Raw genomic sequence first — 576,716 nt, 5'->3', positions numbered from 1 at the left:
TTATTTAACACACAGGTAGTAAAAAATTCAAGTCAGGATTTGAGCCTCAGATTCCAAATCCAGGATGCTTTCCAATATACCAAGATGTACACATCTGACCAATGTAATCACTGATTGAGTCTTCGGAGGACTGATGGAGAAGCATGCCTTCCTCTCCCCAGAAGAGAGATGTTCAACTCTAGTTGTGGAATGAGACATACTGTGTTGACTTGGTTTAATGAACTATTTCTCTGTTACAAGGAAAGGGTGCATTGAGGATTGAGTTTTCAAACTAATGCAAAGTTAGAGGAATGTAAAAAAAATAATGGATTTTATTTTGAATAGACCTAAGGTACAAAGATTACTTCTACCAAAAACTTTCCTCCCCCACTGCCATATAAACTCTCTAAGTCTTTGCACAGATGTATCCCTCTCTCTATTCATAAAAGCCATGAACTATCACAGATGATTATCTGTTAAAATTAGACCATAGCTAATCCTAGTGTGAATGCAATGAGTAGGAGGAAAGAATATAGAATTTATATTCTGTTGATAACACATTTTTCCTTTGTGTCCAAAACTCTGTGACCCTATTTAAGGTTTTCTTGGCAAAGCTACTGGATACACAGATACTTGTCATTTCCTTCTCCAGTTCATTTTACAGATAAAGAACTGAAACAAACAGATTCAGGTGATATACCTAGGGTCACACAGCTAGTAAGTGTCTGAAGTCAGAGTTGGACTCATGAGGATGAGTCTTCCTGATTCCAAGCCCAGGACTCTTATCACTTTGTCACCTAGCTGCCTGAATATCTAATTATGACTTGTTCCTAAAAGTTTATACCTTTACTTGAAAATTAGAATGGGATTATAAATCACTTATATTAAACTATTAGCTAGCAATATGATACCATGAACAAAAATTAGTCTTGGAGTCAAAAAGACCTGCCTCTGATACATACTAGCTGTGTGATTACAGACAAGAAACTTTTCTTCTCAGTTCCCAATTCTCTAAGACTATAAATCATTTCAATAGAAGGAGTTTCTAAATGCTTGCAACTAATGAAGTCACAGATCTGGACTACAGATACATAATTTCATACATACATGATGTTCATTTTTTCATTCACAGGGAAAACCATGACATCAAAAAAGGTAATATCATGAAAAGCACATGAATTGAATTTGAGTGAGGAAATGCTGTCCTAAGTCACCAGCCTCGTTTTCTCCTCCAGAGTCATCTGGGTACAGTGACCAGATATGAATCAAGACAAATGGAGATGACCCTGGATGTGAGGCAGTCAGAGTTAAATGACTTACCCAAGGTCACAAAGCTAGTAAGCATAAGAGGCAGGTCTGGCAGATTGAACTCAGGTCCTTGGGACTCCAGGATTGATACTTTACTCACTGGACTACCTAGCTATCGGGGTAACATATATACATATATACATACATACATATTTACATACCACATAGACAAATCACTGGTTGACTTTAGAGATATCTATGCAATCAGGGGCTGGGGGAAGCTATTCCAGTACATAAAGCAGGCTCAGATTTGCCATTCCTGCTACAGCAATATTTCCTGCCTGTTTCCAATCTTCTATGCATAAACTTAGTGAACCTACTTTTGGCCATTATTGCCTGGAATTCTATTCCTTGCTATATGATGACTGAAATATCTTCTGGTTGGTTGTAAAGTCAACAAAGTGAGATGACCCTGCTTTGATCTTTTTTGTATTTTTTTCTTCCTAGTCTCAAGCAAGGCAAGAATAGCCATGAGGGTTCCATGAGGGGAGTTTTTCTAACTCCTATCTCAGAATTGTCATGTGACCATAAAGATGTGGTACTTTTCCTTCCCTCATGCTTTTTCTCTCCTGAGTTTAGGTAGATGAGTATGTGGAACTGTAATTAATCAGGCTACAACCTTGTGAATTTTTATTGAATGTTATTTTATTTTTTCAGTTACATGCAAAAATAGCTTTCAACATTTATCTTTTTGCTATATTTTTAGTTCCACAATTTTATCCCTTCCCTCCCCCCCCCAACAATGAATAACGTGATAAAGACAATCTTTGAAATTTTAAACAACAATAGATAGCTGGAGTTTGTTGCAAAATCAACTGGAGGAGCAACAACGTCTATCTTCTGAGGAAATGTCTGCAGACAAAGGTGGAAAGACCTGTAGATGTAGGCACTTGGAAGAATCTGGCATAGAAAGTTATGGTTTCTAGAAAGGCACCAATCCTTGAAGACATCTAAAGTCTCATTAAGAACATCCAAGAACTCATTAAGGTCTCCACAAATGGTCAAAAAGTATTTCCTGGGCTAGGGATTTAGAGGTCTCCCTTAATTTCATGTATTAGCATTATGTTAGTCTGATTCTTTTCTATTTTAAGTGGAAGCCCTTTTTCTTTTGCATCCTTGTGAGTATACTGGGAGAGAGGGAATGCCTTCCCTAGTTTGTAGTTTAGGGGAATAGACTTGTAGCTGCCCTTCTTACTATATATTCCCAGTAAAGAGTCTTTTGTAAAGCTAATTGAGGTCAACTGGTTGAATGGTAATGTAGAGCAGACCATGAAGTAGAGCAATGGTTTCTCAACCTTCCCAATGCATGCAACCAGTACAAAATGTAATTGGGAAGTGTTTAAGTACAAATAAAAATGCAACATAGATAATGCTATTTTTTGTTTTTGAAGTCATTATCTATTTGAATTTAATAGAGTGATGTGGATCACATCAGATGGATGCTTATGATGGTGCTAAAAAGTCCAGTCCCTCAGAATTTCTGCTAGAACCCTCGAAATAAAATTATCCCTTGATGTAGTTGGTTGTCTCCAAGGAAGCTAATCTCCCTAGGAGAGAATCTCTGGCTCTATAGATTAAAGTGATAAAATCAGAAAATTATTTTGATGGAAGTATATCAAGTATTGAATTTTGGTTGAAGCAACCAAGATTCTTATTGGTAAGGCACTTGGGGGTTTACAGTGACTGTTTTGAGGTCACTAGAATGGTATTTCACACCCTATGGCACTTTGTGCTGTGAGCACTGCCTTTATGACCTGAGAGACCTGATTTTCTTCTTAAATCCAATGGGCAATCATTGTCTAGATGTCCTGGTGGGATCTGGCCCAGAACTATTTCTGTATTTTCACCTCTTTTTAAATCTTAAATTTAGAGAAAGTCATAAATAGATTCACCATTTTCCTTGATTTTTTCTCTTGGAGATTTTTTTATTTTTAAATAATTAAAACTGACTTTAAAATTACCCTTCTAAAGAATCTTTCAAAAGAATACTAGACTCATAGGATTTCTGAAAAAATACCCAATAAGCATTAGATATAGACAGGGAATTTTGGAGGGATAGAAATTACCACTACTCACTCTCCATGGACCATAATTAAGAATGCTCATCTGTAAAATGATGCTATTAAGGCAATAATCAGAAACTAAAACTCATTTGTCTTTCCTTCCCTGACTATCCTTTAATTTTCCTGCCTCTTGACATTATTCTTATTGTTATTTATTCATTCATTCCTTTACTATACTATTCTTTATTATTTAATATATTAGAATATTCAGGAAAATGTATATTGGTAGAAATGAGTGAGAAAATGGGAATGGGAACATTTCATAAATATACCAAGGGGATATATACCAATACTTAGTTTTCACAAGAATTCAGAATATGTAAATATAAAACATCTTGGTTCTATTAAAGAATCGGGGCATATTAAGTCAATTGAGCAACAAGCACTTATTAAGCACCTACTATATATCAGTCCCTGGGGGTTCAAATATAAAAATCAAATAGTTTCCATCCTCAAAGAATTTATATTCTATGAGGGGAAACAACATGTATACAGATAAGCATAACATATAACAAGTTAATACAAAATAAGTCTGAGAGATTGGGAGGTCCAAAGTAGGAAGGAGTATTTGAACTAAGTTTTGAAGGAAATTTAGGATTCGAAGAGGTAAGGGTTCCAAGCATGAAGACATTAGTGGGAAGACATACATAAAAGAAATAGCAAATATTCTGATGTGTAATAAGTGTGGAAAGGTTGGCCAGAGTTCAAAAAACCAGGGATAATACTACTCAGTCAGAAAAGTACATAAAGATTAAAATCCTGCCAGCAGTTACTGCCAGACCCATTAGTTTTCTGAGCCTTAGGCAAAGGTTTACCTACTAAAGTTATAGATCTCAGTGTATTGGCTATTCAAGGACCACTTTGTGTACCAATTGGAGATATTTCACCATTTCTGGATGACAGTGTCATTTAATAACAAATGTTTCCCTTTCAAGGTAGATGAAACAATGACTCCTGAGAAGACAAGTGAGTCTTGGGTGAAGGACAGCTTTCATTTGTAGAGATCTATTTGGAACTGGTAATACATGGATAATGTCAGTCCTCTGACAGGTGAAAAGGAGGAATCTTGAAGCACATCTTTCACTATGGAAATGCTATCTCTCAAATGGCAGAGAGAATAATTAAAAAATGCCCAGAAAAGGCTGATCAGCTCCCCCTTGTCCCTTTTAATTCTCCAAATGTTTGAACTGACATTAAGATTCACTCTGTTTAGTCAACCCTTCTCCCTTCCCCAATTGTTCAGAGTTTAATTAGTAAACCTCCTGTAATGGATAGGCTAACTCACAAGTTCTAGAAAGCAAAAGAGGAATGACTTTTAACATAAATAGTCAGATGTGATCCGGAAAGCACTCTACAGTTACATATGAGTTTTAGGTCATGTGGCATCTTAACAGCAAGTCAGATCTTGGAATTTTGTATCTTTTGCCCCCAAACTCAGAATCTAGTAGGTAGAAACAGAGACCATTAGATTTTGGGGAAAAAAACAAGGAGATCATCTCTTTAAACCACCTTAGTCTATAAACAAGGATATTTAAACTTAATGAGGTAAAGTGACTTTCAAAGGTCATACATCAAGTTAATGTCAGAGCAAGGACTTCTATCTTCTGATTCTTGTCCAATACTTTTTATTTTTTATTCATATTAAAGCCCACTATTCTGTTTTTAGCTGGAACTATTCAAATAAGGAGGGGGACATCTTAAAGGAGATTAAAAAAACAGATAAGTTAATTAGAAACAAATCCTCAGTGAATTTAAAGACAATTAAGATAATAATAGAAGCTATTTTGATTCAATGCTTTATAAATTAATTTTATTTTTAGATCCCATGCCTATTAATTTAATGAGTTTCAAAAAAATTTACTCTTATTATTTTGAAGTCAAAAAAGTATTTCAAGATTTTTTAAAGGAGATTTGATTATGTTAAGTTTGGTGGTTTGTTGTTTTTTCTGCTGTTAAATAGACCCTTTCAGTCATAGATGAATCAGTCCATCTATAAATGCACAAATTTCCATATGTGTAACATCTGGAGCTCTCTAAAGCAATCACAGGGGAAAAGGACAGAATGTCAGATATCTTAATTGCCACATTATCATAGATGGACCTCTTCCTCTTGGGTAACAACCAAGTCTGTTCACAACACACGATTCCTTAGTGGACAGTGAGGTGTATAGTCAAGCTCACTTGCCTTAACAGCAGAGCAATCAAAACACTCCAAAAGTCCCTTCTGGGTTTAAATTTATCACCCTGTCATTCCACATATTCCTAGACCTGTCCTTCCCTGGGACCAGAAGATTCGTATTTTGGTCAATCCCTCTCCATTACTAAACCAATTCTCCACAAAGACTATAAAGTTGTCTCCAATCTAACATCTACCAAAATAATAACTATCCTTCCTTCTTCTTAAATCCCCAGCTAAATATCTCCTATGTTATTATAATGTCAATGCAATTATTCATAGTTCCAAACATTCATGTTCCATTGGGCTCCTCTAGATATCACGCTAACAATGTGGATTCTTAAGAAAAAAATGGTACACATACACACATATATAATTTAAAATTTTCCTTGTTTGTTTTGCTATAATCAAAACATGTTATTGCTGCTTTAGTTGAAATAAGAGATGATCTCTTTGAGGACTTAGCATTTTATTTGACTTTCCATAGAAAATATTCTGTCTGTCACTATCTTTCTAAAAATGTAGTCATCTAAATTAGACACTAATTACCAATATGGTCTTACTCTTATTTTTTTTTCAGTCATGTTAGGCTCTTCCATGTTAGACACTGGACTAGTTTGCCATTTTTCTTCTCCTGATGAGGTAACTGAGGCAAACAGGGTTAAGTGACTTGCCCAGGATCACACACCTTGTAAGTGTCAGAAGTAGGATTCAAACTGAGGTCATTCTAATTCCAGGTCTACTTCTCTATCCATTGTACCACTTTTCTGCCTATTCTGCCGGATATAACTATAGATATAGTCATAGATGATAGATATGCATATATATGTAAGATTATTAACTCCCTTGGTCTGATCATTGCTAAGATGAGATTCATTTCTATTAATAGAAGTAGAAAGAAATGTCTTTTTGATGGGGGCAATAAATGCAAACTGGTTAATTCCTTGCTTATCATATTTTTCAATTATCAATGCTGAAAGACATTTCATCCTTGCTTAACTGGATCCATAACCAAATATGGTGCCGCTACCATCTGGTGGCAACTTTGCAAATTGTAGGCACAAAGTCCAGGGGTAGAGAGAAAGTTAGGGGAGAAAATGAACCCCTGGAAAAAGGAGCTAGTCAATTCAATAGTAATTTAGTCACAAAAACCATTAAAGATGTAGGCCAACAAGGACTCTCCTAAAATTTTTATTTTCTCAAGTTTGGTAGAGTTTTGTTTTGTTTTTGCTTTTTTTTTAAGGCAGATATTTTGAGCAATTTATTTTAATCATTGTTTTCACCTTATATACTCTCAAAGAAGATGGTTTCCAAAGGAAAAGCTCTTTCCCTGGGCCACTCTATAGAACCTTATCTCACATGGAGATGGATATTTTTAATAGCTATTTCATTCATTATTACCTACTCTTCTTCACCATAGGGATTTTATCAATTATTTAATGTTACAGAAATCTGAAAAGTAAAAGTAAAAAGTTAAAAAGGATCATTTCTGAAATACCATTCCATAAAACTATCTACATATTTGTTTGACCATTTCTCTTAAAAATTGTACCAAGGAGTGATTTCTCTTTTTTAAAAAGGCAATTTTGTGCTTTTTAGTAAGAAATGGAAAAATGCCAAGACTTTAAAAAGCATTAAAAATATATGGAACTGTTCAATTAACATCAATTTATAACAATAACAAAATAAAATGCTGATAAAATAAAAACTAAAAGGATTAATCTGAGAAAAACAGGAGTGTAGTTTATGTTGAACAGTGCACAAATATTAAATTTCTTGGGCAATAAAGATTTTTGGGTTTCCAAAATCTCTAAAAAGTAGATGTATATATCTACATCCATATTTATAACCATATCTATATCAATATCCATATCCATGTCTTTTTAAAATTGCCAGTCAGATAAAGACCAAATTCTTTTATTTAGTAATATTCAAAGACTATCATGATTTATTGCCCAAGTCATTTTTCTAATCAATTTGGTGTCACCAGCATCTCTTTTAAGAAGCAAAGGTAGACACAGCTCTCTCAGGAGGATACCATGAATATATTTCATATACAGGAACTGAGGGCTAGTTTCGCTGCTTTCAGAACTCTGATTTCTTACATTGCCCTTGTTTTTTGCTTCTTTTCTTATCAACCTATTATACTGGCCTGGCTAATGACCTGGTTTTTCCTCTTGTTCATTCCCTTGGCTCTGATATCTTTGGATGCCTACTCAATAGCCTTTCCCACCACTGAATTCTAGCATCTATTATTTTTCTAGGTCACATGGGCATTGAAAATGACTTTTTCTCTCATCACTCCCATTCATTCAACCAATGCTCAATGGGACTACTCATTCCCAAGTGGACCCTTAATTTTACCTTCCCTGTGTTTTGGCTTGTATATCTTCTGAGTTGTCCTTTTTCCTTTCTCCTACTGTTAAAATTCAATTTGATTGAACAAAAAATTATTAAATCTTTATTATAAATTAAGGGATGAAAAGAGAAAGAGAATACAGAGTTGATCTAAAGAAGCTTATTGCTAAATGTGGAAGGAGAAGAAATAAAAATGCAAGTAATCATAATACCTGGAAGAATGTGATAATTATTATTAAATAACTGCTAGGTGTCAGACATTGTGTCCATAATGTAAAGAAGAAGAAAAAACATTTCCTGTCTTTATATTCCATGATCTCAACCTTGACAATTTCTAAGGTCTTTTTGGCCTTTGATTCTATAAACGTGTGTGCATAGAAAAGTAAATTAAAAAATCAATGGAAAAGTGAGAGTGTGTGATAACTGGGCATATCTGGGAAACAGGTATCACCTGAGCTCATCCTTAAACAAAGACAAGGATGCAAGCAGATGAAACTTAGAATAGTGGTCATTCTAGACTTGGAAGTAAAAGATGGATATACAACTTAGGGGATGGCTTATGAGGAAAGAGTAGCCTTTTTAGGAAGATTATTTTGGCAGCTCTGTGGAGAATAAATTGGAATGGAAAGAAACTTTAAAAACTTACGAGGATATTGTAATAGTTCAAGCAAGAGCTGAGGAAGGTCTAAATTAGGTTTGTGGCTATACAAATGAAGAGAAAGAGAAATATATCAAAGATATGAAGAAATAAGGAACAAGACTTGGCAACTGATTGGGAAGAAGAGGGAGATGAAAAAGAATAAAGGATAGCACTGCTTTTATAAATATAAGTGACTGGGACAAGAGTAGTTTCCTCAAGGAAAATAAAATTATTCAGTGAAATTTTAGAGGAGGAAGATCATTTCCATTTTGGACAAGTTGAGTTTAAAGTTACTTTATATAGACCTAAACTCTTTCCTGAGCTTCAATCATAAATTGCCTACTATTTGTCCTATATCACACTTAAATGAATTTTTTATTGTATTTTTCCTTTTATTTTTATTATTTGGAGGGGGTGTCAGGGCCATCTCCAACTTGGAAATTATGGAACTGGCTGAAATCTATTCTATGGGGTAACATTCCTCAGCTAAGAAGACCAGAGGAGTCAGTGCTTCTGAAATTTGTCCTGTTTTATTGGGGGGGGGAACTATTATCCTATCCCCTCTCAGTAGTCCATTGCAAATCTTATAATTGTAACTTAATCTGTAACCTGACTTAGTTCACCTTTAACATTAGCTAGCTCTATTTCCTTAGGGGATATGTAAGATTATACTGGTTTAAATAAATCTCTTCAACTCTTGTGACTTAAGTGGATGTACTGTATGTTAAAAATTGTTTTTCTATCTGCTTTGTCTCTAAAAAGCCTTATTAAAAATCCTAACATTCAAGGTTATGTTTCTACTTCCTCCACTTGTGCTTAAGCAGAATAAAACTAAGTTTTTATCTCAATAAGTTCTGTATTGTGGTAGATTCATTCAATACCAGTGACCAATCACATGTTTGCAGGAGATATTTCTTCCATAACAGTACCCTCAGAATCTCAAAGTTAATATGTCCATATAGAAATCAGAAGTTGGATGAAGGGAAATAAGAAACTGGTGAGGAGATGGAAAGTCCAGAAAGTGTGGATTAAACTGGGCAGGAAGTGAGCAGTATGGCTAGAGGTCCTCAAGAAATAGTGATCTTTGTCAGAAACTCATGGTCAGTGAGCAGATCTCTAGGAAAAAGTCATTCCTAGGTGGAAGAGAGAAAGAGCAATGGGAAAAATGAATTGACCTGGGAATTTTTTATTTTTCAATAGATTGCCTCTAGGGCAGGGATCATTTGATTTTTGCCTTTTTATTCCCAGTACCTTGAACAGAATAAATTGCAAATAAATATTTCCTGAATTGAATTGATTTGTTGAAGTAGCAAATTATAAGATTAGGGGTAAGGATGCCTGACCTGGAAATCCATATAAAGAACAACATCTACTATCTGAGTTCAAATCTGACCTTGGACACTCATTAGCTGGGCAAGTTACTTAAACACATTTATCTCAGTTTCCTCATCTTTAAAATGAACTGGGAAGGAAATGGCAAAACCACTCTTTCCTCTTCACCAAGAAACCCTCAAATGGGTTGCAAAGAGTAGATTGAACAAGAACAATGCCAACCTCTATAAGCACTAAGGTGTGTTTCTTATCTGGTTATGACACTGAATGAATTGTCCTTTGCTTTTCCTTTCCAAGTTGCCCTATAAATTGGCAGCATTGTGTAGATCATAAAGAACATGTCCAGGTCACTTGTTAATTGTGTCATTGTGGGGAGCAGCCTTTGGGATGGATTAGGGGTCAAGTGGGGATAAAAGGAGAGACCATGGTTGTTTCTAGTTGAGGCTTCCAAAAAGGGCAAGGTCTCAAGAATGAAACAGCCATGGGGAGGGGTCCTCTTTCAGATATATTCACAAAGACACATTTTTGCACTGTTTTTACCCTGCCTCTCTTCCTGACTTATTGTGAAGATCTTTCTGTCCCACTGAGGTTGTAAACTTGCCAAACCTCATCTCTCTGATTTCTTTTTTCCTACTGGACCCAGCAGGCCATTGACATTCGATAAATGTTAAATGATAACAACAGTTTACTGTCAGTTGTTTCTTTATAGTTGTCACTACCAGGGGAGCTAGTGGGTGGAGGAGACAGCCTTATTCAGTGTGGTCAGATTATTTGGACATCAAGGTTATTGGTCAAACCAGAGTTCAGTGTAAAACACAGTATGCTCAAAATGAGGTGAGATAGGGTCAGTGGACAGCTCCTGCTGGAAGTTGGCTATGGTCAAGACAGCCTTCCTAGTCTCCCTGCAGTAACCTAGGCTGCACCAATATCCCCGCTAGGCAAGGCTAGCCAAGGCAAGATGCCAAGGCATCCATTCTCTGCATCCCTCTGATCCCAGACCTAGCCCTCACTCTGGATCCTTACTGAGTCAGGTCTTTCTTCAACTTCTCTGGTTCTAGTTTCCTCACTCCTGAGCCAATCCTCTTCCCCACATCACCACTTTTTTTTCTCTTCAAAACAGTTCCAGATCTGAGACCAACTGTTCAGGGTCTTTTCTTTTCTTTTTTAAGGGAGAATAGGACCAAAAGAATTCTCTGGATGCTGATACAAAGGCAAGATGAAGATCCATCACCTTAGGGGAAATTGCTTTTTCTAGTGACATATCAAACAACCTTCAGTTGGCAGTAGTTAAGAACCTGTTCACATCTAACCTCTCTGGTGTATTTCTTGAATTTTTGCATGCAGGAGCATAGCTTATGTTTTGTTTTAATAATGCTTCTCTGCTCCAACTGGGAATTTCCTTAATATACCAGGATGTTAATTGACTAAGACAGCATTCGAAGGACTGTATGACCTACAATTGTTTTCTTTCTTTTTTTTTCTTAAGGGGTGTGGGAAGTGGTGCCAGCAAAGAAAGAGCATTTGGGTCCTGTCTTCTCAGGAAGGTACTAGCTGAAGCCATAAACTCTGTCAGCAAGAGGCCATCCAGATAGTTTAGAATTTAGAATTGCTAACAAGGCTTCACTGTCAGAGGTGGCATCCCAAGACAACCTAATGAGAAAATAAAAGCAAGAAAAATGTAACTCTCCAGTCCTTGCAAATGGCTAATTTAGTGAGTTACAAACTTCAGTAGATAAAATGAGGAAAAGCAAAACATGTTTCTGGCTCATTGTTTAGGCTAAGCTCTATTTGGTCTCCACTAACATGTTTGACAAGACTCAGAGCTCCCTCTTTTCCACTTTCTTCCATATTCTGAAGTAATTCAAGCCTAGAAATGAACTGTGCCTATGAGAGGAAGCCAAAAATCAAATTTTAAGAACCCAAATAAAATATTCCAAAAGTCTTAGTGCAGTTTAAAATAACACACTAATCCTAGTGTTACTGGGGAATGGGAGAGTCTCTTACAAAGCAAGCAACTAGGTGGTTCAATAGATGGAGAACTGGACTTGGAATCAGGCTCAGATATTTACTAGTTGCGTGACCATGAACAAGTCATTTAACCCTGTTTGCCTCAGTTCCTTATCTGAAGAATGACCTAGAGAAGGAAATGTTTCTCTTTGCCAAGGAAACCCTAAATCAGATCACAAAGAGTTGGATATGACTGAACAACTATTATAGAGATCAAATGAGTTGATGTTTGTAAAGTGCTTTGCAAAGCCTAACATGCTATAGAAACATCCAATCTTCTTAGACTTGGGATGGGGGAGAGGACAAGGGGAAATACAGTGTAGGTGTCATTTTGCTCTCAAACAGAAAAGATCCAGAGAAGAAATAAGGGATTTTATCTGGTGAGTTTACTTCAAAAATGAGAATAAACCAGGTATGGTAATACAAACTTGTTATCAGTGATACCATGGAGGCTAGAGCTGGTGGATCTTGAGCTCAGGAATCCTAAGCTGCCCTGAGCAAAGTCATCCCAGTGTCCATACTGTTTGGCATTAATAAGGTTGAGCTCCTGGGACCAAGGGGACAGAGAGATGCACTGGGTGGTTTAAGGAGGACAAGCAAAGCAGTCCAGGTTAAAACACTAGAGGTCAAAACCCCCATGCTGAATATCAAGACTGAGTGTCCAGTGTGGGCAACATATAGGATCAGGGCAGCATTGCAGCTATAAGTGGCCCCTGAAATTTCCAGTCAGCCTGGAGAGAGAGATATGGGGAGGGTGAGAAAAAGAGAGAGAGAGAAACAGAGACACAGAGACACAGAGATACAGAGACAGGGAGAGACAGAGATAGACAGTGAGAGAGATTTTTATCATTTTAATCATAAGCTCTTAATTTTCTTTCTTGTCAAAAGGTTGTTTCCTAAGAGATTTTGATTTTTTAAATGAGTATAAATTAAATAGGTAATTATAATCAATAAAGGTTTCAAGTTCATGTACCCATCAGCATAAGTGGATGGCTTTGTGGTCCCACCATCTCACTGTCCTCCTCCATCTGCAATTCTCAGGCTTGGTTCCCTTATAAGTCTGGCTGTATCACGGCCATCACCTCTTCTCTTCCCCTGACTTCAAATATAAATACTGACTTTTCCTGTTACAAAAGTAACATAAATGGCATCTTCCTATTTCATAAAGTTAGACTTGGAAGGAAGCTTGGATGCCATCAAATTCAAATACTCATTTTGCAGATAAGGAAACTGAGACCGAGAAAGGTTAAATTACTTTCTCCAGGTCACTTGGATTGACAAAGCAGGAATTTAAACCTATTCCTTCTGATCCCAAATGCATTTCTCCCTTTCCTACATTGCTACTACTACTAGTAGTAATAATATAATTATGATCATTATCAATAATTAAAATATATTTACATATTCTATGCCTATATTACTGTACATGTAAATATATTATGTACATATGTACATTATAATATAATACATATAAAAGTACATGTTATATTATACCTATAATATACACAATTATATATAATATGCATATACATAAATATATATAATTTACTCATAACATAATGATTACAATTTAATACAGCTATTGTTATCAAATTTCCACCCAAGTACTCTACTAATTTCAAATTCACAGGTTGCAGGTTGAGTTCCCAAAGGGATATAACTACCTACCCAGATCAAAGTGAGGTCCACACTGTTAAAAGAATAGAATTCAAGTCCTCACTTGTGCTCTTTCCTTTAATAATCATTGGCAGACACAATTCAGTCAAAGCAAAGGCATTTATTAAGATAGCAAAACAGAATAGTATTTACTAAAATTCTGCTACCAGTACTGTCACAAACCTAGGACAAACCTTCACAAACTTGAATGATCAGTGAGTTTTATTTCTGTCTGCTCTCTCTCCACAACCTATAGATGAAATCAGTTGCCACATCCTATCATTTCTACCTTCCCAACCTCTCTAGCGTTCAACTGCTTCTTGCCACTTATAAAACTACCACCCTCAGGTCCTCAACACTCCTCAATAGATGATTTTAAAAGCCTCCTTATTGTTCTCCCTTGCCTCAGCTCTCTCACCACTACATTCCATCCATGGTCAAAATAATATTTCTTAAATGTAGATCTGACCATGTGACTCCCTTACTCAATCAACTCCAGTGATTCCTTTTTTCTTGTTTTTTGAAATAAAGAGAAACTTCTCTGTTTAATTTTTAAACCAGCTGCTTCTCCCCTTCACCATGTAACCCTAGCTCATGTTTACAATGCACTGTCCTTACAACAGTCCTGGAAAGAAGGCTGTAATAATGGAAAAAGTCTCAGATTTGAAGTTAAATAAAAACAGGTTCAAATCTTAGTTTTGACCCTTAATCCCTGCCCCTGTAAATTTGAACAAGTTAATGCTTCTCAAGGCCTAAATTTCCTCATCTTTCACATAAAGGAGTGTGGCTATACATAGTCCTGTTAGTTCTAAGTCTGACTTACCAATACTTGAAGTATTTGTATCGCCATTTTGCACATGAAAAAACCCAAACTCTTGAGAGGTTTGGTTTCAAGATCATACAATGGTTAAATGACAGATCTTGGATTAAAAACCCCAGGGTCTCCTGACTCCAAATCCAATGCTTGCTCTACTTTTCTACATTGGACTAGGAAGCTTAGGCCACCAGACTACCACAACTTGACCTGGCCTCCCTTTGCTGCTTTCAGCAAGGATTCCACAAGACAGAGCTTTTTTTTTTCGTAATAGTTCAAAATTTTTAAATCTGCTGAAATAACCATCAAATTTCTTATCCCTACCCCCACCCCAGATTTTCCCATTAGCTCCTTAAGGTCAGGACTGTCTTTTATATTTTTTCTATATTAACACATATTAATAGAAGATGAGCTAATTGACAAAACTGATATGATTAATATACTATGATGAAAATAAATATGCAGAGAATATTGACTTAAATATTATGTCCAAATTAATTTAAATGCAAATAACTACTAAGCAGGTTCTATTGGTTATTTTGGTATCCAATGTCAACAAAAAATTTTTTAAATATATTAATTTATAAATGTTTTATAAGTGTGGAATTTGCTTTATTGAGTATAGTGGTCTTTTAAGAGGGTAGGGATACCCCTGGCCTGGCCTTCCTTGCCTCCTATATAGCCAGCCTAATGTGGAGTTGATGCTAAGGTTCAAATTTTGCATGTTAGTGAATGTAGAAGCAGAGAAACATAGTGTTCTTTTTTAAATTTAATCTTAGGAATTGTATCAGTTTTATTTTTTTCTTAATTGTGAAACCATTTTTATTTCATTTAAGGATTCATGAGTATTTCATTGTATTCTAACCCTGTCTAAACTTGACTGAACTATATCTAACTCATAATAATATGCATTCACACATATACATATATATTGGCACAGACATGTAATTTATGCTTCTATCGGATCCATCTGCCTTTTTCAATCCATATCTCTGAGTTCTCAGAATATATACTCAACCCTGAAGTTCTCTCCCAGCATTCAGGTTCATAGTACATAAACATAATACTTTTGTAACATAATAATTAATAATAGGCATTTCTCCTAACAAATAAGGTCAGAGCCATGGCACCGGAATAGTCAGTTTTGGTTGAAAGTGGTATTATTATTATCCAATAATGCTATCCAATTCATATTGACATCAATATTCATAAGGTAAGTGGAAATGGATAAAAACCTCAACATCTTCTATATTATCCGTGCCAAGGCAAAAGTAACTTATTGTGGATCAGGAGTCAACAAACTATATTTGGCCCATAGCCTATGGTTATGCCCAAGCTAAGAATGTATTTTTTTACATTTTAAGTAAAGTTTTATTATATTTTTTTTGAGATTTTAATATGTTTATTTGAAAACCACATTTTGTTTGTGTAAGAGTATACTAAACAGCCAGCCATCTTTTTTTGCTTCAACCGAAGACTCAGAGACTGGCTTCCTGAGGTCAGCGCAGAGGCAACCATGCATGCATTGAATGTCAGGTCTTGGCAGGAACTTCCTCATGGATGTTATTTCCGATATCAGACTCGGCAATCTTCTGGAAATGGGTGAATGAGAATCTCCAGCATCCAGCCCTCAGTCATCGATGTACTCAAAGGGCTCTGGTGGCTCTGGCTCCTGTTCCTCCTCCTCGATTTTGGGGCCATAGCAGCCACTGGCTCCACCAATTCTTCTAAATCCTCACTGCTGTCCTTCATGATAATGATGCCTCTGATGGAGAGAGGTTTAAAAGGCTGGTATCAACAGGTCTCAGTCATGGAGAGGACCTTAAATTGGGCGGGCATAACCTGGGCTGGATTAACTAATAGCTGGAAGCTTGGCTCAGGTTCCTTTTTCTTTTCTTTTTCATCCTTCTCTGTTTCATCCACTTCCATTTTCTCTTCCTCTTTCTTTTCTTTTTCTTTTTCCTTCTTTTTTGCCTTGGCAGTGATGGAGAGTACAGCAGTAGAAACCTTTTCCTTTTCTTTCTCTTTCGGCACCTCCAGAGGTTCAGGATATGCAAATGTGGATGGCTTGCAGTTGAACTTGTACTGGACTTTTGGCATCTTGAGGTCCTTGTTAAGGCCAATGACACATGTAGGAGTATAAGCCAGGGACAGGAAGTGGGACAAAGGGAACCAAAACCAGAATTGGGTAAAGACCAGGACGTCCACCATGGAAGGCATGTGGGTATGCCCAGTCCGAGATTGCAAGGAGATGGTGACGTTATGGCCGCCTGCATCCAAGATGCCCTGGGCCAGGATAGCACCAAACTTTGCCATGACATCATCATGCTTATCATTGATGACTTTGGAATAAAGCTGTCTGAACTGGTTGACCTTTGGACAAGTGGCTTCCATCTGCTGAATCATGATGAGAGCTGACACGATCAGAGCACCTTGTTGTACATAGTTCACAGGGTCATTGGTCATGGGTTCCAGCAGATTGATGGCTTCCTTGTTTCCTGTGCCAGCACAGCAGATACCAAGAGCCATTGCAGCTCCATAACGAACATGAACATGAGTGTTATAGCTCTCTGACAACAAAGAAACCACACTTGGGCACTGTTCTGGTGTCCTGAAGAGAATGAACCCCAGGGATTTGACCACAGCCCTTCTGACATCATCATTGACATCACTGACCACCACGTGCAGCAGACGCCGGATGGCCTTGTTGTTCCCTGACCCACAGTAAGCCATGCCCACGGTGTACATTCCAGATAGATGGAGGATTGGGTCCTTATCCCAGCACAGAGACTCGATGAGGGCATCGGCCTCCTCCATCCTTCCGTACATCACCAGGGTAATACCCACAGCCAGGCCCCATAAAGTCTTCTCATGCTGGGTCTCCTGGGCATAGACCACCATGTCTTCAATGGCCTTGGCTTTCTTAGAACCCAACATGACCAGGCCCAGGGCGAGGCCGGCAGCTTCTCCTGTCACAGCATCGTCCTGGTTCAGATTTGTTTTCAGCAGATCATAGACATCTTGACGGGCAGTGCCCATAGCAGCCAATCTGAGGCCCAAGCTGCCACCGTGTCGGACAATATCATTGCTGGCATTCTTGAGCTGGTTAAGTAGATAGTCAATTATGTCTCCACCATGATTGGCATGAATAAGACCCAAAGTGTAGAGACCTCCGCTCTCCTGATAGGGAGACCCTGGAGAGGTGTCCTTGGGGAGATAGGTTGCCATTAACTGTAATGCTTCCTTCTCGTGTCCCTTATGAATCACACCCAGATTGGCAGTTGCAGTAAACTTTGCCCAGTTTGTGGCTCTAGCAAGCCATTCCAAATTATCTCTAAGGAACTGGTCTCTGGTTGTCCTACAATGCATAAATGAATCTGCTATGACGGTGGCTGTGTGACAGACGGAATTCCTCACTGCATCCTTAGTGTTTTTGAGAATCATGAGGTCTGTATTATTATTTCATATTAAAAACTGAAGATGTAATTCAATCGCCATTTCACCACTTACAATTTTAATCATTTTGGATATCTGGTCCTTGGGCTCTGGGTTCACATCTGGGGATTTTGCAGCAAATGTGTGACCTGTCTTTTCTTCTGTTTCCATACTCTCAGTCTCCTTCTCAGTCCCGGGTGCAGTCCCTGTGTTGGTTGAGCCAGGCACAGAAGCGATGGGGGTGCCGACAATACGGAGGCTCTGAATTACGGAGGACAGGAACTGCTGGCTGGTGCTCTCGTACAGGTCAAAGCAGATCTGATATGCCTTGAGGAGATGGTCCTCTTTGACCAGTTTCTCCAAGATATCACTCACAGCCTGGGGATCATCTAAGAAAATCAAGCACTGGCACACACTGATGAAGTCCGGCTTCTCCAAATTCACGTAAATCTTAACCAGAACTCTCAGCACTCTATTTATGAATTGTTTATTCTGCATAAGAGACATGCAAAGCTTGAGGCTGTAAGCCAGCATCCCAGGGACATCATTCGACTCCAATATGGTCTTCTCAAAGATGTCCAGCTTGTGGGTCTCCAGAGCAATGCCGATGGCCTGTTTGTACTTGTGATCATCCAGACACCTCTGAAACATCTTGTTTACGATCCCTTCCAGTCTCTGGTCAACAGGCTTCCATTCCCCCTCGGGCAACTCGGCATTCTCCACACACTGCTTGGTGTAATGGTCAATGCATTTGGCTATAATGGTCTCCACGTATTCTGAATTGTCATTGACATTGAAGAGGTCATCAGCTCCCAGAGCGTAGTTGAGAGACTCCTCGAAAGCCCCCAGGTGATAGCACACTTTGGACGCCACACGGGCAGCAAAGTGCCGACTACGAAAGCCTTCATCTTCATAAAGATCTTCTATTTTGTCTACAGACTCCGAAATCTCAGCCCAGAAGTCATTGACCACTGCATTCAATTTCTGTAGTGCAAACTCCTTAAGCTGTGGTTCTTCTTCATCCAGAAGAGAAATAATTCCAGCGGCCGAGGTGATCATGGTGGTGGGGCTGCTGGTCCGCCGTGCGGGGCCGGGCCGTGGGGTCACGGGCGCCGGGATGGCCGGATCGGGGGCTCGGGGTCGCCGGGGTCTCCGCCGCAGCCGCCCCCAAAGTTTTATTATATTTAAAAATGTAAAACTTAATTTTATCTAGGCCCCTATAGCAGATAGGAAGACCCAAAAGTGATAGACCACAGAAACCCAATGTTCAATAATCCCAAGAACAAAAATTATTGTGTAAAGGACTCTGTATTTGATAAGAAATACGAAGAAAACTAGAGAATAGACTTTGACTAGCATCATATATAATTCACCAAAAAATCATATCATTAAATATTAGGGAATAGAAGAAAAACATTTTGCATTCATAAAATCAATACTGTCAAAATCAGAAGGAAAGGAGAAATCTGGGAAACAACCTTCACAACTTGGAATTCTGATAAAGGTCTCATTTCTAAAATATATAGAGAATCGAAACAAATTTGTAAGGTTACCAGTCATTCCCCTATGGATAAATGGTCAAAGGATATGAATAGACAGTTTTCAAATGAAATTAAAGCTATATCAAATCATATGAAAAAAATGCTCCAAATCATTACTGATTAGAGAAATGCAGATTAAAACAACTCTGAGGTATGACTTCACACCTATCACATTGGCTAAAATGAGAATAAAGGGAAAATGATCAATGTTGGAGAGGTTGTGGGAGGATTCAGACATCGATGCTGGAGAGCATTGTGGAACTATGCCCAAAGAGCAATAAAACTGTTCATGGCCTTTGACCCAGCAATTCCAATTCTAAATCCAAATTCAAAAGAAATCATTAAAAAATGGGTAAAGTCCTATATGCTTCAGAATATTCATAGCAGCTCATTTTGTAGTGTCAAAGAATTGGAAATTGAGGGAATACCCATCAATTTGGGAATGGCTAAACAAGTTATGGTACATGAATACTATGGAATATTATTATTCTATAAGAAACCATAAATGGTCAGACTCTAGAGAAGCATGGATCTGATGCTGAATTAAGGAAACAGAACCAAGAGAATATTGTACATATTAACAGCACTGATAGAAGTATCTCCTCTCAGCAGTTCATAGAGCTAGGACAACTATATTAGACCTGCTATAGACAATGCTATCCCCATCTAGAGGAAGAAAATCAAAACAAAACAAAACAAAAAAATAAGACCCCTTCAGAATCTGATGAACACTTTATAAAATTATCTCTTATGATGGCAGCTAGGTGGCACAATGGATAGAGCACCAGCCCTGGAGTCAGGAGTACCTGAGTTCAAATCCAACCTCAGACACTTGATAATTATCTAGTTGTGTGACCTTGGGCAAGTCACTTAACCCCACTGTCTTAAATAAAAAACAAATTTTAAAAATACCTCTTATGTATCTCTTTCCTTTAATCCTAATTCATCATACCAAAAATGATTAATCTGTAAGCATGTTTATCAAGAATATGTATATACAATGCTAACCTGTTTGCCACTGAGGGGAGGGGGGCAGGAAGGGAGAGTGGGAGGAAATTTTGTTATTTAAAATACATATGTATACATATGGATGAATGCTGAAAAACTTTCATAATATGTATTTGTAAAAATAAAATTTCAATAAAAAGAATAAGACATAACTTTTACAACTTTACCTAAGAAATCTTAACTGAATAAAGGGTGACCACAAAAGATAAAATATATTATGATGACATAAGATTTTAAAACTTTATAGCAAACAAAATTCATAAGAAGACAAATTATCTAGCAGAAAAATCTTCATATTAAATTCTGATATTCAGAACATTATAAGAAATTGAAACAAATATATAAAGGTCAAGAGCTATTCTCTAGCAAATGATCCCAGAATAAGAATTATATACAAAAGAAATGAAAATTATTATTGAACATATGAAAATATTTTCTAAATCATTAATAATTACAGAGATTAAAAATTAAAATAACTCTGAGGTTTCACTTCACATTTAGCAAATTTTTGAAAATGGTAACAGATGGAAATAGTCAATTTTGAAGGGGCAATGGAAAAACAGTAACATTAACGTACTGTTGAGAGAAATGTTAATTGATCCAACCGTTCTGACAACAATTTGGAATTGATGAAAAAATATTAATATTGTACTCTGGTTTAGGCAAAAGTCTACCAGAAGCATTTTTATTAAATTTTACACTAATCTAGTTTCCAAGATATTTCTAGCTTAGAAAAAGAAATCTGGCATAGTTATTCCTCCTCCTTTTAATTTTGCCTTTCTACCCAAAGATGATTTAAAGTAGCAATTATAGGAATCTAAAAGAAAAAAAATCACAATATGTTAAAATACACTTTGGGGTTAGCATTACAGAACAATAATCACTATTCTAGTCTTCTCTTGACCATACTACTCAAGGATTTCAAATGTTTTCTGACAATAATCAATAATTCATTATATGCATACATGCATATATACATATATAAACATATACATGCATACATATAAATGCATATATATAAACACTCACACTAATAGTTTTTTCTCCTAACAACAAGAAATAAAGTCAGCTCCAATAAGTTGAAGGATAATTGAACAAATTTGGGTACATGAATATAATGAATTATTACTGTAATTTATTGTATTATAATTTAACAAATTGTAAATATGGGGAATTAAGAGGAAAATGGGAATATTGGATGAATTACTTCTTCTGGAATGAAGTTAATATTTATATCATATTTTAAGGCTTAAAAATATTTTACAGAAATTATATTATTTCTATTTTTCCCATTTATACTTTTTTTTCAAGCAGCTCGTTTTATGATGGCAAAGAATTGCAAAATGAGGGGATGCCCATCAATTGGGGAATGGATGAACAGGCTGTGGTATATAAATATAATGGAATATTATTACTCTATAATAAATGATAAGCAGGTAGATTTCAGAAAAACTTGAAAGATTTTTTTGTATGCTTGCTGAGTGAAGTGAGCAGAAACAAGGAGAACAATATATATCTTAGCAATATTTGTGTGATGACCAATTAGGATAAGCTTAACTCTTCTCAGCAATATAGTGATCAATGGAAAATACCATCCATATCCAAAGAAAGAACTGGAATCTGAATGCAGGTCAAAGCATACTGTTTTCACCTATTTAAATTTCTTTTTTTGCCTTTTCCTTCCCATGGTTTTCCCCTTTTGGTTCTGATTCCTCTTTCATAGGGTGACTAATACATGTTATACATGTTATACATGTATAACGTATATCAGATTTCTTACCATCCTAGAGTGTTAGGAGGGAAGAATGGGAGGGAGAAAACTTTACAAAAATTGAATGTTGAACATTATCTTTAATTGGAAAAATATATTTAAAAAGAAATTATATTATTTGATTTTTCCAAAAAACTACATAGCACAAGTGCTATTATTATACCCACTCAATAGATAAAAACACTGAGTTTTAGAGAGCTTAAATGATTTGTTCAAGGTCACACACTTTAAAAAAAGCATAGTAGATGCAATTCAGGAAACCATGGCTTTTGAATTCAAGTTGCCCACCACATCTACTATGTTACATTGCTTCTAGGAACTATCAGTAGAATGATAAATTTGATTACAATAACGTCAGAATATTAAAAACAATATTAAAAGTCAACCAAACAGAATAATCACCATAGTCAATCTTGTTCCTAGAGAATAGACAATGAAACTCATTTCACTCCTCTCAGTCAAATGGTGGTATATTGTAGGTGTAGAATGTAAATTGTGTCAAACATGTTAAGGTATTTTGTTAAGTTTTGCTTAACTGATTTTTTTTTTTACTATAAGAAAGGGTCAAGAAACAATGCTCAGAAATGATTGTGGTATGAGAAAAACAAAAGACATCCATAAGTGAATTTTTTAAAAAGGAATTACATGCCAAATTTACATAGAAGTAATACACACAAATTTGTAATGATGTCTTTAATAGATTAATCAGGAACTCATTATATCCTCAAATTGCTAAAGTCTAGTATCATATTTGGCCCAAATATCAGACACCAGCATCTAGTATCCCTGCTCCACTTTAACTGAGTCCCATTGTCTCCTCTTCCCCCATATCTAAGGTAGCTGAAGTTACTCTAACTCCCATGTACCATCCCAATCCAAATAATTAGAATTCTACTACTATTCTAGCCCTGATTCTACTGATCCCCATACTTACTCCTCCCCCTAGATTTCATCCTCTCTTTATCCCTACATCTCTATCATTTGCTTCATCCTATACCTAAATGCTCTATGCCTCTGTTTCCCCTGTTTAGCTTCACTCTTCACAGGGGATAACTGTATAACAAACCAATAGAATAGGAAGGACAAGTAGCTTTTTGAACTATAAATTCACTCTTCAGTCCAAAAAGTCATCTTACTCCTACCTAGGATCAAATTCTTAATTCTTTGAAAGTCTGACACCCATTTTTACAAAATGCCAAGACCGTCCTCAGAGTAACATTGATGTATTCCAAATCCCTGACTTCCTCAGGCCCTTTAATGTTAATTTCTGACAAGGAAAATTGAAAAGCATAAAAGAAAGAAGAAGGTAGATTATTAATGATTTATGTGATTGTGATGGAAAATTAAGAAGGATAGATAGAAGTATGGACCAAAGACTGAATGAAAAGGAAGTTATGAAAAGTATGGTGTAGTATATATTTCCCAGCATTAACCTAGTGATTCATAGATTGCTCAAATAGCATTGGGAATACACAGTTCAAACTAGTTCTTCCCTCAGACTTTCTAATTTAAGGGAAAAAAAGATAATATCAAGTAGTCCAATTACTCATTTAAAAGCATCAATATAATGATGTAGATGGATGTATTCATGGTTAAAAATCATTTGTTAAGTACTTAATGTTCCAAGTGGTAAGGATAAAAATAAAATCAAGGAAAATAGGCCTTGCCCTCAAGTAATTTATACTCTAACAGGGAAAGACAACACTAAAAGAAAAAGAACTAGATGAGAAGAGAAGTGGTTACCAGCACAGTGGCATGGTTTAGAAATGGTCAGAAAGTTGTTTCATATACTAGCTGCTGGCATTATAAGGCATTGTTTTTACTAATAGAAAGCCTTGGGTCCCAAGGGACAAGCCTGGATTCCTATGAGAGAGGACTACATGTCTGTTCCTCTACCAGTTAGAACCTCCTAAACACTTTCCCATGCTCTACCTTCTCATAATATGTGATTGTAATCATACCAAGCTACAAATCACTCAGTAAACGCAGGACTTTCTCCTGAGCTCTCTCATATTTGAAAAAAACTAATCTATTTTATCTTTTCCAGTAGCAATGTATGACTATGAAAGTTGGACAAATAAGGAAAACTGAATTTCACAGAATTGATTGTTTAGAATTGTGGATCTTGAGAAGACTTTTGAGATTTTTGAAAAGAAAGAGGTCAAATCAGTTTTTTTTTAATTTTTGAAAAGTTTTATTTATTTTGAGTTTTACAATTTTTCCCCCAATCTCGTTTCCCTCCCCCATCCCCCACAAAAGGTAGTTTGCTGGTCTCTACATCATTCCCATAGTATGAGTTGATCGAATTTGAAGGTGATGAGAGAGAAGTCATATACTTAAGGAAGAAACATATAGTATAAGATATAGCAGAATTACATAATAAGTCATTTTTTTTAAATTAAAGGTAGTAGTCCTTGGTTTTTCTTCAAATTCCACAATTCTTTCTCAGGATACAGATGGTATTCTCCATCACAGACACCCCAAAATTGTGCCTGATTGTTGCCCTGTTGGTATGAGCAAGTCCATTGAGGTTGATCATGACCTCCATGTTGTTGTTAGGGCTGTTCTGTTCTTCTGGTTCTGTTCTTCTCAATCAGCATTAGTTCATGCAAATCCTTCCAGGCTTCCCTAAATTTCCATCCTTCCTAGGTTCTAATAGAACAATAATGTTCCATCACATACATATACCACAGTTTGTTAAGCCATTCCCCATTTCTTTGCCACCACAAACAGGGCTACTATGACATTTTTGTACAGGTGATGTTTTTACCCTTTTTCATAATCTCTTCAGGGGTACAGACATAGTAGTGGTATTTCTGGATCAAAGGGTATGCATATTTTTATTGCCCTTTGGGCATAATTCCTAATTTCTCTCCAGAAAGGTGTAGGATAAAAAATAAAATTTCATAAATCCTCAACATTTTTATATACGACTATCAAGATGCAGCAAAAAGAGCTAGAAAGAGAAATCCCATTCAAAGTAACCTCAGATAATATAAAATACCTGGGAATCTATCTGTCAAGGCAGACTCAGAAACTTTTTGAAAACAATTACAAAACACTTCTCACACAAATAAAATAAGACTTAAATAACTGGGCAAATATCAACTGCTCATGCATAGACCAGGCAAATATAATAAAAATGCCAATTCTACCAAAATTAAACTACTTGTTTAGTGCCCTATCAATCAGAATTCCAAGAAATTACTTCAATGAGTTAGAAAAAATTGTTAGTAAATTCATGTGGAGAAGAAATAAAAAGTTGAGAATCTCCAGGGATTTAAGGAAAAAATAAGAAGGTGGCTTAGCATTTCCAGATTTAAAATAATAAATAATAAATAATAAAGCATCAGTCATCAAAACTGTCTAGTACTGGCTAAGAAACAGAGTGGTGAATCAGTGGGATAGAATAGGTGCAGTAGCGGGAAATGATTATAGTAATCTGCTGTTTGATAAACCCAAAGAGTCCAGATATTGAGATAAAAAACTCTCTCTTTGATAAAAAAAAAACTGTTGGGAAAATTGGAAGTTAGTATGGCAGGAACTGGAATTAGTCTAACACCTCACACCTATACCAAGATAAGATCAAAATGGATTCAGGATCTAGACATAAAAAAAAAACATTATAAGCAAACTAGGAGATCAAGGAGTAGTTTACCTGTCAGATCTATGTAAAGAGAAACAGTTTATGACCAAGGAAGAGGTATAGAAGATCATTTAAAAATAAACTAGATAATTTTGATTACATTAAATTAAAAAGCTTTTGCACAGACAAAACCACTGTAACCAAGAGCAAAAGAAATGTAGTAACTTGGGAAAAAATTTTTAGACTAGCATTTCTGACAAAGGACTCATTTCTAAAATATACTGAGAACTGAGTCAATTTAAAAAAAAAAAGACAAGCCATTCCCCAATAGACAAGTGGCCAAAGAATAGATATGCAAAGGCAATTTACAGATAAGGAAATCAAAGCAATCCATAATCATATGAAAAATTGTTCTAAATCACTAATTATTAGAGAAATGCAAATTAAAACATCTCTGTGGTACCACCTCATACCTCTCAGACTGGCCAATATGACCAGAGAGGACAATGATCAATGTTGGAAGGGTTGTGGGAAATCTGGGACACTAATACATGGTGGGTGGAACTGTGAACCCATCCAACCTTTCTGGATATCAGTCAATTCTTAAAGAAATTAATTCAGGCTATTCACTGGAAGGTCAAACACTGATGCTGAAGCTAAAATACTTTGGCCACATAATGAGAAAACAGGACTCATTAGAAAAGACCTTGATATGGGGAAACCTTGAAGACAAAAGTAAGAGGATGGCAGAGAATGAAATGGACAGATAGTATAATGGAAACAACAAACATAAACCTGGACAGCATTAGAGACATGGTGGAGGATAAAAGAAACTGATGTTCCATGGTCCTTGGAGTCACAAAGAGTTGGACATGACTGAATGAATAAACAGCGATGACAAAAAAGCAACTTGACATCAAACACCATGTGTTGACAAATGTCAACATTTCAAATGACAGCTCTCAATAGGAGGTATATACTTGGTGGAATTCTCCCCTAGAGTGGTTTTGCTGCTTCCTTTTAACAAATCCATTAAAGACAGTCTGTTGATCTCCACAGAACAACTCCTAAAACCAAAAATGACAATAACAAAACAAAACAAAACAAACAAAAAACTCAAACACACATTCTCTGTGATTTAGTTAAATTAACATTTGTATTAATGACAGCTTGACTATAGAATCTTCTGCCTGTGGTTGAAAGAAAAACAAAAGAAAACCATTCAAGTGTAGTTAGGTTTTAATCAGAAGTTGGAATAGAATCAACATAATTCTGGGATTGTTTTAGAGGCCTTAGTAAAAGGAGCAGTTAGCTTATTTGCCATTTAGCAGATTTCTCATTTTTGTCACCATCACCAATGTTAATCCTAATGAGGGCTGTCACACACCTTTAAAAGAAGTATTCTGGGTTTTAGTGCATATAAGCAGAGTTACTTAACATATATGGGATTTAAAACTACACCTAAGATCATAGGCACATAGATTTGAATCTCAAAGGGACCTCAGAGGTTCAACCCCTCATTTTATAAATTAAAAATCAAGGTCAAAGAGGTGAAGGGTCTTAGCCCACCAGGCTTCTATGAGGAACAAATGAGATAACATTCATAAAGTGCTTTGAAAAAGAGGGGAAAAGGAAGCCACTCTTGACAATTTTAATGACATATAGCATTATAATTAGGTAAGAACAGAAGGAAAACCTTTAAGAAATAAAGGTAAAAGTGAGATTAGACAACATAAATGAGTATTGGACTTCTACCATGGGCTAAGTCTCATTCCACAATTAACAAAAGGTTATACATAAGTATATCATTATAAAGATATTCATTAAGACTACCACATTAAACTCAGGTAGACATTTCTCTCCTCTCTCTATAATGAACCTTTATATTGTTCTGGTCATCAGGGTAAGATGTGATTCCTTGAGGATATTTGCCAAGTCTTATGCTTCTCCAGCTCTGGGCCTTTTTATATGTTTAGGTGATTAAAAAGTCATTAAGGAAGCAGGGAGATACCTGAGCCTTAGTCCCATGAGTCAATCAACAAAAGGGCTAGTTTAATGTGCATGGAGAGAGAGAGAGAGAGAGAGAGAGAGAGAGAGAGAGAGAGAGAGAGTTTTCCAGAGATTCCCTCAAGCTTTTGAGCCCCAAATTAGTACAAAGTAGTAGAGCATGGATAGGAATCAACTCCCTCTGACTCCATATCTATTGTATATACTATCCACTTCCTTCTTAGTTCTGAGATTTAGAAGCTGATTGGAAGAGTACATATAAGGTTAAAAAAATAAAATCAAGAAAAATAGTCCCTGCCTCAAGAAGGAAAGCCAACACTTAAAGAAAAAGAGCTAGAGAAGAGAAGTGGTTCTTGAGGTTTGAGTTGATTCTTACAATGCACCTGTTGTAAGGGAGGGACTAGTCAATGAGTTGGGGATGGGTAGGGGAGTCCAATCCTTAGAACATACTTTTTGGAAGTAGAAGACAATGTGTAAAGGAAGGACCTCTAACGCAGTTAAAATTTTATGTACATTGTCTTATTTGATCCTCACAATGTACCTATATAATGGTGGGACTAGTCAATTGGGGGGGCTGGGGTCTCTTCAAGGTCTTTTCTTTTAAATGTTGTCTTTCCCTGTTGGAATGTAAGCTGCTTGAGGGCAAGGCCGATTTTCCTTGATTTTATTTTTATCCTTAGAGTTTGGAATATTAAGTACTCTTCTGGGGTTTAGAAGATGACTGGAAAAAAGAAAAAGCCTTTCATAGTGATTTTTCCTAGCATTGATCTTATTCTTTACACTTTCTCCCTTCACTTGAATAAGTGTGAAATATGCTGATATTGAACACACAGAAAAACCTTTACCCAGGCCCTATGCTATACCCAGGGGCACAAGAAAATAAACCCTCCAAGGGTGACTAGATGTCAACCAAAGTGACATCTCCTAATTTGGCACTAGGAATTGAGACAGTTACACCTTCTGCAGAGTTGGAATTGAAATCAGATTTTTTTAAAATGATCTCAATACAAATGATTCCCTGAAGCTACCAGATGTACAATAAATAAAACCTGACCTTTTAAAAATAGTATTTTATGTACATTGTCTTATTTGATCCTCACAATGTACCTGTGCAATGGAGGCACTAGCCAATGGGGGAGGGGTGTGGCAGAGTCCAATTCACAGAACATACTTAATGGAAGGGCCTCTACCTCAATTAAAAGCATGAGTAAATTTCTTTTACTATTCTTTGACAGTTTGAGGAATAGTGAGGAAAAACCTGTTAAATGACTTCTGAGCCATACAAAATTCTGAATAGGTCATATTGCTCTCTTTCATTGTGAGAAGATGGGAAGAGAGATTTTGGACCTAATCTCTCCAACTTGGTCATCATGAACCCAAAGCTCTACTGTTGTTCTCTTACTAATGCAGTTATTATTTCATGCTCTTAAGTAAAAAAGAATTGAAGATGGAACAATTTTGTGAGATTTGAATGGATAGAAGAGCCATTAGCATTTGCCAGAAGCTCAGCTCAGTGAGGCTCCAGGCCTGAGGAACAACCTGATCCATCCTAGATAAGCAATGGATCACCTAACTTCTGCAAACCTGGGTACTGGAAACAAAAGAATACTTTTATCTCATTGGATATGTCAGTTCAGTGATTAGAAGAATTGTTGTTTAACTTTAAATTTGAGTCCAGAGACTGAGGTGAAGTGAGAAGCATATCCTTTTCAGAGAAACATTTTTGTACTTTAATACTTCCTTTAATTATTTAGGAAATATTTCTTTGTAAAAGCTAATTGATATAAATTGGTAAATAATGGTGAACAGAAATTAACTGGTTAAATTGATAATAGAGCAGTAATCACTGGAATTGATGATAATGATGAGATGTTGACTGGCACTGAGTGATTGATATAAGTGATTTGATAAAGACAGTCAATAGTATTGGAGGACTTCCACCATATTTCAGGATCACCCCAAAAGCCCTAAGGGAGAAATGTAACTAGACACATACTAAAGATGGACCTATTAGGGTATAGATGAGTATATGGGTTAAAGTCAATCCAGAGTCTCATTGCACATGTAAAGTGGTTACTGAAAGACTTCATTATCTTCAGTTTTACAAATTGAGATATTGAGTAGGAAGTGCTTGTCAAAGGTCATATAGCTAGCAAGTATCAGAAGTAGGATCTAAACTCAAATCTCTCCTCGTATCAGGGCCAAAACTTTTCCCACTAGAGCATAGTGTCAAACTGAATAACAACACAGGAACATAAATTTCAGAACTCTTTAGAAGATTTGCCCAAACAATGCCTTTGGAAGATGCAATTTTGTGAATACTTATATCACATAAGAAATAATTGGATTCATTAAAATACTATGGCTAAAAGAGAAAGAACATTTGTTCCCAGAAAAAACCATAGCCTGGCTCTTTTGGAATTTTCTCCCCAAGAGCAAACAATTTTTTTTCAGGAAAATATGGTCAAATACAATTTCTTCTTTAAGGAGAACTCTAATTTCAAACAAATTGAGCCAAACAATAATTTAGACCCCCCATTAAAGCTAAAAAAAAAATCTTACAATTGAGGTCAACAAACATTTATTAATTACCTACTATTTGCATAACCCCATAAGGACTGCCAGTAGGATTACAGAATGGCAATTTCCTGATTTTCCAAAAAGGGAAAAGATAATATGCAGCTTGAAAATTATAGGCTAGGAAGTATGACTTCAATTCCTGGCAAAATTCTAGAATGTGTCATTAAAAGGATAATTAATGAACATCTAGCAAAGGAGGATGTGATCTCAAAGAGCTAATATGTCTTTGTCAATAATAGCTTGCGTGGTCTCTTCGTTTCCTTTTTTGATGATGGTAATAGGCTAGTAGATTGGGGTATAAAAGTACATTAAATTTTTTGTTAGTTAAACTGAAAATATTAGGAAGTATTATATTGCTCTGTTCTAAAAGCCCTTTAAAAGATTAAACCAAGCCTTAGAAATATGGGAAATAGGAAGCTTGATTCAAGATGGAAACCAAAATTTAACAAGGAAAAAATCCTGACTTGCCTATCACCTGAAGCTATTTAATACAACCCACCTTATTACATTCAGTAAGGATTGAGATATTGATTGCCCAGGCATGGGGGGTGGTGGGAAGGGAGAGTATGTCAGTTTGAATCTTCTTTCTCTCGCTCTGTCTCTATCCCTATTTCTCTCTCTCTCTGTCTCTCTAAATTTCTGTCTCTGTCTCTCACTCTGAGCTAAAAATGTACTATGATATTTGATTAATATTAAATTGAATTGTTTCTGACAATTTATGTCTAAAACACAGAGTACAGCATTAATATTTTTCTTCATGAAGGAATATACTGTATATGTCTCAGTTTTATAAAGCATTGACAAAAATCCTCATGCTAGTTAGTTAGATAACATAGTGGATAGATCACTGGACTGGGATTCAGGAAGTCCTGAGTTCAAATTCTGTTTCAGATACTTACTAACTGTGAAATCCTGGGTAAGTTTCTTAATCTCTCTCTCTCTGCCTCAGTCTTCTCATCTATGAAGTGGGAATTACAAAAATACTTACAAAAGTTTTGTGAGGACAAAATTAGACAATATTTGTGAAGTGATTTATAAATGCTAGTGATTATTATTCTTGTGGGAAAAGATGGAATGATTCAGTATAGATAATACTTTAATTATGTGGATGAATGGCCAGACCCAAAAAAGTAGTCATTATTGGTTCAGTGACAGCTTGAAAGGAGATTCTTAGTGTAAGACCATAGGAATCTCTTCTTGATCCTATTTTTAGTATTTTTTTAATATTGATTATGTGAAATGTATAGATGATATGCTTATCAAATTTCAAATGACACCAAACTAGAAGGGATGGGTAACATTAGGTGATAAAGACAGAATTCAAAAATATTTTAACATATTAGGATGTTTGTGCAAATTCAATAAACTTAGAACTCTTCCAAACCAGAATCTGTTGTTGCTTTCTAGTTTGAGGAATGTCTTTTAAAATTTATTTTATTTTTAATTTATGGATTAAAACAAGTATTTTTATAACAGTATAATTTTATAACATAGTATATAAAAAAGATGATTGCATGTGAAATTGTAAATCTAATATGTACAACTTTCTATTCCTTTTAATATACAAAGAAGTTATCATGTAAATTTTCCTTTTTTCTTAAAATTTTGATGCCCATTCAGTAAAGGGAACTTCTTCCTGAGGCACTGGTTCAATTAGATGCTAGCAAAGGCATTTACTATTCTGATATTCATTCTGATAGTCACTGGAGAAGATGCAAAGTGCCAATAAGATATAGTCTCTGTTCTTCAGAGAACTTACATTCTAGGTTAATAATAAGAAAAATACAAAGAGCAATAATAAAACCCACATCATAAATACATTGGAGAGGTATGATATTATGTTAACATTAGGAATATTTCATGTTTCCATGTGAAATCTGGATGGGGAGGTTATAATATAAGGGAGATACAATTTTAATATTATTTTGAAATACTAATAGCTCACATTTACATGTTACTTCAAGGTCTACAAAGTTCTCTCTCTTTTCTTTTATAACACTATAAAGAAATAGTATTATTTCCATTTTATGAATGAGGATACTAAAGTTGAGACACTTGATAAAGATCACACAACTATTAAGTGGTCAAGCCAAGACTGTAATACAAGATTCCTGATTCAAAATCCAATCAGCTCATCAATGATCAAGGATTTATTATGAACCTACTATGTTACAAAAAATAAGAACCTGCATATCCTTTTTTTTAGGTTTCTTTTTGGTTTTTGTTTTGTTTTGGTTTTTTTTGCTAGGCAATGGGGTTAAGTGGCTTGCCCAAGGCCACACAGCTAGGTAATTATTAAATATCTGAGGTCAGATTTGAACTCAGGTACTCCTGACTTCAGGGCTGGTGCTCTATTCACTGCATCACCTAGCCACCCCAAACCTGCATATTCTTAAAGAGGCTATGTCCTATGGAGGAGACAACAAATAGATATATATTTAATAAATACCCTATAAAGACTAAGTATAAATAAACACAACAACATTAGGGAGGGAGGGGTTTAACAGTTGTAGCATCAAGAAAGGTTTCAGGAAGAAGGTGATACTTGATATAAGTGAGGAATTCTAGGAGGTAGAAGATGCTCTCTAGAGAAAAGCCAGTTTGTTATGGACCATAGAACCCATGTAAAGAAAATAATGTAAATAGGTTGAGACTAAGTTGGAAAAGGTCTTAAAAGTCAAACTATTTTTATGTTAGAGGCACTAGGAAACTGCTAGAGATTATTGAGCTTTCTCGACTACATTTTATAAGAGGATAGATGAAAAAATCTTTAAATCATCTTGTTCTTCAGAATATTCAAATTAATAATTTTATTTCACTGTTTTCTCTTTGTTTTTTCCTTATATTTAGAGTTTATGAAATACAATTACAGAATGACCACTTAAGGTCTCTCAAAACCACAAAAATTTACCAACTACTTACTATATGTGTGTATATGTATGTATTATGTGTATATGCATTCATGTGTGTAAATACATATGTGTGAAATAATAGGAATTCAGACAAGCAGAAAGAAGATAATGACCTTGTGCTGTGGGTTTATTTTTTTCCTTGTGCCTTCCTCTTCTGTAACCTATTTTCATGAGAGAACAAAAGAGTATAAGATTGAGAAATCAGAAACTCTGAATCCAGAGAACTCTTGCCAATTTACTGCCAGAGTACATGTAGGAAGATTTTTGAGAAGGCTATTGAGATAGTTCTGGCAGGTGGCAATTCAATTCAATTTAATTCAACAAGCATTAATTACCTACTGAATAGCCTCAATAAAGTTACCTTTGTTATTGGAGAAATACTTCTATTCTAAATCCATGTTGTAGGTAACTGTTGCTGAATTGATTTACCATAATGCCCAAATTACAGAGGTAAAGAAAACCTATGTTTTATTATTATGTTTAAGCATAGGTTCATATCTCAAACAAAAAATCTGAACAATTATTAGGACTATAACAAGGCTTCTCATAGACAAAAGGGATAGATAAATCATTCTTTTACAAATTGCACTTGTTAGACCATATTTCTTTCTTAGGTCATAAAAGTTCAACAAAAGACAGACCCATAATCACATTATTTCTTCAAACTCATAAAAATTAAACTTAAGTGGAGTCAAAGTTTCATACATAAATAAAACTAGTTAAACAGACTTTGAATGTAAACTTAGGCAGGTTATAAATTAAACTATATTTATAGGGTTCACAAATAGGTTGATTGAGAGGGGGAGTTGTCAAATACAGTTGAGATTCTTCCTTTGGCTTCCAATATCATTTGGATGAGGACAAGAAAAGATATGTTTTGAGGTAAGGGAATGATGAGATTTGGATTGGGGAAGCTTAGGAGAAGACAGGGGCCTTGAGTTGAATTTTGAAGGATGATGAGGTTTCTTTCTCATCTCAGAGCCATTCTCAAAGGCAAGAATGAGGACAGAATTAATTTTAGGCTTGGGAGTGAGAGAAGATTGAATGAACAAGATGTTGTGGATAGAGAATCAATAAAATTTCATCTCAAGTGATTGAATTGGAGCTGGATTTGTGGGGAAAGATGATTCCAAGAATATGAATCAAGGTGACCAGTAAGACAACCATGCCCTCAATAGAAATAAGAAAGGGAGAAAGCTTAGTGAAGAAAGATAATGGATTCCACTTTGAATTGTTGAGTTTGAGACTCCAACTACCCTGGATGAAGAGCAGTTGGTAATGTGACAGATTACTATGAAGATATAGTATTGGATATTATGAGTTATATGGAGGTAATATGGAGGTAACATTTTAATACAAGGAAGTAATAAGATTACAAAGGAAGAGAATGTTGAGAACCCAGGATTTAACTTTATAGGGCAATAGGGTGGCACAGTGGGCTTAAGAATCAATCCTGAAGGGTAATAAAGAGTTAGTAATTAAAACTTTGAATGTGAATGGGATGAATTCTCCCTTAAAATGTAAGCAAATAGCAAAGTGGATTAAAAACCAGAATCCTACAATATGCTGCTTATAAGAAACTCATTTGAAGCAGAGAGATACATGTAGAGTAAATGTAAAAGGTTGGAGCAAAATATATTTTGCTTCAGCTGATGTGAAAAAAAGCAGAGGTAGCAATCCTTATCTCAGACAAAGTACCTGCAAAAATAGATAGCCTTAAGAGATAAGGAAGGAAGGAAACTATATCCTCCTAAAAGGTACCATATACCTCTCATAGACAAAATTATGTCTAAGGGACAGATAAATCATTCTTTTACAAATTGCACTTGTTAGACCAGTAGTAATTAGACCATTTAGTAATTTCAATACTAAATAAGGATGCACCCAGTGGTATAGCATCCAAATTCTTAGAGGAGAAGTTGAAAGAGCTACAGGAAGACACAGACAGCAAAACTCTACTAGTGGGAGACCTCAACCTCCCACTCTCAGATTTATCATAAAATAAACAAGAAGGAAGTTAAGGAGGTAAATAGATTGCTAGAAAAACTAGATATGATAGACTTGAGGAGGAAATTGAATGGGGATAGAAAGGAATATACTTTTTTCCTTACACAAAAATTGACCATGTACTAGGGCATAAAACCCTAATGATCAACTGCAGAAAGGCAGAAATAGTGAATACATCTTTCTCAGATCACAATACAATAAAATAATATGCAATATTGGACCAGGGAGATATAGACTCAAAACTATTTGGAAACTAAATAACCTCATTTTAAAAAATTAGTGGATCAAACAACAAATTATAGAAAGAATTAATAATGAAACAACATGCCAAAACCTATGGGATTCACTCAAGGTAGCTATCAGGAGATATATTATAGCTTTAAATGCTTACATGAATAAATTAGAGAAAGAGGAAATCAATGAACTAAATATGCAACTAAAAAAGAGAAAGAGCAAATTAAAAACCCTCAAATACCAAATTAGAAATTCTAAAAATTAAAGGAGAAATTAATAAAATTGAAAGCAAGGAAACTATTGAACTAATAAATAAAACCAAGAGTTGGTTTTATGAAAAAAACAATAAAATTGATAAACCTCTGGTAAATTTGATTAAAAAAAGAAAGAAGAAAACAAAGTTGCTAGTATAAATGAAAAAAGGTGAACTCACCAACAATAAGGAGGAAATTAAAGTAATAATTCAGAATTATATTGCCCAACTCTATGCCAATAAATTTGACAATCTAAATGTAATGAACAAATATTTACAAAAATATAAGTTTCCCAGGTTAAATGAATAGGAAATTAAATACCTAAACAGCCCTGTCACAGAAAAAGAAATCCAACAAGCCATTATGGAACTCCCTAATAAAAAATTCTCCAGGGCCAGATGGATTCACAAGCGAATTCTATCAAACATTTAAAGAACAATTGGTTCCAATTCTACATAAACTCTTTGGAAAAATAGCTGAAGACAGAACTCTGCTTAACTCTTTCTATGAAACCAATATGGTACTGATACCTAAACCAGGAAGAGTTAAAAACAGAAAAAGAAAATTATAGGCCTATCTCCCTGATGAATATAGATGCAAAAATCTTAAATAAAATCTTAGCAAAATGATTACAACAAGTTATCACTAGGATAATACCTATGACCAAGTAGGATTTATCCCAGGAATTCAAGGTTGGTTCAATATTAGGAAAACTGTTAGTATAATTAATTATATCAATAACAAACCTATCAGAAACCACATGATTATATCAGTAGATGCTGAAAAAGTTTTTGACACAATACAGCACCTACACTAGAGAGTGCAGGAATAAATGGATTGTTCCTTAGAATAATAAGCAGTATCTAATCTGAAACCATTAGCAAGCATTATATGCAATGGGTATAGACTAGAGGCATTCCCATTAAGATCAGGGGTGAAACAAGGATGCCCATTATCACCACTACTATTCAATATTGTATTCGAAATGTTAACTTCAGCAATTAGAGAAGAAAAAGAAATTGAAGTAATTAGAATTGGGAAGGAAGAGATAAAGCTCTCACTCTTTGTAGATGATATGATGGTATGCCTAGAGAATCCCAAAAAATCATCTAAAAAACTACTAGAAATAATTAGTAACTTTAGTAAAGTCACAGGATATGAAATAAACCCACATAAATCCTCAACATTACTATATATGACTAGTAAGATACAGCAGAAAGATCTAGAAAGAGAATTCCCATTCAAAATAACCTCAGACAAGGGGGCAGAGCCAAGATGGCGACATGAAGGTATCCAGTCTTAGGAATTCTCTGATAAAACTCATAAGCTAAGGACTCTAGCTAAACTTTTGAGAGACAGAACCAACAAAGCAACCCAGTGAGGCAGTTCTCCTACTCAAGGTAACCTGGAAAAGAGCAGAAAGGCTCTGCTCCCCAGGGTTGGAGGGGCGGCCCACCAGAGCAAAAGAACTTCAGCCTCCCAGAGGCAGCCCCAGGGTGCTGGGAGCCACAGCTCACAGCTGCGGGGTAGTCTCCTGAGCTGCACCCCGGGGAGCACTGGGCACAAAGTGGAGGAACAGTGGGGGACCTCTGCCAGAGTGAGCAAGTGGAGCCCAGCCCTCAGGGCACACAGCCAGCAACCCCGACTGGTAACAGAAGCAGGCAGAGCCAGTAAGCAGGAGCCCCCAGGGCATGAGCCCATTGAGCTGAGGGAGGGGAGTGAAGAGAGACTGCAGAGCTGTGTCCTCTGCCCCTGGAACAGGACTCTGGGGCTCTGACCACATTCAGATCCTGATCCCAGTCTAGGCCCCCCCATAGAACAACAGGACCCCCCCACCTCGGCCCCATGGCAGAGGGGGGCGCTTATGGTCATTCACAGACCAGGAGGGAGGACAGAGCCTCACACACTGAGACCCTTGTGCGAGTGTCCCAAAGGCACAGGAAGCTCCCCAAAACCAGGCCCAGGCTGGGAAAATGAGCAAGCAGAGAAATAAGAGGAAGCCTATTGAGAAATATTTTGCAAATGAGCCCAAGAAGGATCACAATACTCAGTCTGAAGATGAGGAAGCACAAGCTCCTGCATCTAAAGACTCCAAGAAAAACAGAAATTGGGCACAGGCTATGACAGAGCTCAAAAAAGACTTTGAAAATCAAATGAGGGAGTTGGAAGAAAAACTGGGAAAAGAAAGGAGAGAGATACAGGAAAAACATGAAAATGAAGTCAGCAGCTTAGTCAAAGAAATCCCAAAAAAATGCTGAAGAAAATAGCATGCTAAAAACCAGCTTAGGTCAAATAGATAAAACAGTTCAAAAAGTTATTGAGGAGAAGAATGCTTTAAAAAGAAAAATTGGCCAGATGGAAAAAGAGATAAGAAAACTCTCTGAGGAGAACAAATCCTTCAGACAAAGAATAGAATTCAGGGACATTGATGAATTTATCAGAAATCAGGAATCCATACTTCAAAACCAAAAAAATGAAAAATTAGAAGAAAATGTGAAATATTTCATTGAAAAAAACAACTGATATGGAAAACAGACTTAGAAAAGATAATTTAAAAATTATTGGAATACCTGAAAGTCATGATCAGGAAAAGAGCCTTGACATCATTTTCAAAGAATTACTACAGGAAAGTTGCCCTGATATTCTAGAAGCAGAGGGCAAAATAGAAATGGAGAGAATCCACCAATCCCCCAGAGAAAGAGATCCCAAAAAACCAACCCCTAGGAATATTATAGCCAAGTTCCAGAACTCCCAAGTCAAAGAGAAAATATTACAAGCAGCCAGAAGGACACAGTTCAAATATCATGGAGCTGCAGTCAGGATCACACAGAACTTAGCAGCAACTACATTGGAAGCTTGTAGGGCTTGGAATACAATATACCGGAAGGCAAAAGAGCTTAGAATGCAAGCAAGAATGAACTACCCAGCAAGGCTGAATGTCCTCTTCCAGGGAAAAAGATGGACTTTCAATGAACCAGGGGACTTTCAAATGTTCCTTTTGGAATGGCCAGAGCTGAACAGAAGGTGTGATCTTCAGATACAGGACTCAGGTGAAGCATGGAGATTGGAGGAGAGGGGGGAAATATGAGGGACTTAATGAGGATGAACTGCATGTATAGAAAAATGATACTGATAATATTCATATGAACCTTCTCAGTTAATAGAGCAGGTAGAGGGAGGTTTTATAGTTGAAGCACAGGAGAAAGCTGAATTCAAAGATAAAATATGGTGTAAAAATGGAGTCAATAGAAAAAAAGGTAAATGTAATGGGAGAAAGAAAAAGGAGAGGGGGAATAGTCCAAGATATTTCACATAAGATTTTTTTATTACAATGAGCTATTGCAATGATATGGAAGGGAGGGAGGCAAGGGGGAATGAGGGAACCTTTGCTCTCATCAGAGGTGGCTAGGAGAGGAAACAGCATATATACTCAATGGGGTATAGACATCTGGAGTAAGAAGGAGCGGGGAGCAGGGGGAAGGGGTGGGGATGTGAATAAAGGAGGAAAGGATGGACCATGGGGGTAGAGTGGTCAGATATAACACATTTTCTTTTTTACTTCTTGCAAGGGGCTGGGATTGGAAGGCCTGCCCAGGACCATAGGGCCAGGTGGATTCTGGGCCTAAGGGGTGATATGGGGGCTCAGGGCTTCTTGGCCCCAGGACCAGGGATCTGTCTGCTGCACCACTCAGCTACCCTACAGCAGAGTCAGAGTGAAAGGAGAGAGAAAATATAGTACATGGTAGTGGAGAAATAAGAAAGGAGGGAGTTGCAATCAGCAATGGCAATGTTGGAAAAATATGGAAGTAACTTTTGTGATGGACTTATCATAAAGAATGTGATCCACTCACAACAGAGTTGTTAGTGTTGGAACAAAGACTGAAGCACATTTTTTGTTATTATTATTTGGGGAAGGGTGCAGGGCAAGTGGGGCTGGGTGGCCTGCCTGGGGCCACATAGCAGTGTGGTCTTTGGGTGTCTGAGGCCGGATTTGGACCCTGGTGCTCCTGGCTCAAGGGCCAATGCTCTGTCTGCCACCCAGCCACCCCTACTATTATTACTATTTTATTTTATTTTGGGTCTTTTTTTCCCTTCTTTTTGGTTTTTGCAGGTCAGTAGGGATTGGGTGGCTTGCATGTCACATGGCTGGGTGATTATTGGGTTTACGAGGCTGGATATGGACTCAGGTGCTCGTGGCTCCAGGGCTGGTGCTTCATCCATTTTGCCACCTGGTCATACCTACAATTATTACTATTATTTTTTTAATTTTAATTTTTTTCTCTCCCCTTTACTTTTTTTGCTCAAGCAAGTCTATCTATATTCATGGGGGGAGGGGTATTTTGTTTACTTGTAAACAAGAATATTTTATTAATATAAAAAAAATTTGTAAAAAATGAGAATAAAAAATAAATAAAAAAATAACCTCAGACAATATAAAATACCTGGGCATCTATCTGCCAAGGCAGTCTCAAAAACTTTTTTAAAAACTATTACAAAACACTTCTCACACCAATAAAATCAGAGTTAAATAACTGGGCAAATATCAACTGCTCATGGATAGGTTGAGCTAATATAATAAAAATGATCATTCTACCAGAATTAAACTGTTTAGTGTCCTACCAAACAAAATTCCAAAAAATCACTTTAATGGGTTAGAAAGAGTGGTAAGTAAATTAATATAGAGAAATAAAGTCAAGAATTTCCAGGGATTCAATGAAAAAAAAGTACAAAAGAAGGTGGCTTAGCCTTACCAGATCTAAAATTATATTATAAAGCATTAGTCATCAAAACTGCCTGGTATTGGCTAAGAAATTCAGTGGTGGATCAGTGGAATAGACTGGGTGCAATAGTAGGAAATTATTATAGTAATCTGCTGTTTGATAAACTCAAAGATATTGGGATAAAAACTCTCTGTGCAATAAAAACTGCTGGGAAAATTGGAAGTTAGTTTGAAAGAAACTTAGATTAGACCAACACCTCACACCCTATATACCAAGATAAGATCAAAATGGATACAGGATTTATACATAAAAATCAATATTATAAGCAAACTAGAAGATCAAGGAGTAGTTTACCTGTCAGATCTATGTAAAGGGAAGTAGTTTATGCCGAAGGAAGAGATGGAGAACATCATTAAAAACAAATTAGATAATTTTGATTACATTAAATTAAAAGGCATTTGCATACACAAAACCACTGTAAGCAAAATCAAAAGCAATGTAGTAAATTGGGAAACAACTTTTACAATTAGTATTTCTGACAAAGAACTCATTTCTAAATTACACAGAGAACTGAATCAAATTTTTAAAAAAGCCATTCCCCAATTGACAAATGGTCAAAGGATATGCAAAGGAAATTTACAGATGAGGAAATCAAGGTGATCCATAGTCATATGAAGAATTGAGCTAAATCATTACTTATTAGAGAAATGAAAATTAAAGCATCTCTGAGGTACTACCTCATACCTCTCAAACCATCCAATATGATCAGAAAGGATAATGATCAATGTTGGAAGGGATGTGGGAAATATGGGACACTAACACATTGTTGGTGGAGCTATGAACTCATCCAACCTTTCTGGAGAGCAGTTTGGAATAATGCCCAAAGAGTAATAAAAATATGCATACCCTCTGATCCAGCAATACCACCACTGAGTCTATACCCTGAAGAGATCATGAAAAAGGGTAAAAACATCACTTGTACAAAAATATTCATAGCAGCCCTGTTTGTGGTGGCAAAGAATTAGAAATTGAGTAAATGTCCTTCAATTGGGGAAAGGCTTAATAAACTGTGGTATATGTATGTTATGGAATGCTTCTGTTCTATTAGAATCCAGGATGGATGGGAATTCAGGGAAGCATGATTTGTATGAACTGATGCTGAGTGGGATGAGCAGAACCAGAAGAACACTGTACACCCTAACAGCAACATGGGGGGTGATGATCAAACTTGATGGACTTGCTCATTCCATCAGTGCAACAATCAGGCACAATTTGGAGAATACCATCTGTATTCAGAGAAAAAATTGTGGAGTTTGAACAAAGACCAAAGACTATTACCTTTAATTTAGAAAGAACTCATTATCTTATGTAATTTTACTATCTCTTATACTTAACTTTTTATTTCCTTAAGGATATGATTTCTCTCTCATCACATTCAACTTAGATCAATGTATACCATGGAAATAATGTAAAGAATAACAGATTGCCTTCTGTTAGGGGGGGAGGGAAGGAAGATTAAGGGAAAAGTTGTAAAACTCAAAATAAATAAAATCTTTCTTAAAAAAAACAGTTGGGGCGGCTAGGTTACACAGTGGATAGGGCACTGGCCCTGTAGTCAGGAGTACCAGAGTTCAAATCCAGCCTCAGACACTTAATAATTACCTAGCTGTGTGACCTTGGGCAAGCCCCTTAACCCCATTGCCTTGCAAAAAAACTTAAAAAGAAATAAAAAAATAATTAATCCTGAGTTCAACTCTGCCTTCAGATACTGACTAGTAGAATGACTCTGGAGAAGTCATATATCCTCTGTACATCTTAGTTTCTTCAATAGTAAAATGATAATAATAGCATCTCCCTCCCAGGGTTGTGAGAATTAAGTGAGATAATATTTGTAAAAGTGCCTCTTCTTTTTCGTTGAAAAATATTATTTTTATTTAGCATTTTATTTTTCCCAGTTACATATGAAAATAATTTTTGACATTCATTTTTAAAATTTTGAGTTCCATATTCTCTCCCTTCCTCCCCCTTAATGAGAAAGTAAGTAATTTGATGTAGGTTATAAATATATAGTTATGCAAACATTGCCAAACTAGTTATATTGTAAAAGAAAATATAGACACCCCCCCAAAAATTACACTTTGATCTGTATTCAGACAACATCAGTTCTCTCTAGGGATGGATAGCATTCTTCATCAAAAACCTTCAGAGTTGTATTGCTGAGGTAATCTAAATCATTCACAATATAGTAGGATCTTAATAAAAGTTTTCTTCTTTCTTTCTTTGGGAAATACTCACAATTAGAGTAAAATAAAGATGTTGAACTAGCAACTGAGAAAGGCTGCTTAAGAAGTATAAGAAAAGGAAGAGAATAGTAATTACTAAAGGCAAGGATAGTAAAATATGAAGAAAGGTTTGACCAACCTTGTCAAAAGCATCCTAGATTAGATGTAAGAACTAAGAAAGACTAATGAATTTAGCTTCTGAGAAAATCTGACAGTGGTGTTATTATTTGTCTTTTATTCTTGAAGAGGTACATAACATCAGGTAGATGATGCCATGACATGCATGTGAATTGGATTCAAGTGAGGGAAAGTCAGGCAAAATTTCCAATCTCCCTTTTCCCTCCAGATCCATCTGGGTCCAGTGACCAAATATAGATCAGGATGACTGGAGATGGCCATGGATGCATAAGAGACCTTGGTCTTTTAAAGCTATAGCCTTTATTAGGTCTCAGCTTGCTGGAGAAAATTCCCAGGATATTGCTGGTGGGAATAGAGGAAGTGACAGCTGTGAAGATCTACTACCCAGGTAAAGCTGACTTACTAGGACTCTCTTAGTGACCTTAAGTAAAATATGTACACTGTCTACATCCATTCTCTTAAATAGTATACAAAATTCAGTAAGATCCTTTTTGATCAAGGTAAGTAAAAATTAAGGAAATTATGGATAACTGACAATGAAATATCGTTCTCTCCTTTATCATACAGGATGGCCCTGTTTTTTGGCTTTAGTTCAATATTTTTCTTTGGTACAAAGAAAGGGGGTGAAGGATCATTGGAGGGATTGATTTTGAAAGAGAAATGTCAATGGTCTAATAGCTAAAACATCAATTTAAAAGAGATGATAAAAAGAATATGTAATCAGTAATCAAGTCATCTACCTCAACATTTTTTAATTTTATCTTTTCTCACCACAACCACTCCACTGAAGGTTTTTCACTTTCACCTGAACTGTTAATTGACTTTCATTTGGTTCATATAAAACCATCTCTCTTTACCAATCAATCATCATATTGGTACTAAACATGATATTCCTATAGTGTTATTCTGATCTTGCTCAGGAAATTTCAATGACTACCCATTACATTGACTAAAAGCAAACTCTTCTGTTTGGTATCTTAAACTCTTGCCAATCTAGATCCAGATTATCCCTCCAGGATGATTACATATTGCTACCCATCCCAAAGTTTACCTTCACCAAATTGGAGTAATTGTTCCTCATAAAAAACAACTCATTTTCCAGTTTTATGCTTTTGTATTGGCTTCGCTCCCAACCCTGCCCACAATAACTACATCCTAACCTCTATTTGCTATAATTTCCATGTTCCTTCAAAACTCAGTTCTAGTGCTACCTCCTTCAAGAAGGCTTTCCCAATTGATACACTCCAGTTATTAGGTTTCCTTCATCATTTACTTTGTATTTATTTTACATATAACCTGCATCTACTTCTCCATGAATGTTATAACTGTTTTACAGACATGCATATATACACACGCACACACATATACAGAGAGAGGGAGAGAGAGAGGGAGAGAGAGAGAGAGAGAGAGAGAGAGAGAGAGAGAGAGAGAGAGAGAGAATATGTTACTAGAGCTTAGAAACTACCCTCTACTAGTCTTTTCTCTATCTCATTCCAACATTCCAATTGGGTCACCTTTCCTTGTATTGGTACTTATCTATATTTTCACTTTGTCTGGCCATTAGAATAGCCTGGAGGTCAATGACTATTGTAATTTTTTCTTTGGAGTCTAGCACATTGTATAAACACATAATAAAATAAATCCATGATAACTGACTGAGTGATTGACTTATTTTTGTTCAACATATAAAAATAGTAATAAGCTTTACTGTGTTAGAACTCTGCCTTCAAATATCATTATCCTTTTGTTGATATAGAAATAATAATATAGCCATAAATGATGTCACATGCTATTTATCAGAAGGTAACCCTGATAAAAACCAAAAGATCTATCCTTGCCCCAAGACCTTTGAATGTCCCCAGCCTCTCCTTTTCCCCTGGTTCTTCAGTCATCCTTTAATCCCACCTTTTCCCAGTGCCCTCCCATTTGTTGTTCTGCCATCTCCTCCATAATAGAATGCTGATGTCATCGTGGATAAACATGTATTCCCTATTTTCAGTGACTATGTAGCCATTGCAGCTGTCTGGCATCAGATCCCTGTACAACTCTGCCAGTTAATGTGAACAGCTCAAACCCTCAGGGACAACATGCAGATTTGTAACCTTCTCTGGAGAATTGTCTGCATGCCAATGAATATGTTAAGATGATGGAAACATTACATTGTCTATATAAACAGGTATAACCTTATTCATGTGAGTCAGAGAGCAGAAAAATATAGCTCCTATTGTTCCAGACCCCTATAATTTCTAAAGGGAAGAAAAATTTTGGACCAAGTCCTAGAGTTTTGGGTACTTGATAATCCAAGTTTTCTACTGGAAGATTATGATGGGAGGAGAGACATTCCATAAAGGGTTTAATTTGTTCCCCTTTTTATTATCATGAACTTTATAAATGAAAACAGACATGAACAATTGTTGTAAAAAGAAGAGAAAAAAGAGTACTTACTATCTATGCAAGGACATAAGACACTGATAATAACAAGCTACCAATAATCACATCTTTCTTAGTCACTTGGAACAGTTCTACACCAGCTATACTCGCCTGACCTCCCTTTATTAAATACTTGGACAGTGTAACAAAGTGTATGGGATTCTGGGTGTGATGTTTGGAGAACTGAGTTCTCCTCCTCCATCAAACACTTTTTAGCTAAGTTACCATACATAAAGTTACTTGTCCTCTTGGAGGCTGTATTCTCATCTGCAAAACGGGGCTATTATTATTTGTACCACCTGCTATTCAAAGGTCAGTGTGACAAAACTGCTTTGCCAAATTAAAGAGTTTAGTGCAAATGTGAGTTGTTTTTATTAGACCACAAAGGAAGATAAAAGATGAATATCATTCAGTCTCTTTTAAAGGGCACCTTTTCTCTGTTTTCTCAATTCCTCTGTTTCTCTTTCTCAATTTTGAAACTCCTCAAAGGGGAAATAAGGCACATATACAAGTGAGTATCTGACTAGTTCTCTAAGGGATATTTGTTGTTCATTTGTTTCAGTCATGTCTGACTCTTCAGGACCCTAATTTAGGGACTTGTTAACAAAGTTAACTTCTCCAGTTCATTTGAAAGATGAAGAAACCAAAGCAAACAGGGTTCACTGACTTGCCCAGGATGCCTCAGTTAGTCATTGTCTGAAACTGGATTTGAATTCAAGTCTTCATAACTCTAGGTCTCTGCTGCCTTTACCAGAGAAATTCAAAGCATTCTATCTAAGGAGAAAGGATGTTGCTGTCTGGAGTAACATTTCAAGGAGGAGATTCATTTGGAATGACAGTAATGTGAACAATTTCAAAACAATGGATGTAAGATTTTGTCTTCCTTGCTTGCCCTGATGTCGAAGGGTATTGCTATATTGATGCTGAAGAAAGGCATGTCAAACAGTAGAGTGGTCTATAAAGCAGTTGGTGAAAGGGCAAGCTCAATTCTATTCACATCAAAGTCTGAGACAATCTCTGCCTTACTGCACGCTCTCCATCTGGGCCAGTGCAATGCTCCATGGGGCAGGTATTCACTGCAGCCTGAACATGAACTTAGCCTTCATACAGTGCAGTACCACGGACCAGACAATAACATGAACACAAGCAACAAGAGAATCAAGTAGAGACCATGCTAAGATACCAACTGCAACTTCCTCTGCATGATGGCATAGAAAGCCATTTTAAAACCTACACTGACTTGAAACAACGTGGAGTTCCATTCAAAACTTGCATAGGGTGTGCATTGGATCAGGACCATATTGTCTCCTTCAAAAGGAATGGCATGGAGGATCAGAAAGGACAGCCAGTTAAATCATTTGTGGATTCTGAGTTAGTGGCACTTTTGAGCACCAAAAGAAATACTGTTCACAAGGCAAGATGTAATAGGTGAGTGTCATTTGATTTCATTTGATTTGACAGGGGGGAGACAGGAGTGGATGGGTAAACAGAAGGGGACAGTGGGAGAGAGGTGCCTGCACCTTCAATTTTATCACTATAGGAATCTCCTAGTGTAGGAATTCCCTCCACCAATGCAGTTCAACAGCTAGGTAGGGTGGGCCCCTTTGCCTTAAATCTCTTCCTTTCCTAGTCCATCCTACACAAAGTTGCCAAATTAATTTTCCTTATGCATTGATCTAACCACATGCCTTCCCTACTCAATTCTGGTGATTTTCTATTGCTACTAAGAACAAATAGAAACTTCTCTATTTACTGCCCTACTCAAGCTTATCCTCAATTTAACTTTGCAACTTCATCAGATTCCTCCTCCCCTCACTTTGAGATAGTCTAAGTGACCTTCTCTCTCTTCTTCACACACAACACTGCATCTTGTTTGTCCTCCCTCCAAAACTGCTTTGCATTAAACAATTAAATATACATAATTGTATTTATTCACCATATATTATGCTACATATCTATATATGTAATTGTACTTGTACTTGAATATGAAAGTAAGGAACATTTTATTTTGTGTATTTCTGTTCCCATTGTCTTGCTAGGAAGATAACTCCAGTTAAGGCAATTAGATGTCACAGTGGGCAGTGTTTTGCCTAGAATCAGCAAAATTTGAGTTCAAATCCAATCTCAGACACTTCCTAGCTGTGTGACCCTAGGCAAGTCACTTAACTATAGTTTGATATCAAACTATATCAAATAGGAATCAAATAGGAATAATAATCCTATCAAATAGGATGAATAATTCCTATCAAATAGGAAGAATAATAGCACCCACCTTCTGGGGTTATTGTAAGGATCAAATTAGATAGATAATATTTGTAAAGCATATAATGGATGCCTTCCTTCCTTTATAAATACTCATTGATTGATCCTATTCTTCCAACTAAGACTTTAATAAATTGGATTTTGTAGTTTTTTTTTTTTGAATGAGGACATAAAGGCCTGAAAATGGATACAAAAATTGTCTTATAACTCCCAATCATTCCTAAATATTTCTTTAATATAAAAATGTTCTTAATATTTGAATTTGGAAGGAAAATGGCCAAGTTTAGAAAAGATTGTTTTTTTTCTAACTAGATTAGAACAAAAAAGCTATTGTTTAAATCACAACTTAATTAAATGAGAGCACTCAACCAAACTAGATTTCCTTCTTGTAGATATGAGTCAATTGAGGCATATCATCGACCTTACAATTTGTAGTTCTGAGGACTATGGATGAGATGACAATGAGTTATGTTGCAACAGACAATAACAGCATACTCTTTGTAAAGTAAGGCCAAATTTCAAGTGGGGATTCACTGGGACTGGCTAATACCCTTTCTTCCTCTTTTAAATGAAGAGATGTATCAATAACATGCATCCCAAAGTGATGAAACTATGAAAAAATTCTAATAAAGAAAAGCAATTTTCACAGCTTCATTTGAATCCAGCTATAAAATGTAGAGTTCATGCTGTTCTGTAATAGTGCATGAGTGTATGTTAGCCATGCAAATATCAAAGGATTGGACAACCTCTGGATTTTCTTGAGACATAATTATTTCCTTCTAGGAACAGTTGGCAGTGTTGTGATACCCAGGAGGATACAGGCAAAAGAAAATATATGATTTCACTTTTTTAATTTTTTTTTTTTGGCAAGGCGGTGGGGGTTAAGTGACTTGCCCAAGATAACACAGCTAGTTAATTTTTAAGTGTCTGAGGCTGGATTTGAACTCAGGTCCTCCTGACTCCAGGGCCAGTGCTCTATCCACTCCACCACCTAGCTTCCCCTTATTTATTTATTTTCATCCATTTAAGGCTTACAGTCCTGATTTTTGCATTATTTCATTCTGAACTCTCTTTATGTGTCAGGAAGTATAGTTGCAGACACATAACAATGCAAGTAAGCCATGTTCTTGTAACCAATATTAACAATAAATCAATCAATATACATTTATTAAGAACCTACTTTGCTCTCAGCATTACCCTATCGACTGAGAAGAGACAAAAGGCCCTCAAGGAGCTTACAATTTAATGGAGGAGGTCAGTAAGTGGGCAGTTATTAATAGTTCAAGAAATAAAATAATCTTGACATATGGCCCATGGGGAAGATATTTCATCAATGCTATTTTGATTATGCTTGGGATCAAGTTAGAGTTTTGCCTGAAACAAATGGAAATAGGAAAAGAACTATAATTATCCTTATCAGCATACTAGACCTAACCAACAGAGTAATAGATTTTTAGTCAGGGGACATTGATTCAAATCCCAGATCTATTATTTATTACTTTGTCTCTCTCCTCATTCACAGCCTTCTCACCCTAGAGATGCAGACCTCTCTCCTAATTGGGGAATCAGATTTCGACATATCCATTCACTGTATTCTGAGGGAGAATTTTCATCTTTATATTCCCTAGTCTTAGCACTTCGTAGAGACTGAATAAATACATATTTATTACAATTGATAGTATCATTTCCCTTCACCTTTGCATTAAAAAGTGTGCTAAAAGAAAAGAACTTCTTGCTTTGATTTTGTGCAGAGACAATAACTATTCAACCACTATTTTATAGACATGGCTATTTCCTCAAGCAATGGACTAGATCAAGGATTCTGGATTTTGTATATTTTGCGTATACAAGGGATTTTGTTTTGAATTGGTATTCAAACCAGAAAGAATTAGACAGGAAAAATGAATTAATCACAGGTATCCATTGTAGCAATATCAGGTTATATTGGGCAACAATAACATTTCAAGATGCCAAGAAGAATATCTGGATCTAAGCAGTTAATATCACATTTATGTCATAAGAAATGCCAAGTATTTGATATACTTTAATTACATACAAACCCCACAACAATCCTATGAAGTAGGTACTCCATTTATCATTTATTTATAAGGAAACTAGGGTTCAGAGAGGTTAAAAAATTTATTTGTGATCCTATAATAGGGCTAAGTGTTAGAGGCAATTTTTAATCTGTCTAACTGAACCCCAACATACATTCCACTCTACTACAAATCCAAATAAAATACTGCAGCTAGTCATAGTGACTATCTTTGTGATTTCTGTTACCACAAAGATGAGGCAAATGGAACATTTTAATTCAAAAGAATAAACATTTATCTGTATGTATAATGTAATAATAATATAGACTAGCATTTATACAGTAGCTACTATATAAATGTAATATCATTTTATTCTTACAGCAATCTTTTGAGATAGGTACCATTACTATACCATTTTACATATGAGGAAGCTGAGGCAGAGAGAGATTCAATGAATTGTTCAGGGTCACAGAGATGGTAATTGTTTGAGGTCGCATATGAACTCAGATCCTCCAGGTCCAATAATGGAATGTCAATCAATTTATTCAAATTAAATCTGGCAACAGTATGTAAGTCTCTTGGAGCAGGAGTAGAAGAGAGGCGAAAGAGGAAGGAGATAGGGAATAGGCAATGAGTTAACCCTGCTCAGAAATGGAGAAGGCATAGCTACTGAACTAATCCAGTGGCTGTTATATTTCCACCATGAGTGAGATAGGGAGATCTATTCTCAAAAAAAAAAAATGTTTAAGTAGTAATTTAGTTATTTATTCACCAAACCATTGAAATACTTACTCGATGTTGTTTTTTTGTGATACAATGCAAATCTTATGTCTAATGACACTTGATAGACAGTTGGTTTTTCCAAAATTAATACCTAAAAAATGTCAAATCAACAACAGATAGATGTAAGAATTGTAATTTCCTCAGAATGAAAGAGACAAGAAAGTATATACATATAAGACTGAAAATAAATGGAATATAAAGAAATCTTTTTTTAATTTTAAAATCTTAAATGGTCATTATTCTATTGTCAATTTTTCTGAATATTATAATTAAATTAAATGCCATTTACAGACAGAATAACTTTTCTTCAGTTGAATAAAAACTCCTTTAATAGATTCTCATTTATTTCTCATTTTGGATTGACCTGTGCTTTTGGGCTACTTTTCTTAATTGATTCACGGATCATACCTCTAGGAATAGAGGGAGATTGACAGGCATTGTATAAGTTCACAAGCTCAGAGACAGAGTGAGGCTTTTACATGTCTAACCATGATGATTGATAAGGTGTGATCCTCAGCCATTCCAGTGGTCCTTTCCCTCTGGGAGTGATTGTTCTCTCAAACAAAGCTCAGAAAGACAGCAGAAGCCTCATCTTAGTAGCAACCCCGCTAGTTATAATGCCATTCTACCCCTGCTGTATCAATGCTCAGAAAGAGGCCCTGCTAAAAGTATTGTCTCTGTCTTGGGAAGTTGTAAAAATGAATCTCAACTCTAGCTCTGAATTCCAAGACAAGTTGTGCTCTGGCAACATACTAGTTCTCAATTCATTTCTCTTGGCTCCTAGACACTATTCCAATTTTTCTTTTCTCTGAGGGATTTGAACGATAACGCTAAGTTTAGCAATGGGAGTGGTTAACAGCATTTATCTAGTTCGCAACCTTAAGAGACCAAATAAACATTTAAACAAAGAAAGCCAAACACACTTTTAAGAAACAGACTTTCCCTCTAAGAAAGGCATCAGAGAAATGGAAAAAAGAGGCAAAAGAAGGAACCTAAGAGGAAGAGGGAAATGAGAAGTCACCATTGGTGCATATTTCTGCTGTTGTTATTAATTAAAATGTTTTATTCTGAAGTTAAATATCAAAAAATAACATTCCCATACACATTGTAGAACACAAAGCCAGTTTGTTAAAGAAACCATGAATTTCACTTCATATCATTTTCCCTTTTAAAATGTATCCTAACTTCCATTTATTAACTTCAAAAATGTATACTCTATCTGTTCCTCTTTCTGTTCTCTACTGTGTTTTTTTTTTAATTTCTCAACGGTCCTATTTTTTAAGCCTCATTGTTGCCCACCCTGCCCCCTCTTCCAGCAATCCTCCCCAATTAAATAATTGAAAGGAAAAAAAATCTAATAACAAGTAAATATAGTCAAGGAAATTAAATCTACAGTGTCCATGTCCAAAAATGAATGTTCTAAGACAAGTTAACAAGCTTAAAGTTCCTTTGGGAGCTATGTATGGTTGCATTTATCAGAGTTCTTATGTCTCTCAAAATTATATTTTTTAAAAAATGTTATTCTTGTCTAAATCATTTCTCCATTCTGCTCACTAAGCATTAGCTCAGGTCAAAACTATCTCCATTTTCCTATACTTCACAATACCTTGTAGTCTCTGCAATTACCTCTCTCATCCTTTCTTACTGATCAGTACAATGGCATCTAGTGGCAAAGTTGGATAGAGTGCTGCTCCCAGAATCAGGTGTGAAATAGAATTTGAGCAAGTGACTCAACCTCTTTTTACCTCAGCTTCTTCAAGTGTAAAATAGGGATAATAATGGGACCTCCCTTCCAGGGTGGTGGTGGGGGGGGTCAGATAAGCTATTTGTAAAGCGTTTTATATGGTTACTTACCACATAATTGGTACTAAACAAATATCAGCTATTATTGTTATTAATTTTATTGTTATTATTATTATTATTATTATTACACTACATTCTTAAACCAAAATTTGTTTAGCCATTCTTCAACTGAGGTCACTCTCTTAAACTCTAGTTCTCTTTCCTCCTTTTAAAATTCACTTCCAAGGTCAGGAAATTTTTTTTAAATTTTTATTTATTTAAGGCAATGGGATTAAGTGATTTGTTCAAGGTCACATAGCTAGGTAATTGTTAATAGTCTGAGACCTAATTTGAACTCAGGCCCTCCTGATTCCAGGGCTGGTGTTCTATCCACTGTGCCACCTAGCTGCCCCTGGAATTTATTTTTCTTATGACTATTCCCTCCTAAATGTTATCCTATTTCCTAACCTTCTGTCATCTTACTGTTTTTCCTTGTTGAATTTGCTGTATTTCTACATGAAACTACATGTGGATCAACCCTCCTTTATCCGTGTCAGTTAAGATAGAATTTCATCTGGTTCCTGCTCCTTCCATGCCTTTCATGTTTCTATATTCTTCTTCTAATGAAACCAAATTATAAGAAAAAGCAAATTCCACTCCTTTCTCCCTCCTTTCCACACTTGTATATTCCTTTTATATTACTTTCTCTTTTCCTTCTTAAAACTCTCACAATAGAAGTAACCATTTACCATTTGACATGTTTAATTCCATCTTTTGAAATCTTTAATGTTCTGTAGAGACACTTGTTTCTTCTCCCTCTACTAAAACGTTAGCATTATACTACCCTAAAGTTCTTGAAATTATTCAGATAAATTTAATTTTTCAGACTCCTCTGGATTCTTGTGTTGTTTTTCTAAGCTCCTACACAGTTTTTGCCATTTCATCAAAAATGTCTGGGAATCATTTATTCCCTTAAAGATTCATTTCTCCCCCTGGAGAATGACATTTAGCTTGTAAGATAAGTTATTCTTGATTGAAAGTGATATAATTTGCTTTTTGAAATATTGTAATTTGAGATCCCATCTCATTTATAGTGGAATCTTCCCAGTCCTGTGTGATCCTGACTATTCTCTCATTGGTACTTGAATTACTTGTTTATGTATATTTGAAGTATTTTTTTTCTTTGATGTAAGAATTTTGGATTTTGGCTGTCATTCTTAGAACTTTTATTTTGAGATAATCTTCACTTTGTTCCCTGGTCTGAATAGATCTGACAACATTTATGTTTTATTGAAACACAGTGTCTGTTTTTGTTTTAATCATAGCTTTTAGGATTTCAATGATTCTTTTTTTATTTTTTTTTAATTAAGGCAATGGGGTTAATTGGCTTGCCCAAGGAAAACACAGCTAGGCAATTATTAAGTGTCTGAGGCAGCATATGAACTCAAGTCCTCCTGACTCTAGGGCCGGTGCTCTATCCATTGTACCACCTAGCTGCCCCGATTTCATTGATTCTTAAATTGATTTGTTTCCTAACTCCTTTTCCTAGGTTAATTGTGCTTCATTTTAGGCCTTACATTTTCTTCAATTTTTTTCAGTCTTTTGATTTTGTTCTAATATTTCTTCCTCTCTTATGAAGTCATTGATTTTTTTGGTCTATTCATCTTTTCTAGAACTTTGTGAGACTTACTACTTTTAATTTATCCTCTTTCTAATTGTTACACTATAGTGTTTATTTCATTTTAAAAAATTTCCTCCTACATTTCTTCTAAGTATTTATATAGGACTAATTGGAAATCCATTTTTTTCCTTTAAGTCCCTGGTTACAGTTGTTACAGACTTACTCCCTTTTTTTTAAATCTATCTGTAGATCTACAAAGCTTATTATTAGTTGGCATTTACTTTGATTTACTCATCTATCCAGCCATAGTTTCTCAATTGGGGTTTTAGTTTAGGTCCATGCTCTACCCTATGTTACACTTTACAAGAATGGTCAGCCTCTTTGGTTTTTGTCTTGGGTCCCTTTGAGTTCTTGTGTTCACCTCTACCCTTAAATATTTGAGCTTCAGAGTTCTAAATCTTTAGACCCTGCTGTGATGTCTCAGGACACTGTATTAGGAACCTTGGAGGTGTTAGACATCTGAGCAGTCCCCATGTGAACAGTGCTCTGCCTCATTGACAGCTGATATTCCCAGGGAGTTCCAAAGTTCCCCCTCTTGAACTTTCTGATCATCCTGAATTTAAAAAAAATATCTATGGGGCTTTTTTGGGGGCTTAGGGAATTACATTTTTTGTGACTCTACACGCATTATCTTGAAGGTTACACATGTTCCTAGTCCATGTCTGATCTTGATGGGAACCTAGGCTTGTCACCTAAGTTAGCCCTGGCTTTGGCCGTGGTTTCCTTTCATGTTTGTTTCCTATTAAAGTCTAGTTGACTTTTTGTGGAGCCACAGAATAGAAGAAATCATTTACTATAGTTTCTTATTGGATTTAAAAAAAAATCATTATTTAGGCTGATGCAAATTTTAGGATTTGTTTTTCTGGTGTAAGTATGTGTGCCTCTGTTCAAGCGGTCAGATATGCTGAAAGACTCCAGAGACTTTCCAAACACAGCATCTGCCCCCCCCATATGCATAATTTGAACACATTGCCTAGGTCGTGGGGTCATGAAGCCTGTTCTCATTACTATTGTTCTTGGAGATTCTGCTTTCCAATTTTCACGTACTCTTGTCTTCTCCAGCTTCATGGGGATGCTCCTCATTGCAATCTACATCTTTTTTTTCCCCCAGTTCCTTTAGAATGGTAGTGTCTTAAATTCTTAGTCATATTAAGACTCTGATTAGTCCCAGGGTCAAGGTAAAACCCTCTAGAGCTTGAGAAGAGTACTGCCGAGACAAATTCTCTCTCTCTCTCTCTCTCTCTCTCTCTATATATATATATATATATATATATATAGTCTTCTCTCTATATGTCTTCACTAAATTTTATATATGTGTACATATATATGTATATATGTATATATATATATATATATCCTCTCTAAGACAAGACTATATTCTACCCAAGGGGAAGAAAAATTGCTATCCCTTGCAAAATCAGTCAGTTTACTAGATGCCTGGAAATATATACCATAAGCAACAAAATAAACATTAACACCTTAACAGAACACGATGATTAATTCAGAATATCATGTAATCATTTCAGATATTGTTCACAGTAAATATGTAGCATCAATATATGAAAGATATATCATAATGTAAAGTGTTGCTTGAAATATTACTTCAATGACTATAGGTCTAAATTATCCACAGATTAGATTATATGATCATATCTCAACCCGGAACGGAAATCTAAAGAACACAAACAAGTATAACATAACAGTAAAATAAAGTAAAGTAATAACACTTGTAGGACTACAAAATTATATAACATTTATAAAAATCAGTGTATATACAAATATAGTATGCATAGCTAACATACATATTTATGGTACACAGATGATTTTAGCACAGAAACAAATAAACATGAAATAATAAAACAAACATGAGTGAATATATAGTAATTAATATGAAAATCAATGAATACATGCATTTATATGTAGGTCCTACACTGCAAGAATAAAAAGTGTTAATCTCATCTGACTACATGTGTCATCTTTTCCCTATTTTCTCATAAATCACATAAATCAATCCAGTCACAAGTTAAATATATCCAGCTCTCTTATGACTTGCTGGCCTGCCTTTCCCTATACCTGAGTTAGTTAAAAATATGAACAGATTTTTAAAACCAGAGTCCTGCATTCCTATTTGTAAATTTGTATAGGGGCAAGCCTGGTTAGCAGAGATCCTATTGTTGAAGTTCTAGGCAAGAAAGATATTGTCACTGTGACAAATGCTCTCTCTATGTTCAGACTGGTCACTGAGTTATAATACCCCCATTCTCCTTCACTTGAAATATCTATTTATGTGCTGCTGCCTAGTTCTGTATCATAATCTTTGCAAATTAATAGGTAGTCTTTTTTTTGCTCCCTCCTACCTCGCTCATCACCTCTCACCATTGAACAGTAACAAAACAACAAAAACCCCATAACAAATATGCATATTCAATTAAAGCAAATTCCTACATTAGCCATATAAAAATACTTATCTCATTCTGCACCCTTAACCCATCACATCTCTCTCTGGGGGGGGGGGGTACCATACTTTATCTTCAGTCCTCTGGAATCATATTTTGTCAGCACATTTATTAGTGTTCTAAAGTCTTTTAAAATTGTTTTTCATTAAAATGTTGTTATTAAATAAATTGTTCTACTGGTTTTGCTCACTCTTTTCTGTTTTATTTCGTTTTCTACAACAGTCCCTTTTGTCACATCTTATGATGAAATAATATTTCATTATATTCATATACCATGATGTTTAGCCATACCCCAATAGTTGTGCACTCCCCCTTAATTTCCAGTTTTTTGGCACTTCAAAAAAAGAGTTGCTACAAATATCTTGTATCTATGGGTCCTTCTACAGAGAATAAATAACTTAAAAGAAAAGTAGTACAAGTAGAAGGTACAGATCTAGTAGTGGTATTGCTGGGTTTGAGGGTTTGCAATTTGGTGTCTTTGGAGCATAGTTCCAAATTGTTTTCCAGCACATCTACACCAATTCACAACTCCACAAATTGTTTGTTTTTTATATTCAAAGAGGACTAATGACATTACAGGATCGTATCTTAACTTGCATATGAATTGGATTTAAGTGGGGCAGCATTGTGCAAAGCCATTAGTCTTATTCTCTCCACCAAAATCATCAAAGTCCATGGCTAGACAAAAGTCAGGACCATTGATGAGGGCTCCACAGGTAGATAATTAGTAGATAGTGGCTTTTGCTTTGTATCCATTAAGATAAGCATCCACCAGTCTTTGCCTATTCCTTAGGGAGTCCCACTAAATATCTTATTGGTGGTTGTGGTAAATTGTCTTTATTTCATCCAGACAATCTTTTGAACTATTTTGTACACATGTAAATTGTCTGTCCGTTATATAGTAGCTTTCCATTCTCTACTGAGTAGTTGTTCCATGAACCTCAAGAGTCATCAGCAAATCTCTGTCTCTTTTTTGAAGGTATCAATACTGAACTTAGCCATTTTACCATTATCTGTTTCTGACAAAGCTCTTTTAAGTTGAAATTGCAGCAATATCTGTAGTATTTCAGTCTTCATAGACTCCAAAGCACAAGAAAAGAGAAAGGGTAACTCTCACCCAAACATCAACCAACATGTTATAAAGGCAACCGTGGTAGAGCTATTTTAGAAACGTATTAGAAAAGGCCCTATGTTGTCCCTACTGAGATGTTTTCTTTAGACTCAATTTCCCTAACATTTTCATGAGTGTACAGTTGAAATATTTAGACTGTGGGTCTCCTGGGGAATAAAAGTATTCATTTTAAAATATACATGATTAGTAAGATTGGTGATTTTGAATTCAGAATATAATAGGCAGCATTTTTGATTCATTCTGCAGAACAAAATACAGTTTTCTCTTTTATAGGACTATTGCTTCTATAGAAAGTGTCTGTGGTTAAAATTTATACTATAGAGCATAAGTAGATGTGAATCAAAAGACAAGGGGGGGAAATGGTGTAATTCTAAATTTATTGATGCTAGCCAAAGCTAACATATCCTCGAGAATATGTTTGAGGATTCTGCTTTCAAAGTTCCATCCTTGGTCAGAATGGATCCTAGCAAAAAATCTCTATGTGGAGCAGTACTTCTCCCCCAGCACTTTAGTCACTGTGGAAGTTCTCCTCTACTGGATGAAAGATGCCTGAACATACCTTGCAATATTGTCATTCACCATCAAAATGTGATTTATGTTACTGCTGCCTTCTTTTACAGCTGGAATATCAAGGCATACAAGTTTCCAAGAATTACAAATATTTATATTCTCCAAATATGCAGGACAAGGTACAAACACTTCTTTACAGAAAACAAACACAAATTTCAGACTTTTTAGTCATATCAGCAGTCATTTTGGATCAGTAAAATCTCTTTTTTTTACTAGCTCTGAGTTCCTCTCGATTCATAAGCCCATAGTAATTAAATAAAACCTCCATATTAATAAGGCAATATGCACCGGAAAGTAATAATTGCTTTCTACAATCATGTGTAGGTTCGGCAACAATATGACAGTCAATATGACACAGCTCCGACTTCTCACGTTGTCTCAATAGTTGAGTGACTTCAAAGGACTAGGACTTGAGTCCTTTAGCATCATTGATTCACCTCTTGTCTTGTAATACTTCTCTCAGTCCCACATCACCCATTTACTTTTATTGCCAGTCACTCAAATGAGGTAGAAAAGACTGGTTCAATGAAACAAGGTTCATAAATGTTGCTGGTGTGCTGTCTGGTGGAAATCCCATACTCTCAGTTATACAGCTATTTTATTGTAGCTCAGTTCTCTGGATGTCACAGATAGCCTTAACTCTTTCCTGAGACATCACCATAGTTTCAGCATCACAAGGTTATTTGTCTCTGTATTAAGGGAGAACAAATGGAATAAGCATTATATAGTAGCTACTATTTTCTAGATACTATGTTAAAAAAACACTTTACAAATATTATATTATATATATTTTATTTATATATACTATATATTATATTATTATATTATTATAATCAATAATCTTGGGAGGTAGTGCTATTATTATCCATAGCTTATAATTGAAGAAACTAAGGCAGAAAGAGGTTAGCCCATGGTCACATAGCTTGTAACCTTTTGAGATTGGATTTAAACTCAGGTCTTCCTTAATCCAGACTCAGCCATTTATCTACTTGTATTACCTATTACTTTGACCAGTAGTAAATGCTAAATTGATAAGTTAGCTAGTGCTGCTACCCATCTCTGGTATAAAACATCTAACTTGGCAATGGCTAGGATATGTCAGTGGAATGATGTGAGTTTTCTCTTGTAATATTGCTCCATTCACATAAGTTTTGAATTTCTAAGTGAAATTCCATTTCAAAAACCAAGATTCTAGTTTGTAAATGGCATATCAAATCTCACCGTCACTCTTCCTTTCTTGGACACAAGTAGCTTCTCCTAAGCATCCATCTCTTGTGGTATTGCTCCCAAGCCCTCTAGTCTGATATCTGTATCCAGGACAAAAGTCTTGTACGCTTCTCCATAGGCCAATACCAGTGCAGTTGACCAAGTCTTTGAAAGTTTTTTTTACATCTATCTGTCCTTTAGTCTCCAACAGACTTTGTGAGTTTTATGAGAAATCAATCTCTTGGGCAGCTATGTGGCACAGTGGATAGTGTACCATCCTGGAGTCAGAAAGACCTGAGTTCAAATTAGACTCCAGACACTTGATACTTCCTAGCTATGTAACCTTGGGCAAGTCACCTAACCCCACTACCTCACAAACTCAAAAATCAATGAATTAAATAAAGAAATCTCTTTTATTCTCCTTCTCCTGGTTCTCTTTAATCATGAGACTGAACACAGCCATTCAGTGGTTTGGCAATTAAAGTAATATTCTTAACAAATTTGTCATAATAATTGCTAAATAACAAAATACCTCAAGAAGGTTAGGGAATACAGTCAGGAAGTTTTCTTTCTTCTATTGGTCAGTGTTCACATCGTGTAGAACGACTGCTTGACCCATATAATTTATATCAAACTCATACTTGTAGTCTGAAAGTTTTAGAGTTGAAAGTTTTCCTCTAGCCAATTCAACTCCTTTATCTTGGTCTTTCTCAATGACAGAAAGGTCATCTAAGTTCACCAATATTTCTAGGTAATTCATCTCTCCAGTTATGTCCTCCATCAATGGAAAGTGGTCAACACACCAACATCCACTGGAGCTTTTATTCAAACTGCCAACATCAAGTCAGGTAAATGAAGCTCATCTTTTCATTGACTTCCTTTGCTGTATAGGGCAGGTCTTTCTGACTCCAGGATGGTACACTATCCACTGTGCCACATAGCTGCCCAAGAGATTGATTTCTCATAAAACTCACAAAGTCTGTTGGAGACTGAAGGACAGATAGATGTAAAAAAACTTTCAAAGACTTGGTCAACTGCACTGGTATTGGCCTATGGAGAAGCGTACAAGACTTTTGTCCTGGATACAGATATCAGACTAGAGGGCTTGGGAGCAATACCACAAGAGATGGATGCTTAGGAGAAGCCACTCGTGTCCAAGAAAGGAAGAGTGACAGTGAGATTTGATATGCCATTTACCATGTATGGGGCAGTAAAACAAATACTTAAAAATTATTAAGTTGTTAGCAGGCAATGATGGATTTAAGGATAATCTTTTCTTTAAAATATAAAATATAAAAGAGATAAAATTTTACCTGTAAAAGTATATGGAACACATAGAAGGGCATCTTTTCTTGAAAAATACTATATATCTCAAAAGATTATTGTTCTATTTTCAAATTATCTTAAATATTATAACTAGAAGGCCATTTGCAAATTGAACATCTTCCTTCAAATTAAAAAAACTTCTAATTGATTCTTCATTTTGGATTATGATCTTAGAGTAATATTAATTGATAGTACTTTTAAAATTGGGGAAGAGGAAAGGGAAGGAACAAGTGCAGAGGAACAAGATTCATATTCAAGAAAAAATTTTAGTTTGCAAATAAAGAGAAAAAAACATAAAATGTGTTTTTTTTTCTATATGTTACTTACTATGTGATCACCTTATCTAAAAACTTATCTAAAACAATTGTGCTGATCTAAAATAGAAATGGGGGGGGGCAGCTAGGTGACTCAGTGGATAGAGAGCACTGGCCCTGGACTCAAGAGGACCTAAGTTCATATCCGGCCTCAGACACTTAATTACCTAGCTGTGTGACCTTGGGCAAGTCACTTAACCCCATTGCCTTGCAAAAAAAACTAAAAAACAAAACAAAATAGAAATGGAAGCCACTAATCCATTTATAAGGCCATACATGCTGACTATATATAGAGTTTTAGAATGCAGTGCTGGGGGGGTCAGCAAGGTGACGCAGAGAATAGAGCATCAGCCCTGGAGTCAGGAGTACCTGAGTTCAAATATGGCCTCAGACACTTAATAATTACCTATCTGTGTGACCTTGGGAAAGTCACTTAACCCCATTGCCTTAAATAAGAATAAAATAAAAAATAAAGAATGTAATGCTATAAATTTTATTTATTTTATTAAATATTTCCCTATTTCATTTGGATTTAGTCTGTATTATACTTAGGAATGTCCTTAGACCCATGTGACCAGTCTGAAAACCTATGTACACCTTTGGTCTAGAGGACACATAGAAGTCATTTAAAAGTTCTCTGCCTCTTTTCCTAGTAGTGACACTGGATTAGTACATGGTAGATAATCTAATGTAAAGATTGATTACAATTTATGAGTCATCTAAATCACTGAGAACATAATTATAAAGCATACTTTAAACAAACAAAAACAATTTGATTTACAGTAAGAAAGGCTTATCTTTAGGAATGAAAATAATTTTCATCTAAAACTATTTCCTTTTTCATGTAAATTAATTTTTAAAAAATGTATTACTTATTCTAAGAGTAAAAGTGAATGAGAATGAATGGACATAGAAATCTGATAAGGGATTTAGAGGGAATGACTAAAATTATATAAATAATAATGAAGATAGCTAACATTTATATTGTATTGCTCTTTAGCTATGTTATCTCACTTGTATCATTACAACTCCATGAGGTTATGATTGTTATTATCCTCATTTTAAAGATGAGGGTCATATAGTTAACATATATCCAAGGCAGAATATGAACTCAGGTTGAGGAAGTGAATTGAAACCAAATTTAGTTGGAAACATTCTTCTCCTTTTTCCAATGTACAATAATCTATTTTTTCTCCATACCACTTCCTCCACCGGGAAAAAAAAATCTTGTAACAAATACACAGTCAAGTGGAATGATTCCTATATTGGCCATGTTCAAAAAATTATGTCTCAGTCTGAACCCTGAGTCTCTTCTCTCTGTCAGGATGTACTGATGTTTTTAATACACTTCTTTTTTCAAGAGAAGGGATGTTCCCTTAAAGAAAAAGAAGGGAAAGGTGTAAAGCTATGAGTTCTTAGGAAACCAACTTGAGAACTATACTTGAACTTAGAAGACTATTTGTTAGTAAACAGCAAAATGATCCCAAAGTTTTAGTGGAATTGGATGTATTTAATGAAGACTTCTATGTCTTGCAGTTACCCATCTGCCATTTTGTGAGAACTCCAGTTCTCACAAAAATATGAAAATTCTTCCATATTTATTGTTAATCATATTGAACAAATGACTTTTTTATTTGTTAAAATCACATGGTTCATTCAACAACTATTTCTTAAATATCTTTCTTAAATATCAGGCTCTGTGCTAGAGACTGACATACAAAAGCAAAAATAGTAGTCCATGCCTTTACATTCCTGGGAAAACACAAATAAATATAAAGTATATAAAAAATAGACCAAGAATTTCAAGAGAAAGAAAACACGAACAATTGGGAGAAATAAGAAAAGTCTCTTAAGGCTTATGTTTATTTCTCTTAGAAATGGATATGTAATAATTCTTAAATCAAAATCCCCACCTGTTTGAAGTTACATTGTATCTGAAAGCAAATATTAACTTGAAGGATTGATGACAGAACCAAGAATTGCTCTCACACATGCAAAAAAAATGTAAATTTATTTTCTGCCATCTCCAAAATTATAGAATATTGTAAAAGACAGAGCTATAAAGTGTGGTTATTATTTCAAAAGAGTGACTCCGTAAAAACAGCCCCTCTCAAGAACATATATCTCTCTCCCATGTGTCTTTTGATTCACGTCTGTTTAGTTTACACTGAAGAATAAATTTTTACCACAGTCACCCCTGCAGAACCAAAATTCCAACGGAAGAGCAAACCATACTCCACTCTGCCTTGTGAATCAAAAATACTGCCGACTGTGTTCTGATTTCAGAATCCCCATTGTTGGCAATCATGTACAAGGTAGAATGAATGCATCTTGATTTTTGAAAAGGTAGTAAAGTACTCAATAGACACATTAAACACCCCCACTTAGCACTGTGTTATATTTGACTGAAGCAGAGCTCGGAAATACTTGAACTTATTGCGATAGCAGCAGAAATCCCAAACAGGACAAATTGTGGGTCTAAGAGAGAGCTCTGGAATATGAACAGCAGTCACAAATTACATCAACCAGAGGTAAGATATTCAATAAATCCTTCACTTTCATGAAGTGGCAGAAATATGGGGCGAAGCAACAGGAAATTCAGTAACACTGCTCCAGTCCAATCATGCCTAGCAGCTATGTCAAATCTGAAACAGCAGAGGAATTTTCCAAATCATATATAGTACATCAACATAAGTATTAGGGACCCTTGAGATTGCATCAGTTTAAACCTCCAAGACAGCTGAAGCCCAGTACCAGTATTTGTATACCCAGTATACAAATACAAACACACATACATACATATACGTATATATATACATACATATATATATATATATATATATATATATATATATATATATATTTGTGCCAGATTTGGGGTAAAATAACAACATGAACCTTGAGTGAAATAGGTTACATTTAAAGATTACTCAGAACCTTTGAATTTAACTAATTCACGAACTACAAGGAAATTTTGCTGCTTTGCTGAATGTCAGGGTCCTGCACACATTTCACCTAATGGGCAATCTCAGGAAAAGCTCTTGAATAAAGTTCATCATAGTTGAGATATAAATTTAACAGACCAACCACCTATGTCAAATGAAGATTAAATCATAAGGGCATTGCTTTTTTTTTTTTAATCAGTGATGAATCAAAGTTTTTTGTTTGCTTGTTTGTTTGCTTCTAGATCTTCAGTTTGGTGTAATTCTAAGAGTGCCTGGCTTGATGTCTGGAGAGTTCTGGGGTCAAATTCTGCTTCCTCCTACTTGTGCAGTCATAGACCAGTAATATCTTTCTGAGCCTCAGTTTCTTTATCTGTAAAATGGAGATGACATCTGCAGTACTGGTGCAATGGATAGAGTATTGGATCAAAGCTTAGGATGTGGCTATTATCCAGTCATTTCAATTGCGTCCTATTCTTCATGAACCTATTTAGCATTTTCTTGGCAAGGATGCTGGAGTGATTATCATTACCTTCTCCTGCTCCTTTTACAGATGAAGAGACAATTAGGATTAAGTGACTTGCTCAGGGTCACTCGGTTAGTAAGGATCTGAGGCCAGATTTGAACTCAGAAACATGACTCTTCCTGACTCCAGGCCTGGCACTCCATGTATTATGGTGTCACCTTGCTGCCCCAAGGTCTTAGGAAGATCTGAGTTCAAATTCAGCCTCAGACATATACTAGCAGTAGGACCCTAAGCAATTTTTCTTAACCTCTCCGTTTCTTCATCTGTAAAATGGAGATAACTCTTGCACCTACTTCCAAGGGTTGTTGTCAGTATAAAATAAGATATTTGTGAAATGTTGCTTATTATTAACAATTATAATGATGGCAACTAATGCTAGTTATTGCTAGTAAGTATTAATAATGACAACAAATGATAGTTGTTATGACAATACTAGTCATTGTTATAAATTATAATAATGATAACACAATGGTAGCTATTATAGTAATTATGCTGATCATTATTATTAATTATAATAATGATAACATAATAATAGCTTTAATGATAACACAGTTATTATTAATTATTATAATGATATTACAATGATAGTTATTATGATAATGTTGGCTGTTATAAATTATAATATGAAAACACAATGGTAGTTATTATAATGATACTGCTAATTACTATTAATTATAATAACATAACAATAGTTATTAGAATGATAATGTTATTGATGATGATGGTGTTAGGATGATGTTGATGACAATTCACTTCATCTCTCTAGGTTTCAGTTTTATCTATAAAATAAGGTGATTGTACTCAAATTATAACATCTCTTCCACTTATAAATCTGTTTTTAGGATTATTATTATTACAGAAGACAAAAAGTTCTCATATATACATATATATATATATATATACACATACATATTTGTTATAGTGTTTAGTATTGATAGCAACACTAGACTAGCCATGCAAAAAAGAGCAGAAAAAGGAACTGTCAGCTTCCTGGAAGACTAGCAATAAACTATAGCATCCTATGTGAAAGGCAGCTTCCAAATTTGTGATTCTAACTGAACCAGCCTGCTTTATGCAGTAGGCAATGTTAAGAATCTTGTCTAACATGTTCCCCTCATAAAGATCCCGGAATAATAGATCTGGAAAGAACCACTTGAGATCATCTGGTCCAGCTGTCTGCCTTCTGTGATTCAAGTTCAGAATTTATAGAGGACAGTGATGATAAAAGAGATATCAAATGAGAGGGGAAATAGAGATTCTAGCAGGAAAATTGCAGCGACAGAATCAGCATGAGAGGAGATTCTAGACATTACAAGTAAGAAGAAAACATTGCTATCTTCTTCTCCAGTCGAAGGATGTGAATGAGATCATCCACCCTTCCTGCAGAGAGAAGCAGCAGAGAAAATATTTTGTTATAGAACTGGCAAGATAGAGAATCCCAAGTTTAAGACATTACAAGGTAAAAAACAATCTCATAAGCCAGGGAGAGAAGCACAGGGTTCCTACTCTGCAGCTTTTTGATAACAGAGATGGTATAGTCTTTCTGGAGTAAACTTTTTCATCATAGGATTAAAGATTTTGAAGTTGGGGAAAGCTTAGAAACCATCAAATCCAACTTAACAGATGAGGAAACTGAGGCCCAGGGAAGGAAATCACTTGTCTAAGGTGACACATGTAGTAAGTGGAAATTACTGAATCAGTATTACTATTTTCCTTCCTTCCTTCCTTCCTTCCTTCCTTCCTTCCTTCCTTCCTTCCTTCCTTCCTTCCTTCCCAATGCTAAAGATCAATTACAAGTGAAATAAAGATTTATTAAAAGATAGTTTTTGGAAGGGGACCAAATTGAGAGAAGGAAGTGGCTCAGGGCCAATAATTTAATCTAGGCCTTTTTAAGAAACACTACAGCAGAAAGATTTTAGGAGTATGAGTTGCCAAAGTTATGTTTGGTGACCTTAAATTTCCCATTTGTTCTGTAAGGGATTATCTCTCTGCCAAAAACTAATAGGAAGTGTTTGTCCAGACTTCTGTGATGCACAGAGCTAACCAAAATACTGTAACTACAAATTTTATGAAGCAAAAGAATAAAAAAAAGTTTTCAAAGGATTTAAGTGCCTTAAACAAATTATTTGTAAGCCTGTCTGCCAGTTTTTAGGATCCCCAGTTTAGAGCAGGAAGGGACCTTAGCCTTCATCTAGTCCAACATTTCCTCATTTACAGATGGGGAAGTGAAGGTCCATCCATAGAAGTAAAGCAATTCATTCAAGGTGACATAGGAAATAAAAAACAGAGCAGAATTTGAATCTCAAATCTGAATCCAAATTCACACTGCTTTCTCCCTGTGACCGACTCATGTCAGATCCAAGAATAAAGAAATATAAAGCAATTATGAAAACTATATAATCACATATTCAACAATTACCTTGTGATTTCCTCTACTCCATTAACCAACTGTTTTATTCTACCTCCATCCATGGATTGATGGGAAGTTAATAGATTCCACTTGATTGGTTGAAGATGACTCCTCCCTTACATCTTCCTTATACATCTCATTGGTCATATTCTGTGGCATGACCTTACCTGTTTCTTTCAAAAAAATCTTTTTTTTTATTTTGATAATTCTAGGGTCATCATATCTCACCTAAGTCAAAATACTATAAACCTCTAAAGAAGAAAGTCTTTCCAGGAAAGATAAGACAGAAAAACCAGCTGTTAAAATATTTAACCAGGAGTTTCCTGAATACCTCAGACACAGATTACAGACACTAGATCAAGAAGGTTTTACAGGGCTGGGATAGATTCATTCAGCTTTTAACTATCACTGAAAATTGCAAATCACATTCAGCTCAGCTCACATTTACAAAATGTCCACTTTTTAGCTGGGGGAAATACAGACAGAACCAATCTGGTTTCTGTTTGCTTTCAACAAGACCCTCAATGAATAACTGGACATTGAGATCAATGAAAGTGAGACCTGTTTCTGTCTAGGTCAGACTCACACCATTTAAAAGCATTACTTGCATGGATAATCAATCATTTCTGGGGTGGAGGTGGGGGGAAATGCATACCAATATTATTGGACTATAATTATAAAAGAAAAGATCAGAACTTTATTTTAGATTTTTTTCTGCTACTATTGAGAGAAATAGTGTCCCTTCTAATTATGTCTGAATGCATGGAAAACTACTATAAATATTAAAAAGGGTAAAATGCATTTTTTAAATAGGCAGGAGATGCAATTCACCAGGAGATTAAATGAATCTAAAGAGACTTAACTACTGTTTAAATTATATGGAGACTGAATTGCTAACTTAGCAAATTAAACACTGATGGGAAAATCTCATTTCCCATTCATGCCAACAGTAAGGCGCATTTCCTGTTTCTGAATATACTTCCCAATAGAAAATCCAGTGTGATAAAACATTAGCAGAATGTCACTCCCTCCTGCCAAGAACCAGGGTTGTTACTGAAGAGGAATTTAGATATCTCAAGGGCTTTTGGGGGTAAAAAAAAAAGGAGTTTTTAGATTTATCTTATTGAGATTGGTGTTCATTTGTTTCTGATGGATCAATCCTGGCTATTTCCCAAAGTCTAACCACTTTGTGTGAGTATAAAGACTGCAGATCAAGAACTGTAATTCCTTTACATGTCTTTATCAGTGATAGTAATAAAGGGGGTCACAATTGTTTGATATTATGCAAATTATGAAATAGGCAGATTAGGGGTTTTAGAATAAATTATAAAGAAAAAGCTAAAATTTTAGGTATGCTAAGTATTTTACATATATTATCTTGCTTGATTCTTACAATAGCTCTATTATTATTATTATCATTTGACAGATGATAAAACTGAGGCTAAAATTGTTTTGGGGATTTGTTCAGAGTACTTATTAGGTAACATTTGAACTGAGATCGTCCTGACTCCCAACTCTTGATCCACTAGTTGTCTTCCATAATTTTAGTATAATAGGAACATATATATGGAAAAGAAGAAATTGTCTTATTTTTGAAGAAAATATATATCTACAGCATCACATCCTTCTTATCTCCAGAAATTAATTGTAGTTCAGGTGTTGAATTCAGTCCAGAGCAGAGCAGAATCAGCTCGATTCAATAAATATTTATTAAGCTTATACTGCAGATATACAAAAATGAAAATGACATAAGCCTAGTCCTCAAAGTACATGAAAATCTAGTAGGGGGTAAAAAATGTACACAAATAATTGTGATGCGAGCTATAATATGAGAGAATGAGGAGTCAAACTGGGGGTTCATAGAAGACATAACTCATTGGGTCTAAAGGAAGAGAAGATTTCAACAGCTGAAAATGTAGAGGAATGGGAAACTGGGTACAAATGTGTGGAGGTGGGAGAGAACAGGATAATATTGGAAAGCAGCTAGCAGTCCAGTTTGGTTAGAACAAGGATTATTTGAAGGGTAGGGATATAAAATTAACCCAGAGAGGAAAATCAAGGTCAGTTTGTAGATGGTTTGGAATTATAGCTTATATTTAATCTTGCAGGAACAGAGAATTATCAATAATTTTTTTGCATGAGAGGAGAGTGAGATCAGATCTGTGCATTAGGAAGATTTCTCTTCACAGTGTTACAAAGAATGGATTGGAGAAAAGAGATTGGAGGCAGCGAAATAAGGTGATAGTGTTTATAAGATTCTGAGTAAGTAGTACTGAGGCCATGCACTAGAATGGAAGTAGGAAAAAAAGGAAAGGGTGAGATCAGTATTGTGTTGGTAGGAACATTGGACTTAGAAAACAATTGGATTTGGAATGTGAGAAACAAAAGGAAAGTCACAAATGACTGAGTTTTGGGGTGTGGGTGGCAAGAAGTACTGTACTCCACAAGGACATGAATTATTTTTGTCTTTCTTTGTGTTAACAGCAATTAGTATGGCTTTTGACATATTGCACTTGAGTAAATGCTTTTTGACTTATTAACAGACATAGGAAATCCAAAAGAAGGGACAAGATGTGGAGGGTGGGTAAGATGAGGGCATACTAGGACATACTACATTTTGAACATGATTTCAAGATGACAGGGGAAATCCATCTAGGCGTGGGGGAAAAGACATTTCATTGTTTTAGATATGGTGAATTGAAATTCCCATGGGATACCTATGGAAAATCCAAATGTAGATATGCTGCAGGTAGCTGATGATTTTGTGAGGGGTGGGGAGAGAATGATTGATGAGAAAATTCCCAGAGCACATGGGAGATGGAGAAGCTGGGAGTGGAGGTCACATTAGAGCAAGGATGACCTTATCAAGTAGAAAAACCATTTCTCCCTTAGAAATAGGATTAAAGGAGAAGATGAATGAAAATGTTGAATAGTTTTGAGGTTTAAATTATGGAAGATGGAGCTCAAATTGAAAAGGTGAGGAATGAGCAGAGTAAAAAAAGAAAGTCAATTAAAATGGAAAAGTTTTACCTTGACAATAGAAAAACACTCAGTTGACATTAGATGACACAAACTTGTCGAGGCTCCAGTTGCCATGGAGCCTCTGGTAGTGTTGGTATCTCAGGAGAACAATCAGGGAAGAACGATGGTGGTGGTCCAGACTTAGGAAGGTTTGAATAATGGTAGGACAAGAGGGTATGGGAAACAAGAGTGAAGAACAGTGTATCACTGAAATGGAAAACTAAGGCCAAGTTTGGAAGAGAGGTGAAAAAAATAAGGTTCGGTGATGGGGGGGTCGGTATCCTGAAGCAAGGAAGAATCAAGGCACCAATGAAGAACAGGTTAGAAGTAAGGCAGAAGGAAAGATAGAAGAATGTGAAAGGATGATCAGAGAGAAATTTCAGAGTTCAAAATCTTGAACATGCCTCAATTACAAGTAATTCTATGATTGTCTTTGTATGTGCTTGAGAAAGATACTGATTCAGGTTGAGGAAATGGAAGGTCATGGTGTTTGACATATTAATGAATATGTTGAAATCTGTAAGTATAAGGGCAAGGTTGGAGGAACTGACTGGACTAGGTACTGAAGCATTTGAGAGAGGGAAGTAAGCTAGAAGACAATATATAATAGTAATAAGAATCTGTACTAGGGATTTATAAAGATAGAGTGAATTATAAAAGAAGGAAATGTTTCTGAGTGACAATGGCAGAGGGACGGCCTCCAGGGAGCAGGGAGCATACTAACTCCTCCTCCTGTTCCAGTTTAGTCGTTCAATTGTATATGACTCTTCATGATCCTGTTTAGGACTTTCTTCTCCAGTGGATTAAGGTAAACAGCGGCTAAGTGACTTACTCGGGCTCATACAGCTAGTAAGCATTTTAAGGCCAGATTAAACTCCAGTCTTCCTGACTCCAGGTCTGGCCACTCTGCACCATCTTATGTCAGATGATTTAAGAAGGATCATACAAGCATCTTCTAGAGAAAGCCAAGATTTCCCTGAATTGGAAGGAAACCATGATATGCTTGGGATAATAATAGTAACTAGGAATTCATGACATGGAACAATATAGATTCCACCCCAAGAGAATCCTCTAGCATTTCAATAGTCCTTTTCTAAGAGAGTTTATTCTCAGTGGGAAAACCCAGTCCTAATGTTTTCAGCAACATTAGGGAAAGAAACACTATATCCCAACTTATTGTCTGCTTGTTTATTTGGTCTTTATTTGTTAAATCAATTAACAAGCATTTGTTTAAGTGCACCATGCTAGGTGCTAGTGATATAAATATAATAATTCTTCTTTTAAAAATTTAGAACGCAGTCTCAGACACTTAATAATTACCTAGCTGTATGACCTTGGGCAAGTCACTTAACCCCATTTTTTTACAAAAACAAAAAAATTAGAATAATCTTAAAAGATTTATTAAAGATTGTAAACTATTGAAGGGCAGGCACTTATAAGGTGTCATGATATATGAAGATGGCCATTACTTCTATCACAGATCACAAACTTCTCGGGGTTTACAGTGGTTAAAAAAATTCACCATCCATGGATCAACATGGTCATGTTCCTCTTTGAACTGGGTTAGGTAAGTCTTCTGAAATGGACATACCCCATTACCTAGTCTGTGCACAAGATCTTTGGAGTCTAAAAATGCAACCTCCAGACCCCATCAAATTGATTTTCCTTAAACTCTGGCCTGAATAAATTATACTCCTATTCAAAAAACTGCAGAAATTCCCTATTGCTCTAACATCCAATATAAACTCCTCCGTATAGCTTATAAAGCTCTTCACAATCTGACTCTATCCTACTTTCCAGCTACATTACTTTTCTCACAAATTCTAGGGTCTAAAGTGTGCTTCTTGCTGCTCACATAATACTCCATCTGCTCTCAATAAACCTTTAAAGTGGCTGTCCCCCAGGTTTGGCATATTGTCACCTCTGCTATCACCATGCTCACCTCTATTTCTAGAAATCCTTGGTTTCTTTCAGTACTAAGTTCAATGATATGTTTTCAAAGGGCTTTTCCTTCACCCCTTGCATTTTCTACCCAGAATAACTGTGTACTTCATTTGTATGTGTTTTATTTTTCCCTGTGTATTGTTGTGGTTGTTTGTCCTTTGTTCTCAAAGAAGACCAAGACATGCCAAGAGATGAAAGTGAATTGTTTTTAAGATAAATGCTGTAGCTCCCATTAGAATAGAAGCACCCCAAGGGGAAGGACTAAGTTTTTTGTTTTTCTTTATATTTCTAATTCAGTTTCTGACCCATTTGCTATTGCTTTTAATGTTTTTTTTTCAGTCGTGTTTGACTCTATATGATCCTATCTGGGGTTTTCTTGGCAATGATATTCTCCCTAGCTCATTTTACAGCTGAAGAACTGTTCTACAGATGAGAACTATACTACTAATGCATGGCATGAATTAGTAGAAAGCGTGTCTCCATCTGGTGATTTCTGAAATCAAGTCACAGGTCCAATGTAGTCCTACCCAAAAAAAGAAAACCCTCAAAACAAAACACTCTCTTTTACAAAGGGAAAGTATAATCTTAAAAAAATATTTTTATAAAGGTTCTAAAGCACTTTTGATTTTTTTGGAACTTAAGCACCAAACTTGTTTCTTACTTCCATTATTAATCACTATCACTACAACTTATGGGAGGAGAAACCACCTGAAAATGCCACTTGATGAAATTTCACAGCTTTAGGGAAAAATAGATGGCACAATGAACATGGTCACACATAAATGTATTTTAAAATAGACTCATTCAGGTCTTAAAAATAACACAAGAAGATTTTTATGCAGACTGTTATTTGCCATGAATTCTAATCATAATTATTTGTCTCCTATCAAATATATTTTAGGTTCATGCAATAGAAATGGGGGGCCAGTTTGACGAACAAAATTTCAATTCTCAAAGCACTGAGATGGAAGATCCTCTTGGTTCATGGGAATTTCTGAGCATATTTGGACTTGGAAGTTTTCCTTTCAAAGGTCAACAGTCCTTTTTCTGTATCTCTGAATAACTAATCCACAGCCTGGCCTTTTCAAAGTCATTGTGCTAAAACTATCCTGTGACTTTCAAACCACCTGCTAACCAGGGCCACAAGCAGGCAGGAAGAAAAAAATCAACTCCAAAGTTAGGACTCTACCTCCTTTTCATGTCACTAACAGGTAGAGCTTCCTTGCTGGGAAACAGCATGGCGGAGAGAAATATTCTAGGTTGGGAAATTGGAAGACCCGATTTCTCCTCCCTGCCCTGCCACCAACTAGCTGTGTGATCATGGGCAACTGATCTAATTTCTCCAGGTCCTAGCAGTCTGCCAATGGAGGGGCTGAGCTAAATGATTGATAAAGGTCTCTTCCAGCTCTCATGTTCTATTTTTAATAGCTGGCCCCTAGAAGCCAAGGGATTTTAGAACTTAGATTTTGAAGTCTGTCATCAGCTCCTATGCAAATCAGAACAATCAATTAAGGCTCATTTTCTAATTTGCATATTTTAAATATTTAAGCCAACCAGAAGCTACAGATCTCACTGTTCTAAATGGTGTACATAGCCCATCATTCTGGAGAGAAGCAGGATGACAGCTGTTGGCTTGGGGAGAGCTTTGAAGTTCTATAGAAAATACTCGGAATACAACAGGGGGATTCTAAAGCAGAAAACCCTTTGTCTCCAAAGGTTAAGATCAAAAGCTAGTCAAGGTAGAAAAACAGGGAAAAGACCTACATCTTGATCTTAGCAGCAGAGAATATGCAGCTAACTTCATTTGAGCCAGCAGGCAAGCAGGGAGGGATATTAATAGTAAAATATTCATCACAATGCTACCATTCGGTTCACCGTTATGCATCACAGAGCAGAAAGGGACTTTTAAAAAATCCTATCAAGTCAATGAAAATAGGGAGCAGGAAAGGAATCTAATCTGGTCCCCTCACTTTACAGATTAGGAAACTGAGGGACAGGGAAATTGTAGCTTGCTCACTGTATCAGGTTGCTTCTTCACTCCATTAAATAAGTGTAGACATTTCTGAAGCCTCCAAGGGCATAGAATCACAGAATCTGATGCCTGGAAGAGCCCTCAGCAGCCACCTACTAGATTGTAGGTACAAGAGGAATCCCCACTTGATCTGCTCTTCTTCTGAAGTACTATAATCACTAGATAATCCATGGTTTCATCCACCCAGTTCTGCCCTCTGGGATCTAAAAGAATGAGTTTAATCCCGGTCTTTCAAATAGTTTGACATCTATTGTTGCCACCAAGTTTTTTTTTCCTCCAGTCTAGATGTGCCCATATGACATAAACTTCAACTCATGCCCATTTGATATAAACTCGTCTATTCATCTCCTTCAGACAGTTTATCCATGTCTTCCTTAAATCATGATGCCCATAGCTGAAAATAATATTCCAGAGATATGAGTGAATTACAATGATGAGTGATGGGATTTTTAACTCCTTGGATTCTAAGGTTCTTTTATTTTTTCACCCCACCTCTCCATCAAGGTTCATGCTTTTATTTCTTCTTCAGAGATAAGCTTGAGCATTAAATAGAATCACAGTTTTGTTATTGTTGTGGTTGGTGGAAGTTGTGTTCTTTCCATTTGTAGTTATTGGGAATATTTGGTTCATGTGTCCCCATTTCTCTTTGATGGATTCCAAGCTTCTTTAAGTGTCCAAAATTATGAGTTTTTGGCTGCCACACCATGCTAATGACCCATATTGAGTTTATAGCCTACTCTTTCACCTTGTACTTGGAAAATAGAACTTCTTTGTGCTGAAATGTATTGCATTTATTCCTATTTAATTTGATCTTATTAGACTCGGTCTAATGCTCTGTTTTAACCCATATATGAACAGAAATATTATATAAAGTGGCCTTGAAAAACTGACATCCAGTCACTGCTTGGGGACCTCTATGAAGACAGAACCTACTTTCCAAGCAGTCTGAGACACTTTCAGAAAGTTCCAATTAAGAAATTTAGTTTGTTTGCTTGGGATTAAAAAGGCTAATCCATCATCCATAGAGTTTCCCTTTAAATGTTCATCATGGCCCCACTAAGCATTCTTATCTCTTGGTTAAAAAGTCCTATTTCCTTGAACCAGTTCTTTTATGGCATAGTCTTTCATCATCTAGCCATACTGGTCTCTTTCTTCTGAATCTACCTTATTAAAAATGTGATACTTAGAATGGAGCACAGAATTACAGACAAGATTCGTGGGGCTTTGAGCCCTAAAAATTTTGGATCCTACACCTCTCTAAACTAAATGAATGCATCAGTTTTAGTGGCTCCTAGATCATGTTCCAGAAACACATTTATCTTGCAAGTAGCCAAAACTCGCCAATTTTTTTCTATTTATGTAAATCTACCTATACTTGTTCCATGCTATACATGTGAAGTTGATTTTATGAAACCAAACACAGGACTATCCACTTATCTATAATACTTTTTATCTTATTAAATTTGATCCAACTGGACTAACTTGGAGAGGGCTTTTTGTATCATGTTACTATCAAAATACACTCAGGACTTGGTGGCACATACCTATCATCTTGCTATGGAAGGAAAGTTGAGACTGGTGATTTGTTGAGCTTTAGAGTTCTGAGCTGCAACAGGGCTAAAGCCAAATGGCTATCCTTATTTAGCCCTGCACCAATAAAGTGAACCCCTCAACATCTAGGGGCCACCGGGCTACCTAAGGAAACCATGGAAAACGTAAAAGATTTCATGCTCATCAACAGTGGATTGGGTCCATGAGTAATCTTTTTATGTCTGCCCCCCCCAAAAAAAAATAAAAAGGAAAAAAGATTCACCCACAGGTCTTCATATGGTTCAGTCCCTCAACTTAAATTAAAATGGCATCTAATAAATTGCACATTTTAAACATTAAAATGGAATTGAAATTTGGGTAACAAAGAAAAGTTAAATGTGTAACCACCCAAAAAAGAGGTTAGAAGCATAATTATGTAACCACAAGTTCACTATCACTTTTCTTTCACTAACATGGCACATAAGAGTACTCAATTCTTATCATTACCATTTGTCTTCTTTAGGAGCATTCTCACCATCTATCTTTGCTTTTGGAAGTTATACAAGCTTAGAGACAGCCAGGTGGCGCAATGGTTAGAGAAGACCAATTGTAAAATTGGTGTTTTCATTTTCTTTCCACTCTTTATTCTGGCTTCTGACTTTATAACTCAATTGTCCTCTCCAAAGTTACCACTGATCTCTTAAATGCTAAAACAAATGGTCTTTCATCAATTCACATTCTTCTTGATCTCTGAAGCTTTTGACTCCATCTTCCAATTCCAAACATTTTCACACTCCCTCCTCTATCTGGAATTCTCTCCCTCTTCATTCCTGCCTCTTGGCTTCCCTGGCCAACTTGAAGTCTCAGCTGAAGTCCCACCTTTTGCAAGAAGTCTTTCCCAGTCTTCACCCATCTTAGTGCCTTCCCTGAGGTTATTTTCAATTGACTTTGTGTGTTTGTACAGTTGTCATCTTTTCATAAGTCTGTGAGCTACTTGAAAAGAGGGACTAATTTTTTTGGTGACTTTTGTATTCTCTATTCTTAACACAGAACACAGCTTATACCTAATAGGCTCTTATAATATGCTTGACTTCAGGTGGAATTGGAATCAGAAAGACCTTCCTTCAACTAATATCTTGAAAATTTATTAGCTGTGCAACACAAGTCATTCAACCTGTACCCTCAGTTTTCCCATCTGTAAAACTAAGGACTGATATGTGAAGGCCTCCAAGGTGCCCTTCAGCTCTATAGAGATGATACTGACTCGGATATCACTAGTCTTGCTCTTTGAAAAAAGAGCGTAACCTTTTGTTTTCAAGTTCCTTTGAGAAATTTTATTACTAAAGACTACAAGGAGGTAGAAAAATGTTAAAACAATGAAGGAAAGTTTACACATTCTTGGAAGGCTTACCAGATGATCCTGGTCCTGGGTGTGCATATATATGGAATTAAACCTTAATCTTTTTTTTTTAGCTCCCTCTTTCTAACTTCACTGAAATGCTGTTAGCACAAGCTCTAGATGATTTCTAGCTGATATAACTCAGGTCAGTCAGTCAATATATAGATGCTGTGTTAAGTAAGCACTGGGAATATACATATGAAAAAGATATTCCCTGGCCCCAAGGAGTTCGCAATCTAATAAGAGAAGACAACATAAAAAAAGGAAGGAAGAGGAGGAGGGATGAAGGGATATTGGAGAGGTCTAGAAGGAAGGAAGGAAATGATAGCAGGTCTTCAGTAGGGATTTTGAACCTGGGATTGATGGGATAGGTTTCGGGGGGGGGGTATGTCCTTTACGGGAAAATAATTACATCTTTATTTCAATATTCAATATTTCCTGTGTAATCCTAAATATTATTCTGAAAAGTGGGCTGCAACCTTCACCTTTGCCAGACTGCCAAAGGGTCTATGACACAAGAAATGTTAGAAATCTCTTTTTTTACTTAAACTTTGTAATTTTTAGCAATGATTTCTACTTTCTTTCTACTAATATCATCTATGTCCAAGGGGATCACTGGAAGTAGGTGTTCCAGTAGCTATATTATAATGTCTGGGATCAATAGAGATAGCCCCATTAGGAATTTAGAACTAACAGCCTTGCTCCTTCCTACACCTCTGGCCTTCATAAACTTCCCTTCTCCATGTATCTTACAGTCAATCCCTCCTGAGCCACCCGTTGTTCTCTAATCCTGATGGAGGCCCTCAACCTGTCCTCCAAGCCCAGAGTGTTCTGCTTCTTCATCTCTGCCTCTGCCTCTGCAACTGTTTCTAAGAAGCTACTAGAGCACTTTTTGCAGGTACCATATTTATTCCCTTCCCATTCAAGATTACTTGGTGTTTTTGTGTATTATCCAAATACATCTTAGTTCCTCTGCCATGTCAAAACAGGCTCTTGAGAGAAGGAACCGAGTCTCACTTTTGTCTTTCTGTCTCCAACGTTCAGCTTCACACCTAGAACAATCAAGAGGGAACTGAATAGGAGCTGCAAGACCTAGAATGATGAAGAGTATTCATCGGGAATAAAAACACTTGTACTGGGAATCCCAACCACATTATTTCTCAGCTCTATGACCACAGGTAAATTGTTTAACTTCTTATCTTTGAGGTCTCTCCTAGTTCTTAAGTTTTCCACTTCTAAAGACCAGGTTCTGCTGTGAGTTGTATGACAACTGAACCCAAGAGACACATTCTCTAAACTTTCATTTCCCTATTAAGTGGCGATAGTACTTGGACTACTTGTCTCAAAATTAAAAGGAAGAATAGTTAGCATTTATATTTTAATTTTGTTCAGTCATTTCAGTCATTCCACTTTTGGGGACCCCATTTAATGTTTTCTTGGCAAAGAGAATGAAAGGGTTTGCCATTTCCTTCTTCAGGGCATCTGATGCATGAGGAAACTGAGGCAAACAGGATTAAATAATTTGCCCAAGATCACACAGCTAGTATCTGAGGTCAGATCTGAACCCAGGAAGACGAGTCTTCCTTGACTTTCTTGGCTCTATCTATTGTATCATCTAGATGATCCAGTAATTATATAGTACTTGACCTATATCTTATCTCTTCCTAAGGGGGAGGTGTTATCATTATCTCCATTTTTGAAATGAAGAAAACTGAGATCTACAGTGGTTAAAAAACTCTGAGGTATGAGGAGTCCAGATTTCACACAATGAATGTGAATCAGTCAGGACTTGATCTCAGGTTTTTCTGTCTTTAGGAATAGCACTACATCTACACATTATCTAGTTGCCAAGTGTCCCTATGAGTAGTTAGAAGTGTGTAGAGAGATATTTAAGAAAAAGGCTAATGTTAATGCTGGTAGATTTAACAAGGCTAGCTGCCTTTTCTAAGTTTATTAAGTTAGAATTCTTCCTAGAATATTCTCCATTTTAGAAGGATATGACCATAATTTCCCATTCCTTGACATCTCTAGTACCCTACCCAGAAATGGGTAGTATCTGTGTGTTCACTTGGATCTGTCTGGTATCTTGTAGCTGTCCTTGGAACCACCCCTACCCAGAAAGGAACATTATTCTGATAAAGAAAGGGTGACTGTGATGTATTTTAAAACTGTAATAATGAAAAACCATAGCACTATTTATTCAGCAAAACTACAAAAAGGGCAGGCTTTGTGTTAGGTGCTGTAAAAGTGTAAGACACACAACTTCATGTTGTTTATAGTTGTATTATTTTAGAGGTGGATGGGGCCTCAAAGAACATTTAGTTTGACCATATCTGATTAAAAGACTCAAAGAGCTTAAAGTGAAATGCCCAAAATTTAGTGGCAAAGCCAGGACTAAGAACCAGGTCTCATGATTCCCTGTCCATCTTAATGGCATACAAAAGAGATGCTCAAATACATCTAAATTACAAAATTACTGACACAGGAAGGACAACAGAAATTTTCAAGGGCTGACAGAAACCATGTATCTCTGAAACAAAAATCATAGAAACTAGAAATTGAAGCTAATTATTAATCAACAGAGAATACACAAAGAGAAAAGTCAGAGTCCATGAATTAATGGTTTAGAATCAAAGGATTCAAAAAGTAAACTATGAATCTAAATAAGAACATAGATAGAGAAACAGAAGTAGTCTCAGGGGCCAATTTCCTTTTATAGGCAAGGAACCTGGGGTTACACAATCAAATATCAAAAGATTTGAATGGAGGTCCTCCAACTCCAAAAAAAATCACTTTTTCCATTATTTTTCCATTATTCTCTCCCCTCAATGGTGGGGGGGGGGGAGAAGTGAGGGGAGAAAAGAGATGCAAATCTGTCTCAGAAATACAGCTAACAGGTAATGGAAAAGATAGAAAGCTAGCTCTAAATCATAAGTGACATCGAAGATCCCTGAGAGTCCTCAATTATTTAATCTAAATATGATCTCATCTCTCACTTCTGACCCAGCACAGTGGTGTTCATTATTCTCCATAAGAATGAAATTTTTTTTAGCATCTAACATACCACTGACAGTGGACAGGGAAACTGAATGGATTCATTATCCAAGATTCAAGACGGTTTATATCAAAAGGCATACATTAGGTCTCTACAGATGGTGTATGTAGCTAAGAGGAAGGCTAACATAATGTTTATAAGTAAAAAAATACTATCTGACTTTATATATAATTCTTATTTTGTTTAATGCAGAAACAGATCCATCTTGGGCAACACAGAACAGTGTGGAACTTGAAGGAATACTAGTTCTACATGTGAATTTTCACCTTCTAAAAAAATCATTTTCTACTGTCTACCTCAAAGATGCCTCTAAGTTGCTGAGATGGATCAAATGAAAACAGATTATAAAGTATTACAGAAAAATAATCAAGGATGGCTACAGTCATAGACATTTAGGATCAGGAAGGACCTTGGATATCCCTCATTTTGCAAATGAGAGTAATGTGCTTCCCCAACAAATGGGTTGGATGATCCGAGTTTGAATCTTGGCTCGGCTATTTAGAATTTATGTGACGTGGGAAACTCAGTTTATTTTTCTGAGACCTTGTTTGTTCACCTATTAAGAAGGGGGTTGAGGCCCTTGAACCTTCTCCTCCCCAACATTTTGATAACTGTATTCAATGTATTTGGATTCCTTTGTAATTCTATATATTTTATATATTTAAAAATTTAGGTTGAGAAGGCTTCACCAAATCCTTATACTAGAGACCCACTAAAATTCTTTTTGACTTTAAATTCTATGAGCTTGTGAATTAAATAGTGTATGTAGACTGTAAAGTGTACCCTGAGCTCAAAAAAAATTATCTTATAATAACTTGTGAAGCCAAATAGGAAATAAGTCCCAATTCTATTTATTGTGTAAAATCATCTCTAAATTATATATTTTAAAGATCTGACAAGAAATTAATATTGATATTGAAATGAAATTCACCAATTGCTATTAAAAATGTATTTCAGATAATATAGAATAACAGCAATAATGAATCATTACAATAAAAGACATTCCTGTTGACTTTTTCTCAACACATACAAGCACACAAACAACTGTGTTTTAGGATCATGATTTATTTTTTTCCCAATAGTAAAATACTGAAAATAGACAATCAAGAAAATAATGAAGTAGTCAAATGCAAGAAAATACGGAAGTCCAAACGGACACAAGAGAAGAAATAGTTAAACATTTAAAAATCTGTGATGAGTTGGATCAAATATGTACTTTCTTTGCATTTTCATTCAAGCACTTCCTGAATAATTCTTTTGACAAAATTCCCTGCCTCCAGTATGACAGTAAATACTCATTATGGCAGGTGTGGGTTTTTCATCAAAGCCCATTAAGTAGCTTGACAGTAATGATAGAACTTGCATATATCTCACCAATGGTTCTGATATACTCTCATTGATCTCCAAAAGCTTATTTTAGTAGAATGACATAATGAATATCAAACCAAAGGTCTCTTAAAGAAACACCTTTTTAGAGCAGTCACAGTATCTAAATGGGAAACATGGACTGAATTCTAATGTTCATCCATAAGCAATAACAAAAAGAGATTTTAAAAATTTGAATAAAGAAAATCTTGAATGGTGCCAACTTCTTTGTAATAATGTGACTGGGCAACAAAGGTATGTTATAGCTGCCATTTATCTTCCCCAAGGCTAGTTGAAATTGTGCTCATCTGGGGTGGCTTACACTTGGTAACAGGGAGCACCTGAAACGCTGTCAAGCAGTCTATAAACCAGTTGGAGGGAGCCATCCAGACTTTGCCCTGACGAAGCTTCTCTGGGTGATAATTAGAGAAAGCATCATAGATGATATACTGAGTGCAGAACCTCTGGTCAGAGTCAGGTCTGGCATGGTATGATACTGTATTGATTGTTTGGGTCACATCACTGTCTGGTTTAGGCTTTCTATTGAGGATCTGTCCTCCCGATGCTTTGGCCAGTTTTATAAGTTCATCCTTGGGATGGTGCTTGAAAATTCCCTCAAAATAGAAGTAACAGCCATCAAATAACTTGGGTAGCTGAAAGAAAATGAAGGGGGGAAAAATCTGTTAATGGGAAACTAACATGCAGAGAATTATGTGTAGCAAGGAGAATGAAAGAAAAATTAGTGTCAGCTAGGAAATCAATTGAGACAGATAACTGGTAAAATAATACCTCAAATCACCCAATCATCTATTGAGGAAAATACAGGTACAGATAAGCAATCCTCATTTGTAAATTTTAACTCCAAAATTTTAATTTGAATATTTAATATTTCAATATTAAATAATTGAAAAATTTAATAAATAATTCAGTAACCCCCAATTCATATTTTCAGATCTCATCCATAGTTCTTTATCCTTAGGCAGGTTTTGCAAATGCAAGGAAAAAAAAAAAAACACCTGTTTATTATATATGTCTTCTGTATGAACTGGGTACATCGTACGGAATCTGGATTCCTAAAACTTAATCTAGCTAGTCCTTTGAATTTAGAAATGTTGATTGCAAACTTTTGATTAAACCAGAAACGTCTAGACAAGAATACAGTAGGCAACCCTTTTTCAACATGATCAAATCTGAATATCCTTAATTGAACATTTTCCAGGGCTACAGACTCAGGTGGGGGTTTCGAAGGATACAGAACTGTTTTTAATAGGGAGCTGAAGCAGGTAAGACTTCGAGGCTATGGGGTGCTTTGAGAACTCTTGGAACTCAGTAGGAGACTCTTAAATGTTACTTGCTCATCAAAAAGCCCCCTCATGTGTCCTTCTTATGATACCTTCCCTCATCAAAGTTTTTAGTAGTTGGGTCCCTTATAATTTTTCAACCAACATAAAAACCAAGCGGACAATGGAACTTCAGATTGGCTATTAAATAGGGACACATGGCAAAGAAGACATATGGCAGTTAAATCCAAGCAGCAGCTGTAAGTCTTCTTTTGAGCAATTTCCTGTATTTGAGACTTACCTCAGATTCTGAAAGGTTTATGGGAATATTTGAGATGCCAGAAATCCATTAACAGTATGAAATTATTACCTTTTTGGATTTTACTGCACGTCGTGACCATCTTTCAGAATCAAGTGCTTGAAATAAGCACAATTAAAATTTTAATCAGTCGACTCTACTTGAGGAAAGGGCAAGGGCCATTTTTCATGGCAGCAGTGACGGTAATATTAAGCGATGATGATGATATACACCATCATCTGAACAAAAACAATGATGAAAACTAGGAGAAGGGGAATACCAGCTGTTCTCTGTTGAGCCTGCTCCTCTGAGGACCACCGAGCATTTCGTACTTTTCCTCTCCTTCACACGTTCTGCTTTCTAGACAGGCTTTTACCCCTGGAAAGAGAAGGGGAAGATTAAATAAATAACAAGCATATCAGCTGAGCAGCATGCCTTTACCACAGATATTTGACAGAAATCACATAACTCTTTGGAGAAGTCAGTAGATTTATTCTTTATAGCAATATTATTAGTTTGTTGCCACACTAGAAATGGAAATCTTATGTATTTAAAAAGCAAATCGGAGAAAGAAACAATTTTCTTGGCTTGAATTTCTTCTCAAGGGAGGAAACAAATGCTGAAATTGGGGATCTCTTCAAAGGTAATTAAACCGAACAATTCTTTTAAATGGCACACACACAGACACATAAGATGTCAATTTACCCTTCCAGTCTTTTTTTTATTAAATAACCCCCCCTTACATTCACTTCCTGGCTCCTTCGGGCTTCTCTAGTGCTTTCAAATGTGCCAAGTCTCTTAAACCTTAGAAAACCTTCACTTGGCCCCACCAACCCCTCAATGTGCTTTATCTCTCATTCCCTTTTCAACTCCTAGGAAAAAAAATAGAAATATACACTCACTTGTTTCTACCTCTTCTGTTCTCATTCCCATCTCAGTCTTTTATATTCTGGCTTTCAACCTCATTCCAGAACTGAAACTGCTTCCTCCAAACTTACCACTGTCTCTTGGATACTAAAACTGATGATCACATCAAATCAAATCAACAAACACTGGCCTAAGCCCTTGCCTATCCCCAAGGGAAGACAATATGCAAGCTACTTGGATGGGTGTTTTCCCTGTTTTCATCCTTAACCCTGATACTTTAGATACTGTTGAGAAGTCCTCTCTTCCTGCATACTCCATCCTTTTCTGGGTTTTTGTGACAATAATCTCTTGGTTTTCTGCCTGTCTGAACCTAATTATATAAGAGTAATCTCCAAGGCTTTGATATAAACTAGTCTCTTCTCTGTTCCTCATACAAAATAATCCATTTCTCATTCAGATGTTTTTGCAATTATCTTTCTCTTCTCTCACATAAGAACGTAAGGTCTTTGAGAGTAGAGATTGCTTCACTGAGTCTTCTTTGTATCCCCAGTTCTTAGCAGTTCTTGCCGCATAGCAGCATTTTAAATTTCATATATACGAATACATGTATACATGCACACACACATTCATAATGTATGTGTGCATACATATATATGCATTTTATAGATGTATATCATTTTTTATTATGTATGAATGATTGAATACTTCTGAAAAGATTCCAGTCAAATGGCCAGATAACTCTTCCCCTGTACATAACATTCCACCTCCTGTCTTTGAGGCTTTGCCAAGTAAATTTCCCATATCTGCCATTCCTCCTCTCACTGCCACTTCACAGAGTTCCTGGCTTCCTTACCAGGACTTGCCCGAATCCTTCCCTACCCATAGTGATTGACTTTGTATCCTCAATAGTGTGAGGCACAGTTTCACACAGAATGAGACCAGGAAACGGACCTGTGATTTCAACCTCTGTACCAACAGAAGTCAGCACTATCTCTTCAACTTAGGATCTTAGAGAGCTGCCTAGAGCTCTGAGGTTAGATGACTTGCCCAGGGTCACATCATTTGCATTTAGAAAAGATTGTATTTGAACCCAGGTCTTCCTGCTTCAAAGTTGGTTCTCCATTCATTACACCACTTGTTTGACTAGGTCTTCTACATAGGAAGCACTTTATGTTTTAAGTTGAAAACCAATATTCAAGAAAGTAGGAAAAATCCCACATCAATCATGAAATATTCTCCAAATTACTTGGATTCACATTATTCTCCTTCCCTTCCCTAAATACCCTGAACCTTAAATGTCAATAATATTCACCACGGCAGTAAATCATAGATTCTCCTAATGTTGCCTACTGTCTTATTGCTCTGATGAAAGTAGGAAATACTTGAAAGATAGAACAGTATCCTAATTTATTTATTTATTTTTGTGAGGAATCCAAGTATGGAATAGTTGCGCGATAAATTCTTGTTCAAAAGAACCAAAGCTTGATATACCCTTTGGTCATTTAAGAACAGTGCTTGGTAAAATGTAAATCTCTCTCTAGATATGAGCTATTATTAATTTAGCACAGAGAAGCAATACCACAAGGGAGAAGAGAAGGAAACAATAGAGTTATGTCTTTGAAAGGGTGCTCTTAGAGGAAGAGTGAGCAATAAATAGAACTAATGAAAGAAAATACTGAAAAAAGGTTGAGCCTGCTTTTTTTGGGGGGGGTCTTCAAAATGGTCTTGAACCCTGACCCCTTTATATAGTAGTTGGTCAATCAGTCAATAGTTCTTTATGTATTAATTAATTTATAAATTATTTATTTAATGAATTAATTTAATTATTTAGTTAAATACTAAATACTTAAATACTTAAATTATTTAATTTAATTAATTGCTACATTACTTAAATATTTACTTTGTGCTCAACATTACTCTAAGCATGGTGAGAAAGGTCAAAAAAATTACCTGCCCTCAAGAAGCATATATTCTAATTGAGGTGATTTTTTTTTTATGTAGAAGTTGGGCTAGATAGCCACAGAAATCCCTTTTCACTACAAAATTCAATGGTTTTACAATTTGCCAAACAAAAAGAATCCCCTCTCAAAAGGTTTTAAACGCGCGCACACGCACACACACACACACACACACACACACACACACAAACCATGGTTTCCCATTAGATTGGCTGTGTGCTCCTATTTACCAGCTAAGAAGCAGAGGATGAGAGCGGCCCAGCCTAGTCATTATTAGCAACACTCCAAGATCTGGCAGCAGGCAGGGGGTTTTCCCTGCTATTTGCTGGCAGCGAGCATCAGTCCAGGTCTGGCAGAGCTCTGTGACTGAAATGCAGCACTCAAAGGCTTAGACCAAATGGTGTCAGATTTCAAATGCAGCCCTGTCTGCCACTACCCACTAGGAAGAGCTGTGGATATGCACATGGCAACTTCTCTCCAGTTCTGGAGCTATATGAGGGGTCAAATTAGACAGTGTGTGGTCAATCACCAGTAGTGGGAGATCAGGGCAAAGAGGTGAGTAGAGGGAGATTGAATACATCACCTAATACCAAACTTTAACATCAGACCAGAGAGGAGTGTGGAAGATGTTTCTTAAAGAATATAACATGTGATATCATAGACTCTTGGAAATGGATAGCACGGAAGGTCAATCAACTAGTCCAAAACTTTCAATTTTGCATATGAATAAAGTGAGATTTCAATAGGTTATATGACAGACTGAAACTAGAAAGTACCAAAGATCAAGCAGTCTAATGTTCTAAATTTTATATCTGAAGAAACTGAGGCTTCAACAGTTTATATGACTTGGCTAATATCCTACTGATTTTGGTCAAACAAGATCGGAACTCAGGTATCCTATTAGTTCAATATCTGGTATATATTAAAGGAAGCAAGGAAACAGAACATGACTTGATATTTTTTTTTTGTTTTTTTAAACACCAATTTAAACACTTGCTTTAATATTTAGACTAGATTTACATATTTGCTTTAAATAGTTAGATTTACAGGTACATACATAAAATCTGATCAGATATTATATAGCTGCTAGTGATGGTAAAGTTATAGTATAGAATCTTTGATTTTCATCTATTTTTGGAAATCAAGACATAAATTACAAATCTAACAGCTACATAATTCACATTTGATCTACAGTGACATCAAATTTAATCTGAATGAAACTAATGGCTGCAGATACAAAGTTTTTTTGGTTAGAGAATTGGAATTATGTACTGGCTATCAATTGATTTACAGTACAGAGAGAAATCCTTGGCTGCATGTTTATTTGACTGAAAACAATGAAAAATGATGAAAAGGTCTATGAAACTGAATCCAAATTTAGCCTAAATCTGTCTCCACTCAAATCCTTCAGGCAAGACCCAGAGCATGGAGGACCATCCAAGGAAGACCGAGCAATAGCTGTTACCTAAGAAATACCTCAGCAGAGATAAGGCAAGATCTAAGAAATGATTTAAGTCTTTGTCATCTCTGCTGGCAGAGTGAGACAGTCATCTGCAAATCTGGCAAGGTTTTGCCTTGTGAACCAGCTGTGGAAAATTATTAGTCTAAGGCACTGCAGTTATTGCTGAGATGATGTTCACTAGGGAGAAGGGACCATCCAGATGGTGGTTTACAGGCTGCTTGACCCATCAGGCGAAGGAAGTCCCATTGGCAAAGAAACAGAACATTGTTTCCCCCCCCTCAAAAAAATGGAGTTATTTTGCATCTCACAACCAGAATTCAATCTATTGTGGGTTGACTACAGGTTGCACAAGGATAGTTAGCTGCAAAGAAGAAAAAAAGACACTGAGAGGACAAGAAAAGAAAAATTGATCTATTTGCAAAAAGGAAGAAAAGAAAGCAAAGTCAAACTCTTAAGATCCTAAAAGCAGTACTGCTTCAGTCTCTATTTCACCATGATCATCAAGCATACCCACAAAGATAATCTCTGACATCACTGTTTCCAAAATGCTAAGACTTTGTGATGCTCTAAATGACTCCCAATTTAGGGATCTCTGGAAGACTGAGGCCTGGAGATGGTCAATATCTCAGAGATGAAGAATAATGATGCTATTAAACAATAGCAATAATAATACTTATCAATGATGATGATGATGACAAATTTGCAAAAGTACTTTACATACATGCTCATTTGATCCTCACAACCACCTTGGAAGGTTAGGGTTTATACTATCTCTGTTTTACAAATGAGGAAACTGAGGTTGAGAAAGGTTAAGTGACTTGTCCAGTCACAAAGCTAGTGTTTACCCAAGGTGGAATTTGAATCTAGTTCTTCCTGATCCAAGGCCAAATGAGGATAGAAACCAGATCTCCTGGGTCACATGATGGTCAAAATGCTGGAAGTTCAAAGAAAGAAACATAGGAACTCTTGATGGAACAATTCCTCAATTAAGGTGGTATTATTGATTCCTAATGTCTTCTGCAGCACTCTTAAAGCACCACTAGGAAAAATGGAGAAATCTGTCTTTATACTTCTGGGGAGACTTATGGAATTCAACATTCTGGCAATCTGGATTCCTATTTTTAAGATTCTGGGAATTTTGGTCAAAAACTATGGAGAAAGGGAATGAAGCTATGAGCAACTAGGTAAAAAAAAAAACTACTCCAAATTACTAATATTAAGAGAAATACAAATTACAACAACACTGAAGATCTACTTCAAGTCCATTGGACTAACGAAAGTGACCAAAAAAAAAATTAATACTTGTTAGAGGGGAAGATGAAGGATATATACAATATACATACATACATATATATATATATGCAATTTTGATGGAACTGTGAACAAGTCTAACCGTTCTTAAGAGCATCTCTGAACTATATTCCAAGTCATTAAATGTGTACAATGAAGATCACATGAGAAAAGGAAAATGACCCATATACATAAAAATATCAACATTTTGTTGTTATTGCTGTATCAAAGAACTAGAAACTAAGGGATACCATGCCACCGTATGGCACCGAATCTGATTATTGACGCCCCCCCCCCCCCAAAGGAAGCAGACACAGGAAAATATGGTAACTCTAAGATTCAAAATAAGAACTGTGAAATACTTTAAAATGCTGATCAATACAAAGAGCAGTCGTGATTCTAAGGGACTGACTTGATTAAGAGGCAATGGACTAGCAGAAAGAGACTTACATTTTTGACGGTGGATTTGATAGATTGTGCTTTTTTATTTTGAGGGGGAAATGGGAGTTAAGTGATATAGGTAATGATAAAAATGGGATCAATAAAACATTTTTAAAATGAACAGGAAAGCACAGAAGAAGATTCAAAGGGAAAAGAACAAATTGGGAGAGCTTCATAGTAATATGCTGAATTTCGCATATACTTAAATAAACTGCTGTACCTAATGGAGATTGATTAATTTCATATAAAATCCTCTTTTCTCTATATGGAAACGTTCATATTTGCTGGTATTTGTTGAGTTAGGAATAACAGAAAATTCTCTATCTGTGTGTATAGAGATAATTATACATATCTATATCTCATATGCATACATACAAAGAGAAGTCATGTGATGGTTTTCTTAAGTATTCCAGTAGCTGTGAAAGTAAGCTAAGGAGCTGCCTCAAAAAATGAGCTAGGTGAAATCAAATTTGGGGCTAGGGTCTATTATGGGCATGACACTGGAGACAAATATGAAATAATACCTACCCTCAAAGAACTTACATTCTATTTATGGTTTCTTATAGAACAATAGTATTCCATAATATTCATGTACCATAAGTTGTTTAACCACTCCCCAATTAATGGGCACCCCCTCAATTTCTAATTCTTTGGCATTACAAAAAGAGCTGCTATGAATATTTTGGAACATTTGGGACTTTTCCCATTTTTTTATTTCTTCTGGATATAGTCCTAGAATTGGAATTGCTGGGTCAAAGGGTATGAACAGTTTTATTGCAAAAGTTTTGATAATTGTTGCTTTAGAATATATGTAGGGGGGGGGTTACAAGGTAATTGAGTTACGTTACTTGCTCAAGGTCACACAGCCAGGTGATTAATAAATGGTCGAACTCTAGAGAAGATAGAATAGTTATAGAATCTGATGCTGAGCGAAGGGAGTAGAACCAAGAGAACAATGCAGACATTAACATCAACATTGTGAGATAAACAACCTTGATGGAAGCAGCTCCTCTCAGCAGTTCAGAGAGCTAGGACAACTCTAGGACAAAGAAAAACAAAACAAAACAAAACAAAATCCTTCAGAATCTGAGGAATACTACATTTACTTTTTAAAAAAATATCTCTTATGTATTTCTTTCCCTTAATCCTAATTCCTCATAACAAAAATAGTTAACCTCTAAACATGCATAAATGTGCAAATACAGTATTAACCTGTTTGCCACTGAGGGGAGGGGGGTGGGAAGGGAGGGTTGAAGGAAATTTTCTATCTTAGAAATGTGTATAGGTATATGGATAAATGTCAAAAAGAAAACTTTCACTACATGTATTTAGAAAAGTAAAACATCAATAAAAAAAGAACTGACATTCTTTCAGGTGAGACAATAGGTACATAGATCAGTATATTTAAATTAAGACAAGTATTTTATTTGGGGGTCAGGGGAGAAAAATTGGAAAAGGTATCCTAGATATAAATTAAGGCTTTTATTTTTTTTAATTTCCCCATCAATCAACATTTATTATTTAAATTTAAAAATAGGTGATGACAGAGTGAGGTCACATTTAGATAAAGAGTCCAAGTTGGAGCCCTGGGGAAGGGAAGGAGGGTCAGGAGAGAGGGAGGCTGGAAGGCCTTTATTCTTGGCAACTTTAATTAAAGTTTGATATCTGTAAAATTCAAGAAATAATCACAAAATATGACAGTAATTTTTCATTAGAAAATATCAAAGATATGACGTTTTCAAGAAATAAAATCTTTAACTAGACTTATATGAAATGCTATAATGCTCCAAATCATTAATAAGAAAAATACAGAATACATGGAAACAATGATGAGGTATGATTTCACACCAATGAAATTTGATGGTATTGGGGTTATGAAAAGCCAAACACAATAATACTAAGTTGCTGGAGCTGTGAAATGGTCTAAGCATTGTAGAAAATAATCTAGAAATTAAACCTAAAACTTGACTATATGGAAGGTCCAAGGAGATTAATGACAAAAGGGTCATTTAAATATACAATTATAAACATCAAAATATTAATAGCACCACTTTTTTGTGTAAGTAAAAACCTTATGGAAAAAACTAGACACCTATCAATGGAGGCATAGCTATGCAAATTGTGAAACATGATTAATGGATTATCTTGCCATGACAAGCAACAAATACAGTGGATTCAGGAAAACATGGTATGAACTGATGTTAGAGAGAGTGGAACCAGGAAAACACTGGACAAACATAAAGGAAAAATCAGTAAAAATAATGAAAATTGAGGTCAATACTTGATCAATCTTTGTTCAAGATGGCAGTTGAACTTTTAGGAGAAAGGTGGAATAAAGTGCTGCATAACCTGTTGATAGATAACTGTCAGTAAGTTTTGACCAACTTTTTTCTTTAAAAAATAAGTGAGGTTTCTATGGGAAGAGTTTATTGAAAAAATTACTGAGGTAGTAAAATAAACAGAAAGCATCAATAAACTCCACTAAAATTTTTCTTAAATAAAAGTCAATTATTTTTTCAGATAAAAATCAGTTTGAGTCAATACTCTGAGACCAATATAGCTGGAAAAAATTCGAGAGTTAACTTCCTTATGTATTCTAAAAAGTGCCAGCTAAGTTGACATCCTTTGGTATTATTTGTAAAAGTAAAAGAAGGTGATAATTTGGGTTTTGGATGCCAAAAGGACTTTGTATTTCTGCTATTTATACATTAACATGATAATAGAGCTATTAAAATTAATATGAAAGATGTCTTCTTTTCATAAGTCCTTTTTCTGTGGGTAGGCACTTTAAAATCACAAAACTGACACAATGGGGGATGTCAACTTAAAAAATTGTCAATTAAGGATATTAAAAGTTGGTTGGTCCATTTTTCTTTTTTTATATTTTTTAAGTCAATCTGGAGTAAATCCTTTCTTCAAGCCAATTTTCATTAGAGGAGAATCACTGAAATAATATAATTTTATAATTGTGAATTTGATATCTCTTTGCCTTACATACAGAGATAGCATATATACACAAACATTTAATTATCACAATCTATGTCAGATGCTCTCAACCTTATTTGTGTCATGGACTTGCCAGATCTTTAAAGACAAAATTTCCCATAACTTTAAAATAAAATGATAATAATTACCACAATTCCCAAAAGAAGGGAATGGAAATACCAGATCACAGCCACATCATTTATTTATCTGCATTTTCTGACTAAATGAAGAAAATGGAAAAGCAAGGATGTGTAAATTATCTTAAGATATTCCTATCTTGCTTCCAAATGATTGAGAACAGTCAGCAATCCCTTTTACAAGGGATGACCCTCAGAAATATGAGATGACCACTTTATCATTTTGAACACTAAGAACATTATGTGAAATTTTCATAAAGTTTAAAGCTTCCTCATGTGGGTTTTTACTTGATTCTGCCAAATTAGGAATCCAACAGAGATGTCATAGAAAATTTCAACACCTGCACATTATTTTTCTGTAATAAACAAATGGTGTCCTGAGAGAGGATATTCCCCACCTTGGGGAAAGGTGGTAAGTACTCATAAGTTGAACAGGAAGCTAAGGAATATCTATCTCCTTCAAGGGGGATTAATCTTAACTGAGAACATTTTTTTCCCTATCTTTTTATAACAAAGAACTTTGGGGTTCACAGAATGAAGCAGATGTTTTGTCAAGTCTGGTAAGCCAAATTTCCTTGTTATTTTTCTTTTATGTCCACTATAGCTCTGTACAAAAAGAATTACTGAATCCTGCATTAATAAAATCATGTGAAAAAATAGGTTCATAATGAGACAATGGGAAGAGACTATAGCTGTCATCAAGGCTAATCTACTATTTTATAAAAAATAACTCAGACCTACAAGTAAAACAAATTTATTCAAAGTCATACAAGTAGAAAGTGGCAGAGGTGAAATTTGGACCAGATCTTCTAGCTTCATATTTGGTTCTCTTCCTACTACAAGACATGGACAGGAAAAAAACCCTTAAAAATAAACAAAGTGGATCAAAGACAACTGAGAGACATATTATGGAAAATGACATTCACATTCAGAAAAAAAAAAAAACCTTCCCAAAACTATGGAGTTTGAGTGCAGAGCAAGGCCTACCATATTTACTTTTAAAAATTTCTTTCTTTCTCATAGTTTTATCCCCCTAAGTTATAAGTCTTCTTTTACCACATGATTAATATGGAAATAGTTGAACATGATTATATATGTACAATTTATATCAGATTCTTCACTGCCATGGGGAGGAGGGGGTGAATAAAGGAGGAAGCAGCAAAAAAAAAAAAAATGTGGAACTCATAAGTTTGCAAATGGATGAATGTTGAAAACCTTTGCACGTAATTAAAAATTAAATTAAATAAAGTGTAAAAAATAAAACACAGGAAACATGGATAAATCAAGGAAAACAATTTTTAGATGAAATTTATAAGGCTAAAAATAAAATTCTAGATTGCTCACAAAATAATAAAATACTCACAAAATAATAAAATAAAATTTTTGATTAAACTCCATATACCATATGAGAAACTCAAACAGTATTAATGACCTCCACCTGAACAGATTTTAGAATAGGCTTATTGCTCCAATTCTTGACATATACCTATATGAACTTCCTTTAACAAAGAATAGATTTATTTTAATACAAGGTTAATTACAGAATTCACTGGTAGAAAAAGAAAGGCAGGGTACCCTTTGGCAGAGACCATGGTTAGAAGTGACATGCTGACACATAATCATCAATAATAGTTAGGGCCCTCTCAAAAAATTGGTGCATTAATGTTAATTACTTAATGAACCAGTGATGGTCTAATGCATTGGGTTTTTATTGACTCAACAAGATTGTCTCCTGGCAACACCCACATTTTCTATCACTTTAGGTAGGGATTTTCTCTTCAACATAAAAAATTTGTCACGTATTACTGAAAAGTATATTAAAAAATGGAAAAAAGTCTGTTGAGATATTTAAAAATAATCTTAAAAACAAAGGTGATAAATGGGATAGATTGGACAGTAAAATATTTTAAGATCAGAAAGAAATCAAATGATACCTCAAGTATATAGCATGGGGGAGCCAAGATGGTAGAGTAGAGGCAGGGGTTCACCAGAGCTCTCCCTCAAATGCCTCCAAATACCTTTAAATGATGACTCTAAACAAATTTTAGAGTGGCAGAATCCACAAAAAGATGGAGTAAAACAATTTTCCAGCCCAAGACAATTTGGAAGCTCTGCAGAAAAAGTCTATTGTACCAGGTGAGAGAGAGAGGAGGCAGAGTCCTGCACAGCCTCAGTGAGCAATGGCAGACCAGGAGCAGCCCTTTGGGAGCCACCGAATCAGCAGAACTCTTGGCTGCAGATGGGAAGGGGTCAGAAGGAGCTAACAGGGGTCTTTTTGCTACTACTGAGGCAGGACTCTGCTGCTTTGCCCATCCTTGGATTGGGGTCAAATCCAGAAGACGTGCAGTGGTAGCACAACAGAGCTTGTTGCATTAGGGGAGCAAAGACCCTATTCACAGTTCCAGAACAGAAAAGAGGACTCGTGGCCACCCATAGAGAGAGCACAGGTCAAGAGAGCGGCAAACCTCTCTCCTCGGACCGTACCACCTTGGAGGAATTGAAAAATTGCAGATCCCTAGAAGTATCTCTGAAAACAGTGGCCCCAAAACTCCAAAAGCTTGGGACAGTGCACTCTCCACTCTGGAAGCAGAACCCCACTTTAACAAAGAGTTAAAATCAAGTCACAGACTGGGGAAATGAGAAAACAAGCAAAAAAATACGACCATAGAAAATTACAATGGCAATAAGGCATATCAAAATACACACTCACAAGATAAAAAAGTTAAAGCCTCCAAGAAAAATATGAATTGGTTTCAGATCATAGAAGAGTTCAAAAATGATTTGAAAAATCTTGAAGAAAATACATCTTAAAAACCAGATTAGGTCAAATGGAAAAAGAGGTACAAAAAGTCAATAAGGAGAAAAATGTCTTAAAAAAACAACTGGTCAAAATAGGTCAAACTTTAGAAAAAAAAGTTAAAAAGCAGAAGATGTCAAATGGAAAAGGAGGTACTGAAGAACACATCTTAAAATTTTGAAATGAACAAAGAGATAATGACTTTAGGAGAAACCAAGAAACGATAATACAAAACCAAAAGAATGAAAAACCAGAAGACAATGTGAAATATCTCATTGGAAAAACAACTGATTTGGAAAATATATACAGGAGAGATAATTTAAAAATTATTGGACTTGAAAGTCATGATCAAAAAATGAGCCTAGAGGTGGCTAGATGGCACATTGGATAAAGCACCGGCCCTGGAGTCAGGAGTACTTGGGTTTAAATCCTGCCTCAGACACTTAATAATTACCTAGGTGCATGGCCTTGGGCAAGCCACTTAACCCCATTGCCTTGCAAAAAAGAAAAATGAGCCTAGACATTATCTTTAAAGAAATTAGCAAGTAAAATTGTCCTGATATTCTAGAACCAGAGGGTAAAATAGAAATTGGAAAAATCTACTATTTACTTCCTGAAAGAGATGTAATGAAATCCCCCAGGAATATTATGACCAAATTCCAGAATTCGAGGTCAAGGGGAAAATACTGCAAGTAGCCAGAAAGAAACAATCCAAGTATCATAGGACTATAGTCAGGATTACAAAAGATTTAGCAGCTTTTCCACTAAAGGATAGTAGGATTTGGAATATGATATTCCAGAAGGCAAGACTCAACCACCAAGCAATATTGAGTATACTCTTTCAGGGGGAAAGACTGACATTCAATGAAAGAGGACATTTCAGATTTTGCTGATGAGAATACCAGAGCTGAATAGAAAATTTGTTCTTCAATACCAGACCTATGTGAAGCATAAAAAGGTAAATGGGAAAACAGAAATCATAAAGGACTTAGTGATGTCGAACTGTTTAGAGTACTAAATGGAAAGAGGATGTTGATAATTCATGAACTTTTTCTTTTATTAGGACTGTTATAAGGAATATGTGTGTGTGTGTATAAACAGGACACAGGTGAGAGTTGAATATGAAGGGATAATATTCTAAAAAAATACAATTAAGGAGTGAGAAAAGAGGAGTTAGATGGGGTAAATTATTTCACATAAAAGAGGCAAGTAAATGTTTTTAAAGTGAGGTTCAAGAAGGAGTGAGTGAATCTTGCTTTTATCAGAATTGGCTCAAAGAGGGAATCACATATACACTCAATTAGGTATAGAAATCTATCTTACCCTACAAGAATGAAGGAGGAGAAGGCAGAAGAGAAAGGGAAGAGGGGTGATAAAAGGGAGGGCAGTATGGAGGAGGGGGTAGTCAGAAGCAAAACACTTTTGAGAAGTGACAAAGAATACAACAAATGGGGAGCGGGAGGGGGGGAAGAGGATGGAGGGAAATATACATTTAATAGTAACTGTGGAGGGAAAAAAATTGAAACAAATTTCTTTGATAAAAGTCTCATTTCTCAAACACTGAGAATTGAGTCAAATTTATAAAAAATGAGAGCCATTCCTCAATTGATAAATGATCAAATATTATGAAGTTTTCAGATGAGATTATCTGTTATCTTTGGTCATAAGTTCTAACTCACTACTGACTGGAGAAATACAAATTAAAACAATTCTGAGGTATTATCTTAAACCTATTAGATCGACTAATAAGACAGAAAAGGAAAACAAAAGTCAGAGGGGGAAAATGAAACATTACTGCACTGTTGAAGGAATGGTAAAAGGATTCAACCGTTTGCAATTTGGAATTATAGCTCAAGGGCTATAAAACCATGCCTACCCTTTGACCCGGCAATGCCACAACTAGGTCTGTATTATAAGAGATGAAAAGTAAAAAGGAAAAGGATAGATAGATAGTGATATATAGATATAGATATAGATATAGGTAGATATTTATAGCAGTTTTTTCTGGTGGCAAGAAATTAGAAATTGACGGGATGTCTATCAGTTGGGGAATGGCTGAACAAATTGTGAGAAATGATGAGTAGGATGCTCTCAATAAAATCTGGAAAGATTTTTAAGAGCAGAGGCAATGTGAAATTTATTGCAACAGCAATATCATAGGATGATCAACTGTAGATGACTTATGATAAAGAATGCTGTCCATCCCTAGAGAAAGAGCTGATGGTTCTAAAATACAGATTGAAGCATCCTTTTTTTTTAAAATTTTTACTTTATTTTTCTTGAGTTTTATTTTTTTTAGGGAGTGGAGAGAAAGAAGTCTTATGTTTTCTTTCAAAATGTGAATATCATGGGAATTTTTTTTTTTGGCAAGGCTTAAGGGTTAGTTAAGTGGCTTGCCCAAGGCCACACAGCTAGGTAATTATTAAGTGTCTGAGGTCTAATTTGAACTCAGGTCCTTCTAACTCCAGGGCTGATACTCTATCCACTGTACAATCTAGCAGCCCCTGGTCATAGGAATGTTTTTCACGACTACATATTTATAACCTATACCAAATTGCTTGCTTTTTTTCAATGAAGGAGTGGGTGGGTGGGAAGAAGGGGAAAAACTTGGAACTCAAAATTTTAAAACCAAATACTAAAAATTTGTTTTCACATGTAACGGGGGAAATTTGAAAAAAAATTTTTTTTAAAAAGTACAACATAAAATGTATCAACATATTATTTAATCCAGACTACTGATAGTACTCCCTCAATCAACTGATAAATATTTGTTAATCACCTACAATGGGCCAGATACTGTGGTAAGATGTGGGGATACAAAGAGACAAAAGACCAGTTCCTGCCATCAGGACAATTTGGTACTGATTACTGAAGGATGGTTGGAATATTTTAATAAATTTAAAGGGAAAAGAATGACTTTCCATATTTGTTGGGAGGTCAAAACATTCAATGCGCTGATAGATATAGACCTTTTGACCTGTTCTTTGAGAACATATTAGCCATTCTAAACAGACTGAAAAATGATGTTTATAAGCATAACTTATCCAAACTTTGGGATAATGGAATCCTCAGAAAGATTATTTTCTCCAAAGTGGAATTAGCCTTGTTTAATAGATTCTGAAAATGAGTTAATTTTTTAAAAATTTCAACTCTAAAGCTTTTATAGATTACCATTTTCATATCATTACCAAAATGGCTTTTATCATTCAAAAGAAAAGTGCTGAAATATAAACAAGACACTATTTTACATTTTCTCTTTGAATACTTTGTCAGGATTTTCCCATTCAGACATATACTATCACATCTTTAAACTTCTAAGCCTAATTTTTCTTCTAAATTTTCCTAAATTTACCTCAATCATGAAATAAAATGAAAGCATGCCCAGTATTTTTTTTAAATTCCCAAAAGCTGAGAAAAATGCTTTTTTGGTTGATTTATTTTGCTGAAATATTATTTCCTCGACCAAACATCTATTTCGGTGAAACAAAGTACATCTTCATTTCTGGCTAAGCTCATTTCCCTCAGTAAAGGGACTTGATCCTTTTCTCCAAAGTAGTACAAAACACAATGGTCTAACCTGTAAGTGCCTCTGCAAATTACCTGGCGTCATTGGTCAATACTCTCTAAATAAGAGGTTTTACAGGAACAAGACCCGCTGCTCTAGGAGAACCAACAGGCTTTGGAATTTGCCAAATGCACATTTTCAAGTGGGTCAGTGTCTTTCTAAAAATGCATTTTTTATTTTAGCCTATTTGCTTTTCAAATTTTCCATTAAAAGTTAAGATGCTGACAGAAGCTGTCATTTTTCAGAAAAACAGAGATGACCTACCTACCCTATTAAAACTAAGAGTGTCTTTCAGCCCAGATGTATTCCTGATCATGTCTACCCTCTTTCATGTTAGGCTTCCCTTTCCCTTGATCATAACACTTTTTAGGTAAGCTACACAATTCCCCAAATGCTGTTTAATTCAAAGTCATTAATTCATCCCTACCCACAACAGTAATGACAGTTGTCTCTGCATATTAATCTAATGCAGCTTGTGGATGGAGGCAAGGACAGGAAATTTTTTTTTAAGCAAAAGCTTTTGCCATTTGGAAAGATAAATGCTTAAGAAAGGAGAAGGGGAATGCTGGAGGGGAAAGACCGAAGTTGGGGAGTTCTGAGGTCTATTTGTTGCCACTTATTAACTGTATAATTTGGGCAAAGCAATTCCTTTTTGGATCTCAGTTTTCTAGTCTGTGAAATGGAGATAACACAATACTCTACACATCCACAGACTCCCACCTGTCCAATGGAGGAGAGATGGAGGTACACTTTCTCATCTCTCTTTTTTGGGGGGGAGGGGACAGTGGGGAAGATAAGCTTGGACATTCTAAGTACATAGTGTTTTAAGAGTTTCTGTTATTTTCATTTACACTCTGGTCACTGTGCATATTATTTTCCTGTTTTGATTACTTCATTTTATTTAATCCTTCCTATGTTCCTTTGAATTCTCTGTAATTCTTCGTTTCTTAAAGCACTGTATAATTCCATTACATTTATGTATCATCATTTGCTTAGTCATTTTGCCAAATGATTTGAGTATGAAACTTTGTTTCCACTTTTTTGCTATGATTTTGCTATGAACATTTTGATGAATAAAAGAATAAACTTTCTATCTTTGATTCTCCCTTTAGGTCATGCTAAGAATTGAGATTCCTAGGTCAAAATAGATAAATATTCTCGTTATTTTATTAGTATAATTCCAAAATTCTTCAGACAATGGTTTAACCAATTCATAGCTCCATCAACAATATATTTCAACATCTACTCCAATATTGATTACTCCTATTTTTTGTCATCTTTGCCAAATGGCAGGATAAAAAGTTTTGAAAACTCAGGGTTTTTAAAAATTATTCATTTGTTTTTCCAATTATATATTAAGATAATTTGCAACATTTATTTTTGTAATGTTTTCTTCCTTCTATTCTTCCCTCATCCACCCTAGGACAGCAAGTAATCTGATATAGGTTTACATGTACAATTGTGTCACACAAATTTCCATATCAGTCATGCTATACAAGAATCAGAATAAAAGGGGAAAAACCACGAGAAGGAAAAAGCAAAAATCAAATTTAAAAAGGTAAAAATAGTATGCTTTCATCTACATTCAGATTTCAGAATTCTTTCTCTGGATGTGGATGGCATTTTCCATTGCAAGTCCTTTAGAGTACCAGTCTTGGAGTCAGGAGGACCAGACTTTGAATCCAGTCTCGGACGTTTGATACTTATTAGCTGTGTGACTGGCGCAAGTCATTGAACCCTGACTGCCTTAGACCCAGAGCCATCTCCAGTCATCCTGATTCGTATCTGGCCACTGGATTCAGATGACTGGAGGAGAAAGTGAGGCAGGTAACTTAGCACAGCTCCCTCTTATTCAAGTTCAATTCATGTGCTTGTCATGGCATCGCTTCCCTGATATCATGGTCTTCAAGAATGAAGGACAAACATCAACATCATCATCAGAATTGTCTTTGATTGTTGAATTGCTGAGAAGAGTTAGGGCCATCAGTGGATCAATGCACAATGTTTCTGTTGAGATATACAATATTCTCCTGGTTCTGCTCATTTCACTCAGCATGAGTTCATATTAAGTCTTTCCAGGTTTTTCTGAAATCTGTATATTCATTGTTTCTTACAGAGCAATAATAATTTATTTTATTTTTTGATATACTATAACTTGTTCGGTCATTCCCCAATTGATGGGCATCCCCTCAATTTCCAATTCTTTTGCACCAATGTTGTTGTGATTAAAATTTCTTTTATAATTATCTGTAGAAATTTGTAAGTCTTCTTTGAGAACTGCTAGTAGAAATTCTTTAGTCAATTATCCAATGGTCTTGGTCTCACTCTTATATATTTGATACAAAGACTTTCCCTTAATCAACTGCTTTCCTTCTCTAAATTACATTGATAAAGAGTGTAAAAGTTTCTCATTTTATTTATCAAAAATATCTTATAATATCTCAAAATAATCTCATATAATCAAAAAATAATATATTTTAGTCTTTAGGATTTTTTTACTTCTTGTATGGTTAAGAACTCTCCAAGTAAGAAAAGCTCACTACAGTAGGGGGAATAAAAAGACAAAAGTACGTAGCATTATATGGCATGTAGAGAGAAAAAAATCTACATGCAGAGGAGAGGGTGCAATCATTGCTCTAGGTCCCCAAATTAAAATTTTATTGTTAACCTCTAATCTGAAACACTGGAACAAGAACAAGAAATCTATTTTGCCAAATGTAAGGGTAACAGATAGATCAGAATTCTTTCTAAATCCCTCAAAATTATTTATCACAAAGTTGTGCTGGTTATCTGAAAAGTGACAGAAATGAAAAGGTAACAGTTTCAAATCATAAAAGCTGGGGGCAGAATTGGGAGAAGAGTACATCTGAAAATACATAGCATCCCCTTCCAAAATTCAATTTCCTAATCAAACCATGTTTGGAATGCTTGCAGGCATTTCTAGCGTGAAAGCCAAAAGCATTAAAGTATATAATATAATAGCATGTATTTCTACTACTGGGTCCAACCTCCTTCAAAATAAACAATGGTCCCTGACACATAGAAACACCAGATTTTGCCATAATCAAATTTCATTTCATTTTGTAGCCAGGAGTTTTATGATGATGTCACACAGTTTTTAAAAAGAAAAAAAAATATATGCAAAGAATATATGCACAGAAGGTAAAAAAAAAAAGTAACCATTCACATAAATATGACTTTTGCAATTTTAAACAAGTGGGAGAAGGGGGGGGAGGGTGAAAGGTCAAAGAAATTAGCCATGACAAAAATCCATAGATGAGAGAGAGTAAATGAAAATCAAAATAATGACAGAAAATATAAAATCAAAGTTAATGGTCCATCTAAGAGATCTTAACTTGTAGCTGGGCTTTACAGACCACAGAAAATGATTAAAATAATATTGTCAAGGCCATTAGGTTTTATGATTGCATGTAAACTCCATTTAATGTTCATGTTCTCATCCTTCACTTTTTAAGCCAAAATTCTAATTACTAATCTATGTGTATTGAAAACCTCTTTTCTTACACAATAGAATATATGTAATATAATTCAGTTTAATGCATATTGATAAGCAAACCAAATTCTACTATGAAACAAGCTGCCACATTTTATCACAAACATTAATTAGAAAGTCCAGCTAAACACAATTACTAAAATAAAAGACTCAGAATCTCAATAAATTTACCCCTTATTAGTATATAGATGACTATTTTTAAGAAATAGATGCTTATCTTGCTTTTGAAAAGTGGAATAGACTCATTTTTGCATACTGTCATTTTTCACATTTTATTTTATTTTGATTTTTTGTTGTTTTTGTCTTTTTCCTTTTCAAAATAAGTTATATAAAGCTTGTAGATTAAACAAAATAACTCTGAAAAAAGATGCATAGTTATTTAATATTAAACTCGGATTTATATCTAAAATCGGAGAAAATTAAAAGGAAATTTATACTCTATTTAGCCTTCTATTTTAGGAGCTAATAGCCACTGCCTTAATTAGGATCATTACAGTATGAAAATTTATTTGGCAAATCTAACTGTTATGAAAGATCAGGTGCACAAAACTGATGAAATGCAAACTGTAATTTCAAGTACTAATGGCTTTCATTTAGGCAGAATTGTCTTAAACAATTAATGTTTTGAAAAATAAGGTAATGCATGAACTTATTGATTGTTCTTTTCATAACACAAATTTAGGTTTTTCTTCATCTCCATCACAAAGATAAACCCTTCTACTCTTAAAAGTTGTGTTCAGCAGAATGTCACATATTTTTGATAAAAAATTTATTTTTCACTTTGAGATGTGGTCTATCAATCAGCCTAGCATTAAGGAAGCTGGGCAAAGTGGATGATTTCAGGTAGGTTTGGGTTCAAATTTCACTTAGGGAACCTACTAGCTGTTTGATCCTGACCAAGGGATCTAATTAACCTCGTTTAAACTTCAGATCAACTTTAGGTGTTTAAATTACAGACAAGTAACAGAGGGAGTGACCCATTTTCTCACTCCATAACTGGTTATATGCTTTGGGGTCAAATCTCTGCCTGCTCCCAGCTTTGGAGACAAGAACTCTAAAACAAATGAACCGCAAGTGATTTCTAAACAAGGGGCCGCTTTATATCAATGAAATCTCACCAAGTTGTATTATTTGCATGTTATAATATAATATGAATATTATTTATTATAATATTTATAAAAATATCTGCATATTTTATATAGAATAATGCCCCCACTGTTCTGCAATTTATAATCTCTGAATGTTGCTTGGATGTACTAAAAGATTTGGGGTAGCCAAGAAGCACAGCCAAGGTATTTCAGAGGCTCAGGCTTTCCTTATTTCCTCAGGTCAATCCCTTATTTACTACACCATATAGCTTCTAGAGTGTGCATGTATTTCTTGTAGGGTTTGTGTGTGTGTGTGTGTATGTTTCCTTAGAGTCTGTAGTATGTATGTGTCTTTGGGGCTTGGGGAGTAGCCTTATTTATAAAATAAGGGGCTTACAACAGATGAGTTCTCAGTTCCCTTCCAGTTCCCCACTATCCTATGGCCCAATAACCATCTATACTGATTTGCAAGATAGGCTTTAAAAACCTAAAGCTGTCTAAGCATACCATGGTTTAGGGATCTTTTGTCTTCATCTTTTCAGACAACTAGCAAAATTTCGTTAAAATTAGAATTGTACTCTTTTAAAAATGTCACAGCATTCTCAGATTCCAACTGAAGAATAAAACATTGGAGGAAAAAAACAAACTTGTTTACTTGGATAATTTGCTAGGTATGTAATGTGCTTTTCTCCCTCACGCATATTAAAAGTTTAAATACATACATTCTTGTTCTATTTCATATGAATTTACATTCCCTACAAAAAGAGAATAACAGATTTATGTCATGTCTGTTCCAATATAAAAATGCTATATGCTCATTTTATCTCGACTTTTTATTAAGTTCTCAAGCTTCAGAAAATGAATGTTGGATTAGATGATCTCAGACATCCCCCACCCCTCCAGCTCTAAACCTATGATCCAATAATCTAATTAAAAATGATGAGTTTTCTACTTTCAATGAGAAAAAGAACTGGATTAAGTATAAAGAGAAGGGAAAAGATTACATAATAATAAACAACCTTTATATAATACCTTAAAATTGACAAAGTGCATTACATATCTCAAAATTTGAGGCTCTCAGAAGTGCTGAGATAAGTATTATTATTATTATCCCTGTTTTACAGGTCAGGAAACTGAGCTTTAGGCAAGTTAAAAGTGTAAAAGAAGAATTTCGATCTTGGGTTTTTTTTTCTGACTTGAACAATTCTCTTCATTATCCCATGCTGCCTCTAGAGTTAGGAATGCACAAGAGTTTCATAATAAAGAAATAGGCTAATTATGCTAGAATTGTTTTATTGATGACAGATTTGCCTCTATATGGAAAGCTATAAATGTAGGCCTTTAAGAAAGATGATCCTTTTTGAGGTTAATTCTACCCTATGATCTCTAGTTTCCTATTTTTGTGGAAATTATAGGCTAAAAGAAATAGAATTACTTCACAATGTCAATGTTACAGACAGACTATTGTTTTTTTTTTCAAATTGATTGCCAGTACTGATTCAAAGCTGAAATCTCTATAGAGTTCTCTATCATAACTGTGAACTTTGGCTCACTGATGTTTAGAGGTTACTGTTAAGAGAAGACTTACTTTGACTCATAACTCTTCTTCTGGAGTCTAATGATGGTAAAATGGATGGCTGCCACCATAACAGTGTTTTAAAATAATAATACTTATTCAGCATTTCAAGGTATGCAAAAATATCCTATTTATCTTATTTCATCCTTTTATATTAGTTCACCTGATGCTCACAACAGTAAGGAAGGTACTATTATTATGCCTATTTTATATAAAGATGATAAAGCAGAACTTGACAGGTTAAATAACCTACTCAAGATATCACAACCAGTGAGTTTCTAAGGAGGTATTTGAACCCAGGTCTTCCTGACTCTCAAATCCAGTGATCTATTTACACTAAGCTAACTTGCTATTTTATATAAACAGAAATAACTGACCTTGTTTTGGTAAAAATATGATTAAAAAACAAATCCTGGTTATCAAACAAGTGAAAAGAGAAGTCATGAATCTATGCTAACTGATCCTTTGCTTGTTTAGGTACATGTGTAAGTAAATATTGAGGTTCTTTTTGGATTTGACTTCTAATTTCATCCACAAAAGGAACTTTAATATGGAAATTTCCCCTGACCCCAAAACAGAAAAAACACCTTGTCTATAGTTTAGTCTTTAGAGAGTTTATCAAGTATTGAGAGTTTGGTGATTTGTCCATGGTTGCAAGACTAATGTTTCAGAGGACCTATCACCTGAACTCAGGTTCACTTCTAAAATGTAATGCTAAGGAGCAGCTAGGTGGTGCATTGGATAGAGTACCGGCCCTAGAGTCAGGAGTACCTGAGTTCAAATCCAGCCTCAGACACTTAATAATTACCTAGCTGTGTGGCCTTGGGCAAGCCACTTAACCCCATTTGCCTTGCAAAAACCTAAATAAAATAAAATAAAATAAAATAAAATAAAATAAAATAAAAATGCAATGCTAATAGACAAATGCATGTTGACTGACCTATCGAGTTAGGATGTCATATTTTGGTACTTTAAAAGATCCCTGGTTTCCTACAGGAGATCATTCTGATCAGCCCAATTCTCATTCCTAAGATGACATTGAATTTACATTGTATTTGAGAAGCGGTGTATAAGAGCTTCAATTTATCCAATCTCCCATTATTTTAGGCAACTTCTAAGATTCGTGTAGTGGTCATAAGAATTGTCTCAACTGGGAACTTGTTAAATTAATGGACAACAAAATCCAGCACTCATCCCTATACACAATATTTACTTTTCTGGAGTATGCTGTATCCTTTCCAGAAGGATGTAAGCTCCTTAAAGAATGGTTTCATTTTAGTCCTTTTATCTTTAGTGTCTACTACAGTGACTTCAAGAGCTTAATAAGTGTTTATTATCTTAACAAAAAAGAATCACTGTTCTGGATTTAGGAATATTAAATCTGGTGTCTAATGAGATGCCACCTTGATCTATTAGGATAGCATTCTAAAAGATACCAAATAAGGATTGAAATAATCACCAAGTCAATAATCTCAAAATCAAACAACATTGGAGGTTTTATTTGGTTTCAAAGGAGTCTTTGGCATTGTTTTAAAAAAAAGTAAAACAAAAATAATATCTATGTCAACTGTAAGGAATTTTCACCTTAATAGGAGTTATATCAATTTTCAAGTCAATAATCTAAGACCAAATATTTTAAATTAAAATGACATCATTTGGCAGTTTTATTTGGTGACAAAGAAAATCTTTTATTTAAAAAGTAAACAAAATAATGTCAACTACAGGGAATTTCCAATATAAGAACTTTCTCTTAGAATCTAGTTCCACAGAAGGGTCCTATTCAAGAAAAATGAGTATTAGAATCCTTCTGTATGCCTAAGCCAATTTAGGAACTTCCTAATAGCCATCATTGTATTAGATTATCCCAGACACAAGACCTATTTTTAATAAGTCATAAATCTTTGCAATTAATTTTGAAAGCCTCCTTATCTACTGGCTCATAGCAACCAGATATTTCTATCCTTAAAAAAAAATTCACTTGACCTTATCCCTTCAAGCTAGCTCTTTTCCCCTTTCCATAGACAAACTAAGGAAATTCAGAAGGAAACAAAAATAGATAACTTTATAAGTATCATGTTTAACTTATCATATATGAATATATATATATATATACACACACACATAAATGAAATCTTTCTTTAAAGCAAACTGTTGTGTAATAGTCAGTGATTTCACATATAATTCCTTTTTTCTGCTTCATTTTATATATGGAAATGTTCATTCGTTTTTAGTGCTGGTTGAATTCAGAATAAAAAGATGGGTTTTTTTAAAAGGAAAACTCATCTACATCGCTTGAGTTCACTTTCTCAATTTCTATCCTTTTATAATTTGGTTTCTCTTTTACAATGATACAACCAGGAATCATCATATAGTTAAAAAAATATTTAATAGTGGTATGAAAAAATATTCAGCAAGAATACACAATTGGTGTACTTTGGAATGCTTTGTTGCCTACATATTCTCCATAGTGATACAGGTAAAAAATTGTGCATTATACATATAAAACCTAAATCAAAAATTGTTTAACATCCTAGAGAAGAGGGAAGAGAGGGGGGAGGAAAAGAGAACATTTATAACACAATTTTCTTTAAAATGACTGTTATAAATTGTCTATATATGCAATTGGAAAAATATAAAATACTATTTTTTTTAAAGCATGCGCTAAGCCAGAGAGACATTCTTTCATGTGTTGGATTTTTGACCTGAAGCATGCAAGAATACATCAATAAGTTGAACCTTAGTTCTTTGGACCAATTAAGTCTCAAAGATGGTTTCATTACCTTTTAATTAAAAACTAGCCTAGTAGGCATAAGTAGACATTGCTGCTATCTCTACCACTCTACCAAAATGTTGCCTCTGAGGCCATTAATGATATATTTGTTGCTAAATCTAATGGCTTTTTTTTTTTGGTCAGTCCTCATTCTTCCTGACTTTCTGTAGCTTCTGGAACTGCTGACACCCAACCCCCCTTTCTTCTAGACCACTGATGTCAAATTCAAATAGAAATTGGGCCACTAAATTGAACATAAGAATCCCTGTAAGCCTTAGAAAACCAAATATTAGCATTCTTTTTGTTCTATTGCATTTTAATTTAATTTGATAAATATCTTAACCTGGTTCCAGAATTTGATTGTAGCAGGCATGCATGATATCTCTGTTCTAGATAGCTTCTTCCCGGAGTCGTCATATATTTCTCTCATGATTCTCTTCCTATCTGTTCATTCTCAGTCTCCTCTGAAGGAACATCATTCCTGCATCTTACTGGAAATGGAAGTCTAACTGTCCTGGGTTTTTTCCTTCTCATTCTATGCTGTTTGGTCTCTTTTCAGAGACCATATATGCAGCTATCATGTCCAGACAGACAACTCCAAAATCTACAAATCCAGTCTATATCTTTATTCAGAATTCAGGATTTCCAGACATCTCCTCATGGTGTTCCAGAGGAATTAAACTCAATGTTAATAAAGTTGAACTTGTTACTGTAACTTATAACCCTATTTCTCTCTAACCCTTATTCCTATTGGGACCGTCATCTCCTTTTTGAATAACCCAGGTTCACAATCTATAAGTCAACTTTGCCTCTTCGTTCATATTCACTCCCCCTACCTTATCAGCTGCCAAGTCTTGGCAATTCTAGTTCTACAATGAACTCCATTCATATTACAATCGTTGGAAATTTAGACTCTAGTGGCTGGCTAAGTAGAGATGTGGTTTCTCTCATCTCTTCTCCAGGACAGATCACAGAATAATCAAGCTCATTTTATTGTCTTTTAAGCTGATAATGTTTTATTGATTCAGTATAATGTTTTCCTAGCTCTATTTATTTCACTCCATATCAGTTAATTTTGTATCATACATCCCACTTCTGTCTGAATTCCAGATATGGACCTTTTTAAAGAGTGATGATATACCATTACATTTATAAACCAGAATTTATCAAATCATTTCCCAATCAATAAGCATCCATGTGTTTTTCTGTGCCACCACAGAAAGCATTCCTATGAAGATCTTGGTATATATGAGAGACTTTTGTCTCTTTCTTGGGATATAAGAAGAGCAGTGAGTTCAAAAAATTCAGTCACTTTTTTTCTAGTAAGTTCAAACTATTTTTCTAGAACATTTGAACCAAGTCATGACTTCACTCATAGTCTATTCTTTACTAGTTTTTCTAAACTTACTTTATCTTTAATTATATCTATTCTGGCTATATAACCTTACAGAGCTGTTTAAATTTGCTTTTCTTTTATCTAATAACCAAATCCGGGTTAAAAAACAACAAACATATAAAGGGTCACTGAACCAAAGCTGGGACCTAAGAATAGGAAATCAAGATTTTAACTGTCTCTATGCTTAGTTTGTGTCTCCAAGGTGGTAATGACCAAATAGCAATAAGATCAGCACAGCATCCAAAACAAGGGATCATACTCCTATGATACACTACTCTGATAAGACCGTATCTGGAATTGGCAGCCTCTTTTACAAAGAACAGATAAGCAGGAATAAATCTAAGACAGTAGTTAGGATGGAGTCAAGGACTAGGATGTGTCAATCTGAAATTAAGATTACCAAGGGAATTGCAATTTGGAAGGGAGCAGGTTAAATACATTTCAAAAGAGAGCCTCTACATACGCTGTTTTGCATAATAACTAAAAGTTCATAGAAAAGGCTAGGAGGTCTTTCCATCTGGTCCTCTATTTTTCTGATGGCCCCCTGGGTAATTCATAGCTCTGCAGTCAGGTAGATCATCTAAAATTGGTTGTATTCAACAGATTTCTAACTTAAAGAAAAGGAGACTAAGGGTGTAAGGAGACAAGAGAGATATCCCAATTCTCTTTAAATATTTTAAAAAGACTGTTGTGAAGAGAAAAAAGCTTTGTTCCGCTTTCACCCAGTTGAGAACAGATTCTGAGTAAGAGAAGGAAAATCTTTGCAATAATTATTGCTTTCGAAAAACATACTATGGTACCTCAGGAGGTAGTAATTCTCCGCACCTACAAAGCTTCAGTCAAAGTAAGCCGGGATGACTGTTGATCAGAAAAATTGTAGGAGGGATTCATGAGTCAGGAATGGGTTAGAATGGGTAACTTCTGAACTTTAAAAGTAATTGGTATTGTTATAGATAATACCCAACAATCCACATATGATTTTCAAATGATAATTTTTTCCATCAAGGTCAAATGGACTTCAGTCTGGAAATATATGAAGGTATATAAATAAGAGAGGGAACTGAAAAGACATAGTCATGGTGAAACTCTTTTCTGAGACAAATGTTCCACCAGCATGAGTCCAATTATTTGTTATAACAATCCTTAACTTGTAATGACTCTGAAGAAGACTAATAACAGGGACTGGTGGGAACAGATGGAGCAGTATTGTTAATTATAGCCACTTAAGTTACATTAGGCCTATGAGTTATTACCAAAGTCTCCCAATAGGGAAGACAAGTAGTTGCCTTTAAAAAGGATATGCACATAAATAGTTGAATGGGTGTACAAATAAGTATTTCAAAAACAAGTTGAATAAAGTTAAACTGAAATAAAACATTTTATTACGATATTTTCCAAAAAGTAACAAATATATAAGCCATTTCAGGTAATACTAATTCACTAACTTGAAATATTTTTTTTAACCAATAAACCAATAAAAACCGAAGATAAATGATTAGAATAAAAAAAACTTACATCCTATACAACTTCCTCTATGTTCTGTTTCACCAGGATCAATAATTTGAGTTAGAAGTATTTCCATGTGGTTGAAAACAGAATTATATGTTCATGAAACTGTTTGGTGAGGCAATCTAATCTCCTGAACTTCTCAGTTATCCTGCCAGCATGAATGTAGTCTGATTTCTCCATCTTTGCCTCAATTTTCCAGTGTGGGAAGCATAATCAATTCAATATTGCCATTGTTGCTGAGTTAGTGGCAAGGCTGTGGGACTCTCAGGTTTTGGAGCCCTTGGACAAATTCCTTCATTATCTTTCTCTCCAAACCTAGTTCTCTTCTGAATTTCCCTACTGTTATCAAGGACACCATCATCTTCCCAGCCACCCAACACTTGGTATTGCAAACACTAAGGCACCAGGTAACAAAGAGAATGGAGTGGTGGACACAGAGTCAGAAGTTGTGGGTTCAAATCCAACCTCAGACTAAAAACAAGTCTTTACTTTTTTCTCCCATCTGTAAAAAGAGAATAATAGAGGGTGCTCTTCTCTCATCTCTTTTCTTGTAATCCCTGCCATTCATCAAATCTCAACTTCAATGCTACCAGGCTTCTCCTGAATCCCCAAGGTGCTAGAAACCTTGCCCTAGAAAGCTTACCTTCCATCTACTCTATGTATAGCTGTCTTCTCCATTAAATGTAAGCTCCCTGAGGGCAAGAGCTGTTTTTGCTCTTTTTTTTCTCATTGTATAATACTTTGTTTAGTAAGATGCTTAGGACACTTGAATGATGGAAGCCCAGGAAATCTGTCTAAAGATATACGGGAATCAGGGCAGCTAGGTGGCAGTAGACAGAGCACCGGCCCTAGAGTCAGCAGGACCTGCCTTCAAATCTGGCCTCAGACACTTAAAAATTACCTACCTGTGTAACCTTAAAAACAAACAAATAAACAAAAAGATATATGGGAATCAAGTGGCCTAGCAGGAAGGTGAACTCAAATTTCCTGACTCAGGACTGTACTAAGCACAATAATGGACCTGTTCCATTGCACTGCTTCGCTAAGTCAGCTAAGGGGCTGATACTGGAGTTGGGGGCAGGGAGACTCGAGTTCAAACTCAAACATTTTTACTAACAGTAGAACCTTGCACAAGTGAAACTCCCTGTAACATGGGGATAACAATAGCAGCTGCCTCCCCCCTTCCCTGCAAGGTTGTGGTGAAGATCAAATGAGATAATATTTGTAAAGTGCTAACAATTAGAACAGTGTCTGCCATGTAAACTACTGTCGCTATTTCACTGACTCAGTAAAAAACTGATCATTCACTATCTTTGAAATATATTTTAGATTTTATGATGCTACCTAGCATATTTAGTAATAATAACCATTACTGTGAGAGGGAGCATTGTATAGTAGATAGAGGCAAGACTAGGAATCAGAAAAACTTGGCTAGAAACCTGGGTTCAAATCTTCTCTCTGTCACATAATGATTATCTTCATCAGTTCACCAGGAAATTCTCCAGGATTCTAAATTACAGTTATCAACATAACCCATCTGTGAAAGGAATTTCTATACTAGGGATCCCACATGCCAATAAAATCACAAGTCTGGATCAAAAAAGAATATAGACATATTTTATGTATGCATATATATGCAAATATATATATATATTTATATATATACATACACACACACACATATATACATATATATATACACATGATAGAATATATATAAACCCAATGATTCAATACTAATCATACAATATATATTACAAAATATCCTTTAATACAATAAATTACACAATCATACAATATATCCTCTAAAATCCTACTTTGGATCATCCTTTGAATAAAAGGTAAGTTTTTTTTATCCAAGTGTCATATTAAGATATTTGTTTACCTGCTTTATTTGAAATTAAACAATTCAATTAATTAATCAGTCAGGAAGCTTTTATCAAGTACTCAAATGTGTACTGTGCTAAGCCCTAGATATACAAAGAATGGCAAAAACAGTACCTGGCCTCAAGGAGTTGACATTTTAATGAATGACTCATCATGAAATAAATCTATAAATCTATATATTGCTTGTTTGGCTTTTTTGCAAGGCAGTGGGGTTAAGTGACTTGCCTAAGGTCACACAGGTAAGCAATTTTTAAGTGTCTGAGGCCACATTTGAACCAGGGTCTGCCTGACTCCAGGGCCAGTGCTCTATCCACTGTGCCACCTAGCTGCCCTGATTCCCATATATCTATATATAATCTATATAATATTTCCTCATTTCTATTTGTTATTTAGTCATTTTCTAATCATGTCTGACTCCATTTGAGTTTTCTTGGCAAAGATACTAGTGGTTTGTCATGATACTCTGTGGATAAGGAAATTCAGGAAGAAGGATTAAATACAAGCACAGAATAGGTAGAAGGTAACAATTTCCAAGAAAAGATCCTGCAGAAAATGGTGCTTGAGCTAAGTCTTGAAAGAACAAAGAGACTAAGTGGAAGAGACAGGGTGGGAGAGTATTCCAGGCTAGCTGATGGAACAGAGACAGGAGAAGTAATATTATCTGTAAGGAACAGCATCATACAAGCTGCTAAAATGAAATGCAGAGGCACTGAAACAGAAGTTCTTGGGAGGAAGAGATCCCTGGGCTAGTATTACAAAATATATCTCCATCTGCCTAAATAACAGCATTTAGAAATTTATGAGAAGTCACTCTAAGTAATGACCCTAAGTGTGAAAAATCAACTGACTTTTTCAAAAGTAGTTACCTAACACACCACAGACTGCATATTGTAGAAAATGAAATACAAGTCGACTATAATTCAATATGTAATTCCACCAAAGGCAATACTTACAATCAAATTTCAGGATCCAGCATCCACTGATGATACCGAGAATACATTTCATGGTTCTCTGGACTGTATCACCAGGAACAATGATGTGAGTGACTAGGATAGAAAAGAAACAGGATGAGAAAAATAAATACAATCCAAAATAAACTACTTACCAAGAAGTAAGCTCATTATCCCTTCTCATTCCACATTTTATAAAGCTGTAGCCGGACATGCACCAAAACCAACATTTTTAACTTTTTAAGCATAGGGTAGTTTTATTTGCTGTTTGTATTCATGGGTCATATCAATATTACTTCTAAATCTAGATTCTTTACCTTTTCTTTCTTTAAAATGATAAATGGTGGTGTCCTCTGCAGAGGGGCAATGGTATAGAGGTCAGACTCAAGAATCAAGGAAGTCTGGGTTCAAACTAAGTCCTGTGATTCCCAAGGCAAGTCATTTAATTTCTTCATGCACCAAAGAATTTTCTAAGATTATAAGTCACAAATAAGATGCTGATCTGCCTTGGTAAGAGGAGTGTATATACTGTGAATTCCTCACCCCAATTAAATACCGGTTTTATAAAAAAACACAGACAAAAACACACATAAACAAAATTTTATCACTATGTCAATAGTAAATTTTTTATTTGACTTGAATATAAACTATATTACACCAAGCCAGGAAGCTTTAAACTCTACTTCAAATATTGGTACTTCATCATTATTAAAGTACAGTATAAGTAAAAGACTGGCTTAGGGAGAGAGGTCTAGCCAGAGTGACAAGAAGACTAATGTTAAAGTCTGGCCTCCTGGGTAGGTGACCACTGTATATGTTACTCAGTTTCTTAGTGATCTAGAGAACTATGAAAACTATGACAGTCACAGAATAGTTACTGCTCTACATGAATGTGGAGTTTCCATGCCAGGAGGTCTTTAGAGTAATTAAATTATAGTTATAATCTAAAAGCAATGAGGTGATGCAGTGGATATAGTGCCAGGCTTGGAGTGAAGAAGACTCATCTTGAATTCAAATCTGGCCTCAGGCACTTAACTAGCTATGTGACCATGGGGCACACTTAACCCTGTGTGTCCTATAAAATGAGCTGGAGAAGGAAATAGCAAACCATTCCAGGTAACTTTGCCAGGAAAACCCCAAATGGGGTCATGACGAGTTGGACACAACCAAAAATCAACTGAACAATAGAATAAAATTAAAAATGAGGAAAGAGTGGTTAGTTTTATTTAAGACCCAAAATACCCCTTCCCAATTCAATGGCACAGACTTATAGTAAATTCTCAAGTACAAAGGGTCTTTCCAAATTAAGAAAACTACTTACCTGTATTATTAAACTCAGTACATATTTTAGCCTTAAGAACTTTTGCAAGCTCATTCAGTAACTGATGCTGATTTGAAGTGAGGCCACTGCTGAGGAGTACAAGAGGGTCATCTCTTCGCTGACTGGTATTCACAGACTAGGAAGAGAATAAGAGAAATGCTAAGAAAAAGGCATGATTTAATGCTAAGAGATCTACTTAATCTACTTTCCCATAACCATATAAATGGACTCACATTAGTTCTATCCATAATCCAGAAATATCACTATTCAAGTTCATTTTTATAACAATTCTCTCTTTTTATCTATAACTCTATTTGACATTACTCTGCAAGCCTTGGAGTATCTTGCTTTCTCTTTGCTGAAGTGAGCTGTGTTTACTTTGAGAAACATAGATCCACCAAGTCTCATCAACCTTATCTTTCAATCCAAAGATATTCCATTTTTATGTCTTCTGCCACCCAAAGCCATTGAAAATCCCACAATGGCTCCAAATTTACAAGGAGGCAAAAGAAAGTGTTTGGTGGAGCAGAAATGGTCTCTGAGCACCTAGAAATTGGTATTAAAGACTCAAAGATTATACTTAAGTGGTATAATACGCATTAGTGTAATATAACATTATAAATTAAAATTAATCTGCTAGGCAGAAGGGATGAAAAGAGATGTGTATCACTATGCTAAGAAAAAGAAACACTGGCGAGAATATTTAAGAAGTTTAATGCAAAAACTTTCAATTTTCTAATACTTAGTTTCTGTTTACTAATGCTTGGCTTCCTCATTGCATAAAGGAGGTAATACTATGAAGATGAATGAATGAGAACACATTTATTAAATGCTTCCCATATACTAGGCACAGTACTAATCTCTAGGAATAAAAAAATATAAACAAGCATGATAGTTCTTGGCCTCACAGAGCTTACATTCTACTTGAGGTTGGGTGATGGAAACAGTGGGGTATGAAAGGCTGGTGAGAAGGTAGCTAGGAAGTGGCATGGAAGCTCAGGTCCTGGGCAAGATAAGGCCAGAGTTCACTCATTGGAGTCAAGAAGACGCAGGGCAAGAGCCCAAGATTCAAGTTGCAATGACATTATAACTAGAAAACAGCATGGTTTGGAAATAAATAGGATACAATTAGTAGTAGTACTACTAGTAGTTATTCTAGAATAAATATAGCAATAAGGATAGTACCTGTGATTTCATTAATATTGGGAACTCTGAGGTGAAAAGACTTAGTTGACCAATACAAATTAGTCCCTTTCTCTACAAATTCTGGTCTTAAAGGGTTGCTTGAAGTCATAAAACCATTGTATGAAAGGTAAACCTGGAACTTAGGTTTTCCTGATTTCCGGTTCTGGAACCATTGTATCATGCTACTTTTCCAGGCAGTAGTAATGATCGCCCATGATCACCATACAATTACAAACCCTTCAGGCACTACAGTTCACAAGTCTAAGACTCTAAGAAGACAGAGCGGTATACAGTACTGGTTATAGAGGGACCCAACAAAAAAAGTCATAACAAAAGCATTCTAGTGTTTAGCCCTCTGGCATACTTAGAAAAAAATAGATATATAAAATGATGAATTCTCTGAAAGGGCTGGATTAACTAAGATTTCACCGCAAAGGTCTCATAGCAGAGGTCTTGTAATACACCTCATTTTAACATCATTCCTGGATACTAAAACATATCTATGTTCAGATATCTTTTCTATTCACTGGATTATACACTCATGGGATCATATCTAACCTAAATTCAGCAAACTTTATAGCACCTGGCAAATGTTAATACATCCTCTGAGGAAGTATAATAAAACATCTGATAATGATGCTCATTTTAAAAGACAGAGTTTAATATCTAATAGCAGTTTTTTAAAATAAATATTTCAACCAAAAAGAGTCCTAAATGGGAGAGGATGCTTTCCCAATTTATATAACTCATCTTATTGAAGAGAAACCTAAATATAGCCTATACCAACATTTCTCCCAATCCCAGGAAACTTAAATTAGGTCAACCTATAAAAGGTGCAGAAAAAATTCTTTTATTTCTCTTATCAAACTTATTTGAGTTTTTTAAAAAATTACAGAAATTGACAATGACAGATGATGATATTAGCTATCCAATAATAGGAAGGCTATAACAAGTGAAAAAACAAATGGCTATCAAAGAAAGGATGAGTAATATTCAAAACCTTACCCCCAAAAAAAGATTGCTGAAAACTATCTTTGCAAGTAGCTAGAAAAATAAATAAAATACATTTTTTAAAAATAGTGAAATGAAAAAAAAACTAAAAAAAAGTAGGGGTGGCTAGGTGGCGTAGTGGATAAAGCACTGGCCTTGGAGTCAGGAGTACCTGGGTTCAAATCCGGGCTCAGACACTTAATAATTACCTAGCTGTGTGGCCTTGGGCAAGCCACTTAACCCCATTTGCCTTGCAAAAAAAAAAACTAAAAAAAAATAGTGAAATAAAAAAAAGGATAAAAACAATTAAGTATATGCACATCTACACTGAAACCTAACTGGCAACTGCGGTGCAAACCAAAGAATCAAATCAATGAATCAACATTTATTAAGGATCTTCTAAACACTGTACTAAGTCCTAGGGCTACAAAAAGAGACCAAAGGCATTCCCTGCCCTCAAGTAGCTTACATTCTAACAGAATAAAAATAAGCACTTGGCATAATAGTTTTTGAACAAAGACAAAATTATTTATTTAAAATTCAAAATAGATTCTCATCTCTTGTTTATTTTATGATTCGATTTATCTAAATCTGAGAGCAGGAGGTTGAGGTCTCCCACTAGTAGAGTTTTGCTGTCTATGTCTTCCTGTAATTCTTTCAGCTTCTCCTCTACAAATTTGCGTGCTGTCCCACTGGGTGCCTATATATTCAGTATTGAAATGACTTTATTGTCTATGGTACCTTTTAGGAGGATAAAGTTTCCTTCTTTATCTCTTAATGCTATCTATTTTTGCTGCTACTTTGTCTAAGATAAGGATTGCTACCTCTGCTTTTTTTTACTTCAGCTGAAGCAAAATATATTTTGCTCCAACCTTTTACCTTTACTCTATATGTATCTCTCTGCTTTAAATGAGTTTCTTGTAAGCAACATATTGTAGGATTCTGGTTTTTAATCCACTTTGCTATTTGCTTACGTTTTAAGGGAGAGTTCATCCCATTCACATTCAAAGTTATGATTACTAATTCTTTATTGCCCTCCATGCTATCTTCCCTGTTTATATTTTTCCTCCTTCCCCCCATCCATATTACCCAGTATTTTGTTTCTGAATACGACCCCCTTCAGTGTGTTTGCCCTCCTATATCACACCCTACCCTTTCTTTCCCCTTTCCCTTTTCCTTTCCTGTCCTTTTGTTATTTCCCCTTTCCCCCCCACTCCCTTTCCCTTTCTCCATCCCCCCTTCCCTTTTAATACTTAAAAGGTTAGATGTTTTATAAGTTAACTGAGTATGTGCAGGTTGACTTTAAGCCAAGTCTGATGAGAAGATTCAGGTGTTTCTCATCTGCTCCCTTCTTCCCCTCTATTGCCATAGGGTTTTTTTGTACCTCTTAGTGTAATGAGATCTGTCCCATTCAATCCCCTCCCTCCTCCCATCTCTTTCCCGACCCCTTTTTAAGGAGGTAGTGTTTTTTAGATCATTCTATCTAAGTCATAGAAAATTCTGAGTGTCTATCCCTTCTAGTTCAGTATATTCTATTGAGTAGTCAAAATTCTTGAGAGTTATTAGAGTCTATCTCCCAAGTGGGGTTAAAGCCAGTTACGTCCCATTAGATAGTAGTCTCATGGATAGGTCATGAATGTCCATCATTTCTGGCTAGGTATATTCTCTCTGTTAGAATTACAATTCTCAAGATTTATGAGAATCTTTTTTTTCTCCCATGCTGGGATACAGCCAGTTTCAACTTAATGGATAGCATTTTTTTTCCCCCTTTTACCGCCCCACCCCCAAACCTTTTCATGTGTCTCTTGAACCTCCTGTTTGATGTCCAAATTTTCTGTTTAGCTCTGGTCTTTTCATCAGAAAGTTTTGGAATTCTTCCATTTCGTTAAATGTCCATCTTTTTCCCTGGAAGAGAAGGCTCAGCTTTGCAGGAAAGTAGATGCTTGGCTGCATTCCAAGCTCCCTTGCTCTTTGAAATATCTCATTCCAGGCCCTTCGATCCCTTAATGTTGATGCAGCCAGGTCCTGCGTGATCCTTACTGTGGCTCCTTGATATTTAAATTGTTTCTTTCTGGCTGCTTGCAGGATTTTCTCTTTTATCTGATAGTTCAAGAATTTTCCCACAACATTCCTTGGTGTTTTCATTTTAGGATCTTTTTCTGGAGGGGATCTATGTACTCTTTCAATCACTATTTTGCCCTCCAATTCCATGCTATCAGGGCAGTTTTCCATCACTAGATCCTGTAATGTTAAGTCCAAACTTTTTTTTTCTCTTCAATATTTTCAGGAAGTCCTATAATTTTCAGGTTGCCCCTCCTCAATCTATTCCAAGCAACAGGGGTTTTGTTGATGAGGCATTTCACATTTTCTTCTATTTTTTCTATTTTTTGATTTTGTTTAACTGACTCTTGCTGTCTCATGGAGTCATTAGTTTCTGTAGACTCCATTCTTTTTTGGGGGAAGGCGTTTTCTTCATTAACCTTTTGCAACTCCTTTTCCAATTGGTCAATTCTACTTTTGAAAGAGCTTTCCATTTGCTCAATTGAGGTTTTGAGAGAATTATTTTTTTTTGCATTTGCCCAACTGAGGATCTGAGAGAATTATTCTCATTCTGTATTTGTCTAATTGATGATGTGAGAGATTTATTCTCATTTTGTAATTGTCCAATTGATGCTCTGAGAGATTTATTCTCCTTTTGTATTTGTCCAATTGTACTTTCTAAGGTTTTGTTTTCTTGTTGCAAGGTATTAATTGTCTCTCTCAAATTTTTAAGCTCCTTCCTTATTTCTTCAAGGAAGTCTTTCTGTGCTGGAGATTAGATTGTATTCTCCTCAGAGGTTCCAGGTCTCCCTGGGTTGGGGTCTTTTCCTTGCAAGAATTTTTCTATGGATCCACCTTTCCACTGACCCTTCTTCATTATGCTAAGACCTGAGTTGGGGGGGGGGGGGCTGGTTCACCTGGGCTTGGGATCGCCAAAGGCTTTACTGAGTGCAGTTCCCCTGGCTGGCCAGTAGGAGGTGCTGGTTGCCCTCTTTGGAGTGTCTGTGACCTTGATTGAGGCCTTCTCCCTTTGCCTGAAGGCAGGAGTTGGAGCTATTGAATTCTTTCGCCTTCAATCAATGGTGGGCTTTACCCTGGCCTGAGGTCATTCCTCAGCTGGGCTGGTTCTTCTGCTCACACACCTGGGCCTGAGGCAGAAGTAGTCTGCATTTGTTTGTTTGGGAAGAGGTCAGAGTTGTAATGGGACTCTGAGTTCCTCAGACCAGAGGAGCCCAGGGATGGTGTCCATCTCTCCTGCACCAGAACTCTCCCCCCAGCCCTGTCCACAAGCTCCCGGGGGACAGCGCCAACACCAGCGCCTCTGCTCCCTAGCTGACTTAAGCCCCTTCGTCCAGCCTCACTGCTGATCCAGCTGGTCTGGCTCTCGGGCCCTCAGACTCCTGGCTCCAATTCAGCTGTTAATCTGGCTGATCTGGGGCTGATCCTCCCTCTGAACCCAGACTCACCCACCCAAATTCATCCAGTGCTGCTGGGGAAGATAAATCCTGAGGTAGATGTTCTTTCTCCTGGCTTTTCTTTCTGGGTTTTGTGGGTCGGATTTCTTTTAAGAGGTTTGTTTCATATGATAGATGGGGGAAAGAGCAGGAGACTTTAGAACTGTGCTTGTCTTCTCTCCGCCATCTTGGCCGCAAGTCCAAAATACATTCAATTACTTAAACTGCATAAAAAATTACATTACAATACAAATTATATTACAATCTGCCAAGTAAAAAGTAAAAAAAATTGACAGGACAAAGGAATGTAAACTACTTGATGAGGGAAAATTACAGAAAAAAGAGTAAATACAATACCAGTGACATACAAAGCAAATAATTTTGCAACAAAAATAATAATAGTTATGACTTAATAGTGGTAAAAAGTTTTCAAGATATTTTATATAATCTCATTTGGTCACTAAAAATGCTGTACTTGACTGAAGGTCTAAGGAAGAGACAGATTCTAAAGAATAAAGAGGGGAAAGGAGGGCACTGTAGGAATAGGGAATAGTCCAATAGCACAAAGGTGGGAAATATGTTAAATTACTCTTTATGATTTGTTCTCATGGTTTTGCTCACTTCAAGCTGCATCCATTTAAATAAATCTTCCCACATCTCTCTTATAGCAAGAGAGTATACTACATGTTAGACACACATACACACAAAATCATGTTTTAGATCATAATTTCCCCCAATTGATGAATAGGCAACTTAGTTTCCAGTTTGGGGTTAATATAAAAAAGAAAGTTAACAAACACTTTGCACATATAAGTCCTTTTCTTTAAAAAAAGGAAACTCTTGGGAAGCACAGGTATAGGACTGAATTCTTTAGATAAAAAGTAAATAGTTTGACTTTGAGGGGACATTTCCAAAATGATTTCCAGAATTGCAGGATTGCAGAATTCAGTTCAAAGTTAAGGAATGGGTGACGGTCTTGTTGGAAAGGGAGGATAGATGGAATTACCACCCTAGCATGCTTCAAGATGTTACCATAAGGCTTGCACAATGAAATTTTTAAAATTACACTTTTAAGGTAATAAACTATACCATGTATTCATTCATTTTACATTCTCTCTCTCTTTTCTTAGTGGGAAAATGGTGAATGTCAAGTCCAGGCAATCAATTACTTAGAGTCTAGAAAGGTTCTATGTATTTTCCAACTGTTTAATATCATTATTGTATAATTTAATTCACAATTAAGCATGTGTCAAGGAGAGTTAAAAGTTTCACCATCAAGGTTTTTACTTGAGAATAATTTGGAACAATTTTTTCTTTTCACAAATCATTATAAATAGGATGGGACAAACTCTAGCTTGAGAGGGAATCTCTGGGGAAAAGAATTGGAAAGAGGCTGAGTGGCTTAGAAAGTAAAGGGGTAAACTTTTCAAAGAAGAAATATATTTGTTGAAAACAACATGTTAAAATGTATCAATGATTCCATGAAATTTCAAGAAATTTAGAACAAAATCAAAAGATTAAAAATATTGCAGAAAACTGCCCTAGAAAACAAGGAGAGTGCAACAATGACTAAACTTCCTAAACATCATGATATAAAAAGAAAAAGGAAAAAATGCCAGGGCATTATATTTCTTTTTGTTGTTGTTTTTTTGTTTTGTTTTGTTTTTTAAGTTTTTGCAAGGCAATGGGGTTAAGTGGCTTGCCCAGGGCCACACAGTTAGGTAATTATTAAGTGTCTGAGACTGGATTTGAACCCAGGTACTCCTGACTCCAGGGCCAATGCTCTATCCACTGTGCCACCTATCTGCCCCCAGGGTATTATATTTCTTTTTTGTTTTTTAAAGTCATGGAAAACATATTTCCATATTAACCATAATGTCAAAAAATAAAAAAAGCAAATGAATGAATGAAGTGGAAAAAATGCCTCAACCTATACTCAGAGGTCATCTAGGAAGTACTAGCAGTTTTCATCATTAGTTCTTTGGAATGGTTATGGATCACATTGTGGTGATTACACAGTAGCTAAATCTTTCACAATTAATCATTGTTACAACATTGCTGTTACTGTGTATAATGTCATGGTTCTGTTCCTTCACTTTGCATCAGTTCACATAAAGTTTTCTGTTTTTTTCTGAAATTCTCTTCATTATTTGTCTACAATCAAATAGTATTTTATCACAATCATATACCTCATCTTGTTCAGTCATTCTCCAATTGACAGGCATCTCTTAAATTTCAAATATTTTACCTCCTTCATAAGAGCTGTTATAAATATTTCTGTCCTTTTCTTTTCTCTTTAATCTCTCTGGGGTACAGACTGAATAGTGGTATTGCTGGGTTAAAAGATATGCAGGGTTTCCACAGGGCTTGGAGATAACTCCAGAATAGTTGGACGAGTTCACAATTTCATTGGTATCCCAATTTTTCCACATCCCTCCAAGATACCATTTTCCTTTTCTGTCATGTTAATCAATCTGATGGGTGTGAGATGGTACCCAAGAGATGTTTCAATTTGTAAATCTCTAATTAATGGAGATTTAAAGAATTTTTCATGAGACTTGCTAGCTTTGATTTCTTCTTCTGAAAACTACTTTTTCATATCCTTTAGTCATATATCAACTGAAGAATGACTCTTATTTCTATGAATTAGGCTCAGTTTCTTTAATATGTGAGAAATGAAACATTTACCAGAAAAACTTTTCTTCAGTTCCCTGCCTTCGAATTTTGTCTGCATTGGTTTTATTTGTACATTTATTTATTTTGATTTTATGGGTAAGAAATTTTCCATTTAACTTCCTATGATTTTCTCTATCTCTTGTTTGGTCATAAATTCTTCCTTTGTTCACAAATCTGACCTACTAATTCTCCCTTTATGTCTAAGTCATATACCTGTTCTGATCTTATCTTGATCTAGAGTGTGAGATACTGGTTTATGCTGATTCCTACCACACTGTTCTCCAGGTTTTCCAAGAGTTTTTGACAAATAGTGAGCTTGGATCTTTGAGTTTATTAAACATTAGATTACTGTGATAATTTATTTTTATATGGTGTACCTAATCTATTTCACTGACCTTTCAATCTATATTTTAACTTATTATCTTAGATTGTTTTGATGATTAATATTTGTAGAATAGTTTGAAATCTGGTAATGTTTGGCTACCTTCCTTCATTTTTTTTTTCATCAAATCCTTTGATATTCTCAACCATTTGTTCTAAATGAATCTTGTTTTTATTTTTTCTAGCTCTATAAAAATAATCCTTTGGTAATTTGATTGATATGTCACTGAACAGTAAATGAAATGAAACATTCTTAGTCTCCCTAATATTGAACCAGCCATGCATTCCTGGTATAAATACCACCTAGTCATAATATATGATCTTAGTGATATATTACTGTAGTACTGGATACTATATTTCAAGAAATAATTAATAAAAACTGCACATATCTATTAGAATAAGAATGCAAGGTCAAGATAGAAAGAATTCACGAATCATTTCCTAAAAAGAACCTGCAAAAGTAAAAGTCCCAGCAAAATCATAGCCAAAATACAAATATTTAAGAAAAAATATTGAAAGCATCCAAAAAGAAGTCAAGTACCAAAGAAGCACAATTAGGATTACATAAAACACAAGTAGTTTCTACAAAAGCTGAAGATATCTAGAAATACAAGACTCAAAAGCAAAAAGATACAGAAGTTTACAACCAAAATTAATTTACCCTGCAAAGCTGATTATAATCCTATGGGGGAAAACAATTCTTTGTTGAAATCAAGAACTTTCAAGCATTTCTGATGAAAGGACCAAAGTTGATAAGGAATTTGGAATTGCAAAATTAAGAAAAACCCAGAAACTTATTTGAACATTTATTAAGAGCTAAATAATGTTGTAGAGCTAATATTCTAATAGCAGGAGAATAAACAAATGGCCACTTAGAATATTAATGTCTTGAAAGTGTTCTGAGGGAGTTAAATAAGAAAAAGAGATCTTAAGAGAGAGATTTGGTTTCTCCTGAGGATTTATTTTTAAGAAAAGAAAAGGCAGGATGAGAAATCCATCAATTTACTGAGGAGAAATAAAAGGATGGAATTTGCTATTTCTCATAATTAAAGTATGTAAAGAAATGCAGGAAGCATCAGATGAACTTCCCTTATCTGAAATGGCAAAGCAGGATTGAACACATATATACACACTATTTGTTATAAAAATACATTCAATGCAAAAGAAAAAAAAGGTCTTGGCTACATGTCCTTGGACAAATCAGTCTTCCTCAGTTTCCTCATACTAAAATGTGGGTAGTAATAACCCCCTCAGGTTGTTATAAGGATAAAATGAAATAATATTTATATACAATATTTTGTAAAACTTTAAATTCCATAAATATGTTAGCTGTTATTATCACTACCATTATATTACTTTTGTTCTGTTACTTTTATTATTCTAATTCTACCAGAGAGAGAGAGAAGAGTTACATAAGTTAAACAAACTTTTGACTCCAAAATGGAGACAGGAACGAAGGAAGAAATGAAGGAAGGAAGGAAGAATGGAAAGAAGGATGGGAGGAAAAAAGGAAGAAAGGAAGGTAAGGAGGAAGGGAGGAAAGAAGGAAGGGAGGGAGGAAGAAGGGAGAGGAAAGAAAAGAAGGCCAACAACTAGAATCTAAGGGGTTGTCTTGTTACTTCTTGGATAACTGAGGAATGGCTGAGCAATTTGTGATATACAGATGTCATGGATTACTATTAATAGCTTATTAAAAAAAACCTAGAGGTAATTAAAAGAATTCTGGATTATCATGAACTGAAGCAAAACAAATGAAAAGAACTAGGAGAGCAATTTATATAAAGAAAATCATATTGTAAAGAAAAGCAACTTCAAAAGACTTAAGAATTCTAATAATTAAAATTCAATGCCAAACCATGTCTCCAAAGAAGTTTTTGTTTGTTGATACCCCTTTCATCGCTCTTCAACGAAGAGGTGATGAGTACATAAATTTTCAATCTTGGACATGACCTCTTGGATTCATTTTTACTGGTTATACTCGTTATAATAAGAGTTTCTCAATTTTCCTTCCTTTCTTTTGGTTTTTAGTTGGGGGATGGAGAACAGGAGGGGGTTGGGACACTTGAAAATGTGATTATTTTTTTTTTTTTTTTAGGAAATTCAGGTTAAGTGACTTGCCTAGGTTCACATGGCTAGTAGCTTTCTGACACAGGTTGTGAACTCTATCCACTCTCTATCTACTGTGTCCCCCAGATGTCTGAGACATTTTTTAAATGCATAAAAGAGATCAAAATTCAAGAGGAGGCACAGACAAGTAGGACTATTTTGAAAGTAACATACAGATTTTATTTTATGTCTTTAAGAAAAGGTGGCATGAAATAGATTTGGTTTCATACAGAATCCTCTTTTCTGTGTTCTCCCATGTGTGAATTGTTTTTTTCTTGGTGCTTAATGTGGGGGGGGGAGGAGACTTGAGGTGGGGAATGACAGGAAGCTAACAAACCCACAAGACACCCCATAACCTTGGTATTCACTCAAACATTGGTACATTTAAAAAAAATGAAATCTATACTTACTCCAGAGCAATAGCTGGCTTTGTCTACTTCACTCTCCTTGGGCAACAATACAGATCTCATAGCTTCAGTCTCTGCATAATCCACAGGCCGGAGACCAAATATGTTTCTGAGAAAATAAGCACAGATGGGTTTAAGTAAATAAAATATGTGACTTGGTTCTTAACAGAATGGGTGCATTTAGTGGAGTCGTGTTTTCAATCTCCTTACTAATGTGCGGTTTTAAATAAAATACACAAGTCAGAATTTCACACCCGGCAGATGGATCCAGTGCCACAAGCTGCCATATTTGACAATGAAATTTCAGCAGTATGCCAAATCAAAAGACTTAATTCTCTGCTCAGTGTACTGTTCTACTTGAACATGGATCTCCTTTTATGAATCTGTATTTTTCAGCAATGAAAAAAATACAACTTGCTAATCATTAATCATGATCATGGGGGTGTTGGGCAGGGAAGAGAGTTTTAATTGCAGATAGAAACCATTCCATGTACAACAGGCTCCATACAAACAAATATACAAATGAAATAAATTCACAAGGGAGGCATTTAAATCTATCAGATGCACAATTCTTCTACATTCCATAAAAACAACTAAATAAAACAGTGACTGGGCTAGTTTTTAAAATTAATTTAACTAATTTGCTAAATTAATTAATTTAACTCAATTACTAAATTAATTGATTTAACTCTTTATAGTCTATTATAATTGGAGCTCTTTACTACAGTGAGCAACTGGACAAATGTGGGTCAGAGATGGATATGAACCATATTTTTAATTATATAAAATAAGTTCTGAGAACTATAGAACTTTACAGATAGAAGGAATCTTAGACATTATCCTAGTCCAACTCATATTCTTTCAGAGAGAAGTGAACAAAGGATTGACTCACTCACTAAGCATTTATTAAGAACTTAATATGTGTGTCAATTGATATGAATACAAAGAGGGAGAAACAGACCCTATCTTCAAAAATCTTACATTCTAATGGAGGGATCTAATACATAAATATACATATATGTGTGTGTGTTTGTGTGTGTGCACACACAAACACACACACATATACACACATAAAGATAGAAGGGAACTCACAGGAGAGAAAATAAGGGAAGGCTTCCTGCAGAAGGAGTTCTATAAGTCTTAAAGACCAGAAATTCTGGAGGTTGAGTTAAGATGGAAGAGTCTAGCAGGTTTGGGGGACAGACAGAAAACAGGCAGAGAATAATGTGTACAATGACCCTACATCCTGATGGTCTTGTCACAATAAGCCACAAAGTTTGCTATCTTTCTATTAACCAATTTAGATAACGTATCAAAATTTTTAGTAGCATTTTTAAGTTATTAAATGTTCAATAGTTGGTGCAGTTAAACTCTGAATGCCACTTTAAATTTATTAATGTTTTAATTATCTTTAATTATGAGTTGAAACTTTATTAGTATTTATTCTCTTACATGCAATCATTATATATGTACATATATATATTTATATATGTACACGTATAAAATTCATCTGCACTTAAATATGGCTGGCAAACTCAAGCATCTGAACCTTGTCTTATAGGGTAGCTCAAGTCTTAGTGAAGTTTTAAGTTTATTAACACTTATTTTATTAAGTTATTATATTATTTTAAGCTTATTTAAATTATGCCAATGGTTTTGGGGCACCCTACAGAGGTGTAGAGGGAAGCTAGATGACTCAGTGGGTAATGTGCAAAGTCTGGTATCAAAGACCCAACTCCCTGAGTTCAAACCCAGCATTAGACACTGTGTGACCCTGGGCAAGTGACTTCACCTCTTTGCCTCAATTTTGTCATAGCAAATCACCACTCCAGCATCTGCCAAGAAAACCCCAAATAGATCATGAAAGTAGGACATGACTAAACAACATATATCTGAAAAGTTTCAGCCATTCTAGTATACAAGCCATATTAATTGAAGATGAATTTTATGCCTTTATATATATATATATGTGTATATATATATATATATATATATATATTTAATCCATGTATAAGTTGCATGTAACAGACTATGCACTGATAAAGTTTAAGCTCACAATTAATATTGTACCATCATAATTAATGAGTTTAGAATTAATCTTTAGGATCACAGAATACAGGAATTCTATATCTATGATATAAAAGGTCTAACTGAAACAAATCTAAGTTGCCCTGCAATGGAATAAGATGTCTTCCTTCTTTCTAAGTTAAATGCCAATGACTCCTTTACCCATATCAGGTTCTCTCACTAATTTTATACTACTCCTTCCTTCCTTCTCACCATCTTCATCCATACACATTGGGAAATGGAAATCTGACCTGATGTATAAATAATCATTATTCCAAGTTTCAAACTAAAGGCTAAAAATAAAACAAACACCTTTGCCAAATAACTATGCCACCAAAAATCCTCTAGTGGCATACAAATTTAGATGATAGAGACTATCTAGGAACCAACTCCCTAACCTATCTTACAGAAGTTAAGTGACCTTCCCAAGACAATGTCAGAGATGAGGCTCTTCCTACTCCAGAGTCAGTGTAATTTGAAAAAGTAAAATAGGAAGTAAAATTTTGTACCACTAAATAAGTGAAAAACAGGAAGAGATTCAGAGGGGAATCTCTTTCAACAAGGTAAAAACAGTAACAAAAGCAACCAAAGACCCCAAAACATCACTTGAATTCCCATCATTGGTAAGGCTAGCCCATGAATCAAAAATAGCCAGCACTCTGAAGATATTTAGCTTGAAGAAACTGAGAATAAAATGAAAAATAACCTTCTAATCTCTGTTTAGGGTCCTTAGCATTTATAGCTCATGTGGTCTCTAAGCCCAAGGATCTTTTCTCTTGGATTCCATGACTGTTGGCCATCCACACTCAATTCACTAGACTGCTGACTTGGCTGTCCTCTATTACTAATGAGCTGGGAGATGGCACATTATAAATGTTTCAGATTAAAAGATAATTGGTCAAACCTCAGGTTGGCATTATGGGAGAGCTAACCTATTAAACATTGTCATGGGGCTCCTACTTTGTTATGTACCATCAAGAAAAGAATTGGGCATCTAAGGAGACGCATCTTTAAATCAAGTTGCTATGGAAAAAAAATCCTCCAATTCAAGAAGAAAAATGTCATTTATTAAATCACATTATTGGTTAAATCATGAAAGACTCCAACTTCAAAGGATCTGTGATCTCATCTCTCAAGGTACTTCTGCTTTCAAAAGTGCAGACCATAACCCCATCCTGTCTTCTGACTCTGGGCAATTCTCACCTATGTTCTCTGATAAATTCTCCAAAGAGGGGCCAACCAATAATCTGGAGACCTTTCTCAAGGTCATAGTTTAAGAGACAGAAAAAATAACTGATTGCCAGAGTGGGGAGTCACTTCAGTACGACTTGTTTACAAAAAGTCAGATCATGACTCAAATTAAAGGTCAAAGTCAAATTTAATATGAAAGTCAAAGAAAGGCCAAAAATAAGATGGCAAGGAGAATGATGACTACAACTGGACAATGAAGGCAAGCTTTACATCTCCAGGGGTCTTAGACCTGTAAATTCAATAGTGAAGGAGATACTACTGGTGAGGAAAATAACTGTTCCGCACCATAAGGTCTTTCTTTGAAGAGAGCACTGCTTAAGAAGTCACCACTGGTCAGTGGCAATAGCAAGAAGGTTAAGTGATTTTTACTTAATCATCATAAAATATGTAGCATGTGTCAGTAGCCTGTGGTGGGACCTCAACCCACATGATCGTGTGTCTGGGGTCAGTTCTATGTTAAATACAGGGGTTATTCACTTTTCTCTGTATCCCTCTTTTGGTTACTTGAGGAAATCAATGGATTTCTTCTCAAAATAATGTTTTTAAATGCATAAAATACATACAAAACCAATCATATTAAAAATAATTTTTAACATTTTAAAAAAAACAAATTAAAGGATGCTCATTCTATCAATTTTCACCTTATGTGGAAAATGTCTGGAATGTATAATCTCTGCATCACCTTAAACTCTTGTCAGGTGAATAGTTCCAACTCTTTTTCTGATTTTTTGCCCCCCCCCCCCCTTTCAGTCCAGACCAGTGATTGACTTGCTATAATAGATAGTCCCTTCAGGAAATTATATCTCCCAAGCCAATCTGAAACTCTTTTGCTCCTTAGGGCTCTTTAGTAATATGCCAAAGGTTCAGATAACAACTATTTGTAGGGGGAGGGAAAAGTGGCAAGTATTTGAACCTTGATCTTCTTAAATAGCCTGATTTCTCACCTTTTTTAACTTCTCTTCAAGACCTCCCAAATTTGGATGCCTAAATTCAAAGTTTTTGCTTTTCTAAAACCTTCCCCAAATCACCTTCACAATTATTTTTTTTTTCTGTAAACTCAAATTCTTTAGTTCCTACCCCTACAGAAGCCAGGAGTTTATAAATAAAATATGAAAGTGTCACTGCACACTGTAAATGGCATCACCAGATAGAAGAGCAAGAAGGTGGTGCGCTTAGCATCTGTCCATCCAGATAATTTTGGTCATCTTGACCTTCAAAACCCCTCTGTTGCAAACTGCCTACTCAACCTAGCACCAGACTCCAGATTGGAGATGGGGCAGGAATCTTAGAAGGCATCAAAGACTTTGTTCCACTCACTGTCTTTTGCCCTGACCTGAGCAGGATTGTCTGAGAAGCTCCCACTCTTCCCTTCCCACAATTTTTTGTTAGACTTAGTTTCTCTGCTTTATATAAATGCTAAATAAAAATACCAATAATATTAAAATTCAATGTGATGCTTTACAAGTGGGTTACAAAACGGTTTTTATTACAATCATCCTTTGGAGGTAGGTGGTACAGATAGTATCACCATTTCACAGATAAGGATATGAAGACTCAGTGAGATTAACTTAAACCATGGTCACATAGCTATGAAGTGTATCACAACCAGGATTCAAATTCAGGTCTCCCGATTTTGTAGTACACAATAAAGGGGAAAAAAGAGGGAGAGAAAAGGAAGAAACATTTAAACATCTACTGTGACCAGTCATTAGACTTAATGGTTTACAAATATTATCTCATTCCATCCTCACCATGACTTTGGAAGGTAAATGTTATCATGATGCCCATTTTACAGTTGAAGAAACTGAGGCAGGCAAGATCCATCTAGGATCACACAGTTAGAAAGTGTCTGAGGATGGATGGGAACTCAGATTTTCTTGATTCTAGGTCCACTGTTTGTGAACATCAGACCTAAAAGCCACATTTTGAAGAAGAGGATGGAAGAAGAAATAACTAGCTTTGTGGGGACAACAAATGCATTAGCTTAGTGAGCACGGTCAGTCTGTGTGGGCTGGTAATGAGAAATCATGCTTGTGAGATAGCCAGAGCAGATGGCCTAGACTCTAAGCAACCATTTAGATTCTGTCAGCTTGAAGGGAGGTGATTTACAAACAAGTTTTTAGAGTAGGATGACTTGAAATCTGAATAGGACAGAAGGCCATGGGGAGTAATTGGAGCTGGTGGATCAGTTAGTGCCATCACCTAGTTGGTCAGAAGGGTCTGAGAAAAGGCAGTGGGAGTCAGAATGGAAAGAAGGGGCAATTGCTTGGTGAGTGGTCTTTGGTGTGAGGCAGAGGTTCTGAAATCATTTTGGGTGTCACAAATCCCTGAAGCAATCTATGGATCTTTCTTTAGGCTCGTGCTTCATTACTTACATTTACAATTAAAGAAAATTCTAAATACCAATTAGAAGTTAGTGTTGTCTGGGGCAGCTAGGTGACACAGTGGATAGAGCACCAAACCTGGAGTCAGGATGACTCAAGTTCAAATCCTACCTCAATTAATAATCACCTAGCTGTGTGACCATAGATAAGTCACTTAACCCCATTATTTGCAAAAAAAAAAAAAAAAAAAACCCAAAACAACCCAAACCCCAAGAAGTTAGGGTTGTCCCCATTCAACTTCAAAAACCTAGATTATAGTATTAGAATTAGCAGGTAAACTCAAAGGGCATCTAGGTCAACTGCATCCTCATTATACAGCTGAAGACACTGAGACCAAGGGTGGTGACATGATTTGCTCAAGATTACAAGGGCAGAGTCCATTGCCTGTGACACTAGTGATATCAATAAATTAAACGAAATACAGCTAATATGTCTTGCCTGACTGCACATGTATAACTTTTGTTGTTTGCCTTCTCAATGATGAGGAGGGAGGGTGGGAGAGAGTTTGGAGCTCAAGAGTGTTTAAAAAAAGGTTAAAAATTATTTCTACCTGTAAGAACATACTGATTAAAAAAAAATGAAATAAAACACCTCAAAACCATTTCTTTTTTATAGGATACTGGATTTAGAGAGATGCAAGAGACTTTAGGCAGTTAAGAAATTCAATGAATGGAGTACTGGGTCTGGAGTCAGTCAGGAAGATGAGTTCCAATCTGGATTCAGACACTAACTAGCCAAGTAACCCCCCCCTTTACTTAACCTCTGCCTATATCAGTTTCTTCACCCATAAAATGGAAATAATTGGGGCAGCTCAGTGGTGCAGTGGAGAGAGCACTGACTCTGGAGTCAGGAGGACCTCAGGTTAATAATTGCCTAGCTGCGTGACCTTGGGCAAACCCCATTGCCTAAAAATAAATTTAAAAAATAGAAATAATAATACTTGTTGTGAGGAATAAATGAGGCAATATTTGTAAAATGAGCCTTAGATACTTAATAAGTGCTTATTTTGTTTCTTTCCTTTAAAAAAAGACCCAATTAGTTCAAAAACCTCATTCTATAGATGAAAAAAATCAAGGCCAAGAATGGTTAAGTGATTGAAATTCAATGTCATCCCAGTGATCAAAGCTCAAGATATTCTGGATTTTTTTTTTTTGGTGACGTCAAATTTGGATGTAAAACTACTTAGGCCTTCACATCCAGTCGCCCCTTTTACATGTAGTGTACTTAAGACGTCATATCTATTAATGTATTTTAAAAGAGAAATCCTCTGACTATTCAAAAGATTTCACTCAGGTTATATATGATTCAGATTTTAAGTCATGTTAAAAAGAATAGTCTATCAAGATTTTAAATTTTACTCTGAAGTTACTGAAGGAAAACTGGCTTGCATTCTTTATGGTTATAGCTTGGTGGTATATTTTTATAAAAATGCTCCCTGAAGCCACCTCTTCGATTTCTCCCTTCCCATCTTTTTATATCTCTGACACATTGCCATCCCAAATGATCATTAATAACCTCACAAGAATAAAAGCTTGCTTCACGCACTTCAAGGAAGAAGAGAGCTTAGAGGTCACCTGGTACAAACCGAGAATCTTACATGTGAGGATACTGGAGGCCCAAGAAGGACAGAGATTGTGTCCAAGGACATGGAGCCAATTACTGGCAGAGTGGGGATTCTAACCCAAGACCTCCAGTGCTCATCCTATTCTTCTTCTGTACTCTGTCTGGGTGCTAGTCATTATTCTGATCCTTAAAACAATTTATCCAGTAAATTTGTCTTCTGTTTAGTTGGATTCCTGAATGAAGGTCAAACAAAAACCAAAAAAAGCAACCCTTGAAGAGTTACGGTTTTTAATTGCTTCAGAAACTCTCATGAGTCAAGATTTTAAAGGCAGAAAGATCCTAGCCAGTCTTAACTTCTTCACTGTAGATGTCTATGTTATGAATACATTGCATTGATTCAATATTTTATTATTCCTATTGGGCTTTGGAAAGTCACAGAATTTGGCTCAAGGAAAAAGCCAAAGCTTTACAGAGCCAGAGAATTTAGGAGATACAGAGATGTATTTCTTATATGAGGAAGAAGTATCACCTTGTATATGAGAAAGTTGAGTTATCACCTTCTATGAGAAAGAAGGATTAAAGGAGGAAGGGGGAGGGTATGGAGCCTTCAGGGAGGATTAGTACATCTGGTGTGAGGGCTTATGGAATCCTTTTCAAGGCAGCAGATCCTCCTTTGGTGTCTACCAGCCACCCAACCTATAAATGCCTGAGTCCACCATTTTTGTCTTCTTTGCATTCCTTAAAAATATTTTTGTCATTTGAAAGCATCCAAAGCCTTTATTACCATTAAATGGTTCAAGAGCTGACTTAATCAATGGAAAAAAAATGCCAAAGAAGATGAATACTCATTTGCCCAGGTGCTAGGTCCTATGGCTCTTGTGGCACTTTCCATCTGACCTTTGCTAAAACCTCATCTCTAGGTGTGACTTCCTTCTTTAGAACCTAAGTTCTTTAAGAGCTCAAGATCATGCCTCATTCCTTCTGCTTGGTTTCAATTCCACAAAACATCCCACTCCCCCAGGATAAGCTAATTCCCTGATAGTTCTTCATCAAACAGAAGACTCAGTTTTTGATACTCATCCCTGTCTCCACTTCCTCTCCATTCTGCCTCTCCTTCTAACTGGGGGTCTGGAGGGAGGAGAAACAAACCCTTCCCAAAGCCTTCCTTTACAAAGGGTTCCAATATCTCTCCATTTTCCATCAGTGGCTCTGCTTGGTTTCCACTCCAGAGACCATCATAGCCCCATGATGGATACATTTCTGCCCTAACTTTTCAGCTGTCTTTTGTGTTTTGTCTTTCCTCATTAAATTACAAACTCCTTGAAGGCAGACACTGTCTTTCTTTTTCTTATTTGCATCCCCAAGTCATTGGTACAGAGTAAGCATTTAATAAAAATTCATTGAATTCAATTGATTTGAATTATTTATATGCCTTAAATATGGTACATTTAATACATTAAGTATTGAATAAAAAGTTTTTCCCCCACATTTATTCACTAATTCATGGGAAGTCTGCATGTCTGGGTTGAAATATGGGATAATTGATTCAACTGACAGTTAACTTAGAGTCAGCAAAGACTTGATGGTCAGAAGAAGAGACCAGTGAAGGCCTATTAAGAAAGGGCCCTTAAGTTTTAAGTTGAGAAACTGTTACCAACCTTTCTGGAACTCTTTGTTTCCAGATTTCCATTGCCCTTGGCGGAATCATAACAAATTATCCCATATTTCCTCACTCAATTCTTTCCTTTTTATTCATTTTAAACTTAAATACAAAAAAGACAAAAACAACAAAAAAATAACATTTCCATGTACACAGTACAACATAGAGGATTCAATATAAAATCATGAATTTCGATTTTAGACTGTTTACTCTTTTTGAAAAACTGTCACAAATGCTACATATCATTTTCAAAAGTTTTCTGCTTTTCTCTGCTTCCTTATAAGTTTTCTTTTGTTTTCTTCTATGTGCTTTTCTTCCAGGCTCCCCAGCCCACTACAGAAGGCTACAATACACACACACACACAGTCTCTCTCCATCTCTTTATATATATATATATATATATATATGTATAGTATATGTATATAAATATGTATGCTCATGTATATATGACTATGCACATGTTTATATGTGTATGTGAATATATGTGTGTGTGTGTGTACACACACACACACACACACACACACACACACATATTGAGAGACCTACTTCTCTTTATCAGTTCTTTCTCTGGAGATGGACAACATCCTCTTTCATAGGTCCACTATGGTTGGTTTGAGGATTTAAGATACTTGGGACAAATGCACCACTCAAAATTGTTTGTAGGAGAATATTCCTGTTACTATGCACAACGTTCTTTTGCTACTGCTCATTTCACTTTTCATTATTTCATGCCTCTCACCTAATTCTAGTGGTAAAGTATGTGCCCCCAAAGGGGCTGAAGAACCTGATGAGTCGGCACTGTGCTTTGGTGACTTAATCACAGTTATATCAGGTCCTAGTCAGTCTGGGAAGCAGGATATGGGATAGTATGGGGGGAAGAGGCTCCTCTCCCAACTGTGCAATGTTAAACAAATACAGGGGTGGGAGGAACCACAAAAATCAAACAAGGGTGATACAAAATGGAGGGAGAGAAAGTAAAATCGCTGAGACCCAATGGTCAAGTGGTGGTTGTTAGAATATTCTGAGAAACAGATTATATCTCACAGAAAAATGAATTACAGCAAGGCAAGCAGATGATTTCCGCTGCTACTCTTTAAAGAGAATGAAGGTTTTCAATCAGAAACACCATTTCCCAGAGTCTAAAAGTAGCAAAAGTTCACCTATCCAGAGTCCTCTGCCATATTGCCAAGTTTCCTAGATGCATAGAAGTTTGATAGTGTCATGGATGGACCACTAAAACTGGAGACAAGAAGAACTGAATTTAAATTCTGCCTAAGACACTTCCTGATCTGCATGAGCTTGGGGAAGTGGCAAAAAAAAAAAAACCTCTCTGAACCTGTTTCCTTATCTGTAAAATGAGGAAAATAATAAAATCCCCCAGGGTTGTTGTGATGATGACATAAAATTACTATAAACATTGGGTCTGACATAGAATAGCTGTCAGATAAATGTTAGCTTATTATCATTGTTCTTATCATCCTTATTAACAGAAATCTGATTTTTTCAAATGTTTTACTTTGGTCTTTCATTTGCTTTTTAAAAATTATTTTTCTAAACTGACATTATATCCAGGACTACTTCATATGCTTTTTTAAGTCATAAAAGTTAATGTTATCTCTATTCTTTGCTCTAAATTTTTAAACGAGACATTAATAAAAATGTTAGTAACTACCTATAGGCAGCAGATATGCAAATGTAAATGACATTATGTTCATTTCCAAAGGGAAAATAAATCCCCTCCCTTTGGCCCCTGCTGCCAAAACTGAGGCATTCATGTGGGCATAACTCAATAATAAATTTAGCTATTCTACCATTTGCCCACAGAAAAAAAACAATGACAGAGAAAGAATTATGGAGGGTAAAGCACTCCACACCCCCCCCCCAATGGAGGAGAGAAAAAAGAACACTTGTAAGGACAGAAATTAGCAGATAACTTAGACAATATATTTCACATCTTAACAAAAAAAAACCTCAAGGCTAAGAAAGTAACAAGGCTATTTCACAACGCAGGAGGTTAATAAGCCAGATAATTCAATGAGCTACTTTCAATTATTCTTCAGAGGCATAAGGAGGTAGTAGCGAAGTGAATCATGCATATTGATCACAAAAATTCAAATTAAAACACTAACAGATCAGAATATTTCATAATAACTAGTATTTATTTAGCATTTTATGGTTTACAGAGTATCGCCCCCCCCATAAGTAAATATTATTTTATTTTATCCTTCCAACAATCCTTGAGGGTAAGGGTTAATGTCCTCATTTTACAGTTGAAGAAACAGAGGCAGAGGTTAAGTTCCTTGCCCAAGGTTGGACAAGTGAACTCAGGCTTTCCTGGCTTTTCTAAATTTTTAAATGAAGCACTCCATTCACTATGACACATTCTAACTATGATGACCAATGTTTTTAACAGCACTTTTCTTTCCTCTCAATAGACAGGGTGGCCTTTGGATACAGAATGCTATGCCCAGTGTTAGACACAATCTCTGAGTAGGTTTACTTAATTTTTCTTTGTTGGAGAGGAGACTTAGGGGCAGGAGATGAATTTGAAAAATGACTGTTGAAAAAAATTAAAAATAGATAAAAATAAATCTAAAATGTGAGTAATAACAGAATGAAATAACCCAGATGCTAGATTGTTATAAAAACACTCAACCAATAACTTATTTAAGTTCTTGCCAAGTTCCAGATCCTGGGGATAAATGAAAAAGTCAACAGTCTTCATCCCTCAAGAGGCTTACATTCTAATGGAGATATCAACAAATCATGATATAGAGAGTAGAAGAATCACAAAACATTCTTTCAAAAAACTGTATCCCGTTGGACAAACCTAAAATGGAGGATTTGTGGAAAGATATGGACAAGAATTACATAAAAGGAATAGATCAGTTGAAAGCTGCCACAGTGGAGAGAACAATGACACCTAGGAGATCAAAGAGGCACGAATTTTTTTTTTAAACACTCATTCTTCCACAATTTCCCAGGCTTCTAGTAGTTTCTATTTCTGTCTCACACCTCTTGAGAGGCTATTGTTTGTGAAACATTTCACTACATCAGAAAGACTGAACATCATGGGATGAGATGGGATTTGATTACTTCTTTTAAAAAAGAAAAGTTATATCTTAAGATTTAGTCTCATGAGTCCTTTCAGAACTATCCCAACTTCTAGTAATTAACTCTGTATCTTCTAAACCTGCTTTTTTCTTTGCCGAAAGGCTTTGCAACATGGGGTTAGGGAAGTACCAGGTTTTACTTATCCACTCATCTGACAGGGAAATGAGGGTCCAAGGAAGAACCTTCTCGACTAGCAATTGAAAAAATTTGCTTATATGAGAGAGATAGGCTAGGAATGAATGAATCTTTGGTGCTTAGTCTCAGCTGAGACTTAAGACGAGACAACTGTGGAACTAGTTCAAATGCAGGATTCTTTCTGATCCTGGGCCTATCTTCCCAAGTTTCACTAAGACAGGGGTTCTTAACATGAGGTTGTGGATGTGGATATATAGACATTTACATATATATACACACACACACATACACACACTCCTACATATAGGTAATCATACAATCTTATACAGTCATACCTTCCACATCACAGGGGTTTGGAGTGTGATGCCCTTATGATATAGAAAATCTCAATAAAACATGTAAGGGTAGACCCTTCACCTTCATTTTCCTTTAGGAAATCTTATATGATTATATGACAGCCTTTTCCTGCATGATGCCAGAGTCTACTGGAATGCTTTTTAAAAACAATCCTGCATTTGAGTGTCTAGATTTTTTCTGAATCATCTACTGGCCTTCGTGTATCATTTATGGCTTCAATAAACTACTCCCACCCAAATTCTCACTTTATTTCTTATTTCAACCCAACATATTTGAAACCATGATGGGGATTTGGTTTCCTTTGCAATGTTATATATTCTATTTTATGCATTTTTTTTTTTTAGTTTTTGCAAGGCAAATGGGGTTAAGTGGCTTATCCAAGACCACACAGCTAGGTAATTATTAAGTGTCTGAGGTAGGATTTGAACTCAGGTACTCCTGACAACAGGGCCGGTGCTCTACCCACTTCGCCAGCTAGCCGCCTATTTTATACATTTTAACAGCATTCTTTTGTTTGTATTTTGGAGGCAATCAGAGTCAAGGGTCTTACTTGCCAAGGACCAAACAGCTAGAAAGGGTCTGGGAGAAAATTTTAACTGAGGTCTTTCAGGAAGGGTCAAGGGAGGGAGGGAAGAAGGGAGGAAGAAAGGAACTAAATCTTGAAATGATACCCTGGTCACCATCACTAAATTGGATATTGGTTCTACTTGGGAAATGGTGCAAAAGGCAAGCTTTGTGGCCCACACTTGCAGAGTCAATGACAACGCACACCCAGGGCCCTATTTAGACAGTCTCTGTCAGATCATCTTAAAATGTTTCACTTTATTTTCCTACTACAAACTGACATTTCACTTTAAATGAAACATCCTGTACAGAATACGAAATAATCTTTTTTATTTCCTAAGAACAGCACGGCAGGTGCCTGCCCACAACTGTTCAATAAATGAGCATTACTAAGGGAGGGAAGGAGGAGGTTATCATCAAATTTAAAAGTGCACCTGCTGCAGAGAGGACTGCAGGCCACCAGGTACCTGACGGAAAAGCAGTGAGATAGTTTTGTACTAATGCTGAGCTTATCGTGCATGGCAAGCTGGTCGGCCAGTCCATCTGAGTGGAGAGTGTTTATGAACCACTGTGAAATGACAAACACAGAGATCTAATATTCCAAGTCACTTGGCTTGCTGTGAACCAAGAAAGACACTGGAATTCAGGAGGACAAATGCATGAGGAGAAAAAAAAAACTGGACCATAAAATATAAATTATTTCTGTGCAGGAGATTAACTTTAAAAAAATTAACTAGGCCACAGGGACAATTAATAGGTCCATTGGTCCATATAATATTTTCCATTTATAGTCCAATATCCTTCCTAGTCAGAGTAAACTTAGTGAGTAGCAAAGTATTCTGTTAAATCTTGTGCATTCCAAATCAGTATAATTCATAAATCTAACCCACATAATGTTTTACATAAAAGCTAATCTCATCATGAGCTTTTTCTCTTTATCTGAAGAAAGCAAGGAGAGAGTTGGGGGAGGTATCATGCTTTCAACTATCAACAATACAGACATTTATACAACAGAGGAAGAGATGTCAAGAAATCAAGTCTCAGAAACCAATATATGACTCCTACCCAATCTTACATAATTTAAAAACTCTAATTATCATATGTAAAACGATAAGTCATTTGTATACAATCTATTAGCTGAATGAATAGGGAAGATAGTAAATTTGAACTAAAAAAAAAGCACGGTAGAAATCTATTGGTCCTAAATTGAATGAATTCTACAAATTCATCCAACCCCCCCCCCCCCCCCAAGATCTAGAGGTAAAAATAGGCTATATTATCCTTGGAAAACTGTCTTGTCCTTCAATTTATACATCAGAATAACAATTTTCTAACAAAAGGGGGGGGCAAAATGAGTTTTAACAAAATCAATGATCTTTATGAGATGATAACATTGTGAGGGAAAAGTGTCACTCTTAAAAGTTCACTTAGCAACCTTGATCCACATTATGGACAGTAGAATAGGAATTAATCAAAATAGAAATTAATCTTATACTACCCTAGCCCATTTTCATGAATTGCATAGAATGAGACTTTTGTTAGGTCAAAATCACATTGCAAACAAAAAAGATAAGAAAAATAAACTTATCAGTAAACTTATCAGATAGGAACCAAATTATGCTTATTTAGCATAAAAATTCTATATAAAATATACTCACACAAGCTATTTGACTATATTAAACTATTTGTCCTATTTTACCAATGAGGAAAATCAAGACTTAGAAATATTAAGGAATTTTGAAAATTTTCTTAATAATAATAATAATAATAATAATAATAATTTATCACCTATTAAATACAAGTATTATGCTAAATAGTTTACAAATGTTATCTCACTTGATCTTCACAAAAGCCCTGTATGGCTGGTGCTATTATCATGCCCTATTTTACAGTTAGAGAAACCAAGGCAAAAAGGGGTTAAGTAATTTGCCCAAAGTCATACAGCTATTAAATAGTTAAGGTTAAATTCAAAATCAGGTGTTCCAAGACTTCAGGCCAGCCCTCTGTTCACTAAGGAAGCAACTAGACTTTTAAAAACATGTACACAGAAAAATGTTTTCAGGTTCACCTGAAGGAAGTAGGAAAATAAAAATGCTAACAAGTTTTTTCTCCATATATATGCAAAATCCAGATACTCCTAAAGTTCTATAATACAGATTACAAACCAAAAGTACTAGCAACCATTTTTGTCTAAGCTTTTCCAAAAATGTGCTAGTATTTCCTCTGCCACTTTTCATATTTCATGGATAAAAATGCAACCATCAGACTGTATAATGGTTGACCCTTAATATGACCATGGGAATTTAATATCTCATTATCTGAGAATAGCTACCCTTGAAAATGAATTATATGGAGCAGCTAGGTGGCACAGCAGGTAGAACACCAATCCTGGAGTCAGAAGGACCTGAGTTCAAATCCAGACTCAGACTTGCTAGTTGTGTGACCTTGGACAAGTCATTTAACCCCATTATCTCACAAATAAACAAACAAAAAAAAAACTCAAAGAAAATTAATTATAATGGGCCAAAGTCTACCAATGTCTATCACACGATCTCTATTGTACTTAGGGGGTATCAATAATTTTGATTCTTTTAAGTTTGAGGTTGTGATGATCTATGATTCACAGCTCTACATCAACCTCAGGAGCACAGTGATATTAAAAATATGGGTTTATATGTCTGGGAGTGGTTCAGGCTGGGACCATTGAAGAAACTGTCAAATTTGCCAAATGTTTTATTAAATTTGGGGCCCTGGCTCAATTTCTATCTGTAGCTCTTGCCTAAGAAAAACTGCTGAGAGACCAATGTAATCCTTCCAATCCTCAGTTTATTCACCACAGAGTGAGTGCTAGGTCAATCTCTTTTGAATGACCATGGCTGTCTTTGAAAAAGTCCAGTAGCCGCCCATGGCGCAAAGTAATTAACACAATGTCATCCATAAACAATGTAAATATCTATAGATAGAATCTACAGAAATATATATTACTTATAAAAATGTATGCTAACAATTTAAGTACAGAAAACACTCTTCCCACTGTTAAACCAATCATCTTTTTGAAGTATATAACATTGAGTCTTCAGAAATATCAGATATGCTCATAACCTGTTTGCCATTCCTAAAGAATATCATAGGGGTCAGTGGCACAGTGGATAGAGCACTGGCCCTGGAGTAAGGAGGAACTGATTTCAAATCCAACCTCGCACACTTAATTATCTAGCTGTGTGACCTTGGGTAAGTCACTTAACCCAGTGCCTTGCAAAACCCCCCAAAAGAGAATATCATGATATAACTAAGAAAACAAAGACAAACCAAAAAACTGTCCTAGGAGACACAAGAGTCCTGGCATACAGTCACATAAAATAATGATGATAAGGAGGATGAAGATGATAATAATGATGATAAATAATCACAGCTAACATTCCCATTGTGTTTACTACAGGCAATTCTTATGCAAAGTACTTTACAATGATCTCATTTGATCCTCACAATGACCCTGGGAAGTAGATCCTATTATTATTTCCATTTTACAGATGAGAAACCTGGGGCAAACTAACTTGCCCAGGGTCCTACATCTAGTAAGTGACTGGGGTCACATTTGAATTCAGTACTACCTATACCTAAAGGAAAGTATAAGGATAAAGAATCAGCAAAGTTGACTAATCATGAGTAGAAAACCGGGGAGAACATGGTATCCAAGAAGTCCAGGAAGAAGAGAATAGTCTGGGGGCGGCTAGGTGGCGCAGTGGATAAAGCACCGACCCTGGAGTCAGGAGTACCTGGGTTCAAAGCCGGTCTCAGACACTTAATAATTACCTAGCTGTGTGGCCTTGGGAAAGCCACTTAACCCCATTTGCCTGTAAAAACCTAAGGAAAAAAAGAGAGAGAGAGAATAGTCTGGAGGAAGGTGGGCAGTAAATAGAGTCAAACTCTACAGAAAGTCTGAAGGTGATGATATTTGTCCTTCATTTTTGAAGAAGATCGTGACATCATGGAGGTGACACCATGACAAGCCCATGAATTGGATTTGAGTGAGGAGAGGCTGTATTAAGTCACCAGCCTCAGTTTCTCCTCCAGAGCCACCTGGGTTCCAATGGCCTGAGAAGAATCAAGACTAGTGGAGATGGCCCTGGGTCTAAGGCAATCAAGGTTACACAGCTACTACGTATCAAATGTCTGAGGCTGGATTCGAAATCTGATCCTCCTGACTCCAAGGCCAGTACTCTATCTACTTTGCCACCCAGCTGCCCTTGTTATTATTTTATTTTTTGAATCAACCTAAAAATTAAGCAAGATAAATCTTCCTAAATCATTGCTCTTATTCCATCACTCTACCACTCCAAAATCTGCAGAGTATCCACCAAATTCTACACAGTAAAGAATAAATTCTTTAATCTGTTATTTAATATGTAGCTGTCCATGTCCTATCTCCCAGTGCCAAAATTTTGAGACTTTATCTCAAATCGTTCACCAATCTAGTCCTAATGCATCTGCATAGACCTCAATGTTAAAAACTCTCATCACCCAAACTGCTTAAATTACGCCTGCCCAATATTTGTGCTTTCTTACCCGTGTCTTTATGTTTTATCATTTCTCTGTACCAGAATGTCCTTCCTATTCCTCTCCACCTATTGAAATCCTATCCATCCTTTTAAGACACGCCAAGGAAGTCTTCCTTCCTAAATTACTTTCATTCACATTGACCTCTTATACTCTCCTATGAATTTATAGCACTAACCTGTTTAAGGAAATAATTTGGAATTTAATTATTTGTAACTGTATGTATGCTTTCTTAATAAAGACTGAAGAAGACTAAGAAGAAGGGAATGATGGGGTTAGAAGCTACAAAGCAGTATAATTAAGAAGAAGGTGGTGAATACAGAATAATCTTCCTAAAAGTCTGCTATTGGAAGTATAGCAGAGAAAGAGAAAAAACTATTTGAAAGTGCTACGGGTTGATTTTTAGGGCATAGGGTGGGGTGTTAGATTGATTTAAGAGTTGGAAGGGGTCTTAGAGGTCATCCAGTCAATCAATCCTGTCCAACACTCTTACTTGAGCAGATGAAAATCAATCACAGTTCAAACCTGGGTTCTTTGATATAACTATAATACCCTTATCCATAGCTGAGTAGGTTGTTAAGAAAAGAAGAATTTAGTAAAGACAAGAGAGGGACAGCGGTGAGGGAGGGGGAGAGAGAGAGAGAGAGAGAGAGAGAGAGAGAGAGAGAGAAGGGAACCGTTATCAATAGAGCAAAAAATTGAGAGAGACAAGAAAATATGGCAACACAGATGAGAGGTAAACCTTGGTAAAATGAAAGCTGTATCATTCTCTCAGAGACAGAAAGGAAAGAAGGAGAAGACAGGTAAAAACATCCCCAAACTTTGGAGGTAAGAGGGCCAACTATTGAGAGGGGGAATGATGCAGGTGGAGCTAGGGAGCAAAAAGGGGTTCAGAAAAATGGAATACAAGACAGAGATGAATAAAAGGAATGACATGCAGCAAAGCAAAACCCCTACTATAAAATAAGTGTGTCCTAGTTCTCTTCTAGCTCTTGAATTTTAAATATCTCAATCCTCTTCTTTTATTGGTCGATGATTTCACATAATCAGAAATTATCCCTTCTTTTGCAGTACTGCAGCTTTGTTATCTGTTATTTCAGCTGTCTGTGAGATCATTTGGCAAAAATACTGGAGTAGTTTATCATTTCCTTCTCCAGTTCATTTTACAGCTGAGGAAACTAGAAGCAAACAGAGTGAGGTGACTTGATTAAGCTAGAAAGTATCTGAGACTAGATTTGAACTCAGATCTTCCAGTCTCCAGCACTCTATTCTTACCGCCTTTTTTTTTTTTGTTGCTTTAGATCAACATATAAATGTACGACTTGGAAGAAACGTGAATTACTTTTATAAGATGGCTACAATTTAATTTCTATTACTACTCCTACTACTCCTAACTACTCCATCTTCCTTCTTCTTCCTCCTCCTCTTTTCTTTTGGAGACAACTGGAGCTAAGTAACTTGCCCAGGGTCACAGAGCAACCACAGAGCTAAGGATGATTTGAATTCAAGTCCTCCAAACTCCAGGGTCAGTGCTCTATCTACTTCACCACCTAACTGACCCAATCCAATTGCTTCTTAAGGCAATGCAGTCAACCACAAAGATCAACTAAATATACACACTCCTTCTTTCTTTTCTCTGATTTATTCCCCACCCCCCAGACAGTATGTGGGTATACACCCGAACTAATCTGAATAGTTAATAATCAGCTATAGTTAATAATAGCTAACACACACACACACACACACACACACACACACACACTGCTTCCAAGGACTGTGTAAGACGCTTTATCTCACCATCACATTTGATCAACCTGTGAGGTAGATACTCTTATCCTCATTTTAGAGTCGAGGAAACTGAGGTTGAGAGATGTTAAATAAGTTGCCCAGGGTCAGGCAACTAGTAAGTAAGACTCAAGAAGATCCATTATATGTTACAACAGATGTTGAGGAGGTAGGCAGAATGAATGCCTTTACTAAGACTAACAGTATCGAGTTGTTTTTGAATTAAGCCTTACTTCATTAATATTCTGGTGATCTTGGAAATTTTATAGTGCAAAGAGATTCTCCCAAGTTCAGTCCAAGCAACAAAGCAACTGGGGTTGCCATGCTGCCAAAAGGTGATGACCAGTATCTTCAGTGTGATAACAACTTGAGCCTCAGGATTACTAGTAACCATGGTCATATTAGCTTTTAAAGACCACAGTTCTCTTTGGAAGTTGGTAGTAAAAATATATTCTATATGTGGTACTACAGACAACATCCAGGACCCAGGAATGACACAGAAAATGTAATAGTGGCTGAGTTTTAACACATCTGTGGCTCCAAGATCCTACCATTTTCTTACAGAAGGTGTTCAAGAGAGCCATTAATCAGTAATCCATACTTTAAAAACTGCATCTAGGCTTCAGTGGGTAGAGTGCAGGAACTGAAATTAGGAAGCCTCTTCTTCCCTAGTTCAAATCTGGCTCAGACAATGACTATGTGAACCTAGGTTAAGTCATCTAGCCCTATTTGCCTGTTTCTTCATCTGTATATTAAGCTGGAGAGAATGGCTAACCACTCCTATATTTTTACCAAGAAAATCCCAAAAGGGGTCCCAAAGAGTAAGACACGACTGAAATGACTCAACAACAAAAAGAATATTTAATTCTGCAAAAGAATAGTCTAGTTAACATTTCAAGATACTAAAGGATTGATTCAAAAGTGGCAATTTCACTGTTTACAGGATTGTGGAATTATAACTACAAAGCATCTTAAAAAGCTTTCAAGTTCAAATTGATCGTATTACAAATAAAGAAACTAGGCCTGAAGAAAGTTAGTCTATTTAGCACAGTGGGAAATCTAGAAAAGCTGCAAGGTTTTCTGTAATAAAGTATTTCATACCTGATAATTATAAGTAGCAGGTTTAAGATTCACATGGTAAGATTATTCCTGATACCAGGTATATTGTAGGCACTTAATAAATGCTTGCTGATTGAATGCCTTTCAATAGGTTCTATCTTTTTCAAAACACATGATCATCTCAAGGGAATGATTTTTTTTCTATCTTTAATTCTCACACTTGGGAGGTATTTTAGCAGGAATATGAATATTTTCTTATATTTAACTTTCTGAATTATTCTCATCCTTTGGGAGAACTTTAATAAGATTAAATGGGAGGCTGGTATATCAGCTTACTTCAATTTAATTCAACACTGAAACTAAACTTTATAGTCTTACAACCCTAAGAGGATGAGGAAACATAGTAAGACAAAAAGTCCACATAAGCCATTTACTTGGGATGTGTTCCATGGTGTCTATTGGTGTCTATTTTAAAAGGCAATTTCCAAAAGTCACTAAATGGCCCTCTGAGCTCTTAAAAAAAAAAAAAAAAGACCATAAGCCTCATCTAAAAGATGCAAAACCTTTCATTATTATGTAAGTTAATCATAGAGTACTATCTCCTAATGTGTGATTTCTTCTATAAATTCTAGCACACTATTTCCAAAGAGGACATAAGGAGAAATGGAAGATAAGAATTAAATGCAATGGTCAATTTCAAATTTCTACATATATTTAAAAATAATTGGCTTCTGTAATATGAAAATAAGCTCAGAGGAATCAAGGCATTAAAAATTATCTTGATAATTATTTCAACAAATAAAAGTGTTCCCTCTCTCTGTGTCTGTCTATCTGTCTCTCTCTTTCCATACATATATATCTTACAACCACAGAAGGAAAGGGCATGTATACTGATTTTTAAACTTTTAGGAAAATCACATCTAATTCTGGGAGATAGATGAGGTAAGGGTGTTAAAATAAAAACAAAACACATCAACAACAGCCTAGATATTAAAGTTTTTGCTTCACAAGCAATAATAATTTAGAAATACGAGCCAATTGGAGTAACGCATTTCCACCAACCTACTTACACAGCATTGCGGGAAGCTCCATGAGACAGTAACAGCTTGGCAATGCTCATGTGGCCATTCCTGACAGCATCGTGGAGAGGCGAGTCGTTCTGGTAGCCAGTGGTGTTTACCAAAGCCTTGTGTTGGAGCAGCAGCTCCACAATCTTCTGATGTCCGTGATTACAGGCTTCATGCTAATTCATATAAATTGGAGAAAAGATAAAAAAGCATGAGAAAAAATAAATAATGAAATCCTACTGATTTAGCAAGAAACAAAACAAAAATCTTTGTTTCTTAAGGGAGACTGAATTAGATCAAGAATTTTGTTTTTAAGTCAACTAGTCTGGATTCAATTGATTAGGATAAACACTTATAGGCAAATAGCACCTAAGTATATGGCCTAAAAATCACTTAAATGTCAAAGTCCTTATAAAAGCTCTCCTGACATCACTTAAATAATCAATGACTCTCATACAGAGCTTCTTCTCCTGACCACTGTTCTCATAGATATATTGTTTTCCTCTATTAAGAAGCCTCTCCTTCCCTAGTTCAAATCTGGCTCAGACAATGACTATGTGAACCTAGGTTAAGTCATCTAGCCCTATTTGCCTGTTTCTTCATCTGTATAATAAGCTGGAGAGAATGGCTAACCACTCCTATATTTTTACCAAGAAAATCCCAAAAGGGGTCCCAAAGAGTCAGACATGACTGAAATGACTCAACAACAACAACAAAAAGAATATTTAATTCTGCAAAAGAATAGTACCTAGCTCTGTTGTCTAGTTAACATTTCAAGATACTAAAGGATTGATTCAAAAGTGGCAATTTCACTGTTTACAGGATTGTGGAATTATAACTAGAAAGCATGGAAAAAGTCTCACTTTTGTATTTTTTATCCCTCACATTAAACATATTGTCTGGTACCTGGTAAACAGTAATCTTTAATAAGTGTTTTTTTTAATTCATTCACTCAATTCAGGTTACACACACACACACACACACACACACACACACACACACACACACGTCTACAGACAAAAACTTTAATTTGAGGGCTGAGGGAAAAGTCCTCTATGAAAGAAATAGGAAACTTGTACTTTAGATGAAAGCTTGCTAATCATAAAATCACATTTATTTAGAGCTTGAAGAGACTCTGGAGGTTTGACTCCAAGTCCACTATGATATCAATCAATTAGCAATGATTAAGCATCTACTTACTCTGTGTGGGCATGATGTATTTAAAAACAAAAGCATGTCCATGGCCTAGGGATAAGTTTTCAAGCAAAGTCTAAACCATGATGTAGAAGTAATTATTATTAGACTGTACATGAGACTAGATCATAATTTCATAATCTAGACTCCAACAAACTTAAAAAAATACCTATTTTTTATAATCAACATGACTGTATATGTATAAAATATATATCAGATTATTCACTATCATGGGGGACAGAAGGAAGGGACAGTGGGAGAAAAATGTGGAATTCAAAATCTGACAGAGAATGAATGTTGAAAATTATCTTTGCATGTAATTGGAAAAAAATCAAAATTAAAATATCTATTTTGATCACTATATCAATAGAATTAACTTCCCTGTAATGCTAGGTATCTTATATATTAAAAAAAAAAACATTCTGAGGAGACTATAGTCCACAGAAGTACAGCCAGACTGCCAAAAGAGTACAAGACACAGAAAAAGTTAAAAACTCTGATTAGAAGGTTCCAGATGTTCTTTCAAATAAAAATTCTCTAAGTGTCCGAAATAACCGCAGTACATACCAGGAATCTCAACTTTGGCTAAGTCTGCAATTCTCCACTATCAATAATACAAAGATATCCAAAATTTACACCTACTAACAGGGATACATAAGGTCAATGAGGTGAATCTACTCCCAGCCCATACAGCAAGTGGTAAGGGTTTACTCACTATCATTAGCAACCAGAACTAATGGAAGATATCAAAACAGACCCCAGAGAAAAAAATACTCCAGGTAAATTTTGTCCTCATTTTTATGACATGTGATCACATCATCCCTCTGCATTTTAATAAATACACTTGAACAAATTCTCTCTTATGATTAATATGCATCTTGGTACATCTAATTCAGAAAATAGGTCATAATATAGCTGGGGTTTTTTTTGTTTTTTTTTTTTTTTACTGGCAAAGGAAGGAATCCAAATCAATATAGCAAGATATTCTCTGGAATATTCACTCCCATTTGTTAGGGTGGGCTTTCCAGATATGAAAAAATAATTAAACCAATCATGAAAATATTAGCTAGTATGAGGAAAATCTCTACAACTCCATGACTTAGAGATGGTCAAATACCTTCCTGGCATGATATTTTGGCTAGTAGAGACACCATTATATATCACTTTTAGCCTGCATGCACCTGGTCCAATTAGACTTCCAATTTCTATGCTGAATTTCAAGTTTGCAGGATGAATGCATCTCCCTCATTTGCTGACATCTTCTGTGGCTGCACATGTCATATCTCATGTTTATTGTCCTAATGCAATTAGCCCAGATAGTTAGCACTTGTTTCCAAATGCAAGCAGCTTGTACTGTTCTTTTCTGTGGATTCTTCACATTACATCTTTAGCCACACACTGTATCAAAAGCCAAAAAGAACTTCACAAAAAATTGGCTCTAAATAAATAAAAACATAGTAAAGAGCCATCAGGATATTAAGGAGGCAGGACTATAGGTTACTCCCTTCTATCCATATACAGCAACTGAGGCATAGGTGTGTCTCAATGAGATTTATTTTCCTGTGGAAAAACATCATATATTTCATGACCCTTCTTGACATAGCCAGCAACAAAAGTCAGTCTCTAATAGGACAAGACTATGGAAAGTGAGACCTTCCTAAATTTAGCAGCAGCTGTCACTAGTTTTGCCCTACACCAGCTCTTGGGTCACCTAAAAAAAAAAAAGCAAAATGGAATGCCACAAAAAAGTATAATCATAATCCTGAAGCCTTAGGAAGCTAGCCAAGACCCTTATGGGTCCATGAATAGATTTCAAATAAATCCATAGATTTGAAAAAGAAAGGAAAACAACAGATTTATTGTTACTGATTTCTACCTGACTTCCTTTAATTATGAATGTAGATAACAAATACTATTCTGAAAAGAGGTTCCATTGGCTTCACTAGACTGCCAAATGGGTACATGACACCAAGGTTAAGAAGTTCTGCTTTAGATAATACCTAACCACACTGAAAACCAGGTCAGAAGTCATTTATTTTCCTTATAATTAATGAAAATATAATTTCATTAACTTAAAAAAAAAAAAAGAAGAAGAATGTCCCAGAGGGGAAAGGGGTAGTCAGAGAACAAAGGAAATTGAAAAATACCAATGGAGTCCATCCGGCATAGTCTTTAACATTTGGGTCACTTCCATTTTGGAGGAGGTGTTCAACAGATGGTAGGTCACCCTAGGGGAAAAAAATACAAAAGTAATACATGAACATTAGAATTTATAACAGAATGGTAACAGAAAGAAAATGTCATTAGTTTTTAGAAATAAAAATATCCAGCTTCTCCTTTCTGTTTGCCTTAATCTTGTGATTCAATCATTTTAAGTGAAATTAAATCTGGGACAAGGAACAACATTACTTAAAAGTGAGTTTGTACTAGTTTTGGAGCCAAATCTTAAGGCACAGGATCACAGATTTCAAATTGAAAAAGAAAATGAAGGTCTTCTAACCTATCACCCTTGACTTCCATCTCCTCACTTAACAGAAACAAAAACTTGCCTAAGGTCACCCAAATAAAGTAGAGAAATCAGGATATCATCCCAGGCCTACCAACTTCAAATACTACCCTCAGGCTATTACCATTTCACTGTCTCTAAATCATGCCAAACTATCTTTAGCTGCATGGCAAACTTTCCATCATTGGAAATGAAAGGATTTCCCATTGAAAGGGAGATGAAAAAAATCAAAGGATCTAGGAGATCATGGGATCACAGATCTAGGACTGGAGGGGACTTCTGAGCTTCAGAAAAATTAAGCAATTTGCGAAAAGTCTCTAAAATCCTCCAACCAAGATCCTGCACTTGTTCTACTGTTTCTGTAATGATTCACAGTAAGTAAACCTCAAGTAAGTGTGAATGATAGAGAAACAAAACAAATTCCACCAGTCCTTTGCAAAGTGGATTCCTCCTTCCATTAGGCCAAAGATTTAATGTTTATTATTTTAAAAGTCATTCATATCCTTTCATTCCTCCTCTCCTGGAAAAAAACCTGCTACACAAGAGGCACATTCCCCCACTCTTTCTTCCTCTTTTGCCCCCTTCCTACAGGAGGGGCTGCCCAGAATCCATCTAAACTATTTGACACTCACATGGTTTGGCTGAGATGGAGAGTTCGCTAACTATTGAAGACCACACCAGGCCTTAACATCTCATCTTGCTACTGTCTCCTAAAGACCTCCAAGTCCTACCATCTGCCCTAAAGATTCAAAACAAAGTCATGCCATTTAATGAAATAACCTAAAGACCCCTGGATCTTGCCAGTTACAAACTCTTCTCAGATTTCTGGACCTTTCCAACTACCCTGCATCTGAATATTTTATGTGATTTTCTCTCAGGTAAAGCATGAACTCCTTGAAACAAGAGGACCATTTTGCTTTTTCTATTTTTATCACCAGTGTTTAGCAAATAAGTGCTTAATATTCTTCATTCATTCATCTAAAGGAGAAAAAAACATACATTAAAATGTTTTTATAAAAACCTGAACAGCAAAAACTGAAACAAAAAGCCAAGAAAGCTTTTACTTAAATCAAGGACAACCCAAGTAAAAACTGCCAACACCCTTATCTCATAGGCAGTGACTCTTTATCCTTGTCCTTTAATTTCATTTCTATTCTTCCCTGTTTGTGGAGAGGTATTTTCTAGGCAGAAGCAGTTGCTTTGTTAAAACTGACAGGAAAAAAAATTTGTATAAACCTATTCAAAATGCCCTGGGGAATTAGTGTTTAATCCCCCCCACCCCCAGTTTCAGACCAAAACAACCACCATATTATCTTCTAACAGAGTTGTGAGGAATACAGTTTCTGTGAATACCATGGATATAGTCTTTCCCTAGATAATTTTTCCCCTAGTCTTACATATTATTAACAGAAGTAATTACTAGAAGACAATATTTTACTCTGCATTCAATTCACCTCCTGATTTTGGGGGGTAAAGATTTCGAATGAGGCAGAAAAGGCAGGACACAACATTTAACAAAAGACTGGTAGAATTTATTCTGCTTTTATGCTATCAAGGTATACTTTCAAGTTGGTGAATAATGACATTAATTCCAACCCCACAAATTAAAGATCTCTCCCAAGCATTCTGAAAACTTTGTTAACCTGATGGATTACAAAAAAATAGAAATATGCAATGGTAAATCAGTATGGTAGCAGAAAAATACTTAGCCTAAAATTGCCTTCATCTCTCAAGACTACTCTGCTATCAACCACCATAATCACACACCAACTATCAATTTTCAATATTTTTCCATAATAGAATAAAAGAAACTAAATATTTAAAAAAATATGTTGAACATTTCATCCTATCTTGAAGATTCAAAAAGTATTTCAGGAGCTTATATTATCTCAGATGCAATTTATAAAGGTAATTAAGTGGCCCAGTGGATAGAACACTGGCCCTGGAGTCAGGAGGACCTGAGTTCAAATCCGGTCTCAGACACTTAATAATTACCTAGCTGTGTGACCATGGGCAAGTCACTTAACCCCATTGCCTTGCAAAAACAAAATAAACATACAAAACTACACTTTCATTGCATCAAAGTGACTACTTATTAGCTTGCCCACTTAAAAGTTCATTACATACAAAAGGGATGTGACAAAGCTGATACAACTAAAGAGAAATTCACAGTGAGCAACCATCTTCACTCATTCAGGACCACACACACCACAGTGAATACAAGACAGCATCAAAATAAAAACCAGCAGACTAAACAGTCTGGGAAATTCATGAATATAAAGTCCAAAAACAGAAGACGAGTGAAGGGATCTTTTCCATAGGCCAAAAAACTAGGTAAATGAATTTTGTTTGAAAGAAAAAAAAATCTAAGAATTCCTATGCTGCTTATTCCTGGAACCTTCTCCTTCTCTGCAAAGGTAAACCTTCTGGTAATTACTATATCCATGAGAATGAAGGGAAAGTACTGGTGTAAGCAACAGATGTCTGGATCTTTCCCTTCTTGGCCTCTATTTTGTTTATTCCCCTAGGGGCAGGGGGAATAATAGGAAGACCAAGAAATCTAGTGTCTGGTAAACTCACCCATGCATTGTACTAAAAGGAAGAATTAGCATGGCAATGGTCTCAATATGCAGAATGAAACAGTTTTGGATATGGCCAATATGGAAATTCATTTTGCCTGAATATGTATTACATGTTAGTGAGGTTTCTTTGTTTTCCACCCTCCCATGAAAAAAGTAAGGGGTGGTAGGAGAAAATAATGTTTGATCATTGAAAAAAAATCTTTAAAAAAAAAAGAGTAATTGATATCTGAGAGAAAGATGTATGGGGGAGGGAGGTTCTTTTTACTATAAACACATTTAATACAAAGAGAATTCACAGGCACCTAGTCTGATAATCAGCTTTTAAAAAAGGAAAAAAGAATTGCAGAAAAGAATATACCATAAAGATTTCCTCTATGTAATAATAGCATTTTCATATACACCTTATTGGACCAAACCTCTCCCCAAGTGCATTGCTGAGGAGGGATGAATGTGCAGGTCAGAATTTAACCTCTTGCTCCAGAAGGATGGCTGGTTGCTTGGCAGCCAGCCAACATACCAGAAAGGACTACATTGATACTCAGATTAACAAATATCTTAGGAACAAAGCAAGTCTAGAGGACTGCGTCATGTTCGAGGAGGGAGGGGGAAGAAGCACGATAATTAGAAGCAGGGCTGGCAGTAGTGATCCATTATAGGGAAACACAGCAGCAACCTTCCAGGTAAAATTAAACGGGACCAATCCTTGGGAAAAACGGTCAGGCCTGGCAAGACTGACCTCAGCTTCCTTCACTTCTCCTTCCTGCTTAAAAAAAAAAACTTAACCACTTAACTTCGGTTAAAAAACTACTCCCTCTTCCCCTAATTTTAGCATTCTTTTGATCAGCAGTCTCTGGTCTTCTCTCTCTCCCCACAAATCAAAGGAGTAAGTGATGAATCTTCATCAGTATGTAAAGTTAGCCAGCAGGTGCATCTTAAACTTTGCACTTCAAATGGTAGATGAAAAGGATCTGTCCTTTATTAAAGGAACTTTAGGTACCTCCCCAAGGTAAGGGAATAAAGAGGAAAGGAGAGATGAGGGCAAGTTTTGAAAGGGGATTAAGTTTTTTCTCATTACTTATTTCTAGTAAACCTGATTTGGTCCTGCTCAGGTAACTAGGATGAAGAAATTGGAATCAGATATGGAGGCTCAGAAGTGTGTGGGAAGTACAAAAATTAAGTAAAAAAAAAGTAGACACTGCCGATAGTGACAGCTCCAAAAACTGACATGAGAAATTCAAATTATAAATGGGAAATTAGGAAAAAGGGACATGGTTAGAATAACTTTGGCAGGTGTATAAAGGATGGATTTAAGAGGTAAGAGATTTGCAGCAAGAAGACCAATTAGAAAGCTACTGGTAGATTCCATAAGAGATAATAAGGACCTGGATGTATTAGGGTACCAATGTAAGTCAAGAGAAAGGAACAGATTCAAGGGATGTTGTGGAGGTAGAATCAACAAAACTTGGATTACTGAAGTTGTGAATCTGGGGAATAATGGTGGTACCTTGTCTGAAATAGAGAAATCTGGAAGAAGGGTGAATCAGAGGGGTGGTTTGAATGTACAGTGAGATGCTTATGGGCCATTCAGTTCAAAATAGCTAATGAAGTGATGTAATACTAAAATTAGAAATGGAAAACAAGAATGGAATCATTGGTCCATGTGTCACAGGAGGGGGAAGGAGCCACCTTCTCTTATCCTCACGTCCTCTCAAACCTCTCTCAAATACAAATTATGGAAAAAACAAAGCAATTTCAATTGTCTCCACAGTCTAAGATCCTCAAAACTCAAAGAAGGTAAAAATCTGATGAACTAAAAAAAGTTTGCAAGCTTATAAGAGAACCTACTTCTGCTCCTTCTTCTTCCCAGTTCTATGGAAACTCAAAATAAAGATTGGGTCCTGGCTTGGATAGCAACAGGACACCGTTCTGGGCTGACAGAGAGCCCAGCATCCAGGGAAGGTCAGTACTCCCACAGATGACCCTTGGAGCAGAGAAGTCAGGGAAACATGATTTGCTTGGGGAGGGAGGCTTTGAGGTTCACTCCCCAGGGAAGCCACCATCTAAAGGAAAGGAAAGTGAAGGACGAAAGTAAAGAGAATAAAGACTGAAATTATAAATGCTCTCAGGAGGAAGAAAATTCAGCTTACAGCAGTGAACATCAGCAAATAAAACATCAAGGAAGACATTAATCATAAGAGGGGATATGACCCCCCAATAAGCAACTAAGGGACATCGTGGATAGAGTACCAAGTCTGAAGGCAAGAAGATGTGAGTTCAAATCCAATCTCAGGCACTTATTAGTTATGTGACCTTGGGCAAGTGCTTTAACCTGGTTGCTTCAGTTTCCTTAACTGTAAAATGGGAATAATAAAGGCACCAATCTCCCTGGATTTTGTGATGGTAAATGAGATAATATTTGTTAAGTGTTTAATAGAGTGACTGGCACAAAAAGGCACTATATAAATGCCAGCTTAAAAAATTTGCGTATGTTATTGGATCAATTAAGCAATTCCACAATTCCTATGAAAAAAATATTATGAAACAAAGAACACTTGATGAGCAAAAGGACCTCAAAGATCCCCAAAAGAACAAAGAACTTTGGCAGGATTTATTTGAATTGTTTATAAAAAGAACTAAGAATACTAAAAGCAGAATTCAAGGTCTGTATAGCAGAAACAATTTGTGGAATAGAAAAACTTGAATTCACAGTGGCAAGACTCATCAAATAAGGAAAAGAAAATAACTGGGAATGCAAATATACTAAAATGAAGGATAATCTGGAAGAAGAGAAGCAAAATGCAATAGTGTTGAATGAAAACATGATTTTAATATTTGCAAAATACACGCATCTCTGTAATAGGATGTGTAGAAATTATGTCTCCTCTTAGAACACAAATCAAAAAGCTGAACGCTGTAACACAAGAAATAAGGCAAGAAAACTTCTGAACAAAGTGCAGATTAAAAGAATTCAATATATTTCCTCCAGGGATAAGAGCCAGATATATAGATATGGGTATCATTTGTATAAAGAATTGACAATCAACCCCCCCCCCAAATTTGATGAGATCATGAAATGAAAAAATAGAAGAGGGCCCTGGATAGATAGGTCTTTGGGTTATACCCTCAATTGGGCAGCATGATATGGATGATGACCCACCAAAACAAAGGTCAGACACATGCTATAAAGACAGAGGACCAAAAGCATCCAAGAGGAAGAATGTCAACTTCTACAGAGAGGTTGAGAATGATGAGAACTCGAAAAAAGGTTATCAGATTTGGCAATTATGAGATCACTGGTAACTTCAGAGAAAGCAGTTTAGAATTGAATGATGAGCTTGGAAGACAGACTGCAAGGGGTTGAGAAGTGAGAGAAAAGTTAATGAAAGCAACAAGAACAAACTCCACTTAGGCCACAAAAGCGAGAAGAGTTATCTAATAAAAGTTTGAAAGGTTGCCAGAGGTCAAATGAGTGGATTTTTATGGACCCCTTTCCTAGCATATTGGTAGGCGACAGATAATGAGTCAGAAGAAAGAGATTACAGATTAGCTCGAGAGGGAAAAATGCCAATTCCTCAAAACATAATTTTCACATATTTTACTCTAACTACTGTTTCAATATTTGATGAATTCTCATAAAATATTTTTTAAAATGTTCCATGTATTGTAAGCCATGCCAAACATATTTAACATTCCTAAATTAGCAAAGTAACTTTAAATATGTATATGATACTACCATATAAAGGACTTTGACCTAAATGGTGGTTGATAAGGTCTGGAATCAGGAAGACCCAAGTTCAAATGTGACCTCAGACACTTATTAACTGTGTGATCCTGAGCAACTTAACCCTGTTTGCTCTTCTGTAAAACGAGGTAGACGAGGAAATGGCAAACCACTCCAATCGCTTGCCAAGATGACCCCAAATGGGAATCACAAGAGTCAAACATGATTGAAATGTCTGAGCAACAATTCAATTTCCCCTAAATTTGAATTTTTAAAAAAATGACTTTAGGTGAGAAAGAATAAAGAAATCATGAAGATATTTTGGAAAGGAGTGGAATTTACAATGAAGGTTCAGGATTGTATTTAGGGAGGAGAAATAGAGGATAATCTAAAGGAAAACAACCCTCCATGTTGAAACTTCTAATGTTTGAGGGAAAAGGTCTAATGTTAAAGGACTAAGTCCCTGAAGGGAAGAATTCAAAGAGAAGGGAGTTGGCACAATAATCTGTACAAGGAAAGACAAGTAAGACCAAATGGAAACATTGTTGAGTTAAAAAAAAAAGGATAGCTAGAATTTATATAGTACTTTAATATTTGAAGAGTATTTTACAAATATTTTCTCATTTAATGTTAGCATTACTATAATTACAAATTTTGCCAATATTATCTCATTTAATCCTCACAAACCCTATAAAGCAGGTACTATTATTATCATCATTTTATTGATGAGGAAAATGAAGATGAAGTAAGAAATGTGTTCAGTTGTCAAAATTGCCCTTAGCTGTGCCCTCCTTACCGCAAATCATTTTGCATGTATTTTGTATTTCTTTTTATACTAAGAGGTGAGTAGGAAAAGGGAGAGAAAGCAGAATACAGCTACAAAATGGCTGAGATAAAAGAAAAGAAATAAGTGTGGCTGTTAAGTTATTCAAAGAAAAGACTAGGGGCGGCTAGGTGGCACAGTAGATAGAGCACCAGCCCTGGAGTCAGGAGGACCTCAGTTCAAATCCAGCCTCTGACAGTTAATAATTACCTAGCTGTGTGGCCTTGGGCAAGCCACTTTAATCCTATTTGCCTTGAAAAAAAACTAAAAAAAAAGACTAAAGGTCATAAGATCACAAGACAGTGAAGCATAAAACATTCACAATTAAAGAAAAAAAAGTCAGAATCTTAGTGTGGAAAATGTGAAAAAATTTTACAATTACTTTCATTGAGGGTGCCATATGCCATATTTCTATTTTATCTTCTGTCAAATGACCATCTGTGCTCCAGATATAAGAGAAAGAGAGGAGGCACAAGGAATGCCTCCCTACATCCCAAGATATTAAGGATAATGAAGTAGTTCTTTTATAAAGGGGTGCCTTAACATAACCTCCAGTGAGAGACAGGAAATACAATTATCTCCATCTCCATTTTACAGATGAGGAAATGGATTTACCCACCCCCTTGGACTGGTTCAAGGTTACATGACATATAATACAAGAGACAAAATTTGAACTGAGGTCTTCTGCCTCCCAATTTAAGTTTCTTCCCATCTCACACTACTTTTCAAAGTCCAGATAATCAAAGAATTCTGACTCCACACTCAATTCCACATAAAGCAAAAGAACACATACCTCCTCACAAGTTTCACTTTCAGTTAAAAGTCAGAAAAAATTAACAGAGAACTCACCTAACACTTTGATAAGAATTCCCTCTGTCCTAATTTCACATTTTTCAACAGGGTAGTGAAAGGATTTCAAAAAGTCATATAATGTCACCAGTTACCTTCCTAACAACTTGAAATAGAAGAGAGAAGAGTCTGTTTTTGTCACATAGGATTAGAATTACAATTTGGATTAGTCAAAATGTCCTTAAGGTATTTTAGAATTGGCTGGTGATTTTCTTTGATTTCTTTTTGCATTATCACAGATGTCCCCTATAACATTCTACTCTTTCACCTCTTCCAAATGTATATCAGATTAAACTGCATGTTTATTAAACTCAATCATTTTCCCCCCTCTCCATACATAATGGTTTCCCAGATTTTCTCTCTTATGTAGATGTAATGCCAGGGACATAAATAAGATTATGATAATGACAAAAGGTGTCACAGTAACTGGGTAAGCTCTAACTGATGTGAAGTTTCTAGGAAATAAATTAACTTTTCTTGCTTCTGATTTCTTTAAATTACTTTCCTTACTGGCAGGCTATTTACTGAGTAATAAGCACTGTGGTTCAGTACACACACACACACACACACACACACACACTCTTTAGGCTCTTCAAAACTTAAAATAATAATTGAAGTGTTGCTAGAACACAGCAGAAAAATAAACATATCAGAAAATACATTTATAAGAAAGTTTTTAATGATTTAAAAATACCTAACAATCTTTGGAGTTAAAAAAAAATAGAAAAAAGAAAATGTCTACTATTACTCCTCTTCTCCACCCCTACCCAATTATTCAAAGTTAGGTTTAATACTTCAAAGGAAAAAAATTTATCCACATTTGTAATATGCCTTAGCTAAATAGCAGTGTCATTTTTAACTTTCAAAAAAGTCCTGAAAATGCTCTTTCCTGATCAAATATTAACTATTTTTAAAAGGAATTTACTGCCAATAACAAATTCCACTTATTTCTCAAGAAGGCAGATTTTCTGAAACTAAATGGATTCTGGATGCTATTGGATTAATGAAAGGCCTTAATAACAATCAATCGAAGGAATGGAGGGAGCTAAACTATTTATTCTGAAGAAGAGGAGATTCAAAAGGGAACATGATATCTGTTCAAGTATCCAATATAGGAAAGAAATTAGACTTCTGCATAGTACCACCAGAGGGCGGTTGAAGAGACATTTAGGTTTGGATGTAAAGAAAAACCTAACATGATGAGCAATTCCATAATGGAACAGACTGCCATGAAAGGTCCTAGAAAGACAGGTCCCTCATTTTACAGCTAAGAAAACTGATGTCCAAAGAGTGACTTGTCCACAATGGCACGATAAAGGCTCTCATTCTAATTACCAGGGTTCTTTCTCATATTTTAATCATTATTGATTGATTTACTATGCTTCTATTGTTGCAGTTGGTCAATAAGTGTTAATTAAGAAATCTACTAGATGGGGGTGGCTAGGTGGTGCAGTGGATGGAGCACCAGCCCTGGAGTCAGGAGTACCTGGGTTCAAATCTGGCCTCAGACACATAATAATTACCTAGCTGTGTGGCCTTGGGCAAGCCACTTAACCCCATTTGCCTTGCAAAAAAAAAAAAAACCCCTAAAAAAAAAAGAATCTACTAGATGGCAGATACTGTTATAAGAAATAGGAATACAATGAAACTACTCTTCTTTCCACTATACACTTTTTCAGCCTACTCTGCTAACAGATATTGGTGTCAGTGTGGATCCAGTTCTGGACCTGGAGTTAGGAACACTTTTAATCCTCATCAATTTCTTCATCTGTAAACAAGGATGATAACCATCGAATTCTCTTGACTGAGGGGAACTAAGACTTGTTGGAAACCTCATATCCAATAGTGGAGGTGTAATGATCGTAGTCATATATTGGAAGCCAAACCAAGAGCAAAGAAATTTACTGGCATGTTAGAGAAGACTGTTCAATGATAAAAACTTCAATTTCCTATGGTACAGATTTGTTTTTTGTGATTTTTTTTTCTGGCATACTTAGATTGTAGCATTTCGCAGGAGAGGGAAGAGTAGAGAAAGCCAAGGAAAAGGGAGTAACAGGTAGCTTCTGGAGGGGAATATGTGCCACAACTGGCACAACTTATCAGAATGAGAAAACTTTCCCTTCCAGGGCAAGAGACAAAGGGAGGTAAACAAATACTTTTACAATTGTGAAAGTCTACTTGGCCAAAAAACTGCAGGTGTCTCTTATCTGAGAATAGCTGTTCAATAGTAGATAAGCCTATACATTTGACCTTACAGAGTTCCTTCTCTTGTGTTTCTCTTCAATAGTGGTTAAAGATGTTCAACTATTAAGTGGCTAAATATTTTCAACTATTGAGACCACCAAGTAGAGGAGGTGGGGTAGTATTTCAAGATGTCCCGAAATGACTATGGTTCTTGTTTCCCCCTGCATAATACTCAAAAATACCTGCCTTCAATGGGTTGTGATGAAGTTCAAGTGTACTAAAGGTAACCTATTATTCTGGTTCACCAATTTGTGCAAGCATGTTTTGTTGGATCCTATATACATCCCTTCCTGTCATCCAACAATAACATTTCTGCAAACGAAATATCAGATCACAATTTTCTACATGTTCTCCTTAATGATGAATCTCTGACTAGAATTCCAGACCCGATTAACATTTAATGAAATGAATCTTGCATATTATCTATATGACTAGTAATTATTTTCAAGCAATCTCTCCTGGGGGGGCAGTTAGTAGCACAGTAGATAGAGCACGGGTCCTGAAGTCAGAGGACCTGAGTCCAAATCTGACCTCAGACATTTAATAATTACTTAGCTGTGTGACCTCAGGCAAGTTACTTAACCCCAATGCCTTGCAAAAACAAAGACAAAAACAAAAAATTTCTTCTGAAATAACTGCATTTCATATTCAGGACCATACACTGACCCAATGGAAGTAGTATGGAGAAGAGTGATTAAATGAATGAATGAATGACTCTATTCTCCAGGATAAGCTGAACAATTGTCTATGCTTCTGAGGTGATCTTTGACCAAAGAAACAGTAGCAAAAGTCAAACAAAGCTAGCATGTACCTATATATCTACAAGGAAGGCTTTATCTAAGTCTTGCAAAGTTTTTTATATGCCTTTTCTTATGTGATCCTCACATACAACAACTCTGCAGGTCCATACATGGTGTCAGAGAGGGGATTCAAACTTATCTTACCTGTCTTCAAATCTAACACCCTCAACATGCTATACTTCCTCTCAAAAAAGAGAAGTCAAATGGGGAAAAATTTTCCATCCAATATCATTTGGTTTACGCTGTAAAAAAACTGAATCTGATGCCATTGAAATCTCAAGGCCAATAACACTTGTAAAGCCCCATAAGTTCTAACTTAATGGGAGCCAATTTGTCCTTACTCTGTTGAAACCCAGGACACATGATTTAATGTTCTCAACTAGGGAAGATTTTCAAAAAAAATTCCTGAATAGGAACCGCTTCAACAACCCTACAAAATCTTCAAGGAAATAGATTCTGCTCACAAGTGAATCCTCCAAAAAAAGTCACTAGGTTATATTTTATATATAAACGTTCATGGATTATTACCCATTTTTCACAAGCTCTATCCAACCTAATGCTTACTCTGAAATATCAAAGTCAGTCATCACAGAAAACACAAAAGTCAGTCAATCTCATTTGCTTTGAAAAAGAAAAATTGTCTTTTCAATTAACAACAGGGCAAGACTGGGGAGCCCATATGAAACTACAACTTATGGAACACAATCAAGGCACTCTGTATACATCTCTGAACATAAGCAAGTGTTACATTATGTTCTAAAAACTCTGAGATTCAGGACCTAAAAAGAATTTGAACAACTCTCATTTTGGGGCCTTAATGGTATAACTAATCCATCAAACATTCCTACAATGGCAATCACATAAGAAATATGTTTGTGTGTGCAGGTACACATACAGGAGAGACAGACCCAGTACACACAGTGTTGTTCAGTGACATCAAACTCAAATATTAACAATCCCTGTAGTTTACTGACTTACAAATCCATAAATTAACATTATCTGTGCTGTATAGTCATTTTTTTGGAGAAGGAAATGGCAAACCAAGGAAGCCCCAGATGAGTCACAAAGCACTGGATACAACCAAAAATGACTGAGCAAAAACAACAAAGTGTATTTTTATTTGTTTCACCAAATTATTTCCTGCTCACTATTTTTGGACACCCTTTGGATTTCGCAGAGCAGCCAATACAACATCTCTGTTTTAGATAGTGGATAAAAGAGCCGGCTTCAGAACCAAGAAGACTGGCTTTAAGTCCTGTTCTTATTGACTGTGTGACTGTGGGTAAGTCACTTAACTTAAAAGAGCTCTAGGAAGCTATGATTAGTCACCGTAAAGAAAAAGAGTTTTCTTATCTAGAAGTTGCCCATGCAGGTGAAATCACAAGTTTGGTCTCTATCCAAACCCCCACCCCCAACAAAACAGAGACCAGGACTTAGCCAAACAAATTTACTGTATTATATTGGAACATACATATATGTATGTGTGTATGCATATACATATTTCATACACATATATGTACATGCATGTGGATACACATAACCCTCTCTTTTAAGGATAGCTCAATTCTCAGGAGATACTTGACTCTACTTGGATAAACTTTGGCATCTGATCCAGAATCATTATGAAAACTCTCATAAAATTACCATTACTATAAAACTATAAGGCATGCTTGCCTCTTATTTCCTCCAAAAAATTCCAGAAAAAAAAGTGTAATAAACCATGCTTATCTCTCAGGTTCTCTAAGAAATTCCAGGACAAAAAAAATTAGAGAATATAGGGGTGAGAAATTCAAGATCCTTCCACCTCCTCCCTCCACCCAATTTTGATTTTCATGGTTTGGGGCCACTTAAAAATGTACTAAGACAGCACAAATTCAGAGATGGCACAGATATCCAAAATGTGATGCTTAAATGACTACAATGTCTATGAAAAATTTTCCTCTAATGGAAGAAAAATACTAAACAGCTGCTACAATAACTGCATCTAGATCAGAGGTGAATACATGGAGGGAAAAACTCAGTGTAATAAACTATTTTGACACTATTTCTAGGTATACCAAATTTATTGACTCCCTGTTGTAAAGTATTAATGAAATGCTTACATGTTCCAGCCACTGTGCTAAGTGCTAGAGATATGAAGAAAAACAAAAGCTATATAAAGTCATCTTTGGAAAGGTGCTACTGGAGGTCCCACAAGTTCCCCCAGGGATAGTGTTCTGTTCACTACTTTCATCTTGAAAAAATTCCTTGACATAGCAGTAATTAGTACGCAAATCAGGTATTTTTTTTTACATCTTTTAAATAGTACTCTAAGCTGCACCCATTTAATACTGAGTTTATTTCTCTCTCTGAACTGATAATTGCTTATGGTGACTTAGATCATTATCAAATGATACCCCATCTAATCCCTACACATTTTGTCTTGGGTAAGAAATACTCATTCTGTTTTGAGTCTTCAAATCCCCACCAATTTGTCCACCCTTCTAGGTAGGTATTCGAGTTCAACATGCTCCTACAAACTTCTTTTAATTTTTATTTATTTTGAGTAATGCAATATTTGAACATTAAAGAATCTGAGATTTCCTGGTATATTTGTAGAAAAAAATTATTTGGAATTTTTCTAAGAGAAAAGTTATCATCCAAATGAGGAAAAAAATATAAATTGTTCCAAAAAAAGCATAGACACAAACCATTGAGAGTAGAAACAGAATGCTGAGTCTCAAGTTTTTAGGAGTCATGGTCTACTTATGCCTTCCCTGAGCCATGTCTTTGTATTCATTTATTTGCCCATGTGTTATATTTTTTAGTAAAATCTAAGTAGTACCCTACAGATCACTCAGGAAGGAATCTCTTTTTAGGAAAAAAATAAGATTCTTGCACCCAAGCTGGGTATGACATGAGCCAACCAATGTAGATTAGGCATCAAGTCTACTGTCCCCTGGGAAGAACTAAGGGAGCCCAGCAAGGAATGGGAATATTAAAGGCATGTCAATTAAGTAATGAGATTAGAGTGATACCTTGGAAGACTTGTATAAACTGAGGCAGAGGTAGAATGAAGTCAATATAACCAGAACCACCATTTCTATAATAACCACAACAATGTAAAAGAAAGCAACTTGGAAAGACCAACACAATGATCCTTTAGTACTCCAAAAAATTGATGACAAAATATGCTTCTCATTTCTTGGTAAAGATGTGATGGATTGCAGGTAAATGTGCTTCTTCTTGACTATCCCTAAAAAAATCAAAAACCAAACTAACCAAACAAAACAAAAATGGGAAAGCTCTGCTTGTGTTTGAGTGTGTGTATGTTTGTAGAGAACATCAATAAAATAAAAAGCTATATGCAGAAAAAAGCCAAAGAAGGGTCAAACAAGACAATATTGCTGCTACATTAAATTTAATGTATATTTAAAGGAACAATCTGTTTACAAGGGATTCTGGCTTTTGTATATATGGAAATGTTCACTTCTGTTAGTTTTTTATATCATATTTTTTTAAAAAAAGGATGCATGATGATTTCTTGTGGGATTTAGGACACTTCAGTTGACAATCCTGTTTATATTGGCTTCCCAAAGAATTAGGCAGTAGTCAAAGTTTGAATAAAAGGTCAGCTTCCTTACTCAATTCTGCTTTATATTCCAATGATGAAGAAAGCCCCAGATAAGACTGGGATACAATCTTGGGTACCTATTATCAAACAATCAATAAAGCCAAAAATATTTACTTAGTTCCCATTATATTTTAAAAACTGAGGCAGATACCAGCAAACCTGAAGGTCATCATCATAATTACCCCTCAAATTCCACATCCTGAGAAGAGATAAATTAAATATGTAATTTCTCTAAATTTAAATTCATGGGACCAAACATTTGGGTTCCAAGTTCAACAGAAGAAAATTCAAAGAAGTTATACTGATACAAAAGTGTAGATACAAAGATTCAAACCTAAATCCACTGCTGACATCTGAATTCCCTAGCATCCAAAAATCTGCCTTAATTTGCAAGTATCTGGTATAAGCACTACTCATTTAGTGATGCAGATCCACATTTCAAAAGGACCAGGTTCAAGTTTAATAAAGAAAGGGATCCTAGTAAGAGATTGAAAGGATCTATGCTTATCCCCATTTAGTATGATTAAGTTACTGTGTAAGGATATGCCAATCCTGTCTTCTAGCTCTAAGGCATGGGTGTCCAACCTTTTGGCTCTTCTGGGCCATACTGTCCAACAAAAACTTATCAAGGACTGCATATAGAATTTAATATTTATTTATGACTACAATGTAACTCATATAATCAATGAATATGATAATGCCACATGAATGGGCTTGGAGGGCTATACACACACACACACACACACACACACACACATATATACACCTTCTCTAAGGGGTACCTAAGGGGAAAGAAAAGGATAGCAGGGGTTCCTCTAAGGAAGTTTATTCCCTCCTCTACACCAAGCCTAGTAAAAAGTTCATACAACTTCAAGCACCAAACACTTCATGTTGGCCACTACCCAGTTTCCAACACATAACTTCCAGTTCAGTCAAAAAAAAAAAAACCAACTCAGGATCAAAAATCAAATTCCCTGATCCTACTTGTTACAAGAGAGAATTTTCAATATTTCTCATTTCTTTGGGGGAGGGGGGTATAGTATAATTCTAATATAGAGTTATTTCTACATTATTTCTAAAATTCCTTTTCAGTAAATTATGATATCTTGAATAGGTGTGTATAACAAACTTTGGCTCCATTATCTATAAAGAGTCACATCACAATGAGACCATCAGTCAGAAACATGCCTACCAAATATCCATGATATATTATGGGTGGGTAACTAGGTCTAGGAAGACTGAATAAATCTCCATCATCCAACTATATGAACTAAATGGCATAAATTAGAGAGTACTGGATTCATACTCAGACACTCATCAGCAAGGTGAAGTTGGGCAAGTGGCTTAATTGCTGTGTGATTCAAGTTTCTTCATCTATAAAATGAGGAAGTCAGACTCAATGACCACTAAGGTTCCCTCTAGTTCTAATTAAATGATTCAATAAATAAAGTAGAGGAAAGGGAACATGTAGAGGCTATCTACACCAATGATACTCCCATTTGGGGATGAAGGCCACCAGCTAAGATCACTAGATAGACAAGCTAGTTTGCAAAGGGCCTGGGGGATTCAAGATGAGTAAGAAATTAAGTCTTGCTGTGAAGAGATATTAAGCTTCTCTCTCTCTCTCTCTCTCTCTCTCTCTCTCTCTCTCTCTCTCTCTCTCAAAAAAAAAAAACTCTACACAAATATAGTCAGTGTTAAAGTCATCAAGTGCCAAACAAACTTTCCCAAATGTCTTCTTGCAATTATTTCTATTCAAACTAGAAAAGAAAAAAAGTCTCTGTGGTTCAATTTAAAATGATTTGTAAAAATAACATTTACTATTAATATCTGACAATATTGCCAATTAGTGGTTTAAAAGACTACAGTAGGAGTCAATTAGCTTTTCTTAAATGTACTGTATTAGAACTTGACAACTAATCAAAATAATACCTCTTATTAAAAAAAATTAAATGCAAGAGAATCAAGATGTGTTACAAGTTTGGCAAAACTGTATTAAACTGACAATCTGGCAAAATATGGATGAAGTGATCCTGAACATGTCAATGGAAGATGGAAAAGATCTCAACAGGGCTTCATGCAGCAATTTGTTCATTTGAGATTTTTTTTCTATTTCTTGAAGTGCAATGCTAACAAAGATGACTGCTTTTTGCTTTAGTGAAAAGTAATGTACCTCAACAAGAACTGAGAGAAATGAACATCCATCTGCTGCACTGTGCCATAATTATGGGAAACAAGTGCAGACTGGAGAATGAGTTTATACTGAGGAGAGAAAGGGAAGGGGAAGCCAGAAGGGGGAAGATTACAGATATCAACCTATGATTACATGACCAGACAGAAGACAAACATACATAGTACAAAGAGTTGAACTGAATCCTTAACCATGGCTTAACCAAGAAATTTCAAATAAAGTTTATTTAGGGAACAAGATGAAGAGATGCATATCATGGGATTAAAGCAGGGAAAACTTTATCCTGATTTTCACAAAGAAGAGAAAGGCTGCAAACGCTTGAGGGATCTTCTGTTTCTGGCAAAATCCAAATACATATTATTGAAATTATGGTCAGTAAACAGCTAAAAAATCCTGACTACCAATTGGACAGAAATAAAACTTGTTGAATGTCAAGACCCAGAAAGCAATCAATCACTAGTGGACAATTGTGGAATGCTCCAGAGAGCTGTCCTTGGTCCTGTGTTAAGACTTCTAGTAGTCACTTAAGACAAAAACATTCTCTGTATTCTTATGGAAAATGTAAATGTCACAAAGCTATGAGAGAGGACTAACAATCTGGATAACAGGGCTGATGATCAGATTTTAAAAATATATTTATGTTAGAATGTTGGGTCATATCTATTATGAGCAAGTCTAGATTTAGACATTCATTAACTGTGTGACCCTAATAAGTCAGTTACTAAACTATTTGCCTCAGTTCCCTCAACTGTAAAATTAGCTAGAGAAGGAAATGGTAAATCACTCCAGTCTGTCAAGAAAATCCTATATGAAGTCAAAAACATTTCGATACAATTGAATAATAAGTTCCAAAAATTTAAGGCAGAGATTCTCTTTTGCCTCTTTTTACTTCCCTAGTTCTTAGAACTAAGTAAGTAGTACCCTTAATACAATCTTAGTATCTGACTTATCCTAGGAGCTTAATAAATGTTTACTGATTGACAGATTAAATTCAAATATATGAAAAGGGTTCCCAGATAGAAAACTTATTTAAACTTACTTTTCTGGGCTCAGAGAACAAGAAGAAAAGAAATGAGTAGTAGAAAGAGGCAAATTTGTACCTGATTTATGGAAAGACCTACTATACCAAAGTACAATGAGCTACCTTGGGAGGCACGGAGCCTTTTCTCACTAGAGCCCTTCTTCAGTCTAGATGGTCACTCATTGGGAATGTTTCCACTTCTGGAGAGGACTGGCCTTGCCAACTATGAGCTGTCTTCCAACTTGCAATGATTAAGAAATCCTTTGGATATAGACATCTGGCAAGCTTATCCTCCCTGGGAAACCCCAGAACTTGTTAATCTGCATTAGTTTGTTAAGTGGAAGCTTACATTTCCTAAATGGAAATGACAAGTGAGAAGATCCTTGATCCTAACTCTCAAGAATACTCAAACCTATTAGAGAACTCCAGGTTACTTCTGTTTTATGGCTACCAAAGGGATCCTTCTATCCATTCACATGCTATATGAAAGGATGAACAGTATGTTGGATGAAACAGAAAGTAAATAAGGCAAAGTCCCTACTCTCATGGTGTTTACATTTTGGTGGAAGAGAATAAACATATCTAATATATAATATTAGCTAATGTATAAAATAATATCTAATATATATATTAGTTAATTATAAAACCATATAAATGCTGAAATGAGGTCCATTGTTTGGCAAGAGTTCAAAAGAGCTAGAGATCAATTGGAATTGAGAGGAGTAAAGAAAGGTTTCACTGGAAGAGGCAGCACCTGACCTGGGTTTGGAATAAAATCCAACTCAACAAGCATTTCCTGAGAGTCTGTGCTAGGTTATATAAAAATAGAATTTCAATTCTCTGAGATGGAAGGAATGCAATTCAGGCTTGGAGAAAGCAGGAAGGTGGGAAAGAAAAAAGCAGTATTTTAGGGATGGTAGTTTGGTTGGGAGGAAGGACCTGGAGATAAAAAATGAGAGAAGAGTGAAAATGTACATTATTAAATTACAATTAAAAATTACTTATTAAAATGATTTCTGAATTGAGCTGAAGGTAGCTTGAGGAGATGAAATAATCTGAATTTTATTTAGTAAATCACAGAACTAATACCTGGAAATAGAGAGCTGTTAAGAAATTACTGAAATACCTAATTAATGAAGTCTTGACCTCAGAAATTTTTCTCACAGATTCATATTTGGCTACCTATATCCAAAAGAACCTGCATTCATCATATTTTTTAACATGACAATGGGTTTAAGTGACTTGTCCAAGGTCACACAGCTAGGTAATTATTAAGTGTCTGAGGTCACGTTTGAACAAGTCCTCTTGAATCCAAGGCTGATGCTCTATCCTAGCTGCCCCCTATATATGCTTTTAAATGACCCAACATGACTAAATTGGAAATAAATTTAACGTGATGGTGTATTGTATAACCTATATCAGCCTGTTCGCTGTCTTGGGAAAGGGAGAGAGTAAAATCTGAAATTAAGAATCTTATGAAAATGAATGTTGATGGGGTTAAATGACCAATCTTAATGGACTCGCTCATTTCATCAGTACAACAATCAGGGACAATTTTGGGGTAGCTGTGATGGAGAATACCCTATGTATCCAGAGAAAAAATTGTGAAGTTTGAACAAAAACCAGACTATTACCTTTAATTAAAAAAAAAAAGTTATTATGTAATTTTGCTATCTCTTATATTTTATTTTTTCCTTAAAGATATGATTTCTCCCTCAACACATCCAATTTTGATCAATGTAAAGACTATCAGACTGCCTTATGTGGTAGGGTGGGGGCAAGATTAGGGGGAAAATTGTAAAATTCAAAAAAAAATTTAAAAAAATGAATGTTGAAAATTATTTTTACATGTAATTGAGAAAAAATTCTATTAAGTGAAAAAAGTAATTAACTGAAGTGACCAAGCCAACATGAAAGCTTCATTGCTTGATATATGATTATGATGGAACACTATCATGCTCTAAGAAACAGTGACTTGGCTGATTTTAGAAAAACATAGGAAGACTTGTATGAAATGAAGAGTGAAATGAGCGGAATCAAGAAAATGTAACAATATTATTTGCAAAATAATTGCGAACCAAATGAGTATTACAAATACTCAAATCAACTACAAAAAGACCTATGAAAGAAGATGCTATCTACCTCCAGATGAAGAAGAGATAAATAATATGGTTTTACAAATGGCTGTGTCAATTGGTAGCCTTCTCTAGCATGGGATGGGGGAGGGAGGGAGACAGTTTGAAACTTAAGATGTACAAACAAAAAAATAATTTTGAAGAGCAACAAATAAAAAATAAAGAGAGCTTCATTCCTGATCCAGGAATGTACTGTATTGTTATACTGCTTCCAATAAATGAAAGACCAAAGTTGAGAAATCTATCTCACTATCCACCATCTCATGCCCTTTGCATGCACAATCTGTATTAATTATTTGTGTGTTAACAGCTGCAACTATACTTCATGCTCTGCACTTGGTTGGCCAGGTTCAAAGAAGAAACAGTGCCAAATATTCAGGTGCTCGGGCAATAATTATCAAGAGTTAAGTTCATTTGGGAGGCAAGTTAAAAAAAATTGCAGGCTGCTGTTTGTTCAGAGATGTCCTAGATGGTCAACTTCTAATAGACCGGGTCTGCTAGTCAAATCTCCAGGTTTGGAAGTAGGCAAGCCAGATCTTCCAATTACTCAGGATTAGGTAAAGTGACTGAGTACAAAAGCAAGCCCATCTCCAAACAGCACAAGTTACCCTATGTCTGCTAGCTTGGCAGCTACTTCTCAACTGTCTGCATTCATAAAGTCTGTAGCTCTGCTCAGAGTGAGATGTCCATGTGCTAAGGACCCTGACTGGCAGTACATTAAAATAACTGCTGTCCAGGGCAATGAGAAGAATTATTTAGATTGAATAAACTACAATCTAAGATATTCCACTACAACTACAAACATTAACCATCCAATAAAAGAGTCAGAAAAGGAAAAAGCTTATTTGTTTCAATAATTACAGGTTTTCAAGCATTAAAATGTTTATAATGTATATCTCAAGGCATGATGTAAATAATGTTTAAAATAGGGGCGGCTAGGTGGCGCAGTGGATAAATCACCGGCCCTGGAGTCAGGAGTACTTGGCTTCAAATCCGGTCTCAAACATTTAATAATTACCTAGCTGTGTGGCCTTGGGCAAGCCACTTAACCCCATCTGCCTTGCAAAAAAAAAATAATAATAATGTTTAAAATATCCAATATACATTATATGTCACAGATGGGAACCACCAGGAAAAATATAAAAATGGTCTTGAAAAATTTGGGGTTGGCTTCTAATTTAATTTTTTGTTTTAATTTAAGAGTTTTAAAACTGAATTTTTGAACACAGTTTCCATTAATATCACCGTCTTTTAATTCACTATGATTAGTCCTCTACCAGGTTAGAAAGATTTTGAGAAAATGGTCTGTGACCAGTTCTCTATTTGATGTCTAAGGGCTAGCATAGTTTAATCCAAAAAGTCATGTTACTAGAATGTTAGTAAATAGGTAATGATCTATAGTGGTGAAGTTAACCCTTGAAAGGGCAGCTAGGTGTTCAAGTGGATTTTTGCTGGGCCTGCAGTCAAGAAGATGCACCCACATGAGTTCAAATCTGGTCTCAGACACTTACTAGCAGACACAGCTAGTAGGTAATGCCCTGAGCAAGTCATTTTACCCTATTTGCCTCAGTTTCCTCATCTCTACAACTGAATTGGAGAAGAAAATGGCACACTCAACCCCATCAGTCCCAGTTCCTTTATTTGTCAAAGGATCTAGAGAAGGAAATAGGAAACCACACCAGCATTTTTGCCAAGAAAACTCCACAAGGGGTCACAAAGGGTCAGACAAAACTGAACAACAACAAAAATGACTGAACAACAACAAAACCCCTTAAAGATTCTCAACTGAGGAAAGGAAAGGCCTACAAGCTATGTGGCTGAAGGAAGTACCCATACTGACTAAATCCTAGGCCCTTTTAATACTAATTATTTTAGAAATACCCACAAACCTGTTCCTCCACACATAAAGCAATGATAAACTTCAAACTTTGCAAGTGGAAGCTTACATTTCCTAAATGGAAATGACAAGTGAGAAGATCCTTGATCCTAACTCTCAAGTATATTCAAACCTATTAGAGAACTCCAGGTTATTTCTGTTTTATGGCTACCAAAAGGATCCATCTATCCATTCACATGCTATATGAAAGGGTGAACAGTATGTTGGATGAAACAGAAAGTAAATAAGGCCAAGTCCCTTTCAAATCCCTTTAAATAAAGAGCAAATAGGGCAATCAGATGGAGCATTGGATGGAGTCCTAGAGTCAAGAGGACCTGAGTTCAAATCCAGATTCAGACACTTAATAATTACCTAGCTGTGTGACCTTGGGCAAATTACTTAATCCCATTGCCTTGCAAAAAAAAAAAAAAAACCCTCAAAAAATAAATTTAAATAGAGTCAATATTTCTATTTTTGCCTTCTGGATTTCCCTCCAAATAACATAAACTCCATGAAGGCATATTTTGTCCAGACTTGGGTCTTCTTCACTCTGGAGAGGCAGTGTTTCATAGTGGATAGACTAGGCCTTGGAGTTAGGAAGAACCAATTTTAAATCCGCCTCTGGAACACACTGATCATACAGGTCATTGAACTGGTCAGAGGTCAAGGCAAATCTCTAAGCCTACCAGTGGCATAAGCAGACAGAGCTTACTCTCCTGCTACAGGTTCCAACCAAGTCCCCACTATCTGGCCTAAAGGAGGTGCTTAAGAAGTGTTTGTTGATTGACACAATTTCAAACAATTCTAAGATTGTGCTCAGAAAGCCTAAGTCGCAGTCCCAAACGCGGCCCTAAATATGGAATATTTAGACAAGCCACTCATCTTTTCTGGGTCCTATTTTCATCATTCCTAAAATAACAGAGTCCAATGAGATAATTTATACAGTCACAAAAATGTGACTATTTCATGTATGTAGTAGACATTTGGAGACAATCAGAGTGACTTGCCCAGGGTCACACAGCTAGTGAGGTCAGATTTGAACTCTGATCCACCTGACTCCAGGACCACTGTTCTGGCCACAGCGACCCTATAGATAGTCATTTCTTTAGACATCAGGTGACACAATGGATAGAGTACTGACCTTCAAGTCAGGAGGAGGATGGGAGTTCGAATCAGACACTTGTTTCCTAATAGCTGAGTGACCTTGAGCAAGTCACTTCACCTTGACTGCCTCACATCCAGGGCCATCTCTAGTTGTCCTGATTCATATCAGGCCATTGGACCCTGATGGTTCCGGAGAAAATAAGTCTGGTAACTTAGCACAGCACCCCCCTCACTCTAAATCCAGTTCACATGCTTGTCATGGCATCACCATGATATGAACCATAAAAACTATTGCACGTGTCCTTCAAGTGAAGTAAGAACTTACCTCACCCATTAATTATGAAGAAACCATGATATTAAATGTGACCTATTATCATTAGGTAAATGACAAGTATGCCCTTTCACATATACGAAATTTCTTTGGGGAAATAAACTCACTATAGGGGTTCCTCTAACTTTAAGTAGTAATATTCCCTACTGCAGTGAAAATAAAATTTGATTTACAGAAGTTCTATCCACACAACTTTTCATGAACACATTTACTACATTTTGGATCATTAAGACCTTCTGACATCCTGATGTTTCTATATGATTCCTCACGCATATATTTTTAAACTGATAATCACATATATATTATCCATAGATTTCTTTTACACAATTGAAATATACTTGCACGCATGCACAACACACGCACACAAACACACATATATATTCCTCTATATCCTCAACAATTTCAGGGACTTAAGATTCCTCAACAGTTTCAAGGATGGGGGGATACAGAGGTACAGGGACAGGAGATGGTAGTAATTCCTTAATATCTAGGAAGCATTTTCAACAAAGAACAGTACAAATTAACCTGTTGGGAAAGGCTATGTATTCATGCAAATTAGGTTTGCCATACCTAGGAGAAACAATTTGTATGTGAAAACAAATCCTACCTGGTCTCCCATTTCTCAGTAGAAGACTTCTGGGAGGGAGATCAGATAAGTTAATGTTTAAGCAAACTAACTCGGCTGTGGAAGATGCTAAATCTGCCAGTCTAATGAAAGACTCAGAGGGACAATTTTTTTTCTGTTTTTTAGAAATAAGCAATCCTATCCTTGAAACTTTCAAATGATCTAACTACAGCATGTTGTTATCCCTTCCATGACTAATTACTAAATAACAATGCTCTTTGCTTCATTAGTGAAATCAATCTTCTGAGAGGAAAATTACTATAATAATACATACTAGCATATTAAGGACAACTACACTGGAACAGTAATTAATACACGTTTTAAAAGATGATGAAAGGATAGTATGAGTATCTTTCAAACAGAAGATCTAAAATATGAATTGCAAAGGCTTAAACTGAAGACAGGATAACTTTATGCAAAGATCTTGTCCCCCTCGAAACTACCACCTCACAAAGGACATCCGTAAGACAGCTGCTACCTTCTCTCCTACAGAGCATGCTCCCGCAGTGCCTGGTGGGGGCTGAAGGACCCTAAATGGCATCTGCAGAAGTCTAATCTCACTTTGTGTTGAATCACAAAGTAAACCAGTAACTCAATAGACACGTATACCTCCCCCCCCCCCCACCCCAGCAACCTTCTTTCTATCTTGTATTTATTATGTGTATATTGATTTCAATATATGCTGTCTCTTCTATTAGAACATCAGGTCTTTGAGACAGAAACTCATTTTTATTTTTCCTTTCCTAACCTAAAGGCTTATAGCAGAGTGTCTGGTACAGAATGAGCATGAAATAAAAGCTTGCTGATTGATTCAAGCTATGTTGAGAGAATATACATATATACAAACAAAATCTTGAGTTCTCCCTGGTCCAGTGGCCAGTAAATTTCCAAGTCCTTTGTCTTTTACCTCCATAAATAACCTTAAAAAAAATGCAGGGTTAGTGAGATTACATTTGAGCATCTTTCTGCTACTTTTATAATGAAATATAAAACAATGCAATGCAATACTATTCTATACCATACTATACATAATGTGAGGGGATTCAGTCAGCTAGGTGACACAGCAGTAAAAATGCCAGGTCTGGAGTCAGGCCTGAATTCAAATCTAATCCTACCTGGGATGACCTGAGTTTGGGTGACCTGAGCAAGTCATTTAACCTTGTTTGCCTCGGTTTCCTCATCTGTAAAATGAGGTGGAGAAGGAAATGGCAAACCACTCCAGTCTCTTTGCCAAGAAAACCCCAAATGGGATCATGAAGAATTAGATACAACTGAAAATGACTGAACAACAGCAAAATAATATAATAGGATACCATAAGCTCCTATAAAAGTTTTAGTAGCACTCTACATAGTAACAAAAAAAAAATCTCAAAAAAACCAGATAAAAGAGAAAAAACTGAAGCAGAACAAACCATGGTATATGAATATAGTGTACATCAAAAACTAAGAGTACAAGGAATTGGGACAAGCAAAGGGTAGAAAGCACAAACAAAAAAATCATATACACAATAACACTACAGTCACATAAATATGATCACCACTAAAAAGATAGTTGAATTCTGATGAACCGTAATGAGCCATATCAGTTCCTATCAACTGATAATAAAACACATCACCATCCTTTCAAGAGAGAAGTGGGAGGAACACAAATGTGGAAAGCAGATAAGGTCAAAGTCATTGTGTCACCTGTTTTTACTTAAGTATTTTTCTTTGTATCAGGGGAAGGTATTGGTATAAAAACAAGACATTAAAAATTTTTTTAAACTTTGATATATATAGTATATATAAATATATATTTATCTATTATTTATGTACTATACATACATTTATATAGTTACATGCATGTTATTTACATATCATATATGTATGCATACACACATATAAAACAATGCATAGATACACATGTATGTTTGAGTGTGTTTGCTGTGTGTCTGTGACCCTGGGGACTTCACCCTGACTGCCTCTCATCCAGGGCCATCTCCAGTCATTCAGATTCATATCCTGGCCACTAAACCCAGATGGTTCTGGAGGAAAAAGTGAGACTGGTGACTTAGCACAGCACCCCCTCACTGAAATCAAATTCATGGGCTAGTCATGGCATCACCTCCCAGTTGCCATGATTTTCTTCAAGAACAAAGTATGAACATCATACATACAGATGAATAAGGAAAAGTCCCAATAAATTTCGCTTCTGCAGTTTTGAGAAATCATTAAAGTTCAGAATCATCTTATTAGTCATCATTCCTGAGATATTATTGATATTCCAAAAATATATTTTAAACTTTTATTTCAACTGATATCCATTACAGCAAGCTTACCTTAATAGAAGCAATATGGAGTGGAGTCTCTCCTCTATGGTTTCTCTTGATGGTCATAGGGCTAGTGGGAGACATCTTCACGGCAGAAGGACTAGACACCATCCATGATTGACAAGGGCTATTCATTATGGATGATGATGGACTACCAGAAGATTTTGAGGGGGAAAAGTTAATAGAGTCATTTAATACATCACTGATTCTTGCCGTTAATAATGGGTCATCGACTCGACTTTTGGATATGGGAGATGAGGCATTTTCTTTAGATGGTGGAAACGACTCTAGGGGACTAGCTTGACAGATGGATGGTCTTCCAGCTCTCCTCTGGCTTCTTCTTCTGGGTCTTTTAGAAACAGGCACTGCAAAGGAATCAGGGGACTGTCTCTCATGGGTTCCATCATCATTCAAAAGCAGCGATGGTTCTGATGTAAAACTATTCTCACCCAGAGATTCCACACGAGCTGATGCTACCTCACTCTCTCTGTCGATTTCTACAGACTCTACTTCCATGGACAGGGATGGGCAGATCTCATTTGCCTTTTCTGCAGGACTGGCCTCTATGACAGAGGCATAACTCAGTAAATCTACACCATTTACTTCTGGGGTCTCGAGAGTAGAAGGCTGGATACAAAATGAGACTGATTTTTCTTTGACCTTCTCACTGGAAGTCTGACCCTCCTCCAAATTCCATTTCTTATTAATTTCAGCTAAACTTCTCTTTTTCTGCTTTTCTCTAGTTTTTCTGCTTACTTTTTTAGGTTTCTGAGGAGAGTCTTGTTCAAGAGAAGAGGAAATAAATTCAAAAGACTGATAAATCTGATCATTCTCAACTGGTTGCGGCCGAGTCTGCACTGAACTTTTATTTAGGACATATCTGACCTTCTTGCTACGAGGGCTAAACCACATTTTTATGAATTTTTTACTGTTTTCATCTTCATTGGGTGAAGTTCTTATCCCAGATGTACTTTCTTCCAGCCCTGATAGAAGAGGAAAAAGAAAATTATAAATAAAGTAGAAAAAAATCTGCTACAAGGGGCAGATTGTACAAATGACATACATTCCTGGTTCTGCCAGTGGACATGGCTCCAACAAGTAAACTCTACTTGCTTCTCCTTCCATCCATTACCATTCTTTTAATTGGGAGGTTATCTCCCCAACAGTCTACTGTGAGATTCAATTTAGTACACATTAAATACTTTGACAGCAGAGAATCAATCCACAAGGATATATTAAGAGCTTATTAAATTCCAGATTCTAAAACAATCACAAGTTACAAATCAGATTAAACAGGCAAAATAGTGGCAATTATGATGAGGAAAAGTAATAGATCTGTGACTGTAAATGTTTCTTTTTAGATGGGCAGCACTAATCCCCCCCAAAATTAATATGACAGGTAGTCAGATTGAACAGTCACATTGGAAAGTATTGTTATCATTTTCATGGAAACATTTTAGGAACATAATACATGGCTAAATTCAATCTCATAACCATTACTTAAATGTATTTCCCCTAGCACAGACCCTTTCCCAATATACTAACCTGAAGATTCATACCTTTTCCAAAATTTTGCCCTCAAAATTCTTTCCATATTCCCTACTTTACTTTTTTCCCAAATAGCAACTTCAGCCAATATTTTTGCTACAAAATTCTTCTCTATTTTTTTCCCCTAAATATCAACTTGAGTGAACATTGACTTCTCTGTTATTTTATAATCTTGCCTGAGCAGACCATGAGCAAATGAAAGGGGTAACTGGTTACTAACCCTAGGCTGGGGTACTAGGGAGGAGATTTCAATTCTCTTAGCAGCCTCTCACTAACCATACTTCTTTCTACGTTTGACTGTGTCCCCCGACTACTCTCCAACCCTGTAGGGAAAGGGGAATAAGTGGTTGCCTGGTCCTTTTTCATTTGAGCTAAAAAAAACAACAACTAGACATCAAACCAAAAATTTGAAAGGCGAGACAGTTTTCAATGTAAGCATCACCGTCCCAACATTTTGCTATTCATCTTCCTTGCTTCTCCCTTCAAGCCCCCTTAGATGGAAAAGGGGGGGGGGGGGAGATAAAGGGATGGGAAATTACTAGGGGAGAAAATCTTTGAGCATCTAACTCAACCCACTACCACAAGCAAAGTTCCTACTGAGAGAGCATTTGGATGAAGGGAAGAAGGTAGATTGATAAGAGGTTGTTATGTGAGAAGTAAAGGAAAGCATAAGAAAAGGCAAAATAACAGGGGAGAGAGAAAATAGTATAAATTAAAGATCATTATCAACTGCAAGGATAAATCAATTTTCTGCCAAGGTCTGCTACAATTAAATCAATTCTCTCCCTGGTGTTGATCATTCTTTTCTGATGCCCAAATGAAGATGATGTGTTATTCAAAGTTCCTTCTTCCATTTTTTTTTGGGGGGGGGGGAGTTTGCAAAGTAATGGGGTTAGGTGACTTGTTCAAGGTCACAGTCCAGGGTCGGACACACTGCACCACTTACCTGGCCCTCCTTCCTCCATTTCTAACATTAGGTGAACAGAACCACAGATTGAAAGCTAGATAGAAACTCAAAACCCCCTTCCCTTTAAAGAAGGGAAAAATGAGGGCCAGGCAAGTCAATTCACTCAAGAACAGAGATCAAATTTGACTCAAGATCCACTGAAATCAAAGCCAGTCTATACCACAATGCTTCTTTGATGCGTGCATGGGTCTCAATTAACTTTTTTTTTCAAGTCAAATGGGGGTTAAGTGGCTTGCCCAAGGCCATACAGCTAGGTAATTATTAAGTATCTGAGGCTCGATGTGAACTCAGGTACTCCTGACTCCAGGGCTGGTGCTCGATCCACTGTGCCACCTAGCCAACCCTTCAAGTTAACTTTTTAACAAACAGGACTATCTTTGTGGTAATTGGCTTTAGAGTTACAGGACCAGATTCAAATCCTGCTATGTGCTTATCACCTGTGTGATTTTGGGCAAGCTATTTAAGAGACATAAGAGACAGGTGGCACAACAGGACAGCACCAGACCTGGAGTCATGAATACCAGAGTTCAAATCCAACTTCATTAAGCCTGTGACCCTTGACAAGCCACTTAATCTACCTACCTTAGTTTTCTCATCTGGGAAAAAAAGAAAATATAATAGTAGAAATATATTTTAAATACTATTTGTTATATATATTCCAATAATTCTCTAATATATATTACATATTATTTGATGTCATTTAATTCTTTGATGTCATTAATATTATGACATAATATATTTTATGTTATTTAACAGCAATTACACATATAGTATAACAATATATGTAAGTAATTATTCACAAGGTTGTGTTGTGAGAATAAAATGAGATGATACTTATAAAGCACTTGGCATACCATAAAGAACAATAAAAGTATTAACTATTATCATCACCATCATCAACATTATTATTATTGTTGTTGTTGTTGAGGGGGGTGGGTAAGATTTCTGATACCCTCCCCACTTCTAAATTCTATTATCTTTTCTTCTTAGGAGGTACTTTTTGCAAACATTTGTATACATAATAAAAATAAATTGTATACATAATACAATGCAATTATATATATACAATAAAAATAAATTTGCACGTGTGTGTGTATATACATATATATGTAATGAAAATAAACTCTCTCATGCCCCACTCAAGGAGACTTCAAAATAACAAAAAATTGATTGTCTAGTCCCTGTCACTACTAGAACCTAGTAGCAGAGTATGAGAAAAATAAACATGGATGATGGATATTTGCTCCAATTTATTCAATGTAAAATTCTCAAGTGTATTTATTCTTGAGTTACTCTTTGGTCCCTCTCTCGGTTATAACACAAAGTTAATTTAATTCTTTTCTGGATTGAAACCTCTTTACAATATGCTTCTTGCCTTTCAAATGCTGGCAAGGGAATTAGGAGCTGAGATGTTATTTCTAATTTCCCTCTGGATATTTTGTATTTACACAATGTATTTCATGGCATTTTTTTTACCTGTTTAAAAAATATTAATGCATCTAGGTTGGCAGGCTGAAAACTCCAATCTAATCTAAAGTCTAAAATTAGCCAGTTTCTCTTTTCCCTCCTTCAGCTAATATTTCTGCTTTCATTTCACCTTAAAGCTAGAATAACTTTTAGAAGTTTACAAGGAGGTTAATTGATTTGTTCAAGATTTTGAGTAGCAAGTGTAGTAAATGTTTGAGACAGGATCTGAACTCATGTTCTCTGACTGCCAATCAAGAATTACCTCCACTACACTACCCTGCCACTGTAATGGTCACAATCACTTTTAATAGTAAAATTAAGTAAGTCAAAAAGTAAGCACTTGTGACATATACAGAAACATTTAACTTATTTGTCTCTGTAATAGTATATATTTATTTGAACCTGAGTTCAAATCCTGCCTCAGACCCTTATTAGCTGTATGACATGAAGCAAGTTATTTAATCTTTCAGTTTCATTTTCCTCATCTATTAAAACCAAGAAAATTTCCATCTACCTCATAGGGTTATCTTGAAGCTCAAATGAGATAAATGGTTAGTGCTTTCTAAATCTTAAAGGACACTATAAATGTTATTATATACTATAGTGTAGAAAAGACAATCAAATGAAAATTAAACTTTTTCTACTGACATAATAACACTGCAGAAAAATTTTAGCTCACTGAATGGAAAGTTTGAAGGTCAGTTAATTTGTTGAATCCAAAGTGTGGTGTTCAAGACCTTCCTCAACTCAAAACCTTTCCAAGGCTCCCTTCTCTGCTAGTCTACCTTTCCTGCTTTATTTTCTTACTGAGTTCATGTACTTTTTTCCTTCATATTGTGAGGCTCAGAAAAAAAAACTATTACCTACAACATGTTTTCCCACTTAAATGCCTTTTCTAACCTTGTTCCCTGAATCTCACCATCACCTACAAATACTCCCTCATTTAATTTGCTGTCCTCCAGATATCCCTATGACTCACTCTCCTTTTCCTCAATTATTTTCTGACTCCACTTTGTTCCCACTTCCCTAGTCCCATCCTTAAGTTAACCAATTCAACTCTATACGGTCATCAACTCTCTAATCTCCTGTCTCCCTTGCCCTACTTCCCTCCCCCCCATCTCCTATCAAACCCCAGTTCTGAATCATGATCATTCCTGTTCACCATCTATACTCAATTGCTGAATCAAAATGTATGTAGATCACTTGAAAGGACAAAAAAACTGGTTTTGGTTGATTTGAGTTTTTTGGGGGTTTTGCCTTTTTTTCCCTTTGTTTTTATTCCCAGGGCTCAGCATACAAATGATGACTGTCTAGAAACTGAATGGGACTAGAAGAAATCACACAAGTATGCTATCTAGGTAAATTATCAATTAATGTCCAACTTCCAGAAAACCTCATTCTAAGTCCTTTTTATTTCTTCCTAATTGATTGCTTATCGTGCTTACTTGGAAATTATTCCAAACCTTCTCTCTCTCCTCCTCAGGCCTCATAGCCTTTGGCTTAAAACCCAAACTAGTCTAAACCTCTATTTCCAGACTTACTTCTTCCTCAATCCTCTTCATTGATCCCTTCCCAACACTCCCACCACCAATTAGGTAGTAAGCTTTATTGAAGCAGATAGTGGATAGTCAAGACTTGAATTTAAATCCTATCTCAAATACTCATTAGCTATGAGACCCTGGACAAGTCAATTAACCACTCTATGCCTCAGTTTCTTCAACTGTAAAAAGAGATAATAATGCAAAGCTGAAAGCATTGTATAAATGGTAGCTAAGCTTTTAGCTAAGTGCTACAGAAAAGAATAGCATAAATTAACTCACATGCATATCCTTACATATAGCTTCAGGTTTAACTCACTCAGGAGTGTTTCTGTTTAAAAAAAAAGAAAAAAAGAAGACTGGAAGACAGTTCAAATAGAAAGGATAAATTTTTAATGGTAGAATTGAGGTAGGCTGGTCCTTTAGCTAGGGTGAAAGATGGCCAGTCTAAGTGGTGTAACAAAAATGCATAAAATGTTACAAGATTCAAAGGAAGACCTCCAGTAGATTGGAGAAAGATTGGAGAAATCACCCCATCAATCATAAGCAAGAATAATCCAAGATAAGAAGACGTGAGTGGGTCAGGAATTGTACATATTTAGAAAACAACCATTTCATTCTTCAGACTATGTATGTGGCAAGCCAAGTCATGAGAGAATTCATGGGGAAATGAACCCTGGATTTGGACTCAGATGACCCAAGTTTGAATTCTGGTTCTTTGTGGTTTTGAATAAGTTACTCCTCTTTGGGCTTCAGTTTACTCATCTGAAAAATGGGGAGATTGGTCTATGTGGTCTCTTAAGTCTAAATCCTACTAGGAACACATATATGGGCTTGCCTATATATTGATCTTCACACACACACACACATATATGTATATACATGTCCACACATACACTTACACACATATACATATAGATGTACCTATATAGAACTCTATCACAAGGCTTTTCATGAAGTCCAATGCAAACAGATGTTCAATCTATAAAACTGGCTTTTCCCAACAATGGAAATGGAGACAATTTTTGGAGAAGACATTTTTATTTTCTCCAGGTTTTTAAAGGGTCCCTTCCTAGTTTTTTATATGTTCCTTCCTCATCAGTACTAAAGATAGACAGATAACACACACATATACATACATATATATGCACATATACATAGACATAGACACATATATACATACATACACACACACATAAAATATAATGGATTAAGGATGGGCGACATGAAGAGACCTGTGTTCAAACACTGCCTCTCTGGAAGTGCCTCATTCATATAAAATGGGCAGAGAACAGAAAAGGCACTGAGATTACACTGGAATGACTAAACAGTTCCCATTGGTCCAAATATTCTTTGATTTATTGAAATTTAAATGTTGTCTACTTAAATACTCTTACATATGTATCAAGAAGGGGAAAACAAACCTAACAATTTGTCCAGTCATTTTTCAATTATGTTAGATTCTTCCAAACTCCATTTGAGGTTCACTCAGCTATGGTACTGGAGTGCTTTGCCATTTCTTCTCTGGTTTATTTTACAGATGAGGAAACTGAGGCAAAGAGGTTGAAGTCATTTGCTCAGGGTCACAGAGCTATTAAGTGTCTGAGGCCAGATTTGACCTCAGGAAGACTCTAGATCTGGCACTCTGTCTATTGGACCACCCAGCTACCTATTTAAAATAAAACAGCAGAGCAAATGAATATATTTAAAAATAGCATGGTATGGTGGCTGAGACTTGACTAGATCTGAGGTCATGGTGCAGTGTCCCTTCATTTTCTGGTGACTCCGAAATTCTTGACACTGTATATTATAGATGAGTTCTCAAATTTCTATCAGCAGAAGCTGTTTTCATTCCAAAAATCCCTCCCACTGATGAAATCCTAGGTCTCATCTCCATCTACAAAGTATTTAGGCTTACAAAGTGTTGTCATTACAACACTAAAGTTATGCAATTCTAAATTTTTTTTATTTTATGTAATAATTCCTATTTGGTGAGACAATCAGGGTGAAGTGACTTGCCAAGGGTCAAAGCTAGTAAGTATCAAGTGAGTGAGGTCACATCTAAACTCAGGTCCTCCTGACTCCAGAGTCGATACTCTATCCCCTAACACCTCTAATTTATGTATGTTTTGTTTGTTTATTTTTCTGCATACAGGGATGGTTTTCAGCATTCATTTTTTGGTAAGGTTTAGAGTTCCACATTTTTCTCCCCTCCCCCTTCCCTTGATAATGAGTAATCTAAAATAGGTTCTAAATGTATAACTATGTTAAACATATTTCCATATTAACCATGTTGCTACACCTCTAATTTAAAAGGAATACAGGATCAGAGATCTAGAGGCAGACGGCACTTCAGAGGTTGTCCAAGTGTTGTCTAAGACCTTCATTTTACAGGTGATGAAAAAGAGAGGCAATTGACTTGTCCAAGGTCACACTCACACACACACACACACACACACACACACACAGACACAGAATCAGAGGGGAGATTTGAAATCAAGTCCTGCAGAGCAACTGCTCTTTCCATGATGCTATAATGTCTCATAAATAGCAAGCTCTTTCTATATGGTGGATAACCTTTCTCTAAATGTATTACCTTTCTATAGGGTGAATCACCTTTCTCTATGGTATATCACCTTTCTAAAGGGTGGATCACTTTTCTATAGGGTGACTCACCTTTCTATAGAGTGAATCACCTTTGTATAGCATGTATTACCTTTATAGTGGATTACCTTTCTATATGGTGGAAGAATCAAAAATCTAATATACTAATGTAAGTAATTTGATGAATCTCATCTTTTCAACCTGTCCATAATTTCATAGGGACAGGGTCTTAATCTGTTACATCACTGATATAAGAAACTTCCAGATGAGACATCTTCCTCTACCAATGCAGGCTGGCAGTTTTGCTACATCTGGAGCTTCTTGGAGGTGTCTAGGACATCTCTAAGGAGATTCTGTGACTTGTCACAACAGTCAGGTCTGCCTGAACAGAAGTCCCTTTCTCTACCCTCTACCCCACAGTCTCTACTGCTAGGAACCCATTTTTCATTTGCATGGTTTTTCTAAGATCTCACCTGTATCAGTTGTCTGATTTTTAGTCAGGGCACTTTCATCAAAAGTGTTTATTTTTAAAAGGGGGGGGGGTGCTGCTTACAAGATGAAAAGAGATCAGTCAAATTGACTGCACTACCTTTCTAGTCACAATTGATCTCTGCTCTAAGACCAGCAACAGAATCCATTTTCTAAATGAAGTTACAGAAGGCACTGCTGCTTCTCAAACAGCAAAAAAAATTTCTAACTCATAAAACTTCCCTGTGCTTATCAGAATCTTAACAACCACAACAAGCACGTCCATTCATTTTCATCATACCTTGGTAAAGATACTGGAGTGGTTTGTCATTTCCTTCTCCGGTTCATTTTACAAATGAGGAAACTGAGGCAAAGAGGGTTAAGAGACTTGCCCAGGGTCACAGTGGTATCTAAGGCCAAATTTGAACTGAGGTCTTCCAAACTCCTGTCCACCCCAGTAAATATTCCCCCAAAATACACTATAATCATTTCTCAATCAATAAGCCTTTATGAAGTTTGTACGATGAGGCAGATGTGAGGATACAAAAACAAAGCAGTCTGTCCTCAGGGAGCTTATCTATTCTGTCAGAGGAGGTAAGGTTTATAGCTCTGAGTATATTAAAAAAAAATACAAATTTGGCTAAGGGAGAGTAGCCACTAGCAGGCTGAGAAATCAAGGGAGGCTTCATGTGAGCAGAGCTTTGAAGGAAATGGCTCAAGCTGGAGGAGGAAAGGAATACATGTCTGGCACGGGAGAGAGAATGTCGGTCTTCTGAGCAAACAGAAGCAGAGTTGTTCTAGCCTATAGAGAACATACAGGGGAGCTAGAAGATAATACAATCTACAGACCATCTTACAACTTACTTAAGAAGACTCAGTAGACAATGTGGTACAAAAAAAAAAAGACCCAAGTTCAAGTCTATCTCCCATACTTGTAACCTGTGGGGCTCTGGGAAAGAGAAAAAGGATCAGGCATGGTCAACTAGTCCAAATTTGCCTGATCCTTCATGGAGATATAGTCTTCAATTATGGTTTTTTTCGTTTTAATAAATGTACTAGGCCTAAGTTTTCTCAATGTAAAATGGAGAAGCTTAACATGTACAACTTTTACCAGATTGTTCACTGCCGTGGGGAGGGTAGTAGAAAAATGTGGAACTCACAAGCTTGCACATGGATGAATGATAAAAACTACATTTGCATATAATTGGAAAAAATAAAACATAAAATGGAAGCAGATGGATTAGATGGCAAGCTTTATATCTACAATCCTAAAATCAAGAACAAGAGGCAACAAACAATCAAAAAGTCAAATTGATCCATTTTCTGATTTTTAGGGCCAGGGAGCTAAGGATGACTTTTACCTTTTTTTACATGCCCCCCCCCCCAAAAAGCAAAACCTATTGTAAAAATGTAAAAAATTTTAAAAATGAAAAAATAAAAAGTAAGTTCCCCAGCCCCTAATCTAGAACAATAGTTTAAAGACAAGCAGACTGGGGTCCTGTTACATTAAGTGATATGCTCAGTTGATGTGATTAGACCCAAGGTTTTCTCCATTCTTTGATAAACAACATATCCTTGGATATATGCAAATATTGAGGCCTTCAGTTAGAGCAGTCTTCCTAATTGCATAATGTATTTGTTTCTAAGAGACAGCTAGGACATCCAGTGGACAGATTCCTTAGAGTTTAGCCTCTTCCAGAGCCAAAGACACTATCTGTGTGAGCCCCAGACAGTCACTTCACTTGTTTACCTCAGTTTCTTCATCTGGAAAATGAACTGGCAAACCACTTTAGCAGTTTTGCCAAAAAACCCTAAATGGGGTCACAAAGAGTCACACACTATTAAAAATGACTGGACTGTTTCTAATGAATTGTTTCTAAAAAACATTCCCAATAAAATAAAATTCTGGCAATATTTATAACTGATTTATGTGCTATATACCAAAATATTATGGATGATATGTAGAATAAATGTAATATGATATAAATGTGATGAATGTGTCATATGATAAAATCATCATGTATATGTAAAACAAACAGCTGATCAGAAGAAACTTCTTTTAAGATCATTATTGTAAGTTAAAAAAGTCTCCTTGAAATTAAGACAAAAAGACCCTCTGGCTATGTATGATCTCCCCCCACCTATATGCATACCATACTTCGATTTTTAGTTTTATCTTCAAATTTCACTTCTGTATTGTTATATGAAAAGAAGTAAGATATAATGGTTGGGGCCTATAAATTAGTAATCTATAGATCAACTGACATTTTATTAGGTTCCATCTATATGCTCGTCATTGTGGTAGGTACTAAAGACACAAAAATGAACACCATAGTCTAGTGTCTGCTCTCAAGATGTTTAACATTTGGAGAGAAGCAACGTGTGCATATTTAAACAGAAAAACAGTATTTTAGGGAGGGGTTAGTGCTAAGATTTAGGGGAATTGGAAAGATCTTCATGTAGAAGGCAGTTTAGAAGGCAGTTTTTGAGCCAAATCTTAAAGGAATTAATGGATTCCACCAAGAAGTCATGACTTCAAGTTTCTTTCTCTTTCTCTCTCTCTCTCATCTGTTTATATTTGGAGGGGGAGGTACATTTCATACATTGGTGATTTCAATGATATCAAAGTCTGCCAATGTGGAAAGTCTCTATAATCAGGAAGAATTTGTATGATCTAATTTATGATCTAATTTATAAAGCATGGTGAGGTTAAATGATTTACCCAAGGTCACATAGCTTGAGTGTCTCACAGTAAAGACTACTGAATCCCTTACTTCTTTCAAAACTGTCAACTCAAATACCAACTTCTGTATGAGATCCATAAACTTATCTAATGCTTCTTATAACTATTTCAATGTGATTGGATTCTTTTGTAATCTTATATATTTTATTTCATACATTCTTCTGAGAAGGCTTCTTCACCAAACTCATTATTGATTCCAAGACCAATTCCCTACTCACTATGTCATGCAGCCTTTCATAGAACAATAGAAGGTAAAGAAATAAAGTTATCAAGATGAAAAACCTGAAATCCAAAGTATAAGGTAAGAATGAAGGGGACAGGATTGGGAATCACATAGACTGAGATTTTATGTCTACATTCAACAAGACTTTTTCACTGGAGATAAGGAGACTTTAAAAGAAATCTCTTTTGATAAAAATCTCCATCCTAGAGAGAAGGTCAAAACACAGAATATTCCCAGGATCTTTTTTTAAAGGGGGAGGGAGGCTGATTTAGAATTATAAAGATTCGATTTAACCCCTTAGCAATCATATACATGAATGCATGGGTAAAATATATGTATAAATACAAAGATACATTAAAGGTATAGAAAAAATTATATATGCATATATATAATAAACATGCACATGTACACATACAAAAGGTATAGAAAAGGTCATGTATGTATATACATCTATCTATAAAAGGCATAGTAAAGGCTATACACACACACACAAAAAGCATAGAAGAGTTTATGTGTATACATACACACATACATGCAAAAGGCGAAGAAAAGATTATGGGTGTATGTGTGTATATATGTATGTATGTACACACATACAACAAAAGGTATACAAAAGATTACATGGACATGCATATATGTATATGTATGTATGTGTATATATATATATATATATATACATAGAACCACACTCTCATAAAAAAAGACAGAAAACTTTACACTTCTCTAAAATCCCTTAAGTGTTTAAAACAGACTTAATTAAATGTTCCTACAGAAAAAAAAAACCCAAAGGCCTCAATCTACAGGGACAATAAGCTTTCTCCATTTAGCAATCAACTCTTCTTAAATTAAAGAATTGTGAGCATTAGTAGAGTTTAAATTTCCAATATTTAGCACAGTGCCTCCACCCAGGAGATGCTTAATAAATATTTACTGATTGATCGACTTTCTGGCTACAGTCTAATTCTACTAATCAAGTAATTACTAGGATTTTTTAAAATGCATTAATAATTAACAGGTACATGGTACCTAGGCACCCAAGAAAGAGCTGAGCCAGGCCCACATACTATACTGCTTCCCTTAGTATCTTAGCACTTAGCGGATGAGAGAAGACCTTGGCCAAACCTGACTGTGAGGTGTCTCTGTTTACTGGACAGAAACAGCAAAAACTTTTCCCCCAAGTCTGCTCTATTCACAGCTCTATCAGTGTTTATGAGCAAATATTCATGCAATAATATATTTTATGAGCATGATAATTTATCAGATGTGCCTCATTCATACAAGTGTTCTCTCTATCGTAAAATCAAAACTAAATTTCTTAATACTGCTGTGAAAAACAAAACTGCCCTCCTTGAATTTACTCATTTCAGGATAGATAGCTCTCAAATATTGAGAGCTAGGGAGTTACTTTTCCAAATTCTTCCTGTAATGCAATAATAAACTAGAGAGAAAGAGAGGCAATTAGAAAATGCAGTTCAGCTATCATTAATCTGCATCAAAGAGGTATAACGATGTACATTGTGTGCCTTTCCAATTACTCTCCATTATGGGTTTCACAACAGAAGTTGAGAAATCTCTTTGACAAAGTAGTCCCTTATTAAAAATCAAAAGGAAGCGCTTTGCTACCATCTGTGCAACATTAACAGCTTCACTGAAAAATGATTATTTTCTAAGTTAAGGAATAGTTAGCTCTATAAAAAAACAGGCACAAATACACCACTATTCAAACACTCACCTTCAGCTATTATGAAAAAACATCAAAACACACTACACCATTCATTAGAGCAAGACCAACTCCTCTCCCCATTCTAGAAAATGGAGGGAAAAAAGGGGAAATTGTAGTCTTCTGAAAGCATAATCAAAGTTAATCTTTCTTACTGTCCCCCAGCATCAACATATGCTTAAAAGAAACTGACCAACACCTGCAAGGTCTGCTTTTAAAACAAGGAAAGGGAGCAAGTGAAAATTTTTTATTTAAAAAAAAATCACAACCCTTTAAATTTAACGCCATTAGTGGAAGAAGCTAGCTTATGTTATAAAGAATAAGGTAAAATTATCCATAAATGGCTGTCAGGAAAATTTATGACAGACAATCTCTTCTCTTTAAAGTACACTGAACCGAGGAAAATCTGCTCAAGTATTTAGAAGCTCATTCTGGAAAGCATTACTATAAATCAGGCTCCTTTATCTCTAGGATGCCATATACTATGTCCATGATTTGACAAGTTCTTCCTAATTATCCACCTTAATTACAGTAATTATATATTTTATAGTAAATGCAAGTAATAAGGTTCATTTGGAAGATAAATTGTCAAATATAGGGGGTTTGGGTTTTTTTTTTAAGATGGGGAAAATGTGGAAGAAGTTTGACCATCCCACTGAATTCATTCTGCCAGTCCCATATATTTCTAGAGGTAGAGGTATGTATGCACATGTGTGTATATATCTGTGTATCCATAGATTCATATATGGCCGAGTGGAGTATGTGTGAATTTGTACATGAGTTCATCACCTACCTCTCTGTCAAAAGGTAGGTAGCAAGATGTGGTTAGTATTAAAGATAGCCATGTATTAAATAAGTCAACAATTATTAAGTTAATACTATAAGAATAAGGTAAAACATTTTTATGCATAATATTAAATTGAAATTAAATATATTAAATATGTAATGTATGTTAATGTATAATTATGCAACATTAGTTAGTATATGTAATTATTCTATTATTGAATATATTATCTAATAAAATATATGCACATGTATGTATTATGCATATAGATACATTTTGGGGAGATATGATCAATATCAGAATCTGTTTGACTTGACTAGACTCATTCATAATACAGGGGGTTTTTTTCCCATTTAGGAGAGAAAGAAGGCAGACTTTTGCTAAATAAAACTTAATCTAAAAATCCAGTTCTAACATCTCTCAAAGGCAGTCAAACACTGAAGAATTAATTCATTTCATAAGCATTCTCACCAAGTCAGTGAAGATAATGATCGATACTCTGATACTAGCTCTCTGAAAGAAAACTACTGAATGACTTTTGAAAATGAACTATCTCCTCAGTCTTTGATGGTGGGGGAGGGGGGAGGCAGGTTTCCCACCAGGTGGAGAAGGCACACACAAGAAGGCTTCTGGCTCCACAAGGGATGCATCAATATCTGCTTTTCTGAAGTTTTAAATGCAAACTTCCTCAAGCTCCCCTTCATGTGTTGCAGCTCCAATGTGAAACCTTCCCTGCTGCTCACAATGGGGTACCTACAAAAGCTCACTGACTGATACGGCTGTCATAACACTAAAGGTCATTTTACTTCACTGTGGATCTGACAATTACTTTTGCCAGTTAACAGATGCTGCACAATTTGTTGTGCTGCAATTAGTTAAATAGGAAGGACTGGAACAACAACAAAATAATAATACTGTGGAGTCTACAAAGCAAAGGACCAGAATCTCAGACTCCAGCCAGTAAGGCATTAATCAATGTAAACTATAGGGACAAAAATAGGGACACTACTTCTGCTAGTGAGAAATACCACCAGCAATGTCTCGAATCAAGTCTCTGGTCCTAGGAGGCTTGGAAAGCATCCTGAACCCAGGTACTGGACTGGCACAGACGACTTTATATAAGAAAAGAATACAAAGGTTTATCGGTTCAAAGACCTCCAAAACTCCTCTGTTATCTATCTATCCAAGGACACCAGGTTAAGAATCCCAAGAGTAGTAACTGAGTACAGGTGTATGCAGTCATTGGCCATGGGCCCTGACCCCTCCTTTCACTGTTGACACTCATTGGGCTAGGAAGGGCAATAAGACATCGTGCAGTCCAATACACTCTGGAGCCTCACCTCCAAACACATTTATCTCAGCTAAGTGAGGAGACTGGTTCAAAGTCAGCCTATTTAATTCTACAGGTAGGACTAAATCTAGAATATCATTTCTGGTTGATATAATAACCCTCTTCTTATTTGAAAATAGCAAGTTCATCTTGGACTTTTGTAGTTTCCCATCATAAAGCTTTAGGGCTAATCTTGGAGTATCATTATACACTATGGCCCCTCTGCACTCAGGAATGGGCAGGGAAATATAGATTGTTTAAGAACAACATAATCTAATGTTCTGGAAAGGGAAATGTATTACACAGAGAGTTAAATCACATCATTACAATGTTCACATATATTTCAGTACTGGGGCTATTTTTTTGGATACATTGATTGGTTTTGCTGGTTATTTTTCCCATTTTAGTTTTTTTTATAGTATGGGGGGGGTAAAACAAAGGGGTTAAGTGACTTACCCAAGATCACACAGCTAAGTAATTATTATTATTAAGTGTCTGAGACCACATCTGAACTCAGGTCCTCCTGACTCCAGGGACTGGTGATCTATCCACAGAATAGTCTTACTGTTACAACTCTGACAGACTTAGGATCTCTGATCAACACAATAACCAACCCCTGATTCCAGAGGATCTATGATGAAACATACTACTCATCTTCTGATACTAAGGAGTGAATGTATATGTGTTTATAAATGCCTTTTAGATTTACGCATGCAAGCGTATTTCACATGCTATGTATGCCTTCTTCACCTGGCACTATGATTGACAGGATAGTTCCTTTTCGAAAGTCATTCAATATTTTGCTATTCTTTCAGACAGCCAGTACCAGGGAGATTGATTCATTACCTGCACTGACTTGGTGAAATACGTTATGAAATGCAAGTGTATATGTCTTTATAGCCCAAGTCTTTCACAGTTGTTTGACAAAGACTTTTATTAAAAAATTTTCAAAAAGAAAAACAATCAGTAAAACCAATCAATAAATCAAAAAAATCTGATTAAAAAAATTTGTGTCAATGTTTGTGTATACACAAACAAACATATCTATTCCTCTTTATAGACTCCACACATGTATGCATACATGTGTATTTTGCAAATATGTTTTTGTAGTGTGTGTGTGTGTGTGTGTGTGTGTGTGTGTGTGTGTGCACGTGTGGGAGAGAGAGGAAGAGACAGTCAGGAGCTGTCTGTAAATGTTTATCTGACTATTAATGTTTATAATAAGGGCTTTGTTTCTCATTTTGAGTAGGAAGAAAAGAAGGCAGACTTTTACTTATTGAAAAAATAAAATTTAATTAAAAAAATCAACATGGTGGACTTTTTATATACTTCTTAAAATAAATTTTTATTAATTTTTTTATTTCATCATAGTTTTCCCCAGTATCCTTCCCCTTTGTCCTCTGCGAACTGTATATAACAGACTTGTGGCTTCATATATAATTTTTTTATCTTCTTAAATAAAAATGACAATATTCTTTGGCTATGGAATGGCTTTCTGGGATAAGGAGGAGAGAAGAACAAAAGGTATCAATAAAAATTTTTCTTAAAAAAATTAGTTCAGGGGTGGCTAGGTGGTACAGTGGATAGAGCACTGGCCTTGGAGTCAGGAGTACCTGAGTTCAAATCCAGTTTCAGACACTTAATAATTACCTAGCCATGTGGCTTTGGGCAAGCCACTTAACCCCATTACCTTGCAAAAACTAAAAAAAATATTAAAAAAAATTAGTTCACCATTGTAGCTAGCTAATTGTATAACTGAAATGGAAATCTCCTTTCAAACAATGAAACAGCTACCCAGGCTATGAGAGAAGAACACAAATTCAGAAAGGCCTTAACCAAAAGGGAAAACTTTAAGTGCCAAACTATGTGTCTGTCAGAAAATCAACCATATTGAGTTAAATCATGACCAAAGGACTGTTCACCTATGATGCATTTTTTTCAACCCTAGCAACACGATGAAGACAGTTTACTAAAAATAAGGCTTTAAGGGAATTCAGTAAAGGTAATAAAGTCAAAGGTTCTTGAAATACATATAGAAAGTCCAATTTCCAAAATACTTTAAAATCTTCATTTGTGCCATGGAATAACTTCGTAAGGAAGTTACTATGAATGTTGTTATCCCTTAATTTAATAAACTCATCTTTAAATGGGATTAGAGAAATTGGCATAAGAGGATGGGGAGTTCAAATTCTATTTCTGTCACAACCTCACTAAAGGTCCATGGGTCTTGTTTTCCTCCTCCATCAAAAAAAAAAACAAACTAGTAATGTGTTGACTGTAGTTTCTGCACACTGAAAAGTCTCACAAACATAAAGTCAGTTATAATGAAAATGATTACTATGGTCTCTTCCAGCTTGAGAGCTATGATTTATCATTTTACCAGTTATGAAAGTGATGACAATATGGAGACCTTGAATGAGAGAGGATGTAAACTCAAGTCCTCCCAAGCCTTGTTTTCCATTGAAACAAGGCATCTTAGCCAATAAACCTTCTGTTTGCATCTGAGAAAAAAAAAAATGGAATTTAAGAAAAAAAGTAATAGTAGCCTTCAACAGCTTTCTTCCCATTCCATATCAATCACCATGGCAGGTGTCAATTTAGAAGAGGCCCTCCCATGGAGAAAAGGAAGGATGCTATTCTGGTCAATGAAAAAAACAAAGATTCTAAAATTCAATTACTGGGAAACTCCAATCACCTCACCTTTTTTTCATCCCTAATTAGTTCTCTGGAGAAAAGCATGAGAGGTGCATATTCAGGTTAATAAACCAAAATTAAAAACAACTTGGGTTAGCCAAGCACAAGCTCATTAGGGAAGAAAAAGACAATGAATTTTGGATTCTACTTCTCCTCCAAAGCATGCTGATCTAGAATATTGTCAATTGTTTTTGTCCAAACTTGCTCAAAAGTACATTTTAATGAAGTAAGCAAAAGTACATTTTCATGAAGTAAGCAATGTTGTGGGGAAAAAAAAAAATCACCATTCTGTAATTTTATGATATTTCAAGAGTCTAACTATGGCTCTTGAAGAAAATTTCTAACTCAGATTTCTTTTTTTGGAGAAGGGTGCAATGGGTAGGGAGATATAGATTCATCCAGGTTCTTTGCAAGCAGATTTTACCAAGAGATCCTAAATTGTCTTACTCACCTTTACCAGGAGTATTGTGCAACAGATTCCGAAGCTTGCTACATAGTTGGATCATGTTGTCTAACTGTCTGTTGATCCTCATGTCCTGTATCCAGGCAGGTGTGTGACACACTGGACATTCATTCCCGATGCAGTCGCTTATGCACATGCTTAAAGAAAATAAAACCATTATGAAATTAGCCCACCATTCTAAATCCAACAGAGTAGATGAATAAGGTTTATTAGCTGCAGGGACTTTTTTTTTAAATGTTTTAAAACTCTCTCAGAGTTGGTCACAATGATCTAGAACAATGGTCTTCAAAATGGGGGTCCCTGCCCAGTGTGGAGATCAGAGCATAATCTCAAGGGGTGTATGATCAATCAGTGTGAGATTAGGATTATGGAACACAACCCTCCAGACAACTAATCATGAGGTCTCCAACATAACTATACCTACCCTTCATCTATTTTCTCCACTCCTACCCCAATCCTTTTATATAAAAGGTTAATGGGCAATTTTTAAAAATAAAGTCAAGCTAAATATATTTGCTAAAAGAGTTTTGTTCATTTTTTAACCCTTTAATGAGGGAGAAATAAAAGGGAAAAATAAATATTTGCTTAAAAACTCAAACAAAATGATTTTTGGGATAATAGTTCAAGACTTATCAGGCTACTACATCATCCAAATTACATTAGCTTTTGTCTAATTACAGAAAGGGCAACAAGAAGTTCAAACCCTCATCCCAAAACTTTTCCAACTACTTATCTTCTTTAACTTGCTCTTATATTTTTAAATAGAACCCTAACTTCTTGTTTGACTGGAATTACTTAAATGAGTAATATTATGAATTAACTCCTAAAACTTAACCTACATAAATAAGGCGGGGGGGGGGGGGGGGGGGATTCCAAGTAACCAAAGATTGAAGAGGGAAGGTACAAAATAATCTCTTTTTAGAAAGATGGCTTTTTATCATCCACAAATTTTAATCTAGTAACCTGTACACTGTAGTGTCTACACTCTGAAGACAATCTCAGGGACATATAGAAGTAAAGCTGTATCTGATGACTTTAGTTGAAAAATCAATCAATTAATCAATATTTACTACCATGTATTGTGCAATATGTACATGAACAGATGCAAAAGAGAATACCTGCCCTCAGCAAACTTACAATCTAGTGGAAGTGACTTTATGTAAAAAATTAGGTTCATAGAAGATCTATAAAAAAGAATAAAATACTCCCTACTCTGAAAGAGCTTACAGGGATTAGACAAATCCATAAAACCAATACTATGTGAGGATCAAGAGAGAAAGCCATTGCCTATATTGAGGAAGGAAAGCAGAGAAATCAGGGAAGGCTTCATGGAGGTAGTAGATATATGAAAGTAATCAAACTTCAATGAGGCAGTGATGAAGATGTAACTCTGAAGCCACCTGTGTGTATTTAAAGTTTACTAGAATGGATTCAAGGCTGAATCAATATTTCCCCTGGAACAAAACTACAGCTGTTACACACATTGAAAGCTGAGAAGGGCAAGTTCTTGACAAATGACTGCCAGGTAATTTTGCCACAGTCACAAGAAAATTTTATGGCTATCATAAAGGTGGTTTCAAGGGACGTGGAAAAAGAATTTTGTTTGTTGTTGTTGGGTTTTTGTCTTTTTTTTTTTATTCTTGTCTGAATGTTTTAGGCAGCTTTTTCATCTTTGAGTCTTTGGCTCTTATGACTTCCATTTTCTCAGTCTATATTGAAGGTGAGGGTTTGACTTTCTTATTGACCTTTCTGTAATTAGGCAAAAGCTAATGTAATTTGGATGATGTAGCAACCTGGTAAGTCTTAATTCTATAAAAAATTTTTGATGTAGGGTAGTAAGTTCTATTTGGCTACAGGATTTTCAAAAAGACTAACCCATCTTCCTGAAATTCAATTCAATGAGGACTTAGTAAGCATTTAACAGAGATAACAAATGGCACTGGCCCCTGGGAAACAGACAAAAACCAACAATATTTCCATTCCATTGGAAGGGATGCATCTAAGCACAGACAGATAAGTAAATACAGGTAATCTGAAAGAGAGAACAGCACCAATTGGAGAGGATGAGGAGAGCTTCCCATAGATCAATGGCTTCCATTAATGATTTGAGAATGGTCCAAGGGATTCATGCTAAACAGTTAAGTGTTCATTATTAAATGAGCTGGGGGTTCCTGAAACACATTTTGCTGTTGTTACTGTTGAAGGGGATTTGTGGAATTAAAAATCAACAAAAGGATCTCACAAGAAGGGTTGAGATGGTAATATATTCTAGATAAGAAGGCAGAGATACTAAGATGGAGCAATGAGTCTGGGAGACAGCAAGTGGACCATTTGGCTCTCAACTAGAAGCTAGAGTGCAGGAAAAAGAAATACAGACTGGAGCTTAGGCTATAGAAGGTTTTAAATTTGAGAGTCATCCCCTAGGATCCAATAAGTATTTGGAATCCAGAGTTTGTAAAAGTACAAAAATCCTCAAACATGTTGTGGATGGACTGCTACTTTGTAAGACCTATCTAGTTTCACAGCATCCAATCTTTTACCATTCCCAAGCATCCTATTTTTACCATTCCCAATGACCCTAAACACCACTACTAGTTTTATTTTCTTTATCTGGAGTTTTATTTCATGAAGCCCCTCAATACCTGCATCTCTAAGGAAAAGAGTCATAGAAAATTTCAGATAAGAACAGACCTTAAGATCTTATAGGCCACTGAACAATCTTGTCTATAATCCAGAAAGGTTTATCACACAACTAGTAATATTGTTTTTTCATTTCTTGATATATTTGCTGTCACAGAATCATAGGACCACAAGTTCTGACCTGAAGGAACTTCAAAAGTCATCTAGTTGAATTCCCTTATTCTACAGATGAGGTCAAGAGATGTCAAAACAACAGTCCAAAGTTATATAAAAGTGCCAGAGGAGGATTTTGAATCCTGAATTGTAAAATACAAACCCTGTGATCCTCAACTTTAAGTAAGGTTAAAAATTGTTCTAAACAATTTTCTAGGGAGTTAGCTTTAAAAATTTTCTAACAACATATATATCTTGCTATTTATAAGTTGTCTCACTCCTTAGAATGTGTACCCTCCAACTCCCCAAAGGAAGTCACAAGTCACTCATAAAAAGAAAATCCCCAATAAACAGCAAAATGGTTACAACAGCAATTTTTAGGACACTTTGGGGAATAGTTAAACTGTGCTTACATGAATGTAATGAAATCCTATCATGCTGAATGAAATGACAAATATAATGAATACCAGAGAAGCATGGAAAGAATTATATGAAACTGATGAAGATTCAAATAAATAATATAAACAACTGCAAACAGGTAAGAAGAAAAGAACCACCACCATAAAACTATCAAAAGTAAATGTTGCAAAATTACAAAGAGGAAGGATAGCTCAAAGAAGATATGAAAAAGGGGCAGCTAGGTGGCGTAGTGGATAAAGCACCGGCCTTGGAGTCAGGAGTACCTGGGTTCAAATACGGTCTCAGACACTTAATAATTACCTAGCTGTGTGGCCTTGGGTAAGCCACTTAACCCCATTTGCCTTGCAAAAACCTTAAAAAAAAAGATATGAAAAGACATCATTCCTCTCCTTTGTAAGTAGTAGGAAATCCATAGATGGGGATCATCTTTTTTAATGTACTGATTGGTTTTGTTGATGTTTTTTTACTCCTCTTTCCTCTTTATTTTTTAAAATTATATGAGATGGGAGAGAAGAGGTGGATGAGGGATGTAGGAAAATTTAGGCAATATACAACTGAAGATATCAATAAAAATTTATCCAAAAAAAAGGGGACCATGTTTAACTTGCTTTTGGGATCCCTAGCACTTAGCACAGAGTAAACCCTTATTAAATATATGATAAATACTTGCCAACAATTACTTCTATTAGCTGAACTGAAGTCAACCTTTTCTAATTTGTTAATAATTCTAGGTTTTCAATCAGTACATCTATTATTATACTGCAGCATGAATGTAGACACAAACAGTGTGAGACATGATGATGGCCTAGAAATTGACTGCCTTAGTTTTGGGTCATTTGCCTCTTCCTTATAAAGGTAAAGGACTGGCAACAGTATGACTTCCTGCAAAGGTCTTATAACAAGGCAAACTTCCTACAAAATTAATTATTGAGTCAAAAACTGAAGGAGCCTCTTCTCATTTTCCTACAACAATCCCCAGGAAAACACATTATCCACTGCTCTGGTAAATCTGCTTTCCCTTTTCAACCACAGTCTTAATATAATCTACTTCGCTTACATCACTAACACAAGGAACCTCCTGGTCAGCTTGCAAATAGTCTCCATCTCACTGGCACTGCTGTGTTAAAGGTTGTGAAAGAAATATATGTAACCCTTACCATTCCTAGAATTTAAACAAGAGACCTTTGGAAAAGAATTGATTCTAAAGCCTAAATTTAGTCTTCATCTTTATCAGACAAAAGCACTTCTTGAGGGTCCTTTAATGTGAAGGGGGGGTGGTCCCTTGCACCCTGGGAGGTTTATTGCATGTTTTTTTTAATATGTTAAATGATTTTACTGAAGTTTTTGTCTCTTCCTTTTAATTTTTCTTTTAAATAAGAGGTGAAGATGGGAAAGAAGAGAGAAGAATACAAAGGGAAATGTCTAGGAATTCTTAACCCGAGTCTGTGAACTTTTTAAAAAAATGTTAACAACTATATTTCCATATGGTTTCTTTTGTAATTCTATGTATTTTGTTCTATTCACTTAAAAACAAAATCCTGGAAAAGGCTTAATAGATTTCACCAGACTACCAATGATTGGTGTCCATGATACAAAAAAGCTTAGGGATCTCTAAAACAGACTATACAGATGAAAGTCTTTTAAGTTAAAGAGAATTCTAGACAATTAAAGTACAAGTAACGCTGAACATAGCAATGCCTTTAAAGATGCTGAATATCTTATATAGTCTTTACATATCAAATAAATTTGCTCATAAAAATCTCCAATAATCTTTCATTTTCTGAATAATATCTGAATCTAGACTAAATATTGAATCAAAAGTAACCTGGGGGCAGGGAGAAAGATTGGGGGGGGAATGTTTTTAAAGTCCTGAAAACTAATATTTTCTTAGGATGAGAACCACCACCATTATTATCTAGCTTTATTTTTGTTTTGCTATTATTTGGCAAGCTTAGGGTCTGGAGCTACAGAAAGGAAAACAGGAATAACACCATGAACATCTAACCACACATTTAGCCTGCAGGTTAAATGCATGTAATACCCTAGTCCCATTTCCCCTTTTGTTACAACAGTCTACAGCATTTACAGTAAGTGGGAATAATCAATTTATCCTCACTCTGTACAGATCCAAGGATACAGAATTAATTGGCACTAACAATGTCCTCAAAATGTCTAGTGTCCACAGTACTGTTAAACTGCTCAGGAAAGACCTCTGAAAATGCTTTAAAATTATGGTGTAGCAGCATGACGGCTCATTGTCAAGTTCACCACCATCTATTTTTTTACCTTCCAATATAGTTTGAAATGCCAAAGGTAGCCTTTAGAAAACAGGCTGTTGGAGCAGCTAGGTGGCACAGTGCATTAGAGCACAGGCCTGGAGTCAGGAGGACCTGAGTTCAAATCCAGCCTCAGACACTTAATAATTACCTAGCTGTGTGGCCTTGGGCAAGCCACTTAACCCCAATGCCTTGCAAAAAAACCAGCTGTTCGATCAGGAACATTTGCTCATAAGAAACCTTGTGCCTTTCTCAATTACCACTGACTATTTTCTCATTTATATCTGATACTCTAAGTACTCTAAACTCTTATGGTAAAAGTTTGGTACTTATGCATAATACACACTGCCCAGATGTAGAGGATTCCAATATTTATAATAAATATTTTGAAATATAATACATATACAATGCTCAGCAGATGGAGAGATTCTGAATGTGCAAAAAAAATTGAGCAGTGGCCTTGAGTCTCTAGATCACATAAGACAACAAAATGGATGTTGCAGCAAATCATCAGTATGTTCCTCTGCTCACCCCCTTCTTAGAGCAATCTGCAAATGAATACTATAGTTCAGGAAGGAGAGAAACTCTGCAGAAGCTTGGGGGCACAAAACCTGGCCAGGTTCATGTCTTGGCTCCTGTACCTGTAACTTTGAACCTATTTCACAGTGCTGCCAATTACTTTGTAAATTCTTCAGCACAAGTGAACTCTTATTTTCTCTTTTTAAAAGGGGCAGGACTTTTCTAGGCTTCTACCCTATGCTATTCATTCATCAAGCACTTATTAAGCGCCTACTGTATGTCAGCCACCATGCTAGCCCCTAGATGGACAATTACAGAGCATGAGATTTTCTACTCTCAAGAAGACATACAAAAGTACAAGCAGAATAAACAAAAGTACAAATAAATAAAAGAAAATTAACTAGCAATTGGGGTGAAGGAGCAGTGAAAAAGAAAAGGCTTCACATATAAAGTGGTGATTGAATTATGTCTCATTGGAAGAGGGAGGGGTAAAATCAATATGCAACATAAAAAATTATTTTGGGGGCAATTTGTTTTTATTATAATAACAATAACTTTCCTTCATATAGCTTTCTAAGGTTTCCCAGCCCTTCCTCACAATGCTGTGAGATAGTTAGCATAAAAATGATCATCCCTATTTTAGAGGTGAGGAAACCAAGGTGCATAAAGTTTAAATGATTTGCACAAGGTTGCTAGCTAGAGTTTAGAGTCACAGTTTCAACCCAATTCTTTCTAAGTACTCTTTCCATTCCCATGAACAGTGTTTAGAGTTGTAATCAAACCCACAACAAAATTTCATCATTTGAATAACTGTTATTGCACATATGATAATTACATATAAATGGTAGGCAGTTCATATCAATTCTTACACATTAGCCAAATATAATTTTCACTTTGTATTTTCTTGGCTCATTCATAGAGTATCAATAAACAGCACTTATCAGTAGTTTTCCGTTACATCATTATTTCATGCACACATAGTATGCACTTAACAAATGGTTACTGACTGAGCAACTGCCTTTAATTTCCTACACACAAACTAAACATGCTGATTAAAACACAAAGAGTCTCCTGGAGCTGACCTCTCAAATCTCAAGAATCTGCTAAAATCACCCTAGCCTAGGCATGGTCTTCTTCCCCACCAACAGCCTGGCTCCCAGGGTTACCCCTAAAATCCTCAAGGATTTTCAGCCCTTCAACTGCCTTTCTCCCAATTCAAACAATATGGGGGTGGGAGGGGAAGTAGTGTGAGAGTGTGTGTCTGTCTGACTTTTTCTGACTCCTCTGATAGTCTAGTGAGGCCTATAGACCCCTCCTCAAAATAATGCTTCTGACCACATAACATAAAATACTTAGGATTACAAAGAAAACCAATTTTATTTAAATAAAAATTATCAATTAAATAGGTAGTTTTCAGAAGACATCAAATTTATCAAAAATCACAGGTAAAAAAGGTCTTAAATCATTATTGACTAGAGAAATACAAATCAAAACGACTCTGAGGTACTACCCTCACACCTATCTGATTGGTTAGCATGACAGAAAAGGAAAACAAGGCTGAAGGGGATATGGAAAAATTGACAGAGTTCCATTTTTCTAAAGAACAATTTGGTACAATGTTCAAGGGCAATAAAACTACCTTATGACCCAATGCTAGCACTACTAGACCTGTATCGCAAAGAGAGCAAAAGGGAAAAGGAATTATAGGGACAAAAATATAGCAGCTCTTTTTGTGGTGGAAAGTAACTGGAAATTCAAGGAATACCCATCAGGTGGAAAATGGCTAACCAAGCTGTGGTATATGATTGTGACAAAATATAATTGTCCTGTAAGAAATGATAAAGATAATGGTTTCAGAAAAATCAGAGGTTTATATGACCTGACACACAATGAAGTGAGCAGAACCACGAAAACATCATATACAATAATGATGATTATTTGTGAAAGACTTTACATACCCAGATCAATACAATGATCTAAGACAGTTCTAAAAGACTCAGGATGAAAAGTGTTACTATCTCCAAGAGAGATACAATAAACTCTGACTGCAGACTGAAGCATTTTGTTTAGGTTTTGTGTATGTGTATTTTCTTTTGCAACATGGTTAATATGAAAATGGCTTTTTTTCGGTTTGTCCTTTTAGTTTTCTTTTATTTTTCCAATTACATGCAAAGGTAGTTTTCAACATTCATCCATTTGCAAGTTTATGAGTTTCATCTTCTTTTCCCTCCCCATGGCAGTGAACAATCAGGGAAAAGTTGTACATATACAATTGTGCTTAACATATTTCCAATATGGAAATGTTTTGCATGACTTCACACGAATAAGCTACATCATATTGCTTATCTTCTCAACAGGTTGGGATGCATCAAGGAAGGAGAGAATCTGGAACTCAAAAACTTTTTTTTAGTTTTTTTTCAAGGCAATGGGGTTAAGTGACTTGCCCAAGGCCATACAGCTAGGTAATTATTAAATGTCTGAGGCCGGATTTGAACTCAAGTACTCCTGACTCCAGGGCCAGTGCTCTATCCACTGCGCCACCTAGCCACCCTAGAACTCAAAATTTTAAAAGATGAATGTCAAAATTATTTTTACATGTAACGGGGAAATATTTAATGAAATAACTAAAAATATATTTTAAATACATTTTTAAAAAAATCAAGTTCACACACCCCACTGCCCTGGTAAAAATGTAAGCTTTTTGAGGGAAAGAATTTGTCCTATTCATATATCTTTGCATACCATTATCTTGCAAACTGCCATACACAATTGTTAAACTGAACAAAAGGTAAACTGAAATACAAAAATCTAATGACTTAAATACTAAGCAAACTATTTGGTGAATTGACAAACTATCCCCCATTTTTCTGGTTAGACTTAAAACCTATACCAATAAAATCTAGCAATTACAAGAAACTGACTTCCATCACTAAGATTCACAGTAAATACCTAATGCTGTAGGACAAAAAGTCAAGAATCAATTGTTTGGATTCTCTAAAAGACAGGTATTTTCTTCCTCCAGGGCATGTCAAACTTATTACATTGTTCCTTGTTCCATACTGTCCAAAAAAAATTCAAAAATCATAAGAGTATTTTGTGAGACTCAACTCAAACATAGTTCGTTTGGTTCAAGCCTTAGTCACTCACCTGCAGAAGATATGCTCACATCCTCCTAAGCACACAGGTTCCCTCAGGATATTGATGCTGTTTGAAGAAAGAACAATGTCAATAAGCAGACAAATGCAAGATCACTTTTATCCCTGAGGCATAAATATATCCAAAGCCCAATCACACTGGACTAGATTTCCCCAACTTTTAAACACAGGATATTAATGAGGTAGACTACTCAGGTGACAGCTTATTACTCTCTGATGAAAGGTTGGATTAAAACCTGGCTGTATGATTCCAGGGGCAAATCTGAGTTATATGGTAAACCTATTACCCAAGCTAAAGTCTAGACTGGTCCATTTCTCCATAAACATACACAAGATAGGCTAGAAAGGGGCAGCTAGGTGGCACAGTGGATAGAGCACTGGCCCTGGAGTCAGGAGGACCTGAGTTCAAATCCGGCCTCATACACTTAATAATTACATAGCTTGTGTGGCAACTAAAAAAAAAAAAAGATAGGCTAGAGAGAAAAACACAAGGTGGATCCAGGATGCCACAAATCGACACTAATACTTAAAATCAATTGTCTCCTAGTTCTTTAAACTATCAAAGTAACTCTTCAAAACAGTGATTGTCAAAGTAAGAGTTTTTCCTCTCTTCCTCTCTCTCCCACACACACACACACACACACACAATGACTCCACAGTACCTCGATGTTATATAAATGTTTACAAGTCCACAAAATTTACTCCTAAGAAGTCCTTCACTTTTTAAAACACAAACTTTAAAAATAACTATTCTTTCTTCCATTCTGCTCTTCCCACTCCTAGCTTCTTTCTTCCCCTAGGAACTCCTTAAGTTATACTGTTAAGGCTGAAGAGGGTGGGAGTATTTTCTACAGAAAACAGTTATTTCATGCATCAGAATTTGAGCTAGAAAAACTGAGATGGATCACAAAGTATTCACGTCAGTCACAGGGCAACACCTATGTTTTATATATAACACCTGTTATTTATTTATATGATAATAGACACTCATCAGAAGAGGAGTCATTCACTGTTTCCAAGAATCCTGGGATGAATGAGGTGCTATTTGATGATTTTTGTTTTTAACAATGGCCAATGAAGTCATAGAAGGGGAAAGGTGATAACCTAAACTACCTTGAGAAGTAGTTTGGAAGTTGATTTCAAAGGTCAGATTTTGTTGGTTTTGCCGTTGTTCAGTTGCTCTTTTCAGAGTTTTCCTACTCTTTCAGAACCTCAATTGAGGGTTTTTTTTTTGTTTTGTTTTGTTTTTTAGGTTTTTGCAAGGCAAATGGGGTTAAGTGGCTTGCCCAAGGCCACATATCTAGGTAATTATTAAGTGTCTGAGACCAGATTTGAACCCAGGCACTGACTCCAAGGTTGGTGCTTTATCCACTACGCCACCTAGCCGCCCCTCAATTGAGGTTTTCTTGGCAAAATTACTGGAGGGTTTTGCTCTTTTTTCCAGATGAGGAAATTGAAACAAAGGGTCAAGTGACTTGCCCAAGGTCATGCAGTTAGTAAATGTCTGGGCTGAATCGTAACTCAGGTCTTCCTGACTCCAGACCTAGTGTTCTGTTCTCTGTGCCACCTAGCTGCCCCATAAGGATATATAAATGGATACATTTTTATCTTTACCTAGCCCAGATATCATACTATACCTCTTTCCCAACCTCTCCCAGAAAGTCATCCCTTATAACATTTTTCTAAAAAGAAAAATAGATGAATGGAAAAAAATCAATATATTAAAGTATATATATATATATATATATATATAAAAATTTATATATATATATATATTTATATACATATATATATATATATATATATATATATGTATTTATACACACACACACACACACACGCACGCACACAAAATGCCGTTCCATAAAAAAGGTTCTTCTTACAGTTTGTATTTGGGGTCACACTTACCCTTCATAACATTTGGTTTCAATTGTTCAGTGGTAGTCCTATATCTGGAGTGTCTTCCTAGCTCATTTCACATGTCTCCAGGCTACGGTGCTGACTTCCCACAAAATCTTCCCTACCATATCACAGAAACCTCTTCTCCCTGGAAGCTCGCTCAATCATTCCTGAACTCTTTCTGAACCAGGCCTTAAGGCCTCACCTGCTGATTGGCCAATTCTTCTCCAATTTCCAGATTAAAGATTTCTTCATCCCTTTCCTCTTCAGGGCCTTCATCTACCAAGCACAGATCAAGCGGAGCCAGGCCCTCCTTCCTTCCTTCCTTTTTCAGCTCTTTTAAGAGTTTTCCCCCAGTGAAGTGTAAGTTCCTTAAGACTAAGATCAGTCTTTATTTCCCCCTCTATTTATACCCCCAGAATTTAGCACAGTAAGTATTTAATAAGTATCTATTGACAGATTGCATAGGTTTATGTAAATCTCTCTATTCTTCTCAATGATCATCATATTCGTCATTTCTTATAGCACAGTAATATCCTCTTACATATTCATGAATCATATTTTATATAGCCATTCTGTAATCAATGGTTATCTATTTCATTCCCAATTTTTTATTACCACACAAAGTGCTACTATAAATAATATGACATATATGGAGCTTTACTTTTTGTCAATAATCTCTTTGGGATATGTGGCTAGGAGCAGAATATCTGGGTCAAATAGAATGAGCATTTCAGTCATTTTATTTGAATAATTCCAAATTGTTTTCTGGAATAGTTTTACTAATCCACCAACAATGTAATGCATTAGTATACCTGTCTTTCTAAATCCATAGAGTGAGGTTTTTTAAAACATCTAAATGCATCAGATAATTCTATTTAAGAAAATGTCCCATTAAACCAAATGCAAAGTTATATAACTGCCACAGGGGCAAGGGGGGGAATAGGAAAAGGCCAGTATTCACATGAGTGCCAAGCTCCACAGTTGGTATCCCTAGACCCTTTTACATATTTACAGTATTACATCCCATTTTCTATGTATACACATCACATATCAATAAAAATATTTCCACATCTCCAGAAAGATCAAAAGTATCAAACTGCACATTTTAGTAGCTAAAAGCATTAAAGTGAAATTGAGCTTTTCAGAAGCGGCACAAAAGTATTGTGTACAACCACATTCTCATTCTCAAGAGATCTAAAAGGGTGTTCACTGACATTATACAAGCCATTGCTTTTTTAAAAACTCACAATCTCACTTGATAAAAATGAGTGGCATATATGTCAGATATCTTTGTGATCCAGACTACGTAAAACCCTTTGTCTCTCTACCAGGCTGGCACTGCTGAAATGTTGGCAACAAGCCATTATTTTGGGAAGTCAAGATATTTTATAACATTCTTTCTATTTATTGTTATGCTTTAGTCATTTAAAGTCATGTTTGTGACCCCTTTGGCAAAGATAATGGAGTGGTTTGCCATTTCCTTCTCCAGCTCATTTTATAGATGAGGAAACTGAGGCAAACAATGAAAAAAAAAAAAATATATATATATAAAAAACTTATTTTCATACAAGTTCATTGACTCTCCTAAAGTCTATTCATGAATCTCTATAATGCACTGACTCCATTCTATGTTAAGATTAGGACAGTTGAATGGTTCAGTAAATGAGAGCACTGGAATTGGAAACAAGACTCATTCTCAAGACTCTGGCTAGCAGGGTGACCTGAGGCAGGTCACTTAACTCTGTTTGCCTCAGTTTCCTCATTCTACAAAATGAGCTAGCTGTGTGACCCTGGACAAATCACTTAATTCTGCTTACCTCAGTTTCCTCATCTGTAAAATGAGCAAGCTGTGTGACCTTGGATAAGTCACTTAACCCTGGTTGCCTCCGTTTTCTCATCTGTAAAATGAGCTGGAGAAGGAAACGGCAAACCACAATAGTATCTTTACCAAGAAAACCCCAAATGGAGTCACAAATGGAGTCAGGCACAAGTGAAACAAGAGAACAAGAACATTAGAACAGAGTAGAACAGTGCCAGAAAGTATACTTAAAGAATAATAATAATATCATACCCAGAACCCAGGTATTCTATAACCCACCTCCACATTACCTATTCAACAATGTCTCCTACTTCTTTTCAATACAAACTTTCTCCTCTAAGCTATACTAGTCTCTCTCCTATCCCCAAGCCCATCATGCCCATTCCCTCTTCCAGGATTTCGCCACTTGGAATGCCCTTTATCATATCCCTGATATCATGGCCCTCCATGAGAATGAAAGACAAACAGCTGTCACTACCACCATCCACTTTGATAATAGGACCACAGAACCAAACCTAGAACTAGGATGAACTTGAGGGGTTCCATCTAATACACAGCATCCCACCCCCATGTAGATGAGAATCCTGAAACCTAGGACCTCCCAGGAGGAGCAGAATAATGCCTTACAATTCTCCTGCATCCCCCTTAGCTCTAGATACTCTCTGTCCATAGTGGAGAGTAAACAAATATTCATTAATGAATGAAATGGCCCACTGTAGAGAACATCATTATGATCTGATATGATCCAGGTGATTTCAAAGGTCACTTCTAATCTGCTATGATTTTCAATTCCAGACAAGTCATAATTTCAGGTCTCTTTTTTTTAACTGTTGGGTTTTATATAACAAAGGACATTTATATAACAGGATTTGTTCCTTGAAAATTTAAGGATTTTGCCTTTTTTTCCCCCTTCTCTGTCATTATAATTCTATGACATCACAAGCAGCTGATGAGAAAAGGTCTCTGCTGTCATAATCCTTTGACTTATAAGAACTAAGCAGTGACAAAAATAAGCTCAAGAAATGAAGGCCCTAATGATATGCAAATTCTCTGCTTTTTTAAGTCCTATTGAGGCAAAACTCTCCTTAACTGGAAGAAAGTTGTCCATTAGACATCAGATGCCATTTAATCTAAGAAAGATGATTACATAATGCTCCCCATTTCAAAGGATCTCAAGGTATTTAAAGCTGGAGAAAAGCTTATGAGAAATATACTAGTAAGTTAATTAAACCTAAAAATGCTTGACAATAAAAAAATACCAAAATGGGGAGATTAGTGAAGAACAAATATTTCAGAGACAATTATCTCAAAAAGCAAGCACTCTTGTTAAGAAATGCCCATTTTGTTTTTATTGTTAAGCAATGACTAAAATGTCCATGCCCTTTGACCCAGAGATTCCATTTTTAGTCTCATACCTAAGGAATTCATTAATAAGAAAAGTCCATAAAAACATCAGAACAGATATAGCAGCACTATTTTTGTGATGGGAAAGAACTGAAAACAAAGGAGATGTCCATTAACTGGAGAAAGGCTAAACAAATTGTGGTCATGTGAATGTAAGGGAATATTACTCTACTGTAAGAAATGATGAAAACAAGAATCATAAAAAGATCTAGATGGCTGAGCAGAGAGAAATTAACAGTCAAGAAACAAACACAAACTATAACAATTTAAATAGAAAGAAAAACACATTAAAAAAATCAAAAAGTGAATGTTGCAAAATTACAAAGAACAAGTATGACTCCAAAAGATCCAAGAAGATACTCTATCCCTTTGCAGGCCTGGGAAGTCTACAAGTAGAGTATATTGCACATATTTTCAGATTTCTGCAATACATTCAGCAGTCCTTTTTTAAACCTTTAAAAAATATTTGTTAGTTGGTATGTTTCTCTGGGAAGGAGAGAGGAATACTTTGGAGAAAAATCTTGGTGATATTAAAAAAACAATAAATATCTATTTTTTAAAAAGTCCATATTAATAAGTAATTTCAGAAGGTTCTCCATTTTAGAGATAAGTTAAACAGCATCCTAAGAGATACAAAACTGAAAGAGCAGACCCAAAGAGATCAGAAAGGCTTTGGCAGTCTGTTTGGAGAATTTTCCTCTTGAAGCTGATGATATTTGAATAAGGGCTGCCTAACTTCCCAAACAGACTGAGACATAAAAATCCTCCTCACTTAAAGCACTTTTACTAAATACATTTCCATGGTTCTTTCATCACAAAATGCTTTCTGATTACCCACTAAATACAACTTCTGACTATGGCACTGGTGAGAAGCAAAGATGGATTTTATTTTAAAAAGCAGCATCCAGGTTAAGGAGAGATCACAGAAGCAGATCAATTTAGAGAAGCAGTGGGTCATCACAGATTTGAATCTCATGTCCTCCAATTATAAACAGTGGGTCCCTGGATAAAGTTACACACACCCCATATCAACATAAAAAAAGGTTCTCATTTCCTAAGTGATGAGCAAGAGTAGATAAAACACTGAATGCAAAGTAGTTGATTAATAAATGTTTATTGATTGCTTATTGACTGAACTTGGGGAGTCAGGAGACCTGGGATCACATCACTCCTCAGACCTATACAAGTTGTGTAATCATGGACAAGTCAAATTAGCATCAAATTCCTCATCTGTAAAAGAAGGATAATACTTAAACTACCTAACTCCTAAGATGGTGAGCATAACACTGTGTAAACCTGAAAGCAAACATAAATCTGTATTGTTATCCCCCGTTTTAAGAAATATCAATATAAAGCATAAATGCTCATGTATAATCTATATATAAGATTGGTCACAGTCATGGGGAGGGGTGAGAAAGGGAAGGTGGTAGAAAAGTGTGAAACTCAAAGACTTGTAAAAGGATGAATGTTGAAAACTATCTGCATATAACTGGAAAATAAAAGAAGAAATTTTTTTAAAAACAGGAAAAAAGGAAAAAAGAAACATCAAAATAATTGATTTGTTTAATAAGTCATTCAATTAGTTGGCAAATATTTATGTGCAGACATTGGGGGAGGCAAAGAAGGGTAAAAGTCAATTCCCGATCTCTGTGAGTTCAAACTCTTATGGGGAAGAACTTGTAAACATTAAATACAAACAAGCTACATACAGGATAAATTGGAAGCCATCTACTGAGTGTCTTAGCATGAGGCTGGCACATGGTAAATGCAAATAAATATATACTGAATGAGGGGAGACACTAGAACTAAGAGCAGTAAGAAAAGGATTCCTGTAGGAACCGGGAGTTTAGCTGGATGTGAAGAAATCAGGGAAGGGAGTAGATGGAAAAAGCATTTTAGGCATGGTGGGTCTTGCCAGTGAAAATGCCAGAGATGACTTACTTGAGGACCAGGAAAAGGAAAGGAGAAACAGGTTATGACAGGTTTTAAATGCCGGAAAAAAAAGAAGATTTTACATTTGAGCCTTGAGGGATAGAAAACCACTGGAGTTCATTGAGTAGGTAGGGTAACATGATTCAGACCTGTACTTTAAAAATCACTTTGGCAGGTAAATGGAAGATGAGTTTCTGGGAAGGGTAAAAATCATCAAAGAAAATCAATTTCCAGTGAACTATAAATTCATTATTAACAACTTTGGGAAGAGAATTGTGCTAGGCAGTGAATTTTGTTTTTAAATGGAAAACATTTTAAAATTATATCTAACTTATGTTCACGAACCAAGCTACACTGACTACACTGAGCGTGTATACAGTTGAAAGAGCATTAGAGGGGGCAGTTAGGTGGCACAGTGGATCGAGCATCAGCCAGGGTCAGGAGGACCCGAGTTCAAATCGGACCTCAGACACATGATAATCATTTAGCTACATGACTTTGGGCAACCCCACTGTCGTTAATAAATAATTTTTTTTAAAAAGAGCATTAGAGGTAGATTCAGTATTATAGGATCATAAATTTAGACAGATTTGGAAGGAAATTTAGGGGTATAGTTCAACCTCTTTATTCAACAAAAAGTATTGGGTTTGAATTCTGCTTCTGCTTAGTTATTTACTACCTATATTAGGCAAGCAAGTCATTTTGGTTTCCAATTTGGTGACTGAACTAGATGATCCCTAAGTGACTCAAGGCTATACCTTAGAGAAATACATATTCCATTAAATGAGTAAGACACAAAGTAGGCAATGGGAGAATATTTCTTGTCCAGTCATCATGCCTACTGTGCCTACTCTCTAGACCCCCCTTCCCTACCTAACCTCCTCTCTTGAGTCCATTCCAGCTCTAGACCCATGATCAAATTAACTTTGCCATCCTTCCTGGATGTCCAGGATGAGCTTTATGGATCTACTTAATCTTACAAATCCAAAGTGCCCTTGAGCATTAATCAATCAACCCCATTAAAGACTCCTTGCTTTTGTAAATATTCCCCACCTTAGCAAAGTGCTAGGAACACAGCAATAAGTACTGGAGTTGTAACTTCTTTGGAATCCTATTCATGCACCATCTCTAATTTATAATCCTAAGGAGTTCCTTACAACATCTCAAGTCGAAAAAATGCCTTGTCCAGGGTCACCTAGACATATATGTGTCAGAGAAAGGATTTAAACTCACATTTTTCTGGTTTCAAGATTGGTATTATATCTATTTTGTGTTCTCTCTCATCATTTATCAGATAGTAAGAGATTAATAAACGTTTTTTACTCATTCCTTCATTCAGGACCCCAGTCTTAGGAGTAGTTCTATCAGAAATATCTCAGATAATGGATCAGAAAGTAAGAAAAGAAGGACATTAGCAGAGAGAAGTTGAGTAGGTATTAAAAGGGGAAAAAAAACACTTCTTCAGGTCCTAGGTGAATTACTAATCTATGTAAGAGAAATAATAATCTCAGGCAAAAAAAAAGCAGAGCAACAAAAAAGCTGTAAATTCAAAAAGGAAGGAAAACAGCTATCAATCATTTATTTTCTACTAATCCTTAGGTACTAAGGGGAACTGAGCAAGTTATCACATCTGAGAATCTTTCTTCATCAAAAAAGGAGAGTTCTGAATACCAAAAGCTCTAGAAGGCCTTAAGGAATTGTAGATTTAAGGATGGGAGGGTTAAAGTTCATTCAGTTTAATCCCTTCATTGAAAACAGGTGAGTTAATATCAATCCAGAAATTAAGTCACCTTGAGGCCACATAGGATATGACCAAGAGACGCATGAGTTGAATTCATTTAGCAATTTTCCTCTATAAGTACGTGTGTATATATATATATATATATATATATATATATATATATATATATATATATATATATATATAGTTATTTTCACTCTTTAGACATTGAGTTCCTAGGATGCAGGGATTGTCATTTGCCTATGTTATATTCCCAGAATTTAATGAAGGGCCCAACACATCATATAAATAAATGCTTGCTGACTGACTTTGATTCCAAGTTTCAGGGGTCTTCTCAGTGTCCCAACATTTACTCCAAAAAAATTCAAAATTGATTTCTAAATCCCACCCAGAAAGCCAAAAAAAGAAAAACTCAAAAGAATAGGAAACGGTATCTCAACAGACATCTTAAAGCTACGAAGTGCATATTGGTTTTTCAATGCTGTTATTCTAAAGACAAAGAAACACTGGAAAATTTCCCAAATCACTGGAAGCCAATCAAAAATGCAAATACACACCTAATTATTATAATTCACTAAGTAGCTGTCACAATCTGAATTTACATGAAACCTGGGAAAATACACTGCTGTACTGCCTGTCAAATCCTGCTTCCTCTGGGAACAAACTACTTTCCCCCCCTGATGTTTTACTGTGTTGTCTGTCGCCTCTCAAAGGAAAGACTGGACTGACTTCATTTTTCTAATTTTTGAAATAACTCTAACTTCTAAGGAAGCCTGGACCCATATCATATTAACAGCCATCTGGCCTAGAGGATTAGTCAACAACACTTTGGAGTCTTATGTATCATTAAAGGTCAAAAAATTCTGCCCTCACTTATTAGCCAGTCAACCATATCTGGTACTTATAGCTCATCATTACCCTGGGACAGTAAGAGCAGTCATAGGGATCCAGGGCTCTATTTAAAGAGGGGATTCAAATATTTTCACTTTGTTTTTCGGGTTTTTTTCTTTCCCACAATTTTTTTCCATCTATTGTTGTGATTCATGCTTAACATGATTGTACACATATGACCGAAGGGTGGAAGAAAAATCTGAAACACAAAAACTTATAAAAATGAATGTTGAAAACAATCCTTATACGGAATTGAAAATAAAATATAATTATTAAAAAAAAATAGAGGAATTTTGAAAGCTTTTTTCCCCATTTCCCAACTATACTTTTCCTTTTTTCAGAATTTAAATTTTCATTTGTTTTATTTTGAACTTTAAATTTTTATTTTTTATTTCGAATATTATTTTGATTTTTATAATTCTCCATCATGATCCTAAGCAAGGTATCTTCTTTCCTCCAATCACCACCACCACCACCATCATCATCATCATCATCATCAACAAACATACTGCCAAGTATGTTACATACATTATTTCATTTGGGAATCTCAGCAATCCTATAGTAATATTACTATTATTATAAAAAGGAGTCAGAAGCAGGGATTTCAAAGGCTAAAGACTCCTTGTTCATCACTCTATACACAAGACCATATTGTCTCTCCCTAGCAGTAAAACTGCCTGAAATTGCTACTATTAGTGCTGAAAAGTTGTACAGTGGTGATGCACTGATCTTTGTAATCACCCAGATAAGCAAAAATGAAAATTGTGCAGTCATTATAATTTTCAAATGATATGGAACAGGAAACTGAAGATACCTTAAAAGTCACAAAGTACTACAAAAACAAGTATTTCAAGAAGTTGTGAAAGACTGGTGATAGTCTACATGTTAGAAACACTCCATGATCCATTATTTTTTTATTGCTTTATGATTTATAATGGAAGTTGATTACTTTCCTGCCTTTTCGCATTTATTCACAACATGTAACATAATATGTGGTCTATTTCTGTAACAGTACCATGTAGTACCATGAATTATATATGTATGTATATATATATATATATATATTCTTTAGCAGCACCATTTAGAAGACATCATAAGTCTTCAAACTCTAATATCTCCAGTAATTTCTTCAATTCTATTTTTTTAGATTTCTTTGAAACTGAAAGTATTAGTCTCTTGCTATTATAGTTGTCATTTTAATTCGGTTCTTTCCCCTTATGATTTCAGATGCTAAGATATTTGCAGCCTAAGTTTCATATTAATTAAATTTAGTTTCTTTTTTATTCCTTTTTGTGCTATTCATTTTTATTTTTGTTTATCTGATAGCACCTGTGCAACTCTTACTTTTACTTCTTCAGATTCACCTGATACATAGTAAATTATGCTCCTAGTTGTTATTCTATGAACACTTCTGCTTTTTAGCTATTTTTGTTGCAACAGATTATGGGATTTTATTTTCTGTCACTTTCATTCTCTTGTCACTATCACTATGAGCTCATCTGCTACCGTGGTTTCGATCAAGATGACTTCTAGATCTCTCTCTCTCTCTCTCTCTCTATATATATATATATATACACACACATACATACATATATATGTATGTGTGTATGTATATATGTATGTATGTATGTATATATAGAGATTAGATATATATAGATAGAAATAAATATCCTTCTCAAGTCTCTCTCCTGAGTTATAGCCCCAACATCAGCAAACTGCCTGTTGAATAATTCTTCCTAAATGTGCCATATAGGTTATCAAACAGCATGTACCTTAACAGAGCTCACTCTCCCCATTCTCCCCTTCTTGAAATCCTTTGCCCTATTCAAACCTCAGCTCAAGGGCTCACCTCCAAGTGAGGCCATTCCAATTGATGGATCCTCCCCCCAACCTATTACCTTGTATATGAATAGACATTATTTTTCCAGATACACTATTAGGTGTGGGGAAAGGAGAATGTCTATAACTGTGTAAGTATAAGTGATTTACTTTTTCTCTTTCCAACAACTAATAAATAATTCCCCACCCCATTTCCCCCATTCATTGTAGTTGATTAAAATTTCTGGATAGGATAAAATAAAACTTTCATGTGCAAGTCTTCATTGGACACAACACATTCTCTAGAAAAAAATGAGTATCTCATTGTTTTTCAGCACAAGTATATGAGAATATCACCCCTAACATATTGAATTAATTTTACCTTGGAGAATCAACAACTAGATGTCAGTGGGGTATAGCCTCTCACTGGTCTGGGAATTAAATATCTAGGAATCACAGGGGTGCTACTCTAATTGGTTCTTTTCTTGTTAGGCTCCAGGAGTCTCAGTTTTTAGCCAATATATAAAGGAGATAATAATCCTTTTTTTCACAGAAAACTGGTAAGGATTAAGTAAAGCAATACATGTAAAGAGCTCACTAAGATTTAAGTGAATGAAAGATCCCTGAAGACAGGGACTCTTGTGTTTGGTCTCTATCTCTCCAGTTTGGTCTCTATCTCTCCAGTAAGCAATCACCAGGCAGGACACAGAAAATGTTTGTTGAAGTGAAATGTATATTATCTCTTTGGAGAGTCCAACACACAGAGGATGCCAGTAGGGAATGAGAACTAAAACTCAAGTATTACTCAAGTATAACTTCTTTACATTCCAATTAATTCTAGCTTTTTCTTTTACTTCCTTTTGTAAAAAGATACTCTAGAATGGCCAGAATTTAGAATAGCTAAAGGAGCAAGAATCAGGGCCTTAATTTGACCTGCTGCAGAATGACTCTTTCTAAGATGATGATGATGATGATGATGATAGGTGCTATTATTATCTACATTTTACAGCTGAGGAAAATAAGGCAAACAGAGGTCAACTTAACCAGAGTTACATGGCTAATAAGAGTCTGAGACCAGATTTAAATTCAGGTCTTCCTAACTCCAGACTTGGCTCTCTAGCCAACTACCTGCCCCATCATTATTATTGTTGTGCTCAACTTACACTCTGTAAGAGGACTAGTGACATAAATTAGAAGTGGATATCCTGACTTTAGAGTGAACTGGATTTAAGTGGGGCGAGGCTAATACAGGAGTATATCTGTCCAGGAACTATTTTTGTAGCCAACTTCCCCAAAGAAACACTGGAAATGTCTATTTTTCCCTAATAGAATTTAAGCATGTATCATTAAACTGTCCTACATGAAGCACAATTATCTTTGTACTTCCAGGGTCTTGTATACAGTAAGTACCAAATAAATTGTTGTTGACTAGAAGAACCCAGAAAGTTAATAGCTGGTTTGCAAATGATCTAGGCTCCTCATTTCTCTTCCTCATTCCTTTCTGTTGGCCATCAGGAGATGATGTAGTTGAGGGATATCTTTTTATGGCCTTTTTTTCCTTTTGATTCTTTGGGTTACTTGACGGGTTGATTCTGCTTGACAGTTTGACCACAGAACTCTATCATGGGTCAGTCCAGACCTGGGAACCTGATTCCTGTTAGTCAAACTCTAAAAATATATGTCAAAATCGCAAAGGCTCTTATTTACAATTATGGCTAAACAAAAACCTTTAAGTCCTGATGTCAAGAGAGCTGGAAAATACGATTACCAAGAAATTTCTAGGTGAACATGAATTCAAAAACAAAGGATTTACAGGATTCTGGATTTTTCAGTAGAAAAAAGTCCTTAGAAAGTAATTAGTCCAACCCAACACCCTTCTGCATTATAGGAACCTGAAGGCTAAGTTAAATCAGAATGGACATCTTTCCTCCCCAAATCTACTCTACACTCATTTGGTTTTACAGAATAAAAAAATGAGATTTATATAACATGTAAATTAAGTTCATCAGTTTTTCTCTAGTTATTGTCTTCATCATTTCTTAGAGAAAAGTTAGTATAATATACAATAACATTAAAATTATATAAAATTAATATTTATATACACCAGCTCAGAGCCTCCCAACAACCCTAACAGATAGACAGTGGAGTTATTATTATGACCAGTATATAGATAAGAAAAGTGAGTTTCAGAGAGGGTAGACAATTTGCCCAAGGTCACTCAGGAAGAAGTATCAGATCTCCAAGTCTAGGCACTCCATCCACTAAGCTACCCATTGCTTCATTTACTTGATTGATAAATTAATAAAATTGTTCTTCCCTACTTTAGGGAATACTTGTCTAGTTAGCCGGGATTCACTCCCTAAATCTATCTCCTTCCCCAAATTGGTACTTGGGAGTCGACAAAGATAAATTACCCATCTTCAAGAATCCTCCAGACTCCTGCTTCAATGGAGATAATATGTGCCACTTAATCATTTTCTCCAGGGCTACACTTATATTATATATTCATTTCCAGTGTCCCATGAAGACAATAGGAGGAGAGAAAGGTCTTCTCGCTAACTTTGAGTCATTTCACCTTTCATCTAATTTCCTCAGGCCTCAAAAATGATGTCCATTGAGTTAGAAGGAGCAAGATATTTATTTGCAATCAAAAGTCTTAGGATCCAAACCTAGAAGTGACCACCTCAACCTTAAAAAGGGATAAGAAATAACTGCAGGGATAAGAAATAACTGCACTGTCAAAATGTTATTAGGAGATACCCTGTTTTCCAGAGCCAAGGTGCAGGAAACAAAGTATGACCTGAGCTGGTATAACAATAATCCTTTTTGGTCACCCTCTGGAAAAATCATATCGTATTGACCAGCACTAGGTGTTCTCTGAACGTGAACATACATACAGTTTGGCCATGAATCAAATTTGTCTTATGGTTGCTGTTACCCCTCATTATTAGGGCCATAGCTCACTTAACCACATGGTGCCACCTATACTCCAGATATCAATCCCACCTTCCTCCCTGTGGATCTTCATGAAGCCTTTTGGGGTGTTTTTTTTTTTCAGTAAAGATACTGGAATCGTTTGTCATTTCCTTCACCACTTCATTTTACAGATGGGAAAACTGAGGCAAAACAAGGTAAAAGTGACTTGCCTAGGGTCACGCAGAGCTAGTAAAAAGTTGAGGCTAGATTTGAACTTGGGCTTCCTGATTCCTATCTGGTGCTCTCTCCTCTGAGCAACAGGATGCCTATCCACTTAGTTAGGTGTTGCTGACTGCATTAGTTTAAGTAAATATCTCTATTTTTCCCTATAGTTATTATCTTCATTTTTTAGAGAACAATGATATTCTATCACACATCACATCTTGAATTTATATTAACACCATACCTATCACACTCCCTATGCAATTTATCTAACATATATTTATATTAATCTAACACTAACACTCAAATACCTAACATATATCTATAGTAATCTAACATTGTCTAACACTCTAATACCTGACATATCTATATTAATCTAACATATTGTTTAACGCTCTAATACCTAACATATACCTATAACTATTTTAATCATCTTTTCAATTTATCTTTCTACAATCTAGCTATACCTCTTTCCATCTGTAACCTCTGGCAAGGTCTTTCCCCTTTGGGTCTGTTTTCTAATTTGTAAAATAAGGGAGTAGCACTAGAAAGTGGTGTGTTTTGTTTTGTTTTTAAGTTCTTTCCTTTCTACATTCTAAAAAAAAAGATGTGATGGGTAGAGAGAGCCACTGGTGAAAAGGAAATTTCAAGATTTTAAATCAAACAACCTTTCACACCTGACTGCTTTCCACCACCCACCACCCCCACAAACACCAAAAAAGGACAAATTTTGTGTATTCTCAGGGACTATTTTCTCTCCAATTATCGCTGCATCTAACTCTTGTAGGTTTTCAGTTTCCAATTCTCCCATTGGCAGAATCAAAAACCTCATCTTTCCATGCAAATTTAAGCATAGCTAATATCAACTAAATCAATAGGGAGAGGAGAAAAACAAAACAGCAGAAATCATCCTCATTTCAACAAAGCCTCTTTCTGATGCAGTAATTTTTTGTGGTGAATGGATTATTTGAAAACCAAAAGGCAAGAACAAAAATATCAACATAGTTATTTAGAATATTTCTATTTTTAAAAATATAATGTGGCCATTTTATATTTATTTGCTATCCCTTCATTTTAAATTTACTTAGCCAAAACTATTTGCTATTTTATATTATCATTTTATTTTAGAAATATGTATTTGCTATCCCTTTACTTCATTTTAAATTTATTCTTAGCCAAAACTACTTGCTATTTCATATTATCATTTTATTTTAGAAATATATCCTATTTGCTATCCCCTTTATAATTCATTTTATATTTTTAGCCAAAACTACTTGCTATTTTATATTTATCATTATTTTAGAAATATATCCTATCTGCTATCCCTTTATACTTTATTTTAATTTATTCTTGCCCAAGACTATTTACTATTTTATATTTATCATTGTTTTAGAAATATATCCTATCTGCTATCCCTTAAACTACTTATTTGTTCAAATCCAAAGGTTAGAAACAAATCCAAGGGATTTTTTAATTTATTTCTAACCCAAATCTCTGTATTTGCTATTTTATGTTTATTATTGTTTTTAGAAATTAGCATATTTATTATTTTTAGACATTTCTAAATGATATTAAAAACATATTATCCCATGTTTATTTGCGATCCCTTCATAATATACTTCCTTGTAAATGTATACATTCCAACCCCAAACTATTGGTTCAGCCCCGAAAGTTGGAGGCTGCTGGCCCGGCGGGCCGTCCGGAAGGCCGTGCGGCGGGCGGGCAGCACCACGGCCACGGCGGGCCCCGATGACCCCCCGAGGCGGCCAGGCCCGGCGGCCCCTCCTCCCCACCGAAGGCAGCGGCCCCGGGCGGCCCGGCCCCCCGACACCGCCCGCGCCGCCGCTCGGGGGCCCCCGGAGGCCGGCGCAGGCCGCGGCGCTAGTTACCAGCGCGAGCAGCGCAGCTGCGTCTCCAGCTGCTCCAGCGCCGCGCGGCTGTGGGCCCAGGCTCCTCCGGCCGGCTGCATGGCCGGCTCCGGCTGCACGGCGGGCTCCGGCCGCGGCTGGTTCCCCGAGCGGACTCGCAGCGGCGGCCCGCGCTGCATCCCCGCGGCCCGGGAACTTCTCCCGCCGCCGCCGCCGCCGCTGCCGCCAACTTCCCGAGCCGCCGCGGGGGGGGGGGGGGCGGGGCGGGGCGGCCGGGGAGCGCGCGCCGGGGGGCGGGGCGGGGCGCGGAGCGCGGGAAGAGCCCGCGACGAGGCGGGGCCCGAGCCGCCGCGCCGCGCCGCCCCTCCCCCCGCGGTCCCGGCTGCAGCGGCGTGGGAGCGCCGGCGCGGCGGGGTCATGGTCCGGCTGGTGACCCGAGCTTGACCCCCGACCTATCGGGGCCGCCCTCCAGGGGATGCAAAACCGCGAATCCCTCGGAACGGTGCCCCAAAGGCCGATGGGAGGAGCCAAAATGCGCCGTCTTGATTGGCTCTTCCAGACCCCGAAAACTTGGTGACTGCCTTGGCGCTTCCTCCTTGGAATAAACCTTACAGCTTAAACTTCAATTAAAACTTTCTGGCTGAATTTTTTATATACAGAGGTATCCCAAAAAGGCTTAGGGCAGTTGCTCGTTTTAATAAACAATTAAAATATAACCTTTAACCTTTCATACATTTAAAACTTGGTAACTGAATTTTGTTATACAGAGGTGTCCTCAAAGTCTTAGTGTGCTTCCTAATGGTAAAACAAGATATTTAACCTTTAAGACACTTAAAACTTTACGGCTGAATTTCTTGTACAGAGGTATTCCCCAAAAAGTCTTAGAGCAGTTTCCAGTTTTAATAAACTTAATTAAAATATAGTCAAACCATTAATACACATAAAACTGTGACTGAATTTTGTTATATAGAGGTATCCCAAAAAGTCCTAGTGCAGTCCCAATTTGAATAAACTTTACTAAAATATAATCTTGAACCATTAATACACATAAAACTGTAACTGAATTTTGTTATATAGAGGTATCCAAAAAAAGTCCTAGTGCAGTCCCAATTTGAATAAACTTTACTAAAATATAATCTTGAACCATTAATACACATAAAACTGTAACTGAATTTTGTTATATAGAGGTATCCAAAAAAAGTCCTAGTGCAGTCCCAATTTGAATAAACTTTACTAAAGTATAATCTTGAACCATTAATACACATAAAACTAAATTTTGTTATACAGAGGTATCCCGAAAAGTCCTAGTGCAGTCCCAATTTTAATAAACTTTATTAAAATATAACCCTTAACCTTAAAATGCACTTAAAGCTTCACAGATGAATTTGATATACAGAGGTGTCCCAAAAGTCTCAGCGTGCTTCCGAATGTTAATAAACTTGATTTAAAACAAAATATTTAATTAACCTTTAAGATACTTAAAACTTTGCAGCTGAATTTGCTGTACAGAGTATCCCAAAAAGTCTTAGAGCAGTTCCCAATTTTAATAAACTTAATTAAAATATAATCTTGAACCATTAATACACATAAAATTGTAACTGAATTTTGTTATACAGAGGTATCCAAAAGTCTTAGTACAGTTCCCAATTTTAATAAACTGTATTAAAATACAATCTTGAACCACTAATACACATAAAACTAACTGAATTTTGTTATACAGAGGTATCCCAAAAAGTCTTAGTGCGGCTCCTGTTTTTGATAAACTAAAGTAAAATTTAACCTTTAAATACACTTAAAGCTTTGCAGCTGAATTTGTTACAGAGGTGTCCCAAAAGTCTTAGTGCAGCTCCCTTTTTTTGATAAACTTAATTAAAATATAATCTTTAACCTTGAAATCAACTTAAAGCTTTGCCACAGAATTTGTTATACAGAGACATCCCAAAAGTTTTAGAGCAGCTCCTGATTTGAATCAACTTAATTAGAAGATAATCTTTAACCATTTAATACATTTAAAAGCTTGTAACTGAATTTTGTTATACAGAAGAATCCCCCCAAATCAGTGCAGTTCCTAATTTTTAATAAACTTATAAAATGTAATCTTTAACCTTTAATACACTTAAAACTTTGTAACTGAATTTTGTTATAAAGGGGTGTCCTAAAACTCAGTCCAATCCTAAATTTTAACAAGCTTAATATGTGTCATCTTCCGACTTTCGTGCATTTAAAACTTGGTAGCAGAATTTTGTCATATAAGGGTGATTCAGAACTCTTAGTCCAGTTCCAAATTTTAACAAGCTTCACTAAAGTATGTCATCTTTAATTAACCTTTAATACACTTAAAAATTTTGTACCTGAGTTTGTTATACAGAGCTGTCCCAGAAGTATTAGTGCAGATCCTAATTTTATTAAACTTAATTAAAATAGAATCTTTAACCTTTAATATACTTAAAGCAATGCAACTGAATTTATTATACAGAGGTATCCCAAAAGTCTTAGGGCAGTTCCTAATTTTAATAAACTTAATTAAAATATATTCTTTAACCTTTAATACACTTAAAATTTTATAGCTGAATTTTGTTATAAAGGGGTGTCCCCAAAGTCTTAGGACAGATCCTAATTTTAATAAACTTAATTAAAATAGAATCTTTAACCTTTAATATACTTAAAATGTTGTAAGTGAATTTTGTTATAAAGGGATGTCCCAAAACTCTGCATTCTTAAATTTTAATAAGCTTAATTAAAGTGTGTCATCCTCTAGCTTTAATACACTTAACTCTTGGTAGCAGAATTTTGTCATATAAGGGTGACTTAAAACTTAGTGTAGCTCCAAATTTAACATACTTCACTAAAATGTGTTATCTTTAATTAAGCTTTCATCCACTCAAAACTCTGTGACTGAATTTGTTCTGTGGGGGCATCCTCAAAAGTCTTAGTGCAGTTCCAAATTTGTTATATATAAGGGTGACCCAAAACTCTTAATAAGGCTCCAAATTTTAATAAGTTTAATTAGAATATATACTCTTGAATTGAGTTTTAACAAACTTAGAACTTCCTTGGACTTGCCTACACCACTATATAAGAAATTCAACAATGTTCATTTCAAAACTGTCCTGCCAGTCAGTGTCTCCCTGTGAATTTCTTTTCTATTCATTTACTAGCTAACACAATAATGGCTCGAATTTATAGGGAACATTCTATGCGCCATTTTGCAATTATTATTTTATTTGATCATCACAGTAAATGCTGAGTACTAGGTTCTATTAGTATCTCTATTTCATAGATGAAGGGCATGGGCTGGGTATTTTTTTTGCCCTTTTTTGTATCCTTTGGGCTTATTGTGGGGCCTGGCACCTATTGATAAATATTTATTGATTGAGTCAAACAGATTAAATGACTTCAGTTACAGAGAAAGTAAGTAAATGAGGTTTAATTTGAATTCAGGTCTTCTAGCCCAATACTTTCATATAGTACCACCTAGCTTTCCTCCTTATTAAGTATTTTTTTAAAACTAAATCCTATGACCCTCATCACTATCACTAGGACCCCTTATCATCCCCAAATTCCCACCTCTACCTCCCATTTAAAAAAAAATAAAAAACTCTTTATAACAAATGAATATAATCATGCAAAAAGAATAACAATAGCAAATGAACATAATCATGAAAACATCTACACATTGGCTCTATCCCATAGTTCAATAGGTGTTGAAAAAAAGTAACAGAGATCTACACTTGGAGTCAGGAAGACCTGAGATTTAATTAATCCTCATACACTTACTATCTTTGTGACCCTGAGCAAGTCACTTTCTCAGATATCCACTATGGGAACCCTAGATAAGTCCCTTAACCTCAGTTGCTTCATCTATAAAATAGAGATAACAAGAGCACTTCCGTCTCAGGGTTATTGTGATATGAAATCTTATATAAATTCTATCTATCTATTATTATTATTACTCCTTCCAGGGTTTTTATCTAAACATTTTTTTATTTAAATATACCTCTTGGACTTTCTGGGAACCAAAGACCAGAATCTGTTAAAAAAAAAATAAATGTGGTTTTGTTTTTCCTTAACTATTTCTTTGTTTTTATTTTTAAATCATGAAAATCCAAGAACTAAGGGTGGATGACTGGGTGAAGGAAGCCAGGAAGGACCTCCTCCAGCAGTTGAAATTTGAGCAGAATTTTGAAGAAAAGGGTATTAATAGTCGTGCAGAGATAAAATATCATGTTCAAGAAAATGAAATTTAGTGCACATGTAGAAAGGATCCAGCTTTGAATGCCAAAGACATTTGCATCAAATCTGCAAGTTGCTATCTACATGCCTTTGGACAAGTTCACTTAGCTTCCATTTTTGCATCCCTAAAATGATTTCTTTTTTTTAATTAAATTATTTTTTCAATTATTCTCAAAGAAAGTTCCAACATTCATTCATTCATTTGAAAGTTTAGGAGTTACACATTTTTTTCTTTTACCCTCCCTTCTCCAATCACCCCACACCTCATGGCAGCAAACAACCTGGTCAAAGTTGAACTTGTACGATTGTATTTGACATATTTCCATATTAGTCATGTTGGGAAAAGGAATTAGAACAAAGGAAGAAAAAACTAAAATGATTTCTGAGGTCCCTTCCAGCTCTAATCCTAATCATTTTATAGCTGAGAAAATTCAAAGTTATTCTTCTCATTTATCAAATCAAGATATTAGGAGAGGTGATCTCCAACACCTCTCTCAGTTTTATGAGTCTGTGGTAACCAGAACACCAAATAAGCATGAAAAGTGTCTATTGAAAATTTCACAAGTTGATATTTTTTTAATTGGCAAAGGATTTTGTTTGTTTATTGCTAAGTTTCTCCAAAACCCTGTACCTGCAGCTATTGATGTTCTTTGAGTTCAGAGGCATAACTACCCAGAAGTGAGAACAAAAATTTTGGAGTACATTAATAAAAAGCCTAATACAGCTGGGGTTCCCTTCTATTTTCCGCCCCTGCTTCCTTCTGCCAATATCTTATTTGATAACCCCTGTATGTGTTGCTGCACCTTAAGGGAAAAGCTTGTTTGAAATACTAGAAAATAGTCATTTAAAAACAGAAATGGTGCTTTCTGTGATCATCCCCAAGGAGCCAGGAGAAATCTGTTACAATATGCTGACATCTTAACTTAGATGCTTCTGCTCACCTGTATTGGAACATTCACGGAGATCCTTGAAGAATGGATTTCAAAAGTCAGAAATGGGCATGAATAGAATCCGCTGGGAAATGTTTCCTGATCTTTCCATTGCCAAATGTCCTCCCTCATTGAGTAAAACAGTTTTTAGAAGCTGCATTGATTGGCCACTAAATAATTAATTTAATTAATTGCATTAATTAAGGTGACCAGGGTAGTCCCTATGAGAGCTAGCCTGCTGTAGAAGTGTTGTAATTACAGTAATAACTAGCATTTTGTTATTGTTCTTAAATCATGTCCTACCCTTTGTGACCCCCCATATGGAGTTTTCTTGGCAAAGATACTGGAATAGCTTGCCATTTTCTTCTCCAACAAAGCACTTTGAGTTTTGTATATATTGGCTTATTTGAGTTTCCCAACAACATATGAGATTAGGGCTATTATTATTTCTAATTACACATGAGGAAACAAACTGACAGAGAAAGTAATTGACTCTCCCTACTTATGCAGGATTCAAACTCAGATCTTCCTGGCTCTGGCTCCCATATCCTTACTAGTTGCCCTTATCAGCAGCCAAAGACAGGCACATCAGAAAGAGTACAGGACAATATGATTTAAGAAGATTGGAAAGGTAGGAAGGGTACAAGTGATAAAAGGCTTTAAAAGGAAATATGTTTAACATGATTGTGCATGTATAACCATCCATATACCATGTTTATCAAACTATTTGGGGTAGGAGAGATGGAAGGGAAGGAGGGGGAAAATTGTACAAAAATGAATATTGAAAACCATCTCTACTTGTAATTGGAAAAAATAAAATAATTGAAAAAATAAAATACTATTAAGGTAGGGGGAAAAAGTCAGAACTTGTGGAAGTCAGTAGACCTGTGTCTAAATCTTGACTAGTAGGTCTGTGAACATGAGCAAGTCAATTTGTTGATCTTTAAGAAGGGTATTCTAATATTTTAACTACTTGCCTCACCCTATCGTTGTAAACTTTAACACACTATTCAATTCAAACATTTTATATTGTGTATAAAGTTGCTGTGCCTATGCAGGTTACTGGGCAGACACCACATGTACAGAAATAAATAAATATTTACACACATACATGTGCATATTTATACACATACATATATGGATATATACATATTTATATAATAAGTTATAGATAATCACAAAGGTAAGGCACTAGAATTAAGGGAGACTTGGACAAGCTACTGACAGATGGTAGGATTTTAGTGGAGAATTTGTGAAGGAAACCAGGAGAGGCAGGAGGTAGAGATGAGCCAGGAGGTAGAGATTCCAGGACTGGGTGGAATAAGTTACAGTATATAAATGTGATGGAGGACTTTTGTTCTGTAAGAAATGAGGAAATAAATTATTTCAAAAAAGATTTACATAAAAGATTTACATAAACTGATACAGAGTGAAATGAGTGGAACCAGCAGAACAATTTATATTCTAGGATCACTAATAAAAAAAAAAGAACCATTTTGATGACTTTCATAAAATAAATAAACACAATGAACAGGACTAAAAGAATATATATGATAGTAAAACAACTCTTTAAAAACAAATAGCTTTTAAATCTGTAAGAACTATGATCAATTCAATGACCACTCGTGTTTCCAGAAGATCATTGATGGTGAATCATGCTATTCATTAAAGAGAAGTGAAGGCTTTAGGGTGCAAAATGAGATATGTATTTTTCTGTGCCGCTCAGAAGGTCATTTGTTTTGCTTATATAAGCATATTTGCAACAAGAATTTCCCCCCTCCTCACTGGAGGAGTGAGTGGGAAGGAGGGGGAAAAAATAGATTTATGCTAATTTTTTTAAAAATAGAGAGATGGAAGGGTGAGATATATGTGAATTATTGTGGGCCCTTTGGGTATTATTAGTTTTACTTAACTATTGGTCTTTCACAAAGGAGGCATAGTCTGTAAATAATTGTTATATAAAAATAATACACATTAATAACACTTTAAAAAGAAAAAAGAAATTACATAGAATCAGTGTGAGAAAGAGTGAAGAGAGGTAGGAAGGGAGGGTGGTAGAAAAAAATGTGAAACATAAATATGCAAGTGGATGAATGTTGAAAAACTTTCATAACATGGAATTGGAAAAATAAAATATTAATCGGGGGAAAAAAAGAAAGAGTGAAGAGGTCAGTGTCACTGAACCGTAGAATACTTGGAGGTAAATTTAAGAAGATTGGAAAGGTAGGAAGGGGGCAAGTGATAAAAGGCTTTAAAAGTCAAATGGAGGGTTTCATATTTGATCCTAAAGGTAAATGAAAACCATTGGAGTTTATTGAATGTGGGGGTCTGACCCAGTCTAGGTTATAAATTCCTAACAAAGAATTTGCTACTTGATCCTGGAGACAATAGGGAACTATGGAAGATTTTTGAGTAAGGAAGTGGTGCCACTAGATTGCTATGCTATGAATATCAATTTAGCAGTTGTACATATGTGCTTGATGTGTCTCTACTATATAAATGTGATTTATTATTATTATCAAGTTGACATTTCCATTATCAGAGAGATTCAATGATAACTTCTTAGGATGCCAGCCATAGCCTTTTACTTTGTCAGTTTTCTTGGTCAACCCTCAATGACTAACAGATTAGATGTTGATGAAAATATTTCACTATGACCTGTAGGTCAACAGATGATTGTTTTAGCTACATCTGAATGATTTGCTGTTAAAAAATGCAACCCCCATAATTAATTAAAGCATAATTTAGTTGTTAATAATTTTGATTTAAGCCCTGCAGGGAAGGAGAGTAACTGACAAACAAAGTGAAATAACTGAAGGACAATTGCTAGTCCATTTTAATCAGAGCTTTAATCTTTTCAGTATTTATAATGCCACAGGCAAGGAAAATAATAAAATCTCCTGGTCTTTCTACCTCTGTGGTTTCCTTCTTCATCCTTCCAGATATGCTAGAAGTGCTGGGTATGAAAGGTCACATATAAAAATTCTAATATGCAGGTTCAGGTCCCATTCCTTATTAATCTACCCTTCACATGTGTCTCTGGGTCTTTATGATTCCCCAAATGTTTTCATTTCTTCTCTCTGCAGTTACCAGTATTAGTGGAGGGCTTGATTCCCAATCCATTTTAGAATGAAATATAGACCTGTCTTCTTTCCTCCACTCCTCCCTCCAGGGTATTGGTCATGATCAAATCAATTCTGCCATCATTCCTGGATAGGATGTATCAATGGTCCCATTCACCAGACCTGTTACCTTTAAATCTAAAGTCCCCTCTGGTCCCCCACTCCCCTATTCATCAAAATGCAAGCTCCTAGAAGACAAGGACTATCTTTGTTGTGTAGTTCTATCTCCAAGATTTAGCACAGTGCTTAGAATATAGAAACAATTAGCAAATACTTTTTCATTTATCAATAATAATAATGATGATGATGATGATAACTAATAAATATACACCCATATATATGAATATATATATAGATATACATATACATATACATATACATATACAAAGAGAGAAAGAGAGAGCACTTTATATGGGAAACCATATTATATGAATGGGGCATGGTAGTTTCTTTTTCTTCCATTCTCATCTGCCTTCTCAGCCTTGAGGACCAACTCTCTTGCCAAGAGGGAAATTTATGATGTGTGCCATTTTGATGGGGGGTACCTGAAAGACATTGTAGACCATCTTCAGAGACCTGAGACCTAAGATTATAGTTTGAAAGTCACTTCCATAGAAACAGTGAACTACCCCCCTCTTAAGGTCAAATGAAATTTGGATTGAGTATCATGCCCTTGGATTTTTAGAGCATTATGTGCTTTGGGGCCTGGGTTTCCAAGGGGCCTGGCTTCCAGGAGCTAATAATTCTTATGCTACCCAGCTACCAATGTGACTCTCTCTGATCCACCTGTCACTATATTAAGTAGCTCCATATTATCTACTAAATAAAAAGCCTATCTCCTTTCCTGGAAGCCTTTTATAATCTGACACTATTATGCCTTATTAACCTCATTTTATACTTCTCTGCTGAAGACCAAAAGGTCTTTTCTCTACCCACTGATGGTCTCCTACCCTTGCACTTTCCTACCTCTCTTTTTTGCTCAGATTACACCTTAAAACTGAAATATCCCTTCCTGATTTCTTATTCATCTTTTAAAATCGAACTCAAGTCAAGTCTTTCATTAAACCATTCCTATTTCCTTTTAGGCAACATTTCCTTCTTGGATTTCATAAAGCATGTTATTTTGTACTAATTTGTATTAAAAGCATCTGGATCAGTATTATAACCTCCTACTAGACTAAAAGCTCCATAGTTGTGTATTGCTTATAGAGTATTTCACACTTTTCCTGATTCCTACTACAATGGTCCACACATAAGGAGGCACTTAAATGTTGAATTGAATAGAGTCCATCTCCTTCAATTCTTCTGACCCCTCATGTTTCCAGGATAGGCTTTCCAAACTAAGTTTGATCCACTCTCTCTCTCTCCAGAAAGGTTGGAAAGGAAGGAATGAGAAGTATTAGAATGAGTATTGACACAAGCTTCATTGGTTAATTTGGTTCTATAACTGATGGCTTTGTTAACAACTTAGGGACAAAAACATATTTCCAGGAAAATATCGGAAGTTGTTGACTTTTATTTCAAATAAAAATCTAATCTATGTCTCACTTTTCAATATATCTAATGTATTTTAGACTCTTAAAAAAATATTTGCCCAGTTTCTGTGGATGGCCCTGAACTCTTCAGAAACATTATAAGGACTGGTCAAAACAATTACTTCAAAACCCTTTTATGTATCATCACTTTATTTCATGAAGACTAAAGAGGAAACTCTTTAAAGAAATACTCTGAACAACACAATGAGCAAAATGCCATCTATTCTAGAGGACCAGTGATGAAAGATGCTGACAAAAAAAAGTGATGGACTCAATATGCAGAATGGAGAACATATTTGTGGACATGGCTGATGTGTGAATTTGTGTTATTTGACTATGCCTACCTATCACAAACATTTAATTTGTTGTTTTTATTGATTTCAATGTCTTGTAGGGAGTAGTAGGAGATGAAGGAAAGAAAATAAATGTTTGTCAATTGAATAAATAAAATTTAACTTAAAACTATCATGGACTTAGCGCCTCTCAGTGGTTCAGTGATCAAGGACAATTCTAAAGGACAATGGATGTGATGGAAAATACTATCCCCATTCTGAAAAAGAACTGTGGAATTTGAATGCACACCAAAGAATATTCTTTTCATTTTTTAAAACTTGTTTCGTGTTTTTTTCCCTTTCTCATGTTTTTTTCCCCCTCTTTTATTCTGATTCTTCTTTCTTAACATGACTTATATGGAATTATGTTAAGCATGTCCTACATGAATAACCTATGTCAGATTATTTGCTGTCATGGTGTGGGGGGAGGAAGCAGAGAAATACGGAACTCAAAATCTTACAAAAAAGATGAATGTTGAGGGCTATCTTTGCATTTAATTGGAAAAAATAACATTTAAAAAAATGTGTTGAGTATGTCAGTTATGTTTTTCTCTTAGGAAGAAAATTGATAGATAGAAACCATACTTAGAAATCTAGGTTCAAATCCCAGTATTATGGACCTCAGTTTCTTCATCTATAAAATGGAGAAGTTGAAATAGGTGACTCTTAGGTAACCTTCCAGCTCTAAATTTGTGAATCTATTCTTTTTATCCCCTGCAGTGTGTAGCACAGTACATTAAACATGTTGTTCAGTCTTTTCAGTCCTGTCTATATCTTCATGACCCCATTTGGGGTTCTCTCAGCAAAGATACTAGAGTGGTTTGCCATTTCCTTCTTTAGCTCATTTTACAGATGAGGGAACTGAGGCAATCAGGGTCAAGTGACTTACACAGGGTCACACAGGTAATAAGTTTCTGAGGTTGAATTTAAACTCAGGTCTTCCTTGCATGCTCAGTGCTCCATCCACTGAGATACCGAGCTTCCACTTTAAGAATAGTAAATTCTTAATAGACATTTGTTAAATTCAGAACTCAGAACAATCTAACCAGCTACATGGTCAAATAGGAAAGAGTTTGGAGCAAAATATAACCCAAAATACCTATAAATGTAATGTATCAGCTATCATTTAGAATAAATGACTATCAAATCACTATCAAGATATTTACTTTGCCCAATTTTGTTAAAGTCTGTGGGGCTGCACTGAGGCAGCTTAGCTCCTTCTGTGAACCAAATGGACACATTTGTGGAATGACCAAATTAAGGCTGTAAGCTTTGGTCACAGAACAAAGCCTCTATCACTTTGCCTGGCAACATTTCCAATTGTCAGTTTTTTTGCCAATTAAATTGTATATTTCACACTAATGCATACTTGGTGGAGTTGAAAACTAATCCAATCATTCTGGAGAGCAATTTGTCCATGCCAAAGGACAATAAAATTGTGCCTTTGATCCAGAAATAGTAGGTCTGTATGACAAAAAAAAATCATAAAATAAAAGGAAAAGGACCTACATGTGCAAAATATTTAAAGCTTTTTCTTGGTGGCAAAATATTGGAAATTGAGGGTGTGACTATCAGATAGTTGAACAAGCTGTAGCATATAAATGTATTGGAATACTATTGTGCCATAAGAAACTATGAAGATTTCAGAAAAATCTGGAAATTCTTGTACCAAATGATACAAAGTAAAATGAACAGAACATTGATTGTACACAATTTCAGCAACATTGTGTGAAGATCAACTAGCAATGAATCAACTCTTCTCAGCAACACAATGATCCAAGATAAGTATAAAGGACTCAAGATGGAAAATGCTATCCACATCCAGAGAGAGAACTATGGAATCTGAATGCAGATTGAAGCACACATTTTTTACTTGCTATATTCTTTTTTTGTGTTTATTCCCCTTTGATCTGTTTCTTCTTTCACAACTGTCACTAATATGGAAATATGTTTTTCATTATAGCATATGTCTAACCTATATGATATTGCCTACAATTTTAGGAAAAGCAGAGTAGAAGGATGGAGGGAGGGTGAGAGAGAGAAAAAAATTTGAAACTCAAAATCTGGTAAAATTGAATGCTAAAAAATGTTTTGACATGTACTTGGGAAAAAACTTAAAATACTATTTAAAAAAGCTAAAACTGCATATGTATATCCCAGGCAGCCATCCCCCTACTCTAACTAATCCTCAGTCTTTTAACTACTGGTTCTATTCCTGGTGTTTACAAATACAAATAGGTTCCCACCATTCTTCCAAAAAAAATACTCATTTAACATTGCCATCCCCTCAAAACAACCTGATTGCTATGGCAAAACCAGTCGGTACAATCCATCTCTGACTGTCTCAAAGATTAATTGTTTCACCACATGATCAATATATCTGTGTACATCTGTATCAATCACATTGAATGGCTGCTTCAGACCACACATTGACCAATTGTGACATATTATGGCCTGATTTGTACATTTGGACACCTCTCCCTTTCACTATCAGACTCCCTAGAACAGGTTGTCTACACCCCCTTCCGGTCCACTCACTCATTTCTCATCCCTTTGTAAATATGCTTCCAAACTTATTTCTCAACTAAAACTATTCTATTCCTATCTCTTACTGCTATATGCAGTGACCATTTTTCATTTTTTTCTTCTTGATTTCCCTGTAATATAGACTCTGTTGACCATCCTCTCCTACTGGATAGTCTCTCTTTCCTCTGGATTGTTGTACTATGGATTTTTTTGGTTTTCTTATTACTTGTCTGTCTATTCCTTCTCTATTTCCTTTGTTGGATCATCATCCATATCCCATCCCCTAATTGGGTATATTCCACAAGGATACATCTTGAGTGCTCTTTTTTTCCCCTATATTTGGGTTTTCTTTTTTTCCTTTGTATGGCCTTATCTGTTTTCATTGGTACAGTTATCATCTCTTCACAGATCTCTATTATAAATTATATTATAAATCTCTTCACAAATCTCACAGTATAATCTCAGACTCATTGGTCCAAACTACAACTCACTATCACCATCAGGAGCAACATTCTTCTTAATTACACAGATTCACAACCTTAGCGTCCTCCTTAATTTCATTCTGCCTCACCCCAAATAGGCAATCAGTTGTGTGGTGTTTAAAAAAAGGTTTGAGAAACATAATTTTGGGGTAATTTAATCATTTTATTAACAATACCAGCATTTTAATAAGAGGATAAAAGAACAGTCATTCACTGATTCTCTTAGACCAAAGACAAACATGGAAGTCAGTGGTTCATGGTTTATATGTTCATTAGAAGAGGGGAGTTCTCAATGTGGCAATCATCTCTGATTGGTTAACAGTTAAATAGAGAGTGAGTATTACAGTTAGGGACTGGACCTGAACTTCTAAGTTCTCCCACCCCCTGTGCAATTTATTCAAAGAATTTATCCCCACCCAAACCTGAATAGAAAGCTATGGCTTTCCTATCTGGGTGGGGTCTGACTAGAGAAGTTTAGCTCAACCTTCAGAGACTGAAGTCTTGAAATAGGAGTAAAAAAAAATTGAAATAAGAATTTAAAAAGAGGGGGTGAAATCTCCTTGAATCATTGATTATTAATATTAATAGAATCCTTGATTCTACAGCCACCATATTTTTCTTATCAATATTATTCTCTCTACTTACATAGTTCTCACCTTAGTTCAAATCCTCCTCAGTTCTCTCCAGAACCATTACAATAGTCTCCTAATGGGTCTTCCTTCATCCTTTAGGTCTCCTAATCTGTCTTCCACATACAAGGTGATATTCTTAAAGTCCAAAGGAACAAGAGCATCTATCCCTTTGCTCAAAAAACCATAATAGCTCCCTATTGCCCATGGGAGCAAATGCAAACTTCTCTGTTTAGCATCTAAAGCCAACCTCATTCCATCTTACCTTTCCATGCCCATTATTCCCATGCACACCCTTCATAGACTAGTCTGATCTCCTCACGTGTAGCATCCATCCATCTCCTCTCACCTTGCCTTTATACAGTAGGTTGGCGTTCATTCCTGGAATACACTCCTTCTGCATCTTTGCATCTCAGAGTACCTGGTTTCCTTCAAAGCATAGCTCAAAGACAATAACTTAATGAGACCCTTTCCTGATCTTTTCCAGTTCCCCTCTAAAAAAAACAAAAAAAATTACCTTGTAAATATTTACTTTGTATACATTGTCCATATTCTAATGTATTCATGTAAGTTCCTTGAGGGAAGAAGTTGCTTTACTTTGAGCGTTTTAGCTCTAGAACCTAGTTAAATATCTGATACCCATTAAAAAACATCTATTAATAAATTAATAAAATTAATAAATGCTTGATTCACCTGGGAAAATCACTTTCCAAATCCCACTCTCAAATTGCTAATTTTGGATAATGTACTCATCTTCATCAATAGGGAAATTTCCATACCAGCTGTTCTTATGATTAAATTATAGATCTAAATCCCCCCAAAAGTTGTGTGTGTATGTGTGTGTGTATGTGTATGCATGTGTTTGTGTAGATAGTACATAAAATAGCCAGGGAGTATGGCTTGGAGACATGTTGGCACCAGATGCTCTAGAATTCTTTTGAGGTTTGACATTCTATATAACATTTTAATGCTTAGTTTTGAAAGTAATGGTTAATAAGCATCCACCAAATACATCTCTTATTCCCCCCATTCAATATACTTTGGCACATATCACTATATTTATAAAGTGAGATTTTTATTTACTAGACTCATTTCACTGCTTTTCTTAATAGACAGTGAAATGACACTATCATTTGAAATAATCCAATTAAGAGATCTGTATAAATCAGGGTTTTTAAAAAAAATCTGCTCAAACATTTTTCACTTGCAAAATATAAAATAAAAATTCCATTTGTTTAAATATATTACACATGTGTATATATCACATATGTGTATGCATGTACATATGCATATGCATTGTGTACCTGCATGCTGCATAATTTTGTTTATACATGCATGTAGATGCATGTAAATTATTTGCAAAATAGAAAACAAAATCCAGCTGTTTAAATCTATATGACATGTACACACCACATGTGTGTTTGCATTCATGTATACCTGTTATTGTCTACATGTGTGGTACACACCAGTGTAATTTATTTCTATATCTGTGTATATGCATGTATATGATATGTTTAAATACACATATTTATACACACTATATAGATATATCATAGATGCTATTTTTAGTGCATGATTATAAATATATATATACACATTTATAGTGTATTGTGCCCTAACAATATCAGTACATTCTGACATGGCAGAATCAGTCAGTATTGTCCATCTCTGGTTGTCTTTATGATTAATCTAGTTCACCACATGATCAATACATCTATGTACATCTATATCAGTCACGTTGATTGGCTGCCACAGACCACACTGACTAGTCATGACACACTGAAGTCTAGTTCCTACATATAGACAGAACCCCAAATGTCATGTAGACCTATAGTCCCTGAAAAATGACCTAAGGTAGCTGTCTCTTGGTATTTTTGAGGGAGATTTTAAACATTTCTTCAGGAACTTACTTGGATCTTTCCTCTAGAAGCAAAAAGTCACCTGGGGGGGGGGTAATAAGGACATAGTTGTATTGATATGTCCCTCTAGCAGTTCCATAAAAGGTTTTGGTATCTCCAATATTTCCCAATCATTTATCAAATTCAGTCTGACACGATAATTTCACTGGTCATTGTTTTTTGTTCAATAACACTCCAGAGTTCAGCTCATTGCAGTGCTTTTTATTGCTTGCTATTTTTAAAAAGATACTTTTTTGGAGGAACCCCCCAACCCCCATTTTCCCCTTGTACTGTGTAATTACTGAACCACATAAAGCAGTTATAGCAGGAATTTATCACTTTCAGGTGGAAATACTCCCAGCCAAATAAAAGATAGAGTAGGAATGCCAGAAGCAATTTATAACAGGCTCACTGACATTTTGTGTTGAGAAGCTCTACCAAGGCATAAGCATCAAGCCATAAATCCCCACCAACGTGACTTTAGCACACCGGCCTTATTCTGGAAGGGGATGGGGCCAGTAGAGATACTGGGATGTGTAGCAGCAATGATTCTGTTGACAAAAATCACCCAAAACAGCTGTCAGAAAAATTTGCAAACAGCTTGTTTATGAATTTCTGTTGTGTTCCAACAGCTGTTTATTCAGGCATAAACTATTCATTAAGGAAATGAGCATTGCCCCTCGTTTAGTTTCCATTGTACTTAAAGATTTCGTCATCATTTTCATCAAAATCCAGACAATCATTTTAAATGCCTTTCCACAGAGAAAGGAGAGATAACCTGACTTGTTCTATTGTCATACTATATCTTTCTTGTGAAATTGATGCTGGAAAAGATTCTGCTTGCTTTTTATAGGTTTACCACCCCGTTTACATAGAGCCAGCCATAGCTTGCCTATCTTCTAAAGCAATATACTTTATTTACTGAACTAATTTCACTAACGTTCCTAACAATCTTTGAAATATTTTGCTGGATGCTTTGATTTTAGAAGGGTGATGTTAATTGAGATTATCTCTATAAAGTTATTTCCTGGACAAGGAGCTCTGTTTATTTTAGCTTTTAAATTTAGCCTCAGTAGTTGCTTCTGTACTTTTAAACTGAATTACTTTTCTTATTGCCTAAAAATTAATCCCCAGAATTTTAAAGAAAAGCCACTGCCCTGAAGATTATATGAGAAGAAGGAATAAAGCAATAAATGATAATTTTAAAAAACTACTATTTCCTTATGGATGTTCAAACCATCCCAGTGTCCTTTCTTTCTTTTTTTTTTTTAACATGTATGCCTTTTTAGGTAGAGTTTCTTTAGTTACTTTGAAGTCATTTAAAATCAAGACATTAAACATGGGCAAAAAAAGGGGAGAAATAACTGAATTTTAAAATTATAAGCAACTTTTTCTTTTTTTTTAGATAAATATCCCAATAGTGTTATGAACCTGGGTTTAGCTAAGAGAAGACTATAGTCAGGGAGCTATGGTGTGTATTTAACAACTGCATTTTATTAAATAGTATTTCATGTTTGTGAACATATCCTAGTCTTCCAAGCCAGGTCCACTCAAGGGTATTTGCTTTCCCTGCATTACCCAAATCATTAAGAGAAAATTATTCCTCAATATTTGATAGGTCTAAATTTCCTAGAGAAACTATCTCCGTTGCCCAGATTCATCCCCTGGTAATATAAAGCATCTATTTAATTTTATGTTGCACAGGACCACTCTATTTCAGGAAAGCCCCAGGCCCTGTTCATTACTTCACAGCCTTACCAACTACCTGAACATTCAGGGCAGAGACCAAGCCCTAGAATAGAGGTGGCTAAACCTGGGTTTTATGAACTTATTTTTTTGATACCTATATTTAAACTTAATTGGTATCTCGCAATCCTATGTATTTTATTTTATACATTTAAAAAGATTCTCTGAAGGCTTTCATAGACTTCACTCAACTGCCAAACACAGGAAAAGTTAAGGACCCCTGCCCTAGAGGAAGATCTGCCTTCAGCTGATTAGTGGCTGCCCCTCCTAGACTGCCAGTTCAGGAAAATCCCAAACATTATGTTTCACTTCACTCTTTCCTCTCTAATGAACTCTTCTGTAGTCTTGCCAAACTAGAATTACTTTTTTCTTTCTTCCCTTCTATTTTCCCCCCAACCCACCTGGAATTATGAACCATGATCAAATTATTGCCTCTGGGATTTTGGGGGTCACCAGATAAGCAAAGGAATTTGGGGGTCACTGAAAAAAGAATTAATTCACATGCTCTCTGGGAATTTAAAATTGCTCAGGATTTTAATATGAAATATAAACAGATTTAAAAAAAACTTTTCCTTCCAAAGGGTGAACTTCAGAATGAATAACAAAAGGCTATGTAAGGTTGCTTAGTAGACAGAGGCTGAGAGGGAGATAAGGAAAGACTATCAGAGAGAGCAGACCAGTGGAGGTCCAGCTCAGGTTTTATAGCCTTGGTTCTTATCTGGTACTGAAGGCAGAAAGGAAAATCCCTCCCTTCTTACTTTATCAAAATCAGGTGGAGGGTTGAAGACTGCTGGTTGGAAATGAGGAGCCAGGATACAAATTTTACACTAAACAATGAAACAATAGGAGTCAATTTACATCTCAAGAGCAAAGGACTTTCCACACCCTTAACAAGATTGCTGGATTTTGACCGAATTAAAAGATTACAGATTTTGTTTCTACTACATTCATAATTCTCATCATCAAAGTCAAATACTGTAACTGTTGCTGGATTGGGTGTATCAATCTAGAGTCTTCTATGGCCCCACTCACCTTTTCTGTAATATTATGGACACAACTATCCCTATGATCACCACTTTCCTACCTGTGTTTTCTGCCCCTTTTTAGATTGTAAGCCTCTTTGGCAGTCAACATTCATTGCCTTTTTATTTCTGTTCCCAGATATAAGAACTTAATAAATCTTTTTTCATTCATTCATTCAGACTTGAAAGATATTAAAATGTGACTCATACAGATTATTTTCATTTTCCTGTAATTCTAAGACAAATTTAGGATTTTTCTTAAAACTGAGCTGAAAGGAACATTAGAGACCATCTAGTCCAACCCTCTATTTTTTTTTTGGATGGTCTTTTGTACACAGCTTTTACCAAAGGCAGTTTAGTTTATTACCTGAAGATGAGGGGATGCCTTCCAGATGACTCTGGATTTCTCATCTCTTCATTGTGGGGAAATCACAACATGTGGGAGCTCTGAAGGGACCAGGATCTTCTTCTGAGAAGATGCCTTTCTTTTCATTTAAACTATTCCAGAATTAAAATTGGTCTGTGTATACCTTCAGAATAAAGGGGGCCCTTTTGGGGGAAAGAGAGTGAGTTTCTTTGCTTTTCCAGGACCCAGCATCAGCTTCTTGTGGTATTTAGGTACCTAATGGAGCCTAGGGCAGTGGGACCTCTTAGTGGGAGGAGAGAGCATAGACTACCCTCTCCTGAAGCCAGTGAACCTGTGTTGCTACATAAGCCCCAGATCAAATTTGAATGGTATCTCTGTCAGAGAGGAGATGGGGGGGTGGCTTCTGGTCCACCTCAGATTTCTAATCCCTATGCTTTGGGAACTCTGTGGGCTTTTCTTTTGAGAAGAGAGGGCTTCATTTCCTTTCTTTTTAAAATTTTCTTTATTGTTTTTTGGTAGGTTAAAAAATTGGGTTAGAAAAGAACCAAGACAGTTGCTTTAAAAATGTTGTAAAAAAATTTGTTTAGGAAACATATCCCATGGACTTTTCCCAACACTGGATGTGAAAAAAAAGGTTAAGTCTTTAACCTCACCAAGTCACTTAGGAATTGTCTAGCATTTGGACCTATGGACTTTGTCTGAATATATTCGAATAGATTTTAGGAGAAGAACAAATGCTATATTGGGTTTGGGGGTGGGAATTTGCCCTCAATCTCAATAGTTGTAACTGAAAGATTCTCTAAGCTCTGCTACATCTATGGAGTGAGAATGACTTTTTGATTGAGCTATAGAATCAATTAATCAAAGGTGTAAAATAGGTGTGAATAATTCCCAGACACTTCTATTGAATCAAAAATTAGGTGCCAACCACCTAGTTAATCAAGTTGGGAAGGAGCAAAGTGCTTTGAGCCATTGGGATTGATTTAAGGAATTAGGCACACCTCTGAACCTATATAAAGAGAAAGATTCTAGCAGGAATAGTCTACCAAGTGCTTGGAGTTTGGGGAGTATTTTAAGGGGCTAGATCTTTGCTTCTATAATCAGATGGCAACAAAGTGGGGAGGGGGTGAACAAAAGGGTGGGAGGGAATGGATAAATCCTGAGGGAAGGTCACAATCCCAGTGCCAGTCTTCCCTCAACACCTCCTCCCCATTGACCTTATTAGAGAGACTGGATCAGTAAAAAACAACCAAGTAAGACAGCATATCCAGATGGGAGCTGAAAAATAAAGGAAAAAACATAGACTGATAAACCAAAAAAATAACTTCAGAAAGTATGAGCTCTTTGGGGTGGAGAGAATTGAAGCTTCAGGACTCTCCAAGAGGCCCTGACCCACAGAGGCAGAGAACTTCATGTCCTCCAGGGATCTCAGGAAGGGAGGAAAGGGACACCCAACCAACCAAGAACTGTGGGCTTCTCCTCCACTACATACACTATAAGCTTGAGCCCACATTTACCTAGACTCTGTATTTACTTGTGAAAGTGGGTGTCCCAATCTTTTGAAGGCTCAGTGGAGAGGAGGATCATAGATTTAAAACTTGAAATGACTTTCATTTTACAGTTGACACTAAGGTGGACAGTCTAAATGACTTGCCCAAGGACACACAGCAAATAGTGATTGAGGATTTGACACAGGTTCCTGACTCCAAGTCCATTGCCCACCCACTGTGACACTTATATTTTTATTCTTATTACAGTACATTACTGAATATTTTTATAAAACAACTAATTAATTGATCATCTTCCAACCAAAGGAAGTAAGAATTGGGAAAGTTGCCTTGAATAGGGAATTGTATGAGAAATAGGTACTAATTTCTAACCTCATACATGCACACATTTGTATCCACACAAGTTGCCTTGAATGTTTTATGAGAAATGGGAGCTATTTCTGATCTCATACATGTACTCATACATGTATACATACATGCAACATGTAGTGTATATATGTGGATGTGGATATGGATTTATTTATTTTTAGAATGAAGGACAAATAGCAACAGCAATCATTATGTTGACTTATTCATGTACCTCTCACTTGTAAATCCTCTTAACCCTTAAAGGTCTTGACCTGTTTGGGTATTATTCAAAGAACAAAGGGCAAAAGAAGCAACTATTTAACTATTTATGTGTGTGTGTGTGTGTGTGTGTGTGTGTGTGTATTTATATATATGTATGTATATGTATATGTATTTATAATCTCATCTGACCCTCACAGAAACTCTGAGGGATTGTTGCTATTATTATTATTATCTCCATTTTATAGTAAAGGAAACTGGGGCAGACAGAAGTTAAATGACTTGTTCAGGGACACATATTAAGTGTCTGAGGCCATATTTGAAATCAGTTATTCCTAACTCCAGGTTCAGCACTCTGATTATTCTACTATCTTTGTTAATGTTCAGTCATTCAGTCATGTTAGATTCTTTGTGTCTCCATGGAGTTTTCTTGGCTAAGATACTGGAAGGCTTTATTGGTTCCTTCTTCAGGAGATTAGGACAAAGTGAGGTGAAGCCCCTTGGACCCAGGTCTTCCCGACTCTAAGCTCCAATGCTTTATCCACTGAGTCACCGACTGCTTTCTGCTATCATCTAGTTGCCTTCAAATCATCTAGCAGCGTCTTCCTACTCAGTAAAACATTAAACAAAGAATTAATGTATTTCCTCCAGGCAGATGTTGAAAAGAAAATGGCCTTTTTCTTTTCTACTTTCATTCCCTGATTACCACTTTTGTCTGAGACAGTGTGATCTATTTGCCTTTGGCCAAGCAGAAATGTTCTCTCCTTGACTGACTTTTTTCCAGAGTCATAGCTGTTGAAATGATTCAAAGAGATGGATTAACATCCTTAGGAGGAACTAAGATGATTATCATTCATCAGATATATGGAGTTAGGGTTAGGCTTAGATTAGGTGGGGTTTTTTTTTAAGCTAGGAAGACCCCTTGATGCTCAAGGAGACATTTTTATTAAAGGTCAGCAAACAGGTATTCATTTGATTTCTTCATTCCACAACCATTTATTGATCACCTATTATATACTAGACATTTTGCTAAGTAATGGAAGAAATAAAAAATTATTAAAGCATAGTTCCCTGACTTTTAAAGTTAATGTTATGATGGAGACTGTAATCTAATATAAACAATGAATATGGGTAGCCTAGGATTTCCCTGGATGTAGCCCCCCTCAGATATGCTCTGAATCATGATAGAGTAGAGGTACTCATCTGTTCAAATTCTCATGACCACACTGAAGAGATATGATAAATAATAGGGCAATAGAGAGAATACTGACTTTGGAGTCAGAAGACCCAGGCTCATAACTTCTTAAGACATGTGTGACCTTATGCAAGTCATTTGACTTTGATGAACCTTAATTTTCTCATTTGTAAAAGTGAAGTTGTTGGGTTATAGGATCTGTAAGGTTCCTTTCAGCTCTAAATCTGTGATCCTAGGAGACTATTGTAATAAGGACTTAGCTTCCCTCTAGAGACTATAGAGTAACCCAGGTATCCATCTGTACCTGGACCTGTGCTAGTTATCATTTTTGTATTGATGACTTTAATAACAGCAAGGATGCACCATTTTTAAATTTGCTGAAGATAAAAAATTAAAAGGGATAGCTAACACAATGGATAACAAATTCAGCATCTAAGAATATCTTGGAAAGGAAAATATAGGGCTTAATCTAATAAGATGATATTTTAAAAAGAATAAATCTAAAGTTCTCATCAATGTCTGAAAAGTTTATTTCATAAAGAAAGTCTAGAGATCTTCATGGACTGTAAGCTTCATATGGTTCAACAATATTATATGGAAAACATTGATGTAAACTTTGCTTGCACTAAAAGGTCTATATTGTTGACTAAGGAGCTGAAAATCACCTTGACTCTGTTCAAGTTAAACCACACATGACATATTTTGGTCAGTTCTGTGCACACAGTTTAGGAAGTTAGAAGAGAGAATGGCAAAAGACTTCAAGATGCAAGCTATATGGGTATTGGTTGGAAAAACTAGAGATGCTTAGTCTGAAAAAAATAGAAGACTAAGGAAAGGGAGCACATCAAACTGTCCTTCAAGTTCTTGAAGAATGGAAGATTAAATTTATTTGTCTTGACCCCAGAGGAAGAACTAGGAAGAATGGGTAGAAATTGCAAAGAGGTGCATTGACATTGAGCACAATGAGGCTCATGATTAGAGCTACCCAGAAAAGAAATGGGCTGCCCTTAGGGTCATGGATTCTGCCTGCTTGATGACCATTATTTTTCAGAGCAAATTCTTTTTCCATTATGGGTTGAGTTAGATGGTCACTGAGATCCCTACTAATTGTGAAGTTCTGCAATTCATCAATTTTTTGGCCAGATCAAGCTGGAAGACATATGATTTCAAAGAAAAATGAATATTGGACAGCAAGGTGGCATAGTGAATAAAGCAGATAATGGAATCAGGAGGACCTAAATTCAAATCTGACCACAGACACTTAATGATTGCCTGTGTGACCTTGGGCAAGTCACTTAATCCCATTGCCCTAAGTAAATAAAACTTTAAAAAAAGAATTTATTTGTAGCCCAGGTTATTAATCCTAAAGAAGGTTCAGGGGAAATCTCCTTGGAATTCTAGAAGGTTTGGATAATCTTTTATGATAAGAAATTTGTGGAGGACTTTTTTAAGGATAGAGAATCCTTGGCTAGAATGACTGTAGGAATTGGGGAGAGCTTAAGAGTTTATGTTTGCTTTGGGGTAGAGGGGAACTTAAGGAAGATCTAACCTGATTAAAGAGAGATTTTCTTAATTTTAGGAATTTCAGAGACTATTCCAGAGTATACTCATTAGACTGTCTTTGAACCCAGTAAGAAACAGAATGAATGAGACAGAAGTAAAAAAGAGTAGGGTTGGTGTGGTTGCCCACAAGTTCTTATGAAAGTCTCTGTTATCACATACCTGTTTCCTAGGAGAGGCGTATTGAAAGAGACTATCAAGATTATAAGTTTTAGTAGCCTTGAGGAAGGACTTCTGCCCAGATTTGGGGGCACTAGATAGAGGAGGAAGAGTGGCAAAGATAACATGCAAATGAATGGCCAGAGAACAAAAGGAGAAAAGATTAGAATGAGGTAGTTGTGGACTGGAACAGAAGCCAAGCCAAACCAGCATTTCATGAGTTAAGTTCAGTCAATAGTTCCTTTCTTCCCTTTGCTTTTTTGAGTTTAAATACAATTCTCCTTCTTCAGAAATTCTTTTCAGAGCAGCTTAGAGGCTATTTATCTGTATTTTTGTTATTACATACTGCTAATAAATTATATGACTATTAACAATGCTTTTATCTAAACCTATTAATTTTCCAGTTTGATATTCAGAAAGGGAAAGTTAGCCCATGGAAAAGTTTTTTGTTTTGTTTTTTATCTGTTTTTAAATTTTTTTATTCTTTGTTTTGTTTTATTTTGTTCATAGTGTAAGGCCTGAACTGATTAAAAGAGAGATTTGCTGCAATTTAAGTAATTTCAGAGAATATTCCATTAGACTGCCTTTGAACCCAATAAGAAAGAGAATGAATGAGATGAACCAGTACTAAAAAAGGTAGGAGTTAGAATGGTTGTCCACAAGTCCTTATGAAAGTCTCTGCATCACATACCTACTTCTTAGGAGAGGCAAATTGGAAGAGACTGGCAAGATTATAAATTAGTCACTCAATGAACATCTCTCAAGCTGTTCCAGGAACTTAGACTAAGCATCCCAGATTGAGAGAAAGGTGAGACATTCTCTGCCTTTAATGAGTTCATGTTCTAATGAAGGAGACCCTTTGCAAACAACTTCGAACACAAATTACATATATTGGTTAAATCACAGATGATCTTCAAAGGAAAGACTCCAACACTTAGAAAAATGGGGAGAAGCAGTTAGATAGAGGCACAATGGAAAGAGCACCAGTCCTGGAATCAGAAGGACCTGAGTTCAAATTCAGCCCCAAATTCTTGGCAAGTCACTTAACAATGGTTTTATAAAGGGGAAAGGCTTCCTAAAAGTTGAGATTTTGCCTTTGTCTTGAAGAAAGCCAGGCAAGTCTTTAGCTCTCTTGAAGAGGGAAAGCCCCACGAAAATGTAGAATCAGGAGATGAAGTATTGTATGTGCAGGACAGCAGAGAAGTGAGTGTCCCTAAATTATAAAGTAGTGGAAGAATTTAAGTGTCAGAAGATTGGCAAGGTAGGATGGAGTTATATTATGAAGGGTATTAAAAACCAATTCGACTATTTTATATTTGTTCCTGAAGAGTATAAAGAGTCATTGTAGGGAGAAGGGAGAAAAAGGGGAACTGCATATATTTTAGGAAGATCACTTTTTTCAGTTTTGTGGAGAAAAATAGTTTGGATTGGGAGAGACAAGAGGCAGGGAAACCAATGCAAATACCAGGCATGGGGGGATGAGGACCTGTCCAAGAATAAGAGTTGTATGAGAAGAGAACAAGAGCAGCACTGGGAAGGTAAAAATGGCAGAGGGAGAATGAAAGAGAATGAGGAGTCAAAAATAACACCCTAGTTTCAAGCTTGGGTGACTGGGAAAATGGTGGTGCTCTTTACAATGATAAGGAAATTTGGAAAAGGGGAGAGTTTTAGAATTTAATTAGGTATTAAACACTTGTTGCACCCATTCTCTACAGCTGCTATCCCTAGCATTATTTCCTGAAAGTACCATTCTCCACTCTCAATTAACCCCCTGCCTCTTCTCTATGGAAGGAAAGGGACACATTATTTATTCATGGAAAGGTCTAGGGAAACTCATCCAAGCTTCAGTCTTGGGAAACCTGGCTTCTCGGCAAAGCTACTAGAGAGTGTCAGGAAGAAAGCTACTGATTTCTCTTCGTGTCGCAGTAGGGTACACTGACCCGTCTTGGTACCCTAGTTTTTTCTGGTTGCCAAACTGGCCTCAATCTAATCTAGTGCTACATCTCTCTTATCTCATTTCTCTTGCTTTTCTAAATTCAGTCTATCTGGAGAGAGTCCCCCACCATTTTTTTAAACTGGTTGTTCTACATGTGTATGTACTAACATATATGTACTTATACATTCATGATAATGTCTAAGACTACTCAGATGTGTTGTGAAGATAGAAGTCCTGTGAAAATTAAGTGAAAGTAATACCACTGAGGGACAGAGACGGGGAATGCTTAACAGAGTATATAAGTGGAAGTTGATCTGGGTTTTGGAGGAAGGGGAGACCTGAAGATTAGGTAGTAGGGAAAGGGAACATTTGCCAGACTGGGGAAACATCATAAGTGAAAGAAGAATAAGCTAGTTGTGCGACAACTCAAGGAAGTGACAGCACATATTAGGGAACAGTAAGAGATAAGGCTGAATAGGAGGGAAAGGTCTAAAGGAAGACCTAAAAAACAGACAGAAAAATTTAGATTTACATAGCAGGATGCTTTATAAAAAAGATGGTTTCACTAGGGGAATTATAACAATGGGTTGTCATGCCCAAATAATTCATCATCTAATGATCAATCATATTGTGAAAACATTGGATAAGGAAGATTAGGTTGATGCTTAGACATGGAAAGCTATTGTTAATGGGACAGAGAGAGAGAGAGAGAGATCGATTAGCAGCAGCATAAGCAGTAAAGAAAAGTATAGGGGCATGAGGGGTTAACTGGGGGATCACACTTCCCAAGAGTGGACTAGTCTCCCAAAGATGAACCTATTGACATATTCTTAACCATAAGTTAATAAAAGCTTGAATGAGAGTGGCAATGGGAATGAAGAAGCTGAAAGAAATACCAGAAAAATACTTAGATTTTTGTTGGTTAACTGGATTTGGGGCTGTGTAGAAGGAGGGAGAAAGCATAAATGAGAAGAAAGCCTTGATAAGAACTCAAATATTTGTAACTGCTTAAACCAGAAGTATACTGGTAACATTTGCGGACACAAGAAAGTTAGGAGAGGATGTCATTTTTACGGAGCACAGGTCTTGAATTTAAAGAAGAGGGAAATGTAAGGCAGTAGGGCTAGAAAACCTTTTAAACTTTAATAGCAGGGAAAGTAATATGACTATGAATAAAACAGATCCAGCTAAGATAAATTACTGTGTATGAGTCCATAATGTTATCATAGGAAATAAGACAGAAGAGAGAAAATGGTGTTAAATGAATATTCTGTGTTCATGTTTAAGAAAAAAGGGATTTTTCTTCTCAGTCTAGGAAAAATCCTGCTATCAAAACAAGGTGGCTTAATGTTCAGGTTCTAAGCAAGGGCTTAAATGTCCTCAAAGATTTATGCAACTTCCCATTTTCTTCATGAAGTTTTTTCTAGTATACTCTCCCTTCTCCAATTTCTAGTGATCTCTTTCTCAAATTACCTTGTATATTCTCAAACTACTTGGTATCCATTTGTGTTTGTTTGTGTATTTATTTATTCATTCTGGGGCAATCAAGAAAGCTTCATGAGCTAGTACTATGAGAAATGTATCCCACAAATCAATTTCTTCATCTCCACCTGAGTAAATAAAAAGATTAAAATAACTTAAAATGAAAAAAATTTTGCATCTTGATTTTCTAAAAGGGCTTCTTTTTCTTTGGAAGGATGGAAGGGAGAAGCTAATTAGAAGTAAGTCAAAGCAGCACATTAGAACAAACAAGCAAACCAAAAAACCCTAAACAAAACAAAACAAAAAATAAGCAAGCAAACAAGTCTAGTCAGGAGCTACATGAATAGTTGGCCACATTTCCAATAACATTCTCAACTGCCCCAACATTTGTTAATATAAGGCATAATTATTAGACAGAACTGAGTAGATCAACAATTTTTGCTAAGGGACTGATTGTAGGTACCAAATTGCCTCTGTAAAAGAAGACACCCTCTTTGAAAAATGTATCTTACGCAACTCTCATTACAATCAGTAGGCAAATGTGGCAAGCTTTGAAATTTCTCCTCTCTCTCCATGTAGAAATTAACTTTCCCCTTTGGAATTATAGGTTGTCAGAATAAACAGGTGAAGCACCGGGTGAAGATCACAAAACCTAACTCTTTCTGTCCTGATGCCTGAATCATAGACAAAAAGGCCTGTAATTTAAATTGAAAGATACTCAGGCTCTAGGTAATTTTTATTATATGGCATGGTTACCATACACACACACCAAAGAACCTTAAAGGTCTAAAGATAATTTGTTTTAAAGATTTAATTAAAATAGCAATTTACTCTACTAAAAGATTAAATATAGTATTAAATCAAACTGAACTAAGGCCCCTGTCCTCTTTTTTTTTGTCCCATTCAGTTCCCAGTAAAAAGTTATCCCTTTTTACAAATTATAATGTTATTATGTTCACTGATCAAACCATCTTGACAGGTCTGGCAGAGCTAAGGATTTTTGATAACTATTCAAATTTTGATATAATGAGAAACAAGTTTTAAAACATTGAGCAAAAACTACAAACAATATAAGCCCCATAGTTTTGGGTTTTTTTTTGAGCAAACTGGGAGTTTACATTTAAGATACAATAAAATAGATAAGTACATGATCTTCCCTTCTACTATTTGAAATATATTTAGTCTTTCTCAATAAATCAGTATCAATGTGTGTGCCACTGCTGTGCAGAAAGATAATCTGTAGATTTACCAAAATTTACAACTAAGTTAAATATAGGGCAAGCTACAGCCGGATGTAGCTAGGATCAAATATATATTTTTATTGAGGCAGGACATAAAATTAAAGTGATTTGTTATTGCTAAATTTATAAAGTTAAAGAGTTTTGGATACTAGAAATTGAGGAAAGAGAGAGATTTCTTCTGTAAATTACCATAGACAATTGGGCAGTCTGAAGTGCAAAGGAGGCTGACAACACAGGAGTGAAGACTGAACAGATCACTAAATTTGGTTTATGCAGTATTTAAGCACAGGCAAGGCAATTCCTGCCTTTTTAAGGCGTGAGTATTTTAAAATCAATTTGTAATGTGACAGAAAGCCAGTAAAAGAGTCTGAGCTCTGGTGTGATCTACTGTGATAGTTAGTTCTATGCAAACATGAATCAAGACCCACACATCCTGCCAAGCCAACAATGATCTTAACCTTGCTCAATTGGTAATGTGAATTCTTAACAATGTGGTTCTTCAAAGAAAGGCTTAAGTTGAAAAATGGTACCATGCTTCCTGAAAAAGAAGGCAAGGGGAAATCTTATTCTCAGCCAACTCTATGATAACAAAAGAAGGAGGGATTAAGGGGTGGGGAGGTGCTCAGCAGGCAGTGGACCTTTTTGATGATGATTGCAGAATTTGATGTTATCTGTATTTAAATCTCTCCAACAATTCTGAACATAACTACAGCCATTCCAATATGCATCTTATTAAAGTGCTGGGTATAAGAGAAAAGACAAGAGTTCAAAAATGTTAAATGTTCATTGAATTGAATAGAGGACAGTCTAGGATTTAGAGTGAGAAGGGATTTTAAAGATCATTGAGACCAAATAAACTGATTTCAGCTAATTATTTTACCCAAGGTCCCAGTCAGATGTATTTTTTTGGCCTTCCTCATCATGCCCTTCCCTTGTCCACTACCCTTTGCAGCTTCCTTTTGCGCATGTTCTCCCTACATTAGACTGCAAGCTCTTTGAGGGCAGGGACCATCTTTCTTTGCTTTAATTGTATTCTCAACTTTTAATACATACTAGCACATAGAAGGAATTAATATTTTTTTTCTCTAACCCACAAGGACCCTTTAATGTTATATCTAAAGCTGCTGCTACAATGCAATTGAATTGGATTGGGTTAAATTGAATTAAAAGTTTGGATAAAAATCAAAATATTCACACACACACACACACACACACACACACACAGTCCAACCAATGTATTCACATTACAGCATGACAACTTAACGTCCTTGATAACTAATTTTTAAATCTTTTAGTCTTTTCTTTTTGACACATGCATTAATAGTGACATCTTTGTACAACATAATGATTATATTCTGAATAAGCATTTAACAGTTTAACAAAGAGCATTTCATATATGATTTCACCCCACATCTTTAATCACTATAGAGAAATCTCCATTTGCCCAACTGATATGTTTATGAAAAGTAATTTATAATCAGAAAATTTAATAAATTTAATCATAGGTAAGCTCCCAGTTCATTTAAAATATGGAATAGAATTATTCTAAGGATCAAATGAGATGTATGTGAAAAAGCAGTGGGAATGTAAAGGGCTACTCATATGTAATGTATTTTACTTGGGGGGGGGCATCCTAGAATATGGAAAGAGGCTGGTTTTACTAATCTTAAATTCTGGGTTTTTGTCCAGGTTCTACCACTATAGTCTTGTTATTGTTGAGTCATTTCACCTGTGTCTGATTCTCCATGACCCCATTTAGAGTTTTCTTGGCAAAAGTACTGTAGTGGTTTGCCATTTTCTTCTCCAGTTCATTTTACAAATGAAGAAACAAAGGCAAAGAGGGTTAAGGGACTTACCCAGGGTTACAGAGCTAGTAAGTGTCCAAAGTCAGATTTGAACTTAGGTCCCCCTGACTTCAGAGCTGACCCTCTCTCAACTGTGTCATCTACTTGCTCATAACCTTGTCTAAACCAGTTTTTTAATCCCTGGGTCCATTTCCTTATCACTGATATGGAAACCATAATATGATTCATGCTTCCATAGAACTAATTATCACAGAAGATTACAACAGAAGTCAGACTTTTTTACTGGCTTTCTGTTACATTACAAACAGTATTGGTTTAAGGATCAAATTAAATTTTATATATATATATATATATACATACATATATATATACATGTATGTATGTAGATATATGTATATATATGAAAGTGTTTTGAAACTATAAAGCCTAACATGATTTTGTTATCATCATCAATTAACCCCCTGAAAATTTATTAAGCATGTGTTATGCATCAGATGCTATCCTTATCAGCAGAGATACAAAGACAAAAATTAGACAGCCGCTGCCCTCAAGGAGCTGATGTTTTATCTCAGTGGTGGGGAACTTTTTCCCCCCATTTAGGGCCACCTGGATATTTATAACATTATTCATAGGCTCTATTTGGTCAAACATTTAATTAATTCACCCCTATAAATCTCCTAAATTTAGTAAATTTTGAGTCCAGCCTACAATTGCCTTGGCAACACCACACCACCAGCTGTATAGCTGGCTGACCAGAGGTTCCTTGTCCCTGTTCTATTGGAAAGATGACACCGATATATGTAAGTACATAAAATAAATACATGATAATTTGAAGTGGGAGAGCACTAATAAAAGGAAGCAAAGAATTATCAGGGATGGAAAAGATGAGGAATTCTAGCCATAGAGGTGGGCAATGGAGTATTATATATGAGAAACAGTAAGAAGACCCGTTCAGCTACATTGAAAAATGTAGAGAAGAGAGTAATATATAAGTATGCCAGAAAGTAAGTTGAGGAAAGTTTATGAAGTGCTTTAAATGTCAAAAAGAAAGGAATTCACATTTGAACCCTGAATCATGATTATTATTTTAAAAAAATTCCATTTAGAAGGCAACGACTGCTAATTTTTAGATGATCAGGTAGGTTTTCTTCAAAGATCCCAGGAAAGCAGAGGAAATAATTATTATGATACCTACTGTGTTAACCATTTTTAATAGTCTATTTCATTTGATACCCTATGAGGAAAGAAGTGCTATAATTCCCACTTTATGTTTTGGTGAAACTGAGGTGAATAGAGATTAAAGTGACTTATCCAGAGTTTCATAACTGGAAAATGTCTGAGGTCATATTTGAATTCAGGTCTTCTTGCCTCGAGGTCCAGTGCTCTATCAACTTCCCCACTGACTGCCTGAGGGCAGAAACATCTGGGCTCCTGACCCACCTTGAACACTCACTAGTTGTGGGGCCACAGCATTTTTTTAATTTGTCATTGACCTAGAAATTAAGAGTATAAATTATAGCCTCACACAACAGACCTAGAACAGTTGAACTTTCCATGCCAGGAATTCCTATAAATAGTCTACTCTGATGTTATTATGAGTAAGTAACAAATGTCCCTTGTCATCATTTTTAAGATAACTTCTGAAAACCAGGATTTTATGACCAAGCATCCATTCACCTCTTTAATATACTTATATTGATCCAGGAAGCAGGTTGAATCCAAAGATTCAGTTCTTCTCTTGAAGAATTGTGATCCATTCCTTATTCCATTGTTAAGAAGGTATCAATATTTCTTAATCCCTACCTTTTTCTTTTTTTTTAGAAAGATTTTACTTAGAGTTTTACAATTTCACCCCTATTCTTGCTTCCTTCTTCCCACCTCTCCACAGAAGGTAGTTTGTTAGTCTTTACATTGTTTCCATGGTATACATTGATCTAAGTTGAATGTGATGAGAGAGAAATCATATCCTTAAGAAAGAAAAATAAAGTATAAGAGATAGCAAAATTACACAAAAAGGTAACTTTTTTCCCTAAATTGAAAATAATATTTCAAACTCCACAATTGTTTCTCTGGATACAGATGGTAGTCTCTATTGCAGATAGCCTCAAATTGTCCCTGATTGCTGCACTAAAGGAATGAGCAAGTCCATCAAGGTTGACGATCACCTCCACGTTTCTGTTAATCCCTACTTTTTTTCACAAATGCCCCTGGGTTCAATAAGAGTGATCAAATCTTTCAGTCTCTTCCAATTTTTCAAAATAATAATAATAATTCCTTGGGTTCTAATCGGTCAAATAGGAAAGAAGAACATAGTTTCTATTTAGAATAGTAATAAGAGTTTCACAGGAAAGGCAGAACCCATTGCAGTTTCAAATCATTTAATATGCATCTGAGCATATGAGTCTCCTTTGTACTGAGGTTTCAACATCAGTGTACTTGGAACCCCCATCTCCTCATGTTCCCTAGTGACCAGTCCTCTAATGCAGTCTACAGGGAAGGTTTTCTTAGGATACCTGTAAGCAGGACAGATTCAAATGAAAAGGTGTTGATTGTTGTTGAAAACTGAAGCCTTGCAGAGCTGAATGATAATTGAGAAGTCTAGGCTTCCTCCAGATTCTCTTTACCCACCTACCTAGGTCTCAGTAGGATCTGTCCACTCCACTCTGTCATTCTCGTTAGCAGTATTAGCTCCTTTACAGTTTTAAACAATAGCTTAACAGCTAGAATTTATATAGTTAAGTGATTTACATTTGAGCCTCACAACTCTCTGTGGGGATTAAAATCATCCTATCTTCAATAAAAGACACTGAGGCAGAGCTCTGAGTCAATGGTATGTCATTAAAAGGTCCATGTCCCCTCCAATAAAGTGGACTTGAGATCTTCCTCACAATCAGTGATGCCCTCTCTTTCCAGAACCCTATTTTCATAGGGTGTGGATATCTAGACACTTCAGAGTAGTTATACAAAATAGAGAATAATTCTACCAGTTGGCATATGATACATAGAATAAAGCAGGCAGTAATAATGTCAGCAAGGTCATGAGTTGGGTGAAGCATGGAGCATCTCCACTGATTAGGTGAGATCTTCCTCACAATCTGAGATGCCTTCTTCCAGAACCCTATTTTCACAGGAGGTTGATATTTAGACACTCTAGAGTAATTATACAAAATAGAGAATAATTCTTCCAGTTGGCATTCACTAAAATTGACAAAATTAATTAGTAAGCATGGTCATGAGTTGGGTGAAGCATGGGACATCTCCACTGACTAGATGAAATCTTCCACACATTCTGAGATGCCCTCTCCTTCCAGAGCCTTATTTTCATTGGGGTTGATACCTAGACACTTCAGAGTAGTTATACAAAATAGAAAATAATTCTATCAATTGGTATATTTTATATATACCCAAAATAGGAAAAAATAATATGACAGCAGGGACATGAGTTGGGTGAAGCATAGGGCATAAGAGGATCACTCAGTCATGTTGGACCAGAGAGGATGGTCCAGAAGTACAAGAATAAATTGAGGACTTTCCATGTAATTGAGTCACTTCTGACATACTGGGCTTAGTCACTAAGATAAGAGTAGAGGGCCTTTAACTAGTTTCCTATAATTATGCTAGTAATCTTACAGAATTTATATTTAATACCCCTGTGGAATCATATCAGATTGATTGATGCTGATTGGAATAGAGCAAAGGTCCAAATGAATTATTTCTCATGCCTGAGAGGGAGATGCTTTTAATTATTTAGGGGATCATAAAATGGATCAAAGGTTTAGAATGGATATGACCTTAGGGATCATCTAGCCCAATCTCCTCCTTTTACAAATGAGACTCTTAGAGGTGAAATTACTTTCATAAGGTTACAGTAGTAAGTAACATAATGGAAATTTGAACACAGGTCCTCTATCTCCAAATCTAGGATATTCCCTCACCCCCCCCCATGCTGCCCTTGTCCCAGTGTTTACTCATTCCTCAGCATTTAGTAAATACTTAAAAAAATAATTTTGACTAATTGATTAATACCATTTATGTTACTCCTCACTCATAAATGAAAATTGAAATTATGCTGTACTTTACTTACAACTTCCCAGTATCTTTTAATTTTCTATGGGGTCACCTATCATTTTAAATCTCTAGGGTTTTATGTCATATTATTGGGAGAATATTTTTAGTAAAATAAAAATAACATATGGGCTCTGATGGCAGAGAGCAATTTAAGATCATTCTCTCTAGACAATCATCTTCATCCTATTCTATTCTGATGTGTAGTCATTGTCCATCTTTGTTACCTGTCCAGGGAGATTTTTTGTTGTTGTTCAGTCATGTCTGACTCTCCGTGACTCCATTTGGGGAGTTTCCTTGACAGAAATACAGCATGTCCTTGGGCAAGTCATTTGATCCTTGTCTGCCTTAACTGTAAAATGCAGATCATTTTAACATAAACATTTAACATAAAAATGAAGATTGTGAGGATCAAATGGCATAAAATTGTTAAGTGTTAACAGAGTCTCTGCCCTGTTATAACACAATATATTACAATATAATATAGTATTATAAGATAATCATAATTATAATATAATGAGAGAAGAAGTCCCCCACCTCCATGGATTTTTATACCCTAGAAGAGCAAAAGAAGGAATGAATATAAAAAGCCCTAATATAGAGTAAAATGAGAAGGGAAATATAACCAAAGGAAGGAAAGTAGCCTAGAAGGGTAAAGATGAAATGAATGTAAAAAGTTATAATATAGAGTAAAATGTGAAGGGAAATAAAAATAAAGGTAGCCTAGAAGGGCAAAGAAGAATGGAATGTAAAAACTATCATATAAAGTGCAATGTAAATAAAGGAAAGAAAGGAAGGAAAAATAAGTAAAATGATAGAGAAAATAAGACATGGTAAATAAGAACAGATCCCATTGCAGAGAACTTGAGTTCTAAGCCTACTCTACTATTGTGTGACCTCATGCCAGTCCTAACCTCTCTGGGCTCTCTGGTTTTCTCATTTATAAGATGAAAGGGTAGACTAAGTGACAGCTAATGTCCCTTCCATCTCTAAATCTCTGATCCCAGATTCCAAAGAGAAGTAAGAAGTGCTATTTTGGATCATAGAAGAAAGCACATAGGTGGTCTTTGACTTCTAGATGAGATTCAAAATAGGATACCTATAGGGACTGAACCTGTAATTTTACTTGTATAGGTATCTCTCTCTCCAAGTGCAGGCTAGCACTTCCTCTGTTACTTGGTCTTAGTCGATAAGAAACCTGAAGCAAATGAGTTATAATTTAACTTTTTCCCCAGTCATCCAAAGCAGCAATTGGTGCATAGCCATTGGTAACACTTCCCCCATCTCTTCCCCCTGCTTGCCCACTAAATTCCCCCAGGTCGTTTTGTGACCTGAGTATATGCTCAAAACTTTTTTTTTAACTGTTAGAAACATGTCACCAAGAAACTTTTGAGACCACTTACCTAGAATGATTAACCCAGGAAGCAACTCTGAAATTAGTGAAAGTTTGAACTTCTTTAAATAAATGGTAATATTTTTGAGTAATAACTCTGAAGGTGCTAAATACTCATTAAATAGACTTCTTGACCTTTGATTTGAGTGGGTGTATGGGGGTAGAAGTTGTCAAGTAGGAGTGAATTTTTTTTAGAAGGTGCTAACTATTCTTTAACAACTTGTATTTAAGCACACTATCTAATCTACAAGGTTAATTTTATGAAAATAGTCCTTATAGAAATGAGGGCAAAATGCCACAAATCCGTATAGTAGCTACAAAGGGAAATTGAAAGCATTTCAATCATGTCAACCTGAGCTTTATTCACATGGCAAAATTACCCTCCTCTTTCTGGTGGAAAGAATTCTTTATAATTATTATTGTTCTTTGTAGAGTATATTTTTGCTGCAAGGCCCACTGAAAGTAAACACCTTTAATTAATCAGAATTAGATTTCATTTAATTATTGAAAAATGATGAAAAACAGGGAAAAGAATGGAGTTGCTTATCTGAGCTCTGATTATTTGTTGGTTTCAGGATCCAATCTATTGAACATAATGTCCTCTCTTCTCTGTGAGCTAGAAAAGTTCCTCAGTTTGAAATTAGGAACTTACTGAAAGTTCTAGAATAAAGAGCTAGGATTTGAAATGGAAAGAACAGTTCAACTTAGAGTAGGGTTGGGGGTTCTTTTCAGGAGGCAAACATGAGAGAAATAATAACAAAAAATGGTTCTGGCTCTGGCCAGAATGCTGGACCTGAATGCTAACCTAGAATAAGAAGAGTTACTTCCCTCCCCACAAATGAGCAAAACTCAGTTATAAGTGACCAATGAATTTGTTTTAAGTAAATTGACCAGGTTAGTTAAGAAGAAGTTCCTCCAAAAGGATGAAAAAGCTTTGATCAAGATTAGGAAGTATGTACAATTTAGTAAGTATGGACACTCAATCTCATGGGAGAAGTTTTTGGAGCTCCTGATGACTCTCCCCACTTGATGATAAGGTTGAGAACCAAGTCTTAAAATGTCAGTCTTGTCAAACCCAATTTACTTCAAATGAGGAATCAGAATTCAGCTCAAACTGACTCTGGTTTGGAAGAACTAAATTAGTAATAAAGTAAGCTAGACAAGACCTAGATTGAATGCCCTCTACTTGTTTGGAAAAGGATTACTTTTGAGAATCTAAAATTGTGTTCCTCTTCCCTTTGTTATTTAAAATTCCTATACTGAATAGAGGCTCCATTTGGGAATGAATTCTTTGACCATTATTAAGCTGAAACCTGTGTTATTGCTGTTTTTTCCCCCCAAATAGTAGCTGGGTCTGTGCAGCCCCCTTAAGTTTCTGCAGTGAAAGTGGAGGGAAAGGGAATCTGGAATCACATAATTTTTAAATTGTCTATAAACTTTAACTTAGATATTGGTATTGTAAATGTGAGATTGTTATCCAGTGAATAGTGAAAGTATTACTAGAGGAAATGAATCATGTAAATTTTGACATTCTTGCTACAAATATAAGAAGAAAGAAGAAAATTACAAGAGAGCTCAGGGGATCTCCTTGGAGGCATTCATCCGATCATAGATAGATTTAGGGCTGGAAAGGAACTTAGAGGTCATCTTGTCAAAGTCCTTTATTTTATGGCTGGAGAATCTGAGACCTGGAGAGATAAAATGATTTTACTGAAGATCTCAAAGGTAATTAGTGCAAGAAATGGAGTTCAAAACACAGGTCTTTAGACTCCAAATCCACTATTGTTTTCACTGTCCTGAATTACCAGATTTGATTTTATTGCTTACCCAAAGTCAACAAGAAAAAAGTGTTTCATGAGACATTTAGTCAAGTATTTACAATCATAAAAATACTTTTTAGCACCAGCATCTGTTATAGAAGATGGAGTGGTAATGGAATTCTATAAAGAACTTTAAATTAATTCAATATATAATTTAAAATTTAGTGAGTTCATTATAAAGGTAGGAATATGCAAGGATGAGGAATATGTTGGAAAATGTGAATTGAGGATAAAGAATGAGATAAACAGACTACAAAGTAGTGACATGCCTCTATATTATGAAGACTGCCTTTGAGAAAAGCAATGGGAGATTTTAGATATGGTGACCACCAATATTATTAAAAAATATGTTATATTCTAACATACAGAAAATGATTTGTTACAACCTGATCAGACCATTCATATCTATGTAGTCAGATCAGCAACTTGTTAGAGCAAATGCCAAAGTTAACAATGGAGCCTCAAGATTCAACTTTATGAATTCATATCCAGTCTCAGACACTACCTGTGTCCTGTTTACCTCAATTCCACATCTGTAATAAGGAGCAAGGAAAGGAAATGGCAAGTCACTTCAGAATTTTTATCAGAAAGACCAAATGAAGTCACAAAGAGACATGACTGAAAAATGACTGAACAACAATAGAAAAAAGAATGAATAAATATGATAAAAAGATGTAGTGTACAATTAAAAAAACTTATTCCTGACATAACCAAATTATTGATGGTAAAAAATGGGATGTGAACAGAATGTAGACACTGAATGTAGACAAATGTTAACAATGATTTAATGTAGAAGTCTAATTGGTATAAATCAATTGCAATAAAAAGGAACCCCAAAGGGCCTAAAAAGCACATTAGTCAACAAACATTGACTTATTTTCCAAGCAGAGAGATATAACAGCCTAAGGGAACATCAGTTTAGAATATACATTTGTTTATAAAATCTTATAGAGAAGGATGATGGAAGATTATTAGTCTCATAAAACAGTGAGAATCAGTGGAGGATGAAACCACTTAAAAGGAAATGGGTTGGGAAAATCCAACTAAGTAAAGTCATCCTGAAGGCATGTGAAGATGAGAATCGAAGCACAGCAAAGAAACGAAAAGTGGAAACAGCAAAAATTTTTAAATATAAAATGTCATTTTTAAAGCATTTTTTCTCCTTCCCTCAAATCCCATGGGAAAAAGTACACAGTTAAGGGAAACTAATTTTCATACTGGTCATATTCAAAAAATTATATCCCATTCTGCATATTTAATCTGTCACCTCTCTAAAGAGATGGACAGAATTCTTTGTTGGACCTCTGGAATCATGGGTAATCACTGCCATGATCAGAATTAAATCTTTAAAAATTTTTCATTTCTAATAATACTGTTGTTACTGCACAAATTTTTCTCCTAGCTCTACCTACTACATTTTGATCTATTTATATAAACCTACTTCAGTTATTTTGAAACCATTTCATCATTTTTTAAAGTGCAAAGGTACTCCATTCAAATAATTATTTTGTTCAATCATTTCTCAATTGATGGGGCCACCTTTAGTTTCCAGTTCTTTATCACTATTAGTATAAATATTTTATAAGTATTTTTTTGTATATAAAGTATTTTTTCCTCTTTCTTTGATTTCTGTGGAATAAAAACCTAATATTGTATCACTGGGTCAAAGGATATGCAATTTAGGATCTTTGAGGGGTATAGTTCCAAATTGCTTTCTGGAATGGATATACTAATTTACAGTTCCACCAACAATGCATCAATGTTCCTCTTTTTTCCCCATAGCCACTCCAATATTTATTGTTTTCCTTTTTGGTTAACTTTGCCAATCTGATAGATATGGGTTAGCAAGTAGAACCTCAGAGTTTCTTTAATTTACATTTTTCTGATTATTACAAATTTAGAGTATTTTTTTATATGACTTCAAATAGCTTGGATTTATTCTCTTAAAACTACCTGTTAATATCCTTTGATCATTTATTGAGGGGGGATGGATCCTATTATTATAACTTTGAATCTAATTCTTCTATTATAGCTTGAAAATGAGAATTTATTAGAGCTTTTACTATTTTTTAAATTTTGTTATGAAGGTTCCCCCATTAATTGTTTCCCTTCTAATTTTAGCTGCATTGAATTTATTTGTACATATTTTTAAAAATTTTATTTTATCAAAATTGTCCATTAATTGTATTCTTTGTTTGGACATAAATTCTTTCCCTGAGTAGATCTGAAAAATAATTTCTTCCTTGTTTCTCTAATTGATGGTGTTACTTCTAAATAGCTGTAGTTTATCCAAAAGATGTTCATCTTGGTAAATGGTGGAAGGTCTTGGTCTAAATCTAATTTTTTCCAGATTGCTGTCTAGTTTTCCTACCAATTTTAGTCACAGAGAGTCCTTACCTCAGCTGCTGGAGTCTTTAGATTTATTGAGCATTCTGTATTAGATTCATTTGTTCCAGCATTTTGCATATCAACTTGTTCTACTGACTACCTCTTTAATGTTTAATCAGTATTAAATTGTTTTGATGTTTACTGATTTACAGATTAGTTTGAGATCTGGTAATACCAGACAGATTCTCTTCCTTTCTTCTACATTTTAAAAATTTCATTATTTCCCTTGAGATTTTTGACTTTTTTGTATCCCTATATGATTCCCCGCCCCCCACTGCCAACTCAAAAGTAATCCTTTTGTAGTTGGATTAATAGAGCTCTGAATTAGTAGAATAATTTAGGTATGATTTTCATTTTTATTTTGTAGCAAAGATTTTTACAACACTTTTTTTCAACTATCAAGGATAGTAGAGCCACCACATAGACTCTAACATTACAATGTCAGATTTACTTTTAGAAGAGATATAAATAACATTTAAGAGAACTGAGATGAGAAAAACACCTTGATTCTATCAAATATATGCAGGAGAGGTCTGAGCTAGGGGTCACAGAATTGTGAGGACATTGAGAGATCAATGAATAATGTATCTGAAAAGGAGAGGAAGAAGTTAAAGGTGTGAAAAAATATCTGGGATATTATAAATACAAGAGAAAATGAATGTAGAAATGCACAATTGTTAATCTATAAATTCCTTTTCTCATGTATGTAGAATTGTATGAGACTCATCTAAACATACATATAGATTTTTGTGATATTCCTAAATAGGATCAAGACAACTGAGCTGAAAGATTGATTGAAAGATATAGAGAATGCCAAGACTCCACTGTAACTATTTTAATGTTATTTTTCATTGATTTCTTTTTTTTGTTCATATCACATTCATTTCTGATTATATCCTTTCTTTGTTCCCACTCCACAAACCATCCCTTTAAATCTTTTTTATAAAGGTTTAAAAGGGGCGGGGAAACAGTTTAGTAAACCAGCACATTGACTATACCTGGAAACATATGCAAGATTTCAAATTCATATATTCTTACATATGTAATGAAAGGATGAAAGTACATTTTCCTCAGTTCTTTTCTGGAGTTCATCTGGGTTAGTATAATTAAACAGCATTGTTTCTTTTTACTATTCCGCATATTTACATTGTTGCTGTCATCCAATAACTAAATGTTAATTATGTCCTTGTTATAAGGGGGGATAGGAGGACCCAGTGCTAAAGGACAGAGCATAAACACACACACACACACACACACACACACACACACACACACACACACACATGCAGACACCACCCCAAAGACAGTCCCTGCCCTCATGGAGCTTACATTCTAATCATGGGAGAAAACATGTATCTCTCTCTCTCTCTCTCTCTCTCTCTCTCTCTTTCTCTCTCTCTCTCTCTCTCTCTTTTATATATATATATCTCTCTCTCGTTTTATATATATATATATATATATACATATCATATCATGTATCATATTATTTCATTTAATATCATATCATTGCATAGAACATGACATAAGATGATACATACAAGATAAATGCAAATTAATCTTGAAAAGGAAGGTTTATTGCAGATAGGGCAACCAGAAAAAGCCTCTAGCAGAAGGTGACAATTGAGCTGAATCTTGAAGAAAGATGAGGATTTGAAGAGATGGAGAATGTAAACGGAGAACATTTTCATCATGCGTAATGGTACAAAGAATATTAAAGATATAGTGTCATGTAGACTTTTAGGAAAATCACTCAGGCAAATTGTTCAGTCATTTCAATGATATCTAATTCTTCATGACCCCATTTTAGGGTTTTCCTGGCAGAGATACTAGTTTACCATTTCCTTCTTCAGCTCATTTTATAGATGAGGAACTGAGACAGAGTTAAATGACTTGCTCAGGATGACACAGTACATGTCTAAGATCAATTAGGAACTTAGACATGAGTCTTCCTGACTTTAGACTCAGTTCTCTATTCACTATACTTCAAACTGAAGTATAAGCAATTCTTAAGGCAAGGAGATCAATTAGGAGACATTCTAAGTGAGAGATAATAAGGGCTTGAACTAAGGTGATGGCTACATCAAATTAGAAGAACAGGGAACATAAATGAGAATGTCAAGATCTGACAATCGATTGAATATATGGGGTAAAAGTTAGGAATTGAGGATGACCCTAACTCTGGTGTGACCATAAAGATGGTGGGAATAATGACAGATATGAGGAAGTCAGGTCATGATTGGACTTGAGGGAAAAGATAATGAATTCTGTTATGGACATATAGAGGTGGAGATATCCAGGTTGAAATGTCCAGTGAGCAGGTGATGATATAGGACTGGAGACAAAGAGAGAAATTAGATGGAATTAGGCAGTCAGGAGGAAGACTACTCTTGCAGTTTAGGTTTTATGTAACAACAGAAGAAAACACTCCTAAGTAAAAAAAACAAAAAAGCAAGTTTACTTGTTTGGAAAGGATATTAGGTAGAGGGGAGCACACCTCCCTCACTTTCATAAGGCAACATATATGGTTAGCAGATCAGAGTGTGATGGTTCTTGGGGTCTTGTGATATCCACCAAGTCTAAAGAACCTGATCTTTATGTGAATGGACTTTTTAAATGCTCCCAGGGGAGCAGGAAGCCCTTATGGACAGAGGTTACCAGGAAACAACTTCAAAGAAGGTACAATTTAAACTGGCCTTAGCAACAGCCCAACTTTCCAGGCAAAGTTAGCCTTGGGGGGATGGGGAGGGAGAAATAAGGAATAGGGTGGTAGATCAATGCCCCATCACATTGGGGATGGATACACATAATCATCTTAATCATCTCAGATAAATAAACCTATGGAAGCTGATGAGATCACTAAGGAAGAGCAGGGTTTAACAAACTATAGCCCAAGAACTAAATAAAGCTTATTTTGGTAGAGTCATGAGCTTGGAATGACTTTAATTTTTTAAAAAAATAATAAAACTTTATTTAAAAATGTAAAAATCATTCTTACATCCTAGGCATTCAAAAGTAGGTGGGCTGGATTTGACCCATTTAGTTTGCATCTGCTAAAGAGAGCAAAGAGAAGAGAGAAAGGTTATAACTATGGCGAACACCCACAGTTAGTGGCATGATAGGGATGAAAATCCAGCAGGGAATACTGAGAGAAGGAAATGTCAGACAGGTAGCAAGAGAATTGAGGTAGAAGTGTCATAAAAACTAACAGAGAATAAAATTTCTAGGAGAAGATGTTAGCCAACATTATCAAATAGTGCAAAGAGTTCAAGGATGAGCATAAAGAAAAGACCATTAGATTTCACATTTAATAGATGATCCAGTCACTTTGAAGAGGATGGTTTCAATCAGATGCTGATGTCAGAAACTAGATTGAAAAGGAATTTTTAAAGGAAAAGGTTAGGAGACATAGAGAATGATAATTAGGAGATATGGTAGGCTCTTCTAACTATTCCTTTAATGAGCCTCCATCTCCCACCTCCATGTTCTGGCCCTAGCTGTTCCCCAAGACACAAATGAACTATACTCACTTTGGTTTCCTAGAATCCTTAGAATTCTTTCAAGGCTTAGCTAAAGTACTACATGCTAAATGAAATCTTTTCTGATCCCTGACAGCTCCTAGGACAACCCCCTCTAATCTCTTCCTATCTATTTTGGTTATTTTTTAAAGGACTATTTATGTATATATTATTTCCCTGTAGCTATTCGTTGAGGCAAGAACTTTCACTTTTTTTCTTTGTATCCCCTGTGACTAGTACATGGTAGACATTTAATTAATGCTTGTTAATTGATAGACTGATCTCCTTCAGTGCATGCCTAGAAATAGGAAGTCTAGGTCAATATGGACATTTCAGTTCCTTTCTTTCTTTTTTAGCATAAATCTAAATTGTATTCCAGCATAGTTGTCACAATTCAGTATTTCCAAAGCATGTTAGCACAGCTGTTTTCTCCCACAAACTCCCTACCATTGACTTTTCATCTTTGTCAATTTCCTAAATATTTCCTAAACACCAGAATTATTTTAACTCATATTTCTCTCTTATTAGTGATTGGGAGCAATCTTTCCTATGGTTATTAACAGTTTTCAATTTGTCTTTTTAGAGATACTCGTTCATATCCTTTGACCAGTTGATCACTGGGGATGACTCTTCATCTATTAGATTTGGGTTATTTCCTTATATATCTCTTGATTACCATATCTTTATCAGAATATTTGATAGAACATTTCCCCCCACTAGACAAATTTTCTTTTTATTCTAGTTATATTGATTTTCTTCATGCAAAAGCTTTTCAATTTCATGTAGTTGAAATAACCTATTTGATCTTTTGTGATGTCTTCTATATTTGCTTGGTTAAGAATTCTTTCCCAGACATAGCTGTAAATGATATCTGATCTTTTTACTCTTTTATTTTATTTTATGTCTTATAATGTGACTCTTTCTATTTAGATCACATATTTTCAAATTATTGCAATTTATGGTTTAAGCTATCTTTCCCTAATTTCAGGCAAACCTTTTCAGGATTCCTGGTAGTTATTGTCAAATAAGGAATTCTTCTTCAGCTTAATGCTCATTGATTATAAAATTGCATCTGATTCAGGATGTGACCACCTGACAGTCTTTCTAACAAGATCTGACTCCCTCTCCTTCTGGTTCTCCCCATGTGTCAAAAGTATTCAAGATCCCTTAAAGGCAAAACATTACATATTCCTTAATGTTGTACAGCAGTTTTGGACATGTCCAACTCTTCATGACCCCATTTGGGGTTTTCTTGGTAAAGATACTAGAGTAGTTTGCTCTTTCCTTCTCCAGATCATTTTACAGATGAGGAAACTGAGGCACACAGCATTAAGTGACTTGCCCAGGGTCATATAGATAGTGTCTGAGTCTGGAGTTTAACTTAGGAAGATGAGTCTTCCTGTCCTTATCCTCTGTACTTTGTAGCTATTGTTGTCCTTTTATTTTATATTTGTGTATCTATAATATATATATGTACATATAAACACACATGTATATACTTATACACATATGAATATATTCAAGTATACATATATATAATATCTCTTAAAATATGTTTACAATAGAGATAATTATGTCAAATAATTATCATCAGATGAAGAAAAGATACATAGATGCAATATTGCTCAGGACCAGGCCCAAATGAAAAGCCAAGGCTCCCTGGCTTGGCAAGGGTCTTGACACCTACCCACTTAACTCTCCTGTTTACCTGCATGCAATTACTATGGTTCAGTGGGGAAAAAAATACCTGGCTCTGAAGTCCAAGGACTTGCATTCAAATGACTTACTCTGACCTTGAGTTATCATGGGAATGTTGTTTGACTTTCTTGGCCTTAGTTTCCTCATCTATAAAATGGATTAGGTGGGCTCTATGGCCTCTGAGGTGCCTTCCAGCTCACTCCCCAATTTCACTGTTGTCAAATTCTCTGTGCATGATTATACTCTCACCTCAAATGCAAGCTCCCTTTCTACCCTCTTGCAAGGAACCCCTGAAACAATTATCACTGAGGACTTGTTTTTCTTTTTTACTTTTGCATTTCTTGCTGCAGCATTCACTCTAGATTCCTTCCAGGAGGTCTTTCCACCCAGTCCCTCAATCAGTGCTGGTTGACCAGCACCAGCCTTGAGGCTCTGTCTGGACATTAAACGAGTCCTCAGAATTGGGAGCAGCTGTAGCCCTTGCAGCTCCAGGGGACACAGCTGCCTTTCCTTTCCATCTCACAACATCCCCAGCTCCTGAAATCCAGAGAGGTGATTTGCACAACCCAGTTCCATTCCTTTATTCTTGTATAATATTCATGGCCTTGTAACCTTTGAAGATTGAGATCCAATTAGGGTAGACAAGTAGGTCATGCTTAGCTTCAACTCTGATGGGGGATACCATTAAACAGAATTAATTACTGTAAATGGGAGAAAAGAATAAATTGAGAGCTTTGTTTTCCCCATTTTGTTGGGTCCCAATTATATAGTTTTGTCTTGTGTTTTGGTTAGAAAGAAGATAACACTCAATATGCTACCTCCCTTTGTATTCTTCCCTCTGTTCCCAGGATTATATCTTACTAGAGATAAAAATTATTGCCAGCTGATGAAACCTTATTTAACTGCCAAGAAAAAATCAGACTGGCCAAAGGTCATAAAACTAGATCAACCACTTTTGCTATAGTTGGTGTGTCGGGCACCCAGGAGCAGTTATTTTACAACTTTCATAGTGTTAGATGACTTGAGGTGAACTGAGCTGAGTAAATTTTACTGTCCTGGGTGGAGTTCACCATCATTATACAGATGTGGACTGTGCAGGTTTTACAGACTTATGGAATCTTAGAGTTTGCAAAAATATTAGAGGTTATCCCTGTTTTGCAAGGTGGTCCTTCTCCTTCCCAAACTCCCTACATTCACAAATGATCCCATTCCATCTTGTCTTCTCCAGTAGATTACCTGCTCCCCACATCCTCATCCTCCTTACTGTCACCTATGGCATCTGGACTAATGGCTGCTTCCCTACTGCCTACAAATATGCCCATATTTTTTCCAGCCTCAAAGAACTTCCACTTGATCCACCCATTCTCCCCTTAGCTATTTCCCATAACTTTCTTCACTTTTGTGGCTAAACTACTTAAGAAGGCCATCCATAATAACTGTCTCTGCTTCCACTCAACTCTCTTTTTGTTTGTCCATGTCTTACTTCCAACCTTATCATTTAACAGAAACTTCTCTGTCCAATGTTACCAATAATCTCTTAACTGCCAAATCTAGTGCCTTTTCTCAATCCTCATTGCTGTTGACTTCACTTCATCTTTTTATACTATCATTTATCCTTTTCTCCTTGATACTCTCTTTTCTCTAAGTATTCATGAGTCTACTTGCTTCTGGACTTTCTCCTACCTATCTGACTACTTTTTCCTACAATCTTTCTCTCTCTGGCTAGTGATGAGTGGTGCATGGTGAGGATGGAACCATGGATTATCTTTTCCTCTTCCTTGAAACTATTTTTCTTGGTGATGTCATTAACTGCCATAGGTTCTACTATTATCTATATATTAAGGATTATAAGATTTACCTTTCCAGCCCTAATTGCTCTCTTAACCTCCAGTTGCCTATTGGACATATTGAATTGGATGTCCTATAAATTCATTATTTACATATTCAGTTCGGTTCAGTCTAAAACTAAATTAATTACATTTACCCCAAACCCTCTCCTCTTCCAAACTTTCCTATTACTGTTTAGGGCTCCACCATCCTTCTCATCCTGAAGGCTCTCAACCCCAAATCCTTGAATCCTCAGTCTCTCTCACCTCTCATAGTCAATCTGTAGAAAGTACTTTCAATTTTATCTTTGTGATACTTTACATGTACTCCATTCTTTCTTCTGACACTGCCACCATCACTTTGTAGAACCTTATCACCTCACTCTTGGATTATTTCAATAGCTTGCTGATTGATCTCCCTGTTTCAAGTCACTCCTCATTCCAGTCCTTCTCCACTCAGTTGTCAAAGGGAGCTTCCTAAAGCACAGATATGACCATGTCATTTCCCTATTCAATAGGCTCCAGTGGTTTCTTATTACCTCAAGGATTAAATCTAAAATCATTTGTTTGGTATTCAAAACCCTTCATAACTTATATCCCCCTTCTTTCCTTTCTAGTTGTCTTACATTTTACCCTCCCCCCTTGACCTCACACACTCTGTCCTCCTTCTCGTTCCTTGTTCCTTGAATGCACAATACTCCAGATCATATATATATATATATATGTGTGTGTGTGTGTGTGTGTGTGCTTATATAAGTTTTTTTTTTCCTGACTGTCTTCCATTTCTGGAGTACTCCCTCCTCATCTTCTCCTCCTTGATTTCTTGGATTCCTTCAGGTCCTCACCTAACATCCTACCTTCTGCAAAAAGTTTTTCGAATCTTAATCTAGTGCCATTCTTCTTGATTAGCTCTAATTCTTCCCATATGAATCCTATTTGTCCATCATTGTTTGCTCATTGCCTCCCCCATTACAGTAGGAACAAAGAACAAGAGTTCCTTGCCAGCATATATGTATATATATATATATATATATATATACATACATATATATATGTATATATACACATACACATTACAGCTATACAGCAGAAAAGACTATAATTTGATCTTTTATTCTTATAAAGAAAAATACTGCTATTGTTAACCAACTAAATGATTTTACTTGTATCTCTGTGATTAAGAAGAACCAAAAAAACAAAGCCACTCTATGACATATGAAAATGCTGATGGTCAGTTGGGACTTACTGCAAAATCAAACTTGGAAATTCAGTCAAGGAGGTTTTAGGACACTACTGATAGCATATAACAGATGAGGCATAGGTGCATAAAAGGAAGTAGGTTGCAAAAGAGCCAGGAGCACTGAACTGTGACCAATTTATGATGTTTCAAAAGAAAGAGGGGAAATGTATATATGCAATTATACATATACATATATATATATATATATATAAGAGAGAGAATCAGAAAGGAATATCACATACTTGAAACAGTAAGATTCATATATTTTAATGTACACATTAATTATTGCATGTTTCTTACTTTTAAACATACTTTCATTGGCAATATTTGAGACTGAGAAGATTAAATAAAGGTTGGTTTCATAACTGAAATAAATTTGGATTTTTTAAGTTCTAACTAATAAGGGAAAGATAAGCCCACAGACCACCCACCAGGGAGTTTCTGATTTGAGCATTAGAGGCAGTGAAGAAACCAGCAGGAGAGGAGTTAGAAAACACAAGAAGAAGGAGTAGATTGATAGGAAAGTTTCAACTGCTGTATTTGAAGGCTACTGATTGAAAGAGAAACATTGCTTTGCAGATGAACAAAAGAAGATACTGGGAGCCTACTGAATGGAAAAGAGCTGCATATGTTTTTATCCCATTTACAATTTAAGAGAGGTAAAACAGGTCTGAGATAACTAGTTGTTCTTTACTGTTCCTTCTTCTTTAGGAGGAGCAGAGGAAGAGAATACAGGATTTGCAGCTGCTTTATTTTACACAAAAGTTTGAAGCTGATTGGATAAAGAGTAAAAAGTTATTACCACTTACTTTTCAAGAGAGAGAACTAACTTGAAGAGTTCTGCCATTTTCTGGCTTAAGGAAATTGCTTATCATTATAAGCACTTTCTCAGTGCCTTTTTAAGGGTAAATGTGAGTAAAGAGAGCTTGTTCCTATTTCATTAGTGTGAAAGTTAAAAAGGGAAAGAGTTGTCCAGCAGGAGGGGGATAAGAACCACTGGGGAAGCAGTTAGCAATGAAGTAGCAATGAACAAAGCAAGGTCAGCTGTTTTGGGGTGGGCAAAAGACACCAAAGTCTGCAGTCAAGAATTTTGTCTTGCCCCTATCATTTGGGTTTTCCTTATTTATGTACCTTCCTGCTAGATTTCTATAAATATATCCTTAGTCTCACCACAGACAATGCAAATAATGGTAGGAAAGTATAATAAATTTTTATGTGTCGATTGTCATGTTTTGACCATTACCACATTTGCTTTATCTTAATTATCTATGATGTAATTATTTTTGCTTTTGCTTTGTTGTTTAAAAAATATTTTATGTTTGAGAACTAATGGTGTCATAGTGACTGATTTTGTGTAAATGGAAATTACATCAGTGGAGGCTAATGAACTAGACTGGAAAGTGATAGGATTGCACTCATTTGTCTGTCTCAAATATATACTTTACCACCACAGGGTTACTCCTCTGACCCTGAGAAAGCTTGAATTGTTTAAGGTGTAGCCCCTTGGTGCTATTTCAAAAACTGGAACCTAGACTTGCTGATATGAGTACAAGTTGGGGGAAGTAAGCTGAGAGAGAGTGGTGGCCATTTCTATCTCAACTACTAGCCTTTCAAAATGGTCAATATTCACATCACTAGTAGGTCTGTATCCCAAAGAGATAATAAAAAAGCAGTGATGTGTGGTGGGATCCATGTCTGGGGAGGCAGTAGAGGCCATACTCTACAGGAGTAGAGGCAAAGTTTTCACTGTATGAGACTTGTAGAAGTTGAATACCCAGGCCCTCTTCAATGAGGTAGAAATACTAATTGCCTTGCCCAATGAGTTTTTGGGTAGTTAAATAAAGATCAGCAGTACTAAATATCTTATATATATGAAATGCATCATGTGGTCTATGGAAAATGAGCATTTATAATAAAAAAAGGTCTACAAATATTACACTGCTGACCACATAGAAATAGCTACAGTTAAGTGCTTACTATATGAACTCAATCCAGTTTGAGAGGGATTGCACATTCTGAAGTGAAGTATAACTTTCTGCTGCCTCACTTCATGAACCTTCTCCAAATTTGAGACTAAAATGTGCAAATTTAGTTGTTTTGTCCATAAATATGACTGGAATCATACAAATATAACAGATCAATGAGTAAGTAGTAATATTTATTTTATTTTATCATTATTATTTTATTAGTTTTTTAAGAGGTTCTGACTCTTCTGCCTCCTCTGATAGCACATCCCTGTATAAAAGGAAAAAGGCACACGTACAAAATATTTATAGCACCTCTTTTTATAGTGGCAAAGAATTGGAAATTGAGGGTATATCTATCATTTGGGGAACAGCTGAAGAAGTCATAGTATATGAATGTGATGAAGTATTGGAGTTCTGTTAAAAAGCATGAATGGGAAGACTTTAGAAAAATCTAGAAAGACATGTGAATTCATGCTGAATGAAGTGAGCAGAACCAGGAGAACATTGTGCAAATAAACAACAATATTGTGTAATGATCAACTATGACAGACTTAACTTTTCTCAATTCTTTTTTTTTTTTAGGGTTTTGCAAGGCAAATGGGGTTAAGTGGCTTGCCCAAGGCCACACAGCTAGGTAATTATTAAGTGTTTGAGACCAGATTTGAACCCAGGTACTTCTGACTCCAGGGCCTGTGCTTTATCCACTGTACCACCTAGCTGCCCCCAAAGACAATTCTAAAAGACTTCTGTCATCTAGAAAAAGAACTACAGAGTCTGAATGCAGACCAAAGCATATTCTCTCATTTTTTCCCCTTTTTGTCCTAATGCTTCTTTCACAATATGGCTAATATGGAAATATGTTTAACACAGTTGTACATATATAATCTATGTCAGATTACTCATTGTCAAGGGGAGGGGGTAGGAAAGGGAAGGAGGGAGAAAAATATAGAACTCAAAATCTCACAAAAAATGAATGTTAAAAGCTATCTTTACATGTAATTGGAAAACAAATAAATAAATAATAAAGAAAAATATGATTCAGCCCTTGGTAATCAATTAAATACTGAGTCACTAGCAAGGGGTTTACCTGTCAATATATAGATAGAGATTTTAATGGTTAATTATACATGCTTAGAAAAGAAAATATGATTTACTGACAAAGTTTGGGTCATTTGAAGAAGGTAGGAAAATTGATCTATGCTTTTCAGTGATTCCTAGCATATTTGACATTTCTTCTATTAAACTGGGTTTGAGACAAATAAGAATGGCTAATGTTTATATATCCCTTTAAGATTTTCAAAATTCTTTTTTTTTTTTTTAGGTTTTTCGCAAGGCAAATGGGGTTAAGTGGTTTGCCCAAGGCCACACAGCTAGGTAATTAGTAAGTGTCTGAGACCAGGTTTGAACCCAGGTACTCCTGACTCCAGGGCTGGTTGGTGCTTTATCCACTGTGCCACCTAGCCGCCCCCCAATTCTCAAAATTCTTTACCCATATTATTTCAATTGACCCTCACAATAACCTTTTAAGATAGGTGCTATTATTACATTCATTTTATAGATGAGGAAACTGACAGGTAGAGGTTGAGAAACTTTCCTATCATCATATAGTTAATGAGTACCAGAGGAAGGATTCAAATACATGACCTAATTTCTCTTAGCTCACTGTTCCATCCACCAGGTCATGTAATCTACACTTTAGGTGCACTAAGAGTCAAGTAAATCTGTGAACCAAAAGCTTAGATGAGAAAATATTTGAGTTATTCTGCATCTCTGGAGCAATTAATAAGAGGGGACAAGAGTTTATGATCTCATATTATCTTCCTAAAATCCTATGAGGTAGGTAGAATAAGCATTATTATTTCCATTTTGTAGATGAAAAATGAAGGGAGAGAAGGCTGAAAGAACCTGCCTGAGATTTGATATCAAGTTAAATATCTGAAACCAATCTCAAAATTAAGTCTTTTGACTCCAAATCCAGGAAGCCTATCACTAGTTCATTATACTATGCATAAATATATTCTTTTTCCTTCTGAAATGTTAAATACAAAAACAAAATTAAGTAAATAATTGGCTCCCTCTACCCTGCTTGTGGTTGCTCAGTAGATAAATTCTTGACAAGAAAGAAAATACTCTTTTCTAGTTTAATTGCTTTTTTCTCAATTAAAGTAATTATTCCTAAAACCATGGCTAAAATGGCCAAGTTTCTAGTTAGTATATTGTTAAATTTGATTTTGCTATATATTTAAGTTTTTTAAAAGCAAGTTACTAAACCAATAAATTCTATCTATTTAAAATTTTACTCCATTCTTGTGATACAATACATATTTACAGCTTTCAGGAGAGCATTGGCCCCAGACTTGTTGCTAGGAGATGAAAAGCTTCCGACCTATCATAATTTAAAACTAGCTCTCTTCCTCAGGATTTCTGGAAATTGTCTATTAGAGAGAAGTATTCATTTGCTTTGAAACTTTGTCTTTATTAGTTCAATTTTTTAAAATTGAGCTTACACTGTGAATTGAGATAATAAAAATGAATATCCAGCTTAAGTTGATTTCTTTTATCCCCCCAAATGGTAATTATGACTAAGGAATCTGGTAAAATTCTGTTCACAATTTGGGATTCACATAATGCATCTTTACTACCAAAGGAGGAAAATCATTATGATGCATTGTATGGATCCTTTCATATACCATAGCACTTGGCTTCACAAAAATAGCTGCGTTTGGATGAAGTATCTTCATTACTCAAATTGTTTTGCACCTAGATGGCAATGTTTTGATGGTTGTTCCTACTTCTGGCCAATAGAAAACAACGTTGGAACAGGAATAGAAATCTGAGTATATAGATACAGTTTCATTTTCTCATTTTTAATGATGACTGTTTCCAGTATCTATATGTTACCTTTATGGAAACATCCAGCATTTCATGGAGATGAGTGAATAAACGAACTGAAAAATTGTGACTGATAGTATGTTAGGTGTTGTGGAAACAAATACAAAAGCAAAATAGTTTCTGACCTCAAGAGGCTTATATTCTAATAGGGAAAGACAAGACATAATAATATGTGCTTAATCTGGTTTGGTGACCAAATAAGAGTGTTTTAGAACAGAAAGGCACAACGATGATGAGTGGAATCACAGGACAATTAATTGACAAACACTTTCTTTAAATGATAGTGTTAATTAATTGCTATTCCTGGAGCAAGAGTTGGAGAGTGGTCCTGGGACAATATGATAGAAAGATGGTTGGGGTGCAATGAGGTTAGGACTGGCTTGTAGATATAATGAATTTTTACCAGTCAAGAGAACATGTCCCCAGGGTCAGGAGGTGTTCTGGTAAATGTTTAATACCTGGCTCAATGAAAGACATGGTTTTAAAGTTAAATCTGCATTTTTAGCATGTTCATATATGATCTTAGACACTCAGTTGTGTGATCCTGGGTAAGTCACTAAACTCTGCTTACCTCATTTTCTTCTTCTGTGAAATAAACTGGAAAAGGAAATGAGAAACCTCTCTGAGATCTTTGCCAAGAAAGCCCCAAATGGGGTTGTGAAGATTCAGACATGACCAAAACAATTGAACATAAACATGTTCTCCATTACTTTCTTATATTTTAACAATCAACAAAACAATAAATCAAACTCTAATTTGTAACATTTGCTGATTTCCAAAATATAAATGCTCCCACTGAAAATTTAACATTTGATTCTTACATACACTTGAACTAGGTGAGAGATGAAAGCGTAGAATAGCTGGGTGACAAAGGCAAGATCAAAGATAAGTTCAATGTTAACTAGACTAGATTATACCATTTTAAATCTTGCTAAAGTGACTTTTGGTGGGATTCTAAATCTAAATAAAAATGAGTTTAGCAACATCAACTACTGGTTATAATAAAGCATGCTAATAACTAAATTTGAGTCATTTCTTGAAGGTATATGGAAGCCTGATGAACAGTGAATGAATCAAGTGTGTTTAGCATTCCTTTTTGATATGTAGATTTGGTGAGGTGCTGCTTTCCAATTCTGAGTCTTCCCTTATTTTTATATATCCTTTATAGTGATGTTGTATTTTGTGTATGCACCATGCTTTGCTTGGTCATTTTCTCAATCACTGGGAAACTACTTCCAGTTCTTTGCTATTCTTAAAAATACTGCTATAAATATTTTTGTATGTATGAATCCTTTCTTTTTATCCATGAGACAAATTTAATATGTAATTAATGAAAATGTGTTATGTTATTGAGTAATTTTCTATTTAAGTAGGTTACAGAAAAACAGGTTCTAACCCAAGGTAAAAAGGAATGTCTAAAATTTAAGACATTCTGAAAGTGTAATGAGCCACCTTAGGAAGCAGAGGGTCTATTACAGAAGAGGGTCTTTAATTTAATCAGAGACTAGAAAATCACTTGTCAGAGATAGTGGAGAAGATATTGCAACTCAAAGGACCTCTGAAGTTCTGTTTAACTGAACACTATATATATATATATATATATATATATATATATATATATATATATATTAGTAGACTAGAAAATAAATTAGAAGATTAATTATCCCTTAAAAATTCCCTTAGTAGAATTCATTATATACTATTTTAAATAATTTTATGATTATAGATAGAGAGGGAATGCAATAGACTTTTAAGAGGACATTTAAAAATTCTTACAATATTTTTGACAAATGCAAAATGTGATTGGCAATTTTAATCATGCAAATTCTTAATACTTGATCAAAGGAAAAAGATGATCCTTTAGTGCTATTTGTGAATTATGCAATGGAATAATTATATAATTCATATAAAATAGCAAAAATATTTTTCTAATAAATAATAGATCAAAGTTCAACTTTTTAAAAAATTAATGGCAATGACAAAATGAAAAAATTCTAATAAATAAATAAATGTCATAGTTAAAGTTGAAGAGGCTAATGTCAGTCCCTGGTCTAAAAAAATTCAAGTTTCATCTATATTCCTTGAAAAATTAAATGCCTGCTCAGGGCAAAAGAGAGAAAAGCTCAGGAGATACCTCTTGAAATAAATGCCAGAAATACAAGCCAACCACTTTGATATCATTGAAAGACCCATGCTCCTCTTTACTTGAAATAAGAAAATGCTTGCTCACTTACTTGCTTTATGAACTAGTCAAATGTTCCATAAGAGGAGCAGGAACTGTAACCTCTCTTTAATCTAGAATATACTACAGAGAAATCATCATCTGGATGAAATTTGAGATAACAGCAAGGAATTGGCATAGATCTGACTTGCAAGAGAATAGGCATCTAACTGAAAAAGCTTGTTCAGGAAAAAGTTGCCTGAAAAAAAACAAACAAAAAAACCCAAAAACCTTCTTTCCTAACTGGCTAGATTTTGAAATCATCTTTTTAAAAGACTTTTATAAGTTTATGCCTGTAATTTGGGGGGGAGTTGTTCGGTCATTTTTCAGTTGTGTCTGACTCTTCATGACCCTCTTTGGGATTTTCTTGGACAAGATAGCTGAGTGATTTGCCATTTTTCCCTCCAGTTCATTTTACAGATGAGGAAACTGAGACAAACAGGTTAAATGACATGCCAATCATCACATACCTAGTAGTGTTTGAGGTCTACCACGTAGCTGCCCTCTGGAAAAGTTATATGGTGACAGTATCACAGAAAGTTGTGAATTGTTGAGAGTAGAACCTTTTCTCAGAAAGCATTTTAGTAATGTGCTCAAACATGGGAAGAGGTTGAGAGTACAGAAAAAATGACACTGGGGCCACTGAAAATCAATAGACGAGCATTTATTAAGGGTTACTAAGTCCCCAACAATGTTTGGTGCTGAGGATAAAAAAATCCCAAAAATCAAAGTTCTTTTTCTCAAGAATTTTATGATTGACTGATGAAAATAAAGTAGACCCAGTTCTATTTATAGTACCTTCATAGGGCTACTGCTCTTGAGATCCAGGAACAAATGTGTTGAATCTGCACTTCCAACACAATAGCTAAAAAACAAACCCCCCACCTGTGTTCTTATAATTAGTAATCAGTCAGGAGACACAATTAGGTATCAGCAGAAGTATTTACTAGGATGGTAAAAAAGCATAAAACAGTAGCTATAAAATATTCTAAGCCCTATTTAAAATATTATGCTATTTCACAAATATACACAGCAAGCACATGGAAGAATTGGAACAAAGTTAGGTCCACAATTTGGAACACGGGTCTGAGCAACTCACAGCACTTAGTACTTACTATAAGGCTTTGGTCTTCCTCTCCATATTTCTCCAGGGCATGTTTCTTACTTACTGGGCTAAAAGTGTCTGTGCATCTCCATTACTTGACTGTTGCTTTCCAGGCTTAGTTCTTTCTTGAATCCATATCTGTCTCTCTTGCCAAGGACTCCCATTCCTTCACATTGTTTCTTTCCTTGGCTGCCCACATTTCTGTAGACATATCTGTCTGGACTGTGGTTTTGCTTGCTTAATTGCATCTTGAACTCCTGAGAACTGAGTACTTAAATCTCTGCCAGACATGATATCTTTGCTTGCTGGAATCTCATTCATAATGATATCTTAAGCCTCCATACTTTAGCCTTTGTTGTTATTGTTGTTAAGTCCTGTCTGATTTTCATGACCACATTTAAGGTTTTCTTGGCAGAGATGCTGGAATGGTTTTCTCCAATTCATTTTGAGATGAAGAATCTGAGGCAAAGAAGTAAGTTACTTCCCCAGGGTCACAAAGCTACTAAGTGATTGAGGCTGGATTTGAATTCAGAGAACTTCCTCATTACAGGCCTGATGGTCCTATTGGCTGTGCCACCTATTTGCCCCTAGATTTTTCACTGTTTAAAGCACCTAAAATGATGGATAATTTGTTTCCTCAGTTAATTTCATTGTTCCCTTCCAACTTAATGAGAGGAATAGTCATACTTTCTAGAGCAATGATTGATTAACTCTGTCAACAGCTTATTGCATCTGTTCATTCTTTGCTTTCTTGGATTAACTGGGATGGAGGAAGTGAAAGCATATTCCCTTTGACCTTATACTCAGTTTTGCTAAGAACCCAACAGATCAATTCACCTTATTTACATTTTTATTTTCATAGATTCATTCCTGGATATTTGAGTTTAAAATATTTTTTTTAAAATAACTTGAATTATATTTTAAATACCCTAGAAAAAGTCACCATGGCATGGTGGATAGAGAACTGATCTCAGAGTCAGAAAAACCTGCATTTAAATTTAAATTTAAATCTTAAACGTAAGAGTTGTTTGACTCTGGCAAATGTCCATGACAACTCAGCATCCAAAGCAATTGTGTTATGGAACAGGTGCTTATGTTATTGATAGGAAAAATTTCCCTAAAGGAAATTTCCTCTATCAACGAAATCATGAGTCCCATCAAAAAGGGGGGAAAATATGCATCAAAAAAATTATTTTTCAAATGATAATTTTCATTTTGTAAATCATGCCTTAATTGACTATTTTGTAAGCTTTGAGATTGTATACATTAGATTCTTTTTTAATTGAAAACAGACCTATCTATGAAATCACCAGAGGAAAATCTTGCCTCTTCATCTGCATTCTGCTGATTTGTATTATATATTTTTGCAAAATCTTGTTTCAACTTCTAAAGATTACTTCAGCTCCATTATTGTGATTTTTTCATATATGTAGCAAAAGTTTAGACTAAGAGTATGTATGCCTATCACTATTGTGATTTACTAAGAAAAGTCTTGTCTCAAGGAATTGAATATAAAGACATGCTTTCAAAAGAATAATGGTGACAGAAACTCACAGAACTGCTGAATTGGAAAGGACTTCAAAAGTTACGTACTCTAAACCTGTACTGTGACAAAGTCCTGACCTCATGAGACCTGATAGACAGAAGCTAATCTATTTCAGAGGAAGGAATCTATCTTGGCATTAGATTTAATCTTCCTATGGGATAATCACCAGCAAATTGAAATAATGTGGTTTATTGAATAGGTCTCTGTTAGAGACTGGAGTCTTGCACTGGGTTAGTTCACATTTACTGTTAAGATGAACTGAAGCACTCATACAGTTCACTGAAGTTAACCAAAGGAGATTTTCTTATACCTAACAAAGAAAGGCTATGTAATACCATTTTGCCTGGGCAATCATGCTCTGCTTTGTCTCCAGATGAAATGTATCTGGTTAGAAAAGCAGAATGTGATGACTTGCCAGGTGTCAGAACATCTTTTTTTAAAAATTTTTGCAAGAAAATGGGGAATACATGACTTGCCCAAGGTCATTTAGCTATGGAAGTATTAAGTGTTCATGGTCAAATTTGAACTCAGGTCCTCTGCCCCTCAGAATATCTTAAGTCTGGAAGAAGGACTAAATTGCTAAACACTTGAAAAAAATTGATCTCATTTGATTCCACAACAATCCCAGAAGGTGGGTATTGCTCTATCAGCTAGATGTTTCAATGGGTAGTGCCAGTTCTGGTATCAGGAGGGATCTGAGTTCAAATTTGGTCTAGACATTTACTAGTTAATGTGACTCTGGGTAAGTCACTTAACCCTATTTGACTCAATTTCCTCATCTCTAAATCAACTAGAGAAGGAAATGGCAATCCACTCAGTATATTTGTTAAGAGAACCCCAAATGGTGTCATAAAGAATCAAACACAACTGAGAGGACTGACCTACAACAGCAAATGACATTATTTCCCCCTTTTTTACAGTTGAAGAAACTGAAGGAAGGAGGGGTGGAAGTAACTTGTCCAGGATCACCCAACTAGTAAGAGTCTGAGCGTGCATTTGAACAATAACTAATCAGAGTCACTAGAAAAGCTAAGTCAAGAGAGGCAAAGCTAATACAATGAAGTCCAAGCTTTTTCATCCTTTGAGAAAATCTAGCTCAGACCATATAGGAAGGCAGAGTTGGAGAGGGACAATGGGTTTGGGAACCTTATTCAATACTAATTTCATTACAGGTTTGGATCTAAGGAAGAGCACTGAGACATGAGTTTGGAGCCATCATTTCACAAAGAAACAAAAAGACCAGTTCAGGAATGATAATACCAATAAACTAAACCCCAGAATTGTAAGGAACCTTTCAAGATCCTCTCCAGTTACTGACTTTGGAGTCACAGGAACTGAGTTTAAATCAGAGGTCCTACCACTTGCTGTCCGTGTGATTTTGGGCAAGTTACTAATATTGTTTCCTTATTTGTAAAATGAAAAGGCTGGATTAAGAAATTTCCTAAGGTCCCTACTCTCTAGATTTCATAGAGCCTGTGGCCCTACTTAATAATCCCCCAATGCCTTCCTGACATTCAGGTCCATGGTCCAATGTCTGCTTAAAGACTTACAATAGTGAGGAGTTGGTCTAGATTTTTAAGAAGTAACCACTTCTCATGTCCTTCTGCACCAGTTTCCATTGGAGGCAAATTCTTCCTACAATTGCCACCCCAAACTCCAAGTTCTGTCTTCTTGGAGCTGCATAGAATTCTATTTCCTCTTCTTTATAACTCTTAAAATACAGTGATTATCGTAAGTCATAGGACAGGTTTAAGATATTAGAACTCAAAACATCAATAGCTTAAACCTGCCCTAAGACTTTTGGGACACACTGTCTTTTCACGGTGTAACCTGAGCTCCAAAGTCAATTAGTGGAGATCAAAACTAGAAGACAATAGTAGGGCCAAGGTTGTCTCCTTAGTTGCATTGGGTTCATCATTCTCTGGTTTCTTCTGGCTATAAAGGGAAAAAAAGCCAGATAAAACTGACATGAGAGGAGCTGAAATTCCTTATCATGTCCCAGTTTGTTATACTAAACTTCATGGAACTTTCCCTGAGTGTGAGATCCAGATCTCTCTTGCTTGAGTGAGTTACCTCATTCCAAATGGGAGAGCTCCTTTAACTCTGTTTTGTCAGTTATATATTCTCCTATATGTACTTTCTCTGATTTCTGTTTTGCCATCAACTTGGATAAATGGGTGTCTTTGCTATCTGCTATATATGTTTACTATGGAACTAGAATTTAGGTTGAGATATCTCACTCTTGGAGAGCAAAGCTGGAAACTTTATTCAACCCTGACTCACTAAAATCCAATTCACTTGAAAGTCATGACATTACTTTCCTTATGTCATGGTCCTCTTTGAGAACAAAGGACAAGCAAGAAAGTTAGTGGGAAGGGAGTCAAGTCTTGTCTATAAAATTTGAGGCAATCTTTTCCATGTTAATGAATAATGATTAGAAATTAAGCTTGAATCTATTAACTACACCCATCAGACTAACAATATTTAAGGGAACAGGCAGAAATAATTCTAGTCCATGCCCATCTCTCTGAGAATAAAGTGGTGGCCTCCAGTTCTGACCTTCTGTTTCCCCTGCAGGCAGGAATTAAAGTCTCCTTTGGAGATGTCTATTCTGCTTCCATTTGAGTTACACAATGACAACCCCAAGTTGTATGTGGAAAGAGAATCACAAAATTTGAGAGTTGGGAGGGATAACAACAGCCATCTAGCTCAAGCCATACATGAAAGGAATCCCCACACAACAAATACCCAGCCAATGACCGTCCAACCTCTTCATGAAGACAGCCCCCTGGAGGCAGTCCATTCCAGTTTTACATATCTCTAATTGTTAAGAAATTTCTTCTTTGCAGTTAAGTCTAAAACAGCTTCAATTTTGCAGCATTCATCCTTTGCTCCTGGTTCTGCTCTCTGGGGTCAAACAGAAAAATTTAATTCCTTTTTCACAAGAGACCTTAAAATACTTGAAGACAATTCTCATGTCATCCCTGAGTCTTCCCTCTGCTTCACAGTTACTTCCTATTTATAGGTAGCTAATACATCCTCTAGTTCCCAATTCCAAATTAAAGATTCTCAGTTAGATTATGTCTCTTATAGCAGTTCACAGATCTGTCACCATCAGATGGTCCTTGTCTTAATGCAGAATTTTTTGTATTCAGGACTAGATGTATATATATATATATATATATATATATATATATGTGTGTATATATATATATATATATATATATTAAAGATTTTTGTAAATATTCACATATACATACTAGTGTAACAAATAATCACATTTACTCATGGAAAGAATATAGATATAAATATGATATTTGTATAATTAGTTTAGTTTTACAAAGTGTTTTACATACACTCTCATTTGATCTTCACGACAACCTTGTGAATGACGTCCCTTTTAAAGAATATACTGTCTTTGTTGTTGTTCAGTCATACCCAACATCATGGCCTCATTTGGAGTTTTTTGGGCACAATACAGAAATGGCCTACCATTTCCTTCTCCAGCTCATTTTACAAATAAGAAAATTGAGGCAAATAGGGTTAAGTGATTTACTAGTATCACCCAGCTAATAAGTGTCTGAGAATAGATTTTAACTCAGCAATATGAGTCTTTCTGACTCCAGATCAAGCACTCCATCCACTGATCCACCCAATTGCCATACTGAGGCTTAAGAGAGGTTAATTCACTTGCCTATAGTCAAAGAGCTGGTAATAGTGGATATAGTATTTGAACATGGTTTTCTTTTGACTGCAGGCTCAGCACCTTCTGTACTACATCTGGATTATCTCCATTTTATAGGATGAGAAAAGTGGATGTTTGAGAGGCTAAATAACTGTAAGTAACTGTTAAAAGAAAATTTGAGGGTAATTCTTGATTGAACCTGAGTGCTAACCCCAGAAAAGGACATTAGTCTAATTTGTATCTGAGTCAAGGAAGAACCCTCAGTGAGACAAAGGACATCATCTGTTCACATGTCTCTACTTAATGTATAGTACTTAATTTTCTTTTTCTTCCTGCACTCTGGGGGATTGGGAGACTTCTGCTCATTAGTAGGCCTGTACACATCTAACCCATCTTTATCCACCTCTTTCCTGTCTTCAATCTGATTACTTTATAGTTTCGCTCTCAGGTGGCTGCACTTCACCAAAATCCAACAACTATTTCCAGTGCACCTGTAGATTCCCTGGGACTCCCATTGACTTTAACAAGTGGAACCAGCCTGTGATACTTGGAGAATTTAGAGGCTATTGTTCAATGGAATCAAATAACCAATCAGGCTAGCAAGACTCCAGCACAATGCATGTGATATCCTAATCTAGACATTACAAAGTGATTGTTAGTCTTTTTTCCCCTACAGTAGCTTCAGAAGGAAGTGCAAGGGTTTTTTCCATTCTATTATTCATATTTGTCCCAGTTCTTTATTGCTGATAGCAAGGCTGGCCTGGGTGAAACTGTGAAATATTCCAAATTGGTCTTCACTGTTCTTCCCTCTTTCCAAAAAAGAACTGCATTCCCCCTTCATTTTGTGCCTGATCCAGTCAGCCTATGGGACCCCCAGGAAAACATATACAGTGAAGTGTGACATATCTAGAGACAGAAAGGTTGGTAAATAGAAGCTAGGCCTTAGAATCAACAATTCAGATCATGGCTCTGATACTGAGGAGCTATGACTGCGCAGGTCTCCTAATCTCTTTCATTCTCAGTTTCTGTTTTATAAAATGGTATGGTAATGCTAGTACAGTAGTATGGACAATTAGGTGGCAAAATGAATAGACCTGGAGACAGGAAGACTTATCTTCTTGAATCCAATTCCAGTTTCAGACACTTATTAGCTGTGTCTGACTCTGGTCAAGTCATTTAACCCTGTTTGCTTCAGCTTCCTCATCTGTAAAATAAACTGGAGTTGGAAATGGCAAACTACTCCAGTATTTTTGCCAGGAAACCACCTCCCCCTGCAGGAAAAAAAATCATAAAGAGTCAGTCATGGGGCAGCTAGGTGGCGCACTGGATAGAGCACTGGCCTTAGAGTCAGGAGTACCTGAGTTCAAATCCAGCCTCAGACACTTAATAATTACCTAGCTGTGGCCTTGGGGAAGCCACTTAACCCCATTGCCTTGCAAAAACACCCCCCCCCCAAAAAAAACCTTAAAAAAAAAGAGTCAGTCATGAATGAAATGAATAAACAACAGCAAATGGTGATGCTAGTACCTTCCTATTTGTCCTGTATATATCTTGTTTGTATATACTTATTTGCAGATCTCCCCCTTTAGACTATGAGTTCCTTGAAAGCAGGGACTATCTTTGCTGAATGAATAGATTCACCCTTTATTTTCTTTTCTTTTTTTTAGGTTTTATCCACTACCCCACCTAGCTGCCCTTCACCCTTTGTTTTCAAAGAGGACCAATAACATCATAGATAATATCTTGATTTGCTAAAGAATTGGATTTAAATGAGGCAGAGCTGTGCAAAGTCCTGAACTTCTTTCTTCCAGAGTCCTCAGAGTATAGAGGCTCTCTTCCCTTCCAATTAAGCAGCAGCAGTCTGAAGATAATTATCCCACCATTATTATTTTGCTCAATTAGGTGAGTAATGGTAGACAGAGATATTGTAGGCGGTGGGGCTTGGGATATCTACCATTCAAATCTCATCATACAAAAGACAATGATTATAATTCCTTGTTAGGAATTTTTTATCTTTTGGCCACTTATTATCAAGTCTTGCACAGGAAGAACCTCAATGAAAATTTGTTGAGTGAAAGGTACATTTATTTGAAGTCCTATGCTGGCCATAGGCATTAAGAGTTTATGAGCAATTCAATATACATTACTCAGAGAGATACCATTTGTTGTTCTCACAGTTGTTCTTTCCTATTCAGAGAAACTATGCCAAAGCTTGGAAGAAGCAGAAAGAATACTGAACTCAGAGGGAGAAGAGTTAGGTTTAAAATCCAGCTAGTCGGGCAGGACCATGGACAGCTCACTTAACCACATGATATCTTCCTTCAGTTGTACTACCTGTCTCAGAGTTGTGAGAAAAGTAGGAATATGAGCTGTTAATATAGTGTATTAAAATTGGTGGACAGCTGTATGACTGAGGCAAGGAAGAACCCTCAGTGAGGCAAAGGACATTATCTATTCACATGTCTCTACTTAATGTATAGTACTTAATTTTCTTTTTCTTCCTGTGCTCTGGGGGATTGGGAGACTTCTGCTCATTAGTAAGCCATCTTTATCACCTTTATCACCTTTCTCCTTTCTTCGGGGTTCTGATTACTTATAGCATTGCTGTAAACTAGATTCAGCAAAAGTTGGTAGATTTCTAAATTATGCAATGCCTGGGACTGGTAGGTTAAACAAAGGATATCCCTATTTCTGTGACCAGAATGTCTTGATGAGTAAAAGGATGAAATTAGAATGAAGAACTTAGAAAATGGAAAATTCTTACAGTAAAATTGTGGTTAATAATGTTTTTTTCATTTTTTAATTTTTAATTAATGGAATAAAACAAGTATTTATATAACAATATTATAAATAAAAAGATCGCACATGAAAACTCCAAATCTGTTATTTACAACTTCCTATTCCTTTTAAATACGTAATAAAGTTATTATGTAAAGTTCTTTCCCCCCCCCCTTTTCTTCCCTCATCCTATGATAACTAATAAGGCTTAAATATTTGCTAACCTATGTACAGGTCTATCTATTTATTAAACATTCAATTTTGTAATTTCAGCAAGTCTCCTTTACCTAGATACCATAAAATGTTCATTAATTTCTATCTTTGAATCATTCCTCTGAAATTTTCCTTTTCCAAATCTCCTTTTTTTTTAAAAAAAGTAACTCATTTCACAAGAGAGTGAGATGACTTAAATTTATTTAGCACTTTAATAGTTTATTCTGGTTGTTTTCATAACTTTATGTAATAAATCCATTAGGTATGCAAGATAAGTATTAATATCTCCATTTTGCAGAAAAAGAAAATAAGTTTTACAGCACTTAAAGCTTGTCCAATGTCACACATTAGCTAAGTGATGAAATAGAACACAAATCTTCTTGCTTTAAAATATTTTAAATTGAGTGTTTTTTTCTCCCCGTCAAGTTCTTCCTTTTCCTGTTCTTTGGGGGTGTTTTTTGTCTCTCTCTTACCCATCTAGGATATTGGTGTGGCAACCACTCATGGGTGACCTTCATCCAAGTAGTGATCAATGCAAAACTTTAACCTGTGCCATTTTCCCAACTTGGACAGTTTATCCCTCATTAGGCAGCCTGGTGGCCCTCTGCTCCCAGAGTTTCACTATAATGGTGATGGACTTAGTGTCTACACTCAATTGACTTTAGTTCTATTGCAACTCGGAACTCCTTAACTCAAGAGATTTATCATCCCTAGCTTTTCTCGGAGCAGAGAGGGTGCCACTGTGCCCTCTTCCTTTTTTTAAAAAAAAATTTTATGGATATGTTTTGTTTTTACTAAAAATCTTACTAAAAATTTTCCTTGTATCTTTCCCCTTCCAGAGAGCCATTCCCTTTTCTTTACATTTTGTTGCTAACTTGGAAAGAGAAAGAGAATTGTATTGTAAATTAAGAGACCTTGGTCCCTAGCCTCTCACTAGCTCACTGTAACCCTTGAAACATCATTTAACCTTTCTCTGGCTAACTTTCCATACTTGTCAAATAGGGATAATTATAACTATCTCAAAGTATTGTGTTTTTTGGGAGAAGGGAGGGGCATAAGATATATAATAGAATTTCAAAAATTATAAATCACCATGCAAAATGGAGACAATTTTATTATTATGTAGTCTAAAATGCCTTTACTCTTATTCAGGTTTCAGTCACAAATTGAACATTTAGACAAGAAATAGCAGTTTCATATAAGGAGTATAACAGGGTGAAACAAAGCAGAAAGATACATTTATTCTTGCCTGTAAATTTATATTATGTGAAATCACTCAAAAAAGAAATTACATATTTATTTGTGCCTTTAGTTGAAGAGAGGAAATATTCTTGAGCAGATGCAAAGAATTAAGTCATTCTTTGGCTAAGGTTTAGACATCATTAAACTTTTTGTTCTGTTAACCTCCACTCTCCTGCTTTCTGTCTAATCACTTGTTAGTTTTAATCTATTAATAACCATCTGACCCAAACAGCATTAAAGTAATAATCAAAATTTAAAAGACCTTTTGGTGAGGAGGTTAAAAATCCAACTCTCTCAAAAAATATAAAATCTCCACCCTTACTCTTTATGATTTATTATTATTGTAAGATCATCCATTAATAGTTTTCTTGCCTAGGATTAAGTATAATTAAAGTATTTATAGCTCAATTGTGCATTTTTATAATTAGAAATGTCAACAGAGTTTTCAACTCTTTTTATGATTATTTTTGCTGCAGGGCTACAAACCTGTGATCTGGGAGATTCAGTATCCAGTCTGCTACTTAAAGGGATTTGAATTCCATTCACAACCACCCAACCCATGGCAAACAAATACAACACAAAATTCCCTAAGCAATCATGTTTTTCAGGTCTCTTTCCAATTTTAATGCTGTGTATCATCAGGATCAGACTACCTCAGAGGAGTATACTGGACCCATTTTTCACAGTCAGGACTTTTATTGAGTCCAGTGTAGAGAAAGCATGGTCCGCCAAATGAAATTTTTGAAGCTGCTTGGGGACATGCAGTTTTCCTGTAGTCAGAGGGACATTAAACATTTCCTGGATGAATGGATTTAGTGGGGGGGTGGGAAGCTACAACTCCTCCCTTTGATTTATCATCCCATTCTTATTTCTTCTCTCTAGTTTTCTCTTTCTGCTACTACCTCATAATAATAATAGTAATTAGAATCTTTGTCAAAAAAATGACCCACTCCATTATTATTGGGGTGGAATAAAGATAGAATGTGAGAATGTGTTGATTTTGGAGTTTGACCAGGAATTCTAGTTTGTATATTAGGACAAATATATATATATATACTGAAAGATACACCATCACTATGCACTACCACATACCTCTACCACTCCCCTCCACTTCCAAAGAGAAAATTAAATTTCAGGTTAAATAATCTTGCCTAAGATCACATAGTCTAATGGAAAGGAGAGGAGAGACAATGATCATCCTTTAAATGACTGGGTGTCTACTCAAAATATTCCAGTAACTTCCAAATATTTCTAGAATCAATTATCAAAGGAGGGCAGCTAGGTAGAAAAGGGGATAGGAACCCCAACCCTGGAGTTAGAACCTGAGTTCAAATCTAGCCTCAGAAGTTTACCAGCTGTTTGACCCTGGGCAAATCACTTAACCCTGATTTCCTCAAAAGGAAGGAAGGAAGGAAGGAAGGAGGGAGGGAAGGAAGGAAGGAAGGAAGGAAGGAAGGAAGGAAGGAAGGAAGGAAGGAAGGAAGGAAGGAAGGAAGGAAGGAAGGAAGGAAGGAAGGAAAAGAATCAAATATAAAGTCCTTTGTTTGGCATTTAAAGCTCTTAACAACCTGGTCCCTTCCTATACTTCCTCTTGACACACTCTAAGATCCAACCATGCTGGTCTTCTTACTATAAACTGAACGTAGCATTTCAATCTCCTGTTTTCATTTTTTTGCACTATAACCCTCCCTCAAGTCTACAGTGCCTTGCTTACTGTTAGAATGTCTGACTTCCTTCAAGACTCAGATTAAACATCATCTCCTAAGGGAGGTATTTCCCAGTCTCTAGATGTTAGAGTCTTTTATACTCATGTAGTCTCTTTCACTAAAATACTCTGAGGTTAAGTACTGTTTTTGCTACCTTTTTGCTATACCCAATACTTAGGATATGTAGTACCAGGCATATAATAAGTATTTAATAAATAATTTTTGAATGATTATGGATAAATTCTTCTGTATAGAAGACATTACAAATAGGAACATAGAGTACACAATATAGTTGTTTTTCTCTTTTTGGTTTTTGCAAGGCAATGGAGATAAGTGACTTGCCCAAGGTCACACAGCTAGGTAATTATTAAGTGTCTGAAGCTGCATTTGAACTCAGGTACTCCTGACTCCAGGGCTAGTGCTCTAACCACTGTGCAACCTAACTGCTCCTAGAGTATACAATCTAAAAAAAGGATACACATTACTAAATTCCAATACTCAGTTTGCTGCTAATTCATTTGCTTGATCAAACATGAACTTTTTATCTCTTTTACCATTCAGTTTTTACCTTATTGTTGTAACTCACTTCAGAATTGACTGAAGATGATAGTCTCATGGAATTTTCTTTGGAAAGCAGTGTACCTCACTATGCGTAGTAGACTAAGTCATTCACTTTTCCTCCCCTCACCAACCCAACGATCACATAAGTCTCTTTCTTCTTTTGTCAGATGCAATAAGCTAGACGGTTACTTGGATGTTTACTATTTGACCAAATTTGTTTGAAAGAAGAAGAGGCTTTTAGGAGGTCCAAAAACATGACACAAGTTTCCCCATTCACAAAAGATGGAAATAAGGCTTTTGTTGTTTGGAATTTCATCTTAGAAATTTTGACTCCATATTGTGAATGAATTAATGTATAGTTATAACAAAAGATTGAACTGGAGAAAGAGAGCTTGAGACCAGGCAGGGAAAAAGTCCTACCATTCTTTAGCAAAATAAAAATGGTTCAAGCTAAAGACATCCTTATCTTTTGGGAGTTGAGGAGTGATGGACAGATTGTCACCAGGATTGGTACTAAAGGCCAGGGATTGGCTATAGTAGGAAAGAGAATTACAAAAAAAGATAGAAGTGCTTGTTGTAGTTTTTGTGCAGAGAGTGATGATAATGGCAGGAGAACAGAAAAGGGAGTACCAGAAGGACCCCTAGTATCTTAGTTGTAAAGACAACTTACAATTGTAATTCTTGAGCCCTAGAAAAGCTATCTGTTTTATATAGGTGAATTCATGCTTTTCTGGATGTTGGGTTTTGCAATGCGGGAAACTAGTAAGAAGGGGAAGAGCAGCATTGTAGCTGATTGCCTCAGAAGGAAGGAAGGAAGGAAGGAAGGAAGGAAGGAAGGAAGGAAGGAAGGAAGGAAGGAAGGAAGGAAGGAAGGAAGGAAGGAAGGAAGGAAGAATTCAAAGAATTCTGGTCCTATAGTGGCAGTAGTCAAACACCTCATTTTCCATTAGATCATAAGTTCCTTGAGGCGGGGACTGTCTTTTGCTTTTAATTTTTTTTTAATATATCACCAATGTAAATACATAGTGCCTTAAATATAGTAAGTAGGCACTTAATAAATATTTATTGATTGATTTTTCCATCACTGTACCCATATAGGTTATTTCTTTTATGTCATCAGGATTTTACCATAATCTTCACTTTGATTGTTTAAAACTCTTTATAACTTCCTTATTCATTGAATGATGATACATGGTAATCTTTTAAAGAAAGAATCTTTTATTTCATTGCTGTGGCTACTTATTCCATTAATCACAATCTTTCCATGACTTAGTAACTGATCTTGAAAAGATTATTGTGCTTCAAAATTCATCTTCCTGAGCCAACATGGTAATGATTCTCATTCAAACTTAGATGAATTTGACCTTAGTTAATAGATAGATACACGGTGCATCAATGACACAAACCTAGATTCTTATTAACTTACCCACTTGAAATTTAGTTTCTAATAATTCTGCTTTTCCAGTTGATATTCTAGAGTTTATCTTTTTGATCATTTTCTGTGAAGATATGCAATGAAATCATTGGGTAATTTATCACTAATTATGTGTATTTCTTAATTCATTTATTTACAGTTTTTCAACACTAGGAAGAGCTTCTGTATATAAGAATATGACTTGGATGTAATTCTGAAGGTTACAGAAAATTTATTATTGCTCTTATTGTTTTTTTTTTGAGGAGTGGTAGACTGCTGATATTTGCTATATGTAAAAATATCCCCCAAAGAGAAGGATGGGACGTCCCATTCTCTCCCATCTCATGTTTGATTTTTATGGGTGGAGCAATTCTTGAAGAAAAATGAGATGGTGACAGAATCTGTGCTCTATTAGGGTTAATATTAGAGCATCTAGAAAACAGTTTGTTTAAAAACTAGTTCCTGGTACTAGCTAAGGCTCAGTCATGAAAAGAGATTTTGGATGTATAGCAGACGTTTTCCATCACTTGATTCACCTTTGGGATTCTGTAACCCCTATACTGTAATTTTAAATCTATGACTCCATGAGCAATATAATATATCAAATTGACAAGGTCAGAGTTCAGTAGGTCTAACTACCATCTCTTTAGAATTTGATTAGACAACTCAATTAAAGTCTCTAAATTCTTATTAGCTCTCTTTTAACTGCCATATTAGTTTGTAGATTTATATTTAACCTGAAGATCACTCAAACCCTCAAATCATTTTCAGATAGATTGTTATGTAATTAATTCTCCACTATCTTTTACATGTAAAGTTGAATTTTTAACCAAAGAGTAAAAGTATATGTGTGTATCTATACATGTGTTTATATCTACATACACACAAATGCATGCACACATGTACATAAATGCATATGTACACATGTAGTTTCCTATCTTCTACTTGTAAAGTTTATTTTTTTTAACCTAAAGGTAAAATACTGTGTGTGTGTGTGTGTGTGTGTGTGTGTGTATGTGTATATATATATATATATACATATATATATATATGTATATATATATATATATATATATACACTGAAATACAAATATACATTTCCCAACTCTCAGTGCACTTTTAATTTTGGTTAAGGAAACACTTCCTAACATTTGCAACTGTCTGAGAGAAGAATGGGAGGTAGTGGAGCTACCTTTTCTAGTTGTCTTCTGGAAAAGACTGGAGAACCACTTACTTGACAGGTATATTTAGAGGGAATTAATCCCTTCATGAATGAGCTAGATAGCTTCTGAGATCCCTTAACTATGAAATTCTATGTTTCTATGAACTTGTAGGGGTAGTGACTACCACTGCCTCTGAACAACTCTATGGGACTCTGCCACTCCAGCCTCCCCATCTCTATTTGGCTTAGTGGACTCAGATCACTTTTTCATTAAGGCATTTCTCACTGCCACCATGGCCCTATTCCTATCCTCAGTTGGAAAAAAAAGTTGGAAATATGCTTAGAGATCATCCAGTCTAACACCTTTATTCTGTGGGCAAGGAAGCTGAACAATAATGCTGGAATCCTTACTTTGTAATAAATGCCTTCAGAGAAAAGTTAAAACTGATATAGGCAAATCACTCTCACTCTTTTTGTAATTATACCTTGTTTTTAATATTACTAAGCCATAACCATGCCTGGTTATCTATCTTATTCATCAGTTCTTGGCACAAAAATACTTTTAGCTATTTTCAAAAATCAAGAAACTCAATTAATCCATCAGTTCATCAAACAAGAAGCGTTTATAAAGTCCTTACTATATGCCAACCACTGTTCTAGACACTAGATAAAGGCAAAGAATAAAATAACCCCTACTCTTAAGGAACTTACATTCTTATAGAAGAAATAATAACATAAATAAGTATATACAGAATAAATACAAAGTAGTTAATTACAAGACATTCTTGAAAATAATTGATTTGATCCTACAGAAAATATGTCATAAGTTCAGAAAGCAATTAGATAAGGAGTTCCCATGATATTTTGATAAAGTATAGCTTACAAATCAATCACTTTGTATATTTGTGCTAAGAGGATCAAAGGAAAAATGATCATTTATATTTAATGCCTACTATGTGTCAACTTTAAAGGTTTTACAAAAATGCTTGATCTCATCTTTAAAGTAATCCTTCAAGCAAGGCACTGTTATCATCTTTATTTTACAGTTGAGGAAACTGAGACAAAAAGATATTGATTGACTTGCCTAGTATCTGTGGTCAGAGTTGAATTCAGGTCTTTATGATTCTGGGCCTAGAGTTGCTCTAACTATTGAGTCACCTGACTGTCAACTATTTCCATAGTTGACTCCAAGCTAAGTAACTTCAGTCCTGAAAATTAAGATATATGAAGATATCTTTTTTCAACAGTATCTCACCACATTCTACTATTTTCCTTTTCTTCTTTCCTTTTCCAACCTCTTGCAATTATTCTTTTCTATTTCTCATTTCTTCTTCCTTATCCCTTATGCCTTAGAGCTGTTAATTGTATTGCTATTGACATTTAAGGCTAAATAGGCTGCTGACCCCTATAATAATCTATAGTTTATTATTCTAACCTAAAGCTCACTTCCCCAGTTACTAGGAAATGGTAATTCATTCTTGATGGTCCCTGACATAATCTCTGACTGCTTCATTCTAAATCAGAATTTTTTTTTCAGTAGGGGATAGTCAGCAAAATAATACATTAAAGTGACATGGAGAGACAATTACTGCTTAGTAGATGTGTAACCTTGGATAAATTATTTCAAATGAGTCTCTATTTATCCTTAGTTGTAAAGTAGATTCTTGTAGTTGTAGATTGGTCTATTTTTTGAGTTTTAGTTCCTTTCCATGGCTAACATTCTTTTTTTTTAATTTATTTTTATTAAAGATATTATTTGAGTTTTACAATTTTCCCCTCCAATCTTGCTCCCCCCCCCCCACGGAAAGCACTCTGTCAGTCTTTACTTTGTTCCCATGTTGTATCTTGATCCAAATTGCATTTGATGAGAGATAAATCATATCCTTAAAGAATAGAAGAAAAGTCTAAGAGGTAACAAGATCAGACAATAAGATATCTGTTTTTTTCTAAATTAAAGGGAATAGTCCTTGCACTTTGTTCAAACTCCACAGCTCCTTATCTGGATACAGATGGTACTCTCCTTTGCAGACAGCCCAATATTGTTGCCGATTGTTGCACTGATGGAATGAGCAAGTCCTTCAAGTTTGAACATCACCCCCATGTTGCTGATAGGGTGTACAGTGTTTTTCTGGCATCTCACTCAGCATCAGTTCATGCAAATCCCTCCAGGCTTCCCTGAAATCCCATCCCTCCTGGTTTCTAATAGAACGATAGTGTTCCATGACATTCCCCAATTGAAGGACATTTACTTGATTTCCAATTCTTTGCCACCACAAACAGGGCTGCTATAAATATTTTTGTACAAGTAATGTTTTTACCCTTTTTCATTATCTCTTCAGGGTATAGACCCAGTAGTGGTATTGCTGGGTCAAAGGGTATGCACATTTTTATTACCCTTTGCATAGTTCCAAATAGCTCTCCAGAAAGGTTGGATGAGTTCACAGCTCCACCAACAGTGTAGTAGTGTCCCAGATTTCCCACAACCCTTCCAACAATGATCATTATCCTTCTTGGTCATATTGGCCAATCTGAGAGGTGTGAGGTGGTACCTCAGAGAAGCTTTAATTTGCATTTCTCTAATAATTAATGATTTAGAGTATTTTTTCATATGGCTCTGGATTGCTTTGCTCTCCTCATCTGTAAATTGCCTTTGCATATCCTTTGACCATTTGTCAATTGGGGAAATGGCTTTTTGTTTTAAAAATATGACTCAGTTCTCTGTATATTTTAGAAATGAGTCCTTTGTCAGAATCATTAGTTATAAAGATTGTTTCCCAATTTACTACATTTCTTTTGATCTTGGTTACATTGGTTTTATCTGTGCAAAAGCTTTTTAATTTAATGTAATCAAAATCATCTAATTGGTTTTTGGTGATGTTCTCCAACTCTTCCTTAGTCATAAACTGCTCCCCTTTCCATAGATCTGACAGGTAGACTAGTCCTTGATCTTATAATTTGCTTATAGTATTGTTTTTTATGTCTAAGTCCTGTAACCATTTGGATCTTATCTTGGTAAAGGGTGTGAGGTGTTGGTCTAATCTAAGTTTCTTCCATACTAACTTCCAATTATCCCAGCAATTTTTATCAAAGAGAGAGTTTTTTATCCCAATGGCCAGACTCTTTGGGTTCATCAAACAGCAGATTACTATAATCATCTCCTGTTTTTACACCTAGTCTATTCCACTGTCCACCACTCTATTTCTTAGCCAATACCAAACAGTTTTGATGACTGATGCTTTATAATATAATTTTAGATCAGGTAGGGCTAAGCCACCTTCTTTTGCATTTTTTTTCCCTTAAGCTCCTGGCAATTTTTGACTTTTTATTTCTCCATGTGAATTTACTTACAATTTTTTTTCTAACTCGTTAAAGTAATTTTTTGGAATTTTGATTGGTAGGGCACTAAACATAGTTTAGTTTTGGTAGAGTTGTCATTTTTATTATATTAGCTTTACCTATCATGGCTAACATTCTATGATTCTTTTACACAAAAAAATTTTTTTCTTGAAATTATTGTATGGTTCCTCAAATGTGGGACAAAGATATCAGGACCAGTGCTCAAATTAAAAAAATATGATTTTACAAATGGCTTTAAAGTCTTAACAAACATGGTTATTGTGGCATTACTGAGCTTTGTTTTCTTCTTTTATCACTCAATTTAAAAAGGAAATGGACAAAACCATGGCATATGTATTTTCTAAATGCACAGCTTTACTTTTGGCCTTCATGAACTTTCTGGAACTTTTTCCCTTGTTGAATGTGTGTATAAGATGAATTACAACATAAAACAGGAGAATTCCAGCCCACAAATCTGCTCCCTAGAAAATATTTGCTGATTCAGGGATGGTAACTCAATCTCCAGCCAAGTCATTCAGCAAAGTCACCAAAAGAATATTTTTTACAGGTTCCTATGCCATCAAGGAATAGGCATGATAATTGACTTATAAAAATCTTTAATCAACACATCTGGGTATTATTCAAAAGAATACATTGAAGACCATTGGAGGTTGGTTTCTTTCTTAAGATTTTGAGAACCAATCTATCACCTCCTCCTTTCCAGAAATCATCTGGTAAGTCTGGTCAAGGTAGGAAAATACAAAAAAAAAAAAAAAGAAAGCAAGAGTTCCTGACCTCAAGAAGTTTGCATTCCAATAAGAGAGACAACAGGAATACTATTATGTACCTACAAGGAGATATACAGGGTAAGGGAGGGTAAATCTCAGAGTAAAGGCTTTGGAGATCTCCCAAAAAAAAGGAAGAAGAAAGAGTACAACTTTTTGGTTCCTGTGAAGCCTGAATAAAATCCTTGTGCCTATTGTTGATGGAAATTTTGCTACTTTCAACAGTGTAGAGAAGTGGTAGCCAAGCGTAGCTGTGTTCCCAGCAAGGACAGAGTCTTAATTAGTGGGACTGTAGGCTACATTAGCTCTACTGGAAACTCCCCACTGTCAAGCAGCTGCTTGCTTTTGGCTAGCTTCATTTCCTATGCATTTGTTGGACAAATTGAATGATCTTGCATGTTGGACAGTCGTTTAACTTTTCCATGCCTCTATTTCCTAGTCTGAAAAATAAACCCATTCTTATTACCATCTTGGGTGGTGGAGAAGGAGAGTATGCAGGTCTTTCTCTCTCTCTCTCTCTCTCTCTCTCTCTCTCTCTCTCTATATATATATATATATATATATTATATAATATATAATATATATATATATATCTGTAAAGCATTCTGATATTATTAATTTAAAGGTGCTTCTTTAATTAAAACACTATCTGGCAACTTCATCTATCTGGAACATGAACAGAATTCAGAAAGCCAGCCAGAAACAATTAAAAAACAAATAACTCAAACCCTGACTATAAACAGGAAAGCATGTTTTACAAGGTTTATTTATTCATTCATTCTTTATTCAGTAAACATTTATTAATGACTACCATGCAACTGAGTTAAGCCCTGAACATTATTTGTTCACTTAGCAAATAAGTATTAAATATCTATTGCTTAGGGGCAGCTAGGTAGTACAGTGGTTACAGCATCAGTGCTAGAATCAGGAGGACCTGAGTTCAAATTTTATCTCAGAAAATTAATAATTACCTAGCTATGTGATCATGGGCAAGTCATTCAACCCCATCGCCTTGCCAAAACAAACAAACAAACAAACAAACAAAAACTCTCAAAAAACCAAGCAACCACAACAAATCCAACCAACACTTATTAAGCATCTTCTGTGTTTAAAACATTTTCCTGCAAATGATCAGCGCTTAATAAGTGATTACTGAATTTTAGAATAGAGCATTTCAATGACACTTGAAATTTGTCTTACCATTTTGTCATTTTTAAAAGTCTGAATTCCATGTCTTTAATTTTGATTTAAACCCTTACATATCTTTTTCACATACTAGGAAGTATCAGTGTATCTTAGCAACAGCAATATTTAGGAGATTTATTAATTTTTCTGCAATTAAACTTTTCTGATTACAAAGCCTTCTATATTAAGATGAGTAATAATCAAAAGGAAAGAATTTGATTAATAATCAAAAGACAATAATCCCTAAACTAAAAATGTATTTTAGACTTTTGTAAGGATAATAGTGATGATTTGTTAACAATTCTTTTTTCCTAAAAGGTTTTCATCAAATTTAAACTAAGAGTATGGGGAAAGGTTAGCTAGATATTGAAATGAACTTCATTTCATCAGTGGTATTACTGAAAAAAAGCATTTTTTGAGCTTCTTTATATTGAAACATGTTCCAGCTTAGAAATCAACTGTTTTTGAAAAGTTAGCTAGCTCATTAAATTATAGTATAATAGATTTATAATAGACTTCCTGAGATCATCTGATACACTCTCCATCTTTAGGCAAGTGAATGTCTAAACTGGCCAGGACAGACAGTTGCCTTCTTATTAGATCTCACTCAAATGTCCAAATTGCCAGACAGTATCTCTCAATTTCAAAATGTTCTTCCAAGTAAATGCTCCAAAAGATACACTTAAAGCAATCCAGGCTGAATTAAATCAAAACAGAAAAATACAATTTATAAAATGAACTTGGAAATTTCTTCCAGCCTGAAGGTCTTCCAGTTTTGTTACAGTTACATAGAGTTTCCAACTAGAACAATATGAAGAATTTTCTCTAAGATTTTTCCCACTTAAGCTCAGGGGAATTGTTCTCTGACTAAAGCTGTGGGCAGAAACAGTGCAGCACATTGAGAGAGAGATGCTCAAATGTAATGTAATCCTCAAAAATTTTTCTTCTAGGGAGAAAACTTCTTAGCAGCAAATTTTATGTATATGAGTGATGATAGCCAATTACAGTTTCTATTTGATGAAACGTGGGAGTCTCTATCCCATCATTTTATAGACAAGGGATGGCAAACTTCCAAACTTTTGGACCCTCAAAGCTTCCTCTTATCCCCTAGGTAAATCTTTCCAGCTAGAGCATAACAGAACTTGACAAAAAAAATGGCTTAATCAGAGAGATATACTTTAAGAAACCATTTCTCTTACCTCTCTCCTTCCTGCAGAATACAATCAGGCTTATCTTTCAATTACTTTTAAGTCATCTTCTGGTTCTTTTGAACTTCAGAGTCTCAGATTCCAAGGTCTCAATGGGATTATTTTGTGAAGACATAGAGAGATATTGAAAGACACATGTCCAAACCTTAAGAAATAAATAGTCATGAGACTAGAGGCAGATCATTCCCTCATGTCCATTCCCCAACCCCTTTTCAAGAGATGAATGTTTAAACTTTCCCAGACATTTGGTCTCCTTTTCCCCTAAAGATCCCCAGGGACTTGGATTCTTGATGGAAGTGTCCTCAGAGACCATATAGTTCAAACTCCTCATTTTAAAATCAAGAAAATAAGCCCGAGGAAGTAAAATAATTTGTCTAGTCTCATATAGGAAGTGAGACTCAGAGTTGAGATTTGAGCTCAGGTCCTCTGACTCTGGGCAACTAGGTGACACAGTAGGTAATGCTGGACCTGGAATCAGTAAGACTTTTCTTCCTGAGTTCAAATGTGACCTCAGCTCTGTGACCCTAAGCAAGTCACTTAATACTATTTGCCTCATTTTATCTGTAAAATGAGTAGAAGAAGATGGCAAATCACTCCAATATCTTTACCAAGAAAACACAAAATGGGATCACAAAAATTTGAAAACAACTGAACATATGTGAACTTCTGACCCTAGAACTAAGATTTTTTTCACTGTCCTGAACACAACCTCCTTAGAGGTTCCCATTGTAATATTTTATTAATCTAATGGTCAAAAATGCCTCTCCTTCAATCACCCTGAAATTTCTTAACCCTGTATTCTATTTGTTGTGGACAGTGAGAATTGATCTGTAACCTCATCCTATAAGTCCTTTATGTATGTGAGAAATTATAGGGTGTTTGGTTTCCACAGGATATAAGAGGAGATTGTTAGTTAAAAAAAAATCTTACAGTATCCACCAGAACAAAGGCTTGAGTTCTGGGTTATTGATTAGGCTGAAAAGGCACAAGTCTATGTGCAGGAATGTGAAGGTGAAACAAACGAAAAGGTGATAGAGGAAATGACCCCAACCTATCACTGAAGTGGAAGAGGTTCCCTAACCAGACATAAAGACACCTTAGCCAGGGGAGGTCAAAAACTAGCTCCAGCTAGTCCTGAGTTAACCTAAGGTCTCTGACCTTTGCAAGTGTGCTTGCATAATGAGGTTCATGCATATTGCTATACTCTCCCCCTTTGATGGTTGAGGCTCATCAGCATAAAATTCATAGTATGACCAGGGTGCAGAAATATATTTAAAGGGATACCATGAGGTGGGTGTATTTTCTAGATTGTACCTCCAATGAGGAGGCCCTATCAGGACTCAGGGGGGAGTGGAACAAAAGTCTTCCTCTGAAAGGTTGGACATTGTCACAATTTGAGGCTTTTTCCTACTAGGGGAAATTGCCTGTTCCTGCAGGGATGTTAATTAATAAAAAGCCATTCAATTGCTCTAGGCTAACTTTTATTATTATGAGCCATTTATAACAATGTGCTAAAGGACATTCAGTTGTCTTTAACTTTCTCTTCTCTTGGCTAAATAAACTATTTTCTTTTATCTTGTTTCATGGGCAAATTTCTGATTGCCTGGAATGGCTTAAAATCAGGCAAAGGGAGAAATTAAATAATCTTTGTCTTCAAGATCTGAAAGCCCAGACTTTTGTTATGTTGGTAATAATAATTAAAGACCACAGTTATATTTTGTGCAATGATTTGCAAAGTGTTTTTCATATTTTATCTTTTTTGAATCTTGAAATTATCCTATGGGATCAGGGATATAGATATTGTTAACCTTATTTTTTAATATTAGGAAACTGAGAGAAGTTGGCATGTCTATGCTCACTGTCTGGGGTAGCATTTGAACCCAGGTCTCCCAGATCTCAAATTCCACATTCTTCCTTCCATATTCATAGCTGATATCTTATATCCATTATATAACCAAAACAAGACTATTATTTTGAGTCAGGAAGTCTCCTGAGGTTGACCTCAATAAATGAAAAAAAAAAGAGTAATAAATCTTTGCATTTGAGTCTACTTTTTTATCAGTTATGTCAAAATGTTAATAGCAATAACAGTATTTTAATGATACTAAAATGATTGATTGAAAGCTTTAATGTTTGTGAAATGCTTTATATATGATATTCCATTTGATCCTTTCAATAATCCTGGAAGGGAGATATGGTTTTATCCCTATTTTGTAGATGAGGAAAATGAGGATGAGAGTATAACTTGCTCCAGATCATATGATTAGCATTTGGGCCAATGTCCAACTCAGGTCTTCCAGACTCCAGATGAACAACTCTTCACTACAAAATCTAATTGCCTTGAAGGTAATGAATACCAGCTACTACTGAATTCTAATTCTACTGCATCTATTGCAGTATAGAAGTGACCCTGGGCTATACCAACAGAATGGACTCTTGCAGGTGCTACTAATGTGGAAAGGCCTGGGGTACAGATTCACTGAAGGATTATGTATCTACCCTCTAAGATCTAGCCTAGTTAAATTCATTAAATCTTCTCACCTGATTATCTTTAGGGTGGTGATTTTTTTTCTTTTTTTATCTCTTAGCAATTCTCAGCATTGTCTATTAAGTTGAGATCTGCATCTGTAGGGAGAGAACACTCCCCAATGAAATTGGATGTCATTGAATATTGGAACAATTAGTAACAGATGAATGCTTGCCAGGATTTTGTGACTGTGAGACAGCTTGTTTGAATACATAAACTAAAGAGCATTGGACAGAGAGTCAACTGACCAGTACAGGAGTTCCATTGCCACCTCCTGCTAGTTGGATGACCTTGGGCAAATCAAATAACTTTGGAGGGCTTTAATTTCCTCAGCTCACTCATGAGGAGTTTGGGCTAAGTGACCTCTAAAGGTCCCTCCTAGCTCTTGGCCACTCTGATTTATTCATGCTGGTATTCTGTCTTAATAAACACAGGAGCTACAATGGTCTTACAGGCCATTTGCCTGATCATGCTTTAAATTGGACATGAAAAAGTCATTCCTACCAAAAGTGAGACAATACAAGAATGACCTGACTCCAACTTGGGGTTTAGTTTCCTCAACTGTAATATGAAATGAATAGACTCATTGACCTCTAAGGTCCCTTGTGCTCTATGGTCTTATGATCTTCCTTTATTGTATAAATCAAATACTTTGACAGGAACAGTGGGCTAAGCTATCTGGTCAGTCATTGACAAAAAAAGAAAATACCCCATGGGCTGATAATAACTTAGAAGCAAAGCAGATGTAAGTCAAGTTCTGGGGAGCTCCCTGCTCCCTAAGACACAACTCATAGCTTAAAAAAAAGCTTCCAAGAAACCTGTGATCACACTGCTTAAGAGATAAATAAGACTGTCTGAAGAGCCAGACGGGTAAATACATCTCCCATATTGCTCCAGTATGGTCCTAAAATTAATCCTGGGACCATAGTGCATCCAAATTTCCTCAGGATCCTTGAGAGGAAAATGCCAGAGAGTAAAAGCACATTGGCAAGAGATATAAAATTGGGTGTGTTGTCCAGTTTGTTTTCCTTAGAATGTCAGAAAGATTAATTAATTATTCAGGTGTTCTATAATTTCACATTTGTTTTTCTCCCCTCCATGATGATTCAGTCTCAGCATAGTTTGGGTATCAGTTGAAAAAATTATTTTACTCTATTGGTTCTCATTTCATGCCATAGGCTATGGAAGATGAGACACAGAAATACTATCAGACACAAGTAGCATTTTCACAATTTGTGTTAATCCCTCTATTGTGGTGAGATGCCAATAGCCCCCTGAAAGTTACAGTTTAAAATAGCAATTATTTTAAAACATGCTTCTTTTGTACACCCCTTGTAAATTGGATTATGTTTTCAGAGACTCCCATGAGCATTAGCCAAAAGCAATAGCTAAGACTTTTCCAGTAATATAAATCATCTTTATAGGTTCACGGGTATTTTATAATAAAGGTTGGGATTTCCCTAATCTTTTTAATGTGAAAATCATGTTTCTTTCTCGACATTAATCCTTATCCCATTTCTTTGACTCAACTCATACTTTAAATCTATCAAGGCGATCAGCCAGTGGTCTACATTAGCAGGAGTTGTTTACTTTCTTCTACCAGCCAAACTCTCTTCAGCCAAATTACCTGCAGGTTACTTGAATCTGTCTTCTGACCTTTTTGCTTTACAGGAATCAGGAAACTCAGTTACTGTGGAGTGTTGGCAGGGTTTGTTAGGTTTATAAATTATTCAGTTGTCCACTATATTAGCTCATAAGAGGAAGCCTGCCTTTTCAGAGTATATGGTAAAGATCACAATAAAATAACTACAGCATCTTTTTCTTTTTTGTTCAGAAAGAATGCTGTATTCAGATAAATACATAAAGACAAATCTGAAAACCTGGGTTTTACCAGCAATAGCCTGCATTATTGTTGTGGGCATGTGCAGTTTAGATAGTCAGGTCTTTGATTTAAAATAAATGTGCCTGAAATCTAATGTGCTTAAGATTTTTGAGGGTTGTATTTCCAATTCTTAGCCATCTCTGAGCCAAAAATGATAGGAAACCAAACTACTCTATATAGAAGCTCTAGTCAAGTAATTAGTCCATGTACTGGGGAATCAAATCTTATTAAAGCTAGGTTCTGGCATCTGGGTGGTAGGAAAAAAGAAGACAAAAACCAGGGAACAAAACAGTAAATTGTTGTTGGCAATATTATTTTATCTCAAAATTAGCAGAAGAAAGTTTTATGGTACCTGAAGACATATTATGCATCATTCAATTAAGCATTGTTGCAGAATCTGGGGCAAAGATAATTTTGGTGCAGAGGAATATTTGCAGAATATGACCTGATTGGTGTCATGTTTTTTAGATTTTTCAAGGCAATAGGGTTAAGTGGCTTGCCTAAGGTCACATGGCTAGGTAATTATTAAGTGTCTGAGGTCACATTTGAACCCAGGTACTCCTGACTCATGCCACTATTGGTGTCATTATAAAAATTTGGTAATAAATTCAATGTTCTACATCCCTGATATCTTTTCATATCTCTTCTTTGGGGTCAAGATTGTTCATTGTAATTTTACAAACATTTTTATTGCCAGTTGCAAGTGACTTAGTCCACTGCTGGTCACTTATATGTATGTTGGTTTGTTTTTTATCTACCACCTTCCTTTTCATTCCTAGATTAGGTTTCTTTGCTTCCCTTCACCATCTACTAAAGCCCCAAATCCCTTTTTCCAAGCTCAACTTAAGTTCCCCTAATTCCCCCTCCCCTTACTTCATGATCCTTTTCTTTAGATGAAAATAACTTCCTCTTCAAAATTTTTGATACCTTTTACCCAGACCTTTATCTAATTTTCCTTTGTATCATGGTTCTTTGTGCCTTGTCCTCTCTCCTCCTCTCATAATACAGTATGATCTTTGAAAGGAAGATCAACATCACCTTTATCTAGGAGCTAGTATAGTGACCAAGAACTTGACATACTTGTTGAGAGATTGAATGGGTTTCCATTTTCTAGTTTTGACTACAGATGATTATTAGGGACTGTTGTGTGGTAAGTACTGTAAAACCTTCATCACCTGGTGTCTTTGAGCATTGCTTTACTAAGTGCCATGGAAGTGGGAGAGGACCAGGGACTAGGGATGATATTTAAGCACTTGTATTTTGGTAAATAAACAGAGATCTTGGAGTACTTGGAGATCTAGGAGATCTTGGTGTACAAGGAGAACTTATCTCTCTTCTCTCCCACCCCTTCAATGTTCACTTGGGGAAAGGATAAGCAAGTCTGGAAAGGGACTCAACATAATGACGTCTGAACAGGGTCACAAAGGCAGAGCTATCTGAGCAGAGTCTGGGATAAGGACCAGCAGATACAAGCAAGAGAATCCAGGTGACATCCCAGAGCAGAGGACTCCAGAGAAAGTAACAGATTGATTGTTACCAGGGGCTAATTTTAAGTTGGAGCAAGGAAGTGTAAAGCAAAAGCAAGAAGAAACAAATAAATACTTAGCATTAAGGAAAACAAAATTGAGAAGACAAATAAGTATTCAGCATTAAGGAACCAGCGAAAGTGAGAAGACAAATAAGTATTTAGCATTGATGTAGAGCTACAGTGGACAGAGCTTCTTCCTCAGCAGCAGTCTGTACCAGCGACATGAATGGGATGCCTGTCTGGCTTCCTGTCTGGCTTCACTAAAGGCAACCCAAACCCCTAAACCTATGATCAACTTTAGAGACTTTTCATCATTGCGGCAGACCCTGATGCAGACCCTGGATGCAGACCCTGATGCCTACAAAGAATTTCATTCCAGAAGTCACAATGAGTCTCACTTTCCAGCCTACAGCCAGGCGCACTATGGCCATTGCTCAGGCACCAGGGGGCTGTGAATTACACACTAATTGCTCCTCCTGTGTTGAGAGCAAAAATGTCACATGCTATTGGACAGTTTGTAATGCTGTTGGCTACTGGTTCAGAAAATGCAGTAACTCCAAATTGTACTGTTGTCAACAACTCAAGTAATTTCAAATGCTTTCTCTCATTCTCTGTCATTCCCACCCTCTGCAGAGGGAGGGGAGAGGGAGAAGGGAAAATCTTGCTTTTTGGAAATTCAAAACTCAAGCCTATGTCTCAAAAAAGCTTATTTTAGAAATCAAGGGACCCTCCCCCCCCATGCCTTCTTCCTGGTTTGTAGAGGAGGGGTGGGATTGGTCAATAGGTTATTGATAAGTAAGCTTCATGGTCAAATTAGTTAAGAAAAAAGAGGAAAAAGACCTTTTTCTGGGGGTAGGAAATTTAGATTTTTGTCTTTTGAATGAAGCCTTTGCTTATGGCTAATGTTTTTGGTGTGTGTGTGTGTGTGTGTGTGTGTGTGTGTGTGTGTGTGTGTTTAATCATCAACAGGACATTTTTACATCTCTCCACTGTCCTGGAGAGGTGGGAAAATGTTTCTATATTTTGACATTTTGGTGCCAGCCAGGGTGTCCAATAATCTCACTTTGATAAGTTCAAAATACAAAAGAATTGTTTTCTGTGTTTGTGTTAGTGTCTAAACTCTGAAATAGCTATGTAAAGTTAAATGCAACCCCTTTTAGTTTGAATTTTGAATTTAATTGATTAAAGGTTATTTTAAGTCATTAATGTAGTTGGTATCTGAGTCTATCCACTTATATTTGAGATATAATTGAATTAAGGAATTTTGCTTCAATAAAAGACAAATAGGGGGATATGTTAGGGACTGTTGTATATGGGAGTACTGTAAAACCTTCATCAGCTGGTGTCCTTGAGTATCAGAGTGTTGTTTTACTAAGTGCCATGGGAGTGGGAGTAGGACCAGGGACTGGGCAGGATATTTAAGCACTTGTATTTTGGTAAATAAATGGAGATCTTGGTGTACTTGGAGATCTAAGAGATCTTCTTGTACAAGTAGAACTTGTCTCTCTTGTCTCCCACCCCTTCAACGTTTGCCTGGGGGAAGGATAAGTGAGTCTGGAGAGGGACTAAACAGAGGATGATGACATAATCATTTTTTCTCTTTTTCTCTTATTCTATACAATCCCTTAGGGGTTTTGTAAAATATAAGAACATTTATCAAGGAGGAGGCATGAAGAAAATAAGATTATAAGCTTACTATGGAGCTCAGTGTCAATCCTGGTTCTATTTGCTAACTTCAGATAATTAGTCCCTTCTTCTTTCTCATTACTTGACTAAAACCTTTTCTAGCAGATATTCTACTTCTCATTAGGTCATTTCTAATTCTTTCACTGGAGCATTCTGTCTGTTAAGTATGCTTGGTTTCTCATTTTTACAGATTGTCTCCCCAAACTTTGGGTCCAGATATGGGCAACCAGGATATATGGAAGCATTTCCCTCTTAGGACTTTCAAATAGACAGGTTTCTTCTTTTTGGCTTCAGGTTTTCTACTCAGATTTGGAAGTGCTTATCTCACCCATAAATACACTATCAATTGGCCTAGAGAATCCTTGTTCCTGATCTCTTCTTTCCCATTAGTCTTCCAAGCTCTCTACCCCTGAGCTTCCAGCATTCTTGCCTATCACAAAGGATTTTGAGAATCCTAAGAGTGTTTTAAGATAGATAATCATGCTTTGAGTTCATGCCAGAGGAACGGAATAAGAATGTTTAGTTTGGAGAAGAACGGCCTTAAAAGAGACTCAATAGCTGTCTTCAAGAATCCATAGAGGGATTAGACATTCTCTGAAGCAATGTGGAACAGAACTAGAGTCTGCAAAGAGATAAATTTCATTTGGAGAGAATGAAATTACTTTCTACCTACTAGTCTGAGTGTGTAATGGGTTATCATGGGAAGTCACTTGATGTCTTAGTTCAAAGGCTGGCTATCTACCTGTCAACTTTATTGTCAGAAAGGTATTTAGCAGTTACTAACTAGATCAGTTACTAGATGTCCTCAGAAGTCTCCCCCAAGTCATGGAGAGTCTGAAATTTTATGATTCTGTCTCCCCGAACCTTCTTGGATGATATTAACACTCTCAATATGTCCTTATCATTCTTTCTCTCTTTTCAGCCTGATAAAAACAAATTCCATATCCATATGACCCTGCTATGGGTGGTAAGATTTGCTATTCTACCTACCACCCTAGAATAATATTGGTCCTGAGATTTGTAACCATGAGGCTAAACCTTTGGGCCCTACTCCTGGAGCCTAACTTTCTTAATGTTGCTCCTAACATGTTTTCTCCTCACAGAATTTCTGTGTGGTCCCCTACCCTCACTGTTTGACAGTTATTTCTCCACGATAACTTAAATTGAATTCCTTACGGTTTTCTTCTGGTCAAGAAGGGTTCTATGAATGGATGACCCAAGGGGCCAAGTTTACACATCTCTGATTTTCTGTTGTGTTGGGGATCACATAACTAATATCAGGGTATGTCTCCAAGACCCCTCAGCCTCATTATTTGCTTCCCCATTTCTATAGGAAGTGTTCACTTTTGCCCAGGAAGTGCTTATCAATGGGATTTTTCTCTTATACATCAGGGCATGCCTGGCATGGTAGTTCAGTATGCTACAATTACCAAATTACATACCAGTCATTCAAATGACTTTTCTCCAGCATTGTCATTGTAAAAAAGGGTCAATGAGACTAACTGTAATTTTATTTCCAATTATAATTTCTTCATATTATTTTTGGTTTAGGAAACTTAAAAGAGCTTGACATTAACCCCAATTATATCTTCTGAATTTCAACTAAATTGGGGAAAAAATTAGTCCTTTTTAAACACAAAATAGAAATAAATTATGGTGAAGTATTATCATGTCATCTGATAAAAAGCAAGACCAAGGAAGGAAGAAAATAAAGCAAACTTTTGTCACTGAAATGGAGCAGAGTTGACTGACTAGTAAAATAATTAGGGACCAAATCTCTGATGAGTACAGCCAATTTCACAATGGAAACCAATCAGATTAAATCGACATCAGATGCTACAATTATGTTCCACAACAGATGTACAACAGAAAAACTGGTGCACCTGTTTTATTCAAAGCAAAACTAGACACATTTAGTTTGGGAAGCAGAGGGTGACAATAAATCAGAGCTTCTTACTGTGCTTGCTTCATGGAGAAGGTACCTCAGATTTCTTTTATTTAAAATAATTTTTATTGATAAATTCTATCTTAATTTTTGTCATTGCATAGCATCTCCAAAATATATGGACAAACATCAATTAAATTAAACAGATTTCTACCAAGTAGTCAATTGTGTTTTCTGCATATTTTGTCATTGGCTGATATTGTGATATTGCCTTCATTTACATGGCTACATGTCAGAGGTTGTATTGTTCTCTCTCTCTCTCTTTTTTTTGTTCTGATCTCCCCCCACCCCCTCTGCCTTTCACAACATTTAGTTAGAATCCTAGATCTACCCAATTTGAAATGTCTCAACTCTGGGGCTTGATCTCCTGATTGGTGAATTCCTGCCTGGGATTTCTATTTCATTGGAGACCCTAGTCATGCTCATGTGCCCAGCTCAACTCTCTCTAAATTCCTTCATCTTCTTATTTTCCAATGCAAGTACTCTTTTTTAAACCCCCAATCTCTTTAGGGATCATATTGTTTCCTAGTATTTGTATCCTCAATATTTAGTGTTTGATAAATGCCTGCCTATGTAAATATGCATGTATCTGTATGTATCTATGTAGCTATGTATGTATGTATGTGTCTGTCTGTCTATATATCCAGAGATCACATCTTCCAATGACCTCATTTTACAAGTAAGGAAACTGAATTCCAGAGAGGTTAAGTGAACTCACTTAGTCAAGGTCACTAGGATAGTTATAGAGAATACTACTCAGATCCTTCAACTTTAGTGGAAAGAGGCAATGCAGAGCCAGTGCTCTTTTCAGTTTGATGCCACTTTCTTCACGACTTCCTCTATTCCCTGGTGCAGGATATAAAGCATCAGCCTTAGATTCAGGAGGATGGCTGCTCAAATCTGGCCTCAGACACTGGTCATTTACTAAGTATCTGACCTTGGGCAAGTCACTTAACTCTGGTTACCCTGTATCCAGGGCCATCCCCAGTCATCTTGATTCCTATCTGGCCACTGGAACAAGATGACTTTGGAGGACAAAGTGAGACTGGTTCAATTCATGTGCTTGTCATGGCATCACCTCCCTGATGTCATGGTCTTCTTTGAACATGAAGGACAAATATTATCATTAAGTCTTCCAACATTTCTCCATAGTCTTCATAGTTGACTTTCCTTATGGTATGATAATATTTCATTATATTCATATGCAACTGGAATCCATTGATATCTGGTAGTTAAGGCCATAGTTTCTTTTCAGGGAGCTTTTGCATGTAGTGCCACTATAAATATTTTTGTACAAATAGTTTTTTTTTTCCCTTGTTGGTAGCCTCCTTAGAATAGAAACCTGCAACTGAACATGCAAGGTCAAGGAGCATGAATTTTTTTTGTAACTTGTATAATTTCTTCTTAATGTATTGCTTTCCCTAGAGTAGGAACGCTTTATGCAGGGAAAAGCATCACTCATTTTCTCTGAGTAGTGCTATCCTCACTTGAGACTGAAAAAAGAGGAGGACCCATTTTAAAACTTATTTGGCAATGAGAATAGAGGTCCTGAAGCTGACACATCATCATCCCATTAAACAAATCCATTGACCAAGGTTCATATGTGGATGAAACTTACCATATAGAAGGCTGGATATTGATATATTGTGATGTGGCCCTCACAAGGGTGCCATGTTGCTTTTTGAGAATGAGGCATTAGGGACACCCAGAGGAAGGTAAGGAATGCCCCAAACCCTCTATATTGGGGCTGTGATCAGAAAAATTGTCTTAGGACAGAGTAAAGAAATAATTTTTTTTAGGGCTTTCTAATCATAGAGTCACAAGAAAAGCAAAGATGCTTCTCTCATAATGTTTGAAGGATGTGTGATACACTGGCTAAACAAAGAGTTCTGAATTTACATAGTTAATTATGCATTTTCTTCATTTTACAGATAGAAAGAGTTGCTGATAGAACTGGAAAATGGAGGCAAAGAATAGCCTTGTTTAAAGGAACAGAAAACCTCAGTGCCAACTCTAATTTAGCCCAAGACAAAGGAAAGTTTCAAAGTTTCTCCTGAGTTCAAGAATCACACAATTATTATTGTATTTAATTATTGGTTAATGGAGAATAAAATAATTAAGGCATATTTTTTTAAGGAACAACCCCCAAGAGATAAGCATTACTGATGAAAACAAGTGCACTACAATTTGGCTTGAAACATTTAAAAATATGTTCTGATGAAAATAGAGAGATACCATTTTATTAATCTGCTAATTTCTTTTATAAAGACTTTTTTATATTCTCTATTCTTCTAAAAGTCAAAATCTCCATTTCAATAGAATATGTTTAAGTGTAGGTGAAAGGAGGAATAAATGAATACTTAAGTCTAATCTATTACGATTTGCTTTAGTGACAGGTTAAAGAGCTCTTTTATGTGTCTTGAAAAAAATATGTATGGAGCCTAACTTAACCCTGAAAAATAGGATTGGCATCTCATTCAAATTGCTGAAACAGGATTCACTTTTATCTGGCCATTTCAACAGGCTTAAACTGTCACTGTTTGTCAGAGCAACAAATGGCTTTTGCTCCTAGACATCCTGCAGAAATTGCTGCTGCAGCTTACTTTGGTCTGGGAAACCAGAGCTTGGGTAATTTAACCCTCTCCTCTCTAGCTTCTTCTGTCACTCCGCTTGATGAGAGAGGGAAAGTGAACCAAGAATCTGACAGGAAGGGAAGGCTATTATTGTTTGTTTGTCTTTTCCCAGATTCTTCGGGCACAGCAAATAACCTAGACCAGTCTTAGTGGAAGATTACATCAATCGGGAAGGATTTCTTAAATATCTAGTTTTGTGGCAAGCGCTGACCTGGGTACTGAGGGTATAGGAAAAAAGGGGACTCAGATCTCTCAACTTTTTTTTCTCTCAATCTTCAATGTTTTCTCCTGGGATTATTTGTCTAACTTGAAATATTGACTATTGATTATGTTACTCAAATTTATTCAGAAAACATTAAATACCTAATGAGTACAAAGAGTTGACCAGCCACTTAAGGATGCAAAGCTATCTACACAGGTCCTGCTTTTCTAGGAGCTTACAGTCTAATAGAGGAAAAAATGTAGGAACACAAATAAGGATGATGTAAGATAAAGTGCAATATATTTTGAAAGGCGCATCCTCCTCCTCCTCCTCCTCCTTCTTCTTCTCTCTCTCTCTCTCTCGTTTATGTGTGTGTGTGTGTGTGCATATTTCACAAAACCATTCTTAAGTTTTGCATGCTGACTTTTCTCATAATAGCATCTAAAGAATGCTTGCTGAATTAAATTCAAGAGTGCTAGGTAGGGCAGTTAGGTGGCACGGTGGATAGAGCACCGACCCTGGAGTCAGGAGTCCCTGAGTTCAAATCCGGCCTCAGACACTTGTTAATTACCTAGCTGTGTGGCCTTGGGCAAGCCACTTAACCCACATTTGCCTTGCAAAAAAAAAACAAACCCAAAAAAGAGTGCTAGGTAAGTCAATCAGTCAACAAATATTTATTAAGTTCCTCCTGTGTATCAGACACCATCCAAATCACTAGGAATGCCAAGAAAAAAAGAAAAAAATAGTCACTATTTTCAAGGAGCTCACAATCTAATGGGGGGGAACAACATGCAAATAACAACATGAAAATAATATATAAACAGGATAAGTGAAGGATAGTCAACAGAGGGAAGATATTAGTTATAATGGGGATTAGGAAACTTAGAATGTGAGATTTTATTTGATCTTGAAGGAAGTCATGGAGATCAAGATATGGGAGAAAAGGGAAGACAATTCCAGGCATGGGGATTCTAATGAAAATGTCCAAAGTAAGGAGATAGAGGGCCTTTTGAAAGAAATAATGAGTTTATTGTCACTGGATGTAAGTTTATACTTTATGTAGTAAAATCATAGTATAGTACGTATATATATATGTATATAGTTACATATATTGTATATATCTGTAAAGTACATAGTAGTAGTATCTTATAGGCAGTTAGGTGGTCCATTGGGTAGAGCTTTAAGCCTAGAATCAAGAAGACTCAACTTTGTGAATTCAAATATAACTTCATACATTAGGCAAGTTACTTTAAACTTGTTTATCTCAGTTTCCTCATCTATAAAATTAACTGGAGAAGAAATGCCAAAAAAACTCCAGTTTCTTTGCCAAGAAAATCTTAAATGAATCACAAAAAGTTAAACACAACTGACAAATGACTCAGCAACAATGTTGTATCTTATACAGAATCAACAGATAAAATTTATTTTAAGCACCTTGCTAAATAGTTTCTTCTTTATTCTCTTAGGCACTGATATCCCCCAAATAAGTACCCAGTGTCTTTATGATGCTTTTCTGATGCTTAAACATCTCTATTATACTAGAGCAACTACTGGCATAATAGATAGAGCACTAGTCCTGGAGTCAGAAATACCTAAGTTCAAATTTGCTTTCTGATAGAGACCAACTAGGAAAGTCACTTAACCTGCTTTTTTCCCATTTCCCCATCTGTAAAATGGGAATAATAATAATTTACTTACCTTCCAGGGTTTTTGTGAGAATCAAATGAGATGAAATAATATTTGTAAAGTCCTTAGCATAGTGTTTGACACAGAATAAGCAATACATAAATGTTAGCTATCATCATCATTACCATTATTATGTCCTTGCCTGCAACAATTCCCTCCCTAAACCAAGTTCTCTTTTACTAGATGTCTACTTTAAGCTCATTGAAATTTCTTCAAGGCCCTTTTTCTATGATGCTACTTTATTTAGAATATTAATTTTGATTTAAGCATAAATTATGATCTTTCAAGACAACATTATATTTTATCTGAATGAATAATTTCAGATGATATTTTGGATTAAGGAAATCTTCCCCAAAGTACATCATATCATACCAAGCTTATAATGGATGCTTATTTCAGGAATTTTTAAAGCAATAGTCTATGGTATCAATGCTCGAAGCTGTGGAAAGGTAGACTTGGGATAAATACAAAGAGCATTTAAGAATGTCCTATGTATTACTGAGAAAACTAGGGATAGAAATATAAGCAAGAAAGCAAGCAAGATACTTCCTGCTACATTTATATTCTTTTCTTTATTTTTGCAAGACAATGAGGTTAAGTAACTTGTCCAAGGTCACAAGCTAATTATTAAGTATCTGAGTCCACATTTGAACTTAGGTCCTTCTGATTCCAGAGCTCATGCTCTATCCACTGTGCCACCTAGCTGCCCCCATATTTATATTCTTATATAAAATAATAATATATATTCTTATATAAATATTCTATAGTTTATATTCTAATGGGAAAGACAACACATGAAGAATTCTAAAATCAGTCAGGAAGGTATGTTTTTTAAAAACTTATTTATCTATTTTCATCCATATGCACATGCATATTTCCAAGTTACAAAATTTCCCTCCACCCTCCCTTTCTACCCCTCCTCCCTCAGCAGGGAACCATCAGGTTAACATTTTACATACATTTTTTGATAAACATGTTTACAATTAGTATAGGGAAGTATGTTTTACTCACACTGGGCAAAGTGAGGAGATGATTAGAAAGTGACCTAGACTCTAGCAAGATAAAGCAAAAACTTACCTTCATACTCTTTTTGGAAGGCTCCAAAAAGAAGGGTCTGACTTTGATGGCCAGAGAGCCAGTAGTATAGTGAGAAGATTGTAGGGAAGTGGTAACATAACCAGAAAGAGTCTATCAAATCATTTCAAATTAAAAATGGTTGCCTATTTCATGTATTTTTAAAGCTATAGTATGGTAATATATGGATGCTAAAGACAGGGAAGCTTGGTAAAAATACAAAGAAGATCCTAGGAAATTGAGATGTAATGTCTGAAAATGGACTGTGAGCCTTAGGAGTGAGTGAGTCATTGGTTGAGGTGATGACTTTTTAGGTATTTGTAGAGGGGGTTCATACTTCAGATGAGAGTTGAACTGGATATCTTAATAATAAAAATATAAAACATTTATACAGTGTTTAAAGAGTAATAAAAGTGTACTTGTATTATCTCAATTTAATTCTTATAGCAACCCTGTGAGTTAGGTGCTATTATTATTATAATTGTCATTACCTTTTGAAAATGAGAAAAGTTAAATGATGTGCCCAGGGTCACACAGCTAGTAAGTTCAGAGGCAGGGTTGGAATTTAGGTCTTCCTGATGCCAAGTCTAGTCTGTTATTCCATCTATACATTCAACTTCTGGGATCTCATCCAACTCTGATATCCTGTTATTCTATGACTAGATAAATGGACATCTACATTGATGATTATTAGAGTCATTATTAGGATCACAGGTTTTTCTTATAAGCACCTTATCCCATAAATTCACCTTCATCTGTCTCCTCTACCTTCTCTCTCTCCTTTCTCCTCCCCATCCCAAGTTGATTCATTCAAAGAAAAATAAGTTGGCAGTCGTTGCAATGTATTTTGTTTTCCTTCAAAACTAAGAATATTATTTAGAAGAAATTAAATATCCTCAATGATCCTTTCTAAAGCTTAAAAAAACCCCTCAAATGACATCTTTCAGTCCAACTGCCGATCTTGAGCCAAGGCAATGAATAAATGACATTCAGCCAAGACTGTGAGTGCACTGATTTTTTTCAGGTATGCTGTCCTTTAGTAGCTTGTAGACTCTGATTCTGAATGACAGAATTCATGAGAATTCAAGCCATTAAGTCAAAGCTAAAGTCCAGTTTTTTCTAATGTTCTTCATTTAGTATCAAATTCATTTCTACACATTCTGCAAATACCTTACTCAGTTAATTTTATTTTCCTTTCTTGGATCCAAATTGTAGAAAATAAATCCAATTTTAAGATATCGAAGTTTTTTTTTTCATCTGAACAGTAATAGTTGTTGTCTCTGCCTGCATGTAGGCTTTAATGCCCGGCAGCATAGGCACTATTTAAAAATAATCCAAAGCAAAACAAACAAAAACTTTTTTGCTTTTCAAAATATTTTGCACTAAAAAAATACTTCCACATGAGTTACCTATAATTAAGTCCATATTTTGCCCCCCAGTCTCACTTCCCCTACCAGATGCTTATTTATTTCTGTGTGGTTTGACCCAGAATTTTTACATTTTTATTCTAGTTCTAGTGTGTGCCCAATTTGATAGAAGTCACTATCTATGAATAAATTATATTTGAAAATATGTTGACAAAAGGAATATTTTATTAAAAATCATAACAACAAAGCAATTGGATAAAAATCTTATATGAACTACTTCTGATATAAAAATTAATTTTTTATACTAGCAATTCATTTAAATAAATGAACTAATAAGTACCATTCAAGTTTAATAACTACAAAATGACAATATACTTTTTTTTGGATAGTTCTTTCTCTCCTGCAGAATTCATCTAGTTAGGAGGAAAGAGAGATGATGTTAGGCAAGTAGAGGTGGAAAAAACTCTCCCAGATAGCTAAAATGTGAGAAATTGACTGGAACTTTCAAATGGAGACATCTAACTATCAGTGTGAGACTTGAAGCCAATTACAAAAAAGCAAATTCATGACCTTAGCCATTTTTAGAAATTTTGTTTAGTTGTTTGTCACTTTCATGTACAATTCTCAGTATTTGTCTTACACTGAGAGGAGGAACATGCTGTTTTAATTAGCATATTTATGCCATGAATGTCTTCAGTTGGAAGTTACCCGTGGCCAATTTCTTTCTTCTTGTAAAACCTCCATGACCATGATATAGTTTGAAGAGGTTTAAATACATCAAATTGATCTAGTAAGGGAAGAATTATCCTCAGAGAGTTTTCTTCCAGCTAAATTGAAGGAGAGAATCATTTGTTCTTGAATAAGTCTTGACTTTTTTATTATTCTGTACCTTTGGATACATAATGGACTGTAGAAAGGCCTTTCTAAAAAATGTTTCTCTTTGAAGCTAGATGATGAAGAATGAATCTGTGAAATACATTCAAAGAATTTGGAACTTTTTAAGGCCAAAGGTAAACTCACATTGGAGTGCAAAAGCACAATTTATAGGAGCAATATTTAAATTGATTAAGAAAATAATCTGTTTTAGACTACCCTTAAACCTTATAGAACATCCAGTGGAATGCAACCTCAGGGGCTACTTCTGTTTTTGTATTTCTATCTTTCTTGCTTGTCACTTAGTAGGAACTTAATTAATTCTTTCAAATGGTATCTAATTATATAACAATGTTCCAGATTTCTTTGTAAAGTCTTATAATCTAGGAAAAAGATTGCTGTCTTTTTTCCAGAAAGTATGGTTATCAAATAATGAAATTACTTCTTTTACTTTTTAGTAGCCATAGCTTACTGCTCAAATTAGTGTGGTCCTTCATATTTGGGGAGGTTATCAACTATTCCAATGATATGGCCATTGTTTCAAAAATTGTTATAACTATTTGGTGAGAATTGCTTATAATTAATTCTGTAATTATGGTGGAATACTCTGACCAGCATCAGAAACCTGAACTTCCTCCCTATTGGCAGTCTTGGGTAGGTTTCATATCTCCACACAGTGTCTGGGTATATCTTCTCTCTGAGTATGACTGTGTCCATTTGGGGCAAACTAGCCTTTCATAGGGTCACTTGTGAATTCCTCCTGTTCACAGAGAAACCTGACATCTCCATTTCCCCTCAAACAAGCTAAGGTTGGCTACTAAGATTTTTTCTCTTCTACCCCATGCCTTCCACCCCTTCATTGTCCTTCTCTTTCTTTGTCATACATCCTCTACTTAACTACATTTATTCATGAGCATCAGAAGAATTCCCCACTATATCTGCCTGAAATCTTATAGTCACATCACATTGAAGACCCTAATTGCTATTTCAGTTTGATCACTCATACTATATGTAGCTCTGAAAGAATCAAAGAATTCAAAGGGATGTGTCATTGGTTTGGAAGTTGATTCACATCACCACCACCAAAACGTTTTAAACGAGGACCTTATTGTTGCAAATAAGGGACTTTCTCTAAAGGGATAGCCTTCATCTGATTGTTTGGGATCAGTCTCATTACTTTACTGTCACATCTTGTTTTCAGACAAAAAAGTATCAATCACCAAGTTGACCATGAACTTTTCTTAATACTTCTGAACTCAAATAATAAAAGCTGGTGTTTATGCAATGCTTTGTGGTATACTTAATTTGATCTTCATCTCAACTCTATGTTTCTACTATTATTGTCCCCATTTTACAAATGAAGAAACTGAAGCTTAGAAATTAAGTAGCTAACCCAAGGTCACATAACTAAGAGGTATCTGAGACTAGATGTGAACTCAGTTCTTTCCAACTCAAAGTCCAATGCTCTGCTCACTGAACCATCCAGTCACCATTTGATTACTCCCTGGAATCATGTCTGTTATGGGTAGGTAAGGAATGAATTTGGTCATGAGCTGGGGCAAAGGAATAGATCTATCTAACTGTTGGTTCCAGTGCAGGAATGAAGGTATCTCTCAGAGGAATATAAATTATATGTTCACAATATGTTATTTTAAAATATCATATCAGGGCAGCTAAGTGGTACAGTGGATAGAGCACCGACCCTGGAGTCAGGAGTACCTGAAATCAAATCCAGCCTCAGCCACTTAATAATTACCTAGCTGTGTGGCCTTGGGCAAACCACTTAACTCCATTGCCTTAGAAAAACCTAAAAATAAAATAAAATAAAATATCACATCAATTGGGAAATCAATCAGTCAATCAACACATTTATTTACCACCTACTGCATAGTAGTAGTACTAGTAGGCAATGGATATCCCAAGACAAAAGTGATACAAACCCTGTCCACAAGGATTTTACATTATATTTAGGGAGACTTGATACATAGAGAGATATATGGAAAACATAAAATAAAATAAAAGTAATTTTAGGGAAGAAGTCTCTAAAATTAATGAGGATTAGGCAAGATTTCATGCAGAATGTGGTACTAAAGTAAATTCTGAAGGAAACTAGAGATACCTAGAGGCAGAGTAAGTAATAGGATAGGAGGCATTCCAAGTGTAGGGGACAGCCTGTACCAAGGCAAAAAATGGAGAGTTAAATGGAGGAGCAGTTAAGAAGGATGAACCACAGAGTGTGAAAAAATAGTTATCATAGCAGGAAAGTTTTGATGGTAAGTTGTGGCTAGATTAGGAAGACTTTTAAATGCCAGTCAGGGGAATTTGTGTTTGATACTAAAGGTAATAGGGAGCCCTTGGTGTTTATTAAATTGGGGAGGGACTTGACTAGGTTTTAGGAAAGTCTCTTTGACAGCTCTGTAGGGGATGAATGGGGGAAGAAGGTTGTCAGAAGCTGGGAGAACAATTAGGAGCCATTGTAATATTCCAGTTAAGAAGTGATGGTAACCTAGACTACTGTGTTGGATGAGTGAACAGGGAAAAGGGGACAATTGAGAGAGGTATACTACAGAGGAAGAATCAAGGAAGTTGAGGAACTGACTGGGATGCTGGGTAAGAGTAAATAGAAAGGGCAGGGGATCAGGAGCAGATAAATTCATTATTAAAGGAGGTATATTTGCTATCATCAAGGAGATAAGAAATCAAACTCTTTGTGGGTAGGAATTATTTTGTTTTTATTTTTACATTTCCAAATCATAGCTCATCACACATTTGTTGTCTGTTTGCAGCATCTCTGTCCATAATATATGTGTGGATGGCCAGCTCTATGGGTGATTCAACTAATTGTATATTCTAGTTAAAACAATAGGTGCCCATAATTTAGTTTTTTTAGTGAAGATAATAAAACTGTAATACTTTTAAAAGCATTTTATTTGTTCCCAGTTATACATAAAAACAATTTTTATGTGTTTTTAAATAAAATTTCAGTTCTAAATTCTCTTTCTCCTTTTTTCTCTTCTACCCCAATATTGAGAAGGCAAGCAATTTGATATAGATTATACATTTGAAGTCATGCAAAACTAATGCCCACTATAGTTGTGTTGTAAAAGAAAACAAACCAAAATAAGTCCAAAGAAAAATAAAGGTTTTTTTGGAAAAATTTGCTTTGATTTGCATTGACTCCATCAGTTATTTCTCTGAAGGTGGATTGAATTTTTCATCATAAGTTCTTTAGAATTCTCTTAGTCATGGAATTACTGACATCTAAGTGATTCACAGTTGATCATTGTACAATATCACTGTTACTATGTACAATGCTCTCCTTTTTCTGCTCACTTCATTTTAGTTCAGCTCACATAAGGTCTTTCTATGATTTTCTGAAAACATAATTTCTTATAAAACAATAATATTCTATCACAATCATATACCATGCCTTGTTCAGTCATTCCGTAATTATGGACATGTCCTCAACTTTCAATTATTTGTCATCAAAAAAAGAGCTTCTATAATTTTTTTTTGTACATATGGGTCCTTTTCTTTTAAAAAAAAAATCTCAGGGCAGCTAGGTGGTGCAGTGGATAGAGCACCAGCCCTGGTGTCAGGAGGACCTCAGACACTTAATACTTACTAATGTGACCATGGACAAATCACTTAACTCCATTGCACCCCCCCCCCCAGACAATCTCTTTGGTTTATTTATCTGAAAAATGCCTATTCATATCCTTTGACCATTTATCAGTTGGGGAATTTGATTAAATTAAATTAAATTTGACTCAGTTCTAGAAATATTTGAGACATGAGACCTTTATCAGAGAAACTTGCTGTAAAAAATTTCTCCCCATTTTCTTTCCATTTCACTTTAGTTACATTGCTTTTGTTTGTGCAAAATCTTTTTAAATTAATGTAATCAAAATCATCTATTTTACATTCCACAATGTTCTCTATCTCTTGTTTGGTCATCAATTCTTTTCTTATTCCTAGATCTGACAGGTAAACTATTCCATGCTTTCCTAATTTGCTTCACATCTAAGTCATAAATCCAATTTAAGCTTGTCTTGGTAGATGGTGTGAGATGTTCATTACCTATCTTCTGCCAAACTGCTTTCTTGTTTACTCAGCAATTTTTTAAAATAGTGAGTTTGTATGTCCCAAAAGCTTGAATCATTGTATTTACCAAAGTCTAGATAATAGTGGAAATTCATTAATGTGTATTGTGTACTATATCTATTCCACTGATCCACCACTCTATTTCTTAACTAGTACTATACTGTTTTGAATTTGCCCTCTTCATTTTTGATACTAGTAATTTGGTTTTCTTCTTTCTTTTTTTTTAAATCAAATTAATCATTTATTTATTTTATTGGTTTTTCATAAAAACCAGATCCCTAGTTTTATTTATTAGTTCAATGGTTTTCTTACTTTCAATTCTATTAATCTCTCCTTTGATTTTCAATATTTCTATTTTGGCATTTAATTAGCTATTTTTAATTCATTCTTTTCTATTTTTTTAGTTGCATACTCAATTCATTGATTTGCTCTCTCTCTGTTTTTTGATGTGTTTAGAGATATAAAATTTTCCTCAAGCATTGCTTTTGTTGTATCCTACAAATTTTGGTTTGTTGTTGAATATTATCATTCTCTTTATTGAAACTGTTGATTGTTTCTGTGATTTGTTCTTTGATTCACTTGTTCTTTGGAATTAAATTATTTAGCTTCTAATTAGTTTTTAATCCATATTTCTCTGACCCTTTATTGAATATAATTTAATTGCATTATGATTGTAAAAAGAATGCATTTAATATTTTTGCTTCATGCATTTGTTATGAGGTTATATAACCTAATCATAGTCGATTTTGCATAGGTGCTATATACTGCTAAGGAAAAAGATAATTTCTTTCTATGCCTTTTCAATTTTCTTTCATATCTAAAATTTTAGAGTTTTTATTTATTTTCTTAACTTTTCTTGTTTCTTATTTTGGTGTAGATTTATTTAGTTCTGAAAGGAGGAAAGTTGAGACCCTCCACTACTATAGTTTTACTGTCTATTTAATCTTGTAATTCATTTAACTTTTCCTTTGAGAATTTGGATGTGATATCATTTGGTGCATATATGTTTCTTATTGATAATACTTCATTGTCCATGGTGCCTTTTAACAAAATGTTATTTCCCTGCTTTCCCTGTTATTTCCCTTAGCTCTTTATCTTTACTCTGTGTATATCTCTCTGCTGCAAGTGTGTTTCATGTAAACAACATATTGTAGGATTCTGAATTGTAATCCACCCTGCTGCAGGGGTCCAGCCTCCACGGGGTCCTTGGAACCTGACAGGAGGGATAGAGTTGGCGAAATGAGTTGAGTCAACAAGTGGGTAAAAGGCAGGAGCAGGTTGACTGACTGTCAGCTGCTTGGATTTATTTTTATAGTTTCAGAATCAGGTATGTTTCAAGCAAACAAGCAAGCTGAGATCATTTCCTTGGTTACAAGAGTGTACAATTTTCATCATCAATCATATAGTTCATATGGTTACAAGTTTTTATCATGTGATTACAAGTTTAAGTAATAATCATATAGTTAATTGATTTCTTATCCCTACTCAGACCATGATGGCCTTAACTTGTCTGTTACCATATTTATTAGTACATTGTATAATTGTTCATTTAAAGTTATTAATTAAGCAATTCTTTTAATGGTAAGTTTTTTATATTTTTTGTGTAGATAACGTTTTTAGATACACTTCCTTAACAATCTATGGTGAGGGTCTTTATGCTTGTCCATCCATCCATTAACTCTTACATTAACCAATTTTTCTTTCAGGCCTTGTTGGTAGAAACCACAGTTTCTGTGACTTTTTTTATTCTTTCCCATGAAACTAAGGCTGCTGGAGTTCACATATCAGTCACCTGTACTAACTATTTTCTCACCATCTTTTTCATATATTCCTGTGTATGGTAAGGGGGGCAAAACTATTAATTTCCCTGGAATTCTATCTGACCCATCTTGTATCTATTTTCCCTGTATATATTCTGGCATCTCCTTGGAATTCCCAGTGCTGGGTTTTCCAGAGATTTCATAATGTTGAAGCCTTTTGTATGCCTCAGGGAGAGGCATTCCTGTTAAATTTGGACAGAGTTTACAGTCTGTTTTATTCAAGGAATTTTTTTCTGAAATCCTTCCTTTATAGTCATTCCAGTATTAAGGTGAGTAAATATTGCAATCAATAATAAGCCTATAAATATTGGTATGCATGAAATCCCTATATATATTGAAGAAGGAAATGTTGTTCCATCAGGCAGTGTGACTGCCTTGAGTCTTCTTGCTGTGACTGTGTCAAACAGCTTAGAGACCCTGGCTCCCAACACCCTGCTATCATTTCTGTTTTGTGGGTGAGTTCATCCCATTCATATTCACAGTTTTGATTACTAACTATGTATTTCCCTTCATATGACTTTTCCTTGCTTCTTCTTTTTTCCCTCTCCTTAGCTTTATCTCTCCTCAAAAGTGTTTTTTTCTAGTCACCATCTTCCCCAATCCATCCTCCCTTCTATCAGTCTCCCTGCCCTACCTGCCCTTCACTACCTTCCCTTATCTCTCTCTCCTCCTAATTCCTATAGGTAAGATTGATTTCCCTATTCAACTGAGTGTGCATATTATCTCTACCTTGAGTCCATTCCAATGAGAGTGAGTTTCAAGTGTTGTCCACTTCTCCATCTTCCCCTGTACAATAAAAGTTATTTTGTGCCTTTTCTATGTGAAATAATTTACTCCATTTTACCTCTCCCTTCCCCTTATTCTAGTGCATCCCTCTTTATCACTCCTTAATTTTGCATTTTTGGTTATCATCCTATCAAAATTAACCCACACCCAAACCTTCTGTCTATATGGACTCCTCCCTGCTCTAATAATGATAAAGTTCTTAGAGTTACAGGCATCATCTTCCTATGTAGGAATGCAAACAGTTTGACCTTAGTGAATTCCTTATGATTTCTCTTTCATCTTTACCTTTTTATGCTTCTCTTGAGTCTTATATTTGAAAATCGGTTTTTCTATTCAAAAGTCAGATTTTCTATTCAACGCTGTTTGTTTCTGTCAGAAATACTTGAAAGTCTTCTATTTCCTTAAATCTCCATCCATGCCCACCCCACCCCCGATTGTTTGAAGGACAGGTTGTGCTTAGTGTAATCTAAGCTCTCTTATCCTTTAATGTCGGAGTTGAAAAATCTTGTTATCCTGACTATGGTCCCAATGTATTTCAATCATTTCTTTCTGACTGTTTGCAATATTTCATCCTTTTCTTGGAAGCTCTGAAATTTGACAATAATAATAATAATAATAATAATAATAATAATAATAATAATAATATTTCTGGAAGTTTTCAATTTAGAGTCTCTCAAGAGGTATCCAGTGAATTTTTTTCCATTTCCCTTTTACCCTCTGGTTCTAGGATATCAAGGCAGTTTTCCTTGTTAATTTCTTGAAAGATGATATCCAAACTCTTTTTTAAACTAAGGTTTTCATGTAGTCCAATAATTCTTAAATTATCTCTACTTGATCTATTTTGCAGGTTATTTTTTTCCAATGAGATATTTCACATTTTCTATTTTTTCAATCTTTGGATTTTTTAAAAATTGTTTCTTGTTGTCTCATAGAATCATTAGTTTCTACTAGGCCAATTCTAGTTTATAAAGAATGTCTTTTTCAGTTTGCTTTTTTACTTCCTTTTCTGTTTAGCCAAGTCTGCTTTTTAATGAATTGTCTTCAATGGATTTTTAAGCTTCCTCTACCATTTGACCTATTCTATTTTTTTAAGATGTTAATTTCCTCAGTACTTTTTTTGCCTTCTTTACCTTTTGATTCTATTTTCATGCTTTTCTTAAATCACTCTCATTTCTTTTCCTCTACTTCTCTTATTTGATTTTTCAAATCCCTCTTGACCTTTTCCAGGAATTAATTTTGGGGGAGGGAGACTGTGACCAATTTACATTTTTCTTCAAGACTTTGCATATAGATGTTTTATTGTCTTCTGAGTTTGTATTTTGATGTTTTTCTGTCACCAGAGTAACTTTCTATGGTCGGGTACTTTTTTTTGCTGTTTGTTCCTTTTTCTCATCTATTTATTGATTTTTACCTTTATGTTAGAGTTGGACTTTGCTCTCAGAATGGAAAGTGTACTGTCCCAAGTTTTAGGTATTTTGTATTGTTGATATCAGAGCTAATTCTGAGGTGGTGGAGGGCTGTAAGTTTTCAGTTCTTCCAAGGTACTATGATCTAAGGACAGATGTGGTCAATACTTTCCTGATCTGTGGTTTTATCTGTGTTCTTTTCAACTCAGGAACTGTGATCAAGGTCCCTTCTCCTACTAGTACTGGTCCTCTCACTGGGACAGTGACCCAAAATCATGTGAATAGAATAAAATCCTGTTCCCAGTACCAGCAAAGGGTCCATGGTAATCTTCTGACTGTCTGATTGCATTAGCATCTGTGGACTAAGAACTCTGGAAGCCACAGCTGCTGATTTAGTTAATCCAGAGGCCTGGTGATGGTTTGCTTTTGGTGTGCCCTTTGGTAGCATGACCTGAACTGGACTGCACTCCACTCTGACACCAGTGAGAAAGATATTTCCTACTGACCTTCTAAGTTGTCTTGGGCTAGAAAATTGTTTTGCTCTATGTTCTATTGATTCTGCCACTCTAGAATTCATTTTGAGATGTTATTTTAACATTGTTTGGAAGTGAATTTGAGAAAGACCCTGCTTTTACTCTGTTATCTTCAAAAGTTGTACCTTCCTTCCTTCTTTCTTTCCTTCCTTCCTTCCTTTATTTCCCCTCCTTCCTTCCTTCTCAACTTCATTCCCCAAAATTCCTTCCTTCTTTCCTTTCCAACTTCACTCCTTCCTTCTTTCTTTCCTTCTTTCCTTCCCTCCCACCTTGCTTCTTTCCTTATCTCCTTCCTTCCTTCCTTCCTTCCTTCCTTCCTTCCTTCCTTCCTCCCTCCCTTCCTTCCTTTCCAACTTCCCTCATTCCTTCCTTCTTTCCTTCCTTGCATCTGATTACCCTCTCCCATGATCTTTCCTCTATTCTATCACCTTTTCTCCCCTTCCCCTCCCCTTTTTCCCTCTCTCCCATTCCTTTTCTCTCTGGGGGAAGATAGATTTTTATTCTCAATTGAGTGTGTATATTATTACCTCTCTGAACCATTTCTGATGAGAGTAAAGGCTCACTCCCCCTTACCGTCCACCTCTTCCATTACACTGAAAAAGCTTTGCCTTGCCTCTTTTATGTAAAATAACTTACTCCATTCTACCCCTCCTTTCCCTTTCTCCCAGTAAATTCCTTTCTCCCTCATTAACTCCATCTTTTTATATATTATACCTTCATATTAAGCTCCCTCCTATGCCTTGTCTATATATGTTCCTTCTTAACAGCCCTAATAAAAAAGAAGGTTCATATGAGTATTATCAGTAATCTTCCCATGCAGGGGTACACACAGTTCAACATCATTAAATTTCTCATCTTTTGCCCCTCTTGTCCCTCTCTCTATACTGCACTTGAGTCTTGTACTTGAATATCAAACTTTCTGTTCATCAGGAAAGTTTGTGGAAGATCCATCTTTTCCTCTGAAAGAATATGTTGTTTTACTGGGTAATTGATTCTTGGTTCTAATCCAAACTCTTTTGCCTTCTGGAATATCATATACGAAGCCCTACAAACCCTTAATGTAGAAGCTGTTAAATCCTGTGTAATCTTTACTTTAGTTCCATGATATTTGAATAGCTTCTTTCTGGCAGCTTGTAATATTTTTCTCCTTGGCTTGGGAGTTCTGGAATTTGGCAATAATATTCCTGGGAGTTTTCATTTTGGAATCTCTTTCAGGAGGTGATTGGTGGATTCTTTCAGTTTCTATTTTATCCTCTGCTTCTAGGATATCAGGGCAATTTTCCTGGAGAATTTATTGGAAAATTGAGGGTTTTTTTGGGGGGTGGTGGTCATGACTTTCAGGTAGTCCAACAGTTATCAAATTATTCTCCTGGATCTGTTTTCCAGATCAGTTTTTCCAATGAAATATTTCACATTTTCTTCTAGTCTTTCATTCTTTTGGTACTGTTTTATTGTTTCTTGATTTCTCACAAAGTCATCATCTTCCCTTAGTTTGAGTCTACATTCGAAGGAATTGTTTTCTTCAGAGAGCTTTTGTATCTCCTTTTCCATCTGCCCAATTCTCCTCTGTGGCCTTTTTGACTGATTTTTATATTTGATCCCAACTGGTTTTTAAGATGTGATTTTCTTCAGAGTGTTTTTCTTTGTAATTCCTTCACCAAGCTGCTGACTTGGTTTTCATAATTTTCCTGCATTGCTCTCATTTCTCTTTCAAATTTTTTCCTCTACCTTCCTTACTTGATTTAAAACCTTGTTTTAAATTTTTTTGAGCTCTTCCATAGCCTGAGACCAATTCATATTTTTCTTGGAGTCTTTGACTAGAGAAACTTTGACTTTGTCATCTTCTAAGTGTGTATTTTTATCCTCTATACAACCAAAGTAATTGTCTGTGATCAGATTTTTTTCTTCTGATGTTTGCTCATTTCCACAGTCTCTGACCTGATTTTAACTCTTTGTTAATTAAGTCTCTTCTTCCAGGATGGGGGACACACTTTTCCAAATTTTTAAGAGGTTTTACAGTTGTTCTCAGGGACACCCCCCCCCCCCAACCAAGGATCTCAATTCCTCCAAGATCTTATAGGAAGCTCTAACTGCTGTCCTGACCTGTGCTCTGGTCTGAAGGATGACAACAAAAACTTCCCTCTGTCCTGGAGCAGTGAAGAGGGTCCCTGCTCTGCTATGGCAAAAAGCCTCCTTTTCCTGTGACTGGGACCCCAGAATGCAACCTGGTCCTACCACAGAGATAGTAAAGAGACCTCTACAGTCTCCCCTATCCCCCTTACTATCTGCAAACTGGACATTCTGGAAGCAGCTGTCAGGTAGCACCCCAGGCCTGCTCCTGAGCTCCTGGGGTGCTGAGGCCTGCAGTGGACTGGATTCCACTCTCACTCCAGTGTGGCAGAGTTTTCCTTCTGACCTTCCCCCACTCTTCCCCCTCCAATTATAGGTTCAATATGTACAATTGTATATTGTACAATTGTCCTTGACAATCCTTGGACTGAGAGGTTCAGAAACTGCCTCTATTGCCATGGACCAAGGTGCCCCCAGGGATTTGGATTCCCTGTGGTCTGTCCCTGGATGGTTGAGCCAGTTTGCTCCTCTGCAACTCAGGTTGCATTTGCCCACCTTTCTGAACCTGGTGTAACAGCCATTTCCCAACAATCTTCCAAATTGTCTTGGACTGAAAAATTGTCTCACTCAGTCTTTTTGTAGGTTCTTCCATTCTAGAATTTGTTATTATTTAAAGGTATTTGGAATGGTCCAGTGGAGAGATACTTTTACTCTGCTTCACCCACTTCTCCTTCCTTTTTACAATTATATGTTGAGATACTTTTCAGCATTCATTTTTGGTATGTTTTGTCCGTCCCACTCTTCCCCCTCCAATATAGGTTATACATGAACAACCATGTTACACATTTCTGTATTGGTCACACTATAAGAGAAGAATCAAAGGTAATAAGAAAAAAACATGAGAAGGAAAAGCAAAAAACAAAATTTAAAAAAGTGAACATAGCATGTAAAGCTGTACTCCTAATCATCTTATTTTAATCTATTTACAAGTATATGGTAAAATCTTACTCTTAGAATAACTAGTGGGAACAAAGATCAGAGGGAACTAGTAAAAATATGAATAATAAAATTGTGGCAAAGAAATACTGTTTAGTTGATTTGAAATATATATGATGACATGAACTAACTGCCACTGATGTCTTGCCAAGACACTGCCTTATGCTTGCTTCAGTAACCAGATGTGAATAATTTTTTATTTAACAGAATAATTGTTTTGTTCTGCTAATATCTTCAAAGTACTTGAAAACATTTCCATTGCAATCTTGTTTTCCACTATTGATTCACTGAGCAAATCTTTCCCTCCCTTCAGAATATAGGAGATCTTCTGTAATAAATAAGGTTCATTCTCAATTTTGATTATTCAGTCTGTTCATTAAAACTATTCTAGAAGCAAAGGCCCTTTATTTTTAATAGGATATATGAGGCTAGAGAATCAGTTATGAAGGTGAGCAAGAATAGGTAGTATCTGGCTTCAGGATATCAAATAATGTTGATTTTCTAAATTTCTTTCTTGGGATTCCTTGATTAAAAAAAATGATCTCCCAACAAATTTTTCACCACTTCAGAAGGAAGAAAATATTTGTGATTAACACTTTATGAATATTATCTCATTTAATTCTCACAATATTTGCATGGGTATTAACTAGCACCCTGCTAGGTGTTATTACACCTGAAGAAATTGAGTCAGAAGTTAAGTGACTTGACCAAGGTCACACAGCTAGTAGCTATGTCTGAGTCCAGATTTGAACCGCATTTCAGGTTCAATCTTCTATCTACTTTGGTGCCTAGCTATCATTAAAGAAGCAGGGAGGGAAGGGAAGTCAGGAAAAAAGGAAGGAAGGAAGGAAGGAAGGAAGGAAGGAAGGAAGGAAGGAAGGAAGGAAGGAAGGAAGGAAGGAAGGAAACAAGTACTTAAATAGTACCTCCTATGAACTAGGCAGTTTGCTATATTGTCATTTGTTCTTCATAACAATGCTGACATTTAGGTACTATCATTATCCCTATTTTACAGCTGAGGAAACTGAGGAAGACAGAGGTTAAGTGACTTGTTCAGAATTACACAGCTATTGAATGTCTGAGATCAGACTTGAATTTAGATCTTCCCAACTTTAAGCCCAGCTTCTATCTAATGTACCAAATTTGGATTAACAAAGAATGAATTACTTGATTATTTAGACTTCTGTGTCAATTTCTTTAACCAGCTTTACCTATAGTTAAGACCAGTCTATTTGTTTGATTTGATGGCAGCTAGGTAGCACAGTGGTCCCTGGTCCTGAAGTCAAGCACATCTGAGTTTAACCTGGCCCCAAATATTTGTTAGCTCTTTGAGCAAATCAATTAATGTCTTCTTGCCTCAATTTCCTCATCTGTAAAACAGGAATAACAAGCATGTTGTAAGATTCAAATAACATATGTAAAATTTTTCTTGGGTCTAAAATAGCTATATAAATGCTAGCTATTATTGTTCTTGTTATCCCATCATAATGCAGATAACATGCATCTTTGCTTGCTATCCTCCCACTTTGCTTTTCTGAAGTGTCCCCCCCCAATTTCTTGAGATTGCTAAAGCTTGCAGGTACTTTGCAGGCACAGCCTTCAAAAGCCCAGGGTCATCTCCATACTTGCTTGATGTTTCAGAAAAGGATCTTAGTGGACTTTAAAATTAATGGAGTTCAAATTAATGAGGCTTAAGAAGCCCCTTTAAAACCCTTTTGCTGGGGGACAGATTCATGCCTGTATTATATAGTCTAGCCAGATTATGATAAGCTTTTACTATCTCTGGTTTTTGTATCAGCAGACATGATTTAGTCATAGAAAAGTCTGAATCCATGGACTTCTCTATGATACTGTACTGAAGGAGTGTATTTTAACACTGTTTCTCTTTATGTTTACAGAAGAAAAAAAAAGAAACGAAAAGCTGTTTCCCTTCCAACACATTGGGTGTCAATTTGCAAATTATAATTTGCTGAAATATTGTAATGAACCATTTACTGTTCTACTGGCAACAACTACAGGAATAAGAATATACCTTTATGCTACCATTTCCTTGTAAGTAATCAATTCACTATGGAAACCCAGCTCTTTCTGGCAGTTCTTGCTCATGGATACAGTGACATAATGCATTTAATTGAAATGTTAGGTAGGATTTAAATGGCTCTCAGATTGAACTAAAACAAAGATTCTCCCGAAAGGAAAATTCAACATTAAATAATAGTCTGTACTATGTATCATGAAAACAAGAAAGGGAAGAGCAACTATGACAGAAGCAGATGGAATGAATATTTTGGAAATTATTTTGGAACCCAACCACCTGGTTAGGATAACAGCAGAATGCTCCCAATGATTGTCCCATATACACTGGCAAGCCTAACAACTGAATTAAGAATACATTCCGTATGTAGGAGAGAGATGCCACATGAAATGAGAATAGAGCTTTGGACTTATAGTCAGGAGACTTGGAGGCTTTGTCCTTAGTTAATGATGTGACACTGTGTAACTCATATGATCATTGACAAGGGGTGGAGGTGACCCCATTGGCACATCCAGAGATGGCAAGACCTGAGTTCAAATTCAGCTTTAGATACCTAATAACTGTGGTCTTGTGGTAGTCACTTAACTTCTTTTTGCCTCAGTTTTCTTAACTATAAAATGGAAAAGAATAGCACTACCTGCCAGGGGGGTTGTGAGGATAAAATAAATGATTTGTAAAGTGCTTAGTATAATATCTGAAAGTAGGGCCTATATATTTTGGTTCTATTTGCCTCAAATTTCTTCCCATTCCTATCCATCCTCCATTCAGTGATTTTCCTAAAATGTACATTCAACCAAGTTGCCCTCCTACTCAATAAACTCTGGTGCTCCCTATAACCTCTAGGATCAAATACAAATTGCTTGATGTGGTTTTCAGAGGCCTTCATAACCTAGCCTCCTTCTTACCTTCCCATTTCCTACCTTATATCTTGTTTTCCAAAATATACTCTGTGACACTTGTCTCCTGGCTATTCTATGAACAAGACACATCTTCCCTTTGCTCCCATCAATTTCTTTTGCTTTCCCCTTTCTGGAATGTTCTCCTTCCTTCAAGTCCCAATTAAAATCTTATCTCCTATCTCATCTGCCAATCTTCTTTATTCCCCCTCCCCATCATGTCCAACTCTCCATGACCCTATTTGGAGTTTTATTGGCAAAATGGAGTAGTTTGCCTTTTCCTTTTTCAACTCATTTTACAGATGCGGAACCTTGAGGCAAATAACATTAAGTGACTTGCCCAGGGTTTCATACCTAGCAAGTGTTTGAGGCCAAATTTTAACTCAGACCTTCCTGATTCCAGGTCACCTAGCTGCAAGTATTTATTAAGTACTTACCTTGTGTAGATTCTGTGTTAAGAACTTTATACATTTTTTTCTCACAACAATCCTGTGAAGAAGGTGCTATTATTTTCCCCATTTTGAGGAAACCGAGGCAGATAATGGTTAAATGAATTTCTCAAGATCTCATAGCTGATAAATGTTTGTGACTGAATTTGAAGTTGGGTCTACCTGACTCCAGACCCAGGGTTCTATCCATTGTGCCACTTAGCTCTCTTAGGAGGATGAGAAAATTGAAAATTAGATAGAAAAAGTGACTTGTCCAAGACTCTAAGGCAGTAAGTATTAAGGGCTGAATTTGAACCCAGAATGGAAAACAATTTGATGCAGAGGAAAGGATGAAGGATTTATTGTCAGAGCTACTACTACTACTACTACTACTACTACTACTTACTACTTATGTAAATATGAGAAAGTCACAACCTCCCTGGGTCTCAGTTACTCATCTGTGAAATCATGGGTTATATTAAGGTCCCTTCCATCTCTGGATCCTACAATACTCTGAACATTAGAACCAATATTTTTTCTATTGTAGTTTTGTGCCTTCCAAAACCCCTAATCTCTCAGTCTCTGCTTCTTCATTTATAAAATAAAGACAATAATAATTTATGCTGTCTGCTCCCAGAGATGTGCAGAAAGTTCCTTGAAATTCCACATAATTGTGAAATAATATCATATTCAAGTTATGCTGTAGTCACTTTATTTGTCTCAATTTTCCCAAATATAAAAATGGGCATAATCCATTCTGTCTCTTCTTTAACATGAAAAGCTTGTTTCATGTAGAATGAATCAACTCTATTTCTTAAATTCCTTGAGAAAAATCACTCTATGAGGTACCACCATTACTAAAATTAATAGTAGCCCTACATCTCTGCATTTTTAATGATGTGCATCTTATCATAAAGCAGTAGCATTTTAAATTAGTGTTGGCCACCACCACATTTTTTTTAACAATTAACTTTATCTTAGAAAGCCTTAATTCCTAGCCTTCTCAAATAAGCATAATCACATGAAATGTTAAAACAAAATTATTAGATAAATTTCTGTATCAATCAGTCTACAAAAAAGCAATAGTAGCAAATAATATTGTAAAAATAATATCTCACTCTGTTGAAATATTTATATATTCTTTCTTCTCTCCCTCCCTACTTATTTTGAGAAATGGATATAAATGAATCACAATCTCAAGAGACTCAAGGGTTAATGGAAGGACGCATAATAATGATTTAATATGTGGAAGCATCTTATGGGTCAAAGGTAACATCAAGGACACACATGGCTAGAGGTCAATCGGCACAGTGGAAGGTGTACTAGTGGAATAGCTAACTGGAGGAGTAGATTCTATCTCCACCTTGGATATTTGCTACTAGTTTGACCTTGGGCAAGTCATAGCCTTCTAGTACTTCAGTTTCAACATCATCAAAGAAGATTGGGGTGGGGGAATAAATTACAAGACTTATGAAATCTCTTTTAGCACTAAATCTAGGATGTGGCTGGCACTGTAGTGAAAATGAGGGATGAGAGATGAACAAGCTTGGCCCTCCTCCATGGGGCTAGAGTTTCTACGGACAATTTGCAGAAAAAATAGGATGAATGTCCTCTTTATACAGGATGAAAATATAATTATTGATCCCTAGATTTTTACCAATAGAAGGAATACCCAATCTGATGACATTTATTGAAATATTTAAGTATAAGTTAACAAATCTTCTGTCTTTCTTTTTTTCTCTTTAAAAAAATTATTTATTTGTTTTTCCATCAACATGCAAAGGAAGTTTTCCCCAATCAATTTGCAATTTATATTTATGTTACAATTTACATTTTTCTTCCTCTCTCCCTCCCCTCCCCTCCCTGACAGAAATCAATCTAATATAGACTCTACAAGTGTAATTATAGTAAACATAGATTCATATTAATCATGTAGAACATCACATAATTCACTAGAACAATTGACATCATATTCTGTTTCCTTCCTCTCTTCATACTTCAAATTACTTCAGAATCAATTTCTATCCTCTTATCCTTAGCACCAGATGCCCAAGGCAACCTCTCTACCCTTTGTGAAATCATGCTTTTGAGCCTCACCTTTCCTCATTCATTTTCTTTATTTTCCAGTTTCTTCATCTTTATTTTTTAATTATATTTATTTTTATTTTCATACAAATGTTTTTTATACATTAGTAAAATATTCTTAAGAGTAAACATAATACCCCTCCCCCCAAATATAGACCCTCATGAGCAATAAAGCAAAGGAAAGAGAAAAAATTAAAATTAAAATTAAAAACAATAATAAGGGCAGCTAGGTGGCATAGTTGACAGAGCACCAGCCCTGGAGCCAGGAGAACCTGAGCCCAAATCCTGCCCCAGACACACAACAATCACCCAGCTGTGTGACTCTGGGCAAGCCAACCCAACCCCATTGCCCTTCAAAAACCAAAATAATAATGATAATAATAATAATAAAAATATGCTTCAGTCTATGTTCCAACACCACTAGCTCTGTCAAAGGTGGATCCCATTCTTTATGATAAGTCCATCACAAAAGCTACTTCCATATTTTTCCACTGTTGCCATTGCTAATTGCAACTCCCTCCTTCATACTTCCCCACTATCATACACAATATGTTTTCTCTTCTTTCACTCTGTCCCTCTTCTTAAATGTGCTGTAGGGTAGCTGAGCGGCAAAGAAGACTGATCATCGGTCCTGGGGCCAAGAGGTCCCGAGCCCACATACCATCCCTAAGGCCCAGCAACCACCTGGCCCCATGGTCCTGGACAGGCCAACCAATCCCAGCCCCTTGCAGGAAGTAAAAAAGAAAATGTGTTATATCTGACCACTCTCCCCCATGGTCCACCCTCTGTTCCAATATTCACATTACTCCCTTCCCCCTGTCCCCCTTCTCTCCTCCTTACTCTAGATGTCTATACCCCATTGAGTGTATATGTTGTTTCCTCTCCAAGCCACCTCTGATGAGAGTAAAGTTTCCCTCATTCTTCCTCACCTTCCCCCCCTTCCATATCATTGTAATTTCTCATTGTAATAGAAAAAAATCTTATTATATGAAATATCTTAGCCTATTCCACCTCTCCTTTCTCTTACTCCCATTACATTTCCCTTTTAGCCATTGACTCCATTTTTAACAATATATTATATCTTCAAATTCAGCTCTCTCCTGTGCTTCATCTATAAAAGCTCCTTCTACCTTCTCTATTAAATGAGAAATTTATGAGTAGTATCATTAACATTTTTTCTATGCAGGAATACATGCAGTTCATCATCATTAAGTCCCTCATATTTTACCCTTCTCCACTCTCCATGCTTCACCTGATTCCTGTATTTGAAGATCAAACTTTCTGTTTAGCTCTGGCCATTTTAACGGGAACATTTGAAATTCCCCTGGTTCATTGAAAGTCCATCTTTTTCCCTGGAAGAGGATGTTCAGTTTCGCTGAATAGTTGATTCTCAGTTGTATTCTAAGTTCTTTTGCCTTCTGGAATATTATATTCCAAGCCCTATGAGCTTTTAATGTAGTTGCTGCTAATTCCTGTGTGATCCTGACTACAGTTCCATGATATTTGAATTGTGTCCTTCTGGCTGCTTGTAATATTTTCTCTTTGACTTGGGAGTTCTGGAACTTGGCTATAATATTCCTTGGGGTTATTTTTTTTTTGGATCTCTTTCTTGGGGAGATGGGTGGATTCTCTCAATTTCTATTTTGCCCTCTTCTTCTAGGATATCTTGGCAATTTTCCTATAGGAATTCTTTTTTAAATGATGTCAAGGCTCTTTTCCTGATCATGACTTTCAGGTATCCCAATAATTTTTAAATTATCTTTCCTGAATCTGTTTTCCAGATCAGTTTTTTTCAATGAGATGTTTAACATTTTCTTCTAATTTTTCATTCTTTTGGTTTTGTAGTATTGTGTCTTGACTTCTCATAAAGTCATCAGATTCCTTTAGCTCTATTCTACATCTGAAGGATTTATTTTCCTCAGAGAACTTTCTTATCTCTTTTTCCATCTGGCCAATTATGCTTTTTAAAGCATTCTTCTCCTCAATAACTTTTTGAACGGTTTTATCCATTTGACCTATGCTGGTTTTTAACATGTTATTTTCTTCAGCATTTTTTGGATCTCCTTGACTAAGCTGCTGACTTCTTTTTCATGTTTTTTCTGCATCTCTCTCATTTCTTTTCCCAGTTTTTCTTCTATCTCCCTTACTTGATTTTCAAACTCTTTTCTGAACTCTGTCATAGCCTGAGCCTAATTTCTGCTTTTCTTGCAGTCTTTAGATGCAGGAGCTTGTACTTCCTCATCTTCAGATTGAATATTTTGATCCTTCTTGGAATCATAGACAATGTATTTCTCAATGGTGTTCCTCTTTTTTTTTTCTGTTTATTCATTTCCCCAGCCTGTGCCTTGTTTTGGGGTGCTTCTTGGGCTTTTGAGTGTTATTGAGACACCCCCCCCCACACACACACAAGGATCTTAGTGTGTGAGGCTCTGTCTTCCCTCCTGGTCTGTGAAGGATCACAAGCTCACCCCTCTGCTACAGGGCTGAGGTGGGGGGAGGCTCTGCTATTCTATGGGGGGGCCTAGACTGCAATCAGGATCTGAATGTGATCAGAGCCCCAGAGTCCTTCCTGTTCCAGATACAGGGGACAGATCTCGGAAGTCTCTCTCCACTCCTCTACCTTTGTTAGGCTGAGCACTCAAGGCTCAGTTGCCTGGGGGCTCCTGCTTACTGGCTCTGCCTGCTTCCAGTTCTTGGATCTGGGCTGCAGCAGCCAAACTGTTCACTGAGTACCCCGAGGGCTGGGCTTCACGTGCTTGCTCTGGAAGAGGTCCCCCTGCTGATTTTCCAAGTTGTGCCCAGTGCTCCCTGGGGTGAAGGTCAGGAAACTACCCTGGCTGCTGATCCACAGCTCCCTGGGCTCCGGGGATGCCTCTAGGAGGCTGAAGTTCCTTCACTCTGAAGGGCCGCCCCTCTAACCCCATGGAGCAGAGTCTTTCCACTATTTTCCAAATTACCTTGGTCTGGAGAACTGCCTCACTGGATCTTTCTGTGGGTTCTGACTGTCTCAGAAATTTAATTAGAGTCATTATTTTATGAGTTTTGAAATATTATAGAAAGAGGCTCTTCTCCTGTCACCATTTTGGCTCCGCCCCAATCTTCTGTCTTTCTAAGAACTGGAGTTTAGAATAATAGATTTACAGTAGGAGATCTCTCTCATTTTATAGGTGAGGATGCTGAAATCCAAAAGAATAAAGTGACTTGACTTCATATTCAGGCAGTATTTGGCAGAGCTAGGGTTTTATCTCAATTCTTACTTTGAATCCAACTTTTATTTCTACTATATCATATTGCCTCTCCCCCTCAAAAAGAAAAAAAAAGAAGGCAAACAGATTAGTATAATCTCTTTATAATGGCAACATGGGGGCAATGATCAATCTTGATGGACTTATTCATTCCATCAGTACAGCAATCAGGGACAATTTGGGCTGTCTGCAATGGAGAATACCATCTCTATCCAGAGAAAGAACTGTGGAGTTTGAACAAAGACCAAGGACTATTACCTTTAAGTTAGGGAAAAAAGCCTGCTATCTTAGTTTTTGTTTTTTTTTTTTGCAAGGCAAATGGAGTTAAGTGGTTTGCCCAAGGCCACACAGCTAGGTAATTGTTAAGTGTCTGAGACCCGCTTTGAACTCAGGTACTCCTGACTCCAGTGCCAGTGCTTTATCCACTCCGCCACCTAGCCGCCACCAAAACCTGCTATCTTATTGTCTGATCTTGCTATCTCTTATACTTTATGTTTCTTCCTTAAGGATATGACTTCTCTCTCATCACATTCAATTTGGATCAAGGTATACCACTTAAACAATGTAAAGACTGACAAATTGCCTTCTACAGGAGGTGGAGGGAGGAAAGTAAGATTGAGGCAAAAATTGTAAAATTCAAAATAAATAAAATCTTTATAATTCAAAAAAAGTATAATCTCTTTATCTTATCATGGTCAAAGGAGATATAATCAGTTAACCTTGAGTTCCTCCTGTATCCCTTTGAATCCTTTCTTCCTAAAAGCCACTCACTTCTTATAACATCTTTTTTTTTTAAAAAAGGGGAAGAGGGGCAAGTTAACAAAATTAATTAATGTAGAAAAATATAGCTGTTGTGTATATTCTCCAAATTCTTGAACTTCCTCCTCCCCTTTCCCTCCACTTCTGGAAAGGAGAAGGGGAAAGTAGTTTCTTATTGATCTGTTTTGGGGCAAAGCTTTCTCATTATGTTTTTACAACATAATTTTGGTTGTTTTGTGAGGGTGTTTTTTTTTTTCCCACTTACATTGCTATAGTCATTTCGTATACTGTTTTCTTGGTTCTGTTTATTTCAGTTTTATCAGTTCATGTAAGTCTTTTCATTCTTCTCTCTATTCATCATGTTTTACTGGGCAGTAATATTCTTTTGCAATCATTTATGGTAATAATAATTTACATTGAACAATTATCAATTACTTTTAGTAATTAATTTTAATAATGAATACATTTTAGAGCAATCGATTTTTTTTTAACCATATCCCAGTTGATAAGCATGTACTTTGTTTTTAGTTCTTTACTATCACAAAAGTATTTTGGCACATGTGAGGAGTCTCTTTTTGTTGATCTCCTAGCATCATTTTTTAAAAGTTTTTGCAAGGCAAATGGGGTTAAGTAGCTTGCCCAAGGCCACAAAGCTAGGTAATTATTAAGTGTCTGAGGCCAGATTTGAACTCAGTATACCTAACTCCAGGGCCAGTGCTCTATCCACTGTGCCACCTAGCTGCCCCCCAACATAATTTTTAAAATCATAATTATGTTATTTCAAACAAGGTGAAAATATAGGGTATGTCCCATGGAAGGGAGTACAGGAGGTGGAGAACCATCTATTGGAGCAGATCATAGTGAATATGTTTTCCTCATTCTAAGTTTCTACATCAGAAACAAAATTTAGTTGTCTTTATAGACAATCTAGGCAATGCAGATAAAACAATTGCTTTTTATGAGCATAATCTAGAGTGGGTGTATTTATTTGGAGAACTGTGTTACCTTAAATCACTACAAATAATTTAGCAATGTAGACTCATTCAGTGAAAGGTTTAGGTACTGTACAAATAATTTCAAAATATGTTAATAAGCTTTGATTGTAAAAAAACAGTAAAAATATTGTTATGCCCAATGTAAAGCAAAGAACTAAATCAAGTAGGACATAGAAATGAAGAGATACATCTATTAAGACAGTTTTTTGAAAATACTCTGATATATTAGAGAAAAATTTGAGTTTATTTGTAATTTCATTCAGGAGAAACATTAAGAATTCAGAAAACTGCACTACTTCATAATAATTGAAAGCTTCAGTTCTTTCAAAACCCATGTCCAAAAGCAAGCTTCAGACCTTTTCCCAAAAAGAGTGCCATATTTATTGCATATCTTCTGATACAGTGGTGGAGGAAGGTTGGTCCCTACTCTCCATGTTCCTTACCTTCCACCACTGGCAGAGGCTACCATCTCTCCAGAACTGTTAGTTTTACCAACTCTTACCTTATATGGAAACCTGGTAGAGGTTGAGCAGGAGTCAGAAGTCATGGCTCAGCTGTTTATTGTAGTATTTCTGTATCTCTCAACCAGTTAGTTTCATAAAACTGTGCTACTGTTTTTAGTAGATTCCTATAATTTTTTATGTCTGATGAAGTTTTTGATAAAATAGTAATGGAGTATTGGAGTGTGTTGCTCCTAACCTTCTTTCCCCATGGTCTTGGTGGTTTTTCTTTTGTGATTTTGTGTAGCACAGTGATTTTAAAGAATGTGTATGTCCATTATAACAGAACTGACTGTAAAGGCAAAACAGTGTAATTTCAATTGCAGAATAGATCTCAATGCTGTTTTTGACCATGTCAATGTTAATATATTAAAGAGATCTTGTTGGGTCCTCTTGAAAACTAGGGAAGAAGAATGCCTCCTTATTTGACCTCAACAAGGACATCCTAGACTTTCAATACAACTCAGGAGAAACAATTTATTCTATGGCACTGGCATTAGAAAGACATTCTTCCTTGGCTTTCCTCCCTCTCTTGTTCTGGTTTTCAGACTGCATAATGTCTTATTTCTACCAATATTTCTACACTTCCTTTCTTTCTCCTTACCTTCCTCCTTCTCTTCTTTAACTCTTTCCTCTTGTCTTTCTTTCTTTCTTTTCTCTTTATTTTCTTATCTTTCTTTCCCTTCTTTTTCTTCCTCCTTCCCTCCCTTCCTTCCTTCCTATGCATATTGAAACCTTCTGAATTAATACACAAACTTTTGGGAGATGCAGTTCAAAGACTCCCAGATATTTTTGCTCAAATGTGTAATCAAGTCCTAGAAAAGTGAAACCCTTTGCCTTACATCAAATAGCTAGTAAATGGTTGCACCAAGACTGAAACCCACATTTTTCATTTCTGAATACAGGGTTTTTCATAGCCTCAGTCTTAGGATCATTGAAGGTTCAGAACTGGAAGAGCCTTTAGAGGTCACCTTGTCTACTCGCCTTATTTTACATGTGAGGAAAATAGATCCAGAGAGGGCAAAGTCACATAGGTAGCAAATGGCAAATACAGAATTTGAACCCAGAATGATTTCTACTGTACCACAATGTTTTCCAGGAACTCATGATGAAATTTTTAAGACTGATGACAGTTTCCAAGCAAACCCTTCATCCAGACAATGATGATTATCATTTTTCTTTTGGTTACTTTGCAGGACTTTATTGAGCCTTCAACAAAAGAAATAGCATATGAGCCTCTGTATTTTGTTTTGTTTTTTAACTTCACTTTTATTGATTTTCAACATTGAAACAGTTGTACCAACACTGGCATCCTTACGTATATACAAAATGTTTCACTGAGCTATTCATATATAGAAAACACCCTAATAGGGGTCCTTAATAATGTGTTATCAAGGATCCTGTCCCACAGCCACCTGTGTAATCTGACACAGCTTGTGCATTTTAGCTAAAATTAATCTTTGAATGTGCCTCCTTCCCCAAAGATACTCCCTGGGCAGAGGTGTGCCAAATGGCTCCATCAATAGCTGAAGAAAACTGCCTGCCTGCAGCACACGGATTCTTTCCCAGTTTCCAGGCTCAGTATCTGCCTGGTTGACACAGCCATCTTTTTCCTGAAATGGTATCTTTCTCTTTTTTTTTTTTTTTGGCCCCTAAGCCTCCTCATTGGCAGGGATGACAGATCAGAAAGGGGCACATATTCTCTTTACCACCAGGGTAAACTGTTCTCTTATGCCCCATTCTTGTGGAAATGTGCTTTTTATGATAGGGGGGTGATGCATCCCCATTTATAAACAGGTCCAGAGGTTACCTATCAGAGAACAGTGTCATGCATTCATTCTGTGGCCATAGTTTGGCATTGATGTGAATGTAATCCTCATTCAGTATGGATTATGGTGAGGGCATTCTTTTGGAGAAGATGCCTATTCTGTTGTTTTCTTATATCTGAGGTCTTTACATCTCTATATGTCCCATTATTTCAAATTCTCTTCTTCATTCTGATTTTGAACTCTTAGTAATAACTATGTTTCTTATGCTTAATTTTATGTATGTAAATGAATAAGGGAAGATGTCAGCATTATCCACCCTCAAGCAGCTTTGTATTTTTTTGAGTAGCCTCACAGTAAACACTTTACTCTTCTCAGTGTCCTTTGTGCATATGTTCATTTCAAAAGTGACAATGCATGTATGGCTCCTCAGACTCCACAGTTCAGTTATCTTGCTAGTCTCACACAATTCTAAATTTTCATGCAACAGAATATTTTAAAACTAAGATACAATGAGGAATTGGCATCTCCAGTGGCTCCTTTTCATCATGAATGCATCAGCAATGAGCAAATGGGATCATCTAGGACTAAGACTCAGGGTGCTCATCTTGAGAATCTCCACTGATGCTGGAACCTTGGCTGCTTGTTTCCAAGTTCACATGGGCTTTTTGGTCCTTGGCAAAGTCAATGAAAACCTGATATTTCAAAGGAAAGCAAATGGTTACTATTGAGTCAAATTAGATAAAATGTTGGGGAATACCCACAGAAATGCACACACATAAGAAATAAAGTATAGTATTTCTCCAAGAAAACTCATGAGATATACAGACATATGTTCAAAATACTTCATTTAGAAATTGTTTACCTTAATCAATTAAAAAATAATCATGAACTTGTTATAGGCTATGTCTAAAATGTGACCTAGTCCAACAAGTTTGCTTAAATGCAAGATACTTGTTAACTATAAATGTTCAATTAAAATGAACATTTTAAGTTTAAATGCAAATAAAACTGTAATGAAAAGTATGTCAATTAAAAAGAAATCAAGAACTGAAGGAGGCAAAAATGGAGCCTAAATTCCCACTATAGCATATAATATATATATTATAGGCTAATTAATTAATTAAATTTGAATTTTCTAAAATGACTGCCTGCCAAGATGAGTCAAGAGGACCCAGACTTTATCTTCTCGCATGCTTATATCCTTGGTGAAAATTTCACAATTTCACAGTTTATGTCTTAATATTTCAATACTATTTCTTTTCTTCAATCAATCAACCACCATCTATTAAGCAAAACCAAGTTTTTTTACATTTTTTAAAACAGCTCATTGGACTGGCTAATGAGGGGAGAAGGGGGGTCATGGAAGGGAGGAGTAGGAAAGATGTTGATCGGAGGGAAGAATAGAAGGTTCCAGATGAAAAGACAGAAATTAAACTTCACAGTGTTAGGTCAAAATCTCCCATGGAAAAAAATAAATGGAAGCTCCAGTAATTTTCTTTATGTATTTGAAGATAAAGAGAAAGTCAGAAACTGTTAAAAAGAAATCCAAGGGTATTGGTTCTATTCAATGAAAAAAAAACACTACTTACTGAATACCTTTCATATTCATAAAAACAGGTGTGATGCTTGAAAATTGAAAAGTTCACTTTCCATTGGCCTTTTTTTATGATGAATTCACCAAGATTCTCCATAACATTGAGTTGGGCAAGTTATACTAAGTTAAAAGGGAGCATCTGTATTGGAGGCTGATCTGTGAAGCTCTTATTTACACCAAGATAGGTGATGTGAATGTCAGTGGAGAGAGACTCTTTGCAAAACCTCAATTGATATCATCTTGCAAATCTATTCAAATTTGGCTGAAGATTCTGTTTTGATATCCCGGCCTAAACTGTTGATTAGATTCTATTCTATAAAGATGATAAAATCATTTTCTGACAAGCAGAAACTGAAGTAAAGCATTAACTGCATCTTTACTTGTTCAAGTGAATACAAACTTCTTATTGCTTTTTATAGGTATCTGCTCACTTTTCATTCCTTCATTTATTAAACAAATATGTGTTTCATTGTGCGATGCACTGTGTTAGTCACTAGAGGAGATCTAAAATTAAAGAAATGCTTTTTTTTGTCCTCAAGAACCATTATAAACCAACAGAGATACAATATATTTGAATATATGAATATTAATAATCATACAAACTACATTAAAAGTTTAAAGGAAGAATCCACATCATTATAAGATGTGATGACAGATCACTTCCAGTTGGGGGCAATCAAGAAAGTTTTATCAAGCATATAGCATTTAAACTGGATCTTGATGAGTAGTAGATACAGAATGAATGAGCAGCAATAAGGAAAGAGGAGGGATGGTGAATGCATTCCAGGCTTAGAAGATATAATCTCCAAAGGATGTGCATTTTTAGAGCTGAAAGTCATCAATTGTCCATTAAAGAAATAATACCATTCATATGGTGGCTCCCAAACTCAACTATAGATTGATCAAAAGTTGTGCTGGGATTTGTGGTTACACACAAAGATACTAGTCTGATTAAAGTCCAATTCCATGTCATTTAAAAAGATATAAGTAGAACATTCAACAACTGACAAGCTAACGTTCACATTCAACAGTATGTGAAGTTCTTAGGAATAAATCACATTTCCCTTACCTCTTCTAGAGTTGTTTGACTCACTAAAAAGTTTGTGATATTTAAGGCCACCTTGTTTGTTTCTAGCAGATCAAATATATTTGCTACTCCTCCTGCTGTGACTGGAACATGATACTCCAGCATACTAAGATGCTGATCCTGTGGGAGTCAAAGGAATATAACATATTTTGGGATGTTAGGTAGTATTGACTTGTTTAGATATAACATTAGCAAGGGTTATGGAAACTGAAGACATTTTCCCCCCACTAAATGATGTTATAGAGTAAATATTGACTATGTTGTAAAATAACAGTTTGTAAAGATGAAATGAACATTTTCATGAAATCTAAAAGATAAAAATCAAAATTGAAAGCTGATGAAAATCAAATGTTCTCTATTAACTTTATGTAAACATTCATTCCAAGATCCTAGAGACATCACTTTTAGAACTAGCATCTTACTATGAAATTGTTCAAAGTTTCTGAGAATTGAAAATTTCATCCTGTCTCGTTTTTATATCTCTCAACACTAAATTTTTAAATTTTAGGATAGGATTCTACTCTTATTTTATTCTACGTCTTTTATTTCTATTTATATGTTCCAAGTATTTTATTTTAAATGAACAAATAAAAAAAATTGAGACTGCTGGGGCAAAAATGGACCTTTCTAGCCTTTTGAGTATCTTCCCAGATCAGAATTCTGATCTCCAGGTCTGGGTTCCTTTCACTATAACCAAACTGTCTTTCTATATAATACTGGACTTTTCTTTGTAGTTATTTTAAATCATCTGACAGAATTACATCAAGAAACCAACAAGAGAAAAATCCCAAATTCATCATTTTCATATAAAAACTTCCTTCTTTCATGCTTAGACAATACTACATTTCCTCTTTTCTGTATTACTTTCAACACTTAGGACCATCCAATTTCTTACACTCACTCAGAGTGTTAGCACATGTTCATTTTTATAACTAATGAATGTTTTTCAGATGGCTAGGTACTCATTCATTTTAAAGATCTATAAGTCGATAAGGATATAACCAGACAACTTGAAAATCTCTTCTTGCAAATAAGGAAACTGAGGTGATTATCTGAAGTCATTACCTTCCTAAGGCTATATATATATAATGTAAGTAAACACACACATATATATATATATACACATATATGTGTTTACTTACATTATGTACACACTACTTGTATGTAGCATATATTTAAATTAATATCTGTATGTATATATAAATAAATGTGTATATATAAATATTTTGTATATATATGTGTATTATATATGTGTGTGTGTGTGTGTGTGTGTGTGTGTGTGTGTGTGTGTGTAGGTATCTAGGAAGTATAGTAGATAGAATGCCAGACTTGAAGTCAAAAATATCATCTCCCTAAGTTCCAATCTGGTCTCACACACTTACTGATGATGTGATTCTGGACAAATTATTTAACCCTGTTTGCCTTAGTTTCTTTCTCTAAAAAATGAGCTGGAGAAGGAAAAGCAAACCACTATTGTCTTTATTAAGAAAACCCCAAATGAGGTTTCAAGAATTTGACACAAATGGAAACTGACTGAACATAATAATATCAACAGCATATATATTATATACTAAAGCTGAGTAGTTTTGTATGCTTAATAAATATAGTACATATATGTATTTATATAAATATAAATGTACATGCATTTACATACCCATGGGCATACACATATTTGGATGTGTGTGTATGTTGTTGTTGATTGCTTTTCATTACCCTATTTGAAGTTTTTTTGGAAAAGACACTAGAATGTGGTTTGCCATTTTCTTTTCCAATGGACTAAGACAGAAGTTAAATGGCTTATCCAAAGTTACACAGACCCTGGATTTGAACTTAGTTCTTTCTGACTTCAAGTCTAGTGCTCTAATCACTGAACCACCTGGCTGCCGCCTCCATATATGTATATGTATGTATATATATATATATATATATATATATATAGGCATATGCACTCTGAGTAAAATAATATGTTTACATTAGAAAGAAATAGTAGACATTTTACACACACACACACACACACACACACACACACACACACACACACAACACAAACTTAGACAAGAATCATTATCCCATTTCCTGATATCCTCCCTCTGCTTCCAATTTAGGTATTAAATATCAATTCTTACCACAGGAAAAAACTCTGGTTTCTATACATTTTTGAAGATATTTACTAGGTAATATAAATAATAATGATAGTTTATATTCTTATAGCTTTACAGTTTTATAACCTGTCTATAAGTTCAAGCATCATTATTCCCATTTTATCAATATGCACTTAAAGATGAAGTGGCTTACCCAGAGTCATGTGACTAGTAAATGCCAAAGTCAGAACTTCTGACTCTAAATCCATGCTCATGTTATGATTATTCCATCAACCCCCAAGTCCATGTACCATTTGAGTTTGCCCTCTTTTCAGCTACATATTTACCTTTAGATATGTTTTTGGGAAGTGCAATTGCATGAACTGTGTTAGAGCATCCATATTAGCTTTACTGTTCTTAAAATGAACCTTTACAGTAAATCCTCTTCCAAATCTAGAAGAAAAAGTTGTAAAAATGTAATGTAAACAATGCTTTAGTGAAATCTTTTCATTGGAAAACTAGCTAATAATCAATGATTTAATGGTATGTAAACCAGCATCACATTTCTTTCACTTTAAGACAATCAGATTAGGTTTTAATCTGAAAAGATTCTAATTATGTGATCTTAAAAATTTTATCTACACTGATAAATAATCATACTCAGAATGAAAGTTACATTTAGAAAATATCAATATTTTTACAAAATTCTTGACTTTTCATGGTAAAGATGATTTAGTAATTTTTTTTTAGGTTTTTGCAAGGCAAATAGGGTTAAGTGGCTTGCCCAAGGCCACACAGCTAGGTAATTAGTAAGTGTCTGAGACCGGATTTGAACCCAGATACTCCTGACTCCAGGGCCAGTGCTTTATCCACTGCACCACCTAGCTGCCCCATGATTTAGTAATTTGATAGCAACTTTAGTGTTGACCTTTCTAATTTGAAAGTGAATTAGTGACTAGAGAAGCATATTTCTTTAGATCCAATCGTTCCATCATCAGAGGAAGTTAAAATAGTATTTTTTCTTTCTTCAATGATAGTTACTTCTTTATTGGACTTTAGGAATTGTGATGGTATACCAGTGGTCTATTTAACATTTCCCTTTATCTCTTGAATGATCATAGAAAACATTTGAAAGCAGAATTCACCTTTTTTCAGGAATGTCCAATGCTGCATCCTTCTTACTATGTTGACCCTTCCCTCTTAATCCTTTACCTTACTTGTTCCCACCTCTGGACCTTTGCTGCTATCATCACTTCCAATCAAAACAAGAGCATGTAACTCTTACCATAAATAGCAACAACAATAAACTTCACAAAACCTGGAAAACTTATCGGGTCTTTTTTCATCTTCCCTCCTCTCTGGTGAATACTTTCTTGTGCTACAGTAAAGTAGTGTTGTTATGAAATAGGATAGGAAGATATATTCTGAAATTTGATTTATATGTGTGTGTGTGTGAAAATATATCAAATATTAATTGTATTGCTGATACTTAGTAGTTGATATTTATAGAGTATTTTAAGGTTTGCAAAGCACTTTACAAATATTATTTCATTACATTCTCACAATAATTATTGATATTGATATTGATATTGATTATTATTATCCACATTCAACAGTTGAAGAAACTAAGGCAAACAATTCTAGTGCCTTGCTTAGAGTAAAACAGTTATTAAATCTCTGAGCTCAAAATTGCATTCAGGTCTTCCTGACTCCAGGACAGGCACTCTATATTCTATGGCACCACCTAGCTTCTTACTCACATCCATAAAGGTAAATCCCCCAGTGATCATAGGTTATCAATTTTAGTATTACAATATTAATAAAGTACTTATGTTTATTTCCAGATATAAAATCCTCCCCTTTACAAACTTCAAATGTAGCAAAACTATAAAGCAATTTGTGAAAGAGCTAGAGAAAATGGTAATTAACATGCTGTCAAGTCTAGAATTTAATGTGTTTGTCAAAGTTCAACTCAACCTGAATTATAAAATAACACTATAGATTCTTTGGTCTGCTTCCTCAGTACATACCTATTTTTCCTCAATGATTGTCATGAGAAAAACTAATCTCTATAAATTTTAGGTGTTCTCTTTTTGTCAGGTTTTAAAAAGTAAACTAAACCCAAAACAAATATTTTTAAAATTTTAGGGGAAGATAGTAATTTCTTTGAAATGATTGGCTTTCTCACTCCATTTTCCCAATTTATTGTATACTAGGCAACTCAGATAATCCTTGAAGCAGAGTCCAACCCATATCTAGACCCATTTAAGAAACAATCTACTGGTTATTATTAACCTGCTTTTTATGTGCTGTAAAGAACCAATGCATTGGAATCTTCCATTCACCATAATGGCTAATCTGGTACAGAGGGCTTCACACTCCTCCATGCTGAAAAACAAAAATGGAACAAGCTTCAGTTTTCTATAGCAAGAATATAATTACATGCTTACCTTCGATTATCTGCGCTTTTAATGAGCTAAAATAATGACTTCAATTATGAACTTTTGGAATTGTGGTGATTCTTCCTGCTATGTTGACCACTTTCCTCTTAACCCATTATCTACTTGTTCCCTTTTGTACTTTTGCTGTTATCCTCATTTCCAAATAGAATCTGTTCCTGATTCCCCAGATTATTAAAGTTATTAGTTCTTTCAGCACTTGACAGTTCATCTTTTAAAAATCCTCCTCTCCAAATTATTTGTATCTCCCCTCTAACTTTTGCCTTCCCAACTTAAAATTTAATGGTAGTTGAAGGAACTACAGTTTTTTGATCCCTTGAGAGAAGGTATCTATAACCTTTAAATCTCACTGGGATCAGGTCTTCCTGTGCCCTGTGGATTCTTGTTTCCATAGAAGTGAGGACAAATATGGAGAATCAGAAGCAGACCTTTATTAAGTGATCTGATCTTAAAGAGTTAGGGGAATAGGAATTTGGGTTGCAAGATCTAAGGTGTTTGGTTCAGGAAAGAGGTGAATAAGTAAAGATTATGTTAGAATAGTAACCTTGAGTCACCACAGGAAATACAAGAATAAAAGAGAGTGGGATTAAGGATGGACTGTATTTTAGGGTGGTTGAGTCACAATGTGCCAAAAGTTGGAGGCTAGGGTGAGATAAAGGGAAGAGTTATGAAAGCTGTCCTCTACGGCAATACCTAGGATCTGCCCCTGGTGCTGAAGGGGGTTTCTTTTCTCTTGCCACAGTTTCAGTTTCCTTCCCCACTTTCCACCAAAAGTGGAAGATTATTTATTGTCTCTGGAATCAGAGGAACTGAGTTCAAATATCTTATCAAATATTCCCCTACAAGCTGTGTGACCTTGAGCAAGTTACCATAGTTCTCTTTATTTCAGTTTCTTCATCTTTAAAATGAGGACGTTTGACTAGATGGTCTCTGAGATGGCTTCTAGGTCTAAGTTTATTATGATATGATCCTCTTTCCTTTCCTGTCTCCCTATTTGTTTCAAAATCTATTAATTTAGAAGCATTTTTGGTTAAATTTTACCAGCTGAAGGCCAGAAGAGAGCCAAAGGAACACAGACTAATGAAGATACTGACCTATTTAGAAGGGCTTGGCTCCTAGATAGAACTTTTTTTCTATCCAGTTAATTATCAGTGGCAGAGGATGAGACCCCAAATAGTAGCTTTAGGACTCAATAAGGAAAGTGTCTTTTCTAGTATTTCTGAAGCAACAGTGATTACTTATATTCTCAAATTAATACTAATGATAATAATAGTAACAATAATGATCGCTAGCATTTGTTTGGAACTTTGAGGTTTGTAAAGCTCTTTATGTCTCATTTTAGATCTTCACAGTTCTAAGTACTCAATTACCCCTATTTTACAGATGAGAGAACTGAGGCAGACAATTAAGTGATTTTCTTTTCCTGAGTCACACAGCCAGTAAGTGTCTCAGACCAAATTTGATTCTTGACCAGATGCTTGATTTTATGTCTTTCTCTTCACTGAGCCAAATCACTGCCCAGGAGTACCTTTTTTTTTGTTTAATCAATAAAGACAGGGAGAAGAGAATGCATCCAGTTCTGTGGGATCCCTTTATCCTTGGCTTTTACAAGAAACAGTCAATTAAATACATGTTGACTAGTCTGGTGCTAATGGACAGCTCTTCTAGTCAATGACTCATGGAAAAAGAAAACAAAGTGGTTTTCTTCTCCAAATTCCAACCCCATCCCTTTAAATGAACAGGATAACTATTTGGGGTGGATGGGTCCTATTTCTACAAATTCCTGCATTAAACACTGAACAGCAGATTATAAAATATGGCCATAGACCCTTTGGGACTTGGGGTGGGGGGGGAATATGTGATTTTATTGATGTAGGAAATTCCCAGCTAGGATATTCCATACATTAATGAAAATCAGCAATAATTTTGCAACTTTCAGTCCCAGAGAGATGGCTGGAGCATTCTAAAATTAAGTTGTCTATTCAAGTTCCCACAACCCGTATCTCAGAGGCAAGATTTCAATCCAAGTCTTCCTGAAATCAATGCCAACTTTCTTCTTTTCCATGATACCATTAACAGTTTTCCCTATAGTTTTAAAATTTATAAGTATGGTCTTGGCATATAATTACTTTATGTTAAAGAGTATGTTAACCGCATCCTCTTTGAATCTAATCTTTAGTTGAATATTTAGTTTTACATTATATATTTGTCTTAGGAAACAATTAAACAGTCATTAAGTTTAAACAGATACACTAAATACATTTGTGTATATCTATATCTATACATACATATATATGTATATATATATATATATATATATATATATATATATATATATATATATACACACACACATATAATTAAGTTTAAATAGATGATGATTTGGATCCTATATCTCCAAGGTGACTTCATTGCCTATTCTTAAATCTGCCACCACATGCATCCTAGCACATTTTTGTGTATATATGAAAGCAGTCAACAAATTCTTATTTTCAATTGACTATAAATATTTTAATTGGTTATTTTCATGAATATCATTGTGAGGAGAGATCCCAGAATTCATAGTCTTAGATCTCCAAGTTTCTACAATTTAGTTTACCTGTGAGAAGTAAGGATCACCGAGCATTTGTTTTGTACTTCTTCTGAAATGATCTTCCAGAGATGTCGTTTAGATTTAGGATCCATTCCAGAACTTGGCTCATCCTTAATAAAAAAAAAATCCCAGAAAAAGTAATTAATCAAATTAATTGATTTTTGAATGATATGCCTTACATGAATCATCACCACATCTGGCTTCCCTAGACCTGAACTCTCTTAATGAAATCCTATGACTAACTCATTTTAGGTTCCAGAGGCTTGTTTTTGCAGCTGTCAGGAAGTACCAAGATTAATCATTTTAAATTGTCTTTCCATTCCCCAAAGTGACAATATAAAAATGACACCTTTTTACTCTACTTTGGTCGAATTTCTACCTCATTGCCTGACAAAATAAGGTTGGCACTTTTCTTTTTGCATGGTCAGGTCCAGATCTGAGGGCCAGAATTTTAGGCTTTGTCCCTATGTCACATGACCTGAGCCAAATTGTCAGGACACTTCTGATTGCAGAGCTGTTTATTATTGTTGATGAGAATATACTCTGTAGTTGCAACACAAAGAAATGAGATGATGAGTAAGAGTGCTTGGAAAGGGAAAGAAATTTTGGAATGATAATTGTTACTGGTTCCCAATTACCATCTGGGAAAGATTTTTTAAAAAAATTCTCATTATTTATTCAACTGTGATCTCTTTGACAAAAATGGCACAAGCATAACTGATACTTTATAATTTATACAGCATTTGTTTTACAATGCCCTTTCAAGATGTGTATTATTATTATTATTACTGCAATGTACTAGCCAGTATAAAATAGTACCCTTATTTTCTAAATGAGGAACATTTGGCTCAGAGAGACTAAGAAAATGTCGGTATAAAATATTACCTTTATTTTTAAAAGGATATTATTTGACTCAGAGAGGCTAGTACTTGTCTATGGTCAAAACTGTCAGATGACAATAAAAGAGCTTGAATTGGGTATTTCTATACCCAGTGTTCTGTCATGATACCTCTTAATATACCAAGATGGTGTTATAAGGCAAAGAAAATATACAAAAGATGAATGTGTCCTTAAGAAAATTGTATTCCTTTTGTTTTATAACCCTAAATAGATGTATATATTACTTATGGATATATATATATATAATGCACAGCATTTATGGGTATATAGACATATATCTATTATATATGTCCAAATATATATGATAGATCTATATAACATACATTATAAGATATAAGGCCATATGTATAAATATATACATGTATATGTACACAGTGTATGAACTCAAAGATATGTATACATATGTACATGCATACATATCTATATATCCATATAGCTATATCTAACTATATTTCTCTGTCTATTTGATAGATATTTCAGATGGGTAAATGGAATTCAAACAATTAACAATTATTTATTAAATGTCCCAGGGGTACAAAGACAACATTTAAACAGGTCCTGCCATCAATAAATTCAATTAGGAAAGAAAACATGTATTCATTTAAGAATATACAAAAGGAATACATGGTTAAGGGGAGGGAGGATTAGCAGCTGAGGAGCTCAAGAAAGGCCCCTAAGTAGGTAATTTTTGAGCTATTATGAATTTTGAAGGAAGCTAGGTATACTTAGAGGTAGAAATGAGATGAAAAGACATGAAGATAGGAAATGGAATGTTGTGTAGGAGGAATAGCAAGAAGTCATTTAAATTTAATTTTAACTTAACCATAAATTAGAGAGGAACTAATATAAATAAGCCTTGGGAAGTAGATTGGAACTAGACTGAGAAAGTATTTATATTCTAAACATGAATTTGTCTTTAACCTTAGATGTACTTGGGAGTCATTGAAGTTTATTGAGTAAGAGAATTTTAGTGTCATGATTAGGTATGTGCTTCAGGAACAGCAAATACATTGACAAATGTTTGGAGTATGGATTAGAGAGTAGAGAGGTTTCAGGCACAGAGAATTTAAGAGACTACTGCCATATTAGAAGGTGATTCATTAAAGAAAATTAAAACAAAGGGGAATTATAAACAAAAAGAAAAGCAAAGAAATTTCAAAACTTCTTTAAATACTCACAACTTCTCCCTGAAACAATGGTTCTTTTTTAGAATTTCAATACATTATATATGTCATATGTCTATAAATGATTAGAAAGCAGTAATGGCATATATAATGAATGTAAGAAGGCTATAACACAGGCTAGTTGAGGAACTAAGAAGAAGGACTAGAAAATGATGGCATCTATATGACCAAAAAGGATGGTCTGGGAAGGTGACAAGAGTAAGGAATAACCAAGAGACAGCTCATATTCTCCAATAGTGTTGCCCCCATATGTAATGAGAAAGGGAGGAAGGTCTCAGTATACTAGATTGGACATGCTGTGGACAACTTGTGGGATAACATGGATATGAGTTACCCAGGAAGGGCAGGAATGGATGGGCTGCATTCTACATTATTGGAAGGAACATACCATACTGATGAGATCATAGATTGATTAGGACATCACCAGCATCTAGCACAGTAGTTGCTTTCCAAATGTTTGCTGAATGATCATAAAAGGGAAATAAAGTTCTGCTCAAATAATTAAGATGAAAAGTATAAATCACATTTTGAAAATGGATTCCATATAGCAAATAGGTAATTGCCAAAGAAAGTAATAAATCCTAACATAATCTCATAGACTAGCATTAGGCAGATATATTGCTATTTCTAGAAGGAATTTACCTAAGGATATAATAAGGTTTGGTTTGCTACCTTCTTTGGATAAAATCCATTTTAAAAAGGAATGTAAGGTTTTAGGAATTGGTTAAACCCAAGATGACTTTTCCCATGCAAGGGCCATTTATCTTTTTTGAAGATTATGTTTATACAAAAACACATAAAACATTTTGCCACTTTCTCATCTAATTTGGTGAGGTTCAGCCTGATTCATCAATGAAATGCATTTGTACAGTTCCTTTAGCTTTTCAAAGCCATTTCATCTCTCTTATCCCACAGGAGACTCTAAGTATGGTTTGTTTACATTTAAAAAATGCTTATGACCCTAGGATTCCATTATAGGACTGGTGTTGAGAAAGATAAAAGCCTGTGCAGTGAGTTTCTAGGTGGGAGTTGCAGTAAGTTGTATTGCTCATTAAGATCCTCTGGGGTCTGATTTCATAGGACCTCAGAGCTGGATGGCATCATGAAGGTCATCTAGTTCCATTTCACTTTAGAAAGAAACTCTTCTATTGTTGGTTGACAGCCTATGTTAAATACTTCCAATCATAGGCTCTTTATGACTTCACAGTGTAACTCACTCCACTTATTAGGAAGCTTTAATTGTTAAAAAAAATCAGGTTTGTATTGAATGGAAGGTTTTACCAGTAAACTTATACTCTCTGGATCTAGTCCAGCCTTTTGAGAAAATTATTTGACCCACAGTATAACTAAATTCAAGTTAGTTTATAAGATTTTAATTATACATAGCTGTAGACATTATAAGTATCTCTGGTCTACCTGATCTATATCCTGCCACTGGACTCATGGCTATGGAGGAGCAAGTGAGGTTGGTCACTTTACATAGCACCCCTTCACTCAAATCCAATTCACTTGCAAGTCAAAGCATCACTTTCCTGATGTCATAGATCTCTTCAAGAACACAAGTCAAACAACAAGGATAATAACAAGGGCTCTTCCAGGATTTAGAAGTCTCTAAAAGGAGAGCATCCTTGTGAATAAATGATCTATGTGTTTGCTGGATGAATCTATAATACTTTTCATTCAGTTCAGTATATAAGCTCACACCACTGGTTGTATCATCTGGACATCCAAGGATGAGAGCCTACACTAGGGGGTTGAGCAGGGCTTTACCACAGAGAATCAGATCTAGACGGCATGGACAGGAATTGTCATCTCTGATCATCATAGAAACAACAGAGATTGACACCTAGTTAGCTAAAGAGTTAACTAAAAGGTCAAAAGATATCTTCTCTTCTGATCTATTTCTCTCTTTTCATCTTTTGTCATCTGCCCTAGGTGAAGCTTTTCATACTTGCCCCACATGTAGTACTTCTTTATTCCTAAATAGCTCTGCTAGGGACCAATCAACTTCATTAATACTTACTGAACCCTAAGCGATCATTTAACTTTGGGTGAGATTATGTATACATTACCATTGAAACATAGTTTCATAGCTTTTAGATCATGAAGCAAATTTTAGAAGACAAGTACAACCCTTTTATTTTTGAGATGAAGAAATTGAGACCCAGAGAGCTAGGTACTTTATCAGGATCTCACTGCTAGTTAAGTGTCAGAGTCAGGATTGAACCCTGTCTTTTTGGATTCCAAATTCTCTGTATATACTATATCACATTACTTCTCAATAGTAAATCAGCCATAAGATCCAAATTTAGACAAAAATCTTTTTATTTTAAAAAATGTTCTTTCTTTGTTAGAAAGTATTGGTAGAATGTCTCTAGCCAATCTCATTTCCTATCATTTTTTTCAGAGTAAAGGACAGTGAAATTCTAAAAGAAGCAATGATAAAGTAAAACCTACATGAATTGGTTAGAAATAATTTTGTTCACTGAGAAAATAAAGTAACCAAAAAGATCTAGATTGTAGAAACTGCTTCAGAGATCTAAGCAAGGCAGAGACCCAGGTGAGATGAAAATGTAAGCAGACTCTTAAAGAGCTTAGTTTAGGCAGACTTACAGAATAGGGTGGTGCAAAACCTAGATATTTAAGGAAAACAACTTTTAGTGTCCTTATGGGGGGAAACTAATTTATTACTGAGAATGGGAAGGGGGCAAAGAATAGACTTCATAGCTAATGGATGAGAATGACTGAACAAGGTGGGTGGAATCCAGAAAATAGAAAGTCCTTGCTGATATTCAGATTCTGATAGAGAAGATTCCTGAAGGTTATGAAGGGCAATTCAAGGTAGTGGATTCTATAGCACTGAAACAAAAACTGGATTAGCATCAAAGAAGTCAGATAGGACTTATTAAAAAAGAGTAGAAATATTCTATAGCTAGTGGAAGATCATAATTAAACTGTAATAACTTTTGCAATCTGTAGGTAGGAAAAAAGTAGGGGGAAAAAGAGAAAAGATGACCTTTTCATTAACTAGCAATTAAACCCTATTAAACTCTGGCCTTAAATCTACTAGTCTGAATTCCCAGAAATTATTCATGAAACATCCTATTACTCTGCTGAAATCCACACAGAGGCTTAGACTTTTAAAAGAATGTATCTTTTCTAACATCCTATTTGAGTGCAAAATTGATCTCTGATGCTAATTGATTTAGATAAAATGTATAGATAGAAAAGAAAGATCCCTGAGTTCGTGAAGATGTGATCTGCCTTCTCTAAAGTTTAGAAGCCTTAACTATTCTCCTACCAGCAGTAGAATCGATGGTTTCCCAATCAAAGCAATTGCAGTCGATAATTTTCTTTTTGTGCCATAGCTGCACATAGATGTAGATTTTGCTTTATAAGGCATCAGCTGAAGTCTCCAAAGAAGTTTATAAACATTCTGCAGAAAAAACAAAAAAGAAAAAGAAAATAGAGCACCTTTCTTTATACACACACTCACACATACAAGTATACTTTACAAAAAAGTAGAAAAAGGAATTTGTCTTTGGGAGCTTACAGGGAAGTACTATAAAGGATGATTGGATTTTAAGAAGAGGTAGATTTGGGGGTCAATAGTAGGAGACCATTTTCCCAAATTGGTGATATCCCAAAGGGAATTCTCAATTGATCAAAAGCTTCAACAGGAGTTGAATGTTCACTGGTTGGGGGCTATCATAAAAGGACTCTATGATTTAGGTTCGAGTTAAATTAGATTATCTCTAAGGTTTCTTTTAATTCTCTGCTTATGATTCTTTGATCCCCAAAACATTAATAAAACTGAGATTACCAGAGTATAACACTTAAAACTGACACATAACAAAGACTGATGAAGTTTTAAAATAGAAATGCAAAGTGTCTTTTTTATAACTAAATGAGATATTAGTTTTATTTTATTTTATTTTTAATATATAAAATAAAACAAGCATTTCCATAATAAAGTACAAAAAAGGTAATTGTACATGAAACTGCAAATTTACCATGTACAACTTGCTGTTACTTTCAAATAAACGGCAAAATTATCATATAAATTTCTCTTTTTCTTCCCATATGAAATAATATTTGTTAAGCACTTAGAAGAATGCTTGGGACATAGTAGACACTTAATAAATGTATGTTCCCATCCCTTCCTTTCCTTTTCCTATAACTATCTACTCTATAAAGTTCTAAGTTTGAAACAAATGTTTTCAATTAAATAAGCAAGGAACCACAAAATATGGTAAGGAGCTGGGATATGGACTGGACTTATGACTTCATTGATATATAGAATTTTTAAGGAGTAATTCTCTCTATCACTGCAGACTGGCACCATGACTATAGCTTTTGGTCATAGACAGTCTCCTGGAGCACTGATAAGTTAAGTGACTCAGAGCCTGGGTGACACAGCCATCGTGGTAGAGGCCAAATTTAACCTCTGTTCCTGATTCTGAGGTCAGCTCTCTATTACCTTGCAAACCTGGCTTGTCAAGCCAATTAAAGGGAAACTGTAATACTTTCATTTGTAAAAACTGGGTAATTGCTGTTGAAAACATATCACTCTTCAGCCCAGGAATTCCAGTAATAGTTCTTAAAATGATTAGTAAACATGTCCAGAGATTTCCTTCAGTGACATTTTCTTTTGATTGACCGATATGCTTAGAGCATCTACTTCAGTATGACCCAGCTCCCATATTTCAAGCCCCAAAGTAGCCTAGATTACACTATTCTAGTTTTGACCCTTCACATGTCTTGCTTCTAATTTTCATTCCACGCATCTTTCAATACTCATCTTAGCATTCAGGACCAATGATCAGAAAAATATATACCCATTCACTCCTAGATGTTTCTTTTACAAAAGACCTAGGGCAGTTGATACTTTATCACACTGCATCAGCATCCATGCCTAGAAAATATATTTAAGTCTCTGTTACAAGACCTGTATGTGCCTTTTCCATTGATACTTGCCCCTCTGTTGAGTAAACTTTCAGAATTGTTTTCAGCCTAAATAAAATCTTAGAGGTGAAATTTGGAAACTATTGAAGCTCTGTACAAATAATTAGGAAGAAAGATAAGAATAATGTTTTGAAAAAGTTGATAGTATGTAAAATAATTTAAATTGCAAATAGGTAATAGATACAAACATAAATAAATCATGGCAGAATCTAATAACCACCTCACAGGTTAGGGGGAAATCCTGATATTTTTAGTGGGAACTTATATCTATATGTAAAAGCTGGTTGCTCCCTTTCCTAGTAAGAGACTAAAGAGAAATTTTTCAAGAGGAATATATTGGATTTCAGGAATTATCAAAATGGAAAAAAATTTAAAATTTAGCTATGTTAAATAAGTATATATGCATTTATTATATATGTATATAAATTATATTCTTGTAAGTATTATATTCCAAGTAAGCTTGAATTTCTTTATATATTTGAGCCAAAGAAGCATATCACAGAGAGAAGTGGAAGAAACCTTTGAAGTCATCTAAATCCAACCCTTATCTACAGGATGATATTTACTCAAGGGATGCTCTTGGTAATTCTACTGTAAAATTATGCCAGCAAAAAACCCCAAAAGAACTCCAAGCTAAAAAAAAGGCACATCCTCTAGAACCTTAACAGGAGACAAGCATATTTATATCTTTATAGGTATTTTTATATCTTTATCTTTATATGTTTAATAGGTAGAAAAGTGTAGTTCATCACCAAATCAAAATGGAAACTACTCTATTTGATCATCAAATCAAAATGAAAACCACTCTAATTGTTCAAAATTTCAAATTTCCTTCCTACATAGTTTAATTACTTGGGTAAATAAGTACCCATTTTGAATATATCCTAACTTTATTTTAAAATTAATTTCTATCTTTAAAGAATTGCTTGATAATTTTGATGCCAAGAAAGTTGTAGGATTGTTTTGTTTTGTTTTTGGTTTTTGAGATGCCTTAACTGAGTTATAGCGAGTTTCCCCAGAGAGCTAATCAGTAGTGAACATGGGCTAGGAATCTTAAGGCCAATACAAAGGTCTCAAAATTTATCTTTATCTTTATCTTTATCTAAGTACTAAATTATGCATAGGTACCAATGCAAACCTCAGCTAAGGACCCCTGTAGGTATGTGATCCTTTATTTGGCATTTGAGGAATGAGAACCAAGCAGATGCTTTTCAAAGAGTTTTCAAATCTGAAACCCAAAGCCTGAAAGATATGATGCTTATTTCCTCTTTCAACATTGCTCTTACAAAATATTTAAAGCCCAAATGAAGTCTATACTCTTGCACCTTTGACCCTAACTTCTAATATTTGGAATGCAAATGTTCAGCAAGCACATTAAGAACAAATTCTAAATGAAATAATATCATAGAACTGAAGGGCACTGCTAAAACCTGATTTCTCATTATGATGGCAATACAATAGTTTTCATTTATCAAATTGGTAGGAATATGGAACATTTTTTCCCAATGAACTCAGCTTTTCAATCACAAACTCACTTCCTTTATGTCTTTCTCTGGAATTCCATGTATTCTGGCATAGAAGTATAGGTGTTCTTCCACAGTCACCAGATCATCCAAGGCATCTTCCTGTGGGCAGTAGCCAATTGATGAATAGTGTGTATCAACTCGACCCAGGTTTCTGAATCATGGGGATCAAAAGAGGAGGAGGAGGAGGAGGAGGAGAAGGAGAAAGAGAGAGAGAGAGAGAGAGAGAGAGAGAGAGAGAGAGAGAGAGAGAGAGAGAGAGAGAGAGAGAGAGATCAGCTTAAATAGCATACATCTCATTTGGTAGCTTATATGAACTGAAGGGGGAAATGTGTTATATAGTTAGTGGTTCACTTTTTGAATAATTTTAATAATAATAGCTAGAATTATAAGTACTTTAAGATTTGCAAAGAGCATTTGAAAACATTATCATTTTTATCCTCACAACAACTCTCAGAGTCCAGGGAGGATTATTGTCATCCCCACTTTCAGATGAAGAAACTGAGGCAGATAGTTTTTTTAATCATTTTCCCAGGGTCACATACCTAGTCTGAGACTGGATTTGAACTCAGTTCTTTCTGACTCCAGGTCCAGTGTTCTCACAAAAACCTACATCCTTATTACTACAATAATTGTACATATTTTTCTTTATTTCAGTAGTTCCTCACCTAAATCTTTTTTAAGTCATTGGCATAGCCAAGTGGGGAACCAGGTAATTCAATTTTGTCTCTCATTAGAGTTGTCCTTTGCTACTTAGAATACTAGTTTTACATACCCAGTTTGATTTCTGATCAGAATTTTTCCACTTGATGCAATGATGTCTCCAGTCAACATTTTGAAGATAGTGGTCTTCCCGGCTCCATTCACTCCCAGGAGGCCAAAACACTGGTTTGAGAACAATATTTGCATAGTCACAAAGAGTTTCTAGTATACAATGATATAATATTCCTTCTTATTTTGATTTTAACAAAGTCAGTTATTAGAAAAAGATATGCCAATGGAAATACTTTCAGATGGTTAAAATTATGTAAGTTGCTGCCAAGCCCTGATACTTATTAATTATGTGTTAAATAAAAAATCTCTCAATCTCAGTTTCTTGCTATGTAAAATAGAGAATATCTTCCACACCACATATCTCACAGGGTTATTATAGGAAATTGTCTATAAACTTTAATGAATTACAGAAATATAATCTATTGATTTAAATACTTACCCCATTTTTCACAATGTTATGATTTATATTTCAATATAAATGGCCAAGCATGTGACATCTAACCACCCATAATATACTTCTTTTATTGTGTAATTGTGTAAAATACTATGAACATGTTTATTATTAATTAAACACCCAAGAATTAAATAACAGGGAAGCTAGGTGGCACAGTGGATAGAGCACCGGCCCTGGAGTCAAGAGGTCCTGAGTTCAAATGTGGTCTCAGACACATAATAATTATCTAGCTGTGTGATCTTGGGCAAATCACTTAACCCCTGCTGCCTTGCAAAAACAACAACAAAAAAAGAATTAAACGACAGTTTCAGTCATATCCAGCTTCCAAAATAGGAGGGTAGAGTCATTTAACTTAAGGCACTAGGTTCTGATTCAGGATAAATAAGTATATCAGGACATATTAATTGCTCTTTTCAACCTCAGCTTGATCCTCCTGAGTTACAAATCACATCATTGCCAATTTTTAGGCAATTTCATTTCATATACATTTAAGGTGTACTTCTTTAACATATTATGTTAAGGTACAACCATACTTAAGGCAGCCATGTGGTGAAATGACTGGTGTACCAGGCTTGAAGTCCAGAAAACTCAACTTTCTAAGTTCAAATCCAGCCTCAGATATTCACTAGTTGTGGAATCCTGGGCAAATCATTTAACCCTGTTTGCCTCATTTCCTCATCTAAAAAATGAGTTGGAAAAGGAACAACAAACCTCTCTAATATCCTTGCCATGGAAATCTCAAATAGAGTAATGAAGAGTCAAGAATGACTGAAAATGATTGAAAACAACTATATTTAATGGTAGGAAATATTGTTTGGAAATCTATGTTCTAATACTTCATTTGAAAGTGTACCACAAAAAGAATTTGCTGACCTAACTAAAATAATGAAGATTTATAGATTGGCTCTCGTTGACAAAATCATGACTTTGCTAAATGGTTCAGTCTAGAAATTTTTCTTTTTGCTACTATCTTTTCCTTCAAACCATTAGTCTATATCTGGTTTGTAGCATTAATTTAGAATTTAAGTTCCATGAAGTCAAGGACTGGTCCTGGATTTCTTTGTATCCTTAATATTTGGAGTGGGATGTGGGGGAAGGAATGAGAATTTATTTAGCTTCTAGAATGTGTCAGGAACTTTATGGATGTTATCTCATTATTTTACAGCAACCCTTTGAGGTAGGTACCATTTTGGTCCCCAATGTAAAATTGAAGAAAATGAGACAGACAGGGATGTAGGTGACTTACCAAGGATCACATAGCTTTGTAAGTGTTTCGGGGCAAACTTGAACTCAGGTCTTCCTGAGTCCAGGTTTGGTCCTCTATCAACTCTATCACCTAGTTGCCTCTACATATAATGCATATTGCATGATAAATATTCAATAACTTCTTGTTGACTATCCTCTAAATTCCCCAAATGAAGGTATTTACTTCAAACCCACTCAATTTAGAATAAAGAAACCTGGGTGGAAATAACAGAAGTAAGCAGAAATACCAATATTGGTCTTTTTAAAATATATTCTGATTTCAGTGGAGGTGGAAAGAGCACATAACAATACAATAATCATTCCAGGCTGTCTTACCAGCATATAATATTAGGGCAACTATGTGGTGCAGTGAAAAGAATACCTGCCCTAGAATCAGGAGGAGCTGAGTTCAAATATGGATTTAGACACTTGACAGTTACTAGCTGTGTGACTTTGGTCAAGCCATTTAACCCTGATTACCTCACCTTCAGGGCTATCTCCAATATCCCTGATGCATATGTGACCACTGAACCCAGATGACTCCAGAGAAAGTGAGGCTGGTGACTTAGTATAGGCCCCCCCCCACTCAAATCCAATCATGTGCTTGTCAGGCAACACCTCCCTGATGTTCAAAAATAAAGGACAAACATCACCAACATATTAATTACTGAACAATAACACAGTCAGAATAAGGAATGACTTTCCACTAACTAAATCCACTAATTCCCCCAATATTTTATAAACATTTATATAGATATAAATATATCATAACATAAAAATTTGTAAACATTTGTAAGCATTTTAAAAACATGTTTTAAGGAAGAAACCAAGGGATTTTATTTCAGGAATAGCTGATATAAAAAGGCACTAGGGCAACTGAGAACAAGGCTCTCTTTCCATCTCTCTGTCTCTGTCTTTCTGTCTCTCTGTCTCTCTATCATTTTATCTCTCTCACTGTCTCCCTTTTTCTCTTTCTTATCTCTCCTGTTAGAACAGGTGAAGTACTCTGTATAGAGTAGGGTTCAATAAATTTCATTGATGGACTCCTAATCTAATAGTCAAGACAGGCAAGGGTTTCGCCTGCCACTGCCAGTTGAAAATGAAATAGACTCTGATGTTGAACTAATCATTTTGTTTGCTTTGGAGAATCATAAATCCAAGGCAGAAGATAATCTCTAGTTCAGTTGTTCCAAATGCTTAGATGATGAGCAGAGTCACGGCCAACTCCTACCATCCTGTGCTGTCAGAGAAGATTGTAAGTTCATAGTGTAAAATGGTGCATGATAAATGATAATCCTCTTCTCTCTACTATTACTCTTCAATGATGACTTATCCTAGAACCTTCCATTAATACTCAGGAGTCTTTACACGATTTTCCTATCTTTTCTGACTCTGCTATTTTTCAACTGGAATGTTTAAACTTGCTTCATTTTGGCCATGCCTTGTATAGAGAAGGTAAGAGTGTTTCATATCTATGATTTCATGGATGGGGAAACTCCATCTCATGGTTCAAGAACCAATTGATCATTCTAATGGACATGGAATAAAAATTCCCTCTATATGTACATATTCACAACTTTCCTGTAATTTACAGTTTTAGAGAATTGCCTGGTATAATGAATATTAAATGACTTGACTGGTCCTAAATATAAAAATAGGCCTTGAACTTCTAGTCTCTCAAATGCATCCTGTATCCATTATTCCAGGCTTTCATGCCTTGTACATAAGACATACATAATAAAAACCTGTGAATTACCATCCCTTCAAGAAGAAAGTAATGTAGGATTTTAAAAGGGGTGCATCTAGACATGTTTTGTTATGGAAAATCTGACATTGGGAATATATATTCCAATGAGTCAAACTGGTGAAGGAAATAATTCCTCAAAATGCATAGATATACAGATAATCATAGGATCACAGCTTTAGAATTTCTAAAATATTAGAAATCATTTAATACATGGGCCAAATTGGTGTCCATAGACTTTTAAAAATATTTTGATAACTAGATTTCAACATAATTGCTTTTTTAGTGATCCTGTATATTTTACTTTATGCATTTAAATGTTATTTTGAGAAGGATTCATTGACTTTACTAGACTGTTAAATGGTCCTATGACATAAAAAAGGTCATTCATTTTAGTTAGATCCCCTCAGTTTACACATAAGGTTAAATGACTTGCCCAGGGTCATGCAGTTAAGTGGTAGGTCTGGGATTTGAACCTATATCATCTGTCTTTTAAAATCTACTCTGTAATTGAGCAGGGATTGTAATGTTGTGGTTGATAACTCCAGAAAACTATAGAGGCAAAAGCAAATTTTAGCATCTTTGTTCCATCTATTACGGATTTTGCTTTTCCTAATAAGCAAAGTAAAGAAGATGAAAACATTTTTCGTTACTGAGAGAGAACTAGTGACTTACCTCTCCAGCTGGTATGCCTATGCTTATATTATTTACAGCTATTATCTTTTTGTGGATAAGTTGGTAGGTTTTTGTGAGATGATGGAGTTGTACCAAGTCATATTCAGCTCCACCAGACTCCACCCTTATCCTTTCTGCTCGAACATCTTCATCTTCATCTTTGTTTTCCAGCATAGATGAAGAATTCATATCTCTGAGTAAGATTCTAAACAGAGACAATGATGAACTTGTGTCAATACCGTGACTTTTGAAAGAACATTACCTATTTCTGATTTGAAAAGAATATTGTAAAGTTCAATATCACTATTTCCTCTTAATCTGTTATTATATTATGTGATCTAAAAACCATAAGAATGCATGTTTGGATACTATTATAATTACTAGTGATATGATAATAAAATGTTTGTAATTCTAGTGATTCCTATGATAATAACTATTTTTTTAAAAAACATTTGCTTATCTCTGGACCAGTACATAGGAAGGCTTTCAGGATTTCTATCATCAGCTCAACTGGCCCAAACACTAATCACATTAAACATAATCTTATTTATTTTTATCTCCTTGTTTCTTATCACCAATATGAATATCATTTTCCTATTATCAGTGTAAATATTTTAACTGGGATATGATCAATGCAGGGATGTCAACATATCATATTTGTCATGCCTAAAACCGAACTTATTCTAAGTCCATAATTACCCCACACCCTAAATAAGATCCTTCTTTTGACTTCTGCAATTGGTTTAATGACCCAATTATTCTTTCAGTTACAAAATAATACCCTCAAGGGAATTTCAAAAGTTTCTTGAGTCAATAAATTGCCTAGAGCTCAAGAACAAAGACTGGAACATTGATCCCTCCCAATCCATTCTGTCTCTTGTTCCCTCATGGATCAAAATATCAACTATTCCATGGTACCTTACCTGATTTTTTTAATCAGCCACTCATTGATTAGGAGTCGTAAGAAAAAGAATATAGTGCCTTGAACAACCAAGGCTACGAACATTGCGCCTAATTTATTCATCTCAAAGGTTTCATTGGGATATTCCACCCCATACGCTTTTAGGAAGTCTAAGACAGACTGTTGTTGAGAGAGTTCAATCAAACCATAGCCAAAACAGAATTGTGGGAAAATCAGGAAAATTCGTTTAAGGGTTTCAGAGATAAGTTCCAGAGTCTGAAAGAAAAAAAATACCAAATGAGCTTGGGTTTTTGCTTCTGAGAATACAGAGTGGCAAAGACTCCAACTTGATGCTGGTTAATTTTATCTGAGAAAGTAAGAATGGTATTTGCTACTCTATTTCTATGAGATTCTGAAATAATGACACTAGTGATCAATTTTGCAACATCATTTCTTATTCTTCACTGCTTGCTCCAGTAGCTCAACATAGCTTGAGTTTTTGATAGCATACTAGTAAATCACAAATTCTAGAAGGGTCTTCCAAGCTCTAAAGGCTTAGAGTATGAGTCTGAGAATATCTATGTGCCTTTTTTCTTTCTTACTTTCTGAAGATCAGCCTAGTTAAACCTGGAAACACATTACCAGGTTAGCCATGGGATGATGAACTTTTCAACTTTATTATTTAATCATTTCAGTCATGTGTGTCTCTTTGTGACCACATTTGGGTTTTTTTCTCTCTCCAGCTCATTTTACATATGAAGAAACTGAGGCAAACAAGGTTAAATAATCCTGTCCAGGGTCACAGAGCTAGCAAGTGTCTGAGGTCTTCCTTACTCCAAACCTGGCTGTCTATCTACTAAGCCAAAACTCTCAAAGTCTATGCCCCAAGTTGTAAAGGATTTACAACATTCATCAGAAGAAGGAATCCCCACCCAAGTGCCTCCACAAACCCATTAAATATATAAATACTCAAACAATAATTACTATCCTACATCTTTATTTTGCGACATAAGTCCAAGACAAACAAATTCATCAAGAACAGCAGCTGTTCACCTTTTAAGGTTTAGAACTAGCTTTTAGAATTTGTATTTGCTCCAAAGTGATTGCCTGGCATGTTTGGAAAAGACTGAAATACTCCTAAAGTTGCCTTTGGCTGTTAGTCAGAATAAATGTGGTCTAGCAGTTAGAATCAATCCATAAGTTTGGGAATGTATAGGGCACACAAAAATGTAATTTGGAAGGAAGGACAATATTGCAGATGTTCACTTTAGATTCTTCCCTTTAAAAGTGCATCTGCTGCTAAATGTTTTATATACAATGGTGGCAATTGCCTACCATTAGGAACTTTATAATATATGGAAGATTCAAAGTGATTGATTCCTGTTTGGTGACAGGGAAGCTAGGAAAAGAAGGAATATAAGCATTCAATTAAACCTGTGCAAGTGAATTCTGAGACCTTGGGCAGTTTACTTCCATAAGGTCTTTTTCATTTTGTGAGTCTCTGATGGTGTGAGATGTTAGACATGCTACATCTCAATGGGAAGAAAATGTTTCATTTTTGCATCATTTATTGCATCATTTCATGTTTGCATCATTCATTTCCAGTGCACTGATTTCCTTCCTGCTCAGTGGTATATATGCAAAGTACTCAACAAAACTTAAACCTCAGGCACTAATTAACTATGTGACCATTTGAGTAATTACATTTTCATAGGAACTCAATTTCTTTATTTGTAAAGTTAGTTTAATTATTTGTGTATTATATAGCAAGCAAAACATATTTATTAAAAATCTGTTGTGTGCATGGTTAATATGGATCTATATTTAGCTTGGTTACACATGTAGAGCCTATATTATATTGTTTTCTATCAGGGGAGGGGGAAGGGAGGGAGGGAGAAAAATGCAAAACAAAACACTGCAAAAAATTATTGGTGAAAACTATTGTTGCTTATAGTTGGAAAAACTTACAAATAAAAAAAATCTGTTGCATGTAGGGCAGATAGATGTAGAAGTGCAATAAGCAAAGTTTTAAAGTATTTTATAAATGTAAGTTATTATTATTATTATTATTACCATGCTTTTCAGATTGTTTGGAATGTTAAGGCTTCATTTTTTTTAACCACTGTATTTGTTAGATATAAACCATAGAATCATAGATGTAGAGCTATAAGGGATCTCATAGACTATTTAATCCAACCCCCTTATAGTTGGAAAACAAACATTTTGATTAAGATATACTTATCCTTTATATACTTATTGCTTATTCTTTGTGGTGTTAAATAATTTATTTTGATGAATGTTTTTAAACCAAAATTAGCACTGTGTAGAAAGCCGTGTTTTTGGTAGGAAGTAAGTCGTCAAAGGTATTTCAAAAAACTCCAATTTATCCTTCTTCCAAAACAGCACTCCCTCAGTAACATTTTCCTTCTCTATCTCAAGGTCTCAGAATATAAAGAACTTTTCCAATTTGGATTTGTGAACATTGAATCTTTTGATATATGCACTGAAATTTAAGAGACTAATAAAGGATCTCACCGGATCATTAGGCTTTTCCTTGGAAAGGAAATATACCACCGAGAGTGAAACAATTGAATTGATGCCAAAGAACAAGTTGATGCAAACGTAAGTGATGAAGGCCATTCCTGTCTCATGAAATAACCCAGCCAGCAAGTACATCCAAGAAAATGTTGCATATCTGTGGGTCAGTAATAGCAAGAATTAAAATTATGTCTTTTAATCAAATCAAATGTTTTGTTTTATATCATTCTATATCTCTTGCCCTCTCCCCCAGTGAGATAAACCTTATAAAATGGAATTTTAAAGTCATGTCTTAATATTTAACTTCAACAAATATCTTGAATTGTTCAATGTTAAAATGATATGGTTCAATATGGTAGCTGCAATTTTTTGTAGTTGGGTCTCTCCATTTCTATTGTAGGAAAAAAATAAAGAATGTGTAATATTTTTCCTTAAATGACACAAAATTTTATATTTTAAAGAAACTTTTTTTGTTTTTTGTTTTGCAAGGCAATGGGGTTAAAGTGACTTTCCCAGGGTCATACAGCTAGTAAGTATTAAGTATATGAGGTCACATTTGAACTCAGGTCCTCCTGACTCCAAAGCAGGTGTTCTATCCGCTTTGTCACCTAACTGCCCCTTACCATCTGATATAATATCGAGTTAATCCTGGTCGGTGTTCCTTATTGAAGAGTACTATAAGAAATAATAAGGATAAAATATCCTAGCCAACAATGAATGCTTTTTGGTGACAGTAATGATAATGATATTTTCCCCAAACAATTAAATATACAACCAAGGGATCACAGCACATAAAGATATAAGTTCTGAATCTGGAGGAACAAAAGGTCAAGAATACCAGGGGAAATTAATGAAAAATATGTAAGTTCTATATGGTGCTATGCTACTAAGAGATTTTAACACACATATACATACACAAAGAAGAAATATTATTTATAGTGGATAGAATAAATCTTATATTTTCAGAAATTGTGGAGTTCATTCTTTGCAAAAACAATCTTTGCCTCAGTATCATAGAATGCAAAGCAGAGATTGGTCATCCATTGTGTATAGCTGCTCACCAAAGACTCATGCATTCATGGAAAGAGCAGTTAGTCAAGCCTTGGTGATTTCTACCAGTCTTCAAAGAAGAAAACAGTATCATGTCACTGTGTATGTTGTTTTTTTGCAAGTTATAATATGATATAGAAGTGATTAAAAAGTAACACACATCAATATACACACGGTTCTAATTATTTTCAGATATTCTACTCTGTGCTATTTTTACCAGATGAGTCAAGGAAATAATAAAGGAGTAAATTTGTACATGTACTATGTTTTTTAAAACATGACTTAAACACACACATATGTATATATACATACATATATATGTATATATATATAACATGCTGTTTTAGTCACTAATCATAAAATTCAGCTTTTAGTGAATCACAAATTGAATAATGAGATTTAGGCTTCATTACTGACCTTCCTCAGCATTTTCATTCATTCTACAGATTCTTATTTCAGGCATGGGAAGGACACTTACCCAAAGAGCAGAAGCAGGAGAGATACTGCTCCTAAATTATTTTCACTGGAAAAAGCAGGTAACTTGAAAGCAGCAATAACTCCAATTGACATTGCAACAGGCACCAGATAGAAAACCTATAGGAAGATGTAAAACATGATGAGCAATGTTTGTAAAAGATTTATTTTTTAAATTCAATATCCTGTGGAGCCTAAGAATGCAGACTACAACAAGTTGATGTGCAAAGGCATCAATATTTTTGGTCTCAAACAACTTTTTTGTGTTTACAGTCACAAACATATATACATATATGTATTTATAGTACATATATATTTCAATTGAAGTTTTTGCTTTTTGTTACATGTATTTTGCCTCTTTAGAGTCTGTCTCTTCTAATATTAGGTAAAATTAATCTACTTTGTAAATTCTTCAAGTAATACCTGATAATTCTGCCTCTAAACTTGGGAACCTGGGATTATTTGTTGATAGGAATTCACTGAGAAAGACAAGACATTCAAGACTTAGTATTAGATTCAGTCTTCAAAATATTGATTTCATTTTGAACATTGGGCTTCTGTCTGGTGGTTTCTTGACAATTTCTAGTTGTCAGAGTAAGTCACAGTAAGCAGGAGACTGAGGTCCAGGTTTTCTTAGAATCACAGGTATATAAAAGACAGCATTTTCTCAGCAAGAAAAAAGGTATTAAATGCTGATAGCAGCTAGCAGCAAGATGCACACCATTGGAGGAGACTGCCATTTAATTTGGGAGAGAAGTTTTCTGAATGAGAATGAAGACAATTGAAAATGATGGAATCTATAAGCTAAAGAGAACTTGTGCAGGCACCTATGGTTTAAATGTTATTAACAGTTATAACACATTAAAGATACTATCGAGGCTAAAAAAGCCATCACTATTATTTTCATTTTGACTTATAAAATGTACACATTTAAAATCCCACTGGACACATTAACAAAATGGATATACACTTAATTACTCTCAAGCACTACAAGTCAGTGATCTTTACAGTGATCTACCCACCATTCTTATAATAATTATTAGGCAAACACAGGCATTTCCCAAACTTCTGGCCAACAATATCTATGGTTAGAGTCAAGAATGTCTCTACAATCAGGACTATCATTTGCTCTTAATGAAAATGCATCCTTTCTGTCCCTACTAATTGAAAGCCATAATCAAACATGAGCTACATCTTGAATTTTCCTTATTAGTTGATGATATATTTAAGCAAATTTAAATCACCATTCCATTAAATAGGCAGTATTCTCAAATGGAAGTTTCTTTGCCTCTACTAAATAGGCAGTGAATCAAGAGACTCATTTTCAGTTCCATGTTTACTGTAGTAAAATAGGGGGGTTGGGTCAAATGACATTTAAAGTTCTTTGCAGTTCTAAGATTATTTGAATAGGGTAAATTTTCACTTTCTTTTCTTTGACTCTCTTTACTGAGACTGCTTAGGACCTTGTTTTGTACTGAACTAAAGACAGGCGATTTGATTCAAACTCTTTCATTTACATATGAGGAAATGGAGACCTAAAGAGAAAAGTGATTTGTTCATAGTCACACTAAATGTCTGAAGGGGAATTTTCAGGACAGGTCTTTATCATTCTAAGTCCAGTGTGCTATGCATTATACTGTGGTTTTATTTGGGGAGGTGCTCTTCCTCTGACTTGGGGATTCCTAAGTTTTTTTGTATGTATCATGATCAACATTGGCAGCTTGGTGAAGTCTATGGACTCATCTCAGAATTATGGTTTTAAATGTATAAAATATATTACATATGATTGCAAAGGAAACCTATAAAATTGGAGTTATATCTTAAATTTGTCCATCTATATATACATTTTATATCTATCTTCCATCCATCTGTCTATCCATCTATCTGTCTTTATGCCAATACATTATATATCTACCTATTTTTTGTCCATCTAAGAACCTAACAATCCTATCTATCTCTCTATCCAGATACCTATCTGCACACATAATTTGTCTACCTACCCATTTTTCTATCAATCATTTATCCTATATATATGTATACACATACATATATCTGTTATATATGTAGATATATACATATATCTGTTGGATATGCATACCTGTGTATATCTATCTCTGTGCTTATACATATGTTTATTAATTTATGAGTTCCAGATTAGGAACTTCAGCTCTAGTTCTTTCAGGATTATGTGTAAATCCAAAGATCCCACAAGTTTGTGGCCATAATTTTCATGAACCAGAATAATGAGTCTTAAAAATCAGAATGAACCAGTGACGCTCCCCCAGATCCATCTTGCCAAAACAGTCTTGTTTTGACTCTGCTTGTCACACTTACCATGTCATAGATGAAGTTTGTGATCCAGTAGCATGTCACACCTATACCTGAGATGTGCTGGAGCTGTTTAGCTTTGGTCTGATGTTCCCTTACAATATAGGTCACGAAGCTGGCTGTGGTGACGGAATAGCCCATCAGGATGGAGAGAGCCACTAAGATATCAATTAAGCTGCTAATCCTGTGCCAGGAAGAAGGTAGTGAGAAGGCAAGAAGTGTAAGTTTGGGAAAAGGGGGAAAAAAAGATTCATGCCTAACAGTTTAACTGACTAAGACACACACACACACACCACCACCACCACCACCACCACCAACAACAACAACAAAACTGCAGATGAGGTAGCCAAGATAATATCTGTTACCTGAACCTGCTACAACCCTGAAAGATAACTGAAGAGCATCTAAGAGTAGAAAAGAACTGAGGTTTCTTGGGTTATACTATGGATGCAATGAGCATGTCCTTCTCAAGAATAGAACAAATCCTTAGCGACTTAGTTGAAAGGTGAAATATAAAGGCATTTAAGGACTATACTGACAAAGGCTATTGGTCTGCCATCAAGGAGCTCCTCTCTGCAACCCTTCTTTGCACCCTTGCAGAGAAGACTAGAAAAACTAGACTGACATTAATTATATATAGCAGTGAATTTCAAAGAACTATCTCTTCTGTTAGATATCTAGTATAAAAAAGGTTATTAGTGATAAATGTGTCAACTTACGTGGCTTGTTCTTGGTCTTGTACACCTGGGTATGGGTGGCTATACATGATAATACCTTAAAAGAAGAAAACTGATTATTATCAACATGTCACATGATTTTGAAATTTCCATTCCTCATTAAATAAGAAGGAATATAATATTTACTAATCTAAACAGTTAAAATTTGACTTTCTTTTGTTTCACGGTCCTGTTTGATAGGAAAAATAATTTTCCATAAGTCTAGAAATATTTGTAGGAAAAAACAAGAAAATTGTATTCCATGGAATATTAGGGATTCCAGAAATCAATTTTAAAATGGTAACATAGTTTGGCTTAAATCAAGTATTTGAGGAAGTTTTTCATGCTATTCTTGTATAAAAGATGAAAGGATAAGAACTCACTGAATGATTCAATCAAAATGCAGTTGAGGAATTGGGAAATTAATTTGGAGCAAGGTCTTTAGTCACCCAAGAATCTGTCTTTGGCTCTCTGCTATTCAAATATTTAATTTTTATCAATGACTTGGAGGGAAGTCAAGTCCATCCTCTGACATAGAAAAGTGTGTGTGAATGTGAGCAAATTCAATTTTAATTTCCATTTTCTACTCCTCCATTTCACCTTAGTTACATATATATGGATAAAAATATCCTTCATCTTGTCATCATGCAGGTATTCCATATCCCTGATCCAAAATTCACTTATTTGATCAAAGTCTCTTCTCTTCCTATCTTTCTCCATGCTTTATTCCTTTTGCTTTCATCATGACCTTCAATTCCTCCATCATTCCTGCTCTTTCTTGATAGGTTAATAGAGTTACAGTTAATAAAAATGAACTTTGAAAATATCAGATCCAACTCTCTGATTTTACAGATAAGGAAACTGAATCTTAGAGAGGTCAAGTATTTGCCCAAAGAAACATAAACAATAAAATTGTAAAGCTGAGTTTTGAAGCTAGATATACTTCCATTCTTTATTATCATCATCATCATTATCATTATTATTATTATTATTATTATTACAAGGCAATGGGGTTAAGAAACTTGCCCAAGGTCACTTAGCAAGGTATTTATTATCTAAAGGTTGATTTGAACTCAGGTCCTCCTGACTCCAAGGCTGGTATTCTATCCACTAGCTGCCCTACTTCCATTCTTTCTTAAACTCAATCCTATAGTTTAGATTGTAAACCCTTTGGGGGCAAAGATTATCTTTTGTCTCTTTTTGTTTCCTCAACTCCTAGCAGAGTCTGGTACAATTGTTGTTCAGTTGTTTTGATTATGTCTGATCCTTTGTGACCCCATTTAGGGTTTTCTTAGCAAAAAATCCTAAAGTTATTTGCCATTTTCTTTTCCAGTTCCTTTTACAGATGAGGATTAAATGATTTGCTTATTACGTATTTGAGACTGAGCTCATGAAGATGAGTCTCTCTGATTCCAAACCCAGCACACTATCTACTGTGCAACCTAGCTGCCCTCACAGTAAATGTTTATTGAATTGAAGTCATGAGTTCAACTGCATACTACCCACTACTCTTGAATCTTTTGACTCCCTTTTAACTGCCGAATTCCAATTTTAGATCATTCCTATCAATCCACCTTCTCCAGTCCTACTGACGTGAGGGACTGGAGGTAGTCCTCCAGCCATTCTGCTTGGGTCCTCTCTAAATTTGCTATCTAATCTCAACTGGGTCTTCAAGTTAACAAGGCAATCTTTTTACTCCTTGCTTTTTTTTTCCCTCTAGCCCAACATTTCCCCTATAGTGACAGTGCTAAATCTTCTCTTCCTTTTTCAAGTCTCCCATATCATCACTCACTTGAGGATCTTTCCTCTTACTTCCCTGAGAATATAAAGGTCAGATGAACTCTCTCTTGTCCCTTCTCTAAATTTCAGAACCTTTAACAACAAATGCCATTCTGTCCTTTAATTCTGTCTCTGATGAAGTGACTTTCTTTCTTGTCAAGACCAGCCTCTCTTTGCATCCTTTATTCCATCCCCCCACATCTTTTATATTGGATTGCTCCCACAATTATCATTGCCCTCTCTAGTCTTCAGTCACTCTCCATTGGTTTTTTTTTCCTGCTACCTATAAATGTATCTAAATCCCCCCAATAAACAAGCAAGCAAAAAACCTCTCAGTAAAGGTTTTTGTTCATCATTTCTAGCTATTGTCCTATTTATCTCCTCTCTTCCTAGCAAACTCCTAGAAAAAAGATGTCTGACCTTATTGCTTATATGTTCTTTCCTTCCACTTGCTAGTCAATCCTTTGTAATATGTATTCTCAGCTTACCACTAACTGACAATGCAATCTTCAAAATTTCCAATGATTTAATTGTCTGATCTGATAGAACATTGGTCATTTCTCAGTCATCTTATTCCTCAGTCTCCCACTAGTATTGTTCCTCTTGATCATCCTTTTATTTTGGCTCATCTCTCCTCTTTGAATTTTGGGACCCTGTCTTTCTTGATTTTTCTCCTATCTATCTAATCATTCCTTTCTTTTGTTGAATCATCATCCACTTTATGTCTCCTAACTACAAGCATACCTCAAAGCTCTACTTGGGCTTTCTTCTCTCTATAATCTCTTACCTGATGATCTCATCAACTTCCATGAGTTATTTCTATGCAGACAACTCCCAGATTTACTAACTCATTGTTCCTGAGTTCTTTAGTCTCATATCTCCAAATGAAAATCTCATAGATAAATCATACTCAATATGCCCAAAGTAAAAATCATTGACTTTTCCCTCAGAACCAAATTTTTGAATTTCTCTGTTATTGGCAAGGATTTCATCATCCTTTCAGACATTCAGGTTCATCAACCTCTAACTTCTGTTCAATCCACAAACTCAATTGTTAATTATTACTGTTTCTGCTTTCACAACATTTCTTGCATAGACCCTTTTCTTTCTACTCACACAGTTATCATCTTGCTCAGGCCTTTATCACCTTTTACCTAGACTATTGAATTGTCACCTAATTAGACTCCTATCCTGCTTTCAGTCTCCCCATTTATAAGGCATTATTGAATAGTGGATGGAACATGGTAATTGGAGTCAAGAAAAACTGGGTTCAAATTCTTTCCTCAAACATATCTCTGGGCCTCCATTTTTTCCTCTATAAAAGGAGGGGATTGAGCTGAATAACATATAAAGTTCCTTCCAGATTCAAATCTATATGATTTCATGATAGCTTTCTTATCTGTTCTTCACATAACTGCCAAAATTATTTTCCTAAAGAGGAGGTCTAAGCATATTATTTTTACACTCCATAAACTAAAGCATTTCCTATTACCTTTCCAAACTCTTTTGGCCTTTAATGGCCTTCAAAACCTGGCCCCAATCTACATTTCCAGTCTTATTACAATTATACTTCTTCATGATCTCTAGGTTTGGCAAAATTGATGTAACATTTCATCTTCATTTTTTATAAAAGGAATCTAACACATGTTTGGAACCCTATTGTTATTCTGGAGGCTTCTTTGTCATTCATTGTCCTTACATCTTGGGTAGCTTACTGGACTCAGTACTTACTTGATTTTGAATAATATTTTCAATTTTGGTTCCACTATTAAATGAAGGTAAAGAAGAGTGTATTCTTAATTTTTCTCCTTTGGACTTAAATATGAATATTAATATCTTATGATATTAAATATTTTATATTTTCTAAACGGGATTTATCATTGAGAGATACCATAGTCCTTAAACTGGCATCTCTCAATGATAAATCCAGGAAAACCTGGATTTGATCCTCTTTCTAATGCTTCCTATCTCTATGATCATGGAAAAAATAATTTGGCCATCTGTACAGTAATAATACCACCTACATTCCAAGAGCATTTGAAATAATCATTTATATTAAATGTTTTGCAATTCCTAAGATGTGATATAAGTATCAGTTAATTTGATCCTTTACTTTTCTAACCATTTTTCTAATACAATTAAATCAAGAAAAGTCTCCAAATTTATAGCCAGGCACATTTCAATAAGAAACATTACTTTGCATCTGAAGTGTCCATTTCTTAGAAACCAGATAAATTATGTGCCACCTAAGCAATGACTGTAAATGTTTACTTGCAATGCTCCTCATTCTAATGATCACTTATTTTTACCCTCTTAAGACTTTTTTTTCTCTGAAAAATGGATTTTATTTCCTGGGATAATAGATATGTAACAATTTAATTTCCTTCCCATCTTTTTTTTTCCTCTGGTGTGTTTTGTTTTTTGATCCAGACCTGTGAACCAAAATAAGAATGTGGAGGAATCTCTTTTCACAAATGCAAATCATCAATTCCTCCATCATATATAGTGTTAGGGTAGGATAATTAAGTTTGCATACTGAGAAGTTAATGATTTCTCAAGATAATGCTGTTAACATTTCCCAGAACCCACTCTTATGAAGCCTTGAAGCCAAGGCTAATCCTCTAGCCCATAACAACAAACTTTCTAGTTTTTTTAGACATAAAAGAAACATTTGTAATGACTTATAAAAATGGTAACATTCCATAATCACCTCAAAATCGTTTGCCTGTATGCAAAGAAAGACGACCCTTTGTCCTTGGCATAATTTTATTGCTTTGCAGCCTATAAGCCAAGGTTACAATGGTCCAATTAACATTGCCAAAGAGCAAACAAATTATTGACGAGATGAAAAATGTTCAAACATAACAGGAAATATTTAAGCATTATTCAGAAAAAATCTTAATTGTTTGATATTCAGGAATATAAGGAAGTCTTTACCAAGTCTCTTTAGCAATGAAGAAGAAAAAAATAAATTTTATATCAAATTAGCCACTAGAGGGAACCACATATATATAATAGGTATTGACATGGCTAAGCAAAGCTAATTAGAGTATTTTTATTAGCACTAGAGAATTCAAAGAAAATCAATTTTTTTTCATGCTAAATGAGATTCCCAGTTCAAACAGAATATAATAAAGATGAGTTAAGAACAAGTACATTATGGAAAGGGAAAATATAATTAGTTAATCTCTGAAAGAAATTAGTATTATCGTATTAGACTCTCTATAGATTATAAAATAACAGAAATGCATTGAGGGCTAACAGATTTTCAATTTTGAATGAAATCTAATTTTTCTTTCTGTGTAAAAAACAAACTGAAATGTTGCAAAACTGTTAGCCATGCAAACCAAAGACTTTTTTTAATATTGAAAAATAAAGTTTTTGGAGGGGATGCAAACTGTTTTTTTTCCTTCGGTTTGTGGAACTCACAATGCAGAAGTCTGTATATTTAAATCTAGAATAAATAAAAAATTATTGATATTTTCTCAGTGTTAGGAAAAGAACCTTCAATATGAAGGTTATCCCTTGTGTATGATTCAGTTAAAGACCTTGTTCCAATATCAAAAACAAGATATTGTCTCTCATTCACAAGACTGCAGTCCTGTCTGCTATATTTTTATCTTGTCATTTCTGAAGTTCTTGTACATTCTGTCATTATTTTTTGGAGCAACTGATGACTTTTGCTCTAAGTAAGACATCTTCCCAAAAGTCAACCATTCAACTGTATTTCAAACCAGGTTGCATCAAACCCACCTGACTTTGGTCCCCATTTAATTTAATCTACCACTTTTGACTATGACCTTTATTGATGTTCTAGATCTAAAGACTATCAATCATGTTATTTTCTCCATGGTTTTTGCTGTTAAGAAAGAGCTTACTCAGGTGGGAAAAATACTATTTTCTCAAAGCAAAAGAAAGTTGGATGTTTAAATAAACATTTGATTCTATAGACTATTTTTAGCAACTGGATCTATTAATTTGGCTCAACCTTATCAGTTCCAATATTGGAATTCACTGAGAAAGAAAGTGGATATTAAAATTTCTAAATATATTTCCTCCTTTTTCCTACTCAAACTATTTATTCATTTAAAAATTCAATATTGACAAATAACTGTGTTACCCTTACTTTCTCTTCCATCTTAATCCTAGGATGGGTATGGGAAAGTAATCAGAGAGTCCAGAGAAGAAGAGAGAATGGTTGGATGAGCAGTAATTGCATTGGTAAAAATAAATTAGTCTCTTTCAATCCTACTTAGAAAAAGATGTGGCAACTCATGAAACTAGTGACTAATAAACTCAGTTAAATGCCCCATGTCTTTATTCTAAATACAAAGACATATTTTCATTTATTTATATTTTAAAGAAATTTGAGAATAATATGGATAATTCTTAGCATAAAGGAAAAAATCATTGATGGAAATTTCTAATTGGGCTTTTTACATTTTCTCCTCTTTCTAATCCATGGAAATGCTAAAATAATGTCATAAAGGAAATCAAAGTTCTTACTCTGTCCTTAACTTTCTCAAGAACATCCAGAATCTTTCTCTAGGCTTGACATCTAAAGTCCTTCACACTTTGGCTGAACTTTGCCTTTCCAGGCTTTTTATACTTTCCTTCCACTTAACGTTTTGTTCAGTCATTTCTGACTTTTTGTGACCCCCTCCCTCATGCCCACCCCCACTTTTGTTTGTTTTCTTGACAAGGATGATGAATAGCTTACCATTTCCTTTTCCAGCTCATTTTACAGATGAGGAAACCAGCTTAAGTGACTCACCCCAACTCATACAGCTAGTTAGTATCTGAGACCAGATTTGAACTCAGAATGGAGTCTTCCCACTGTGCCACCCTCCCTTATGTACTTTATGGCTTGGCAAAATGGAACTGTTGATTGAATTCATCCTTCCATACACCATTGCTGTGTCTTTGCAAAAACTGAAACTCGATACTAAATTTCTAAGGCATCTCACCTATGCTTCTTAGAAGCCCAAGTTGAATTCATAATTCAGTATGTGGAATCCTTACTGAAATTATTGATTACATACTTATGTTCTTATTCAAATATTCTCTCCCTATCCTATCCATTGCACCATCTAGCTGACCATTTATGAGAATCTTAAAATGAGATAAAAGTTCCATCAGCTCCTTCCCCTTCTCAAAGTCTTAAAATCATCAGTTATCTTTAAATCTAAAATGTCACCACCTATCTGAGACCTTTCCTGATCTCTCCCCCTGAACCCCCATAACCTCCTACCCAGTTACCAAGCATAACCCTTGGAATGACCTTGCATTTACATCAAATATAATTTTTATTGACTTATCTGTATAAAGATCCCCCTTCCCACTCACCCCCAGTCCTACCAAAAGGAAAAAAAACAACTTAGAACATAAGCTCCTTGAGATTGGGGGCTGTTTGCATTTGTAAGTTCAGTGCCTCATAATGAGGCTTAATAAGTGGATAAAGAAGATCATTGATTTAGATATGAAATTTAAAGCTGAAAAGATCATTGATTTAGAGGCCTTTGAGTTCAAATGCTTCTTTTTATAGTTGAGGAAACATAGAGGTTAAGGGAAAGGCTTTATAAAAATAAATAGAGGGACTTCTATTTTATCCTAGAGGTAACAGACAGTTCTTTGAACTTATTAAGTGGGGAAAGGACATGTCTAGATCCAAGTTTTAGGAAAATCATCATGAAGCTGTGTATAGAAGATAGACTGAAGAGAAATAACAGGATAATAAATTTAGATCTAGATGGGACTTTCCAGGTCAATGAGTCCAGCCCTTAGAATTTTCTAGATGTAGAAATAGAAGTTCAGAGAATTTAAGGACTTATCCAGGACCATATAGCTAAATAGTGTTTGGGGCAGGATTCATAGCTGTATCTTCCTGACTCTAAACCCAGGGATCTACTCACTATGTCATGCTACTTCTACAAAGGCTTACTGATTGAAAGTAAAGTGCACTGAAATTCAGGTATTCACTAATAGTATTTCAAATACTAAATATTAAGCATTTGGGTTTTTTCATTCAGTGAATTTCTACATAAAAAAGGAATTATAGGTCAAGAGAAGAAGGAAAATTCTGTACTTTTTTGTGATTCTGTAGCTTGATTCCCTATTTTTCACAAATAATATGGTAGTTGCTAACATAGCTATGTTAGGTAACTGTCAAAGTAAAAGCATATTTTCCCATCATAAGGAGACCTGCCATTTCATCTACTAGATACAGCATATGCCAACCACACTTTCTATTCATGCTTTCACTTTTCTTCTCAATTGTGACTTAGATGATGAAAATTATCTGCCAAGATAGAATAAAAGTGAGTCAACAAGTCTTTATTAAGCATTTGCTATGTTCCTGACACCATGCTAAGCATTGGGTATATAAAAAAAAGTATAAGAAAGACTCTACTCTCAAGGGGGAGATGATATGGAAACAACTACATACAAATAAGGCACATATGTATAAATATACATATTGTGGATATATATTAGGCATACATATATAGGTATATATGTATACCTATAGGTACATAGGTATATATATATATATATATATATATATATATATATATATTAAAGTATATGTTTGCACAATACATATGTGTATGTATATGCACAGATGCATATTGAGATCATTAGACAGACAGACAAACAGATAGGATGGACTCAGGATAGTCATTAAAGACACAATGTTTTTTGCATGTGTAAAGAAGAGAAAGTTTCATTTAGGAAATCTCAATATAAGGAACTTCCCTTTGAGAAACCTACCATGTTTGGCAGCATCATAGTCTGACATGTTAATTCGAAGAAGGAAGTTATTGAAACTGTTGAGGTAAGCTGGGAGGGAATGATAACCTTCGGGGTCATACCACACCTATTGGAATTCCAAGACAAGATAAAATCAATATCATCCTAGAAATTAATAACTTCATGATTATCTTTAACTGTGAAATAATGTAAGTAAATTTGCAATACATTTTAAAATGCAACTTGGAAACTCATGAGACTTTGAGTCATGGCTCAGAGTAGAGAACTCAGCTACTTCCACTTGTTTCATCACATGAATTTTGAAAGCATACGCACTGGGATGACATTAACTTGGTTAATGATTGGTCATTGGCAATACTGAACCTAGATCTACAAGTTGTTTTCCAATAATTTTTTCCAATATTTTCCAATAATATCCCTCATATAACTGCATTAAAGAGAAAAAAAATCAAATAAAGCTGTCATTTCTGATGAACCAGTGTTTATTTTAATATAAAAGATAGCTCACATTTCTCTTTCTTTCCTCCATTGTCTATTATTACTATCTGAACTTTAACTATGTAGTGAATTATCATATAATCTGTATAAAAGACACCAGACTTTACAGAGCAGTTGTGCCCCAATTTTAGAAACTCAGCATTCTAAAAATATAGGCTAAGGTATAATTGTTCAAAGTAGTGGAGAGTTTTATGTAGGTCAAGTGACAAACATCTTAACTTACAAAACCGTACTCATGGGCAAATTTTTCAGAAACACAAGGTTTATGTAAATGGAAGGTCATTTAAATGCTATATGAAACAATTTCAAGTTGGACAAATTTTCATATTTGAATTATTTGTATAGTATGAGGCAAGAGTTAGAAATTACTTTAGCAAGTGTTCTGTTTTCAGGAATGGTTGTTATATCGAAGCGAAGGTCGTTAGTCAGATGTAATCCAAAACTCCAACCTCCATATCTAAGAGGAAAAAAACAAGTTTATAATTACTTTAATGGAGGAAAAAGTTATAGTATTCTTTTCTAGCTAGCATAAATGGAAATTTCTCTCCTTTTCTCTACAGTTAAAAAAACAACAAACAAATCTCAAAGACTTCCTTCCTTCCTTGCTTCCTTTCTTCTTTCCATATTCATGTTTCTTTCCCTCTTTTCCCTCCCTATCCTCTCCATCCTGGGAAAAAAAGAATAAGGAAAACAAAACCAAATATACATAGACAAGAATAATACATTTCCATATTTCCTTCTTCCTTTTTATGGATTATGTAATGAATGAACCTTCACCTCACAGAGATCTGGCCTCAAGAAAGTCTTTTGATTCTTGTCTTGGGGTTGATTGTCATCATTATTTTTTATCAATAAGCCTGAATCTTGGTTAGCTAATCAACAATCCCAAGGTTGTTATTACGATATAATCATCTCTTCCAGCTTTATACAAATAGTTACTGCCTGGGCTTGTCATATTGTAATTATTGTCCCATATAGCCTGGCTACTGATTTAATAGAAAGCATGAGCTTAATTAACATGCTATCTATATAGTTGATAAGTGTTGTTTTGGACCTAGGATCAACTGTTATTTTTTTCATTTTATATTATTTTTTTTACCTAAGAAGCATTTATTTTCTCAACCTCCAATCTTTCCACCTCTACAATTAAGCAACAAAATTCTTGTAATATGTGGTCAAGTAAAATAAATTCCCATTTTATTCTAAAAATTATGTCTCATTCTGCATCTCTGAATTCATCAGTTATCCATCGAGAATCATGGTAAGGATCAAGGATTAACAAATACTATTTCACATAAACTTAAGGCTGATGGTATAACTTCAATAATGCTTCTTTGGAACTCCAAAGCAATACCAATTCTCCAAGTAATTATGCTTGAACTTAACATCAGAGTTGAAGGAAAAGGGATGTAGTTAATCTCAGTAATCATCTAGACCAACTTCTTCACTTCACAGCTGGGTAAACTGAGGCTCAGAGGAGAAATGTGACTCAATTGACTTAACAAAGGTATTAAGTGGCTGTGCTATGATTAGGACTCAGATCCTCCTTTCCTTTATGCAATGCTGCTTTCATTATATGACTCTACCCTATATTATTCTCATTCTACTTCAGGTATTAAACATCATGCTTCCAAAAAACCATTTAATTTATATTTTGTCAAAATGAACTTTTTAAAAAATTGATCCTTACAACTTGTACTTCCACTATTTTTTCTTTTTTGAATAAATATTAATGATTTAAGTTAAAATGAAAAGAAAATGGAACCATGAAAAATACCACTGTTCTTTGGACATACTCCTTGACCAATAAACAAACACAAGACTGATACATGGGGAAGATAACATCTCCAAGAATAAAAGGATAAAATAAGTTTAAATAAGTTATTCAAGACATAATATCCTGTACTAAAAAAATTAACATCAAACTCTATGATAATATTGTAAAATGTTCTAAAAAGGTTTATTTTTACCTTCTTTGAGTGAAATCATTAGCTGTTGAAATGAGGTAATTTTCCATGTGATGTCCACTGAGGTTATAAAGGACTTGGGATGAATATGTTCTTAGGTGAGGAGGGGAGTAGTTAAAGTTAGGACATTCCTGAAAGAACACATTTAAAAAATGAAAGTTACTTCTGACCAGAGTTGAACAAATCAAACAGGCAAATGCCAAGAAGCTTCTCTCTCATAGTTTGTCTTCCATTGCAACTGTTCCAAAGAGATAAGAATGTCTCCTGACTCCAAAGAGCTTGGAAAGAATTCAACTCAACTGTGCCAAGAAATTAGGACAAATAGCTATTATTCATGTAGAATACACTTTATTTTCTGATTTGTCTTACAGCCAGCAGGAGAGACACAGGTTAACTAGTATGCGACGTCCCTTGAACTGTGCTGACAAGCTTGATATGGTTGCAGTGTAAATAACAAACAAACACTAGGCTGATGCTGAGCTCCCTTGGTAATACATGGGGAAGAAAGAAAAGGTTGCCAAAAAATAAAAGGACAACATTAGTTTAAATAAGCTACTCAAGACACATTATCAGGGATTAAAAAATAGCATTAATAGTTTTAGGTGCTAAACACAGATACAAGAGGCATTTTTTAAAACAACTCCTTCCCCATTTATGAATTCAATTTTCTGCATTTCTAGGTCCTTAAATACAAAAATTCTTCTGTTGAGTAATGGTTAAACTAATCATGGTGTAGTAATGGACTGGAATATTATTATGCTGGACAGAGTGATGAATACAAAGAATTCAAAGAAACATGGGAAGGCCTGTAAAATCTAAATGGATAAAGAAACAAGTAGTAGAGAAACTATAACAATTTCAACAATGTAAATGAAGACATTAAAAAAAACTAATAGACTTCAGATCAAACATAATGGCCACTGTTCCTTTCAGAGGTATGATATTGTTGGAACACAATCTCTTTCTTTAAAGAGGTGATGGACTACCATTGGGGATACCACTTGTAATCGTATTATTCTTCTTTGCTTAACTTTTTTCTTTTCTTTATTTTTTATTTTTTTTAGGTTTTTTTTGCAAGGCAAATGGGGTTAAGTGGCTTGCCCAAGGCCACACAGCTAGGTAATTATTAAGTGTTTGAGACTGGATTTGAACCCAGGTACTCCTGACTTCAGGGTCAGTGCTTTATCCACTGTGCCACCTAGCCTCCCCTTTCTTTTCTTTAAATATGAGAAGGTATTATGGTGGGGGCAGAGAGTTTTATGGGTAAGTTATTTTTAGAGTTTAAAAAAATTAAAAATTCAAATAAAATATTCCATCAATAAAATGAGACTCCTGCTATTTTTCCTCTTCTGGTTTCAGTGGCAATAGAGGACTGAAAGACAATTAAGAACTCTGGAAATCAAAGCTATCCACAGTCATATGAAAGATTGCTCTAAATAATTACTTATTAGAGAAATGCAAATTAAAGCATCTCTGAGGTACCACCTCACACCTCTCAGACTGGCCAATATGACCAGAAAGGACAATGATCAAAGTTGGAAGGGATGTGGTCAATCTGGGACACTAATACATTGTTGGTGGAGTTGTGAACTCATCCACCCTTTCTGGAGAGCAATTTAGAATGACACCCAAAGGACAACAAAAATGTGCATACCCTTTGATTCAGCAATACCACTACTGGGTCTATACCTTGAAGAGATTATGAAAAAGGGTAAAAAACATCACTTATAAATATGCATAGCAACCCTGTTTGTGGTTGCAAAGAATTGGAAATTAAGTGAATGTCCTTCAATTGGGAAATGACTTAACAAACTGTGGTATATGTGTGTCATGGAACATAGAAACCAGGAGGGACGGGAATTCAGGGAAGCATGGAAGGATTTGCATGAACTGATGCTGAGCGAGATGAGCAGAACCAGAAAAACACTGTACATCCTAACAGCAACATGGGGGTTATGATCAACCCTGATGGACTTGCTCATCCTATCAGTTCAATAATCAGGGACACTTTGGGGCCATCTGTGATAGAGAATACCATCTGTTTCCAGAGGAAGAATTGTGGATTTTGAACAAAGACCAAAGACCTTCAATTGAGGGGGTGGGGGGGAAACTGTTATCTTATATGTAATTTTGCTATCTCTTATACTTTATTTCTCTTAAGGATATGATTTCTCTCTCATCACATTCAACTTAGATCAATGTGTATACCATGGAAACAATGTAAAGACTAACAGACTGTCTTCTGTGGAGAGTGGGGGGAGGGAAGCAAGATTAGGGGAAAAATTGTAAAACTCAATATAAAAATTGTAAAACTCAAAATAAATGAAATGTTTCTTAAAAAAGATAAGCCTACTTAAAAAAAAAAGATAATTAAGAACTCTGTAATACATCCCCATTTGTGTACCATGGCTGCTTTGAGAGTAATGCTCCTTTTCTGAACCTTGGCTCAGAGTTGCATGTCTAATGTTATAGATCTACATACTGTCCATTTCCTAATGCTTGAGTACTACAGAAGAACCAATAGACAGGATAGATTTAGTAGAAAAGAGAGAAACCATCCCTGTTTTGCATCTCCTGAATTTGGCCAAACAATGTGATATCAAACTAGCAAACACATTTTGAATCCCATTAACTTCAGATATGTCAAAAGTAAACATCCCCAAACAATACCTCTGATGGATACAGCATAAAATTTTAAATGTGAAAATTTCAGTATGCTTAGCAAATAGTTTGTGCATTAAAAAGTAGAAAGAAGATTACTATAGGCTATTTTTCAACTATTTTCATATGTTAAAATCTCAATCCATTAGAGCAAATATAACTAGAGTTACTATGTAATTGCAGCAGAATTATTACTTTAGTTAGAATAGACTGTACCTAGATCTTTCCTTCTGATATAAAGCTTCCAACTAATGTGAATATACTTTGCAAAAAACAACTAAATATATTTTTTATTGTTCATTAGATTACTTGTACACAAATATGAATGAATGTGTTGAAGCTTAGACTTATATAGAGGTTCTTATTACTTAAATTAATTGTAGAACATTTTTCACATATATTAGCACTTTCTCCTTAGAATCTTAGTACAAGAAAATGTGTAGTATAGTGACAAGGACATCAGACTGGGGGGTGTCATTGAGGAGGATCATAAGAAATGGTTCTAGTCCTATCTCCACTATTTATTCACTGTCTAATATCAGTTTCTTTGTCTGTAAAAATGAGAGAATTGTATTAGCAGATCTCTAAGGTCCCTTCTGGTCCTAACATTCTTGCATAATAAGATTAATTTTACTTTTACGTAGAGTCTTTGCCTGTAAGGTTACCTGTCCATTGTGGTCTTTAAGCAATTAAATGGATACATATAATTGTACAGATTTGAGTATGTAGCAGGAGACCTAAAATGTATTCAGATGAAAGTTTTTAAAGATAGATAAATATATCATCAGTGTTAAACAAGGAGGAATTTTAAAATGATTAAAACACTCTATGATTAGATTTTGATTCTTTAATGGATCTGTCAGAATACAGACCACAAATATTCTTTGTCTAATAATCAAGAAATCATTGCTGAATCCTGCCCATTGTCATCTGTACCATTCTCCATAGAGCGATGGCACTAATACATTGTATTTATGGAAAGCATTTTTTTTTCTTTGCAATACAAGAGATAACTATCTTGGTTGCAGATGTGATTATATTCCATTTGGAAGAAAATATATTTAGATCTCTCCCCACAAGGGAAGGTAAGTTGACAATATAGTGAATCTCAGAAAATAACATGTCTCTTCTCCCTAACCATCTTTAATTTCCCCAGTGAATTTGGGACTCTTAAAAGGTGCTGAATTGATATGCCTGGAAACCAAAGTGCTTATCTATGGAACAGGGACAGGAGAAGTGATGGCAGAGTAATGTTTTCTGCCTCTTTCAGTAAATGTGCTTTTATTACAGTCTGGAGGTGTTACCAAGAGACATATAGGGCTCTGTTTTAGCCCTAGCTATCTTTTCAGCTGAGCAATACAGGAGCCAAGTTGCTGTATTTTCAAGTGTGACAGTTATGCTGACATGTTGTTGTGTCATCCAGAGTTTTCTAGATGGAGCTGAACTGAGACCAAAAATTCATTTTTTGTTAGTTGTGAACAAAGACCATTGTGATATTCCTTCACTTTAAACATATGACCCAAGACAAATTTAAACCAGTGACCTATAGGTAAAGACTGAAGATCAACATCAATCTCTTGATATACCAAGAACCAATCCTATTGACAATAAGTTCCTGGATTAAAGTAGCAGGAGTAGCAGCAGCAACAACAAAAAAACACAATCTTTTAACCTATATATATCTTGCATGCTTCAAATGTTCCATGTCACTGAAACCTTATTCATTAATACCTGGATATTTTCTGAGCAGGAGCAAACACCAAAGTTAGTGATAGGCTCTCCACTGGTATTCCAATGACCCAATGCATCTTTCTTTAAACATCTCCTATAAGTAAGAATAAATGAAAGGTAAGTTGTAATTTTTCCTTCTGATAAGGTAGATGTCTTTTTTCTAAAATTAACATGATATATTTCTAAACATCCCATAATTCAGAGTATCTACAAAGGGAGCTTTTAAATGTTTAAGAAACACTTAACCAAATTACTCCAAACTTTGTAGCATCTTGGAAGTCTATTTGGATAGCACAGGAACAAAAGGAACTAGAGGAGATTTTGGAAACTGAGGAATAGTGTTGATGAGAGACTTCTGCAAAGTTAATTTTTTAATCATTTTTTTCTGCAGATTAGGAAATTGAAACATGAAGTTAAAAAAAGGAAAATACAAAAGAAAAAAGATCTTACGTATCACTGGTATTCAGACATATCGTATCTATTCCAGGGAAAGTCAGCATTGCAGAGACTAATGATTCTGTGCTTGGATGAGAGTTCCTAAAATATGAAAAAATACATTATGATTCTTCCATTATTCCCTGACTGTACACACACACACACACACACACACACACACACACACACTTTGAAGAGGCTGTGCATGTTATACATAATTCTTTTGGACTTAAGAAACAATCTGTTCCATAAACTTTGTATCATAAATATGAATATGTGCTGACATATATTACTGTATAGTCTACATTTCTATTATCTCCAGATATTCAGAATATTCTGATTTCAATTAATCAGTAAGCTGATTAATCTGTACAAAACAATCTATTTAGATAAAATCCTATTGTAATTATTTTATAAGTAATCCTATAGGGTTTTAATCAAATACTATAAACATATAATTTTAATGATAAATCCTATTATTAATATTTTAAAGAACCATCACCATAGTGTCTATAGATTTCAAATTAAAATCATAACTAGGGTCACTTAAATCAATCAATAGTCAGTAGTAGAGCCAGACCTAAAACTGGGTTTCTTGATTCCTCATCCAAAGCTATTGTTCAAATTGCCATCTTTCTTTAAAATGATTTATTTTGGCAGATCTTGGTGTTTGTACTTCAAAGAGCAAAAATCCATGTAACCCTACCTTCATTAACTCCTGCAGTTAAAGTGTTTCTATCATTACAACTGTCTACCTTGCTGATCTTAGAATTAAATTTTGATCATTGCTTTAAAAAGATTAGATTTTGTTGCTTCTCAGTATTGTTTCACATTGTTTCTCTTGCATGTAATTCAACACATCAAGCCTCTTGAAACAAATTAAGCCTTTGCCTCTATTCTATATGTACCTAATTATTGACATGTTTTCTCCCCCATTGAAATGTAAGCTCCTTGAAGGGAACAGCTAGCCTTTCCTTTCTTTGTAATTTCTAGCGTAATCTCTAGTTATGCCTTGTGGCTCTTGCATTGCACTTCATAAAGACTTACTAAGAGGCTGTTGATTGACTGAAATTGGAAAGAGTCGTTTAACTTTGGAAAAGACACTTACTCAAAAAAAGATGTCTGGTCATAGGTCCCATAAAGAGCTGGAGAAAGCTGTATCTCAGGATAGACTGTGCCGACATTTCTCAGTGTACCAAGACCCATGGCAGTTGTTACAAAGACAACTGGGAGGATAATCTGAGCGATGAGACCTTTCCAGTTTCGGCGAGTGTGGTGGAACCTCTTAATGAGAATAGCCATGATCTTCTTCAGCAAAAGCCCTACTCCATCTAGCCTCTCTGCTCTGGTCAAGACTTTGTCTATTTGAGAGAAACAGATAGATCAGGAAATACAATTCCAAGAGCATGTATAAATGCTATAGAAGATGCAGACAAACTCTGAGCAGTCAAGCATGTATGAAATATTTTTATATTCATATTAGCCTTTTTAGCATTAATGTGAAAACTGAACTGGCAGACCCTAGCATTACCCTGATCAATCTTGTTTTACAATAAAATTGTTAATGCATTATAACAAAAATCTACAATGATGCCATTTAACTGAATGCCCTCTCATTATGCTTTTGACCTCACTCTGTATTTATGACATTCCTCTTATTAACTCCCCCCCGTAATGTTGTTTCTCTTAATGTCATGTTTCCCTAAAACCAATTAATAACATTAGGCAGGTTATTCCTGGTAGTCCCTGAAGACTGAGATAATTTTATGTGGACTCAACATGCAGTAGGCCAAATGGGAATATAGTTCATAAATACTAAAAGGAAGCTAGAGCATTAGTCCAATTAGGGAGCAGAGCTCGTAAGAGGTAAGAGGAAATTATCACAGGAATTCATTCTAGGATCATTCTAAAATTCTTGAAGTGCAGAACCATCTTCTCTGTTGCGAGTTAACCAACTATTAGGTCTGAATGGTGAAGTGTGGTCAGTCACATTAAACACTAAGTAGGAAAAAATAAAATCTCTCTTTTCCCAGTGTACTATGCTAAGGAACCATCCTTTCCCCTAGAGCTGTGAAACATGTCCACAGTGTTCAAAACTTAACTCTCTCTACTATAAGAAGCAGAAAAAGAATAACTCCTTAGTTCAAAAATTCTTCCCTGTGACTCTGAATCAGCTATATAGATGCTGAGAAAATTTTCATGACTGCTAACAGTCATGTCATAAAATGAATTTCTGAGTAGAGTCTTTTCTAACTAATAATTTCTATAGTCTCCCCCCCCAAAAAAATAGGTTTAAATACAGCATTCTCTGAAAAATTTGCAGCAAGGCACTTAACATGTGATAAGATGACAATGCTGTGGATATTTTTAATTTTATATCATGAATTATGCCACACAGGAATCATGATCTTCATTTAGCTGATAAGGGAAATACAAAGCTGTGTAATTTAAAATGGGTTCCAATTAAACAGAGTGAACAAGTTTAAAATGCAAACTCCTATCTCCTCAAAAGGGAATAGTATAAGGAGCTGAATATTTTCAGTTAATTAGTATGCTTTTCTGTTCCTTGAGAAATTACATGTGGATGACTTACAGGTGTATCAAATAGGGTAAATGTGCTTTCTAAAAGATAATGTCAATGAAGGGAACATTTTGACTGAAGAATAGTTCTGAACTGTGAAACAAATGCAGAGGCAAATAACATAACATTGACTTTCTGAAGCAGACAGTCATTTGCTAATCAAAGTATTAAATTCCATTGACTCTATAGTTATTATCCCAGAAAAGATTATAAATGAGTAATATGGAAAGGCCCAAATGAGACTGAAGTTGCAGAAATGTATAAAAATCAGGGGATTATCTTTTAAAAGTTTCCCAGTAAGACAAATAGTTAATTAAAAGTTTTGCTTCCAGGAATGTTTCCTAATCTCAGCAAATTTTAAATCATTTTTTTTCAATCCTACATTATTCCACTGTATTCATTATATATTTTTTCAATTTATATTTGCTTCCAAAATAGCCCCAATGCTGAAATTCTTGATGAAAATCTACAGACTAGCTCCTAAATATGTCTCTGGTAAAGAATCTAGGACCATAGAAATTATAGACTCTTACAGAATTGGAATGGACATAAAAAATTTGAATATAATAAATCTAGCTTTCTATAATCCCCACCAAAGTTACTCCATCTGAAAATGTATTATCCCTATTCTTCAGTATGAGAACTCTCCTTTAGAACTATAATTCATATTTCTAAAGAGCTTAAAATTTTTCTTCTTTATATATATTTTTTTCTCACTGAATAGTTTTATTTTTTCCCATTTACAAGTAAAGATGGTTTTTGACATTCATTTTTATAATATTTTGAGTTCCAAATTTTTCTCCCTCTCTCCATTCTCCCCTGTCAGGACAACAAGCAATCTCATATAGGTTATAACATATGTAATCATGTTAAACATATTTCTACATTAGGTATGTTGTGAAAGAAGAATCAGAACAAAAGGGGAAAAAACTACTAGAAAGAAAAAAAGTGAAATTACTATGCAATGATTTGCACTTTATAGACTCCATACCTCTTTCTCTGGATGTGGATAGCATTTTCCATTATGAATCTTTGAATTATCTTTGATATTGTTTTGCTGAGAAGAGCTAAGTCTAACATTGTTGATTTTCACACAATGTTGCTGATACTGTGGACAATATTTTCCTGGTTTGTTCACTTCAATTAGCATTAATTCTTGTAAATCTTTGCAGGTTTTTCTGAATTCTACCTGCTCATCATTTTATATAGAACAATAGTCCTTCATTGAATTTGTATATCACGATTTGTTCAACCATTCCCCCATTGATGAACATCCCCTCAATTTCCAATTCTTTACTACTACAAAAAGAGCTGATATAAATATTTTTGTACATGTGGGTCCTTTCCCCTTTTTGATCTCTTGGGGATACAAACCTAGTAGTGGTATTACTGATTCAAAGGGTATGCACAGTTTGATTGCCCTTTAGGCAGAGTTCCAAATTGAAGAACTTAAAGGTTTATATAGCACTTTCCTCTCAGTATTGCTGTCAGACTTGTATAAGAATTTTTAAAAAATTTTTTTCTTATTTATTTAAGGCAACAGGGTTAAGTGACTTACCTAAGACCACATGACTAGGTAATTATTATTAAGTGTCTGAGGCCAGATTTGAACTCAGGTCCTACTGACTCCAGGGCCAGTATGCTAGCTACTGTGCCACCTAGCTACCCGATTTGTACAAGTCTTATAAACCCCCATATTACAGCTGAGAGAACTGAGACTCAGAGATCCTCATGGGTGATTTACCCATGGTCACACAGCTATTGTCAGTGCTAGAATATTAATCTAATCCCTAGGCTTAAACACTCTATACATACAACTTTCTATACATAAGGCTTCTTTCTATACCAGAAACTCTTAACTTGGGGTCTGTGAATTTGTTTTAAATGTTTTGATAACTACTTCAATGGCTGCAATAGTTAACATTTATATAATGCTTTTTAAATATTACCTCATTTTACCCTTAAACAACTTTTGAAAGAGAAAAGGCTTTTATTATTCCCATTTTACAGATGAGGAAACTGAGGCAGACAGTTTAAATCCAGAGTCACATAGCTTGGACTGAAGCATGATTTGAACTCAGGTCTTCCTGACTTTAGTCAGGAAACTGCTTTGGTGACTTCAATATATTGGTTTCCTTTGGATATTATATATTTTTTTTTATTTTAGCACTTAAAAATATTCTAAGATGAAACTATAGGCTTCAAAAGATTGCCAAAGTCTGGTGCCTATGACCCCCAAAAGACTGGGGATCTTTGCTGTATAGAATTAAGGAAAGTGTCTCACATTGTCTTTTCATAGATCTTTTGAAAAATTTATTTGTAAAAGGGTTAAACAATGACAGGAGGGAGGGAAGGAAGGAAGGAAGGAAGGAAGGAAGGAAGGAAGGAAGGAAGGAAGGAAGGAAGGAAGGAAGGAAGGAAGGAAGGAAGGAAGGAAGGAAGGAAGGAAGGAAGGAAGGGAGGGAGGGAGGGAGGAAGGAAGGGAGGGAGGGAGGGAGGGAGGGAGGAAAGAAAGAAAGAAAGAGAAAGAAAAAGAAAGAAAGAAAGAAAGAAAGAAAGAAAGAAAAAGAAAGAAAGAAAGAAGGAAGGAAGGGAAAGGAAGGAAGGATTTTAAAATAATTTTATTTAGGAATAGCAAAGCATAAAGTTAATGTCTTCAAGTGAAAGGAAGAAAGAAAGGAAGGAAGGAAGAAAGGAAGGAAGGAAGAAATGAAGGAAGGAAGGAAGGAAGGAAGAAAGGAAGGAAGAAAGGAAGAAGAAAGAAGGAAGGAAGGAAGGAAGGGGAAGGAATGATTTTAAAATAATTTTATTTAGGAATAGCAAAGCATAAAGGTAATGTCTTCAAGTCTCTTTTAGTAACATATTACATATTTGTTTCCAGATTTTCCCACTCATTTCATTTACTGAACTCAAGAGCAAAATCAAATGAAATGTGTACCATCTCTTTCAGTGGTGATGCTGCTGCTGCTCATAGAGAGATCATCAGGGGTCATCATGCCATTGACTTTAGAAACTCCAGTTTTCTTTGCTGTGAATTGCTCTGTACTCATCTCTCCATCCTTCTGTGTGTCTTTAGTCAGTTTCAAAAACACCTACAAAACAATTCCAATTACTTCATAAATAGGAAAGCAAACATTTCTTTTCCCAGGAGGTATGATTTTGACTTTGCATGAGTCCTACATGTGTTGAAACAGATGTTTTCCATTTTCTTTAAAGCAACATTTTTATTTCGGAAATGAAAAAATATCCTTTCTGGTCATATCAATATGTTTATTCTCTCAGGTGACTTTTACTTGGGGGGAAGAACCTGAAAACCTATTTCTTAGAATTGGATAATTTTGTGAAATATAACTTTACATCATTCTTTTTGTTTTCTTTCTCCTTAAAAAATATTAAGTATTTTTCTTGATGTTTTCTGAAGTTTATCCTAGCTTTCTCTGATAAATGGATACTGTAAACTCTTACCTCTTCTACAGTAGTGTCAGAAATCCCATAGCAGCCAATGTTAAGATCACTCATGCCACTGTCCAGAGCTCTTAGAAGAGAAAGATAAGCTCCTGAAACTTTGGTGTTGAATGGGGGTAGCACATAAACAAGTTCTCCACCAATATCCTCCTTGAGATAAGCTTCGGGAAGGTGTGATTGGATCATAGAGGTTACTGCCAATGTGTTACATATTTTACTTGAGTGTAAATTTGGACTCTGGAAAAGACAGAACAATTGCAGTAGTCATATACACACATATAAATATATATTATATATAATAGCATGCTTATATATTCATACATACATATATACATACATACATACAGATTCAACATTGCATTAAAAGGACCCTAAATCAACAAGAATTAGATTTCAGCATATTACTCTCTTTCTTTGGAATATAATTTTCAAGTAATCTAAAAAAAAGTTGCACAATTTTAAATTGGCCTAATAATAATAATAATAACAATAATAATGATATAATATATGACATTTATTCATGCTAGGTTCTCTGCTAAACATTTTACAATTATTATCTTGTTTGATCCTCACAGCAACCTTAAGAGGTAAGAGATTTTACTAGGTGGTGCAGTGGATAGAGCACCAGTCCAGGAGCCGGGAGGACCCGAGTTCAAATCCAACTTCAGACTCTTGATAATTAACTAGCTGTGTGACCTTGGGCAAATCACTTAACCCCACTGCCTCGCAAAAATAAAAAAAGGAATGAGATTTTGTTACCTTTAGTTTACAGTAATCTTGACCCAGTTAGAGGTTTAGTATCTTGCCCAGAGTCATATAACCAGTAAGGTTCTGAGGTGGGATTTGAACTCAAGTCTTCTTGACACAAGGCCCAACATTATCAATTGCACTACTTCGATGTCCCACATCAAAATTAGTAGATTTAAAAGAATCAGGAAGAAACATACCTGACCTAAGCCCATGGAAACCCACACCCTTAGGAAGTCTGATGCTATTTTGGCAAACTAATGGTCTACCTTTAGAAAACATGACTGAATTTTAACTTATATGAAGACATTATTGGAATGGCATTGTAATTACATTTTTCTGCTCTGTAATACTTTCCACATCTTCATTTATGTGGATAGTATATTAAAATTTCTCAAATGATTTTATATTTTTTCCTTTGGAATCAAACTGCAAGTCTACTAGTGTTGTCCTTCGAGATTATTAAAGTGTGAGAACCTCAACTAAACCACTCAATCACTCCCTTAGGGATCTGACTCATTGGTTCTTTTAGCATATTATGAGTTTTATCAATGTAGAATAATCAGTTTCATATTTTGAAATAAATTTGATTCAAGCAATAACCAAAAAAACTTCATTTATATTTCCCAGGTGAATTAGTGAAATTCCTTTTCAAGCCCAAACAAATAACAGACCTTTTTCTTAGTGAGAATGAGATGGTAGCCATCACCAAAGGCTTCCTTGAGGAAAAAGGGTGACCCACAACACCTGAGACCGCCATGCTCCAAGAAAGCGATTCGGTCGCTGAGGACTTCAGCTTCATCCAAATGATGTGTAGACAGAATGATTGTCCTTGCTAGAAAGCATACAAAGACAATTTTTATGGGAAATGAAGAGTTAGGCATATTGTAAGAAAGTCTAAGAATGTGACAAACCAGGCTTTTTTTTTTCCCTAAAATAAAACCAAATTGATTACAAGTCCCTAAGAGGATCTAAAGTGATCACTAAAAATTCTATTGAATTAATATAAAATTAATAGAAATGATGTGTTGATTATGATTTGTATCTTGTAGACTTCTCTCTTATTCTACTTCATGGAATGCAGGCAATATAGGCTTTGTAATATATCTACCAATATATTTTTCTTAACTTTGTTTCTCCAGTTCCACTTTCCATTATCACCATTTCCACAATATGAAAATATTTTTAAGACTTGTGAATATTCTTCCCTGATTAATTCCACTCCACTTTGATTGCTTCACATCCTGTTAGCACTTATTTAGTCTGTTTTCAGTATATTTTCATTTGTGTATATTTTATATCTCTAATTGGATTCCAAGTTCATCTAGGGCAAAGTGTCTGTGGTTTCATTTACATTCCTCCAAAAACTCTAGTTGAGCATTCAGTTAATAGTGGTCATTTTATAAACGTTGTTATTTTTTTCAGTAAGCTCAGTTTTTCTGTCCTAAACTACTGAGTTTACTTGTTGCCAGGAAAAGGAAAATGTCAGGTAAGAACCTTCATTTAAATGTTTCATTTCTTCCATTAGAGGTTTTGCTCTGAAATAATAACAGTTTCATACCAGTTTTATTCTTTGTGATGACTTCCCATATGCTTCGACGAGAACATGGGTCAACTCCAGTGGAAGGTTCATCTAAAATTACAACCCTTGATCCACCAATAAGGGCAATGGAAATGGAAAGTTTTCTTTTCATTCCTCCTGATAATGTTCCAACTCTCTTGTGCCGATGATTATATAGACCAGTATCCTTTAAAGTCCTTTAAAAATGTAATATTTGAAAATAAGATTTTGGGAATTCTTGGAATATATGGAAGGTGGTCTATCTACATATACTCATATATCTATGCATGTAAGTATCATATGCATACATGTATTAGGGAATGAAACTATATAGCAAGAAATTATGAACAGTTCAGAGAAACATGAAGAAATTTATGTGAAATAATGCAGAGAAAAAATAAACACTCAGAAAAACAATATACAAAATAACTAAAGCAATGCAAATAGAAAGCACTAAGAACCTAAAATAATTGAAAAAAAACAAAATAATGACGCTGGAAAAGAATAATGAATGATAACTCCCATATTTTAAACAGAGAAGTGGAGACACCAGTAGGACAGAATGTTGTTCCAATTTTCAGATAATGGCATCATTTTTGTTATTGTTGTTCAACCATTTTTTTTGTTATAAGATGGGGTTTGATTCTGAGAGGAAGGAAAGGAAATCTTTTCCAAAATGACAGTAATAAAACATTTTAAATAAGAAAATATACATAATCTATTTTAAAGAATTTATTGAGCTCCTATTTTGACTCAGATTTATAGTGTTTGAATTTACAAATCATTTTTCTCATAATAATCACATGATGTTCATGTTGTTAAACAGTATTACTCCCATATAATAGGTGAGAAACTGGATCTCTGAGAGTTTGTTACTTGCTCAAGATCATGCAGCTAATAAATGAGAAACCCAGCTTAAAACTAGGTGTCCTGAAAAAAATATTTTTTCAAATTCCAAATATTGTGAGACTATGAGTGAAGAGAGGAAATGTGACTCACAGTCCCTGTCCTGAAGGATCTTACAAAATCTAATTATAGCCATCTATCGATGATATATAATAGCCTACATAAAACAATAGTACTTCATATTGATGGTACACACTGAAATATTAAATCATACATTATAGACTACAAATATGGCATAATTTAGAAAAGAAGGGAAAAGGGAAAATTAGTTGAAAGCTAGGTCAGTTGAGGAAAATTTTGTAGAAAAGTTGACTTGATCTGGGTTTTAAAGGATACAAAAGACTTTGATAAGTAGAATGGAAAGGAGAGGGCATTCCCAATGAGAAAGTCAACATGAGCCAAAGCAAAGATGAAAACTGATATGCTGTACTCATGGTGTAATGAGAAGACTAGAATAACTTAAGTGAAGGCTAAATTTGGGGAAGTTGTGGAAAATAAGGGAATAGGAAAAACCAAGATTTTGGAGAGCTAGGAAGATGAGTTTTAACTTGGTACTCTGTGGAACTAAGAGGTCTTAAAAGGTTTTTGAACAAAGGAGTTACAGAAAGTAATATTAACAGAAGATTGGACTATATAAGAATTAGCTGTTTGGTATTGTAGATAAAATGATGGACAGAGAGGTGGGAAGACATGAGTTTGATTCTGTCTTAGGCACTTAGTAATAGTCACTTAACCATTGCCTATTTCCTTATCTATAAAGTGAGTATAACAATAGCACCAACTTCAAAGAATTGTGTGGATTGAATGAGCTAACATTTGTATAGAAAACATTCTGAAAACTTTAAAAAACTCTATGAATATTATCTACACAGCACATCACAAAAGGAAAAATATTAGGTTAGAAGAGAATATGGGAGGCTTATTCAAGCAATTTTATCTCAATGATCCTGATTTGTGATGAAAACAAGAATGGAAAAGATGGAATCAAAATTTTCTTCATATAAAAATTAGTAGAATTTAGTTATTGATGATCAAGGGAATAAAGGGAAGGGATGAATCAAAGATGACACTAAGCTGGGGAAATGGTGCTATATTAAAAACAGGAAAGGTGGGAGGAAGCTGGTTTTAGATGTTTTGAATTTGAAATGAAGGCAAGACAATTTTGAATCTAAATTCAAAATACCTACTTCACAGGGTATATAAGGATCAAATGAGATAATATTTGTAAAGTGTTTTAACATAGTGCTTCATACATAGTAAATTATATACAAATGCTAGTTATTATTATAATCATCATCTTCTTCACTAGAAAAGCAGTTTAGTTTTAATGTAACAAAAACCAAGAAAGGAGAGTGATCCAATATAATCCCTCCCTGATGAGGAACTCTAAATAGAGAAAAGGATTTGCAAGAAGACAGCAGCATAGGAAGGATTAAAAATTTAATGAGGAAAAAAATTTACTATTAAACATTTTGTTAACACAAGAGATATGGTTTGCTATATTACCTTGACATATTCCATACCTTTTTACTTCCTCATGTAATTGTTTTTTGTTCCAGTGAGGAACTTTGATGGAGCCATAGAGAAGAAGGTGCTCTTTGGTTGTGAGATAACTGAATAAGACATCATGCTGCATGCAGACACCCATGTTCTTGCGGATGAAATCCAGATCAGTTCTAGTGTCCTTTCCATAAATAAATATCGTGCCTGTTGTGGCACTAAATAACCCAGTCAACATGGAGCTGGAAATAAATGAGAAGAGTAAGTAGGCATGAACCACATCATCAAACTGTACTTATCTTGCTAAACTTGCCACATCTATTTGAAAATTGTATTTGAGCAGAGCACCTTCAAAAGAGTAAATTGGAAAGACCTAGGATGAGGAAAGACTAAAATGGTTGTGTAGTTTCATCTTCTCAGAAGTTTCCTTCAAGAGCAGAGTTAGGTAGACTACACATGTCAGTAGTCCCTGCTTGCCAAGGAAGCTAATGATGGTGGATCTCAAGAGTTCAAAGAGTACTGAACTGCAGCTTTGGTATCTGCACAAAATTCTGCATTGATATGATGATTCCCTTGGGAGTAGAGGTCTCGTAGATGGTCTAAAAAGGAACAAATGAGCCCAGGTTGTTTAGGTTTCCACATCAAACAGAGAAGCATTGAAGCCATGTAGTCACTCCCAACCTGAGAGATAGGGAGTTGTTGTTCAGTTGGTTCAGTTGTATTCAACTCAACACTATTTGAGATTTTATTGGCAAAGGAACTAGAGTGGTTTGCCATTTACTTCTCCAGCTCATTTTACAAATGAGGAAAGTGAGGCAAATAGGGTTAAGTGACTTGCCTAGGGTCACACATCTAGTAAGTATCTGAAGTCAGATTTGAACTCACTAGGATGGGTATTTCTGACTTCAGTCCCAGCACTCTACCCACTGTGCTACCTAGCTAGAGAGAGAGAGAGAGACAGAGACAGAGACAGAGACACAGACACAGACACAGACACAGAGAGAGAGAGACAGAGAGACCCATGCTTTTAAGAAATAGGGAGACCTAATCTTAAAAAAATATGAGTCAGATAATAATCCATCCATGTCTGCAAATCCCATGCAATTCTTGTCTCTGTATTCCCACTATCAAATTAACAGTAAGTGGAGTATGTGATCCTCCCTCACATGAGAAACTGTTGGGTAAGACTGGAGGAGAGAAGGGATAACCTGTGCTCCCTTACCACCCGTCCTACTGGGATTGTGCTTTTCAATTGACAATTGGATATACTGTATAGTATTGCAATTATTCATAACAATGAAAGTTCAAGAATCAAGGTGAACATAAACAGATTTTCCCTTATTGCTTCAGGCTATGGTAGATGAGTTTGTGGCAGTTTCTAAGAGATTAATTCCTCATGAAGGCAGGTGATATATGGTCCATGAAGTGGCTCATCTTTCTTCTATATATAGAGTAGGGAATAACTAGTGTCTTGCTATATTTGAAGGTGAAGATGTATTCAGGTGAACAAGGATACTATAGGTTCCCTTGATAAGAACATGCCCTTCAAAAAACTTACATAGTGGTGGTTTTCCCAGCTCCATTAGGCCCCAATAATGAAGTGATATGCCCTTCATAAAAATTCAGATTGAGATTATCCACTGCAACTTTGGAGCCGTACATTTTAGTGAGGCCATGGAGAGCAACACCAACTGTAAGATCTTTAGGTTCGGGTTCCAGGTTAGAGGGAAAGATGCAATCAGGACCTGGATAAGCCAGAGAAAAATCAGTATTCAAAATTGATTCACCTGTTTTAATATCATGGTAATACAACTATGGGTTTTTAATTATATTTGAAAAAAATTGTCAGCAGACAACTAACTTTGAATCATCTTTGATCTTTTCATCTGGTTTAAAAGTGAATAAGAAAAGAATCCAGCATTCTAGAAGCTTTGTGTCCTTATCTGTTTGGAATAAGGTATTCCCAAACACTTGTGCAAATTGATTTCTCATCTATGAGAAATTTATTTTTCAACTATGAAAAGGGCTATTTTTTGCTAGAGAAGACAAAGGTGGATTTTTTTCCTTAAAGTAACAAAAAAGAAATGATAATCTCAATGTGTGAAACAAATGAATGCAATGATTACCATGAAGTACTGGATGATTTAATGTGTGGCCCATGGAATTCATCTTATTACTCTACAGTCAAGTGTTGTACATGCATTGGAAGATAATCTTTCTATCATAATTATTAATAAAAAGACTTGTTTATTATCATTAATAATATTTAACCATTAATGCTATAAATAAATAAATAATAAGCTAATTATTATCATTATAATAAATGATAAGAATATAATGCTTTATATAGTACTTTGTGTTTTATAAGGCATTCCTCAAAAAACCCTCCATGGTTATAGATGAACTGGCCATTGGCATACAACTAGTAATTGATAGAAGTTGTTGTCAAAATAAGTTAGACTCTGCTGGACAAGTTTGGCGCTTTTTCCATTCTAATTTGCAGTCTTATGTATACATGCCATCCTTCCTCTGTGCAGATGTCAGCAGGATTTGAACCTTCAATTAGTTTTTTTGTGTTAGATGCTGATGAAACATAGGCAGAAATGAAAAAAGTCTTGAGAGACATTCCATCAGAGGATGATTATATGTATGCATAATAAGTAAGGAGGGTGCAGCTAAATTATTCACACTCTTTTTTTTTTTTACCTTGATCCTCTGACAAAAGGGTTGACTGGTATTAGGGTTGAAGTCTATGTAAGTGCCTTCTGTGTAGGGATTATCTTATCCTTTGTATTTGTAACCTCAGCAGTGAGCATAGATCATTAGTAAATGCTTATAGATTGTTTAATTGATTGAAGAATATAAGCTTTTTTCCCTGTAAGGCTAACGAGGTCCAGAAGTAGTTCTAGAATCTTACCCTGATTAGCATGCTAATTCTTTGAGTTAATGAGCCTAGTCCAAGTAATAATTTAATCTCCTTACCCTACATATATTTAGGTATGACCATCCATGATTAACAGGATAATAATTTTATAGTTTGTAGAAACATAGTGAAAAGCATAAGTCATATGATCATTTTTGGATTAGTTCTCTATCAAAACATTTTATTAACTTACTTGTCTTATTACCAGATATGCTGGTGGTCTGCATCATAATATTGGTGAAGAGAAAGCCATCACTTTTTTCATGCTTTACCTCTGCACATCCAAAGAGCTCCTTCCAATAGGAAGGAAGAACTGGGAAATACCATGGAGAAGACACACCATAAGTCCCTAGAATCAAATAAAGAGTGATTCATTAATTGTTAACCATTAATGATCCATACAAAAATGAACATGGAAATGTTATATTCATTATCTATAAAGTAAAGGAGTTTGATCAGATGAACTACAAAGTCACCTCTAGCTTGATTGTTCAACACCACTGAATCCATTTTACTTTTTGATTGTTCATTATCACTGAGTCCATCTTGCATTTTAAATGTAAATAAAACTAAAGGTCAAATTGAAAATGCTAACCTTTCATTTATTCACCCGCATAGTATCAAGGGTGAGAAGAAACTATGTTATCACAAGATTGAAGTTATTACTTGAGTTTTTGTCCAAAAAAAAAAAAGGGAGTCATAGCATTGTGATATATAGACTACTTACTGGCCTTGAAATCAAGAAGACCTGGGTTCAAATTTAACCTCTGATCCATATTGACTGTGTGATCCTGAGGAAGTCATATAACTTCTCAACACTCTAGGCCATTTATTAGCAGAGGGAATAATTAGGTACAAGCCAGAAGGGGACTAGTATAAGGTAAAAGAAAGTACCTTTCAAAGGAGATAGCATATTCAGATCCTGGAAGGAACTCAAGATGACTGTCAAATCCCCAAATGGTGGGGAGGTTGCTTTGGGAGATAGGGGGAAAAATCTTTTGTTGTTGGTAGTTTTTTTTGGGGGGGGGAAATTAAGTGGTAATTTTCCAGGCTTTAGTGAGTTGGTCAGAGAGAAGTACTCCAAGAATGACCAAACTGGGATCAAAAAGGGATCATTAGACAGAACCTCTCCTTTTGTCTACCCTCCTACATGAGAGAGGAGAGTCTGGAGGCCTCTGACCCATTAGCTCTGGATGATTAAATCTATAGTAGTATGACTAGAACTCAGTTCACTCAAGAGCTCAAACCTAGGCAATAGGGAATCAGGTGGAAATGAGGTAAGAAAGAACCAAACTAACCTATAAAAGTTGAGGACCAAATTATATTAATGATATACATTATTATATATTATATATTAATATATTAATGACCTATGTAACTGGCATTACTGGTCCCCTCTGTTTATTCTCACCCACCTCCACTAAATGGTCTTCTGTAATGCTTCTTGGTTTAGCTTATTATAACACTAAGATAATGGTGTCTTATTAGTTAGCCAGGTAAGAGTGGGTGGGTGAGTGAGAGGGCCAAGGAGTCCACTGTAGTCTTTTCCTCTAGAAATATTCTAGGGTTAAGGGAATCTAAGAAACTTAGGAAAAGGCAAATTTGACACAGTCTGTCTTAGTCTAACTCAGAGATTCTTAACCTGGGATTTGTGAAGTTAAAAAAAATCTATCACTATTTCAATATGATAGATTTCCTTTGTTGCTATATATTTTCTTTTCCGAATTTAAAAACAAGACTCTGAGAAGAGACTCACAGATTTTACAAGACTTACTAATAAGAGGTATATGACCCTCATAAAGGTTAAGACCCCCTGGTTTAGCTTGTGTGAAAGGAAAGCACTTCCTTGAGATGTCTATCACCATACTAACTGATATTCATAAAACCACCAATAAAAGGGGAATAATACTAAAAAGGAATTAATATTAAGGCATTTGTCTTGCAAAATCTCTTCTCTTGAAACTACATAACTGTCATTTTATGGAATGCTTTTGCAAATCTCTATATACACATTAACTCATTTGAGCATATTATGTCCTATGAGGGAGGCACTATTGATAATATCATTTCCATTTTACAGAAGGGAAATGGAGGCTCAAAGAGGAGAAATGACTTCACTGAAACCACACAATAAGTAAGTGACAGAGGTAGAATATGAATCCAAATCTGGCACTCTGATCATGCTGCCATGCAGTCTCTCTTAGTACACAGTCATAATATATATATCAACACTGAATCAATCGTCTGTGTTTTTAAATGTGGATAAATAAGAAATTTCTAAATGTCATTGATCATCTGAAACAAATAGTAAAATAAAAATTCTAAGTCATTCTATTCTATAAAGGGTCTTATATGTTCAGTATATGGAATTAGGATAATCAGAAATCTCAAGCCTTTCAAATCATCTCATTTCTGGGATATGGAAGGCCTGAACTGATTTGATTTTGTTCCACTCCATGTTCCTTGAAACTCTCTAATTTAGGAAAGACCATGGGAATAATAGGCTAAAATATGATTTTCCCCTTAGAATGGTTTTTAATTTTAGAAATGACATTTTGCAGTCATTTTCCCCCTATATGGCATCATTTACATTTGAAAGGCAGAATGTCATAGTGGATAGAGTGTGAATCAGAATCAGGAAGAGTTTCTGCTTCTGACACACACTAGCTATGTGACCCCAAACTTAACCATACCCGTCAGTACTCTGAGATTACAAGTTACAGAACAGTTGCTGATTTGTATGGCCAGAGGAAATGTCCTAATGGGGCACTACCTACACCAAAAAAATCCCAAATCTAAACTTCCCCTGCCCTTCCATACAAACCCATATAAATACACATGCATGGATACAAATGTGTGCATACCCTATCTGAAAGACCAATGCACACAGAATACCTTTAAAGCTCCAAAGGATCTGTGATATCATGAATGTGGTTCTACCAGCGTAGGATCACTATTCCAGCTCATTTCATGTAATGGATCATATACAAATCAGAGCATTTGCTAGAATCCTGTTCTTACCTGGGAAAACATTTCTAACATACCACGCAATGAGGAAGTAAATGACAGAATCAACAAGAATTAGGCAACATAACCAGCCAAATGAGGTGGTATCATCATGGACGGGAGAACTGTACATATTATCCCATTGAAGACCTATAAAATAAATGAAAAAAATGAAGCATATCATGCCTGTGAAAGATGACAATCCGATTTTAAAGAAAGTGAACCTACCGATACCCTGTTCCTCATATTGGGCAATGTACTGACTGGCATAACTGAATGCTGTCGGGGACAGTAGGCTCTGTAAGAAAAACAAATAGCAGTGATATTTCATATAGTCATCATATATTTCACCCAGAGGAACCTTAAAATGCTTGAAAGTTAGACACTGGTATATAGAAAACTGACACTTTACAGGTATAGTTAGAAATATGGAAATATCCCCTTATAAAAGTACACTACTATGACTACTACCACTACTATTACTGCAAGAGAAGAGGGACTAAAGGAGAACTTTTTGATATGTTTTAAAAAAATCAGAGGAATATGAATAGGGAAAACATCATTATTCAGATGCAATCATTTTGTATTGTTCTGAAAAATTGCTAGATATCTAATGTATGTTTTGACAGATAGCAGAGTATGGTGTATAGAGAACTAGGAATTCCTGGGTTGAAGGACTGCTTTTGCTACATACTGACCAACCAAGTCACTGAATCTCAATGAGCTCTATAAGATTGCCAATTACTGTTAAGGTATCAATTTGCTTCAAAAGGAGGAATGTTTTTTCCCTTAAATTAGTGTACATCAATGAAATCACAGGTATGCATGCTTCTTTCCTACTCCTAGTACTAAGTTTAAATAAGAGCAGCTAGTTGGCATAATGAATAGAGCACTGATCCTAGTGTCAAGAAAACCTGAGTTCAAATCTGGCCTCAAACATTTGCTAGCTGTGTGACCCTGTGAAAGTCACTTCACCCTGTTTGCCTCAATTTCCTCAACTGTAAAAGGAGATGAAGAAGGAAATAGCAAACTATTTCAGTATCTCTGCCAAGAGAACTCCAATTAAGCTCATGAAGAGCTGGGTACAATTGAAATGACTGAACAATAAGCTGAAATATTAATAAGAAAACTCAACTAATGAAGGAAGAATTTCATTATCAGAGCCTATTTCAAATAGAAGTGTCTTTATTGCATAAATTCAAAAGAAGACCATTTCCTTAAAATTGAATGTTTATAAATTTCAGAAATTTCCAATTTAATTCTAAAATAGCTTTTGCTGAATTGACTCTGTTTTGTCCACTTGCACCAAATCCAAGACAAAATTTTAATCTGACTGTGAATGAGTGATGTGTGTAACTTCTACTTTCTTGGATTCTAAAGGAACTTGTTTAACCTGAAGCTTCAAAAATTCACAAATGAGCTCCTTACTGTTCTTAAGAATAGTGATATTCAATACTATAAAAACAAATACATTTCATCATTGAGACATTGGAAAGGGTGAGAAAAGATGATCAAATAGTTTTTGAAGCTATCTTCAAAATTGTCTTCATGATGTCATATGCTTATGTGGACACACTAATTTAAAACTTCGGGGGGGGGGCGAGTTTGTTTCCTGCCACCTCAGCTTTAAATTTAAGAAAGAAAACTTTTAATCGAAGTGTCTAGGAACAAAAATTATCCACTTGTCACACTCCGGTAATTTCCACAATAGACTCACCATGAATGTCTTAACTATAAAGCTCAATTCACTCTCAATTGTAATTAGAACAATGAAGGGGAAAAAGGCAATGATGTAGATGAGACTTCCAATCAGGGCAGCAATATTGGTGTTGTTGAAGAAGACACTGATGAGGTAGCTCATGGCAATAACAGAGAAGCTATAGTCCGAAAAATACAGGAACAAGATGAAACCATTTGTCTTGGGGAGAATATTCCCAAACTTGAGTATACTAATAAGAATGATGATAGTAACCAGCAGGAATCCAATGCTCTCCAAGAGCCAGGCAAAAAAATGGCTACAGGAGTCCACACCCATCATCTTCATGTACTGTAAGGAAGAAAGAAAAGAGATGGATAGTGTTCAAACTGTTCAACCACAAAGCAACAAAGTTATTAATAAATCACTTTAAATATTCTTGGTGAATAAAGATTAATCTCTTCATCCCCATGATTGCTTACCTGTGGATTTTATTAATTTATATGAATATCATGTTAACTTTGAGTGTTTTTTCAACACTAGACTTAACTTTCTTAGATTACATTCTTCAGGCACACAATCTGAACTGAATTGTCTTGGTGATAGTTATATAATTTGTATTATTTTTATCTTATAGCTTGAATGTAAATTGAGTCATAGAATATTAGAGCTGGAAGGAATCTTAATATTATAATGTCTAATAACCCCATCATTTTTTCAGATGGAGAAACTGAGACCAGAAAATGGAAGTGATTTGATCAAGGGGACACAATCTTTTAATGGTTAGATCAGGAACCAGAAATTAAATCTATTCTAATCCAGTCTGACAACCCCTTACTTATTAAATGATTGGTTATAGAAAAAAATTTAAATAAATGCAATATAGTTCGAATTTTAGAATATCGTTTATATTAGATTTATGCAATATAATTTTATAATTTATGTCAACAATAAACATGATGATATAAATAATTCAAAGAAACTATGTTTTGTGTGAAGTTGACACTTGAATTGATATTCATGTAATAACTACATTATTACACTAACTATTCATGAATGCATAGTTAAATTTCAATAAAATTTGAAGAAACAGCTTAGGACATATTTTTAAGAATTAAAATAAAAACTTTATTAGGAACAGTAATCTTCTTTTTCTCAGTTCTCTATCCTTGAAATCCATTGATAGCCTAGGATAAATTTGCGACCCTTAGTTTCCAAAACATCTTTTAACATCTAGACTGAATTCGTGTAACTGAGTATCTGCTAAACTTTTCTTTTCATTGATATTCTTTGATAAACTAATTCAATTCAATTAAACAATTATTGTGGAGCTATTGTATAAAAGGAATGTGTTACAGTAATAACAGTGATCAACCCAGAATCCTAAATTTTAATCATGAACATTTTTTTCATTTAGAGAGAAAGACAAATTCATCATGATCTGCCTTTCAATTATGAGTACTCTCTCATTGTAGAGTATGTATTTATGTGTGGGGGGAGAAGTTGAGGAAGGGAAGTGTGGAGGAAAAATAACTGGACTCTTTCTTTCAGAATTTATAATAATTTTCAAAATTTATTAGATCTCTGGGCTTATTTGGTTCTGTTCATTTTGTTCATTCATATCACTCCCAATATTCCCCGCCACCACAACAAAAAAGCCCTCCGTAAATATTTCTGAAATCCTTTACTTTTACAAAACCAAGATATTTCAAATGTTTTCTTTCTTCCCCACCCTACCTCCTTTTCAGTTTTGCCTAGGGGTAAAATAATAGGGAGCTCATTGGATCTTTTGGTCTACCACTGCAATAGTGAATTTTTATTCTTTGCAACTTATCACATTTTGATAACACTGCTGCTCCTCTTGTTCCCATGGAAACAGATACCTGACTGCCAACAGCCTAAGCTGCAGGCTATAAGCTAATCATCCCTGGGTTTTAAAAACAACAAGGACAACTAGTGACTTTTCCTCTTAACTTTACTCTCATCCTCACCCTTTTCTTCCCCAGTGTCTTGTGACACAATACAAAGGAAGTCTAACCTTAATCTCCATAGGAATGAAAACCTGAAACAAGGTTTCCTATTTAAAGGGACAGTTTAAGGTTACAAGTTACTCCCATCTCCCAAGTACAATGTCACTAAAAGTAAAATGGACATCCTTAATGGACATCCTTGGTCTCTGTGACTGGAAGTGACCTCAGACTTTCCTAAATGTCATTTTCTGAATGAGGAAACTGATACCAAAAGAAGGAAAGTAACTGACCTAAGATCTAATGAAAAATAAGTATCAGAATCTGAATTCAAAGCTGAGTCTTTTGACAACAAATTTTAGGCATGTTTGATTTGGTGCAATAAATGCACTATAATCTCCCCTACCTCATTGAAGAAGATTGTTTGATCAGGGTTAAGGTGAATCATAGTCAGCGATTTATGGACAGAGATTCTTTTGCTGAACCTTTTTTTTTTAAGTTTATTTCTCATTGTATTTTTGGAGTTTTACTGAGACTGCTTCAATAAGCAAAATAAAGACTAAGACTAATAAAAGTATCACTTCAAACCTCATATTCAGCATCTAATGGAGAGAGCCACTATTAAAAACCCTTCCCCTCTGTCCCTAACTCTAGCCTGGAAAAAAGAGCAGGATTTTAGTGTTCTTTTAAGACAAATTATTAGGATAAAATCCTTATTTTTCATCTCATTTGCAAAGGAATTGTGTTCATTTCCAATGATCTAAAGACACCAAGGGCAATTTAAATTCCTCACTAATTCAATTCACTTCATCAAATGTTTTGGCTCATACTAGGTATGAAATATTGTAGGACACTTGAGGATAGATAATAAATGTGGGGTTATATGAAGCCTGACATGGATTTAACAAAAGGGCATTTTTTTTTTTTGACAATCACGATTCAGATTTTCAACTCTGAACTGGTTAATGAAGCATATCTTCCTCCTCTTAGAAGAGAGGTGATAAGTTATAAATAAAAACTAAAGTGTGCATTTTACTTATCTCTAATCTTTGTTACATGTGAGTTTCCTATGTGTGGGGGGGTACAATTTGGAGGGGGATATGCATCCCATGGGAAGTGGTGGTCATAAAAAGAACAGTATCAATAAAACATTAAAAATGTTAATCAAGATATGTCAAAAGTTTTATGTTTTGTGATAAGTTAAGATGACTTTATTTAACATGCAATTGTGTCAGGATATTATCATAACTGATTTAAATGTTTATGGGTTGGTATATAGATAATTAGAAATGTCTAAAAACCGGTCACTTACTAAATGTCACCACATAAACATGAAATTAATAGAAATGTTCAAAAACCATTACCAGGAAATGATTTTGACGATATTAAATTAAAAAGGGTTTACACTAATAAAATCAATGCTGCCAAAATTAGAAAGAAAGTAGAAAGCTGGGAAACAATTGTCACAACTAGGCTTTCTGATAAAAATCTCATTTCTAAAATATATAGAGAATTGTATCAAATTTATAACATTACAAATCATTCCTCAATTGATAAATGATCAAAGGATATGAAAAGGCATTTTCAAATGAAGAAATTGAAGTTATATATAATCACATGAAAAAATGTTCCAAATAATTATTGATTAGAAAAATGCAAATTAAAACAACAATGAGGTATCACCTCACACCTATCAGATTGGCTAAGATGAGAAAAAAGGGAAAATGATCAATGTTGGAGAGATTGGGAGATTGGGACATTGATGCATTGCTGGTGGAATTGTGAATGGATCCAACCATTCTCGAGAGCAATATGGAACTATGCTCAAAAAGCAATAAAACTATTCAAAAGCTTTGACCCAGCAATTCCAATTCTAGGTCTATATACAGAAGAAATTATAAAAAGTGGGAAAATTCCTACATATTCTAAAATATTCATAGCAGCTCTTTTTGTAGGGGCAAAGAATTGGAAATTGAGGGGATACCCATCAATTGGGGAATGGCTAAAAACAGTTATGGTACATGAATACTATGGAATATTTCTGTTTTATAAGAAACCATAAATGGTAGGACTCTAGAGGAGCATGGAATAACTTATCGAATCTGATGTTGAGTGAAGGGAGCAGAACCAAGAGAACAATGTACATATTAACAACAACATTGTGAGATCAGCAACCTTAATGGAAGCAGCAACTCTCAGCAGTTCAGAGAGCTAGGACAACTGTATTAGAGTGGCTATGGACAATATTATTATCCCCATCCAGAGGAAGAAAAACAAAACAAAACAAAACAAACAAAAAAAGAAAAACTAATCCTTCAGAATTTGATGAACACTTTATAAAAATTATCTCTTATGTATCTCTTTCCATTAATACTAATTCCTCATACTGAAAATAACTAATATGTAAACATGCTTATCCAAAATATATATGTACAATGCTAACCAGACTGTTCCTTGCTGAGGTGAGGGGGGTGGGAAGGGAACATGGAAGGAAATTTTGTAACTTAAAATATACATGTCCTTATGGATGAAAATAAATAAATAAATGGTTGAATGAATGAATGAATAAATAAAAGGAAAAAAGAATAGCAATTCTTAGGCTTTGCTAAAGGAAGAGTCTTGACCATAGGTCTTCCCCAAAACATAGTTATTTTGATGCTATGGACAACTATGGGAAAATAGGAGTGAGAAAATTTTCTCCTCCCTAGAATTCAATTCAGCATCAGAATCTATATAATGAATGCAGTAGTTCTTCAAAAAGAACCTATAATGGTTTATATCTACATACATTCCTGAAATAGCTACAATAAGAAGGAAGGACCCATCATAATGGTGGGGGATGACACACAAAGAAAGTTGTTGGCTACATTTTGTTTTGTATAAGTCTTTTGCTCTGAGATCAATTTCACAATCAACCTTGTTTCCTGTCTCCTAAACCTGAAAAGCACATCAATCATTACTTTTAGTGATTGATGTGCTTTTCAAAGTCTATTGTTACTACTAGAGCTGGGCCCAATTGAAGACAAGGCAAGGTGAAGAGAAAGATAGTCCAATCAAGATCAGACAGACCCATAGCAATTGCCATGGAAATATTAAACTTGGATGTCATGAATGTTAAGAGATTGATGGTGAGGAGGAAAATTTGTCACCAAATAAGTTAAAAACTGGAGAGATTATTTTGATTATACTTAAAGGATCTCTGATCTCATAGATAAGGATATTTCCTTCACCCTAAATTTAAATCCCAAGTCATTCAGTGTGATTTTTGCTCATATCATCTAAGTTTATTATAGACATTTCTGTTTGACTCCCAAGTCATATTTCACTATGACTATAATAACTATGAGTATCCCTTAGAGGGCAATGGAATGATGTATGATGGGCATGAGCATGATTAACATCAAATAACAAAAAAGAAACCATAAAGAACTAGGTTAAAGGACATCTGCAAAGAAATATATGATTTTAAAAAAAGAATAGGCTAGTCAGGTAGTATGAAGAAAAGATGGACAGCCCAAATGTTCTATTGGTATATTCATGATGTCAGAAAAAAATCAAAGAACTCAGCATGATAGAAAGATTTTTATACATGGCAAATTTGGATTATGCAAAGTTTAAAGCATTTTGCATAAAAATGAAGTGAGCAGAACTAGAACTTTGCACTGAGTACTACATTGTAATAATACTCAATTTGAAAGGCTTAGTTACTCTCATCAACACTATGATCCAAGACAATTACAAAGGACCCATGATAAAAAATGCTATTCACCTCCAGAGAGAACTGATGAACTCTCAGTGCAGATTGAAGCATACTTTTTCACTTCCTTTATTTTTCTTGATTTTTTATGCAACATGATTAATACAGAAATATGTTTTGCAGGACTTCACACATATGATTGATACCATATTGGGGCAGAAAGGAGAGAATTTAGAACTCAAATTTGAAAAAACGAATATCAAAAGAAAATCTTCAACTGCAAAAAATATTTTGTATAAACAAAACAAATGTAGCTACAAATTTTAAAAGGAACTATAAAACAAGTGGGAATGCTTGCATCAAACATCTCTGATAGAAGTATGCTATCATATTTTACATATTTATATGGAAAATAAAGAATTGACACAAATATATTACTAAAGATATTTATTGCCCAAGAGATATGCAGGAAAAAAGATATGTATTTTTAAAATCTAAAAAATACTATAATAACTATGAAAAATGATAATAAACACAGTATAAGAGATGTAAATTAAAACAACTCTGAAATTTATCCTCACATCTATGAAATCAGTAAAGATGATTAAAAATAGAAATAGTTAATTTTGGAGTAACTATAGGATAACAAGTATATTAATATATGTTTGGTAAAGTTGTGAATTGAAGCAACTGTTTTGGAAATTAATTTGCAATATGTAAGAAAAATTACTAAATTCCTAATACCTTTGGCACAGTCATCCTAATATGAAACATATGGTATTTCATACTATGGAACCCCCAAAAAATCAATGACAGAAAGAAAAAATCCCATATATAATAAAATTTTAATAGCAACATTTTTTGTAGCAACCAGAATTAGAAACAAAAGGAGTACCTATCAGTTGGGGATATGGATGAACAACTTATCATGGGAATGGTATATATATGGTATCAAAAGGAATAAAGTAAGGAATTCAGAGAATGATGAGATATATGAAGAGATTGCAGAAAGATATTAAGACTGGTGAAATCAGAATGAAGAGGATAATATAGATAATCACTGCAATAATGTATCTGAGAAGTAAGACTAAGAGACATCAGAATTCATATTATACATAATGTCTAATACTTTAAGATAATGCTCCTTTTACTAACCCAGAATTAGAAATGAGATTCCAGAGAACTCCAGCTGAGACCCTTTTCTCTCCTTTCTATGATTATGGATTGTCACCTGAATTTTCTGAGACAATCTCTGGATTGATTTTATTTTGCTTATTTGTTTTTCTTTGTTTTGAGAGGAGGTTTCATGGAGGATGTTTTTTTTAGGAAATGATAGTTGTATAAAAAGTATCCATGAAATATTCATTTTAATAATGTTCTATGGCAGTTATATTTTAAAGAGTTACAATGAGGAAAAGACAAGCAGCAGATTTTACAAAAAATAGGGGGAAAATCTCAAAACTTGCTGACTTATTTTCTTCTGTAAAGAATCTTATCGTGTGCTAATGTGTATTCTAATTTCATTAGAAAGTGTGGTGAACTCAGTGGAGCAGGATTCTTAGAAAAGCCCCCAAAATGGGGGGTTATCATCTACATTAAGCTACTAACTTAATAACAATGTTATAGCCTTGTTTTGACTTGAGGGGCTGGCTAGCAGAGATTCTTGGAAGTGTGGCTATTCATAAGTGGGACAGTACTGTGTATATGTAGCTGTAGTTGAGAGACCTGGAAGCAAATATTAGTAAATTATTCTGGGTCTCTGAAAAACTCTTTTGACTTAATAGACTGTGATCATAATGAAAAGTTCTTTTGTCAGTAATTCAGAAATTGTTGGGTATTGATGTCTACACGATCAAAATGTACAAGAAACAAAGGTAAGGGGGGCAAGGGGACAGCATTATTTGGAGAAGAGTGCTGGTTAGGGAAAGAGATGTTAAGGTGAAACAGGAACCCTAAACTTTAGTATTGGTTCCGTCTTTAACCAGACAGATGAATTGGGTAATTCGTTCCCTCTCTACTAACTTATTTTCTCCACCCATGAAATAAGGGATTTGAAAAAAAATCACCAAGTTACCTTTCGTTGCACAGTTACCCGAATTTATGATATTCAAGAACAGTAACAACTATTTCAAGGAAATAAACCTATAGTGGATAATTTGACAGTTCTGTCCATCACACCGAATTGAAAGATGTTATTAATTTTGCTTAGGAAGGAAGCATCCCATCTAAAAACTTGGTGAATGAACTAGACAGGATCACATGACCTTTGAAAGACTTCCCTAAGTCTGGTGAAAATGTGATAGCAGACTCCCATCCAGGCAATATTCCTTAGAAAACATGGCAAGAGAAGCACAAGCATTGGGACTTACAAAAATCTTATATAAGATTGCTTACTTTGAAATTCTATGTAATTCTGCAGTGCTGAGAGGGAAAATTGCAGAATAGAATGATTGCAGCCATACTCATTTCATATCTTCGGTTTGGAAAAGTCTACAAAGCATGCCTTTACTCTTTTCTGTGATACACAGACACAACCAGAGACTATCCATGGTGCCATCATTTTGAGGGGTGATGCTTTCCCTCCAAGGATGGGAGGCTCCTCAGCTATTGTAGAGAAAACTGAACAATCACCGGCATGCATAGGGAAGCCAATCTGCAAAACCTGTTCATGATCATTGGGTCATTCTTGTCCTCAATCCAAAGCAGTGACTGGTGGAGAAGGAATTACTAAAATGGAATTTTCTAGATATTTGAAGAAGTTTTATATACAATGTGGAGATACATAAGAGATGAGTACACAGCTATTTCTGGGTTCCATTTGGTTATTGTGCTAATAATCCTCCACTCCTGGGAGTTACTATTTAGGCTTCCATTATTCCAATTGAAATGGAGTTATTCTTGAATAACAGTTACATTTATGATAATACTATTATTATTTATTTAGATTACTCTCTCTCCATATATATATACACATATATAAAACTCATGAAGAACATTCTATATCTCCTCTCCTCAAGCTTGTAGGGCTTTGTCCTTTCTGAAATTATCATTTATATTATTTTCTTTTTTATATTGTCTACTTTTTAGTAGAATGTAAATTCCTTGATGGCATGGATTATTTTGTTTTTGTCTGTTATCCCCCTTACCTAACACAAGACTTTGCACATAGAAGACATTTAATAAATGCTCAGTGGATTTGGATTTTTTTTTGTGAGGGAAGAAAGCAAGGGGTAGTGAATTTGTGTAGAAAAGGCTTATCCATTTTCATTATGATTTTCAAAAGATTTTTCCTTAGAGCTAATTCACACTGTGTGGTTAAGCTTTTCATGTTCATGCTGGTCTAAATAAAATCACAGCAACTCTTGCTAATAAGAAATGAACTTATTTGAAATTTTAGGGTACCATAAGAATTTTCAACCTACCTCATGGAGCCTCAGGTCTTTCTCATAAACAAGTTTTTTCACAAAGGCAGCTATAAATACAACCCAGGCTACCATAAGCACGATTGGAAGTGAGTAGGAAACACTGGTTAAGAAGCTGGGGGGGAAAAAAAGATAACACTTACCAAAATGGATAATGGCAGAGTTGGAGAATACAACACCATAAATATTTTTCCCACAAATTGAAAATATTCATGTTTTTTAAGAAAACAGAAATCAGTGGACTTATATATGATTCTACCAATATCAGGAACTCATTTGAGAAACACTCTTCCAAATGCAGCTAGCTTATCTCATAGTCTTAAAGAATTGATCAAAGAGGGATAGCTAGATGGTGCAGTGGTTAAAGCACTAACCCTCAATATAGGTTGACCTGAATTGAAATTTGGCCTCAGACGCTTACTAGTTGTGTGACTCTAAGTTGTGTGACGCTTAACCTTCACTGCCTCCCCCCCAGAAAAATTAATCAAAGATGGCAAAAAGAAGGACTTGATTTCCCATTTTTCTGACTTCAAGATTAACTCTCAATCCATAATTCCATACTTCCTCTCTATTAATCTTTATTAATTAATGAAGCCAAATTAATTAGGAAAAGATTTCTTTGAATTCTGCTCTTCTGCTCTTCCTTCTCTTCAATACAATTTTAGATTCCATGGAGAGGCAGTGCAATGTTTTAGAGAATGGTTTTGAGTAGTTGGTGTATGAAAGTTAATTTGTAATCTTAAGAATCAAGATCTCATTGGCTGATATTAAATTGAATAGAACAGAGAAAAAATGGTATTCCATTTATCTCACTGAATGGTTCATCTAATCAAAAGAATGATTTTTCTATTCTTAGGAAGCATTTAGCAAATACTCAATTAAAATGTATAATCATGACTGTTTCAGGATAAACATTTAGGCCATAACACTATAGACAATTCCTCAGAGTCCATATTACAGTAAGGGGACTGGTCTGCCCATGTACAGCTATAACCTCAGGAAGACCAAGAAAACCACCTTCCCCCCAGGACAAATCCTCTACGTGCCTGTCATGGTGGTTGAAATTCCTACCATTATTTATCCCTTTTTTGGAACTAATGCATAGTTTCTGAAAAGCTTTAATAATGAAAATATGTGTGACCTTTTAAAGTTATCATTATTCATGATGCAATTATTGTGTTTATTACATACAATACAAATTCTCATGGATATGAAAATATTGTCCTGAGTACAATTTCTTTTTGATTTTTCTCAGATAGTGCTAGTGTTAGTGCTCCTGATTGCCATCAAAATCAATTCTATAACCATTTTCATTTGATAATAAAATCCCTATAGTCTTTAATCCAAAGCATTGAGTTATATATCCAGATAGGGTGCTGGCTATTAACTGTGTTAGAATTCAAAGAATGAATCCAAATTCAAGGAGAGGAAATGAGTAGGGGATAGTCAGAAATCAGAAGGGAATTTTAATTAATTTATCCTACAGATCTCCCTCAGATTTTTTACTATTCACAGTGGCCATTGAAGTTCACACAGTTCATGCAACCTAGTCCTGGTGACTCTACATAATAAAAGCAGTTAACCTTGACAACCCACTAAAAAGAATTCCCATCTTTCTCCTTTTATCATTGTTCAGCAAAGAGTTACAACCTCATCTCATCTAGAGTTCTTGAAGCAGCCAAGGGGAAGAGAAAGAGGCATCATCAGAAAAACAGAACAGCTCCAAATGGTGCAACAACTGCAACAGTTAGGTTGAATAATAAGTTCGGTTACTTTTTAGAGTAATATTTACATGCCTCAAACTCCTGTATAGGTGGATGGGCTTGAAGTACATCTTCCTGTACCTTTTTTTTAAACTGTTATTGGAGTTGGAGTCATTTGTTCTAGCAGACTGGCAGACTTAATGAACATTAAAATTTACTGCCTGAAAAAGTTATCTTTAATTAAAAAAAATCATTTGCAAAGTCAATTGAGATGTTGGAAGAGTCTTTGGCAAAGGCACTATTCCATAAAGTCATCCCAGATTTTTCTTGGAATATTTACATGTTTCTCTTTTTTAATCAATTTTTAAAAAATTTTATTTACTTAAGGCAATGGGGTTAAGCGACTTGCCCAAGATCACATAGCTAGGTAATTATTAAGTGTCTGAGTCTGGGTTTGAACTCATGTTCTCCTGACTCCAGGGATAGTACTCTATCCATTGCACCACCTAGCTGCCCCTGACTTGCTTCTTAGAACACTTATTAAAGGAACAATTCAGGCAAATATTCTTTTTCTCTATTTTCTGATTTCTCCATCTGGTTACCCAGAAGTAGAATTCAATTTATTTCTTTGTTTATTGTTTATACCAGTGATCTTTCCACCCAGTTTATCATTCTAATTCATTAAAGTCAAGGCATAATGGAGCATGCCCTCAAGGCAAGAAATGACCACTTTGAAGGCCTGGAATCAGGAAGACTTATCTTCTGAGTTCAAAAAATGGTTTTAGACATTTACTAGATGTGCAACACTTACCCTTTTTTCTTCATCTATGAAATGAGCCAGAGGAGGAAATGGCAAACCATTTCAGTAAATTTGCCAAGAAAATAACAAAACAGGGGTCATGGAGAATTGGACATGACTGAACAACAATATTACATTTGATGAAGGCTTGTAATAAACATTTGATTCCAATGACAATTTGAACTGATGGAAAAAGGTAATCATAGAAGCTGCATCTTATTAAGTAACATAAAACGTAGAGACTCACTTGTCCTTCATGAAACAGGGATAGGGGATTGCTTGAACCTGAACTGCTATTTCCTGTGAATTCCTCCCAGTCTGTAATTCAATGATAGCTCTTTCAATGCTGTCCTGTAAGTAGATGAATGCTCTGCCATAGATCTGGTTTTGTGATGGAGAATTATGTGGACCAGGAGCCCAAAGTTTGTTCCGGAGGCTGCTGGTTGTTTGTGCTGTCTTGAGACTCATTCGAATGGTATATTCTATTAGTGGAGGAAGGGAACTGTCATCAAAATTGTCTCTTCTCTCCCTGCTTCTGTTAGAAGGAAGCTTGAAAATAACACCTAAAATGAAAATGATGAAGGAAAAAAAAGAAAAATCATTTAGTGGAAGAAGTTACTTGCTGTAGTTTTGAGACCTACATAAGAGGGCAGTCAAACATTTTCGCATCTGGGTTAATATCAAGACAAGAAGTCCAAGGCTCTTGATTTATAAAAAAAAATGGCAAAAATTGCATTTTTGAAGGTATATCTTGTGAAATTTGGTCCCTGAAAATATAATAAACTCAAAAGCAAATTAAAGTCATTAACTATAGATGTGCTACAAAATTATGACAGTTATCCAATTAATTTGACCAAATAATTGTCAGTCTTGGGACTTCTAACATTAACATGTCCTAAAGGAGAAAAGGATGACTTAGAAGATCCTGTCACCGACATCATTTTTGCTCTCCGTGTCATATATTCAATTTAGACAAATTGCTCTATTTTCTTCCATTCTTACAACCTCAGGTAATAGAGAATAGAGAGGTATTCTGAGAACCAGGAAGATCTGAGTTCGCCACCTGTCTCTGATACTTATTAGTTACGTGTCTTTGGGCAAGACATTTTTCTGTATTGAAGACAACTCTGCAAGATTATGAATTTCATTATGAATTTCATGGTAAAGGAAGTCCATTTGTGGGAACTATTAACATCGATGAAATCACAGCCTCACAATCCAATTGCACAAGACTCCTCCTAATTGTGCAGAGGTTTTCAGGGATATGTGTCCTCTGGAGACCTTTCTGCCTTTCTCTCAGCTTGCTGGAACTAGCATAATTGAAGGATTTCTTTCCTTTTCTGACTACAGGTTTCCTGTCTTTGGCTATAACTCTGCCAGGGGTAGAGAGGTAGAGTTCTTGTGTAAGAGACTGCGTGGTTCAGTTGCCTGAAGTCTCAGGCATAGAGGATATGAAAAGCACCTTGAGAATTTGATTGGGATGAATCTGTATGTTGCCAATGGATGGTTCAAATAAAAGCAGAATGGAACTTACTTCCAAAGAGTTCATTGTTCTTGTACAGCTGTTGAGCTTCCATCTCCATTTCCTCTACAGTTTTTGCTGACTGAATGCGATCATACAATACACAAGAGGAAATGTTGACTGTCAAGGAAGACAGTGTATTAAGCTGATCAATGATGCCAATGTTGTTCTGTAATTTTAGCCTTATAATATCTGGAGAAGTGAAGCAAAACAAAAGCCAACAGGGGGGAAAAAAGAAAATATCACCATCCTGATTCTCACAATGATTCATCAAAAGCACTGATTTACCACTAAATATTACACACAAGAGGATTAAAGACATGGGGAAATGTACTTTATTATTGAAAAATTCAAAGAAGTGCATCAGGTAAAATTTATTCTGTAACACAAATATTCAACAAAGAGAATTTATGCCAAGATTAAGTTAAAGGCGACTAAAAACCTTACATGTTATAATATCTTGAATAGTGATCTAAGATCAAAAAAGGTAATTGTCACAGTATTGTAATATGATACAGTAGAAAGAGCACTAGATTTGGAATCAGAAGATAAAGGTTTAAATCTTGGTTCTGCCACTTCTGATTATGTGATATTGGGAAAGTCACAATTTTTCTGGAACTCTCTAAGGTGAGGAGATGAACTAAAGGATCTCTATGGTCCTTCCCAATTCTAAATTTATACTGCTAAATAGCTCCCCATAGCAATGATATCACAGGTCCTGTTCCTATCACTTATCCCTATATCACTTATCTCTTCCTTTCCACCAGGGAACATTCATAGGACAGGGAAGCACAATTAGTTGGCTTAATGAAGTATGAAACTCGAAGGCTGGAAAACCCAAGTCCAATTGCTACCTCAAATAGATACTTGTCACCTCTGTGACCCTGGCAAATCACTTATCCTCTCTGTGTCTCAGTCTCTCATCTGTAAAATGGGAATAAAAATAGAATGTACCTCCCAGGATTTTTTGTGAGTGTAGAGTGCTTTGTGAACCTTAACGTGTTAAATAAACACTAGCTCTGATTATTAACTGTAGGTTGTTAAAAAGAAAATTATAAAATAGGAAATGAAAAATGAATCTAGAATGATCTAAACTGATAGAATATGGAAGGCTAGAGCAAAGCTGAGCAAAGAAAATTATAGATGGAATATGAGAATAAAAATAGAGTAATCAGCAAGTGAAACAGACTATAGAAATATTTCTTAAAGAAAAGTACAAACTATATTGTATATGTGCATATATGCATATATATAAAACTAAATTATTTAAAAGATATATGAATTATCTTGGTATTATTCTAGAGTAGTCTAGAATTTATGATAACTAATATAGTGGATGGATGGATGGATGGGTGGATGGATTTGTTTTAGATGACTATGCATTATGACAAAAGGATTAGATAATTTTTTTGATTTTCTGATATACCATAATATAATCTATTGTTATGTAAAATGTATATGAAAACAAACATGAATATAATATTATGATTGATTGAATTTTTACCTCCTGACTCAATTGTTATGAATAAAAATATACTACATATCATGAATTCTTCTTCACCAACAAAATGCCCCCCAAGTCTTTTAAAGCAAAATTAAATTCTCTGGAGAAGTCAACTACTTATACGCATTTTGCACTAGAATTTAAAGAGAATGGCTTTTGTTGTGGAAAATGGTGGGGGAGGGGGAAATTATGGTTGAACAGTGGCCTCCAGTGGCCATAGGAAATCAATACAATGCAATCTAAGGCAGAGATTCTCCTGCAATTTTGATGGATCTTTAATTGAAATTTAAAATGCAATGGAGAAAAAATGGAGAATAGTACATTTCTCTTTACCCCAACTCCATTCCTAAAGGAATTTTTTTTCTATTTGATCTTAACAGAGCAAACTTTAAACCACCTAATAATTATATAACTATCAGTTTCAAAGTTAGAACATCATCAGTCTCTTATTTCCTCCATAAATCTTATTTCTACATGATTCCAAAATTTTCAGAACTGAAAACAATTTTACCTTTGTTCTTTTGACTAAAAATATTTTTAATAGAAATGGTAGTTTAAGTGATCTCTTTTGAGACAGACCTTTTTTTTTTGATTCTCTTTTAGTTATTGAACATCAAAGATATTCTGTATATTATTTGGAGGCTAAACTTATGCATGGTTCCTTTCTATCAGTTTGTTGCTTATACCACCAGGGAAGCAGCCCCTCAAAGAGAGCTACTACCTAGCATGAGGACATATTTTCTTTCACTCTACCTCTTCCTAATATTGGTGCTCTTATACCAGGGGTTGCATAGCAACAGAACATCAGACATAGACTGAATAAGATAACTTACATCCTCTGGGTTGAAGGTAGGGATGTTGCAGAGTGAATGCCTAAGTTCTCTAAGTGTCTTTGCATCTTCACACATCCTTTTAAATGACCTTGAAAGAGAAGAACCCATCCCTGCCTTGCTAACTATTAGTTTGTTTTCATTGTGAGACAATCCATCACTTTTGTCTTTCTACTCATGGCCTGTTGCACATGCTCCATTTGTATAATAGAAGTCAGTGATTACTAATAAATGATCTTGACCTCAACCATAACCAGCACCTTATCATGATGCCAGCATCTACTAATATTAAGAACTTGTTTTTTGTTAAGAACTTTGTATAATGAAAAATAACAGTTTATATTAGAAACTTGAAAGCTACCTGTGCTCAGTTAAAGAAGAAACTGCGTTTAAATGGTTTATTTTGTATTTTTACAATTTTGAAATATTTAGTGTCATCCATAATGAGAATGGTTAACTATCTGAGAAGTTAATCCCCAAAGAAGAGTTTGACATCCCTTGTGAATTAAATATGTAGCAACTAGGTGGTCCAGAGATTGATTCTCTTATAAATAGTTATTGGACAACACAGATATGCTATATATTACTTATATAGAATATCTATATAAAGAATAATTATATAGCAAATTTATATCTATATGTTATTTACATATATTATCATATATATATATATATTTATTTATATGACATCTTCCTGACTTGAAATCTTGCCTCAAATACTAATTATTGTGACCCTTTGGAAGTAACTTAATCCTTTTTGCCTCCTTTTTGCCTCAGTTTCTCCATCTGTAAAAAAGAAATGGCAAAAAGATACTAATCTTTGCCAAGAAAACTCCAAATAGGGTTATGAAGAGTTAGAGACAAATGAAAAGCAACTGAACAACTGTAAGTAAGTGTACCCCTGACTGAGGAGACAGGGCATGGAAAATGTGGCAGAGGATTTATTTCCCTTAGAGTAATGGAATAACCAGAACCTAGCAAGAAACAGTGCAGAATACAAAATGGAAAGGAGCTCTGGAGTAGGATAGCATTTTTTTTCCTGACAGGATCTGGGAATAAAAGGTCCCACAAAACTGCATAATCTAACCATGACTTACCAAGCTCATTTATCTGTTTCAGAAGCTCAACAGCATCAAGTCCCACAGATAATTTTACAAAAACTTGCACAAAGGGGTTCCTCAGAGTATTCTAACAAACAATAATAATAGAGAATTAGTTTAAATGCAAGAACAAAACAAGTTTAATCATTGTCTCCCTAATAACACCCACAGTGAGAGGCGTTAACTGCTATTGTGCATCAGCAATGCATCATCTTACAAAGGCTTATATTCAAATCCCTGACAAAGGAAGCTAGGACGTGTGCTGTTGTAATAAAGAGTTGGTATTTGTTTAATTAGTCCTATAAGGAAGCAAACCTCAAAATGTAGGCATCATTCGTGGAATGGCATCCCAATGTTGTTAAATATGATGATGACATGCAAGACTTGGGAATTTTATTCACTTCAATCCTCCTCTATTCTCTATATAATGAATGCTACAATTTAGGTGTGTAATGGAAATGGAAAATTCTTTACATGCATAGAGCTTGAATAATAATAATATTTTGCAATGACCTAAGAAAGGCCTAAATAGGCATTTAAGGCAATTCTACTCCTTCCTTCTTGCTAATGGGTGAAATAAAGAAGAGTGATGGAGAAAGGAGAAGGAAGCAAATTATAAAATGATTATGGAATGTGTAAATAAATGAATATTATTTTTGTTTTTGTTTTTTTTTTGCAAGGCAATGGGTTAAGTGACTTGTCCAAGGTCACACAGCTAGGCAATTATTAAGTGTCTGAGGTCAGATTTGAACTGGGGTATTCCTGACTCCAGGGCCAGTGCTCTGTCCATTGTGCCACCTAGCTGCCCCCAATAAATACATTTTGAAAAAAAGATTTATCAATTTATAATATGATTATGTGAAATTAAGTAGCAAGAATGCTGCTTTGGAGTTTAAGGGAATTCTTAGGGAGTAGTAATTAAGTTGCTAGAAGACAAATATGGCTATTTGATTGACTAGATTTGGAGTTTATTCCCCCAGTCATATTTTTGCTCGAAGGTCAAAGCTTTTGAGTTTCAACTTTGAATCCTTTGCTTTTCCAAGCCTTAGAAGTTAACTTGGATCCATTAACCTCTCAGATATTTTACATCTGATTCCAAGAATCTCATTTCATCCTAGATCTTTCTGCTGCCTAGGATGACATGAGTCAGATTAGCTACTATAAAAACTTACTTGACTTAGAAAAACTTAGCATGCCTGGCTAAATAAGTAAGGGTAGTTGCACTAACTCTACTTTTCTTGAAATTCTCTATTTTGGGGCAGCTAGGTGGTACAGTGGATAGAGAGCACCAGCCTTGGAATGGGGAGGACCTGAGTTCAAATTTGACCTGGGACACAATACTTGCTTAGTTGTGTGACCTTTGGCAAGTCACTTAACCCAACTGCCTTGCAAAAATCGCTCCCCCCCCAAAAAAAGAGAAAATTCTCTATTTTCCAGTTACAGATTGTTAGTGGAAAATGGTTTTATAAACATACTCCAAAACCAGATGGTTATTTATATTTTAAAATACATTGTAGAAAAAGCAATTAACAATGCAAAAGGGTGGCAAAATTCTTGACAGAAAATATATTGTAATGACTGGTGCCAGCAAGTGAGGGAGGCTACAGTGTATCATTTGTTGTAAAATCAAAAGGTTATCAAACTGAAATTACAATAGTAAGCATTTTTAAAAATGTAGAATATACAAGCAATAAGATTTGACTTCTTTGAAAAGAAACCTTTTACAAATGAATGAAGGGAAGAGTGATGGACTGATGTACCTCTAATGTTTGCATACCATCACTGAAATTTGCTTATCTGATTCTATGAAGGTGATGCAACCTTATTGAAAACTAGTGATCTTTGCTATTTTTTCCCTGATGCTTGTTATTTCATATAAATAATTTAAATGACCTAATGGGGTACATTGATTTTAACAACTGCTTTCCCAACTAATACCACTTGATAATCATTTTATATATTATAATGTGATCTCCCCATTAGAACAGAAGCTTCTTGAAGGCAGAGATGGTTTCACTCCTGTTTTTGTATCTCCAATGCCCGAGTCACAACTTGTTAACCTAGAATATTTGTACTTAGCATTCTCTTTCTTCAGTGCACAAAATTCTGTCTTCAATGACTTTGTTTTGTTTCTTTTGTACTCATGGATAGAGGAATCATGTATAATATTCTTCTGGTTCTGCTCATATCAGCATCATTTCATGCAAGTCTGTCTAGGCTTTTATGAAATCCCATCCCTTTATTGTTTCTTATAGAACAATCGTGGGATGGAGGAAAAGAATAATATCCTCAAAGTTCAAGTTTGTGAACAGAATGAATGTGCTATACCATCAGTTGGCTATGTGTACAGCAAGCACCTGCATAGTATATCCTCTGTATGTATTATCACAGTGGCAAAAAGGATTTCAACTTAGAGGGCAATCATGCAGAAGGGAAAGTATGTGCTAAGCATCTCTGTGGCAATGTATTCTACTAGTTGTTATATCTGGCTATTTTTTCAAACCTTTGCAAGTTTTAGTTTTTAAAAGATTACAAAACTAATTATATATGCGTCACAATGGGACCTGGATCTGCCTTGAGATTCCAACATGAGGCAGTGATGAAAATGGTTTCTTTCAGTTCTAATCAGAATAGAGTCTACAGAGGTGGAATCTAAGCAGGCTGCCTCGTGGGGGTTTTCTGGGCTAGCTTGGAGCAGGTTTTAGAAATGCATTGCTGGCTTCTCTTGTGTCTCATTCCTCCTTGCGCTATAGAAATATTCTCAGATATAAAAAGAGAAATGGTTTCTATTTTCCTAACATTCATATTCTATAGAAATAGAATAAGTAATAAAATCTTACTTTACAGCCTGGGCTCTGGAAAACTATTCTTATTCTCTCAGGAAGTAAAAATGAACCTGTAAATAAGTGATTTATTTTGGTCTGGAGTATAGCAATAATTTTTCTATTAATTAAAAATCCTTGGATGAACATGTTGTAGTATGTATCTTCTAAGCATGCTGCATGTCAGTTGAATAGATTCATTGCCAATTTGACTAAGAAAGGTTTAATGAGAAAACACTAGGGAACTTGGAGAGAAAGCTAGATGATCACTTTTTGGAGATGTTGCAAGAGGGAGTTCCTGGTCAGGTATAGGTCAGATCAGACAAGAAACTAGTTAATCTTCCTTCTAGAAAAATTGAGTTTTTATTAGAAAGTCCAAAAATGTTAACTGAGTACTGAGAGGCTGTATAACCCATGAGATAAAAGTGGAAAAGTGTACTTGGTTTTCATACCAAATTCTTAACGCACATAACAACAATCTGAGATACTCTAAAAGTCATGTTGGTTTTCAGATAACTGCTAGTTTAATGATGTCAAAATCTTTCCTTTCCTTGCAATGGGAATATACAATTTGGAGGAAGGGTAAAATTCAAAATATAGTAGTTGTTCTTTCAGGATTTCCATCCTGGAAGCTCACTCCAAGCCTATGGCCACTTCCTCTTCCCCCAAACTCCAATTTAAGGAAAATATCCCACCAAATTCACTCCTTCAACTTTCTCTGGGCTTCACTCATAGATCTCAGGACTTCTTTCTTCTATTATTTTCCCCAACCCTACACATTTTTCTGCTCCCTTTTATGTGTGGTCTTCCCCCATTACAAAGTAAGGTCTTTGAAGGCAAGGTTATTAATCTTTTTGTTTGTCTACTACTGTTTGACTTAATGTTTATTGACGACTTACATGGTATTTTCTAATTGTAAGTAGATAAGTCATTACTATTATTGGGAAATTATAGCAAGAAATTAAATTTTTAATAAGATGTTTATTATAAGAAAACAGTATAAGATTCATGTTTCAGATGCAAAGATCCTGAATTTTCAGAATCCTTACAGTGACACCACATTGGCTACCAGAATTAATAGGAGTAATAGGGAGGGGGGGATATTGTAGAAAGGTGGATTTTAGAAACCCCTAGAAAGAAATATTTTCTAACAATTTCCAAAGGGAAATTGGCTTCCCTAGGAAGTAGTTGGTTTCCCCCTGCTCCTTGCCCTGGTCTAGATTACCACTTATTAGATATGGCATAGAGAAGATTCTTGTACTCTCTGGGAAGCACTGGGGTCTCTGAGGTTCCTTCTGTATCTCAGAGTCTGATTGGTATTATTTTTTCTTTTAATTTCCTAACTTTAATCTATTTGGTATAGTTTATAAACCACATGTTTTGTCTTGATATCATCTAATTGTTCCTCTAATAGTAATTAACATTTCAAAGAGCTGCCATGCTTATTAAGATGAATGACAGAACCATACAAGAGTACCTGAAGCATTGGGATTGTTTGGTTTAACAGATAGAATGAATTCATGAACAGTGGTGAGTTATCCATCCATTTTTGAGATTTTTCTCTCAATTCTGCCAGTTGTCTCAGAGTTGCATTAGACTAAAAAACAAAGAAGAAAAAAAAATTAATTTGTTAGTGATTTCCTGTACTAGCATAAATATATACTTAATGTATTAATGGCCTTTAAGGAAAATTGGTCTAAAACAGTTATTCTTAACCTAGAGTCTGTAAAAGTTGTTTTAAAAATATTTTTGAAACTATATTTCAATATAGTCGGTGTCCTTTTTTAATCCCATATATTTTATTTTATGCATTTAAAAATGTTATTCTGAGGGGGGGTCTACAGGTTTCACCAGACTTCCAAAGTGGGTTGTGATACAAAAAAAATTAAGTAGCCCCGATTTAAAGGTAAGTTTAAAGATAATTTCCTTTAGTACCTATATTTTTAGACTTCTTTAAACTAGCAAAATTTTATTAATAAAAATTCTGAAGACTCTTAAGATCATACATTTAGAGCTGGAAAAGACCTGTGACCTTTGTCCAGTCCCATCATTTTATAGATCAGGAAATAATGAGAGAAGTTCTTTCTGGATTTGAATCTCAGCTAGGATTCAAATCCAAGACCTTAATGTAGAAAGAACTTTTCCTAAGGATTTCTTTCATACACTAACATGATGAGTAACCTTAAATGTCTTTTCTGAGGATTTCATAAATATACTTTTATTTCCAGTATACAGGGCAGACATTATTTTGTTTTAGGATTCTTTGTGAATAATAAACTGATCTATTTCAGAAACAAGTGATTTTTCAAAGAATTTCTATATAGGTTTAAAGAAAAATTACTTAGACACAGAATACTTTTTACGGCTAGTTGTTCATTTAGTTTAGGGAAATTCAGGTCTTTTTTTAAAGCATCAATTGGGAAGGGGAAAGGAAGAGAGGAAGAAAGAAAAATTTGGAATTCAGACTCTTACAAAAATGAATGATGAAAACTATCTTTACATACAATTAGAAAAAATAAAATACTATTTGGTAAATAAAGGAAAAAAGAAAAGCCTCAGTTTAACATGTTACACAGAAATAATTTGGTTTTCTATCCAATTTTAAACATGCAATTAATATGATAGAATTTTAGAACTGGGTAGAGAAGGTCCATTGGGGTTTTTTTTGTGTGTGTGTTTTCTTCCCTCATCTCTTATCTTCCATTTTTTTTCCAAAGCTTTTGGTTTGATTCATTCAGTAACATAAGGAGAGGCATTTAGGGGAGAAAGACTGGTTTCTGAGGGCTCTGGTTGAATTCCTGGCTCTGGTAATTATAGCAATTATGTTCAATTCAAATGGAAACAAATTCCTTCAGGCAACATATTGACGTAGAAAACCATAAATTAATATCATTTATGTTATAGTGTATTTTTATTTATTTTTCTAAACATTGACCAATTCCATTTTAATCTGATCTGACTACACACTCAGGTGGTTTTCAGACAGTCAGAGGAGGGTCTGACATCTCTGTTTTATAAATACATCTATTATAGGCTTAATCAAGTCCCTTAAACTTGCTGGACTTCTATTTCCTATAAAAGGATGGGATTGTTCTGGATGGTCTCTTACTGCTTAGGGATTTATGTGAAGTGAAAATTCAGTAATGTAGGAAGCATTTATGTTCAAACTAGTTTAGAGTCAATATAGTGGTTAGACTTAAAGTGAGGAAGATTGAGTTCAAGTGCTTCCTCAAATTCTTAATTAACTGACTCCGGTGAGTTACTTGAAGACTCTGAGTCTCAGTTTCCTCATTTGTAAAACTGTGATAATAAAAGTATCTTCCCCTCAGAGTTGTGGTAAGAATAAAATTAAATAACACATGAATTTTGAAGTGCTAGCTATTATTACATATCATATATCTTTACAAATACTATCATTTTTATTTTTTGCTATTTTATTGTTAATCTAATGCCCACTTTTCTGGCACTCAATTTGTTGAACATTTTTAGGTCTTTTCACTTTCAATAACTTCATTTTTTGACAATGGTAGTTATTTAACATGATTTATATCTTTTCAAAGAATTAATTATACTACTTTTCCACAGGCAGAGTTAGTGATGGAAATATTCCTGTGATTCTCAAGGCATTGTGTGTATATAGCATATGAAGAAGGAGGGCATATTTGGAGTAACTATCAATGGTCTAGGTTTACAAACTGATTTACAAATTCATCCTTTCAAAAATAGCAATATCACTTAGGCACATGTCCAAACCTTTTCCATAATCGCTTTTGTGGTTGGGGTATATGGTGCATACATAATCTTTCCCAATAGCAAAGGTTTCAAGAAAGCCCAAATTACAGGTCCAGCTGGCATGTTAACAATGTCTTTATAAAGAGAGAAGCAAAATGGTGCTGCAAGAAGAAAGAAATTAAATAATTATATGCATGTATTTTAAATGATTCTTGATCACAAATTGGCCCAGATCACTAAAATAAATCTAAACCTTCAAAACATCAATGTCTATATTTTAGGGAGGAAATGGTTCTTTACTGTTGCATGATTTGCTTGACTAGTATTTATAATTCTTTGACCTTAGATGAAATCAGAACCTACTTTGAGCCAACCAAGAAAACCTAAATTAATCATCTAGAAAATGGCAGTTTTGTGACGCTCATTTCAAGCCCACTTACTTGCATTCAGTGGAATTCCATATTTTAAAGCAATTTGCTTTTTACTTAAGTTGTAGGTCAAAGGATCTTTGGTGTGGTTACCCCCTTTGGGTTTCTGTGAAGAGGGCAGCATGGCTGTTAAATAGTCTGTAGTGATTCCTTGAGAGCACAGAGCTTGGGAGATGGTGCTAAATGATCCTTCAGGGCCATTAATATGATGGTTTCTATATATTGCCTGTGGGAGAAAAATCAGAAACATATTAATTAAAATAAATTACTTGAAAAAGGCCCAGTAGCATTAAACCAAAAAAAAATCTAAAAAAACTATGCACCCTAGATTTTGATGAGTTTCACATAATAAAAATGACTATTATAGAAAACTTATAATAACAGTTATAAACAATAGCCAACATTTTATAGTGCTTTAAAATGTGCAAAGTAATTTGTATGGTGTCTCATTTATTTCTCACAACAACTCTGTGCAGTAAGAGCTGTTATTACCTACAATTTAAAGATAAGGAAACTGAGAATTGCCCACAATCATACCACTAATCAAATGTCTGAAACAGAATTTGAACTCAGGTTTTCTTGACTCCAAGCTCAGTGCTCTATGCATTGTAAAGTCCCTTTCAAAATAGGAACATGGATGTTATTGGATTTATTGAATATAATTGAATAAGATTTTCAACCAGATGAAACCTATGAAACAGTTAAGTTTCAAGAGCGGTATCAAAAGACCTTCCATGGGTTGCATCTATATGAACTCAACCAACAATATGTTGACAAAGAAGTTTCAGACAAATGGTTGGATCACATGGACTTATTATAAAAGCAAAGTGTTTTCAAATGGTTGTTCAAGATCATATTATTGCCACCAGAAAATAAAGAAGGGTTCTCTTTGAGAAGTCTGAACTTATTAATCAATGCAAGTTATATATGAAAACAGTTGATACTGTACAACACATCACCATCAGCTACAAAAAAATTATTAACATCTATTAAATACCTAGCAAGACATGCCCTGGGATCAAGCAATCAGTGTTAGAAGCTTGCTATGTTCTGCAGAAGAATAATATATATCTCAATGTTTTTGTTCAATTGTAAGAGACAGTTATTTAATTTACAGGGGAAGAGTTCAAACATCACTAAATGTTTAAAAAAATCATATTAAGATAATGACTTGCCCTAGGACAATTGTAATCTGAACTTCACCAAAAATCTGAGCCCAAGATGAAAAGTCATCATAAAAAGAGAGTGGGATGTAATGGGACTACAGAGTGGGACTCGGAAATAGGAAGAACTAAATTCAAGGCTTGTCTTGTGACCACTTAATCTCTTATTATCGGCAAACAATTCTTTAAAACTACGAGATGTCAAAGACTTGCCCATCTACATGTGCAGAGGAAGTTTTCCATGAGTCAGTGAAGTCACAGGTCCAGTTTAATTAGCAAGAACAAAAGCTACAGCTTACAAATGCATGCATGCATGTATGTGTGTTTGTGAAATGATATATCTGTGGATATATATATATATATGTACTCACACACACACAATGATGCCTGGGCATGTATGCATGTGGATATATTGTTTATGTAAGTACACATCTCTAGCCCCTTTCTTTGCTGCCATGTTCCTCACCATCACACATCTGAGAAGCAAACGAATGTTAATACTCATCAATTTAGGTTTCTACATGAGCAGTCAGAAGTTAACCAAGTAAGAAAGTCTAAATCTTCAGTGATGAAGGTAAAATGAACAAGAAGAAGCATTTGGGTGTTGGGTATTGTGCTAAACACTTTTCAGCTATTAGCTTACAAGTATTTCATTCACATACATATACAAATATTTCCTCTTCAAAACTCTGTGAGATAGGTTCTAATATAATCCCCATTTTACAGTTGAGGAAACTGAGGCAAACAGAGCAAGTGACTTGTCAATGGTCATACATCTAGTAAAAATCAGACTGTATTAGGACTAAGGTCTTGCTGATGCCAGTCCCAGATCTCTCCACACTATGCCACCTATATTCCTCATTCTATTGAGAGATTTTATTGCATTATATAGATCAGATTTTGTGTGTGACTCAGTGGATAATATTTGATGATATGCTGGAATTAGCCTGAACTTGTTTATTAGTACAACTGTCAAATTTTCAGTGTGCACATCTCTATCTCAGGAATCTACGAATGATCAAGAGTTTGATTTTATTATTGTTTTGATTGTCTAGATTTAAGAAAGTGAAGGAGAAAAAGGTTAATAATTCAAATTAAGCAGTAAAGTGTATGAGGCAAATATTTTCCCCAGAAAGACATTTATGAAACACTTACCAGTATATCACTGGTAATATTTCAAAAGAGATTTTACAAAGAGCCCATTATTAGTCCTTATTCATACCTGCGATAATGGTACACTTCGGGACAGGTGTAATTGTTTCAGTGACCTCAATTTGTCGATCAGTGGACGGGTGTCAGTAACCATTTGATTGAGAAAGTCTTTCAGTTTTATGAAGAGTTCTATCATCTTTTCTGTTGGGTTTTGATCTTCCCTAGGGAAAAATACCTAACAAAAATGGAAGCAAAACAAATGATTTGAAAAAGTCTATAAAGTCCTGGACAGTTACATTATTCACTGTCTATCCTGTCGTTCATAATCACACAATGTACACCAAGAAAGTAGAAAATATTGGACACTTCATCTGATCTACTCAATTCAATTCATTCAGGCATTTCCCTACCATTTTGTTTATGTAATACTATAAAAAAAACTGGAAAAGTATACTCTGCTTTATAACTGTCAGATGCCTAGGCCATCTGAGGTGTTAGTTTGGACTCCTTAATAAACAATCAGAAAATTAAAACTAACTCTAACTCACTTTACTGTAAACTAGCCATACTCCACTACTATTTGTATTTAAAGAAGAAGAACCACAGTTATCCTGGAATGCTGGCTATTGGTTCCTACATAATTTTTCCAAACTGCAATCAATCTATTTCACTACTGTTTGCCAACTCCATATGAAATATTATGAGTTTCTAGGTTGATATGAATAAATTCTTTCTTTAAAAAAAAGCCAGAGTCTAATTTTTCTTTCCTCGTCAGTATCTTTGAAGCATTAAGTAGTGATCCTCCATTTGTCAAACACATAGTCATCAGTCCAACACTGGGATTTTCCCATAACAATGTGATTACCACCTTAGCCAGGCTTTATCTGCTAGGAAAATTAGAGAGCTGCTTAATTACTGGATTCCCACAAGAAATACCATATCTGGTTTCTGCTCTGCAGGAGCATTACATAGAGGGAAATGGAAATGGAAGTGAATTAAATAAATATGATGGAATGAAGAAAACAGCTTTCCTTCTTATGAGTCTTGGACTGCACTTTGTGCAAAATGTTTTCAGCTATAAATCATTAGAAATAGAAAACCAAAACATTATCATTCATAGTGTTCTAATGCACCCCCCCACCTCACCAACAGCTCATCAGGTTTAGGCCTACAAAGCCTACAAATTCCTACTATTTTTCAAGAATCTATTCTCTCTCTCTCTCTCTCTCTCTCTCTCTCTCTCTCTCTCTCTCTCTCTCTCTCTCCATCTCTGTCTCTCTATGAATGTTATTGGGAATCTATAATTTCTGTGCTGGAACTATGATTTCATTGATAGAACTCCCAGGTGAGAAAACTCCCTTTACCAATGTAGTTTGGCACCTTCTGGGCATCTTCTAGCCTTAGAGGACAACCTAAGGGCTATCTTGTCAAATAATTAGAGGCAGGACTAGAGAACAAGCCTACCTGGTGTCTTTGAGGTCCTCTCCAAGGACAGTTCCCTATCTGTTATACCACACAGCCTATGAGCCTATGAAATGGAAAATCAGAGTACTGTAATTGTTCAATGTTATTGTTTTAATAAGTACTCTGAGAGATGCTAAGGACCCAAAGATGATAAAATGAAATAATCCCTGTCCTCAAGGGGCTTACATTCTACATATAGATGGTTCATGATTTGGAAGACATAATGAAGAATTTTTTTTGGTGTTGAGTTTGCATATTTATCTTGTAATCTTCATATTTTCATTCACTACATAGACCTGCATTCTGTACTTCTTAAGTGCAGAGAATACTAATTACAGAAAAATTCTAACCCTAGAGTGATAGACATTTTCCATTCATTTTTCAAATTTATTTATCTATGCCTGTATCCTCACTATAAATTTTAAAAAATCACAAGTTAATATATTTAGAGCTAAAAAGATACCACAGAGGTCAAAGCCAGAACTCACTTTTTTACACATTAGAATATTGAAACCCATAGAGATTAAATGATTTATCCAAGATCACAATTCTAAAATTAATTCAAACCCAGGCCCTCTGATTCCAAATCCAACACTTTCACTGAACCATGCTGCATATTTACAGGCTATGACCCCATCAGAAAACAGGAGAGTCTCATTCTATTACTGGCTAAGTTCTTGAAACAGAGATCCTAACCCTTGACTGATACAAAGAATAGGCATCTTGGAGTTTTTTACATTTGGACCAATTAGAAAATCCTGTTTGGGTAGTTCTGGAAGAACATCATCAGCTCCCACAAGGCAGCTGTCCAACACTGACTACTCCATCCCACCCACCTTGGCTCCTATTCCAGCTGTAGAGAATGTGGGCTGGTGCCATTTTTTTCCTGGCTTCTCCCACTCATAGGATGCAAAGTGCTAAAGTTAAACACATAACATTGGAAGGTTTGACGTAAGGGAAATCTTTTTAATTCTTAGTTATTACAAAGAATGGACTACCTAAGAAAAATGGCTTCTCCCTCATTGAACATCTTCAAGAAAAGGTTGAATGAGTACTTGTAGACCATTCCATCTGCTGCCCTGCCTGGTTTCAACTCCATGGAGCAACATAGCCATCCTCAATTAAGCTTCTCAGCTCCAATCTTATGTTATTAACTCAATCCTTGACTGATACCATTTCTCTTGCCCTCATCTCCCCTCAAATTGAAGGGTTTGGAGGGTGTATAACAAGCTCCTCCTAATACCTTCCTTTAAGAGGGCAGAAACTAGACTTTTGACCTCACTCCAATCTGCATTCACTGCTCAGATGGATTTCAGACTTTGTGAAACAATCTACCCCCCCAATGTCCCCCCCTTCCCTCAGCCCCCATTAGATTATAGAGTTAAATTATTAGGTGTATCCTTTGGACTTAGAGCACTGCTTAGAATTTAGTAGTCATTTAATAAATGTTCACTGGATTGGATTAAATTATTAAGTACATATATTGGAGTGGGGGTTGGACTAGATATTCTCTGAGGGTCTTTCCAGCTCTAAAAATTCTGTGATTCTGTGATCTTATAAGGGACTGAACTTTTTCACCTTCCCCCTTTCTTCCCTCCTTATTCTTATGCTACTATGCACACCACAGAGGTAAAAGGGATTAAGCTTTCATTGTTTGGGGGAAAGTGAAGGGTCTTTGGAGCTAGGGCAGAAGAAATTCAGAGAATAAAGGAATCATTGTTATCACTATTGAACTTTACTAGTCTTATATCTCTTCAAAGACCTAATTTAAACTTTCAGAGTCTGAATTTTGTATTCCCAAGAATGTAACTCATATTTATAAGTTGTACAAAGTGAGCTGGAGAAGGAAATGGCAAACCACTCCAGTTTCTTTGCCAAGATCTTTTCCAACAACTTTCCCAAATGGGGTCATGAAGAGTTGGATATGACTGAAAATGATTGAATAAGGATAAAACAAAATAACCAATTAATGGCTTTAGGTATAGTTTTCCTATACTGGAATGGAGTCAAGATACATTTGAGATTTAAAAAGCCTGGGAGTTTCCAAAGCAATAATGTAATAGTTGTTTAAGTGAACCTCTTCCCTGCTGTTGTCAAGAACATAAGTAAGTAATTAAACAGTAATAAAATAAATTAAGGGCATAAGACAGCTAATTAACAATGCAAACAATATTTACCTTGTAGGTAAAGTTATAAACATCCAGGTAATGCAGAAGTATAATTCCTGTGAGATAAGACAGGCGGGACCTCTCTGGAATGGATAGGTTGCAGAATTCCATCATTTCGACTTCCAATTTCATATCGGTGACATTAGAATCACAAGAATACAGCCAGAATATATGAGAAATGATCTGTAGTTTTGAGGGAAAAAATATTTTTTCATTAGCCTGCCTTAATATGACTCATTCATCCTCCCATTTTGAAAGTCTTTCCTGTGCTATCATATTTCAGCTTTAAAGTACAGCAAATACTTTATCATCAAGGATTTAATGTCTTTTTTTCCCTTTGTTCCTTCCTTCCCCCTTTTTCCCTTCTTATTTTCATTGTTCCTTTTTTTTTTTTTTTTAACATTCTCAACATCATGAGGCAAGCGGCGCCCATACGTAATACTGGCAGGCCTAAGCACTAAATGGTGGAAGTAGGAAAAAGCAAAGTGGAAATTGAGGGAAAATGAAGAGAAGAGTTAGCATATAGAGAAAAGAGAAAAAGGAAGAAGGGAGAGAGGGGGAAAAAAGGACAAATAGGAAGATTAAAAGAGACAGAAATCCTCTGATTCTACATACATGAGAACAGTTGAAGATTGGGAAGTTATGGGGACAACTAGGTGGTGCAAAGAATAGAGCACCAACCCTGGTGTCAGTAGGACCCGAGTTCAAGTTCAGACTCAGACACTTAATGATTCCCTAGCAATGTGACCTTGGGCAAGTCACTCTTAACCCCCACTGCCTTAAATAAAAAAAGATTTGGAAGTTATGGAAAAGATATTTTGGGAGTTTCTGATTGGTAAAGATTACAACATTTGAAATCTGACCCAGATCTACCATGCTGCCATAACCAGGTATTAACTCACAGTTATAGTTATAATAATTTTATTTAATATTTTTATAAGATGTTTTGATTTTTCAAAGAGCTTTCTTTCCAATATATCTTTTAGTTAGGGATAGTATTTTATTATGGGTAGCTAGGTGGTTCAGGAGATAGAGTGTCCCACTTAGAATCAGAAAGACTCTTCCTGAGTTCAAATCTGATCTCAGACACCTACTGTCTATGAGAGTTTAGGCAAGTCACTTAACCCTTTTTGCCTTAGTTTCCTCATCTGTAAAATGAACTGGACAAGGAAATGGCATACAGTTCCAATATCTTTGTCAAGAAAACCTCAAATGTGGTCATAGGGAATTGGAAATGACTGACAACAACTCAACAAGTGTCTTATTGTCATAGAATGGTGTATATTTAGAGTTAGAAAGGCTCTGAGACTCCATTTAGTCCAGCTCTTTCATGATACTGGGAAACCAAGACTGAAGACATTTAAGTAATTTGGCTAAAGTCATCATACTCCTTTTTTTGTGGATGAATTAATAAACTTGGGGAGAGTCAAGTCATTCAGCCACAAATCAAAATGAGCACTCAGACCCAAGTATTTTGACTCTCAAACTTGTGTTTCTTCTGTTCCTCAAGAACATTTATTAAGCATCTGTTATATGCCCAAAACTGAAGAAACAATGATAGGTAAAAATAATCCCTGCCCTCAAGGAGCTTACAATATGATAAGGGGAGACAACATGCAATAAACTACATACAAACAAGATATACAGGATAAATTGGAGTTAATCTAATATTAGAGTAAGAAAGACTTGAAGCAGGCACTTAAATATATATATATATATATATATATATGTATATATATATACATATATATATATATAAAATGTATCGATCTATCTATTCCTTTTATGGTCAAGATATTAAGATAAGACCAAAACATTAGTCTTTGCTCTCGAGGATCTTATGTTAGACTTCTATTTACAAACAACATGTGAGCAGAATTGCAGGATTATTTGAGAAAAAAGGGGACTAGGACCAATTACTCATATTAGCATTGTCATGCTCCTTTGAATCACAAATTACTAATTAAGGAGTGGTTATGTCGAAGTAAAACTTTCTGGTCTCTTAGAAGTACCCCCACTGGAATTTCTAGAGTTCTATTAGATTTACACTGAGTTAAAAAGAAAAAAGGGGGGCAGCTAGGTGGTACAGTGGATAGAGCACTGGCCCTGGAGTCAGGAGTACCTGAGTTCAATCAACACTTAATAATTACCTAGCTGTATGGCCTTGGGCAAGCCACTTAACTCCATTGCCTTGCAAAAAAAAAAAAGAAAGGAAGGAAGGGAGGAAGGAAGGGAGGGAGGGAAAAAAGGCAGAAAGGGCTGGGATTTTAGGTTAAACAAGCTGGTTTAGATCTTGACTTTGACAGTTTCCAGCTGTCTGAAATTTAGTCGGACATTTTTATTTATCATGAAGCATTTATTAAATGCTTATTTGTAAGCCAGGTTAATTTTAGAGATGAAAGAATGGTGAAAATTTGGTCTTTGCCTTTGACCTGTTTCCTCCTTTATAAAAGTAATCCTTGAGGTGTTTAGACATTCTTTTATTTAAAAACAAATAAAAACTCTAAAGCAAAAATCATTATCATCACAAGCCAAATAATCTAACTTCAACCAATTAAAAAATTGTTCTGCAGGTCAACATGAAACTTCGCAAATAGTTTATTTTGATCACCTCTAAATGTATTGTTCTTTGATCCTGAAATATGTATAGTTATGGATACACATTTCATAAAGACACACACACAAATCATTTTATATAATATAGAAAGAACTTTTACAAGAAAGTCAAGGCACAACTCAGAGAACTGGGGGAGTCACAAGGAAGATAAATTACTTCCTAGTCAACTTAGATGTGTCCAAGGTTTTTTCAGCAGTTTTAACTGAAGCAGTCTTGAAAGGTGCTTCTATCATGGGCTAACTTAAATTATGTGACATTTTATATCTTCTGAAGATTGAATTGTTGTTTATCGAGCTATGGGAATCAGGAAGATGAAAAGAAGGAAGGATATCACTTAATGAGGAAAGGAGACAGAGGAGAGAGAGAGACAGAGACAAGAGACAGAGACACATAGAGGGAGCCAGGGGAGGGGGTGTGTGAAACAGAGACAATAGAGACAGAGAAATAAATAAAGCACCCAATACAGTTAAACTTTGAAAAGAGAAAAGTATGGACTGTGGAAATATGGAAAGAAAGGTTCTCCTTTCTCTTTTTCTTACCAAGTATAAAAAGAAAGTTTTTGGAAATAAGGACTCCAGGAAAATGATTTCCTCACAGCTTTTGAGAATAATAAGAACTCTTGCTGCCCATCTATGTGTTCTTGTTTTTTTTTAAACAAGATCAAAATGATTCTATTTTTTCAGGAGCAAAAAAAAAACCATGATTGCAAAATCAATACTGAAATTAGAACTTAGTTTCACATAAGCCAAAGGAGAACTCAAGGGGAAAAACCAAATGGATGGTGTTTGCTATCACAAGGGACAGTAAAGTACAGGCTACAGGGTTAGAGTTTTCTAGGGGGAACTCATTAGCAGGACTTGAGTAAATGGAAAGTTCTAAAGAGGCTTCTTCCAGAGGCAACTTCAATGGCTTTCCAATGGCATACAACAAGGGAATTGATTTCAGAGGGTCATTTATGTTTATGAATGAGCTTTTAAACTTGATATCTCTGTTTTTCATTTTAATTATTTATTTATTAAGTTTCTAACATAATTCCTTCCAAAGAGACAAGAAAAAAATCTAAAGTCCATATCTAAATTCAAGCAGTCAGAACATGACACTGTGGGCCAATATGGATTTTCACAAATTCATATAATTTGATTCTAACCACAACTTCATGATATATAATATCATTTTTAATTTTTAAAGTCTTTAATATTTTGTTTTTGTTTGTTCCAAGAATTTCATTAGGGGCAAAAAAAAAGGATTGTTCCTATTAACTAGGTCACTGGAACACCAGGACTTTGACTTAATTCAAATATTCTATATCAGTGTGATGGGGAGACTATATACAAAGACATAAGTTATATAGAAGCAATCAATAAACATTTATTTATTTATTTATTATGAGTCAGTCACTGTGCTAGGTATAGGAATAAAAATACTAAAATGAAAATTGTTTTCTTCAAGAAATTAATATTCTATAATAAGCAGTATCTATCTGAAACTATCAACAACCATTATATTCAATGGGGAGAGTCTTGAGGCATTCCCAATAATATCAGGGGTGAAACAAGGATGCCCATTATAATTACTATTCAATATCATATTAGAAATGTTAGCTTTAAATTAGAAAATAAAAAGAAATTGAAGGAATTAGAATTGGGAAGGAAGAGACAAAACTCTCACTCTTTGCAGATGACATGATGGTATACCTAAAGAATCCCAAGAAATCATCCCTCAAACTCCTGGAAACAATCAGCAATTTTAGCAAAGTTGCAGGATATAAAATAAATCATAAATCCTCAACTTTTCTATATATGACTAGCAAGATACAGCAGGAAGAGCTAGAAAGAGAAATCCCATTCAAAATAACATCAGATAATATAAAATACCTGGGAGTCTACTTGCCAAGGCAGACTCAGAAACTTTTTGAAAACAATTATAAAACACTTCTCACACAAATTAAATCAGATTTAAATAACTGGGCAAACATCAACTGCTCATGGATAGGTCAAGCTAATATAATAAAAATGACAATTCTACCAAAACTAAACTACCTGTTTAGTGCCCTACCAATCAAAATTCCAAAAAATTACTTTAAGAGTTAGAAAAAGTTGTAAGTAAATTCATATGGAAAAATAAAAAGTCAAGAATTTCCAGGGATTTAATTAAAAAAGTGCAAAAGAAGGTGGTTTAACCCTACCTGATCTAAAATTGTATTATAAAGCATCAGTCATCAAAACTATCTGGTATTGGTTAAGAAACAGAGTGGTGGACTAGTGGAATAGAATAGGTACAATGGCAGGAAATGATTATAGTAATCTGTTTTTTGATAAACCCAAAGAGTTCAGCTATTGGGATAAAAACTCTCTCTTCAATAAAAACTGCTGGGAAAATTGAAAGTTAGTATGGCAGGAACTTACATTAGACCAACACCTTACACCCTTTACCAAGATAAGATCCAAATGGATACAGGTTTTAGACATAACAAACATTACTATAAGCAAACTAGAAGATCAAGGACTAGTTTACCTGTCAGATCTATGGAAAGGGAAGCAGTTTATGACTAAGAAAGAGATGGAGAAAATCACTAAAAATAAACCAGATGATTTCGATTACATTAAATTAAAAAGCTTTTGCATAGACAAAACCACTGTAACCAAGATAAAAAGAAATGTAGTAACTGGGAAACAATCTTTACAACTAATGTTTCTGACAAAGGACTCATTTCTAAACTATACAGAGAACCGAGTCAATTTTTTTTTTAAAAAAGAAGCCATTCCCCAATTGACAAATGGTCAAAGGATATGCAAAGGCAATTTACAGATGAGGTCAAAACAATCCATAGTCATATGAAAAATTGCTCTAAATCATTACTTATTAGAGAAATGCAAATTAAAGCTTCTCTGAGGTACCATCTCATACCTCTCAGACTGGCCAATATGACCCAAAAGGATAATGATCATTGTTGGAAGGGTTGTGGGAAATCTGGGACACTATTACATTGTTGGTGGAGCTGTGAACTCACCCCAAACTTTCTGGAGAGAAATTTGGAAATACTCCCAAAGGGCAACAAAAATGTGCATACCCTTTGATCCAGCAATACCACTATTGGGTCTCTACCCTGAAGAGATGATGAAAAAGGGTATACAAAAATATTCATAGAAGCCCTGTTTGTGGTGGCAAAGAACTGGAAATCAAGTAAATGTCCTTCAATTGGGGAATGGCTTAGCAAACTGTGGTATATGTATGTCATGGAACACTGTTGTTCTATTAGAAACCAGGAGAGACGGGAATTCAGGGAAGCATGGAGGGATTTACATGAACTGATGCTGAGTGAGATGAGCAGAACCAGAAAAACCTTGTATACCCTAACAGCAACATGAGGGCAATGATCAACCTTGATGGACTCCCTCATTCCATCAGTGCAACAATCAGGGACAATTTGGGGCTGTCTGAAATGGAGAATACCATCTGTATCCAGAAAAAAGAATTGTGGAGTTTGAACAAAGACCAAGGACTATTACCTTTAATTTAGAAAAAAAAACTGATATCTTATTGTCTGATCTTGCTATCTCTTATACTTTATCTTTCTTCCTTAAGGATATGATTTCTCTCTCATCACATTCAATTTGGATCCATGTATACCATGGAAACGATGTAAAGACTGACAAATTGCCTTCGGTGGGGGAGGTAAGATTAGGCGAAAAATTGTAAAACTCAAAATAAATAAAATCTTTAAAAAAGAAATTAGTATTCCATTGGGGAAGAGAATGTGAACAAATATTAAGTATGAGGAGGGTGATCCCTGGAGCAGGAAATACTTTTGCTCTTGAATGGAGATAAGTGGTATCAAAGTCAGGAGGCTCTGCTCACTCTTGATTCTCTGGCCAATCATTTCTTATGCAAATTCTATCTCTGACAATCAGGAATTGCTGAGTTACCTCAATTATTCAGGTAAGAGCTAAGGCACCGGTTGAATTCCATGACTCAACCAATTATATAAATGTGAACAGAATAAAGGCAAGCTAATTTGGGGAGGGTACAGGAAGATCAGAGGATCATGAAAGACTTAAGATAGCACTGGAGTTGGGCTTTAATGAAAACTAGAATTCTAAGAGTTGAGAAGGAAGTCAAGGAGGGCAAGATCACAAAGATATGAAATAATGTGTCCTGTGTGAGAAGCCTCAAGAAGCCTATAATACATAAGCTGGAAGCTTCCAAAAGGGTCCCCAAGAACAAGAAGGAGAGAAGAAAAAAGAAAGGACAGTCTATTGCTCTTCCTGGATCTCAGCTTCAAGCTCTGGACCTCTATACAATCCACTGAAAAAGGAGTCACTTCAGGGCAATGTAAAATCTCTCAGAAGATAAAACAGATATACATACAGCTCTGCCTATTGGGCAGGGTTACATTAGTCTGTTACAAATGTTGAATATTATTTCACCTTTTCAAACATTGGAAGTGGGCAAAGTCTTTCATAGCATACCTCTGTTCTGTTTTCAGGGATAGGCATTGCCAACAGTGCATCAATAGTTGCATTGGACATTCCTGTTGCTTTGTGAAGTTCTACTGTCAACTGGTCAGTATTTTTAAACATATTTTTTAATTGACCTTTAAGGAAAAAAAACACATTGAATTTGAGTTACTATATCATTCCTTTATTCAATTTTTATCTACAGTAAATCTATAGACCTCTCCATAATTTTTTATTTCAGTTTTTGCAAGGCAACAGGGTTAAGTGACTTGCCCAAAATCTCACAGCTAGGTAATTATAAAATATCTGGGGCTGGATTTGAACTCATGTCCTCCTGACTCCAGGACCCCTGCTCTACCTACTACTGTACTACCTAGCCATAATTTTTTTTAAAAGTAAAATATATATTTTATTCTTTATACATTTGTATAAGTGTATATTTTATACTTTATACCTTTGTTTCTCTAATCTGGAAAATGGTTTGTCATGCTAACTATACCTGTCCTTTTTAAATTAATTCCTAATAAAATCTCATTATCCCAAAACACTCTAGTATTGGAGGGGAAAGGACAAGATTTAATTAGAAGACCTGGGTTTGAATCTAATTCCATGAAACCTCACTGACTTAACTTCTTCATCAGTAAGATAGAGATAATGTTATTTGCACTGCCTATATCACAGGATTGCAACAAGAATCAACTTAATCATATATAAGTACATAAATATAAGTATTTATCAATGTCAGCTTTTATTATGATCTCAAATAAACAGATTGGTTTGTGATTTGAATTTTCATAGAGTGCCCAAATTAAGTCATTAGTGATCCAGAGAAAGTATGGTTGGTTCCTCATAGATAATAGAAATGCCTTGACAAAGTTGGAAGTCACCAAATGTTTCTTGGTTTGTAAAACCAGAGGAAATCAAATAGTTTTAAATCCCAAATTTGTATTAATACCATTTATCAGGCAGGGTTTTGGGTCTAACCTCTAAAATCCCTTCTAATGCCTAGATTCCTATGATTTCATACATAGTCTTTGGAACACACACTTGAAATGTGTCAAAGACTACCACATTCAAAATATGAATAGAAATATGTATAACTCAGAATGGTTCTATGGCAGTGGCTACAATTATGCTTTTGTTTGGATATAATTGCCTTCCCAGTGCATGCATAATAAAATAATAACAATTGTATTCCTCTTTCTCAGCAGATCACAATCTCCACTCTGCAAATACTTTTTTTTTTATTATTTTTATTATGCTTCTCTTATGTAAATGTACTTTCTTTTATTTTTGAACTTTGGGTCTACCCAGTCTTAAAGCTGGCTACTCGGTGACAAAAATTCTGAATACCTTTCTTTTCAATGTGGAGACATTATGCTATAGAGGTATAAATTCTATAAGAAATAAATGTTCAGGAACCAGGTTATTGATGGAAGACTCTGAGCTAAGAGGTCTTTAGGCAGGATTGCTTTTTCTTTCCCAAATTTTTTACATAGGAGACAATTAGCTGCATCTGATATTTTTATTCCTGTAAAATTAACTTCCTTGTTCTGTTTTCCTCTTAATACAGCCAATTAAAAACCCCCATAAAGTAAAAGAAGTAACACATTTTTAAAAACTATCACTTACTCTTAGCTTTACATCTTTGCATATTTCCCTCATCCCTCCCCCCCCCCCCCCTGCCTAGGTAAGTAAGGTAATACTTCACAGCCTCAGGTTTTTCATATGTAAGAGAAGATAGTCAAGGAAGTTGTTTAAGTTCCTTCAAAAACTGAGTGGACTCATCTCTTCCTAAACTGCAGTATGAGAAGCACATGCATGCTAATAAGTCAGCTTTTCAAATATGGATGGCAAAACACCTGGTTTTTCGGAAGCAGTTGCACTATTATTGACATGCAGCAAGGATTCTACGGCTGGTATTAATTCTGTGATATTTTCCAAGTAATTCATTTGCAACACCTGTTCTAGGAATCTGGAACAAAATAGAAAGAGAATAAGAAATTCAACTGAGCATTTCAATAATTTTAGAAAGATTCTGCCAGAGTGAAAAAAAAGACAATAGAGAAACTTACCGATCCATATTTAAATTAATTTTGTTTGGATCCCCGGTAAGCAAATCCTTTAGCTTTTGAGATATGATATTTTCATGGTTCAATAAGCCTGTTGCAATTTCTGTGCCAAGCTCCATTGCTTCAAGAAGCTGCATGTGGAAGTGACTCCCCTCACATAGCTTTCCAAAGCTAATATTAGGAAATTGGCAAGTTTCTTCTATCGAATTGAGGGTCTCAGATACACAAAGAAGTTTGGTCACGTTTCGGAGTTGTAACAGCTTTTCAAAACAAAAACAACAGTTATGGAGAAATATAAGAATTCAGTACTGAAGTTGTTTCTCTCTATGTGACTCACCTGTATGTGTGATCAGCCAATGGAAGGTCTGAAGATGGCTGATTGTTTCCCAACTCAGAGTTAAAGGTATTAAATCATATCTCTTAAGTTAGCTACCTTTGCAATTTTGGGGAAATCTATAGCCAACTTGGACTTTAATTTCCTCATCTACAAAAATGGTATGTTTGAAAGAGCCAACCTGGGTGGTCTTATCTGGCTCTAAATCTATCATTCTATGATCCTTGTACTTGAAGTCTCTTCAAATAGCATTAAATATATTTCCTTACTTTATTGGAAGAGGTGAGGAAATACAGATGTAGTATGTTGCATATACTGCCAGATTGCTATTATGCTAAACTGATTTTATCTTTCTTTTTCCTTATTTTTTGTAAGTTGCTTGCTAGATGGAGAAAGGGGAGGAATATAACTGGTGAGGGGGAAATGATATTAAAAGAAAGAAAAATATGTAAATTTTAAAAATTGCCATCACTGGCTAATGTTCATCATATATTAGCATTCCAGAAGATGCCTAGGGCTCCTTTCAAAACTTAAGTCAACTTCCATCTCTTACAGAGAGCCTTTAATGGTCTTCCTAATGGCAGCCCTGACCTGTACAATGGCCTAAACTGACTTTGGATCTATTGCTCTATATTTGATATTTAATTCCTATGTATATGTTTCCTCCCTCAATAGACTACATACCTTTTAAGGATGGGGAGTGTTTCATTTTTGTCCCTATATTGCTAGGACTTCACATAGTGCTTAACACAAAGCACCAACTTTATTACATTTCTTATTAGAAGGTACCCTGGTTTAATAAAAGTTTACTGAACTGAATTATGTAGAATTGAATTTGGTTAAGTTGAACTTTAGATAACTTTAGATAACTTAAATTTAAATAACTTTTAGACCTGTCATAATTTTACAACATTCTCAGCTGATCTTTGTGGTGAATTAGGAACAATTTCCTATTGTAAATCACATTTTGTTCACCTGTGGCAGTAAGGACCTCCATTTTAATTCCCTATTATCAAGGTATGAAGGTGACTCTGGGTTCTCAAGTACCAGTGTACTGTAATCAAGTTAGGAAGATTTCAACAGCTCTTGAATTGTTCCTTCATTGCCACCATCACAGCAGCATTCATCAACTCTGACCTGAACTATTAAGATAGCTTACTCATAGATAGACCTTCCTTCCTAATGCCTCTTCTCTTTCTGGTCCCTCCTCTACCAGCTTCCTGATCAATGCCAGTGAAGCATAGGCTAATCATGTCATTCCTTGCTCAAAAAATACCATTTGGCTCTTTATGACCAATATGTGTTCAGCATTTGAAACACTTCATGATTTGGCTCCTGTCCATTCAACCTCTTCACATATTACAGCTCTTACTCCTGGTGTCCTCTTTGGTTCATCCAAAACTGACTTTCTTTTTGTGTCTCCACCTTCAGTTGTTATGTCTTTGGATAAATTGCCCACCATACCTGAAGTATGCTCCCTGCCCACCTCTACATCTTAAACTCCCTAAGTTCCTTTGGGGCTCAGCTTGAGTCATCTCCTTTATGAGGTCTTTCCTGTTACTCCCAGCTGTTAGTGTCTCCCCACACCCCATCAATTATCTTGTATTTACTCTCTCTATAATTTTGGATTGACTTTTATGTGTATATGTTGTTTCCTCAATAGAATATAAACACCCTTAGGAAAGGGAACATTTCATTTCCATCTTTATATCTCAGTGTCTTGCACAATGACAGACACATAGGGAGTAGGGACTTCATAAATGCTTAATAATTGATTTTAGTAGGGTTTCTCATGTTGGGAAGCTCATTACTAGAAAGGTGACTACAAGTCCTATTACCTTATTCTGTAGCTGAATTGGTGAAATTGTTTATTGGGTGTGGAGTGGGTTCAAATCAGCATTGTGCTGGAATATCCACAGTGCAGAAACTATAGACAGCAAAGAATCATTTTAAACTCACAGAACAATTTCCTTTCTGACTGTGTATCCTTCCGTGGCAACCTTGTCAATATTGCAGAAGGTTCTCTGAGGAGCAGGGTGTTAATAAACAGACCAGAGCAGCCAAAATGGTATCCTGAAAATCCAATCTCTAGCAAAACCCCTGGATCATAGGTGTCAGAAGGAAAATTGAGCTAAGGTCTTCCTTTGACTCCAATAAGGGCCTTCTATTTAGTGAGGAAAATTGTCTTTATGACCTCTGATATAATATAGAATTATAGGATATAATTATATGTCATTATAACAAGAACACATACTTTTCTTGTCATATGACTACAGATGCTGCTTAAGAAACCCAACAGTATATTAACTATAAGAGTTCGTATCATTCAAAATACTAAGGAATTCAAAAGGAATAAAATAATTACATGAGTCTAGTGTTCCCTGGCTATAAGTCATTTATGACTACAAGGAAACTTGTTGATATTGTCTCAAAGGAATTAAAAAGGCCAGAAAAATCACAAAATCTCAGATTTAGAAGGATCTCAGTACTCAGGTACTTCATTTCCTCTTAAACAAAGGATTCAAGCGTCATGGCATGTTGCAACATTCTCTAGTAAGGCAAGAATCAGAATAAAATATCAAGGGGAAATATTTAACAACAAAAATACAATAGAACAAAATGTTAATATATGTTTTTCAAAGTCATTGTGTCATTTTATGGATTATTGTGTAGGACAAATTCAAGACCAGTTAGGAAGACTTTGGGAGTTCAAATCTGTGTGGTCCTGGGCAAATCACTTCAGCCTGTTTGTATAAGTTTCCTCAACTGCAAAATGGACTGGAGAAGGAAATGGCAAATCACTCCAGTATCTTTGCAAAGAAAACCCTAAATGGGGTCCTGAAGAGTTGGATGTGATTGAAACAATTGAACAAAAATTCATTAGAATGGTTTGCCAGACATCAAGTCAAAATTGGTCTCTTTGCAACTTCTACTCATTCCTTTTATTTTACCTTCCAGAAGCAAGCAGAAATAGTCTAATCCATGTTACCTCTGGCAGCCCTTCAAATAACTGAAGACAATTATCACTTTCCCCTTCCTTCCCTGGGCTAAACATCTCCATTTTCTGGAACCAATTCTCATATGATATGGCTATATTTCATTGTGAAAATTTTGGCATTGGATTACAGGATGAATAATTTTCCCAGAATCAAATAAACTATTTTGCTGGCACTTGAATTCAATCCCTTTGAATTCAAGTCCAGTGCTCTTTTCACCATGTCAGGCAAATATCCATCCCTACACTGTCTGATGGCCAGTCATCTAGTGGTTATTGGGGAAAAAAAACAGAGAGACATACTAGAACCTTAATAAATTGAAATGCAGAACTGATGATAGTATGATACAGCAACTACTTTCAACCAATTGTGGAAAGAAACGATCATATATATGAATTCTAAAAGGATAAGAAACATTAATGATCAGATTTTGTTTGGGAAAAATCAGTATGAATTCTCATAAAACACAATGAATTTAATAGCTATCTTTCCCCAAATGAACTAAAAGATGGCCACCTTACTCTAATCTTAACATTTTTTAATAGGAATTAAATCCACTGTCAGTGATACGGAATCCATTAAAGAGAACCATTCCATTAAGGCATTCAAATACCAACGCATTTATTGTTTAGATTGCACTTCCTTTCCCACCTCCACCGCCTTTACTCTCTGCCCACTTCTCAGGCCCCATATCTGATTTTCATAAAACCAAAGTGCAGCCAAACACCATACTTCTCCTGCCCTTTCTCTATATAAAGGGAAGAAGGATTTGTAATTAGTCCCTATCGGTTTTGTCTTTTCCTTCATCCCAATGTGAGTCTATGAAGAACTTCTAATATCATTCATGCCATTTAATACCACCAAAGGTCTTGTCTTCTCAACCATCTAGACATTATATTTTTGTAGTCAGTTAATTATATTTCTTTAGTATGATGATGCTGTCTATTCTTCCATGTATTTATGTGTGTCTACATACATATACAGATAAATGTATGTATATGTAATATATGTTATATATATATATATAATTATGAACTTTATGCACACATGAACTTTCTTTTGAAGATAATCATAGAGTAGAGAATTTCAGAACTGGAAGGGATTCAGAAATCAGTCCAATCTTCTCATTTTTCAAATGAGGAAACTAAGGTCAGAGGATTGAAGTAACTTGTCTGAGATTACATTGACAAAGAACTGACAAAGTAAATGAATAAGTAGTACAGACTGGATTTGAAGACAAATTTTTGTTTTCATTTTTTACTCCAAATCCAGTGCTATTTCTAGATCTAATTTTTGAGATTTTATCTATATTTGGACTGATACAATAACTGGTTTCTCTATGGTGAGAGGAAATTAATAAATTAATTGGGAAAGAGTCATATTTGGTATTAAGAGCCAACATGACTTCAGTGACAACATGGAAATGAAAAGAACTGCTCTACTTGACACTGGGAAAATCTGATCTGAAACCTACATCTGGCATTTACAAGTTCTGTGGCATTAAGCAAAATGCTTAACCTCAGTATTTTCATCTGCAAAATGAGACCTGTGTCATCTATCTCACAAAGATGCTGAGAGGTCCAAGAGAAATAATGTATGCAAAGCATTTTGTAGTCATTAAAGCATTATATCAATATCCATTGTTGTTATTGATGATGATGGATTAAAAATTAATTTTACTGACTCCCTTTCAAAGGAGAGACTTTTAAAAATTTACTACCTTAAATTATATCTATCAATATGACTGTATATGTATAACCTAATTCAAATTGCTTACTATCTTGGGGAAGGGAGAGGGAAGGGAGAAAAGGAGAAAAAACTGAAAATAAAATTTTATAGAAATGAATGCTGAAAATTATTTTTACATGTAATAGCAAAAAATACTATTAAATTTTTTCAAAATCATGACTAGACTTGAGAAAGTGGACTATTAATCAAAAATATGCTAAATCCAATGTGATAAACAGTTGGTTTCCTAATGAAGGCTTTTTACAAATGGAAAAACTCAGAAATTCAGTGCCAAACTGTAGAAAACAAGTGATTACAGGAAAAAGACGGCATTATACTTTAGATGTTTTTTTTTAAGATGTAGAAAGTTGTATGTTTTATTGCATGTCAAAAAATTTAATATTTTTAAAATAATTATAAGATTTGGTGTCTTCATGACATTATAGTTTAATAAATGAATGTATATCTTACATGGAACAGCTAGGTAGTGCAGTGGAAAGAACACTTGACTTGGAATGAAGAAGGCTCTTCTTTATGAGTTCAAAGCTGACCTCAGAAACTTAAGTGGTTGTGTAACCTTGAGCAAGACATTATTAAATCCTGTTGCCTCGGTATCCTTATCTCTTTACCAAGAAAATTTCATGGATCTAATACAACTGAAATGACTGAGCAACAACAATAACCTACATTATAAATCCTATTATGTATAGAGAAACCATTTAAGACATCAGCAATGTTTTCAAATATTGTAGTGATGTTTCTGATTTCTCCCATCTCTTATATTCTATATTTCCTAGGTATGGAAGCACTAAAGAAGAAATGACTTGATCCATCAATATGTATCACTTGTGAGGTCTAATCATATCAGGTTTGAAGCTCAATTATTCAGATCCCAAATATCAGGGACCTTTCAAATAATTAGATTCATTTATACACATTTGATTAAATTCAATTGAATCCACCACCTTAATGAGATAACTATATCATTAGGCACAACTTGATTAATAGGTATAATTTAGAAGAGGCTGGAGCAGGTCATTTCATATTGTTGATTTTCCTAGGTAATAAACACATGTTGATGCACACAACACACACATACACAGAAACAAAAACATTCCAAATCCCTTAAAAACAAAAAGAAAGAAGTGGTTCAGAGAATCCATGTTTCTCTCCTCTCCCCAAAAGAACACTAAGAAATTCTATTTGCAATGCTATCAGTTTGAAACCTGAACTAAATAGATGTTTCTTCAAAGAAGAAAAATAACATGTCAGGGACTTTTTTTTCGGTGGTGGTGGTGGGGGGGGAGTGTTTTATTTTTGGAATCTTACTTTTGATCTTAATATTTCTGAAAATGGAGGCCAGTAGTCTTCAGAAGAACCATTTCGATGAAAAGATTTTTTGAACCTAATGGTGGATTGTAGAAGTTTAAGATTTTCTATAAAAGAAAAAAGAGAAATGTCATTTTAGAGAGAATTTAGGATCATTAAGGAAACCTTTCTTTTGAAACACTTAAGTACAGTTTGTCATAAAGGTATTTTTGCAAAAACAAGAGCCTTACACCACTGAGATTAGTTAGGGAAAAAATGATTTCTTACAATTGGTAAAATATGCTCAGTTTATTTTAGGAACATTCTTGGATATACAATGAAGAGACAAACCTATTTCAAAGTTACCTTTGGGGACTTTTTGTCACTTATAATATGCTTTTATCTGTGACATTTTTGGTACATTACTGTTGAAATTCTTTTGGAAAAACAGGTACATAATCACTTAGAAATCAAAAGTCCTTCCAACCTTGATTAATTCATGCCTGATAAACAAAAAGCAGACTTTTTGTTTGCTGGTGAATCCTGACAAATTTTTTTCAGTAAGCAGAGAGAGGGAAAGTATATCTCTTAGGGAAGAGTATATATATATATATATATATGAAAAAAGATTCCTTTAAAAGAAAAAAAGGGGGGTAAGGAACATTTGATTAAATGCAACCTTCATGGTTGTCCATGCAAGCAGAAAATTGAAAATGAAAATGAAAGAGAGAGTAGGTAGCAAAATAGTTTGCCATCACCATCCCTACTCCTTTAGCCAAAGTAACTTGTAGATCTCAGTTTGCAGAAGTGACTTTGAGTCATCTACATTCATTGTTTCTTGTTTGCTTGTTTGTTTGTTTAGAAACCAAAGAAGAGTAGAAGCTGGTATAGTTAAGGGTTATGTTTGCAATATTTAGCATCTCTAGACACTAGACTTATATTTTTATTAATTAGTACCTATATATTAATACTAGAAAAATAATCTATATTTAGCACTTCTTTTTACATAGGAGAGCCACAAGTTCATGACTGGGGGTGAGCAAGTCTTTATTTTTTTAGTTAAAGATTTGATGAACTTTCTGATATGAGAAAGTTCCCAAAGTTATCAATGATGTTTCTATCATTAAGAATATTACCTGGTGAATCGTTGACTAAATTGTTAGTTATATTTCTCACACATATCAAGTAGGGTACATAAGGACTCTCAGCAGAAATGTTTAAGAGGGCATCTTCAAAGTTTTCCAGAATAAGGAGCCTATGGAACAAAAAAAGACAAAAATCACACAAATTGCAATAAACACGAAACAAAGGCTAACTGTGATATTTAAAACTGTTATCAAGGGGCGGCTAGGTGGCTTAGTGGTTAAAGGACTGGCCTTGGAGTCAGGAGTACCTGGGTTCAAATCTGGTCTCAAACACTTAATAATGACCTAGCTGTGTGGCCTTGGGCAAGCCACTTAACCCCATTTGCCTTGTAAAAACCTAAAAAAAACTGTTATCAAGACATCTTTTTAGTCCCTTTGTCATGTTTTGTTGACTTATTTTTCCCAGTGAAAACACTAAAAGAACATAAATTTAGAGCTGTAAGGGACCTTAGAGATTATTTTTTGATCCAACTTCTTTTTACAGAGAGCTCAGATAACTTGCCCAATGGATTGTATTTACTTTTTCCAGAAAGCCTTATATGATTGATCCCAACAAATAATTATTACCTTCCTTTGAATTCCCTTAACATTTAAATTTTTGATATGTACTATATTAATTCATAATTATGTCTTTAAATTATAAAGTTTACAATGCCTTGTAAGTCTTCTTATGGCTATTTCTATACACACAAACAAGTCCAAATATATCTGCATATATGTATATATGCTTATATCTGCATATGTGTATGTATGTACATATATATAATCAATTAGTATTTTTTTAAGTCAAATCACATTCAGCATAGGTCAACAAATCTAGGGGAATCAATTTTTTTAATTTCAGAGTTACTAATCATAATAGTCAAAGAAAACATTTCTTTTTAAAAATTAGTTGGCATTTATAATTATTACAGGGTAAGCTTTTTTTTATTGGCATGTGTGTGCATTCCTATGCATGAATGTGTCTATTGCCTAACCCTCAATAAATTGCAAGTTCTATGAAGGGAAGAGCTCATCTTTTGTTTTCCCTTGACCCTACTTTTACAATGTCCCACACTAGTATTAATACAGTTAGTATAACTAAATATTGTGATAACTGTTTTGCAATAATATATAAGAGATATATACTTTGATTTTATGTTAAATTATTACAATGGAATAGAAGTGCCATATAGAAAACTCTATGTACTCAATAATCATTCCACTCCAGGTTGCATCGTGCCTACTGACTTTCTCTACCATACCAAAGAAATTTCTTCACTCTAGGAGATCACTCCAATCCTGGACTTTCATGGCGAAAGTAACTCTCTGACCCCACGGTTTCTCCTTCAGATTGATTGATTCTTTGCAGACCATTTATTTTAAAGAGGATGCCCAGGCCAACAATGTTTTCATTCCTTTGCAGATTGGTTTCCTGAATTTTTGTACTTTTTGGACTACCATTTCATCACTTCTATTGCCTTCATCTCTCTTTCCCCCATCTCTTCTCCTTTTAATTATATTTTATGTATTGTACTACTCAGAATGTAAGCTCCTTGAGGGCAGAGTGTCTTTCTGGTTATATCTGAGTTACCTATATAGAACTTAATTCAAATTAAGTAATGTATGAATGCTTGCTAAGTTGTTGTCTTGACTTTAAAGGTTCCATGTCTTTCCCATATATCTTTGAACCTCATAACAATCCTGAAAAGTCGAAACAATTATTCACCTGATTTTTCAGGAAGCTGATATTCAGAGAGGTTAATGCTTTTTTCCCCACTGGTACACACACAGTCAGATTTGAATTTTAAGTCTAGCACTTCAGTCACTATACCTACCATCTAGTCATTTATTAGACCAGAAGGGTTTTTAGGTTAAAATTTTGGTGAAGTCATGGCTTATATCTATTTCTAAACAGTATTAGGTTCTCTAACTTACAACACTAGATACTTGACATTTTCTAATGTGAATGAAAAAATACTTTCATTAAGACTCAGATTTTAATGAATCTGAAACCCACAGATTATTGAGTTATCCATGTTTTTGAAAAAGCTTATCTACAGAAATATATTAAAACTTATTTTCATTTAACATGAAATGGCACAGACCTTTTACAATCCCCGTTGTCATGGGCCTGGCTTATAAGCTAACCATGTAATATCAGGTTTTTTTCTGTTTCTGGTTGTTGCATGGAATGTGATTTGACCAGCAGTATTAATGTTGAATTCATGATGGATTATTCTATGTTATTACAGGATTCTGATGTGATTTAAGATGTACATAGAGCATATTGCCCTAGGATAGAGTTTCTCAAGGTGTGGGTTCAGGTGGCATTCGTGGGGCATTCATGGGGCACCATCCTGGGGCAGCATCCAAATGATCTGTATTTAACTGTGAGAAATGCTCAGAATCACCTAGAAAAGAGAGCATTTAAGATGCAGGCAGCAAGATGCCAAATAGAAAGAATATTGATTTGAGGTCCAGAAATGGAATTTGAGTCTTATTGGGTAACTAACACATGTGACCTGGGGGCAGTCATTTGAATCTCAGTTTTATAAAATAAAAGTGCTGAATTAGGTTGTATCTAAGAGGGATCCCTTGCAGTATATTCTGTTCTGTTCCCTAAATATCCGAGTAGTTTGGAGGGCAGAATATGGAGCAGAGATCTTAGATTTCATTATCCCTGAATATTTTTTAAACTATAAGGGTGACTGCAGATCTCAAAGATAGACTAGAAATAAGCCTGAAGAGTTTCAGGCCATCTGTTTTAAGAAGTAATGAGTGGCATCTCTCTGTATTGTCAGATAGTAGAATATTGAGGAGCAACCTATTCAGATGCTTATTCCCAGATTCTGGGATGAATAGAACCATCAAATTAGAACTGTGAGGGAACTTGGAGATCCTCAATTCTCTCCTTTTATATAAGATGCAATCCCAAAAGGTTATGTAATTTTACCCAAGATCGGAGTGTTGGTATTTGACCTCAGACCCTCTGATTTCAGACACAACATCCTTTCTATTATTATTACTCTGCCTACTAAGGATTTCATTCCTCTGCTTTCCTTATTGTTGTTATTCAGTCATTTAAATCATATCTGACTCTTTATGACCCCATTTGGGGTTTTCTGGGCAAAGAATCTAATGTGGTTTGGCATTCTCATTTCCGGTTCATTTTACAGATGAGGAAGCTGAGGCAAAGTGATTTGCCTAGGGGTGTCTGAAGCCAGATTTGAACTCAGGAAAATGTCTTCCTGACTCCTAGATCAGTGCTCTATCTTCTACACCATAAAGTTGTATATTAAGGACATTTCCCAGGGTGGAAGAGTTTAATAAATCTCTAAGAGAAGCAAGGACAAGCCAGGACTTGGGGCTAGGTGGTGCAGTGAATACAGTACCTGCCCTGGAGTCGGGAGAACCTGAGTTCAAATCCAACCTCAGACACTTGATACTTACTAGCTGAATGACTCCCAATGCTATGGGAAGGGAGAGAGGGAGAGGGAGAGCAGGATTTGAAGTAAAAGTAATTTTCAGGCAGGACAATTCAGGAAAGTTGATCCTTAAGTAGATTGCAAAATCAGAATCCTAGAAATACAGATCTAGCATTGAGAGGAACCTTAGAGGTCATGTAAGTCTACTCTCTTAATTTATAAGTGAGGAAACTGAAGCATAGGGAAATTTAGTAGATTGGCTCAAGGGCACACAGATCATAAGTATCTGATTTTAAATTTAGCTCAAAAGAAAGTGGTGCAGTGACTAGAGGAACAGATCCAGAGTCAGGAAAACCTGAGTTCAAATGCAATCTCAGAAGCTATGGACAAGTCGCTTCACCTCTGTCTACCTGGTTCTTCAACTACTGAATGGGCATAATAGTAACACCTATTTCCTAGGGTTATTGGATGAGATCACAGTTCTAAAGTGCTTAGTAGAGTATCTGGCACTTCATGAATGCTTATTCTCATCCTTTTTGGACTATTGCAGCTACATTGAAAATCACTATTTTAATGTGTGTGAAATATATTGAAAGTCATATGGTAGAATGCATGGAGGTTGTGTGGGCACTAGAGGAATGCAAGTCATGATGTCAGAAATAAACAGGCTTGTTTGAATGTGTTCCTTCATCACAATGACCACACAAAGGTAGAAAACTTGAGGATCTATTACCAGAAAAGCTGCTGCTGCCCAGCCCAGTCCCCTCTAATCACTATTAATAGACATTAATACTTCATTTTTTTTTAGTTTTTGCAAGGCAGTGGGGGTTAAGTGGCTTGCCCAAGGCCACACAGCTAGGTAATTATTAAGTGTCTGAGGCTGGATTTGAACCCAGGTACTCCTGACTCCAGGGCTGGTACTTTATCCACTGTGCCACCTAGCTGCCCCTGTACTTCATTTTCAAAGAAGACCATGCCAGGAAAGTGATGCCATGATAAGTACATGACTTGGATTTGAGTGAGGGCCTAGTGGCCAGATATGGAGATGGCCCTGGATGTGAGGCAAACAGGGTGACTTGCCCAGCTAGTAAGGGTCAAATATCTGAGGTCTGATTCAAACTCCTGTCTTCCTGACTCCAAGACCAGTGCTCTATCCACTAAACTACTTGGCGTCCTCTCCAGATTCTTCTTATTAACCAAGCAGAAACTAGTTTAATCCAAGATATTGCCACATCCTTCCCACTGTTTGTCTCCCTCAAATATTCTAGCAAAATCTAATTTGTCATCTAATTCAAATGTCATATAGACTCATACAATGTCCCTGATACCTTCAGCTATTTCACAGTTTAGGGAAGGTGGTGAATTCTATACATATCACAAATCCTTAGAAAAACTATAGAGATCCCAGATTAGTCCATTTATTAATCCCTCTCACTAAGGTTGAATTTTCTTAGTCTTCACAAGGCAAATTTATTCCAATCTATTTGACTATGCAATTTTAGAAAAGAAAATTATATTTTATGGTATTATCCAAAACAAAACTAAATCTGAGACTATACTCCCCAAAGAAGAGGTCTCAGCCTTTCTATCATTTGGGAAGATGGGAATCCTATCCTTGGGGTGCCAATATTCTCCTAGTGAATTCTCATTTATCTCATTTGCTCCCATAGGTTAAGTTATCACTTTCTTGCAGATGATTCCCAAATCAATAAGTCCAAATAAGTCCTAACTTCTCTCTTGAACTCTTATCCTACAACTTTGTCTAATAGATATCTCCACTTTTTTGTTCTGTAGATATTATCAAACTCAACTCAATCAGAATAGAATTTATCTTCCCTCCCCAAAGCCTCAGCTCTTCTTCACTTCCCTATTTCTGTTGAGAGGATTCAAATTCAAAACCATAATTGTTATCCTTCACTCTTAGACTTAAATATTATGAGTATCAAATTGTCAGAAGACACAAAACTGGGAGGGATGACTAATAAGTATTTACTAGAGCCTACTTTGTCCCAGGTGTTAGGTTAAGTAAACATTTGGAGAACAAAGAAAAGTAAAATTCAATCTCTCATTGAGGAGCTCATGTTTAATGGGAGACAATATGTAAATATCTATATCCAAATCATATATGTATAGGATAAAATAAAGATACTGAAGGAAGATATTGGGATTAAGGGCAATCTGTAAAGGCTTCTCATAGAAAATGAACTTTTCATTGGTCCTTGAAGGAAGCCAGAGAAGCAAGAAGGGAGAGTTGAAGAGTGAGTGTACTGTGATTGGGAACCATCAATAAAAATACTTAGGAACAGCAAGGAGGCCAGTGTCACTGAGTTGCAGAATCCATGAAGAAAGGTATAGGAAGACTAGAAAGGTAGGAAGGGAAGTCCAATATTCTAGCCTAAAATCTTTTTTTGAATTTTCATAGAAAGTCTTTGACAACCTGACTCCTCCCCTCTTACCTTTCCAGTATTCTTATCCCTTTCTACAGGAATTCTGCAGTCCAGTGACACCGGCTACTTTTTTTTCTCTTCTTACAATCTTTTTCTGTCATGGACCCCTTTATCAGTCTGTCTGGTAAAGCCTATGAACCCCTCCTCAAAATAATGTTTTAAATATATAAAATAAAATGCACAGATACTAATTATGCTGAAAAATCATTATCAAAATAAGGTTAAGAATCCTATGAATTCCCTTTCAAAAATCTGAGATTCGGTGTTTCTTTTCTCATGCTGGGCCTTCCATATGCAATTAGTTGACAAGTTATGTTGATTCTGTCTTCACCACATCCCTTGAATCTGTCCTGTGTGTATATATACATGTTCAGATACATATACATATGCATATTTATATGTATATATATATTCTTATGTGTATATATCTGCATATGTATGTACACATGTTGTATTCCCCAAAAGAATGAAAGCTCCTAGAGAAGGAATATTTCTCATAATTCCCTCTTTATCCTTAGTATTTATTAAAGTATCTTTCACATAGAAGATATTTGATATTGCTGAATAGAAAAAGTCAAATGCTTGTAATTCCCTTTTTAATTTTTTTTATTTATTTAAGGCAATGGGATTAAGTGACTTGCTCAAGGTCACACAGCTAGGTAATTATTAAGTGTCTGAGGTCGGATTTGAACTCAACTCCTCCTGACTCCAGGGCTGATGCACTATCCACTGCGCCACCTAGCCACCCCTGTAATTCCCTTTATATCTTCATTGACTGTGGTCTTTCTGAATTATTCTTATGGCTCAAACAAAGTATTATTCAGATGGGGGATATGTGTGTTTACTTACTGGGCAGCCAGACTGCTTGGAGAGAGCTTCTCTTCACCATCCTCCTTCCAAGGAGATGTGGCATTGTCTAGTCCATCTGAAATAATAACACAGATATTGACTATACTTTATGTTTTTTAATGTTTATTAGCTTTTTGTTGTGGTTGTTAAATTTGCAATAGAAGTTGTTGGAAACTATTTTGAATTAATGAAACAAGAATAAAATCCTGGAAACTTTTCCACCCTAAGGAAATTATGAGACACCTTTGATTTCATAACTGTTAGAAATAAAGAAAAATATACATATGCATACTAAACAAATTTGCCTTGAAGATGAAAGTCCTATATTTCTAACAAATTCTAGTCTCACTCAAACTTTAGAGTCAAAATATTCTCCCTTAGGTCTGGAAACATAAGTGGCTATTGTAAAATAAGAATAAGATCAAAGGCTGAACCAGGTAATGGGGTAACTTCCAGCATTTGGGGTTCTGCCCTAAACATGTTTTTTTTCCAGCTGAACCAAGTTCTGCTTTAGTGTCTCCTGACATTAATGTCTAATGCTTTAAAGCTTTTCTGCCCTTTCCTAAATACAAATTCCTGATCTATTTTGAATGAAGCTAAAAATGCAAATTAGATAATGCTAGCAAAACTGTTTCAGGTGGCCTCAAATAGCATCATGATGCATTGGGAAAGAGGTCAGTCTGATGTAAGTCATATTGGATGTTGAAAGATTTAATCCAACACCTTGCATTACTACTAGTATAGTTAAATGTGTTGCTAATTCAATTTCCTGTGGAAAGTTGTATTGTAAAAAGCATAACTATACAGTAGCATTATATCAACATTAAAAATGAAAATGTTCTCAATGGTCATACCATAAATAAAAAGCAAGTGTTACTTTGATGCTTTTATCTATCTCATTTGGTGAAATGATATCACTGTGCTTCTCCTCATTGCAATCACCTTCTCTTGAGATGCTCTTCATTCTTTCTAAAGAAACTAATACATCTCAGTGATTGCAGCTTTTAAGTTCAAACTAATCGCTTTCAATAGGATGTCTTATTGCTAGCTCTAATAGCTCTTTTGTTTTCTCCAGTTAATATATTCTAAAATTGCCTATGAGCTCTTATTACCACAATATACTGTTATTGGACATTCCGCCAATCAATATAACTAGCTTAACTTCTTGTATTAAATAAAAATAGCTCCACAATTTCAAAAGCCGCTCTTTCTAATTCTCATTTTGGTCATGTTTCCATAATGTTTGCTTCTGCTATTACTGTTGAATAACAACTTTAGTCTTCTCTGGTCTTTTACTTAGAGTTTGAACCTTTCTGGTCAGGAAGCAAGACTAGCCCAGGATCTTTTCAAGGTCTGGAGGTGATTGCTCCCTTGTAATAACTAATTCTAAAGATAAAGGAAATATTAATTTAAAAAGAAAGGTTGGGAATGGGGAGGTCTGAGATAGAATATTGTCTTTCATGAATGGTAGACATGTTTGAATGTGTGGGGTACACCAGTGATCTCCTACAATAAAACTAATTATAATCAGAGCTGGCATTTATACAGCACTTTAAGGTTTGCAAAAATCTTTGCTTACATACTAATACTTATTGCTCTTTCTGGGATTCCCACCAGGTTCCCATGTGATGCTAAGAAATTTTCTTTGCTTGCATGTATAAAAGAGTAATGGAATTTCCCTTCCTTGTTCAATTGAAAAAAAAAATGAATAACTAGGAGAAATGAGTTTTTAACATATTAACATTGGCCATGACCCTGATTCCAAGAAGGGAATAAATTGACTTTCTAGAGGCAAATTTGGTCTCTCATCCCTAAGGGATTATAAAATATCTTTGAAGAAATGATGTACTAAATAGATCTTAATGAAGTGTAAAATTTAATGAACCTTTATCAAGTCAGAATTTACTTCTTTTTCACTGATGGGATCAGGCATGTTTAGAAAGAGCAAACAGAAAAATCTAGCACAGTAATAACCTCCACTAAGTATGGGAGGGTTTGGTGTGGGCTTTTGTTGTTGTTATTACTGTTTTGTTTTGTTTTACTAAAAGAAAATTTCACATTTTGTTAGAAAGCAGACCTCAATGGGTTACAGAGGCAAACTTTGCTCTTAGAACCCCAATGATCCAAATTGCAAATACTAAGAATCTCATTACCTATATATAAATTCAAAAGCTCAAAAAATTCAAATACAGCACATTACTATTAAAATAACTTAACTAAATTTATTTCTTTAATAGTTGTAGCTCCTTTCTGGGTCTATCTAAGTGAGTTCCCTGGAACATGTGAAAATTCACTATCACAATAAAGAATGTGCCCTGGTCTCTGTCTGGATAAGATTATTCCTTGCAAAAAGTTGAATTATAATAATCATATATATATATATATCATACACATATGTATATAAAACATATATCACATAGCAATATACTATATTGATATACTATATAACATATTGGTATCATATTCTAACATCTAGATAGAATATAAATCTGTAAGGTATAGACAAGTATATATTTAATATATATACATTTAATATATATAATATATCTATACATATGCATATGTATTACTTTTTCTTTCTTAGTTAATCACAATTACTTATTTCTTTCAAAAGCATTTGAAGAGTTTTTGAGACTTTTGTCCATTGTGAAATTTCCTAAGTCTTACTTTATAATTATAAGGTGTCAGTCTGAAGATAAAAGAGAAGACAAGTGGGGAGGCACTTGAAGAAGGTACCTGAAACTTTAAAATGCAAATGGAAAGAATGCAAAGAACAATAAATGATAAAAGGTTCTTGAACTGACACTGGATATTAGTTCTAGGCTCTCAGTTTGGTCTCTTCTGCTGATGTTTTTCGTTACAAGACACATGAAACTAACATAGCTTAACTATAACATCAGTCCTGTCCGCCAGTCTGTAAGACTATAGTCAAACAGAAAGAAAAATTCTGAAAAACTAATGAAACTTTCACTTAAGATTTTCTACTGGTTATTTTCCTAATTTCTTTGCCTCCTGATTTTTCATTTGAACAGGAGAATAACTGTGTTCAGAGTTGATAAAGAAAAGTAAGCCTGTTAGAACCATGGAAGAAGTGCTAATATCGCTTTTGTGTCTGAAGATTAAAAAAAACTACTCATAATATTTCTAAATGAAAAATTATACCTATAGAAAAAAATCAGATAACAAAGTGTAATTCCCTTCATTTGCTAACACAATGAAAATTGAAAAGAACAAAAATGTTGTGAATTCTTTTAATCAAATTCCAATCTCTCTCTTTGTCTTTCTTTATCTCTGTCTCTCTGTTTCTCTTTCTGTCTCTGTCTCCCTCTGTCTCCACCCCACCCCCATCCTGTATATTTGTGTGAGTGTATAATATAAAATTGTCATCCTATTAAAAGTCTACCAATAGAGGGCATGAGTTTCAGTTTATTTTCCTCCTAGAGACAGTGGACATGCACTGATCCTCCCATCCTTGACTTGATCCCCTTTAAAAGCATAAAGATACATGTTCAGAATGGTAGACAGAAAGAGGGATGGAAGTGGGTGGTAACAAAGATGAGTAGAATTCCTTTGGATGGTATGTTAAATTAGAACTACTCTCCTTCAACATATTCAAGTGTCTTTACTCATCTGGAATCCTTGATAGTAACATTTTATATCAAAAGGTACAGAATTACCAATGATTATCATTTCCATGTTAAACAAAACCTAGCCAACCACTAACAATTTTCCTGATTTGTTCTCTGTCTCCCTGCATTCTGAACATTATTTGGGAATAATCTTTAGCCATTGCATAGATAACATATGAATCATGCTATGGTTTTTACTTAGTTCAATCTGATGCTATTCCTGGGTCATGAAATAAGACCCTGACCACAGTAAGTTTGAAGTGAAATACCTTGGTTTGAAGAGTCTAGAGTGTTGAGCAGATGCTTAACAGACTTCTGGATGGTCTTGAATCCTTCATTATTCGTGACACGTGGGTAAACCTTCTGCACTACCAACAGAGCACTAACGAGTTGAAAAACAATTAAACCAGATTGTGTTTCAAGGTTTACAGACAGAAACAAAAGGTTACTCAAGTGGAAAATGGCTGGAGAGTAGGAAATTATTCCTATAACATAACAGACAAGAGGCTGCCTTTGTAATTTAATTACTTGTTTGCCTATTCATGCACAAAATCCCAGCATGGTGTTCTCAAGCCCAAGTGGAGCATGACATTCACAGAAAACCCACAGTCTCAAAGTAGTGTTTGTTTTTTATAAAAAGGCCAAAAAATGAAGTAAGTAAAGTTCACATTAGTTTGACATTCTGCTGTTAAGATTACAAATGAGAGGGTAGGTAAAACTATTTTTTTTCTTAAAAGAAACCAGAAAAAATTGGAAATCATGTCCAAGGTTTAATAACAGAATCATAGAATCACAGACAGAGCTGAAAGGAACCTCAAAGGCCATCAAGCCCAATAGTCTTTTGTGTTTAGGTATGGCCAATGAAAAGAATACTGAGATTGAAGCATTTAATAGACATTTTTAATTGCCATTTTTTCAATGTTACTCATATTTTAGCCAAAGTTCAGACTATACTTTCTTTTTTTGGCAAGGAAATGGACTTAAGTGACTTGCCCAAGGTCACATAGCTAGGCAATTATTAAGTTGTCTGAGACTGCATCTGAACTCAGATTCTCCTGACTCCAGGGCCGGTGCTCTATCCACTGTGCTACCTAGCTGTCCTCAGACTGTACCTTTTAACTCATGTAGACAGAGAATTTTAGGTTTGAAGGGATTTTTCCAACCTGTAGACCCATAATTTCATTGGTACAAGAAAGTCTCACTCTTCTTTCTTGATTAAGTTAAAAATTAAGGGCCCAGTTAATTTTTATCACTTACATGAACCTATTTCTGATTTTGCTAGAACTAAAAATTGTTAATTGGAATGAAGAACAATTAGCAAGTTCACAGTGTACTTGAATTTTTATTTTCTGTTCCAAAGCAATGAGTTGCTTAAGAATGTTTTCTGCTGATGTTTGTAGTGTATATATAAAAATATATTTGCACCTACAAGTATGTTTGCATTTTATAAGTACTAAGTTTTAAAATACTCATCAAAGAGATAGACATTTAACATTTTCATTTACTTAGAGTGGTAACTGATATAAAAGGCTTTTATTAAATGATCACCTTTAGACAGAGAAGCACAGATTTAAGTTCATACATTTGATGAATTTTCTAATTGTTCTCTGTTGCAGAAACTAACTTTTAATTGATATAGCTTATGAGATCTGCATAAATGCAAATTTTTGTGACTAATTGCATACATTTGCATGTATGAATATATTATAGTGGAGCTATATATGCTATATATATATATATATATATATATATATATACATATATATAATATTTCTCTCTCTGCCACTATGTAACTGCTTATTTGACCTTGGGCAAATTGTTCAACTTTTTTGAACCTCAAATTCTATAACTGTTAAATAGGGAAAAGAATGTTTTATACTCTCTACTTAGAGAGTTGTTATAAGGATCAAATATAAGATGTCAATTCACTGGAGGTAATTGATGTTGCGTTTTGTAAATGGTAGAGTTCCGTATAAATATACATCATTATCAATAGTATTGGAGGTAGGGGCTGCTAGGTGGCGTAGTGGATAAAGCACCAGCCCTGGAGTCAGGAGTACCCGGGTTCAGATCCGGTCTCAGACACTTAATAATTACCTAGCTGTGTGGCCTTGGGCAAGCCACTCAACCCCATTTTCCTTGCAAAAACCTAAAAGAAAAATAGTATTGGAGGTGGTGGCAGATGTTCAATTAGCAATCCTTTTCATTTCAATCTAGAAAAAGAAGCTTTTTAGATATTTAGCATCTGAAGGAAGCATTGGATTAAACAGGTGACTTAGATCATATATAATGCATTTATTTTGGGCAACACCAGATTTCAGTTGCCTTTGAAAAAGGATTTCAAAAGACTTAAAGGAAATAACTCCAAGGTAAAGCAAGTATTTTTAAATATTTGTTCTAATAAATGGAGGAAATCATTTATTATAACAGTAAAACAATAGGAAGTGAAGAAACTTACCTGAAGACATTTATGAAATTTTAAATCTTAGAATCAGTCTTTAGTAAAGCATGATTTGTCCAAATCATTGAACTTGTAATACTTTGGTGGCCATTGGTATTAAAGAATTTGATTAAGTAAATTGAGAATTATAATTCTAGCCCAAAGTATCAAAATGCCTATTCTCTGCTCCTCATCATATGATTTAATTGCTAAGCAGAGAGGTGGACGGATAATGCATAGAAAGTATCAGACCTGGAATTAGGAAGCCCTGAGCAAAAATCTGGCCTCAGAAACTAGAAATTGGGACAAATCATTTAAATGCCTTGTTTCTTCAGCTACAAAATGGGAATAACAATAGCACCTGCCTTCTATGGTTTTGTAAGAATCAAATGAAATGGTTTTTCTTTTTTTAGGTTTTTTCCCAAGGCAATGGGGTGGAGTGGCTTGCCCAAGGCCACACAGCTAGGTAATTATTAAGTGTCTGAGGTTGGATTTGAACTCGGGTCCTCCTGACTCCAGGGCTGGTACTCTATCCACTATGCCACCTAGCCACCCCCAAGATGGTATTTTTAAAGAGTTTAGTCTGATGCTTAACTTTCTAGAAAAAGTTAGAAATACTTATTCCCTTTTCAAAGCACAAAAAGGCTTCCAAATACCTTATGTTTATCTTATATCATTAAGCAGTTAAAACTAGTTGATAATCCAGAAAGAGATATTTTTTTGTGATTTATAATTCAATAGCAAATCTTCAAATTAGTCTTCTTTCCCACACCAAGTTCTCAGTACATGTCTGTTATTTGGGATATAATGTATAATTCCTTAGTCCTATACCAAACCGTGTAAGCAGACTGTATGTACAATAAGAGAGCGTGGGTCTAACTTTTAATATGTCTTCAAATGAATGGATCTTATATTCACTGAGCATGTTGTCACAGAATACTAGCCCTAAGAAGGATTTTCTCTTCCCCAACATTCCTCCGCTCCACTGTAGTTGGTGTAGGGACTCCTAGGTAAGGAAATCCCTCCAGTAATAAAGATCAACATCTGCTCTACCACTTTCTGTCTTACAGTAAAATTTGCCAAATTAGGCCACACCTAAGAATGGTTTTTACATATTTAAATAAAGCTTAAAATATTAATAATTTGCCAACTTTTGTTTTCAAGGACTGACTAGGAAGAATGATGCAAGGAAATTAAAAAAAAAAGGAAATGGCACACTCTTGCTAATATGTATCTGGGCCCAGAATTGTCTTTGATCATCTCTTGTATAGGTTTCAGACAGGTTCTGTATTGTTCCATTGAGTCACAATTACATTTTTAAGGGTCTTATTCAGACAAGTTGGTCTCACCCAGTAAGTATCAGACATAGTCACTGGCTAGGTCTTCTCAATATGTCTTTCAACCCAGTGTCATTTAAGACAATCAACTTAATCTTGATCTTTGGTCCTTAGAGTTTGACTTCTTAATTCTACAGTGGGTGGAATTGTTGTCCAACTTTATATCACCACTTGGTCTGGATGTTGATATTTTCTTCTACGAACAAATGAAAACTAAAAAAAAAATACATTTCTCTTTGTTCTTCTTTCCTCCCTCCCTGCCAACACTTCTCAGAATTAATGGGAGATGTTGATTTGAAATATTTTCTCCTGTAAACTATTTTTTCCCCTCTTCTTAATCTATTCAAATTGGAAATTACCCTAAATAACACATAGGAATAATGTAAAGAAATGAAAGGAAGGGAATGATATACTCTTGCTAATGTTTGTCTGGGCCCAGAATTGGCTTTGACCTTCTCTTGTATGGCTTGGGTGCTCTTTGTTTTGTTCAATTTGTCACAACTGAAACATTATTGAAATCTGATTTGGGTGATTAGGGGTTTGGAGGCATTCATCATTGCACAAAACAATCCAAAAGAAATAAGGAAGAGTATTTATGAGACTCATTTGTGACTATTACCTGTCCACTAAAGACCAGACAAGAGCAGTGAGGCCACAGCTAGGAGATAAATATTGTCAAGCTTGAGGGAAGTTATGGCTCTTTGAGGAACACCTTGCCAGTATACAAACATTAATTAAAAGAAGCCCAAGTAGAGAAAAAGGTTTACAAATTGGGGACAATTAAGTAGCCACTTAAGGAGCGATGGTTTAGGACCAGATGAGACAAGCAAATGACCTTTGTTTTTTATAAGCTGCTATTTCGGAAGTAGACAGAATTTGAATTTAGGTCTTATTGATGTCTTTCTGACTCTAGGTCCAGCGATCTATTCATTGTGCTGCCTTAATATAAGATGTTTTCTACATGTTTTACTCTACCGAGATATATATTTTCATTTGTTTCTCCACATGAAATTCATATAGAAGGCTTCTTTGTTTGTTTGCCTGTTTGTTAACTAGTGTGAAACAACAGTGAAAGGAAGTTCGAATGAGAAGTTCCCTCCAGTAAGGCAAACTGGCAAGTCTTCTATAACTAATAATGTTAAAGAATTGTCAGAACCATAGAGTGATTGAGCCACTTGCTCTGGTTAGTCATCCAGTATTTCAACCCAGGTCTTCCTCACTCAAAAAAACCCTAATATCTCACCCCAGTATCTATTTTTCTCATACCTCCACAATACTGGTTATATATGTGGAAAATTCTATTTTTCCCCCTTGGAGTACAGGTTCATCTCCCTAAGTTAACTACTTCTTATTATTTATCATGGTTTGGTGCAGTGTTCTCAAGCTCAAATAGAAATGAGGAGCCCTTAAACCATATATATCTTTCTTTGGGGGACTGCACATTGACTTAGAAAATCACAAATTAACATAATTTATGTTATATTGCATTTTATTTTATTTCTTAAATATTTCTCAATTACATCTTAATCTGGCTCATAGCATTCATGAGCTCCGTGTATGACATTTCTGCATCGTGTTTAGAGAGTTGACCTTGGACACATATTGGCTTTCAGTGAGGTTTTCATTTCTCCAGATCACACCCTTAGGTCAAAAGTTACAGAGAAAGGGGTAACCTTAATTGGTAGAACTTCCCTCTTAAAAATTTTTCCTAGGACAGCTAGGTGGCACAGTGGACAGAGCACCAGCCCTGGAGTCAGGAGTACCTGAGTTGAAATTGGACCTCAGACACTTAATAATTACTTCACTGCAGCCTTGGGCAAGCTACTTAACTCCATTGCCTTGCAAAGAAAAAAAAACAACCTAAAAAAGTTTTTCCCTATACCAATGAAATCATAGGTGCAATTCTCCCTATTCCTTAACATTAAAAAATGGATGCACTTTCTTCTAATTAATGCATCTACTTTTTCAAACTGAAGGAAGAAGACTATAAGACAGAAAAGCAACTGATAAAACACAGTTCAGGACCATATTCATGGGAAGGCAGATTAATTTTGCAAGGACAGCGATTACATTTCAGACATTTAAAGCTGAATGAACCATGTCATGTACTTGAAAACAACCTGTAAAGAACATTCTGTCCCAAGAGATTTAGACACAATCTAAATCTACCTTCACTCAACTTACCTGTCATATTTAATGTCTGTGATTACATATTAGGGAATTGAAGACCTTTCAGTGGCCTTCATAGGTGACCTTAATGTGTTTATCAATAATCTCCTATTATCTCACCTGTTTGCCTCATGGAGAACATCCAATAACTCCTTTAGTTTTATATCATCTTGGAACAAATTGGGAACATTTGTGAGAAACTGCCACAATGCAGTTTGATCCTGTAGTTGTGAAAAGAATGACAGTATTTTGGCTGACTCTTGGAAGACTATCTTTTGTTTGTTGGGGTCAGCTGAGATCTGAAAATAAAAGGAACACAGAAGATATGTGATTAGTTTTAATCGTTTTCACTCACTGATTATGAAAATGTCAAAAATATAGATTATATTTTTTAAAAAACTCACTTCTTTCAGAGCTTACTCCATTATAAAGCGTCTTTCATTTTCTTAATGTCTCAACCCCCATGATACTTTCACATATGATGGAATTATTTTTTCTATATTTATAGACCTCTACATGTTTGAATTAGTATTGAGTAGTCAAAATTACTTTCTTACAACCTATTTTATGGTTACATTATTATTATTATTATTATTATTATTATTATATCATTATCATCATCATCATCATCTCCTGAATGAATTTTAAGCTCAAGAGCAAGGGCATTTTGTTTTCTCTGTTTTCTCAGAGCCAAATATAATGCCTGAAATGCACTACACACACACTTGTTGATTGATTGCGAATTTTTCATAAAATGTGGATTTTCAATTAGAGAGAGAAAATTGTAGTTACACTGAAAATTAATAAATTTTTGGTAATCTTTTTAAATGGCTTTTTGCTATTCTTCAAAGAACATTAAAAATAGATACAATGACTGATAATGACTCTTGGGATGCTTGGAGAAAGGAAAATAATTTCTTGGATATAGGGGTCTGAAGTATAAAATATCATGTTCCTAATTTAAGGTCAGTTTAAGTGTTACCTCCTATGAGGTTTTTCCTCATGGTGTTTCTCCTCTTTCTCCTTTAACACATTCCCTACCTCTCAGAACTTCCTATCCCTCCCAAAAACATTGAATACACTTTTACTTACTTATCTGTATACATATGTCATTAGACTATAAGGTCCTTGATGGCAGGAACTGTTTTAGCTTCTCTTTGTTTACTTAACATCTTGTAAGCACAAGGCCTTATAAACAATAAGAATTTAATAAATATTAATTGAATTGTATTACTATTATATTACTAATGATTGGGAAATACAGGAGAATACTCTTGAAGATAATCTGTAATATTTTTAAGGGGTTCATAGACCAGATCCAATTTAAGATTCATCAGGGAATGTTACAGATGAAAGGGACCCTAGAGATTATCTGGTGGGACATTCTTCTCATCCATTGAGCAGATGACCAAAGTGAAGATCATGGAAGTTAGGAAGTGGTAAATCATAGAGTAGCAGATTTCCTGTTTCCCAGTTCAATTCTCTTTCAGATATTTTTCAAATTATTTCCCTTATTTTGGGTGGTTTTGTGATATTATTCTTTTATTGCTACACTCTCATATGTCATATCTTGTGGCATTCCATCATGATTTCAAACACATGGGAACCCTAACCCACACTGAAACAAAGCTTAATCTCATTACTCTTGTGGCAGGTCTGTCTTAATAGCATTGCAATCTTTGGATTCAATATTGAAATTATGGTAATCCTACATAAGGGAGAATGTTGCATATGATTAGATAATTTAGGAAAACACTGAGGGGATACCCCTACAATAGTGAGATGTAGAAATTGTGAGGGCAGAGTAATATGGCTGTAAGTATTGCACTACTGATGTAGCTAAGTCCTTTCCTAAACTTCGACTCAGAATGACTCAGTGGTGGAGGTAGAATGGGAAACAGGAGATTTTGACTCTATTAGTCAAGCATATGCACCTTACCTGAAAGAGCTGGTTTCTTAGTTCTTGGAGAGATGACTCTAAGAGGGTTATGTTGGACAGACAAAACTGGTTGAAAATATTTTTTCCTAGAATGTTCCACGAGAAAGTGTCCTCCGTTCTGTAGGATGGATGGTTCTCACAGATTTCTCTTTTTAGGCTTTCTGAAGTTGAATTTTGCTTTAGCATCTAGGAAAAAAGGAGACAACCATAGGAGTCAGTATAAAGGACTCACATGTTAATGTTCTAGGATTCCTAGAAATGATCTTTATGAAAATTGACCTGTCTTTTTAGTTAGTGCCAATTTCAAGGAACACCATATAATAATTTCACTTAGAAAAATACTTTGTGATACAATGAACATTTATGTGAAAGAGTGTTTGTGTGTGTGTGTGTGTGTGTGTGTGTGTGTGTGTGTGTATGTGTGTGTGTGTGAGGGGGGAAGGGGAAAAGAAGAAGAAAAAAAGGAGAAAGGAAAAAAGGGGAAGGAGAAAGAAAAAGGGGAAAGAATTTGGGGGTGTTCTTGTCACTAATAAAAATACAAGATTTACATAAACTACATTTAAATAAAAATTAGTTTTCCTTCTCTGACTAAATAATCTAAATGCACCATGGAATGAAAACTCTCTGCCAGCAAAGAAGTTTTTAAAGCATGAAATTTTCTTTCTTTTTTCTTAGCAGGGAGGCAGAAAGATTCAGGAGGCATATCTGCAAGTGAAACTGTCTAGGAGATGTTGTTTTCTTTGAACCAGACTGAAAAAAAGGAAGACCCTAAGTATATGTGTTCTAAGAATTTAAAGAGTGTGAATTCTAAATTTTGACATATTTTTCTTTTGTGATGTTTCTTTGCCAATTGAGTCATGGATCACAGAATTGTAATGCCAAAAATAGCCCTAGTGATTATTTAATCCAACCCTTTCATTTTTCACAGATGAAAATCATGAATTTCAGAAAACTTAAGTTTAGTGTTCAAATATCAGCGACCTTGCCCTTGAGAGGTTCAGATTCTAGAACTGTATCCTTTACCATGAAAAGTCACCTAACTTTTCTGGAATTCAAATTCTTCGTTTGCAAAACGAGTAGTTTTTTGTTGTTGTTGTTGTTTTTAGGTTTTTGCAAGGCAAATGGGGTTAAGTGGCTTGCAGAAGGCCACACAGCTAGGTAATTATTAAGTGTCTGAGACCGGATTTGAACCCAGGTACTCCTGACTCCAGGGCTGGTGCTTTATCCACTACCCCACCTAGCCGCCCCCCAATGAGTAGTTTTGAATGGAAAAACCATAAGTTCTTCCAGCTTCACCAGTCAAAGATTCTAAGTAACTTATCCAAGGTCTTGCAAGTTCAGTTGGCAGAACCATAAGTAGAAATGACTCTTGGTCCAAATCTCTTTCTACTCTACCATTCTTCTTTCCTTATCAGTATGGAAAGAAGGAAGACATTTAGGAATGCCTATATAATTAATCATTTTGCTTATAATTAGCAAATGCTCTCAAATTTAAAAAAATTGATTATGGAATACCAAAGGATTCTCTTATTAAAGTGGAGTTTCTGATATGTCACTCCTCTCAGCCTTAAAATCGACCATATTCTTTTTGATCAATTAAACTACAGGACATTTGCAGAGCTACATTTTGATTAATTCCTAAAAATCCTCAAAAATTTAGTGACTGAGCTTGATCAACACAAAATTCATCCACTGTTGCTGATCCTATATATCATGGGAAAAGACAGAACAACTTAGTCCAGAAAGTACTCTGAATGATGTATTTTCCATATGTGTTTATTTCATACAGATAAAAATGGACATATCCTAGGACTTTTCATCAGATTGTTTCTGGAAGGGTAGACATGGAGGAAGAGCAGAAGAGAAGTTAAGATTGTTTACAAAGGTGCTAATTCAGTATCCTTCCTTTATACTTTATTCTCATTTTTACCACATGTGTGGTATTCAGAAAAACTACTGACCTTCAATTAAGAAAGATTCACATTCAAATCTCACCTCTAATATTTACTAGCTGTGTGATCATGAACAAGTAATTCAGTCTCTTAGAGGCTCATTTCTTCATCTATAAATTGGATTAATAGAAACTATTCTGCCCATCTCACAGAGTTGGTGAGTATAAGAATCAATGAGATAATCTATGGGAGGGCATTTTCAAATCTGTAAATATCAGCTACTATCATGCGTTATTTTATTAGAATCACTGATTTCCTTATTTATTGGGCTGTACTAGACACATTTCTAACATGTCACCTCATGCAAATTAGGAGAATCTTGGAATTTCATTACTATGAACTAGTCTTATTGAGGGGTCTCAGTCACTTAATAAATTATTAAGGAGCTACTATGTGCTTTGAAGTGTTAAATACTGAGAATACAAAAAAAATGAGGCACAAAAGACAGTCCTGCCATCAAGGAGATCATAATCTAATGGTGGAGATAGCATATATATACACATCTTATATATATATATATATATATATATATATATATATATATATATATATATATGCAAAAATCTTATAGAAATCTACACACCATATTTTAAGATGCCATGCCATTTATCTGACTAAAATAAAAGATAATTTCCTAGAGATTAACATAGCAGAGGGGGAAATGAAACATTACCATTTCCCTTTAGCTTACACAATGACCTTTAAGTTGTTTGAGGTCAGAATGCTGTTACCATTTTAGGATGATTCCAGGAAAGATTGAATACTTCATAGTGTTCCTGTGCTGATACCCAGATCTCCAGAGACTGAACTGGACTAAATGACAATAGTTGTCTCTCTTTACAGTGATCAACATTAAGAAGGACTTTTGTCCTATAGTTCTATAGTTCCTGGAGGGCAGGAAATGTCATGCCTATTTTGTCTTTTGATTGAGTTTTGCTGTGATAGTGGTTGTTTGCCCTTTTTTTCTCTCAAAGAGGACCATGACATCGGGGAGGTGAAATTGTGACATGCAAGTGAATTGGATTTGAGTGAGGGGGATGCCTCACCAGTCTTTCTCCTCCAGAATAATCTGGGTCCAGATATGGATCAGGATAATTGGAGATAGCCCTGGATACAAGGGAGACCTTGATCTTTCTGAGCTAAAGTCTTTCCTGGGTCTCAGTTTGACTGAGGCAACAATATACCTTTTATGCATGATCATATATATTGAACTATTTATGTTACACAAAGAGTTAATTTATCCTCAGACATCTGATATATATATATATTTATATACATTTTTATGGATTTTAATTATGAAATAGTATCTAAAGTCAAATATAAGGGATCCCCGAAGTCTTTAGTGCATAAGTGAAGAAAATAATATTTAAACTGATAAAAAAAACTGCACTAAAACTTTTGGAATACCCCATCTATTTTCCTATAATTCTAAGAATAATAATGAATCACTACACTATAATTTTGAATAGTAGGCAGGAGAAGCATTATTACTAATTAGTAAAATGAGGTTTAGAAAAATGAAGTAACTGGCAAAAAGGCCACAGAGATGATGGCAAGATTAAAGTTTAAATCCTTGTCTTTTTTTTTTACTCCAACTTTAACACTTTTCCTCTTCCCTTCTTCTTCCTCCTCATCATAATAGATATTTATATAGTACAATATGTCTTAAAAATATGCTTTAAATGCATCATCTCATTTGGGTCTACAACCTAATATTATTATCTCCATTCTAGGAAACTTGAGGCCCAGAATGGTAAAAGATGGGAAAAATGACAATAGAGGGTTGTATTTGGACCCAAGTTCAAATTGTGCCTCAGACATCTGATAGTTCATGGCCCTAGAAAAGTCATTATCTATGGATCTCTGTTTCCTCATCTGTAACAGGAGGTGATTGGATTTCATGATCTCTAAGGGTCACTTCCATAAATTTATGATCCTAAGTAACGTGCCCATGCCTATAAATCTTGTTAGGGTCAAATGTAAGATTTGAATCCAGATATGCCTAATTCTAAATGTAGGAATTTTTTTTGACTATGCCACACTTCCTCAGAAACATCTCAGTTACTGAATACATTTCATCTTACTAAAATTAGCATTATGTCATAGAAATAACTATAATTTCAATTATATGTAGACAGAACAGAACTTTTATTTTTTTTAAAATGCAGCTTTTTTTGGTCCTAATAGGTTTCCTTATTTTTGAATGTACAAAGTTTTCTTTACTTCTGAAGAGTCCCCAAAGTTATATCTATCATCTTGCAGCTTAGAAAACTTAAAAGAGAGCAGATGGACGTGAACGGATTAGCAGTAGAAATTCTGCAGGTAAGATTTCCAGAAGATGTTATTAAGGAAAGAACATTTCCCTCTTTGGGGAAAGATTTGCAACAGAAATCTGCCACTCTCATTTTTCCAGAGGCAATATCGTGGATGAGTCAGCAGGTTTGGTGTAGGATTTAGCCTGGTTTTCTTTTCTTCCCCTCTTTAAGGGATGAAGGATGGTTTCTTATGACATCCTCTCTCTTGCCAATCTTAGATGCTCCCAATAGACTTAAAATGAACTTGCAAAAAAGGAAAAAATATAGGAGACTCACAGAAGTCTGGAATTCTCCATCAGCTTCTTATGTGAGAATATCTCATGAAAGTGCCATCCCAGCCATTGACTCCAGAGTGAAAGAGTGATAAAGACTTTAAGGATCATATTCTCTATGAAAACGAAGGCTACAGTCATGTATTTGTTACAAAAAAGTTTCCAAGGTTGGCCTCTGCTTTTATACAATATTAACTTTCCAGGACTTTTATAGAAAAATGCACTGAAGGAAGAGAATTTTTACTCAGGAGAAATGGTTCTGAATCATAGCCATAAATTGTAATGACTGACATTTAGAAAACATTTTAAGTTTTCTGAGATCTTTGCATTCACTACCTCATTTGGGCTTCAAAACCACTTCCTAAGGTAACTGAATTTTCATTTTTACTTTGACCTTACATTAAGTTTTAAATTATGGTAGAAAGTTTTAATAATTTCATATAGAAATATTCATCCCTAAGTCCTAGATGTGGTGGTTCATTGAACCCCACATGTATTCACTCTAGCTTGTTCATTATGATGGGCATACCAAAGTTACCTTTTCCAGCTCCAGAATCCGAGCAATTAGTTGACTGCTGTTGAATGTGGGGATGAATTCTGTTATATTGCTTTCTAAAATGGGTCTTGTTAAGGAAAATGCTGTAAAAATAATGATATAATTAGTATATTAAGCAAAAACAATTAGAGGATGACTATTAGCCATTAGGAATCACAAGTATTGTCATATACCATAGCTTTTAAAATCAGAACCTGAGATGTATCTGTCTGACTCACAAAACAGCAATGTCTACAAGTTCATGACTATCACCACTCTCAAACAAACTTTCAGATGCTTTGATTCTACATTAAATCCTTATACTTAATTACTCCTATTTTACCACTCAATCAAGTCCTATCTATGTCTTCTTTAAAAATTTCTACGTGACACAGTAGATAAAATGTTGGACCTGGACTCAGTCACTAGTTCAAACCCAGTCTGAGATATTTAATTTGCTGTGTGGGCAAGTCACTTAACCATTATTTGCTTCAGTTTTCACAGCTGTAAAATGAAAAAAGTCTTGTAAAAATGGGGATAAAAGCTACCAATACTTCACAGTTCACTGTGAGGATAACATAAATTGCATTTGTAAAGTACTATTCAAATTCTAGTTGTCATTATTATTATTATTATTATTATTCTTTTGTCCATCATTCCAGACATCTATCTTAAAGACCTGCCAGTATAGAATGAAATGATAATGATTTTCTTTCTAAATATTCAATTAGGAAGATAAAATTTAAATTCTATCTTCCTCAAAATAATCCATCATAGTTAATTTCAGAGCAAAGTCAAAAGTTAGCATCATCATTCAAGAATGTAATTCCCTTCTTGTGTTAAGTAACATTCATAAGAACTCCATGAAGCATGATTTCCAATGTGATATCCATCCCTAGCTATGTAGAATCCATTCAGTGGAACAGTTCTCATATCTTTCCTATGTATACTCATCAAACCAACCTTTTCTATAAACTAGGTCCTAAGAAATCTCCTTTATGCAGCAAAAATATCATCTGTATTCAAAAATAATGTTCTGAGTAATTAATAGTATTTTAATTTTGAGGGCTTCTTTTGTCTTTTCTTTTTTTAGTGTTACTCCAATAACAGTAAGGGATTGATAGATTTACATCTCTTGTCTGATGCCCCTTGTAGCCAAGGTCATTCACTGATGAAGGGAGGGTGCTCTCTGTGGCCATGGAGAGGAACCCAACTAATCAATCCCCACAGCTCCTATAAAACTCCAGCTTCATTATGTATGTTTTTCAACAGAGGGCTAAGCAAATCACTACAGATGAGTACCTGTATCTATGTGTTCCCCTCAAACTAATCTTGACCCTACTATATGAAGACAAAATGTCCTTCATTCAAAAGACAGAATAACACTGTAGATAGAGTATGGAGCTGGGCACCAAGAATCACAGAATCATGGAATCTGCCAGTTGGAATGTTACCCAACATCCAGCTTCTATGTGAATAGAAAAATTTTGATTCAAAACTACCCCTGTAACACATTAGTTATGTTGCCCTAGGAAAGACACTTAGACTTGTTTGTTTCACAATCACCTAGATCAATTTTCTCTGATGACAAAAATCACAAATTCTTCCATTCATTAATTATTTTTCCCCACAAACATTGCAATGCAATCATTCAATATCTTTATTGTTTACTATTAAAATACTGACAGTTCTCAATGACAATAAAAAATGCCTATAATCATAACTCTATTTTCAATGTATGGGATTCTACAATAGACAACCAGTAAAAACATCCTGAGTAACTGTGATAAAGGGGTATTTTGATCATTTTGTTTGCAATTCTACTTCTCTCTCCTAATTTTTGAGAGTCCCCCATTGCCTCTAGGAAATGGGTACAATCCCTAATCTCATATGGTGCAATGTAAATGTTATCATTAAGGACTCTACCAATTGAAGGAGACCTTGATATTTGTATTCTCAACCATAAGGCAACCATAAGGAATATTTCATTCTTTTAAGGATACCCTTTTGAGCATTCCATTTCAGTCTGGAAAGTTTAGAGAATAGACTTTCAGATTAGACCTTCACCTGCTTTACCAAAAGAACAAAATAGCTTACCCAGTGATGAATTCCTTCTTTCTGGAAATTTAGCTCTCCGAAGTGATGAATTACTGTCCTTTCCCGGGCTGGATGACTTTCTCTGAATTTCACTAGAGAGGAATGAAAAAGAATACTGTAACTTCACCTACACTAATTTACCGCTGAAGTTACAGTAATGTATCATAGAACAGGTTTCAGGGATGTGATACTACTTTACCTCCTCCCCCCTTTTATCCACTTTCCAGAATTTTAACACATGAACTCACCAAGATTTACATGTTCAATGTAAAAATTCTTACAAGGTGAACTTTTATTCAAGTGAAATGGTCCAGAAGGTAGTTAGAGAAAGTTATTTTTACTTTAACCTTGTAATAAGCTCTCAAAAAAGATGAAAGTTTTATAATGAAATATGAAAGCTTCTGTGATAATCCATTCTTTTACTGGAGACTAGACAAAAAAATATGATTTGAGGGCAAAGAAGGGTATGGGAAATCTGTTTATTTTCTTAACACAAAAGGAAAAATGCCTTTCCACATAACAGCATTTGAAAAGAGATTTGAATATGACACAAGATGAATTGTTTCTAACACATATCCGGATAAATGCTAAGACATTTCTTGCAAGTAATTCAAGGTAGCATATTAGTACATTTAATAAATTCATTTCATATAAGTAGCTTTTCAATTTCTGTAAGACAATTCAGTGCTCAAATAGGGTTACTGTACTACAGGGAACCAGAACAGGATATGATCAGATCAACATTTGGGAGAGGATCATCAAGTCAGAGAGGAGTTAGAAGACCTCACAGATACTATCCAATCCAACCTCCTAATTCTATATATGAGGAAACTGAGACCCATGGAGATTGAGAGACTTGTTCAAGGTCATTCAAGGAATCACTCTCAGAGGCAGGTTTTCCACCCAGGTACACTGACTTTAGAGTGATGGCTCTCTCCACTGAATAAATTGTTGAATATTTGTAGAAAGCAAATATTACATAAATAAAAAGTAAATACTGGAGCTTGGAGAAAATGATCATTTAGTAGAGAAGTAGAAAACATATGTATTGAGGAGAATGTAGACTATATCTCTGGATTTGGACTAGTTGTGTGTGTGTCTGTGTGTGTGTGTGTGTGTGTGTAGGTTTCTGGTTTAATATAGTAGCTTAACTAAGATGCCTAGAGATTCATGTAAATGAGGGAGAGAAAAATTCTTTTAGCTTTTCTTGTTATATTTGACTTAATCTTTGAAAATCAGACCAGAATTTTCATACCATACTCTGGGGTGTTTTCTAATTTAGATGATTTCTTTCTTGAAATTTAGATCATTTCCTTTCTTTCTATGCCCACTTTTAAAACAGTGAAGAGAAGGGAATATTTGTTTGCCTTCCTTAATGTTTTTCCTGTCTCTTCCTATGAAGTGTGTTAGGTACAGCAAAAGTCCTGCATTCATTCATAAGGTATATGTGAATTATTCATGACTAGATACTGCTCCCTTAAGTCCTTTCTTATTCCTTCTTCTGACTGTTTGGGATGGGAAACTAGGTGAGATTAAAATAAGAACTGACCTAAACCTTTTTCCTTTACTCAAGTTGAAGTTTTTGAAAGTTTGAGAAACTTGAGTTAACTTGACTATTTTCTCAGTGCTATTCAGTTTGGATTATTGCAATAAAGACAAGAAAACCATAAAAATTTTAAATCAGAAAAACAGCAATTCTCATGAGATGTTTCCCAGGGGGGACCCCAAAATCCTAAGTTCCTTGAGAGTAGAAATCGTTTCATTCTTTGTATTTATAGCCTCAGGGCCTGGCACATAGTATAAAATGAATAAATATTTGTTGATTGATTGATTAACTAGAATAACACATCAAATGTATAATAAGTATGACTAAGATGAGCAGAAAAGGGGGCAGGAAAAAAAAAGAAATAGAATACAAATGATAAATGCAAAGGGTAGAGAAGAGTAAGAATAAGGAAAATGGATCCTCATAAGGGACCAAGAAAGCTAATGATAAGCTTACAAGGTTAGGAAAGACCTTAAGAAGTCATTAAATCCATCTTTTTTTACTACCAGATGGGACTTAATCAAATCATTTCAGAGGGAAAGAGGGAAAAACAACTCTATTCTTTTCTTCAAGCTCTACAGGATAGGGAGCAAAATGTCTTTGGAGGTGAAAAGTATGGCTTTATTTGGAATATATATATATATAATACACACATATATATGTATCTAAAGCATATATATGAACATACACATATGTGTATATATATACACAATAATACATGTGTGTATATCCACACTATTTCCTCAGAAAATACATGTATTCTTATTAAAAGATTTTTGCAAAGCATGTTACAGAATATCTTTTTTTCTCCTGAAGGAGCCCAGGTGTCCACAACACTTCTCTTTTTTACTCACCACCCCTCCCCTTTTTTGTTGTCTTCCCCCAACATAATATGAGCTCTTTTAGGGCAGGAATTCTCTTGCTTGCTCACATTTCTGTAAATATTCATTCTCTTCTCTCTCTCTCTCTCTCTCTCTCTCTCTCTCTCTCTCTCTCACTGTCTGGCTATCTATCTGGTTATCTGGCTTATCTGTTTGGCTGGCTATCTGGCTGTCTGCCTGGCTGTCTATTTTTCTATCTATCTTTCCTCCCATTTTTAGTACATATTAATTCCAGGGATGCAGGGATCACCTATTGTTTCTTGGCTATACTGCCTCCTCTATCATTTATGTTCCATATATATCTCTTCTCCTTCCTTCCAACCTCCTGCCCATCCCCATCAAAGTTTACATCTTCTCTGGAAGAACCTTTCAGGATTTTGCTAGCTGATTGGCAAATTAATTTTGTAAATTTATTCAGCTACGGTGTTAATTTATTTTCATGGATCAGTGATGGGATGTGAATATTTTCTTTATAGTGTATTCATATTTTCTTATCTTGTTTGATTCTTGTGCCCCTCCTTCCACAAATCTGTCTATGTAATACATTGGAGACCTTCTTGTAGGTCCTAATAGGGCAGGGCAACTTGCTTTAACCTGCATTGACTATAGTATTCCTTACCATCACCATATAACTAGACCATCTCCTTTTCATGTCATGCATGTCCTTGACATCATTCATGTCATTTTTTGCACAAGAGTAAAATTGATAAAATGGCCTACTTTCACCAACCCATAGACTTCCTTTTTAGTGCCTCATGATTTTGATTCATAGAAATTCATGTTCTTCTTTGATTTATAGACTCATAACATCGTCAGGAGAATATTGGTATTTAAATAATAAGATTTCATAAAGGAAGCAACCTGGGATCATGGACAATACTGAATAATTTCCTTATATCCAAACCAGCCTATTCTCCTATTCAATTCTCGGCCAGCTCATTGCCCATCTTGTACAAGATATATATGCTTATTTGTAAACCCAAAGGACTACCTATTCACTTATATATCATGCCATAATCTTGCTTCCAATTTTTTCCCCTTGTAGAGTACTGCATCAATCACTTCTAAGTGAATAAGGACTCATTAAGAAAACTCTAACATTAAATTTAGAATGAAGAGATTCATCATGATGTCAAAGAGAAATATGAATCTATCTGGAAATCTTCCCCATTCAAAAGGAATCCCTCTTCCACTTGGACCCCCATACATGATATTGTCCATAATACTCTAGAAAACTTCTGGTGACCTTATTTCTTCTTATTTTATGCTTCAGTTGATTTTGACAATCAGAAAATCATTAAACAAAGCAATCTTTAGAGATTGGGTTTGTCAAGGAATCCTTTATGATCTTAATTTGTATATGTCTTAGAAGAACCATATATATCAGATACATTTTCTCTAACAACTCAACATATTTGGTAATAAAAAACATATAGCTTAAATATATAAGATGAAAAGCCATTCATCTAATAGCTCATTAGGTCAATATGAGCAATCAGTCCTCACAATAATAGCAAATGGTCAATAATCATATGAAAAATCACTCTGAATCATTAATAATTAGAGAAATGAAAATGAAACAATGATGAGAATTCATGTTATACTAAGCAACTCAGTAAAAGTTGCAAAAGATGGAACAGGCCAACGATTATGCTATTGATAGAGCTATCAAGTCATTCAACCACCTTTTTTTGTGGGGGGTGCAAAGAAACTTTTAATGATGGAGGAAAACTGATTAAACTATTCAGACCTTTTTACTAGAGAGTCCATTGATCAATATGTATTCCCCAAGAAATTCAAAATAGAAAATAAAAGATCTTGTATTATTTAAAATTTATGGTATTTTTATGATATTAAAGAAGTTGAAACAATGACAGTTTCCACCTTTTGATGAATTACCAAGAAAATTTAAGTATTTAAAGTTAACGGAATACTATTGTGCCTTAAGAAACCATACATATGAGAAGTTCAGAGAAATATAGGAAAATTTGTATAAACCGATAGAAAGTAAAGTAGCAAGGGCGGCTAGGTGGTGCAGTGGATAGAGCACTGGCCTTGGAGTCAGGAGTACCTGAGTTCAAATGTGACCTCAGACACTTAATGATTACCTAGCTGTGTGGCCTTTGGCAAGCTACTTAACCCCACTGCCTTGCAAAATCTAAAAAAAAAAAAGTAAAATAGTAGGTAGCTGAAAATAACGATAGCAATGTAAGTTAGGTGCATCTAGGTGACACAGTGGAGAAAATACTGGGCCTGGAGTCCGAAAGATTCATCTTCTTCCTGAGTTTGAATCTGACCGGACACTAACTTGCAAGTCACTTTCCTCATCTGTAAAATGAACTGAAGAAAGAAATGGTAAACCATTCTAGTACTTTTTTAAGCACCTAAATGGGTCACAAAGACAAGACTTAAATGACTGAAAAACAATATAACAATGTTAGTAAAAAGAAAAAAAACTGAACCCAAAGTAGAGTATTAAGTCTTGCGACTTCCTTCCCATATGACTGCTTGTATCAAAGGTAATTAAACTGACCAGCTTCCACATAATCCAGCAAAAGCTTTCAGTCTGCAACAGACAAAATAGTGATTTAAAAAAATAATGAAAAATAATGACTCAACCTCAAAGAAAGGAGGGATTAACCACAGAAGTTGGAACTTAGTATAGAACTAGAGTGAAGCAAAGCTGAACCAAGCTCCCTATCCAGATGTGTAAGTATGGCAGAGACTGATGCAAAAAATTTGCTTCTGCTCACAATCTGGATAATTGGAGAGATGAGTAAATCAATGGAAATACATGTAAGTAATCAAAATGGTGGCAAATTGACAAATCTGCCAGAAACAACAAAAAAATGAATGCAATTGTAAACAGAGACTCAAAGGGAAAAGAATTCATAACAACTACCTGAATATCTCCAAGAAAAATGAAGCAAGGGAAATGAAATTGAAAATGCTCAATGAAATAAAAGCACTAAAAAGAAAAGAATTCAAAGGGATTTAAGTAGCTAAAAAGTAGCAGGTTGATTTTTCCCAAGTCAAGGATTCTCCAAAAATAAAAATAGAAAGAAAAATCAATGACTTAATGAGACATTAAGAAATGATAGAACAATACCCAATCTTGGCCTTAACAAAGAGATGAATGAATATGTACCTTTCCTTTCTCTGGAGGGAGAAACTATGAATTTTGCATTCATTATCTGAAAAGATTACTGTGAGTTAGTTTTGTTCAACTCCTTCACTTTTCCTTCCTTCCTTTTTCTTTCTTTTTAAAAAAAATTCACTGGAAAGTAGGGAGCAAGAGGGGCACATCTGGAAATAAGTATTGTAAAAATAAAAGTCAGCAATGAAATGTTAAAATGAAATTTTCAAAAGACTCAAGAGATACAGTCATATCCTACATTTTCTAAACTGTTCCATCAATTGGCAAATTGTAAAAATGGGGTTTATTGTGTAAAATCATGTACAAAACATTGTCTTTTACATAAATGATATTTTCATCAAGAATCTTTCAACATTTGTCTAATCTCTCATAGAGATTTGATAGAATTGAGAAAATAGCACATGGGCTAGAAATTGTAAAAGGGAGGGGGAAGACAAAAATACTAAGATATCTTGTAAATGTATCCATATGTCCTTAAAATTGTATTGCTATTCCTTTTTTGATACATTTAATTCAATTTAACAGGTGTTTATAACGTACCTGCTATGTGTTAGGGATTTGACCATCATGTATAGACTTGTAACAATCTTTTTTTTTTACTTTTTGGAGGAATAAGGGGGTCACACAGCTGATAAGTGACTTGGAAGTCAGGAGGATCTGAATTTAAAATCTAGCCTCAGACATTTGACTTTTACTGTATGACCTTGGGTAAATCATTTCACCCTGATGACTCCCTTGCATCCAGGGCCACCTCTAGTCATCCTGATCCATATTTGATCACTGGTCTCAGATAACTAGAGAGGACAAAATAAGGCTGGTGACTTTGCTCATCCCACCCCTCACTCAAATCCAATTCATGGGCATGACATGACATCAACCCTCTGATGTCATGGTCTTCTTCGAGATTGAAGGACAAACATCATCACTATTTGCTAGCATAGTGTTCAGTGCTAGAGACACAAAGGCAAAAAAATGAAAGAACCCCAATCCTCAAAGGGTTCCAAGATATTTTGATGAAGGATTGAATACTCACAACTTGGGGTTTCAAGATGGAGCCCCTAAATTGAATCCTGGCTAAAGATGAGGGTGGTGAAAGGCAAAAGTGAGGAGGGAGTATATCCTAGGCAAGGGGGAGAATAATAACCAGTGTGGAGGCAAAGAGACTGGAGATTGAAATAGCGACATCAGGGACTAGAGTACTGCTAAGAGGAAATAATCAAATAAGAATGGAAAAAAAGTGGTTGGAACTGGATTGGAGAAATTCAAGTGCTTACTGAAGGAGATTTCATCCTAGGAGCAACTGGGAGTCACTGAAGTATTTTTTGAACAGGAGAGTAACATACCTGTAATGGTCAATGGTAATCAAAATAAAATCTAGAGTTAAGAAAAATCATTCTGTCTCTACCCCTACAAATGGCACCCTTTTTGAGGTCATAACCACATTGCTACTTATACATAGAGATAAGTATAACTATAGATATAGATATATGTTCACATGGACTATTTGTGTCTGGGGTAGAGCATTCTGAGCTTGTATTCATCTGATAAGACCAAAATGACACAATCAGATACACTGTAATTTATCTCTAAATAGGGTTGTCATTTTGGTCTTCTTCAATTACAAAGTACAAGAATTAAACATCTATATCTTTATCTATCTATCTATCTATCTATCTATCTATCTATCTATCTATCCATCATCCCTTTATCTGTATAAATAAACACAATGTTGATCCTTGCTCTTTGTTATCCAAGAAGACCAAAATGATATCACTGTATTGAGACGAGCTATGGTGTGTCCAGCTATGGTTGATCAGACCAATATGAGCTTGGAATGTCCTGCCACAGATTGGGCACAAATAATCTAAACTTATGTATGATATGTTTCCTTTGAGCTGCTTCAATTCTGCCTTGCTCATTGAGGACAGCACCCTCTCTGATGAGGGCACACCATGCTTGGCAGTCCTGTGCTACTATCTCCTATGCTGTACAATCAATTCCAAAGTTCTTAAGAGAGACTTTCAGTATGTCCCAGTATTGCTTCTTTTGACCCCCTTATAAGCACTTGCCTTCTGTGAGTTCTTTATAGACGAGTCCACTTGGAAAGGGTATGCCTGGTATTCTAACAACATGACCAGCCCTTTGTATTTGTCCTCTCAGTAGTAATGTTGGAATACTTGGCAGATTAGCTTGGGAAAGGACCTCAGTATCTGGGAGCTTCTCCTGCCAGGTGATCTTCAGAATCTTCATAAGACAATTTAAATGGAAGCTATTCAGTTTTCTGACATGGAGCTGGTGGACAGTCCAGATTTCACAGGCATATAGCAAAGAGGATAGCACATTGGCTCTGTGGACCTTCAGTTTGGTAGTCTGTTGTTTCTTTTTTCCCCACACTTTCTTTTGGAATCTCCCAAATGCTGAGCTAGCTCCGGCAATGCATGTGACAACTCATTGGCAATGTGTATCTCCTTGGAAAGTACACTGCCAAGGTAAGTGAACTTGTCCACAGTCCTCAAAACTTCTCCATTTGCTGTAACCACTGGTTCCACATATAGATGGCATGGTGCTGGCTGATAGAGAACCTGGGTTTTCTTGGTGTTAATTGTTAGACCAAAATGAGCACAAGCAGCAGAGAATCGATCCATACTTCACTGCATCTCAGCTTCAGAGGCTGCACTGATGACACAATATCTGCAAACAGAAGATCCTGCACCAACCCTCCCTTCACTTTGGTCTTGTCTTGTAGAATTTTCAAGTTGAAGAATTTTCCATCAGTGCAATAACTAGCCTTGAGACCATGTTCATCCTCAGTGAAAGCATCTGATAATATGGTTGCTCAAAAGCATGGGAACGAGGACACAGTCGTGTTTTACTCCATTGATGACTGGTAACTCACAAGAACATCATCCACTATCCAGAACCAGGGGATGCATGCCATCGTGAGACTGATGTACAATACTGGCAAACTTCTCTGGGCAACCACATTTTGATGTAATTTCCTATAAATTCTCATGACTGGCAGTATCAGAGTCCTTGGTCAGATCTACAAATCTATAGATCTCTGTTGTGTCCTGGCATATTTCCTGGAGTTGTCAGGCAGCAAACACCATAGCTATTGTTTCTTGATCCTTTCTGAAACTACACTGGCTCTCGGGAAGGGGACCATCTTCTAAGTGAAGTAACAATCTATTGAGGGAGATTCTGGCAAGAATCTTAAGAGCAATGAGAAACATCCCTGTGATTGCCACAGGACAATCCATTTCCTTTACCTTTATAGAGATAGATGATGGAGGCATCCTTGAATTCTCAGGAGATAAACTTCATATTATCTGGAAATTTTTAGTTGGCTTTTGGATAAGCAATGGACACACACACACACACACGTAGATCTCAACTGGAACAGAATTAGCACCAGGCACTTTGCCACATGAAAGGAGCCTAAAGACATTCAAATCCTCTTCTTCAGTTGGAACTTCAGCTAGGGACTAATTGACTTCAATTTAAGGTAAATGAGCAAAGGCTTTTGCATCAATTGATAATGGTCTGTTAAGAACACTATGAAATGTTCAGTCCATATCTCAAGGATTGTGTCCCTATCACTAATCAATGTGGCTCCATCAGCCTTGAGTAGTTGAGATGCACCTAAGATCTTTGATCAAGAACAGCCTTCAGGGGATTCATAAAAGCACTTTGGATTGTTACTATCTTTATAAAACTGAATTTCATCACAAACTATATATATACATATATATATATATAAATACACATATATGTTCATGTATGTAAATATATATATATATATCCATTTATCTATCTATCTCTATCTCTATCTATCTATCCATCTATCTCCCCTTTCTCTGTACCAATCTGCTTTATATACAGCAGTAATAGTCATCTTTCTCAGGTTGGGGAACTAGGTCTTATCTTGCCTGTCTAGGCACTTTCTCACAGTTCTAGGAGGATGTCCTGTACACAGTATATCTGAAATAAATTCTAGGCCTACACAAAAGCCAAGTCATCTTTCCATTTTTGCCTATATAAAGTGAGATTTCTGCAACACTTTTTCATCCCATCTTTGAATAAGGAATGAAATGGCTAGTAATTTGACCAGTGAAATACTCTGGAAATGGTAAAATGAAATTGACAAATGGAAATCTGTAGATCATCACATGAATAACTTTCCATTTTCTACTTTCCCTTTTCTCACTTCAAATTTGTTTTTTTCTTCTGTAACTCTAGTCCCAAAGCTCACTTTTACTCACTGCAATGCTGACTTAGTCAAGTATTAAAACCTACTCCTTACCATCCTCAAGGAGACCCACAACCAGAACATCTTAACCACACACTATTTAAAATATTGGGACTGTTGAGACCAGAACAAAAGATTCTGTGATCAACAGTATCATTTCAAGTTCAAGCCTATCATTCCATGACAAATGATGCTATAGGTTTTACATCATACTTTTTGCTCATGTTTAAGCAAGAACTGCACCTGCCTGTTGATTTGTGTTCTGATACTTCACACAAAGGAAATGATGCAACTGCTCACATTCCTAATAAGCCATGGATTCAGCTCAGAAGATGTGTGACAAACAAAAGGTGTTATGATACTGGAGCAAACTGTCAGGAGCTTCAACAAGGAGAGGGAATTTTACTGAGAATCTTTGTGATTCAAGAGACTCCAGAGTTGGCTGACAGATGGAAAATTAACCCATACAAAGTAATTGAGAGATTGGGAAATGTGTATGTTTGCAAAATACCCCCAGAAGATGGAGGGGGCCCTATCAGTCTATTGATTAGAACTACCCATTATCCATAGAAGAGCTAGTTGTACTTTTGGTTTGGACAAGTGAAGAGAGCTATTGGACACTCACCTAGGGAAAAAGTTGAGGAAAAAGAGACTGTTTACCAGAAATTACAAAGACTTTCTTACTTAGATATGGATACTGATAGTGGACTATGTATATTATCACAAGGCAGAAGAATTAAGAGTAACTTCTTTCCTTCCCAAAACTAATACAGAGACTTTCAGGATAAAGAGTCAACTCACAGAGCTTGAATGTACTGATGACCAACCTGACAAGGCTGCCAGGCATTGATATATAAGTCTATAAAGATCCCGATGATCAGCTCATATAAATTACTAACTCTGATATAGAAACAGAGAGGTCATTCAGTGACAAGAGAACTAGATCTCTTGGACCAGATACTAGGCTTAAATATGATGTTAAAGGTAAACTGTAGGATACAATTAGAGATATAACCAGGCCATGACACTAGTAATTGCATTTTTATTACTATATATGTCTAAGACAACATATTTGAATATTCTTGCTTTTTGTTCTGTTGATTATGCTTTGTGTTATATTCAGGCTATAGCCATAGATGTAGTTAATGTTTACTTTATCCTCTATTATTATTGCTTTTAGTTGTCTTCAGTCTTGTCCAACTCTTTGTGACCTCTTTTGGAATTCTCTTAACAGAGATAGTGGAGTGGCTTGCCATTCCCTTCTTTAGCTGATTTTACATGTGAGGAAACTGAGACAAAGAGGACTGAGTGACTTGTTCAGGTGTACTGGAACTATATATGATCTTTCTAACTTCAAACCCAGTTCTCTTATCCACTGCATCTATTGCTTATGGTTAAATTGCATTCTACATATAGATCTACTGATAATATTATGATCTTTGCTAGCTAGCTTTGTTTTGTTAGCGAACCATGTTTATTGCTATTGATTGATTACTTTGTACTATAAATATGCATGTACTTCCAAAATGTGCATGTATAGTTAGACATCTATTCTCCTAGATAATGTTCTGCATAGTGCCAAGTCTATTTCATGTACTGTTAAAGTGAATTTATTTTATTTTAGTTTCAATGGTACTGAAAGTTGTTTACCTAAAACACCAGGAAATTCATCTTTGTGGTTTTACAGTACCAATGCTTGTGTTTAATACTGTATATTTACAAGTTTGGGACTTGCTCTAGCTGATCTTTGCAAGTACTGTAAGGAGTTTTGGCCCAGGAGAGGAATATAAGATGAGGTCCAAAGACCATTGATAGGAGCCTCTCTCCTTATAAATAAATGGTGATCTGTTTTAAGCTTTCTCTGCAGCAAAGTCAATAAGGGCAGAGTGATGATGTTAGTATCTTTTCAGTGGGGATTAGGGATGGAAATGCAGCAGTTGACTCATTGACAGTAAATTCTCTGTGGCATGGGGGGGGGAGACTAAAATAATACTGTACTTCTAGATTACTCACAATTTCATCCTCCTAAATGCCAACCACATACGTAATTACAGAGTGTCACACTGTTCTGTTATGTTCTTAAAAGTTAGGGGAGGACAGACAAGGGGGCAAGGATCATTGAGGGTGACAAAAGGGATAAACTTAAATGGGTTCTTGTTTTCAAAGTAGCAACTGATATGATATGATATGGTAAGAGGACTATAGATACTTATTAAAAGGCAGGTCATACCAAAGCTGGTGCCCAAAGCAATATTAACTTAATAACAGAAATCTGGTGCTAGAACAGCAAGGTTCATAAAAACCATGGCAACTGGCCAGCAAGGAGTGGGCAGAGGGTGATTATGACTTCCCAATGAACAGATCATTGAATTGAGCCTAGTGGGCTTCTTTTCACCCCTGCCAAAGTGAATATTCTTTTCTTCTTTCCAAAATAGAAAAGAAACAAATGTTTTCTTTCTAAATGAAGTAATACAGGGTTTTGGTTTAACTCATAAATTCACTGAAGAGAAAGATTCAGAGGAATGATTTTTCACACAGCAGCTATATGAACCAGCTTTACCACATGGCTATAGAAGGCATAAAAGTTAATAGCATGGTGGGAAATAGCATTAATGCAGTTTTATTGTTGTAGTTAATTTTGTAAATTAAGTTCCAATTACCTGCTACTTCTAGAAAATACTGACTGTGCTAGAAGTGGGAATTGATGCAGAGTAACTAGCTAACTCTGGGTTATAGATATTACTGATAAATTATAGCAGGATCAGTCTTGAGCAGGTCTTAAATTATTTTTGTGTCACAGTCCCATTGACAATCTGGTGAAGCCAATAGGTTCCTTCTCAGAGTCATACCTTTAAATGCATGAAATAAAATGAACAGGATTTTGATGAAACTAATTACATTCAAATACTCTTATCAAACTATGTTTTTTAGAAAACTTCACAGACCTCAAGTTAAAAATTCTTGATCCTGAGCAACAAGCATCAGTTCACTTTGAGTGAGTATATATTTATTAAATTCCTACTTTGTGAAAGGCACTGAGAATCAGCAGACCTAAATTTAATTTTGGCTATACAACCTACTTAATTATATAATGTTCTGTGGCTAGGGTTATCTCTTTACAGATGACTCTCACCTATTTGTAGTATCTACAAATCATGGGAGATAGAGCACTAGATTCAGATTGAATAAAACCTGAATTCAAATCCTATTTACTAGCTGCATGACCCAGAGAGCTCACTTTACCTCTCTCAACCTCAGTTTCATTATTTGTAAAAATGGAGAGAATAATAATTTCTGCCTCACAGGCTTTTTGTGAGGATGAAATGATATATTTCTTTAAAAAGAAATAGAAAAGAGGGAGAGAGTCGAGAGAGAGAGAGAGAGAGAGAGAGACAACAGATAGAATCACAGAGGCAGAGATCCAGGGATTGAAAGACAGAGACAGAGAGAGATAGCTGTTAATTTGAGAGCTGTAAATTTGCAGTCTCTCCTGTAACCTCCAGTTCTACTTAGTTAACTACCTGTTCAACATTTTTATTTTTATTCTGCACTAGTCTCAATATATGCAATACCAAATTCATCTTCTTCTTCCCTAAAATCACCTTTCCTTCTCTCATAGTGCTGTTACTGACACCACGGTTCTTCCAGGTTCAACACCTTAGAATCATTTTTAACTTGTCTCCCTCCCTCTCCACTCCCCACCCCATCCAATCAGTTGCTAACTCCTGCCTATTTTATCTCCCAGATAAATGCCCTCTCCTCTTCATATACAAGACTATATCCTAGATGATTTTATCACTTCTTGTTTAGAATGTTTTAAACAATTGTTTTGATATCTTTTCTTTCTATATCATCTCAATTTCCCAATGTATCACTCCATTTTCTCCTTTCAGAGAAACATTCCTTATAACAAAGTACAAAAAGAAAGGGAATAAATACAGTTCAACAAAACTAAGAAAATATGGAAAAAGACTGACATATTCAGTGGCCAGTATATCCTATGTTCCTCCCTCCCAGCAACACATCTAATAATTACTTGGAGCAAACCTCTTATTATAGAATGTAAATTCTTTAAGGAAGATAATATCTCACTTTTGTATTTGAATCCTAAGCATTTGACACTGTTTGGCACAGGGGCACTCAAATACTTACTGAAGATTAATCCATGGAATTAGTACTGCCGCACTGGATTAGTACTGCAGGTTTCAATCTCTCCACTCCCTTTCTGATCCAGTGGCCAAAATGATCTTTTGACCATATAGTCTTCTCAAAAATTATTAGCAGTTCCCTATTGTTCAACAGTTCTCAAAATATGAGATTAAGACATGTAGGGATCCCTTTCATGAGGTCCACAAAGTCAAAATGATGTTTATAATGACAAGATGCTATTTCATATTAAAACACATCCCTTTTCCAACTACCTAGTTGTATTTTCTTTATATATTTCAATAAAAATGTCACAGAGATTGAATGTAGAAGCAGATATGAGAACCCAATTATCTTCTGTTAAGGTAGGCATTAAAGAGATATCCCAAAATATGTAAAACAATACTATTGTCTACTAATTTTTTTGTTTTAGAGAATAGTTATTTTTCATAAAACTGTATCATTTATATTCATGTATAATGAGTTTATTGTTATGTAAGTGAATAAATACTTTAAATTAATTATTTTAAATTTCTAATATAGTAAATATTGATAGATTATAACCCCACATAAACTTTGGGGGCCCCAATCATTTTTAAGAATATATATAGGAGTTAGGGCTGGCTAGGTGGCACAGTGGATTGAGTACTGGCCCTGGAGTCAGGAGTACCTGAATTCAAATCCAGCCTCAGACACTCAATAATTACCTAGCTGTGTGTATAGGAGTTCTAAGACCAAAAGAGTTTGAGAAAATCTTCTGTTGTCTAAAATAAAAGATAAAATAAAAGATTCTTTACCATAGTATTTAAGGACTTGTGCAAACTAGTGCCAGCTCATTTCTAGGTAATACATAATACATAATTTCATAATGTACTTTATTCTAACCAAATTAGTCTACTAGCTGATGGTTCCTCCATATTATCTTTCCCCCCTCCATATTATCTTATAATTCTTAATGAAACACAGATTCATAGAATTTCTGTTAAAAAAGATTCCGAGAATCATTCAGTCCAACTCACACACCTAAGAAAGGATCTCAACTGTAACACAGTCAGCAATTGATCAACCCACATTTGCTATTGATCTTCCAAAGAAAGAACCTCATATCCCCTCCTTTTGAAATCCTCTTCCTCTGCTTCTCCCCCTTCCCACCCCCAGATTAGATTACATCTCCTTGATTCCTTCTGAAATTTATCTCCTGTCCTAGATTGATTTCGTTCTCCTCAAATTTCCTCAGAGCATTCTGTTTGGCTCTCCTTTGGTTTATTTATATTTATCTTGCATCACAGACATGAACTTATATCTTTCCTATTATTATAAAATTCTGGAGGTTTATAATCAAACTTGTGTTTCTTTTTGTTTTACCTCTCCAGTGCTTGGACAGTGACTTGCACATAGTAGGTGTTTAGTAGATATTTGCTAATTAAATCAGAAGCTGTCTAGAATTGAATTACGAAACTCAAAAGTTTTATCCTGGGTTCACAAGCACATGTTATAGGCTAGACCATATCTCTCCCAAAAAGAGACCTGGGAGTGATAGCTAACTGTATGTCCAATATGAGTAGCAATGAGATGGGGCAGGCAAGAAATATAAAATAATTCTAGGCTACAGGAAAACAGCAATGATATCCAGAAGTAAGACAATGATCATCCTGCTTTATTGTTATCCATGGTCACACCACAAAATGGATCATTCTGTTCAGCTCTGGGCACCAGAGAATAGGGGAATGGTGAGAATAAGGACCCTGCTTAGAGTCAAGAAAGACATTAATAAGCTGGAGTATGCCTGGGGTAGTGCAACCAAGGTGGCGGGGGGTGGTTCCACTTCATGTTTTATGAAGCCTGATTAGAGGAACTGGAGATATTAAACCTAGAAAGAATACTTTTGAAAGAAGAAGAAAGCATGATAGCTACAGTCAATTATCTAACAGACCATCACTGAAAGATGAAGTTGATCCAGAGTTGGACTAGATGGCATTGGATGGAAGATAAAAGTCATATATTTAGGCTTGATGAAGAGAAAAAAGTCCTCAAAATTAGAATTGTCCAAAAAAAGAATGGGTTACATCAGAAATAGATCCCTCCTCAAGGCTTTTACTGACATTTTCTATCAAGGGCTGGCCAGCAATTTATTTTGCAGGTTCATCGTAGATAATTCAGTTCATTTTTGGTTTGATCTCTGAGGTCTCTGAACATTAACAATTGAAGTTAAGAAGTAACTACTGACAAGTAATCTCTTCTACCTCCCCAGGAGACAGGAAGGACTTGATAACTATATTAAATAGGTGCCATCATTTGAATTGGGTGGAAATTTTCAATACTGTGAACATCAAATAAGGAAAGATTTCTGAATGATGATGATTGCTAGCTTGGAGTTTGCCCCATTGTCAATACACAGTAAAGATTTTATGAACAGATATGTGAATGCCAGCTACAGTCTTTTCTAATCCTCCCCCAAAGGCAAGCATGTAAGTAGATAGAGCATTGGATCTGGAATCAGGAAGACCTGATTCTGGGCAGAGTGCTTATTCCCAGCATTCTCTTTTCCTTCCCAAAAGGGGAAGAAAGAAGAAAGAACCAGTTCTTTCTTGGCTTACCTACTGAGATGTCTATCTGGGGCCAGTTTAAATACTAATTAATTTTCTATGCCTAGGAAATTGTAATTGTGTTGAAAGAAGATTTTTAAAATGTCAAGCCAAATTAATTTACTATTATTAATAATGAAACCAATACAAAGTAGCATTCCTGTACCTAAGCCTGTCCCCAAGCATCTTTGGAGCAATTCTAGCTGTCTGAATGTAGTGTCATACAATTCACATTGGCTCTGTATTAAAGGAAGCACACAATATCATATGGTGATAATTATGTTAAAGAAGTCAGAACCCTTGTTACCAGATCTGATACAAAATGACAATAACCACTCATTGGTTCTTATATGTATGTCTCTGCCTAGAGATTACTTTTGTTCTCACTTCTAATATAATTATCTCAGAATAGATATAAAATCTTATTGACCCTGAGCAAATTATTTAATCACTAGATGCCTTTAGGAAACTCTCAAAGACTTTTAAGTTACAGAGAGTTATAGATCTACATCCATAATAAAAATGTTCAGTTGTTGGAGGGCCTATAGTATAAAATCAAAACTGTATGTAAAAATAAACAGATAAATGAGTGAATATATCATTTCAAGTCTTTTTAGTGTTACTTTCTTCAGTATTTTTGTTTCTCCTTTACTAAGCAGTTGACTCCTTTTTTCAAGATTTTCTTGCATCAGTCTCATTTCTTTTCCCAGTTTTTCTTCTATCTCTCTTATTTGACTTTTAAAATGCTTTTTGAACTCTCCCAGAGCATCAGACCAATTCACATGTAGCTGCTTGGATTTCATTGCCATCTTCTGAATTTTTGTTTTGATCTTCCCTGTCCCCATACTAACTTTCCTTGCTCAGGTTTTTTTTTTTTTTTTTTGTTATATGCTCATTTCATTGTCTTACTTTGTTTAATGCTATATCTTGACTTTTACCTTTGTTAAAGCTGGGCTTTGTTCCCAGGTGGAAGAAACATTGTCCCAAGCTTCAGATTTTTTCTGATGCTATGTTCAGAACCGGTTCTTGGAGTCTGTAGATTTTTTGTTCTTCAAAAGCAGTATGATCTAAGAAGATTTGTGTTTACCCCTGGTCTGTGCTTTAGTCTTTGAGTGACCATAAACCTTAACTGTGACCAGAGTCCCTATTCCTGCTAGTGCTGCTCCTTGTGTTGGTACTGCAACTCAGAATCATATAAAGGCAATGAATCAGAGACCCACTGCAAGTGCCAGCAAAGTGTCCGCTTCTGATCAGTTGTCTGACCCCCTTTCCATCTATATAGTAAGAGCTCTGTAAGTTCTTCTGAACAGCTATCCCCAAGGCTTCCTGTTGGCTTGCCAGCACTCATTCTGAATTGAACTGTGCTCTACTCTCATCCCAATGAGGCAGAGCTCTCCTGTCTAGCTTCTAAATTGTCTTGGACTGGAAAATTGTTTCATCCAGTCCATATGTTCATTCTGCTTCTCCAGAATTTATTTTGAGGCATTATTTTAATGTGGTTTAGAGGGGAATTTGAGAGAACTCAGACAAGTCCTGTCTTTATTCCACCATCTTGGTCAAGATTTTTCAATAGTCAAAGTAAATTTTCATCTACTAATCTTCAAAGGACTTCATTCCTGGGAATCTTTTCAGAATTGAAAATAACATTGAAAATCTCAGAGAATTTCTAGTTAAGCTAGATCTAGATTCCATATTCTTCATTTTACCTTTACTGTATATAGGCATTTTAAACTCAACATGACTAAAATAGAACTCATTATCTTTCTTCTCAAAACATCTCCTCTTCCAAATTTTCCATTTACTTCAAGGGCACTACCATTCTCCTACTCATGGAGGTTCTCAACCTCAGTGTCAACCTTGACTCTTCTCTCTTGCTCCCCATGTCCAATCTATTCCCAAGTCTTTTCATTTCTACATTCATCTCTCCAATACATCCCCTTCTTTCCATTCATACAAGCTTTCATCACTTTATATCTAGACTTCTGCAATAATCCCACTTCAAGAATCTCTTCACCTAACTCTATCTTCCACTCAGTTGCCAAAGCAATCTTGATAAAATTCAAATCTAGCCACGTCACCCCCTATTCAATCAATTTCAGCATATTCTGATTACCTCCAGAATAAAATCTTCCATTTCACATTTAAAGTCCTACTTTCCCAGTCATTTTATGCTTTAGTCACGTCTACGTACTTTGCAATCTAGGTATTCTTAACTTTTCTTCTTTTTATACTTTATACTTCAGCTCCTGCCTCAATGCATGACAGTCCCTTATGCCTGAAATGCTCTCTTTCCTCTCCTCCACCTCCTGATTCCCTGGTTTTTTCATTAATTAGTACAGATCCTATCTTTTGTAGGAGATCATTTCCCAACAACCTCCTTTCTCTCCTATTTCCTGATTCTACCCTCTGCTTCTTTCTACCCTTCAGTTACCTCTCTATTCTATATAAGTTGTTTTAATATGGTCTTTCCAATTAGAATATTAATTCCTCGAGAGAAAATTCTATATTTTTGCCTTTTTTTGAATCTCTGGTGCTTAAAATGCTGGCATAAAGATGCTTATTAGCTGACTGACTACAATAGTGTTGAAAATACTTGGGAAAAGCAATAATTTGATGCATTTTAATTTTGACCACAATGGTTTGGGAGTATCCAATTTGAACAATTAAAAGTATATTATTCTGGTTTAATTGCCTGTTCTTAGCTCTCTGTCAGATGAGCACTGAATTTTATTTTATATAAATGTTTCATTGTTTTCTTTTGTTGCTTTTAACTCTTTGGGTTTTTTTTTAAGGAATATTACTCCAGAGAATGGGCAAGAGTAAGAAAGACCTGAGTTCAAATTTGAACTGATACACTTACTAGCTGTGCAACCTTGTGCAAAATATCTAATCCTGTCTGCCTCAGTTTCTTAATCCATAAATTAAAATAGAGAAGGAAATGGCAAACTACTTCAATATCTTTGCTAAGGAAATCCCCAAAAGGATCACAAAAAGTCAAACACAACTGAAAATGACTAACCAACAACAACACGCCAGAAAATGTCAAAACTTGTAGCACTTAAAAAGCAAATTTCAATGATGGTTAGAGATAGTGCAACATTTAAACCCACATTGCAATAGAATAATTAGCAACAAAGTTCAAAGTATATTCAAAAATTAAAATGACAGCAAGAATTGATAAGCTATTGCAACAAAAGAGTCTAATTAGTTCTTGGAAAACAAGACCTCTAAATAGATCTGGAAGCTGTAGGGCATATTGCAAATCTTCTACAGTATAGCATAGGCTTCTCAAATAAGAAAAAAAGTTAAAAAAATTGTTAACCATTGCCATGAAGAAAATGTTTGTTATTAATGAGAAAATACATGGATTGAAGAAGCTAAGATTTTTTAAAGTAACTTTTACTATGAGATCCACGTTTCCATTCAAAGAAGTCCAGGTAAGCCAATAAGTTCTGACTATCTTCACCATGTTGGAAAACATCTATCTACTGCAAAAATGTTTTGGCAACTTGTTGCCAAACTCTAGTGGGCCTGCAAGTGTTATTTCCAATGAGTTCATGACAAGCTCTGATAAAAATACTGACATATAGAGAAGACATCTTATAATTATAGAAATTCCCATATAGAGATAAAACATTGCAACAGGACACCAATATCTATGTGTCTAAGTAGCTGAATGTGTTTAAGAAATGTCCTTACCTTTCTTTAAAAAAGCTGCTATCAATTCCTTTTCTGCGGAGTAGATCTTGTGGTCCATAAGGAGTATCTTTGCATTTGGTATCTGTATCACAGAGTAGGGTTTGCAGAAATGGGAAGAAGCCAGTGCTAGGAAGGTTTCGAGGTGCAAGATAACCTGTAAACAAATTCAAACTATTTTTAAAAATAAAATTCATTTATTTATCTAAAAAATAAAAATTTAGTTTCACTATTTTATCTGGCATAAGAAGTATGCTCTGAAAAGTAAAAGTCATGTAAAAATATGCTGTTGGGTTTTTCCCAAATTACCTTCTGGAAGCAAGGAAAACCTGTTTCTGACCCAGTAGCAGCCCCTTCCACACAGATACTTCCCTAAAGACAAGAAACTGGAGGTTTTTTATTATCTGATTTTTTATATATAGTCATTCTTTCTGAGATAAGAAAAGTCTCCTCTCCATCCCTACCAAATAATCTTAAGATCAGTTGATTAGAGTCCATTCTCCCTCTTAGGTTCTGTTCACTAGTATAGGAAAGTGTGAACCAGGTTTATGGATGTACTGTGTTTTAATTATTCCTGGTTTTATCTTCTCTTTAATAAGGGAATTAGGTTGCCAATTAGTAAGTTGTGGGAATTGAGTAAATCACACTGATTCCATTTTTATATTCAAGTCTGGAGTTAGCTCAATTTCCTTTTCATCAATTATGAATCTAGTCCAATTTATGTTTTGTGAGAAAACATTGTTCAATTGTGAGAATTAGGAGAAAACCTTATTGTATTGTCTGAGCCTAACCTTGCAAGACTGAGGAATTGGATCACCTCCATCTGCTGCTTAGAGACCTTTAACTAAGGACCTATATTATGCTGACCAGAAACTGGTCAGGCCCAGAGACTGATACAAGGAATTTTCTTACAATTATCCATCTCAAGCAAACCATATATCTTATCTGAAAACTAATCCTGTATTGATCAATCAGTTACTCTTCTCAAGTTCCTTTGTTTACAGGTACTTGGGATGAGTGGAAATACCTCTGTTTCTGAATTCAGGGAATTGCACTTGTTCATTCTTCCCCTACCAACTTGGAAAGTTCCTAAATTTTCATCCCATTAGAAATCAGAATTCTAATATTATATTTTTCCTTTTAATTAATTGACTTTACTTGATTAATTGTTTTTAATGTCTACAAGTCTGTCTCCTTTGTATTTGGGGGATTTCACGGTTAGTCAAATTGATAGTGCAATGGATGAAGTTCAGGGCCTGGAATCAGGAAGATGTGAATTCAAATCCAACCTCAGATACTTACTAGCCTGTAACTCTGAACAAGTCACTTAACATATTTTCCTCATCTGTAAAATTGAGGTAATAATAGTACCAGCCACCCAGGGTTATGAGGATCAAATAAGATAATAATTGGAAAGAATTTAAGTGTATGTGAGTGTTAGATTGTTGTTTATTATTGTTTATTATTATTATTATTATTATTATTATTATTATTATTATCATTATTATTTAGGGAGCTCCCAGAAAGAAAATTCCTCTACCAATGTGCCTTCTCTGCAATAGACAGAAATTTTCTTGGGGCATTGGGGAGTTAAGTGACTTTTCCTTGGTCATACACACATTGCATTTCAGAGATAGGGTTTGAACCTATCTCTTCATGACTCCATGGACAATTCTCTATCCACTCTACTAATTTGTTTCTACCATGCTTAACTCTAAGAAATTACCTGGAGGAAAAAACTTTTGAAAAATAGTAAGACTGATAGAAAGCAAGGGAATTATAATTGAAGATTTTTAAATAACCTCAACTATAATATTTGCAAATGCAACATTAGACTTTGTTCATTCCTTTCAGATGAGTCCAATTCTTCCTCACCTCATTTGGGGTTTTCTTAGCAGGTATTCTGAAGTACATTGCCATTTCCTTCTCCACTTGATTTTTACTGATGAAGAACTAAGGCAAAAAGGGATCAAGTGACTTGCCCAAGGTCACACAATTATGAAGGGTCTGGAGCCAGTTTTGAACTCATAAAATTGAGTCTTCTGGACTCTAGACCCAGACTCTGTACACTATGGCCCTACCAATGGACTACATAGAAACTAATGTAAAAGTGAGTTGTGGTATTCCAGTTTCTATACAATTGTTTTATAACAAACATGGGATGACACTGTAATGGTGAATTTTCAATAGGGCAGGTTTCAGAATTGAGTGAAACATCAGACTGATAAGCAGAGTGAAAATTAAAACAAACCAAAAAACCCCCTCTAAAAATTCTTAGAACTTTGCTATGGATCTGACAGTGAAGTGTGGAGAGTGTTGAGGAAGGTGTTATTGTGGTCTGTTTTGTCTTTGAAGGAGAAACAAAGACTACAAGGAGGTAAGAACCATGCAACAAAGTGGAGAGTCACATACCAGAGGAGAGAAGAGAAAAAGGAAATCTGATCCAAGTAACATATATAGATGTGGACATAAAAATTGTTTTAGGTAACAGAAAGTGAAAATTGGAAATGAAAAGGAAGCAAGGTATGGAGAGATGAAGAGGAACAGCCATGAGGGAAAAAATGAAGAATGATATTGATGTGAATGAATGTTTTAAAATTCAATCTCAAAAGCAAATCCACGCAACCAGAGGCTTAAGTAACCTTTCCCTGATGACCTCAGGCAACCATAGGCTCCTGATGCTTCACCCAAACAATTTTGGCACAAACCTTATTTCTGACTCATAATCAACCTAATTCCAAACCACAGTGAATCAAAAATAATCCCCTTCTATACTTTTCCACCTTGACAAGTTTTTCGTTAGGCCAGAAGACAATAGTCCAAGTTCCTGCTCTCCCTCTCACATTTCTCCGTTATGACAAAATTCTACTATGATGGACTGTATATGGGTAAAAGTTCAACACATTTAAACGTTTTATAATGATGTTTCTGGAATGGTTACTGGAGCTGTAACAAGGCTTTGATTATTTATGTGTCTCTCCTTGTGTGTGTGTGGTTCTTTTTTCTCCTTAGGAGGGGAAAAAGGGAATAGTTTCTCCACCCTCCAATACACTTTTTTTCTCTCCCATCTTCTTCTAGCTTTCCAAGTAGAAGATGAGATTTCAGAAGGGACAAATTAGGGCTATTAGCAGCCCCTTTCCTAAAAAATGGTTAATTATGGAAGGGCAAAGGAACTCAGAAGGAACAGGTGATTGCAAGAAGACAGACAAGAAATATTAGGCCAAGAAAAACAACAGGAAGAGTAGCAAGGAAAGGGAAGGGACCTTCCTACCAACAAGTACATTTGTGGCAGGTCCAGGCAGGCACTGTTCACAATTAATAGGGAGTGTCTTAAGAAGAACTTGCTCCAATGAATTAATTAGCCCTGAAATATTCTTTGACATATGTAAGGATAGGTGCACTATGCTTCTTTTCCAAAAATCCAAACTTATTAACAAGTCATGGGACCCAAGAGGAACAATAGACATCAGAGAACATTTAATTCAACATTATCATTTTAGAAAGAAATAAAATTATTATTTTTTCAGTGAGTGATAATTCTATTACAAGTAGTTTTTGAGTTACCAAAGATGTTATCTCAATGTTTCCCTGTTGCCTTTGAAATGCCATAAAATTTACAAAAATAGGATTTCCAGAGAACTTTTCAAGAGTACAACTGTTGCACAGAAAGTGGTCTGACTAATGCTAGATTGATGTACCGATATGGAGATAATGGAGATAGGAGAAAGTTCAAAGGTTGCTACAGTTTCTAAAAAGATCAATCTAAATCTCTATAGCAAGTCAGCCAAATCCCCATGAAACTCTCCTCTAGAACTACCACTAGATAGTTTGCATTCAAGATCAATATCACAAACTATACTAAGGGCAACTTGTGAAGAAAAGACAAGATCTTTGGAAGGCTTAGTGTGAGACCATTGCCCAAGGAGGTGAATGTGTTAAGAATTAGAAAGAAGTGAAGTAAATGGTGTGGTGGAAATTATGCTGAATTTGAAGTTAGAGGCTCAAGGTTTTTATCCTAGCTCTGCCATTTATAAGAACTAAATCTATGTTCCTATGATCTTGTGATCTTAGCTCAATATCACATCATACATTTAGACCTGGAAGGGTTTGTGGAGGTTTCCTAATCTAATAACACCCTTTTTTATAGGTGAGGAGGCTGAGAAACATATGGCTTAAATGATTTGCCCTAGGTCACAAATCTAGTTAAGTTAGCAACTTAGAAATTGAATCCAGATCATCTGATTTCCCATTCAACATTCTTTCTGTGAAATCCATTGAGATAAAAAATATAAAGCACTTTGCAATATAAAAATGCAAGTTATATATTATTATTACTTTCAGTTATTATCATTATCCTGACTCCAACATCTAATAAGTTCCTATTTTAACTAATTATTTTTGCTTAATTTGGTGCTAAGGGAAGCTAGGTGATGCAGTAAGTAGAGCACCAGGCCTGGATTTAGGAAGATCTGAGTTCAAATCCTGCCTCAGATCTTACTTGGAACCCTAGGTAAGTCATTTAAGCTCGATTTGCCTCGATTCCTCATTTGCAAAATGGTAATACGTTTCAAAAGGAAAAAGCAAACCACTTCAGTAACTTTATCAAGAAAACTCCATTAAACAAAGTTCATGAGGTCATATAGAATTGGAAACAACTGAATGACTAAACAACAAAAAATTAGGTGATAAGTTCAACACACTAAAGAAATATTTTGAATTCTGCTGTTAATAAATTCTACCAATCCAGGGTCCTTGAACTAAATTTTAAAATGAGTACAACTCACTCAGAAAGGTACACAAAGTGATTAGGGAATTTTTATTGTGCTCTAGATAAAGTATATAATGATCTCAAAGATGTCTACACTGTTAGAATTCTCTTTATAACCTAAAAAAAATAACTAAGTCATAGTGACCATTCCAGTCACATGAAACTGGCTTCCTTGTACTCTCAAAGGTTTCAAACCTGTCATGAATCTTGAAGATCCTACAGGTAAAATTCACACTCACATGACTATGAACAGAATTAATATTTCACATTTCCCTCAGCAAAGAGTAAATGGAGTTGAGAATTCTTTTTCTCAAAGTGATGCTTTTTCCAAGGTTTTGACCATGTATGGATGTTCAGAAATTTCTGATGCTGACCCTAAGTTTGTGCTGATCAGAAGTTATCTCTTATGACTATAGATCTCATACTCTAGACTTCTCTTTTAAATTTTCAAGGGATACAATGAAGGAAAGAAGAAAAATATATCCCTTCACATCACCAAAAAACCATACATATTTCTAAACTGAATACAGTCCAATATTATTTCAGGACTTGAGCCAAAACAAACCATAAACCATGGACTGAACTGAAGCAATATGATTAGTGGCAAATTAAATTAAACTGAAATTTTAGATATCTTTTTCTTTGCTGAACTCTGAACTAAACTACTCTTTCTTATTGCAAACATGGTTCAATTCAAGGCCAAGAACTTTAAAATTTTTAAATATTTGGTAAATAATTGAGATACCAACCAACATAATTGTACAGTCACACCTCAACATTCATGTGTTTAACTTTCTTGACTTTAAAGCACTTGTCTGATTTGATTAGTAACTGAATTCACTTTCACTTTGGCAAGGGCGCATATTTGCAGCTTTGTGCAGTAAAGAAAAAATGATAGCTGCAATGAGGACAAGTTTGTGGAGTGGCTGGTATCCCACTAGGTACTTCCCTGGTTTTATTCACCCTACCATTTTAGAGGAAATATATTTCGGAACATTTGTTGTTTATTTTCATTGAATGCTTTAAAGTTTTGTGTTGTAATTATGCATTCAAAGTTTAACTCAAATCCTCTGAGTTATCTAAAGGGATATTAAGACCTCACCAGCTTTGGCATCTTTCTACAGTAGTGACTAAAGTTCCACTAACTTCTCCCCTTGGTTTTCAGAAGATGGCTAAGACAGAGAGGTTTAAAGCAGTAAAGTATATAGTACAATGTTTTCATACCACCATCTGACAGTGGAAGGTAAAATTCAAGTTAAAAAAACAGTTTTAGTTTTAAGAATTTTATTTGTTTCATACTATTTAAGAGACTGTAGGTTTCATGTGTTATGAAAAGTGAATAGGGTCTTAAATCAATGTTTTTCTTTTTTAATTGAGATGCTTAGCACAAAGGGTCCCAGAATTCTACAGAATTACTAAGGTGAACCATATTTTGCAAATTTATGATTTTATTTTGTGTACTGCATTTTATGGGTTATATCCCAGCTAACTGTTATGAAAAATACATATTATCAGAATTAATGTTTTGTAATAAGAACTGTATATAGAAATGATATTTTTCAGTAATTTCCTATTAAAATATTACAGCTTTTGGCAGTTGCAATTTTATTTCCCATTGATTCAATATGTCAACATTCACATGTTTTGCTTTCTCATCATTTTCTAGGAATATTATCTCTACAAAAGTTGAAGATTGACTGTATTTCCTCAGAAGGGATGACTGGGATAAATCAGTATGACTGTGGAGTCCTGACTGTGAAAAGTCCTTCATCCAATATATGAGTAATAGAATACACTAAGGTCTGCTTGGGAGGCTAAGAGAATTTCTAGAGGTATTAAGTCTAGGATGGACAGGATGAGAGGTGGAGGGAACTAAAAGGCTAAGGGACTAACTACAATTATCTCTTCACTCCCTCTTTTGTTACTCCTCACCCCTTTTTTCTTTCCATTATGTTTTCTTTTCTCCTTTTTTTCTGATTGCAATATGTGTTTTATCTTCTTTTTTATCTTCTTCTCTTCCTCACCTTCCTCTTTCCTATCCACTTATTTCTTCTCTACCTTTTTTGCTGGTTCTTCATACAAATCATGTTCACTAATCCTGGTGTTTCCCACAAATCTGTCATTTTTAAGACTTTTTAAATTTCTCTATCTCACCTGTGCCCATGGATTTAATTATCATCTCCATGAAGATGATTCCCATAGCTACATGTACAATGACTGGAACAGAGTTGAGATTTAATAAATGACTGAAATAGGCAGAACTAAGTTTCAACTCAGTCAAATAGAGGTTATTCTATCCTTATTCTTACCTTCAAGATCAGATATGTATAACTTTATATAATACATTCTGACATTTGTCTATTTGTTTAATTCAGAAAGGAATTCTCCAAAGTTCTAGGTATTAATGAAAAAGAATACAGCATTGAATTGATCTACAATGTATGCAAACTGACATTATGGGCAACATGTCAAATGACTTCCTTTTAATGGTCTTACTGTCTTGTTCCCCTCACATGATTATTGTTGAAGACTGATTTTGATCCATAGTAGATAGAGGGCCAAGCCTAGAATCAGAAAGACACTTTTCTTGAGTTTAAATCTGTTCTCAACTGTGTGACCCTGGTAAGTCACAATTCTTTTTGCCTCAGTTTCCACATCTATAAAATGAATTGAAGAAGGAAATGGCAAACCACTCTGGTGTCTTTGCCAAGAAAACACCAAATGGGGTCATGAAAAATCAGATATGACTGAATAACAACAGCAATAACTAATTCTAACAGAAATTGAAACAATAGTTTCTATAGTCTTATAATTCCATCATGTTTAACACTTACCAACTCTTCGAAATGAATTTAACAGATCTGGTGCACCCTTATGGGGTGCATACACCATAACTCCAGTACCCATAAGTTACCTCATAGTTTTTTTTTTCATTTATAAATGTATTTCAATTTGCTGCCAAGTTTAGGAAGCATTGGGTTGAGCCCTTTGGTAACAATAACAGATAAGAAAGCTGGAGTTGAAGTTTCTATATATCTTCTCTATGTTTTTACAAGAACAAAACAGATCAAAGCTATTGAAAGTGCTTTTACTTGCTCTAGATGAATATTTGGGAAGGAAGGGAGGAAATGTTTCTTTAAACTAATGCTAACAAGTTATAAAAAGGAAATTTTATAAAATAAAAACAAGGTGGGAGCATTGATTTTGCATTCAACTCCAGCTTTTTTGCTTTCAATTTTTCTTTTAAGAAAATAGAACTTGGAAACTTGTGAAATGTGTAAAAATAATAAATCCTATGAATAATTATTTGGACTAGATTAATTGAATGACAGGCCTACCTGCAATGCATGGAAAACAATTATGACAGGGAATTACAATAAAAATTGAGAAAGATAATAATAATAGGCATCATCTTTAAAAAAAGCAAAGCAACTATCGAGGAAAAAGAGGGGAAAAACATACCATACCACTTTATGAAAATTATGCATAGCTTAGAAAATTACTAAATTAATTAGAAACATTCTCACTTCATTAACTAGAATTTAGACTCTAAGTATAGCTTTTTTTTCTTTTTAGGTATTGAGTAGTTTAATACTCTTTATTCTTAATTAAATTTTCCATGAGTTAATTATAATATTAAATAACTAAACCTCCTCTTTGTAACCTCATATATATATATATAAAATATATTATATAGAATATATATTTTATATATATTATATATATCATCCCTCTTGCATATTTGTTTACAAGAAATATATATAGCTTGATTTCTTCCACATTTTAATTTTTGTTTAATTGACATATACCTTAGTTGATTTTACCTAATACCCTATCCCCTCTCTGGGAATTTTCAAATTCAAAGATCCATTATGTATTCTATCAATGAAATACTAATAGATAACAAAGATGCCATGGGGTTTGGGTTCATTCATAACTGTTAGTATTATTTCTTGAATAGAAATTCATTTAGTATTTATAATACCTCATTTAGGCATTATCCAAACAAATTTTTGATTTATTGACATATAGAATGAACTGATTCATAGCAATTCTATACCCTAAATGATTTTTTTGTCAATGAAGTTTTACTGGACATCAAGTATGGATCGGACATTGTACTGGGAATTGGTGAAACCAAGATGAAAAAAAATATGAAATCTTTAAGACAAGGTGAAGAAAGTATTGCAAATAATATTATTGCCATTTTATAGAAAAGGCAATCAAGGCTCTTTTCCTTGGTCACACAAACTAATAAATATCCCAGGGAGGATCTGAGCTCAGGTCTCTCTTGACTCCAACACCCTTGCTACTTACTATTTTACCACACTGCCATTATCCTAAACATACTAAACAAAAATGGAGGCGGGGGGATTCAATTTGTGCTAATTACCATTTATGCCTCAACTTCATCATGTAGACCAAACACAGAATGGCTGAGAGTTTAAAGAGTTGGTGCTACTTCTCACTTTTCTAAATTCACTGAATGATCCTGGAGAATCATTTAACTTCCCTATGCCTGTATTTCTACATCTATAAAATTAAGTATGATATCACTTACCACCTCATAGAAAGTTGTAAAGATTAATGAGATGATACTTGTAAGATTCTATGAACTCTGAAGAAGCAAAGTCCAATAGAAATGTGAATTATTAGTGGTAATCAGACTTTTTGTTTCATCATTTGTCTTATTTTCCATCTGGTAGCCAAGCAAGGATTGGCTGATTTTCTTAGTATCCTTCTGCATGACTATACCCGATGAATATTTAAAAGTAGCTGTGGTATCTATTTCTCTCCCGAGAAATTCATAATTGGCACCTGGATAGCTAGGATAGACCTCCAAGTTTTGGTGTGTCCACTGGGTGTGGTGAAGTGACACATTCTCACTAACTCTTCATAGGCAAGCCTTGCTTCATGACACAGGTGTGGAAAAGTAAACTTACTTTGCTTGTGGTAGGATTAGACTCTATGGCTAATCATTAAAAAATGGGTCATGAGGTCCTAGTTTCCAAACACCTTCTCTTTCTCTTTCTCTCTCTCTCTCTCTCTCTCTCTCTCTCTCTCTCTCTGTGTGTGTGTGTGTGTGTGTGTGTGTGTGTGTGTGTGTGTGCATATCTGAAATGGTGACCAAAGGAAAGGAATAAGATAATGCCTGCAAGTCCTCAGTTCTGGTCAAATTTATATTTTGGTCAAATGTAGGCTCCTTGAAATCAAGGAGCATATTTTTCTTTTTTCTTCAAATTCATTATGTCTAATGCAATTTATTTTTTAAAATGCTTATTAAAACTTAAGCCATTCCCCAATTGAAAAATGGTCAAAGGATATGCAAAAGCAATTTACAGTTGAGGAAATCAAAGTGATCCATAGTCATATGAAAAATTGCTCTAAATCATTACTTAGTAGAGAAATACAAATTAAAGTATCTCTGAGGTACCACCTCATACCTCTCAGACTGGCCAATATGACCAGAAAGGACAATGATCAATGTTGGAAGGCATGTTGGAAATCTGGGACACTATTACATTGTTGGTGGAGCTGTGAACTCATCCAACCTTTCTGGAGAGAAATTTGGAAATATATCCAAAGGGCAACAAAAATGTGCATACCCTTTGATCCCACAATACCACTACTGGGTCTATACCATGAAGAGATCATGAAAAAGAGTAAAAAAATCACTTGTACAAAAAATATTTATAGCAGCCCTGCTGTTGGAGGCAAAGAATTGGAAATCAAGTAAATGTCTTTCAATTGGGGAATGATTTAGCAAACTGTGGTATATGTATGTCATGGAACACCACTGTTCTATTAGAATCCAGGATGGATGGGAATTCAGGGAAGCATGGAAGGATTTGCATGAACTGATGCTGAGTGAGATGAGCAGAAACAGAAAAACATTGTATACCCTGACAGCAACATGGGGGTGATGATCAGCCTTGATGGACTTGCTCATTCCATCAGTGCAACAATCAGGCAGAATTTGGGGGCTGTCTGCAATGGAGAATACCATCTGTATCCAGAGAAAGAACTGTGGAGTTTGAACAAAGACCAAAGATTATTTCCTTCAATTTTGAAAAAAAAAGCGTTATCATATTATATAATTTTGCTATCTCTTATACTTTATTTTTCTTCCTTAGTAATATGATTTCTCTCTCATCACATTCAACTTAGATCAATGCATATCATGGGAACAATGTAAAGATTAACAGACTGCCTTCTGTGGGGGGGGTGGATGGAGGTAAGCAAGAATGGGGGAAAATTATAAAACTCAAAAGAAATAAAATCTTTCTTTAAAAAAGTACTTGTTTTGCTTTATTGAGTTTTAAAATTTCCATTTCCCTGTTGGATCCCAGGCAATATAGAATAATGAACAGGGAAAGGATATTGAAGTCAGAGAGATTGGGTTCAAGTCCTCCGTCTGTCCAAGTATTGACTGAACCATGTAAGTTAATCAATCTCTCAATGGTCTAGGCAACTTTCTAAGACTGTAAATTGGAAAAGGGAAGGAAAAATACACAGGTAAACACATTAAAAATGTGTTTTGAAATAAGAAACAAAAGAGATTAAAAATTTATATGGAGCTTAAATACTTTTTGCATCTCTCTCTCTAATATATATATATATATATATATATATATATAAATGAATAAAAATCTGAGAAGGTAACGGCTTGTCACAAACACTGAGCAGCCTCATAATGAAGTTGAATATATATCCTAATTAAAAAATGATTTTTTTAAAAAAGGAAGGAAATAAACTAGGCATTCTCTTTTAATATATATATACATATATGTATATATATATATTACTTGATCCTCACAACAACTCTGGGATTTAGGTGCTATCATTAGTCCCACTTTACAGTTGAGGAAACAGAGGCAGAGATAAAGTGACTCACTCAAAGTCACACAGCTAGTAAGTGTCTACAGCTGGATTTGAACTCAGGTCTTCCTGATTCCAGATCCATGACTTTCTCCACCGAGCTGCCTCTTAGGTGCCCATCAGCATTCATAGAGGGAGTTTCCTTATTCAAGAATTATCTCTACCAATAAAATCATAGGTCTAGTCTATTCCAAGTCCCTAAGATGATAGAATCATGGATCAAAGAATCCACATCTAAAACTGGAAGAGAACTAAATAACCATCTGGTCTACCCCATTCCCTTCCATTTTACAGAGAAGAAAACTGAGGTTAATTCAGACTAAGTAATTCAGCCAAAATCTCACAGTGTTGGAAGGACAATTTGTTCCCAAGTCCTTTTCCTTAACTTCCCCCACAATTTCTGCTACTTCTCACAATCAGAAATGACTTAGAGGATAAGTCAAAGAGAACTTAACTGTAAAACAAGGAAGAAGAGGGTCAGGTTCCTGCTGCTCCTTTTTCCTTTTGATATGTGAATTTATAAGATAAATTGGGGAGCATGTGGCAGTGCAGATCAGGACCATAATTTTTTTCAGTTTCTTTGGAGCTGCTCTCTTTGACCCAAAATATGCATAGTAAGTTGGTTGCAAAATTGAGTTGACTCAGGGTCAAGAGTGATGCTCTACTCCTATCTAAAGGAAAGATGCTAGGACAAAATGCAGTCTTATCCTTGCTGTATGTTAAAAAGGTTCTTCTGTGGGCTCCTTCCAAATAACCATGACCTAATCTTTTAATGCCTTAAATAACTTTGCATAACTCAAGGCTCAGAAGGCAGAATGGTAACATAGGTATGGCAAACAGCCAATTCCTGAGTGAACCAAAGAGAAGGCCATGGAAGATTATGCTAATCAACTCACTATGAAATGTTCAAAACTTACTCATTTTCATTCTGCTCAAGGCACTATCTTGGGGAGATATTTGGACCTGCTGGCCTGATTGGGATGGACTCTGAAAGTCTCAACTGCTTTAAAAATCTCTAGGCTATAGCCATTGCAAATAGCCCTGTTAACAATCAGCAGTTTTTCCCCCTTTGCTGTTATTATTTTATCCAGGATTTAAGCAAAAGGAAGGAAGAAAATGGGTCCAAATAAAATTATGGCCAGAGGAGAGCAAAAAAAATCGAGAAATATTTTGTTCCTTATACAGGGTTCATTAAATATATGCCAGCCAGATCTTTCAGTAAATAACCATGTTTCTGATTGTCTATTAGGTACTAGGAAGGGAATCAAATCCTCTGTCTTCATCAAATCACCCAAATCTTGCTCCTACTGTGATTGATGGATAAAGATGCCAGGGAATTTCAGCTTCCTATGTACATAATAAGAAAGGGCTTGAGTTCTTGGAATTGACTAGTACTTTTCCTAGTAATCATGGCTTCATAGTTAAAAGGCACCTGATTTAGATTCCTAATTACCTAGATGAAGAAACTGGCCCAGAGAAGAGGAGTAATTTGCCCAAGGCCACATGAGTAGTAGTTGGCAGCAACTAGGACTCAATTCAGATACTTTGCCTCCAAAATTAGTGCTCTTTCTGAACTGCCAAGGTGGGGAATATATTTTACTCAAGAAAAAGATGTTTGAAGTGGTAAAACGCCATTTCTTTGTAAACTTTCAAAAACCATCTCAACTTTGCTATTTTATGTAATAAACTCAGATGTTGTCTACAACCACATGTGGATGATGCTATTGCAGAACTTCAATTACTTTGGAATTTCCTTTTCTGCATATGAGGAATGACTACCCCCCCTAGGATTATTTTGAGGAATAAATCAGATCACATATGTAAGGTATTTGGCAAAACTTAAAGCACAGTATAGATGCCAACTATTATAATCACCATCATTACTACAGTTCAGAATATATATAAATGGTATATTTGTCACTTGGTAGAGGTCTTCTAAACCTGGGACTGTCCCAACTAAACCAGGAAATGTAATCATTTTATCAATTGGTAAATCTGACTTTATGTCTAGTCTTTTAAAACATTTGTAAAGTGTACTTGGTTATTGAAGAATGTGCCAGTATATATTCCTTTGTTTTTGAGAGAATGAGTTGAATGGTAGAAGTTTTTAAGTTTAAAAAGGCAAGGAAAGTGAGTTGTCAGAAGGCCTGGGAGTCTCGGAGTTGACTAATACTGGGTTTTTCAAAGAGCCTAGGTGCCCCAAAGATTGAGAAATGAGTAACCCTAGGGACACAGCCTCAAAGTTGAGACAAATATTCATCCTTGCATTTTAGGAAGGATATTGTTAAGAACGTCCAAAGAGGCAAAATGGTTTTAAGATAATGTTGTGAAAATTAGCTGAAAGAATTGAGAATGTTTATCCTGGAAAAGTAAGGAGTTGGGTAATGGGGCATCCATGAAAACTGTCTCCAAGAATTCAAAGGTTCTAGTGGTTCTTGTACTTTGTTGCCAAAGAAGACCAAAACAACACTACAATATGTGGATGAGATATTATAATTGTTTGAACTGGCACCAAGGAGCAAAACTAAGAGCAATGGGTAGAAAGTTGGAAAGAGGTGAATTTGGATTTGCAGATTTGGAAAGGCAAAACCTTCACACTTAGACCTATTCTAAATGGACTGTAGTCTTTGGTAATGGGTTCCTCCTCACTAGATTTCTTCAAACAAAGACTTTGTACATTATAGAGGAAATACTTGTGTAGGTATGGGTTGTACTAGATGATCCCTTCTATAATTCAATGAGTGCTGGACAAGGAGTAAGGAAATCTGGGTTTGATTCCTAAACCTGATTCTTTCTGACTTTGTGACCCTGAATAAATCCCTTCTCTGATTGATGTCTCTGTTTTCATACCTTGAAAACAAATATACTATTTCACTACCCATCTCAGAAAGTTGTTGTAAGGAAAGTTATCATGTACATATAAGTTATTATTACAGTACTCCACAATCTGTCTCAAAACTTTTTTCCTAGCATTATTTCTTATTATTCCTCATTACATATACATATATATATGTATATGTATATTTATATTCATTTTCAAACTGAACTACTGCTCTTATCTGGCATTATCATCTTAAATTCAACTTGTATTAAATTGAACTCATTTTCTTTTTTTTCTAAACCCTTCTTTATTCTATACTTTTCAATTTTTTTTAGTTTTTTTTTTTTTTGCAAGGCAAATGGGGTTAAGTGGCTTGCCCAAGGCCACACAGCTAGGTAATTATTAAGTGTCTGAGACAGGATTTGAACCCAGGTACTCCTGACTCCAGGGCCGGTGCTTTATCCGCTATGCCACCTAGCCGCCCCTATACTTTCCAATTTTTGACAAAAATGTTTCTATCTCCACAACATACTCTCCAATCAAGCTCTTCTTTACCCTCACAAAGCTACCACCCTAGTTCAAATCTTTATCACCTCTCACCTACATTATTGTGACAATCTCCTAATTAGTCTCCCTGGCTCAATTATTTCCCCATTCCAATCCATCCTACACATGGCTGCCAAAGTAGTTATTCTTCAGTGCAGATCTGACTGTATGACTTCCCTCCTTAATCAATTCCAATAAGTTTATATTATCTAGGTCCAAAATTAAAATTGCTTTTTGGGTGGCATGGACTTCTTTAGCAGTCTGATGAAGACTAGGGATCCCCTTCTCAGAATAATGTTTTTAATACATAGTATTACAAAGGAATTCAGTTATATTGAAATACAGTTTTCAAAATATATGGAGTTTATATTTTTTAAAAGCAATTTTAAAGTCCCCAGGTTAAGAATCCCTGCTTCTATGATAAGTAATAAACTCCTTTGTTTAGCTTTCAAAGTCCTACACAATGCAGTGCTAAATTATTTTTCCAAGGTTATTTTTCATCACTCCCCTTCATTCACTTTGCAATTCAACCAGATAGTCCTCTCTTCCTTGTACCTTATTGTTTTTTCACTAGTCATCCCATAAACCTGGAATGTATTAATGTATTTCCTCCTCTTTCCAGGAGACTCAGTTCCAATACCATCTTCTACATCTTTGTGATCTCTCAACAACTAGTGTCCTCTCAAACTAACTCTTAATTAACTACGTTTTGTTTGTACTTATTCACTTTATGCAATAGTATATTTATATATAGATATATGTGTGTGCATATGTGTGTGTATATGTGTGTGTGTGTGTGTCTTCTATTAAAATGGATAACTCCCTGAGAATAGGGAATATTTCATTCTTTGTCCTTCATTCTCAGAATGCTTTATACACAGTAAGAAATTAGTGTTTGTAGAACTATTGTTTCTTATATATTCACAGAAGTAGAATATAATAGTAGAAAGAACAGTGAATGAGAAGAGAAAAGACCTGATTTCCAATTTGATTATCACTTCCTTATTTATAAAAGGGGGAAGGAAAAGTAATAATAATAATGACCCATGCTTATATTGCATTTTAAGCCTTACAGCATGATTTCCTTATAGAGAGAAGATCATTTATGACTGTACTATGTTTGTCACAAATATCTCATTTGATCTTCAGAATAATCCCATTTTACAGTTGAGGAAACTGAGGCAAAACAAAGTTTGCTAGAAAGTGAGATCAGATTTGAACTTGGTTCTTTCAGACAACAAACCCCATGCTCTATTTACTGTACCAACAAGCTGCCTCAAAGTTGTAACAACAAAGTTGTATCCATATGATAGGGAATGAGAGTTTTATCCCTGAAATCTTGGTCTTTTGACTTGGAATTCAGGAATCTTTCCATAATATATCTCCCCTGACATTCCAGGCATCTGAAGTCTCAAGATAAATGAGAATACTGATATGCTAGACTTTAAAGTTGTATATAGTTATCTGGCATTAGTATGATTATCGTACCTACAGCAAAACCCACAAGGGTACAATAATTCTGTTTTATAAGGGTGTGAATCCTTCTCTAGCATATGGTCATTGAAAAGTTTTATTGAAAGAATTATTGATTGTCCAGAGGGAACTACAGGGATAGGTTCATTTTTCACCTTTGGCATACCAACTTTTGGGCAGCTTTGTAGAATTTAGCTATGTGACCCTGGGCAAGTCACTTAATCCTGTTTGTCTATTTCCTCATCAGTAAAATGAGCTGGAGAAGGAAATGCCAAGCCACTCCAGTATTTTTGTCAAGAAAATCCCAAACTGATGTTATGAAGAATCAGACACAATTGAAAAATGATGGGAAGGACCAAGAAGTGAAAGGCATAGAAATGAGATTGGAAGAAAGAATAAATATAAAAAGACAAATTATATGGGTGAAGAATAGTTGGAAAGAGGGAAAAAATAAACAAAATTACAATGAAAGTAAGTTAAGGGAAAACTACAGAAATGGAATGGAAAAAAATGGAAGTAAAAATTAATAACTATTGAGCTAGAATCGTGGTTTATTATTTATTAATATTTGTATTTAAATACAGAACACCCTCCTTATGAAGTAAAAAAATAGGAGTTTTTCATCTTCATTTTACAGATAAAAGAAACTGAAATTCAAAGAATACACTTCATTACACAGCTCTACCTCTGTACTGATCTTTCAGTAAGAAAAACCAGGAATAACTGATGGAATTGAATACACCAAAAAGAAAAAGAAAAAAATGACTATAAACTCTGAAATTGATGATGTTAACAATAGCATCAGTCACACATTCTGCTTAGATCTAAAGCTAGACAGTTTAGACAGGAGAGAAGTGTTATGGTTTTTCCATCAATTAATCAAATAAGGATTTATTAAATGCCTACTATGTACCATTTGACATTTTGCTAGGACCTAAAATAAGACAATGACCAAAGAAAAGAGCTACAAAACTAATTACGTATTAGCAATATGACCCTGTTAAGTATCTCTGTGACTCAGTTTCTTTATTCGTAAAATTAAAAGGTTGAACTCAATAGTTTAAGTAATTTTCAGCTCTGTATTATTTATGCTATGGTGTCCCTTATCAAAATAGAAGATGGATTGTCTCTGTCATATGAATACCAGCTTAGACGCGCGCGCGCGCACACACACACACACACACACACTGAATACCATTTAGTTACCAGCTCTGAATTTTTTGAGCCACTGTTATGGCATGGAAAAAGTGTTACCATCAATGAAGACTAATTCACCTGGCTCACCAGTGTTCACATAAATGTGCCATTATTCTTTCATTTTCTATATCAGTACTATGTAAACATATAATTGTATAGAACCCAACAAAAGATAAAGAAAAATAACTGCCAATTCTCCACCAAATCAGGGCTGAGTAATTATGATAGCACTAGTCTTCACAATCCAAAAGTATAGCCTAACAGGTTATACTAAATTTTGGTAGAATCTGTTCTTCCTCTTACAATACAGGAATCATTTTATAAATGATATAGGAACACAAAAGAAAAAAATCATCATCTTTTAAAATAGGAGAATAATTTTAGTGACATGTCAGGTTAACTGAGTCATTTACCATTAGCTCCAGTTGATTCTCCTGAAAGCTTTTATAAGCTCTTTTCTTCCAGCTAAAGGTCAGATGACCTTATGAAAAATGATTCCCTGCCTTTGGGGGAAAATATTTTCACCACCCTCTTACAAAGAGCCCATCATTTGGTCTTTACAATTGAATGAACTCATGAGTAATATCAGAATAAGTAGACATGGGAAAGTAGCCAGCTTCATGACTGAACAGTTTGTAAATTCGGTCAGACCACACCTAGAATTGAGAATTTTAGAAGTTGAGCACTCATTAAAAAAACATGTAGGGCACATCTATTTTAGATGGAGGCATTGTTGAGGCTACCCAGTCTAATGGACCTCAGAATGGAATCTAGAGATCCCAGGTTAACCAATCATATACATACAAACATGCATACATGCATACATACACATATATACTATATATATAGTTTATTCATATATATTATAGTACAAATGAACAAATATTTGTTATTCAATTCCTGCTATGTGCTTGATGATGACACTACAGAAATAAAACCCAAACAGTTTCTGCCCTCAGAAAACTCTTTCAGATGAGATAACATGTATATATCAAATAATACAAAAAATACAAAGCGATTTGAGAGAGGTCATCAAATATGGGGCTTTGGAAGGATAGAGCTCAGGTGGGAGGCAGTGTTTTAATTGAAACCTGAAGGAAACTAGAGAAGGGATCTTAGAATTCATCATCTCTTTCCTCAGTTTAAGAAACTGAGACCCAAATATTATAAATTTAATTATTGATTTAAATTATTTATTTGCCTTTCTAGTCTGATTTCACTCTATTCATGTTCTTTATGCAGTCTAGATTTTAACCAAATTAGACTGCTACCCATTCCTGAGCTCTCACTTCATCACCTAGCCTTCATATAAGCTGTTACATCATGTCTGGAACTCATTCCCTTTATATTTGTTTGTTGAAATCCTTTATGACCTAGATTAAATTGTCATTTTCTCTGTGTATTTTTCCACAATTATGGATGACCCACCACCACCTACCTTCTACCTGCCCCACTGATGAAAGTAATATCTCCCTTCTTAAATTGGTTGAGATTGATCATAGATGGCTTGTCTAAATCTCTCCTTATGTCATCCTATGAATATATATTGTATTCCCAACCCCAAGGGGCAGTGTGGCATTGCTGACAGCTTTGAAGTCAGGAAAGCCTAGCTTCAATACTGCCTCATCATATCCTCTGTGACTTCAGGAAGTTACTTAAACTCTCTGTGAGCCAGGCAAGTTACACATCCATTGTACAGCTGCAAGTTACAGATCAGTTCCTTATCTGCATCAGTAAAAACAGATTCCAGGGTTGGGAGTTCCTTAGTAGCATTACATCATAGGTGTGGACCAAAAAATTCTTTTCCCATACTAGATCAGAAACTTTTGTGGGTATGATCTTGTATGCATGATCATCATGCAGATAACTGATATTTAATGAATATGTGTGTCCATTTTAATAAAAATTCTTACTTTAATAAAACAAGTATCAATATTAGTTTTATCAAAAGCAACCTAATTGTTTCTAATGCAACCTAAATGCTTCTGCAACCTAATTGTTGCAGAATTTTATTTTGGGTGGTAAACAAAAATGGATAGATTGTTAGCAACATTTTCTTTAATTTCTCCTTTCCCTGTGCCCCACTCAATGAATTTGATCTTGTATTCCAAGATTAGTTTTACATGTCAGTGGAGAACATCAGCTGAAGAAGACTGTGTAAAAGCTAGCATGAGTCCTTCTAGCCCTGACCCTCTATCTGGGACTGCTTAACCTACACTGCCTGGTTGGCAACAGCCTTTAAGCCCTAGGATAAAATTCTCTACTAAGCAGGAAAGCTAGAATTCATGACCACTTGCCTTCTAATGTTCGAAATTGTCCCTGATATAAATTTAAAAATGCATAAGTAGTAGCGAGATAAGCTTTCAACTGCCATATTACATAAATAATGGAAAAGGTGACAAGCTGGACTAGCTCAACACCTAATTAATCTATCTTTCAATATATATTTATCCTAATATATAAATACAAAGAATCAAATAATCTCTACTCACAAGAAGTTTAAATTCTAATATTGGACATCATACTATAAGAAAGATAGGGAAAATGGGAGACAATTAGTTTGCAATTGGCAAAAACAACACCCATACTCCAACTCCTATTTTAATTCATTTGCTTTGATAAACAAAGCAATAATCCAGTAATTTCCCACCTCCAAAGGTTTCTCGTGGGCTGTTTCACTATTCCTAGAATACTGGATTTCTCTATAGTTTCATCAGCCTGCAATACCTTACTGACAAGGGTTTAAAACTCCTCCACGGTTAGTAAAGATAGAATCAAAAAACAGATGCAATCCTCATTTTCCTAATGCCATACTTTGCAACCAGAGACAAATCGCTCTTTTTACTGTGACTCACATTCTCAATTGTCCCATGAAAATAATTGTGATTTATCTAATATGATGGCTATAAGAATTACAAATGAACCTAGTACTTCAATAAGAAGAACAAATCATATGCTATAATCGCCAACTCAGATAATTCCATGGAGAATTTTTCTACTATATAAAAAAATAATAAAGTCTAATATAAGGAATTCTAGATAAAATTAAAGATTCTCCCAAGATGCCAAATCTCAGTAACTTCTTTCATTCAACAGATGGCATATTCACTTGGGAAACCTGAAGTCGGGTTCCAGATCCCATCACATCTCAACAGCCTGTATCATCCTCAAGTCTTTGGTATTCATGTGATGTCTATCTACAAACAGAAGCATGTCACAACCTGCCAACAGAAAATGTATGTCACAACCTTTTCTTTCAAACGGAGCTGCTGATAGGGAGCATGGCTGTCTTCCTGTCAGACTTGATTTTCCCTCCTAGACAAAAGATTCCATTACCCAGACCTCTGCCAACCATAAAGAGACAATCTGGGTGACCTCCGGCCTTACAGCTAAAGCTACTGGTCTCTCCCTCCTGCAACGTCAAGCGGCTCTCCTCCAAATCAATTGCTCTCCTATGCAAAGAGAGCAGGGAAATTCACCCTTGGTGTTTGTCAATTTATAAAAGAAAGATGATCTGTGACAAAATATTTAAAGAAACCTAATATTCTATCCCTTCAGTCCAGAAAATATTATTTCATTCAGAAAAAAATAATACAGGAATCTCAATGTGCTATTGAACAGACCTCATGCATAAGCTCATGAACTAGAGTTGAAAGGGACCTCAGAATTCATCCAGATTCATCTCTTTATTTTACAGAGAAGAAAATTGAGGGTCAGATAGGAAAATGAGGATGTGGAGTAGTGGAAAGAGCTGTGGATTTCACCATCTACTCTCTCTGATATTGAATCCTCCTATATTCATCATTTCCTCATGTAAAAAAGCAAACTGCTTGAGGGCAAGTTTGTATGCCCAGTATTAAGATTGTCTTTAGGGGCAGCTAGGTGGCATGGTGGATAGAGCACCAGCTCTGGAGTCAGGAGTACCTGGGTTCAAATTTGGCCTCAGACACTTAATGATTACCTGGCTGTGTGGCCTTGGGCAAGCCACTTAACCCCATTGCCTTACAAAATAACAACAACAAAGATTGTCTTTGGACCTCAGTAAGTATCTAATAGTTGCCTTTTGGGGAAACAGTGGCTATCTTCTTTTCTATTTGTATTTCTGATGCTTTGAACATTGCCCTGTACATAGGGAATGCTTAAAAAGACCTTTATTCATTCATCCACTTGCTGGATTCCATTTCTCAACATCATAACTGGATAAGTCATTTAACCTCTTTTAGTCTTACTTTAAGTGAAAAAAATTGAGCAGATTGAATTTGTTGGACTCTACAGCTCTAAATGTATTATGATGCTGTGACTTGCCCAAGGTCACAGGTAATGAAAAGCAGAATCAGGATTTATCTAACATGATAAATAGCTGCCAAGGGCAGTTAGATGGCACAGTACATCGAGTGTCAGGCCCGAACTCATAAGGACCTCGGTTCAAATTTGGCCTCAGACACCTATTACCTGTATGGGCCTATACTTAATCTTGTTTGCCTCAATTTCCTCATCTGTAAAATGATCTAGAGAAGAAAATTGCAAACCACTCTAGTATTCTTGCCAAGAAGAGTTGGACATGACTGAAATGACTAAATATTGCAAATAGAGGAGATAACTATAGAGCTACCAAATGACTGCAAACATAGCATTCTTCCCTGACTACACCATACCCCACTAGGGTTAGCCACTACCATCATAAAACGATCTCATTCACTATAAGGCAGCTTTACTAACATTCCCAAGGAAAGCATGATCATAAGGATCTTCTGGATGATGAGCCCAAATATGACTTATTGAGTAACACTTTGGAACTTTTTGACCTTATATACCCCTTAAACTGTTTACAATGAGATCTCTTCTCCTGAGAGACACAGCCAATTTAGAGCTCATTAATGTGCACAAATGCAAAGTCTTCCATAATATATTACCTTGCTTTCATCTCCATTGAGTATCATCTGCCATTGTGTTACCCCATTACCTGGTTTAATTAAGTCCTTTGTGAGTTTCCTCAAAATCCTCCATAGCTTTGAATAACTTAAGTGATTTTTGTACTGTTGGCAAAAAATACCATTTCTTCGCATCTCTTCTTAAATATTAATAAATATGTTAATATACTTGTTTCTTGGTCTCTTGCAAGAAATCTCATTTAACTTCCATACACACTCAACTCTAACCTTTCATTTTCTTTTATTTTTCTTAATTAAGTTTAACTATTTTGTGCCTTGACTTTTCATTGCATATTTATGAATTCTTTAATAATAACAATGATGACTCACAGTTTACTCTGGGTTTTTTTTTTACCATTTACAAATATCTTCCTTATGAGGCTAACGTATTATAACATTTTACAAGATTGAGGCACAGCTAAGTTGTGATTATGCAAAGTCACACAACCAGGACCTGAACCCTGGTCTCCCACTCTGCAGTTCAGATTTTGTTTCAAGAATGATATTGCTGTTAAGTATCCCAAAAATTCTATTGCCATTTTCCTCTATTGTATTCCTATCAACTTATTTGCCATATCCCTTCTTCATATTAAAATTTCCTACTCTTTATGTTGCAGCCAAATCAGGATCTCAAAAATTCAGTCACAATTGAAATGATTGAAAAACAAAATTCCTGATTCCAAATCCAAAGTATGACTCTTTACTTTTTCATTCCACAAATATTTATTAAGTATATAATTTGGATTTTACACAGAGGATTCTAGGATAAAGTTTTAGGAACCTTAGGGGTTATCTGGTCCAAGCTCTTCACTTTATAGATGGGGAAACTGAGCCCCAGAGAGGACATCCAAAGTTGTCTTTTCCAAAACCACACAGTAACTATACCACTATACCACACTACCTCTTAACTTGAGGGAATTTCTTTTTTGTTTTTTGCAAGGCAATGGGTTAAGCGACTTGCCCAAGGTCACGCAGAACTTTGGGAATTTTGTTCTAAGCCTTAAGAGGCCACTCAAAGATATGTTACTCGCTAATTTCACTATAGATATTTTGCAAATTCTTTCAAGAAAATTAGCATCAAGGAATTCAGATTAGTTGCAATGAATGATCTTGGCTTCAGAGAACAGAGGGTAAAACATATCTCCCTCCTCTTAAAGAGGTGGGAGGCTACAGTTGCAGAATTTTACATACAGTGTTGGAAGGTATTACTTTGTAGAAAGGTTTTCTTTTTCTTTTCACAAGGTAACATTTGAAACAGAGGAAAAGATGGGGAAAAAGAGAAATGTTAAGACAAACATCAAAGGAAAGAAAAATGATCAGATTAGAGGGACACAATTTCCTTTTGTTCAATTTTAAAAGGCTGGAGAGATAGTAGGACCCCCCCCCCCCTTTTCCTTGTGCTAAAGGAAAGTTTTGCAGAAGCTAGTTGTGCAATTCCCAGGATCTCTCTCCCTTCATTTTTTAAGGCTGGTTAGCCATTAGCCAGCTGGCAGTTCTTTAGTGATGTGCTGGTGATTGATGGGAAATTACAGGGCTTTATCAGCAACTCCGTTTCTTTCCACAGCTTCCTTCTGTCATTTTTTCAAACGACCGCCATGTGGCACTTGGGGAGATGCTGCAGTTTCATTTCCCTTGGCTGTTACAACCTCTCTGTTTTAATATCCCATACCTGCTGCTTCTGCTGTGCCCACTTGCATTGGCAATCTCAAAGCAACTGCCCCTCCCTCACAGGGTAGAGATTAATAATGCAGGGAGCAACTGCATTGACTTCAGCTTTTATTCTTTCTGCATGTTTTCTTAGCCAGCCTCCTGGCAAGTTTGGAAATGTCTTGGTGCTGTCCCTGTATTGCACATTTGGCTGTTTAGTTTTTCAAATCTGTATCTTTTTTTCAAAATCCCAAACTTTATATATTCCCCAACCCTACCTCCCCTACCCTATGCAGTTGTAAATCTCTGACCCTCTGACCCAATGAATTATTCCAATTCATTGACCTGAATTGGTAATAAAGAATTCAAGGATATTTGCAGCATCACAAGATCAAGAACTAGAAAATACATTAGAGATTAAAAACCAAAGACTTCTCTCTATTGATAAATATACTATTTATGTTAATTATTCATTATAATTTCTATTAATTATGTGACTCTTTATGACCCTATTTGCTTTTGTTTTTGTTTTTTTACAGGGCAATAGGGATGAGGGACTTGGCCAAGGGTACACAGGTAATTATTAAGTGTCTGAGGTCGGATTTGAACTCAGGTCTGCCTGATTGCTGGGCCAGTGCTCTTTTTACTGTGCCACCTAGCTGCCCACCCCAAGTTGGGTTTTCTTGCAAAGATACTGAAGTGGTTTGCCATTTCCTTCTCCAATTCACTTTACAGATGAGCCAACTGAGACACATAGGAATAAGTGACTTGTCCAGGATCACACATCTAGTAAATGTATAAGATCAGATTGAATTCTGGAAGATGAGTCTTCCTGACTCTAGGCTGCCTAGCAGCTCAATAATAATAGGGATACAAATTATAATGAGAAATAGAGGTCTGGAGATATGAAGAAATATGACCAGAATCACATGAGTAGATAGTTAACAGGAATATTAGAATTAGACTCAGGTCTCCTGATTCCTGAAGAAAAAAAATAGCAAACCACTATGGTATCTTTAAGGGGGAAAACAACCCAAAAGAGGTCAGAGGAAGTCAGATACAATTGAAATGACTGAACAACTCCTGATTCCAAATCCAGTGCCTACTTCTTCACTCATTCATTCTACAAATATTAAGTATATACTTTTGGTTTTACACAATCAGAGGATTCTAGACATAAAGTTTTAGGGACATTGGGGTTGTCTAGTTCAAGTGCTTCACTTTACACTTGGGAAAACTGAGACCCATAGGGGACATTCAAAGATGTTCTTGCCAAGGTCAAACAGTAATTTTCAGGCCATCAGGAGTCAAGTCTCAGGGTTTTTGACTACAAATCTAGTGGTCTTTTCATGCTAATGCAAAGTTGCATAGGGAAATATAAAAAAGTTCAACTCACAGTGTCTGCCTTAATGCGACTCTAAGAATAAAATCTAATTCATTTCAACACCACAATTATACTCCACCTCCCGAGGCTGCCCTGCTGGCATCTAGACTTCCCAGGAGAAAAGAATTCTCTGGTACAGTCAGAAACAGTCTCAGAAGGTAGCATATATGGTACCTAAGAGAAGCTGAAAGTAGAGTTAGAGTTAGGAGGTAGATTAAATGAGAAATTGAATGCATTTTGTTTCTTCTTTCTTTCTCTTTTTTTTCTTCCAGATTTAATGGGCTTTGTTTTTGGTGAGTCACTCTGGGATAGCCTGTCTAAGGAAAGCATGGATTGGAAGTCTCGGGCCTACTGGCAGAAAGCAGAACAAGGAAATTAAGCACTTTTAGGTAAGACTGCTTTCAGAACTAGAGAAGAACTGAAATCACATTCTTCCCACTAGACCCCTCTTATTTTCTTTCTCTTCAATGTCTAATATGTCCTAGATAAAATTGCAAGAATAAAGCTATTAGCACACACCAAAAAGTGAATGTTTTCTCCCTAACCCTCCCTCCCCAGCAGAGATGGGGAACTTATTAATATAACATATTGTATACATTATAACACTCCATTAACATGTTCACTGGTTTTTTGCCAATTTTTTTCTCCTTTGTTACAAAAGATGGCTCACTGGGTAAGGAAGACAGAAGGGATGTATTTGGAAATAAAAGTGATATAAAAGTAAAAGATAAAGATAGGGACTGGACCACTGAATTTTATTGATATAAAAATTGATTTGTATTGATATAAAGAAATTGGAGATAAGAAAACTCTGTCAGTGGAGGTCACCACTTTCTCATCCATTTTTTATCTTAGGAGCACTGCAATTTACTCTCTCTTGGAGCACTTTTTTAGAAGTTTAGAGATTTGTCCTGGTTTGCATAGTTCAGACTTGTTAGAAGTTTCAAGTCCCAGAAGTGGGATTTGAATTTAGGTCTCCTCAGCTCTGAGGTCAGCTTTCTATTCATGATCAGAGTCCTTGTAAAAAAAAAATGGATGGTGTGGAGTAGCAATGTCCTTTGGAAGTTTGCAAAAGCAAAATGACAGTAATAAAAAATTTAAAAATCTAAAATAGTTGTTTTCTTTCAGGTGAAATCATGATCAGTCTTAAGAAAGCATCACAAAATCAGGGACAATGATATACTAAAAGTTACAGCAAAGATACAGAGTCTTAGCTAATATAGATGTTCTAAAAATAAAAGTCCAAGAGCTATGAAATTCTGTTCTAAGTACCCGAGGGAAAAAAATTTGTCCCCTCTTTTACTTTTTATGAGATATCTTGACCTGTAAATGAAGGATATGGCCTTGTTAAAATATTAATCAGTAAAACTATAATGCCAACACTTTGGCATATTGGTAAATAATGGAAATGAGACCTGGATGAGCCTCTAAAAGCTCACCTGCAATTTCAAAGATGATTTCTCATATGGCTTTAGGATTGACTGCTTTGATGTTCAAGAGAAGCAGCTTAATTGAGGGTGATCTCTCTCATTGTTTTCATTTCATTTTTTCATGACCTGGCCAATTTTTCTTTTCCCTGTGCAATTCTATAAATCACAACCTTTTCCCACTAAGACATCCCAATAAATATGTATTCATTTTCACCTTCATGCCAGCCTCACACACTGCAGATTGTATAATGTATTGTCATCCTATAAAATGGACTGAGATTTTTAGATATCATCTATCTTAATTTAAGTCCAGGATAGTAAAAAGAACCTCTGCTCTTGAATTAGAGAATTAGAGAAACTGCTCAAATTATGCCTCTAATACCCAATATGTGTTTGACTATAGGAAAGTAAGTTAGTCCTTTTGGGTCTCAGTTTTCCCCATCTATAAAATGAGTGAGCTGGACTAGGTAGGTACTGAGTTTTCTTCCAGTTCTGTGTCTATGTGAACAACATGATAGACGGAATCAGAACTCAGTCAAACAAATAGGAACAGATGAAGACTGAGTGGATCCCAAAGTACTTCCCAAATCTGATAGACTAAATAGTCAGAGGTAGATGACCAAGCTCATGCAGGAACCATGGGCACTTAGTCTACTGAAAAGGGAATGTTGGGGATGGAAAGGAGAGGATAAGGGATATCTTCCCTTACTTAAAGGTCGGCTCAGTGGAAAAGGAAATAGACAAACTCTGTTTGGACCCATACAGCTCAACCAGGACCAATGGGTAAAAGTTACAAGAAGATAAATTTTAAGTAAATGAGCAGCTAGATACAGTGGATAGAGCATAGGGTTGGAATCAGGCTCATCTTCCTGAGTTCAGATTCAATCTCAGATCTTTAATAAGTAGTGTGACCCTGGGCAAGTTACTTAGCCCAGTTTGCCTCAGTTTTCTCATCTGTAAAATAAGCCAGAGAATTTTTATATCAAAGGTCCTACAGTCAGCTCTGACTGAAAACAACTAAACAAAAAACAAATGGAACAGAAAGCCTCCAGAAACAATCGCCAGCTAGCTTCAGTCTCACTAGTTCTAATTTGACTCTCACTGGCCCCCAAACAAAAGAGAGAAATTACTTCAGTGCCTAGAAGAACATTATTTTGGAGTCTTTATATGTGGTAGTAATAATAATAATAATAATAATAATAATAATAATAAACCTTCATTAAATATCTAGCTTTCTCCTTTGACTTTCAGCAACAAACTACTGTAGTATGGATTTTTTTAAATAAAACAAAACTTTTCTAATAGTGAGGATGGGAGAGCTCAGAATCCATCAATCTGTCTCCTAGACAGTTCATAACCTTTCCCTCCCAAACAAAACTGTCCTCTCCAGCTTCAAAATATATTAATCTAGGGGTCCAGTCTTTGCTTTACTCAACACACTAAGTGGAAAAACTCTAGCTCTTTAGTCAGAGAACTTGAGTTCAATTTTTACCAGTTCTGGTATGATTGTAAATATTTTCATGCACATGGTCCCATTTGATATATATATATAATATATAAATATATCTATTTATAAATATATTATATTTATATAATATTTATGTAATTTATAAATCTATAATATAATTTATTTATATAATATATAAACATATGTTTACAAATAATATTTATATATTCTTTATATATATATGCATATATATACACATGTATCACAGTGGAATCTCTAGGCTTAAAGGGTATGGCCATTTGAATCACTGTACTGAATTCTGAATTGCTTTCCAAAATGATTGTACTAATAAGCAATTTCACCAACAATGCATTAGAGTTTATGTCTTTTCACAACCCTTTCATCATTGACTATCCCCATCTTGTCATCTTTGTCACTTGCTGGTAAGAAAAGAAATTTCTGGGCTGATGTAATTTATATTTCTCTTATTAGAGATTTAGAGAATTTTTTCATAGGTACTTAAAATATATGATTATTCCTACTGTTTTTAATAGTCTTTGACCATTCATTTATTTTAAAATGGCTTTTATTTTTATATAGTTTTGTTATATGTCTTTATTTTGAGGATACCAGATACTTGTCAGGGACATTTGATACAAAAATTCTTCCCTCAGGCCCCCATCCCAAGCCTCTTCCTTTTGTATCCTAGAGTATATTAATTTTGTTCGTACAAAGGATTTTCAATTTCATATCATCCAACATATATTTTATAATTGTTGCTGTCAGTCCCCTTTTGTTTAAAAATTTATTTCCTACCAATAGTTGTGAATAATATATGATCTATTTCTTTTCCAATTATTTTGATGCCACCATTAACATTCAGAACATGTATCCATTTTGTCCTATGGTCTAAGTTGCTGGCCTAAACTTTATTTCTTCCAGAATGCTTTCCTGTTTTCCCAGCAGTTTTTTATCAAGTAGAGAGGTTTTTCCCTAAAGGAATTTTTATTTTCAGGTTTATTAAAGGAATTCCATTATTTTTTATTCTCTCTTGTTTAGACTGTTTTATTGATTTATTTTTCTATTTGTAACCAGCACCAAATGATTTTGACTAATACTTTATAGTTTATAGTATAAAATAAAAAGATTTATGGTTTGGTGTCTCTAAATACATCACTTAACTTCTTTCATCACCTCTAAGGTCCCTTGCAGTTCTAAATATACTTTCTATTTTAATGAATTTTATAATGCTCCTAAAAAATCTGTCTTTATCCTCCAGCTGATCTTCTTCCCCCTCAAAAATATGATGCCAATTACTTTGATTCATGAGAATGTCTTTTTTTCCCCTTCAAAATAAAGTTGCATCCATTCAAGTTTCCCTCAAAATCATTGATTCCTAAATCTGGGCAATGCTTGCCTTGGGCAGAGAACCAAGTAAAATGATTTATATGCATTTTATAGATTGAAAAACACAAAGATAAGATGATATGCCCAAGGTCACATACCATACATGCCCCAAAATAAGACCCAATTTTTTTATGATTAGTTTGATGCCCTTAGCAGGAGACCATGATTTTATCTTCAGTGCTTCATAACATTATGTGGCTAGTTGCAATGTCTATTCTTTCATGTGCGTGAAATTTTTTTATTCCAATACCTATCCCCAAATAGATTTCACCTAAAGTGCCCATGCTTGGTTATATGGGAGCAGAAATCCATTACCTTTACTAAATTACTTTTATTTATTTGAGAATTTAAATTTTAAAAGATCTGGAATTTGATGAATACTAAAATAAAGAAATCCCCTAGTCTACTACGCTGTCTCTTTTAATCAGAGAAAATGGTCACTTAGTAATATATTATACATCTTAGGTGTTCCATAGTAATTCCTATAGGTTTAAATTTCTGGTTGGGGACAGGGTTCTCCCATTTTCTCCCTATAAGTTTTAACTGAGATCACTTTAACTGAGATTCAAACCCGCCGTTAAACCTAGTTTTCAAGGACCCTCCAGATTTATATCCTTCTATTTTCTGCAAGCACTATTATTTAATAGTGCTTTATTTAGGGAACCATTTGCCTTTAGAAATTAGGTACCCAAACTACAGCTTCCCTATCTGAACACATTACTTTTCTTTGAAATAAGAACAGGTTCTTGGAAGTTGTTTTTTTATTTCCCAATAATGGAGCAAGAGTATGCTCTTATCACCTACATCAACACCCTGGGGAGAAGTCCAGTTTGCCTTGGACTAGTTATAGTTCTTAAAATTGAAACCTTTTACTGGAACTGAGTACAATATACATGTCACCCATGCTATTTTTCATTGCAGCATCACTATAATGAAAAGAGTTACAGTAAGCACCTGTCTCCATGATATGATTTTAGGGCTATTAGAAAGTCTACTTGATTAACTATACCACCCAAACTTGCCATGGGTCTTAAATTTTGAACATGAGTGAGTTCTTTAAGGGGCTTCCAGAGTTCTGTGACAGAATGCTGAAGTTGGAAAGGATTTTAAAGGTCATCTAACCCAGCTGCCTTTTTTATAGAGGAAGAAACTGAAAATCATAGAATTTGTGTCTTACCTAAGATCACACAGTAAATGCTAGACCCAGGATTCTGCAGTCCTCAAGTCCAGTGTTTTTAGAATTTGATTGCCCTGACTAAGATACAACTGAACAAAGTGAATACATGTTGTGGTCTGATCCTATAAAATCTTAGCTACCTCAAAATTCAGGAGATTTAATTGACTCCTGATACTTAATTCCTGTTATTATTTATCAGAGAGTATATAACTGAAGTAAAGAGGCAAGGGACAATAAAGTTCTGATGAAGAAAAAAGGTAGGGGAAAGAAGGCACAGTCTTTGCCTAAAACTCTAAAATAGAAATCATTTTGCGTCATATTTCTAGAGTAGAAAAGAAAATCAGAAGCCAGTCCCTTCACTGTATAGACGAAGAAACTCAAGTTGAGTGACTTGTCTAATCTCAAAAGGTAACATTTGAACACAGGTCTTCTGATGCCAAAGTTAGAGCACTTTGCTCTATATCAAACCTGGATCAATCAAGGAACAATTTATAGGGGGTGACTTAGAAATATTCAGATCTTAAAATCCAAAGGAGAGGGAGAGCAATATTGTATAGTGTCAGGAAGCATTGATTAGAATGAAGAGAGAACATTCAGACACCTCTCAGTAGAGATGGATATCAGTTCTCATTATAGAAGGCCCTGGCTTTCCAGAAATGGCAAACTATTGCTTCTCTCCTCTTTCCAGCACTGAAAGAACTATAAGAGAATAATGTGTTCTAAAAGCCTTAACCATTCTTTGGACTGATAACTTTGCTTTCCATAGTGATACTGAAGTATGTTCACCATCCCACAATGGAGAATTTCAGGAGAATATTAGAGACTTTGGGACCTTGATCACAGATGGGGGTCTTGAGGCAGAAAGATGAGATAATATTTGTAAAGCTATTAGAAAATTATAACACACAGAGGTTGCTTCAGGAATGTTTGCTCCTTTATCCTCCTCACCCTCTTTCTATAAGGGAAGAGAAAACCTGCTGCACAACCCAGTCACTTTGGCACTAATATCCTTCTCATGTAGTACTCATCTCTCAACCTCACTTCTCCAGTAAGGACATTTAATTGAACTGTTTCTCTCTTACACACACTCTATGAAACTCTTGGATGTGAGTATGTCTGTGTGTATGTGTGTGTTGGAATTTCCCCTATATATAATTGTAGCTTTTCTCTCTTTCCACCCTTTCTATATATGGATCCTTAGGAAACCAATCTGCAATTTTCCATATGAATCACAGATGAATCACTGGTTCACATTTACAATTCACCCAGGTTCATTCACCATAAAAATTGCCATGATTCAGTTTATCAACTGTTGAGCTACGTGATGACAGGTGCTTTCTAATTATCCTATAGAACTAGCCTTCCTGGTAAGTCTTCCATTTTCTTCAGGGACAAAGGGAAGATATAAAACTGGATAACTACAAACACGAATCTATTGCTGCTTCTCATAAACAATATTACATTTCCTAATTCCATGTTTTCTCCATATATTGAGTTCTCTTTCCTCACCTCTACCCTTTAAAATCTTTAACTCTCACCAAGGCTTAGTTGAGGTCTTACCCACTGCATAGACCTTTCTTGACCCCGATGTTATTAAGATTCTGCCCCATGATATTTTTCATTTGTTTTACTCTGTTTTATCTCAAGTGAAACATAGAGGAAAGAAAGCTGAATTCTGAATCTTGAACTTGGAATCAACAAACCTTGAGTTTGAATCTTTTATTCAACCATTTGTGTAAGCCTGGACAAATCACTGAAAATTCCTACTTACATTTAAGAAAAATAAGGAAATAACAAGTACAGAAGAACAAGAATCATTCAGTGGGTAAATGGTAAAAAGATAAAAACAAATACTTTCAATTCTTGTGAAAACTATTAAGAATCAAGCGAAAGATTGCTCCAACCCACTAATACTAAGAAAATGGAAATCAAAAGAACTCTAATATTTGTACCTCCCATATAAAAACAATGTTTGGAGGGTTTTGTAAAAAGACAGGTCCACTAATGACCAGTTGACAGAGCTCTGAATTGACCTAATCATTCTGAAAAGTCATTTGGAATTTGGCAGAGAAAAGTAATAACATAACCTTATACTCTGACTTAGAGATTCCACTGGTAGGTATATACTCAAGGAGAGCAATGTCTAAAAAAATAAATAAAGGTACTGTGTACACCAAAATATTTATAGCAGTATTTTTTTCAGCAAAAGACCAGAAACAATATAGAGATATATCATCCTGGAGGATAACTAAACAAGGTACATGAACCTATTAGAATCTTTACCTTTTGATAAGAAATGATGAATTAAATATAGAGAAGAAAATATGCAGAAAAGAATCTGTGCAATGACTATAACAATGTAAAAAGAGAAGTAGCAACAAAACTGAAACTGAATGCTTGCTCAATTATTAACTCTGTGCTGACAATTTTCAGATCTACTTAGCAAGTCCCAACTTCTCTCCAGACTTCCAGTCTCCTATCTCCAAATGCCCATGTGATATTTTGAACTGGATCTGTCATATGTGTGTGTGTGTTTGGGTATACACACACACACACACACACACACATATATATACATATACATATATATATTTCCTTATCTTTTGCCTCAAAATCTTTTATTTTCCAAAATTTTCCTTTACTATAGGGTACCACCATCCTTCCAGTTTCCCAGGCTTGCAACCTTGGTGTCATCCTCAATTCCTCACTCACACTCATCCCATATATCAAAATTGTTTCCAAGTCATCATTTATACCTTCAAGATATCTTTCATATTTGTCTGTTCCTCTCCAGTCATATAGCTGACCCACTGGTCTATCCTAATCACTTCATACCTAAACTATTGCAATAAGGTGCTGGTTGACTTCCTTGATTCAAGGTTCTCTCACTCTTCAATACATTCTTCCCTCAGCTATCAAGGTGACCTTGCACTCAAATTTGAGTGCAAGTATGACTGTGTTACTCCTCTAGTCAACAAACTCCAGTGGTTCCCATTGTCTTCAGAACCAAATATAAAATTCTGTTTGACTTTATAAGCCACATTCTCTCCTCCACATACCCTAGGATCATTTATACTGATCACCATCATCATGCTCTTCCTTGAATACAACACAGGATCTCCCAACTCTATTCTTTTTTACTGGCTGTCTCCCATTCCAGAATGCTCTCTCTCTCCTCACTTTTACTTTCTGGCTTCCTATAAGAATCACATCAAATCACATCTTTTCCTCACTTCTACTTTCTTGCTTCCTATAAGAATCATGTCAAATCACATCTTATGTAAGAAGTATTTCCTCTCCCTGACTCTCCTCATAATATTTTTCCAGTTTGAACTATATATATATATATATATATATATATGTATGTATGTGCATGGCTATAATATAGATATTCTAGGTATATAACATGTACATAATCCTTTATCTATTATTTCCTTAATTAGCCTCCCATCTTTAAGAGCATGGATCATATTTTCTCTTTTTCCTTTTCTTGGCTTGTTGACTGAGTAAATCAAGTTCAGCCTTAAAGAATTATGGAACTATACCTACCTTCCTTCTTTGCAGAAGAAGGGAAATTTAAATAGAGAGTACTAAAAAAGGGAGACAGTGGATAAAGCACTGTATTTGGAACCAAGAATATCTGAGTTACTTCCTAAATTGTTACCTGTGTGATCTTGGACAAGTCACTTGACCTTTCTCAGATGCAGTTTCCTCTTCTGTAAAAGGGCAATAATAATTGCACCTTCCTCACAAGATTATTGCTAGCTATTATTATCAATACCATTATACTTTTTAAGGTCATCAGTTTTGTTGAACTATTTTTCCTTTCTTGTTTTTGTTGCTGTCATTAGGGCTTCCCAGTGAAACACCAGATCTATCCCCTTGTTATAAGTGTAACACAAACTAAGCAATGGGAGCTCCATCTCACATCATGCCCAATGTACCCTATCAGTTAAAGTCATGTGCTGACTTAGTGAGACCCATCCCAAAAGTCCTTGATAATGTGTACTCTCCGAAAACAATTCCCACTGGTTTGAATGATTTTTCTGGAAGGTGGAAGGGAAATATACTTTGAGAAGTGTAGGCAATGTAAAAACAAAAGCTATCAATAAAAATTATTTTAAAAAACACAAAAATATCCTTGATTAGGAAATGGCTATACCAATTTTGGCACATAGATGGAATGGAATGTTTCTGGCTCCAATTTAGTGTAGGCTTTCTATAAATAGAATGTGGCAAATAAAGATTCTGTTCTGTCATGATGCCAAGGTATTGTTGACTCTAAATATCCATGTACTGAAGTTGCACAATAAAGATCAATACCATTCCAGAGAATTTTAGAAGATTTTTAAAGGTTTTTATGTGGACTAGAATCTTATTCTATTAAGTACGGGTTTAAATAAGTGAACTTACAACTTGAACTTAGAAATCTTTATTATGATGCCATTTTCCATTCCAATACTTGCTTTAATAGGATATGACCCATATTAATTGGTTTTCACAAATAATTGTCTTGTATTTCTCACTTATATGATAAGTTTTGAAGCAAAACTATTTTCTTCTTTATCATTCATTTGTTTACTCATTAAACAACTATTTACAAAGCCTAGAGTAGGTATGAAAGGCACCGATCATAACCTATGTCAGCAGTTCTCAAACTTTTGGGGATCAGGTCCCCTTTACTCTCTTAAAAAATTATTGAGGGGCAACTGGGTGGCACAGTGCATAGAGCACTGACCCTGGAGGACCTGTGTTCAAATTTGACCTCAGACACTTATTACTTAATAGTATAACCTTGGGCAAGTCACTTAATCCCATTATCTTAACAAAAAAAAATTATTGAGAACCTCAAAGAGCTTTTATTTATGAGATATTCTATCAATAATTATGGTACTGCATATTTAAAATAAATGTTTTAATATTATTATGAAAATAGTTTGACTCTAAAAGGGTCATAGAGAACCCCAGGAAATACTATACCATATGTTGAAAACTATAGTTCTAAGCAGACTGTTAAACTTTATATACACTAAGAACTATAGAGAACTAAGTGGCATAGTGGAGAGCATGATAGACTTATAGTCAGGAGGATCTGAATTCAAATCCTGAATCAGGAAGTTATTAACTTTATGTCCCTCTGTCTACCTCAATTTCCTCATTTGCATCAAAATAGAATAATCCATAGAACATAGAATTAGAGAATGAAAGGGAAAAGAGATATAAAGGAAGACTGGGATGCTGAGTCTAAGTGATTAAAACAACTGGTGTACATCAAGGCCATCCAAGAGAAAAAAAAAAAATATATATTATATATATATATATTTATAGTCTCTTAGTAGATTAGAACCTCCTTAAGGATCTAGCTCAGTTTTCATGGTATAGTAGGTGTTTAATAAATCTTTGTTGTTTGACTGAAACTGTACAACAGAAATTCTGCCAAAGAATGAAGTTTGTTTATAAGACAGCTCAAATTTGAGTATATAAGGACCTTTCTTCATAAACAGCCTCTTAGTAAATATGACTGACTGATACTTATAACATTGAATGGAAATTTTTACATTTCATTAGAACTGCAGTGAGTACAGAAATACTTGTTTATATTAAATGTCCAAGAAATGCATATCCTCACACAAACTTGTCCCCATTGACCTATTCCCTGCGTTATCATATTATCTCTCCCATTCCATGAGGTCTTTATGAAACAACTGGAGTACCAAACAATGCTCCAAATAACTTCCCTCAGTGACTTAATTATATCTAAAGGCATTAAATAGCAGTTGTGAACTGGCTGACACCCAGTGCAAAGAAAAACAGGGTATGTTCTGGTTCAGATCAAAGCAAGGGAATCTAATTACAAAAGAAGTCAGGACACTGAAACAAAAGGCAGAAGAACCATAAGGGGATAATCTAGATTCAAGATGGGGCTGGTGAGAGAGTAAAGGAATCAGAAAGGTTCAAAGAAGAGTTGAAAGTAAAAGACTGATTTATTGGATGAAGACCTAACCACTGAAAAATGGAGTCACTCTGCATTCCTTTTTTTGTTTGTGGACACCTCATTAGTGAGACAAGGATTAAGAATCTTAGTGGAGAAGCAATAAAGTTGTGAATTAGCTAGCAAACTATAAAGTGTGGAATTGTTCAAACATTTCAATGAGCAGTTACTAATCATGGTTTAGGACAGTTTAGTGGTACAGTGGGTAGCCTGCCAGCCCGGAAGTCAGAAGAACTCATTTTCCTGAATTCAAATCCTGTCTCAGATATAATAGCTATGTGACCTTGGGTAAATCACTGAAATCTCATTTTCCTCATCTGTAAAATGAGCTGGAGAAGGAAATGGCAAATCACTCCAATCGGAGGCAATCTCTACCAAGAAAGTTCCAAGAGGAGTCACGAAGAGTCAAACAGTACAGAATAAATAATTTAGTTTAATTGAACAGAAGCAAGCATTATTCCTGTGGTTTATGTCCTCTGATATAAGGAAGAGTTCCTTTCCTCAAGAAGTTTACCTTCTACTAAAGGAATACAGATGCATATGTAAATGAATGCAAAATACATAAAGTATAACCTCAAGAGGTACATAAAGTATAACCTCAAGAGGGAAAAACAGCCAAGAGTGATGGGAAAGCTTTTGCAAAGAAGTCTTCATTGGAGTAAGTGAAGCTTTGTCATCACTCATCTAGGCTCACATGTTTACTTATTATGAGGGAAATGCTGACTGTTGAGCCAGGAAGTCATTATATTAACATATATATATATATATATATATATGCAACAGTAACAAAACATATGTAGTTAACCCTAATAGTTAATAGCTAATATTTATAGAGTACTTACTACCTAATTCAGACAGTATTTTTTTTCCTCATCTAGACAGTGATTTACAGAGTTCTTAGAGAGGAAATTGTCTCTACTAATGCAGATGAACAACTCTTCAAAACCTTAGTCTTGGGGAATTGCCTGGGGTCACTGAAAAATTAAGTAATTTGTCAGTGGTCAAAAAGGAAGCATATGTCAGAAACAGGATTTGAAGTCAGTCTCTAGCCACTCTCTAGCAACTATACCATGGAATCTCTCCATGAATTCTAGGGGAGTCTAATGTCATTTTTAGATCACTGAACTTATATATTAAACATATATTAAACATACTGTCCTATTTCAAGAGCAATATCAAGAATCCCAGAGAGGGTGCTTTTATTTTAGTACAATTTGGCACTTTTAGGTTTGATTAAGCCTACATAGGCTGCATCACTTTCTCCATTTCCTTAAATTGTTCCTCTAGTAAATACACTTGGGTTGCTTTATTTTGCATAGAAGAGTAATAAAATTTTGGTTGCTAAAACTGTTTTTAAATGAACTGCATAGTGCATAGGGGGAGTGTTTGGCAATGAAGCTATCCATGATAGCCAGATCTGCCCTATGCAGTCAAGTAATATTCATCCTTTGGGAAAAGATTAAAATGAGACACCAACAAGTAATTTAATGAAACATAGATAAAGGAGAGGAAAAGTAGCAGACACTCCTATACATTAATACCAAGAGGATAATATCTTACAGAGGATGGAGTAATTAGGAATTCCTAGCAATGACAGGAATTCTTGATGCCTCCCCTCCTCCCTACTCCACCCTGAATCTGTTCAGTTGTCAGAATCTATACCTCTGCAATATGGCTGCTATTTAACACCTTCTTCCCACCCCCCACTAGCACACCCTAATTCATTCCCTCATTAGTTTTCATTTGGATTATTGAAATAGCTGTCCCACAGGTCCCCTTATCTTCAGTCTAGTCTTTCACCTTTTAAAATTGACCCACACCATTGTCAACTCTTTTAACATATGGCTCTTATCAGGTCACTCCCCTATTCCAAGAAATTTAAATGGCTCTCTCTGTGGTTCTCTCTCTCTAGATAGATAAATGGATGGATGGATAATGATGAATTAAATCTATTTTTTAAAGAGGCAATCAGTGCTGTGCCTTGCCCAAGGTCACATTGCTAATAAGTGTATGAGGATAAATTTGAACTCAGATTTTTCTTGACTCCAGGCCTGGTGTTCCATTCACTGTTATCTTACCTGCTCACTCTCCCCATCCCCAGGGATCAGAAAGACCTTAGTTCAAATGTGGTCATAGATACCAACAGGGTGACTGAGGGCGAGTCACTTAACCTCTGCTTGACTCAGATTCTTAGATTCCTTTACTGAAAAATGAATAATAATAGCCTCTAATTCTAGCTGAATTATTGAGATAAATGTAATGATATTTGTAAAGCATTTTTTAGTATGTGTTAAATACACATTAGCTATTATTATCCTTTAATTTTATCCATGGGGACCTTATGAAACACTTGACCTGATATCTTTCTGAACAATAGTCAAATCTATGTCATCTCAGAGTTGTCAAACTCAAATAGAAATAGGGAGATTATTCCAAAAAGGATACCTGAAGGCATATTGACTTAGTTTTTATATATTTTATTGTATTTTTATTTATTTTGTTAAATGTTTCCCATTTGCATCTTAATCTGGTTAGGGCTGCATTTGGGCTGAAGGACCTCCTATTTGAAGGTCTATAGCATCTATACATTTAATCAATATGATACTACACAAAGGAAGTTATTGATAATGGAAATTCTTGTTATTAGAATTCCCTCTATATGCAGTTTGGAAAAGCATTTCCTGGACAGTTGTTTAAAGTGTTACCCAGATAGCAAATCCTAAAAGAACAATTTGAATCCAACTCTTTCTGATCCATAATTCTAGGCACAAGAAACACTATTAAAAGAAAGGAAATGAGCTGTGTGACATCCCCTTTTCTTGAATGAGGCCAAGTGATTATTGCATCCATTTCTAATTACTAAAGAAGCTTCTCTGCACCATTCAGTTCTAGAAACTTGATAGCAGTCTAGGTTAAAACTCATTGGGACACAGTTTGAATTGTTTGGAGATTATGCATGCTTCCTTTTTAGGAAAACAAGGGCATCATTTTGCCTCTTGTCGGCCCTGTGGCACCTTTTAGATTCTTCATGATTATTTAAAGATCACTGGCAGTGGCTCAGTAATCCTATCTCCCAAGGCTTTTAGAACCCCAGGATGTAGTCCACCTAGTTCTAATGACTTCATTTTGCTGAAGGCAGCTATGTGCTCACTTGCTGTCTCCTTATTTTTTACTTTTTCAATTTCTTGTTAACCATGTTTGTCCCAACCTGAATATTATTTCCTTAGGTAAGGAAAAAGAAGTCATATAGTAGATAAGTAGTTTTTTTGTCTGCTTTCTTTATGCCATTCATCCCTAAAAGAAGTGATATTACTCTTTCTTAGCAACCTTTTTTTATTGTCTTTAGTACTCCCTGTTTTTTTTTTCTAGTTCATACTGAATTTCAGTGTTTCTAATGCAATTATTTTGGGTAGTAGCAGTATCAGAGGAGAGGAACAGATAAAACAGATTCAAGATGTTGCAATGGCAAAATCGACAAGCCTTGGTAATGGACAATGTGGGGGGGAAGGTGGGTGAATGGTAGTGAGTCATCAAGGATGGCACCCCGGTTGTAAGCCTGGTGTGCTGAGATGATGGTGATGTCCTTAGCATTAGAGTTTACAATTCAGTAATCTGTTCTTCCTTATTAATCAGAATCTGATATAGAATAGCAAGTCCCCTAATTTCCCCTTCTGCCTTTTAAAGAGGAGGTAGCAAAGTAGCTTGTTAGATAGGACACTGGACTTGGAATCATAAGAAAGAAAAAGAGAAATTTTGTTAAAAATTTAGAAATGACAATAGTATGCTTCAATCTGCATTCAGACTCCACAATTCTTTCTCTGACTGTGGATGGTATTTTCCATCTTTGGAATTGTCTTGGATCACTGCATTGTTGAGAAGAACTAAGTCCATCATAGTTGAGCATCACATAATGTTGCTATTGTACTATTGGTTCTGTTCACTTTATTCAGCATATAAATCTTTCCAGGGTTTTCTGAAATCTGTCTGCTCATCATTTCCTATAACACAATAGTATTCCATGATATTCATATAACACATTTATTCAGTCATTCTCCAATTGATAGGCACACCCTCATTTTCCAATTCTTAGCCACCAGAAAAAGCTAGCTTATTCACTTGCTAAATTCTTGATGCTATCTGAAGCTCCTTCCTTCAATCAATAGCTGTAATACAAATGAGAACTGTATACCTAACATCATCAGTTTCTTGCCCAAGGTCCTGTAATTCCTATTGATGAGTTTTTAGTTTCCTGATATCATTCATCCATACACAAATCAGCAGAAGTAAGTAGAATTTATCAAGTCTGACAGGTTTAGGGAGTCACTCTCTCATGCCCCAGATACATGTCTCAGGTGGACATACCTTCATGTGGCTATCAACATATGTGACTACCTCTATATCCCAGTAGGAAGTTGTCAACTGCTACAACTCATCTCTCTTCTTCTGACCCTTAATGGATGCACCCAATCATTTATTATAATTTATTATAGAGCTTCAAAATTTGAGTGATCATCTTTTTTCTCTCTAGGTCATATTCTACCCTCTGACTTTCCAGTTTAGTTATGATTCCCCTATACCTCCTCAAATTATTTTTCCTCTTGGTTTTTCCTTCTAATTAAGCATGTAGGTTGTTTCCTCCTTTCAAATGCATGTTCTCTGAGGGCAGAGACTGTTTATTTTTCACATTTGTTGGATCCTAGGAACTTAACATGGTGCTTAACACAGTTTCACAAAGTGAAACTTAATGAATGTTTATTGTTGATATTCTTTCATTCTTTAAAGGAATATTTCATTTTCCCTGACAACCTTGGAAGGAAAAAAATCATTCCTCCAGACTCTTCACTTGAATTTTACTAGCAAAATTATAGTTTGATTGAATCATTGGTTTAGAGCTAGCTGAAGCCTTGTAGACCATTGACTTCAACTCTCATTTTACAGTTACAGAAACTGAGTTGCAAAGTGGCTTGGTGACTTGTTCAGATTCATATGATTAATAGTCACAGAGGCAATGTTTGAACTCAGGTCTTCTTTTTACTATTCTACAGCATGTACTCTATGGGTCATTGACAAATAGGGTCATTGTTCTATGTGCTTGCTGGAATGGTGACTTTTACTTTCTATCTTCTCTTTCTCTTAATACTTCTGTCTGGAAATTGTTAAGGGCAAACTGTTAAGATTGGGCATTATCAAAAATTAAAATAAGTATTGATGAAACAACAGTAACTAGATGCTCACCATTATTAGTTATGTTTCAACAAAGCCAGGAGTAATATTCCTCCTGAAGATTCCAATATTTGGGTCAGTAAATTCCCTCAAAATGCTCAGGGAACAATCATTTCAGAATGACCCTTCACTTGTGTTTTCTCATCACCTAGTTGTTTAGGTTATTAAATCAATAAACACATACATACAATACAAAAATGTACTATTGTTTAGCTATTTCATTTGTTTCTTGACTTCTTAATATCTGTATTCCTTTCTTTCCAACCACTGGAACTTCTTCCCCTATACTTTCTGGCTATCTCTTGGCTGAATTCATCTATTTTCTATATGCCATTTCTTCCACTCTTTTTTTGCTCCCTTCAATATTAGAGACCATTCTGTCCCTTTGGCTTATAACCTTTCTGTCTAAACATCTTCTATTAGTTTTCAGTCATTAACATTGGGGTCACTAAAGAGCTTTCTTAGTTTAAAAAATAGAATTTTATCCATTTTTAAAGTCTTAATAGCAACAAGTTAATGCTGTGGAAAGAATGCCATATTTAGGGTAGTTAAATGGTGCTGTGGATAGATTGTTTAAATTTGGAGTCAGAAAGACCCGAGTACAAAACCTGTTTCAAACACATACTATCTATGTGTCCCTATGTGTTCTCATCTGCAAATTGGGAATACTAATAATACCACCAATCTCATAAGATTATTTTGAGAATTAAACGAGGTCAAGTATGTAAAATGCATGTAAGGTAGTTAGCAAACTTTAAAGTGAATATAGATGCTAGCTCTCTAAAGTGAGAAGTCCTGGGTTTAAATCTAGTCCTTCCTCTTCTCAGGAAACCTTAGACAAATAACTATACCACTCTCTGACTCAGTTTTCTCACCTATAAAATAAAAAGATTGGACTATATCATGTCTAAGGTTACTTCCAGTTCTAAATCTATGATTTACTTTGCTTCAGTATCTTACATAGCAATTTTGTGCAATATCCTTCTCATCTTTCATAAAATTGGTCAGACAGTTTGCCTTTGACATTTACCTTAAAAAAATTGTATCCCCTGTGGGTTACCGTGTTCATTGGTATTTAGAAGTATTCGTTATTAGAAACATCCTTTACAGATATTCCGAAGTTATTTGGAGAGAATTTTAGTCTTGTATGAAAATGGGGATACTCTCTAACATGTTTTTAAAATAATGAACATAATAGTATGCCAGTCAGTCAATACATATTTGTTAAATGCAAACCCTTACCCTCAGGAGCTCACAATCTAACAGAAGAGAAACAACAGGCACCCAAATATGTACAAATAAGCACAATCTAGGATAAATAGGAAATAATTAATAGAGAGCAGACATGAGAATTAAAAGGAAATGGGAAAGGCTTCAGTAAAAATTTTACTTAGGACTTGAAGGAAGCTAAGTAGTGAAAACAGAGAGGGAGAGCATTTCAGGCATGGGGATGGCCAGAGAAAATGTCCAGAGCCAAGAGACACAGCATCTTGTTTGTGCAGAAAAGAGACCAATGTCACTGGACTGAAAAGTACATGGTGGGAATTTATAAGAAGATTGGAAAGGTTAAGGAAGAAAGTATTTTATAATAGCATTTTTTAAAATGTATGTCTTTTTTACTTTAAATAGCATGTGATGACCTCCACTAAAAGAGAGTCTTTCTCTGGTAAAGATCCAAAGAAAAGTTTATGATAACAGTTAACATTCCTTTATCCAGGATCAGAGGTATATAATAAGGAATGATGTAGATAGAAAGGCTAGAACTTTGGAACAAGAAAATCAATAGCAAATTCCTATGCTTTCTCCCAAAGAATCACTTTTTAATTTGGGAAAATGAGTTTAAATTCAAAGTGCACATCCATTTTACTCTTTAGAAAGTTAAGCACTTGGGGAGGCTAGGTGGCAGTGGATAGAGCACATGCCCTGGAATCAGGAGTACCTGAGTTCAAATCCAGCCTCAGACACTTAATAATTACCTAGCTGTGGGGCCTTGGGCAAGCCAAGTTAAGCACTGGAGAGCTACTTCAGTGAAACCAATAGGGAAAACTTTTAACGTAATACAGTCCCCATGCAAACAAATATTACCTTACATTTATGTAGCACTTCATGGTTTTCAAAGCACTTTATATACTTCATCTCACTGAGGCTAATGACTCCTTGTGAGATGGGTGTTACATGTATCTGTATTTCTGAATAAACCAAGACCAAACAGCATTAGGGATTTGTTCATGATCACATAGCTAGTAAGTGTTAATAGTGGGAGTCATATCCATGTCTTCCTTACTACAACTTCTCTTTTTTTAAAGCTGCATAGACTACCAGAAGCAACAAGCTATGGATGAAATAAAGAGAAATAGAAAACACAGCTTTTGCTCTACAGTCACTTATAATCTAATCAGAGAAGTAAACTATATATAGCCAAAATAACTAGAGAACCAGAAAAAAAAATAATGCATTGACTTTGACTATACAGGCTGAAAATGTTATAGAAATTTAGAAAAGGTAAAAAATATCTTCATGAACCAAGGAAATTGGGAGAAATGTTTAGCGAATGTTGAAATTCAGGTGACCCTTAAAGAAACATAAAAATAGAACTTATGGAATGGCAAGCAAGGGCATTTCAGAAAGAAATAGTATGTGTAAAGTTATGAATTCTGGATGACGAAATTGACTGACATGAAAAGTTTGTTAGGTAATAATGGAGATTGGGTAGGTAAAGTGGAACACCTTAAATAACAAAAATAAGGAATTTGGACTAAATGGAAGTACTGGGGAATAGAAAAATAGACAAGGAAAACAGTACTTTGGAAAGATTAATATAGTAGCAATATACAAAATGGCAGCCAGAGATAAAGAATTTAGAAAGCTACTACAAGAGTAGGGAGATTAAGGCCCTGACTTGAATCTTAAGAGTAGGAATGCAAGACAACAAATATTGGGAAAGAAGAATCAACAAGGAAAAATGGCTATAGAAAACATAAGAGAGGAATAAAATAAAAAGTGATCTCATGATCTGCAGCTTAAAAACTAAGAGAATCATAATATCAGGTTTTTTTTTTAAAGAAAGTCTGGTTTTAGACATGATGAGCTTACAGTTATAGAGAGATCCTTTATTTCTTGTGAAAACATAGGACACTGGTTCTGATGAGAGAATAGGGTAAAAGAAATATAGTTCTGGAAGCTAATAGCAGAGAAATAATCTTTGAAGATGATTAAGAAAAAGAATGTTCTCCCCAAGGGAGTGACTGTGGAGAAAGTCAAGAACGGAGCAATAAAGTGCCCCAAGAATTCAGGAATGGAAAGTGGGGGGTAATCACAGATAAAAGAAAAACTAGAAAAAAAGCAGAGCAGGACAGATAAATGAGATAGTAGTAAATCATATCAAATGCAGCTAAAAGATCCAGGTGTCTGAAAATTGGGGAAAGCTATTAAATTTGGTCACAATATCCAGACCCAGTGCCACCCAGGTGCTTCAAGGTCTCAGGTTCTTCAACTTTAAAGTGAACTAGACTGAATGAACTCAATCCAAATCTAAATCTATGAATGACCATGATTAATACTTGTCTGTTAATATGGGTCTACAAAGACAGACATATAGTGATTAATCCTTACCACTTGTAAAAAGTTGTTACTGAATTTTCAGTTCTAGCTGCTGCTTGCAGAACTTGCTGCTGGTTTAAGGTTTAGCCCTTCAGAACTAAACACTGATAAGAATTTCCTATTTATGTTGAAGAACAGCTAATCTATAAATCCAATGCTCAACGAATTCTATCTTTACTAGATGTGAAGTAAGTTATCTTTAATGTTAATTTAAATAAACTAATGTTCCTAAAAACCGCTATTTTCAGATCTTTGGATGAAAGTCTGAATAGTACAACAAAATTAGTATAGTATTTATACTGCTTTATTTTTCAAGTTAGTGATGCCTAATGCTTTTGGGAATCATAACAGCATTGTTACTTCTACAAAATATTGTGTATTCTTTTGACATTATTTTCTTCTTCCAAAAATGATTATATGGAATATTCTTTAAAAAAAAAAGCTAAAGTCATAAAATTAATTTATTTTGAGATAAGTAGCAATTTGGGTGTCATGAAACTGGGATATAAAATGACCACAAAATTACCTCTGTTATTAATCTTTATTAATGCCTAAGATTAATCCCAATCTTACTCATTTGTTTTGATGTTAGTTAAGATCTAATAGAAAACATGTAAACACTGAAGAAAAACTGATTACTCATTATTCTGGGAGTTTTGTGCTACTACCTAAAGTTTTCATAGAGTATACAATAACCCAAAAAATGAATCTGCCTATGAAATTCACATATATTAACACATACCTTCTGGATTAGATATTTAAGGTTAACTTTCTGTATAAAAATAAGAATAAATCAGTAAAATCATTAAGCTTAGTGTATGTGTGTGTATATATATATATATATATATATATGCAAAACTATATATTTTTCTGGCTTTGGGGGCTTGAATTTGTTTAGCAAGCTATTACAAAATAAGCTAATAAGGGCTAATTGGATTCAGAGGAGGTAAGCAGTTTCTCTTGAAGGTCGTTTTCAAAATTTACAGAAATTTTTTCGAGGATAAATTGTTTGAGTGGGATCCTGTACTGCAATGCTACTCTAGTCAGAATAACTCAAATTTATTTAGCATTTTATGTGCATAAAATGCTTTCGTGTAAATATTAGTTCATCATGAAGCAGTTTAACATGGTGACCATGGTTATGGACTTGGAGTTAGGAGAATACGAGTTCAAATTTTACTTCTGATACTTGTAATTAAGGTGTATTGAGTTTATATTGATACTTACTATTAAGCTGTATTACCATAGTAGGTTGCTCATCTAATTTTTAGAAGTCTGTTTTTGCAAAATGGAGACTGTTATCTACCCAGAAATTATACATGAAAGATTTTATACATGAAAGATTTTAATTCCCTCAAGCACTGATGCTCTCCTCAAGAAACCAACTTGTATTTGATTATTTTGTACTTATTTATATTCTTTTGATCCATATTTATGGCATGTCTTTATAACATATATATATATATATATACACACACACACACACACACATATATATGTCTCTGACATTCTAATATAAGCTCAAAATGACTGAATAAATTCTGGTATATGAATGTAAAGAAATAGTATCATTCCATAATATACGGGGAAAGGAAGATATAATGGGTAGCTAGAAGCACAATACCGATGAAATCAGAACCCTGAAGCATGAAAGTAGTGTTATAGTATTTAACTTCTCACTTAATATTTGACTTCTCATGTTATATTCAACTTCTTACATGTATAATTCATTTTTTGCAAAAAAATATTTTATGGATGTTTTGCTTTTCCAAATACATGTTATGAAAGTTTTTTAGCATTCATTCATATGCCTATACATATTTTTAGATGCTTTTCCATGAGCATTTTCTTTTTTCCTTTTAAAGATTTTATTTGAGTTTTACAATTTTTCCCCTAATCTTACTTCCCTCCCCCCCACCACCCACAGAAGGCAATCTGTCAGTCTTTACATTGTTTCTATGGTATACATTGATCCAAATTGAATGTGATGAGAGAGAAATCATATCTTTATGGAAGAAAAATAAAGTATAAAAGATAGTAAAATAACAGGGGTTTTTTTCTCCTAAATTAAAGGTAATAGTCCTTGGTCTTTGTTCAAACTCCACAATTCTTTTTCTGGATACAAAATAGTATTCTCCATCACAGATAGCCCCAAATTATAAGTGATTGTTGCACTGATGGAATGAACAAGTCCATTAAGGTTGATCATTGCCCCCATATTGCTGTTAGCGTGTATAGTGTTTTTCTGGTTCCACTCATCTCACTCAGAATCAGTTCATGCAAATCCTTCCAGACTTTCCTCAATTCCCATCCCTCTTGGTTTCTAATAGAACAATGGTGTTCCATGACATACATATACCATAGTTTGCTAAGCCATTCTTCAATCGAAGGACATTTACTTGATTTCCAATTCTTTGCCACTACAAACAGTACTATGAATATTTTTGTACAAATGATGTTTTTACCCTTTTTCATCATCTCTCCAGGTTATAGACCCAGTAGTGGTACTGCTGGATCAAAGGGTATGCACATTTTTGTTGCCCTTTGGACTTAATTCCAAATTTCTATCCAGAAAGGTTAGAAGAGTTCACAGCTCTACCAACAACGTATTAGTGTCCCAGATTTCCCACATCCCTTCCAACATTGATCATTGTCCTTTTGGTCATATTGGCCAGTCTGAGAGGTGTGAGACAGTACACCTCAGAGATGCTTTAATTTGCATTTCTCTAATAAGCAATGATTTAGAGCAATTTTTCATATGACTATGGATCCCTTTGATTTCCTCATCTGTAACTTGACTTTGGATATCCTTTGACCATTTGTCAATTGGGGAATGGTTTGTTCTTTTAAAAATTTGACTCAGTTCTTTGCATATTTCAGAAATGAGTCCTTTGTTACAAATACTCATTGTAAAGGTTCTTTCTCCAATATACTACATTTCTTTTGATCTTGGTTACAGTGGTTTTGTCCGCACAAAAGCTTTTTAATTCAATGTAATCAAAATCATTGTTTTTAATGATGTTCTCCATCTCTTCCTTGGTCATAAACTACTTCTCTTTCCATAGATCTGACAGGTAAACTACTCCTTGATCTTCTAGTTTGCTTATAATATTGTTTTTTATATGTGCATAATTCTTATAAATCCAAAAAGATTGATAATAAGAGATCTGGAGAAGGGTATTATAGATTCTGAATTTCCCCCACAGCACTTAGTATTTATTTGCAAAACACAACAATGAATCATTAACCCTGTGATAACTTTTATCATTGGAAACACTAATTCCAAATCAATTACTATTGAGCCTATTACTATTGAACCAGAAACATACTCACTTCTGTGTCTTCATTTTAAGAATGTGAAAACTTACTTAAATGAAAAAGATTCCTCTGGATATCTGTTTTGGTTATGATGTTCTCCTGGAATTGGGGGTAGGGGAGCATCCTTGAACTAGTCTTTGAGATTGATGACAATCTAGGTAAATTTTGATCACTCCTTTATAGACTGCTCTAACATTAGTTTCTGGGAGTGTGCAGTAATTACCACACCTGATAGTATCTTCTAAATAACTATATCTTTAATGGCCATCATGTAGCCAGAAGGAAGCAAAGAATTGAGGCACCTGAAATGGTAACAAATATGGAATTAAAAAAAATTATTTATGTGTTCTGTTTTTATATTACATATTTTCACAGATTACCACTTCCACTTGAAAGCCAGTGCACTGTCTATTATGTCATGCTTAAAGTTTTTCCAATTGGCTAGGAATTAACAGAATGCTAAACTGACAGTCCTCATATTCCTAGATTCTGGAAAATATTGCCCTCTTCCACAACTACATTAATGGTATTAAGAGACTGTTGTAAATTACTGTTGATTTTTGTCTTGTTCTTCACTTAGATTTTGACATGAATCAACTTTCCCTAATTAATATAAACATTTTTAATTTGGTCTTAGCTATGAGACCCAGAGAGAAAGATGGGAAGAAAGACAGGTAGGTAGATAGCTAGATATGTGTATTATTTTATTCCTTTTTATTTTAAAATTTATTAGCACCTGTATTCAAAAAAGACAGATAAAAGGCTAAAATCTCTACATAACATAATTTTCCCATCATTTTAAATAACACAAGTATTTTCAAGAATCTCTCTCAACTGATAGTCAATCCACAAGAACAGAAAGATAGGTCACAGAGTATCCTAGAATCCTGTTAGCTAGAATAAGCAATGGCAAGAAGGACAGTGCTGAAGTCAGGAAGACTCATCTTCCAGAGTTCAAATCTGACCCCAGATACTTACTAGCTGGGAAAATCATTAACCTTGCTTGCCTCAGGTTCCTTCAACTGTAAATGAATTGCAGAAATAAATGGCAAACCACTCTAGCATCACTGCCAAGAAAATCTGATATGGGAACACAAAAAGTTAGACACAACTGAAAATAAATGAATAACAACCCTTCGAGTTATATATTTCTCTCTGACACAGCTAAGTATTGGGATTTTATTACTTTTACTGTTTATTTGGGATTTAAGAGAGCATTAGTTGAGTAATCTTTTGGACCTGGCCACTAATACTGGGTGTGACCATCTGTTCTAAGTGAAGCCCAGAATTTCAATGAAACAATTGCTAGAGAAGAGGCAACTCTTCCGGGAACAATTTTATCAATGTCTAGATAGCTTGAGTTCCATCCCCATTCCATATTTCCATACTCTTCCTTTCTCCAAAGTAGGTGAAGAATATAAGTTTTGAATGATGAGCAGGATGCTTTCAATAAAACCTGAAAAGGTTTACATGAGCAGATGCAATGTGAAATGTACTATATACAGAGTAATAGCAATATTGTGAATAACTTAACTTTTCTTAGTGCTGTAACCCAAGATAATTCTGAAAGATATATAATAAGGAATATTTTCTAACACCAGAAAAAAATATACTTACATGCTTATATAGAGATAGATATAGATTAGAGATAGAACATAGATATAGATATGCAGATAGATATTTTTTGTTTTAAGTCTTATCTCTGAAAGTGTGGCATAGTGCATGCCTAGAAACCAAGAAGACTTGTGTTAGAGTCTATTTTCTGACACATATGGACTATGGGGACCTTTGCCTAATGCTTTAGGGTAAGTCTTTAATATCTTAAAGTTGAATAGGAAATGTTGACCTGCCATCAGTAGAATGAGTTTCCTCACTTGGGAGTTCCTTATTCTTATAAAATCCAGTCCCTATCCTTAATTTGAACAAGCTCCACATTTCATAAGAGACTCCTAATACCACAGTGCCAGACCTACTCTCTGAAGTGCTACTGCTGACAGAACATGCTAATCCTGCCCATTGACTTTCAACACTGTTCCAAACTCTCCTGGATTCTCATAGACAAGAGCCAGATAGTAAAGTCATTTTTGGATTCTCACTGACAGGAGCCAGAAGATAAAGTCTCTCCCACACAAAATCTTTCCTGTTCTTGCAAAGATATACATAGCAGAAATTCCCAAGGAGTTTCCTCACTCTTCCTGTACCCAAACAGTTACAGCACAAAAGCCACAGAAGATATAGCAAGGCTTTATGTATATCAGGAAAGTAAAGCTCAAACCCAAAGTAATATCACAAAGACCTACCCTCTTTGCTCATCCCCTGCCTCAAATATATATTAACTCTCTAATGTCCCTCATTGGATGTGCTCCTGAAAACTGGTCATGCTCTAATCAGAGTCCCAAAATTATGCTCTATATTGATCAATAGCAAAAATTTATTGAGCTCTTCTTTGGATAGGTAAGTGGCAAGTTGAGAGAGTGCCTGGCTTCAAATCGGGAAGCTCTAAGTTCAAAAGTGACCTCAGACACTAGCAGTGTGACCCAAGGTGAGTCACTTAATCCTATTTGCCTCAGTTTCCTCATCTATAAAATGAGCTGAGAAAGGAAAAGGAAAATCCACTCCAGCATCTTTGCCAAGAAAACTCCAAGTAGGGTTGTGAAGAATCAAACATGACTGAAATGACTGAAAACACATCTGTGTATTCAGCCTTGTACCCCATAGTATGGAAATAATACATAAGATAAATAGATATAAAGAGATCATGGGATCATACATCTAGTGTAAGAAGAGATTATATAGGTCATCTAGCGTACCCCTTCCATTATATGATGAGGAGACTGAGATCCAAGATCTCAAAGGTCACCTAAATCACCCCTCCCATTACACAGAGGGGGAAATTGAGACCCAAGAAAGCTAAATTGCATAAATATTAGGTTTTTTTTGTAGAATTTATGTACTTTAAAATTTATATAGGCTTATACAAATATCATCTAATTTTGTGCTCACAACAGACCTGGGAAGTAAATAATCCTAGCCCCATTTTACAGATAAGGAAACTGAAGCATACAGTGGTTAAAGTGACTTGCCCAAGGACAGCATGACTACCTAAAGTAAGATTTGAATTTAGGTCTTCCTGACTCTAGGGAGAGCATCCTATCCACTGCGATACCCAGTTGCTTCAGCCTGGGTCTTCTATGAGCTAGTGATTTACCTGGAATTCAAGGAATTAATAGTCCATTGTTAAGTCCCTTATCTGGACTCCCTCAACTTTCCCCAGCTGAGCATTGAAAGGGTGGGAGACAAGGATGACAAGTTCTTCAAGATGCCCAAGTACTCCATTTATTTACCAAAATACAAGAGTTTAAATACCTCTTCAGTCTCTAATCCACTCCCACTCCCATGCCATTTAGTAAGATAAGGCTCTGGTGTTCAAGGGCAGCAGGTGAAGATAATTTACAATGCTCCCATACACAATTGTTCCTAACTGTCCATGATGAACTCTGAATACAAATCAATGTATATTTATTCCCTTTATTTTTCTTGAGGTTTTTTTGCATCATAATATAGAATGATGCTTTATTTGACCTCATTTGCATAATTAATATTATATGTTTCCCTTTTAATTGATGAGTTGGGGCTGGAGGGAAGGTGAAAATTTGGAACACAGAATGTTTTTTAAATGGATGTTAATGCAATTTTTTTAAAAAAGAAGCTAGTAGTCCATGAAAGAGAAAATGACAAGTAGGAAATAACCAGAAGAAGAATGCCATAAAAGAAAATATAATCAAAGGACAAGGAATATGATATCAAAAATTAAAGTGTAATGAAAAGAACACTGAGTCAGAAGACTCAAAAGTTCATTCTGTTATCCTGGGAAAGTCCCTTTACCTGTTTCAGCTTTCTTATTCCTGTAAAATGGAATGCTTCCACTACATATTACATAGTACATTGTGTAACTATTCCTAAGTACAATATAAATTTAGAGAAGGAGGAAAAAAGCAAATAGGAAAGATTTTAAGGAATTGCCTGGAGGGACAGGTATGATTTAGGAAAAAGAATAAAACAGAAAATAGGAGAGTTGAAGTAGCATGAGGAAATTAAGACAGTTTAGACTTAACTTCATATATGTTTGGAACATTAAAGAGAACAATCAGACAGGTATATGCTTAGGGGTTATAGGAAGATGGGGTGGATAGACCATAAGACCTAAAAAAAAAGTCCAGGAAGCTTAAATTTAATGCTTTGGGCAACATAGTGTCATTCTGGATTCTATAGTAGGGTCAATGATTTCATTAAAAGGAGAATTTTAGGAAGATAAACCTTATTTTTGTCTTTCTCTCCTTAGAACTAAGTATAAATTACATATCTGAGCTTTATAAGCATGTACTTATTAAACACATGGCAGGCAATTATTAAATATTAGTTGAATTGAATTGAAAACAATGGATATGATGTATTAGATTAGAAAAAGATTTCCAAAGAGATGCCCTAGTAGTCTATAGCAGAAATACACTTAGGAGGCCTGTGACAGGATCATGGATTTTGAATTGGATGTTATTGTAGAGATAATAAATTCCAGTCCAAGGGGGATTTCATTGTGATTATTGTTTTAGGGAATTTCCTACCAATCTAGTCCATGTAGTCATTTTGAGGATGAGGAAGAGGACCCAAAGATGTTAAATGATTTGCTCAAAATTATCCAGGCAATATTTGGAAAAGCCCAGATTCAAATCCAGTTCCCTATCTTTTATCCCTACACCTTCAAGTAGGTCAGAGTACAGCCTGGCCTACAAGACTCCCCTTCCCTCTCCCCCAGGGAACATTCAAGGGGTAGAGAAATACAATGAACTAGATAATGTAGTGATTAAAAAGACCTGAGTTTGAATCTAAATTCAGATACTTACTAACTTTGAAGCCCCTGGGGAAATTCCTTAAAGTCTCTCTACCTCAGTTTTCTCATTTGTAAAATGGGAATAAGTATAGCACCTACTCCCCAGGACTGTTGTAAAGATCAAATAGAATAATATTTGTAAAGCACTATGCAAAGCTCTTTTAGTATATTACTATTATTATTACTTTAAAAAAATTATTACATTCAGTTCGACTTTGTAATAAAACTAAAAAATAATTGTCTGTGGGTCCCTTTATTCCTGTTGTGAAACTATTTGCCCAGTGGAGGGGCCAGGACATTATAGAATTGGATTTCAGGCATCATCATCTTCCCTTCTTTTTCTATCACTGAGTAATATAGGAAAGGTGAGAGTAGCAGCATTGCCAGATATAACCTCTCTGACATGTGGTTTTTCTTGCTTCCTCAATCCTCCCAAGGTGTAGACACCTCCTTAACTAATTCAACATGAAAAGAGTTGGTAACTACCTCTTAATCATCCGTAGTGATGTGGGTGGGATAACATTTTTTTGAATCCCCAAACCTCCAGATAGCCAATAATTTGGTTTTCCCTCCCACTGCCCCCAACCTGATTACTTTATAATTCCTACTAACAAGAAGCAAAATCAATAGATTACATCTTCCTTCCTCCTGGTAGCCACCCAGAAGTATGGACATACTTAAGGAATTACAGAACCAACCAAAGATTGCCAGGAAAAAGGGACACAAAAAAAGTAACAAAAGCTTTGGGGTACCCAAACCTCTGAGTAGCACAAATCTTTAGTATGACAAAGATCAGAACACGGGGGACAAAGGTAATGCCAAGAACATGAGGAAATTTCACAATTCCCAAAGCTATTGAGTCATACCAGGATGGGTGGCAACCCTACTACAAGGAGACAATCAACCTCTGAATAATTAAGAGTTACTTAATGCCTTTTTGTGTGGATATACTTGTTGCTCAGACATAGATGCAATTCAGGTGAAATCTCCCAGCCTTAGGGTGCAGCTGAGTCTAACCCAAGTTGTTTTCACTCAAAGAAGGATTCCAAAGCCCAAGGAAGGCAGCAGTTGCCTCCACTTCCCTAGTCTGCTGTTTCAGTTCTAACAGTCTAACTCTTCACAAGTCACTGCATGTGGTGAGTGCAATTGGTTGGAACGTTTTCAGCCAATGTCTTTTGTGAACTCAAAAGCTGTTTGCCAAGTTTGGAAAGCTGATTTGGATTTATTCCTTATTTGTACTATTTTCCAAAGCACCTCTCACAACCCAGAAGGGAATAGACACAGGAAACACTGAATATGGATCCTGTTATAAGACAAAGTCAAAGGAGGCAATATGCTAGACAGCACCAACTTCAAAGTTCAATTCTTACCTCCTTACCTGTCTGACCATCTCTAGGTCTATAATCCCAAGTAGGAGAAATAATCTCAATCTACTATTGTACTTTTAAACCATCTATTCTTTCAGATCTCTACCTCAGAGATGGAAACTCAAAATCACCACATGAGAACTGGAAAAACCTCAGAGTCATCTAATCCAACCACTTTATTTTCTTTTCATTTCTAGACACTGTCTATATACATTGGTACTTCATATTAATTGAAGGGCTTTCTATCTTATTAAAAATATTACCCCATTTTTTCCATTTCTAAAAGCAGTTATTTGAGTATTATCGTTATCTTTCTCTGTTTCTCTCCACACACTTCTCAAAATTTCCAAGTGAAACAGGTTAATTTAAAACTGTTCACTCACATATCATCATTCTTTCTCTGACTCATGAGTTGATTTCTATACAATTAAAAATTCTCCTAAGAAAGCAAGAAATGCAGAAACCCAACTAATTTGTTCAAGTTACTTTGGTCCTCTTCCATTTTATTAGCAAATTGTCAGATTAACTGCTTGGACTATAATACTTAAGGGCTCATCTGTCACACTTATTTGTTACCTATATTGAAATTACAAATTTTAAATTGTTTATATGAATTCAAATATACAGCATTTAAATATACAAGCAGCATAAAACGGTACTGACAATGAAAAAAAAGTGAATGTAGAATTAGCAAGTCCATTAGACAATAGTTGTATATTATTTTCCAAAACAAACTAAACTAATTCCAACTTGTTCAGGTATTAAAACATTTTCTAATAATTTGCCTTTTATTTGAAGTACATTGAAAGTCAAGTGATGATTCCATTCATTTATATTTCTAAAGACAATATTTTATTCTAAAAAAAGGAAGCAAATGCAATTTCTACCTGTTAGATTCAGGGCTTAGACATAACTGCTATCTTCATATAAAATTACTTTATGTTCTAGGCCCCAAATTATATGTCAAGGACCTCTAGGGAACTATGAACTAAACAGTGAGTCAACAAATCTTTAAGCAAACATACTGAATTAAACATATATACATTATTGGTTTTTCAAATCTGTGTAGATGGCATTATGATGAATAAAATCCAGATTCACAGGATTATACATTTACATCTGGAAAAGTAATTCATAGTTTACCTAGGTCAACCCATTCATTTTAAACATGAGGAAAATGAGGTGCGAGTAAATCAAAAGATTTACTGAAGGAGTCAATAAGAGGCAAAGCAGAGACCTGAACTCAAAGCTCCTGACTCCAAGTTCAGGATAGTATGTTCCCTCTTTTTTATACTTATATTTTCATTCAAAAACCTGTGCAATCTTTGACAAACCATGGCTAAGATGGGCTTTATTTGTTATAAAACAGCAAAGATGACATCCCAAATAGCTTGAAAAATGTTCACATCTCATTGAAATAGTTTAATAGTTGATTCTAAATTTTATTTTTTTAATTTGAGATATAGTGAGACAAGCAATATAAGGAAGGATTCTTCCCAAGTCCAATGAACTTTCCATATTTATATCATGTCTATCATACCAATCTACAGACACACACACAAAGATACATACATACATATACATACATACATACACACACACAGGAGATAGTGATTATTTACTGGACAAAGAGACTCCACCAAATTGCAAGCTCTTTTAATCTAATTGACATTCAATTTTCTTTACTCACAACTTTTTTTTTAGAGTCACAGTCATGTGACAACATGGCACAGATGAGAAGTTCCTTGACTTTGAAGACAGGGTACCTGAGGTCCTGAACTCAAATCCTGAATTCATAATAGCTTTGACCTTCAGTAAGCCTCTTGACCTTGAAAGGATTGGACCATGTGACCTCCAAAATGACTTTATAGCACTTCCATCCTAATATGACAAGAGGCATAATTTCCTTTATATGCTTTGAAGTCTTGTAAGAGAATTGGTTGAAGGTAGCTGACTCTATGAGAGAAGGCTAATACCAGCCAAAGCTTGAAATGGAACCATCACTTTAAAAGTCTTATTTTTCTCTTGGCATGAGCTAAGAGTTTTATGAATCCCTTTCTTTGTATCTTCTTTTCAAATGTCTATAAAAAGGACTAGAACAGATAAATCATCCACTTTACAACCTAGCTGTAGAGATCTGTGGGAGCTGAGTCCTCAGATAACTTGATTATATTTTATGTTTCTCAAAACTTCCTTTACAACAAACAATGTGTAACTTGGGTGCAGTGATCCTATGCAGAGCTTTGCCTCAGGCCACTGGCATAGAAGGGTTGAGGCAATTGCTCAACAGAGCCAGCTTCCAGTTTGACAGACCGGCAGTTCATTGTCCTCCTCCAGTCCTCACGGTGTGATGCAAGCATTGTACCAAGTCCTCACACATCCCTAAACTGACATGCCCAGGATTGAATTTCTATGGTACCCTTCTTCTGGTCTCCATCTTGTCACTGTACTCCCTCCCAGGGTATCAGGAGCAATCAGTTATGTTAAGAGAGACCAGACTCTCTGGGAGACAGACTACCTACACTTTTAGAACATACTAATCTGTGTACATAACCCCACCACCCCCGCCGCCCCATCCTCTCCTCACCTCCTCCTCCCAGTCTACACAATATTGCATAGTTATCAACACAAATATTCTTAATTATGGCTCCAAAGCAAGAAACTACTGGGACGATCAATTGTATGTGTGTGTGTGTGTGTGTGTGTGTGTATCAAATGGGTCGAAATTTGATTATTTAAAATAAGAAAGCATCTTGGATCTTTGTACTTCCTCTCCCCCCCAAACCCTGACTCCCCATCCCCAGAAGAATAAATATTTCTAATGCAATTGTCTAGTACATTTGAAATACTTTAAGGAAGACCACCACTCATCAAGAAAAAAAGGCTCAAATGAAATTTAATTTCCAAAGAAGTCAATTTGAGAATAACATGTGTTATAGAAGGCATGAGAATTTAAATCAAATGCAGAGGATAAAAAAGAAAACCTGGATGAAGTACTTACAGGTTGGTTTTGCTATCGGAGGGAATTTCGTCCGGGTAATAGCCAAAATTATGAAAATAATGACAGGCCATAAAATCAGGACAAGTGACCAGAGCTGTAAAATAATATTAAAAATGTTAATTGTATTGGTGGATCACAAAGCCTAGCTGAGAAAAGGTATATTGCACCATAACCTCTCTACCATGGACTAGCCTGCCTCTAACTTGTAATGAATTATTAATGGTAAATAGGTGGGAGTCAATCTGTCCAAAGGATAGAAGGATGGCCACAATCCTGTCTAAGACAATGAAACTTCTCTAGAGAGAATTATTTCAAAGTCAAGGTGGGATTAACCATTTTTTTCTCCCTACTCCAATAAAATTCCCTTAGGAAGATACTAATGGCTTGTGATTTTTATGGACCTATAAAATTAATAACAAGGAGCAGTAGAAAAATGTGTTTACGAAAAGATTGGCTACAGTGCATCAGCAGATCTAGAAACATAGGGGAACTATTAAAAATACTGTTTTGTACTACTCTAATAACCTGCTGTGTCTCTCTGCCTTTGGTAGAAATCCTTCACTCCCTCTCAGAAGTAATATTTGTAATATTTAATGCTAAGCATATCACTCTCACACATAACCCTTGGCCTAACTAAAAAGAAATATCAATACTTTAGCTTAGTGTTCAAGACCTTCCACATTCTGCTGCCAAAATATCTTTGCAGTGAAAGTTTACAATATTCTCTACTTCACAGTCACCACCATTGAAGTAGCTTGGCTTTAAGAAAGCTCAGTTGGGAAACAAGAAAACTGCATTCTAGTTTAGATTATGCAACCAACTAACTGGGTAACCTTGGTTCAATTTCTTCATGTAAAAAATAAGGGATTAAGAATAGCTGGTTAACACCCAAAGTCCATTGCAGATGTAAAGTTTTATGATTCCAATTCACTTGATCAAAGTTATATTCTGAATTTAGGTCAGAGGTGGACAAATATCATGTAATATAGGAAAGCAACCTTGTAGTGCCAAGCAATGTGAGGTTCTTGATAGCAGTGTCTATTTCTTTTTTACTTTTTTGGGGGTATTTATATCTAAATTGTTGTCATTTCTGTTGTCTTTGATTCTTCATGACCCTATATGGGGTTTTTTGGACAAAGATACTAGGGTGGTTTGTCATTTCTTTCTCCAGCTCATTTTACATATGGGAAACTGAGGCAAATAGGATTAAATGACTCACCCAGGGTCAGATATAAGGCCAGATTTGAACTCATGAAGATGAATGAGTCATTCTGACTTCGGGCCTGGTACTCTATCCACTGTGTCACCTAACTTCCAGTATATTATAGATACTTAATAAATGTTAAGTTATAAAATACTAGAAAAATATGACATAATACCATCTTGATCACCATCACTGCTGAGACCCTGTTGGAGACAACCCAAGTCTTTGGAATATTCGTGCTTTCAGCCCATTGTCAAATGCTTCATCATTAATAATATTTATGATTTTCTCAGTGGAAATGACATAAATAAGATGCATTACCACATGCTTTGCCACTCTATCCATTATAAATATATATATATATATATATATATATATATATATATATATATATATATTTAAAGTAAGGAGAGACAAGTATAGTGAGATTTGGGAATAGGTGGAAGTTCCAAAAGGGAAATAGAGAATTCAATCTAATCAGTCAAGTTTGTTAGCAAATATTCAATCAATTATAAACATGAAATGGGGACATTATTTGTAATACTTAAACTTTTATATACATGCTTTTATTTTTGTACACCTAAAACCTTTCTTCTATTTGTATTCCCAACACTTAGTATAGTTCTTTTCACATAGTAGATGCTTCATTCATTCATTCTTGTCTATCTTCCATTTTCCTAAGAAATCCCAAAAGGATTCTCGACATATTCATTCCTTTAATATTGAAACACTTAAATATGTTTAATTTGTATGATTGGGAAGTTTCCTAGTTTCCTATTTTAATTGTCATTTTCTTTTCTTTAAGTATATCTTTGCCTGAAGAGTTTCATTGGTTTAACTTTAATGAATCTCTGAGAGGTCACACAATATAATGGATATCATACTTTCTTTTCATACTTTCTTTGAGTTCTGTTATGTTATGATTTATGTTAACCTGGATTCAGGTTATGTTTACCTTTGACATAGCCTAGATGCATGATTATTGACAATTGATTAAATTTCTCACTATCCTCAGGCTACTTGCTTAATAATATTAAATTTTTCTCTTTTATTTTCCAAGTAATGATAACCTCATAAAGTCTTTGAAAATGAACAAAGAAATTCAAATAAGATAAGTAACAACCTAAACATTGTTCTAAATACAAAAGGACTCAAATTTTGTAGGACACATCAATTAAGCCACGATTTTGACTGACTCGGGTTGCTAATTTGGTAATTTTTCAGAAATATTAATCTTAAATACAAACTATTATACATAATTAAACTGTTGCAATGAATTTTTAACTATGCTAATATCAATAACCATCAGAAATTTCATAAGGAAACCCATCTTCCTGAGATCTCCTTTAGGATTCTAAGGTCAGATGGACCTATTTATACCTGATTATGTTATGTATATAATAAACGTACAACCCTCTACATAATAATCTTGCAAATGTGAAGTTTGGGAGATTAAATGTGAATTGAAAAATTTTTAAAAAAAATTGTTTTTCCAGTAGCAGCATTGTTTCCAAAATAAGATGACCTTGATCTTACATAATCTGGAGACCTATATGGTACCAAGAACCCTTTAGGCATTCCAATACTGAATTGTGCTTTTGGGCAATGTATTTTGTAGAGGGTCAAGACTCAGGTGTTAAACTTCTTAAAATCATGATTACTTCAGAAATTTTAGAAGAAATAGTTAATTAGTATTAAAATTGAATTAAAACTAATTCTTCTATCATCCACAGGGACTTCCATTTGACTTCCCAGTCCTATACCCCTTGGCATCTAACTTCAGGGAATATGTGAACATTTTGTTATGCTTTATGAAAAGTGTCTATTGAATCTTTTTATTTCTCCAGGGTTCAGTTCCCTCCTGTCCTATTTCAAAAATTTCTCCACTTCTTAAAAATTAAGGAAAAATAAAATATGAGAAAATGTTGAAAAAAAGAGATGCTTGGGAGATAAACAATCACTTGCATGCACTAAGAATACCCAAGGTACATTCCAATATGGGAAAATAAAGTTTGACTGGCTTCATTTCAATAAATAATCAGTTATCCAGTCAATAAATATTTATTAAGCACTTTCTAATATGTGTGATGTATTTTGATGAGTTTTGGGTTAATAAAGCTACAGGTCACCAATCTGGTCTATAGTGTGGGGTGTCAAACACATCTATCCAAATCATAACACTCCAGACTGCAACCCCAATCCAAAATATAATTGGGAAATATTTAGTGAAAACATTTTTAAAAATACAATAAAACACAGATACCATTATATTTTAAAACAAGATAAATATATTGTCCACAAGGATTCCTATGTACAGCCTAGTGGCTTTGTGAGTTTAATGCCACTAGTTGATAGTAATGATTGATTTTAATCCAGTCTTAGAATTTCTGTTTTTACCTAGACTTTGAAAAGGATCAGAGAATTTTGTGACAGAATGATAAAATTATTGATACTAACCTGGAAGGAAAGAGATGTTTGATTTTAATTATAATTAATTCAATGAACCTCTTCATTTTCTAGCTCAGGAAACTGATACCCAGAGAGAAAAAGTGATTTATATATCACACAACCAATAGTTCCAGAGCCAAGATTTGAACTCAGTTTCTGAGACTGGTACAGTGCTGCCTTTCCAAAGATGTTTTTTCTACTGATATTTTCTCATTAAATATCAAAACCTTCTATTTCAGCTCTCACAGGTCTGTCTGATTCTTCCATTTTGTACTCACCACTTCAACAATAGCCTTAGCACTTATACCATAGGCAAATCAAGAATGGGGTAGATGGGAGTTTGAAAGGGAAAATGAAAGAGAATTCAGTCTAATCAGTTAAATAAGTCAAATTAGTCAACTTCCAATCAATTATAAAATGAAATAAGGATATTATTTGTATACTTATATTATCCTTGTAAACTCTACCTGCATAAAATCTAGGCTATTCAAGTCATGGAAATTTTCCTTTAGTACTGATACATTTTGAATTGATAATTTGTGAAATTATGAAATGATGATATGAAAGCTGATTCTTTGAGGGCAATCATTTTAATTAGGTACAGAAGATATGAAAGCCAAAAAAACAGAGAAAAATGATGAAAGGGGTACTGAGGCACATGAAGTTGGGGATAGGAAATAGGATGGTAAAGAAGGCAGCATGAGGAAGAGGATGACAAGAAGGAGAAGCAAAGAGTAGCACTCTTATAATCATGGATTAGAGTGGGGAACCTTGGATAGCATGAACCCAATGGAGATGGAAGGACACCTGAGATGGGCAGGCAGACTAGATACCCCACTATATCAACTTTCTTTTACTTCCCAGTGAGTTTATTCCTCAATATCTCTTTTAAGTATGGTACCCCAAACTGAATGCAATTAAGCAGACATGTACTAGCCAGTACAGGATACTGTGTAATCTCCCTTGATCTATAAACTATACTTACATTAAGAAGTTTAGGAACTGAGTCTTTAATTCTGTCAATGTAGGCAGGTACCTTCTCAGAAATTTATAGTCTACAAAACCCAGGCTTATAGTCTGGAACACTGAGAACTTAAGTGACAGATTCGCCCATTAACTCAATATGTGTTAGAGTTTCACTTGAACCAGGTCCTTTCATCTTTGAGACCTTCTCTTTATCTACTACCACCCCAGTTTTCATTAATACAGTCCAAAATGGAGTAAGTGATCCTTCATCATACATCAGTCTTTGCTTTTCTCTAATTGCTAAGCAATAATTATGATTTATACTTTGGAAAAAAAATTTCAAAGCTTCCCATAGAAAACATATTCTTTGTTCCTTCTTTCCCTACCCCTTGTTTACTCTGAGCAAAATCATCTTGAAAGGCATCTTGTATAATGTCACTGTCAGATGAAAACAATATGCTTCAAGATTTAGGTAATGTAAACTTTACATTATAAAAAGTGAGATCTATCCAACCTTTCTGGATAGCAGTCTGGAACTATGCCCAAAGGACAACAGAAATGTGCATACCCTTTGATCCAGCAATATCACTACTGGAGAGATGATGAAAAGGGGTAAAAACATGACTTGTACAAAAATATTCATAGCAGCCTTGTTTGTGGTGGCAAAGAATTGGAAATCAAGTAATTGTCCTTCAATTGGGGAATGGCTTAGCAAACTGTGGTATATGTATGTCGTGGAACACTATTGTTCTATTATAAACCAGGAGGGATGGGAATTCAGGGAAACCTGGAGAGATTTGCATGAACTGATGCTGAGCGAGATGAGCAGAACCAGAAAAACAGCAACATGGGGGTGATGATCAACCTTGATGGATTTATTCATTCCATCAGTGCAACAATCAGTGACAATTTGAACTGTCTGCAATGGAGAATACCATCTGTATCCAGAGAAAGAACTGTGGAGTTTGAACAAAGACCAAGGACTATTACCTTTAATTTAGAAAAGAAAACTGATATCTTATTGTCTGATCTTGCTATCTCTTATAATTTATGTTTCTTCCTTAAGAATATGATTTCTCTCTCATCACATTCAATTTGGATCAATGTATACCACGGAAATAATGTAAAGACTGGCAAATTGCCTTCTGTGGGGAATGGGGGGGAGGGAAGTAAGATTAAGGGAAAAATTGTAAAACTCAAAATAAATAAATAAAAATAAATAAATAAAATAAAATAAATAAAATCTTTTTAAAAAAATAAAATATAAAAAATGAGATCATGGAGGGTTTTTTGGATTGAAATGTACTTCAGAGATTATCTGGCTCAATCTTCTCATTTTTCCCCTTTGCATTGTTTTATAAATTTGTAAAAAACTTTATTTGGCCATACAGCTTGTGTCATGGCAAATATTATTTTAAAATAGAAGACATATATACTTTTAAATGATGTGTACTTAACACACTTTTCCCCAATAAACAAATGCTTCTCATTCATTTCTAATGACAGCAATATTACTTTTTAAATTTTTTCATAATAGGAAATTGATACCCATAGAGATTGAGCGATCAGCCCATAATAATGTGGGACAAGGCCTCATTTTCTAGTCTGATGCTCTTACCACTATCCCAAACTTATTGGTGTTAGCTAGGTGGTACAATGTTTGAGGCTATAATTAGACTTCTAATTAGAAAAACATGAGTTCAAAGCTCACCTCAGACACCTTCTAGCTGTGTAACTCTGTCAAAGTCACTCAGCCTTTCTCAGATTCAGTTACTTTTTCTGTAAAATGGGAATGACAATAGTACCTATCCCTGAGGGTTGTGAGAATCAAACAAAATAAAAATTGTAGTGTTTTTATCTTAAAGCACTAATAAAATGATAGCTGTTATTACTACCTAAATAACAACCTTTCAGACTCAGTTTCCTCACCTATAAAAAGAAGTATTTTTGACTAGATGATCTTTCAAATTTCTTCCAGATATGTATTTTGTGATCATAGGATCTTAATGGTCTAGGTAATTTCTTCCCAAATAGAATGTAAATTCTGTGAGGACTGGGACTATTTTGTCTTGTCTTTGTATAACCTAAGCTTAATAAATCACCTATGCTTAACAAATCTTTCTTGAATTGAATGGAAAAGAAATTAGTTACTAAAAAAAGCAAGTTATGAAGAAAGTTTGGCATAATATTTGGGACTTAGTTACATTTGCAACCCTAACTCGGGATTCTCTTTCATTCACTCCTTTGTCCACATTACCCTCTGCGATAGCTAAGACTTTTATTTTGAGTGTCTCTATCAGTCACAATGGCCAACTAAGATAGTACCTAGAACCCTAAGTTGCTAGGACTCACATGCTTTGCTAGGATCCACATGAGATCATCAGATTTCTCTACCAAACATTAAATAATTTAGTCTTCAAGTGGTTGACACTTCCTAAGCAACTACCACCCATATTTGTTTTCCTTGGGTGGTAACATGGGAATACTTAAGTGCTAATGGACTGAGTAAGGCAGAGTTAAGGAAGAAGAGGCCTATAGTTGGTACAAGGAGAGAGGGCCTCCCTAAGTGTAGAAACCCTAATTCAGTTAAACTCAGCTAAGGTTTAGGTCTACATCAACCAGCACTAACAACCAGGGCGTCGATCACCTAACTTTCCAGTTGATTGCCAAGATTAAAGAAAAAGACAGGGGAGATTCTTAGCTATCAAGCAGTATGGTATAAAGCAAGAAAGAAACTCAAGAAGACTTCAGAGAATCAGATTATTATAAAATTGTAGAGAATGTGTGTAACAGAAAAACTAAATGAGTTACCCTAAGTACTCAATGGATTTGCTCAGACTCAGAGGATCCAGCTCTATCCTAAGACATGAAGTGTCCAGTAAATTACTTCAAGTTTTCAATTTCATCAATGGGAATCAGACCACAATTTCTCTACACCTTAAGAAATAGTCTATTTGAGTCACTTTGGTGAAAATTATCCATCAACGACTGGACAATCTCTCTGAGCTTAGTCAGACATACTTATGGAAGATCCTCAGTCTACTCCTAGACCTGAATTTAAAGTATTTCTATTTGGGTTTTACTGATAAGAATTTTAGACTTTTGGATATAATCTGTGAGAACCCAGGTTTATCTCCTTGCCACAATGAAGACTCAGGCTAGGACTTTATTGAAGGGTTACATAAATTATGTTAAAGGATAAATAATTGGATCAAATCGCTTATCTTAAGTCAGAGGTTGAGAGTTAAATACAGTTTCTTACCAAGATTTGAAGCCATCCTTTAAGGATGACTCCCTCGTGCCTCATTCCTTTTGTCTTTCAGTTTGCAGAGTCTGCCATCTCCATGACTGTTCCCTGTTTTTAATAGATACCCCATTAAATGAACCTCCTTATTGCTACCCATCTCCTCCTGGAATGTATTTTTACTCTCCTATTATTTTTCTGTCCAGCTATTAATCCCAACTAGACAGGGGCTGTGGTTAGCTGATACTGTAAAACATCTAGCATATTGTTGATGCTTAATGCACTTTTTACTAGCATTTTAGAATAAATGATAACACAGAATTATGAATTGGCCTACAACTAATATTAGCACACTCCAATCTTTGTAGCCTTTCCAAAGGGTAAAAGTATACCCTTGATGACTAATGCAAGAGGAAGAAATCATGTGTCCAAGAAGAATTGGGAAGTACATATTTCTTCAAACGTTTTGCCCAACTGTTTCCATGAATGGCATAGTATGGTGGAGGGAGTCCTGAGCCAAATTAGAAGGTCTGCTCCTGTCCCTTAATTATATGAATAAGGGGAAATCACCTAATCTCTCCGTCTCTTAATTTCCTGTAAAATGGAGATAGTAACACTTGATTTGTCTAAATCATAAAGCCATTGTGAAGAAATCACTTTGTTAAATTGAAAATATTCTATAAACTTGAGCTGATAATATTACCAGTCAAATCCAATCACTGAACTTCTGTTTGATAATCTATACACTCTCTATTTTCCTTTCTTTACTATTCTACTATAGTGTAGACTTGTATTCTAAATGAACTTCCTTAACATAATAATAGTAGCTTATGTTAAAATAACTCATTAAAGTTTACAAAGTGCTTTAAAAATATAATATTATTGTGCTCGCTTTGGGAGCACATATACTAAAATTAGACCAATACAGAGAAGATTAGCATGGCCCCTGCACAAGGATGACACACGAATTCATGAAGCATTCCATATTTTTGCAAATAAGCTCTTAGACATTTCACTAAATAAATCCCCAGATTATTTGAAAAAAAATATATAATCTTATTTTATATTCTCAGCACCTGCAACCATGGGAAGGAGGGGCTATTATTATCTCCATTTTACACATGAAGAAACTGAGGCAGGGAGAGCTTAAGTGATTTTTCTAGGGTCATATAGCTAGTAAGTTTTAAAAGGCAAATTTGAACTCAGTTCTTCCTGATTCCAGTTCCAGCACTCTATTCATGGGTGTCTTAACCATCTTTGATTTACTGAGACAATTTTATTATGATTAACTTTGCTTCTTCATTTTAAAATATTATCCTATTTCTTCAGAACCTAGTAATAACTTTCTCAAAAAAATAGATTGTGCTAAATAATTGTTGGTTGAATGAATGAAATTGATTCAATTTAATTAGCATGCATTAAATTACTACCAGGCCAACCCAAGGATAAGGAATACAAGAGGAATAATAATATAATCCCTGCCCTCAAGGAATTTGAATGAAGGAATGATTCTTTTCTCTCATATTAGTTTGGTCCTTTTACCTCATTGTCTTCATTCTTGCATTCCATATTCCTATTTTCCCCCAATTTTCTTCTCCAAAAAGTAAAAATTTTATCTTTAAGATAAAATTAATATCTGCATAGTAGAAAAGTTACTGAATCTAAAGTCAAGAAAGGTCTGACTATGAAATTTTCTATCAAAGTGACCATGGGCAAGTCACAATATCATTAATACTCAGTTTATTTATCTATAAATAACTCTTGTAGGACCTAGACCACAGAGTTGACTTGAGGATTTTGCTGTCAGTTAAATCAATTTCATCATTGCCTTGATGCTAAAAATTATATTCACTTTAGAGTAACAAATTCAGGACCCTCTGGAGGGATTATGCTTATTTTGTTTTAACATGTTTGTCTGATGGATTAGAAAGCATGATAGTAGTACCAAGACTTTTATTTTGTATCTCTTTATATACTTTCATCATTTGCAGGTTTTCCAATTGTATCAATTTTCCCCATGCCCAAATTTTACCTTTCCACTTCCCTTCTTGCTCCAACATCTCTAATTTTACTTTTGTAGTTTCCTTATTTTCCATTTCTTTTCTCCTAAGGAACATTTCTCTTTCTTTCAATCAATTTATCAACAAGCATGTTTTAAATGCTCTCTATTATGCTAGGCACTGTATTAAGCCAAAACCCCAAGACCCAACTATTGATCTTTACCATCCAATGTCCAAAAATAGAGGTGACTTTTGACAGAATCTAAGTAGAAATCTTCTTAGAGGTCTTGTCATCCAATGAGCTAAATTTTCAGAGAACTTGATCCAAAGTCAAGTCAAACTTGCCTGTTGACTGCTAGTCATGATAATCAGTAGAAAATTTGAGAATCCTTGGTCAGAAAAAAAAAAAAGTGGTATTGCCCAATATCCTTTCTTTCCCAGTCAATTTCACCTGCTTTCATCTTGATTTTCTTTTTCTTTTTCAATCAAATATAGGTGCTTACTGGTCTTACTCAGACCCAGAGGTTCAGCATTAATCCAAGTGTCTGGGACGTCATAGGCATTTACAATCTATCCTATGACCTGGTCTCCAACTTTCCTGCCATGTTCTTCCACATAGAGGGTTTGACAGCTTATGAAATGAGAAAGAGTTTTGCTTAGTTGATCTTCCTGATGATGGTTTTTTCTGTAGCTTTCCAGTTGATCACTAAGGATCACTCTATACTCAAATATGGGGATAGTAGACAACGTATTGACTGTTCTAGATCTGACCAGAAATTTAGAAGAGTTTTGAAACACATGATCCATAGGACACAAGGTGACCCAAAATAGTATCAAGTATGACCTAAATAATACTAGATTGTAACTGGGAAATATTTAATAAAATAAATAAAAAAGAAAGAAAGCCAGAAAGAAAGCATGGGATTTTCTAAATTAATATGTAGCCTGAAAGGATCCTTAGGAACATTTACTACCTCCTTTTCTATTTGTGTTTGACTCCACTGCTCTAGAAGAACACCTGATATCCTCTTATTTCAATTTCAAAAGAAAAGGAGATTTATATACCTTTAGGGCAAACCATATCTGATACAACAGACACAAGAAAAGAGGAAAATTAATTTCATAATTCTCTTTTGCCTCCATGTGTCTAAATTCCATTCCAATCTCTGGAAGGGAACTTATAAAAGATTTTTTTATATTTGAGTCCTTGTTCCTTCAGTATAAATCCAAAGTGTGTTTAGAACAAGGAGAGAATTAGGCCCGAAAGATGCATCAAATCATAAGTCTTCCATGGGGATTGAGGATGTGGAAAGGAGATATAGCATCAAAAAAGTAGAAATAGAAGAAAGGTGAGAGGTCATTTTTTGTCCAATGCCCCTGCTTTACAAATGGATACTTTCAGATCTAGTAAGATTTAATGATTTGCCTAAGAACACACACTAGTAAGAACCAGAAGATGGATTTGAATGCATTTCCTCTGATTCTAAAATCAATGGAAAGTTCACTGCAACAGGTTGCTGATAGTGTTGTTAACTGGATAATAGGTAGAGAATCTTGTTGATTAAAAAAAGTCATCTACAAGTACTCCAACACTTATAAACATACATCACCCAAATGATGGAATCTTTTGTCCACCAAGGTGACAAATAATAGAACATGATGTAGATAAAGTGAGAAAATTAAAATTATTCTGTATCATTTAATAGTTGATTCTATCTGTACTTGATCCTATTCTGTATTCAGTTTTTTTTGTTCCTTTTTTCCTTTTTTTAGTCATGTACAACTCTTTGTGATCTCATTTGGGATTTTTTTTGGCAAAGATATAGGAGTGGTTTATGATTTCCTTCTCCAGTCCATTTTACAAATGAAGAAGCTATGGAAAAAATGATTAAGTAACTTGCTGAGGGCCACATAGTTGGTGTCAGCTTTGAATTTAGGAAGATGAGTCTTCCTGACTCTACCCAATAATCTAACTACTATACTATCTAACTGCCCATTCTGTATTGCTGCCTTATTTTGTATAATTGCTCAGGTCATATTTCTCCTTCCTGAGTTAAGTTCAGGGATGTAGATTTTCTTTTGTGTTAAGTTTTTACAAGTTAACTTTATTATTTAGTTAAAAATCACATGGTTACTTTTTAAACAGTATAATACCCATCTTGCCTATCTTTGTAAACCCTTCTGAACACCAGGGATTTGGATAACTCAGGTCACTTACAAGGCCAGAAAGATTCTGATGGGTTCCATAAAACAATTTAATACTTCTTCATTGTTAGAGAAGGGTGCCCACATGGGCTTGCTAACCCACTTTTTTTGATGTAACAATCATGTACCTACCCTCCAGGATGATTTCTACCCTGAACCAATCATCTTTTCTTCCCCACCTAAACAAATTTGTGCTCCTCAAAACTGTATTAAGACTGGTGAGTACTACATTAAGATCCTTAGTCATTGAGAGAGGGCAGTGACCCAATTTATTGATTACTGTTAGCTTAATTAATAAAATCATTATGATCAAACTATTGTCTCAGTTTGCCTTAATTTTAAAATTATACATTTTAAATTTCAAACATAAAGTTTGTCTCCTTTTGGAGTCCCTGTCCTGAAAGGTATTTCTGCCCTAATCTCTGAGTAATTAATTCTTTCTTGCTACCCCCTAACTTACTGGGTACCTTTCTGGAGGTGATTCACTCAGTTTTTTTCATATTTTATGTCTTTCCTTGATCTCTTCCTTGCCATTAAAATTGGTCACATTTCTTTAAGACCCTGTTCTTTCAATGTGATACTAACTCCATCACATAAATTGATTTAAGCTCATGAATTACTGCTATAAATATGTTTTTCTTTCACAAGTAATAAGAGTGGACTTCTGAAGAAAACTTTTTAGGACCTACTTCAAAAATGGTCATTTTAGGTAAAACAACAGATTAATGAGGGAATTATTTAGAGGTAGCACTGTACTTTTCATCTCTTTTCCTCACACTTTTCCCTTAAACCTCTCACCTTTCACCAAACCTCATTGCATCCTCTTGTTTCCAAATCCAATCTCTCTTCCCATTCACCTATGACTCCTTCACTCCTTTCACCCTTTAGATCACTGCTAAAATCCCATCAGGCAAGCAGCCATCTACTCTACCTAAATAAATGTTGGTCCTATGCTATAGAAAGATTACTATAGCTTCCCAGATTGGGAGAGATATTCTAACTAAAATGTCAAAAGGCACAGTAAGCAGAAAAAAATTCTTCTTTATAAGATTTTCTTACAGTGGGCAATAATCATGCATTTTTCAGGTTATAAAAAAAATTCTAGATTCAATGATCTGTTTAATGGCAGTATTCATCATTAGTAGACATTGGCATTGGACAAAAGAAAGACCCTAGCTAGGTGTTTCATCTTTTCTCTGAAAACTTTGTTTCATGCAAACCTCCCTCAAAACACACTCCTACATAAACACAATTGTTCCAAATAACTTATCAGAATTCCTTTGAAAAGTTTAAGCTTGTCCTTAAACTACGGCACCAATGTCTCCATAGTAGCTGCTGTTGCACAGAGGTAATTATTCTTTGGGGCTTATTCCATTGCAAAGAAACCAAATTTCTAATGAATTTATAATTCCATGCCTATAATTAACTAGAATGAAAATATAATTCTTATCCTTGTTTATTCAACCATGCTCAGAAAGCCAAGCGGAGAGCTACCTCCTTCTCCTGGCATACTTAATATTTGTTTTTATATTTATAGTCCAGTATCTATGTAATGTGCTGGCCACCACACACATACACACACAAAACAAAACCAAGAAATAAGTAAGAGCTAGATATAAATGCTGGCTTTTCATAATCCATTAACTGTTTAGCTATTATTTTAGCTTTTCAATAAAAGTTGAAAGATATTCTACTTGACCAAAACACATAGAGTTCCCAATTTGAATTTCTCATTTTCAAAGACTTCTGAATTTATGGCATGTAATAAACATAAGCCACTTCCACTCCCAATCTCCAGGGATACTATCTGATGAGAATCTAATAGCCTACACTATAATTGGAAAAGTAAACATCACTGTAAGAACAGAAAAAGATTTTGCAACGAACATCATGAGGATGGTATGAGCTATGGCAACAGCTCAGTAAGACCATCTTGATTTTTTTTATTTACCATTTTATTTGCCATTGGTTTTTGGTTCTAAGAGTTCTCACATATCCTATTATGAAAATCTTGACTTAATTTGCCTATATCCCTACTCCCTTATTTTTCCTCAGACTTATTGAATATTATTTCCTATTTGTTTTTGAAACTATTCTTTTTAATTAATACTTTTGGAGGGAAGAAGAATAAAACTCCTAATTTCCATCCATTCCAAATTCTAACTGAATTTGCAAAGAAAATATTCAAAGGCATTTTGACCTGAAACTGGAAATTATCCTTTGTTCTATACACTGAGCTTAACCTGGTCTCTAGATATACCATAATAAATTTTAATAAAATGGATAATGTTTTCCTTTGCTGAGATAATACATTGTCTGATTCTTTGAGTGTATGGAAAACCAAGCGTCTTTTTTTTTTCTTTCCATGTTTAGACTTGTCCTACTGACTATAAAGAGATACAAGAATGAATTCTAAATAGTTTGCTATTCTACCTAGAGTATCCTCACACATCTCTTCTTTTGGTCTCCTAATAGCAAAAAGTTTTGTGACCTCCTAGGAAAAATAAAACATCACAACTTCTACTTACCGGCTGCCTTTTGACACCAAGCCAATTTTTCCAGATCAGAATCCGTAGTTGATGAAAATGTGAAGCCATCTTTCAAACAACCAAAGGAGATGATACTTTCTTTTCTACCACTGCTGGAAAGTGAAATATAAAATGAATTTCACTCTCCCACTTGCAGTGTCCAACAGGATTGAACCCTCTTCAAGTCATAGCTTTGGTGGAAAGGAGACAAGGCAAAAATCCACAGTGCTCTTCTTCTGGGTTGATCTTCTACTGACACTGAAATTTCTTCCAACAGATATTCTTGTTGGCCCTGCTTCCAGCAAGGGAAAAGAGAAAAAGAAGCAAAATCAGAGCCTTCAGTGGGTTTTGCTCATTCAAGAATAATATTCAGTTGCTGTGAGTTGCATTATGTTAGACTCTAAAGAGAATGAATATCATTCAGATAATGTACTCACTGTTAAAAAAAAAAAAAAGAAAACACACCTCCTACTCCACATGAAATTAACTGCCTATCCACACCTTCAAGAACATGTCACCTGCATAGGACGCGTCATAAGGAATTAGGTGGTACCCTTGACAGGCCTGTATGACTTGTCTTGCATTTTCTTACCTTCCTTTATCATCTGCTTTAGGAGAAGCATGACACAGAAAATATTGCCCAGTGCTAGCTCTGGGCACAATTACTTTTCTGCTAATTGAACTGGTATTGTATCTCCTGAATCAATAAACTCAGAGTTAAGCTTGAAATCTCTAGCCTGAATTTTAACACATTATTGAATGTAATAGAGAATGGTTTGATGTTTAGGTCTACAATTTTGAGTTTTTCAAGTTATTGAATAAGTAAGCATTTATTATACACCGACTACATGTTGGCCACTATGCAGAGATTATTCTCCATCCTTAACTATACTAAAGTATTCTTTGAAGATGTAAATTCATGGCCTGGGGTCCTTCTCTATTTGAGAACATCATAATTTGATGTGAAATTATAATCTGACCCCACAAATCTGCAGATCTCTATTAGATAAATTACATAGTAGACAGGGAAAGAATTCAGCAGTTCTAGCATCAGTGGACAGTGTTTACTAAAACCCATATCAAGTTATTTCTACTCTCTGGGGCCAAATAAAGCCAAATCTATTTCTTCTTCCAAGAGATAAACCTTCTCTCTCTCTGAGACTGCCACCATCCTGGTGAAAGCCCTTATTGTTTTACAGTTGGATTATTGCATTATCCTCCTGGTGAGTCTGTCTGCCTGTCTCAAGTCTCTCTCCATTCCAATCCATCCTCCTTTTAACCACCAAGTGATTTTTTCTAAACTGCAGGTTCAAACAGATTATCCATCCCTCCCCCTCTCCTCCCATGAAACTTCAGTGGCTCCCTATTATCTTCAGGATCAAATATAAAATATTTCATTTGATCTTCCAAGATTAATCACCCTTCAAATCTTTCCAGTGTTCTTATACCTTGAAAACTCTCATCCTATGTGTTCATTGATTCAGTGGTACAGGTTTTCTTGTTTTTCCTCCATCTTGACTCTGGGAATTTTCTTTAACCAAATGCTTGGAATGCATTCTCTTCTCATCTCTACCTCCTAACAACTTCCCTGACTTTCTTAAAACCTCAGGTACAATCCCCTACAAGAAGACTTTCCTAATCTCTAGTGCCTTCCCTCTGCTGATTATTTCCATTTGTCCTGTTGGCCAGGTTAGCTTGTTTGTACAAAGTTGTTCAACTACTGTTGGATTATAAATTTCTTGAGGGCAAGAACTATCTGTCCTTTCTTTTTCTCCTCAGCTCTTGGCAAATTGTCAGCCATATAGAAGACATTTAAAAATGTTTATTGACTGACTCTATTACCTTCCATTTTATTGGATTTGACCCAGTGTTTTAACCCTTTAAGATCATTTGGTTTCTTGATTCTTTTGTACATTAGCTTTTCCTCTCAATTTAGTGCCATCTATACTTTAACCAAAGTCACTGATAAATGTTAACAGAATAGAACTGATATAGAACAGATATCCCTGTGGTACTCTACTGTTTTCCAAATGGACATCAAACCATTAATGACTACTCTTTAGATCCATTCAGTCAACCAACTCTGAATCTATATGTATTGTGTTTAAAACCACATCCTTATCTTCTTTACAAAAAAGAGCAAAAAGTTGCTTTTCCTTTTTTAAAAATACAATCCTTTGGGTGAATCTAGGTAAATAACATTTACTGAGACAGTTCAGCATTCAGTGCTAAGACCAGCAATGATGGACCCTTGGACCCTGAAGACCAAGAGTAAGTCCTGAAAATCTAGTATTCCGAACCTCAGTTCCAGGGGAGCTTAACTGAGGGAAGTAGAGGTCAGCACAGGAAACCAAGTGACAAAACAATGACAAGCAAGGCAGATTTCTCTTATTCAAAAGAGCAGCAGATTCTGGCACAAAGCCTCAATCAAAAATTACAAATTTAGAGATTCTCACCTCCATGCCTCCAGAGAGATTATTCCATAACAACTGCAAGCATAGACTCAAAGAAAAAATGAATTTCTCACACAGATGAAATGAATATCTAGAAGAAATGAATCTTTAAAAAATATTAAATAAAACTGTAGGGAAAATGTAGAAGGAGAATAAATACTCTAGAAGTGAAAGCAACTGGGAGCAACTGACTACCCTCACCTAAGGAATGGACCTTAACAAAACTGAAATAAATTAAACAGAAATCAATGATTCCATTAGATATTTCTCAATCAGTAAGAAATTTTTTCATTCACATGATTGAGAAAAATAGAGGAAATGGTAAAATATATATTATCAAAATCAAATGATGTGGAAAATTGAAAAAGACAATGCAAGAATCATTGGACTCCCTGAAAACAGGATCAGAAAAGAAAAGAAAAAATCCCCAGTATGAGACATTGGCATAGTCAAGCAAAATGATTTCACATTGTAACCATATCCAAAACTGAATATCTCTTGGACCTTGTGTCCATCACCTCTTTGCCAAGAGATAGGTAACAAGTTTCATCATAGATCTTTTGGAAACACATTTTCCCTTCCATATGAGAAGATATCATTGTCATTGCACTGACTGGAGTTTTCAAGTCTTTTAGATTTGTTTTCTTTATAATGTTATTGTCCTTGTGTAAGTTTTTCTCATGGTTTTGTTCACTTCACTCTATATTAGTTGTTAATACCCAGGATTCTCTAAAAAATTGGTTCTAGGGGTGGCTAGATGGCGCAGTGAATAAAGCACCGGCCCTGGAGTCAGGAGTACCTGAGTTCAAATCCAGCCTCAGACACTTAATAATTACCTAGCTGTGTGGCCTTGGGCAAGCCACTTAACCCCATTTGCCTTGCAAAAACCTAAAAAAAAAAATTGGTTCCATCACTTTTTAAAGAACAATAATATTCTATGATATATATGTATAAACATATATATGTTTATACATATATCACAAATTATTTAGCTCTTTTCCAATTATTTAAGAGGAAATCAAAGGCATCTCTTAAAATTCTAGTTCTATTTTTTCTCTCCCTCATCCTATCTCCCATCTCCCATTGGAATTAGAAAATTTATTTTGTTTGAAGCTATTACCTCCCTATAAAGATATTACCTTTCTTAGCATCATCTCCCTTTCTTTCTCTATTACTCAATTAAATTTGAAGTATTGCTATTCCAAACATTTTGTGTGTATATGTGTGTGTGAGTATGTATATGTGTGTGTGTGTGTGTGTGTGTGCTCAATGATCCTCTGTTTCAGCTAAGTTTATCTGATGGTCGCTTCCTTTACCCCTATATTCATGCATACTCTTCTGCTCATATGCTCCCAATATGAGAAATGCAAGTTCCATTTCCTTCTTCCTTTCTGCACTAATGTGTTCCTTTTTTTGTTCTCCTTAAAACTCTCAGAATAGAATCAGTCTACTCCAAGTGAAGGCTTTGGTTTGTTTCTTGGGTTTGGTTCTGCCTTGAAATGAATCACAACTCAGATAAGGGAATGCAGGTTTTGGAAAGAGTTTTATTGAAAGTTACAACACATTAAGAAAGTGATAGAAAAGTGAAGAAGAATCTAAAGAGAAGACCATGTGGATGACTGATTGAACTGGTCAGGCCAACTGACCAGGGTTTCAACCAGAGGCTGGAAGGTGCAAGAGAGTGAGTCCCTTTCTCAATCTCCTTAAATTCTCCCTCAGAGTCCCTGGGAGGGGTGGTAACCTGGGAGTGACCCAAATCCGGCATTGGTAATTTTGTCTTTTGGAGAGGGGTCTCTTTTGGGTGGTTTTAGGTGTTTCCTGTGCTCCCAGGTTGCCCAACCAGAAGACAATGCAATCCAAATCAGGTTGAAGGTCAGGCCCTCAGGTGTGGCCTAAATTAGATGATAAAGGAAGGAAGGAAGATTGCCTTTACAAATGCAAACAAAAGATTTTCAAAGTGTTTTCCTACTGATCTCTTCACTCCCATGCATCACAAGGACCCCTGTTTTATTTATATAACTCTCTAAACACCCTTTGAAGATATTAAGGTTCTGAAGAGACCCTTATTCTTCATCTATTAAAAAGGCAGGCACTGTGTGTGGTTATGCTTGGCGTTGTCTGACCTAACTCCTCTTTGAATCAGAACAAACCTTTTCAGGAAATTTCAGGATCAATGTAATCCCTCTGAAGATCAAGTTTGCCCTCTCAGTATTTTCCAAAAACCATCAAACAAAGGAGTGGACTCCTCAGCTCTTAAACTCACTTGACTACAAAAAAACATTTAGAATTATCCCAAATAGATCTAAAATCCCTGCAACCTAAAATTCTGTTTCAATTAGTAGTTTAAAAAAAAGTGACAGCAAACTGTGGTTTTTTATTCTTGAGTATTAATCATATACCCAAAGATTTCTAACTTTTCTTTCTTGCTATCTAGAATTTTTCAGAACTTGTGGATAACATATCAAAACTCTTGCCATTGCCATCTCAGCAAACTTCCTGGCCCTATATTAAATAGGAGGTTTAATCAAAGGAATTGGACCTGAAAGAGAAGGTATCTAGTTCAACCCCTTAGTTTTTACAAAGGAGAAAACTGAGACTCAGAGAGCCCAAACTCAAACAAGGATTTTTTTTTTATCAGAGTGGAGATTCAAATTCAGATCTCTGATTCAGAATATAGTATTCTTTCTGTTATATTATCATGTTTTTCAATTTTCAAGGAGGTACTTCTGATTGAAGTAAGATTAGATTCAGATTGAAATTGTTTTTAGAACACATACAACTATTTATAGGATGTTAAGCAAGGTCAGTGTTGTGTTGTCCAAATTACCTGATTGGCAGGTTACTAATGATTACCTGTGTGAAGCCTACCACATTATAGTAAGAATAAGATTAAGGCAAAAACTTTTGGATTGGTAATAACGGGTAGGGACAGAGGGAGGATAAGGACTATTCTTACTGTGATTACCCCTCAGGGGCATGTAGGGCAAATTCAAATTAACAAGGAAATAGTTTAGAACAAAAACACTAAAGCCTAGAAAGGCAAAGGAAGAAGTCTGATTGAAGAGCAAAGCTTGAGCATACCAGAGCTTTGAAGGAGCTACAGACCTCCAGGTTGCAGTCACACACTGAGAAAGGATGGAATAATAACTGAGAATTATAGCACCCCAGTTAACATGGAGGGAAGGGGAGCTACTAGGTAAAACAAATGGGCATGTTTAAATTAGTCTAAGGACAGGGGTCATGGGAGTTGGGGAGGTTGAGGAACTGGTTTAGCCAAGTCCATCATTTTACTATTCCTCATATATGATGTTACATTTCCCATTTTGACCTTCTTCATTGTCATTCCCTCATGCCTGTTTCATTCTTTTCTTTATTTCTCCAGCACTTAGCACAGGGTCTAGAACATAAGAGCTTAATAGATGTTTGCTAATAAAAGATTGAAACAAAGGAGGCAGGGTTTGGGAAGGAGAAGAATGTGACCTTGGTAAAGAGTGAGAATGTCAGGAAGTCTGCAGATAAAAGCAACCAGAATATGGACAGGATGAAGTCAATCTTGAAAGGGTGAGAAGAGGTTTTTTGGAATGAAAGGTACAAGAAAGAGGATCTAAAAATGGCATTGGGGAGCAAGGAAAAGCCTAAATCCTTCTAGATTTGCATATTGGTTAAACTTAGAGAGGGCTCTAAGTAAGATGCCTTGTATTAGATTTTAGTAAGCATTAGAAAAATGGTAGAATTTTGGAAGAAGGACTCATGAATAAAGGGATATTTATAAATAGA

General features: G+C 35.3%; 2 protein-coding genes, 1 long non-coding RNA gene, 1 other non-coding gene and 1 pseudogene across 5 annotated transcripts; 2 read left to right on the top strand and 3 right to left on the bottom strand.

The window, feature by feature from the left end:
• Positions 1-15,880: 15,880 nt before the first annotated feature.
• LOC141491704 (26S proteasome non-ATPase regulatory subunit 1 pseudogene) lies at positions 15,881-18,867 on the bottom strand (annotated as a pseudogene).
• A 61,793-nt stretch (positions 18,868-80,660) lies between these two features.
• BARD1 (BRCA1 associated RING domain 1) lies at positions 80,661-221,250 on the bottom strand. Of its 2 annotated transcripts, XM_074191441.1 has the most exons (11): positions 221,075-221,250; positions 204,533-204,589; positions 195,366-195,514; positions 176,838-177,811; positions 150,246-150,326; positions 146,908-147,080; positions 125,345-125,450; positions 114,103-114,238; positions 112,785-112,877; positions 82,870-82,967; positions 80,661-81,664 (listed from the first exon to the last, which is right to left on the bottom strand). In XM_074191441.1, exons 1-11 carry the CDS (start codon positions 221,230-221,232, stop codon positions 81,272-81,274), a joined length of 2,418 nt encoding a protein of 805 aa, XP_074047542.1. In that variant the 5' UTR covers positions 221,233-221,250; the 3' UTR covers positions 80,661-81,271. The 2 variants fall into 2 exon arrangements, with proteins under 2 accessions (XP_074047542.1, XP_074047543.1); XM_074191442.1 differs by lacking the exons at positions 195,366-195,514; positions 204,533-204,589; positions 221,075-221,250 and adding an exon at positions 182,631-182,652 and having other exon boundaries at positions 80,663-81,664.
• Positions 221,251-339,540: 118,290 nt separating this feature from the next.
• Positions 339,541-570,915, bottom strand: ABCA12 (ATP binding cassette subfamily A member 12). Its single transcript, XM_074191440.1, has 53 exons — positions 570,487-570,915; positions 555,892-555,985; positions 497,399-497,552; positions 477,136-477,227; positions 475,042-475,142; positions 469,965-470,150; positions 468,146-468,324; positions 462,349-462,461; positions 458,451-458,526; positions 451,739-451,857; positions 450,624-450,730; positions 444,240-444,496; positions 444,027-444,139; positions 442,177-442,301; positions 435,100-435,273; positions 431,529-431,693; positions 429,156-429,369; positions 428,737-428,876; positions 426,461-426,580; positions 422,159-422,249; positions 418,740-418,919; positions 417,453-417,768; positions 414,704-414,818; positions 405,639-405,968; positions 404,150-404,219; positions 403,937-404,071; positions 401,109-401,264; positions 399,551-399,737; positions 398,016-398,234; positions 395,587-395,783; positions 394,700-394,860; positions 393,279-393,515; positions 392,752-392,905; positions 388,341-388,593; positions 387,248-387,334; positions 386,798-386,891; positions 382,409-382,536; positions 380,808-380,895; positions 379,941-380,046; positions 371,397-371,451; positions 370,684-370,861; positions 368,354-368,469; positions 366,823-366,982; positions 364,310-364,563; positions 363,387-363,591; positions 359,270-359,379; positions 358,507-358,648; positions 355,308-355,442; positions 349,929-350,032; positions 347,166-347,258; positions 345,218-345,323; positions 342,772-342,909; positions 339,541-340,800 (listed from the first exon to the last, which is right to left on the bottom strand). Exons 1-53 carry the CDS (start codon positions 570,553-570,555, stop codon positions 340,693-340,695), a joined length of 7,806 nt encoding a protein of 2,601 aa, XP_074047541.1. The 5' UTR covers positions 570,556-570,915; the 3' UTR covers positions 339,541-340,692.
• On the top strand, positions 370,752-401,326 carry LOC141490977 (uncharacterized). Its single transcript, XR_012469412.1, has 3 exons — positions 370,752-370,897; positions 398,052-398,253; positions 401,124-401,326. It is a non-coding gene; the product is annotated as an uncharacterized LOC141490977 (long non-coding RNA).
• On the top strand, positions 564,638-564,744 carry LOC141492436 (U6 spliceosomal RNA). The gene has a single exon (XR_012469906.1). It is a non-coding gene; the product is annotated as a U6 spliceosomal RNA (small nuclear RNA).
• Positions 570,916-576,716: the final 5,801 nt, after the last annotated feature.

Source organism: Macrotis lagotis, chromosome 6, assembly GCF_037893015.1.
Source record: "Macrotis lagotis isolate mMagLag1 chromosome 6, bilby.v1.9.chrom.fasta, whole genome shotgun sequence".
Classification (NCBI taxonomy): domain Eukaryota; kingdom Metazoa; phylum Chordata; class Mammalia; order Peramelemorphia; family Peramelidae; genus Macrotis; species Macrotis lagotis.
Note: the sequence above shows the minus strand (reverse complement) of the source record. Positions and strands in the feature narration are given on the sequence as shown.

Excerpts from the sequence above, each read along its gene's own strand:
- BARD1 (XM_074191441.1), bottom strand. The coding sequence starts at position 221,232 with ATGCAGCGCGGGCCGCCGCTGCGAGTCCGCTCGGGGAACCAGCCGCGG. Across the intron at positions 147,081-150,245 it reads ATGCCGGATGGACTCCATTG|CATGAAGCCTGTAATCACGG; the intron begins GTATTTTTCAAT and ends TATATGAATTAG. Across the intron at positions 82,968-112,784 it reads CTGGATCCTGAAATTTGATT|GGGTAAAAGCCTGTCTAGAA; the intron begins GTAAGTATTGCC and ends TTCTCTTTCCAG.
- ABCA12 (XM_074191440.1), bottom strand. The coding sequence starts at position 570,555 with ATGGCTTCACATTTTCATCAACTACGGATTCTGATCTGGAAAAATTGG. Across the intron at positions 470,151-475,041 it reads GGATTCTGGAGCTGGAAAAG|ATGCTAAAGCAAAATTCAAC; the intron begins GTAACTTTGGTA and ends CTTTTTTCCTAG. Across the intron at positions 347,259-349,928 it reads GTGATCCTTACTTCTCACAG|CATGGAGGAGTGTGAAGCCC; the intron begins GTAAACTAAATT and ends TTTGTTTTTCAG.